Consider the following 576,716-nt stretch of genomic DNA (forward strand, 5'->3'; position numbering starts at 1 on the left):
TCTGAAAATTACCCATGAATGTTCATCTGGTTGTAATTATTATAAAAACAGTGGCCTCACAGCAGCCTTGCCATATCAGGAAGCTACACTAACAATAAAAATATATTTTGGTTCTTAATAGGAGTTGGCCATTTAGTCCCTCGAGTCTGTTCCACCATTCAATGATAGCATGGCTGACCTGTGACCTAACTCCATGAGCCTGCCTTTTCCCCACAACCCTTAATATCTTTGGTTAGCAAAAATCTATCAATCTCAGATCTAAAATTAACAAGTGATCTCGCACCAATTGCTGTTTGCAGAAGAGAAATCCAAACTTCAACCACACTGTGTGAGATTCCATTCCTGAAAGGTGTGTCTCTAATTTTTGACTATACCCACTAGTTCTAGCATCAATGGAAATGGTTTCTCTCTTTCTACCTATCTGATCCCCTTCATAGTTTGAAAACTTTGGTCAAATCACCAGTTAACTTTCTAAATTCCAGGCAACACAACCCTATTTTGTGTAATCTCTCCTAGGAATTAAGACCATGGATTTAAGGTATCATTGGAGGCAGTGCAGCAGATTTACCACAAAGGTCAATACATCCTTCCTATGGTGTGGTCTAACCAGGACCTGGTATAGCTTAAGAATGACATCTACCCCTTTATATTCTCGTCCTATAGATTTGAAGACCAGTAACCCATTAACCTTTTTGATTATTTTCTGTTACCTGTTTATGACTTTTTAAATGATCTGTGTACATGGATTCACAAGTCTCTTTGGACCTCTGCTGTTTCTAGCTTTTCATCATTTAGGAAGTGCCCTATTATATCATTTCTAGGTCCAAAGTAGATGACCTCGGATTTATCTACATTGAAATCTGTTTGCCACTGTTTTGCCCATTCACTGAGTCTATCAACATCTCCTTGTAGATGAAAGCATAAAATTTCAATACTTAACAATGCTGCCTATCTTTGTGGCATCAGAAAATTTAGATATGTTACTTTCTATCCCATTACCTAAGTCATTAATAAATAGGGTGAATATTTGAGGCCCCAACATTGATTCATACAGGATACCACTGGTCGCATCTGACAGTCCCAATAAGCCTGTGTGGGTGTGCAGCCATGCAGAAGCCTGAAACGGTGTTGGTCTGGGATAAATAATGCTTGTGTCTGGTCAGGCAAAAAGAAATTTCAAGGGACTGTGCACTGATAAAATGGGCCACGAAAACAAAATTTTAAAGGGAATGTTGGTCACAACAGCACAAAACTTCTGATCTCTGGGTAGTTGTGCCTGGGAGGTACCCCGGAAGATGTGCTGGGGGACCCTCCCCGGAAGCCTCCACACAAGGACTGCGCTGTGAGAACCATCCAATACTCCAATCTGAATAAGAGATTTCAGATGGTTTGGGCACTCTTAGCAGAATAGTTACTCAGGAAAGATTAGAAGGAAACTGCTTCTAACTCTGGGTAATTAAAGTACTGGCAACCTGACTAATCTCCCAAGCCTCCAACTACCCTCTGTTAATCTCCCCAACCCCTTGACTACCCCTCCCCACTCCTAACTGATCACCCAGCACCCCTACCCATCCTACCACCCCCAACCCTGCCTGACCATCCTATCCTCCCATCCTACCTCCCTGACCCATCTTCCCCTTCCAACCCCGACTGAGCACCCATTCCCCATGAGTCGGAAGGTCGGACAAGAAAGGTGCAGCTCCCAACTAAGGTAAGTGTAAAGGAGTGGAGTGTCAATCCATCTGTGGACAGTCTCTGTCTCATCCCATTGAAGTCAGCCTTACCTCAATCCCGAGTCCTAGTAACTGTTTTGTATTTCTTCCTTTCAAATATTAATGAACTTGATCTTTATTAGATAAATGTTCATGAATCATTAGATTGTTAAGTGAATCCAGCCTGTTACTTATGACTAGATCTCATATAGTCTGCCCTCTTTTGATTCTAGGACATATTGTTGCAGAAAATTAACCCAAACACACTGATGAAATTCACAATCTTTCACTTGCTAGTTTGCTTACCCCAGTATATATGGAAGTTAAAATCCCCCATTAAAACTGCTCTACTGTTGCTACATGCTAGTCTAATCTCTGCACTTATACAATCTACCACTTCACAGCTGCTACCAGGAAATCTATATACAACTCCCATGACAGTCTTAAATGCTTTTCTGTTTCTTATTTCTACCCACAGAGTCTCCGTTGGATACTTACCTCTTATTACATCCTCTTATCGTTGAAGTGATTTCATCCTTAATCACAAGATACTCCTCTGCCTCCGCTATTTTCCATACTTTAATGACAACTTGATAACCTGGTATATTTAGTTCCCATTCCTGACAGTTATGCTGCCATGTCTCAGTAATAGATTTATACCCTCCAAGTTGAATTTGCACCTACAATTCACTTGATATGTTCCACATACTCTGCATTTGTACAAAGAAAACCTATTTGCCCCACACACCTTAATCTGCCTTCTCTAATGCTTTTCCTAAGTTCCCTGGGGTGAGAATGAATCTGGCCCAGATAAATTGGAATCAAAGACTGATACGCCAAACTATAATGGAATAATGGGTTGTTTTTAAAGAGGAAATATTTGGAAATAGTCAACGGGCCATTTGCACAAGGGGGAAAGGTAGGACAAAAAAAGCCAAAGCTCTCTGGATGATGAAAGAGAATAGAGTAAGATGAAATAAAAAATGATACATTTAACAGATGTTAAGTTGATAAATAAGTGAGAACCAGACTAAATATAGAAACTTCAGAGAGTAATTGAAAGAAGAGTATGAAAAGACATTAGCAGCCAACATAAATGGAAATCCAAAAGTCTTCTACAAACATATAAATAGTAAACAAGCAGTAAAAGGAGGAAAAGGGCCAATTAGGGACCAAAAAGGATTTTACACATGGAGGAAAAGGGAATTACTGAGGGACTAAATTAGTTTTTTGCATCTATCTTTACTAAGGAAGAAGGTGCTGCCCAAGCCATAGTGAAAAAAGAGACAGTTGAAACACTGACTGGGCTAAAAATGGGTAGTAGAAGATAGGCTTGCTGTGTTTAAAGTTAATAGGTCACCAGGATTGGATGAGATGTATCTGAGGATACTCAGGAAGTAAGGGTGGAAATAATGGAGGCATTAGCCATAATCTTCCATTCCTCCTTAGATACAGGGATAGTGCCAGAGGGCTGGAGCATTGCAAATGTTACACATTTGTTTAAAAAATGGTATAAGGATAAACACAGCAATTACAGGCCAGTTTGTTTAATCTTTAATGATGGGAAATATTTTAGCAACAATTTGGGATAAAATTAATAGTCACTTGGACAAATGTGGATTAACTAAGGAAAGCCAACACAGATTTGTTGAGGGAAAATCATGTTTAATTAACTTTTGGTGTGGTGAATGTGGACTTCCATTGTGAAAGTCTCCTCGTTCTTCAAGTATAAACAAACTAAATGATTTCATTGTCTTCTGTGGGCCCTCTTGTGACTGAAGAGTCAGATGTGGGATCAGGTGTTTGATGAAGTGCCAATAACAGGCTTGTCAGCAAAATTAAAGCCCATGGAGAAACAAGGGATAGCGACATCATGGGTACACAGTTGACTGAGTTACAGGAAGAAGGGAGGATGGTATATTGTGGGGTTCCCCAGGGGCTGGGTTTTAGGTCCATTGCCTTTCTTGATATATTTTAAAGATCTAGACTTGGGTGTGTAGGACACAATTGCAAAATTTGAAAATAACACAAAACTTGGAAGTATTGTGAATTGTGAGAAGGATAGTGATAGATTTCAAAAGGATATAGACAGGAATAGGCAGATGAGCAGCTGAAATTTAATGCAGAGAAATGTGAAGTGATACATTTTGGCAGGATGAATGAGGAGCAACAATATAAAATAAAGGATACAATTTTAAAAGGGGTGCAGGAACAGAGGTACATGGTGGTACCTGAGTACAAATCACTGAAGTTGACAAGGCAGGTTGAGAAAGTGGTTAATAAAGTAAAAGAGGTCCTCTGCTTTCTAAATTGGCACATAGAGGGGGAAAAAAGCAAGGAAGTTATGGTGAACCTTTATAAAACACAGATTCAACCTCAACAGGAGTATTGACCTACTCCTGCTCCTATGTCCTATATTCCTATTGAGTCTAATTCTGAATGCTAGGCTTTAGGAAAGATGTGATGGCATTAGAGGGGATGTAGAAAAGATTTACTTGAATGGTTCCCAGGATTAAGAACTTCAGTTACAAGAATAGACTGAAGAAGCTGGGGCTGTTCTCCTTAGAGAAGTGTTCAAATGAGTGGTCTGGACAGAGTAGATATTGAGAAACTGCTCTTGTTGGCAGAAGGATCCAGAACCAAAAGGCACTGATTTAATTCGGCAAATGAAGCAACAGGAGGAAAAGCTTTTTTTACGCAGCAAATGGTTATGCTCTGGAGTGCACTGCCAAAGAGTCTGGTGTGGATAGATTAAAAAAAAATGGCATAATTGACTGAAGAGGAAAAATGTGCACAGCTTTGGGGAAGAGTTGGAGAACTGGGACTGAATGAGTTGCCTTCCAGAGAGGTGGCATGGATACGAAGGCCTGAATGGCCTCTTGTGCTGTAACCACTATGATTCTAACTTTCTTATTTCTCTCTCCTGATTTAATTAATTTACAGCTTTGTTTTCGCTTTACCTGTACTGCCATAAGCACAGTTACTCATTGGTTCTCTACTCTCTTCCCTTTCATTTGTTTTGGAACTATTATTTATATTACCTTTTCCACAAGATCCCTGCCCCCTACTTCCTAATTTAAAAACTGAGAGTCCCTATTTATCCTTTCCATTGGGACATTGTTTCCCTTCCTGCCCCAATATTGATGTCAATTTCCCAGGCCACTTGTTCACCTCTCTAATCTACATAGGGTTCTTGCATGTAGCTCAGGTAATAATCCAGAGATCATAATCCTTAAGGTCCTCTTCCGTCATTTAGCTCTTAGTTCCTTGTACTCTCCAGTTGGTGGTCTTGCCTACTCTTCCCAATGTTGTTGGTCCTAACGTGGGTCACAGCAACAAGATTCCCCCTTCCTTCTCCAATATCCTTTCCAGCCGGTTTGAGGTGTCCCTCACCCAGGCACCAGGTCAGCAACATATCATGTGGAACTCTTAATCCTGCTTGCAGATGATGCCATGTCTGCCCCTTTATTGAATTACTAGGAATACTGCACTACATATCCTTTCTTCCTCCTCCCCCACTTTGAACCTTGGAGCAGGCTGGCTGCCTTCCCACTTAGTCTTTGTCATAGAAACATAGAAACTAGGAGCAGGAGTAGGCCATTCAGCCCTTCGAGCCTGCTCCACCATTCATTATGATCATAGCTGATCATCAAACTCAATAGCCTGCTCCCGCTTTCTCCCCAAACCCTTTGATCCCTTTCATCCCAAGAGCTATATCTAACTCCTTCTTGAAAATATACAATGCTTTGGTCTCAACTACTTTCTGTGGTAACGAATTCCACAGGCTCACCACTTTCTGGGTGAAGAAATTTCTCCTCATCTCAGTCCTAAATGGTCTACACCGTATCCTCAGACTGTGATCCCTGGTCTGGACTCCCCCAGCATCGGGAACATCCTTCCTGCATCTACCCTGTCTAGTCCTGTTAGAATTTTATAGGTTTCCATAAGATCCACCCCCCTCATTCTTCTGAATCCTAATAGACTCAATCTCTCCTCAAATGTCAGTCCCGCCATTCCAGGAATCAGTCGGCTAAACCTTCACTGCACTCCCTCTATAGCAAGTACATCCTTCCTCAGATAAGGAGACCAAAACTGCACGTAATATTCCAGGCGTGGTCTCACCAAGGCCCTGTACAATTGCAGCAAGACATCCCTGTTCCTGTACTTGAAACCTCTGGCTATGAAGGCCAACATACCATTTGCCTTCTTTACCGCCTGCTGCACCTGCATGCTTACCTTCAGCGACTGGTGTACAAGGACACCCAGGTCTCATTGCACATTCCCCTTTCTCAATTTATAGCCATTCAGATAATAATCTGCCTTCCTATTTTTGCTACCAAAATGGATAACCTCACATTTATCCTCATTATACTGCATCTGCCATGCATTTGCCCAATCACTCAGCTTGTCCAAATCACACTGAAGCATCTCTGCATCCTCCTCACAGCTCACCCTCCCACCCATCTTTGTGTCATCTGCAAACTTGGAGATATTACATTTAATTCCCTCATCTAAATCATTAATATACTTTGTGAATAACTGGGGTCCCAGCACTGATCCTTGCTATACCCTACTAGTCACTGCCTGCCATTCGGAAAAAGACCCATTTATTCCTACTCTTTGTTTCCTGTCTGCCAACCAGTTTTCTATCCATCTCAATACACTAGCCCCCAATCCCATGCGCTTTAATTTTACACGCCAATCTCTTACATGGGACTTTGTCGAAAGCCTTCTGAAAGTCCACATAAACCACATCCACTGGCTCCCCCTCATCAACTCTACTAGTTACATCCTCGAAAAATTCCAGTAGATTTGTCAAGCATGATTTCGCTTTCATAAATCCATGCTGATTCTGTCCGATTCTGCCACTGTTTTCCAAGTGCTCAACTATTAAATCTTTTATAATGGACTCTAGAATTTTCCCCACTACTGACGTCAGGCTGACTGGTCTATAATTCCCTATTTTCTCTCTGCCTCCCTTTTTAAATACATTAGCTACCCTCCAATCTGTAGGAACTGTTCCAGAGTCTATAGAATGTCGGAAGATGAGCACCAATGTATCCAATATTTCTAGGGCCACTTCCTTAAGTACTCTGGGATGTAGGTTATCAGGCCCTGGGGATTTATCGGCCTTCGATCCCATCAATTTCCCCAACACCATGTCCCTACTAATACTGATTTCTTTCAGTTCCTCCCTCTCACTAAACCCTGTGTTCCCCAACATTTCTGGTTTGTTATTTGTGTCCTCCTTTGTGAAGACAGAACCTAAGTATGTATTTAGTTGGTCAGCCATTTCTTTGTTCCTCATTATAAATTCCCCTTTTTCTGACTGTTTCCTTCTCTTCACAGGCAGTAAATAAACTGTGCCTTTTAGATAAGATAAGTTCCTGCAAATCCTTGTTCTCTATCTAGTCTGAATTCCCCTTACTCTGCACACTATTGATCACACGAATCCCCTCCTGGACTTGCACCTTTGAGGTGTGACCAAAGTCTGGAGCAAACTGTCCAGATACTGCTCTCATTCCCTTGTGTTGGAGTCTCTCCAACTCTCAATCCGACTCACTGATTCTGATCTGGAATGACTCAAAACAGACTGTTTGCTTGGTACAGTCTGAATATCCACAAGCTCCCACATACACAAACAACCCAGACACACAACCTGCTCTGCCTAGTCTAGATAAGTTTGCTGAAGTTGTTTCTTTTTCTACAGATTTACTTGCACTAACCATTAAAATACTGGACAAAAATCTTAAATGCCTCTATTTGTTAAACTGCTATCTAAACTAACCAGAAATAAATTTAAGACGTGTCCCTTTTATGGGGGAAAATAAATACCTCATCCATTCTTCACCAGTCAGCTCTTTCCCTTGTGCTAATATCCCTTTAGGTGTTTTTACCTCTGTTCCTGATCCTTGTGCTCCAGGATTGCCAACTGTGAATGAATATATTCCTGGAAGTCTCATAATATGACTTGCCACCATGCTCTTGCCATTAATCAGCTAACACATCCATTCTTGTGACGCACTTTCTTCCTACACCAATGGAAAGCAAAAAGACTCATTACCCTAGATGATGCTTAACTGTCAGCCAAACAGCCATTTTTTTTCCGCTTTCAATATTTTTATATCTGGTAAAGAGAAATAGTCAAAGAAAATGACAGAAGAATCTTGTCCTAGTGATTTTTCTCTGGGGTTGCACACAGCAGCTTTCTGGAGATTGATTTTCAATTCCTGGAGACTCTAGGCCAATCCTGGAGATTTAGCAACCTTGTTGTGCTCCCTTATCTCCAGGCTCTCCAAATCTTGAACTAATTGATCAGATGCCAAAAATTCTAAAGAGTTTATGAAATTATGTAGATATCTATGTTCTTAAATACCCCCAGATTCTGCTGTTCCTTCCTCTGTGTTGATTGACGTCACTTTTTCAATTTTCTCCATCTCTGCAATGCTGCATTATTGCTGCAGCCTGGTTCCCTTGCTGCTTTTAAATGCTTTACTCTGTTTGTCTACAGATGGATGACTGTCGTATACCCAAAGACTTGTATGGTAAACTGGCCCCTGGGTCAAGACTTGCTGGGCATCCATACCTCTGCTACAAGGACACCTGCAAGTGAGATATGAAGATGACAGACACTGACAACTGGCAGACCGTTCCCAATGACCAGGGTTGCTGGACACTGACTGTTTGAAAGGGCATTGGAAGAGGGGAGGAGAAATCGAAAGCTCAGCTTGCTGAGCTGAAAAGAAGGCTCAAGAGAAAACAGAGTCCAACAAATTCTGACCTCAGCCCACTGCCTTCATCTGCACCAGAGACTGTCATGCCAGAGTAGGTCTCCTGAGCCATTAACAGACGATGCACGACGATATGAACACTGAGTTAGGTGCAGGAGTAGGCCATTCAGCCCCTGAGCCTGCTCTACCATTTGATAAGATTATGGTGGATCTGATTGTGGCCTCACGTCTACCTGCATACTCTTTGACTCCCTTATCAATCAAGAATCTATCTAACTCAGCCTTAAGAGTGTTCAATGGACCTGCTTCCACCAGTCTCTGGGGAAGAGAATTCTACAGACTAACTACCCCCTGAGAGAAAAAATAATCCCCATGGAGATCCCTTATTTTTAAACTGTGTCCCCCTAGTTCTGGCCTCTCCCAGAAGGAGAAACATCCTTTCAGCATCCACCCTGTCGAGCCTCCCTCAGGATCTTATATGTTTCAATAAGATCTCCCCTCAATCTTCTAAACTCCAGTGGATACAGGCCCGACCTTGTCCAACTTTTTCTCATAAGGGAGCACACGTTCATCCCAGAAATCAGTCAAGTGAACCTTCTCTGCACTGCTTTTAATACAACTTATGTTATTTCTTAAATAAGGAGACCAAAACTATACACAGCGCTCCAGGCATGGTTTCACTAAGGCCCTGCTTGGCTGTAGCAAAACTTCCCTACTTTTATATTCCACATCAAAGGTTACTACACAAAATAAGAGCTCATGGCTTATGGGCTTATTCCCCTTGCAATAAACACCAACATTCTATTTGTTGTCTTAATCACTTGCTGTACCTGCATAACAACATTTTGTGATTTATGTGCCAGGACACCCAGATCCCTCTGGACTGCAGAGTTCTGCAATCTCTCTCCATTAAAAAAAATTCTATTTTTTCTATTCCTCCTGACAAGTGGACAAGCTCACATTTTCCCACATTATACTCAATCGGCCAATTTGTTGCCCACTCACTTAACGTATCTAAATCCATTTGCAGACTCCTTATGTCCTCTTCACAACTTATTTTCCTTCCTATCTTTGTCATCAGCAAACTTAACAACCATACACTTGGCCCCTTCATTCAAGTCATTGATATAAATTGTAAATAATTGAGGCACAGCACTGATTCCTGTGGCACTCCAGTCATCATACCTTTCCAATTCTTAAAATCATCCATTTATGCCTACTTACTGTTTCCTGTTAGCTAACCAATCCTCAAACCACCCTAATATGTTATCCCATAAGCCATGAGCTCTTATTTTGTGTAGTAACCTTTGATGTGGCACCTTGTCAATGTCTTCTGGAAGTCTATGTACACTTCATCTACGGGTTCCCCTTTATCCATGTTGCTTGTTACTTCCTCAAAGAATTCTAATCAATTAGTCAGACACTATTTCCTTTTCACAAAACTGTATTGACACTGCCTGATTGTAGTGAGATTTCTAAGTGATTCACAATAATCTCCTTAATAATAGATTCCAGCATTTTCCCTAAAACAGATATTAGGCTAACTGGCCTGTAGTTTCCTACTTTGTCTCCCTCGTTTCTTGAATAGAGGAGTTACATTTGCTAATTATCAATCTGATGGGATCCTCTGAGAATCTCGGGAATTTTGGAAAATTAAAACTTTCCTAGATGTCAGAGTCATTTGGCCCATCAAGTCCATGCTGGCTCACGAAAGCAATCTAATCTACCCATCTCCCCACTCTATCCCCGTTAGCTTGTAAGTTTATTTAGTTCAAGTGCCTATCCAATTTCCTTTTGAAATTATCTGAAAGCTCCGCTTCCACCAGCACCTAGGCAGTGAGTTCCAGGTCATTACCACTTGCTGCATAAAAAAATTCTTCCCTGCATCTCTTGCCCAAAACCTTAAATCTCTGCCCCCCTCATCCTTGTATCATCAGCTAATGGGAACAGCTTTTCTATATCCATCTTATCTGAACCCGTCAAGATATTCTACACAGAGTTTAACACCAAGGTGCAAAGTATTGTCTCATGACACAGAAGGCTGGCTGCAAGGAACTCTTGAAGTACTTTGCTGCACTGCCAAATAAGTTTTAAGAACTTAGTTGCAGATAAACATTTTGTGAAGCCATTGTACTTTGGTTATAATGTTTCCAGAAGTTTCATAGTTTAGCATATATATTCCAGGATTAAAGTGAAATGTTAGCTTTTGATCTCAGTTTTAGATTGAGCAGGGGAGAGGAGAAAAGGTGGTCTTACCCAATGCACCAGTTCAACATTGTGGTGAGATCAAATGTGAATCCTTCATAGGCTCCCAGGTCTCAGCCAAGTCAGGAGATGACACTGTGGCCTGGGAGAAAAGGGAAAGAACTGAAAAACAAAGAGTTCACAATCTTAGAGAAAAATAAATTAAAACACATAAAATGAAAACATAGGTTAGCTTTAACCTTCACTAAGAGTAAGGTTAGAGAATCATCACAAGTTTAATATAAGACTTTCTACTTGTGTGTGTGAGATAGAACATGCCTGTTTTACAACACCCATCTTGTTGAAAGTTCTGAAGTAAAAGATTGTTCAGCGAAACAGCCTCATGCAGTGTTGGTGATGGACTTTAAAAACCAAGGAGGTCCCATAATCACTCATCAGTCTATGTTGATTTGGTTAATCTCAGCTGTGGTGGAAATACGGATGCCATAGTTTACTCGGGGGTTCCAGCACTGTGGGAGGGTGGGGGATAATCAACAAGGACTTTCTATTTCGACCTGCCTACCAACAGCGAGATTGATTTAAAAACACCTGAGATGACAGGTCTGCTGATTTTTATCCTTCCCTGTACAGGCGTGTACCTTCCATTTGCACCTCCTCAGAAAATCATAACCGAGGTCAGAAACTTGTCATGCGAGTATTCAAAAATCTAAGTCCTATCACTCAGTGACACCTCAGCATAGTTTAAAATTGTTTCCACTTTTTTTTTCTACCACAATAATCCAATATACTAAGCACTGTCTATAATGAGCTATTTGTACTGTCTCTTGCAGGTTACATTGAACACATGATTCCATCTCATCCTAAAGTGTGGATCAAAGTGAAATACAGACCTCCGGAAGCAGAGAGGAAAGAGCAGCCAGCTGTGCCACAACCTCCTGCACGTACTGTATGAACATTTACAAGTTACTGCATTTCCAGCAACATAAATATTCTGTGATCTGTTTTTTTCCTGATTGTGCATTGATTACTTCCTGCCCTGAGAGTGTCTGCTCTAATTAGAATTAATACAATTATTACAGAACAGAGTTGCAGCTATATACTTTCCAGCTGCTTGTTCTGTGAGCCATAATTAAAACCTGGAATAGGAAGTTCTGTTATGATTGAATTACTGGGCATCAAGCCTTGTAATGCAGTTACTGGTAATTTGGTATTCAGATGCAATCAGATCGCAAACCATCTGTTTAACCAGATCTGAAAAGATTTTACTTCTCCAGATTGTTTCCATTTCTTCTATAAAACTTTAAGCTCAGCATGTACCTTGCAAACAATTTATGTTTGTGTATTTTAATGCAAAAATTCTGTTGTATCAGTGTAAGATTTAATGCATTTTTTGCAGAAAATCCTAACTTGAAAGCACAATTAGGAAGACTTATGTGGTAACTATGACATAATGTGACAGAATAATGTATCTTTAAGAAAATAGCCTGTCGCATGTTACAGTTCCATTTCATTTGCATATATCAATAAATTATGCATGAAATGAAATCTGTAATCTTGATCCAAACTGCCGCCGAGGAAAATAAATTGTTTAATGGAAGTTGCTTGTACTAAGCAGATATATATATATATATATATCTGCTATAATTGTTGATTGATATAGTTTGATCTTCTATCTTGAACAACAAAAGTACATTTTATTTTTTCTGATGGATAAATATGGTGCTGAGATCAAATAATCACTTAGATGAAAGATGTTTCAATACCATATCTTGAATAATCATTGCTGTTAACTTCTTAACTGATTCAATTTTGGTCCTGTGCTCCTTAAAAGCAGGAATAGCCAAAAATATATTTGCTAATTGTTATTTAAAATCCTTTTATTCAAAAAACAAAAGGCTGCTTTGACTCTTCAGTGCCCTTTTCCTTTCCCCACCTCTCTCCCTGAAGGTGGGAGAAAGCTACAGACTACTTGGGCTGTTTGGAAGGTAGGTGTCGATGGTATATGCAGATTAATGTTGATAAGTGTAAAATATGCACTTAGAGATATGAAACAAGCTTATAGGATAAATGAAAAAATATTTACAAAGACAAATCAGAAAAAAATGATATCTCCATTTATAAATAATACCAGGTAATGACGATTTTAACATTTTTCTCTTTGTAAAGGCAGTTTTTTGCTGGGAATGGCCATAAAGGTATCAACTGATGGCTGGATGCATAAGATTGCAATTAAAGTACAACAGGTGAAGGTGGTCAACATTGTCTCTGAGAACACTGGGTGGTGTTGATTTTGCTTGATCATGCTGGGGGAATTGTCTTCAGTGAGGATGCTGGAGTTTGTTCTCCCATCTTCCCACATGACTTTGAGTATCCTGTGGAGATATCGCTGGTGGAAATTCTCCAGCACCCGGAAGTGCCTTTTGGTAGATGACCCATGTCTACTGTACCATGGGCCTGTGTCTCATACTGCTACATCCTTGCTTAGGATACATTTATTGAGCTTAGAGGAATACTCCTGAGTGGTTGAGGGAAATTGTTGCATCAAGAAACTGTGTGTGTTACTTTGGGGGAACAAGAGAGAGGCAAAAATAAGAGCAGAACTTTTGAGTTCAGGGTGGATGAAGAATACTAATTGAGAGGCAGAAAGGAAGGAGAATGTCAGCCTGAACTAGAGGAGTGGAGAGAGAATACCATTAACTGGATTGGAGCAACAAGCTTTTTCTTCTTTCCAGACAAACAGTAGGAGAGGAGTTTTGGAAGTGTTTCTCCAAATTTGGTTGCAGTATTCAAATCATGGATAGATGCCAGATTTACATGTATGAAGAATTAGAAGTTGAAGGAAAATAATTATTTGTTTCAGAATAGGAAACCGACATTCTTGGTGCCAATTTCAGTAATAGAGAATTTAAGTATTCTATCTGAGATCACATAAGATTTTACAGTCAAGGGTGAAAAAGCAGAACTATAGATGTGGAGATTGCAAGGGAACTATCAATGAAAATGATCAAAATATTTTTGGTTTAAATAGCATCGAAAAGGTTAACAGACAACAAATTGCACTTACATAGCCCCTTTTAATTGCCTTGAGACATTCTAAGGTACATTATAATTTTGGTCAGATGCTAGTTATGATGAAATCTGCTGCTTTTAGTTTTACAAGTGGATGGATTTAATAAAGTGTTGATTAATGGCTTAGCCTCATTTTACACTTAGTTATAGACCCTCTACACTACATTATTCGCCTGCCTATGAACTAAATCTTCATTAGGAATGATTACTAAAGCAAGAGAAACAAATTTCCTAAAACTTTTTTGCAAGTGGTTCTGCAACAACTCCGGCTGGGAGCTGCTACTTTGCTAAACCAGGTATGATTCAGTTCAAAATGTCGGGTAGTAAAGGCATTTGTTTTTAGATCTCATGTTAATGTTGTTTCTATGAAATGACTCTTAAGTTTTGAGAGTGAGAGTAATTAATAAGCTAGGAAGACATAAGCTATCTGCTGGTCTATCTTCAAATATCTAAGATTTTAATTAAATGTAGCTCTGTTTCAGCATTGATACTAAAACAAAATTGTTTTTTCCTGAACAGATTCAGGGGCAATGAGGCATTGTGTTGTCTAAATCATGCACAGATTTTGTTTCTATAATATGGCGCCGATATTTAAAGAAAAAATTGTTCAGCTAAGAAGACACCAGTTTCCTTATGGTTGACGAGCAGTCGTAATGCTCATTCGGAGAGTAGGTGCAGACACGATGGGCCAAATGGCCTCCTTCTGCACCATAACAACTCTGTGATTCAGTAGCATTTTTAACGGTTACAGTGTCTTGTTCCTTGGGAAAATGCTGATTATTAGAATTAAAAATGATGTAGCTTGATTTTTTTTTCAAATTTCACAATTCACAGCTTTTTAACCTTTAAAAAAATTGGAAAAATACATTACATTTTGACTTATACACATCCTATAGACCATAATTTTCCCAAAATTGTATCTCAACATGAAATCACCACGCCCCCCACCCCACCCCTGTGCCCCACTCTCCCACTTTGCAGACACTGGATGTTCCTTGTTGATGGTCTCACTGCAGCCCATTCCTGCTGTTGCTGCTTCAATTCAGATCAGCTTTGTTCCCGATTTATCACAGACCAGGAACTCCCACTTGCACTAAGGTCTAGTCCTAGTACATTTGCAGCTAGTACTAGCAACAAGAAAATCAATGAATGAAGTTGCAGGATTTTTGTCCAGATCTCTTGGGACATAAATTAGCTATTGCAGTGCTCCAGATGTTAAGAGAACAAGTAACTGCTAAGTCATGGTGACACCAGTTCTGTATGCCTTTCCAAGGCGGTCTGAGGAACAAATAATGCTGGAAGGTACAGGATTTGCTCCCATGAAAAATACTGCATTTTTACGTTAGAAGAGGATAAGAAACACACATAATTGTGCACAACTGGTTACACAGCTGAATTAGGTGAACATTTATCTGTATAATTTTATGCAGTTTTACACAGTATTAGCTCTGAGAATTTATTGCTAGCAGCAGGTAAATTTTGTTTGTTCATGTGCTTGCACATACATCTCACTAGAAAGATTTATAGTGTGGTAAATTGGGGAAATTGCCAGCCAGTGGTAGAGCTGTTCAGCTTCCTTAGGCATTCCAGTTGAAGTCAGCTAACTTCTAGTCAATGAAGCATCCTGCTACAGCCATCAAAGGAACATTTACAAACTATACAGAATTTTGTTTCTTCAACAAAGCAGAGTGTACATATTTTACTATGACCCTGTTCAATTCTAACAGCTGCACTTAGTGTTACTGTGAAAATGTGAAATATAAAAAGAAGCTTATATATTTTTTTAAAAAATAGTGAAGTGGTGTCGTTTTCCAGCTGGCCAGAACAGATAATGCCGTAGCTGCTGTGTGCAATCAAATGAAATATCATTAATATCAGACAAATACATAGTATATCCGTAATCATAAACTTTATCATCCACATTTTATAGGTCAGTGTTAAAAGCAAATATTAAATTTTTAAAAATGGGAATAGATACCATTCACCAAAGAATGAACATTGATTGTCTTAATTGCTGAGCTAGCTTTGGCAGCAATTAGATGAGCCATTAAGACTAAGAAGGTCTCTGGTTCAATCTTATGTCTGAGATGAATTACTTGATCTCAGCTGGAGTTATAATAATAATGATAATGGTATTTTATTCAAGAAACACATTTGCAGCCCAAAGGCTGAATTTCAGTTTAACTTGCATCAAAAAAATTCATTTGCAGACTAAGTAATCAAGTTAAAAACATAGAAACATGTGACAATATGTAATAACAAAAATAGACAAATTCAGCAGGTAATGGGGAAGTGGTGGACAGGATATTAAAAGCGGAATATTGAATTAAAATTATATTACAATTACAAACCAATACACCATTTCTACATTAAATCTTATAGATTTAAATGATTAAATCTATAAGTCCTTCATTAAGGACCTGAACCATGTAAGGGATAAAGCTACATTGGTACCTTTCCACCCCACATTTTATGGAGATGAATTTAGCTGAAACTCTGAGTTACCTTGATTGCTCTGGGCATGGTGGTGATAACCATTTCTGAAATTTGGTAGAGGGCAGAAGGGATTTTCCAAATTTAAGAACAAATATTAACTCTTCTTGTTTGTAGAGTTTTAAACTTTGTGACATGAAAGTCTTTGTCGTATGACTGGTACTGAGGGCCTATGATCAATCCCAGTGCGTGCTTCTGTCTGTATTCTTTTGATATGGGCAATTTGTGCGTAAATGAGACCAGGGTCCCACACAGACACAGCATTTACGACCAAGGGATAGATGTAACCAGTGTAGGTCAACAACAGGTTGTGGACAAGGGAGTCTGAAAGGAATGAGGAATCTGAGGATAAATATCTGATTATTTGGATTTTTAAGCATACTGTTCATTTAGCCATCCCATTTCAAGTCAGTTTGATTGTTTATACCCAAGATTTTCAAGGCTTTCACCTCTGTCAGGGTGTAATTGCCTAACATTGTCAAGGGGAATGTGCACATCTTTATTAAAGCCTACTTGCGTGACATTACATTTAGTAGCTTTTAACTGTATACTGTTTTCCTCACAATGTTCATTGAGTATTGAGAATTTCCTGAACCTCACTGAGCCCAGCCTATGGCCTAGACTCTGCGACTGTTATCATCCATGTATTTCCAGTATCTGAGGCCAAAAGAAGAGAGAGCAGAGCAGTATTGTAAATGGGATACTCCAGGAAGCTTGGATGTCTGGGTTATGGAGTGAAAAAAAACTAGCATGGCCCCTACTCCAGATAACTCTATGACAAACTTTTACAGCAAGTTTGCATGTGCAGCAGAGTGATGAAGCACAGCCCTTGGCTGCAATTCTGCCCATAGTTGAAAACCAGCTGAAACTTGCTCACACAAAGAATGGCTATCAGAACAAAACTTGCAGGTTGATGGTAACCTCACGAAAGGTGGAATGAAAGGGGGATTTTTTGCTCCACTTTATAATGAGGTTAGCTGCATGAACTGAAGGTAATGCAATTTGAATATTTCAGGTATTGGGCTGAGTGGTGTTATTTCAATTTGTAATTATTGCAAAGGTTCCAGTTTATGATTAAATTAGTAATTGCTTAGTGAATACTGTTTTGCTTTTAGTTATTTATGCTCATTCTAGAAGTCCTTAAGTGCACAGCTTTCCCCCTCCAGTCAGAAAGATGCCATTGTAAGTGGCCTTCTCATGTTTTAATGTCCCGAGGTTTCATAAATCCAGGACAGACTGTATTGTTTGTTGGTATTGTAGGCGGGATTCAACCTCCTTCTCCGAGACCCTGGGTTGATCTGGCTTTCGTGTGGGGCAATTGCCCTCTTAACTACACCTCAGACCAAGACTTCGGTCATGACAAACAATTCAGGACGACCTTTGTTTGGATTCTCGAACAAGACGGTTTATTCGAGCTTGTTACCGGCATATACAGTGAGAGCCCTCTGAGTCCGTCCAGAGGTACTCTGCCGTAATTACAAAGTCTTGTAATTTATATACTTTTTCTTATCACAATGCATTTGAGTACATTTGAATATATCCACTTGGTGACTGACACACAGGTACCATGTTAAAACTATCCTATTGAGTACATAAACATGCGATTCTGCTAACCAATTATTCTAAAGGGTGTATACATAATTATATTATGCAATCAAAATTAAAACGTACGCAAAGACCTTGGTTCTCACAACTCAAGACTGACTTGTTTCATCAAAGACCCCTCTGTCCATTGTATGTCCTCCCATATCTAAGCCAATCCATTTTCCCCATCCTTGTCTGAGAGAGGAGTATACCTAATCTAGTTTGTCTTCCAGTCTGACTCTGAAGGCTGTGCAATGTTCATCTGGTATTCTTCAACTTTCATATGTTTAGCAGCCATGTCTGCCTGGAGATTTTAGAGTTTTCAGTACATTCTTAGTGTTCTCTTTTAGCATTTTTAATTTTCCCCCTAACAGTATTGATAAGACTAATGTTATGAAAATGTCTAATTTCACGGTCTATATGTTTTAGGAGTATAACTTTTAGTCTGAGGATTGAAGTTTTTAAATGGGAGATAATGGAAGCACCTGGTTTGGGAAGCTGGTAAAAAGACCTAATTTAACGCAATTCAAAAGATGATCTGTGTTTATTCAATAAGATCAGAGGTGGAAGTGGGATAACAGTAAATGGGTGACGCCCGAGTTTCTTAGTGGAGATGAGATGCATACAGTTGTCTTCATTAGGAGAGATTAAGTTATTCATATGGTTTCCCAGAACAGAGGAAAAATTTGGGAACTGGAGATAATGTCAGTCTCACCACCCCCTTCTCACGGGCAATTATTGATGAGCAACAAATGCTGGCTCAGCCAGCAACACCAACATCCTGTGAAAGAATAAAAATACTCCATCTGGGACATTGCCATGGGGTTAGATTTCAGGAGGTATTTTGTTGGTTGGGTTGTGATTTCTCACAGAAAGAAGCAGGTGCAATTTAGATCATCTTGGGTGCAGCTTTTGACAAGCAGAGAGAAAACTGCAGGAGCTACAGACAAGTAGCAAAGGGCTATCAGAAGTGGCAAGAAAGCAGTGAGGCTTGCTTGAGTTTGGGTGCCCAGGATCAATAGGTGCTTAAGGAGAGTTGGAGGGCCACCTAGCCAGATGCTAGTGGAAGGACACAAAAATAAAGAATGCTGGAAAAACTCAGCTGGTCTGACAGCATCTGTGGAGAGAAAGACAAGGTTAACATTTTGAGTCCGTATGACTCTTCTCCAGAGCTAGCGGAAGGACCCTAGGAAACCTTATCCTTTGGAGAATGACAGGAACATTGAGAAGGATCAAAGTGAATTCCTGAGAGCTGTGGCACACCTTAGTTTGGTTCCAGTAGTGAAAGAACCATAGAAAAATTACAGCATGGAAAGAGGCCATTCAACCCATCTTGTCCATGCCAGCCCAAGGACACCCAGGTGCCCTTTCTAATCCCAACTTCCTGCACCTGGCCCATAGCCCTGCAGCTTACAGCACTTTAGGTGCAAATCCAGGTACTTTTTAAAAGAGTTTAAATTTTCTGCCTTTACCACCAACTTGGGCAGTGAATTCCAGACACCCACTACCCTCTGCAGAAAAAAAGTTCTTCCTCATGTCCCCCCTATACCTTCTGCCACTTATCTTGAATCTATGTTCCCTGGTTCTAGAATTCTTCATTAAGGGAAACAATTTTATCCAGTCCACTCTATCTATTCCCCTCATGATTTTGTACACATCAATCAAGTCATCTCTCAGCCTTCTTTGTTCTAAGGAAAATAACCCCAACCAATCCAATCTCTCCTCGTAGCTACGCTTTTCTAACCCTGGCAACATTCTTGTAAACCTGCACTCTCTCCAGGGCTATAATGTCCTTCCTGTAATGTGGTGACCAGAACTGTATACAATACTCCAGTTGTGGCCTCACCAGTGTTTTATACAATTCCAACATTATATCCTTACTTTTATAATCTATACCTCTGTCAATGAAGGAGAGCATTCCATATGCCTTCTTTACAACCTTGTCTACTTGAACTGCTGCCTTCAGGGACCTGTTTGCTTGTACGCCAAGATCTCTCACTTCATTTACCTCTCTTAGTATATTCCCATTTATTTTGTAATCCCTGTAACTGTTTGACCTCCCTAAATGTATGACCTCACACTTCTCTATGTTAAAATCCATCTGCCACTTTACCACCCACTCCACCAACCCATCTATATCGTTTTGGAGATTATGGCTATCCTCTACAGTATCCACTACACAGCCAATCTTTGTGTCATTTGCAAATTTCTCAATCATGTCCCCCATGTTCACATCCAAATCGTTAATATATAACACAACAGCAAGGGTCCCAACACTGAGCCCTGTGGAACACCACTTGAGACAACTTTCCATTTGCAAGGGCATCCATCGACCATTACCCTTTGTTTCCTGTTACAAAGCCAACCTTTTATCCAGTTTGCCACATTACTCTGAATCCCATGGGCTTTTACTTTCCTGACCAATCTACCATGTGGGACATTGTCAAATGCCTTGCTAAAATCCACGTACACAACATCCGCTGCACTACCTTCATCAAGCCTCCTTGTCACTTCCTCAAAGAATTCAATCAAATTTGTGAGGCAACACCTTCCTTTAACAATTCCATGCTGACCATCCCTGACTAGTCCATGCCTTTCCACATGACAGTTAATCCTATCTCTCAGGATTGATTCTAATTTGCTCACCATCGATGTAAGACTAACTGGCCTATAATTGTTTGGCATTTCCTTTGATCCCTTTGTAAACAATGGAACTACGTTTGCATTTCTCCAGTCCTCTGGTACCTCCCCTCGAGATCCTGTATAGTATACAGGAACCCTTGAGTGGAAATAGAAGTAGAACAGGAAGTGGTCTTTTGAAAAGGCTAATATGTGAGTACAGCAAGTAATTAGAAAAGCTAATAGAATGTTATCGTCTATTGCAAGGGGAATTGAATATAAAAGTAGGGAGGTTATGCCTCAGTTGTACTGGGGCATTTGTGAGACCACGTCTGGAGTATTGTGTACAGTATTGGTCTCCTTATTAAAGGATTGGAAGCTGTTCAGAGAAGGTTTACTAGATTAATACCTGGAATGGGTTGTCTGAGGAAAAGTTGGATCAGCTAGGTTTGTGTTCACTGGAGTTTAGAAGATTAAGAGGTGATTTGAAATGTAAGATCCTGAGGGGTTTTGACAGGGTGGATGTGGAAAGGATGTTTCTTCTTTTGGGAGAATCTAGAACTACGGGTCACTGTTTAAGAATAAGGGTGGTGGTGGGGGTGGGATGCCCATTTATGGAATGTGGGCATCACTGGCTAGGTCAGCATTTATTGCCCAACCCTAATTGCCCTTGAGAAGGTGGTGGTGAGCTGCAGCCTTGCTGCAGTCCCTGTGGTGTAGGTTTACCTACAGTGCTGTTAGGGAGGGAGTTCCTGGATTTTGACCCAGCAACAGTGAAAGAACAGTGGTATATTTCCAAGTCAGAATAGTGAATGGCTTGGAGGGGAACTTCCAGGTGGTGGTGTTCCCATGTATCTGCTGCTCTTGTCCTTCTTGATGGTAGTGGTGCTGCCTAAGAAGAGGTTCTGCAGTGCATCTTCTAGATGGTACACACTGCTGCCCATGTGCGTCAGTGTTGGAGGGACTGAATGTTTGTGGTCGGGTGCCAATCAAGTGTGCTACTCTGTCCTGGATGGTGTCCAGCTTCTTGAGTTTTGTTGGAGGTTCACTCATCCAGGTAGAGATGAGAACAATTTTTTTCTCTGAGGGTCGTGAGTCTTTGGAACGCTCTTTCTCAAAAGTTGGTGGAAGCAGAGTCTTTGAATATTTTTGAGGAGGTAGATGGATTCTTGATAAGCAAGGGGGTGAGAGGTTATCGGGGGTAGGCGGGCATGTGGAGTTGAGGTTACAATCAAATCAGCCATGATGTTATTGACTGGCAGGGAGACTCGAGGGGCCGAGTAGCCTATTTCTGCTCCTAACTCATATGTTTGTATTTCCAGGTTTAAAATGAAGAGTGTGTATGAAATACAGTGTTGTTAGTAGTACTTGCATTGTTTAACTGTAGGACAGTAAAAGTTTCTTTTTAAAACGTGAAACCTTATGGTGTAATTCTTTCAGTTAATAACTGGGTGTTTGAATTTTTAAATAAAAGATACTGGTCTCGCTCAAGTTCATAACAGTAGCAGTTAGGGAAGGGTACGGAGATTCTAACCTCATCATTGGAGGGTTTCTCAAAAAAGGTACCGCAGGTAACACAGTCTGACTGATCCATCCACTAGTGATTAATGAATTCCAAAGATATGGTTGGATTATGGAATTAGAAGTGTCTAGCGAGTCAGGCAGCACCTGTGGAGAGCAAAGCAGAGTTATGTTTTAGGTCATTGATCTTTCATCAGAACAACTAATCTGACCTGATATAGGGCACACGTCAAGTATCAGGGCTTCTCATCTGTAAAGGAGATCTGGATAGGCAGGCACTAAGGACACAGTAAGGATGAACAACAAAGAGTAAAGCCATCAGCATAGTCAAAACTAGAATCTAGCAAAACCTATGAAGTGAAAAGAGCAGGCACAGGCAATAAAGGGATAGGTTTAAAAATCTAAGCAAGAGTTCAGTACCAACCCTTCATTCACAGGAACGTTATTTTGGAGACAAGAAGGGTATCTAAAATTGTAAAGGAACAGATTTCTAGCCCAAGATGTCATGAAAGATCCATAGTCTCAGCGCATCATAGGCTACTCTCTCATCAGAGACACATGACTGGTGAGTTTAACCTGAGGGTCATCACACCTCAGGCGAGGAGAGAGATTGAGAATGCAGAGCCTTCACGGATGACCTCAGCTGGTACGGAAATCGAACCCATGTTGGTGTCACAAATCAGCCGTCCAACTGCGCTAACCAACCCCCTGCAAAACGGCATAGGCTGGGGTTGTAGAAACTGAAAGCAGAGCCTGGAGCTAAAAAGGAAGCATGATTCCTGAATGCAATGGTATATATAGACCTAGAAGTGCAGAAGGAACAGCTGGGGAGGGTTAAGATTGGATAGGAGAAAGTGCCATTACTGAACTGTGCTTTCTAAATAAAATGTATTTCTTTTACTGAAAATTGAAGTACTTGAACCATTTGAATCTAGGATCTTTGCATGAAAATGACCCAAATGTGACAGCCATTTTGCACACAAAATGCCATAAATACCGATGAGATGAATGAGCAGTTAATCTGGGGCAGGAATTTTAGCTCACTGGGTGGCATGTGTCCAACCTGAATGAGCATGAAATGACACGTGATGATGTTGGCTGAACATGCTGACACAGTCACGTCATAGTTTGGTCGGCAGGCGTGCACCAGAAATGGCAGAGTTGTCAATTGTGCTGAATTTTTCACTGACCTTTGAACCTAACAGTTGACAGGCAGGCAAAAAGGCCAAGTGGCCTTTGCATTTTTTTGGAAACCTCATCCATGGGCGGGATGAGGTTTCCAAAATCAAATAAAAATTAAAGTTTTTATTTCATTTGGAATTAAAAGCATGTCCCAGCTCGTGACTTGGAGATTATTCAGCGGGGTCTCATGTGCATGCGTGAAGTTTGCGCTAGATCTGCCTGCCCGCACAGGCAGTGCTTAATGCTGTCGCTCGCTTATCATGCTGGGCTGGCTTTAATTGGCCCATCTGCATTAAATCATGGAGCGCCCCCATCGATCCTGCACACCAAGGGCAAAATTCTACCCCTGATTTTTGCGGTGTTGGCTGAGGGACTAAAAAAGGTGTGGATAATAGTACACTCTTTGCTCATCTTTGAGTAGTGCCACTGAATCTTTAATGTCACATTCAAAGTATGGCCAACAATGCAGCAATGGGTGTTAACCTAGATTATGCACTGCATCAGTTCCTTTCTAGACTAATCCAAAACTCTTGGCACTTCATGACATTTACATTCATGATCGATTGCTCATCATCAGTAGTTTTTCTGAATTATCGCATTGAAAACCTCCATAATTTTAAAAGTATATCTTCTTTTAGTTTCACGGCTACATAAAAATACTCCCAATGTATTGTCTCATAATTATAATTTATATTCCCATATGCTGCACTCTCTCTATGGTTTTAATGTCTGTTCCATAATGAGGTTCAAAACTGCACCCTTAAATATGGCTTATCCATTGTTATGTAAGATTTTACCATTACATCTGCTTTAGTATTTTTCAATCCTAATAATCCTGTTAGCATTTTTTTATTCACACAAACTCTTATCCTCCCATTCCTGGTTCCAATCCTCCAGTTGCACAACTGAGGTATCTATGCTCCTCTAATTATGGTTTCTTGAGCATCCTCTATTTTAATCATTAGTGGCCACATCTTCAGCTGCCTAGGCTGTAATCTATGGAATACCTTCCCTACACCTGATTTTCCTCCTTTAAAAGACCTTAATATCTATTTCTTTTACCAATCTTTTGGTCACCTGACCTAATGTGTTTTAGTGTCATACTTTGTTTAATAATGCTCCTGTGAAATACCTTGAGATGCTTTATTAAAGGTGTTGCTGTCATATTTGTTGCTATTATATTTCACTATATTTGAAAAAAAACTATACAATCACAATAATAAAACATCCACTCAGACGAGGAAGAAATAGTAATGCCTCTGGAAAACCACATTTTATTCATGCAAATATTTAATGTTTTACATATTTTCATTTCTATTTTCAAGTGTTTTAGCCAGGTTTTATTTGATATCCAGAAATAGGACAATGAACTTCAAAATATGGGTTATTAGCTATTATCAGAAAGCACACTTAGTGAGAGTCAACAGGTTTCACAGTGATGGTTAAGATACATAATAAGCTACATGCTCTGATAGGAAGACCCTCATGTTTTTGGACAGAAATTGAAATGTTGTTCAAAAGACTCAAATAAGGCTTCAAGGAGTGGGGCATGTTGTAATAGAATCAGATGAATATATAACAAAAGTACATTAATCAAAGGAAAATATTTGAGATAAAATGATCAGATTATCAGCAGGATTAAATCAAGATAAAGCACTTAAAGCAACAAATTAAATTGCCCTCACTGAAATGTGCACTTCTTCATATTAAGTAGTGCTGACACATACAGATAAAATAATTAAAAAAGCTAAATGCTCTTATCACAATAAGTTTTTACAACAAAGGCATTTAGACATTAACAAGACTTCATAAAATGCAAATTAGCTAGAATATCACATCAATGTCTTCAGACAACAGGATCCCTTTTTATTAGGCAATACAGAATGGAATATCCAGAAAATTAGAAAATCCTTAGGCAGAGTGTAATTACATAATAACTTTGAGCCCATTCAGTTTCAACTGTTTTGGAGTTCAGAAATGTGATAAAAAAACAGATACACAGTGAATTGGCTTAGACTGATAAAGATTTATGCCAGAAAACAAATAAGATTGGTGTCTAAATAATTGAATGTTTACTGAGAGGTTAGAATTAAAGAACTTCATGTTTTATATAGATAAAATGATTTTTAAATTTTTTTTGTGAGTATGATATCACATATTACCAGTAGCATTGTATTCAGGTACTTGACACAAAATGTCACACTCTTCAAACAATATCTAGAATGCTTAATTATATAAACCATTTTTCTTGATATCCCAGCCATTTTTGTTCACTTAATACATTCTAATTACATATTTTTAAATATAATTAAATAAACTTATTTTTATACTTGCCACTATCACAATCACTACAAAATCCAAATTTTAGCAGAAAAAAATCTGCCATTCAACACAAATTGGAATGTTTACTTGAAGCGATCCTGAAAATGTTCTTTTTACAGAAAAACATAAAAAACTAATCAAAGTGAATATACATCTGGATTTTGTTTTACAATACTGTGTGGATATAATTTTTTTAAATATATTTTACTTCTTAATTTGAATCATGGATACGTTTGATGTTTTAATAACCAACGACTGACAACACCTCATGTACACTGGGCACAGAAATGTATAAGGGAGTAAACCAATCTAGGATCACCTAACCTAGAGAAACGTAAAGTGGTCCATTTTAACGAATATGTATAGAAACTCACAAATGCTCACCATGATAAACTAAATGCCTTTTACCCTGGTTTGAAAGCAACTATTTCACGTATGAAAATGTAAACCAAAATGCATTCTTTGCAGCTCTTATTAGCACATTTAGAGGCATCAGTACGGGATTACTGAGAGCAACATAGTTAATACCATTAAATATATTTGATTTGTGCAGTGAAATATTTTGTTTTACTCCAACTACACATTTTAAAATATATCAGTCACATCCCCAGACTCATCAGGTGATTGAAGAGGCTTCTTCCATTAATTTTCCCACTTTTTTTTGAATGGTACTAACTTATCTGTGTGCTTTCTATTTATTTTGGTGTCCCTCAATTGATTTTACCCGACACGTACAGTGCTTTTGACCTGCACAATCAGCAACTCAAATCTTCGCCAAGTTTAGCTTTGTTTTAAAAAAATGGTCACAAATAACTACACTGGGGGGGAAAAAAATCCAATACTCGAACCTGATAATCATCAAATTCAAGGAAGCTACAAATTGCAAAACAGTCCAAAATTAGTAATAACTTAAATTAGCTTTTAAAAAATCAAAATAATGTACAGAATCATTGCTCTTCTGGTTAAACAGGCCCGCTGTATTTCAAATATTCCACAAAACACATCAGTAAGAGCTTGTATCATGAGATTCCTGACTTTCAGCTCATTAAGATGCAAACGTTTTCAAAAACTACAATGCTAACAATTATCCTAACTACATTTAGAACTGACCTGCCTGGTGGCTGCAGACATGGTTATGAACTGTATGTTTCTGTAAATATCTAATATTGAAACCAATCTCAAATTCTAATAGAGAACACAAAAATTCTCAAGATTGGCATCAAATGGTTTATGTTTGAGGACAAGTTGCAACAACCTGTTCTCACACTGTTCTTGCAGACTTGAAAGAAAATTCAGAAGTTACGTTACAGGTTAGAACCAGTTTTATTTTAAATTTTTAAATTAAGATTTGAGAAGGCGCAGTTAGAGAAGGCATAGTTGTCCATGTGGAAGGCCCTAAGATTTTTCCTGTATTCTGGGAGACATATTTTATGAAACTGGATCGCAGGGCACAAAGCAACTTGGAGAAAATTGGCTTGGACATTACTTAAATATAATGGACTTCTGGTGCACTGAGCAACTAATCACCAAATAAAATTGCAATACTTTAAAACGATTACAAGGCTACGAAGCAAAAATGGTTTAGCAAAAAAACTGCAATCATTTAAAAAAAAGCAAAGGCAGGGTGAGATTCTGAAATGAGGAGTATATTGCAAGAAAAAAAATGCAGAACTTTTCAAGGCTATATAAAAGGGCAACTTTTAACACTAATTGGTAAATTGCACTGCGGAATTCTTTTGAAAATACAACTGCATGGCAACATTTATTTCAGCCAACAATATTTACCAAAATAAGTAGCTCCAACAAGAATCATATTTCAGACCCATATTAATCTTGTCAATTGATTGGGTTACATAAAATTTGCAAAACACCTTGATGTTTAGGCTCCACACAAACTTGCTCCTGTCCTCTTCATTTGTCAGCATATCCTTCTATCCTTTCTCCCTCATGTACTATCTACATTGTCTTGAATTCATCTGTTATTCGCCTCACTACTCTTTACGGTGACACGTTCCACAGTCTTAAGTTTTTTCTGTACTTATTGATTAATGACCATCTTATATTTATGACAATTTGTTCTGGACTCCCTCAAGTGGAAACTTCTCCATGTCGACCCCATCAAAACCTTTCAAATAGACCCCTCAGCCTTAATTTTTCTAGAGAAAAGACCCCCAAAATGTTCAGCATTTCCTATTAAATGTATCCTCTCAATTCTGGTATCACCTTTATGAAGTCTTTTGCACTCATTCTCCAGTATCTCTACATCCTTTATATAATAGAGACCAGAAAGATGCACAGTACTCTCAAGTTGGTTTAAGTAAGGTTCAATACAAGTTTAACATACCTCTGCTTTTTAATTCCATCCCTTTAAAAATGAACCCTAGAGGTGGCTTAGTCTTGAAAGGTCTTAATAACCGGCATTGCTTCTTTTAGAGATGTGTGTCGGTACTGTTAGATCCCTTTGTCCCTTTACCAGTTTAATTGACTAAATCAGTTATGTGGTGTCCTTATTCTACCAATATATTCCATCCTACACTTGCAGAATCAGTTTATTTTCATATTAAAAATTTAGGGTCATTCATTCTAGATTTCTGGTCGGGCTGATTTTGGCATGAACTTTAGCTTTGAAAAATAAAAGTTTTTGCTGTATTTAAACAAGGTTTACATGTGTTTTTACACATCAATTTCAATGAAAGGCCTATTCCTACTTCTCAATTGCTAATTGGTTTCGAACATAAAACTACAAAATGACAATTTAATACTAAGAACTAATATGAGATTCAAATATGCAATCAATATGGATTTGTGACAGGATCTAGCCACATTTCTTAATACATTTGTGGCTTGATTCATTACAAATTGGTGAGGTTAAAGTGTTGCATGTCAGCAGGACAGTCCAGTGTTTCCATAGATATCAAAATTGAGAGAGTCGCACATGATTAATCTTTGCCAGAATCAGGGCAATAAAGCTGTTTAATGATTTAAAAAACCTATATAAAATGCTTGTTGAGCCTCAACTAGGCTAATGTGCCCAAATTTTGGGCACGACGCTTCAAGAAGGACATGAAGGCATTAAAGAGAGTACAATAAAGATCTGAGATTGGTTCCAGGGATGAGGGACTTCAGTTATAAGGACAGACTGGAGAAGCCAGGCATGTTCTCCTTAGAGAAGTTTGAAAGGAATCTTGATAGAGGTGTTCAAAGTCATGAGGAGTTTGGACAGAGTAGAGAGAAACTGTTCCCCTCGGTGGAGGGGTTGAGCACCAGAGGACACAAATTTATGAGTGGCAAGAGAACCAGAGGTGACATGAGGGGTGACGGGCAGAATGACCTCATTTTGTGTTGTAACCATTCTATGATTTTATGAACATTTAAAAACACACTAAGGCTGTGACAAAGTTGTCAAGTTTGATAAATTCTAGGAATGCTTAAATCTAAGGAAATTGCTTAATTCCATGTAGTTGAAAAAGGGCTCCATACTGTAGCCCAAAGTCCAGCTCAATGCTTTGATAGTTAGGACTTAAGATATACAATTCTGTTCTTAAGTTATATACTGTAGATTCATATTCACATACTGTTCAAGGCTAAACACTGAAAAAGCCGCATTGGTTCTGTTGATTATACCCGATCTACATTTGCCTATCTTTGGCTTTCAAACATCGAAACATAGAACTTAACAGCAGGAATAGGCAATTTGGCCTTTCGAGCCTGCTCTGCCATTCAATGAGATCATGGCTGATCTGGTTGTGGTCTCAACTCTACTTTGCTGTATGCTCCCCATAACCCTAGGCTCCCTTGTCTATCAAAAATCTGTCTAACTCTGCCTTGAATAAATTCAACGACTGAGCCTTCCATGCTTTCTGGGGAAGTGAATTCCACATACTAACGACCCTCAGAAAAACATTACTCATCTCAAGTCTTAAAAAGGAGACTTATTTTTCCTAAATGGTGCGCTCAAGTTCTAGTCTCACCCATAAGTGGAAACATCCTCCCAGTATCCACCCTGTCAAGTCCCCTCAGGATCTTATACAATCACCTCTCATTCTTCTAAACCCCAATGAGTATAGGCCCAACCTGTTCAACTTTTCTTCATAGATAAGCCCTTTGTCCAGGAATGAGTCGAGTGAAGTTTCTCTGTACTGCTTCCAATGCAATTATATCCTTTTTCAAATAAGGAGACCACAATTGTACACAGTATTCCAGATGTGGTTTCACCAATGCCCTGTAGAGCTGCAGTATAAATTGCCTACTTTTATATTCCATTCCCCTTGCAATAAATGCCAACATTCCATTCTTTTTTCCCCCAAGGTCCACTAATCCAGATGCATACAGGCCATATTCAAATTTTAAAATTCAGATCAAAAATATGCAATTTAAAAGATCAAAATGGCAACTTTAAGGTAACCTCCAGAACCACTTTGTAGGACGTGTAAAGTGGGCATCATGTGTTAAGCTATAAAATTAGCCAATTCTAATGATCTGAAGAGAGAAATTTAAAGAAAATTTAAATTGTGTAACGATTGTGTATATAGATAAAGCTATTTTGAACAGAGGAATTTACACTGCCAGTAGGCTATATTCAAGGGAGATTCTGTGGCAGGAAATTATGAGCACTTCAGCAGAAAAGGTCAATTTAGGTTACCACACAGTTTAGCTAGATCTACACATGATATGGCACTTTTTTTTGCACAGTGAAACTACTTACGAAATACAATGTACAAGAAACAAGCTCAACAAATCAACAGGTTCAATGTAGTTTTTTTTATTACAATTTTATGACATGAAATGAAAATCATGTAGCTGACAAGCAGTTAAAATGGACGGCTACAAGAGACTTTGGAAGAAATTACAAAAATCCAACAATAATTTCTTTACTACTTGGTTATGTTCAATCCTGTTCACCTGTCATTCCCTTCCTTGTCCTTGTACAGTCTTTTCATTCAATCATCACTTTTTTGATTCTGATTTGGTTTGTTTTCCTTTCTTGCTCATTTTAGTTTCCAAGTTCTCCTAGGCTCATTATTTTATTTTACCACATCAGGTATGAATCTCATGGCTTTTTGGGGATGGGGGGGGAAAACAGTAACTGTTTAAGCATAGTCCAATCATTAGAACAGCTTCAAATACTGCTACAGCTTTGAGTTCATCTAGGAACCTGAAAAATAACTGGTTTAGCAAGACTGAATAATAGCAGATGTAAGAACTTAAATTCCAATCCCCTAAATTAGCATGCAGATTCTTCCAGGTCAAGAATTGCAGAGTTACTGAATATGCTGGCCCCATTTAATCAAATTTAAGGTATAAAATGCTGCTTAAAAAAAAAATCAGTTAGGTCACAATTGTATGCAGAAGGCAACTTCATCCAAATGAAAAGGGATGTTCAAATTAGGAAGAATGCACTGAAGTTCAATCTGCCTAACCAACATATTTCCCATACTCATTAACTTAAAAAAAAACCCAGAGAAATAAAGCAACTTGGCAAAAACTCTTCACAACACTAAATTGAGCAGGAATTACACTTGATGCGCAGCCTTTTTCTCGGTTATAATTTTGTGGAGCTCATCTGCATCTTCAGTGGTTTTCACACGAATCAAAATTGGAATAGCAGTGCCAGGATTCTTCTCATCAATCGGGGGGTTGGGAATGCAAACAATGAGGATGTTGTTCTTTCCTGTCCTTGTACAAGGCAGTGATGGATGAAGCATAATGTTCAGTAAAATATTTCCTGATCAACAGAAAAAGAAAGTCAAAGCTGTTAAATTATAGAACCTTACTAGCCATTTCCTATAATCCTATTCCCCAACACATATATATTTGAAAAATAAAATTTCAATCAACTTACCTTTGAAAAGCAATTACAGATTCTGCCAATAATCCGGATTGGCCTTTTGATGGCTCAACAGCCTCTTACTTGATATCAGAATCCTAAAATCTTCTGATTAAGAGTCTTCTGATTAATGACCTATTGGTTAATGGAAATTGTTCCCCCATCCCCCAATTTATGTATCTAAACATTATTCTTTTGATTTCTTAATGTAAAAATTGTCTACATTTTCCTGGGTACAGTATAACTGACCAAAGATTATATTCTAGCCAAAACCAACCATAGATCATCAGGTTTGTAAACATATCATTGGTCCACTACCCACAATTTTCCTTGAAGGCTTAATCCTTTGAATAGTTCCATTTTCTACTGGACAACACATTTTGAATTGTCAATTTCCAACTAATAAGTCTATAACAGTTTAATTTTGGCAACTGCATCAAGAAATGAACAAAACATTTATGGCTGAGAAAATAGACATGCTATTAAAGCCCTCAACAGAATAGCTTGCAAGAAATTTCCAACAGTGACAGGGGAACAACAATTTATACTGCATGAGAAAAGAGTGCTGATTGGTTGGCAAAAGGACACTGGTTGAAACATTGCCATGGAGAATGCAGCATGGAACAGTTAACTGCACAGCTTTGTTCAAATTCAAACCAGGCAGATCAACTCTGATTGGTCCATTCCCCATGGTAATGCCTTGACTAAAGAATGACTATCCCTCAGTTTTTGCTTAGTGGAAAAAGGCGCATTTTTAAAATTCATTCATGAGATGTGGGCTAGGTCAGCATTTATTGCCCATCCCTAATTGCCCTCGAAGTGGTGGTGGTGAGCTGCCTTCTCGAAACGCTGCAGTCCATGTGGTGTAGGTACACCCACGATGCAATGTATGGACATGTTCCTTTTGTCTGTAAAGGACAGGGCCCTGTGTGTGAATATATGTGGCATCTAGCATGTGTAAGTGGGCCACACCGTGAACCCGGCTGACAATCTTAAAGTGGTTTTCAGTGTAATTCTTGGCACAATCAGGATTGTTTAGCAGGTGTTGTCCAATCCTGGAATCACACCTAATGTAGGACACTATGTTTTGAGTTTTGCAATCCAAAAACGTTCTGCCCGCCACACAATTGAGTAATGTGGTATTTCAGTATTGGTGTGATGCCAGGTATATAAACCTTATGTCCCAACGAATGGCATATTGTATCAAACAGCAGATCCCTTTGGCTGTTTGCAACAGGCGAAGTACTAACCATACCCAACCAGCCCGTGCTTGCAAAACTCAAAAGCGTCCAATGTTAGATGCGATTATGTGATTGGGCAACACTAGCTAAGTAAACCCGATTCTGATAAGAATTACACTGAAAATCAATTTAAGATAGTTAGTTGGGCTCGCAGTGTGGCCCACTTACGCATGCTAGAAGCCACATATATTCACACACGGGGCCCTGTCCTTTATAGACAAAAGGAACGTGTCCACACATTGCACCTTTCTCAAGTAAGCAAAATGCTTAGGGAATAGTCACCCCCTGGTTCATTCCCCAAGGCAATGCCTTGAACAATCAGAGTCCACCTACTGGTTTGAATTTGAATAAAACAGGACAGTGAACTGTTCAATGCTGCATTCTCCATGGCAACACCTCCACCAGAGTCCACCTGTCAACCAATCAGCACACTTCTTATGCAGTATAATTTTCTGTTCCCGTGCTATTGTTGGATATTTTTTGCGAGCTATCCTGATGAGTGCAAAATGAAAAGCTTTGATAGCATGTCTCTTTTGCCAGCAGTACTCAAGTTCTGTATTACCAAATGGCTAAAGCTTTTATTGATGGCTTATATCAGCGAAAACCTCATCCTTTACCATTTAGCTACATTTTCTCTCTTCCTTGCAACATCTGATGGTGGTATAGTTTGTCTTTCAAGTATTGTGGCAAGGTGGCCATTTTTCATGCATCAGCCTGCCCCGTATATTTCAGCAGACTTATCCATACGTAACACATCCCCACAAAGCAGAGGAACTAAGAGGTAGCTTCTGCATAAAATACAAGGAGCCATGTAATGGAATAACAAGCAGGTGCCTGAAGTGCATTGCACTTAGGTATGGGAAAAGGAAGAGACGTGGAGAAAAGAAATTGAATAATAGACTAAGCACTCACTACAAATTTAAAGGCATACGCTTTCAGAATCAGAACAGCATAGGGGGTGGTCATTTGTCCCATCGAGTCCATGCCAGCTCTCTGTTGAGCAATCAAGTCAGTCCCATTCACCTGCTTATGCACTGCAAGTTTATTTCCTTCGAGTGCCCATCCAATTTCCTTTCAAAATCATTGATTGTTTCTGCTCATAAGCAGCAAATTCCATGTAATTACCAGTTGCTGCGTAAAAAGGTTCCTCACATTCCCCCCACACCCTCTCAAGCCCTTATACTGTCAACTAATGAGAGCAGCTTTTTGATCCATACTTCACATAATCCTGCTGTAACCTTGTATAGCTCCATCATACATTGCTTCTAGAAGAACCCCAGCTTCTCCAACCTAACCTTGCAACTAAAGATCACTCAATTCTGGAACTACTCTGGTAAATCTCTTCTGTATCCTCTAGGGAGGATGTGTGAGTATCCTTTAAAAAATGTGGTGACCAGACTGAATGCAATACTCTTGCTGTGGCCTAATCAGAGCTAAGCTTCAGTATAACCTTTCCACTTTTGTATTCAGTACTTTTATTAAGGAAGTCCAAGATCCTGTACGCTTTGTTCATTACTCCCTGCTACATTCAGAGATGTATATGAACCCCCAGGTAATTCGAACCCTGCACGCTCTTTAGAACTGTGCCATTAAGCCTGTATTGCCTCTCCCTATTCCTTCTACCAAAATACATCACTTCATACCTCTTTGTATTAAATTCCATCTGCCGCTTGTTTGCCCATTCTGCTTGGCTTAGCTACCCTTTGCAGTCAATTGATATCATCCTCACTGCTTGCCACACCTCAAGTTTGGTGCTATCAGCAAACTTTGAAATTTGGCTCTTATTCCAACATCCATGTCATTTATACATGTCAAAAGTAGTACTAGAACTGACCTTTGAGGAACACCACTGCCTACCATCCTCTAGTCTGAAAAACAACATTTACCACATCTTATTATTTTAGTTCTTAAGCCATTTTTTTAGATTCACTAACCCACCTATTCCATGATCTTCAATTTTGTTTGCCAGCCTTTTATGTGGTACTTTGTCAAAGGCTTAAGATCCATATAGACAACATGAACTGCACTCCCTCCAATCTTCGCTGTTACTTCATCAAAAAATTCAATTAGGATTAGTCAAGCACAATATCCTTTTTACAAATCCACACTGGTTTGCTTTAATTAACTCAAACCTCAAAGTATCTGTTGATTTTTTCTCCTTGATTCTTGTTTCTAAAACATTGCCCACTACTGATGATAAACTGAACGTCCTTACACTTTTTTTTGAACAACAGTGGTTACATTTTCCACTCTGCAATCCTCTGGCACCTCTCCTGTATCTAAGATTAATTGGAAGATTATGGGAAGCATTTCCGCTGTCTCCACCCCCACCTTCCTTTAGCAACCTGGGATACAAGCAATCCAGGTGACTTTTCCACTAAGCATTTCCAGTACATCCTACCCATCAATTTTCACCCATCTTTCACCTCCATTGATAATTTTTCAGCATCCTCTTCCCTGGCAAAGAACTCATTAAGTATTCTAACCTCACCCTGCATCTCTATGTATAAATCACTCTTTCTCCCCGATAGGACCCATCCTGTCTCTTACAACCCATTTACACTCTACGTGCTGGTAGAAGGTATTTTTGGGTTCCTTGTGATGTTAACTTTCATTCTATTTTCAAATTCTCTGTGTCTTATTTTACGCTTCGCTTCTCTCAACTTATTGCATTTGGCCTGGCTCTTATTGAAAAAAAATGACTTACATACACATAGCACTTTTCATGATCAGATGTCTCAAAGTGCTTTACAGCCAATGAAGTACATTTTGAAGTGTTATTAACGTGTAATCTATGATATACAGTAGCCAATAAACTTACAGCGCACCCCCACAAACAGCAATGTGGTAATGACCATATAATCAGTTTTCATGATATTGATTGAGGGATAACATTATTAATCTGATATGCAACATACAGTCAATTTTTTGTTTCATTACATTATCCCTTAGTATTATCCAAAGAGCCCAGGATCTGTTTTTCATATGTTTCACCCTTGTTCATGTGTATCTCACCTGGACCTGAAACATCTACTCCTTAAAGATCATCCACTGTTCATATTCAGTTTTTCCTTAAGTCTTGGGTTCCATTTTACCCCGGCTGGATCCCCTCTTATCCCATTTTTCCAATTTAGAAATTCTTATTGAAATTGTTCCTTGCTTTTTTCCATTACTGAGCTAAACCTTATGATACGATAATCATTCTTAACCAAGAGTTCCCTCACAGACAATTGGTCCATTGGGCTCATCTCATTCCCCAGCACCAGATATACTAATGTCTCTTTAGCTAGACCAAGAACATAAGTGGTCAACACGAACACATTTCAGGAATTCCTCTCCCTCCTTTCCTTTCCCTTCATTCTCACATTATCCCAATCTATACTTAGGTAATTAAAGTTCCCCATCATCACCATTCGATAGGTCTTGCACATCTCTGATTTCCCTGCAGATTTTCCCCTCTACCTTTCCCTGTTTAGAGGCCTATAAAATACCCTCCAGTAGCATGACCTAACTTTCACCTCAATTCTAACCAAAGGAATATTTCCTTTCCCTCTCAAGGGCATCCTCTCTTTCCAATTCTACAGTATCTTCCGTTACCAGTAGTGCTACCCCATCTCCCATTTTGCTTCCCCATTTTTTCTGAACACTTTATATCCTTGAGTATTAAGTGCCCAATCCTCACCATTTTTTATACCAAATACTAGTATTTGGCATAAACTACTACAACTAAATAATCAATTTGTTAACTTACAGATGAAATATAAATGATAATCAACTCACCTAGATTAGTGTCTGCTCGCACTAACAACTGGATCTTCTGATCTGCCACAGGTTTCAAATGAACTGTACCAATTCCCTTCTCTTTGAAATCCCCATCTTTCTTGTAGAACAGTTTACACCTGTAAAAAGAGTCAAAATTGTAACTAGTAAGCTTATATTAAAAAAAACATATACAGAATACCACAAATTTCATTTGTCATATTTTTATATTTAACACAAATACCCTATTTGTTAACTTGCAATAGAATTTCCCATTATAAACAGTTGCATTTTTCGTAAGTATTCTTAGGATGTGTGCAGAGCGCCTGGGGGAAACAGTACAAGAGGCCAACGAGATAAAAGTAGCAGAGTCAGTGAGAACGAACCTAACGGAATGAAGTGTTAGAAGCAACAGTACCTCAGACTTTAGTTCTTGGCAGTAGGTCTCAATTCAAGAACCATGAGGTATGGGGGCACAAGTGGAAGGAAGAGGGATTAAAAAAATACTGATAGTGGTGTCAGCATAAGGGAAGAAGCTAATCATAGAATCGTTACAGTACAGAAGGTGGTTATTCAGTCAATCCTGTTTGTACTAGCACTCGGTGAGACCAATTCACCTTGTGCCACTATCCTGTCTTTTTTGGATTACCTTTTATGTCCACTGCCAGTCTCTTCTCATACTCCCACTTTGCTTCTCTTATTTGTTTTTTCGCTTCCCCTCTGACCATTTTATATTCAGCCTGGTTTTCAGTTGTATTATCTACTTGACATCTGTCCTTTGAACTCTTTTCTGCTTCAGCTAACTCTCCTCCTTTCATCACCCAGAGTTTTGAATTTGTTTGCCCTACCTTTCCTTCTTGTGAGAATATACCTACACTGTATCTAAACCCCTTTCTTTAAAGGCAGCCCATTATTCAGTTAGATTTACCTGCCAATCTTTGCTTCCAATTTATTTGGGCTAGATACATTTTCACCCCACTGAAGTTGGTTGTCCTCCAATTACTCATTCTTATTTTGGATTGCTCCTCATCCTTTTTCATAGCCAACCTAAATCTGATGATACTGTCCCCTAAACGTTCTCCTACTGACACCTGATCCATTCGCCCCAAATCATTCCCAAGAACTAGGTCTAGCAGTGCCTCCATTTCTTGTTGGATTAGAAACATACTGTAGAAAACTCTCCTGAACATAGTCTAGGAACTCTTTTCCCCTGTGCCCTTTACACTACTACTATCCCAATCTATATTTTGATAATTAAGGTCCCCCATTATAATTACTCTAATTCTTGCAGTTTCTTTGCAAATTTGTTCATCTATATCTTTCCCACTAGTTGGTGGCTATAGGCAATACTGAGCAATGCAACTGTACCATTTTTAGTCCTTAGCTATAGTCAAATAGATTCTGTCCTCGATCCTTCTGGGACATTCTCTTTCTCCAGCACTATGTTCTCCATAATCAATATTGCCACCCCTCCTCCTTTCCTCCCCTCTCTTTCCCGAACACTTTGTATCCAGGAATATTTAATACTGTCCTTTTTTGAGCCAGGTCTCTATTATCCCACTGTATTTCCGTTTGGCTATTTGCAACTGCAGCTCACCTATCCTATTTACCACACTCTGTGCATTCACATGTACGCACAGTAACCCTAATTTAGATTGACATTTTCCCTACCTAACATCATTACATTACGAAATCGTAAATTATCTATCTCTCTCAATTCTCTAATTACCTTGATGTTCCTTTCTAATATTACCTCCTGGTGCCCACACACCTGCCAAATTAATTTGAACCCTCCCAATAACCCTAGCAAGGAAGCTGGTGAGTGGCTGGTGAAAGAGATTTTTTTCTCCTCAGATGAGGGGCAAGTTTTAAGTCTATTTCCAATAATTTTGGATAGTCTAATCAATACAGGCCTTTAATTTTTTCCAAGTGTTTTATGCTTAGTGCAAATTATTCTGAAGAGCAAAAAATTTACAAACTAATTTTTTTTTAATTCATTCACGGGATGAAGGCTTCCCTGGCTGGGCCAGCATTTGTTGCCCATCCACAGTTGCCCTTGAGAAGGTGGTGGTGAGCTGCCTTCTTGAACTGCTACAGTCCATGTGGTGTAGGTACACCCACAGTGCTGTTAGAAAGGGAGAAAGGATTTTGACCCAGCGACAGTGAAGGAACGGCGATATATTTCCAAGTCAGGATGGTGAGTGACTTGCATGGGAACTTCCAGGTGGTAGCGTTCCCATATACCTGCTGCCCTTGTCCTTCTGGTGGTAGTGTTAGATACAAATAATATAAATCACCTAGATTACAATATGGCAGAACAAGTTGTGCATTTGTACTGCAATGTGAGAGTATTTATGGACAGCGAAACTGTTCTGAGTGAACACATCTGCAGTAGATATCTCTGTCAAATCTCTCTGGCTCAGAGTCAGCTTAAGTGCGAGTTTGTGAAGGTGAGGCCATCTAGGTTGGACCAAAAAAAGGCAGACACAGTATTTTGCAAACGAGGAAAAACTAGAAACAGTGAAGGTTCAAAGAGACATGTGCTCCGAGTACATGGATCATTAAAATATCGTGAGCAGGTGCAGAAAATAATAAAAAAGGTTAACAGAAATGCTAACCTTTATATCTAGGAGTAGAATGCAAGGGGTAAAAGTCATGCCTCAGCTATGCAAAGTCCTGTTTAGACCACACCTGGAGTAACTGTCATGAGTTCAGGACATCAAACTTTAGGAAGGGGATACTGGCCTTGGAGGGAATGCATTGTAGAATTACCATATCTGGAGTCCAAGGGTTAAATGCAACGGAGAGATTACACAAATTGGGGTTGTAATTCCTAAAATTTAGGAGGTTGTGTGATTTGATTGAATTTTTCAAGGTATTAAGGGGAACAAATAGAGAGAAATTATTTCTGCTGGTTGGGAAGTCTTGGACTAGGGAGACACACTCTAAAAAATGAGCCAGACATTTCAGGAGTGAAATTAGGAAACCCTTCCACATGTTAAAGGTGGAAGAGGTTTGGAATTCTCCTCCACTATTGGCAATTGATGCAGGTTAATTGTTAATTTTGAATCTGACATTCATTTGATTTTTGTTATCCAAAAGCATCGAGGGACATGGGACAAAGGCACCTGCACTACCTACTGAATGGCAAACATGCTCATGGGACTAAAAGGCTTGTGTGTTCAACACTGGCAGGATTGGTATTTACTACCTACTCCTTAAGGTGGTGGTGGTGGTGGTCCACCTTCTTGAATATGGTTAGTATTGCCAAGCAAGAAAGATATGGTCATGCCACAGGGGGTATTCTAATAAGCCTGTGGGGAGGAGGAAGCGGGGGCCAGCTGGCACGTGACACAGAGCAAGGCTAGAATATTTAATATGTACTTTGCATCAGCATTTACCAATTATGAGGATTCATGGTAGAAGTAATTGAGGGGGTAAAAGTTGATGGGCAGAAAGTACTGGCTATGCTGAAGAATGAATAAGTTGGCTGCTCTGGATGGTGTGCATCCCAGATTGCTAAAGGAACTGGGGGTTGAGATAGCCAAAAGGCTCGCCATAATCTTGCAATCTTCCCTAGATACTGGAGAGCTGCAGAGGTTTGGAGTCAGGTTGACGTGTCCTGTCACCTTTATTCAAGAAAGGGTGCTTCAAGTAACTACAAACAAACACTTGGAAAATTCTGAGTTAATTAAGCACAAATTTGTAAAAGGCATATCCTGCTTGATAACATATAAGGTCCATGAAGGGAATACAATGGATGTTATCTGTCTGGATTTTAGGAAAGTGTTTGACAAAAAGTACCACATAAAAACACCACAGATCTAGGTTTTAGACAAGAGATGCAGGGGGAAGTTGAGGAAAAACGTGTTTTTTTTTAATACACACAGAGAGTGATAATGACCTGGAAGCAAAGGTGATCAATGACTTCAAAAAAATAAATTGGACAGGAACTTGAGGGAAATAAAGTTGCAGTGCTACAAGGATAGAGTGGTGGAATGGCACTGACCGGATTGCTTTACATAGCACTGGCATGAAGTCCATGGGTTGAATGGTCTCTAACTGCCCTAATGGCTCTCTAACTGCTGGTTGCAGTTTGATATAACTGAGTGACTAGGTCGCTTGAGGGGCCTGTTAAGAATTACCCAAATGGGTATGGGACCAGGCAGAATGTATAGATTTAGTTTCACTAAGATGAACAGTTGTGAACTGTTGAGTTTTTATGCAATCCCGCAACTTGATGGTAACAGCTTTTATTTCCAGATTTCAAAATGAAGTGAGTTCAAATTCTCAAACTGCCAAGTTGGGATTTGAACTCACCTTCTCCAGTCACAACTCCATTTTGATATCCGTAAATTTTCGGCTTCAGCTTGTCTCAAAAGCCTGGGCTACAACTGGATACATTTTCCCCAGAGCAGATTGAGCTTTCAATTACAGTGTATATGATGAGCATGTGAATTTTACAAAATTTCCTTGTTGGCAATTGTTGCAGTAACTGGAGCTGAAAGGTAGAAAAGTGTAACCTAATCCTTTAAGGATTTGAAGTTCTTTGCTTTTCCAAATGCCTTAAATGTCAAGTATGACCTTTATTTAAGTTTACTAACCGAAAACACCTATGAGCAGTGCGAGTGTGATTTCTTTTGTTAACTGTTACAAAAGAAAGCAGATTGCTTATGGAGATTGAATTGCTATTCATTCAAGTTCAGGTTAAAACAACATTTTCCAGGCTTAAAACTGTTGTTACATATGAAGTGCTCCAGAACAAGCTGAGTTATAATGTGACTTTTTTTTTTTAAGATGCTGGTTGAGTTAAAAGATTAAGTGCCTGGGCTTGACAAGATGCATCCCAGTAGCCCAAGGGAGATTACAAATGAAATTGCAGGGGTTTCATTACAAGGCATCATTGCTAATGTGTGCCAGAGGACCGGAGAATGCACAATATAGTAGCCCTTTCAAAAAAGGAGGGTTAATCCAAGTATCAACAGGCCTATTAGCTTAACATCTGTGTTAAGAAAAATGTTAGCAACATTTAAAAAAAGCCTCGCTCATGGTTTGTGGGCATTGCTGGCAAAATCAATATTTATTGGTCATCCCCAATTGCCTAAGTAATGATAATGAGCCACCTCCTTGAACTGCTGTTAATCCATATATAGAAGATAGACCCACAATGCTGTTAGGAGGGTAGTCCAAGATTTTGACCCAGTGATGAAGGAATGGTGATGTATTTCAAAGTCAGGGTGATTTAACACTCAGAGGGGAACTTGTTGGCTGTGTTTCCACACACTTGCTACCCTTATCCTTCTAGGCTGTATGTCTGGAAGGTGCTGAAGAAGCCTTGCCAAGTTGCTGCAGTGCATTTTGTAGATTATACACACTGCAGCTATGGTGCTTCAGCAGCGAAGGGAGGGAATGTTTAAGGCGGTGAACAGGATAGCGATCAAACAGGTTGTTTTGCTTGGAAGCAGCTCAACATCACCTAGGACAAGTGGAGAGTATTCCATTACATGGAGGGAGGGTCATTGATGAAGCAGCTAAGATGGTTGGGCCTAGTATACTGTCCTGAGGAAATCCTGCATTGACCTCCAATAACCACCTTTGTGCTAAGTATGACTCCACCCAATGGGCAATTTTCCTCCCAATTCCCATTGACTTCAATTGAATTCAATTTTTTCCATGATGCCATACTTAGACAATTGTTGCCAGGATGTTAAAAGGCAGTTTCTCATCTCTGGAATTCAGCTCTTAAGTCCATATATGAACCGATAACAAGCTCTGAAGTAAATGGTCCTGACAAAACCCAAACCGAGTTTCAGCGATCAGATTATTGGTAAGTTTGTGCTGCTTGGTAGCACTGTCACTGACACTTTTCATCACATTTCTGATTACTGAGAGTAAGCTGATAGGCAGTAATTAGCTGGATTGGATATGTCCTTTCTGTGTAATAGGGCAATTTTTCACTTTGTTGGGTATGTGTCAATGTTGTAGCTGTACTGTAACAGCTTGGCTAGAGATGAGACTAGCTCTGAAGCACAAGTCTTCAGAATTGCAGTCAGGATATTGTTGGAACCCACTCATACCCAGTATGCTCAGCCATTTCTTGATATCATGTGGAGTGAATCGAATTTATTGAAGACTGGCTAGTGTGATAATGGGGAACTCAGGAGAAGACAGAGATGGATCATCCACAACACTTTTGGCTGAAGATGATCGCAATCATTTCAACCTTGTCTTTTGTATGAGTTTAGCTATCAGTGGAGATGTTTATGCAGTCTCCCCCCCCTTGGTTGTTTAATTGTTCACCAATATTCACAACTAGGTGTGGCAGCTTTGATCTGATCCATTGGTTGTGGGACTGCATAGCTGTGTCATGCTGCTTCTGATGTTTCGAACGCATGTAGTCCTGCCTGTGTGGCTTTCCCCACGGTGAGACCTTATTCTTAGATGTACCTTATGCTGCTTCTGGCATGCAGTCCTCCACTCTTCATTGAGCCAATCACTTGGCTTGATGGTAATGGTAGAATGAGGGATATGCTGTGCCATGGAGGTTACAGACTGTGGTTGAATACAATTCTGCTGCTGCAAATGGCCCAATGCACCTGACAGATGCATCGTGTTAATTTGCCAGATCTGCTCTGAATCTATCCCATTTAGCACAGCGATGGTACTACACAACACAGTCGATGGTATCTTCAGTAAGAAACACACAAACATAAGAATTAGGAGAACTAGGCTACTCGAGTCTGCTCTGCCATTCAATAAGATCATGGTTGATCTGATTGTAACCTCAACCCTGCATTCCTGCCTACACTAGATAACCTTTCACCCCTCTGTTAATCAAGAACCTATTGAGCTCTGCCTTAAAAGTATTCAAAGACTTTTGAGGAGAGTTTCCCCTCATCTGACTTAAATGAGTGAGTGACCCCTTATTTTTAAACAGTGACCCTTAGTTCTAGATTCTCCCACTAGAGCAAACATCCTCTCCACATCCATCCTGTCAAGACCCCTCAGGATCTTAAAGATTTTGATCAAGTCACCTCTTACTCTTCTAAACTCCAGTGAATGCAAGCCTAACCCGTCCGTCCAACCTTTCTGCATAAGACAACCCGCCCGTTCCTGGTATTAATCTAGTAAACCTTCTTTGAACTGCTTCTAACGCATTTACATCTTTCCTTAAATAAGGAAACCAGTACTGTACACAATACTCCAGATGTGGCGTCTCACCAGTGCTCTGTACAACTGAAACAAAACCTCCCTACTTTTGTAGTCAATTCCCCTCACAACAAACAATAAAATTGTTAGCTTTCCTAATTATTTGTCATACCTGCATACGAGCCTTTTGTGATTCATGCACTAGGACACCCAGATCCCTCTAAATCTCAGAGCTCTACAATCTCTCACCATTTAGATAATAAAGCTTCTTCTTTATTCTTCCTGCCAGAATGGACAATTTCACATTTGCCCACATTGTACTCCATTTGCCAGATCTTTGCCCGCTCACTTAACCTATGTACCTTTGTAGTCTCTTTCTGTCCTCTTCACAATTTACTTTCCTACCTATCTTTGTGTCATCAGCAAATTTAGCAACGATTCCTTTGGTCCCTTCATCCAAGTCATTTATATAAATTGTAAAAAGTCGAGGTCCCAACACTGATCCCTGTGGCACACCACTCGTCACATCCTGCCAATCTGAAAACGATCCATTTATGCCAACCCTGCTTTGTTAGCTAGCCAATCTTCTATCCATGCCAATATGTTACCCCCTACACCATAAGCTGTTATTTTCCACAATAAACTTTGATCTGGCACCTTATCAAATGCCTTCTGGAAATTGAAGTATGGTACATTCACTGGTTCTGCTTTATCCAATTGTGACTCCTTCAAAGTACTCCAATAAATTGGTTAAACATAATTTTCCTTTCACAAAACCATATTTGCCCTGCCTGACTGCGTTGATCTTTTTTTTAAGTGCTCTGCCAAAACATCTTTATTAATAGCTTCTAACATTTTCCCTATGGCAGATGTTAGGCTAACTGGCCTATAACTTCCTGCTTTCTATCTCCCCTCCCTTTTTGAATAACAGAGTTACTTGTTATTTTTCAAATCTAATGAAACCTTCCATCTTGGGAATTTTGGAAAATTAAAACGCAATCAACTATCTCACTAGCCACTTCTTTCAAGACCTTAGGGTGAAGGCCATCCAGACCTGGGGATTTGTCAGCCCGCAAACCCAACAATTTTCTCAATACCACTTCCATGGTGATTGTAATTTTCCCCGAGTTCTTCCCTCTCTTCTACTTCCTGATTTATAGCTATTTCTGGGATGTTACTTGTCCTCCAGAATGAAGACCGAAGCAAAATACCTGTTTAATTCATCTGCCATCTCCCTGCTTTCCATTATCAATTCTCCAGATACACTTTCTATAGGACTAATGCTTTGTTAACTCTTTTAAAAAAAAAAATCTATAAACTCTTGCTATCTGTCTTCATATTACTAGCTTTCTCTTGTACTAATTTTCCCTCATTAATCTTTTTGTCATTTTTTGCTGTTCTTTATATTCTTTCCAATCTTCTGACCTGCCACTCGTCTTTGTGCAATTATATGTTTTTTCTTTAAGTTTGATACTGTCTTTAACTTTTTTTTTAGTTACCCACAGATGGTGGGCCCTCCCCTTGGAATTTTCCTCTCTCATTGAAATGTATATATTCTGTGTATCCTGAAATGTCCTTTTAAATGTCTACCACTGAACCTCTGTTGACCCATCCCTTAACCTCCTTTGCTAGTTCACTTTAGCCAACTTCGCTTTCATACCCTCATAATTACCCTTATTTAAGTTTAACATACTAGTCTTGGACACACTCGTTTCACCCTCAAAATGGATGTAAAATTCAACCATATTATGAGCGCTGCTACCAAGGGGTGCCTTCATTATGAAGTCATCGATTAACTATATCTCGTTGCTCAATACTAGGTCTAGTATAGAATGCTGTCTGGTTGACTCCAGAACACGCTGTTCTAAGAAACTATCCCAAAAACATTCCATGAACTGATCTACACTACCTTTGCCCATCTGATTTTTCCAGTACATAACAAAGTTAAAATCCCCTATGAGTATTGCTGCTCCCATTATCTCTTCTTTTATACTCTGTCCCACCATGTAATTACAATTAGGGGGCCTGTACACCACTCCCACAAGTGACTTCTTGCATTTATCATTTCTCATCTCAACCCAAACCACTTCAAGAAACCAGGATGCAGAACTTAGGTCATCCCTCTCTAATGCGCTATCATCATTAATTAACAGAAACCAGGGCTTCATCTCCATAAGGACTGTGTGGTGGTCACTCATAATACTGCCATGGACAGATGCATCCGTGACAGGTAGATTGGTAAGGTTGACATCAAGTAGAATTTTCCATGTTAATTCCTTCACCAGCTGCTGCAAGCAAAGTCTGCCAACTATACACTTCAGGACTTAGCCAACTGTGGTGCTAACAAGCCACTCTTAGTGACTGACATTGAAGTCCCCCACACAAAACATTCAACATCTTCGCTGCCCTCAGTACTTCGTTTAACTGAAGAACTGATTGAGGGAGTACAGCAGATGGTGATCAGCAGGAGGATTCCTTGACCATGTTTGATCCGATTCCTTCAGACTTCATAGGGTCTGGGATCAGGAGTCAATGTTGAGATCTCTCAGAGCCACTTCTTCCTAACTGAATACCATTGTGCTACAATCTCTGCCAATGGACATACCGCAGGATGGAGGAGTCTGGGATGTTGCCTGAAAATATGACTCTGTGACGATGACTGACTGAAAAGACTGTTGCTTGACTACTCCGAGAAAGCTCTCCCAATTTTGTATTATCCCCAGAACATTAGGATTCTGCAGGTTTGACTGCGCTGAGCATGTCTTTATTGTGCCCCATGCCTATGTCTATGCCAGGTGGCCCTTCAGGTTTTGTTCCTACACTCTGTCATAGCAACCAGATACAAATGAATGGCTTTCCAGGACATTCCAGAGGGGAGCTAAGAGTCAATACATTGCTGTTGCTGTGAGTGTGTAATCACAGAGGCTAAGCCAGGGAAGGACAACAGATTTTCAGCAAAAGGATATTAGTGAACCAGATCTGTTCTTACGACAATCTGGCAGCTTCATGGTCACCATTATTTATTTAATTAATTGAAATAAATTCCCCAGCTGCTGTGGGATTTGAACCCATGCCTCCAGGTCATTAGACCATGTGTCTGGATTATCAGTTCAATAATATAATCATCATGCGACAGTGTCTGTACCATGAAATGATCACGTATCTAGATAAAAACAAACTAAAAGTAGCCCACACAGATTTCAAAAGGGATGATTGTGCTCAACAAATATCATTGAATTCTGAGTGGTAACCGACATGATAGATGGGGAAAGTGCAGTCAATGTAATTACATTTCAGAAAACCTTTTGTAAAGGTACCACTGTAGAAAATTAAGATGCATGAAATGAGGGGAAGATAAGAAACTGCATTGAAAATTAGTTAGGACAGAGTTAAAAGAGAGTTAGAGCGTGGTTGGAAACAAGTAGTTGTGCCCAACAGGGTAGAGCCCTTCTATTAACTGTGCACAATGATTTTGTGGCATGATTTGCACATGATATAGTTATTTCTTTACAACGCCAAAGGAATAGTGCAAAGAGTTTAGACAATGGGCTTAGAAAGTGGCAGATGATATTCAATGTCTGTGACCGTGAGGTGACAAATTTTGTTTAAAATGTAGTAAAAAAGTAGTTTAAAAAAGTAAAAACTATAATGAAGAGGGCTTGGTGACATAGAAGAACAGAGATCGGGTACACATTCACTGGGAGCAGCACATCAGGTTGCTAAAGCTGTAATAAAGTCCAATAGAATTATTGGTTTTACTTCAAGTAGCACAGAATATAAAAGCCAAGAGTTAATGATAAGCCTGTACATAACATTAGTAAGTTCACAGAGTGCTGAGAGAAGTATTTGGATTGACACTGTAAGGAGAACACAACATACATTCACTAGGATGCTGTCTGATATGAGGAAGTACAATTACAAAATGTAAACAGGTGAAAATTGGGTCTTCTTTCATTAGAAAGGTACAGATAACAAGGTGATATAAGTGTTTAAAATTGTGAAAGAATTAGACATGACAGATGGAAGTAGACTGATTCTTGCAGTTGAAGGGTCCAGATGAGAGGCTGTAGATAAAATACACAACTTAAGATTTAGAACAGAGAGGGCAGGAGACACTTCTTTATACAGAGGGTTGGTTGTGAGGGAGTGGAACTCATTTCCAGAATGAGCAAGGCAGAAACGGTCAACATTAAAGATTAGACAGGTGGATGAAAGAAAAGGAGTTGAAGTGATATGGAAACATCATAGATAAATGCTTACGTGGAGGATAAATGCAGACACTGACTAAATAGGCCAAAAGGTCCGTTTTCGTCCTGTAACGTCTATGCATTTCTACGTATAGGAAGAAAATTAAAGCAGTAAGATTACATATAGCAGAGTGAGATATTGCTCGACTGTGCAGAGTTCAAATGTATTTGAAAGGAGAATTCATTTTGTGTTTTTCCCTTTGTGGAATGCAGGCAATTTTGACTTATATATTTGGAACATGAACCAATGAAAAAAAAAGGGAAGCTTCAGTGCAGAAGATTATTAAAATCCAGAAAACTATTCATTACTAAGTATGAAAGATGAATGAAGTAGGTATCAGTGACAATTAAATTCTTTGGAACTCGTTTTAACAATATTTCAGAATAAAATTACATACTTCTTGGAAAAGATTGCATCATCCTCTTTGATTTCATTCACAATTGGTTTGGGAGGTTCTTCATTCTCTTCATCTTTTTCAACTACAATTGGAAAAAGCAAGAGTTTAGAATGTGAAGACAATGGAACATAATGGTTTTGAAAAGTAGAAAAAAAAAATGATCAAGTAGATTGGTACTAGTATGTCGGATCCAATGACCTCCTGTGAAAAATCTCCAAGATAAATATGCAACTGGGCTGTTATTTCACACTATTAATGATTTCAGAATTCAGTTTTGCCGCATCATAATTCTTTGGTGCAATCAATAGTCTAAACGCATTCTCTCCACCTTTTAGTATAAAGATCATGGCTGAAAAGTAAATGTATAAAATGGCTTGAATCACCAATGGTAGGAATAATGTGTTCTACATATGGCTCTGGGCAAGATGTGGCTCTCTGCTAACCAAGACCATCATAAAATGGCAATTTAAAAAATTTATTTACAGGAAGTGGGCGTCACTGGTAAGGCCAGCATTTATTGTCCATCTCAGCAATATCTGATTGGATTTTGTGAGCAAATAACATTTAACTTTTAAATTTCAATATTCTTAAAAACAATCTGAAAGATCATTACATCAACAACTTGCATTTATCAATTTTAATGCAAAAAATGATCCAAGGTGCTTCACAGATGTGAAAAAGGGAAGAGGCTGGTGTAATGGGCAGACACATGGCAGATGAAATTCAATGCAGATGTTTGTGATGTGATAGATTTTGGTAGTGTTGTGATCTCAAGGGAGACCATTAACATTTAAAGAAGAAATCTCAACTCCCAGTTATTAACTGGAAGAAATTACGCCACAAGACTTCATAGTTTAAACAAAAACTTAATGCTGCACAAGAATTAAACATACCAAGTACTAATTTAAGGACTACATTTTGTAAACCATTACTTAAGCCTGAAAATCTCAGCAGGACACTTCCTGTTCTATTTTTATTTCCATCCTATACATTACAGGATCTTGAGGGTTCCATCACTTTTTCTGAATCCAAACCAGGACGCAAATTGACTATCCTCCACTTCTTAGTCTGGCACTTAAGACTTTTGTGAGGATTCCACTGCCGATCTCTTTCACCGGCCTTACCAGCAGATCTGATTATTTTAATTCCTTATGCACTTGGACTCTTCATTCCGAACACAGGCCTCACTCACACTTCCTACTTAGTGATTCTAGATCAGGAACACCCCTGATTCCTAATGGCCTCCATGTTCCTTGTTCTGGCTGCAGGCAGATAGGCGATTGTCTTTTCATAGCCTTCCAAGCTGACTCATTTTGTTTCTGTGAGGAAAACATACAGATAAACCCCACACAAAAGGAGAGTTCCCTGCATAGCTCACCTCTAACAGTATGGCAAACCTGGGAAGTTCCAAACAGAAATTTAAACCAATTCTCTTTGACCTTCAAAGCAAGCCTTTGATTCAGGGACCCACATGAATAATTTATACCCCACTGCAAATAACGGCCCTCTTATTAGCCTTACTAGTTTAATCAAGAAACCTAGTGTTCACAAGTTGCTTTTAGATTTTTTTTTATCTAGGGAGCCTACATTAATAACTGAAACCCAACCCAACTCCCCCCACCCCGGTTTACACTTCAACTTAAAAGCATTTTGACATGTCTTGAGAGAATCTGGCTCCTCCAGGTGGATCTAAAGAAGCCACTATAATCCTAAACGTGAATACCTTTGACCATCATCCCAGCAACACAAAAAGACTTCCCCATTGAACTGTAATTATCCCAAGTCTGTTTGAATTGCATTTATTTGAGTTATTTACCAGTTTCTCAAATCAGGTGCTTACATGATTTTATTTAAAAACTTCAATTCTAAAAGTTTTACTCAAAAAACATATGAATAATGAAATTAGACATTTTCATGTCAGTGGCAATAATGCAGAGACAATCCAAGCTAAATGGTCAATTGTAAAAAGGGGCATGAGAACAGAGCTATTTGGGATTATTTTTTGCATAATTCTTTCAAGGTGAAGATAGATTAACAAAGCAGTAAGAGAGAACATGGAATTCCAGGCTTTATTAAAAAAGAGACATAGAGCACACAAACCAGGAAATTATGCCAAACCTTTACAAAACACTAGTTCAGTCCCAGCTAGAGGATTTCATCCAAATCTGGCCACCACACAATAGGAAGGATGTAAAGGGGCTTTGGAAAGAGTGCAGAAGAGTACAGATGAGATTTACCCAAATGGCTCTGGGGATGAGAGATTATGACTGGAGAAGCTGCAGCTGCTGTCCTCAGAGAAAAGGAGGCTAAGAGGCATTTAAAATCATGAACATTCAAGTGAATAAAAAAACTGTTCAATAGTTGAGGATTCGAGGACCAGGGGACAGATTTAAAGGTGATTGACAAAAGAACCAGAGGTGGCATATATAAAAATTGTTTTACCCAACAAGCAATTAAGATTTGCAATGCACTGCCTAACAGGATGGTGAAAACAGATTAATTCCCTTCAGAAGGCAAGGAATCGAGATATATGAAGAAGAAAAAATCAGGAATATGGGTAAAGTGCCAGATTGTGGAACCAAATGGCTTTTTGAAAGACCTGGTGCAGATTCGATGGGCTGAATTACCTCCTTCTGCACTTCACTATTAAGATGGGAGGGGTTGATCAAAAGCTTTGCAAAAGGTGCAAACTTTTAAGAGGGCCTTAAAGGAGGAGTAGGTGGAAAGTTTTAGGAGGGAATTCCAGAGCGTGGGGGCCTAGATGGATAAAATTCATGGTCAGCAGTGAACAAAAGAGTGATAGAAAATGGTAGTTTTAATAATATAGTTACAATAAAGTAGTTTTGAAAATATAGAAAATGGTGGAAATAGTTAAGAGAAATGCTGAGACTGTGTTTTCTCAGCAATGACGTTTTTCGCTCTTATCTCCTGAACTCAGGACGAAGACACAACACGGTCAATTGTCCATTGTTCTCAAGGGAATGTTATGTAGGTCACATAACTCCTTCTGGCACAGGCTTCATGTAGACATGCCTCTAAAATAGATCCTCGTGCCCACTAAGTAAACAGGAAACAAGAGGCTGGGAAAGGTGTCTACATTGGGCATCTGCCCCTTTTGACTGGACAATTGAACAGGAAGACATGACTGAATTGAGTGATTGACATAAGCCACTCACTAGCCCCATAGCATTAAAACAAATAAAAACAGAAAATGCTGCACTCAACAGGTCTGGCAGCATCTGTGGAGAGAGAAAGAGAGTTAACGCTTCAAGTCTAATGACTCTTTATTAAAGAAAAAAAATCACTTTGGACAGAGGACAGCGTTTCGAATTGCATCCATGCTGGTTTCAGTCTAATACTCTAGTTACCTCAAGATGACCAAGAACAGAAAAGACTGACAATCCGCTTCGTCCTTCCTTTCATCTAGTAAATCGTTTCATCTGTTGCGCGTCATATGTCTTTCCTGTCTATATCACTTATGTATCATAAATTGTTCTTAATAAACTGCTTTAAACCACTACTGTAACCTTGGACCGCGCCCCTCCCTCCCTCTGGGCAATCTGTGACTCTTGCACCAAAATCTGAGCAGAGGATGCTTGAGGCCAATAGATATTTCTGGGAGGTGGGGGCCATACAGTTGGAGGAGATTATAGAGACTGGGGTGGGGGACTGAACCATGAAGGGATTTAAATACAAGATTGAGAATTTTAATGACGCACTGGGGACTAAGAGCCAATGAGCCAGCAGAAGATGGGTTAATTCTTAAGTAACCTCATTTCTTAAAGAGTACATTCGCCCCTTTATTGAAAATAATTGTTCATACAAACATTGGTTACATAGACAGCTACTGCTTCCATAATAAAAACAGAAACTGCTGGAAAAACTCAGGTGTAGCAGCATCTGTGGAGAAAGAGTTAACGTTTTGCGTCTGTATGACTCTTCTCTCTGAAGAAAAGGTTAACTCTAAACGTTAACTCTGTTTCTCTCTCCACAGATGCTGCCACACCTGAGTTTTTCCAGCATTTTTTGTTTTTATTTCAGACGTCCAGCATCTGCAGTATTTTGTTTTTATGCTCTTAGCTACTGCTTGCACTTCAGACTAATTTGTAAAATTGAATTCACAAGAACAAATGTTATAAATAAATAAATGCAAATCAACTGCAGTAGAATGAAAGTCCTTACACTATATACCTACAATGACCTTCATCAATCTTACCCTAATTTTTAAATGAAGAAGCAAAATTGGTCACAATGCATTGGTCATGTAAGTCATATCGGACAGTAAAACGCAAAGCTTTACAGTGGCCCAAGGAGATTTATTTTATTAGATCATTTTGTGTAAATCTATAGAAATGGCATTCGATCATAGTAATCAGAAGTACCAAAATCATTAATTCCATGGCTCATGCTGGATAAAATTGATTAATCTGCCGTCATTCAGGACAATTTCACGGGTAATGTGAAATCACTTATTCTAATGGGGTGGAAATGAGTACAGTGCAAACTTCATTAAAGTGCAATAGTGTCCTGAAGCATTTCAAGAGCTTTAGTAATTTCAAAAGTTTTCTCAGGATTATCTATTGTTTCTGATGTTACAGATCCTTGAATGCACATTTGAGCAAAGCTGTCTAACCCTAGTTCTATTTTGCATTTAATTAAAAGATGAGATCAACAGTTTGTAAATCAATAAGGGCTGCATGGTACAATTTTATTTGGCTAAAAATAAACTCACTATATTGAAATTTGATGTTCACATCTGAGCAACATTTTTTTAAAAAGCAAGACAATTAAAAGGCTGACAGACTCAATAACTGCCTATAGAAATAACTGTGGGAAGTATTTCAGAATTAAATTACATCCCCGATTTATAATTTATCAAGAGTGTATGGCCAAGACTCACTGCAGTATCAGATACTTTGGAAAATATTCTCCCCTGCTGATAGTATCATAATGCCACAACTGCAATAGTATTATTGCTTAAACATAGGTCTTTCCTGCAGAAATATCAGCAAAGCCTAATTCTTCCAATGCAGGTGCTTGCAAATGTATCGTCCAGGGCTACACAGTATGTACGGCACAGAAATAGGCCACTTGGCTCAACAGGTACATGATGTTTCTGCTTTTACATGAGCCTCCCCCCATTCTTCTTCATCTAAAATCCATTATCATCTTCAGTATTGCTGAAAAAAAAGACATGCTGTCAAGGCTTTTCATCTTGCATTCATTAGGACAATTTGCAAGAATACCAATAGTAAAGGAACAATAATTTACAATGCATGAGAAGAGAGTGCTGATTAGTTGGCAAGTGGGCCCTGATTGGTTGAGGTGTTGCCATGGAGAATGCACCAGGGAACAGTTAACTGCCAAGCTTTTGTTCAAATTCAAATTGGGCATGTTGTCTCTGATTGGTCAAGGCATTGTCATGGGGCATGAACTACAGAATGGCTGACCCCCAAACTTTTCAGTTGAAAAGGCGCAATGAGTGAACATACTCCTGTCTGCAAAGGACAGGGCCCTGTGTGTGAACACATGTAGCTTCTAGCATGCATAAGTGAGCCACACTGTGAGCCTGATTGATAATCTTAAATTGGTTTCAGTGTAATTCTTAGCACAGTCAGGATTGTTGTCCAATTGTGGAATCACAACTAACATTGGACACGTTTTGGGTTTTGCAAGCACAGGCTGGTTGGATATGATCTGTACTTTGTCTGCTGCGAACAGCCGAAGGGATGTGCTGTTTTACACAATCTGTCAGTCATTGGCCTATATATCTAGCATCATACCGGCAATGAAATTCATATACCACGTTACTCATTTATGTGATAGGCAGAATGTCTTTCTGGCTTGATGACAGTATCCTGTTAGTGGAGAATACCACCCATGCTGCTACTGTATAGTAACAGCATGAACTGGCTAGCTTCACGAGTTGCACAAATTTTTGAGATACCTTACCCTTCCAGGGTAATCTGAGGTAGACTGAGCAGTTTTCAGGACCAAAAGCAGTAGTCCTAGGCCCATGAGTTTGCGTGACATACAGCGAGCAATGATCTTATCAGGGTAGCCATTTTTCACAGAATAGTTTTCATGTGCCCTATTTCAGCGTCAAGTTTGCATGTGAACAACTGACTCAGACCCGATTTTCGCAGTTGCCAATAAGACCAATCTCATAGCGCATGAAACTGTAGGAATTCCAATGCATATACTGACCAGTGAAGGTGGGCATGCTGTAGACAGTTGTAGAGATCATCATCTTTCTATTGCTTTCTCCCTCACATGCCCATCTAACTTCCCTTAAGTTCATCTAGGCCATTCATTTCAACAATTCCTTATGGTAGCAAGCTCCATATTCTAACACCTCTAAATTTCCTGCTGAATTTATTAGTGTCTATATTTATGGACCCTAGCTCTGGTCTCTCCACAAGTGGAAACATAGGCCGAATCTTCCGAAGAATGGCAATCGCTGTGGGATTTCCACTTTGCACTGATTTACTTACCTAACACCGGAGCTCCACAATTGTAGTTTCACATTTGTCACCTGGACTTCCAAACAGGGTCTCCCCAGAAAAGTGGAGTGTACCTGTTCTAGGAGTCCTTCCTTCAAAAAGCAGGAGTGTTGGGGGAAGCCAAGCCACACCATGTTCCCTTTTTACGGCATATTCATAAGTTTAAAGATCCCAAAGCCACTTTGAGAAGCTACAGAGAGAAGGTAAGTGGGTGAGGGGTAGGTTGGTGGGGAGTGCTCATTGGGGGCCCAGTGAGGTGTCAGAAGGTTGGGGGAGGGGAGGTGGTAGTCAGTAAGTTTGGGGTGGTGGGGGAGAAATAGTCAGGTGGTTTACTGTGGTTGGCGGGGGGGGGGGAAGAAAAAAAGAGGGTCAGATATGGTTATCCAGGAGTTAGAGCTGGTTTCAATCCTTCTAACTTTTTCTGGTTAACTATTCTGGTCAATAAGTTGGAACCATTTAAAGTTTCTGACTTTAACTCAGTTTCAGATATAGGTGAATTGCCCATCGGAAGTCCAAATTTCCCATGCGATTCCATGTAGTCAGTGCAAGGGGACTTCTGAGGGATCTCCCAAAGCTCGAGGGGTTACATCCGGGGAGCAAAGATTCTGGGCCATTATCACCATATCTATCCTATCAAATCCTTCCATGATTTTAAAGACTTCAAGTCACCCCTTCATCTACTTCTAGAGGAAGGAATTCCAGACTGTTCAACTTCCCTTATAGGCATAACCTCTCAGGTCATGTCCATATCTACCTGCCCTCAAAAGTTGGTGGTGAGCCATGTCTTAAGCCCCTGCAGTCCATCCGGTGTATGTACACTTACAGTGTTGTTAGGAAGTTCCAGGATTTTGTTCCAGCAACAATAAAAGAACAGTAATATGGTTCCAAGTCCGGCTTGGGGTTTTTTTTGGGGGGGGGGGGGCGCGCTGGTGGTGGTGACAACTCAAGCGATGGTGTTGCCATGTACCTGTTGCCCTTGTCCTTCTAAGTGGTAGCGGTCACAGGTTTGGAAGTTGCCGTTGAAAAAGCATTGATGAGTTGCTGCAGTGCATCTTTTATATAGTGCATACTACTGACACACTGTGTTGGTAGTGAAGGGAATGAATTTTAAAGGTGATGGATGGGATGCCAATCAAGTGGATTATTTTGTCCTGGATGGTGTTAAGCTTCTTGGCACTGTTAGAGCCACACATGCATGCAAATGGAGAGTGTTCCATCACACTCCTGACTTGTGCCTTTTATATGGTAGACAATAAGTTACTTGCCTCAGAATTCACAACTTTTGTTTATATAAATTGTATGGCTGGTTCAGTTCAGTTTCTAGTCAATGGTAACCCCCAGGATGCAGATAGTGGAGGAATAAGCAATGGTAATGGCATTGAATGTCATGGGGAGATGGTTGGATTTTTTCATATGAATGCAGGCATAGTCAGCCCAATCTCTCCTCATACAACAATCCTGCCATCCCAGGAATCAGTCTGGTGAACCTTAACTGCACTCTCTCTATGGCAAGTGTATTCTCTCTTAGGTAAGGAGACCAAAACTGCACACAATACTCCAGGTGTGGTCTCATCAATGTCCTGTACAACTGCAGTAAGACATCCTTGCTCCTGTACTCAAATCCTCTTGCAATGAAGGCCAACAGACCATTTGCCGCCTTAACTGCTTGCTGCACCTGCATGCTTGCTTTCAGTGATTGTTGTACAAGGACACCCAGGTCCCTTTGTACATCAACATTTCCCAATCTATCACCATTTAAATACTTTGCCATTCTGTTTTACCTACTGAAGTGGATAACTTCACACTTATCCACATTATACTGCACCTGCCATTTATTTGTCCACGCAACCTGTCCTAATTGCCTTGAAGCCTCTCAACACCCTCGTCACTGCTCAAATTTCCAAGTTTCATGTTGTCAGTAAACTTGGAAATATTACATTTGGTTCCCTCATCCAAATCATTGATATATATTGTGAATAGATGGGGCCCAAGCACTGATCTCTGCTGTACCCTATTAGTCACTGCCACTCCAAAAAAAAAAGACCCATTTATTCCCACAGTTTCCTGTCTACTAACCAATTCTCAATCCATGCCAAGATATTACCCCCAATCCCATACACTTTAATTTTACACACTAAACTGTTATGTGGGACTTTATCCAAAGCTTTCTGAAAATCCAAATACACCACATCCACTGTTTCTCCCATGTCCTCAAAATACTCCAGGTTTGTTGAACATAATTTTGCTTTCATAAATCTATGTTGACTTTGTCCAGTCCCGTTGATATTTTTGATGTTCAGCTAACTGGTCTGTAATTCGCTGTTTTCTCCCTCCCTCCTTTTTAAATAGTGGGGTTATATTTCCCACCTCCAATCTGACAGGACTGTTCCAGAATCTACAGAATTTTTAGAAGATAACAACCAATGCATCCACTATTTCCATGGTCACCTCTTTTAGTACCCTGCGATGTAGATTATCAGGCCCTGGGGATTTATTGGCTTTCCGTCCCATTAATTTCTCCAGCACTATTTGTTTTAGTAATACTAATTACCATCAATTCCTCCTTCTCACTAGACCCTTGGTTCCCTAGCATTTCTGGGAAGTTATTTGTGTTTTCCTCTGTAGAGACATAACTAAAGTAGTTGTTAATTGCTCTGCCATTTCCTTGTTCTCTAGTATAAATTCTTCTGTAAGGGAGAATTATAAGAGACCTACATTTGCCTTCACTAATTTTTTTTTACATACTCATAGAAGCTTTTACAGCCTGCTTTTATGTTCCTTGCAAGTTTACTCTCACACTCTATTTTCTCCATCTTAATCAATCTCTTGGTCCTCCTTTGCGGAATTCTAACTGCTCCCAATCCTCAGGCTTGTTACTTTTTCTAGCAACTTTATATGACTCTTCTTTAAATCTAATAATACGCTTAATTTTCTTTTTGTATTAGCCATGGTTGGGCTGCTTTTCCTGTTGTGTTTTTGCAAGATGGAGGGTAGATTAAAATTCAAGTGACAAATGGCAACATGTTAATAATAAGAAAATTACAGAGACAAAAGATGAGTCAGAGGAGGTGAAAATGGTTACAACAGAACAAGCAAATAGGAAGGAAGCATATAAAATCTGGCATGGAGAAGCTTCCAGGGTCCAGAAATGTGACAGAAGGAAGGCAAGAAGGCAGGGCCCCAGGGGTGAGGACTTAGGACGCAAAGCTAGCGAAGGAAAATGAAAATGGCTATTGCTCCCGAATGTTATCCATGATTACCACAGGGTTTGGAAGGTCCTGTCGAAGGAGCCTTGGTGAATTCCTGTTGTTATGAGAGGCGCTAATGTTTGGAGAATGCATATTTAAAAAAAATACAGATTGCACCATAAAGATAGGTATACTTTCTTCATTTTCATTCTTCAAACAGGAGATTAATGCAGTAAATTTGTATGACAAGGAGGGAGATCTTTGCAGAACATTGGAGGTCCCAGTTGCCAGATCATTTACCAACAACAGAATTATCCATGTCCATCAAACTGGACAGAATGCAAGATCAAATAGAGATGATCAACAACCAGTGCCTTGAATTTGACCTTGAGTTAAAACTAAGAGTGCATTCTTCCAAAAAGCCAGAATTGGAGTTTAAGTTAAAATTGTGATGAAGTTCCAAAAACAAATATAGCAGCTGGTGGAGGCTATGTTTAAATCCCAATTTCAAACAAAAAGCTGTCAACTAGAAAGCAAATTCCATATTATCTTCATCAAATATATGTTCTACAAACATGACGCAAAGAAAACAGTCTGATATATTAACTGTCTGTCTCTCCATAGATGCTGTTTGACCTGAGTATTTCTAGTATATTCTGTTTAAAATACCTCTCTTAACCATAAATGGAACCAGATTTATGTTGCTGGATAGGATATGTGAAAAAAATTTCAAAAACTAGAATGAACCTATCGAAAAAGCTATCTTTGAATGCATGCCATTAAATCAATTTCTTCCACTTTGCAATCAGTGAATGATTTACACAATGACTAACAATGGTGAACTAAAGCCTAATAGAACCATAGCAAAATGCAGAAAGAGGCCATTCAGCCCATCGTGGCCTATCCAGCCAAAAAAGTAAAGAGCCATTCATTTTTAATCCCATTTTCCAGCACCTGGTCCATAGTCTTGTGGGTTACAGCACCTCAGGTGCAGATCCAGGTCCTTTTAAATGGGTTGAGCGTTTCAGCCTCAACGACCAATTTAGGCAATGAATTCCAGATGCCCACCACCTCTGACTGAAAATGTTTTTCCTCATGTCCCCTATAATCCTTCTACCGATCACCTAAAATCTATGCCCCTTGGTAGTTGACTCCTCAGCTAGAGGAAACAGGTCTTTCCTGTCTACTCTATTTAGGCATCTCAATTTTGTACATTAGTTAGGTCACCTCTCAGCCTCCTCTATTCTAAGGAAAACAACCCTGGCCTACCCAATCTTTCCTCTCTGCTGCAATTTTCATGGCCTGGCAGCATTCTTGTGAATCTCCTCTGCACTCTTCCCAGAGTAATTATGTCTTTCTTGTAATATGGTGACCAGAACTGCACACGAAGTTTCAGCTGTGACCTAACCAACGTTTTACAGTTTCATCGATGCATCCCTGCTTTTGTATTCAATACCTCGCCCAATAAAGGAAAGTATTCTATATGCTTTCTTTACCAACTTATCCACCTGTCCCTTCACCTTCATGGATATGCACTCCAAGGTCTCTCACTTCCTCAAGCCCTCTCAATATCCTCCTGTTTAATGAGCAATCCCTCGCTTTGTTTGCCTTCTCCAAATGCATTACCTCAATTTTCCAGATTGAATCCATTTGCCACTTTTCTGTCCACTCAACCAAACCAATTATATCAATTTGGAGACAACAGTTATCCTCTTCACTATAAACTACATGACCAATTTTTGTGTCATCTGCAAATTTCTCAATCATGCCTCTCACATTTAAGTCCAAATCATTAATAGTACAACAAACAGCAAGGGTCCCAACCCTGAGCCCTTGGAACACCACTGGAAACAGTTTCCATTCACAAAAACATCCATCAACTATTACCCTTTGTTTCCAATTTTGGATTCAACTCTCCACCTTCCCTTGTATACCATGGGATCTCACTTTTTGACCAGTCTGCCATATGGAATTGTGTCAAATGCCTTACTAAAATCCATGTAGACAACATTCAATACACTAGCCTCATCAATCTTCCTTGTTACTTCCTCAAAAAATTCTATTAAGTTAGTAAGGCACGATCCTCCCCTAACAAAACCATGCTGGCTATTCCTGATCAATCCGTGCCTTTCTAAGTGACAGTTTATCCTGTGTCGCAGAATTGTTTCCAATAATTTGCCCACCACCAAAGACCTATAATTTTCTGGCCCATCTCTCACACCCTTTTTATATATTGGTACCTCCAATCCTCTGATACCTTGACTGTATCTAGTGGGGATCAGAAAATGACATGGAGCATATTTCCTCCCTGGCGTCCTTTAACAACCTGGGATATAATCCATCCAGTCCCGGTGATTTATCCACCTTCAAAGATGTCAGTACCTCCAGTACCTCCTCTCTCACTATGCTAATTGTATCTAATATTTCACATACTTCCTCTTTAACTAGAGTGCTTGCATCATCCCTCTCCTTAGCAAAGATAGAGATGAAGTACTCATTGAGAACCCTGCCCACATCATCAGCATCAACGCACATCTCTGTCAGGCCCTACCTTTCCTTAGTTATTCTCTTGCTCTTGATGTACTGGTAAAACATCTTTGGATTTTCTTTGATTTTACGTGCCAATATTTTCCATATCCTGTCTTTGCTTTCCCAATTTTTTGTTTTACTTCACTCCTGTACTTTATGTACTCCCCTAGGCTTTCTACAGCATTAAGCTTTTTGTGACTGTCATAAGCTCTCTTTTCCTGTCTTATCTTAATCATTCTCTCTGAAGCAAGTTGGCAACAGGGAAACAATTCCAGCTGTAGGGCCCATAATGATGGGCGAGAGCAGGGCTATCCTTTGGCGTAGTGAAATCGAAAGAAGAAGACTTGCCTTTATAGAATTCCTTTCACAATCACAGGACATCCTAAAGTGTTTCTTAGCCAATTTGGCACTTCAAAGTGTAGTCACTGTTGTAATGCAGAAAATACAGCAGCCAGTTTGCAGTTTGTGTACAGCAAGCTTCCACAATGTGATAATGACCAGGTAATTTGTTTATGTGAAATTGAGGGATAAATATTGGCCAGTACAGTGGATTAACTTCCTGCTCTTCTTCAAAATAGTGCCAAGGGATCTTATACATCCACTTGAGGAGGCAATGGAAATCTTGGTTTAACTTTTCATCCAAAAGATAGCAACTCCAACAATGTGGTGTTCCTTAATACCACATTGGAGTGTCAGCTTGATTTTTGTGCTCAAGTCCTTAAATGGAACTTGTACCCACAACCTTCTAAGAGACAAAAGTGCTCCCAGCTGAGCTAAAGCTGACACACAATTGGGCAGACATAGCTAGATGTCCAAAACTATCATTTGTGAGGTTAGCATGAGTTTATCAGAATCAGCCTTCATCCTTCCATCCTGATTTTTGTAACCCTGGAGATTAGGGAAAATAAAAAAAAAATCACACTGAGCGAATGAGAGAATGTCCCATCCCAATCCTGATACCTACACAGCAATTCAGCTGAAGTAATGTCATCTAACTTAAGTTTTTTTAAAAACATGTACAGTAGCTTTGCATCACTGAATTGCCAGATGACTAAGAGCGATTCAAATCTCAGGCAGATGTTGTGCCAAGTATGTGTACCAAAAGTGGCAGCAGAATGGGATAAGAAAAATAGGAAGACATAGAACATGCCAAAATGGTTACGTTCTGGACAACTGCTATGCTGTCTGTCCAAAAAGCAGTGTCATGCCCTGCACAAGACAGTTTCAACATGTCTAAAGGCCAACTGTAGAGCTGAAAGCTTGAACTGGTTGATTATGCATGACAAACTCCACTCTAATTCACCAGTTTATGAACTTTGCTTTCCTGAATAGAGTCTTCACGTCTATATGAAAGCAGCATTCTGAGGAAGTGAAGCTATAGCAGAACCTTATACTATCTTGAATTCCCTGGTGTCCTTGGCTGATATTGTCTCACACCGAAGCACCATCCTAAATTATATTCTCAAGTTTGTGAACAGGGCTTGATCCCACAACCTTTTGACTTGGAGGCGAGACTTCAACTACAGCATGACCAATGAATGGATTGATGCTGCATGGATAGGGCTACTTATGGGCCCTGTATACATTCAGGTGGTAAGAACTACATTGGACTGGAATGATGTACATGCTTTCCCAACAGAAGCCATGAAAGAGCTATTGCTAATGTTGCTACTACACAGATCTGTAGAATGAATAAGAAAGTCCCCATTCAGAAGCATAATCCTGTGTTTAAACTGTGTTAAGGCTCTGTGAACAGCATTTATACATAGAGGTTATAACATGGAAACAGGTTATTCCTGCAGGAAAGAAAGAGACATTAACTGATAAAACTTTGTTGATTGTTTCTTATTTGTGTCATCAGGCTACTGGCTAGAATGTACTGGAAGCCCAATTCCCCCCACATGTGCTAGAAAATCAGCAGTGCTCAACTATTTCCGGCAAAATAGCAAGAGTGCTAACAGTACCTTCCCTCTCTCTCTCTCTCTCTCTCTCTCCCCCCCTCCCCGCCCCCCCCCCCCCCCCCCCCCCACCCCCCCCCCCAGTGGGTTAGAAGACAAACATTAATGAAATAGCAATAACCTGGTATAGGGAAAAACAGTGATTATGCCTTTGTGCATCCTCTTGCAGTCAAGTGTCCTGTAAAATTTGGTATATGCGAGACAAATGTGACAGGTTACTTTTATAGCAGGGGCAATTTATAGATTGTTTTGTCTGTCAGGAACTATAAAGTCTAACTGCATTAATGGAGGGATTCAAGCTTCTAATCTAGCTGGAGGTAGATATTGTTGCAATGGCCAAGTGCGAAACAGTATGGGCTGTTTCAGACTAGTACACTTCCAATTAGTTTTTCAACTACGTTTTGAAATTTAGAGGTTTCACTAGTGACACCTAGTGTAAGCACCATGCCAGTAAAATCTTCCCTAAGACTTAAATAAAATTACTAAAAATTCAAATAATGAAAGGAAATATTCTATATAATATAAAAACAAAAAATTCTGCAAAAAACTCAGCAGGTCTGGCAGCACCTGTGGAGAGAAAAACAGAGTTAATGTTTCGAGTCCATGTGACTCGAGAACTTTTTTGCTTTTATATAAAAATAAGGATGAGCTTTAAAGGCAAACTCACAAAGAAATAAATACTTTCATGAAAGGGGAAGTGACGACAGTGGAATGTAACGAGGAACAAATATTGTTGTGATGTGGGGCGAAAAACTGCTGCTTCACCAAGCATTTCACCTAAGTTGCGCAGGGACATGGCATTTATCAGATGAAATCAGAACGTGACAACCATAAGAGTGAGCACGGCCACTTGGTAACTATGTATTTATCAACAGCATTGATCAAGCCCTGCTTCAACTCCAGCAATATGTGGTAGATCTAATTTTACTTGCACAAGGTTAAAAACTTAGTGCCAGGTTAATATTCAAACTTCAATTTTAGATGGTACAAAAACAAAATTTGGACTTTGAAACATGTACTGGTTACCAATTACATAAATGATACTGCAATACCAAAAATTTGTCTTAACAAAGAAATAGCTGCAACTAAAAATGCTCCATAAGCAGCTTAGAAGAAACCCAACATGCCTTCCAGAGCAATAATTGGACAAAAAAATGGCTAATCTATTTCACATTCTACTTTGTTAGCTGCATAATACAGCGATAATGGAATTGATAATTAATCAATGTACAACAGACCCATAAACGAGCTAAGGAAAATTTTAGTGGTGAAGGGTTTTCGTAACCATAGGTCCAGTCACCCTTTCTTCCCAAGCTTGCTTTTTTTGCCACAATGTCTCCAAGTATTCATATTATCCATCAACATCTTGATGCTCTGTTTGACACTATACCCACAGATGATAGGAATGAGGTGAGCCAAGTGAATCAAGTGTCAGTAGAACATTTAGGGGACAGTAATCATTGTATAAGGTTTGGGCTGGCTATGGAAAAGGACAAGGAGCAGTCCAGAGTAAGAATTAACTGGCGGAGGGCCAACTTCAATGTGGTAAGGAGGATCTAACCCAGATAAATTGGAATTAAAGGTCGGCAGGCAAAATGGTAACTAAGCAAAGGGCTGCTTTACAGAGATGGGTCAGGCACAATCAAGTTATATTCCCATGAGGGGGAAAGGTAGGACAAACAAATCCATAGCTCCCCGGATGACAAAGAGATAGAGATTGAGAAGGAAAAAAGTGTTTATGACAGATGTCAGGTGGATAATACAACCAAGAACTAGGCTGCATATAGAGGGGGAGTGAAAAAGCAAATAACAGAAGCTAAGAGAGCGCATGGCAGCTAATATAAAAGGAAATTCAAAAGTCTCTTATTGATGTTTAAATAACAAAAGGGTGGTAAAAGTAGTAGTAAGGCCAATTAGGAAGCATAAAGGGGATGTTCGCATGGAGACAGGGGACACAGCTGAGGTATTAACTAAATACTTTGCCTTTGTCTTAAGCAAGGAAGATGCTGCTATGCAGGTCATGGTGAAAGGCGGGGTAATTCAGGCACTGGAGGGTTTAAAATTGATAAGGAAAGGATAGGCTGTCTGTACATAAAAGGGACCAGGACTGGATGAGATGCATCCAAGGATACTGAGGGAAGTGAGAGGGGAAACTGTAGAGGCACTGGCCATAATTTTCCAGTCTTCCTTCAATTCAGGGGTGGAGCCAGAGGATTGGAGAATTGCAAATGTTACAACCTTTTTTAAACAAGGGTGTAAAGATGAGCCCAGCAACTACAGGCCAGTCAGTTTAATTTTGGTGGTGGGGAAGCTTTTAGAAACTCTAGTTTGGAGCAAAATGAATAGTCCCTTGAGCAAATGTGGGTTATTTAAGGATAGCCAGCAAGAATGTGTTACAGGCAAATCATGTTTAACTAACCTGTTTGAGTTTTTTTTTGAAGAGTTAACAGAGAGGGTTGAGGAGGTTAATGCCATTGTTGTGGTGTACATGGACTTCCAGACGGTGTTTAATAAATTGCTGCACAACAGACTTGTGAACAAAGTTACAGTTCATGGAATAGAAGGGGCAATGGCAACATGGATCTGAAATTAGCTGAATGATAGGAAACAGTGCAGTGGTTAGTGGATGTCTTTAGGACTGCAAAAAGATTTGTAGTGGAGCACCCCAGAGGCTGGTGTTAGGACCCTTGCTTTCCCTGATTTATAAACTTGAAAGCATTGTGAACTGTGAGGAAGATAGTGTAGAACTTCAAAAGTACATAGGTGGGTTGGTAGAATGGGCTGACATGCAGATAAAGTTTAATGTGCAGAAGTGTGAAGTGATTCATTTTGGTAGGAAGAACACGGAGAGATAAAAAATAAAGGGTGCAATTCTATAAGGAGTGCAGGAGCAAAGCAACCTGGGTGTATACATACATAAGTCATTGAAGATGGCAGGACAGCTTGAGAGAGCAGTTAATAAAGCATAAAGCATGCTAGGCTTATTTATAGGGATACAGAGTACAAGAACAAAGAGGTTAAGCTAAACTTGTATAAAAGTGGTTCAGCCTCAACTGGGTTTAGTTCTGGGTGCCATAGTTGAGAGATACAGAAAAGATTCACAAGAGTAGTACCAGGGATGAGGAACTTCGGTTACATAGATAGATTGGAGAAGTCAGGACTGGTTTTCTTGGAAAAGAGAAGATTGAGAACAGATTTGATAGAGGTATTCAAAATCATGAGGGTCTGGACAGATAGCGAAAAACTGTTCCCATTGATGGAAGGATCAAGAAGGTAATTGGCAAAAGAAACAACAAAGATACGAGGAGGAACTTTTCCACGCAGTGAGTGGTTAAGATCTGGAATGCACTGCTTGACCGTGTATTGGAGGTAGGTTCAGTCGAGGCATTGAAGAGGGGATTGGATTGACATCAGAAAAGGAAGAATGTGCAGGGCTACAGGGAGGAGGCACTAGGTCAACACACACACAATGGACAGAATGGCCTCCTTCTGTGTTGTAACAATTGTGATTATGGGATAGTGTCCTGCTATTTGAATTCCTTTGCCAAGCAGCTCAGAATGCAGCCATCAAAAACATATATGAAGCTGGGTCAGGGTTAAACTCATTTTAAGCAGCAACAACAAACTCCTGTCTACACACAATCTCCATGAACATTTGAGAAAGATAAGTTAAATACCATACTTGTTTTTATTCCAATGCTTAGTGCATTGCTGTAATATATATGCAAGATTAAATTTTTGGAAACTCCAAGTCCATAATTTCCTTTTATTGATAGAAGGACAGGGGGAGTGAAAGAAGGGAGCCCCTCCATTATGGCTGATAGCATAGGTTCCACTGTGCTATTATACCTCAGCTTTAGGACCATTAGATTTATTTAAATATAAACATGGTTTATTTTAAAAAGTTATACAATATCCATACCTTTATGTTCACTGTCTTTTATTTCTTCTGATGCTGTGAAGGAAAATGTTGGAGTACCAGTCTTTTCTTGGTTCAGATCTTTTCCAAATAATGAGCCTGATGTACCACTGTTGAAAGAAAAGCTGGATAAAGGAGGCTTTTCCACTGTTTTCCCAAAGAGGAAGCTGGTGTTTCCACTATTTCCCCCTGTAGTCACAGGCTTTATTTCTGAAGTGAGTGGAATAATGTCATTGCTTTTGGCAGATGAGAATAAAGATGGTGGGGTTGTCCCCTGTGATGTTTTGGAAACACCGAATGTGTTAACAGATTGCTTTTCTGGCCTCTTGCTGCTTGTGTCACTCTCTGAACCACTGTCAGAACTGCTACCATATTTCTGCTCAATGCTTGTCAAATGCTTCTCGTAGTCTCTGAAGATTGGGGTCAAATCACAAAGTGGATTCTCATTGACATGCTTGGTGATCCAGTCTCGGACTGAACAATTCAATGCTGCTAGTTGTTTGTTGTATTCAGTGCAGCCCATTTTATTCCGAGAGTTAATTTGATTAACACCATTTGCTTTTGTACCTATTTCGCCTTTTGCCAAGGGGTTTGATGGAGGACCATTAGACAGGAAAGAGCCTATAAAATAGAACAATTTAATAGGTTTTATTTCGCAATCTGAGTTTTCCCAGGAGTCTTCATAGATCAGGACTTCCTTTTACAACAGGAGCCCATTTAAAAAAATATAGAAGGCACATAACATCCATTATGCGCAAAATATAGGGTTACACACTACTTGTCTAAATAAGTAGAAACTTCCTCGCAAATACCAGATCTATTCAATGCTTTTGGATTCCCCATTCTTCAAAACACATGGCATGTAATAGCGAAATATTTCAGCAACTGTTCAGCATACATTAACATGAACATGAACAAATAAATGCCTCAAGCAACAACATACAAATAATTTAATCATTTAAAAAAATGAAGTTGAGCCCAAAATGGGTTCTACTTGGTGTTGAGATCACTTTGGTGCATTGCATATATTTGGATGCCAGCCTAAAATATGTCAAAATTTGTATGATATCAAGGCAGGAAGTAAGGTTTAAGGCTAAAGAAAACTACAGACATTGATAAAAATTGGGGGCAAATAGCTAAAAAGTGAAAGACTGAATTCAACGCCAATATGTGAAGTGATGCATTCAGTAGAAAATAAATAGCTGTAATTATATGCTGAATGAAAGTAACTTAGTCCTGTGGAAGAGCAGAAGGACTTGGAAGTTCACATAAAATTTAAAAAAGCAGCACCTTAGGTTGCAAAGTCTGTTTCAAAAAAAGGCTAATTGAATTCTAGGTTTTCCCTCAACAGTATAGAAATAAAATCCAAGAGGTAATGATGAGCCTATATAAAATCTGAATAAGACCTCAGAGGACAATGTCCATATTGGGCTCCACACTACAGGAAGGATAGATACTATAGCAAGGGTACATGTTCACTAGGATGCAGCCTGGTATAAGGAAACCTTAAAATGATTTTCACAGATTACTGTGTGGTTTGATGGAACTGTTTAAAATTATGAAAGCACGAGAGTAGATGGAAGAAGTAATTAAAAGCCCTAGGTGGAGGAGGAATAGATACATTTAACAGTGAAAGATTTAGAAGAGGGAATCTTCTTCACACAGTTCCAAGGATGTAGAATTCATTTTCAGGGTTAGTAATTAAGGCAGAAACTATGTCAACATTCACAATTAAATTGGATAAGTGGGTGAAGTGATAGGTTCACCTTTTGGTCTTCAAAAGGATATAGGAACAGGGCAGCTAAGTGTGATTTGAACCATTTGCTCACATGGAGGGTACATGCTGACAAAGAATGATTGCATTGAATGGCCAGTTTCCAAATGTGGAAACTATAGTCAGAAAGCAATTTGCTCAAAATGCATTGGTTTAAATATAGAAATTCATAAATGCAAATGATGCAACACTTGATCATCATATATTGCTCAACTTTTCAACACTACCTAGTCTTAAGTGAAGAGCCCAAAAGTCTCTACATAAACGAAGGGGGAGAGAAATAGTACATCTAGAATACATCTTTGTTAAAAAATGGACTCAGCAGTTAGTACTTGGCTCTACTTACCTACTGTATCATTTACGTCAGTAGCACAACAAAGCGCAGACGTCGAAGAGGAGGATGATGCATTGCTTCCATTGGATAACCCCTGCAAAGGCTTGAAACCAGAACCGTTTCCAAATCCTCCAAAGCCAGTATTTCCAGTTGATGAAGACAGACCAGAGAATCCTTTGAAAACTCCACCACCATCAGACTGGCACATTTTAAAAAGTAAAAAGGTTAGCATGCCATTTAAAATAACAAGATTCACCAATAACTTTTATCAAATCAGCATTGTTTTGGGCTTCATGTGCAGAAATAATTGAAAAGCCACCCACTGGTGTTAAAGTCAATATCAAGATAGTGAGCCACAGAACTTTTGGTTTTTTTTGCAGTTATATGCAAGCGCAACTTTTTTTTTGAATAGTTAGGCTTTTGAAGTGAGCAGCCAATTAGTTATGAAAAAGTCAGATTTATTCATGTAATAACGGACAGAGGTTCTAAAGTTGTCATATAACATTTTAGCAAGACCTTTGGCACACACTGTACAAGTTACAACAGATGCTTTGTCAACCAACAAAATTTTCATTAAGAGATCCATTCACTGAGTTTCTCAGTTTCCATTGTATCTGTTGTGATGATGCTATCTTCAAGACCAGCACTTCTTTCTTTTCCCTCCACTATGGTGGTGCTTGGTGAGTAGGACCTTTGACCATGTCCGCTCTATTTCTCTATATTTCTGTTCTCGCCCTTGCCCTTCACTCCCAGAATCATGATAGGCCTCCACTTGCCCTTACCTTCCAACACACCAGCTTTCACGTTCAATGAATCATCCTTTACTATGTCTACCACCTCCAGCTTGATGCCAAACATATCTTTCCCTTCCCTTTTAACATTATGAAGCAAGTATTGCCTCTGTAACACCTAGGTCTATTCCTCAAGTCATCACGATCACCATTCCCTTCCCATACAAGGGCAGAAAACACAATCATTGCCTTTTAACCTCCTCCCTTCTCACCACCAAGGTTTCAAATAGATGCTGCGGGTGAAAGGGCAATTTACTTATATAATGCATTCACGGTTCACAATGGCTTGTCTTCTATATTGGGGGAGCAAAATACCTCCACTATCCACTTTGTTTCTTCATTTGTTCTGCTACCATGTCCTTTTGTCTTGTACCATTATCTCTTTTATCATTTAATCTCCCCTACTTATCACAGACCTGTCCTTTGTTCTTGCTTCCCCTTCCCCTTTCCCAGTCTCTGCACTTGCCCAAAACCTGTTACATCTTTTAACCTTTTCCAGCTCTGATGCAAGGCTGAAACGTTAACTCAGTTTTCCTCTCCACAGATGCTGCCTGCCCTGTTGAGCATTTCCAGCATTTTTTATTTTTATTTCAGATTTCCAGCAATCACAGTATTTTGCTTTTGCATTAAACTTTTTTCTTTGAATTGTTCTAGAAGTTTGCTCAAAGGTTGAGATCTTTTGCTCTGGCCAGTTAAAAATATTCAGTATATGATGCAGCAGCCCAATAAAAGGACTAAGATAATTGTGATTGTTTATGTAATTGGTATATTGAGATTTAGGATTTCAGATTTCTTCCAAGCTTCTTTGCTTTCAGCCATTATTTGAAGTTGTGAATCTTTTGATTGATGACTGCAGACCCTGATTCGCATTGCTAAGCTGTGGAGGGATACACTTCTCATTTCAAAATGAGACACAAAAGTTTTCCCACACTTAGCAAACAAAATTGAAGAGGCTAAAAATGTCAAAGGGTGGAGAGGACAGAAACAAAATAGCATTATGAGCATTATCTTATATAGCTTCCCCCCACTATCATTTTCCCACAAACTCTGATCTTCTCAATCTTGTTAAAATGATTTGATTTGACTCAGCAGTTTCATAATACCTGGAAGTACCTGCAAATATGAAGCAATTGGCAAGGAGAAATCTATGAGGGCAGAATGGCTTCTGAACATATAGGAGGTGGGTAGACTCAGTGGATGCAAGGCTTTCAGACATCTGCAGAAACTCACCAAGAATCCTAGCCTCTACCACCAAGGTCAAGGGCAGCAGATGCATGGGAATACTACCACCTGCAAGTTCCCTCCAAGCCACACACAATCTTGACTTGGAATTATATCTCTGTTCCTTCACTGCTGATGGGCCAAAATCCTGAAACTCCTTAACAGAACTGTGGGTGATCCTACAACACAAGGACTGCAGCAGTTCAAGACGGCATCTTGCCGCCACTTTCTCAAGGGCAATGAATGCTGGTCTAGCCAACGACGCCCAAATCCCATGAATGAATTTTTAAACTTCTGAAAACGCATATTCCATGTGCAGGTGGATGGCACCCAGGTTTACCTCTCCATCACCTCTCTCAACCTCTCCACTACCTCTGTATTGTCATACTGCTTGTCTGACATCTGATCCCTGGTGAGCCAAAATTTCTTCCAATTTTAAATACTGGGAAGACAGAACACATTATCTTTGGTCACCATCACAAACTTAACTCCCTCTCTCGGTCACGGTGTCAAGCCAAATCAAACCGTTCACAACATTGGCCCCAAAAACTAGCTTCTGACTCTATACCTTCTCCAAAAGCACTTCTGCAATATCAACCTTATCCCAGCCTATCTACTGTTGAAAATCAAAGTGTTGGCTGCTTCCAATGCTTTCCTGGCCAACCTGTCTTCTTCTGGCCTCCCATAAACTTTCTCTCTCACTCAAAACTCTGCTGCTCACATCATGAGCGAATCTGTACTCTTGAGTTCACGCTGAGTGCTTTCGGGCCCAGGACTACAGCTTCTGACATGCCCAAGGCTCCAATGCAAGCTCAGCAGGGTGATAGGCCTCACATGCACAGTTTCCAGATTCCCTTTGTTGGCTGGCTCCAATGAAGCAATTTAAGGAGTTTGTCCAGAAGCCAGAAAACAAAGTGGTTCTTCTTAAGCAACTGGATGGCGCCCTGACTGCAATGCATCATGTGCTTAATGAGAATAGTAAACTACTTTGTGAACTACAACCTGAAAGAGATGGATCAGCAGTGCGCCTATGTGGGGTGTGCAGCACAAAAGCTGCTCAGCTGATTGGAGTTTTAGCACAAATTAATTAGCCCACATGCCAAGGTTAGTCAGGAGCTGAAGAAGCAGCAGAAGTGCTGTTGTTAGCTCCATGCAAATGGGGCTCAGAGCAGCCCAGCAGCAGTTGATAGCTCAGGGATGCTGAAGTGAAATGAAGCTGCCTGCTCCATGAAGCTGGCAATTGAGATGAAGAGAAACCATGATGAGCAGTAGCTGATGATCAGAGAGGTGATGGTGAGGTACAGTCTGCTCAGTACAGCTGCATACCTGAAATCATGCAAGTCATCAGGTGCTGGGGTGTAGCCTGGTCAACCCAGTAGGATGCAGTCTTGGGAGAAGAGACTGAGTAACTGGGAGGTGAGTAGTCATAGGGGCAATCTAAGCTGGAGTCCAGTTGCCTGACAATTCATTGCAGGCAGAAATAGTAATAAGTTGGAGCAGGTTCTGAGGGAAATCGAGGGCTATATCCTCGAAAGAGAGGAGCTGAAATCCACATGGGGAAAACAGAGTTTCAAATAATTTTTGAGACTCACTGATTACTGACATCTGGATGGGTTGCTGAAAATTCATGGGATCTGTTTTGGTTGCGTCTGCCATTTAATGTGCAGTTTGTGGTGTGTTCAACCACAGATTGCCAGTTAATTCATGTTTACCTCCTATCAATTTAATTCTGGATTTTAGGGTATAACATAGATAGTATTGACTGTTTGCTTTGTTGTCTCTTGTATAGTAAAATTTCTTCTGTTTGTTTACTGTGGAATCTTGTGGCTTTTTCTCTTAGTAAGTAACTGGCATTTCAAATTTTGTCTACTTTACAAAAGTTACTGGTACCTAATGGGATCGTAACAAAATTGCAGGTCTTGTCCAGGATCGTAACACCATTTGAGCTTGAAGCAAATTCCATTCATCCATCACTCTTGTACTTGTTGGCCAAAATGCAGTCTGTCCATGAAGAGCCTCAATTTTACTCTTTTCATTCGGTGTTCAAATTTTAGAAACAAAAATATTTATAGTACAGAAAGAAGCCATTTGGTTCATAGTGTCCGTGACGGACGTGGACTTGCCTCCATGGACTTTACTCTTCCCATTTGTAACCCTCCTATAACTTTTGACTTCTTGTGCAATTCCCACTTCCTTTGCCCTACCATCAATGGTTATGTCTTCAGCCAACTAGGCTACAAGCCCTGAAATTTCCTCCTCAAAAATCTATTTTACCAGTTGCCCTTCAGATCTTTATTTAGTTCACTGGAAAATTTTGACTGATTTTGCTCCTTTAAAAGGGCTTTGGAGCATTTAACTATAATAAAGACAATGTATAAATGGAAATTGATTTAAGGGTGATGCAAGTGACATTGGAGCAAGGGGAATACAAGAGTTGGACTTTCAAAAGGGAAAGGATTAGGGCAATAATAAAAATGAGAGGGTGAGGGAAAAGGGAATGGACAATACAAAGGAAAAGGATTAGATGTGACAAGAGCAAAGAAGTGGCTAGAAAGGGAATTATGCTTTTTTTTTTTTACGATCCCCACCCCAAATGCAGCCTGACATATCTGCCACCTCCCAGTCAAGAGAAAATGAAAGAAAAGCAAATTGGAGACAGAAACAAAGAGCTGAGGGCAGAGACATAGGCGAACCAGAGAGAGTCACCAACACAAAGACCAGAGACAGGTAAAGAAATGGCCATATTCTCCAACTTAGGGTTTGCAGTGTCTTAGGAGATCAGCTAATAAGTATAAGGGCTGTTCATTGTTGTTCCACAGAATAACAGATACAGCTGTGAAGCTCAATCTCCAAAGCACCAGTAAAAATCCCATAATACATTAATAAAAATGGCATTCTAATTATTCAGTCACTGCAACAATGGCATAAAGACTCCAGTAATCCTGACTCTGAGCAATCTTAGATACATGTATAGCTACATAAAATTAATTCATAAATATTCATTGCATAAATTAATTGGTTGTGATTAGTTTAATAAAGACTAAATTTTAAATCTTATACTTTTATATAACTGTTCATTTCTTAATGTCACTATAAAATTTAACGAATTTTCATTTTCCCTTCACGTTTGGTAAATTATGCATTATTTCCAGTGTTCCTAATCACAGGTACTTGGTATTTTCAAGACTGTGGGACAGCAGTCACCCATGCAGCTCTGAACCACTGGCATGGCATAAGACAATGGAGCAGATGGCAATAACACTGACAGCTTCTTTACGCTTTTAAGGACACAAAAGTGGTGAAGCATCTTTCAACACACCACAGGCAATGCAACAGATGATCAATTAAAGATGGAAAAAATTTCTTGCATCTGCATGCTCCTTCTAGTCATTTTTTAAATTATGACTTTGTGGACACACAGTTGAAACTGCCCATGTAAAACTTGCCAGGCTTTAATTACACCCTCCAGCATACTCCATCAGCAGCAAAGTGTGGCCATAGCTTTTGGAGGGTACCCAATTCCCTCAAACATATCTGTACCATTTAGACAGCTGGACTACAGAATACCTGCATTGCTCTTTAGCTTAAAGCAGTTTGTGGTCTTAATTAAGGGATAAATACTGACCAAGACACCAGGTATAACTCCCCTGCTCTGCTTCAAAATAGTGCCATGGGAGCTTTCCCCTTCACACCACCTAACCTTAACAGGGTTATTCAAAGTTAAGAGAAAACAACTAGGACTCACCACAAGAGGTGAAACAAGAGAAAGGCAGAACTACTAGTTATTAGAGTGAGCCTGCTACTCGGAAGAAGAGGCTATATGGTTTTAAGAACAGCCGTAAACAGGCAACCTTGACAATGGTATACTGAAAACTAGACTTCAGCACAACCTTGCTAAATTTCTATTATAATCTTAAATAAAACTCAGCTAATACTGAGATAATGGTGAACATAACATGAAGATTTGTTTTGATTGTCATAAAAGTACAGTGCTCACTTTCAATCACCAACACCAAATCTCATGATGTTGCAACTTGTATTATCCTAAATTTTGTCAAAAGTAGTAGTGTTAATATTATGTTTGGGTTGTGCTTTGCTGCCTCAAAAAAAATCAAATTGCACGTCATTCAATGCTGTATTGTGGGTCTGCTGTTGACAAATCGATGTTACCAGTCTGGAAGATATTGATCAAAGTCCAATTTAAGACTGTGATGGGCATACATGAACCTGCTAAACAGTAAATCTTTTACTTTCTGATACACAAATTGAGTACATGCAATATTCTCTTATGTTGTGGCACTAGACTTGCTGCTAACATTTCCTAGAAGCTGTACTCCCATTTCCAGTTACCTCACTGAAAAACTGTGCCATCAACACAAAGGAAAAAGCTTGCATTTACGTAACACCTTTCACAACCTCAGGACATCTGAAAGTACTTTACAGCTAATGACCCATTTTTGAAGTGTGATGTAGGCAAGCATAACAATTAAGTCACATACAGCAAGGTCATTTGGTAGCAGAGAACTTGAGTATTGCTGAAAAACATTTTGCTGAAGCTTTTCAGCTTGCATTCATCAGGACAATTGCAAGAGTACCAATGTCAGGGGAAGCAACAACTTTATACTGTATGAGTGTGCTGATTGGTTGGTAAGTGGACTGATTGGTGAGCAGTTGAATGCACTGTCAATGGTGACTGACAGTTAACTGCCAAGCATTGTTTGAACTTTAAACCAGGTAGCTTGATTGATTGTTCAAGGCATTGCCCTGAGAACAAGCCAGCGAATGGTCACCACTTATTTTGTTTAGCTAAAACAGGTGCAATGTGTGTACATGTTCTGTCTGCAAAGAACAGGGCCAGGTGTATTAATATATGTAGCTTCCAGAACACGCAAATGCACCATACGGCGGACAATCTTAAATTAGTTGTCAGCATAATTCTTAGCACACTTGAGGATTATTTAGCAAATGTTGTCCAATTATGGAATTACATCTGATGTTGGACACTGTTTTGAGTTTTGCAAACAAGGGCTGGTTGAATATGGTCTGTACCTTGTCTGCTGCAAACACTGTTTGATAGGAACCACCAGTCTTTGGGACATATGGCCTATATATCATAGTATCATACTGGAACTGAAATTCATATACCACGTTACTCATTTGAGATATAGGCAGAACGTCTTTTTGGCTTGATGGCAGCATCCTGTTAATGGCGAATGCTACTTGGGTTACTACTGCATAGTAGCAGCATGAAACAGCTAGCTTCACCTGTTGCTCAAAGATTTTAGAGATAACATGCCCTTCCAGGGTAATGTGAGTTAGGCTGGGCACTTCTCAGGACCAAAAGTAATGGCTTTAAGCTCATTCATTGCACATATACAGCATGAAATGATGTTTGAAATGGAGCAGTCAAATGAACTCCTTTCCTTGGTGTACTAGTTAAGGAATCTGCCAGGGGGTTCTCGACCACAAGCCTACCTTCACTGGTCAATACATGCGTTGGGATTCTTACAGTTCCAACTACTATAAGATTGGCCTTATTAGCAACCTCATAATTAGGGCCCAAGTCATTTGTTTACCATGCAAGCTTGATGTTGAAATAAGGATCTCAAAGACATCCTATGGAATAATGGCTACCCTGATCAGATCATTTCACGCTGTACATTGTGAGAGAATGGATTTTTAAAAATACTTTGGGGAATATAGTGTGTTATTCTGTAAAGAAGGTTGTGTGTTTTGTGTGTGTGCGTGAGAGATTTAATTAAACTGGGCAGGAGCCTGATAAGACTCAGGTTGTCTGGGGGGGTTGGAAACATGAAAAGGATAGAGGTGTTAAGTATGGGGTACAAGTAAATAAGTTAGATCTAACATTTGCATTTTTAGATAAGTTGAGAGTTTGGTTTAATATCAAAGGGGAGTCAGGGGAACAAGAAACATGTTTGCATCTTGCAGGAGTTCCATAAGTAAACAGTAGTGGGGATATTATATTTTATTGACCCAAAAGCCTAGACAAGATGGAAACATGAAAGATCTTATATTTTGAAAGGTTTGAGCTTCAAAGAAGTATAAGAACAATGGAAAAGAAATGAAAACGTAAAAAAAACTATTTTAAAGTTGCTGTTGAGCTGGAGCTATGGAGATAGCTAGAGCTGTATGAGCTTATAGCTAAAACTCTGGGCAGGGAGAGGATGCAGTTTGAATTGCCTATATAGTCAAGCCAGAAAGGTCTTGGGCTGTAGCAAGCAGTTTTATTCTGAAGTGAATTCTACCGCAGAGTGGAAAAGGATAAAAGCCATGTGGTACAGCAGTTTGTCTTGTGTAATATTACTGGATTTCATAGTAGACATCTATAAAGGCATTGCCTGGAAGGTGTTTACTTCTGGGTTTGACCAAGCAGATTGTTTTTGGGGAATGTTTTGCAAAACTAACCTTAAATGTATAACTAATATTGTGTGCTTAAGTTTTCTCTTATTCTTGCACAGACCATATTCAACCAGCCTGTGCTTGCATAACTCAACAGTGTCCAACGTTAGATGTGATTCTGCGACTGGACAACATTTGCTAAATAATCCTCAATGTGCTAAAAATTATGCTGACAACCAATTTAAGATAGTCAGTTGGGATCGCAGTGTGGCACATTTGGGTGTACTGGAAGCTATATATATTAATACACAGGATCCTGTCCTGTCCTGTTTCAGCTAAACAAAATAACAGATAGCCATTCGGTGGTTCATTCCACAGGGCAATGCCTTGACCAGAGTCAAGCTGCCTGGTTTAAATTTCAAATAATTCTTGGCAGTTAACTATCATCATTAACTGGTATATTCAGTGCCTCTATCAATCAGAGCCCAGTTGCCAACTAGTCAGCATTCTCTTCTCATATAGTATAAAGTTGTTGCTTCCCCTGACATTGGTACTCTTGTGAATATCCTGATGAATGCAAGATGAAAAGCTTTGGCAAAATGTATTTTTTTCAGCAATATACAGCAAGGTCCCACAAAGAGCAGAGAGATAAATGACCAAATATATTTATGTTGCCATATAAATAGTTGCTAGGACACCACTCGAATTCCTCTGTTGATCTGCGAATATCATAAGGGCATGTTTTATGTCCACCTGGCAGGGCTGATAGGCCTCACTTTAATGTCTCATCGAAAGAAAGTACCTCAGTGCAATAGAGCATCAGTCTGGGGCTGGGTCTTTAGTTTCTCATGATATGGAGTACTACCACTGAGCGATGCTGGCATAGCAAGAACTAAATCAGCTGTGCAGAAACAGTGCGATTTACATATCACTGTAAATTGTTGGATTGCATGAGGGTGCCTGAACAGGGGGCCGGGGCCATGTCTAAATGGGGTCCTGTGTATCTGTAATAGTTCAACAGCCAGTAGCAGGTTGAGAATGCTGCAGCTGCATTCTTACTAGTATAGGGAATTTCTAAAAGGAATTCTACTCCCCTTGGAAAAATGCCAGGTTTCTGTTTGAGAGAAAGCAGAGATTTTTTGAAGTGCTTTTAAAATTTCAAATTAACATTAAAAAAAAAACACATTAAGTATGGAGCTATGACCCAGAAGGATCCAAGAGATCAAAATGAAGTTGATCTTGAGCCATTATACTGCTACAAGCACACTACTGACAGTCTTGCTGAAAGAAATTTTTCAGCAGACCAGTTTGAGAGAGGTACAACCTAAGTATATGGGAAATTTAAGCCTCATTAGCCTAAACCAAATAACTACATGCAAAATAGCACATAGCTATGAGCAAAATTGATCACCAAAACTGCAAAATTGGACTTGCTGATGAGGAAAATGCTAGATATTCAAAAAAGTTGGAATAAAATGGTGGGAAAGTGAATCAACAAAAGTAAACAGAAAAAACCTTAGGTGAAGTGAAATAGTTTAATGTGTGGAAATCAGAAACATCAAGTCTGCAGAAATAAGTTACAATTCGACAGTGGCAGTTACCACAGCATATCAGAGGCAGAATTAATGTGTGATAGCAAGTGTTGTGCAAAGAATTAGAACTAAATTGCAAAAATACTAGGCATCTAAAATAATCCAGGTTAAATTGCTACATCTGTGATCTACAAAAAATTAGACTGTTACATGCCAGAGATATTCCTTGCCACAGCAATTCTATCAAAATATTATATTATAATTCAGTCTGCATACTTTTGAAAGGTTATAGAGATATAGGTGGGCATATTTCATCGTTTAATTAACTTAAGTGCAACACCTTTTAAACAAAAAGTCTCCAACTTCCTACCACTTTATAAATGGCTATAAGTTCTTTTTAAAAACCTTTAAAAATTAGTTATTTCTGTCCCTCATAACAGATTCAGGGTGGACAAAAATGTTACCCAAGATAGAATGCAATTTTTTTTTTCAGAAGGAATAGGCTGTACTGCTTAAATCATAACACTAATATCGAGCTTCAACCCAGCATGCAAGATCATTATTTTTTTAAGGCCAAGTGTGAACATGAAGTAGGTTCACTGCAAATTGGAAACTAGTTCCTATGAATATCATAAAACATCCCAAGCTGTACAGCAAGCCATGGTACATTTTGATGTCACTTGTGCAAACCTCCGAGGACAGCTATGAAGGATGGATTAAATTGCACATGCATTGCTGTGAGATGTTAATACTTTTCCTGAGGCAACTACAATTTTATGTTTATGTTAAAAAATGACTACATTTGTTTCAAAGTTCAATAACTCCTATATAAAAAAATTAAACCCCGTGGAGGATATGTCCACATGCTTTAAACAAAAACTATTCCATAATCACCAACAAAACAGTTATAATGCATACTGCATTGAAAAATTAACTTTGTGCTGCCAGTGGCTGATAAAAGAAATACTGCATTAAGTGTTTAATGGCAAGCAAATACAATCTTTAGCTAAAATTTAAAAATGCCTTTTATTAGTTGACTTTTGGCCTTCCAACACTAACATTCTCTTGCAATTTGATGCTTCGATACTTTAATTTGATGTTCCTATTGTTGAACTTTCATATATAAAACATGTTTGCTGATTTAGAAGTCATACATTAAATGGAATTAACGCTGGGTAACGCAAAGGGAGACAAAGGTCATGAAAATGGGAAGTGGGCAGAAATCCATAAAAGCAGGTTGCTCCAGGATTTCTCCCGATTGGCAGAACAAGGCCCAGATCTACAGGATGAGGCAGAAGGGAGTCTTTGTGGCTGCGCCATATTTTCTCTTGTCGTTTGGTCAGTTAGGTATGCAGATTAGGGGCAATTCAAAGACATTCTTGGGCATATTATCTTGGCAATCCCTTGAATTGCAAAGCAAATCAGCTGTGAAAAGTACGAGATTATCCTTACAGGCTCCTCTGTGACCTTCATAACTAATTATATGCTGTTTGTTAACTTACTTCTAGCAATGATTGGTTGGTTCTTCTTTTAGATTTTCCCATGTTACATGAGGTCACAACAATGCTGGTGATCACCTTCATATCAACTATCATTTTTTTTGTATTTGGCGGGTGGTTTTACAGTTGTATGCCCATCCTGCCACTTACCCTCCTCACTTATCTGGGTTGGGGACCAACACTGATACATGCTTGCTTGCCTGCATTGGTGACTGTGTTCTTTTGTAGCCAGCAAGCCCCACTGAGCCAGCCACTCCAGTTCTTAACTTACTTCTAGAAAACAGTACTTAAATAAAGCCAATGGATCAAGGGTGACAGACTTCTGGGTAGAATAGATAATTAAGGATTCAAATTGTGTTTGCTCAAATATACTGTAACAAAATAAAGAGAACAGGAAAACTGAATTGAGCAAATATTTCCTTAAGATGGGCAGAATTTACAATTGTGTGCCAAAAATGCAAACCTCAAGTTAAACCAACTAAAACCTTCATTAATTATAGTTCAAAGTGTAAAAATTTAAGTTAATTGCAAATAAAACAGTTCCTCCTCTTTCTAAAATTATGTTTTAGATAGTCATCCAATGGAAATACACTGCCCTCAAAATTAATCTAACAGTAAACTTGAGTAGCTGTTATTGAAACAATCTCCCAGCTTGGCTTCCCTTCTCCGCAGGATTCAGAGAAAAATTGAGCGTCCCCATTTCCACAGAACAAAATTATATAATGCTAGATGGTAACATGTCTTAAAAGTTTTAATATAGCCGGATAAATCAGCTTACTTCATTCATTGCCAGGGTAATAAAGACATCAATGATGCAGGTTTAAAGGTGGGGCAAAGATAAAAACAAACACGGTACTGAAACTTTTAAAAGCCATTATTCCAGAAACAGCACCAGTTTTTACTGGCCTTTGAAAGCTACAGATAGATTTAATATTTCATTCCAAATGCCCTACTACTACTACTTTGGATAATGAATTCATTTTCTGTACGGTCAGAAAATCCTGAATGGGTTGGAAAGAAATAAAAGTTTCACTTTTTGTAGCTTTATTATTCTGTATCACTAGAACTGCAATGTAGTTACATCTTATCCACAGAACAAGAACATTATTATTTGGCAATATAATGCTCATGTTGATGCAATTAGAGATGAATTTTAATTTGCTTTTAGTTTGTCTGATCAATGGAGATGGGGATTTGCTCAATCCCTCTCCAAATCCAAGAGCAGAGAAGCCTGGCTTGGAGTATTTCAATGACATTTTAAATAAATTTCTGAAAGTGAAAAACTCCACATAATATATTAAAATATGTGACTTACCTCAGCGAGGATGTTTCTGCGTTTTGCTTTTTTGATAGCTCTATTTTTCAATACGTCTTCACTTGCAACTGAGAAGGTTCCTGCCTAGAAAGCAAAAATACATCTGTCAGAAAAAGATGTCAACAAATAATCTTTTACTATGGATAACCAAATGCGAGATTATGTTAAGATGCAATAAAATATTGGTGCGGTTCAGCTATATCCTCACCTGGAATCTGGAGGTTGAGAGTTCCAATAGTTCAGGAGGACATTAGGCCCCATAGGCCAAAGAATAAGGAATTCTCTGTGCTTCTGCCAACATATCTTCAGCAAACAACAATGCCAAAGCTGGGGTTTCATGTCATTTACCATTCGTGGGACATTGCTACGTCCTACTTGGCTGGTGCATTTCTACACAACAGTGAACACGCTTCAAATATAATTCATTGAGATGGCTGGAGGATATGGCATAATACTATAAGTGTTCTTCTGTTTTTACATAATAGCATCACACTGAAGAGATCTGCCAGTATTAGAAAATTGCAGTTTATAGCTCTTTAGAAACAAGTTTTTTTAAGCAGATTAAGCAACCCCCAAATGTTTATAATTTATTTGTGAGCTTCACTACTTTAGCAGTGAGTGGCACTATGTATTTCCAGCAGAGCTTTTCCTAGCATAACTCATCAGAAGTGTGGCCACTGGGCTGCAAGCCATATTTCTTTAAATAAGTTGATTTATCTTGCCTTCAGCCAATACAAGTCTTACTCCAAAAACTTTTGCGCATAATCCAGACTGACATTCCAGTGTAGGAATGAAAAAGGGTTACACTGCTGGAGGTGTTGTCTTTCAGTCAATTTTAAACTGAAGCCCCTATTAGGTGGGCATAAAAGCTCACGAGGTAGAGGAGCAGCAAGGAAAACCTCAGCATCTTCATAGAAAAGTTGCACCATAGTAGGAGGCTATTCAGCCCATTGAACTTGTGCCAGCTCTTGCAAGAGCAATTTAGCTAGTCCTAGCTGCCACCACCGCCACCATCCCTTCAACCTTTTCCCTGTAGCACTGCAAACCTTTTCCCTTCAGGTGTTCATAATTTTTGAAAGTCACGGCTGAATCAGCGTCCTTCCCCATCCTCTCATTCAGTGCTATCCAGAGTATAACTACTTGTTTTTCCTCATAGTGCCTTTGGGGTTCTTTATTTTTCCACGAATGGGAAGATAAATTCTATCTACTCTGTCTGGAATCATGATTTTGAAAACTTCCATCAAATCTCCTCTCAAACTTCTCTACTCTAAAGGAGGACAATCCCAGTTTCTCCAATTTATCCATGTAACTGAAGTCCCTCATGTATGGTGTGATGAATACTTTCCACTTGCCTGGATGAGTGCAGCTCCAGCAACACTGAAGAAGCTTGACACCATCCAAGACAAAGCAGCCCACTTGATCAGCACCCCATCCACCACCTTAAACATTCACTCCCTCCACCACTGGCTGGCAGCAGTGTGCGCCATCTATAAGATGCACTACAGCAACTGGCCAAGCCTCCTCTGACAGCACCTTCCGAACTTCTGACCTCTATCTCTTAGGAGGACAAGGACAGAAGACGTAAGGGAACACCACCATCTGCAAGTTGTCCTCTAAGCCACACACTACCCTGGCTTGGAACTATATTGCTCTTCCTTCACTGCTGCTACATCAAAATCCAAGAACTAATTTTCTAAAAATTGTGGCATACCTACATGAGATGAACTGCAGCGTTTCAAGGTGGCAGCTCACTACCACCTTCTCAAGGGCAATTAGGGTTGGACAACAAATGCAGGCCTTGCCAGCAATGCTCGCATCCCGTGGAAGAATTAAAAACTTCCAGTTGAGGCTGGACCAGTGATTGATAAAGGTTCACCATAACTTCCTTGATTTTGCATTCTATGCTTTGCTTTATAAGCCCAGAATCCTGTTTGCCTTTTAACTACTTTCTCAACCTGCCCTGCCACCTTCGACAATTTGTGCAACTTTACCCCCAGGCTTCCCTGTTCCTGCACCCACTTTAGAACTGTATTCCCTTTAGAGATTACATTGCCTCTCTTTTTCCTTCCTACCAAAATGCATTGATTTGCACTTCTCTGCGTTAAAAATTTCCTCTGCTACGTGACTGCATTTTCTACCAGCCTGGTGATGTCCTCTTGAAATCCATCACTATCCTCCTCACTGTTGACAATGCTTCCAGGTTTTGTGCCATCTGCAAACTTACATTGTGTCTTGTATATCCAAGACTAAATCATTGTCATGCAAAGCAGTGGTCCTAGTACCTACCTTGGGGAACCCCATTGTGCATCTTTTTCCATTCCATAAAACTAGTTTTCTTATCCATGCTGCCACTGTGCCTTTTATCCTAGCCAATATTTATTTCTCAAATTGTAAGAGATGTCATTATCTCATAGCTGTTCATAGGATCTTGCTGCATTATAACAGGTCATTTCTTAAGTTCTTCATTGGCTGAAGTACTTGAGATCGTGAAAGACAACGTAGGAGCTAAATTGAGCCATGTGGCACCTTTTTGCCACTACGTAGCCACACAACAGAAAATGTGAAACAGGATGCACTGGCAAGAAATGCGTAAGATACCACCTTGGTTAAGGGTTTTGCATGCATGTGCCAAATCATCTCTGGTAACATACAGAACAGCAAGATGGCAACACAAATTGATTTGATGCCAGCTCTGCCATTTTCAACCTCCACATTCCAGCCAACATCCTGCCTCAACCTTGCACAGCTGAACACAACATAAACAAAATGAAGACAACTCTGCACTGCCTGTCCACTGCCAGAAACTTTCCTCCCCACTAGCATTTAAAGGAACCATGAACCACTCATATGTTAGTTTCTAGGTTATTTCTTCTGGCTACTGGGTGCAACTGCATGTGCTTTTGGAGCTTTGCGGTACCTAGCTGAAATTTGAATACTCTGCAGTCTGGCTGACATTAATGATGTTATTTGGTCATTTATAATGTGCTGAAAAGTTGCTTTCAGACATGGGTAGCTTGATAGAATTTTCTCTTGCAACTGAATATGGTTGGGAGAATGAAGTGAGACCACACAGATAAACACATGGGTGAGAAAGGAATAGGACACATTGATGGGATTGGAAGAAGAGCGGGAGAAGGCTTCAAGGGAGCATTGTTTTTAATAACCTCTTTGATGTTGCGAATGTTTTGTAGTTACATATGAAATACTTTTCAAGCAAGTCTTTTTTTCTGCAGGGTATGGAGTTCAGATAGCATGCATAGATGTACATAGATGATGCTCAACTGCAGGATCTCATACACACAGCCTATTTACACTTTTAATCCACAATAAAAAAAAATCGCACCCACTAACTAATCACTGATTTACAATGAAAAACAATTATCCAATTATGAAGGTAGCATGTACACAGGCTCTCATATTACTTAGGTTTCAATCCTATGTCATCCTCATCAGGAATGCTATGGTTACAATATAAAACATTAAGGAAACGTAAGTTTCCTAGCTTGAGGGGTATTTACTCAAAGGAAATAAAGACTATTCTTTATGTGTCTACCAAATTCCAATCTAGTGGCCAAATTTTGGTTCCTGGTACAGCCAGTACTTAACTGCCTCTGCATGTCCAGCATCTGTTCCTAATTTGCTGTTAGCATCCTATTAACCCGTCACTAGCCTTAATACCACATAATTACCTATGTAGCCTACCATGCCTATTTCACATGTTCCAGTATACTGCATTTGGGCCTGTTGGGCCACATGACCCATTTCTGTGCTGTATGTAATACTATGCAAGGTCAGCCACCAAAATTTTATTGAAAAGCAGCAACTATATCAAATCAAGATGAGGCAAAATTTGAAAATATACTCCAGACGTTTAAAGTCAGTAAAGCTTTCCCCAAGATGCCTGGCTCAAATTATTCCAACTCTCTCCAACAATGGATGCTAAGAAAAGGATCAGAGCAAGAGACTGTCAATTTAAGGCCAGTAGCCATCGAAATACAATGTTCTCAAAGCAGAGGTTAATTCTAGGCTGCAGCCTTTGTCTAGCTAGCATACAGAATCATCCCATGAACAGCTTTAGGTGTATCTGATAAATTGTTCTATAGACAAGATACCACTAAAACAAAAACAGAATTACCTGGAAAAACTCAGCAGGTCTGGCAGCATCGGCGGAGAAGAAAAGAGTTGACGTTTCGAGTCCTCATGACCCTTCGACAGAACTACTAAATTTATTTATCGGCCATACCCTGGAGGTACCCCTTCAAGATGCACTACTTGACCCCTCTGAAGTCCCAATGTACTGACTATGCGGGAATTGCTAAGTTTGGACTTCTGATAGGCAATTCCCCTGCATCTGGAACCCTCCAAATAAGTCTCCAACTCAGATTACCCAGGAAAAGTTAGAAGGATTCAAACCATTTCTAACTCCTAGGTAACTATACTACTAGCACCCCTCCACCCATCCCGGCTCCCCGCTGGACACACGCACCCCCTCCCACTTAGCTTACACACTTACCTTCTCTCTGTAGCTTCTCAAAGAAGCTTTTGGACCTTTAAACTCTTATTGTGGCTCATTAATATTCTTTAGAAAAATCAAACTAGATTTCAATCCACCTCTGTCCTACCATCAGATTAAATGAAATAACATGAGCCAATTGTAAGCTTACTGTGTTGGACAGGAAATTCTGCATAAGGAAGCTGCAATGAGCTCAACTTATCTACATGCTAACAACCTAAGAACAGGGAACAGAATGGCTACTACGTTGGCTCTCTGAAGCTTCAAAAATTAGAACACCTGTTCGCTCATTGCAGATAGTCAAGTCGCGGTATTAACTAATAAATCATGGTATTCAGATGCGTCACAGAACATCTGGCAAAAGCGTGAGCAACAGTAGTAAACTCTCCTCAACGTCAAAGACTTTTAACGGACTTAATCCCCCAGGTGCGTGTGTCCAGCGGGGAGCCGGGATGGGTGGGGGGTAGTAGTATAGTTACCTAGGAGTTAGAAATGGTTTGAATCCTTCTAACTTTTCCTGGGTAATCTGAGTTGGAGACTTATTTGGAGGGCTCCAGATGCAGGGGAATTGCCTATCAGAAGTCCAAACTTGGCAATTCTCACATAGTCAGTGCATTGGGACTTCAGAGGGGTCAAGTAGTGCATCTTGAAGGGGTACCTCCAGGGTATGGCCGATAAATAAATTTAGTGGTATTTTGTCTATCGAACAATTTATCAGATACACCTAAAGCTCCTGTTCAAGCACTGCCATTTTTGTGATATCGCCCACCGCTCATACACATACCCTAACAGCACTATACTATTTATTTAATTTGTGCTATGCTCACCTTCAGATCTCAAGAAGTATTTACAGTACTCCAGTGAATAGGCTTTTGACTGCTGTATCCCAACAGCAGTGAGGAAATAAAAGATTCATCTGACATACACCTGAAACTACTGTCATAACCGATGCAGTTGCTAAAGTGGAGTAATTTAAAAAATCCCAGAGGGAAACTTTAAACAACTGTCATAACCTACAATTTTAAGTGTTGTGTTTGAGATGTGATTCTAAACTCAGGAATCAGACCATTAGTTCTCCAGGTTTTACATTAAACTAAATGAAACATTGATCAATTTACACAGGTTAAAATATATGTACACATGGCTACAAATTACTTTCATAACTTTTAACAAATTCCCAAACTAATCTCCATTAACACAACAGCAACCCATAGACTTAAGCACACACCAGGTAAAGCATTTTCACTGTACAAATTCAACATGAGATTCTTTCACTGTGGAGCCAGCTGAAGGCTTGCAGCTGCCTTTTGATCTTACATTGCCTCTGCCTGTACACCTGAAAACTACTGAAGTTATACCTACCACCACTGATGGAATTCAAATTCTCACTGTCAAACAGTCTCTTTGAACTTTACTTTTTAACAATGAAATCCCATTCATTGTACCAATTTTATTAGTAATATAAACATATTGCTTGATAGCTGTTAGAAAGGCTTCAAGTTTTCACCCCATTTCTTTAACGTTTTATTCAAAAAATGCATATACAAGTTATCTCTCTTACATATCAAAACTAGCACATCTCAAAGCACCCAGACTAGCTGGCTTTAATCCAATCAAGACATTCCCGCAGACCAAACCTCTATTTTAAAAAAAATATTTTCCAAAATATTATATTCATTAATAGCTTCATGACATTACTAAGGATGGGTCTTTTGCAATATTGGAATGCAAAGCATGAAAAGTATATTCTGTTCATTACAGGATTAAGTAATTCCAATGCACTTTCATTCTACAAATACAAATATTAGTTTTCTGATATTTTCTCTAAGCCAATCAATTTGGATAGACTCTCATTCCACAATCAGCAGATACAAAAGTGTCTTAAACACTTTCTAAACATTGCTTCACTCTTTACCAATTGCCAATGCAGAACCATCAAATTTGGCATATGGACTCAGGTTCAGTTCAACCTCGCCCTCCAAACCACCCCACCCCCCACTTGACATTTAACATGATATTGTATAGATAACTGCTGTTTATCCCTGAACCCACTACTACCACCAACACTGCTGCAATCAAACCCAGAAAAACCTTACACTTTAATATGGCAATTTGACAGCATTCATCCCTGACAGAGACTGTGTACACACCTCTTCAGACTCTTCCTCCTGATCCCAATTCCGGTCAGTTAGTTCCTTGTCTGCAGTTCTCTTTGCCATTATGTTGTTACTGAAACAAAATTAGCAAAAATTATTCTTTTAACATTGCTGGATGACTGATCTGAAACCAAAATAAACAAAGATATTAAGTTAATCATTGTATATCAAGGGTAAGAATAGAGAAAAGCCCAAAATTTGGTCAATGGAAATATAATTCTTATCAACTGTAATTTTGTTAGGCTAACTTTGACCTTTAATGCAGTATTGAGGAAGTACTGCACTGATAGAAATGGGGTGTTTCAGATGGCACCTCAAGCTGAAACCCGGTCTTTCATCTCACATTAGCGTAAAAAATTACACGGACAATTGAAAGAAAAAGGGCGTTTCCCTGGTCAATATTTATCCTGCAACCAAAACAGCCAAGAAAGATTCTCATTTGTTTCTGGAACCTTACTGTGTGCAAGTTGACTGCCATGTTCACTTACATAACATAATTATACTTAAGGATTTATAATTTAATATGTTATGTGGCAGAGAGCCATTAAAGAATTAATGTGCCACAGGACAAAAGCAGAAAGTCTACAAGGTGCATGAAGACAGTAGGAAAAGGGAATAGGAAAAGGAAAGATATAACATATCTTGTGCACTGAAGCACCAAATGCATTATTTTTGAACTCTGAAGGATCATATGGACTTGAAACATTAACTTTGTTTCTCTCTCCACATATGCTGTTACACCAGCTCAGTTTTTCCAGCATTTTCTGTTTTTGTTTCAGATTTCCAGCATCCACAGTATTTTGCTTTTATACTTTTGAACTGCAGTTGCTTATATAAGAAATTTGCAAATAGCAAGGTTCCATACAAGGCAAGTATTGAATGACCAGATAATCAGCTTATGGCGGTGTTGGTTGACAGAGAAATATTCAGCAGGGAACTGGGAGAACACACTTTTTCTAATAGTGTCAACAGGTCTCTTACATTCATGAGCAGACAAATTGACAGAGTATCCTAAAGATAGAATCTCCAACAAGACAATACTCCTTCCATTTTATACAAATGCCAGCTGTGATTTTAAACTCAAATCTACAGAATTAGTCTCCACTCAATCTGCAAATTTTGTGTGAATAATCCAGACTCCAGCATTAATAATGAACTTGAGTTTATTTAAAACTATGTTGCCCATGCTTTAACACGCACCATGCCCCATTCATCCATCACACTGTGTTCACTAACCTGCATTGGTTCCCAATTTAACAATAGCTTGATTTTAAAATTCCTATGCTTTATTCTCAAATCCCTCTATGGTATCACCACCCCTGCCTCCCCAACTCCAACGCCTTCCAGCCCCACAATGTTCCAAGATATCCGTGCTCTTCCAATTCTGGCCTTGAGCATCACTAATTTTAATTCTCCACCATTGGAAGCTGTGCCTTCAATTACCAAAATAAGCAAAAATATTAAGTTAATCATTGTATGTCAAGAGCAAAAATAGAGAAAAGCCCAAAATTTGGTCAATTAAAATATAATTCCTATCAACTGTAATCTTGTTAGGTTAACTTTGGCTCAATGTCAAATTTTGCTTAATAAAGCTCCTGTGAAGTGCCTTGGAACATTTTATTACGTTAAAGATACTGTATAAAAACAAGACGCTATTTGTATTAATACTTGAATAAAAGCACTTAAGGATACCTGGCGCCATTCCCCAACAGAAAGTCAATATTTGCGTGAAGAGGAGAAATTTGACCAAAGGTTTAAAAAAGAAACAGCCCAAAATGATTTTACCCAAGATGCTTAAACCAAAGGAGATATTCATTCCCTCAATGTTGGCTGGATTTTAATTCTTATCCCAAATACAAAATAGCATCTAAACAATGTGCCACCCAATTTCCCCACAAAGACTATACTGTGGAATCATAAAGTAGCATCTGTATTCCACAAGTTGTGACCCAATAATGAGAAATTACTTACCACAAACTCTTTATTAGAAACAGGGTGTGCCATATTTCATTCAGGAAGGTTTAAATCCAACATAAGTTATGAGAAAATGAACTAATAAAGTGGAGGACCCAATCTAAAGGACAAAGGGAGAAATAATATTACTTACCTTGATTAATTCCCCTTACTCAAGATGGCCTTTCCAGCCATGTGTGTATCAGAAGAAAATAACTATAAGAATTAAATTTAATTTCTCACAATTAAATTTAAGACCAATCTTTATTTTGGTTGATTATCTCTTCTCAGCTGGGGTCCTAACTCCATCAGTGTAGTTCTTATCTTCCACCCAGAGACTGTTCAAGAGTATACATTATGGAAGTTGCTCAAATGCTTCTCATTTATATGGGAATTGGTGCTTTGCATCAGTTTGGAGGGTGATTAGGAGGCAACTAAGTTATGAAAGGTTGGTAGCAGCTAAATTTGAGCTCAAGTAACTTTATAAACCACTCTTGCAGCTTATGACATCACCCAGACCCTTAAAAGAGATTGTTGCCTCATAATCATTTGATAAGCATTATTTTCTGGCAACATTTTTCTGCAATAATTCAAAAACTAGAATACATCTGTACTAATTCTGATCACAGACCTCTGTATGTTCTGTTTAAAAATCACAAATTGCAACTCTATTTGTTTAAAGGCAAAAAGTTAATCAGAATCCAGAATTGCAGATGAACCACTAGCTTTGCTTGCTAGCCTGACACTATCTGGTACAAAACATTACCTGTCTTGTCCATTGCTTATGCTTTAGTTACAATGCATCTCAATCTGCTGGCTTAATTTATTTCATCTTAACTACTTAACCAAAGCTGCATCACAAACTTCACCCAGAGAAAAAAAAATCTGAGAAACATTCAATTTTAAACTTATCATTAATACTTAAAATACTTAATCTTAAATACTAAGTGCAATAACATAACTCTCAGCATTGAAGAAAAACCAATTCAGCTCATTGTGTCTGTGACAGCTGAAAAGAACTATCTAGCCTAACACCATTTTCCAGTTCTTGGTCCTTAGCCATGTACATTATGGCACCTCTCATACTTTTTTTTATGTCAATTGAAGGCTTCTGCCGCTAACACCCTTTCAGGTACTGGGCTCCAGACGCCCAAATTCTCTTTCAACTTCCCTCAAATTCTCCTGCCAATTACTTTAAAATGTATGCCCCCTGGTTGTTAACTCCTCTACCAACGGAAACAAGTCTTTCCCATCCATGCTACCTATCTAGGCCCCTCAATATAAATCAATTAGCTAAGCATGGCGCATGAATGTATTTACAATATAGGGCAGTAATTCAAGCCGCAACGCCCTAATGTTGTTTAATCTATTTGGCATTCTCTTTGCTTCTTTCATCTATTGTGCAAAATTTACATCCTAGAATCACAGAGTGGTTGTGATACAGGTGGTGGCCATTCAGCCCATCAAGTCCATACCACCTCTCTGCAAGAGCAACACAGCTAGTCCCATTCATCTGCCCTTTCCCTGTAACCTTGCACATTTTATTATCTTCAGATATTTATCCACTTCCTTTTTGAAATCACAATTGAATCTTCTTCTACCACTCTCTCAGGCAGTGCATTTCAGATCCTGGTCAACGCATAAAAATATATATTCTCAAGTTTCCTTTTTGTCAATCACCTCAAATTTGTGCCCTCTGATTCTCAGTCCCTCTGCCAAAGGGGACAGTTTCTCTATCTACTGTGTGTAGACCTCTCACGATTCTGAACATCTCTGTCAAATCACCTCTCAATCATCTCTTCTCAAAAGGAGACCAACGCCTGCTTCACCGATAAGTGAAGTCCCTCAGCCCTTGTACCATTCTTGCAAATCTTTTCTGTGCCCTCTTGAAAGCTTCCACCATTGTCCCGAAAATGTGGTGCCCAGAACTGGACATAATACTCCAGGTGTTTTGGCTCTCAAGGTTTCTATTTACAAAGTCCAAGAACCCATATGCCTTGTTAACCATTTTCTCAAGCTCTCCTACCACCAAAGATTTCTGCATAGATACAAACATACAAATTAGGAGCAAGGTTAAGTCATTCAGGCCCTCAAGTCTGCTCTGCCATTCAAGATGATCATGGTCAATCAGATTGTGGCCTCAACTCCACATTCACACCTACCCCCGACATAACTTCCTTCTTAGTCAAGAATCTATCTACCTCTGCCTTAAAAATATTCAATGACTCGCCTCCACCACTTTCTGGGGAAGAGATTCATGACCCTCAGAAAAAAATTCTCATCTCTGTCTTAAATGGGAGATCCCTTAAATTAAACTACATCTCCCTACTTCTAGACTCTCCCACAAGGGGAAACATCCTTTCAGCATCCACCTTGTCAAGTCTCCTCAGGATCTTTGTGTTTCAATAAGGTCACCTCTCACTATTCTAAATTCCAATGGATACAGGCCTAGCCTGTCCAACCTTTTCTCATAAGATGACTGATACATGTGATGGGGAGTTAAGTGAACATTCTCCAAACTGCTTCTAACGCATTTATATCCTTTCTTAAATATGGAGACCAAAACTGTACACAGTACGCCAGATGTGGTCTCACCAACACCCTGTACAACAGAACATCCTTATTTTTATATTCCATTCCCCTTGCAATAAAAGCCAACATTCCATTTGCCTTCTTAATCTCTTGCTTTACCTGCATACTAATGTTTTGTGATTCATGTACCAGGACACCCTCTGTGCCTCAGAGTTCCGCAATCTCTTACCATTTAAATAATAGTTTTTCTATTCTTCCTGGCAAAGAGGACAAATTCACATTTTCCCACATTTTACTCCATCTGCCAAATTTTTGCCCACTCACTTAACCTATCTATACCCCTTTGCAGATCCCTTATGCCCTCTTCACAACTTACTTTCCTTTGCCCTATCAGCAAATTTAGCAACGATACATTTGGTCCCTTCATCAAGGTCATTGATATAAATTGTAAATAGTTGAGGCCCCAGCACTAATCACTGTGGCACTCCACATGTTACATCTTGCCAATCCCAAAATAATTCATTGATGCCTACTCTGTTTCCTGTTGGCTAACCAATCCTCTATCCATGTTAATATGCCCCTCTACACCATGAACTCTTATTTTGCATCATAACCTTTGATGTAGCAATGCCTTATAGCAAATGCCTTCTGGAAATCGAAGTACAGCACATCCACCCACAGATCCCCCTTTATCCATGTTGCTTGTTACTTCCTCAAAGGACTCCAATAAATTAGTCAAACATGACTTTCCATTCACAAAACCATGTTGACTCTGCCTGATTGCATTCAGATTTTCCAAGTGCCCCACTAGAACCTCCTTAATAATAGATTCCAGCATTTTTCTCATTACAGGTGTTAAACTAACTGGCCTGTAATTTCCTGCTTTGTCTCCCTCCTTTCTTGAATAGAGGAGTTATATTCACTAATTACCAAACCGATGGGATCCTTCCAGAATCTCAGGGATTTTGGAAAATTAAAACCAACCTACTATTTCAACAGCCACTTCTTTTAAGGCTCTGGGATGAAGTCCACTAGGACCTGGGGACTTGCCAGTTTTTAGTTCGAATAATTTTCTCAGTACCCTTTCCCTGGTGTTTGTAACTGTTTTAAGTTCCTCTTTCCCTTTCAGCTCCTGATTTACACTTACTTCTGGGATCTTATTTGTATTCTCTACAGTGGAGACCAATGCAAAATATCTGTTCATTTCATCCACCATTTCCTTATTTCCCAATATTAATTTGTTATAAAATAGAGATAGTTTTAAGTAAGTTGTGTATGTATTTGGAGGTATTAGGAATAAAGAATATCTAAGTTTAATTTGTATTTCTGTATTTTGTGGGTTAAAAGGGTGAAACCAGAGTTTTAGTTTCACTTTAAAAGATGCCTGCATTTTAATGAGGTTTTATGACTTGAAGGAGTGTTAAAACAAGGTAGGAAAAAAACTGCGCTGTTGCCTAGCAACAGGGGTCCAGAGAAAAAGAGAGAGGCCCCCCCTCATACACAGAGAAACTGAAAGCAGTCTGAGTTCAGTTGTCAGTGTGCTCTGAAGTTGAAAGGAATTGCTAGCTGAAGCAGCATAGGAGAGGGACAGATAGCAAGTCCAAACTAAAATTGAAGCCAGCTGCCAAGAGAAGCAGAAAACAGGAGAGGGGACTTTAAGGAGCAGGTTCCAAGAACTAAAGAAGAAAGTCCCCAAATCCAGTGGAGTGGAACACGAAAGGTCCCAAGAGGACAGTTAAGTCAAAAAATAACAGGACCATTTCCAGGTTCCTGTCTTTAAGTGAAGTTAAGAATGAGGAGCAGAGAAAGGCTCCAAGCTTCAAGGGAGAAGCTGCAAGAAGCAGGTTTAAAACAATATAGCCTGCAAGAAGCCAACTAAGTATCTGTAACTTTTTACTATGGGCATGTGAAGCAGTGGTGTTCGGTTGGCACGGCTTAGTCAGTAAGAGAGAGTGTGCGGAAGGAAGCTTGAGAGCATGTGGCGATCCAGGAGAGCTTGAAGCCCTGGAGGTGGATCCTTGTGGAAGGCATCTGGAGAGAAAGTAAGTGTCGTTTGGGAGAAGATTCCAAAGTGGGTCCTTCGAAAGTGGAGATTGGAAACTATGTGTGAAAGGCGGAATTCAGTGAGACCAGTTGGTTCATGGTATGACAAGTGGCTCGGGCTTTTGGGGGGGGGGGGGGGGCGTGTGTGTGTGTGGGGTGAGGTGCGCCGAGTTGAGGAGAGATCCGAAGCATTTGTTTAGGGTGACATCTGTCATTTGGTTTCAGAGTGTGGTGTGTCTGACCAGAGGTCACCTATTGGTATACATGGACTGTGTATTTACTGAGATCATGAGAGTATGGGATAACTTTTGTGACTTGTGTTGTCCTTACAAAGCTGTATATATCTGTAACGCTGTTGTGGGTGAAGGAGTATTGTAATATAGTTCATCTTTTTCTGTTTAATAATTTTTTAAAATTTTATTAAAAGTTCATCAGTTGACTCCTGTAGCAACTCTCCACGTAACTAAACAAAAAATAAAAGTTACAATCTATCAAGCTGGGTTCCACCCTGGGATCTGGCTTGCCCAGAAATAACATCAGCTGGTGCTACTTCTGGGCAAGCCAGATCCCAGGGTGGAACCCGGCTTGATAGATTGTAACTTTTATTTTTTGTTTAGTTACGTGGAGAGTTGCTACAGGAGTCAACTGATGAACTTTTAATAAAATTTTTAAAAATTATTAAACAGAAAAAGATGAACTATATTACAATACGCCTTCATCCACTTCCCCATTCTACTCTCTAGAGAACCAACACATTTTTTTTTCCTTTTTAAATACCTGTACAAACTCTTAACTGTTTTTATATTTCTAGCTAGCTTTCTCTCGTACTCCAATTTCCCCCTCCTTGTTAATCTTTTAGTTATTCTTTGCTGTTTTTTATATTCTGTCTGATCTTCTGACCTGCCACTCATCCTTGCAATATTATATGCTTCTTCTTTCAATTTGAGATTGTCTTTAACTTCCTTAGTTAGCCACAAATTGCGTATCCTGCCCCTAGAGTCTTTCTTACTGGAATGAATCTTTTTTGAGTATTCTGAAATATCTCGAGAAATGCCTACCACTGCACCTCTCCTGACTTATCCCTTAACCCAATTGCCAAATCATCCTTAGTTATACAAAGAATAGGCCAGAAAATTATAGGTCGGTCAGTCTGACTTCAGTGATGGGCAAATTACTGGAATAAATTCCGAGACACAGGATAAACTGTCACTCAGAAAGGCACGGATTGATCAGGGACAGTCAGCATGGTTTTATTAAGGGAGGACCGTGTTTTACTAACTTAATAGGAATTTTTGAGGAAGTAAGGAGGATTGATGAGGGTAGTGCGGTGAATGTTGTCTACATAGACCTTAGTAAGGCATTTGACAAGGTCCCACATGGCAAACTGGTTAAAAAGTGTGATCCCATGGGATACAGGGGTGGATGGCTAGTTGGGTCCAAAATTGGCTCAGCGACAGGAAACAAAGGATAACGGTCGATGGATGTTTTTTGCAAATTGAAGGGGGTTTCCACAGGGCTCAGTGTTGCTGTTTGTTGTATATATTAAAGATTTGGACTTAAATGTAGTAGACATTATTGGGAGATTTGCAGATAACACAAAAATTGGCCATGTAGTTGATGGTGAAGAGGATAGCTGCTATCTCCAGAATATCAATAGTTTGGTTAAGTGGACGGAATAGTGGCAAATAGATTCAATCTGGAAACATGTGAGATAATGCATTTGGGGAGGGGAAACAAAGCAAAGGAATACTCAATAAACGGGAGCATATTGAGAGGAGTTGAGGAAGTGAGAGGCCTTGGAGTGCATGCCCACAGGTGCCTGAAGGTGGCAGGACAGGTTGATAAGGTGATAAAGAAAGCAAATAGAATGCTTTCCTTTATTGGACAAAGTGCTGAATACAAAAGCTGGGATGTATTGATTGAAAATTATGAGGGGCCTAAATAGGGTAGACAGAAAAGATCTGTTTCCTCTAGCTCAAGAATCAACTACCAGGGAGGGCACAGATTTTAGGTGATTGGTAGAAGGATTATAGGGGACATGAGGAAAAACCTTTTCACTCAGAGATGGTGGTCATGGCGGAAATGCCCAACTCATTTAAAAGGTATCTTGATCTGCACCTGAAGTGCTATAACCTGCAAGAATACAGACCAGTTGCTGCAAAGTGTGATTAAAAATGAGCGGCCAGTTTCTTTTTTCCTTTTTTTGGCTGGTGCAGCTTTGATGGGCTGAACGGCCACTTCCTGCACCATAATTCTTATATGGTCTCGCCAGAATACTGGGAACACCCAAGTCCCTTTATTCCTGCACCCTTTATTTTGTGTTGCCGCTCCTTGTTCTTTCCACCAAAATATATTTCACATTTCTCTAGAATAAATGTAATTTTTTAAATTAATTCACTGGAAATGGGTTTCACTGGCTGGGCCAGCATTTATTGCCCATCCCTTGAGAAGGTGGTGGTGAGCTGTCTTCTTGAACTGCTGCAATCGATGTGGTGGAGGTACACCCACAGTGCTGTTAGGAAGGGAGTTCCAGGATTTTGACCCAGCAACAGTGAAGGAACAGTGATAAATTTCCAAATCAGATGGTAAGTGGCTTGGAGGGGAACTTCCGGGTGGTGGCGGTGTTCTCACCTATCTGTTGCCATGTCCTTCTATGTGGTACTGGTCATGGGTTTGAAAGTTGTTGTCTAAGGAGTCTTTGTGAATTCCTGTAGTGCATCTTGTAGATGGTACACACTGCTGCTACTGTGCGTTAGTGGTGGAGGGAGTGAATGTTTGTGGATGTGGTGCCAGTCAAGTGGGCTGCTTTGTCCTGGATGGTGTCCAGCTTATTGAGTGTTGCAGGAACTGTACTCATCCAGTCAAGTGGGGAGAAGTCCATCACGCTCCTGACTTGTGCCTTGTAGATGGTGGACAAGCTTTGGGGAGTCGGGAGGTGAGTTATTTGTCGCAGGACTCCTATCCTCTGACCTGCCCTTGTAGCCAGAATAATTTATATGGCTAATCCAGTTCAGTTTCTGGTCAATGGTAAACCACCCCCCCACCCAAGGATGTTGATAGTGGGTGATTCAGTGATGGTAATGCCATTGAACGCCAAGGCACGATGGTTAGATTCTCTCTTGTTGGAGATGGTCATTGCCTGACACTTGTGTGGCGTGAATGTTACTTGCCACCTGTCAGCCCAAGCCTGGTTATTGTTCAGGTCTTGCCGCATTTGGACATGGACTGCTTTAGTATGTGAAGAGTCACAAATGTTGAAGATTGTGCAATCGTCAGTGAATATCCCCACTTATGACCTTATAATGGAAGGAAGGTCACTGATGAAGTAGTTGAAGATGGTTGCACCTACAGCATTACCCTGTGGAACTCCTGCAGAAACTGAGATGATTGGCCTCCAACAACCATAACCATCTTCCTTTGTGCTAGGCATGACTCTAGCCAGTGGAGTTCTCCCATCCCCACACCCCCCTCCCCAAATTCCCATTGACTCCAGTTTTGCTAGGGCTCCTTGATGCCACATTCTGGTCAAATGCTGTCTTGATGTCAAAGGCAGTTACTTTCACCTCACCCCAGGAGTTCAGCTCTTTTGTCCATGTTTAGACGAAGGCTGTAATGAGGTCAGGAGTGGAGTGGCCCTGGCAGAACCCAAAATGGGCATCAGTGAGCAGGTTATTGCTAAGCAAGTACTGCTTGATAGCACTGTTGATGACCTCTTTCATTACTTTACCGAAGATTGAGAGTAGACTGATGGGGTAATAATTTGCCGGGATGGATTTGTCCTGCATTTTGTATATAGGGCATATCCGGGCAACTTTCCATAGCCAGGTAGATGCCAGTGTTGTAGCTGTACTGGAATAGCTTGGCTAGTGACATGGCAAGTTCTGCAGCATAAATCTTCAGTACTATTGCCGGAATATTGTCAGGGATCATTGCCTTTGCATTATCCAGTTCCTTCAGCCATTTCTTGCTATCAGGTGGAGTGAATCGAATTGGCTGAAGACTGGTGTCTGTGATGCTGGGGACCTCCTGAGGAGGCAGAGATGGATCATCCACTCGGCACTTCTGGCTGAAGATTGCAGCAAATGCTTCAGCCTTATCTGTTGTACTGATGTGCTGTGCTCCCCCATCATTGAGGATGGGGATATTTGTGGAGCCTCCTCCTCCAGTCAGTTGCTTAATTGTCCACCACCATTCACGACTGGATGTGGCAGGGCTGCAGAGCTTAGATTTGATCCATTGGTTGTGGGATTGTTTAGCTCTCTCACTTGCTGCTTATGCTAGTTGACACGCAAGTAATCCTGAGTTATCGCTTCACCAGGTTGACATCTCATTTTTGGTACGCCTGGTGCTGCTCTTGGCATGCCCTCTTGCACTCTTCATTGAACCAGGGTTGATCCCCTGACCTGATGGTAATGGTAGAGTGGGAGATATGCCAGGCCATGAGGTTACAGATTGTGTGAGAGTACAATTCTGCTGCTGCTAATGGCCCATAGCACCTCATGGATGCCCAGTCTTGAGTTGCTAGATCTGTTCTGAAATCTATCCCATTTAGCACAGTGGTAGTGCCACACAAGACAATGGAAGGTATCCTCAATGTGAAGGCGAGACTTCATCTCCACAAGGACTGTTTGGTGATCACTCCTACCAATACTGTCATGGACAGATGCATCTGCAGCAGGCAGGTTGGTGAGGATGAGGTCAAGTATGTTTTTCCCTCTTGTTGGTTCCTTCATCACCTGCCACAGACCCTGTCTAGCAGCTACGTCCTTTAGGACTCGGCCAGCTCGGTCTGTAGTGCTGCTACCAAGCCACTCTTTGTGATGGGCACTGAGGTTTCCCCACCCAGAGTACACAGTGTGCCTGTGCCACCCTCAGTGCTTCCTCCAAGTCGTGTTCAACATGGAGGAGCGCTGATTTATCAGCTGAGCAAGGGTGTTACGTGGTAATCAGCAGGAGGTTTCCTTGCCCATGTTTGACCTGATTTCATGGGGTACCAAGTCAATGTTGAGTACCTCCAAGGCAACTCCCTCCCAACTGTACACCACTGTGCCGCAATCTCTGCTGGATCTGTCCTGCCAGTGGGACATGACATACTCAGGGATGGTGATGGTGGAGTCTGGGACATTATCTGTAAGGTATGATTCCGTGAGGATGACTATGTCAGGCCGTTGCTTGACCAGTCTGCGAGACAGCTTTCCCAATTTTGGCACTAGCCCCCAGATGTTAGCGAGGATTTTGCAGGGTTGACAGGGCTGAGTTTGTTGTTGTTTCCGGTACCTCAGTCGATGCCGGGTGATCTGTCCAGTTTCATTCCTTTTCTGTGACTTTGTAGTGGTTTGGTACAACTGAGTGGCTTGCTAGGCTGTTTCAGAGGGCGTTTAAGAGTCAACCACATTGCTGTGGGTCTGGAGTCACATGTAGGCCAGACTAGGTAAGGACGGCAGATTTTCATCCGTAAAGGACATCAGTGAACCAGATAGGTCTTTGCAACAATTGGCAATTTTTATTAAATAGAGAATTTTATTGAATTCAAATTCCACATTTGCTGTGGCTGGATTTGAACCCCTAAAGCATTACCCTGGGTCTCTGTTGCTAGTCCAGCAACAATACCACTATCTGCCACCTGTCTGCCCATTCCACCAGACTACGTCTCTTGAAGTCCATCACTACCCCTCTCACTGCCCACAATTCTTCCAAGTTTTGTATCATCTGCCCAGTACACCATGTTTAAGTCATTAATATATATTAAGGCAGGCAGTAGTCCTAGCACTGACCATTGGCCCAACACTTCTGTGTACCTTTCTTGAGTTTGAAAAACAACCCATTAAAACGCAAATTTTAAGAAGGGAATAAATGACTGGAGCAACATTGCTTATCTTACTCAATTTTTCCAAATAGCAGGACAATCCTTATGAAATCTTAACTACAATCAGTTGCAACACAAGCATGCCTTTCCTGTTCACACATTCATTTGCCACGGCACCAAATAAAGCCGAAAGTAAAATGACATGAATAGAAGCAATGCACACATGAACCACAGGATGTATCAGGAGGCTAAGTGAGCAGTGATTCTTTTCATTGAACACAGTTGCAGCAGGAATCACTAGACAGCAACAGGGAGTTGGCGTGGAAATCATGCCAATCCTGAACTGGTACATTATAAGGAATTCCTTAGGATTCGTAATGTGAAATCCCAGCCAAGACCAATTAATTATGGGGTAAGAGGTGAACCCCAACACTGGATAGAAACTTGGCTAATCAAGAGTAGTCAATATGTTACTGTTGATAGGGGGAAACAGTCACATTAAGTCAGGGGATTTCCCTTAGTCCCCTGATGTTCCTGCTGTACATAAATGACATAGGAGATAGCCTGATTTTCTGGATTTGGGACAAATTCCTTTTGCAGATGACTACCTCATACCAACCCATTTGTGGGCTGGAAGATCAAGTACAGATACAGGGGGGGTTAGGTGTACTGAGAGAATGGTCCCATTGATGACAAATGACTTTCAATCCATCAAATGCCACACCTAGCATGCAACAAGATACAGATAATCTCCGGTCAGCATTCCGTAGGAACCGTTCCTGTCCACTCCACCGTCATCCCCAACACCTCATCCCCTTCACACAGCACCTCCCCATACAACCGCAGAAAGTGCAACACCTACCCCATTATCTCCTCGCCATTCAAGGGCCCAAACACTCCTTTCAGGTGAAGCAACACTTCACTTGCACCTCCTTCAATTTGGTCTACTGTAATCGCTGCTCCCAATGCAGTCTCCTCTACATTGGATAGGCCAAACACAGACTGGGTAACCGCTTTGCGGAACACCTCCGGTCTGTCCACAAGCATGACCCAGACCTCCCTGTCGCTTGCCATTTGAACACATCATCCTGTTCTCATGCCCACATGTCCATCCTTGGCCTGCCTTAATGTTTCAGTGAAGCCCAATGCAAACTGGAGGAACAGCACCTCATCTTCCAATTAGGCACTTTACAGCTTTGCGAACTTAACATTGAGTTCAACAACTTCAGACCATGAACTTTCTCCTCTATCTTCACCCCACTTTTTAATCCCCTTTTTTCTACATTCATTTTCTATTCACTAATTTTTATTCTTTTATCTATGGTTTTATCCTTTTTAAAAATTGCCCTTCTGTCTAATTTTCTATCCTCCCCCACCACCCCCCCAATGTTACCCTTGTTCTGCCATTATCACATTCTGCTTTCTTACCTTTACGCCACTATCAGCACCTTTCTTAGGCCTTACCATTACCATTAGCACTACCTTTGTCTTTTAGTTCATGACATCTTTGTCAACTTCTCCTTTGTCCTCACCTATTTCTGGCCTTCTACCCAGCTTCACCTGCTCCAACCCACTTAAACAGTATAGATTTCATCACATTTCCAGTTCGTTTCAGCTCTGAAGAAGGGTCATATGGGCTTGAAACGTTAACTCTGTTTCTCTCCCCACAGATGCTGCTAGACCTGAGTTTTTCCAATATTACCTGCTTTGGTTTCAGATTTTCGGCATCCACCATATTTTGCTTTTACCTTACATCTATGCTGAACTGGAGTGGCCTACAATGCAACAAAAACAGCTGAGTAAGCTTACACTGCTCTACAAAGCAGTTCACCATGATGTTGCCATTATATCCCACAATATGTTAAACAAGTCCATTTTAAGAGGGAAAACATCAAATGGTTTGTGCCTCTAAAATGTCGCACACAAGCTTCTGAACAGTTTCATACCAAATTCCATAATTGTCAGCTACAACACTGGCATTGACCCAACAATGTGGAAAATTGCCCACACTTATCCTGTCCACAAAAAGGAGAAATCCATTCCAATCAATTACCATCAATAGTCTACTCTCGATCATCGGCAAAGTGATGGAAATTGTTGGCAACAGTGCTATCAGCAGCACTCACACAGCAATAATCTGCTTACTGTTGCTCAAGTTGTGGATTCTGTTAGGCCCACTCGACTTCAGGCCTTATTACAGCCTTGGTCCAAAATTGGACAAAAGAGCTGAACGCAAGAGGAGAGGTGAGAATGGCTGCCCTTGATAACAAGGCAGTATTTGACTGTGTGCCCCAGAAAAACTGAAGTCAATGGAATCCAGGGGGCAAACTCTCCACAGGTTGGAGTCATACCTAGCACAATAGGAAGATGGTTGTGGTTCTTGGTGCCGATCACCTCAGCTCCAGAACCTCACCTCAGGAATTCCACAGGGTAGTGTCCTCAGCCCAACTATTTTTAGCTGTTTGCTGATAATTTGTTCAGTACTTTTGGCTAGATACTGAAGCAGTCAGTGTCCATAAGCAGCAAGACCTGGACAACATTCAGGCTTGGGTTGATAAGTGACAAGTCACATTCCTGCCAGGCAATGACCATCTCTAACAAGAGAGAATCTAACCATCTACCCTTGATATTCAGTGGCACTGCCATCACTGAGTCACCCCACTATCAACATCCTGCAGGTTACCATTGACCAGAAACTGAACTGAACCAGACATATAAATATTGTGGCTGCAGCTAAGCAAACTGAGTGCAAACCTGAGAGCTTGGAATTGGTTCTTACTCTATTACAGGGAAAGGAGCTAGCTGATTGGTGTGTATCTGGTAAGTTTTTAAAGTCTATTCTGTTCCTAAGATTTAAAACAGTACACAAGTTGGTGGTAAAGTTAAAATATATAAAAAAGCAACATAAATAAGTGCATAATGTTATTCAGGAATTACTTAAAAAAGCATTAAGGATAGCAGGACAGGTGATGTGTCAAGGCTGCAGCATGTGGGAGCTCCTGGATATCACTGTGATCCAGAGCAAACATGTGTGTAGTAAGTGTTTGCAGTTCGAGGAACTTCAGCTCAGAATCATTGAGCTGGAAGTGGAGCTGCAGATGCTGCGACACAACAGGGAGGGGGAAAGTTACCTGGATGCTTCGCACCAGGAGGCAATCACATCCCTAGGTTAGGGTCTTCTAATTTGGTCAATAAGGGACAGGAAAGTATGATTGTGAGTGAGGCAGGTAAGGGGACCTAGAGGGCAGGAGTGCATGAGTGGCACCCCTGCAATTGCCCAATAGGTTTGAGTTTCTCTCATCTTGTTTGGATGAGAGTGGGGGCCCCAGGGTGCACGAGTGAGCTGACCATGGCACTGTGATACAGAAAGCCATTTTTAAGTGGGGCAGCAAAAAGGAATGCAGCGGTAGTGGGGGACAGTACATTGAAGAGGACTGTCTCTGCTCTCTACGGCAATGAGTGAGAGTCCAGACTCTCGTTCCTGGTGCCAGGGTGTGGGACTTCTGTTCAAGGCTGGGGAGGAACTTGTAGTCGGAGGGGACGGACCTAGTAGTCGGAGGGGAAGGATCTAGTAGTCGCTTCCATGTAGGTACCAATTACATAGGGAGAACTAGGTATCAGGGGCTAGACACTAAATTAAAAAGCAGAACCTCAAAGGTTATAATCTCTTGATTATTACCTGAGCCACGTGCAATTTAGCATAGGGTACATATAATTAGAGAGATGAATGCATGGCTCAAAGACTGGTATGGGAGAAGTAGGTTCCAGTTTGTGGGGCACTGGCACCAGTATTGGGAAAAGTGGGAGCTGTATACACCTGAACCATGCTGGGACCAGTGTGCTCGTGAACCATACAACTAGAAGTAGAGAGGGTTTTAGTAACTAGTGGGGGCAAGGGATAAATAGTGGAAATATGTGGCATATCAAAGAGTAGAGACAAGGTAAGAGAGGAAAATAGTAATATGGGAAATGAGGATCAGAGACTGGCAGGAAGGGACAGAGAGAAAAAAACCTAAGAATGCACCAACAATCAAGACTAGATGTTAGACACATAACAAAAAGACAAAACAAAAGGCTCTGTATCTGAATGCATGCAGCACTCAGGTACAAAGTAAACAAATTTATAGCACGCATTGAAGTAAACAAATATGATCTGAGCCATTCTGGAGACGTGACTGCAGGATGACAAGGATTGGGTCCTGAATATAGAGGGGTATATGACACAAGAAGAATAGGAAGCTAGGTAAAGGTCAAAGGGTATCACTGTTAATCAAGGATGGCATTGGTGCAATCGTTAGAAATGGCCTTGGTTCAGATCATCAGGAATAGTAGGGCAAAGAAGTCATTAGTGGGTGTGGTCTAAGGGTCCCCTAACAGTAACCACAATGTAGGACAAAGTATACAAGAAAAAATATAGAATGCTTGTGGTAAAGGGACAGCAATAATTATGGGTGATTTTAATCTACATTTAAGCTGGAAATATCAGATTGGCAGTAACAGCCTGGGTGAGGAGATCATAGAATACTTTTGAGGTAGTTTCTGACAGCAGCCCGTTCTAAAACCAACCAGAGAGCAGCTTATATTCGACTTGGTATTATGTAATGCAACAGGATTAAATAATGGTCTCAGAGTAAAGGCACCCCTAGGTATCAGCAACCACAGTATGATTACATATAGTTTGAAATGGAGAAGAGTGACTACTGTCTGAAACTTAAATAAGGGCAACTATGGGGGCATGAAAGCTGAGCTGGCTGAATTGAACTGGGATACTAGACTAGGGGGTTGATCAAAAAAACAGTGGCTGACATTAAAGGGGGTATTGCAGAATACACCAAAAATAAAGAAAAATTCTAAAGGAAGGATCCACCATCCATGGTTAACTAAAAAGTTAGGGAAAGCATCAAGCTAGAGGAAAAAGCATATAACCGGGCAAAGATGAGCGGCAGGTCAGATGATTGGTTAGAGCATAAGAATGGAAGAGAATGACTAAAAGGTTAATCAGGAGAAAGAAATTAAGAGTATGAGAGGAAGCTAGCTAGATATGTGAAAACAGATAGCAAGAGTTTCTAGTTATTTAAAAAGGAAAGAGTATGTAAAGCGAGTGTTGGTCCTAAATGATGGGTGAAATGAAGAAATATTTTACTTCTGTCTTCATATAGAGGATACAAAAAACATTCCAGTAATAGCTACAAATCAGCAGGTGGAAAGGAGGAACTTACGATCATTAGGGAAGCAGTGCTGAGCAAACTGATGGAGCTGCAGTCTGACAAATCTCCAGGTCTTGATGGACTGCAACCTAGGCTCTTAAAAGAGGAGGCTAATGTTAATTTTCCAAAATTTCCTAGATTCTGGAAAGGTTCTATCAGAAAGTAGCAAGTATAACCCTTCTATTCAAGAAGGGAGGGAGGCAGAAACCAGGAAACTGTAGGTCAGTCAGCTTGATGTCTGTCATGGGGAAGGTGTTAGAATCGATCATTAAAGAGGTTACTGCTGGGCACTGAGAAAAACACAAGGTAATTGGGAAGAGTCAGCATGGTTTTGTGAAAGGGAAATCATGTTTAACCAATTTATTAGAATTCCCTGAAGGAGTAACATGTGCTGTGGATAATGGGGAGCTTGTAGACTTACTGTACTTGGATTTCCAGAAGGCATTTGATAAGGTGCCTCGTCAAAAGTTACCGCGGAAAAAAAAGTTCGCAGTGTATGGGGTAACATACAAGCATGGATAGATGATTGACTGGCAGGCAGAAAACAGAATGGGTCTTTTTCTGATTGGCAGGATGTGATGAGTGCTGGGGCCTCAATTTTTTACTATTTACATCAATGACTTAGATGATGGGGAATGAAGGCATGGTAGCAGACGACACACAAAGACAGGTAGGAAATTATGTTGTGATGACGACATAAGGATTTTGCAGATGGATATAGATAGGTTGAGCGAGTGGGCAAAGATCTGGCAGATGGAGTATAATGTGGGAAAATGTGAAGCTGTTCACTTCAGCAGGAAGAATAAAAAAGCAGAGTATTACTTAAAACAGAGAACGACTGCAGAATTCCAAGATGCAGAGGGACATGGGTATTCTAGTGCATGAGTCACAAAAAGTTAGTATGCAGGTACAGCACTTAATCAAAGAAGGCTAATGGAATGCTATTCTTTATTACAAGAGGAAACCGGGGAACAATGTTTTAAAAAGCGAGGTCACCCTCATAGGACTCACAGTTTTGCAACTTTGGAATTCTCTGCCTCAGAAGGCCGTGGAAGTGGGGTCATTGAATATTTTTTAGGCATAGGTAGATCTATTCCCTTGCCTAACAAGAATCTAAGGTTATCAGCAGTAGATGGGAATGTAGAACTTGAAACACAAATAGATCAACCGTGATCTTATTGAACGGCAGAGCAGGCTTGAAGGGCTGAATGGCCTACTTCTGCTCCTATTTTATACAAACAGGTCAGAGGATGGGAATTCTGCAGAAACTGACTCACCTCCTTACTCCCTAAAGCCTGTCCACTATCTACAAGGCATAAATCAAGAGTGTGATCGAATACTTTCCACTTGCCTGCAGGAGTATGGCTCCAACACTCCAGAAGCTTGGCACTATGCAGGAAAAAGCAGTCTCCTTGATCAGCACTTCATCCACCACCTTAAACATTTACTCCCTCCATTGCTGACTCAGTGGCAGCCATGTGAATTATAGACAGGATGCACTACAGCAATTCATCAAAGCTCCTTCAACAGCACCTCTACCACCTAGGAGGGCAAGGGCAGCAGATAGCTGGGAACACCACCACCTGCAAGCTTCCCTCCAAGCTACACACCATCCTGACTTGGAACAATGTCGCCATTCCTTCATTGTTGCTGGGTCAAAATCTTCTGATTCCTTGCACCAGATGGAGCAGACAAGATGTCAGCACACCACCATCTTCTCATGGGAAATTAGGGATGGTCAACAAATGCCAACTGTGTCAGCGAAGCTCAAATCTCAAAAGAATGAAAGGCAGAGACTGAATTAACCTCCCCAAAGAAATAACTAATCAAACCACTTCACAGGCATTTAAATTAAACATGAAAAAGAGGAAAAAGAGGAAAACAAAAACAAAACGTAGAACGTGCACAGCATGGAAGTCGCATCACCTGTGTACGATGTTGCTGCACAGCATTTTCAGGATACTATTGAGATTGCAAATTCATCACAGATCAGAGATCAAACCTGGAAATTTCCTGACTTGCAGTGCTCGACAAATCTGTAAACTCAGACATAATGCATTATGAAATGGCCTTTGGAAACTCTTATGGTCTGATCTGAATTTACCAAAGTACACCATTGGTGAAAAAGTTGGGGGAGGAGACGCAATCAATTTCCTCCTCCACCCACTCCACCATTCGGAAACCGGTTACCGGTTACTTAACGAGGGCATACCTTGGGACAAGAGCTCAATTCCTTTACCAGCTGGAGGAATTTTAACCTTGACAACATCATCTTTTAAAAGATAAAAATTCTCTCTTAATTCAACATAATTAACAATGATGGCCTTTCTCGACCGTGGCAATGTCCCCCACCCCCACTCCCCCCTGGTAACAGCCTCTCAGCCCGCGTGTGGCCAGAGCAAGGAGCGCAACCTAACGTGGAGCCGACCGTCGACTTTGATTGACAAGGGAACAGACCAATCAAAAAGCAGCTCGGAGCCGGCCGCCAGCACGGGGGGCGGGACCAGGAACAGCAAGTTTCCTCGACTCGTTCGTGCCACAAGATGAATGTGCGTTTTAAAGAAAGGCAGCAACCACCCGGTTATGGAACACTGTCAGCGCAACCGTTTCACACCGTTCAGCGGCTCACTCAGTTTTACATTCCCCGAGAAAAAAAGCCAAACGCTGGGGTGTAGAAAAAGGGAAATGATCTTGATCAGAGAGCCAGCGCGGCGACCAGACGATCAGTTCCTCAGAGCTCGCCGAGTCCAGGCCTCGGTGAAATGCCGCTTATCCTTTTATTTTAAATATTACCCCTCCTGGGCAACATCTACATCCACAAAAGAAGCCAGATATCAAATACAACCCTGCTCCCGTCCCTAAATAGGTGCATTTCAACCAGCATCGCTGTAAATTTCAGGCTTTCTTTTGAAGCGGCGCAAACCAACGGTTTCCATTTGAATCTGGGAATTCTCGCCGCGAGCACAGGGTAAGGTAGAAAAAGCTTTGCTCACCTGCAGTAGGTGGTTCTGTCTTTATCGATGTCAGTCGCCCTGCCCCCGTTAAGGCCTTTTCAAGGTTATAATGCTGATTTTCCCTTTTGAATCTCTGAATTTTGTACAGTGTTGCTCCACGCTCTTTCCCTCAATTCCCCTCTCACAGCTTCAGCTGTGTTCAAGTTCCGCCATTTTGTGCCGGAGGGCGGGCCGCGCCACGCGCATGCCCCCTCCGCTGGACAAGCAGCAGCAGCAGGGCGAGGACAACTCTGTTGGTGTCTATCCAGCATCTCACTCAGAACCTGCTGGTAAGCAAGGGAAATGTTCAACTGTGGGGGCAAACCACTCCACCAGGGCTCAGCAATCTTTAAAAAAGCCTTTTTGCCTAAAATTAAAGCTACTGGGAACCACGAGACAGAAATTTGACAATTCTGAATCAAGTACTCGCCAAATTGTCTGGTAGAATGCATAATTTGCACATATAAATTGCATGCATTGAATTTGTGTCAATAGAGAATAAATACAAAATTAAAATAGACCCAACTCTGAATTATCGCATTTTTCGACAACTATAAGTTTGTCAGTAAAGCCATCTTTATTCTCTGTTCCCAAACAAGCCATTCAAACAGCCCTTGCCAGCGATTCTCATATCCCACAAATAAAAAAAAAACTTCACCTGATGCTTTAGGTTTCCTTCCAGCTCTAACCTCAATCTGAGGACATCTGCTAGGATGTTCCTCATCCAACTGCCATAGCCATGATGTACTGACATGCAAATACCTGGCACCCCCAATCATACTGAACAACATTCTGTACTGCAGGAACTCACCAAGGCTCCTTGGACAGCACCTTCCAAACCCATGACCGCTACCATCTAGAAGGACAAGGGGAGCAGATACATGGGAACACCACCACCTGGAAGTCCGTGTCCGTCCCCCCCCCCCCCCCCCCCCCCCCCCCCCCCCCCAGCCACACAACATCCTGAATAGGAACTATATCATTGTTCCTTATCTGTCACTGGGTAAAAATCCTGGAACTCCCTAACAGGGTTGAGTGTACCTACATCACATCGAATATAGCAGTTCAAGAAGGCAGCTCACCATCACCTTCTCATGGGCAATTAGGGATGAGCAATAAATGCTGGCCTAGCCATATGGACGACGGGTCCACATGCCAGGAATGAATAAAACAAAAATAGGCATGAAAACCTTGCAAAATTTCTCCCTCCAATGCTGAACTCTATGTTCCCAATCACACAAAAGTATGCAGGTGAGGATGTGGAATCCTAATCTGAGGGTACGATCTGAGAACTTTCAATCTTTGACTCATTATTTGAACTCTCACATGTATTCCTATCACCATTGTCCTTCTTTACTACCTCACTGATTGACTAGCCTCCCTAGTAGGAAACAATACATTGTCACTGTTTCCACATATTTGACACACTTTTTCCTTCTGTCCAGGGCACTAATTACATAGTTTATCTCATTGAGTCTCTTTTTAACATAAGGTTCATTAAACCTGGCCTCCAGTGATTCACCAGGCAAAAGAATTAGTAATTTATCCCCAGGTTTAAAAATTTGGGTTTCAGCTGTCTTATCTAATTGAGTTTTCGTTACTTGTTGGAAAACTTTAAGATGTTCCTGAGCTACTACGCATACTTTTGACAGTCTTCCTTGACATTTGAAGGTGTAGTCCGAGGGAGTAATTTCTTCTTCCTGGGCCATAACTTTCTCTCTAATGAATTAAAGTGGACCCCTTACTTTATGTCCTAAGCTAACTCAAAGGGATTGAATCCGGTTGATTCATTAGGTGCATCTCTAGTGGCAAATAACAAAAATGAAATGCCTTTATCCCAGTCCTCTGAATATCCAAGGCAGTAACCTCTAATTGTAGTTTTAAAGTTTGCTGTCATCTTTCCAATGCCTCCTGAGACTGTCGGTGATACACAGATGATTTAATCTGCTTTACTCCTAAACTATGCACTGCCTCCTGGAATACTCGTGACATGAAATTTGATCCCAAATGAGACTGAACCTCTCTGGATCACCCATACCTGGTGAAATACTGAATTAACTCTTTGATTACCTCATGTGCAGTAATTCTTCTTAAGGGTATCAGCCAGACAAATCCTTAATGGTTAAAAGATAATGATACCCTGTTTTGTGTAGGGGTCATCAAAAGCGGATATTGGGATCAATGGAGCTGTGGTTCTCAACCAGTTGACATGTGCTACAACTGCAATCGATGTTATTCGCTGAGCAAGGCAAATCCCAGAAGGAACTTTTTTTTTGTATTTTGAAAACGAGGGGAAAATTACTCATCCCAGAAGTATAAAATCCCAGTAACACTTTTAGGATTTTAAAATTAAAAGATTTATTAACAAGAAGAAAAAACCCTAAGCACACAAGATTAAAATTACACAGTTAAAACAGTCTTACAAAACATTCCACCTCCCCAAAACTCCCTTGGTCAGAACACACAAATAAACTACTTAGCGACAGTTCATTTATAGATTTTTTTCCCATAAAAATCCAGTAATATAACCCAAGACAAAAACTGCTGCCACTTTAATAAAGTATACCACACAACTTTTTATTCTCTTCCAGTCTGCTGTGGAACCGAAGCAAGTTCAGAAACAGACTGCTTTCCGAAGCAAAGGCTTTTCTGGCTTGAAACTGAAAGCTGCTTCAAATTTACAACATATCTCAGCACAGAGCTGGTCTTAGGACGTCTCCACCACACAGCCACCTCAACTCAACATCTTTCCTTAAATATCCTTTTCTCCTTTGATCTTAGACTAAGCATCTCTTTGAACTCAATTTCTGCAAAATATAAAAATCTTTCATGTTTTCCTATCACCTCCACTTTTAGGTCAAATAAAATTTAATAACCTTCCCTTGTTTATCTATGAAACCTTTGTAAGTTGTAAAATTCCCTTTGAAATTTAACAGCTGAAAAGTCAAGCCCTTCCCTATCACCTAATGCAAATTTTAAAACCAAACCTATATTCGTACATTTAACTTCACCATAGCCTCTCATTACAAATGTATGCATCTATCACTTTTACCTTTCATTTCTCTGCTCCCACACACAAACTGTCTTTACTAACCTACCCCCAGTTTAATTCACAAATACATATATACTCTCAGTTTTCTTTACAGAATACCACCATATTCCCAAAAATATTCACACATGTGACATGTCTTTCAGAATTCAATCACATCTCTGTGCAATCCTGGCCTGTGAAAGTGTTCCATCATTTTAGCTTAAATCTTTCATATTTCTAAATGACTTGCCAATGGAATTTCATGGGTAATTCTTAAAATTTCTGTCCAGTAATCAGGAGGGACAACAACTTGAAGGACTACTGTCCACTCCTCATCTGCTGGTCTCTGAGACGGTCTCCATTTCCTCATAAATGTATAATTTTTAGGTAATATCATTTAGGTAATATCTGTTAATGCTTCCTCAGAGTACGCCATCTGAGACTATCCTTGCAAACCAGGGTCTGCTTGCTGGGCTTCAAACAAGGAAGTTCGGCTAAATAATTCAGCCTTGTTATTTTCAGGGACTTTAACCTCTTCAAATTCCTGAAAAAAGTCCTATCCAGCAGAACACTTGAATTATCTTCCCTTTCAATTGATTCTACTTCACCCTATCTAACTTTACAAGCCTGAGCCCTACTTACAATGAATCTGGGAACAATCCAGGATGTTCCTCCTGAAAAATCTCAATTTCGCTCCCCTCAGTCAGCTCTCTTGAAACTGTCAGATGCTGATATTCTCAAACCTGCCAAATCATTACCTAGTATAAAACCTATCCCTTCAATAGGTAAACTAGGAACAATTCCCACAGTGGCAGCTGTGTTTACAAAGTCACTTCTTAAATTAACATTATCCAAGGGAACAGGTTCCGAACTCCTGTGAAAAGCCCTTAACAAAGCCCTTCCTTTCATCAAACCATCTGGAAGATAACTTGTATCATCAGCCACCGTCAATGACTGAATTGCCCCAGTATCTCTCAAAATATTAATTTGTTTACTTGTTTTCTTGGAGGAGTAAGGGGATACTTCTCCCTTAGAGCCAAAATCTCTATAACCTCCAGTAACTTGACTCACTTTGTCAGGTTCCATGTGTCATGAAGATCTATTAATGTCTATAATGTTATTGGAAATTACTTTTAAAATGGAGTTGTAGTGGGTTCTATGTCTGTGTTTGACTGTGTATGTCTTAATTGGATTAAAGCCAGTTAGTTTGGGTGCTTTGATGTATAGCATTTTTGAGATGTCAGTTATATAAACATAAGGAGGATAGAAGGTAAAATGTAAATTTGCATTTATTGAATAAATCGTTTAAGAGTGGGAGTAAAATCTTGCACCTAGCTAGAAACAATGTGTTTATTTTTTTCAGCTTACTAATAAAATTGGTAGAATGAAAGGAGAGGAGATGTCAAACCTTAGTGATACAATGGAAAGTTTACATTCAAAGGAAAAGCTAGGTATATACAGAAAGGAGTTTGTGTGTGTAAGGCAGAGGCATTAAGATCTAACCAGCCTGTACGCCTACACCTGTGCCTGCAAAGGAACCAAATTACAAGGAACCTCATTTTGAATTTGTAAGGTCAAATGTGCTTTTCCTGGTGTCTGCTTAAAGTCTATGGGTAACTGTTGCCTTGGTGGAAATTTACCTGGGAGTGGTTAATTTGGGGATTTGTTTAAAAGTTATTAAGGTAGTAATTTGTAGGCATGTGTATGTGTTTAATTCGTTGTAAATTAATAATTTTAATTAATTAATAAAATTAATTTAGTTTTATATAAAAAAAACCTCTTGAGCCTTGGCAGTCTTATTCCTGAATTTAGAGCTGCATCGCAAACATACCAATTGAAAATATAGGTTATGACAGTTGTTTCAAGTTTCCCTCTGGGATTTAAACAACTCAATCTTTACTAACTGCTGTGTCATAACAATTGAGGGCTCTTGGAGGGATAATATTTGTAATCCCTTGATTGGTTTGGAATTTGTGAATATTAATGTTACGAGTACGAGAAGCACTTTGAATTAGTGAGGTTTTTTGTAAGTGGTGAGACTGCAAGATGGCTTTGGCAATTGCTAAGACTTGTCTGGGAGTAGAAGATTGGGTTACAAAAAGTATCCAAGAATAAGTTAACAGGGTTGGCAAATAAGTTAAAATTAGGGTTACCTGTAGGTGAGGAAAGCAGATATAATTAAAGGTATAGCACAGCATCTATAATTGGAAGTGATACCTGACACTAGTGAGTCACAGCTGGAGTTAATGAGACTTCAGTTACATATGAAGACACTTGAACTTGAACAAGCAAAAGAACTGAAAAAACTTGAATTAGAAGCAAAGGAAAGAGAAAGGGCATTTCAAAGGGAGCAAGCAGGAAGGCAGGAGAAAGAAAGGAAGCTGGAACTGGAATTTCAGGCAAGAGAGAGTGACAAAGAAAGAGAGGCAAGGGAAATAGAGAAAGAAAGAGAATACCTGCTTCAAAGCTTGGAAGTTAAAAAAGAGATCTCTGATTCTGAGGAGAGTTCTGATGATGTAAAAACCTTTAACCTAAAATCCAGTGGGGAGATGTTTAAGTCTGTACAAGTTCTTCCAAAGTTTGAGGAAAGAGATGTTGAGGAGTTCTTTATTTCATTTGAGAGGATAGCTAAACAGATGAAATGGCCACAGGAGTACTGGACATTGTTGTTGCAATCCAGCTCGGTGGGTAGAGCGCATGAGGTATGTGCTTTGCTATCTGAAGGTGAATTTTGATGTGGTGAAAAGGGCTATTTTGAGTGCATATGAATTGGTTCCTAAAGCAAACAGGCAGAAATTTGGGAATATGAGAAAACAGCCTGGGTAAACTTATATTGAGTTTGAGAGAGTAAAACGAAGTAATTTTGACCGGTGGATACCGCTGTTAAAGATATAGACAGCATATGCAGCTCTTAGAGAGGTAATTCTTTTGGAATAATTTAAAGATTCAATTCCTTCGGTAGTGAGAACTTATAGAACCATAGAAAAGCTACAGCACAGAAGGAGGCCATTTGGCCCATCTTGTCCATGCCAGCCTGAGGACACCCAGGTGCCCTTTCTAATGCCACCTTCCTGCACCCAGCCCATAGCCCTGCAGCATACAGCACTTTAGGTGCAGATCCAGGTACTTTTTAAAAGAGTTTAACAGAGTTTCTGCCTCTACCACCAAGTTGGGCAGCGAATTCCAGACACCCACTACCCTCTGCATAAAAAAAGTTCTTCCTCATGTCCCCCTTACATCTTCTGCCGCTTATCTTGAATCTATGTCCCCTGGTTCTAGAAATCTCCACCAAGGGAAACAATTTTATCCTGTCCACTCTATCTATTCCCCTCATAATTTTATACACCTCAATCAAATTACCTCTCAGCCTTCTTTGTTCCAAGCAAAACAACCCCAACCTATCCAATCTCTCCTCGTAGCTACACTTTCTAACCCTGGCAATATTCTTGTAAACCTCCTCTGCACTTTTTCCAGAGCTATTATGTAATGTGGTGACCAGAACTGCACACAATACTCCAGTTGTGGCCTCACCAGTGTTTTAGACAATTCCAACATTATATTCTTACTTTTATATTCTATACCTCTGCCAATGAAGGAGAGCATTCCATATGCCTTCTTTACAACCTTGTCTACTTGAACTGCTGCCTTCAGGGACCTGTGTACCTCATGTGGAGGAACAGAGGGTTCAAATGATAAGACAAGCAGTAGATATAGCTGATGATTATGAGTTACTGCATAGAGCTAGATCTTTTATTCGTTGCCCTTTTAAAACTGAAAAGGATAGAAAGTGGGAAGGTGAAAGGAAGGTGAGTAGCCAGGGAAGAGAAAGAGTAGCTGGAAATTCCCAAGAAGTTTTTTCTCAGAATAAAAAGGAAGGTTATGAGGGTAGGAGTGACATTCTAAAATTGAGGTGTTTTCATTGTAAAAAAGTGGGGCCAACAAAGTCAGTGTGTTGGAACTTACTGGGAAAATCTGTTGGAATTATTGGGGTGCCGAAAAGTTCTGGAAATAAAAGTACTGTGGGTTCTGAGACTCAGACACAGGAAAAACCAGTAGTGTTTGTGCAGGTAAAACAGGAAGAATCAGTGATAGGTAAAAAAAAGTAGGAATATGTTCACAATTTACCCAAGAGAATTCGGAGGGGAAAGTTGCAGAAATGTGTGAAGGGAAAGTCTTTCTATGTGTACAGGGTGGAGTAGGTAAAGATGTTAACATTTTAAGAGAAATGGGGGCTGGTCAATCGTTAATGTTGTGGGATAGTGACATTTGTTGTTCAGAGGGAGTATTGCAGGAGCAGGTGATAATAAGTAGGGTTCATGGAGATGCTAAACCTATCCCCTTGTGCAAGATAAATTTAAAGACCAAATGGTAGACATGTGAAGTTATTGTTGGAGTAGTGGAAAAATTGCCCATTGCAGGGCTTCAATTTATTTAGGGTAATGATATAGCTGGGTCACAGATTTGGGTGATACCAATGATAGTTGAGCAGCCTGGTGAAGTGTTTTCAACAGAGGTGTTACAAAGAGTGCGTCCTGGATTGTTTCCAGATTGTGTGGTAATGAGATCACAGGCTCATAGGTTGAAACAAGAAGTGCAGGCAGTTCAAAGGCAAGAGGAATGTGCCAAAATCCAGTTAGCGGGCAGTGTGTTTGATAACATTGTTCAGGAAGAAAGACTACAGGACAATTCAGCTGAAGTGTTTAACTCAAGGTGGTTAGTGGAGATACAGAAAAATAATTTGCAATTAAAACAGTTACATCAGGCAGCTTACTGAGAAACAGAGGCAAAATATATTCCAGTATTTTATTACCTTCAGGGTGATATTTTAATGAGAAAATGGAGGCCGGATCATGTCTCAGCAAATGAAAACTGGAGTGAGGTGCATCAGATTGTTATCCCAGTTGGGTATAGAAATGAAATGCTGAGGATTGCTCTTGCAATTTCAATGGGAGGACATTTAGGAATTAGGAAAACACAGGAAAAGATAGAGGTATTTTTTTTGGCCAGGATTGCATAGGGATGTCGTCAAATTCTGTAGAACATGTCAGGTAATAGGGAAACCACAAACAGTGATTAAGCTGGCACCTTTAATCCCAACACCAGCATTTGAAGAACCTTTTACCAGGGTCATGATTGATTGTGTAGGACCCCTCCCTAAGACTAAAAGTGGAAATTAGGACTTACTGATAATAATGGATGTAACTACTAGGTTTTCTGAAGTGATACCTTTAAGAAATATTATAACCAAGAAGATTGTGGAGTTGTTAACAATTTTTTTTTTACAAGGTGTGATATACCTAAGGAAATACAATCAGATCAGTGGTCAGATTTCATGTCACAGCTGTTTAAGGGACTAATGAACAGTTTGGGGATAAAACCATTTAAGTCAACAGCTTACCATCTGGAGTCACAAGGATATTTGGAAAGATGGCACCAAATGTTTAAAACTATGATAACAGCGTACTGTCAGGATTATCCACAGGATTGGGATGGGGGAATTCCATTCTTGTTATTTGCTATTGAAAACACTCCTAATGCATCGAGTGGTTTTAGCTCTTTTTAACTAGTTTATGGTCATGAGGTAAAGGACCACTGAAATTGATTCATGAGAAATTGGTGGGTCAAAATTCTGAAACTATTCTCCTGGGTTATGTATGAAATTTCAGGGAAGGATTGAACAGAGCATGTGAGTTGGCAAGGGAACATTTAAAGATGTCACAGCAAGTAATGAAAATGAAGGCAGACAAGAAAGCGACAGCTTGCAGTTTTGTTTCTGGACAGAAAGTGCCAGTTCTGTTACCAGTACTAGGTGATTCATTAAATACAAGGTTTAGTGGACCTTACAAGTTTGAAAATAAATTGAGTGAAGTAAATTATTTAATAAATACTCCAGATAGAAGAAAGAAGCCGAGGGTGTGTCATGTAAGTATGCTTAAAAAGTACTTTGACAGAGAAGAGGACAAAAAGAGGTATTAGTGGTGGTGAATGATGAGAAAGAGGTAGAAGTGCAGGACTCTGAAATTGATTTTCCTCTAATCAAATTGGATAATGAGGGGCTGCTTGAAAATTTAAATGAAATATTGAGTTACCTTCCAAACAAGGGTCAAAGTGATTTGGAAAAGCTGTTGCAGTCACACAAATATATTTGTGGGAATAAGCCGGGGAAGACAGATTTAGCTATACATGATGTATCTGTAAAAGTTTCATCTTCAATAAGATAACATCCTTATTGATTTAATTCGGCAAAGCTATCTCAAGTACAAAAAGAAATTGACTTCACGCTTCAAAATGATTTCATTAAGTCTAGTTGCAGTAAGTGGAGTTTGCCTATTGTGCTGGTACCAAAACAGGATGGAACACAAAGACTGTGTGTGGACTATTGAAAGGTGAATGCAGTGACAAAAGCAGATTCCTATCCTATACCACAGTTGGAACATTGCATTGAGAAAATGGGACAATCAAAATTTATCACAAAGATTGACTTGCTAAAATTATATTGGCAGGTACCGATGTTGGAAAGAGCAAAGGAGATATCGGCTTTTGTGATGCCAAATGGACTAAATCAGTTTAAAGTCATGACATTTGTTATTAAGAATGCACCTGCAACATTTCAAAGACTTACAAACAAAGTAATTGCAGGTCTAAGCAATTATGCTGTTTATATTGATGATCTGATACTTTTTAGTCAGATGTGGGAGGAGCATTTACAGCATCTGGAAGAATTATTTTCTTGATTACAAGAAGCTAATTTGGTGATGAACTTGGCTAAAAGTGAATTCGCAAAAGTGCAAGTTACACATCTAGGCGGTACCATTGGATATGGTAAGGTGGCTCCGAGAGATGCAAAAGTCAAGGGTATTGTGGATTTCCCAGTGCCCACAACAGAATGAGAAGTTTTGAGATTTCTGAGCATGAGTGGGTTTTACCAGAAATTTGTACCAAATTTTAGCAAGTGGTTACTGCACTGACTACTATTAAAAAAGAACAAGAAGTTTCAATAGATGCTGGAATATTAGAATTCATTTGACAGTTTGAAAACTGTATTAACTATGACACCAGTTTTGGTAGTACCCAATTATACCAAGCAATTTATGTTGGTCATTGATGCAATTGATATAGGCATTGGGGCTGTACTGTTACAAGTGGATGACATTGGAATACCGATCGGGTATTTTTCACGGAAGCTGAATGTACAACAGAGAAGATAGTCAACGATTGAAAAAAGATCTTGGGTTTGGTGTTAGCATTGCAGCATTTTGAAATTTATGTTGCAATTTATCAGAAACAATTGTTTATACAGACCACAATCCTTTGAAGTTTTCGGACAAATTTCAAGACAAAAGTGCAAGACTTTTCAGGTGGAATCTATTATTACAATCATTTAATCTACAGATTATACATGTTGCTGGTTGTTCTAAGAAATTATGAGGATCAGGTTCGCAGGCGGGTAGTTTGATGCGAAAACAAAGAACAGGAGACTAGCTTGCTAGGATAATATTATTTTATTTTGCTTGTTTCCTACCTAGCCTACATAGGATAGAAACCAGGTCCGATACTCACAACGGGTCTGGCATAATTGGCTATATACTTACTCCACGAATTACTGGAACTGGGAGCCGTCAGTTCTGCGGAGGTGCCGCCTGTGACCCACGCTCGGCGATTAGCTTAACCCGGAGCAGACTCCCCGAACTGGGGACTTTCCAGGCTTATATATGCGCTACTTGCCGAGTTCACTGAGTCCGCGTTGGGCACTCGTCCAACACATTGTTTAGTACTGGGCATTGTTCCCATGCGGTTTCGGCTCCGACTCCCTTCAGTAGATAACAGGAAGTCTCTTAGCAACGTCTTGTGTTCAAGGTCAACTGGTGCCTGGATCCAATCTTGCATGTATTGGGACACCATGTTAACCCCTTATATTACATTCCACTGATTGGCCCAATACATGTAACGATTATACAAATACATAATAATAAGCAATACATTGTTATAACATGTACATGTTTTGTTCCAGTTGCTGCCGCACACGGCAAACATACGTACAGGTCAGTATATTACAACAGGTCAGAATCACTAAAACTCCGATTAAAATGAACAACGGAGGAAATAGGGAACGTCGTGCCGTAGTTGACAGCCCATTGAACAGATCCCACCAGTGATGGGCGGATTCCACCTCTACTACATGAGCAGCGTGTACTACCTTTTGGCCATGTATAAAGGTGGACACAGTCACCCGGGTAACATTGATTTGATGTTGTCGCAATATCTGCTTTAGCTCTTCCGAGCGATCGAGGGCCTGTTTAAAACGCTCTAGCGAGATACTCCAAGGGTGCAGCCATACCTGCCACTGCATAGTGGTGAGGTGTTGCGTTCCGCTGTAATTGGTCAATAGGTAAGTATGGTTCTGCCACCGCCATCGATAGATGCCAGTAAGGCAACCTGAAAAAGGGGTCGTCGGGAGTAAGGCATGGGCATGACTAGTGGCCACACAGAGCGTATGGGGACCAATCTGCCACATCATATCTCGGGGTGCCTCAATCATCCATTCACACAAAGCCGTGTCTTCTGTAAGGCACGGGTCTCGATATCGATCCATCAACAGACAGGCCTTTCCTTGATCCGCCTGCTCACACGCGGACAAGTCATAGGTAAGATTGGTGTCCGGACTGAACCAATTCCCTTTTGTTTTGAGAAAGTAATATCCATCAGATGTAATGACCGGCAATACGTAATATCGGCACACCGTCACAAAATCAGTTACATTCAAGGTTACAAAATGTCCTTTACACAGCGTTGCATTACACCATGTTTTGTCCGGATAGGTGTTCATCCATAATTTCTCAGATACGTTCCACACCCCTCGCCAGGCCTGAACATTAGGCGAAGTGACTATTCGTAAAAATCGTTCTTTTTGCAAATGTGCATGCAGCATTTGGATACCGCAAATTGTCCAGTTCATCTGTACAGTAAAATTTTGGAACAGCCGTTGAGTCGAATCCCACACGTCCAATTCCCATTTTAAGGAATGCAGCAAAATTCGTGCAGTCTCTTCCTGCGTCATCATGGCCGACGGCATCCATCGGCCAATAGTGTACAGGCCTTGTGCAGTTGCTTGCCCCGTACTGGATAATTTAGTACGGGTCACTTCAGAGTCTATAGCATTGGATATCCCCATTACTGTCCCTGCCCCTCCTAACAAGGTATCGTACCATGCCCGTCGTCGCCGTTTAGGGTTACATTCGGGTATGACTGGCAGTCGGAAGGTGGTTGATGTTTTGGGATGCCAGACTCTCCCCTGATTAACCAGTCCATTGGGCCTCTGCCAGTGATTGGCGTCCCATTGGTAATCCTCATTTCGTCGTTGGCGGTAATAATAGTCCATTCAATACCACCCTCATGACACTGTCCTTCGGAACACATATTCACCCGGGTGTGAATGGTCAGTGCGCAGCCCGGGGCCACTGTTGTGTTTGCATCCTCAAAGCTGCCCTTGCATCGATACAACGTGCAATTGCTGGTGATAGTCATAATGTCACATCGTTGTCCGGAGGGGCACGTAAAATTGTCCTGCCTTCGCTCTTGGTCACTGGCTTCCCAGCTGACGATCTGTCCCAGAGCACCAGCATTGTGTTTCGTTTCTTCCGACCCGGGTCTTGACATACTCCGACCCAGGATTCCAACAGTCCATAGCACATTCAGGGCCCACCACCATGCCATGATCCGGATCTATGGTGACGAGAAGACGTGGGCTCATGTTTCTCGGAGGTAGCATTGGTTTGCCGGCACATTATGCCAGGCTGAGTCCCCTGGATACATTATTGTCACCAAACTATCCTTCCCTTGGGCGATTATTTCTGCCGGTTTTGGAGGGCCATTTGGCTGGCGTACCCAAACTTTAGCCCCCTTTACATCAGTGGATCCGAAACCTCCCGTTCCCCGTTCGGTTATTTTCGTAGGGGCCCCCGTCTCCTCCACAGTGGACATGTCACAAGGTTTAATTACCAATTGGGCGATCTTATCCCCCTTATTAACCACGTAGGGCTCGGTGGTGATGTTGACTAGGATAACCCCAATCTCTCCCTGATAGTCTGCGTCAATAACTCCACCCATGACATCGATCCCTTTCAGTGATAACCCAGATCGTGGGAGAATGTGTCCATAAGTCCCGGAAGGGCAAACTAATCCCAAGCCGGTTTTAACTGCCGTTGGCACTTGGGGCACCAACGTCCGGGTAGTCAAGGCCCGCAAATCAAGCCCCGCTGATGCCGGGGTGGCCCGGACTGGCAGTTCCGCTTCCGCATCGAATTTCCACATTTTAATGGGACGCGCCTCGGGCGTGTCACATACCTTTATCATCCTATTTAAGGGTGTAACTCCATTCCCCAATGGACGATTGTTAATTTGTTTTACAACTCGGATGAGGTTCTTTTTCCAATTTGTCAAATCATTCGCCCCCCCCGCCTTCCGAAGAGAGGACTTCAAGATCCCATTCATCCGTTCAATCAGTCCTGCTGCTTGCGGATGATACGGCACATGGTATATCCATTCGACATGATTTTCGTTGCACCAGTGCTTTATCCGCCCTCCCGTAAAGTGCGAACCATTGTCGCTCTGGACCTGCATAGGCATCCCGTAGAATTGTTCTATCATGTCTAAACATCGCAGGGTTGCCTGCTGATTATTATGGCGACAAGGATGGGTCACCAGGACCCCAGACATGGTGTCCACCGCTGTGCAAATGTGCCTGCATCCCTGGGACGTGGGCAATGGGCTCACGAAGTCCATCTGCCAGCTTTGGCCGGGGCCTTCTCCTCGGTGAATGTGCCCCATCATATGCTGGGGCACTCCCTGTCTTTGGTGTTGGCATTGCTCACACTGATTCACTGCGGTTTTTACATCGTCTACCAGCAGGTCTATACCCCGATCCCGGGCCCATTGTAGGGTCCCTTGTATCCCCCAATGCCCAGCCTTTTGGTGTGCCCATCTGGCTAGATCCACCGAGGTGTCCCTCTGTACTACCATAGCTCGAACTATGCCGTCAACATATCGGTTATGGAGGGCTTCCGCGTCATTTCGGGACGTGTGGGCGTCCACGTGTGTGATAAATATCCTTAAATGCTGGGCCTTCTCCCAAATTTCCTCCCACAGCGGCCTACCCCATACTTCCCGACTTTGGATCATCCACTGATTGGCCTGCCATGTGGGCATCCACTGAGTCATCCCGTTAACTACTGACCATGAATCCTTGAGCTCGGCCCACTGGCTGCTCTTACCCTCTCCCAATTCTTCCAATGTAATCCCTTGCTTTGGATTATACGCAGCGGCCTTCCACCTACGCCGTCCTGACTTCCATTGAGCTGAGCCGTCCACGAACCAAGCAGTGGCTTGCTCTTCCGGCGTCAGCTCATCGTACCTTTTCCCAAGTTTCACAGGTGATTCTGTGTATTCAATCACCTCGAATCTCACTTCCCCTCCCTCAGGGGCCTCCGCCACTTGCTCATGTAAGACTGACACCCCCTTCTGCCCAGTCTTCACCCTTTCTGACACATACCATTTCCATTTGATGATACTACTTTCTTGGGCCGTCCCTATCCTATGTGTAGTGGGATCACTCATTACCCACGGGAGAATGGGTATAGCCGTTCTCATAATTACTTCGTGCCCTGCTGTCAGGGCCTCGGTTTCCACCAAGCTCCAGTAGCAGGACAACAGTTGTTTCTCAAAGGGGGTGTACCTCTCCCCCGCCGGGGGTAGTTTACGAGACCAAAACCCCAACGGCTTCCTTACGCGTCCTTGTTTTTGCCATAGACTCCAATTTGCATAGTCTCCCTGTGCCGAAACCTGCAATTCGACCGGTCCTGACTGTATTTTTCCTAGGGATACAGCCTGCTGTATCGCTTGTTTGGCCATCTCGAAGGCGAGTTGATGGTTGTTAGTCCATTCAAACTCTGCCTTCTTCCTGGTAATTTGGTATAATGGTCTCAGTATCTGTCCCAAATGTGGTATATGTTGCCTCCAAAAGCCAAATAGTCCAATAAATTGCTGTACGTCCTTTTGCGTGTGAGGAACTGCGAAGGCCTGAATTTTATCCCTGGCCTTCTCGGTAACTTCTCGTTCCCCTTTATTCCAAATTATCCCCAGGAACTTCACAGTCTGGGAAGGCCCTTGTATCTTTGCCGGGTTGATTTCCCATCCGTACCCCTTCATGTGTTGGACTAATGCGTCCAACAGTGTTTGTATCTGGGCCTGCCCACTACCTTGTATCATTATATCGTCAATGTAGTGGGAGACCATTACGTGGTCCGGCACTTCGAACCTTGCCAAATGTTCCGCCACTATCCTATGACATATAGTGGGGCTGTGCAGATAGCCTTGAGGCAACCGTGTGAATGTGAACTGTCTACCTTCCCACGTGAAGGCAAACTGTTCCTGTCTATCTTCGGGGATTGGGATAGTAAAAAAGGCATTAGCTAAATCGATCACCCCGTACCAAGTACCAGGGTGATGTTGTATTCGTCCTATAATGGTAACGGCGTCAGGTACCGCCGCCGTCAGGGCAGGGGTGTGGCGGTTCAATTGCCGATAGTCCACCGTCATCCGCCAGGATCCATTAGCCTTATGGACCGGCCACAACGGGTTATTCCAAGCAGTCGTACACGTTTTTAATACCCCCGCTTCTAAGTAATCCTTAATGGTGGCGGAGATCTCTTTGTGTCCACCGGGAATTCTATACTGTCGTAGGCTGATCACCTTTTCGGCTATTGGGATGGGAAAGGGGTCCATTTTCACCTTTCCCACCAATACCGTGCGACAATGTATTAAGGTTCCAAATTCAAATTTACCGTGTCGCAGGTATAGGGTTAGCCCTGCCAGCACGTCCATTCCTAGGATCCACTCGCGGACCGGTGTTATGATTACAGAATGGGTCCTAATCGGCATTGCCCCTATTCTTAAGGGTAATTGCACCATTTTTCCTTCTATCAAATTTCCTCCCAATCCCACTAATGTGACTGGGGTTCCTTTAAACTTATGGGGAGTTCCATGGATTAGGGTGGCCTCCGCCCCCGTGTCCACTAGAGCCATAACCGTCTGAACAGATTTGCGCCAATAAATGGTCACCGCCACATGTGGTCTGATGTCATCGGCCGACCATTGGCTCGTTTGTGGGCAAATCTTCGGGGCTTGGCCCAATCCCTATTGGTCCTCCCACTCATCCTCTTCTGACAACGCCGGGTACAGGCGTTTAGCACCTCTTCCTCTCTTATTCTTCCCCTTCTTATTCGCATTGCGAGTGCGCCGGTCCACCTTGCAACATTCTCTGTAAGGGGTTGTCACCTCTCCTTCCTCCTCCTCGGAGGACTCCCATTGCGGTCGAGTGGGAGTCCTCCCTCTATCTGAGGTAACGTTCCCCGTCTCCCTGAACTGACATTTCTGTATTAATAGTTCTACCAATTCCTCTGCCGTTACCCGTGGTTCACGGGCCTCGGTTTCTACCCTGGACACTTTAAGTCCCTTTCGTTTACACATTTCTTGCAGCTCTCTCGTGGGCCTCCCATCAATGTCCGCAACCGGGACTTGTGCTTGCATCAGCGCTTGCCATAGGGCTCGGCGGGAGGGTCCGGGGTTGCCTCCTTGATTGGGGTTGAATCTAGAGTCACCCCGAGTTTCCGAGCGACGTCCCTCCCTAGTCCCATTATTACCCCGGCCTTGCACCCCCCAGTCTCCCAATCCTCCCATCTCCCGCATCATACTCCGAGCCTCCCCCAACGTTTCTCCCTTGCCACTCAGCATTATGGTAAGTAGCAACGGCTTATAATGTGGGGGAGCCGTCTTTACCAGGTGATCCCTGGCTTGTTTGCTCACATTGACATTTTCTATCTCATCCAAGACTTCTAACAACAAGGCATCTCGTACACATAGTCGGGTCAATCTCTGTATCCCTTCCTTAATCGTGGTCCACATTCCTTCCAAGGGTGGCCAGTCAGACGGGAACGGGTATTGTTCTGCTACCGCTCGGGCGTACATCCCGAATAGAGTCCCCGTACCCCTTTCCCCTACCATATCTTTGGCCTGTCGTCTATATGCCAGGTCTATTGCCGCATCTTTGGCCAATCCCCCGAATTTGGGCGCATCTTGAAAATCTACCTGGACTTGCTGTCCTCCTTCTTCCAAAAGCCTAGGCCGTCTCTGAACCTGTTTTCTCCGGACGACCGGATTCGCTCGCACCTGGGGTGGCAGCTCATCTTCGTATTGATCATCCGAATCCCCCCATATATTCCCGTCCCAGTGGTCAATATCCCAGCCGTCCCCATTATTTAGCTGCGCCACAAACGCCCTTATTTGAGTGGGGTTCACGGATCGCGGGCGCTTTCGCTCACTCTTCCGCTTACTAGACGACAAATGTGTGATCGCCCGCCCTGCTAATTCCGTTAGTGCTGTTATTTCTGCCTTTAGTTTTATAATTTCTTGTCTTAACACGGAGGCATCCCCGCTACTGAGCCCCTGCTCATGCTTAAGGGTTGCTATTTCAGCCTCCAACTTCTGACGCCTGTCAGACTGCTGCTTACAAGCCGCCGCACAAGCCCACATCCGCCTCTGGATCCCTGGCAAGGGGTTCCTTGAGGGGACCGGGATTTTCTCAAGGGTGGACAGCAGCGACCCTGGGGTGGTTCCTACGCCTTCGGCCTCCCAGTTTTCCGGTCGCCCCCCACCCTTCCGCAAACAGGCCGCTACACTATGCCACGGCCCTTGCCATCCTGGGACCGCAACCGCCTCGGCCTGCCCTTCTGGTTTCTTATTCCTTTTCCCAAACATTGTTTCGCATCAAAATCCCTCCTCAATTGCGATTGATCCTGCCGACTACGCCAAAATGTTCTAAGAAATTATGAGGATCAGGTTCGCAGGCGGGTAGTTTGATGCGAAAACAAAGAACAGGAGACTAGCTTGCTAGGATAATATTATTTTATTTTGCTTGTTTCCTACCTAGCCTACATAGGATAGAAACCAGGTCCGATACTCACAACGGGTCTGGCATAATTGGCTATATACTTACTCCACGAATTACTGGAACTGGGAGCCGTCAGTTCTGCGGAGGTGCCGCCTGTGACCCACGCTCGGCGATTAGCTTAACCCGGAGCAGACTCCCCGAACTGGGGACTTTCCAGGCTTATATATGCGCTACTTGCCGAGTTCACTGAGTCCGCGTTGGGCACTCGTCCAACACATTGTTTAGTACTGGGCATTGTTCCCATGCGGTTTCGGCTCCGACTCCCTTCAGTAGATAACAGGAAGTCTCTTAGCAACGTCTTGTGTTCAAGGTCAACTGGTGCCTGGATCCAATCTTGCATGTATTGGGACACCATGTTAACCCCTTATATTACACTGGTAGATAAAATCAGTTTGCAGGTGCGTTATTAAGAGAGTTTGAAGCTTAAAGGAAAATTTGGACATTTAAAAAAAACCTGGACACTGGATTGGAGTGATTTCTATTGATATCAAGGACTTGTTAGATAAACATAAGGAGGATAGAAGATAAAGTGTAAATTTGCATTTGTTGAATAAAGCATTCAAGAGTGGGAGTAAAATCTTGCACCTAGCTAGAAAATGCCAAGCAATGTGTTTATTTTTTTCAGCTTACTAATAAGATTGGTGGAATGAAAGGATATTATTGTTAGGAGATATAATGTTAAAAGCCTGGTGATACAAAAGAAAATTTACATTCAAAGGAAAAGCTAGGTATAAACAGAAAAGAGTTTGAGTGTGTAAAGCAGAGACATTTAAGATCTAACCAGCCTGTAAGCCTACATCTGTGTGTGCAAAGGAACCTCATTTTGAATTCATAAGGTCAAAGGTGCTTTGCCCGGTGTCTGTTTAAAGTCTATGGGTTACTCGAGATTTACCTGGGAGTGATTAATTTGGGGATTTGTTTAAAAGTTATTATTGTAGACATGTGGATATGTTCAATTTGTTGTAAATTAATACACGTTTAATTTAGTTTTAGGCTTGGTGGTTTTATTCCTGAATTCAGAGCTGCATCTCAAACATGCCAATTGAAAATATATGTTATGACAGTTGTTTCAAGTTTCCCTCTGGGATTTAAACAATTCAGCCTTTACCAACTGCTGTGTCATAACACAGAGAAGAATCTCCTTGACCATCCTGAGCCATATGCACCATTCTAGCAGGTTCTGAGGGAACAATTTTACTGTTGCCTTTACTGGTGCGGTATTTTCTGAAGACTCCTTAGGCATCCCTATTACTGTCACTGATCTGACTTTCAGCTTCTAACAATTCACTTTTATATGGCCTGTTTTACAGCAATGAAAGCATACTGGTCCCTTTACATCACTTTTGTCCTCTATACCTTAATGTTTATTTACCAGAACAGCTCTGCCTTCTCTCTTAAGCCAGAATCTTTTCCATTTCCAAACTTTCTTATTCTCCAGTTTCCCCCTGGGTTTACAAATGGAGATCTTCTGCTCCCTAGCTATCCATGTGAAATATTGTACCCATCTGCCAGAACTGCAGCTTCCTTTATTTTAGAAATATTACAATATTCCAGGTGTGACCTATTAGCTATTGGGATACTGCTTCTAAATTCTTCCATTATTATTACTTTCCTCACATTCTCAAAAGTCGCCTCTAACTTCATTGATCAAAACCACCTGCAAACATTATTTCTTTCTCCTTGGCAAATTCCACAAATGTTTGATTCTGTCTTTTCTTCAAAGACTGAAATTTTAATTGATACACTTGGGGGACAAGCTCATAAACATTAAGTACCGCAGCTTTAACTGCCTTATAATTTGAGGATTGTTCTTCTGAAAGACTTGAATAAACATCCATTGCTTTTCTTATTAAGACACTTCGCAAAATAAGTGTCCATTTAACCTTTGGCCACCCTAGCTTTGTAGCCTGAGATACTTTAAGACAAAATATCTCTCAACTCCATCCTCAGTGAATTTAGGCACTAGGCAAAGATTCTTTGATTCATCAAAACTTGGAGCTCTTTTAAAGCCAGCCTAATAAACTAAATCAACAAAATGAGGGATAAAGGAAACACAGCCCCTAAGTCAGGTTAGCTGTAAAACCAAGGACAAAGTTTAAAGAAAACTTACAAACATCAAATCAAAATGTGATTAAGAGAGTTGATAAAACACCCGGACCTCGCGGTGCCCACCGGGCACAGAAGGCCTTGACGGAGCCGGCAGACACCGCATGCTCCCTCTCCAGGGACACCCGATCGTGAACGTAGCCACAGAAGAGGGCCAAACAGTCGGGTGGGATGACCCCCTTGATCGCCCGCTGCCTGGACTTGTAAATGACTAACTTGGCCAAGCCCAGGAGCAGGTTCATGTGGAGGTCTTCCTCCTTCCTGGCTCCCCTCTGTAGATCAGGACCATGGGACTGAGGTGCAAACAAAACAGTAATAAAAGGTTTTTTAAATAATTGAAAAGGGAGTGCAGCCCACAACAATTAATATAGACATGGTCCACAGACTCAACAAGACCACAAAAAGGGCAGGTATCCTGGGAGTCCATGAACCGACACATTCTACAATTATAGGGGACTGCTGCATGCAACACCCTCCACCCCAGGTCCCTGATGGAAAGTAGGAGGACACCTCAGTAGAGGGACTCCCAATGGGGACCTCCGCTGCCGGACGGCAACAAGGCATGCCGGGAGTGTCCAGGCAGTGGGTAAGGAAGTGAAGGGTATGCAGCAGCAGTCCATACAGGAAACTCTTCTGCGCCGTGCTAAGTGACATGGAGAGCACTTCCCTGAGGCAGTTCATATTGTGGGGCACCGGCATCCACGGGAGGGCTTGAGGCTTGGGGCCAACATGGAATTCCGTCCGAACAGGGGAACGTTCAGGCGGAAGATCACTGCGCACCTGGGCCACCTCAAGACCCAATATAACATCAGGGCCGAGCACAACCGTCCTAAGGTCTTGAATGGCATCGGCCACGAGCCGGACGCCCACAGACGCACGACACGCCAACTCATGCGGAAGCATCCAGCCCACTCCTCCGCCACCCAGCACGTCCCCGATCCTGGTCGCCCCTGCAGCCACAGCCCTCCTCTCCGCCAGCCACTGAAAAGGACGGAGGGGTGGATTCCTGAGCAGCAGCTCTCTGATGATAGCCGCTACTCATGACGGGGGAGAGCTGTGTCGCGACTTTGATCAGGTAAAAGATGGGCAATGCCTGCAAGGAGCCACAAAGGCCTCTCAGCTCGAGGAACAGGAGCTGCACATCATAATTCAGGCCGTGCACCTGGTGGAAAAAATACGTTGCCAGGGCACACCATCTCGGAGGAGGCTCAACGTAAAGGTATCGCTGCAGGGCTTGTAGGCAGAAAGTCACCACCTGGGTGCAAAGGCACACCAGCGCCTGACCACCCTTCCTAAGCGGGAGACTCAGAACCTCAGCAGTGACCCAGTGCAATTTTTTGTCCCAGAAGAAGTCGACAAGCATTTTCTGGATTTTCGTGACAAAGTCCAGGGGAGGGGTCAAAGTGACCAGCCGGTACCACAGCATGGAGGCGATCAGCTGGTTTATGACTAGAACTCAACCCTGGTAAGACAGCACTGGAGCTGTCCTGTCCAGCACCATAGGTAGAGGAGGCTGGTAAAAGGCCTGAGCTCCTCAGGTAGGGGATCCATCTGCCACAGGCCAACCAGGAGTCCAGAACATTTACCCCAGTTGATCCTGGTAGAAGACGGGCAGAGTAGACCTCCTGGCACTCGCGCATCCTCCGCAGGTCAGCTGGGTCACTAAACAAAAGGAGCACGTCAACAGCGTAAGCCGAATGGACCACCCCGATGCCCAGCCCGCGCAGAACCAATCCCAACAACCTCCTCCTCAAGAAGCGCAGAAAAGGCTCCACACAAATAGAATACAACTGGTCAGGCGGGGGCAACCCTGACATACCCCTCTCCCAAAGCGAAGAGGCGCCGTCAGGGACCCGTTAGCCTCGACTAGACGCTCTGCGTCAGTGTACAAAAGTTGGATCTGGGCAACAAAATGCATGCCGAACCCGAATGCTCGCAGAGTCCCGAATAAATATTCGTGATCCACCCTGTCGAATGCCTTCTCCTGATCAAGGGACAGGAAGGCGCTCGACAGACCAGCCCTCTGGGAATAACAAATAATGTCCCGGACCAGATGGATGCTATCAAAAATTGTGCAGTCCGGGACGGTATAGGACTGGTTAGGGTGGATCATGTGGTCCAGCACGGTGCCAAGCTGAGAAGACATGGCTCTGGCAAAAATGTTATAATCCATGCTGAGGAGGGAGACGGCACCAGTTTTTAAGAAGGTGGAGATTCCCCTTCTTAGGCAGCAGGGCAATCACGGCCCTGCGCCACGAAAGGGGCAAAACTTGGAGTGGGACTTGACTCCTCATCCAATCTATTAGCTCCTCTTTCACAACAGAAACTGAGCTCTTCTTTAGCCAGTTCATACTCTGTCTTCTTTCTCTCTTTGAAAGTTTGTCTCTTTCTTTATATTCTCTTGATAACCCCTCTCCCTGAAATTCAATTTCAAGCCTTTACATTTTTTTCCTCTCTTTCAAGTTCAAGTTTTTAAATTTATTTTTCTCTTTTGAGATAGAGTTTCTTTTTCTCTTTCCAATTTGAATAGGTTCATTTCTTTTTCTATTTTAAGCTGTTCCATCTGCAACTGTATTCTAGCCAATTAAAGCTGTGTTCTACCTGGGTCAGGATTTTCTTCTTTCAATCCAAAATGCTGTGTTATTGCCTCAAATATTTTTGCTTTTTTAGCCCCTGCTTTTAACTCTTAACTTCAACTTTTCTGCTAATGCCATAAACACAATGTTTGTTAATTGTCGAAAATCACTCAGGATTAATCTCTCCTCTCCAGAAAAGTCTTAGCAATTGACAAAGCCATCCTCCTCCTCGATGAATACTGTAAAGTTCACTGTGAAATCTTGTTAGCTTTATCTTTAGCAAGTCCTAGCACCCGTACCTGGATTTGAAGTCTGTGGATTTGAAATCCTCCAAAGAGCCCCCAATTTTGTTACAATCTTAGTAGAGACCAGTAAATCCCAGTTATTTACTAAAGGAATTAAGCCACAAGATTCCACGGTTTGAAAACAGAAGAACTTTTCTATGCAAGAGTCAAACAAAGCAAATGCCAAATATGATCTTAGCTAACCACTGATATCCTATAATCCAGAATCACCTTAAGTTCAATATGAATTAATTAACAGGCATTCTGTGGTCGATTATAATCTATACATTACACATTCAAGGGTAGACACAACTAAGACAGATCTACAAATTGGCTCAGCAGTGCACACAGTATATAGATCATGAAAATTAGTCACAAATTCTTCAAAACTCTATCTCCCTTAAGAAGAATTTCAATTCCTCCCCTTCTAAGATGTATCCTGAACCCCAGCTGACAGCAGCACACAATCAACATGGGTTCCATGGGCATGGTATTCAGCAAAAATGTTATATGTCTGCAGAATATCCTCAACTTGGTCTGGATGGTATTGATCCACCAATGTTATCTTCAGGTAACAGAAACAGTTACAGCAACTTAGTCTCAGCTTCTGGATCTGGACTCTGTCTCCTACAGCTTGCCTGTACTGTACCACTAGATTCATCAATTGGCACCATTGAGCTTGGATGGCTCTGTGTTCCTTTATTTCTCCTCAGCCAGTTTCAGTCTTCCCAGAAGCTTTGGTTTCCACAATCTCAGTTTCGATTTTCATTTCCTTAGAAACAAGAAGCGTCAATTTCCCTTTTCAGTTACGATCTGCATCAAAAAAATACAAACTTTGAAACTCAGATTCCATCACAGTCTGGAGGTAACAAAGGCATGGATTAGGGTTACAGCAACAGATGAACTGAGAGGGAGCAGAGACAGGCATCATTCTGTATGTTTTAACCATCGGGTTTAACTTAGCAGCAGTTCCAGCAAACCTCTGCTGATCATCATTCCCATCCAGTTGACCAACTTTACATTAACCTCTTCCCCCTCCCCATGAACATAATTTTACAAATCTTGATCAGGCAATTTCCTACCTTTAAATGCTACCGTCCACCCCCACTCCTCACTTGAGCAGTACTTTGATCATTTGGATACAACAGTTAACAGAACAGTCCTTCCGCTACGTCTTGAAACTGAGATGCATCGTTTCCAACCAAACCATACCTTCCCCAATACCCACCCATATCTACTCATCACCCCCCTAAACATGTTTTTTGGCTGCCTCCTCTCTCTCTCTTGGTCTCTCTTCCTATCCCACCCGCTGTCCTCTCCCTAACCCACTTTCCATACCTTGCACCCTTCCATGTCCTCCTTTTCCCATTACCCTCTTTCTCCTCATCCCTTCACTCTCTCTACCTTAACACTTCTTTATCTACCCCTTGAGTTCCTTCCTCCCTTCTCAGCCTCTTCCGTTCCCTGCCTGTCCACTAACTATCTTTCACCTCAAAGTTGCACGTGGTCTTGAGCTCCCAAGTGTAACAACACAGTAGACTGACTAGTAATATAGTGGTCTCAGGACTCTAAAGAAACTATTCTCATTCTTGGTTGATCTTGATTCTTGCCAGCCACATACCCTCGTCTGTACCGGAGGTAGTTCCCGGGAGCCATTTTGAGTTACTTCTCAACACCGAGCCCACCTTCACCTGATCTAGAGTTCATTCTCATGGCACTGTTTTGGGCCACTCCCACTGCCCTAGGTGGCTTTTGGCACATGATGGATTCCATCCCATTGCCTTGTGTATCACTCTCAGACACTACATCTCCCCTTTACAAAAACATTAAATAATTGTTACACACAAGAGAACTAAAACCCTTGTATCCTTTCCCTTCCTGTCCATAATCAGTGTGTTTTTGAAAAGGAAGATGTGTGTGTGTTTTTTAGCCCCTGGAGTGTGTGGTCAATTTTTCAGGGGTTTAAATCAAGGAGATTACTCATTTACGTATTCAAAAAAGTCTAAATGCTGCGTCACTTATGCCTATGCATGCAAGAAAGATACACTTAAGGAGAATAGTATACTTTTACAAGTTGCAAACTAAAAGAATGGTTCATACTTTATGTGGTTGGCTTGTGGCAGAATAACTGTTGCCACAGGGCCAAAAAGGAAAGGAGTCTTTTACCACTCTTAAATTATAGTTCAGATGGGTTCAAATAGCTGAAGTCGGATATCAGGATTACTGCAGGAGTTCCTTGAAGGGATGACTGATCAGCAGGTAATGACGTTAGGCATTTGTGGTTTTTGTAGCAGGAGGTCCAATTTCTTTACAGATGGACTTGGAGTTTTTGAATCAGACTAAAAAGTTATTTTCAGATGTATAGCTTCCATGTTCTTAACAGCAAGTATGGTACAGCCTTTTGCTGCAGCTGCTGTACCTTTCAATGTTTTCTGCAAACTGCCCAGATCTTTCTGAGCATTCACATAAAAGCCAGTTTTAGTCACATGACCAACTGCTATTGTCCAACCAAAATGGCTTAAGCTGAAAGCCATTGCTATACAAAGGAGATAATGATTTAGTTTTTTACAATTACTCAGAACGAATTGGTTTCTGCCCAGCTTTCATTGTTCAGATTCCTCCTCAGAAACATGGAGTCTGGACTTGAGTAAATGTCCAAAACAATAGCAAGTATAAATTCTGCAGTTAGTATTCATCTTGGTATGTCCATTCCAGGGGGAGACCCTGGATGATTCAATTAGGAATTTTCTGGAAACTTCAGATAGTCTGTGTTGAAGTTGCAAAGGTCACTTGACCCTTGGCAGCCCTCTTAGCCACTTTGTGAGTGTTCATTTTAAAAAAAATAAAAGACAGTTCCAGAAGCTTCCACATAAACACATTCCATAGATAAAAGCAAAATACTGAACATGCTGGAAATCTAAAACAAAAACAAAAATTGCTGGATAAACTCAGCAGGTCTGATAGCATCTGTGGAGAGAAAGACAGAGTTAACATTTCGAGTCCATATGACTCTTCTTCAGAAACTCGAAACGTTAACTCTGTCTTTCTCTCCACAGATGCTGTCAGACCTGCTGGGTTTTTCCAGCGATTTTTGATTTTGTAAACACATTCCATGTTCGAAGTTATGAATACGACATGCTTTCGCCGGTCATGACATTTACCCTTTTCACATTATTTTATTTGCTCAGGTAACAATTATGATGTGTACATATTTGTGTGTTTGTGTTGACAAAATATTCTTTATAATCATTATATGTGCTAATTTTTCTTGGTGTAGGAGGTAGCATTTATATACTATTGCTTGGGGGTTGCTATTCATAGATTTTTGTTATAGATTTTAACTTGGTGCAGGGGTAATAATTTTAAATTTTGTTTTATATATATTTATGTATTCATCTGGGAATAACACATCTCTGCTGGAGGCTCAGTATCTTTGTGTGGGATGATTTTTGAATATTTTTGTTATCTCTTTAATATTATTAGTGTAATGTTTTTGTATTTCTATTATTGGCTCTTTACATTTTGCACACCAGTGCCTGATTTGCTGAGCTGCGCCTCATTACCTCTCCAGCATTTGATCTCACTGTCCCAAATTGAATATTACTCGTATATATTGTTTCCAAAGTGAAGTAATTTCCTCAGCCAACTCATTTTTTCCCCACACAAGACTTTTATAGAACTTTCAAGTGTGTATTCATGTATGTCTTTCACGACACCCATGTTCCACCTATTATACAATATCTAGAATAAAAAATCGAATTAATTCAGTACCTCACAATCAGAAATACAGCATTTCAAAGCCAATAGTAAAAGGTTTCGTCTTCCACATAATGCAGCTGATTTGTTTTATACCTATCAAACTGGCAGGGTGGGGAGATGAGGCAATAGGAATGACTGTCAAAATCAGTGGGTGCAGCTTCCCATTTTCTTGATCTCCCCTCTTTAGCATTTGATAACTGAACTGCTAACACAAGGCAGGAGCTTGCTGATTAGGAGGCAGGAAATTGGGTACTGTTGCAAGCAATTAAGGTCTTGCAATAAATTAAAGGGGAAATTAATTTTTGTTGTAGCCAAATGGAAAAGGAACATGTTCAGTGGCCAAAGGAGGGGGGAGGGAAGGGCGAAGGGGGGTGGGGGGCTCTTCCTCTTGGATGGTTGATGGTCGCCAAGGCAAGTTAATGAATGGACGCGATGAGGGGTGGCACATTTGAATGAAACAAAATTTACACTAGGACCTGCATTGTGCAAGATTTTCCTGTCACAAAATTTTGAATTAGGTTAAGGCTAGCATTTCAGGAATGCCTCTCATGAGGCAGCAGACAGCTGATGTGACAGACGTGTTGATATCACCTAATGATGGGTCAATGATGGACAGCACTGGCAGGTGTAAATCCTGTCTCGGGCTCACACGGTATCATAAATGTCCCCATACAAATGTCCCTCATCCTCACTTTACTAGACCCAAATATTACATTCAATATTTGGTTATCATTTACTAGCTTCTTACCAACATCCCATGTTGTTTTTATATTTTTTTGTTGACTATACATAATGCTGTCATTTATTACGATTTGTTAATTTCTTTGTTGATTTTCCTTCCAGCATATTTTTCTCCAGGAAAATTAAACTGGTTCTTTTCCTCTTTGCTCTATGGTCTTTGCTGCCCCGTTTCAAGTTTGTTTATAAATGTGATGTTTTATTGAATTAATTTAAGACATATATTAAATGAATAAGAAATCAACATATAAAGATGCTTTTCCATTTGATCTCTGATCTTCGTTCACTCTATTGTTCGTTACAAAGTAGCATTGAATCAGTAAGGAAATAACATATGATCTTGCTCTCTAAAGTGGCCTAGTGAACTTGACTCCATTTGTACATGCAGCATTGCCAGAAACAAATGTGGGAAGGAAACAGAATGAAGTGTGAATTTTGGTTAGACCAACATGTTGTGGTCAGCTGTGAAGAGTTCTGGTCTCCATGTTTTAAAAATGATATAGAGGCATTGGAGAAGGCGCAAAAATGATTTATTAGAATGAGAAGTTTATTCTATTAGGAAGGATTGAACAGGCTGGGGCTCTTTCTCTTGGGAAAGAGAAGTATAAAGGGTGACACATTAGAGGTACTCAGGATTATGAAAGGATTTGTTAAATTAGACATAGAGAAGATATTTCTATTTGCGGGCAAGACCAGAACCAGGGGTTCATAAAAATGAGAGAGTCACTAATAAATCCAAAGGTAATTACCCAGAGATTAGTAGGAATGTTGAACTCTACTACAGGGAGTAGTTGAGACAAAAAGCATAGATGCATTTAAAGGGAAACTAGATAAACATATGAGGGAAGAAAGGATTTGCTGCTGGGCTGAGATGTAGTGGGGTGGGAGGAGGTTGGTGTGGAGCATAAATATTGGTAAGGACCAGTTGCACTGCTTGGCCTGTTTCTGCGCTGTAAATACGATGTACTCATTCTGTTATAATTAATCATTCTGCAGTTCTCAAGGACACTGTAACCCTAGGCTCAGACTGAACATATTCAGTCACCAAGATCTTCATTCAACAAGCTGGTTTCATCCTCTAATTTACATAGCTCACAAACACTGAATCTATATTTATTTTCCATTCTTCGTCCATCAGCCACCTTTATTAAAAAGCAAAGAAGTAATCATGTAGACCCCTGAGACTTTTAGTAAGCAACAAGATCATTCTCATTGGTTTCCTCGTGCTTATCTCAGTGAAATTCAAATTTATATTGGCCCATTAGTTTGATACAAATGGGTCCCATTAATACACTTGCATCATAAATGCTCCAGTTGGAGAAGTAAGATGTAATTAACAAATGTGTTGAAATTTTGCTTTTGATCTGTGTAGACAGACCAAATGGCAACTTTGAGTAATGCAGCAGTCATTTCTTTGGGATTCTTAAAAGCAAAGCTAATGACAAATGCATTGTGGCACTGAATGTTTTTCAAACAATATAGAATTTGTACAGTTTTTTTTGTAAGGATTACGTTCTAATTTTAAGTCTTAAATTGGATTAATGCCACATGGATAGCAACACTGGAAATTATCCAACACAGATTGTATCCTCCTCAACATCCATTATGGCTTCATTAATTGCTGGGTTGAGTGTTATCTTGCACTCTTGCCCTTAACCTCAGAATTACTGAAGCAGATAGACTAATCTGACCTGGGTTATGTAAATTGGGCAGAATATCTGGATAGGAAACCAAACATGCTCTTTCTTTCTCACCTGAAATATGAAATTTATAGAACACAAACAAAAACTGCAACAGGTATGTTATAAGAAGATGGTCATTTTCCCCAATTTCTCTCACAAAATACTCCATTCAAACTTTACCTGAAAAGTACTTTTGAAATTATACTTTTGCATTTTCTCAAATAATTTTAAAAAAACAACCAAACAGAAACTGCTCGAAACAGAAATAATCATATTTAATTTGATAAATTTTCTATGCTTTATTTGATTAGGTGGTTATTGTTTGTGTCCCTTTAAAATGAAGGCACTTTTGTTAGATTAATTTTATTTTGTTTGATGACACTGGGGGTGCCATCCTAATTGGTCAACGAAGAGTAGAACCAGCTAGAACTAAAGAAAAATAATCTCCCAGTCTAGCTGACTGAACAGGGTTAAAGCATCCTGACAAATTAGGTACACTGCACATGGTCAGACTGCACAAAGTAAATTCAGATCACAACATGTGGGGTGAAATTAAAAAGTAAATTAGAAAAACAAAGGGAGGACATGAAAAAATATTAGCAAGCAAAATCAAGGAGCAAAGAGTTGGGAGATAACAAAGAAAAGAATAGAATCTATTAGAGTCCAAAAGGTAACCCGTGTGTTGAGGCAGAAGATGTAGGCATGGTTTCTCATGAATACTTTGCACCTGTCTGCGCAAAAGAGGGGGATGATGCACACATTGTAGTTGAGGAGGAGGAGGAGTGTGAAATATTGGGTGGGATAAACATAGTGAAAGAGGAAATATTAATGAATTTAGCATCTTTGAAAATAGATAAATCGCCAGGCCCAAATGAAATGTATCACAGATTGTTAAGAGAAGAGGGCTGATATTGCAGAGGTTCTGACCATCATTTTCCAGCCCTCTGGCTACAGATGTGGTGCAAGAGGAATGCTAATATATCTTTGTTTAAAAAGAGAGAAAGAAATAGACCAAGTAATTAGAGGTCAATCAGACTAACCTCGGTGGTGGGCAAATGATTGTAAAAAAATTTGAGGGTCAGTATAAATCATTTAGAAAGGCACCAATTCATCAGGGATAATCAGCACAGATTTGATAGGGAAGGTCGTATCTGACTAATTTGATTGAATTTTTTGGAGGTAGTAAGAAGGGGCAGGGGGAGGGGTAAATGAGTGCAACAAGTTTGAGATAGTAATCACACATTTTAGCAGGGCTTTTGCCAATGTCCCAAATGACAGACTGCTCGGAAAAGTAAAAGCAGATGAGAACCAAAGAAAAGTGGCAAATCGCATCCTAAATTGGCTCATTGGTGGGAAGCAAAGGGTAATTTGACAGTGTTTTTGTGATTGAAAGGCTTTTACCAGTGGGATTCTGCAGGGCTCAATACTAGCTCATTTGCTCTTCATGGTAAATATCAAGATTTAGACTGAAATGGAGGGAGCATGATTAAGAAGTTTGCAGATAATATAAAACTTGGCTGTGTGGTTGATAGTGAAGAAGAAAGGTGTAGACTACAGGAAGATATCAATGGACTGGTTAGGTGGGAAGAAAAATGTCAATTGGAATTCAGCTTGGAGAAGTGTGAGGCAATGCATTTGGGGAGACCAAGAAAGCTAAAGGAATACACAATACACTCGGTAGATACTGACAAGTGTAGAAGAGCAGAGGACCATGTCCACAGATCCCTTAAGGCAGCAGGACAGGTAGATAAGGTAGATAAGAAGGTTTACGGGATACTTTCCTTTATTAGCTGAGGCAAAAAATATATAAGCGGGTAGGAGGTTATGCTAGTTCCTCTGACATGTCCTCTTTCTTCCTTAACCGAGGTTTTCCACCCACGGTCGTTGACAGGGCCCTCAACCGTGTCCGGCCCATCTCCCGCGCATCCGCCCTCACGCCTTCTCCTCCCTCCCAGAAACATGATAGGGTCCCCCTTGTCCTCACTTATCACCCCACCAGCCTCCGCATTCAAAGGATCATCCTCCGCCATTTCCGCCAACTCCAGCATGATGCCACTACCAAACACATCTTCCCTTCACCCCCACTGTCGGCATTCCGTAGGGATCGTTCCCTCCGGGACACCCTGGTCCATTCCTCCATCACCCCCTACTCCCCAACCCCCACCTATGGCACCTCCCCATGCCCACGCAAAAGATGTAACACCTGGCCCTTCACTTCCACTCACCTCACCGTCCAAGGGCCCAAACACTCCTTTCAAGTGAAGCAACATTTCACTTGCATTTCCCCCAACTTAGTCTACTGCATTCGTTGCTCCCAATGCGGTCTCCTCTACATTGGAGAGACCAAATGTAAACTGGGCGACCACTTTGCAGAACACCTGCGATCTGTCCGCAAGAATGTCCCAAACCTCCCTGTTGCTTGCCATTTCAACACTCCACCCTGCTCTCTTGCCCACATGTCTGTCCTTGGCTTGCTGCATTGTTCCAATGAAGCCCAACGCAAACTGGAGGAACAACACCTCATCTTCCGACTAGGTACTTTACAGCCTTCCGGACTGAATATTGAATTCAATAACTTTAGGTCTTGACCTTCCTCCTCCATCCCCATCCCTCTTCTGTTTCTTCCCCCTTCCTTTTGTTTTTTTCCAATAAATTATATAGATTTTTCTTTTTCCCTCCTATTTCCATTATTTTTAAATATTTTTAAATCTTTTATGCTTCCCCCACCCCCACTAGAGCTATACCTTGAGTGCCCTACCATCCATTCTTAATTAGCACATTCGTTTAGATAATGTCACCAACTTCGACACCTATGTGTTCTTTTGTTCTGCCGTTTGTGACATCTTTTGATGATCTGCTTCTATCACTGCTTTTGCCTACAACCACACCACCCCCCTCCACTTCTCTCCCCCCACCCAAAACCTCACCTCCCCCGCCCCCGCCACCACCACCACCACCACCACCTTAAACCAGCTTATATTTCAACCCTCCCTGGGATTCACCTAGTTCTGTCGAAGGGTCATGAGGACTCGAAACGTCAACTCTTTTCTTCTCCGCCGATGCTGCCAGACCTGCTGAGTTTTTCCAGGTAATTCTGTTTTTGTTTTGGATTTCCAGCATCCGCAGTTTTTTGTTTTTATGCTAGAACTGTTTAAACTAATGGTCAAGCCACAGCTAGAGTCCTATGTACAGTTCTGGTCGCCACATTACAGGAAGGATATGATTGCATTTAGAGTGGGTACAGAGGAGATTTACCAGAATGTTGCCAAGCCTGGAAAATTTTAACGATGAGAAAAGATTAGATAGACTGGGGATTTCCTTGGAACAGAAGAGGCTGAGGGGAGATTTAATTGCACATAAAAAATCATGAGGCACCTAGATAGATTGAATAGGAAGGACCTGTTTCAGATAGCAAATGGGTCAATAACCAGGGGACATAGGTTTAAAGTGGTAGTGGATTAAAGTGGTGTTGAGAGATGTATTTTCACTCAGAGGGTTGTAGGATTTCTGGAACTCACTGCCAGAAAGGGTGGTGGAGACAGAAATCCTCATCAGGTTTAAGAAGTAGTTATGCACTTGAAGTGCTGTAACTTCCAAGGCTATAGACAGAGCGAGAAAATGTGATTAGGCTGGAAAAGACACGCTGGACCAAAGGGCTTCCATCTGTGCCATAAATTTTCTATGATTTTATGATCATAGCTCTGGTCAAGAATATTAACTTTAACCATAATCTTTTGGAGAAAGGTTGAGGACATCAAATAAAAACTTTGATGAAGGCATCCAGGACAAAAGTTGCAACTTAATTAATAAATGTTATCAGTGTGCACTTCGTAATCTTTTAATTAGAGATAAAAAGGCAATGAAAATCTTTCACAAAACATTGAGTGATTCATGAGCAAAGTGTAATAGCACAACCCAAAGACCAGAATGTGCAATTACAAAATGATGAGTTTACATAGGCAGTTTCCATTATGAATTTGGATATACAAATTTATACTTAGTATTTGGTTGGTCCAGTTAATTTTCTAGTCAATGGTAACTATATATACATCCTGCTAGTTACCACTGATCAGAAATTTAACTGGACCAGCCAGATAAATACTGTGGCTACAAGGGTAGGTGATAGGCAGGCAATTGCAGCAAGTAACTCACCTCCTGACTCCCCAAAGCCTGTCCACCATCTACAAAGCACATATTAAGAGTGTGATGGCATACTCTCCACTTGCCTGGATAAGTGCAGCTCCAACAACACTCAAGAGACTCAACACCATCCAGGACAAAGCAGGCTGCTTGACTGGCACCCCATCCACCACCATATACATTAATTCCCTCCATCACCAATGCACGGTGGCAGTGTGCAAAAGATGCATTGCAGCGACTGGTTAAGCCTCCTTCAACAGTACCTTCCAAATATGCAAGGGCAGCAGATACCTGGGAACACCACCACCCTGTTCCCCTCAAAGCCACATGCCATAATGACTTGAAACTATATCACCATTCCTTCAGCGTCGCTGGGTCAAAACTCCCCTTCTTATAGCACTGTGGGTGTGTGGGTGTACTTACACTGGATGGACTGCAGTGGTTGTCATGAATATATAATAATTTTCATAATATCATTGTGATTTATTATAAAGGTAGGTTAAAGTGGGGTTTAAATTTAGTTTCTGTGTGTGTGGGGGGGGGGGTGCGGTGGGGGAGCTTTAATTGAATTGCAGACAGCTAATTTGGAGCTTTTGAGTTATCAGAAGAGAAGCTGGGTTTGAAATGTTAAATCCGTAACCATGGTTGAAGTTTTAGGATGTGAGGTGTGAGGAACATTTGCATTTTTAGATAAACCAGAGTAGTTTGAATTTCAAAGAGATGATGGGATGTTACACCTAGCCATAAGAAGTTAAGCCAAACAGTGTGTTTGTTTTCCCCAAGGTTACTGATAATATGAATACAATGAAAGATTTATTTTATGGAAAAAGTAAAGTTGCAAAGACATATTGGGACAATGGAGTTTACATTAAAAAGGGAGAAACATGTATAAATTGAGATGAGGTTATGTATAAGGGAGAAGGCATTTTAAGATGTAACAAGTGTGAAAAGCCTCCAGCCTGTCTATGTATCAAATTGCTGTCTACAGGAACCAAAGCTAAGAAAACTCACTGTGAATATCACTGTCCAGGGTATTGTATGCTTTGCCTGGGTCTGTCGAAATCTATTTTGTTTTACTGTTGCCTTAACAGAGGTGTAACTGGGAGTCAAATTAGTTAGGGGAATTAGGAGTTATTTTGTAGTAATTTTTAGACCATTGTATGTGCTTAAAATCTTTTCCTGTATTAATAAATGTTTAATTTAGTTTTGTAAAAAACCTCCAAGACTCGGTGGTCTTATTACTACTGAATTCAAGGCATGCATCTCAAAATAAAAATACAAATTGTAAAACAGCTTTGGCAGCTATTTCAAGTTACCCTCTGGGATTTGAGCAGCTCGGCATTGACCATCCGCTGTGCCAAAATAGCAGTTCTAGAGGGTGGCTCCCCACCACCTTCTCAAGGGCAAGTAGAGATGGGCAACCAATGCTGCCCTGCCAGTGACGCTCACATGCCATGCAAGAATAAAAGAAAATCTGAATATTACATTTAATGAAGACTATATTTGGTCTTGATTCCTTATGTACAATAGCATGCCTACTGATAATACAAATTACATGTGCAATGATTTTTGACTGTCAACATTAATAACAAAGAAATCATGTGACAGCACTTAAAATGAGCATCCAATGTTGACATTTACCATTCACTAAAGCATTTCTGGTCTCCAGACACATGGTGCAGCTGCCTCTGGCCGTTATGTCTCCAACTTTTCCTATTACTTACAGACCTTAGGTCCAACAACTGTAAACAAGATATCTTATATGTTAAAATGAGCTGAGCTTTTTTACAATTTTATCAGTCATACATAATCGTTTGCCCGACTGTTGCCTTTGACTAACCAACTTGCTACCCTTTGCTACCTTGGGTAATGCTCAACTTGTGCTCTCCCCATTTGGACCAAAATAATTGTGCCTTGAAGTTTCTCATTGGCCATCCTTACCTTAAAACATTGGCCTGGATTTTTCTTTCTCAATAGCAGCAAATGCTGAGAAGTTCGTTGCTACTGAGGGATACAGTGGTGGTGCAACCTTTGGTCACCTGACTTAAGTTCATAACCAGAAGTTGCAGTGCACCTCAATGGGTCAAGAAGGGCCCACGCGGATGGTCGAGTATTAATTCTTAAAGTGACAAGGAACATTAATTTGAGAATTTTGACTCTTTGCACAAAACTTGCATGGATTTTTATTTGCAAAAATATAGGGCTCATAATCACAGACATAAGTCAGTAAAGTGCCTAAAAATTAGTGAAAAGTAAATCTGTCAGAGAGGGTAGATGAACATATCAGCAAGAAAAATGTTCTTCATGATTCCCCCGGCTCTTCTTCCCAGGCTTTTCTCTCTTCTCAATGGCCCAGGCTCCTCAGTCTCACCAATGTCAAAAACAGCACTTGTTGGGAGAGGACAACCTCAAGCAGTTTAGCTGCTTCCTGCTTCCCGCACCACCACCCCCTCCCCCGACCCACAACTCCTGCCTCCAATCAAGTCCTGTTTTCAATGCTGGTGGGACTGAGGAGAGGAACTTGGGGAGTGAGGGGTGGGGAGGGGAGCCAGAGGAGTTGAGGGGTGGGTGAGAGAGGAGCTGGAAGTGGAGCTGGGTGGCATTAATCCCCAAGAGACAGACACAGGGGGACTTATAAAAACTGTTATAAAGCTGTTAAAAGTTTTAAAAAGTGAAATAACTATTTTAAAATGTTTAAGATCATTATAAAATTCTCACCTGTCATTAAGGTGATGTCACCACAGCAATGGTTTCAACAGCAATACACCAGGCTAGATGGCCTCACTCTTTGTCCCAATGCTAGGTCCTGCTGCAGCCTACAAACTAGGTGAGTATTTTTTGTGCAATCAGTGTGAACTTTGCTGCTTTGCAGCTGACAGGAAAATCCAGGCCAGAGTACTTTCTGACTCATTGTGAGCAACACCATGGGAAATGGCTCATAATATATTATGTCTTGCATTCGAAGTGCAGTTCCTGTCCACGTTAACATTACTTCTTGTGTTATGATTGTAGAGTCACACTTTTCACTTTTAATGAGAAGCTCCATCAATATTTTATAATACTTTAGTCACAATCTCCCAAAACTCTCTTGGTTTAGGAATTGTCCCTGTTGGATTGGAAAATTGCCAATGTCATGTCATTATTTAAGAAGTGTGGGAGAAAGAAATCAGGAAATGATGTACCTATTACTCTAAAGTAAGTTTTGGACAAGTTACTAGAATCTGTTATTAGAGACTGAATGATCCAGCACTTGGATAAATATGAACTGAACAGAGATTTGTAACAGGCAGGCCATGTCTAATTAACCATAGAATTTTTTTCAAAGATTACTAATATGAACTTCCAGAAGTCTTTTGAGAAGGTTCCACACAAGCGAAAATAAAATGCACGGAGTTGCAGGTAATCTATTGGCATGATTAGAGAATTGATTAGGAGAAAGAAGACGGAGAGTGGGGCTAATGGGTATATGCTCCAATTGGCAGGATGTGACCAGTAGTATACCCCAGGGATTAGTACTGGGGTCTCATCTATTTACTACATCAATAACTTAGATGACGGAATAGAGAGCCAAATATCTAATTGTGCTGACCAGTGTTCCCTCTACTTCTCTTTTTGCAATGCAAATTTTATTTTAACTGCAACGCCCCTGAAAATTTTTGCCTGATTATGGCCTGTGCACACACTAACTTAAATGAGTCGACTTGTGCGCGGGGACTTTCGGGTTTCTGCCTAGCTTACAGGGAACATTGGTGCTGAAAATATGGTGACTCAGTAAATAGTCTAGATGGAAGTAGAAAGTGTTAAAGGGACATTGGTAAATCAAATGGGCAAAACTAGCAGATGGAGTTCAACCTGGAGAACTGAGGTTATCCACCACATATTGAATAATATCATTAGATTTATTCGTTGAATTGTCTGTTGTGCCTTTGAATACTTTAATTAAAGGTTTCACTTTAAAGTTTCAGCCTATCTAAAGCTGAGGCATTAATTAAATATTTTTCTCCCCAGTATAAAGGTAGTTATAGAATCATTGAATGTTACAGTTCATTGCAACTGTGCCTGCTCTTTGAAAGACCTGTGCACTTAGTCTCATTTGCCTGACTGGTCCTTATATTCTTTGTACATTTTTCATCATGTTCCTTTTAAAAGATAATTTGGCTTTTGGTTTCACAAATGTTGCTGGTAAAATATACTGTATCCTAACAGCTGTCTGTGTAAAGAAAAGACACTCTCCTAACCTCTTGCTTTGTTCCTAATTAATGGCCTCTAGTTACCAACTCAACAATTAGTGGAACTGTTTCCCTTATTAAAGCCTTTCAACCACATCTGTGAATTCTGAGTATTGCAATTTTACCATTTCCTAGTGAACATCAGCAGATTTCTCTGTGTCTGCATTTTGTTTCCCCTCAGCGAATGAACTTTATAACATATAGACATGTAAAAGATGTGCAAACATATATTTCAGCGTACATGAACTTGCTTAATTCCTATCGAAAATGCTTTTAAATTTATCCAGGGGCCCAATCTCTGTCAGACTCCCGAGGCTTAATTTGTCCCATTTGTTTTGTAGCTGCCATCTCCTTTTCCCAGGCTATAAAGAAGTGTTAGAAGTGTAGAAGTTTCCTTATGTCTGCTCTGGTGAATTCATGTCCAATTAAATACTTTGGTGATCATCCTGACCACTTTGTAAAATTTTACCACTTCCAGCTTTAGGTCTAGTGCAGGTCTGAGGTGCCAAGAATTATTTGTTAGTGTGGATGAAGCCTATGGGGGAATGGAGGCTGGAGGCAAATCAGTGCAGTGATTCTCAACTTGCTTCTACACCCCAGGCAATCTCCCAGCGCCGTCAGACCCTCCAAACCATCACCCTTCCCTGTCCTATGCTTCACACCCCAAACCTGCCAAGTGCTGCCATATCAAAGGAGTTCTGTGTACAGTTTGTTACCAGATCCAATCTCCCCAAGCACAAAATTCTTGAACATCATTCATGCCTGTTTTCTGCACTGGAAGAAGGGAGGTCTGCAGGATCCAGTAACACTTTATCAACACTGAAAACTGGTTTTAGACTGGAGGCAGCATTACTGGTTATGAATGGACCAGAGTGGTGCCTGAGGCCAGAAACGGGTTAGGCATATTTTCCTCAGATAAACGTCATCATTCCACATTCATTGTGCAAAAACCCCAAAAGCCTCCTTGCTCAGTGTTTCCAAAAACCTGGATTCTCCAATTTGCGGCCAAACTCTGAGACCAACCCTTCTCCCCATCCCATTTTCCAATGTTGGCAGAGTCTGGGCTCCCCCCGTGCTTTGCTGTCAACTGAAGAAACTAAACAGGTGGCAGCCTACAGCTTCTGTTATAGACACTGAATTTGTTTGACTTGCCTCACACATAATGGTCAAAGAGAAATTAGTGTTTATTTAATGCCTTGAAATGTACCAATGCATTTCATAGACAATGAAGTTTGCTAACTGTTGTTAAGCAGGCAAACGGGGAAAATAAATTTGAACGCAGTAAGTTCCAACAAACTAGAATAAGATGAATAATCAGTTAATTCAGTTTGGTAATGTTGATTTAAGAATAAACGTTGATAAAATCAGGCAAACAGCCTGCACTGAGATCTTTATTATCTCTTAAACATGTTAATAGGCTTTGGTTTAACATTTTATGTAAATTACAGCACCTCTGATAACATAGCCTCCCTTGGTACTATATTGAAGTGTCAGCCTAGATTATGCGCAGAAATCCTGAAGTGGAGCTTGAATCCACTACATTGTGCCTCAGAAATTAGGATACTGCCAACTGAGGTAAGTTAAGACAAAACACACATTTAACTAAGTGCATATGTGCAGTAAAACAACAACTTGTATTTATATAGTGCCTTTAACATAATAAAATGTTCCAAGGTGCTTCACAGGAACGTTGTAAAAACAAATCATGACACTGAGCTACATAAGGAGATATTAGATCAGTTAATCAAAAGCTTAGTCAAAAGGTAGGTTTTAAGGGGTGTCTTAAAAAGTAGAGAGGATATTCCGGAGCTTAAGGCCTGGGCAACTGAAAGCACAACCACCAATATTGGAGGGATTAAAATTGTGTTGCACAAGGCCAGAATTAAAGGAGCATAGATATCTCAAGAGTATTCTGGGACTGGAGAAGATTACAGAGGTAGGGTGAGGTAAAGCCATAGAAAGATTTGAAAACAACACAAATATTTTGACAGCAAGAAAGTAGTAAAATATTTTGATGATAGAGTTTACTTTAAAAAGATAAGTTACCTTAGTTTGTTTATTAGAATTACATTTTAACATTTTTTTAAATTTCTGCATTGATGATTTTGAAGCTGAGGTCATAATTTTGCTTTTTATTCGCAGAATCATAAAATTTTACAAAGCCATTTGACACATTGTGTTGGTGCTGTCTTTCTGAAAAATCTATCCGCATGTCCCATTTACTTGCCCTTACCCCATACCTCTTTAATTTCACTCTCCATCCTTTGGCTTAGTGGGTTAGGTGTAGCCATTGAGCTCATCAGGTGGCGTCTGGAGTTCAGGCTCTGAATTCTCATTTGATATCCAATGGGATACTTGTATTTAGTGGGGGTGGGAGCCAAATGCCCCCTCCACCCCCATCATTTGAGTTGATGAAGCCTATAAAACCCTACAGGCATACAGAAATAGCTACCTTATTGGCTTGTATAAAGGTGATCATGACCATGAGAGGGAGTGTTCACAGTGTGGCATGTCAGACTGTTAATCAGCCTGTGAATCCTTCAACTTCCTTAGTATTCTCCAGGGAAAAAGGATAAGAAACAAAAAACAAAACAATTCTCTTTGTTCTTAAATGTGTGCCCTCTCATTACTGACACATCAGGAAATGGAAATAGTTTTTCCCCATTTAACTTATCAAAACCCCTCACATCTCCAACAGACCTCCTGTTACCTTTCTCTGTTCCAACATTCAATACCTTTTTCTCATATTGAAAGCTTCGTAATCTGACTATCATCTTAATGAATTCTCTTCTGTGTCCTCTTCATGACCTTAAATATTCTAATTGCAGCCACCCAATGATTTCTATAGGTTTACCATCATTCATTTGCTTTTGGGTTCTATACCCCTATTTATAAAACCTTTTGAAAACAGCTTTACAAACTTGTCCTTCCACTCAAAGATTTGTGTTTATGACCTCCCAAGTCTCTCTATTCTTTTTAAAGTTTTATCATGTACAGTATTTGTCCTCTCCTATACTGACTCCCAAACTATATCACCTCACATTTCTTCAGACAAATCTACAAATCTTTCTATGTCATCCTAAAGTCACTTATATATTTGTTGGTTAATCAAGCTTCCTATTTTTGTGCTATCTTTGGATTTTGATTTTAAGAAGGGTAATGCTCACAACATAGGTCTTTAAGAGACAGTAATGTTTCGATTCTTCCAGTTTTGAAGAACACCCTTTATCAACATTTTCTGTTCCTTTAACTAATTCAATTTTCATATTGCCACCATTCATTTAATATCAAGTTCCCTGATTTCAAATTAGCAGTATTTTGATGGATAGAGTACAGGATCAAATTCATCTGTGGTACCCTCCACGGTCAAATTGCCCACGAAGATTAATTCTCAGCCCAGATATGAAACATGGGACTTGGCTAAGATACCAAATGCTGATGGGATTTGTAGACTCCTACCCTAGAATGGACCAGGGAAGAGGAGAGAATTGGAGATGGGTAGGAGAGATAGTGAATTAAAAAAAACTAAAGGACACTAACCCTCTTTTTGTTTGTTACAAACTTATGTTTGTATTTATAATTGTCACTTGCAGATTTACTTTATGCCAGCTAAACTGATCAGAATCAAATAAAAATTAACGATCAGGATCATTGTGGAAACTGGACACAGTTTTAAGTCTCTTGGTGATTGGATTACTAACTAACAAGATAAGTTTGCAGTCCAATATTGCTGGTCAGCTACCATTTAACTCAAGACTTGGAACAATTACTGCAAGATATCCTACAAAGGGTAATTTAAATAAGAGACCTTTCTCGTAAATCATTCCAGTGGGACGCAAGACTTCCCAGTCTTACTGATATCGCAGATTTAATTATTTCACCTTTTAACTGATTAATACCCAAGGAAAAACCATTGACTGGTGCCAGGAAATGAAATCCATTTTAAAAAGAAATTTATTCTATAGATATGGAGCATTTTGACAGGAAAGTGGTATTTAATGCTTAAAGGCCTTAGTTTTGGATTTAAGTAACTTTAAATATAAAGGGGATGTTTATGGCTTGTAGGACACTTTTGCTTTTTTTTAAGCAATGAGGGAAAGAAATCAGATGAACAATATGAGCCTAAATTAAGTGTGTGCCTTTGACTCATTAATAGCACTGTTCCCTGTGAGTCAGAATGTCACGTGTTTAAATCCCACTCCAGAGACTTCAACACATAATCCAGACCAACATATCTGTGCAGTACTGAGGGTGTGCTGCATTTCTAGAAGTGCCATCAGGTGAATGGGTCATTAAACTGAGGCTCTATCCCCTCTCTTAGGTGCGCATGGAAGATCTCATGGCACATCTTGAAGAGCAGAGGACTTCTCCCCAGTGGCCTGGCTAACATTTATTCCTCAACCAACATCACTAAAAGCAGATTATCTGCTCATTGCTGTACATGGAAACTTGCTGTGCACAAACTGGCTGCTGTATTTCATTTGCTGTAAAGTGTTTTGGGATATCCTGAACTTGTGAAAGGCACAGTGTTCGCGTATGTTTTTTCTTTCTGTCTAATTAACCAACTTCACAATCATTAATTGGAAGAAAAAATACAGAATTAAGATGTACTGAAAATACTGAAGTTACCTTAACTTCAAAAAAATCTTTACTTCTGCAAATTACCTTTCATATTGTGCATAGCTAGTAAGTATCAGAAACAATGAATATGGCACACATAGCCAGAATGTAATTTTCTTTGGTTTTACTGGTGCTTGTAAAACAATTTATAGACAATACAAAATACATATGAAAACTCAGTACCCCAACCTAGCATTATTGATATGGATGGCTCAACAATTCCAACAAAAACAACAAATGATAAAATAACTTAAACATCTAAAGATCACTCCATTATTTGAATTGTCAGTTAACTTGGAATCATGTGAAAAATGTTTTTGCATGAATTACTTCATCAAAAGTTCGAGTTCAAGCAAAAAATATACTGCTTTATTTAAATTAAGCATGTGACTCTCAGGTGCCTAGAGGTGCTAGCTAGCCTTCCCCACTCAAGTGCATGTTGCTGTTGTGGAAATAGGGAATAGTTTGGGAACATGGCTAGCCATAAATACAATATGCTTCCCATTAAGGAAAAGTACAAGTTAGTTAAATAAATGAAAGAACGCCTTGAAGAAATTAAGGAATTTGTGGCACATAAATTCACATCCATCCCGCCCATCATTCAAAAATTACTTGAATGAAAGAATACAGAGTTGTATATTCAAATTTGCAGATGACGCTAAATTAGAAGGCACAGTAAATTGTGCAGATTGGATTAGGAAGTAACAAAAGGACATAGATTAATTAAATAGGAAAAACTGTAGTGGAGGTATCAATGTGAGGAAGGAGGAGGTAATTCATTTTGCATCCAAGAAAAACAAGTTGAAAAATGTTAATATTGATGAAACATTATGAACTGCAGAGGATCAAAGAGATACACACCTGAAAAAGGTCATAGAGAATGTTGGTCTTCATCTCAGGGGTGCTAGAATACAAAGGGATGGAAGTTATGCTTCACTCATATGGAGCCTTACTCAGACTCCATCTGGAGTACCACATTCAGCTTTGGGCATTGCAGGTCAGCAAGCACATTTTGGCCTAAGGAGGGATATACTGCAGGTTCACCAGACTGATACTAGATGTTGGGGGTGAGGAACAGGCTGGTAGAGAAAGGAAAGGTGGGGGATCAAATGACGGAGTTATAGAGAGTAGGGAGAATGTAGGAGGAAAAGGGTGTGTAAGAATGTGGGAGAGACTGAAGGAGGAAGGGCGACAATGAAGCACCTACCACTCTAAAGTGAGTTTAAAGCACTGGTTGGTTCTCTCATAGCTATCAGCATCTAATCTCCCACCAACCAATGCAACTTCTGACTAACCAAATATATGAAATGTCAACTAACATGAGACAAAAAGCAGAAACGACAGACAGGACAGAGAAAGGAATAGAACATTCAATGGCATTACCATAATTGAATCCTCCTCTATCAGCATCCAGGGGGTTACCACTGAAAATCAACTGGACTAGCCATATAAACACTGTGGCTACCAGAACAAGGTAGAGGCTGGGAATTCTGGGGCGAGTACCTCACCTCCTGACTCCCCAAAGCCTGTCCACCATCTACAAAGCACAAGTCAGGAGTGTGATGGAATACTCTCCACTTGCCTTTTATTATCAATTCACGAAATGTGGGCTTCACTGGCTGGGCTAGCATTTATTGCCAATCCCTAGTTGCCCTTGATTGGTGAGCTGCCTTCTTGAACCACTGTAGTCCATGTGGTGTAGGTACGCCACAGTGCTGCTAGGAAGGGAGTTTCAGTATTTTGACCTACTGACAATAAATGAACCACGAAACATTTCCAAGTTAGGATGGTGAGCGAATTGGAGGGGAACTTCCAGGTGGTGGTGTTCTCATCTATCTGCTGCCCTTGTCCTTCTAGATGGTAGTGGTCATGGGCTTGGAAGGTGCTATTGAAGGAGCCTTTGTGAATTCCTGCATTCCTTGTAGATGGTACACACTGCTGTTACTGTGCGTCGGTGGCGGAGGAAGTGAATGTTTGTGGGTGTGATGCCAATCAAGTGGGCTACTTTGTCCTGGATGATGTCAAACTTCTTGAGTGTTGTGGGAGCTGCACTCATCCAGGCAAGTGGAGAGTATTCCATCACACTCCTGACTTGAACTTTGTAGATGGTGGACAGGCTTTGGGGAGTCAGGAGGTGAATTATTCATCACCGTATTCCTAGCCTCTAACCTGCTCTTGTAACCACAGTATTTATATGGCTAATCCAGTCCAGTTTCTGGTCAATGGTAACCCGCAGGATGTTGCTAGGGGGGGCATTCAGCGATGGTAATGCCATTGAACATCAAAGGATGATGGTTGGATTCTCTCTTGTTGAAGATGGTCATTGCCTGACACTTGCACAAATGATACTTGCCACTTGTCAACCCAAGCCTGGATATTGTGCAGGTTTTGCTGCATTTGGACATGGACTGCTTCAGTATCTGAAAGGTTGCGAATGGTGAACACTGTGCAATCTTCAGCGAACATCCCCACTTCTTATCTTATGATGGAAGGAAGGCCATTGCTGAAGCAGCTGAAGATGGTTGGGCCGAGGACACTACCCTGAAGAACTCCTGCAGTGATGTCCTGCAGCTGAGATGACTGACCTCCAACAACCACAAATGTCTTCCTTTGTGCTAGGTATGACTCCAACCAGCAGAGAGCTTTCACCTTGATTCCCATTGACTCCAGTTTTGCTAGGGCTCCTTGATGCCACACTTGGTCAAATGCTGCCTTGATGTCAACAGCAGTAACTCTCACCTCACCTTAGGAATTCAGTTCTTTTGTCCATGTTTGAGCCAAAGCTGTAATGAGGTCAGGAGCTGAGTAGCCCTGGCGGAACCCAAACTGGGCGTCAGTGAGCAGGTCATTGCTAAGCAAGTGCCACTCAATAGCACTATTGATGGCCCCTTCTATCACTTTACTGATGATCAAGAGTAGATTGATCGGGCGGTAATTGGCTGGGTTGAATTTGTCCTGCTTTTTGTGTACAGGACATACCTAGGCCTGGATGAGTGCAGATCCAACAAAACTCAAGAAGCTGGACATCATTAGGGACAAAGCAGCCTGGTTGATTGGCACCCCAATCACCACCTTCAACACTCATTCCCTCAAATGCACAATGGTAGCAGTCTTACCATCTACAAGATGCACTGTAATAACTCACCAAAGATCCTTTGACAGCACCTTCCAAACCCATGACCTCTACCACCTCGAAGGTCAAGAGCAGCAGATGCATTGGAATGCCACCACCTGTAAGTTCCCCTCCAAGCCACACAGCATCCTGAACTGGAACTATATCGGCATTCCTTCACTGTCGCTAGGTCAAAATCCTGGAACTACCTTCCTAACAGCACTGTGTACCTATACTGTATGGACTGCAGCGGTTCAAGAAGGAGGCTCATCACCACCTTCTCAAGGGCAATTGTGGATGGGCAATAAATTCCCTTTTATAGCAGTTTTACATCCTATAACGCACAGTATTATTCTGCTAATGTGGAACTATGCCCCTTCAGGACCCAAAGTATTATTGATCTGAACTTCTAAGCAATCAGAATGTAATTGTCTACATAACAACAGTTACTGTACTTTAAGATATAATTCATTGACTATGTAGCACTTTAAGATATCCTGAGAATGCAGAATGCAGTAAGGCATGATACAAATTCCCTACATTCTTCATCAGTTTCAGGTCACTGCCTCAAAAGTACCCACAACTTTAAGATTGTTATACAGTAATAATGAAGTTGACATCTGCATAAGTTGATGACCTTTAACATTCCAGATATATATGTATGATTTAAATTATCATTTTAAACATTCCTCAGTCATTAATTTTTACAGGCACATTTATGTTATTTGAATATGGGTTTTAAATGTGGTCTTGATCAATTTAGACTTTGTACATGCTGAAGTGTTTAATATCTGTTCCCAATAGGCAGATTTCAGCACCAAAGTATACCAATAAATGTGAAATTTTAGACTAGTGAATGTATAGCCAAGACTCAATTTTCTGCCCAGAAGTGTGAAGTGATTCATTGAGCAGGAAGAACACGGAGAAACAATACAAAATAAAGGATACAATTCTAATGGGGGTGCAGGGGCAGAGTGACCTGAGTGTATACATGCATAAGTCATTGAAGGTGGCAGGACAGGTTGAGTGGGTGGTTAAGAAAGCATACAGTATCCTAGGCTTTATTGATAAGTGCATAGAGTACAGATAGGTTATGTTAAACTTATGTAAAATACTGCTTCGGCCCCAATTGGATTATTGCGTCCAGTTCTGAGTGCCGACCTTAGGAAAGACGTGAAGGCATTTGAGAGTGCGGAAAAGATTCGCAAGAATGTTTCTGGAATGCACTACCTGAGAGTGTGTTGAAGGCTGTTCATTTGGTGTTCATGAAGGAATTGGATTATTATTGGAAAAAGAGGAAAGTACAGGGTTATGTGGAGAAGCTAACGAAATGGCACTAGGTAAATTGCTCATTCGGAGAACCAGCACAGACACTATGGACGGAATGGTCTCCTTCTGTGGTGTAACAATTCTATGATACAGTGAAATTCTAACTTATGCTACTGATGAAAACTTACCAAAAAATATATTTACACCTGGAACATCCTCCTGATGGATCAATTAACATAACTGCAGTGGTGAAACATAAACGAAATATTAATATTTGAAGAAACCAGACTTAAAAAAAGACTTACGAGACCTTACACATTTTTGGTATCCTAGAGAACAATTTTGGGTTAGAAATGTTATTTTGTTTAAAAGGCTACATAATTTTCCATTCAATTCTTATATATATCTTTACCACAATGCCATTTTAGGGGGAAGGGGGTGGCATTTTCCCTTCCATTTGGTTTTGATACTACTTACTTTATGTGCATGCAATGGCGTTCGTTTACGCAACCAGAGACTCAATAAAGAAGGCTGCAATATTGACTTTGCTGTATAAATGTGTTGAAAGTCGATGAAGTTCAAAGGTAACAGCAAAATGGGCGTTTAAGAGAGGAGCTCCAGAGTTTCACCACGCACCCAAGGAATGAAAAGTACTATAACTGAACAAGAGCAATCACACTGTCGATCCAAGGTTAGGAGGAGGATGGGGGCTGAAATCATATTAATTTACATATGTCATGAATAATTCCATAAACCTTTAAAAGGAACCAGAATGTTTTAACATTTCAACAAAAGGATCTGCGGCACGTTACTTGCAAGGTAATCATAACGTCATTTAACGGATTTCACGTAGATGGTAAATGCATATTCCTAGTGTTTCTCTCCACGCCCTCCCTCTATATTACTATGCCCTCCATCGAGAGGTTCAGCAACTACCACAAAATGCAGAAAATTATGCGAACAGTAGTCACGTTAACTCTGGCTGTTTTATTAGGAGAATCAATCTTCTTAGCTATTTTCAAAGACATATCTTTACTTGTATAACACCCTACGTTGTTTCCTAAACTGAGCTGTTGCACCTTGTAGTTCGGTTGCTTCAGCGCCCGGTACTCTAAAAAAATCAGGCTGCAGGGTGCTTACGAGCAAGATTCATTAGTTAAAAAGTAAACGCCTATTTTTTTCTCCTCTAACCAGGAATGTTGAGACTCGAATTGATACTTAGGGAATGTATGTTTCTTTCCACCAGTGGAACCATTTATTGTGTTGGTTCATTCGCATCAACACACAGAGACATCAAAGCGATTGCTTTCAAACCTAATATCTCTTTCTCGCAACTCTGTACTTTACTTCACGCCAAGTCCCACCTCCGCTTGGCGCTGATTGGCGTGTTGACGTCATGCAACATTCCATTTCTGAACGTTCCTTGGCTGCGGCGCAACTTGTGATTGGCTGAGAGCAGTGCCCTTGCACAGCCCTCACACACTCTGTCATTCTAATTATTTTTTTTGTTCTTTAACTGCAACCTTTCTCTTCGTTAAACTGTAACTAATGAATCAAACTTGACGGACTGAAAAAATAGACTTTTAAAAAACGTAACGTGAATCCAGTCAAATAGCTCTTCTTGCAGTCCTAATGTTGAAACACTGCAACTTGTTCTTTATTTTTCTCTTTTTGAAAAAAATGGGTGCGTAACAATATAATTAAAAGGCAGGCGCATGCGTAGCCCGGCGATGCAATCAGCCAAAGGAGCAGTCACCCGCCTACAAGAAGCCGCTGGCGCTTTCTGATTGAACAGACAAGCCGTCCATCAAACATAGGATGAGATTAAAATCTGAAGTGTTAATTAAGTTGCTTTTATGCAAATTCCCGTGCTCTGTTCTATAGATTTAGATTTATAAAAAAAATTCGAAACAAATTTTGAACAAAAAAACATGGCATTTCATTTCTCACCTTTTTCCCCCAAAAATATACAGGACTCACTCCCATCGACTCAACGCACCAATTCTCCACCATTGTACAACAAAAATCTATGAATCTAGTGGGTCAATTTTGCCACAGGAAGAATGGAAAGTGCATCTGATAAAAAAAACCCTCCCCAAACTAATTTTAATCCCTCTACACTCTCGAACTAAATAAAACTTTAAAACATTTAAAACGGGAGTAAATTTCCACTACAAGGTATTTGCTGCATTGGGATTAGGAAGTGCACTTTGAAACAAGCTACATCCCATGAATAAAACAAAACTAGCTATTTAATTTCGGTTCCTTCTCGGTTGTATAATTCCGAATTCAAAAACTTTTCAAATGCTTTTAAGCAACTATATATATATATATTTAGACTATCGAACAGAAGGCTAAGCATTCAACTGCTAAACTTAGTTGCAAAATGTGTGCAATGGTGGGTGGTTGCTGCCAATACGCGTGCGCACTGGGCTACTCCGGCAGGGTTCCATTGCTCCATCCGGGTCCTCCGTATTAGCATTGGCAGCCGAGGCACAACTTTTCCTCGAGGCAAAGTGAAATCCCGGCGCGCTCGCACCCGCGGAATATAGTCCCCGGATTCAGTCGCTCAAACCGTTAACGGAAAAGTCGCGGCCGGAGCCTCGGCTGCTTCGAAGCTTTAGGCGTCGGTGTGGCGGCAGCGCTGAGGATCGGAGCTGGCCCGCTCCTTTCTCGACTTGTTTTCGGGAGAGTTTTGTGGAAAATGGCGTAAAGTGAGTGATGAGTCCTGTGTCCGTACTAGCAAAGAGAGGCAAGAACTTGCTTTGCAGACTGTGTCTACTTGTTCTTTCGATTGTTTATTGCCGGCTTATTTATTTATTTATTTTAAAGCTGTTTTAAGTTTTTTTGATTAACGCAGACGCGCTTGTAAAAACATCCACGCCAGCAATCGCACGCACACAAACAACTAACTTCATTTCGTTTGGATTCAAAGTGTCTGAAAAAGTGCTTTTGAAGTCCAGCCATGGAGATGCAAAGCCTTCAAGAGGCGCTGAAAGTAGAAATCCAGTGTCATCAGGTAAAAAAAAAACCCTTTCCCCTTATGGTCTAAAGGGAGAATGAGAGAGAGAAAGCGAATCAAACCTATAATAAGCTGGGCATTTCTTAGCAACGCTTTGGATTTAAGGATCAGTTAATGGCAATAACCCGCTGGCGAGGTTGTTTGCATCCAAGATCTTTAACTTTGAGACTAGTTTTTGCTGGTGTTTGAGTTCTGAGCAACAAGGATTTGGAGTAATATTGCGGTTGGTTTGTGTGTGTGTGTGTGTGTGGTGAGGAGATTAGTACGAGACTTGAATATTTATGAGATGTTCGAAACTGACTCAGTGTTTGCGTGCCTCTTTGTTCCTCCCAATCATGATAACTTATATTGCTCTTTGACCTTTTATATTAAAATCATATCAATATTTTAATTTTTTGTTTTTAGAAACTAGTTGCACAGATGAAGCAAGATCCACAGGTAAAATAGCTGATTCCTTAAGTCTTTTCTTTATCCTGTGTGTTCGTGAAGACGATCAGAAACTTTATCAGTGCAGATCTCATTTGCTAGTCAGCATAACTGTAGAGTGTGTATATTAAGCAGTAACTGTTAACACTGCATTGTATTTAAATGGGCAAAGTATTAATTTTGCGCCCATGTCATATCGCAGACGTGTCATTTTAAAAAAAATATTTTTTCCCCCAGAACGGAGAACTTAAGAAACAGCTCCACGAAAGACAGTCCCGAATAACATCTCTTAGTGAGAAACAAGTAAGAAATTGGTTTAGTTCTTGGCCATGTATTGATGTGTATAGTACCGATTTAACATTTGCGATGACTTTCACTAAAAGTAACTGTGGGGGAAGGGAGGAGGGATGGGGAGTTGTTAACAATGAATGTGCAACCTTGCAAGGTTGCACAATGTGTGACGAAAGCTATGTACATGTAGATGAACTGCTGAAGTTAAAATGTTGGTTTAAATGTTGAGATGAGTTTGCTTTCAAATGAAGTGAAGTTGTGGCGTGCGTTTAAGTTGGCAGATTCTGAGGCGTCCATTTTGGATAGGTCGACATATTTTCCAAGTATGAAAAGAGAAGGGGAAAATCTGGCAACTAATGTGCACGTTAAGTTTATAATACCGATTTCTATCGTCAGGCTCCCCATCTAATTCTTGCCGGAAAGCTTAAATAGTTTATTTATGTTTTTTTTGAGTTACAATGCTCTTACTTGCTGTCTCCTTGTTCTGATTTGCCGTGTAAGCGGTTGATTCGGGCTCAGCATCACTTTCCTTTTTCTTCTCTTGTGTGAATTTAATGAGCGGGGTATTGATCAGGACTTGATTTATTTTGGGAGAAATTTGAAAATATCGAAGTGCGTGGATATTGGTGCCCGAGAACTCCGAAGGCCGACTTTGCATACTTGGAGCAGTTGATGGAGCTTGGCTTCTAGCGGAGAACCCTGATTATTACAATGGAAAAAAAATTCAGCACCACGAACAGATGCCATTGAACGCACAGCTTGCCGTGGCTCTGTCCAGCACTAAGCTTCTCAGCAATTTTGTGTATTTTTGCAAAAAGATCAAATTTTTAATTTTCTTATTATTGTCCAAAAAGCTTATCCATAATTCTCATGAAGCATTTTAAGAGATTTAAAATCAGGATATTGAGTTTTTCTGAACTCCATTGATCTTGTTTCTTTTGGAATGCAGCTTGCAGCACCAAGTTAGCCCTGCATCTTAATTTTGTTCGGGATCGAAACGGGCTATTCTGTAAGGATAATCGGTGATCTTGCTGGTCGGTTTAATAGCTAATGATGTACAGTATGACTTTTTTTGAGAAGTAATTTGGTATATGTTATTTATTTATTTTGTTAGCACATTCAATTTGGTAGTGGAAGCTTCCATTTTGTAAGTAAGGGGTGTTGTGTTTTTTTCCTAACATGGAGAAAACTATGGAATGAAGAAATCGCAGTCTGAAGTGTGGAGGGGGATGGGGCATCATTCATGCTTAACATTACCATTTTGATCGCATTGATATTTTGCGTGGATGAGGGGGGTGGGGAGCGAGAGAAGGGAGCACATAGACTGTTGGCTATCATCACAACATGTTTATCAAATCAGTTTTTTTTAATTCATCAAAAATGTCTCCCAGCCCAATTGTGGAGGAAGGTATTTTTATTTTTTGATCACTCAGCATTTTGTATTGTAGTTAGAATAAAAAATGTGTACCAAAAGCTGTAATGTTTGCTTCTACTTTATTCATCACTTAATCAAACTTTTACTTAGGTGGGAAGAGCATGGGATTTTTTGACCAAGTACTCACAGTAATAACTGTTCTTTGTTACATTAAAAATTCATAACATAATGAACTGTAAAGTGCAAATTTACTGCACTTCCCAGCATGTGAAAACAGATAAATGTTTCCCTCTATGAAAGTGCTAACTTCCACTGATTTTATGCTCATCAGTCGCTTTCCAATACCTTGCCCAAATGGACATTCTTCACAAGTGAAACTAAACAATAAATATTAGTGGGCAGTTTGATCATGAGAGAAAGAGGCTTCACACCTATATGTGTCCACACATGCACTTTTTCAGTAGGAGTTAACAATTTGGGTAGGACATCCCTCCACCTGTGAAATCATTTACTCAGCACAAATTAATGATTGAGCCCAGGATTAAAACTGGAAATTTCCTACCTTTGTGATTCAGTATTATTGTGTTTTATTTATTCACTGAGCTATTTGGGAGCCTGTGATTTTCGTGGTTTATTTCCAAGTGAGCAACATTGGGGCAATTTATATTGATATCCGTTGTATGGTCCGATCATAGAAACAACTTTTTTTTTCTAACTTGAACTGCACTTGGAAAAAGTGAGTCCCTAATGAAGTGTCATAACTAACATTCATGCTGAAGTTTAGAAGAATATTTTTGCATTCTTGAGACTTCTGGATTTTTTAATATGCTGATCTCTTGATACCATAATTTAACTAGACTTGTTAACCATTATTCCATGCATCTTTGTGTGCCAAGAAAAGGTTTACCTTTACTTGGAATGTCATAGATCTGTTGTGAATGACTTGACCACTTCATTCTCCATTACTTAGGTTCATTTCATTCTAATCAACCATTTGAAATAGATGGTAACTTATTGTAGTGTTAGCTCATTCTCTCAGAACATGACTTTGAAAAGTTTATTAAGGCTTTATTCTTATTTCTTCCTGCCTCCAGTATGTAGGAGGTTAAAAGCTTTTGTTCTGGATTTGAATATGAATGTTTCATTTAATTTCTTTAAACGTTCGGTCAACAATAACATATTGTAATCAAGTATTTTGAGTCATGTCAAACTATTACACTTAATCAAGTGAAAAATAAATTTCCTGCAAATTGTCTGGCTTCAATCAAGGGTACTTCACAAGAAAATTAATTCATTGCATTATTTTACTTAAGGAAATCAACTTTGCCGTATGTAAGTAATTGACATAGAAGCTACCTCTACCTCTCCAAACTTATTTTTCTAAACAAGGTGTTAAATTTCAGTTTCATTGAAAGATATAAGATTTCCTCCTCTCATTTGTGAGTGCTTACACTCAAACCAGCCTAAAACCATGAAAATTGATGATATGCAAAATTTAAATTAAGGGATCGCAAAACAAAAAGAAGTTTGAAGCAGTCAACAGTGAGTAATGAATAACTGGCCAACTTATTACAGTTAGGACACAGCATACAATATCTCTGATGTCTAAGCAACAAAAAGTCTTTTTGGTGTAAACACAAACTAAGAAGTAATTATTTGATGGGGAAAAAGTCTATTTTCAAAACCTGTATGCATTTTAATACAGATAGATTATGATGAAGCTGATTTGGTAATATTTTGCTGCCTTGCCAGTAAATCAGTGATAATGCAGTCTCTTTCTCTGTGATTTGTTACTTGGGCAACTGATGGGTTTGAAATTATTCACTACATGCTTTCACTGACTGAATAGGAAACCTTTTGCCTGTATGTGGTTGTTTAATATAATTTAATGTAATGAAGCACAGTAATAATGCTTCTTAGTGTCACTTGACTGTTGTTTGAGCAGAACATTATCTTTCATATAACACACACCTCTTTTTTGTGTGTGTTTGTGTGTGTGTGTGCGTGCCTGCCTCTCAGCAATACTGACTTGTGTAAACACATTTAATGGCATATTATTTCTCCTTTTATAAATATTACATTTCATTTTCAATGAAATGCTGACAGTGTTTACCAATTTTTCATGATTGCAGTTAAGCTAGAGGGCTGTTGTAACCTTTTCTTGCAGAAAATATTTGCATTTTCCTGTTTGCCCGTTCACATTCTGGCTACCGGAAGACAGCTTTGTTTCTGGCTTGTATGACATCTTTTCTAATTTCTCTCTTTTTTAAAAGTTGCTTGATTTGCAGTGCATCTCTTGTAAATAGTTAATATTTGTGCTACTTTTTTAAAAAAAAGTGCTTGTATGTAACAATTCATTTAAATTGACTTCGAATTCCTTACCAAACTCAAAATTTGGTATAACTTTATTGCTTTGTCCCTTGACCTATCTTATTGGATTAACTGATTATAGGATAGGATTAAAAAGTTTCTTCTAGCTCAAATATATCTTATAGCTTGAATATAAAACTAAAGCCTGGTAACTACTTTTCCTTTTGTGTTAGTTTTCACTAATCCTCCACTTTGCAAAGACTCTTAATGAGGCATGTTTCACAGGTATCTGTGACTACCTTGCCAACATTGCCGTCTTTGTATGGTTCTTGCTTAGATGTTGTCAGGAGGCTTTTTCTGGGAGATGATACTGAGTTTGGAACTATCCTTACTCGATATCCAGCGGGGTTACTGGATTGTAATTGGAATTGCAACTCTGACTCAATTATTTGATTTTTGTTTTCTTAAGCTCGGGGGCATTGAGGCCAATTTTAATATGGCTAATACCATCTGCTTGCAACCAGCTAACTGCATAGATCAGCAATTGAACAAGCTATGTTGTTTTTGTGCTTGACTCAGGCAAACAAATACGGTATCAGAGTAATGTTCACCATTGTGGACCACTAGAACTTTTATCAGTATTTTATTTATATAGTCTTCAGCTTGGCTTTTGCGTATTCTCTGCACTTACTCAATTCTAGTGCTGTCATTTGATGATTTTTAAAGTTAAAAGATACTCAAAAGCTAAAATCTAGAATTAAAAAAAAATGTATGTTGTCTGTGTCTTTGGACATTCTCTGGTGGTGATTAGATCTTAGCCTCCTTAGCCATTTCTGTATCAGCTGCTTATTTTTTTTTGTATAGTTGTAGTTTCCAGTATGTCATGTAGATCTGCTGAAGCAGCATACTTCTGGCTGTAACCTTTGACAGCAGCAATGTGGAAAAATGTAGTGTAAAGCAGGCCTTTGTTGTGTTTAGAAAAAAAAAATCTAGTATTCTAACAAGCTGCAATGGGTTGCTGCTTCAGTGGTGGGCAATTATACTTAAACAGAATTAATTAATTATATAGTCATGGAAAATATGCTTATGTGTTTTATATGTGATGATTGAGTAATATCAATTGATTTTCTCTAATTATTTCTCAATTGGTGGAAGACTGATTTGGCCATTTAATAGGATAGTTTATTTTGCACTAGCATGAGGTGAAAATAAGTAGCAATGGGAAAATGTTGAAGTCTGGCTAGCTTAAAACTTTTTCATTTCTGACAGGTATACTTGAAGTAGTACAGAAGTTGATTAAGGGTGCTGGAGGATTTAAATGAGCATTTTGGATACAATTAGCTGTGTGCTAACACGTATCCTTAAAGTCCATGTGTGCCTAGTGTGAGACAGTTCAGAGTGCTAGTCTGAATTCATTGCAGCTAGGCTAAAGGTGACTACAATTTATAATATGCTTTAGTCTGCCTTTTGCAATTGCCTCTTTTGAGTTCAAACAATTGTCAATGGTTTTAAGAATGTATTTATATGCAATAATGTTTTCAGAATACCACTTTATAAATAGTGCTCAGTACTTTTTTTAAGTGCAAAATATCATTTTATTTTAAGAAAAATAAAATCTCATCACTAGCAGAACACCTATTAATTAATGTTTTTCAGATTGGAGCAAGGTTTGTCGTGGAGTTCCCCAGGGGTCAGTGTTGGGCACCTTGCTTTTCCTGATGTATATTAATGACATAGACTGTGGTGTTCAGGGCATGATTTCAAAATTTGCAGATGATACAAAGATTGGGAACCTTGTCAACTGTGATGAGGATAGTCTTGAACTTCAGAAGGACATAGAGGTGTTGGTGGATCAGGCAGACAAGTGGCAGATGAAGATCAAGAGAAGTGTTAGGTGATTGATTTTGACAGGAAGAATATGGAGAGACAGTATAAAACAAAAGGGAGAAGCTCTAAAGGAGGTGCAGGAATAGAGGGACCTCGATATATATGTACTTAAGTAATTGAAGATGGCAGGGCATGTTGAGAGAGCAGCTAATAAAGCATATGGTTTTTTAGGCTTAATTACTAGGGGCACTGAGTATACAGCTAAAGAGGTCATGTTGAACTTGTATAAGACAATAGCTAGGCCTCATGTGGAGCACTACGTCCAGTTCTGGGCGCCATACTTGAGGAAGGATGTGAAAGCATTTGCAAGACTACAGAGAAGATTCACAAGAATGATTTCAGGGATAAAGAACTGTAGCTATGAGGATGGATTGGAGAGGTTGGGACTGTTTTCCTTAGAGAAAATAAGGCTGAAAGGAGACTTGATAGAGGTATTCAAGATCCTGAGGAGTGTGGACAGGGTAAATAGTGAGAAACTGTTGACACTAAAAAGAGCTTCAAGAACCAGAGGGCACAGATTCAAAATAATTGGCAGAAGAAGTAAAAGTGATGTGAAGAAAATGTTTTTCACCCAGAGGGTGGTTGGAGTCTGGAATGAACTTCCTGATAGGGTGGTAGAGGCAGGTTTGATTGAGGTATTCAAATGGGAATGGATTGCTACCTGAAAAGAAAGAATGTGCAAGGTTACGAGGATAAGGCAGGGGAGTGGGACTTGCCAGAATGCTCTTTCAAAGTGCTGGTTCAGACTTGATGGGCTGAATGGCCACCTTCTACACTGTAAAGATTCCGTGATCTAACCATAATACAATTTATAATGGAATTGGTAGGTTCCTATTTTAATATCTACTTTCAGGACTTTGTTACATAGGTTAAGGTGATATAAAGATGGAGAAATTCTAAATTCCATTGTTGACTTTATTTTTTTCCAGCAAGGACTTTAAAGATAGGGAAGGCAAAATAATATACTAAAGCCATAACCGATGCTCCAAAACCATCAGTCCCGCACCCACCCCTCCCACCCTCCCGAACACAAATGTCATGTTAAATTGTCCTGTTTGAAAGACCAAATTTTAAATAATATTTTTCCTCTTTTCTAAAAATAAATCATTCACAGAATGTTAGTGTCAGTAGCAAGGCTAGCATTTATTGTTCATCCCTAATTGTCCTTGAAAAGGTGTGGGAACCGCTGCAGTCTTTGTGGTAAAGTTATTCCCAAAGTGCTGTCGGAGGGTGTTCCAGCATTTTGACCCAGTGACAATAAAGGAACAGTGAAATATTTGCAAGTCAGGATGGTGTGCGAGTTGGAGGGAACTTGCAGTTGGGTGGTATTCCAATGCACTAGCTACCTTTCTAGACAATAAAGGTTGCAAGTTTGGGAGATGCTGTTGAAGAAGCATTGGTGTGTTGCTGCAGTGCACCTCGTAGATCTCAAACCTTCTTTTATCGAAGGACCTGTTTTCAAATGGATTAGTAATCACTGATATGCCTCCCCCCTCCCCATTTAAATTATAATACTATATTATACTCATGAGAGTGTTGTATGTTTCGATAATGCTTTTAAGAAAATAGGTATTTACATACAGATAAGAATGAGATGGTGGGTGTGGTAGATGCTCGCTCTAGAGTGTGTCTATCCTAGATATGATGTTTGACAGTTACATTTGTAAATTATTCTCTACTTCCAGACAAGACCTGTACTTTTTTTTTCCCAGCCTTAGTGATATGAACTTGTATTTTGGTGCCTTTTCTTTGTGTTAAATATGTAGTACTTAAATATTAAAAAAAACCCTTTCTCTTGAACAAAGCTGAACTCACCTCACTCCTACCACCAGCCTTAGCTCCAACTGGTGACCATAATGCTATGTCCAACACTGCTTCATGCACATTCCCCTGCTAGATGAAACAGCTAATACAACCTGCATTGTGCATGTAGTGATTGCAAGCTGCTTATTCACTTTTGACAGCATGTTAGAGGCAGTCACCCATAGTTGGGAGCGAGTAGCTTTGGGATTCCTCAACATGAAGTTTGAATGGCACCTGTTCAAACATGGGCAAGGACACCTCCTGCTTATTACCACCTATTGCCCTCCCTTAGTTGATGAATCAGTTCTTCTCCATGTTGAACTACCACTTGGAAGAAGCACTGAAGGTGGCGAGGGCAAAGAACCTACTGAGTGAGGGACTTTAATGCCCATCACCAAGAGTGGCTTGGCAGCAGCGCTGCTAACCTAGTTGACTGAGTCCTGAAGGACAAACTGCCAGCCTGAGCTTGCAGCAAATGGTGAGAACACCAATATCAAAGAAAAACCTGCTTCATGTTCAACAGACTCCCTGTCACAAATGTATCTGTCCACGACAATATTGCTAGGACTGACCACTGGATATGAGTGTGGCCGAGTCCTGTTTTCACACTGAGGATACTCCATTGTGCATTGTGGCACTACCACAATGCTAAATGGGATATTTTGGAATGGATCCAGCAGCTCAAAGTTGTGGGCCATTAATAGCAGCAGAATTATGTTCCACAGTCTAACCTCATGTCCTGGCATATCTCTCTCAACCATTACTATCAAGCCAATGGATTAACTCTGGTTCAGTGAGGAGTGTTGAAGACAGTGTCAGGAGCATCGTTCAGGCATACCTAAAAATGAGTGGCAACCTGCTGAAGCTACAACATATGCATGCTAAATCATGGAAAAAGCATACCGTGGACATAGTTGGTTGTGAGATCACTTTAACTATCAGTTTAAAGCACTGCAGTCCTGCCAATTCCAGCCGTGAATGGCGGTGGAGAATTAAACAGCTAAAGGGAGGAAGAGGCATCATGAACATTCCCATCCTCAGTGATGATGGAGCACGGCTTGTGAGTGCAAAAGACAAGTTTGTAGAGTCTCTAAACATCTTCGACCAGAAGTGCCAAGTGATCCACCTCAGGCCCCTCCTGAGGTCCCCACAATGACAGCAGCCAGTCCTCGGCCAATTCGATCCCCTCCACACGATATCAAGAAATGGTTGAGTGAACTGGATATAGCAAAAGCTATGGGTCCTGACAACATTCTGGCTGCTGTGTGGAAGACTTGTGTTTCTGGATTAGTTGTTTTAGTACAGCTTCAACATTGGCATTCACCTGACCAAGTGGAAAATTACCCAGGTATGTTCTGTCCATAAAAGTCAAGACAAATCCAATTCTGCAAATTGCCCTATTAAACAACTCTTAGGATGGAAGTTATCGTTGACCGAACTATTAAACGTACTTGGTCACTAATAAATGGTGAGATGTTGTTCATTTTGGGTTCTGCTGGGATCACTCAGCTCCAGATCTCCTCACAGCCTTGGTTCAAATATGGATAAAGGATCCAAGTTCAAGTTGAGGTGTAAGTGACCACCCTTGACATCAAATCAATATTTGATTGACCAATGTCACGGGCCCTAGCAAAACTTGGGTAAACTCTCCACGGGTCGGCATCCAACAATCATTTTCTGTTGTGCTAGATGTGACTTCAATCATTTAAACCTCATGACATCGCGACAGGTGTTCCTGTGTCCAGGGTCCAAACATCTTCAGCTGCTTCATCACTGACCTCCTTTTCCATCATAAGGTCAGAAGTAGAAATGTTCCTTGATGGCTACATTGTTCAGTACCATTAAAATTGCTGTTTTCCATCTTTTGATGAAGAAATATGGACAATGTGGCCGAGCTTGTGATACTCCCCCAGCTATCCATTCATTTGAAATGCAATGCTTATTCAGACAGAGTAATGCACTTGTATTACTTGGACTGACATGGTGCCAGTTATTCCACTTTGTAATCTTACCATGCTTTAAATTGCTTGTTCCATGCACATTATTTATTTTGCACATAAAATATAAGAACGACACATAATCCATGTGAGCTTTTGAAATTTCTGGATGTCATCAGTGTAGCTTTATTTGCATGCTCGGATTATGGCATCTATGAAAATGTAGGTACCTGGCATGCCTAGATTCAGTGTGTGTGTGTGTATGTGTATATATATATATATATATATATATATATATACACACAGAGATTGGAATAAACGATGCATGACCAGATGTGAGTGAACCGTTAGCTTCTATCTGGTGTGTGCTGCAGGTGGACAATTCAGAAAGCTTGTTAAGAACAGAATTCGATAAAAATTCAGATCTTTTTATTCCAGCCTCACTTTGTAAATTGCTGGCAAGAGCACCAACTTTTATTTTTCCATATTGCAGAAGTTTGACTTAATTTGAGAAAATAATCTTAGTTCTGTTAAACTGAAAGGCAGACAATAAGAAACAGTTTGAAGATGAACTGCCAGGGTTTTTTTCCAGAGATTTGAAACTTTCTATAGTAAAGTAAAACAAAAAACCTCCTAGCTCTCTCAGACACTGTCTCTTGCTCTGATATAGTTCCACAACTGTCCACTGTCTTTCTGTTCCTTTTTTGTAGTGATCATTTTTCATGTGTGAACCAAGACAGTGAGTACCTGCAGGGTATGTGATCTTTGTAAACTTGTGTTCACTCAGTGTTAAATGATCTCTGGTGGGGCAGCAGTTAGGTTGCCACATTTGGGCTCAATCTCACTTGGGTGGAGAAAGGAGAAAATATCAGGATGGTTTCCAGTTAGCTGTCTTAGAGAGTATGTGTGTGTGTTTGTGGACATCTGATGGGAATAGGGTAAAATTGTATACCAACATTATTATATAGGCCAACACAAAGAATGTAAGGCTTCTGGTGCCTTAAGAAATTTAACCACGTAATACCAGCCTTCAGTAGAGGAGGGGAAGATGAAAAGGGAGAAAATTAGCAAAAAATAAAAATGCACTTTTGTGTAGAATGAATAAATAGCAATCAGGAGCAGGAGTCCTGACTTAGTTTGTTTATTTCTCTTTTGCTGCTTGGTCCAATGGTACCGAAGGAAATTTGCACTACACCTGCTGCCTTGACTGAGATCTGGTAATGGCAGACTGGGAATTGAACCTTCTGGTGTTTATGAATTAGTATCACACCAAAGGATGCATTTATTAGCCAAATCAATGAAGGAAAATTAAGATTGAGCCTTAATTATACATAAAATGATATAACTTTATAACACAGAAACAGGCTATTCAGTCTAGCTAGTCTGAGTTTGTGTTTCATCTCCACCTAAGGAGTAATTCTAATCTCGTAAACCTTCACTGTTTCATAGCCCTTTGTTCGCTTTTCCTTCAATACCTATCTAATGTATAAATTCTCATGATCTTGTCTTAAATCACAACTCTGGTATTTAACTTCACAACCTCACGTTCTCTGTATTTATGAAAAAAAAAAAGTTTCTCCTATTTATCCGGAACTTTACATTTATCTTGTACCTGTCTCATATGTTTTGGAAGTGGCCTGTTTGTATTTGCACTGCCCTCTCTTCGTAATTTTGAACATCTCTGAAATCACCTCAGAATCATCTATTATAACAAAAACAACCTGGGTCATTGAAGTTGTTTTTGTATTTGTGTTAGCTCATACCAGTTAGTTTCCTAATGACTCCGCATTGTCTCAGTATCCTTCCTATTGTGTGGAATGCAAAACTGTACACATCACTCCAACAGTGGTTTCATTTGAGGATTTATATAGATTTATTTATATATACATGCTGACTTGTATATTCTGTATATCTTCTCATAAAACCCAATATTCATTAAGTTTTTTTATGGCCTTACCCATTTGAGATGCTGCTTTTAGTGTCTTGTGAATGTGAACCTTTTTCCCTGCCCATCCCAATCTTTATGCTCTCCCACATCATCCAACCTTCTCCCTTTCCCCAAGGTACAATTTTTTTTTAACCAAAACACACCACCTCACATTTAGTGACATTGAACATTTTAAAGTGTCAAACTTCTGGTATGAGCATGTTGAATTAAATCCAGATTTGAGTTTGCAAAATTTATTTAAACACTGGCAAATTGGCCCTTGAACTATTGTGTAGAGCTGTTTCAAGCTATTCAGCATTCACTTAGTTTGATTCAGACACTTAATTAAGATAAGTTTGGCAAAGATCAGATTTGGAAATGGGAGTTAAGCTCTACAAACTTGTGTATTTATGATGGCAGTAGACAGAGTTATTGTAATATTGGTAATTCGGGATTCATTGCAATCTTCAGTATTTTGAATCCTAATCCTTAAGATAAAGCGTTTTTTGGGCGGGGCTTCTTAATAGCCCTGTGTTCAGTGTACAATCTATTTGATCACCGCAGCAAACTGACCAGGAAGCTGTCAGGTTTAATTCACAAACTCTATTCATTCCCTGTGGCTAATGGAAAGAAAAAAACAATGGCCAGTTGCTTCTTCTATTTGTAATCCCTCCACCACAAAGTTAAGGTTTTAGAAAATCAGCAGTGTTGACCACCATGAATACCCTACTGATGATTCTGGATCTGGGCTTGGAAACTAAGAATGGCAGCTTAGGCAAGTATTTGCCTGTAGAATCTTTAGCCTAGCATGAACTGCAACCTTCAAGAGAGTTGCAGGAAGCATTTTAAGTAGAAGTTAGCAATATTGTACTTCCATAATCTGCCATTGTTACAAGAATGGTGGAAAACACTTAGCTTCTGTGCTGAACTACAAAACCCAGATAATGATTCCCGTTTGGATGGGGTGTTGTTATTTGCTTTTGAAAGTCAGTCATTTGGATTTGCTTTTGCTCAGCTGTAAATGTTCAATAGAGTTGGTGAGAACTCCAATCACTCACTCAGTGGATTCTAATTATGAATACACAGTCTGAAATCAAATAAGCAGTCTTTAAAAGGAATCAACTCTGGCAGCTTTGTTTAATGGCCTTTAATGAACTTCTTCAGCAGCTTGTATCATAGCAACACATTTTATTACATGGCAGTGTAGGAGAACCAGTTTGCAGATAGAGTTCTGCAGTCATTTATTTTCCCATCTTTGCACATTATTCTTAGCATCTTAACTCATGAATACACAAACAGCTTTGACAATTTTGCCAATAACTTCTGATTTGGTTAAATTGTAACATTTTCCTCTATGATGTAATGATCAACTAATTTAGAGGTTAAGTTCCCAAGCTTCTTGAATTGTTTTGTATATAAAATTACAAAAAGAATTTTATACTTTAAAATCAAATCCTCTTGCATATTTTCAAGCTTAAAACATAAAATGCCTATGCATTTTGTAAAAACATTTTATTCTTCTGCTTGTGTTGCTTTTGCATAAAGTTGGTAGTCTTGTTAAAAAGGCTACATTGAAGCCAAGCATTAAAAGTGAAAGGTGCTTTTCTGAGTTTAGGTTACGCCAAGTTGTTTAGTGGAGTTCACGGTTTTTACTCTGTCTTATTGTACATCTGATCTGGGAGTATTTGATGTTGGCACTGAACTCAAAAATTGTAATGTTCCTCTAGTTCCAAGTTCCTGTTCCATAAGTTATTATCTTGGGTGCAATAAAATTGAAGTAAATGAAAACTGACGATTTTAAAAATGGTGCTTAAGATCTATTTTTTTCCCCCTTCAGTTCATTCACTCTTTGAACCTCTGAGAAAGCCTTGCTTAAGCTTAGGAGTGTAATCTAAATAGCGGATGTCAGAGCACACTATTACCATGGTTTCAGTGACTTTTTTTGCCATTGTATCACTAGTTTAGTTTTCTATAAGTTGTTTACTAGAGGATAGGCTCCACAAACTCACCTGTAGTCAAATTCTTACAGATTTGTGTTCCAGATAAATTGCATAATTGCTATTCTGCCCCTGAACCTTTATTTATAAACTTCCTCATTGTATTCCAGGCATTTTGTACTCTGTTGTAACTTCTTCATTTCTTTCAAAGCTCTTAGATGGCCAGCTGGCCCAGGAAAATGACACGTCTTAGAAAATGACGCATATCTCTGAGATAGCTAGTTTTGTATTCAGCTCCTACACTTCTGCGAATTGAACACTGTTACTGTAATAAAGTTACTCAAATGACAAGAGCAGCTTTATTGCTCTAAAAATATACTCTTCAATTAAAATCGAATTTTAATTTGTGTTTACCCTGTCATCCCTTTCGCTTTCTTTCTCATTTTTATATTTGAAATGTTTCATTTTGCTTCTGTCCCACCTGTGCTTTTTGTACCTTTATTTCTTTTAAGACGGTATTAAAATGCTTTGCCTTTTGACTTTTGCCTCTTGAATTCTGTTGTCCGTTTGGAGGTGAAAACTATTTTTAAAATCACCTGATTAACTAAAAAATGTTTGAAAGATTATTTGTCTAACCCTGTCAAAAGCCATAATAGTGATGATTGACATGGTTCCATCGCTCAGATGACTATATCTATTTCTGAGTCATAAAACACATCAGTACAAAAAGGGCTGCGAGCAAGTGAGCTATCCTCAGAGAAGAGTACTAAGAAACATATTTCTGCAGTTTTTGAATTCACTGCTATACCTCTGTTAAAATTATTTGAGCTTTGCAGATGAAGTTGTCCTTGACATTTCTAGCATGTCTCCCCATGGTCCTGGCTTCTGGGAGAGTTGCCACAAGATCTCTGTCTTCACTCTCAACCTCCTCAGATCAGGAGAATATATCAGCTCACCTTTGCAATGCCATGTGTGCAGGACTTTGGAAGCACATTTTGAGCAATCTTATGGTGTACTTCACAATTGCCCTTCTTGAGCAGTGTGCTGTGTTGTAATGCTCTTTTGCAGGACTTTGGGGATGACGCACTGGTGTTCTAAACCACGTTCTGAGGGAATAGCCCTTGTCACCCAGGATCCAACCCTGCTCTTGGGCACAAGCCTCAAGTAGCTGTGGCAGCTGGTAATTCCTTAAGATGTATGTGTTGTGGGAGCCCCTTGGAAATGAGCACAGACCTGCATTATTCCTTACCGATAGTCACAAACAACTAGAAGATTAAGGGAGTGAAACTTTTTCTGATTTAACAATGAGGCTGGCTATTGCCAGTGAGGCCTAATGGCCATGTGTGCAGTCGATTACACCCTTTACCTGTGGGAACTGCCTGATGGCCCTGGGGTCAACTGCTCCAGTAACCATAAGTTGGGAATCAAATGAATTTGTTGGCCCTTCTGAACAGGTCATTTGTCACCTCCAGTATGCACTATGTGGTGCAGCCTGGGAAATTCCAGATGTTCCTTTTGGAGCCCTGAAATGAGCCACTGGCATAGATGTTTAGGTCCAGAGTTACCTTGAGGGTGACTGGCATGGGATTCCCTCGAAAGCTATGGGGCTGCAGGTCTTGTCGGAGTGTGCGTAGGTCAGTAACTGCCTCTCGAGAAAGCTTTAGCTGTGTCTGAAATTGTCTGTTAGGCATTGCAGGTAGTTGGTGCGTGTTCTGCACACACACTAACACGCCAATGCTCTTCAGCGATGAAGACGGCCCTGGTTGAGTTCCTCCTGACCTCCCTCTCCCTTGGCTGGTAATGGTTGATGGTTTTATTGCTGTGTGACCAAACCCCTCTGGTAAATCCTCTCCTCCACCTTCCAAGGTTGTGAAAAGATTGGATGTATGGGACTCAGTGCAGATCCACGAAGTGAACTATGAAGAAGGCAGGCAATGATATGAGCGCCTCTGTTGACATTGCTTTAGCTCTTAGAGCAGCTGCAGTTGACCATTGGGAATGCATGACCCTCCAAGGTGCCACACCCAGAGCTCCTTCCATCCCATAGTGGACTCCTCCCACAACAACCTGATCTCTTATGAGTTAAAAGTTTCCAGAAATACCTGATCTCCAGCAAGGTAGCAGTTTCCTTAGCACCCATGTCAATAGCCACTAACACTGTGACCTTACAGCTGGATCTGCTTTGCTTCAAACTCAGGTTCCCTTCTCTGACTGTGATCTTTTATGTATGGTGCAGCTGCCTCCCTTGGACACACACGACAAGGCTACTACAACGATGGACCCTGCCCAACATGAATCTTGTTCCCTTCAGAAACCTCCTCTCCCCCTGCCCCTAAATGTACTAGTGCCTAGCTGTGCTGTAGTTTGAGGACCCAAGCACAGTCCCCACCCTCTTGCCCAACTGCTGCGTAGTTTGAGAACCCAAGCACCACACTCTCCACCCTGGCCTCATTGTTGGCACTATCTTTCCCTACTAAAGTTCCATATGCTGGTACGATGGACAGAGACAAAACCTCTCCTCAAATCCAAAGATTGAACAATGCTGCCTGCTGCATGACACCTTCAAGCTATTGGGAAAGGAGAGACACAAGTTTCCCACACGCCACTAACTTAATCTTGAAGGTAGGACTGAATCTGTTATGCTTCCCAATTAATCGATATTCATGGCATGCAAATGTAATACAAGTGGGAACCCACCACAGGACGGCCTGAGGCCCGACATGTCACAAACACGCTGCTGAATTAATCATGCATCTCAACCCGCCATCGAGAAATTGAAATTTCAGCTTCCGTCTCACTCGCCCCACGTGCCACATATCTCGCTCTTGCAGGCTCCATAAATCCCCTCCTAAGGACTGTGGCAGTTTAAAAAGGCAATGTGTCACGCGAACACTTCAAGACCAACAAGAGCAACTGAAGATGGACACTAGATTGCCCTAGAGACTGTTGCCTTAGACTGAGTGCAAATGAGTTTGACTAGATTTAAAAAAACAAGTACAGTATTTGCCCCACAATGCAACCAAGTTGCCTCCCGTGTTGTTGCTGTCTTGTGTTTTGTTTACTGCAATGGATAGTTTGAAAAATAATCATAAATATTGAATAACTTTATTATTTACAGCAATTTGGATGATTCTTGGTGATCAAGAGAGAAGCTATGATGTAACTAAGGCTTTACAGTTTGAAAAGAGGCATTTTAAGTGAGGACCTTATGGATGTGCACATGATACTGAAATGAGTTGGGAACATACTTGGCATGTTTTGAGATACAGCAGGACAAGAAGACACAGATGCAGGTTGTGAAGGAGCTGGCAATCCTTTTTTGTACATGTTCAGTACTTTTTTTACACAGAATGTTTTTATGCACAATAATCAGTAACTGAGAAAAGCTGTAACACAGGCAATAAGAGAGAGACTATATTCTCTGACTTCCTGTGTTTGACGCCATGGAGGATTGTATTTGCTTGGCTGACTTTTAATGCCCTCAGGGCTCAGCAATGAAGAGTATTATCCACATCCCAAAGAGAAATATTAAGAAAAGAGAAAAGCTAAAAGCATTTATAATGGACAATTAACAAAAGACAGGATACATCAATAAAAGAACCCCATTTTCCTCCCATCTCCTTGCTCAGCTGTAAGTCACCTCTTGGATACTTGACCATTCATCTGCTCCCCTCACATTCTATTCATTTTCCCCAAGGGCCGGTGGTGAGGGACCAAAGCCGCCTTCATAAGTCCTGACCTGAGACGAGTAAGGAGTGATCAGACTGATGTCTTTGAGAACTATGAAGGCTTATAAGAAAGTGAATAGTGATTGTTTCCACTGGTCTACCAGCTAGTAATAAGAAGGCACAGTTTTAAAGAATTGAGGGAGACATTAGTAAAATTTATTTACATGGAAGGTGTTAGAATATGGAATTCTTTCCCACAGACTATTTTTGAAATAGGTCATAAATTATTTAAGAAAGGAATTAGATAGTTGCTTGAAAATGATAAATGTTAATGGGTAAGAATGAGTGAGTAGGAGAGTGGTGATCTGGCTACATTGGAGAAATACAGCAGGGCATATATATTGGGCACATGACCTGTATTTTGCTGTAACACTCTGAATGTATGTTTTATTTGTACATCAGTTCTGTACTATTCCAGGTGACTTGCTACCAGGCTGTGTCAATATTACTTTTGATCCAGTTTATTTGAGGTACATAAGAATATTTTAAGCTGGCTTCTCAAATTTCTTTCCTCATCTTCAATTTATTCCCCTTAAGTGAGAAAATGGTTGGCTTCTGCTTGGTGCTTTATCCCTATTTCACCAAATAAGAAATCTGAGGTGTGATCTTTCAACCTACCAGATTGTAGGCAGCTCCACTGTCCTTCTGATTGACTAGCTGAATATTTTTATTCTATTTATTCATTATGGTTGTAATGTAGGAAAAAGCATGCGAACTTCATGCTGAATTTAGTCAGACAGCTGATTAAGTCATGAGGCAACTTGAATATATGGTCAATTTACAAATTTGCCTTAGTGAAGGATTTTTTCAGCAATACTTTCCCTTTATGCATAAACTCCTCAAGTTAGAGTTAGGTCATTGAGCAGTGAAATCAAGAAGTACTTCTTCCACAAAAAGGGCAGTGAGAACATGGAATTCTTTTCTTCCGAAAGGTGCTGGGTCAATTGAAACTTTCAAGACTGAGAAAGATGTAATTTTATTAAGTAATACATCAGGAAATAGATCAGAAATGGGTAAATAGACATGAGTTACATGATCTAATTGAATGGTTGAGTAGGCTCGATGGGTGGAATGGTCTACTCCTATACCTATGTTGCTATATATGAAATGAAGGAAAAAGCTAATTAAAGTCTAATTTGGTAACTAAGTTTAAAGAAGGTTTTTTCCATTATAATGGGTGGTGTGTTTCAAGTAGAGAGTTAATTAAACAGAGGTCATCGGAGATAAGACCACCAGTTTTCCTTTTCTAACAAAATCTCTTGTTTCTTTGCTGCAGCCATGGCAGATTCTCTATGAACACATGCGGGATCATTTCACTCTTTTAGAACTGTTAAAAGGATAGCATAGTTAACTAATAAATTCCAGCTCACCAAGCCAATTACAAAGATTTTGCTAATCCAAATTACATTAATAAGATTGCTTACTGATATTTAGTTTTTACTATAAAATGTATGCCTGACTGCCTCTTGAGAAATCTGATGTCATCTTACATGCGGGTACAAAAACTTCGCTGAAATTTGTTAATTGTACAGTGCATTGTGACCACGACCTGATGAGATTGCTGGATTTGTCCGACTACTTGCATCACATGTTTGCAGGAACACAATGATGAGATGCAATGTCAGCACTGTCTGTCTAGGAGATGTGCTTGGCTAGATTCTATGGAGTACAGATAGTGCAGCCTGTATCTGGAGTGAACTATATCAGATTCTGCAAAACTAAAAACAAAGCACTCTGTATGTAACTGTGTTACCAGGGAATGCCAGTAGATGTCAATGTTTGTATATATATTTACACTGAAGAAATCAAATGTAATTGCTTTAAAATGGTTTTCCTCACATAAAATAAACGCACCCGCTGGGCCTGAAAAAAACTCTACATGATTGACCTCCTGCCTTGGAGATGTTATGTGAAGAAATTAAATTAAAAGGGCATTAAATGGCATCCATTCCAGTTGAGGGAGATTGCTTCCAGGATCGGAGTTAACTCGCAGTAGAATGGAAAGTAAGGCCAACTTTGATGATTTTTCTTTTAAAATTAGTGATAAATTAGTTTGTTTACCTGCTGCCTAGTACATAAGAAACTGGCTTTATAGTGCTGGATACTAAACCATAAGATTAGTAAATATATTTTTTCTTAAAACTTAGTACACTGTGGAGATGCTAATGGTAGCTTGATTATATTTTTATATAGCCAAGAAGTGCAGCCTGAAATACTAAATGATGCTGGTGATTATTAAAGTCATACTGAACTGCACAATGTGTTACTTTTTTATTGATTCAGATGATAGAGATGCTTGATGCATAAGTGTTACAAATCGTTGAGTATTTTAAGATCTTGCATGAAAATTGGGTTAGTCATGTATGGTAAAATAACTCGTTTTAAATCTTCATCTTTTCTTCGTGTAGAAGAAGAAAACCTGTGTTCTGACCATGTCTGCCTGTTTGTGATTGTCATTGATTTGGCAGCCAACTGAAAATGTTTAATTCCATTTTCACCAAATTGATTCTTTTTTAAAAAAAAAACTGGATTCCTTTCAATTTAAGTAAACAAGCAAATGTTCCCATGCCTAAACTGTTAGCTAATAGTTTAACCTCCATTCTTTGTTTTCTGTAAGCATGTAAGTGATTTCCTGTCATTGGGCATCTTTTTCTTTAAAGAAGCAGAAATGGTAGAAATTGTCAGTGTGCCAAATGGGTGTATAAATATTCTGTACTTGACTACCAAGTTGTGAGGTCAGTAACTTAAAGGTTAATATTTGCTGAATCATCCCATAGTCAGAACTTTCAAATAATCACATTTCTGAAAATGTGCATGCATGTGCACGTGGTAAGCAAAAATTGTAGGATGGACTGCCTAGCTGGGTTAAAGTAGTAAGTAGGGAAGACTGAGTGCAGTGGTAATGTCACTAGACTAGTAATCCTGAGTCCTAGGCGAATGTTCTGGGAACATGGGTTCAAATCCCACCTTGGTAACTGGTGGAATTTAAATTCAATTAATAAAAAAAACCTGGAATTGAAAGCTCATGTTAGTAATGGTGACCACAAAACTATCATCGATTGTTGTAAAATCCCATCTGGTTCACTAATGTTCTTGAGGGAAGGAAAGCTGGCGTTCTTACTTGGCTTGGCCTATATGTATCCAGACCCACAGCAACGTGGTTGATTCTTACCTTCAATCTGAAATGGTCTTGCAAGCTCCTCAGTTCAGTTAGGATTGGGCAACAAATGCTGGCCTTGCCAGTGATGCCCACAGCCCATGAAAGAATTTTTTAAAAAGTTGCTGAGCCGTGTGCAAAATATTGTTTTCAGGAATCTCAGTTAGCTGATCTAAACTGGGGTTGTGGTAGGGACTCTTAATTTGACTTGCTACTCCTTGGAACTAGTGAGGAAAAATCAGGTAGGACTCTTTTAACTGAATAATGAACTGTATCGTAAATATAATTTAGGTTCAAGATATTGAGTCAGACTTGATTGCATATGTATTTGAAAATTAATTTAAGTTTTATTTATGGCAGGCTTCACTTATCAGCAAAGCCGAAATATGACCACAGGACTAAAAAGACATTGGATTACATACCCCTATTACATACACATTTACTCCCTGCACTACTGACACACACTGATTGCAGTGTATACCATTTACAAAATGCACTGCAGCAACTTGTCAAGCCTCCTTCAATAGTACCTTCCAAAACCCGCAATCTCTACCACCTAGAAGAACAAGGGTGGCAGATGCATGGGAATACCACCATCAGAAGTTGCCATCCAAGTCACTCAAGCCAGTCTTTACAAGAGGACAGTGATTATCCTGGGAACTACACCAACTGAACTTATTTGTAGCTCCCCACCTAGGTGTAGTCTTGCTCCCCTTATACCTTTTGACAGCTTTGGCCACAACCCTCTTTTTGTTTCCAAACCTTTAGATGAGCTTTGTCTCATTTCTCTGGAGAAATGGCACTGCTGTTAGGAACAGGGGTAGGCCATTTGGCTTGTCGAGCCTGCTCCCTCATTCAATTAGATAACATCTGATCAGTTTCCTCAATGCCACTTCCTGCACTATTTCAAGGGTACCCCTTGATGTCATTATTCTCCAGAAATGTTTCTGACTTGAGCATGCTCAATGAATGAGCTTCTACAGCTCTCTTGGGCAGAGAATTCCAAAGATTCACCACCCTCTGACTTAAGAAATTCCTCCTTATCTCAGTCTTAAATGGCCTACCTTTTATCCTGAGATTATGTCCCCTGGTATTACTGATTTTATACTCTAAATATCGGGAAGACTGAAGACACTATCTTCAGTTCCTACTCCAAACTCCACTCCTTAGGGAGTTGTCAGGGAGGGGAATGAGTCAGGAGCTGAGACTAAATCAGACTGTTCAGCATTTTGGTGTCATATTTGAGCTAGAGTTAAGCTTCCAGCCACATCACTAGGTCTATCGATTATCTCGATAACATGGCCCCTGTCTCAGCTCATCTGCTGAAACCCTCATTCATGTTTTTGTTACCTCAAAACTTGACCATTCTAACACATGTTTGGCTACCTTCTGCATTCCATCCTCTGTAAACTTCAGGTAATTCCCAAAACTCTGCTCCCCATGTCCTTACTTGCATCAAGTATCGTTCATCTGTCACCTGACCTACAATAGCTCCTGGTCAAGCAACGTCTTGATTTTAAAATTATCTTCCTTGTATTCAAATCAATTAATGGCCTTGCCCTTCTGTATTTCCGTAATCTCTTTCAGCCCCACAACATTTCTGCGTTCATCTAGCCCAGGTATCTTGAGCATCTCTGATTTTAACTGCTCCACTATTGGTGGCTGTGCCTTCAGTTACTGAGGCCCAGGCTCTGGAATTCCGTCCATTAACCACTCCAGCTCTCTAACTCCCTTTCTTCCTTTAAGACTCTCCTGTTACAGACAGGAGAGAGAGGCAAAACAACTGCTTTATTTTCTCGCCATCTGTCTGTAAGCAGGGCGATAATCGCAACTTCACACGCAGTAATTGGGATAGAAAAGAGGGGGTTTTACAATTATGAATAACTTACAGTAAAAAAGAACCACAGAAATAGATATCAGTTCATGTGATTTCCAGAGTCCAGAAAGTCCAAATCCAGAGGGGGTGCCCTCACGGAGAAGTTCCAATTCTGGTGGGTTCCTGGCTGAAGGCAGAAGTTCAGAATTCTATTAAAGATGATGGCGGTGCTGTGAGATGAGGTTGATATTCCAAACTTGGTCTGCTTGGGAGGTGGTGGCCAGTGGCTTCTAGATAAACAAGCTTCGGAGAGGGCTTGCTGCAGGCTGCTTGGTCAGCCTTGAGTCCTGTAGTCAGATGGTTGTAGGTTGGAGATAAATCTGCAGACTGGCCTGCTTCTGTGTTCTCAACTGTATATAGGGATTTCAAAATGGTCACTCGAGTCATGTGCCTTTCTTCCTGCACAATGGTTTCATAAAGGGATGTTTATTTGGTGTCTGGATCTGGCATTTGTTTTGTAGCTTATAATGTCGCAGTCATTAGCCTCTGAAAGAGTCATCATCCATATTGATGACCTGTTCTGGGTATCTTTTGACTTGGTAGACCATTGGACTCTCCAGAGGGGTATGCTTATAAAGATGCAAATGACATCAATTTCCTTTTAATAGTTCCTTTTTGAACTGGACCTTGACAGTCCTAAGTGTGAGAGTCCATGAGCAACATGTCACGGCATGTTTCCAATACAGTCCCTATAATGCCTAGTGGTCACCTTACAATTCCAGACATCAGGTGATTTGTGGTGGCCATCTTTTGGTTCAGCCAAGTTCATTTTTAAATAAGCAAAAAAAAAGTTTGATTTACATAGCTTAGAATTTCTTTCATGCCTTAGGGATATGTCAGTCTTCAAACCTACCTCTTTTAGCTTTTGACCATCTGTCCTCCTCCTGAGGTCCCCAGCAGTACAGTTGCCAGTCTTCACCAATTCGATTCACTCCACGGAATATCAAGAAATGTCTAGAGGCACTAGGTATGGCTAAGGCTATAGGCCCTAAAAGCATCCCAGTTGTAGTACTGAAGACATGAAGAACTAGCTGCCTCCTTAGCCAAGTTGTTCCAGTACAGCCTCAACACTGACACCTACCCAACAATGTGGGAAATTACCCAGGTATGTCCTGGTCAGAAAAAAGAGAAATCCGATCCAGCCAGTTAATGACCCATCAATCTATTCTTCTTCATCTGCAGTGGGATGGAAGGTGTTGTCGACCACGCTGAAGGCAATGGGAACCGGTGGGGCAGGGTGGGAGGGAAGACACCTCACTGGTTGGAGCCATACCTATCGCAAAGGAAGATGGTTGTGATTGTTGGAGGCCAATCATCTCAGCCCTTGGTCAAAGCTGTGGGAATTCCTCAGAGTAGTGCCCCCTGCCCAATCATCTTCAGTTGCTTCATCAAAATCCTTCCTTCCATCATAAGGTCAGAACGGGGGATGTTTCTGATCACAGAATCACACAGTGCAGAAGATGCCCTTTGGTTCATCGAGCCTGCACCGACACATGAGAATCACCTGACCTACCTACCTAATCCCATTTACCAGCACTTGGCCCAAAGCCTTGAATGTTATGATGTGTCAAGTGCTCATCCAGGTACTTTTTAAAGGATGTAAGGCAACCCGCCTCCACCACCCTCCCAGGCAGCACATTCCAGACCGTCACCGCCCTCTGGGTAAAAAAGTTTTTCCTCACATCCCTGCTAAACTTCCTGCCCCTCACCTTGAACTTGTGTCCCCTCATGACTGACCCTTCAACAAAGGGGAACAGCTGCTCCCTATTCACCCTGTCCATGCCCCTCATAATCTTGATCATGTCGCCCCCCTCAGTCTTCTCTGCTGCAACGAAAACAACCCAAGTCTATACAACCTCGCTCCATAACGTAACTGTTTCATCCTAGGCAACATCCTGGTGAATCTCCTCTGCACAACCTTCAGTGCAATCACATCCTTCCTATAATGTGACGACCAGAACTGCACACACTACTCCAGCTGTGACCTCACCAAGGTTCTATACAACTCCAACATGATCTCCCTCCTTTTGTAACCTATGCCTCGATTGATAAAGGCAAGTGTCCCATATGCCCTTTTCACCACCCCACTCACATGATACTCTGCCTTCAGAGATCTATGGGCATACACGCCAAAGTCCCTTTGTTCCTCAGAACTTCCTAGTGTCATTGAATACTTCCTTGTCAAGTTATTCCTTCCAAAGTGTATCACCTCACGCTTTTCAGGGTTAAATTACATCTGCCACTTATCTGCCCATATGACCATCCCATCTATATCTTCCTGTAGCCCAAGACACTCAACCTCACTATTAAGCACCGGACAATCTTTGTGTCATCCGCAAACTTACTAATCCTAGTCCCCACATAGTCATCTATGTCGTTTATATAAATGATGAATAATAGGGGACCCAGCACAGAACCCTGTGGTACGCCACTGGACACTGGCTTCCAGTCACTAAAGCATCTTTCTGTCATCACCCTCTACAACTAAGCCAATTTTGAATCCACCTTATCAAATTACCCTGTATCCCATGTGCATTTGCCTTCTTTATAAGTCTCCCAAAGGCTTTGCTGAAATTCATATAAACTACAACAACTACACTACCCTCATCTACACACCTGGTCACCTCCTCAAAAAATTCAATCAAATTTGTTAGGCATAATCTCCCTCTGACAAAGCCATGCTGACTATCCCTGATCAAACCTTGCTTCTCCAAGTGGAGAAAGATTATCTCCTTCAGAATTTTCTCCAATAGTTTCCCTACCACTGACGTGAGACTCACTATCCTGTAGTTCCCTGGCTTCTCTCTACAACCCTTCTTAAATAGCGGAACCACATTAGTTGTTCTCCAATCCTCTGGCACCTCCCCCTTGGCCAGAGAGGAATTAAAAATTTGGGTCAGAGCCCCTGCAATCTCATCCCTTGCCTCCCTCACCAGCCTGGGACACAAATCATCCGGACCTGGAGATTTGTCCACTTTTAAGCCTGCCAACACCTCCAATACCCTGTCACTCCCTATATCAATTTGCTTAAGAACCTCGCAGTCTCTCTCCCCGAGCTCGATACCTTCATCCTCCATTCTTTTGGGTGAGGACGGATGTGAAGTATTCGTTCAACACTCTACTGATGTCTTTTGGCTCCACCCATAGATTGGCCCTTTGGTCCCTAATGGGCCCTATTCTTTCCCTGGTTATCCTCTTCCCATTGATATACTTATAGAATATCTTGGGATTTTCCCTACTTTTACCAGCCAGAACTTTGTCATATCCTCTCTTTGCTCTTCTAATTGCTTTCTTAAACTCCACCCTGCACTTTCTGTACTCCACTAATGCCTCTGCTGATTTGCTTGTACCTGCTAAAAGCCTCTCTTTTCCTTCTTGTCATATCCTGAATATCTGTGGTCATCCATGGTCCTCTGGGCTTGTTACTCCTATCACTCTAGAGGGAACATGTTGAGCCTGTACCCTCCCCATTTCTTTTTTGAATGCCCCCCACTGCTCTTCTGTAGATTTCCCCACAAATAGCTGTTCCCAGTTTACCTTGGCCAGATCCTGCCTTATTTTACTAAAATCCGTTCCCCCCATCCAAAACATTTTTTTGCAACTTGTCTATTTCTTTGTCCATATCAAGCTTAAAGTGTACCATGTTGTGGTTGCTATCACTAAAATGTTCCCTCACCACCATCTCAGCCACCTGTCCGGCTTCATTCCCCAGAATTAGGTCCAGCACTGCGCCGTCCCTTGTTGGACCCTCTACATATTGACCTGAAAAGTTCTCCTGTGCACATTTCAAGAAATCCACTCCATCCAAGCCCTTAAGACTCTGTCTATCCCAATTAACGTTGGGAAAGTTGAAATCACCTAACATAATTACCCTATTGTTATTGTTTTTATACATCTCTGCAAATTGTGCACATATTTGCTCCTCAATTTCCCGTTGACTATCTGGGGGTCTATAATAAACACCTAATAATGTGGCTGCCCCTTTTTTATTCCTAACATCTACCCACAAAGCTTCATTCGATGCCCCCCACAAGATATCATTTTTCCTTACTGCAGTAACATATTCCTTAACTAATAATGCAATGCCTCCTTCTCTTTAACCCCTCCCTTGTCTCGCCTGAAGATTCTACATCCCGGAATGTTGAGCTGCCAAACCTGCCCCTCCCTTAACCACATCTCAGAGATGGCCGCTATATCACAATTCCACGTGTCAATCCTCACCCTTAACTCATCCGTTTTACCTGTAAATAGAGACCATCCAGCCTTGCCTTACTCCCTTGAAACTTAATGCAGCTGTACTCCCTCTGACTTGATTGTTTTTCTGTATTATGATGCATCCCTATTCTGCTAACATTCTGTGTCCTCTCCCCCTGCTGAATTAGTTTAAACTCCCCCCCATCAGCACTGGCAAACCCACCCACAAGGATATTAGTCCCGCTCTGGTTCAGATGTAGACCTTCCCGCTTGTACAGATCCCACCTTCCCCAGAAACAGTCCCAGTGATCCAGCAATCTAAAACCCTCCCTCCTGCACCAACTCTTAAGCCATGCATTCATCTGCGTTATTCTATTTCTGAGCTCGCTAGCACATGGCACTGGGAGTAATCCAGAGATTACAACCTGAGAATTCCTGCTTTTTAGTCTACCGCCTAATTCCTTGAATTCTCGATGCAAGACCTCATCCCTCTTTCTACCTATGTCATTGGTACCAACATGTGCCATGACCTCTGCCTTATCACCCTCCCGCTTCAGGATGCCCTGCACCCGTTCCGTGACATCCCAGACCCTGGCACCAGGAAGGCAACACATCATCCTGGAGTCACCTTAACAGCCACGATAGTGCCTTTCTCTTCCCCTGACTATAGACTCCCCTATTACTATTGCTCTTCCTCTCCTCCTGTACAGATAGGCTGCTTGTGGTGCCAGAAGCTTGGCTCTGCACTCCCTGGAGGAACCAGCACCCTTAGCCTCCAAAATGGAATACCGATTTGCAAACGGGACCCCAGGGGACTCCTGAACTACCTGCCTGTTTCTCTTGAACTGCCCGCTGATCACCCATTCTCTTCCTTCCTTGAGCCCCTTCAGCTGTGGTGTGACCCTCTCTCTAAACGTGCTATCCACAATGCTCTCAGACTTGCGGATGCTTCACGGTGTCCTCAGCTGCCGTTCCAGCTCTGAAACTCGAGCTTCCAGGAGCTGCAGCTGGACACACTCAGTGCACACATGCTGGTCCCGGGCATGGGAAATGTTCCCGGCTTCCCATGTGGAGCACGAGGAGCACAGCACAGCTTTGAGCTCTCCTGCCATGACTTATCCCTTTAAATTAAACCTTTTAAATCAATTACTCTAGGGCCCTTCTTTCCTGATCCTCGTTACTACAGAATATACGAACTATAAACCACAAAAAGACCTTAAACTATAAGCGATAAAAGTAATAAATACTTACCCGACCTTACCCACTACTTAGCAGTCATTCCTTTCCTTTGTAGCCTCTGCTGCTGCGGCAGAGCAAGACCACTCTCTGAAGATTTAAGAAGTTGGATAGCAATGAAAAAAATGCAAAGAGTACCTTTTCCCCTATGCACTGAATTCCCACTATGCACCAAATTGCCAATACCCACACTCACTCTGGCTGTCTCTCACTCAGGATGAGGTCTCTCCCCTGTTCGTGTGCAAGCACACTGATGATCGCACAATGTTCACCACCATTCACCAGTATGCTTGATTGGCACCCCATATGCCACCTAAAACGTTCACTCTCTCCACCACCAGCGCACAGTGGCAGCAGGGTGTACCATCTAGAAGATGCACTGCAGCAACTCTAATGCTCTTTTGACAGCACTTTACAAGCCCATTAATTCTACCACCTAAGGGAACTAGGAACGTAGATACAAAAGCAAAATACTGTGGCAGCAGCTGCATGGGAACTCCCATCAGCTCAAGTTCCCCTCAAAGCCACACAGCATCCTGACTTGGAACAATAATGCTGTTCCTTCACTATTGCTGCATCAGGAATCTGAAACTTTCTCCCTCACTTCACTGTGGGTGTATCTGCATCACTTGGACTGTGGCAGTTCAAGAAGGGGGCTCACTACCACCATTTTGAGCAATTAGGGATTGGCAACAAATTCTGGCTTTCCCTTGTGCTCACATCCCATGAATGAAATATTGCCTCATATGGCTCAGTGTCCAGTTTTGCCTTAATGCTCCTGCAAAAAGCTTTGGGGTCTTTTATTATGTATAAAAAATACTATGTAAATGTAAAGTACTGTTATGGTCTCTTCCTAACACAAAATTAAACAAGTACCTTTCAACCAGAACATTCTCACCTATTTCAAGTAATTGTTTGACTTTAGGAATCTCTCAACTTTATATGCGTATGCAGACCAATTTCATATATCCAACCGTTGCATTCTCCATTAGTGCATTTGCATATTACAATTTGTTTGTTTTTGATATGGTGCTCTCACATTCCGGATGTTGATTAACTATTTCAAAATATTGCACTTTAAAATGACATCGTTACTCAAACAAAAAGGTCAACTTGTACACAACTACAATATGCTCAGTAGCCTATTGATAAATAAAACAAAGATTGTGGTATATTAACAAACTCCATCAAATGCCACAATTACTCTGGTTAACTGTTTACATTCCTGTTTATTTCATTCTCAGAAGTTATTCAGCAGTACTCTGATTTACTATCTAGGGATCCCAGCTGGAAATGTATGCATGTGGACAATAGATAAATGCTGGGTTGGGCTTGACTGACACTACCTGCCATTAAGCAGCCTGTTGTCATTCACTTTCTCAGAACACATGTGAAGAATGGCCATTTAGATACAGATTTCCCATCCATGGTGTGGTTTCATGAGGTATGCTTTGGTTGGTTTAAAATCACACCTGCCCTTTGCTGTTAGCTATGGAGCCAGTCTCCCTCATAATTAGGTTGCAGAGCATGGTAAAAGGGGCAATTGCTTATAAAAAGTTGGTAGTGTGTCCTTTTGTAACATTAGAATTTTTGAGAGTGAAAATAAAACTCATTCAAGTGCTTCATATGAATTTTAATGATGTATGGGTGAGACTTTCAACCAGAATTTGTTCTTTTTAAAAGCTGGAAAACTAGGTGACTTGAAGAATGTGTTGGTGTCCTCTGTTTAACTGTGCAACTAATTGGGTAACAGTACATTTTTAAGATTTTATATCTGAATTTGATTGCCAACTTATTGCTACTGGATCTAAAGTGGCATAATCTTTTCAAAAACAGTTTTCTTTTACTGAGTCAACCAAGGTAAATGTAAAAACTGTATCTACTGATTGAACTACAAACATGGAATGTCTGTAATGTGCAGACTTCAACTCAGCATAAGTGACGTTCATCACTGATTTCAGAATACTGTATTGTGAGAATGGCATATTTGTTTATGTGATTAAGAACTTAATCACCAAGGCTGAATAAATACAGAATTCCAGTCATACTATAAATGGGGGGATGGATTTCACATGCTTGTGTCAACAATATTTATGCCAAAAATTACAGATTTGTAGCAATATTCAGTTTCCATTTGCCACAACAATGTGAAAATTTGGGCTGTAATTTTATTGATGCCATTTAGTGATATTTGCATACTTGTGTACAATCTGACTCAAAACATTAATTGTTTGCCAGTGATTTTTAAAAAATTATCATTTTGCACAATGTTGTCTAACGGTGGCTACTATACTCTTGTGTGTTTCACATCACTGGTTTAAAAAAATCTTTTTGGAATTGTTTTTCTGCTCTTTTTCCTACCCCAAAAATTAGTCCTTCAAGTTGTTAGCATAGTATAAAGTGTGTAATGCAGGCAAACCATCAGCAAATATAGGAACAGATTCACATGCAACTATAAAACGCTGTACACGATTTTAGTAAGGGTGACCCAATGATATATAATTTCTGTTGGCTGATATGCTTTACTTCATGGCGGTCCATTGTTCTATTCCAGAGAACCAGGTGGTGAAAGGTAAAGCTAGAGCCAACCTTAACATGTGTCTAAACTTTTACTTACAGATGCACTTTCAAAGACCACAGTTTCTTTCTGCTCCTATATACAAGAGTACAAGTGAATCCCCAGTTGATACCCATAGCCTGAACACAATTAAACACTCAGGGGGAAACTTGGCCTACGGGCCAATACCTTTAATTTTGTACTCTGATAAAGAGAATAAGATGTACCAATCTCAGCAGTAAGAGGTCCAGTAACACTTTGGAGTTTTTTTAAATTAAAAGTAAAAGTTTTATTAACAAAAAAAAATAAGTTTACAAGATTACAGTTCCACAGTTAAGGTCAGTCTTACAAAACATTCCCCCAAAACTCTTGTGGGTTTGACCAAGTAGACACTTTCAAGGCAACATTCCGTTATAGATATTTAAATATGAAATCTAATAACATCGCACAAGGCAGACTGTTGCAGCTTCAGTGATGACCTGTACCCTCTTCCACTTTGCTATGGAATTCACTTGCCCTGGACTTCTCAACAGCTCCAGCTATCTCCAACCATCTCCAGCTTAACGGCTTGATAACTATCCAGCTCAATAGCTACCCAAACCAGCTATTCATAGTTGCTCTAATACACCTTTTTCCCCTTTCATCTCAGTTCCATTGTTCTCATTCCATTTGATATTCAAACCCTTCCAAATATAAGATCTTTCATGTTTCCATCTTGTCTTTGCTTTTGGGTCAATAAAAATATAATATGTCCACTACTATTTACCTATGGACTCCTGCAAGATGCAAGCATTTTCCTTGTTACCTCTGATTCTCCTTTGAAATTCAACAACCTTCCAACTTATCTAAAAATGCTAATATGAGATCTAACCTATTGTACCTCAAATTTAACACCTTTAACCTTTTCATGTTTCCAAACACCCAGACAGCCTGACTCCTATCAACCACTTGCCTAGCTTCTCTCACACGGATACCCAGCCTTCTTTACAGAATAACACAGTATTCCCCAAAATATTTTTTTAAAAATCCATTCTCGCAACAATGACTTGGAGTTACTAAAATGGGGTCACAGTCTTAATTTTGCTCTTTCATTCCCTTTGCCTGACATGATTTTGACATGTTGCTACCTCTTAACCCACTTGCCACAAAACCAACTTGATGTTGCCGCCTCCCCAACCTCTTCAGATTGCAAAATTGCTCCAGAACCAAAGTTAATTTTGAAAGCGCAGATAGACTTGACCCAATAAGTTCAGAAAGCCTTACCCAGTAATAGCAGGGAATACCGCTTTGGGCAATCTGGAGGCTGGGCTTCAAGGCTTGTGCTTATGTAGAGTTGGGTTGTGGCACAGAAAAGGAAATTTATTGACACTGCCTTCCCAAAAGTACTTGGCTGTATTTTAAATACTGCAAGTTTCCCAAAGTCACTGCTTGAGAAATCCCTCTAAGAAATTCCAACTGAGCACCCATTGCCCCCTCCTGCACGTACCTTCCTCTTGCTCTGTCAAAACTCCCACCTGCAAGCCTCTCTTTCCTATTTGCAATCCAGAATATTTTCCTTTGCGCCTGAAGTTTATTTTTTTAAAGTAAATAATATTTACAACATGAAACTATTTATAAATTTGGACCAAAAATATAATTAATGCTCATACAGTACACTCTGACAAAAACATAATTTGACTTATTCAATGACTATATTATCAGTGGCCCTGATAATCTATATTATATTGCATAAAACAACAATATCTGCTGAATCACTGAGCAACCTCCAATTCTCTAGCAAAGTAAGCCCACCTGCTGTTTTATGATATTACTTTTCTAGCTGTTAACCCCTTAAGTCAACATGGCCCCAACCTTTTAAGTGTAATAGTCTTCAATCCACTTTCATTGCATTTATCCCATCTTCTACACTTAAACTTTAACCCTTCTAGAACCAGAAATTACCTCTAAAATATTACTGTGAACCATGAACTTGGTATTTATAACATCGGGGAACTGGGGACGAAGAAAAAATAACTATTCAAGATGAAAATTTTCTATGTCCTTCAGATACAAGTAGATTTTTATTTTTATGTACGTAATAGTGATCTTCTGTGCCATGCTTATGATCACTTGTAAAGCATAAAGTGTGATTCAGTTTTTGCAGTGGAGCAGTGTTCCATTAAGGCTAAAAGTCGAATCACTAAGTGAGCTAGTTCAGGTCATTGTTATTAATTATTTGGTCAGGGAACTTTGGAGATTAGGAATTGTGGTAGTCACTGGTCAGTATCACCTAGCATTTCTTCTTCTGTTCTTTTTGTAGCTTTAAAAAAAATTATTACTGTGATCTATGAAGCCCACATGTTACATGTCAGAATATCTTCAAATTGGCTTTGAGTAATACAAGTGGTATTGTATTTCCATCATGCATCAAATTGATGCATCATGTTTTTGAACAAAGCGTTTTCAAGTCAGGGAACCATGTGTGTGGGGACAGATGACACAATTCACGACAATTAAATTCAAGAGGTTTATGAACAACTTGATTGCCTTCAACATTAGTTGACAGCCTTAAAATCAGTTGCTTGTATACATTTTATACTTCTATGTCAGCAAAAGGTTCACTGCCCATGTCCTTGATTGGAATTATATTAACATAAGCAAATAACAAAGGCAGTGCCACTTTCTGTCAGAGTTATGAGAAATTGATTTGCAGATGACAAATTATCAATTTTACATCAGTATCTCTAATAATATCACAGGATAATTATTTAGAACATTTTTGTTATTCAAGAATTCACATTAATCAATAAATTATTTTAAACTGCATTAGAATTTCAACAGATTCAAACAAATTGTTACATTAACATGATGAGTAAAATCAGTAACTGAAGGAATTAAATGAATGCGCAAGACCAAATTTATAACTCTCATACTCTAGGTAGAACTGATAATATAAAACATAAAACATTCATTTCTTTTCATTGCTCTTCTTTCTCTCCCTTCAATCTAGAGCATTATTTTTGAAGTTTGAAAATGATTGTTATAAATTGCAACAAATATTCTGCATAGATTCCTGTTGCAGACTAAGGATTGCACAAATTGCTATTCAAAAGAATTATTTTGTAAAAAAAACCCCGCTAATTTTTGAGAAAAGTTACCAGAACTCCCCTTGTGAAGCGAATTTATTTTTCAAAAAAATGCAAGTTGAAAGATGTCGGGATGTGGGGAAAATGAATTAATTGAATAGCTCTTTCAAAGAGCCAGCAGAAGTGATATGGGCCAAATGGCCTCCTGTGTTGTATGATCCTTTGCAAGTATATAAGAATATAAAAAAAATAGGAGCAGGAGTGGGTCATGTGCCCTGTGTGCCATTTATATGACCATGCTGATCTGATAGTGGCCTCAACTCCACTTCCCTGCTTTCTCCCCATACTCTTGACTCCCTTGTAACCTTTTATGTGGCATCTTATCAAATGGCTTTTTGAAATCCAAATACACATCTACCAGTACCCATTTAGCCGCCCCTTTGTTAGATCTTCAAAGAACTCAGTATATTTGTGCTACTTACTTAATAATGGATTCGAGCATTTTCCCAGTAGCCCATGTTAAGCTAACTGACCTATAGTTTCCTGTTTTGTTTCCCTCCTTTCTTGAATAGGGATGTTAAATTTGTAGCTTTCCAATCCACAGAACTTTCTAACATCTGGAGAAATTTGGAAGATTACAGCCATATGCATCCACTATCTCTGCAGCCGTTTCTTTTAAGTCTCTAGGGCATAGGCCATTAGGTACAGGGGACACATCAGCCTTTAGTTCTATTAGTTTTCCGAGTACGTTTTCTCTAGTGAAAGTGATTGTTTTAAGTTGCACCCTCCCTTTTGCCTCTAGGTTTTCTACTGTTTCTGTGATGTTTTATAATGGGCAGAATTTTTCTGTTGGCAAGCTGGGGGCAGGGCCTGCTCGCCGATGTGAAAATGATGCGGGATGCCTCAGGAGGAACCCCCAACGTCATCCCACCCCATTTAAATATTGAGAAGGTGGGGGCACAGCGAGATCAGCTGTGCGCCCGCCGACCTGCCAATGGCCAATTGAAGCCATTGACAGGGTAGTTAAACCAATTAAAGGCCCTGCCCGTCCAACCTTAAGGCTGATGTGCAGGTCAAGAGCCCCAGCGGGCTTCTGAAAAAACATGAAACCTCATCCACCAGTGGGATGAGGTTTCTTGTCAGTTTTTAAAAAAGTTTAATAAAGTTTTTGTGATATTTATTAACATGTCCCATCTCGTGTGACATTGTCACATGAGGGGGAACGTGTTAATAATTTTTTTCTTTTTCTATTTTTAAAGATTCAAACACTGTCAGCGCTCTCCCTGAGGCAGCACTTAGTCTCAGGGAGATGTGTGCTCTTTTGCGCGCATGTGTGAAAAAGCGCACTCTGACAGTTGGGGAATCCCTCCCCCTGCCCCCACTCGGTGGACCGTAATTGGCCCGCCCATTTAAAATGGCGGCAGGTGCGTTTCAGTGGTGGTGATCGGCTGCCCACCTGCCGCCGAGCTGGTGGGGCCTGCCCGCCCATCAAGGGCAAAATTCTACCCATTGTCTTCTACCATGAAAACTGATATAAAATACTTGTCCCAAGTCTCTGGTGGATTCGTCCCAGATTCGCACTAAGTGCGTTAGCAGGTGGGAAAAAGAACATTTTACCCGCTGGCCATAATGGCGGCTTTTCACGTCGTATCGTCCCAATCCTGCCTTCCTGGGAAATACGCTTTTTCGATGGGGGTGGGCTCTCATTTGCCCATGCTGTCACCTTTCACTTCCTCACACTGGGTGCCATATTTAAAGTGCAGCCATCTGAACAGATCTCAGTGCTTCTAGCCCAGGACTGCTGCACAGAAGACATGGCCCTGAAAGGCAAGAAGACTGCTGTCCCCCGTGTCAGTGACGTGTCCCTGGAACGCCCTTTGGATGCCTTGGAGGCCTGCCATGATGTCCTCTTACCACCGCTCTGGCCACAGGAGGTCCAGCTATCTCACCACTCCGGCTTGTAGGTGATGGTAGTGGCAATCAGTGCCAATGCTGCACAGAAGAGGTTGGCCATCCAATGCAGAAAGAGGACGAATGATCTCTTTAGTGCTCCCAGGGTAAGGCAACCATCTCATCACTCTAAAATCACACACTCAAGCCCATCACACATTCACTGGCATCTCACTCACTGCCAGCTCAAGGGACATCACCACTCACTCTCTCACGCACACCTTCACATCTCCATTTGGCCTCATCTCCTCTGGAGACTGCCTTCTCAGCCCTCACCATCTTGAGGCTGCTTGCACAGATCAACTTGTGCCCCCACACACTCTGGGAAAGTCCCCTTCCCCAGTACAACCCTCACCCTGCAGCCTCTTCCCTTGCCTGAGGCCACTTCTCCCACTTCCCCAAGCAAGCCGTAGCCCTGCAACCATTGAAAATCCACCTCCGCCTTATGGCTGGTCTGGTAGGTAGAGACCTCCCCATGAGCCCCACCTATAAGTGATGTGGTGCTCTCTGCGAAGCCTGGCGCTGATGATTGTGAGTGCTGTCCGAAGCAAGATAGATAAACAAACCTCCAAGCCCTGAGCAAAGTGCAGCTCGCCAGGTGCATGTCACTTACGTACAGCACGCCGACGTGCTCGGGTGATCCACCATTGGGGGATGATTCCGGTGAGCTGGGCTTATAATGATGTGCAGATACATTACAATGAAATTCCCAATATGTGGCGGCCCACCATTGACGGACAGAACAGATGATTGCAAACTTGTTTCATGACGTCATGAAACCGATTTTTGGCCTCTTCGCCATATTGTCTGTTCATGCCGCCCAACAAGCCCAACGCCAGCAGACACGCAAAATTCCACCCTCTGCCATTTTCCTGTTTCCCATTACTAATTCCCCAATCTCATCTTCTTAGTGACCAGTGTTAGCTACTTTCTTACTTTTTATATACTTGTAGAAGCTCTTGCTGCTTTTTAAAAAATATTTCTTGCTAGTTTACTCTCATATTCTAATTTCTCCCTTATTTTCAGTTATCCTTTGTTGCTTTCTAATAATTTCTCAATTTTTGGCCGACCACTAATGTTTGTGACAATGTATATCTTTTTCATTTTGACACCATCCTTAACTTCCTTAGTTAGCCACGGACAGTTCATCCTTCTCATGCAGTTTTTCTTTCTCAGTGGAATATATCTTTGTTCAGTGTTATAAAATATCTCCTTAAACGTATGCCACTGCTTTTTAAAAAATGTATTCTTTCACGGGACGTGGGCATCGCTGCCATGGCCAGCATTTATTGCCCATCCCTAATTGCCCTTGAGAAAATGGTTGTGAGTTGCCATCATATGGTGTAGGTACACCCACAGTGCTGTTCGGAAGGGAATTCCAGGATTTTGACCTAGTGACAGTGAAGGAACGACGATGTGGTTCCATGTCAGGATGGTGTGTAACTTGGAAGGGAACTTGCAGGTGGTGCTGTTCCCAAGTACCTGCTGCCCTTATTCTACGTGGGAGAGGTCATGGGTTTGGAAAGCGCTGTGGAAGAAGCCTTGGTGAGATGCTGCAGTGCATCTTGTAATGGTACACAGTATTGCCACTGACTGTCGATGGTGGGTTGTGAAAGTTTAAGGTGGTTGGTGGGATGCCAATCAAGCTGCTTTGTCCTGGATGGTGTTAAGCTTCTTGAGTGTTGTTGGAGCTGCATGCCTCCAGGCAAGTGAAGATTATTCCATCACACCCCTGACTTATGCCTTGTAGATGGTAGACAGACTTTGGGTAGTCAGGAGGTGCAGAATTCCCAGTCTCTGACCTGCTGTTGTAGCCACGTTGTTTATATGGCGGGTTGTGCACAGTTTTTGGTCAGTGGGAACCCCCAAGATGTTTACTGCTAATCTACTGTCTTAACCTTTCAACTTTTTTTCCAGTGCACTTTATCCGATTCTATCTTCATAGCTTTGTAGTTGCCTTTGTTTAAGTTTAAGACATTAGTTTCAGGCCCAAGTTGCTCACTCTAAAACTGAAAGGGAAATTTATCATGTTATGATCATTCTTCTGGTGAGGATCTTTTACTATGGGATCATTAATTAATCCTGGTCTAATATAGCCTGTTCACTGGTTTGTTCCACAACATATTGTTCTAAGAAGCAGCCCAAATGCACTATGAACTCATCCCCATGACTTCCTTTGCCAATTTGATTTGCCAAATCATCTGAAGATTAATATTGCCCTTGATTATTGCAATTCTTACAATCCTCCATTTGTCCTACTGTTAGAGGGGATCGATAGACTATTTCCAGGAGTGTCTTCTTTTCCTTGCTATTTTTTTTATCACTACCCAAACTGATTCTACATCTTTATCTTCTGAGCCAATATCATTTCTGTACTGATCTAATGCTTTATTAACAGAGCTTACCCCACTTTTTTTCTTTCCTTCCTATCCTTTTAAAATTTCAGATACCCTTGAATATTCAGTTCCCAGCCTTGGCTACCTTGCAACTATGTCTCTGTAATGGCTGTCATATCATTTCCATTTTTTCTATATGTGCCATCAATTCATCAATCCTGTTACAACTGCTGCACGCATTCAGAAAAGAGCCTTTAGTTCTCTTTTTACCATTTTTCTCTATTCTGACCCGTGGTACAATCTTATGTTTGTACACTCTGACCTTTACTGTCACACTGAGGTTATCATTACCCATATTGCAACCCTGTACTACTGACTTGTTCATTCTTTTTAGCCTTTTAAGTTCCCCCTCACCTGAACCCTCTACCCTGACTGTTAAGTTTAAAGCCCATTCTATAGCCTTAGTTGAGGAGGTCTTGTGGTGCAGTGGATAGCATCCCTGACTCTGAGTCAGAAGCTCCGGGACTTGATGGCAGAGGGATATACAGACCATGACCAAACAGGTTAGATCACAGAATCTTTACAGTGCAGAAGGAGGCCATTTGGCCCATCAAGTCTGCACTGGCTCTCCCCGCTCCCCTGCCTTATCCCCATAATGTTGCACATTTTTTCTTTGCAGATAGCAATCTAATTCCCTTTCGAATACCTCAATTGAGCCTACCCCACCACCATGTTGATATTAACTTGCAAATCCTTCTAACACATACCGAAGGCAGGCGTTAAGAGCTGGTCAGCTATGTGATGGAGAGAAAGTTGGAACCTCTCCCATCATGAACCATAACTCCAGACTGTAACATGCATGTAAAAGTGCATGTTTTGCCACAGAACTCTGATCTCATAAGTTATTTGTAATATACCATCACCACAGCCCTAGTTATTCAATACACCAGAACACTAGTTCCTGTGCCATTTAGTTGGAATGGAACAGCCCCCTCTTCCTCAGTGCTGGTGCCAGTAATCCATGAATTAAAACCCATTTCTCCCATACCAATCTTTGAACCACGCACTCAGTGCTCTGATCTTATTTACTCTGTAGCAATTTGCTTATGGCTGAGATAGTAATCTAGAAATAACTATCTTTGTGGTTCTGCTTTTTTAATATAGCTCCTAAATAAATATAAGGTACAGTTATGCCTCCAACAAAAATGTTGCAGCATAAAGTTGGTGTGTTAATATGAAAAAGTAACTGCAACCACAAATAAAATCTTGTGGTTTTCAGTACAGAATTTAGTTTAGTCCACAATGAAAAATATAAAGCAATAAAAATAAAACAGGGTCTCCAGTTTATTTGAGCCTTCTGTAAAGTTGGGCCAACTTCATGTTTGTTGGAATCCTAATTTAAAATTTATATATATTTAAAAATACTGCAAAACCACATTGAGTTACTCTTTCAAATAGACCAGAAACTGAACATTTGTTTACAGCTTTCAGAGACATTTCTGTAGGTCATATACCAGCCTGTACTTTGTGAATCCATATTTCCAATTTATCAGATTAGTCTATTGTTTATAACCTCAAAGAGAAATAGACAATTGAGAAGATTATAAATGCAGGACAAGCAATTAGGATTGTGAAGGACAGTATACTTTATCTGCTCTAAACCAGTTTTCTCCATCTTTTGCTTGGCTTGAACTTGTAGTAGTAATGATAGTGAAACTGTCAGTGTTCTCTGTCAATATGCCTTTGAGACTGACAGCACCTTCGGGAGTCTCCTCATGTACAGTTTAATGTGGAAACCCAGAAATTGCTGACAGTAATTCTCCGCTTCCTCAGAGGCCATACTGTTGAAGATCCCCAGACTGGACTGAAGTAGAATCACTGAACTGTTGAGAACGTCTCCTTTTATTGTATTGGTCTTGCTGAAAAACACTTTAAAGAGCTGCACCTTGTTGAATGAGGTGTATGTAACTGAGTTTTTAACTGAGTACGCAGTTCACAATTACTGCTGAAAATATCTGACCCAGGAAAAGAAATTATATTTTGGAATTATCAAATTGCTCCATTGTGATAAATTTATTTTTAAAATTAAAAAAGATAGCTAGATCTTTGTACATAAGAACTAGGAGCAGGAGTTGGCCACTTGGTCTCTTGAGCCTACTCCTCCATTCATTAAGATCATGGCTGGTCTGAATGTAACCTCAACCCCACATTCCTGCCTACCCCTGATAATCTTTCACCCCTTGTTAATCAAGAATCAATCGAGCTCTGCCTTAAAAATATTCAAAGACTCTGCTTCCACTGCCTTTTGAGGAAGAGGGTTTCAAAGACACTCAACCCTCTGAGAGAAAAAAATTCTTTTCATCTGTCTTAAATGAGTGACCCTTTTCTTTTAAACAGTGACCCCCTAGTTCTAGATTGTCCCTCAAGAGCAAACATCCTTTCCACATCCACCCTGTAAAGACCCCTCAGGATCTTAAAAGGTTTCAATTAAGTTGCCTCTTACTCTTCTAAATTCTAGTGGATACAAGCCTAACCTGTCCAGCCTTTCCTCATAAGCCAACCTGCCCATTCCTGGTATTCCTGGTATATTCCTTTTCTGAACTGCTTCTAATGCATTTATATTTTTCTTTAAATAAGGAGACCAGTACTGTGCTGTTTGTATGGAGGTTTCTTCAAGACCAATGGTGACTTCACTGCTGACTAGGAAATCCAGTTAGTTATATTAATGACTTTATTGAGGGGAGAAATTAAAGCTGTTTTTACTTTGATAACTTGAGATTCAATGAAAATAATGGTATCAGAGGTAATTGCTTGTACAGTATTAATGGAAAGTAAACAACACCAACTTGCGCTTGGTACCAAAGCCACTTAATCAAAATTATATTATTTTTTATTGAGTCAGTAATCTGAATGGAATATGTTTACAAAGAAGTAACAGAGAATTCTACAAAGTGCAACTTGATCAGATGTTGTGCTTGGGCTAGGACTTTGTGATTGATTTGTAATTTTTCTGTCAATTTGCAAGAGCTAATTCAGAATAGAAATAAAAATATCTCTGTGCAAAATTTGTCTTTTCTTAAAAAATATGAAGAATGACTGAACGCATGTTACATGAAACAAATGGGATAAGCAATATTTAGCTTGCTGAATAATGAGGACCAGTCTAATTAAAGAATATTTTTCTGCTTGAATCAAGGTTATATAGTTGGTGACTATTCCTGGATCTGGAACTTTAAATAATATTGAGTTAATGATTTGTGATACACTTTGAGTTTTTCTGAAGTTAGCTCTGCTTGTCAAAATACTATAGAGTTATAGAAAGTTAACGGCACAGAAAGAGGTCACTTTGCCCATCATGTCTGCACTGGCCGGAAAACGAGCCACTCAGCCTAATCCTACTTTCCAGCATTTGGTCCGTAGCCCTGCAGGTTACAGCACTTGAGGTGCATATCCAGGCACCTTTTGAATGCTGCCCAAATCCTTGTGGTGTTTTATACATTCCCAAATCTGTTAGCTTTTAGTATAGCTGATTTAAGGCCTTGTTCGGAGTAATTTGAAATGAGAACTTACTGTTACTAACTGTTCAAAATTAGCAAAGAATGAGGATGGATAAGTTGTTTCAGACAAAGAGAAAAGGCATGAAAATATGTTATCTTTGGTCTCTGTAAAAAGTCCACAAGATTAATCAGAGACAGACCATTGCCTGATCAAAGTTGAATTTCATTATATTAGGTGTGATTCTGTGATTTTTGTTTAAGTGTCTTGGGTATTGTTCTCTTGTGATTCTGTCCTGTTATAATTAGGCCCACTAAATAACATGGATTAAATAATTATTTTGTTTTTGTTACATTTACAGTTATATCAGTGTTGGATTTCTGTGATTCAATCTTATTTTTCTATGGAAAAATTGCAAAGCAATGACCTTCACCATGAGGGATTTCAATTAACCAAATATTGGCCTGATAAATAAACGGTAAAAAACTGAAGAGGAGTGCACGTTTCTAAAGATGGTACAGGATTGCTTCACTAATCAGTTTGTCAAATGTTAACTTGGTCAAAAGCTTTCCTTGAATAATGACTCACTAATGTTACATAAGCTATGTATAATAAGGTGAGTGTCCAGAATCCAGTAGAATTTTCATGACGGAATGCAAAAATATTGGACTTGAGAACAGAGCCCTTTAAGTTGACTGAGACTTGCACAGTTAGAATGCCACTTTAAAGACGATTGATGAAAACCTAGCCTTGGCTGTCTAAAGTGTAGCAAAGTGCTCTCCAGCTCATTGCTGGTAAGGAAGTACAGGTGGGCCATGTGACGGAAGGTAGAACTGGGGAGTCTGCTCAAAGCACTTCCACTTCTGATTGGCACCTCCCTGAACTGCCATGGCCAAACTGCTGAATTGACCACTCCTACTCCTAACTTGTGTGTTTGTATGTCCCAATGGATGAGTCTACCCCTGCACAGATGCAGGTGGACCAATCTTTAGAGGGCTCTCATGGGCTCTAAAACTCAGAAGGTCTGCTAAGGGCATTTGAACAGGTATGTAAGCAACATATTTCTACCTCTCCTGAAGCCACAGGGGTTGCACCAAGAAGGAAGAGTAAGAAAATAAAGCTGCAGAAAGGTATTCACATGTGTGGCTAAAATAATAACCGGGTCAAAATAACTATCCCCGTTGCACTCCCCACCCCACTTTGCTGAAGGCTTTTTTTGAGATTTTCTACAAGACTGCTTTTTCATTTTCATGTTTTTGGTTTTCTGGATCGACTGGATTCCCGACCTTTTCTACACATCTAAGCTTTTTGGCCGCCGAGTGTGCTTATTTTAAAAAAAATCTTGAATTCAGACAGATAATTGTGTAGCTGAAACATTTAAAGAAAAACCGAAGGGAAACAAAAAAAATCTCGATTTTCTCCCACAATACATCTTCTCCTTCCACCCCAGATCTCTCTACTTAAAATTTCATTCACGTCATTTATTGGACAAAGATAAAAGAGGAAGAAAGCCATTTGAAAGGATTTAACTCTGGGCAGAGTTATCCCAGATTCCACTAAGTGCGGTAGTGGGTGGGGAAAAGGACATTTTACCCACCAGCCGCAATGGTGGCTTCTCACGCCATATTGCTCCAAACCTGCCACGTTAATTATGCATTCCTGGGAAACATGCTGTTTCGATGGTTGGTAGGCTCGACTTTGCCTGCCATGCCATCTCCTCACTGCTTCTTAATGCCATATTTAAAGTGCAACAGTGCGCACATCTTTCAGTGCTCCCAGCCCAGGACTGCTGGACAGAAGATAGGATGGCCCCGAAAGGCAAAAAGACTGCAGCCCTCCGGTTTATTGATGCATCACTCGAGCACCTTTTAAATGCCATGGAGACTCGCCATGATGTTCTCTGTCCCTGCTCTGGCCACTGGCAGGGCAGTGGCATCACCAATTCACCATGGGAGGCCGTGGCTGCCATGGTCAGTGCCAATGCCCTGCAAAAGAGGACAGCCACCCAGTGCTGCCAGAGGGTGAACAATGATCTTCGTTCTGCCAGGATAAGTCACTTCTGTCATCACTCTCAACACACACACACTCAAACCCATCACTCATCCACAGGGACCTCACACTGCCAGTTCAAGGGACATCACCATTCACTCTCTCACATGCCTTCATTTTCCTCATCCCATCCATGGGACCACTCTCCACCCACACATGCCAGGCGTAATTATCATCTGACCTGGCAAGTGTCCTGCTTATAATCTCTCCATCTGTATTCATGCAGGCAAGGTGGTACACAACAAGGGGGAGAGGTCACAGACCATTGAAGGATTGCCTATAATCAAGATCCTCATGGACTTTGAAAACAGAGCCATCCAGCTGGCCGGCAAAGATCTGGACTGTTCCTGTGCTGACGGTGAGGTTGGCGGTGCTCTACCAAGTGAGGATCCAGCAGTGCAATATCGATCAGACAACCTTGCTGTGCGTGATGTATCCTGTTCTGTAGTCCCCTGCCATGCACTAATTATCTCTACTTGCTTTCATAGGTACAGGTACAGACCTGGGAAACAGCCGACAGACACCATGACCCAGGGCCTCCAATCAAGCCCCGAGAAAACTACAGAACAGGAATATGAAGGCACCATCACTGAAGACCTGTCACAGTGCTTACCCATCCTCTCCACCAGCACAGACACACTCACCTTGGCGGGACCTAACTTTAGAGTAGCCTCAGGATCACAATCTGGTGGGCACATCGCACTGTCTGATCCACAGCAAGCGGCGGCAGGGACTTCCCAGGTGCCCAGCACTCGGAGGACTGCTGGAGGTCAGAAGTTTGCTGAGTTCGAGTCAGATGAAGAGCCTCTGGACTTGACCATGCCTCACTTGCTGGAGCTGCAAAGGCAAGCTCAGGAACATCAAGAAGGGATGTCCGCTGCATTCCTCAGATTGCAAGGCACCTTGAAGGAGCCTTCAGTCTGAGGTGATAGCGCCGACATGCCAATGTACTGAGGTCAGCACTGATAGGATGACGGCGGCCATGGAGACCTTGGTCCAGAACGTTGCTCATGCACTGCTGTGCGGGCTGAACTCCATCGCTGATGCCATAGTTGGCCTCCAACAGTATGTACGTGAAAGGGGTGCGGAGCAACTCAATCTCACTCCAGCTTCCCCTTCTCAAGGAGTCAGCCAGGTGTCATTGGGCACCCTTAGGGAGGAGAATCAGCAGGTGCACACCCGGAGTCACCTGGGTGATGGCCCTGGGGAGTGTCCGGCCCATCCGAATCCCCTCTTCCTGTGACCACAGCAGCTTCATGCCCACAGGTCGAGGAGGGTGCCACTGTCACACAGCAGGAACCTGAAAACAGGCCGGGGCTATCAAGGTCTTGGCCCTCCAGAGAACGCTCATCAAGGTCATCACAGATAAGGCATAGCAGCCAGCAGGCTGCCTCCACCTCTTCTGTGCATGTAGCGGCAGGGTTAGGAAGGTTACGAAAATGTTGCACAGCCTGGGCACAGATGTTACTCATTCGTACATAATGTTCACTATTGTAAATAAACTCTCAAGAATGTCTCCCTATGGTTCATTGTTTTGATGAGCAGTGTCCATGTCACTCGGATGTGAAACCTTCCTGCACAAGATAAAGGCATGTGTCTCAGTCCAGGGCCTCTTCCCTGTGCTTTGTGCAGCTTTCAGACCAAAGTGATGGTCTGGCCTCACGCTCCCTGGATACATTAGTGATGCGATGGTGCTTGAAATTGCTATCAGTTCCATCATTCTTTGTGTGCTCTCAGCGCCTTTAAAGGTGGGGCTGGCTGCCATCTCATCAGCATCTGTGACCAGTGACGCTGTGCTTCTGAAGGGCTCAGGTGCTGAAGGTGGACAAAGGATCAGGTGCTTTTAAAGTTTCATGGCTGAGTCTCCATGATATGACCCTAATCACAGAGTGCAAGCAAGCTGCCCTCGGTCAGACAGGAGTCGGATGCTGTGAAGCTATGTGAGGATCTATGGAGTGTCCCCACTGTATATCGTCATCATGCTTCTGCAAATGAGCAACTGTTAGGGCCTCCACTGCATCTCCATGAAAGGAGCATTATCATAGAGGGTATGTGCACTACCATAAGCCAGACTGGATTCAAACATTCGTAGATGCAATGTGAGGATCAATGGTATCTCTTCACTACATGTCGACATCATCCTCCACAAATCTAGCAGCCGTGAGGGCCTTCTGAGTGGGCAGCCTCATTTACTCAGTGTGAGGGCCTCATCGCCGTCATCGTTGCCTTCAAGGACCTCCTCATCCTCATCATCATTGACGTCGATCTCTTTGGTGGTGACGTGCAGTTCCTCCATCTCCTCCTCAGCTAGCTCCTCTCCCCATTGCAGGTTGTAAAGGGCGCAGCTGGTGACAATGATGCATGACACCCTCTGTGGACCATATTGCAGGGCTCCCCAGACCAGTCCAGACACTGGAACCTTATTTTCAGCATCCTAACGGTTTGTTCCACCAAGTTGCGAATTGCAGCATGAGCCTCGTTATACCTTCGCTCTGCTGCAGCCTGAGGCTGCCACGGATATCATCAGCCACGCACTCTGCGGCTAGACCTTGTCCCCAAGGAGCCATTCTTGTAGCCTCTGTGGACCCTGGAAGGTGTCAGGAATTTGCAACCGACTGAGAAGGTAGGAGTTGTGGGCACTCCTTGGAAAACATGCACAGCGAATGCAAGCTCTTACGGTTGATATAGTTGACCACTTGATGCGATGGAGATCTGAGCAGTATGTGAGTGCAGTTGATGGCACCCTGGGCAAATCCAATTGCCTCCTGGCTTTCTTGGTGTTGGGCAAGATGTACAAAACTATGTATCCTTTGCGAAGGTGGTATCCATGACCTCATGGATGCATTTGTGGGTAGAGGCTTTTGTCGCCTGTGGAGCCCTGAAAGGAGCCACTGGTGTAAGAACTGTGCTGTGGTCACTTTCATTGCCATGGGCAGTGGATGCTCTCTATGTCCCGATGGCACCAAACCTGGCAGCAGCCGGCAGATGTGACCAACCGGCTCCCTAGACATGCACAGTCTTCAGCGACACTGGTTGTTGGTCATTTGCAGGAATGAAAGACAGTGGCTATAGCCCTGGGTGTAGCTAGGCGCTGACCAGCGATGGCTCGCTGTGCCGTTTTGGCAGTGTGCGGGAGCATCAGCCACCCCTCTTTTAGAGGGTGCTGCTCCTCCCTCTGTGCAGCCAGGCTCCTCCATTGCGCGCTTCTCGGTTGTCTTCGCTCTTTGTACACCATGTGGCATACAGCTAGTTCACCAGGCTCCATGCTCCTGATGTATTCCTCTTACAGGATGAAAGAGAGAGACATTTAGCATTTGTGCACTATGAACTTCTCTTGGTTGAGCCTGAAGGCCCCTTTGAGCATCCCGGAGAGTTTTGGCCACCACTTGGACGGCCAGAGTTTAGTGCGCTGCATGGCTGCCCGAAACCCCACCCTCCTTCGCCCCACCTGACCGATTCATGGTAGCTTTGTCCACTGGACTGCATGCTGTGCTCTCAGCTCAGGCACAGGCATTCTTGTAACCCGCGCTGCAAGGCTGTGCTGTCAGTTTGAACCATGGGGAGACTGGCCGAAACTGTGATGTTGGCATTGCAAGGAGCTCTGAGTGCCTGCACCAATGACCGCTCCATGGCCTGCTTTAGTAAGTAGATTTGTACAATGTGCCCAGCTGTCCAATTGGTCTGCAGTCCACAAAAACGCTCATTAGTTTGCAGTCTGTGCCCGAGGGGTGTAAAGCTCTGGAGCACTTGGTGGCACTTTCATGCCTCTGCATTGCTTGAGTGGGCAGATAAGCTAGAGGCCAGACTCCGTGTATGTCAATGTGGCTGCGTCTGAACTATCTCAGTTGTAGGGGAATGGTCACTTTATATAAGGTTTCTCTAATGCATGGCCGTTTCCCTTCCCTCCACCCTGCATATGCTTAAACACTACCTTCAACTGCAGGGCAGCCCTCGCCTCCCCTGAGTTGCGTTCCTCCAAGTTGCCTCAACCGCAGGGCAGTCCTTGCATTCTGCCTGTCAATAAAAGAACATACGACTCTAGAAGGATTTTAAATAATTCCAAAGGGAGGAAAAATGTATCAATTACAGTAAGTCCCCACTTAACATTGCATTTGCGTTCCTGAAAAGTGCAACTTCAAATGTAACAACATTAAGTGAATCAGATTTTCCCATTGTAACCAATTTAACAGCTGTTGTTAGGACCTTTACCATCAGTAAAAAAAAAAATTAAAACATTATAGCCTGTAAGTTGAAATACTTTGTTTTGCTAAATTCTTATATTCATAAAAGCAATTACTTGTAAAATGAAATAAATTTAAAAATATAAGCAAAACATGCTAACTCTTTCTACTCACCACTCGCTTACCGAAGCTCCTGATCACTGCCTCTCCGGCTCACTGCCTCTCCCACTTACTGACCCTCAGAACGAGAGCAGCTTCAAGTTGCAGGGTTGTAGAGGTAAGCCACAAGCTGGAAGGCGGCAAGAGGGAGGGTCAGCAGCAACAGGGAATGTAATGCCACCCTAATCAGACACGGCACAAAGCAACGTTAAAACAAAACTCCTGACATTAAATGCGAATGCTGGCCTATTAACTGCAAACGTTAAAAGCAGAACGACTTAAATGTATCCATTGACTTCCAAGTCCTGTGATTGTGCTCTGAAGAGAATTGTTTCCATCTCCCTCTCTCTCCCCAACTTATGGAAAAAATTTTATTCGGCTTTAAATCTCCTGCCTCCCCCATGCTCACTGTTAGAGCTCCTCCAATCATAGGTTCCCTCCCTCTTGCCTTTGCTGCAGTTGCAGATTCTGTTTTTTGGAGGGTGTGATAAATAAATACCAAATAAATACGAGGGCAAGTTGAGAGAATAGTTAAAAAAGCATACAGGATAATGGACTTCATAAATAAATAAAGCACATCAAAGGTATCCTGCAGGACAATGGTTATCCTGATCCGATCATTGTTCACTGTGTATTGTTCAAAGTCACAAATGGGCCAAAGACTGCCATTTTTGGATCTTAAAAAGTGCCTGGTCTACCTTAAGTTACCCTGGAAAGACGAAGTATCTCAAAAATTTGAACCTCAGGCTAAGGAAGCCGTTTCAATCAACTACTAAGCAGTGGCTATGCAAATGATACTTTTCACTAACAGGATGCTGCTGTCGCTCCAAAAAGTCATTCTGCGTACCACACAATTCAGCAACATTGTGCATGCATTTCTGTGCCAGTGCAATGCTAGGTATGTAGACCATATGCCCCAGCAATTGGCTGATTGAATCAAACAGCATGTTCTTTCAGTTGCTTGTAATAGGCAGATTACACACAGTACTCAACCAGCCTGTGCTTGCAAAACTCAAAACAAAATATCTAGTGTTAAATGTGTTACCACGATTGCACAGCACTTTCTAAACAATCCTGAGTGTCTAATAGCTACACCAACAACCAATTTAACCAGTCAGGCTTGTTTGGTGGTTCATTTACACTTGCTAGAAGTGACAAAAATTCATACCCAGGGCTCCGCTCTCTGCAAACAAAAGGAATATGTTCAAGCCATGTATCTTTTTTGAATTACCTGGGAGCTTTTGGAGCCTATAATTGTCTGTGGCTTTCTCCATGGCGCCTTGACCAATTAGAGTCAACTTGCCAACCAATCAAAACCCCTTTCTCCTGGAGTATAAATTGTGATAGTTTGAAATTTGGCGTTCTTGCATTTGAGCTGATGAGTGCAACATAAAAAGCTTTGGCAACATGTCTCTTTTTAGCAGTATTCAATTTCTGTGCTACCGAGCACTAACTTAAATCTATGCCCTCTGATTCTTAATCCTTCCACCAATGGGAACAGTTTCTCCCTATCTACTCTGCCCAGACCCTCATGATTTTGAATACCTCTATCAAATCTCGTCTCAACTATCTCTCCTTCAAGGAATGTGGTCCCAACTTCTCCAATCTACCTAAGTAACTGATACTCCTCATCTTTGGAACCATTCTAGTGAATCTTTAGCTAACTTAATTTGAGTTTCTAAGGAAGGGGTTAACGAGGGCATTGTGGTTCATGTGGTTGATATGGATTTCCAAAAGGCATTTGATAAAGTGCCCTGTAATTGGTTTGTCAGCAAAGTTGAAGCTCGTGAAATGAAAGGGGCAGTGGAGATAAAGTTGGCAACGAGACAGGAAGTGAGGAATAGTGGTGAACACTTGTTTTGCAGACTGGAGGAAGATATACAGTGATGTTTCCCAGGGGTTGGTACTGCTTTTCGTGAGACATATTAATGACTTAGACTTTGGTGTACAGAGAACAATTTCAAAATTTGCAGATGGCACAAAATTTAGAAGTGCAGTGAATTGTGAGGAGGATAAGGATGGGCTTCAGGGGGACATAGACAAGCTGGTGGAAAGGCTAACCAAGTGACAGATGAAATTTAATACAGAGAACTGTGAAGTCATATATTTTGGTGAGAAGAATGAGGGAGGCAACATAAACTGAAGGGTACAATCAAAAAGGGATGCAAAAGCAGACAGAATTGGGGTTACATGTGCACAAATTGTTCAAGGTGGCAGGGCAGGCTGAGAAAGTAGCTAAAAAAGCACACAAGATAATGGACTTCATAAATGAACGGAGACATAAAGTATAAAAGCAAGGAAGTTATGATGAATCTTTATAAAACACAGATTCAGCCTCAACTTGAGTATCGTGTCTGGTTCTGGGCACCGGACTTTAGAGAGAATGTGAAGGCTTTAGAGACGATGCAGAAAAGATTAACAAGAAGGGTTTCGGGGATGAGGTACTTCTGCTACGTGGATAGTTTGGAGAAGCTGGGGTTGTTTTTCCGAGAGAAGAGAAGGCTGAAGGAGGTTTGATAGACGTGTTCTAGACAGAATAGATAGAGAAAAACTGTTCCGATTGATGGAAAGGTCGAGGACTAAAGCATACAGATTTAAATTGATTGGCAATGAAAGAAATATGAGTTAAAGCTTCTTTATATTGAGAGTGGTTATGATCGTGAATGCACTGCCTGAAAGGGTGATGGAGGGAGATTCAATAATGGCTTCTGAAAGGAAATTAAATAAGTACACGAAAGAAAATAAATTCTAGGCTGCAGTGAAAAGGTGGGGAAGCGGGTGCAGCTGAGTTGCTCTTGCAGCGAGCTGACGTGGTCACAACAGTTCTCTTGTGCTGTAACCAATGTGCTTACATAAAAAAAGCTGAATTTACACTTGAAGAGGATAGAAGATTTGTGGGAGGGTATTTAATTCTACTACCTACTTTTATAGGAGAGACTCATGTCTTTTTTTCTTTTAAGTGAACCTGTTTTATCAGCCCAATTGACACCTTCAAGTTAAAACTTGCACCCTGTTTGTCAAAAGCCAATTTTAGGGAGCATCCTGGGGCAGCTCCATTCTCGGTCTGTTTAGTCACTTGCAAGGAATTTAGGTTATTGCTACAAATGCTTTTAATGGTACAGCTCTCCTTAAATGTTATCATGCAAGTGACCCAGCAAACTTGGAAGAGTCTTTGCAAATAAATTCTAGATAAGGCTGTTATTTTCCCATTTAAAAATGTGAGTGCCAAGAGCAAAAGTAACTCTAGCTAGCAAGCCTTTCTGGCAATTTGAATTCTCCAATTTAAAATATTGGGTAGATCATCAATTTTCAGGGAAGGGTATTATTTCTACGCCTATATGTTTCAGCCTGAAGCCCAAACTTTTGAAATGTCAGTGATTAAATATTGTCAGTAGCAACATGGAATTATATAGCACTTGCCATGTATAAGTTCTGTCATATTTAATTTACAAAGCAGAAACAGGGAGAGGAAAGCATTTTAGAAATATGGGAACAGACTGAAGCTGCAGACAGAGCTTTTAGGGGTTTTGATGACAGGGACGGAAGTTGGAAGGATCATTTTATTTTAGGAGAGTATTTTTTGGAGAGCTGGATGTAGTGACTATAGATTCCATATGTTAAACTTCTCTATTGTTGGAAGTCAAAGATCTTCATATTAATGAGCCTCATATGAGAGGAAGATTTATTCTTTTGTCATCCATTCTCACTAAAGAGTATTTTTTTATTCTTTCATGGAATGTGAGCATCAATGGCAAGGCTAACACTTATTGCTCATCCCTAATTGCCCTTGAGAAGGTGGTAGTGAGCTGCCTTCTTGAACCACTGCAGTCCATCCGGTGGCTGCCTTCTTGAACCACTGCAGTCCATCCGGTGTAGGTACACCTAAAGTGCTGTTAGGAATGGAGCTCTTGGTTTGTGAACCAGGGACAATGAAGGAATAGTGGTATTGTTTCAAGTCAGGATGGTTTGTGACATGGAGGGAAACTTGAAGCTAGTGGTGTTACGATACGTCTGCTGCCCTTGTTCTTCTAGGAGGCTTCACGAGTTGCTGCATGGTATCTTGTAGATGATACACACTTTTGCCAATGATGCAGGGAATGAATGTTTAAGATGGTAGTTGGGGCAGTAGATCAAGCAGGCTGCTTTGAAGCTGCACTCATCCAGGCAAGCGCAGAATATTCGATCACACTCATGACTTGTAACTTGTGACCTGTAGATGGTGGACAGGCTTTGAGGAGTCAGGAGGTGAATTACTGGCCACAGAATTACGAGCCTTTCTTCTGCTGTTGTAGCCACAGTATTTATGTGGCTAGTCCAGTCAAAGTTTTGATTAATGGTAACCTCTCAGGATGTTAATAGTGGGGGATTAAGTGATGTTAACGCCATTGAATGTCAAGGGGAGATGGTTAGATCCTCTTTTGTTGGAGATGGTCATTACCTGGCACGAATGTTTGTCACTTATCAGCCCAAGCCTGAATACAGTCCAGGCTTTGCTGCATGAGGGCGCAGACTGCTTCAGTATCTGAGAAGTTGCAAATGCATTGAATACTTTGCAATCATCAGCGACCAGTCCTGCTTCTGACCTTAGGTTGGAGGGAAGCTCATTGATGAAGCAGCTGAAGATGGTTGAGTCTAGGAAATGAATCTAAGGAGCTCCTGCAATGATATCCTGGGCTGAGATGATTGAGATCTGACAACCAGAACCATCTTCTTTTGTGCCAGGTATGACTCCAACCAGTGGAAGGTTTTCCCCTGATTCGCATTGACTTCAATTTTGCTTGCTCCTTGATGCCACACTTGATCAAATGCTGCCTTGATGTCAAGTGCAGGCATTGTCACCTCTTGAATTCAGCCCTCTCTTCCAATTTTGGACAAGGCTGCAATGACGTTTAGTGCTGAATGACCATGGTGGAATTCAAACTAAGCGTCAGTGAATAGGTTGTTTTGTAACAAGTGCTACTTTGTAGTACTAAATGGCAACACCTTCCATTACTCCACAGAGATTGAGAATAGACTGGGTGGTGGTTGGCTGGATTGGATTTGTTCTACTTTTTGACAGGCTCACCTGAGCATTTTTTCACATTGTTGGGTGAGTGTTTTTTATTCATTCATGGATGTGGGCATCGCTGGCTAGCATTTGTTGCCCATCCCAAATTGCCCTTGAGAAGGTGGTGGTGAGCTGCCTGCTTGAACCACTGCAGTCCATATGGTGTAGGTACACCCACAGTGCTGTTAGAGAGGGAGTTCCAGGATTTTAACCCAGCGACAGTGAGGAACGGCAATATATTTCCAAGTTAGGATGGTGAGAGGTTTGGTGGTAAACTGCCTGGTGGTAGCATTCCCATGTGTCTACTGCCCTTGCCCTTCTAGATCGTAGCTGTCCTGGGTTTGGAAAGTGCTGTCTAAGGAGCCTTTGTGAGTTCCTGCAGTGCATCCTGTAGATGGTACACACTGCTGCCATTATGAGTCAGTGGTAGAGAGGGTGAATGTTTGTGGATGGGGTGCTTTGTTCTGACTGGCGTCAAGCTTCTTGAGTGTTGTTGGAGCTGCACTCATCCAGGCAAATGGAGACTATTCCATCACATTCCTGACTTGTTCCCTGTAAATGGTGGACGTGCTTTGTGGAGTCATGAGGTGAGTACTTGCCACAGGATTTCTAGCCTCAGGCCTGCTGTTGTAGCCACAGTTTTTATATGGCTAGTCCAGTTCAGTTTCTGGCCATTGGTAACCCCCAAGATGTTGATAGTAGGGGATTCAGTGAAGATAGTGCCATTGAATTTCAAAGGGTGACAGTTAGATTCTCTCTTGTTGGACATGCCCATTGCCTGACACTTGTATGGCGCCAATGTTACTTGCCACTTGTCAGCCCAAGCCTAGATATTGTCCAGGTCTTGCTGCATTTTGACATAGACTACTTCAGCATCTGAAGAGCTGCACATGTTGCTGAAGGTTGTGCGAACATCCCCATTTCTGACCTTATGATGGAAGGAAGGTCATTGACGAAGCAGCTGAAGATGGTTGCGCCTAGGACACTACCCTGAGGAGCTCCTGCAGTAATGTCCAGGAACTGAGATGATTGACCTCCAACAACCACAACCATCTTTCTTTATGCTGGGTATGACTTTAATCAGTGGAGAGTTCTCCCCCTGATTCCCATTGACTCCAGTTCTGCTATGGCGCCTTGATGCCACACTTGTTTAAATGCTGCCTTGATGTCATTGGCAGTCACTCTCAACTCACCTCAGGAATTCAGCTCTTTTGGCCATGTTTGAGCCAAGGCTGTAATGAGGTCAGGAACCCAAACTGAGTGTCAGTGAGCAGATTATTGCTAAGCAAATGCCACTTGATAACATTGTTGATGACCCCTTCCATCACTTTATTGATGATGGAAAGTTGATTGATGGGGTGGTAATTGGCTGGGTTGGATTTGTCCTGCTTTTTGTGCACAGGACATACTTGGGAAATTTTCTACATTGTGCGTAGATTGCTGAAATGTTGTCAGGGTCCATAGCCTTTGCAGTATCTGCTGCCTTCAGCCATTTCTTGATATCATGTGGAGTGAATCAAATTGGCTGAAGACTGGCATTTGTGATGCTGGCTACCTCAGGAGAAGGCTGGTGTGGGTCATCCACTCAGCACTTCAGGCTGAAGATTGTTGCAAGTGCTTCAGTCTTCTCCTTCGCAGTGATGTGCTGGGCTCCCTCATCATTGAGGATAGGGATATTTGTGGAGCCTCCTCCAGTGAGCTGTTTAATTATCCACCACATTCACAACTGCAGAGCTTACATCTGATCTGTTGGTTGTGGAATCGCTTAGCTCTGTCTACCACTTGCATCTTATGCTGTTTGGCATGCAAGTAGTCCTGTGTTGTAGCTTCACCAGGTGGGAACCTCATTTTTAAGTATGCCTGGTGCTGCTCTTGGCGTCCTGCACTCTTCACTGAACCAGGGTTGATCCCCTGGCTTGGTGGTAATGGTAGAGTGGGGGATTTGCCAGGCCATGAGATTACAGATTGTGATTGAGGACAACCCTGCTGCTGCTGATGGCCCACAGTGTCTCATGGTTGTCCAATCTTGAGTTGCAAGATCTGTTATGGAATGGGTTGTTTCAGGGTGTGGCTAGTTCTGGAGCAGTCTTCAGTACTACAGCCAAAATGTTGTCAGGGCCCATAGCCTTTGCTATATCCAATGCCTTCTACTGTTTCCTGGTATCACCTGGAGTGAATCAAATTGTCTGAAGACTTTTATTGATGACGGTGTGGACCTCAGAAGGAGGCCAAGATGGATCACCCACCAAGCTCTTCTGGCTGAAAATGATTTCAAATTCTTTAACCTTGAGCTTTGCAGAGGCATGCATGGTTCACCATTATTGAAGATGGGAATGTTTTTGGAACCTCTTCCCCTGGTTAGTTGTTTAATTGTTCACTACCGTTCATGACTAGATGTAGCAAGACTGCAGGAGCTTGTTCTGATCCATTGATTTGTTAAATGATACTTTAGCCCTATCTATGGCATGCTGTTTCTGCTTTTTAGCATGCATGTAGTCTTGTGTTGTAGCTTCACCAAGTTGGCATCTCATATTTAGGTATGCCAGGTGCTGCTCATGGTACGCCCTCTTAAACTCCTCATTGAACCAGGGTTGATCCCCTGGCTTGCTAGTAATGGCAGAGTAAGGGATATCCTGAACCCTGAGATTACAAGTTGTGGTTGAACGCAATAGTATATTTCCTGTTCTGTTGAAAGGTCATTGACCTGAAACATTAACTCTTTTTTTTCTCTCCACAGATACTTCCTGACCTGAGTATTTCCAGCACCTTCTGTTTTTACTTCAGATTTCCAGCATCTGTATTTTGTTTTTTCATGTAGAATACAGTTCTGATAATGGCCCCCTGTGACTCATTGAAACATATAAGATCCTAAGGGGTCTTGACAGGGTGGATATGGAAAGGATGTTTCTTCCTGTGGGAGAATCTAGAGCTAGGGGTCACTGTTTAAAAATAAGGCGTTGCCTACTTAAGACGGTGATGAGGAGAAATTTTTTCTCTGAGGGACTTGAGTCTTTGGAACTAATTTTCTCGAAAGGTGGTAGATATTTTTAAGGTAGAGCTAGATAGATTCTTGATAAGCAAAGTGGTGAAAGGTTGTTGGGAGAGGTGGGAATGTGGATTTGATGTTACAATCAGAGGAGCAATGATCTTATTGAATGGCAGAGCAGGCTCGAGGGGCTAAGTGGCCTACTATTGATTGGGATAATGTTAGATTTAAGGATAAAGAGTGGGAGGAATTTCTGAAACAAAATCAAAGTGCTGAAAATACTCAGCAGGTCTGGCAGTACCCTTGAAAAACAGAGTTAACGTTTTGAGTTGAACATGATTCTTCAGAAGCAGAGTTAACTCTGTTTCTCGCTTCACAGATGTTGCCAGACCAGCTGAGTATTTCCAACACTTTCCCTTTTTATTTCAGATTTCTGGCACCCCCAGTATTTTGCTTTTACTTTGGAGGAATTTCTGAAAAGTGTTCAGGGAATTTCCTTGACAAGTATGCCCCCGGTTCAACAGGGAAGGAGGCATTATTGGATCTGGGTAATGAGGCGAGCCAAGTGGACCAAGTGTCTGCGGTGGAATACTGATTAAGATTGATTGTTATATTATAAGATTTAGAACCAGGCCAAATGCAACAAGTTGAGAGGGGAAATGATGCAGAAAATATGGCTGGCTGACGACAGGAAATATGAGAATAGAATGGTAATTAACATAAAAGAGAACCCCAAAATCCTCTACCGTCATATAAATAGTAAGTGGGTAGCTGGGATGGGGCCTATTTGATCAAAGAGCGTGATATATGCTTAGAGGTACAGGTACTTATTACTTTATATCAGTGTTTACTCGGGAAGAGAATACTGACAAAACATTAGGGATAAGTATGGGGTGAAGCTTGATCGGGGGATGCACTGGAAATACTGGCTGTACTTGGAGTAGGTAAATTGCCTGGTCTGGATGGTTTTCATTCCAGGTTGCTAAAGGAAGTGAATGTGGGAGTGTGGATGGTGGAAGGACTTGCCACAATCTTCCACTCTTCCTGAGATATTGGAGAGGTGCCAGCAGATTGAAGAGTGGCAAATGTGACACCCTTATTCAAGAAAGGGGTAAGGACATTCCTAGCAACTAGAGGCCAGTTGGATTAACATCATTGGTGGATAAGGTATTAGATTCCATAATCAGGGAAAAAAAACTCAAGATGCATGTTTAGAGATTGGAGATAATTAAGTACAGATTTGTAAAAGGCAGATCGTGCTTGACTAATCTATTAGAATTTTTTTAATGAAGTGACAGAGAGGGTTGATGAGGGAAAAGCGGTGGATGTATGAATTTCTGTGCCAGTGCAATGCCAGGTATGTAAGCCGTACATCCCTGCAGTTGGCTGATTGAATCAAGCAGCATGTTCTTTCGGTTGTTTGTAATTGGCAGATTACAGACCGTACTCAGCCAGCTGGTCCTTTTAAAACCCAAAACAAAACATCTACTATTAGTTGTGATTCCGCAATTGGGCAGCACTTGCCAAACAATCCTGAGTGCATTAATAGCTATACAACCAGTTTAAGATAATCAGTCGAGCTCGTAACATGGCCCATTTACACTTGCTGGAAGTGACATACTTTCATATGCAGGGTGCCGTTCTCTGAAAACAAAAGGAAAAGTTCAAATCTTGCACCTTTTTTGAATTACTTGCAAGCTTGGGAAACCTATAGTTCCCTGTTCCTTTCTCCATGTCAACGCCTCAACCAATCAGAGTCGACTTGCCAACTAATCAGCACCGTTTTCTCCTGTAGTTTAAATTGTTGTGATCATTTGAAATGTGGTCTTCTTGCAGTTGCCCTGATGAGTGTGAGATGGAAAGCTTTGGCACCATGTCTTTCTTTTCAGCACTGCAAGAAAGTCCTAAAATTGAAATTCAGCCTTCAATATAATAAAACTACCATTGATGAAAGCTATTCAATCCTTTAAATCTCACAAGTGCTTAACCTTTTAGAAAAACAAAATTCTGTTCATCACCCCACATCAGAGACAGCTAACCCTTTAATAGCCTTTGACCTGTCAGTCAAACTGTAGATTTAGACCCCCTGCTGGGATAGTTTGAGCTTTTGAAGATCAGCCTAAGATTCAGAAAGTCTTTGGGGAACTGTGAACAAACAGTTAATTTTAACTGCTAGAACAATGTTTTTATTAACTGCTCAATGACATCGCCAGCTTGTTTTTTTTTTAAAGTTTAAAGAACAGGGCATTTAAAAAAGTTTCACACCATGGCAGTTATACAGACCTCCTTCAAGAGCTACTCCATAAATATATTCCATACTCCACAAATTGCAATGATTGCAAGAGTCAAATGGCATCTCTGAGTTCAAATTACCTCACTGACTTCAGGTTTCCCTTGTGTATGATTTTTGCCCCACACCCCATTTCACCAACTGGCAAAAATGGGATCTGCCAGAAATAGGGGCGAGCTTTGTGCACCTGGGGTCCCGCCCAGCCATTTTTGAAACTCTAAATCCAGCCCCATATCTCCCTTATAGTATTTCATCATGTAAAATAATAAAATTATCAAGATTACAATTGGATGATTACCTGTGCAATAATAATTGACACAGTGAGTTATAATTCTCCACCTCCCCCAAACCCTTCTGCCATCTGCAGCAGCTGTTGTTAAGGAGCGAGACAGTATCTTTGATACACACTTTCTAATCCTTTTAAAATATATTTATTTTAATTTTTAAAAATGTATCTAATGTCAAGCACTTCCCATCAACTTTTTTTTTTATAAATTCCTGTGTCTACATTTATTATCAAAACTATGTAAACTTTCCACCTTGTTTGCCTACCAGTGGTGGTGCTGCACAGTGGGAGGGTATAATTAGAACATAACAAGTTTAGTGTTGGACATCAGAATTTATAATGGACAAAGTTGACAAGATGTGTACTTGGATATGATTTTTAAAATTATATTTATAGGCGTAAAAATAAGGACCAATTGTATGATTTTTAAAATAGACACTTAACCTTTTGCACATTTTCGTTTAGTAATCTTTTGTGCTCTATCTCCACCTCATCTGAAGAATAGGTTTGTCTTTTCTTCTGTGTTCATTAGAATGTAAGATTGATCAGTAACTTAAGAAAAATCCTGCATCAGCATTCACTTCCTCTCTAATTTCTATTAAAATTTTTATATTCCAGGGTGAAGCAGCCTACTTAATTGGCACCCCACCACCACCTTAAACATACATTCCCTTCATCACTGGCGCACAGTGGCAGCAGTATGTACCATCGACAAGATGCACTGCAGCAACCTGCCAAGGCTTCTTTGACAACACCTTCCAAACCTGCGACCTCTATCACCTAGAAGGACAAGGGCAGCAGTTGCATGGTACCACCATCACCTGCAAGTTCCCTTCCGAGCTACACACCATCCTGACTTGGAACTATAATGCTGTTCTTCACTGTGGCTGGAAAAACTCCTGGAGTTCCCTTCTTAACAGCACTGTGGGTGTGCCTATACCACATGCACTGCAGTGGTTCAAGAAGGCAGCTCACTTTCTCAGGGGCAATTAGAAGTGAGCAATAAGTGCTCGCCTAGCCAGCAACACCACATCCCGTGAGCAAATAAAAAATAATATTCGCTTTCATAGTGGAACTGCTTATGTAATCTCAAAATGTAATTTTACTCTCCCACCAGTGGAGGCATTGCAGTGTCACTAAAGTGGATGTAATTATCGCACAAGTTATAGACATACAGAAATGAAGCACAGGGGGGAAAAAAAAGCTTGGCCATCTCATACCGTCATGGTGCAACTTAGGCACACCATGAACCCCGCCCACAATTAGCCATGTCAAGCTTTCTTTTGAGCGTTTGTACTAAATCTGTACTCTTCTTGAGCTAGAAACGTTTTATAGGTTGACAACTCTGCAAAAAAAAAATCCTGATATATAATCTAGCTCCACCCTTAGGTTATTTCCACTAGCATCCCATGAACCTTGCTAACCTATCTAAATCGAATAGCCAATCCACATGGATTAAATCTAACCCTTTTATTTTAAAGACCTCAATCCAACCTTGAAGGTACTTATCTAGGATAAAAGACCCTAAATCCCCAAGTCTATTTGGTAACTTAGGGCATTTATATCACCATGTCCACTAATCCTTTTTCCAAGGGCATTATATCACTGACCGTATGTAGGGACCAAAGCTAAATGATGCTTAACCAAGCTCTCGTACAAGGATGGTAGAGTAAATTTTCTTTTATTTAGAAGTAGTTGAAATATATGCTAATGTTGTGATCTCCATAGCGACTGATAACTTTTAAAGAGATTTGATCTTTCACTCATGAGCTGAAAGAATGATGCAACAAAATTTCACGGTTTAAAACTTTACTGTAACAAATTAAGAATAAACACTGTTAACTAAACACTATTTTCTTTTTGTAGGCAACTTATACTTTATACCAAAGAAAGTGATATTCACCTTGTATATTGAGCATCCATCATACTTTCCAGGGAATTACAGTCCTTTTAGAAATCAGCCGACAGTTGCCCCCAGGTTCCAATGGGTTTCCATATCCCCGTTTCGCTGAGCAGAAAATTCAAGTGACCGTTTCCAGGCACTTCCCTTAGATTTTGGAGAGTTCTTAAATCTACCACCAGTAGTAAAGGCTGTTCCGATGATTTGTCTTCCCCCAGCCATGCCAGAACAAATCTCGTGGAATCAGTAAAAGGCTGCAGGATGCGCTTCGTTGAATAGAGACAGACTTCTTCCTGCCTCCGCCTGTATTGGCTCACAACGTCAAGCAGCCTCTTCTCTCTGCTGCCCACACAGAACTGCTGTCTGTCTGTGGTATTCAATGATTTGTAGGGGAGCCTATAACCTGATCTCAAAAATGTCTCCCTCTGTACTCTTCCCCATGGCAACATGAAACATGTTAACTTTGAATCCAGGTAGAAATGCTAATTAGCTATCCTTTCATCCTAGTAGCAAATGGACAATTTACACCGTAACGGTTTACAACCCACTACCAACAACACCACTCTGGGACTTTGGGAGATTCAAAAGCCTGCTCACTGTAAACTCAGACTGTTGTCATTGTCTGCAAGCATAAATACCTTGCACCTCCTTCTCAGTAAGACAGTCTAAGCATTCCTTTGATCAAACAATCAAACCACTTAGGCTTACTGTCAGGCAAACTGCAGAATAGGTCACGTTCATGAATTTAAAGCTGTAGTCCCAAAATATAATAATCTTAACCCCATAATTGTACCATTAAGACTCTTTTTGCAATAGCCTCATGGCACTGATCGCAATCCTTCAAACACTGCATGTAATGCCTAGGTCTACCTTTAACAGCCTTAAGCTCACAACCCTGCATTGTGTACATATGTTTGGAATTGACTCTTCCCACATGCATAACACTATTTATCAATGGTAAATGATATTGGCAAGACAAGGGCCCATTCTCCCATTGTATTTAGATCAGCTTCTAATTGTTTTGCTGATCTAAGGTCGTAAAACTCAAACAAACCTTTGGATCATCCTCATGCAGAACCTCTACAATTAATAATAGCCTTCTGACTAAATTTATGTAAATAATTCCTTAACCTATCAAAAATCTATCTGCTAATCCCACTCCTGTTTATTGAGTCACTGATTCTGTGGTATCTTAATGAAGGCTTTCTGAAAATCAAGGTATACAGTCAAGGTCTACATCCACCAGCCTAATACCTTCCTCAAAAAAATCAAACCAGGTTGGACATGAACTTTTCCAGAAGCCATATTAAATCTTCAATAACCCCATTTCTGTCAAGATGGTCATAGTGTATCTCTAAGTATCTCTCTTGCCAATAATGGTCCTGTAAGTTACTGATTCTGAGTTATATAAATACCACATAGGCCTCCTCCAGTCAATGGGAATGATTCCTTGATTTTAATTATAGGTAATATGCAATGTAAGCCATTTTTTAATTCTATGGGATTACGATATATATGTTATGATTCAACAACAGTTGATTTCCCTTATGTTATTCCATTAGCGATTATTGCAAAATTGTATAAGCAAGGCATTTATTCTGTTTTTAGCTGAGGCTCTTGTTATGTTTCAGTTGTAAACAAGTCAGTGCACATATCTTATCTACCCTGCTGTGTGTTGCTGACTGGTTCCTTCTGCTGATTGATCTGAAGGAAATGGAGTTGCATATCCAAACTTGCAATTGACTCTAAGTTAGGCAATTCTATAAATTGTTCAGATGGGAGCATGAATTACAAAAAGATATGGACAGAATAGTGAGTGGGCAAAATGGAAGGTAAAATTCAATGTTGGGAAATGCAGCTTCGAGAAAGACACATCAGAATACTTTCTATATGGTAAGAAAATAGGAATTGTGAAGGAGAAAAGGGGATTCTGGTATCATGGTGCATAATTACTAGAAGCTAATGGATGGGTACAAGAAGTAATAAAAAAAAACTGATGGAGCATTGGCTTTTATCTCAAGGGGAGGAAGTAATGCTTTAGTGGTGCAGAACTCAGATCATTTGAAGTTTGTTCAAAATTGGGCACCAAATTGCGGGAACGGTATATTTGTTTTGTTGGGGTTACGGCACAGATTCATCAGGGCTTAAAGGGCTAAGTTATGAAGCCTGGTTACACAAGCTCAATTTCTATTCCCTTTCATTTAAAAGTTGAGATGTGTTTACAATTGTATAAAGATTCAGTGGCCGATATTTGCAGTCAAGCAATGCGAATCCCTGCTGACATCGAAGAAAGCAAGATCAAAGATCTAGCTATCTCTGTGGTGGAGATTTCCCCTTTCCTGACGGTATTTTAAATCTGGTGCCAAATCAAGGGGATCTCCAGGTATGAGGCAGCAATGATGTCAACAAGTGGGGTAAAAGTAGCCAATCACGCTGAAGTTTTCTCAGAGAGCAAAGCAGAAAGTTAAAACCATTGAATCTCTTTTACTTTTGATTTAAAATTTTAGATAACAAAATAAATGTTTGTGATTGGATTAAGGTAGAAATTAAAGCGTAGATTAACTTGTTGAAAAAAGATTATTTTAAAAATATGTAGAACTTTTTTATCAAGGTGAAATTTGACATTTCACAAACATAAAATTAATGTTTCAGGGTCATAGAGCATTTTTAGCAGTTATTATGAAGTTAGTATGCTGTTCCAAAAATCTGATTACATTTTATTCAACAAGATGTAACTTTTTCAAGGATTTTTACTGTGAGACTAGTAGCATAAAAATGGGAGTTCTCATTTCCAGTCTGGGAGGGAAGCCCTCAACTGAGCACTCTCTGGAGAAGCCAAGAATCACTGACAGCGACTTCTGGATTCCTGTGTTGTTCTGTATTATTTTGTGCATGCATCAACTCCCAAAGTTGCTGTCAATTTTAGTGGAGTTATGACAGTGAATGCTGACAGTTTTGCCATCATTACTGCTGCAAAACCTGGACCGGTAAAACGGCTACAGAGAACCTATATCCTCTGGCAGGAAATCAAGAACAAGGGGCATGATCCTTAAAATTACATTGAAATTATGTAGGAGCAAAATCAGAAAGTACCTCTTCATACAAAGGATACTGGAAATATGGAATACTCTCTCCCAAAAGGGTGTGTGTGGATCCTGAATCAGATGAAATTTTAAGACTGGAATTGCTGGATTCTTGTTAGGTGAAGGGATGTAGAGAAACAGTAAGCAAATGAAGTTCAAGTACAGATCAGCCATGATCTAAAAAAAAATTAGTATATAGAATGCTGGTGTCGCTGACTAGGCCAGCATTTATTCCCCATCCCTAGTAATTCTTGAGAAGGTGGTGGTGAGCCTCCTTCTTAAACTGCTGCTGTTTGGAGTCAGTACACTGATAATGATATAGGCCAGGAATTCCAGGATTTTGACCCAGTGACGATGGAGGAAGAAATATTGCCAAGTTAAGATGGTATGAGAGTTGGAGGTGGTGTTCCCATGCACCTGTTGTTGAATGTTGGAATAGGTTTGAGGACTGAATGGCTTCTTACCTTGTTCTTGTATTCCTATGACTGCTTAACTTAAATGGTGTTGCTGCAAGTAATAGTTTCATAATTCAGCGTGTACAAAAGTGATTTCTATTGAAGTCATACTTACTAACATTGTTCACATTCTTAACAGTACAAATCCTCCTCCTTGAGCAACCTGTAGAAAAATTTATAATAGCAACTCAACATATTCCAATTAAGCAAATAAAGAAAATTAGATTGCTTTTAATCTGTGTTCCTGAGCGATGAGTTTGTGCCTGAATGATTAGTTTTTTTTGGCAGGGGCGGGTGTTGCTATCTCAGGAGCTTGTACAGTACAAGGAGTTTGTACAGTAAAAGGAGAAATCGGTTACTACAAAATTCAAATTTATAATTAACCTCTTGCCTCTATTTAAAAGCTGAGTATAAAAACCAACATTAATTGATTTGTTTTCCAATAAAACCACACCAAAAACTCCTAATACTAAAGTTATATATATGTCTTTTATAAATGGAAATTCAATGAAAATGTATTTTCTTGATTGCATTTGATGAACAGACTTTTAAACTGTTGATTAAGAAAAACATTCTTACCAATAGCTTTCAGCTATTTTCTTCTTTGGGAGAGATGTGTGACTCACATTCATACATTGCACTCTGCCTGTGGCATTATGTAGTGCAATTGAAACTGGAGTTTCTGTTCAATGATATGTGGTTTGATGTGAGGCAGGCTAAGCTGTGCTGTAGTTTGGAAAACAAACTACTCGCTAATGTTTTGGGGCCAACATTTTCCATTATGGCAGGTTCCATCGTTTTTGCTGATGCTTGCAAAACAGATGTAATGCCATTTAAAACTGGAAGGTTTCTTGGGGCCCACTGGTTTTGCTGGCCATGCCAATCACATTTGATCACTATTCTGGATTTCTCTTGACATGTTATGGCCTGTTGCAGTTTGAGCTCCTTTCTGCAATTGAATGAGTGGGCAGGGGGTGGAACCTACAAAATCTACCTGTTATAGAGTAGAGTTGTAGAACATGACAGAATGAGGTCATTTGGCCCATTGGGTCTATGCCGGCTATTTGAAGAGTAATCCAGTTAGTCCCACCTTCTGGCTCTTTTCCCTGTATTCCTGCAATTTTTTCTCCAGTATTTATCCAATTTCCTTTTGAAGACTTCTATTGAATCTGTTTCCACCACCGTGTCTAGGAGAGCATTCCATCTCTTAATCACTCGTTCTGTAATGAAGTTTGTCCTCCTATTGCCTCTGGTTCTTTTGTCAACCACCATAAATATGTATCCTCTGCTTATAACCCTTCAACCAATGGAAACAGTTTCTCTTTACTACTGTATCCAAACCCTTCATGAATTTAAACATCTTTATCAAATCTCCTCTTAGCCTTCTCTGTTTGTAGGAGAACAGTCTCGTCTTTTCCAGTCCATCCATGCCATGTTGTCTCTGGAACCATTCTAGGAAATCTCTTCTCTACTCTCTCCAGAACTGCCAAGTCCTTCCTGAAGTTTGGTGCCTAGAAATGGACACAGTGGTCCAACTGGGGCCCTGTGTATTCCATCTAGGGGGAAAAAAAGGACTTGCATTTATATAGCGCCCTTCATGACCTCAGCATATTCCAAAGTGCTTTACAAACAATGAAATTCTTTTTAAGTGTAGTCACTATTTCATTTTGGGGAATGTGGCATTCATTTTGCAAGTTGCCACAAATAGCAGTATGCAAACAAGCAGATAATTTGTATTTAGAGATGTTAACTGAGAGATGAATATTGACTTGTCCGCTCTTTGAAATAATGCCAAAGGATCTTTTGCATCTACTTGAGAGTGTAGAAAGAGTTATTTAGTAATGTTGGAAATAAATCGATCTTTTTTATTTTTAAAATTCATTGATGTGACTGCAGTATATTGAACTGATGGATGGAAATTCAAACAGTAAAAGTATCAAGAAACCTTCATTTTTAACTAGCAGAGTATGTGGGAAGAGGCAACTTAAATTTTATTGCTGCGATATCTACCTTTTGTATTTTAAGTGAGTGTGTTGGTCATTGATAGGTTATTGAAAGAGTTAGCTTCAGTGCTGCTTTTGTAGGGAGGCATCTCCCTATCTCATTGTAGGTGTGTACCAGATGTTGCTTCCAACATTTAGCATGACTGGTTCATAGTTATCTCATTTATCTATTTCTCACTTCTTGAACAAAGATATCACATTAACATCCCGATAGTCCGATGGCACAATTTGCTTATCTAAGGATCTTTGAAAGATTATGGCTACAGCCTCAGCCATTTCCTCACTGATTTACTGAAATAATGTAGGATGCAAAGACTTGTGCCTTTTTCTATCAACAGTTCCACCAGTTTTTTTCAGTAGCCCTTCCTTTTCTATAGTCATCTTAATCTAATTGCTCCATATCCTTTTACTTCTACTCTCGCTTTCTTCTGTAAAAATGGAGGAAAGTACTCATGTAGCATTTCTGCCATTCCTTCAACCTCCATTAAATTTGCCTTTTCATCCCAATTAATCCTACCCTTTCTTTTGCATTTGCATTTTGTGTTTAATTAAAACCCCACACTGTTTTGCTTTATACAGCTTGCCAGTTTTCAGATCTCCTCTTAGCATTTCTAATCCTTTCCAATCCCCTCTATTTTCTATTGATTTTCTTTTACATTATTGACCTTAGATTTTTAATCTATTTTAAGTCTTTTTAATTTGTCTACTCGTACAGGAAAATCCATTGATGAATACCGGCCTTGCCTTAGCCTAAGTTGCACTTTTGTTAATGCTCCACAGCACCATTGAGCAGGTGGTTGCCAAGGGCAAGAGCAGGAGTTAAAATTGCACAAATATAGTAACAATAGAGGATTCATAGTTGGGGAAATACACAAATGCTCCTCAGGTCACAACAGAGGGCACAACAGACAAACATAATGTCACTGGAACCAATGACATGGGAAGAAACATTAATGGAGTCTCACCAAAGGAACTTTGAACACTTAGGCGATGGGGAAGGATTAGAAATGCTAAGAGGAGATCTGAAAACTGGCAAGCTGTATAAAGCAAAACAGTGTCAAACCCCCAGATCGCAATTTGTGACTCTAGTTTGCCAATTTTATTCTTAATATTTTGTGCTTTTACATATTCAACTGAAACCAACCTTGGCTGTCTTGTTCATTTTACACTGTCCTCCTTCTGGTTTTTTAAAATTTTGAGTCATTTCTATGCTCCTTCTCCCTTTGGCTCTCCTTTCGCCATGTTCTTTTGTACTAGCCTTGTTTAGACGAAACACGATCATGCTTGTCGAGGCCACTCCTGTCTGAGATTGGTTCTAAACTCCTAGGACCCAACCTAGGACCCATCCCTCAACTAAGCAGTTAATTCTCTTATCTTAATACTTCTGTGTGACTTGCATGTACATTGGAAATAATATGGAGATTACTTCAGCTCTTGAATCTATTGCCTAATTATTCAAAATTCCTTTGGTGAGACTCCATTAATGTTTCTTCCCATGTCATTGGTTCCAGTGACATTATGTTTGTCTGTTGTGCCCTCTGTTGTGACCTGAGGAGCATTTGTGTATTTCCCTATGAATCCTCTATTGTTACTATATTTGTGCAATTTTAACTCCTGCCCTTGCCCTTGGCAACCACCTGCTCAATGGTGCTGTGGTTTTGCTCCATAATGTTCTCCACTAAGCTGATATCATTGTCACAGGTATTGTGCTGAAAACAAAAACAGAATTACCTGGAAAAACTCAGCAGGTCTGGCAGCATCGGCGGAGAAGAAAAGAGTTGACGTTTCGAGTCCTCATGACCCTTCAATAGAACTAGGTGAATCCAAGGAAGGGGTGAAATATAAGCTGGTTTAAGGTGTGTGTGTGTGTGTGTGTGTGTGTGTGTGTGTGTGTGTGTGTGTGTGTGTGTGTGTGTGTGTGTGTGTGTGGTAGAGAAGTGGAGGAGGGTGGTGTGGTTGTAGGGACAAACAAGCAGTGATAGAAGCAGATCATCAAAAGATGTCACAGACAACAGAACAAAAGAACACATAGGTGTTGAAGTTGGTGATATTATCTAAACGAATGTGCTAATTAAGAATGGATGGTAGGGCACTCAAGGTATAGCTCTAGTGGGGGTGGGGGGAGCATAAAAGATTTAAAAATATTTAAAAATAATGGAAATAGGTGGGAAAAGAAAAATCTATATAATTTATTGGAAAAAACAAAAGGAAGGGGGAAGAAACAGAAAGGGGGTGGGGATGGAGGAGGGAGCTCAAGACCTAAAGTTGTTGAATTCAATATTCAGTCCAGAAGGCTGTAAAGTGCCTAGTCGGAAGATGAGGTGTTGTTCTTCCAGTTTGCGTTGGGCTTCACTGGAACAATGCAGCAAGCCAAGGACAGACGTGGGCAAGAGAGCAGGGTGGAGTGTTAAAATGGCAAGCAACAGGGAGGTTTGGGTCATTCTTGTGGACAGACCGCAGGTGTTCTGCAAAGCGGTCGCCCAGTTTACGTTTGGTCTCTCCAATGTAGAGGAGACCGCATTGGGAGCAACAAATGCAGTAGACTAAGTTGGGGGAAATGCAAGTGAAGTGCTGCTTCACTTGAAAGGAGTGTTTGGGCCTTTGGACGGTGAGGAGAGAGGAAGTGAAGGGGCAGGTGTTACATCTTATGCGTGGGCATGGGGTGGTGCCATAGGAGGAGGTTGAGGAGTAGGGGGTGATGGAGGAGTGGACCAGGGTGTCCCGGAGGGAATGATCCCTACGGAATGCCAACGGGGCGGGGTGAAGGGAAGATGTGTTTGGTGGCATCATGCTGGAGTTGGCGGAAATGGCGGAGGCTGGTGGGGTGATAAGTGAGGACAAGGGGGACCCTATCATGTTTCTGGGAGGGAGGAGAAGGCGTGAGGGCAGATGCGCGGGAGATGGGCCGGACACGGTTAAGGGCCCTGTCAACGACCGTGGGTGGAAAACCTCGGTTAAGGAAGAAGGAGGACATGTCAGAGGAACTGTTTTTGAAGGTAGCATCATCGGAACAGATGCGACGGAGGCGAAGGAACTGAGAGAATGGGATGGAGTCCATACAGGAAGCAGAGTGTGAGGAGCTGTAGTCGAGGTAGCTGTGGGAGTCGGTAGGTTTGTAATGGATATTGGTGGACAGTCTATCACCAGAGATTGAGACAGAGAGGTCAAGGAAGGGAAGGGAAGTGTCAGAGATGGACCACATGAAAATGATGGAGGGGTGGAAATTGGAAGCAAAATTAATAAATTTTTCCAAGTCCCGACAAGAGCATGAAGCAGCACCGAAGTAATCATCGATGTACCGGAGAAAGAGTTGTGGAAGGGGGCCGGAGTAGGACTGGAACAAGGAATGTTCCACATACCCCATAAAGAGACGGGCATAACTGGGGCCCATGTGGGTACCCATAGCCACACCTTTTATTTGGAGGAAGTGAGAGGAGTTGAAGGAGAAATTGTTCAGTGTGAGAACAAGTTCAGCCAGACGGAGGAGAGTAGCGGTGGATGGGGATTGTTTGGGCCTCTGTTCGAGGAAGAAGCTAAGGGCCCTCAGACCATCCTGGTGGGGGATGGAGGTGTAGAGGGATTGGACGTCCATGGTGAAGAGGAAGCGGTTGGGGCCAGGGAACTGGAAATTGTTGATGTAACATAAGGTGTCAGAGGAATCACGGATGTAGGTGGGAAGGGACTGGACAAGGGGAGAGAGAATGGAGTCAAGATAACGAGAAATGAGTTCTGTGGGGCAGGAGCAAGCTGAGACGATCGGTCTACCGGGACAGTTCTGTTTGTGGATTTTGGGTAGGAGGTAGAAGCGGGCCGTCCGAGGTTGGGCGACTATCAGGTTGGAAGCTGTGGGAGGAAGATCTCCAGAGGAGATGAGGTCAGTAACAGTCCTAGAAACAATGGCTTGATTTCAGTGGTGGGGTCATGGTCCAGGGAGGGGTAGGAGGAAGTGTCTGTGAGTTGATGCTCAGCCTCCGCGAGGTAGAGGTCAGTGCGCCAGACTGACCGTCCAAGGGCCCAAACACTCCTTTCAAGTGAAGCAGCATTTCACTTGTATTTCCTCCAACTTAGTCTACTGCATTCGTTGCTCCCAGTGTGGTCTCCTCTACATTGGAGAGACCAAACGTAAACTGGGCGACCGCTTTGCAGAACACCTGCGGTCTGTCCACAAGAATGACCCAAACCTCCCTGTTGCTTGCCATTTTAACACTCCACCCTGCTCTCTTGCCCACATGTCTGTCCTTGGCTTGCTGCATTGTTCCAGTGAAGCCCAACGCAAACTGGAAGAACAACACCTCATCTTCCGACTAGGCACTTTACAGCCTTCTGGACTGAATATTGAATTCAACAACTTTAGGTCTTGAGCTCCCTCCTCCATCCCCACCCCCTTTCTGTTTCTTCCCCCTTCCTTTTGTTTTTTCCAATAAATTATATAGATTTTTCTTTTCCCACCTATTTCCATTATTTTTAAATATTTTTAAATCTTTTATGCTCCCCCCACCCCCACTAGAGCTATACCTTGAGTGCCCTACCATCCATTCTTAATTAGCACATTCGTTTAGATAATATCACCACCTTCAACACCTATGTGTTCTTTTGTTCTGTTGTCTGTGACATCTTTTGATGATCTGCTTCTATCACTGCTTGTTTGTCCCTACAACCACACCACCCCCCTCCACTTCTCTCCCCCCCCCCACACACACACACACACACACACACACACACACACACTTTAAACCAGCTTATATTTCACCCCTTCCTTGGATTCACCTAGTTCTGTTGAAGGGTCATGAGGACTCGAAACGTCAACTCCTTTCTTCTCCGCCGATGCTGCCAGACCTGCTGAGTTTTTCTAGGTAATTCTGTTTTTGTTTTGGATTTCCAGCATCCCCAGTTTTTTTGTTTTTATATATATTGTGCTGAAAACCTGTTTGAATTTGCTTAGAAGATCCCTGTACTGCCTACATTCTACCTGTTCTGATATCCCACTTCTCTTCCTTACTAATTACTTCTGCTAACTGGAGGACCACTTGATAATTTTTTGAATTTTTTCTGATAGGAAAATAGGAACAGCAGTAGGCCATTCAGCCCCTCAGGCTAGTTCATCCATTCAGTGAGATTATGGCTGATCTATATCTTAACTCCATCTATTTGTCTTGGCTCCATATCCTTTTATACCCTTATTTAACGAATCTGCTAATCTTGTGTTTGAAATCATGAATTGAATTACTATCTACTGTTTTTTTTTGTGGAAGAGTGTTCCACACTTCTACCACCTTTTGTGTGAAGAGGAGTTTCCTAATTTACCTTCCCTTAAGCTTCGATATTTCAGGAATTCAAACCTACTTTATGTAATTTCTCTTCATAATCTAACCACAGAAGCCCGAGTAACAGTCTGGTGAAGCTGCACTGCACTCTTTCCAAGGCCACATATATTCTTTGGAAAAACTCAGCAGGTCTGGCAGCATCGGTGGAGAAGAAAAGAGTTGACGTTTCGAGTCCTCATGACCCTTCGACAGAGGACTCGAAACGTCAACTCTTTTCTTCTCCGCCGATGCTGCCAGACCTGCTGAGTTTTTCCAGGTAATTCTGTTTTTGTTTTGTATTTCCAGCATCCACAGGTTTTTGTTTTTTGTTTTTATCACATATATTCTTTTTAAGCTACGGTGCCCAGAACTGTACACAGTACTCTAGATGTGGTCTAACCAAGGATTTAATTAGCTGCAGCAAAACTTTACTCCCCTTCATCTTCTAGCCGTCTAATTATAAAGGCTATTTTTTTGATTATTTTTGTACACCATTACTACATTTTAGTGACTTGTGTACACAAACCCATAGATCTCTCTGGATTTCCACTGTAATACTACTTCTCTTTCCATCCCAAGCAAGTATGAGAAGAAAGGCTGGAGCACTGGAAATATTTCTTTAAAAGGAATACCATTCATTTTTGTAGTATTGCCAAGTTCAACTTGGCAAGACTACATGCCAAGACCAAAGTGCATAATGTCCTAGTTCTTGAGTTGCTGTTTTCTGATGACACCACACTGGCATCCCATACTGAAGTTCACTTGCAACAGCTTGTAGATCAGTTCTCCCAGGCCTGCAAGGAGTTTGCTCTAACAATCAATGTCAGAAAGACCGAAGTTATGGGTCAGGACATAAAACTGCACCTTCCATCAATATTGACAACCTCACTCTGTAGGTCATCAACAGGTCAACAATTACCAGCAAACTGTCCCTTCATGCCGAAATCAGCACCAGGATCGCCAAGGTCACAGCTGTCATGTCAAAGTTGTGTGGGGGTCAACAGCAAACCAACCAAAAGTACAAAGCTCCCTATGTACCAGGCTTGTGTTCTTATCATTCTCCTTTACAGTAGTGAGGCATGGACAACTTATACAAACCAAGAAAAGAAGTTGGACAGCTTCTACCTCTGCTGCCTTATTGGGCATCTCTTGGCAAGACAGAGTGTTAAAAATAGAAGTACATCAGTGTGCAATGATCCCCAATGTGTCTGCCCTCTTGAGTCAGCATTGGTTAGGCCATCTGAGCCAAGTGGATGACAGCTGCATCTCCAAAGACATACTCTATGGAAAGCTTGCTATCAGCAGGAGACCAACAGGATGCCCACGTCTGCGCCAAAAGGATGTCTGCAAGTTGACCGGGATCGCAGTCGATGCATGGAAAGTCCTCGCTGCTGAGCAGAGTCCCTGGAGATGAGCAGTCAGGAAAGACGTAGAAAAAGCAAGGGACAAAAGAAATGACCAGCTGGCAGAAAAGAGAACCCATCGGAAGGAAAAAAAAAACAGTCGACCACAGGCCAGTGCTGTTTCTCTGTGCCAGCTGTGGAAGGAACTGCCACTCGTGAATTGGTCTCTGTAACCACAGGAGACGATGTTCGTTCCCGAAGTGACATACACTCTGGGCATGCAGTCCATCATCTCCAGAGACAAATGGATACCAATAAATAAGTTGCATTTGTGAGGTTCTCTTAATTTATTTAATTTATTTCAGGTCAAACTCATGCAATGAGTTCTTATCAATTCTGTTCAGTATTACTAGTTTAGAGAATATTTCATTATAAAATCAGTGTGTATATGTTTTAAATGACTCTACTCGATTCATATTAATTAACTTTTTGTTTCCCTAAATTTTATTCAACTAAATGTGCATTATTTGTATTGAATAAGAAATTGAAATATTCTTTTCCTCTTCTCTTTTAGAAGCTTGCTGTAAGAAGTTGTCCTGTTGGGAGTACGAAACCAATTCCACTCATCAAGGCACCCAACCAGAGCATAGCAATTTCAGTGGTGCCATCTAAGAATCCAATCACTATGGTAACTGCACACATTAATGGACAGAAGACAGCAAGCACAGATCCTCCACAGATGGCCCCAATCAACCTCCAGACAACAAACAAACTGGCAGGGAGCAATTTGAACTCCACTGGAAGGAGAGTACCAGAGACATCAAACTCACAGGTAGATCTTATCAGAGAACAAATGGTAGTTAAATGCACTACAAAGCAAGAAATGTGTTTTCAAACTGTGCGGTGCGGGTGCAACACGGATGTAAAGAATCTGGTGTTGTTCATTAAGAGGGCATAATTTTTCAAATTATCCTTTGTCATGCAGGATATGTAGATACTAAATTAAGTCGTATCTATTGGCAAGTAAGTTGCTTTCCATCATGTTTCAACTTAATGGATAATGGAATAATTCCACATTATTTCAAAGGTACTTAAAATGCAATTTTTATGAAGTTATTTTCTCACTACTTAAGTGACAGGCAAGTGATGAGGAACAAAAATGGAAGTGGTCATATATGACTTTGCATTCCATTTCATTTTGTTCTGGTAATAATGGTCTTGAAGCATGAAAGAAATTTTGCTTTTGCTGCATTAGCCTTTAGGAAATGACATCTATAAAATACATTTTATTGGACTTCCATAGAAAACAAGAGAAATACGAAGTAGTAATAACACACCTTTCAATTATAACAAGAAATTATAGCAGAAGCGGCAGCAAAGCCAGTTACTTGTTTTAGCAACTGATAGAACACAATATTTTACATCATTCCAAAGGCATGACAAGCTGCTGATATGATGGTGTAAAGAAGCAAGTTAGGAGGAAAAGCCCAGTGTTTCCTTTTTTACATAAATTTTGCATTTGGAATATCGCAATAGATTATCCAAGAAATGTCACAACAACCAATATTTATGTAGCATACAGGGAGACATCTTTGATCACTTTACAGAAGAAGAAGGGATAGAATGGACTCCAAGCATGGGGAAAGGGGATTGGTGGAGATGAAAACCAAAGCTGTTACAGTGCAGCTGTAAAACTGGCATCTGTAGACAATGTAGAAGATTGCCCAGATATGGCCTCGCCACAAAAATCAGGACAAATCAAACACTGCCAATTTCTCCCTACTCTCAACATCAGCAAAGTGCTGGAAGATGTCATCGACAGTGCAGGCCAGCAGCACATTCTCTCCAGTAAACTGTTGCTCATTTTGGATTTCACCAGGGTGATTTGGCTTCAGAATCCATTACAGCCTTGATCTTAACATGGACATGAGCTGAATTCGATTATCATTGCAGGAGTTCTTCAGATCTGCATCCTCAGCCCACCAGCCTTCATCACTGACTTTGCTCGATCATAAGTTAAGAAGTGTGGCTATTGGTAGTTGCAGAAGTTTCTGCTTCCATTTGCAATTCCTCAAATAATGAAACTATCTGCCCTTGTATGCAGCAGACCTGGTCAACTTCCAAGCTTGGCTGATAAGTGGCAAGTAACATTTGTGCTACCTAAGTGCTAGGCAAAAACCATCTCGAAGGGGAGGGAGCCTAACCACCAGCCTTGACATTCAATTGCATTTCTGGCTCTGAATTTCTCACCATCGATATCCAGGGGGTCACCACTGACCAGAAACTCAATAAACCAACCACAAACGTTGCAATTACTGGAACAGATCAAATGAGTGAGTCACTCAGCTCCTGTCTCACCAAATCCTCTCCATTACCTAAAAGACAAGTCGGGAATGTGATGGAATACTCTCTACTTGCTTGGATGAGTAAAGCTGTAAGAACACTCAAGAAGCTTGACACCAAAGGCAAAGCAGTCTATTTGATTGCAATCTCTGCCATCATTAGCTTAAACATCTGTTTCCTCCACCACTGATCTCCTGTGACTGCAGTGTGTATTATCTATGGGATGCACTGCAGAAAGTCAGCCAAGATCTTTGGCAGCACTTGCCAAACTTGTGATCTCTGCAACTTTGAAGGACAAAGGCCTCAAGTGCATTACCTCAAAAGTTGCATGTCATCCCAACTTGGTATCTGTTCCCTCTCCATCATTGGGTCAAGGCCCTGAAACCTCCGACTGAACAGCATTTTGGGAGTGGCATTTCACCACATGGACCAAAGTGCTTCAAAAGGCAACCCGCTATCATCTTTTTGAAAGCATTAGGGATGAGTAAGAAATGCTGGCCTTGCCTGCTATACCTGTATCCTAAAAATAAATACAGGTATTTAAAAATAAAGTTTTTGTCTTATATTTCCTCACTGCCCTATTTCTAATTATAAAATCAGCCTTCTAGTATTAATCCATTTTAAACAAATGCTAATTATAAAAGGTATGCTACCCGAAAATGTGGAAAGGGTCGATTGATTGAGAGAAAAACATAAATTTTGAAGTATTGATTTGAGCACATAATCTAGGCTTAAATTTTAATGCAGTACTGAAAGAGTACTCATTGTCAGAAGTGCTGTCTTTCGAATGAGACTTCAAACAGTGCCCCTCAGGTGGACATAAATGATCCCATGGCACTAGTTTGAAGAAGAGCAGGGGAGCTCATCCTCTATCCTGCCAATATTTATCTCTCAACTAATATCACAAGCTGATTATGATCATTATGACATTGTTGACGGAGCTTGTTGCCTGAAAATTCAGTGCCACTTCTCCTACACTTCAAAAAAAAATTACTTCATTGGCTGTAAAGAGCTTTGGGACAGCCTGAAATTCTGAAAGAGACTAAATAAATACACTTATAATCATTTTAATACATAGATACCTGGAAGAATTGCACCTTTTTATCAGGGAGAAAATGTAGATCTGGTTAAGAAATTGAAGCTGTTTGCTTTGACAAACATTTAACAACATTTTTTTGTCAGCATTGTGTTGAGAGTCTTATTAGCTGGCTGTGTTTGGGATTTGGTACAGGGATTGGACACTACAGCTGTATTCAAGACTCTAAATTAGTTTGGATGGAGCTAGAGACATGGAATGGTGGCTGCAGCTGATTGGAAAGTTGGGTTGCTATTCAACTCTTAGGACCATGTAAGAAAGATCTTCTCGTAGTCATAGCCACTATTCAAATATAAATAAGCTTGCTCAGCAAAACCATGAGTTTGGAAAGTGTTTATGAAGTGCTAGTTTCTTAGCCAAACATTGAAATCATTGAAGATTATGGAGCAACCTGAGCTGTAGAAAGTTAACAGGCGAATATGTTGCAGGGTAGATGCAATGGGAAGACACCCAGACTCATAGATGATGACTATACCAGTGGCAATAAGGGAGCAGGGCAGGAAATTAGCAATGGGAAAGAAGGGATGAGCATGAGCAATAAGGAAAGGCAGAGAACAGACTAGTCTGGTCCCAGGAATAGTAGAAAGAAGTCCTGGGGTAGGTGGTCAGCAACAGGATTGTTAAGTAAGTTACACCAAATAAAGTTTTTAAAAAGCAGGCCAAATGGACCTGATAGTTGAGCTTGCACGAGCAGTAGCCCCAGTGAGGTATTGTCACAATTCGGAAGTCTTTGGCGGGAGAAGTAAAAGAACTGGCAGATCCTTGCTGGATTAGAGCATAGATCCTTTACCTCAAGCTGCTAAATGAGTTTGTAGCTGAGTTTCTGAAGATTCTATCTCTTTCTCTCTTCCTCTTCTGCTCCCAAGCTCGCTCTCTCTGGTGCGCCCTCTCTCTGGTCCGCCCCCTCTCTGGTGTGCTTCCCTCCCGCCCGGCCTTCCACCCCATCCCTCCCTATCCATCTGCTCCTCCCCATCCCCTCCCACCCCGTCCCCTCCCCTCCCTGCTCATCCGCTCCCTTGCCCACCCCCCTCCCCTCTCCCTCTTCCCCCTGCCCCCTCCCTCCCACTGCCTGTTCCCTCCCCATGCCCGCCCGCACTTGCTCTTGCTCTCCTTTGCTCGCTCTCGCTCATTCTTGTCCGCTGTCTCTTGCTCTTGCTCCAGCTTTTCCACCTCTGCTATTTCTCCCTCTCAATTTGTCTTTCTCTATTTCTCTCTCAGCCTCTCAGTTATCCTTGCTTCCCCATCTAGTGCTCTCATTTTCAGCATTTTTGTTGCTCTATCCCTCATGTCATCTCTCTCACCATTTTTTCTCTCTCCATTTTGCTTGCTCCCCTTCCCCTTGTGTTGTTTCATTTGCATTCCTTTCATTTCTGTCACTTCCCCCCATGTCTCTGTTTCCTGGAAGGACTGAAAAATGAAGCAATAATGCCAACACAAAGTTGAATGCAAGTGCAAAAAGAACTTTAAATGTTGACAAGCAACCTGCAACTGCCAGGAGAGGGAATGTGTGACAGGTTGCTACAGATGGGGAAAATAGCAGCACGAGCAACAGTCTGGAAAGTATTAAATAATAACCTATTTTGTTTAGATAAATAGGTGCAATATGTACAGCTGTTTTAGGTGTTTTAGCAAAACAAAATAAGTGACAGCCATCCGCTGGTTCATTCCCCAGGGCAATGTTTTGACCAATCGGAGTCAAGCTGCTAGGTTTAAATTTCAAACAATGCTTGGCAGTTAACTGTCAGCCACAATCAACTGTGCATTCTTCATGGCAAAGACTCTCACCAATCAGCACTCGCTTCTCATACGGTATAAATATGTTGTTTCCCCTGACATTGGTATTTTCTTGCGAATTATCCTATGCGTGCAAGATGATAGCATCGACAAAAAATGTCTCCTTTTCAACAGCGCTCAATTGGAAAATTATTGGGTTATTGCATTCGTGAAGGCTTTTCCATCAATGAAGACAAAATAAAGGAGGGTATCCACGGAGCAATTAATAGTGCACATGGAACGTTTGGCTAAAGGAAGTTATGGAAATAGGATAATTTCAACCATGGAAGGATTTGTAAATGGAGAGCCAAGGAAGTGAGTGAGGACAGGCATAATTGGTGAGCAGGAGAGACTGGTGAAGACAGAGTCAAGCTCGGATGTAATAATGGATTGGGCAAGGCTTTTATTTACATTGAACTTTGTTTTACATTGAAATTACAGCACAGTAACAGTTCATTCTGCCCAGCTAGTCTATGCTAGTGTTTATGCTCCACACAAGCCTCCTCCCACCCTACTTCATCTCACTCACCTGTCAATATATCCTGCTATCTCTTTCTCCCTCATACTTACCTAGCTTCCCCTTAAAGCCTCTATACTAATCACTGCAAGTGCTCCATGTGGTACCAAATTCCACATGTTTCTCCTGCCTTGGTTTCCTAATTCAAGAACTTCCGTCAATGTCACGCTGTAGCTAGCTGCAAGTGCAATAAAGCTCAGGAAAGTGAAGCACTGATTTACACCCCTCTCGCCTTTCCTGCCTGGAGATGGTCATCTTCCATTCTGCAGCACCTTACAGTAGGGCAATTGAGATTATGGGCTCATTGGGGGAAATTTTAGCATGGTTGAGTTGGTTGGATTAGTTAATGACGGAGGTTGAGGGGGGTAAATGAGCAAACAGAGGAAGCGTCTGACCAGAGGCGAGCAGCCAACCTGTTCCCTGAAGGTGGGTTGGCATTTAAAATATGTTAATAAGATTAGAAGCCTTGATTTAACCTGCTTTGCATTTTAAACTGACTGGCCAGGTTTCTGAAGCCTCGGGACATCTGGCAATTGCAGCGAGGTGAAGACAACCTCAGTGGGGGGATGAAAGTTGTGCCTTCAGAGTGCTGCTCGTCATATTCATATTGGTAGTGCAGTGAGGCAAGAGCAGAGATGGCCTTTCTGCCTCAACTTCTGGTGATAGACTGTTCACCAATATTCAGTTCAAGCCCACCGACTCCCACAACTACCTTGACTACAACTCCTCGTACCCTGCTTCCTGTAAGGACTCCATCCCATTCTCTCAGTTCCTTTGCTCGTTCCGATGATGCCACTTTCCAAAACAGTGCTTCTGACATGTCTTCCTTCTTCCTTAACAGATGGTTCTCACCCACTGTGGTTGACAAGGCCCTCAATCGTGTCCGACCCATCTCCTGCGCCTCTGCCCTCACACCTTCCTCTCCCTCTCAGAACTATCATAGGGCCCCCCTTGCCCTCATTTTTCAACCCACCAGCCTCCGCATTCAAAGGATCATCCTCTGCCATTTCCACTAACTGCAGCATGATGCCACCATGAACCACATCTTCCCTTCGTCCTCTCGACGACATTCCGTAGGGACCGTTCCCTCCGAGACACCCTGGTCCACTCCTCATCACCCCCTATACCTCAACCCCCTCCCATGGCACCTTCCCATGCAACCGCAGAAGGTGCAACACCTGCCCCTTTACTTTCCCCCTCCTTACCATCCAAGGGCCCAAACACTCCTTTCAAGTGAAGCAGCGCTTCAGCTTCACTTCCCTCAATTTAGTCTACTGCATTCACTGCTCCCAATGCAATCTGCTCTACATTGGAGAGACCAAATGCAGACTGGGTGACCGCTTTGTGGAACACCTTCGATCTGTCCGCAGCATGACCCAGACCTTCCTGTCGCTTACCATTTCAACACACCACCCACCTCTCATGTCTACATGTCCGTCCTTGGCCTCCTGCACTGTTCCAGTGAAGCTCAACGCAAACTGGAGGAACAGCACCTCTTCTTCCGATTAGGCACTTTACAGCCTTCCGGACTTTACATTGAGTTCAACAACTTCAGATCGTGAGCTCTCTCCTCCCTCCTCACCCCTTTTTGACCCCCTTTTTTCAATATTTATTTTTAAATTTTTATATATTTTTTCCCACCTATTTCCATTATTACTTTTTAAATTTCTTTCCTTTCATTGTTTTATCCTCACCTTTTAGCCTATTTCGATCTTTTTTCCCACACCGTCCCCTCCCCCCATCACACCGCCACTAGGGCCATCTGTCACTTGCTCGCCCTGCTTTCTACTCTTAATATCACCATTAGCACCTCCATTAGCCAGTATCACCACTATCAACACCCCTTCGACCTTTTGTTTATGACATCTTTTGCAATCTCCCCTTTGCCTCCACCTATCACTGGCCTTCTATCCAGCTTCACCTGTCCCACCCCCCTTAAACAGTGTATATTTCACCACATTTCTACTTCACTTTAGTCCTGAAGAAGAGTCATATGGTCTCAAAACGTTAACTCTGTCTTTCTCTCCACAGATGCTGTCAGACCTGCTGAGCTTTTCCAGCAATTTTTGTTTTTGTTGCAGAGATGGACAATGCTGTGGAGGTGAAAGTAAGCAAATTTGGTTTTGAAGAAAGAAAAAGATATGGGACACAGGCTGTACATCATTGGTTTCAGTCTGCACAAGAATCTGGCGAGCAATAATGAAGCAATTTAATTAACCTTAGTTCATCCATCCAAAATTTACTTTTTCAATTTGAAGCTATGTCCCTTTGTGATTGCAGTTAAAGTTTGATTCTGGATACATCTTATATTCCATTAACTATCATATTTTTGAGCTACTTTGTAGCTCGCAAGTGCCTTCGTTCTTGGCTTAGGTACAATGTTTCCTCACAACTTATATCTTTGACACTGTGATCAACCTCATAGCTTTTCTTGGTTCTACATTCAGTGCTTGAATGCTCTGTGTGCCTCAGCGACCATCATTAACTCGTACCTGGTGCAGTCTGATCAGAACATTCTGAATTTTGAAATAAAAGCAGAAAATGTTGGAAAAACTCAGGTCTGGCAGCGTCTATGGAGAGAGAAACAGTTAACATTTCGAGTCTGTATAACTCTTCAGAGCTAAAGAGAAGTAGAACTGTGATAGATATATTTTTAAGAAGGGGTGGAGCAGGCGGAGCAAAACAGAAGGTCAGGGGCAGGTAGGAACTCAGGAGATATTGACAAAGATACCGTGGACACAAGACAAAGGGAGTGTTGCTGGTAGTGTTAAAGACTAAAGAAGGCGCTGACAGTGGCATAAAGATAAGATAGCAGAATGTGTTAATAGCTGAACAAGGGTCAGCGCTCTGAAAACACAAGTATGGAGAGAGAAACAAGTAACAGATGGTCCTGTTGCTGGTGGTAGTGGGGGTGCGGGGTGGTGGGTTGGGGAAAAAAGATTTAAAAAGTAATAATAAAAGAAGTATAAAAAAAAATAAAAATAAAAAGATATAAAAATTTTATAAATTGGATTTAAAAAATGAGAGAGTTTATTGTCTGAAGTTATTGAACTCAATATTAAGTCCGGAAGTCTGCAAAGTGCCTACTTGGAAGATGATGTGCTCTAGTGTGTGTTGGGCTTCAGTGGAACACTGTAGCAGGTCAAGGACGGTCATGTGGGCACAAGAGCAAGGTGATATGTTGGAATGGCAAGCGACAGCCAAGTGTAACATGATGCCACCACCAAATAAATTCCACCCCCCCCCCCCCCCCCAAAACCTAGGTCAGCATTCCCTAGGGACCGTTCCCCCTGTGATACCTTGGTCCACTCCATCACCGCAACTCCTCATCCCCTTCCCATGGCACCTTCTCATGCAATCGCAGAAGGTGCAACACCTGCCCATTACTTCCTCCCTCTTCACTGTCCAAGCCCCCAAACACTCCTTTCAGGTGAAGCAGTGCATCACTTGCACCTCCTTCAATTTGGTCTACAGTATTCGCTGCTCCCAATGCGGTCTCCTTTACATTGGTGAGACTAAACACAGACTGGGTGACCGCTTTGTGGAACACCTTCACTCAGTCTGCAAGCATGACCCTGACCTCCCTGTTGCTTGCCATTTCAACACACCACCCTGCTCTCAAGCCCACATGTCTGTCCTTGGCCTGCTGCAATGTTCCAGCGAAGCCCAACACAAACTAGAGCAACAGCACCTCATCTTGTGCTTAAGCACTTGACAACCTTCCAGACTTAACGTTCAGTTTAACAACTTCAGACCATGAACACTGTCCTCCATCTTTGCCCCTTTTTAAATCCAATTTTTAATTTTTAATTTATTTTGTTTTTATATTTATTTTTATTTATTCAGCTTTAATCTTTTTATTTTATTATACTATTTTATTATTACTTTTAAAATCCTTTTTCCCCAACCTCCCCACGCCACAGGGCTGTCTTTCACAAGTTTCTAGCCTGTGTTTTCACAGAGCGCTGACCCTTGTTTGACTATTAACACATTCTGCTACCTTACCTAATGCCACTATGAGCACCTTCTTTAGTATTTAACACTACCACTAATACTCCCTTTGTCTTGGGTCCATGACTTTTTTATCAGTCTCTCCTGAGTACCCACCTATCCCTGACCTTATGTTTTGCTCCACCTGCTCCACCCCCTCTTAAAACAGTATAATATCCATCACATTTCTGCTTCTCTTCAGCTCTGAAGAAGTCATACAGGCTGTAAATCTTTTGCAATTTCATCCTTTGATTAGGTAAATACAAATTCTTTTTCTTAACTTTTGACCCATGGAGTTTATATGACACCTATTTTTTTCTTCCATTTCATCCATTATTGTTTTATCCACATACCTTTTTGATCCAAGTCATTCAATTCAGTACTGCTTTCTGCACCCTCACGCTCTGGCATAACCTCATAGAATAAGTACCTGGCTTATACCCTTCAGCCAGTTTGTTACCCATTTTAAAATTTGGTCTGAATTTCTGCAAACTAATCCATAGCCTTTTGTGTAGCACTTTATCAAATGCCTTTTGAGCGTTGTAGTCTGCTTGAGTTGCCATTTCCTTACAGAAAGTTGAAGTTGATTAAGCAGCATCAGACCCTCCTGAATCATTAAGATAAAAGCAAAAAACTGTGGATGCTGGAAACCCAAAACAAAAACAAAAATACCTCAAAAAACTCAGCAGGTCTGACAGCATCTGCGGAGAGGAATACAGTTAACGTTTCGAGTCCAAATGACTCTTCATCAGAACTAAGGAAAAATAAAAAAAGGTGAAATAAAAACTGGGTGGGACAGGTAGAACTGGATAGAGGGCCGGTGATAGGTGGAGCTTGTCAAAAGATGTCATAGACAAAAGGACAAAGAGGTGTTGATGGTGGTGATATTAGCTCAGAAACGTGCTAATGGTGATATTAAGGATAGAAGGCAGGACGAGCAAGGTACAGATAGCCCTAGTGGGGAGGAGGGATCGAAATAGGCGAAAAGGTAAAGATAAAACAATGGATGGAAATACATTTAAAATAATGGAAATAGTTGGGAAAAGAAAAATATATATAAATTAATGGAAAAAGGGGGATTGGAAAGGGGGTGAGGATGGAGGAGAGAGTTCATGATCTAAAGTTGCTGAACTCAATATTCAGTCCAGAAGGCTGTAAAGTGCCTAGTCAGAAGATGAGGTGCTGTTCCTCCAGTTGCGTTGAGCTTCACTGGAACTTTGCAGCAGGCCAAGGACGGACATGTGGGCATGAGAGCAGGGTGGTGTGTTGAAATGGCAAGCAACAGGGAGGTCTGGGTCATGCTTGCGGACAGACCGAAAGTGTTCCACAAAGCGGTCACCCAGTCTGCGTTTGATGTCTCTAATGTAGAGGAAACCGCATTGGGAGCAGCGAATGCAGTAGACTAAATTGAGGGTAGTGCAAGTGAAATGCTGCTTTACTTGAAATGAGTGTTTGGGCTCTTGGACGGTGAGGAGGGGGTGAAGTAAAGGGGCAGGTGTTGCACCTTCTGTGGTTGCATGGGAAGGTACCGTGGGAGGGGGTTGAGGTGTAGGAGGTGATGGACGAGTGGACCAGGGTGTCCCAGAGAGAACGATCCCTGTGGAATGCTACTTGTGTGTGTTGGGGGGGGGAGAGGAATGGGGTGGGGTTGGGGGGTGCAGTGAAGGGAAGATGTGTTTGGTGGTGGCATCATGCTGCAGTTGGCGGAAATGGTGGAGGATGATCCTTTGAATGCGGAGGCTGGTGGGGTGATAAGTGAGGACAAGGGGGTCCCTATCATGGTTCTGGAATGGAGAGGAAGGTGTGGGGGTGGATGCACGGGAGATGGGCCGGACACGGTTGAGGACCCTGTCAACCATTGTGTTTTTGAAAGTGGCATCATCAGAACAGATGCGCCGGAGGCGATGGAACCGAGAGAATGGGATGGCGTCCTTCCAGGAAGCGGGGTGTGAGGAGCTGTAGTCATGGTAGCTGTGGGAGTCGGTGGGCTTGTAATGAATATTGGTGGACAGTCTATCACCAGAAATTGAGACAGAGAGGTCAAGGAAGGGAAGGGAAGTGTCAGAGAGATGAACCATGCGAAAATGATGGAGAAGTGGAAATTGGAAGCAAAATTAATACATTTTTCCAGGTCCAGATGAGAGCATGAAGCAGCACCGAAGCAGTCATCGTTGTACCGGAGAAAGAGTTGTGGGAGGGGGCCGGAGTAGGACTGGAACAAGGAATGTTCCACATACTCCATAAAGAGACAGGCATAACTGGGGCCCATGCGGGCTCCCATAGCCACACCTTTCATCTGAAGGAAGTGAGAGGAGTTTAAGGAGAAATTGTTCAGTGAGAGAACAAGTTCAGCCAGACGGAGGAGAGTAGTGGTGGATGGGGAATGTTCGGGCCTCTGTTCGAGCAAGAAGCGGAGAGCCCTCAGACCACCCTGGTGGGGGATGGAGGTGTAGAGGGATTGGACGTCCATGGTGAAGAGGAGGCGATTGTGGCCAGGGAGCTGGAAAATGTTGATATAATGTAGGGTGTCAGAGGAATCACAGATGTCAATGGGAAGAGACTGGACAAGGGGAGAGAGAATGGAGTCAAGAAAGCGAGAAATGAGTTCCCGTGGGGCAGGAACAGGCTGACAAGATCGGTCTGCTGGGACAGTCCTGTTTGTGAATTTTGGGTAGGAGATTTTTGTTGACTGTTTACAAAGTTATTGCTCTACAGTATCAGATGTACTACAAGTGATCTCAATTTCATGCAAAATGATGTAATATGACCAAAGTACCTTACCCTCTATTTTTTTTTTTGTAGAGTGCAGCTGACTTGTTTAAGTGCATGGGCCATTTAAATTTTTTGTGCGGCTGTAAATGCTTGATAACTTAAAGGGATCAACTTATGCCTGGCTTGTGCAGGGACTTTTGGGTTGCTGCACTGCCCCAGAGCTTAGAGAGAACATTAAATATGACTAGTAGTTGCCTCTATCTGTTCTGTCAACCATTTGGAAAATGGGCAGCAACTTGTCTGCTGGAATTTGTCCAATGTACGACAACAACTTGCATTTATAAAACACTTCTGATGCAGTAAAACACCCAAGGCACTTCATAGGAGTTTTAACAAACAGTCACAGATGGAGATGTTAGGACAGGTGACCAAAAACTTGGTCAAAGAGGTAGGTTTTAAGGAGTGGCTTAAAGGAGAGAGTGGGACGGAAAGGCCCTATTCCACTCCCGCCTCAGCTTATCTGTTGCTGAAACCATCGTCCATGCCGTTGTTACTTCTAGACTTAGACTATTTCAGTGCTCTCCTGGCAAGCCTTACATCATCCACTGTCCATAAATTTGAGGTCATCCAAACTTTGTTGCCTGTGTCCTATTACTTCTGTGCTCACTGATCTACATTGCCACCTGGTCCACCAATGGCTCAGTTTTAAAATTTGAATCCTTGTTTTCGAATCCTTCCATGGCTTTGACTGTCCCTATCTCGATGACCTCCTCCAGCTCTATAATCCTCCAAAATCTCTACTATTCTAATTTTGGTCTCTTGCGTATCCACTATTTTAATTGCTCCACCAGTAACAACTGTGTCTTCAGTTGCCTGAGCTCTAAAGGAGGTCTCATATTACTTGGAAAATGAGAATCTAAATGAGGTAGGGGAGCAAAGGAATTTGTGAATACACAGTACTATGCCAGAATATACTCCCCATTATATGCATACTTGAAATTTACCCCAATCAGTTTACTCTAAATTGTTTACTTAGAGAATAACGAATATATAAAGTTTATGGGATTGAAATTTAGCAATGGTCACATTCTCATAAGATTAATTTACTTTACCCTTTTTGAACACAGGTATGGGATTAGCCTGTTTCAGATATATTGTTGCCTATCCAGCACCATTTATTTCCCGCTTGATGATTGTCAGTATCAAACAGACTTCCTTGTCAATTTTTCTCATGATTGTAGGATAAATACCATTTGTTCTTGGGTATATATCTGCTTTTTAAACGCTTTTAGGCTTTTAAGACATCTTATTTATTGAAGCTTTAAATTTTGCCTTACAAGAAAATCTTACAGCACAGAAGGGGACTATTCTGCCTGCCATGCCTGTGTCGGTTCTTTGAAAGAGCTGTAGAAATATTCCCACATCTCAGCCTTTTCCCCATAACCCTGCAAATTAGTCCTCTTCCAGTATGTGTCCAATTGCCTTGTGAAAGTTCCTATGGAATCTGATTCCACCACCCTTTCAAGTACATTCCAGATATCAACGGCCCACTTGAGGAAAAAGAACTCTCCTAATTTCCCTCCAATTTAATTTCCATTTATGTCAAATCTGTGCTCTCTGGTTATCAGCCAACTTGCCGGAGGAAACAATTTGTCTCATTTGGCTCCATCAAAACCCCTCATAATTTGGAATACTCCTATTAGGGGCAGAATCTTGTGAAGCTCTGGGGACTGGGAAATGAGGTGGTTGGGGGGCACTTAATTGAGCGTGAGGCAAAATGTCAGCTTCATAACAGTGGGATGAAATTTGCTTCTTAAGTTGGCGGATCGAGGGTGGAACATGCTTCTTGACAACAAGCGGCAGGCAGGAGCCTATTTTTAATACATTAGCAAGTCATGCATGTTCATTAAAACACAACTTCGCCAGATTAAATTGTATCTTTGGAAATAAATATTTTTTTTAATTAATTTATGGGATGTAGGCTTTGCTGGCTGAGCTAGCATTTATTGTCCATCCCTAGTTGCCCCTGAGAAGGCGGTGGTGAGCTGGCTTCTTGAACTATGGCAGTCCATGGGGTGTCAGTACACCCACAGGAAGGGAGTTCCAGGATTTTGACCCAGCGACAGTGAAGGAACAGCGATTTATTTCCAAGTCAGGATGGCGAATGACTTGGAGGGGAACTTCCAGATGATGGTGTTCCCATGTGTCTGCTGCCCTTGACCTTCTAGGTGGTAGTGGTCATGGGTTTGGAAGGTGCTGTGGAAGGAGCCTTGGTGAATCCCTGCAGTGCATCTTGTAGGTGGTACACATTGCTGCTACTGTGTGTCGGTGGTGGTGGGAGTGAATGTTTGTGTATGTGGTGCCAATCATGCGGGCTGCTTTGTCCTGGACGGTGTCAAGCTTCTTTAGTGTTGTGGGAGCTGCACTCATTCAGGCAAGTGGGGAGTATTCCATCACACTCCTGACTTGTGCCTTGTAGATGGTGGACAGGCTTTGTGGAGTCAGAAGGTGAGTTACTCATGACTTGATTCCTAGCCTCTGACCTGCTCTTGTAGCCATAGTAGTTATATGGCTAGTCCAGTTCAGTTTCTGGTCAATAGTAACCCCCAGGATGTTGATAGTGGGGGATTCATGGATGGTAATACCATTGAACGTCAAGGGGCGATGGTTAGATTCTCTCTTGTTGGAGATGGTCATTGCCTGACACTTATGTGGCACAAATGTTACTTGCCACTTTGAGCCCAAGCCTGGATATTGTCCAGGCCTTGCTACATTTGGACATGGACTGCTTCAGTATCCAAGGAGTTGTGAATGGTGCTGAAGATTGTGCAATCATCACCGAACATCCCCATTTTTGACCTTATGATGGAAGGAAGGTAATTGATGAAGCAGCTGAAGATGGTTGGGCCAAAGACACAACCCTGAGGAACTCCTGCAGTGATGTCCTGGAGCTGAGATGACTGACCTCCAACGACCACAACCATCTTCCTTTGTGTTGGTATCACTCCAATCAATGGAGAGTTTTCCCCTTGGCCCCCATTGACTCCAGTTTTGCTTGGGCTCCTTGATGCCACACTTGGCCAATTGCGGCCTTCTTGTCAAGGGCAGTTACACTCACCCCTGGAGTCCACCTCTTTTGTCCATGCTTGAACCAAGGCTGTAATGAGGTCAGTGGCTGAATGGCCCTGGCAGAACCCAAACTGGGCGTCAGTGAGCAGTTTATTGCTAAGCAGGTGCTGCTTGATAGCACTGTTAATGACCCCTTCCATCACTTTACTGATGATCGAGAGTAGATTGATGGAGTGGCATTGGCCAGGTTGGATTTGTCCTGCTTTTTGTGTACAGGGCATACCTGTGCAATTCATCACATAGCTGGGTAAATGCCAGTGTTGTAGCTGTACTAGCACAGCTTGGCTAGGGGCGCGGCAAGTTCTGGGGCACAAGTCTTCAGTACTATTGCCGGAATATTGTCAGGGCCCATCGTCTTTGCAGTATCCAATCCCTTCAGCTGTTTCTTGCTATCAAGTGGAGTGAATCGAATTGGCTGAAGACTGGCATCTGTAATGTTGGGGACCCCCTGGAGGAGGCCAAGATGGATCATCCACTCGGCACTTCTGAAGATTGTAGCAAATGCTTCAACCTTATCTTTTGCACCAATGTGCTGGCCTCTAACATCATTGAGGATGGGGATATTTATGGAGCCTCCTCCTCCAGTGAGTTGTTTAATTATCCACCGTCATTCATGACGATATGTGACAGGACTGCAGAGCTTAGATCTGATCCATTGATTGTGGAATTGTTTAGCTCTGTTTGTCACTTACTGCTTATGCTTTTTTGGCACGCAGGTAGCCCTGAGTTATAGCTTCACCAGGTTGACACCTCATTTTTAGGCATGTCTGGATCTGCTCTTGGCATGCCCTCCTGCCCTCTTCATTGAACCAAGGTTGATCCCCTGGCTTGATGGTGATGGTAGAGTAAGGGATGTGCCTGGCCATGAGGTTACAACTTGTGTTTGAGTATAGTTCTGCTGCTCATGACCCACAGCGTCTCATGGCTGCCCAATCTTGAGTTGCTAGATCTGTTTTGAAATCTATCCCATTTAGCATGGTGGTAGTGCCACACAACACGATAGAAGTTATCGTCATTGTGACGGTGGGACTTTCTCTCCCCAAGGACTGTGTGGTGGTCTCTCCTGCCGATACTGCCATGGACAGATGCATCTGTGACAGGCAGGTTGGTGAGGATGAGACCAAGTATTTTTTTCCCTCTTGTTGGTTCTCTCACCACCTGCTGCAGACCCAGCCTAGCATCTATGTCTTTTAGGACTCTGCTAGCTTGGTCAGTAGTGGTGCTGCTGAGCCACTCTTGGGACATGGAAGTCCCCCACCCAGAGTACATTCTGTGCCCTTGTCACCCTCAGCTCTTCCTCCAAGTGGTGTTCAACATGGAGGAGCACTGATTCATCAGCTGAGGGAGGGCGGTACACGGTAATTAGCAGGAGGTTTCCTTGCCCATGTTTGACCTGATGCCATGAGACTTCAAGGGGTCTGGAGTTGATGTTGTGGACTCCCAGGGCAACTCCTTCCCGACTATATACCGTTGTGCCGCCATCCCTGTTGGGGGTGCACAGGTCTGTCCTGCTGGTGGGACAGGACATACTCAGGAATGGTGCTGGTGGTGTGTGGGACAGTATCTGTAAGATAGGATTCCATGAGGATGACTATGTTAGGCTGGTCTGTGAGACAGCTCTCCCAATTTTGGCACTTGCCCCCAGATGTTAATAAGGAGGACTTTTGCAGGGTCAACAGGGCTGAGCTTGCCGTTATCACTTCCAGTGCCTAGGTCAAAGCCAGGTTGCCTATCCGGTTTCATTCCTTTTTTGAGACTTTGTAGTTGTGTGATACAACTGAGTGGCTTGCTAGGCTATTTCAGAGGCCATTTAAGGTCAGCCATGTTGCTGTGGGCTTGGAGTCACATGTAGGCCAGACCAGGTAAGGAAGGCACATTTCCTTCCCTAAAGGGCATTAGTGAAGCAGATGGATTTTTACAACAATCATGATTGGCCAGGGTCCTCGCCTCTGCATATTTGATTTACTGGCCTCTGTGTGATTGCACGTGGCCATTCGCTTCGCCTCGGAGCGGAAGTGCCACGCACTCCTGATCTCACTGTCAGGATCCTCAATGTGACAAGAAGATTTTGCCCTAGGTTTTCTCTGAACCTTATCTGCTATGAGGAGAGCAATTCCAGCTTCACCAATCTCTCCACACAACTGTAATCTCCATTGTTGGTAAATCTCCTCTGGAACCTTCCTATGGCCTCGCCATTCTTCCTCAGTATAGTGCCTGGAATTGTGCACAACACTCCAGCTGAAGCCTAACCAGTGATTGCTAAAGATATAGCATGACTTCCATTTTTTGCATATGCTGCCCCGTTCACAAATCCAAGTTTCACATACCCTTTAACTGCCGAATTATCTTAGCCTGCTACTTCCAAAGATTCCTCTTCTATTCTACCCCCTCAAAATACTCCAATTTATATCATGCTGACTCTCCATGTTGTTCCTCTCTAAGTGCACCACTTCACAATATCCGTATTAAATTGCACCTGCCAAGTGTCTGCCCATTTCACCAATCTGTCCTCCTGAAATCTGCTATAATCTTGCTCACTGATTACTATGTTGCTAAGTGTTGCATCATTTGCAAACTTTAAAATTGTGTTCCCTATACGCAATTCCAGGTTAATTGTATGTATAAAGAAAAGGAATGGCCCTAATACCAACCCCAATGCACCCACTGCCTATTTCTCCCCTGTCAGAAAAACATCCATTCACCACTCTCTGTCTCCTATCCTTCAGCTAATACCCAAGTTACCACCATTCTTTCAATTCCACGTTCTTCTATTTCTGGAATAAACCTGTTATATGGTACTTTACTAAATACCTTTGTAAATCCAAATGCACACCATATACTGCACTACCTTCACAACCATCTCTCTGTTACTTCATCAAAGAACTTGGGTTATTCAGAAACAATATTGAACAGCATTGTAGGTGTACCGACACCTACAGCAGTTAAGGAAGGCGGCTCACCACCACCTTCTCAAGAGTAATTAGGGATGGGCAACAAATCCTGGCCTAGCCAGTGATGCCTACATCTTGTGAAAGAATAAATAAATTTTTAAAAATCCTTTAATAAATCTGTGCTAGCTGCCCCTTATTTAACCCATGCTTCTCCAAATTAGATTTCACTTTGTCTTTAACAGTGGTCTCGAGTAGTTTTCCCATCACTGATGTTAGACTAATTGGCCTCCAGTACCAGGTTTATGCCTATCCCTTTTTTTGAGCAGGGGTGTAACATTTCAAGTCCTCCAGCCCTCTGGCATCACTCCCATATTCTCAGTAAATTGAAAAATTGTGATCAAGGCTTTTGTGATCTCCACCCTGGCTTCAGCAATCTACCTGGATCAAGAGACTTGTTAACTTTGAATGATGCAGACCTAGTTAGCACTAACCAATATCTCTACTCCTTTCATGTCTATTGTGACATCAACTTCATCCTGTTTTACAAAGACAGATGCAAAGTACTTGTTCAGTACCTCTGATGTGCCTTCTGTCTCCACAAGATGATTTCCTTTTTTAACCCCAATTGGCCCACTAATTCTTTAAATATCTTTTTACTTTTTACATGTTTCTGAAAGATTTTTTGGGTTCCCTTTTATATTGCCTATTTTTATCTCCATAACATCACCTGACCCTGCTTCTGCCTCAGCTTATCTGCTGCTGAAACTCTCATGCTCTTGTTATCCTCCCATCTTGATAATTCCAATTCATTCCTGGCTGGTGTTGCATATTCTATCTTCTGTAAAATTTTGGTCATCCAAAACTCTACTGCCTGTGTCTAACTACACCAAGCCCTGTGCGTCCATTCCCCTGTGCTTGTTGACCTACATTGACTCCTGGCTAAGCGGCACCTCTATTTTCAAATTTTCATCCATGTTTTCAAATCCCTGTCTGGCCTCAATCTATAATCTCCAACAGCCCTACAACCCTCTGAGATATTTGCACTGCTGCAGTTCTGCTCGAGCATCTAATTTTAATGTTGATCACTTCACCATTGGTGGCCGTGCTTTCAGCTGCTGAGGCCCTAAGGTCTGAAATACCTTCCCAAAACTTCTGTTTCTCTATCTTCCTTTCATCTTTTAAGATGCCCCTTAAAGCTATTTGACCAAGCTTTTGATCATCTGCCCTAATTTCTCCTCATGTCTCTCAGTGTCAAATTTTGTTCAATAACTGTCTTGTGAAGTTCCTTTGGATGTCTTGCTATGTTAAAGGCACTATTTAAATGCAAGTTAGTGTTTTATGTTACCTGCTACTATTTTCTAATCATCTGTTTTTGCTCTTGTATCCTTTTCAATTTCTGTATTCTGCCTGATTTTTAACTGTATTCTGACCCTGAAATGTGTTATAAACTTCTTTTTTCTGCTTTATTTTGTTCCTTAGTTATCGAAGGGTCTCCAAATTTGAATGCCTCATCTTTCCTTACTTATGGGAATATACTTGGTTTGACCTGTAGCATCTCCATCCTGAAGGCCTGCAGTTACTAATTTTTCTGGCCAATCTTTGTTTTCAGTCCATTTGTGCTAGATCTTCTCACATCACTGAAATTTGCGCTCTCCCAGTTGGATACATTGATAGTTGATTTTTATTTGGTTCCATTCCATAACTACTTTAAACCAAGTTATGTTATGAGTGCGATTACCCAGATGATCTCCCATTAAAATACACACTCCACTTGACCTACTCCATTCCCTAGAACTGGATCTAGCACTGCTTCTTTCCTTGTTGGGCTAGTAACACTGATTAAGAGTTCAAACAGATCCTTATTACCCATCTCCAATATTCTCCCTCCACCTGGACCCCTCCCTCTGGATTCTTACCTTCTCTCGATCTTCTCATTGAGAACTGTTGGCGCGACATTAGTCGTCTCAATTTCTCTGCTCCTCTCACCCATTCTAACCTGTCTCTCTCTGAACTTACTGCACTCCATTCTCTCAGGTCCAACCCTGACATTGTCATCAAACCCGCTGACAAGCGTGGTGCTGTTGTTGTCTGGCGCACTGACCTCTACCTCGCGGAGGCTGAGCGTCAACTCGCAGACACTTCCTCCTACCTCTCCCTGGACCATGACCCCACCACTGAACATCAAGCCATTGTTTCCAGGACTGTCACTGACCTCATCTCCTCTGGGGATCTCCCTCCCACAGCTTCCAACCTGATAGTCGCCCAACCTCGGACGGCCTGCTTCTATCTCCTACCCAAAATCCACAAACAGAACTGCCCCGGTAGACCGATCGTCTCAGCTTGCTCCTGCCCCACAGAACTCATTTCTCGTTATCTTGACTCCCTTCTCTCTCCCCTTGTCCAGTCCCTTCCCACCTACATCGTGATTCCTCTGACACCTTACGTCACATCAACAATTTCCAGTTCCCTGGCCCCAACCGCTTCCTCTTCACCATGGACTTCCAATCCCTCTACACCTCCATCCCCCACCAGGATGGTCTGAGGGCCCTTAGCTTCTTCCTCGAACAGAGGCCCGAACAATCCCCATCCACCACTACTCTCCTCCGTCTGGCTGAACTTGTTCTCACACTGAACAATTTCTCCTTCAACTCCTCTCACTTCCTCCAAATAAAAGGTGTGGCTATGGGTACCCGCATGGGCCCCAGCTATGCCTGTCTCTTTATGGGGTATGTGGAACATTCCTTGTTCCAGTCCTACTCTGGCCCCCTTCCACAACTCTTTCTCCGGTACATCGATGATTACTTCGGTGCCGCTTCATGCTCTCGTTGGGACTTGGAAAAATTTATTAATTTTGCTTCCAATCTCCGCCCCTCCATCATTTTCACGTGGTCCATCTCTGACACTTCCCTTCCCTTCCTTGACCTCTCTGTCTCAATCTCTGGTGATAGACTGTCCACCAATATCCATTACAAACCCACCGACTCCCACAGCTATCTCGACTACAGCTCCTCACACCCCGCTTCCTGTAAGGACTCCATCCCATTCTCTCAGTTCCTTCGCCTCCGTCGCATCTGTTCCGATGATGCTACATTCAAAAACAGTTCCTCTGACATGTCCTCCTTCTTCCTTAACCGAGGTTTTCCACCCACGGTCATTGACAGGGCCCTCAACCATGTCCGGCCCATCTCCCGCGCATCTGCCCTCACGCCTTCTCCTCCCTCCCAGAAACATGATAGGGTCCCCCTTGTCCTCACTTATCACCCCACCAGCCTCCGCATTCAAAGGATCATCCTCCGCCATTTCCGCCAACTCCAGCATGATGCCACCACCAAACACATCTTCCCTTCACCCCCTTTATCGGCATTCCGTAGGGATCGCTCCCTCCGGGACACCCTGGTCCACTCCTCCATCACCCCCTACTCCTCAACCCCCTCCTATGGCACCATCCCATGCCCACACAAAAGATGCAACACCTACCCCTTCACTTCCTCTCTCCTCACCGTCCAAGGACCCAAACACTCCTTTCAAGTGAAGCAGCATTTCACTTGCATTTCCCCCAACTTAGTCTACTGCATTCGTTGCTCCCAATGTGGTCTCCTCTACATTGGAGAGACCAAACGTAAACTGGGCGACCGCTTTGCAGAACACCTGCGGTCTGTCCGCAAGAATGACCCAAACCTCCCTGTCGCTTGCCATTTTAACACTCCACCCTGCTCTCTTGCCCACATGTCTGTCCTTGGCTTGCTGCATTGTTCCAGTGAAGCCCAACGCAAACTGGAGGAACAACACCTCATCTTCCGACTAGGGACTTTACAGCCTTCCGGACTGAATATTGAATTCAACAACTTTAGGTCGTGAGCTCCCTCCCCGATCCCCACCCCCTTTCTGTTTCCCCCTTCCCTTTTTTTTCCAATAAATTATAAAGATTTTCCTTTTCCCACCTATTTCCATTATATAATTTAAAAAAAACCCCCACTAGAGCTATATCTTGAGTGCCCTACCATCCATTCTTAATTAGCACATTCGTTTAGATAATATCACCAACTTTAACTCTAAAACCTATGTGTTCTATTGTACTATTGTCGTTGACATCTTTTGATGATCTGCTTCTATCACTGCTTGTTTGTCCTTACATCCACACCCCCCCCCTCCACCTCTCTGTCTCTCTATCTCTCCGCCCCCCCACACACACGCCTTAAACCAGCTTATATTTCAACTCTTTCTTGGACTTGAACTCAAGTTCTGTCGAAGGGTCATGAGGACTCGAAACGTCAACTCTTTTCTTCTCCGCCGATGCTGCCAGACCTGCTGAGTTTTTCCAGGTAATTCTGTTTTTGTTTTGGATTTCCAGCATCCGCAGTTTTTTTGTTTTTAACACTGATTAAGGATTGAGTTCTGGTGAAAGGCGATCAACCTGAAATGTTTCTCTCTCTAACAGCCAGACGTGCTGAATGTTCCCAGCGTTTTCTGCTTTATTTCAGATTGCCAGCATCTGCAATATTCTGCTTTTTGATTGTTTAATTATTTTTTCCTGTGTACATTTTAGGAATTCTTCACCCTCCTTGCCATTTACTCCTTTTTCCTCGGTCTATACCAAGATAATTGAAGTCTCCAATTATTACTGCTCCATTTGTTTTATTTCCATGGAATTTGCCTACAGGTTTCCTCCACTTATTGCTCCACTATTTGGGTGTCCAAAATGAACACCCACCAATGTAACAGCTCCTTTCAGTTCTTTAACTATAACCACATAGATTCAGTATTCTACCCCTTGGTAAATCATTCCTCTTGCAGAACTGTAATACTCTTGATCAGTATTATCATCTGCCCTCCTGCCGTTCCTGGCCCTTTTCCATCCCTATCCTTTCTGAATACCTTGCCCCTCTTCCCTGCTGCTACATCCTGGTGCCCTTTCTCTTGCCAGATTAGTATAACCCCATCCCTGCAGGATTTGTTAACTGTCCCAAGGGGCTATTGGTCTCAGCCTTGCTCAGGTACAACCCATCCAGCTTGTACAGGGCCTAATGCCCCAGCAATCAAAAGTTCTCTTTCCTACATCACTTCCCCAGCCACACATTCAGCTGCACCATCTCCTTATGTCCCTACTCACTAGCAAGTGGCATGAGGAATAATCTGATAACGAACACCTTTTGAGGTCCTGTTCTTTTAAAGGTTACTTTTTTTCTAGCTCCTGAAACTCCGTCTGTTGGTCCTCAATCCATTTCTTACCTATACCAGTAGTTTCAACATGGACCACAACTGCTGCCTGTTCCCTTTCCCCTTGCAGAATGCCCTACAACCACTCTGTGATATCCTTAACCCTGGCATCAGGGAGGCAGGACTGGACTTGCAGAAGTAAGATGGTTAGAATCTGGTCAGATGGACAAAAAGAATCATGTACTTTACTTCTCGGGAATTGAGAAGTGTAGGAATGGAGCAGGAATCCTAATAACCAAAAGGTATGCGGTCAGTTCATGGTTACTGGTCAATCTCAGAAAGAGTGATCATGATTAAGATCAAAGGGAAGTATTTGGATTTGGTTGTCATATAAGTTTGTGTCCTAACACAAGATCACAGTGAGCAAGAAATAGAAGCACTTTGTAGTGACATCCTAAAGTTTTAAAATGAAGTCAAATCAACTGATGTGATAATTGTAATGGGCCACTTAAATGTTGAAGTCAGTGAAAGAACATCAGAAATGCATGGAAATAGTGGATGCATTGGTTGTCATCTTCCAAAATTCTGTAGATTCTGGAACAGATTAGGCAGAATGGAGGGTGGCAAATGTAGTCCCACTATTTAAAAAAGGTGGGATGGAGAAAACAGAGAATTACAGACCAGTTAGCCTACAATCAGCAGTAGGAAAAATGCTAGAGCCTATTATAAAGGATATGATATAACAGCATACTTGGAAAATATCAATGGGATCGAAGTCAACTTGGATTTATGAAAAGAAAATCATGTTTGACAAATGTACTGGTGTTTTTTGAGGACGTAATTAGCAGCATAGATAAGGGAGAACCAATGCATGTAATGTTTTTGGATTTTCAGAAAGCTTTTAATAAAGTTGCACATAAGAGGTTGGGCTGAATTTTCCAGAATTGCACTTAGTGCGGTAGCGGGCAGGTAAAATGGAGTCCTGCCCACCGATGAGAATGGTGGGTTTTCATGCCGTATCTTCCCGAGCCTGCCTCGTTATATATTCACTCCTGTGAAACACCATGGCGGGCAGGCTCTTTTTCATCATCACCTACTGTTGCATTACGCCAGCCACAATATTTAAAAAGCAGCTGCCAGCAAAGTGCTCATCGCCACCAGCTCACCACTGCTTCCTGGGAGACATGGCCTGCAATGGCAAAAAGACTGCAGCCCCTGGCTTCAACAACGAGTCCCTCGAGCGACTGCTGGATGCTGTGGAGGCCTGCCAGGATGTGTTCTACCCCCGCTCTGGCTGCAGGATGGGCAGCAATGTCACCAACCTGGCTTGGGAGGTGGTGGCAGTGGTGGTCAGCGCCAACGCCCATCAGAAGAGGACAGCCACCCAGTGCCGCATAAAGATGAATGATCTCCACTAGGGTAAGTCACTCTTTTCATCACCCTCAACTCTCACACTCACAGACCTATCACACACCCACAGGGCCCTCACTCATTGCCAGTGCAAGGGGCATCACCTTTCACTCTCTTGCACACACCATCATTATCCTCTTCCCTTCCATGGGACCACTTATCACCCACACAGGCCAGGCATACTTAACATCTGGCTCGGCAAGCACCCTGACACACACTTCCCATCTCCATTCATGCAGGACAAACTGGCTCACAACAGGAAGGAAAGGTCGCAGTCAGGTGGCAGGATGCCGGAATTCAAAGTTCTCACAGGGTTTCAAACCAGGGCCATCCAGCTGGCCGGGACTGGTCCTGTGCTGATGGTGAGGTTGGCACTGCTCTACCAAGTGAGGATCCAACAATGCAACATCCATCAGATAACCATGCCTTGAGTGATGTGAACTCTTTAACAGGCCACCGCCATGCACTAATTATCTTCCCTTGCTTTCGTAGGCACATCTGAGAAGCAGCAGACGGAATCCATGACCCAGAGCCTCCAAGCAAGCTCTGAAGAAACCTCCAAAGAGGAATCTGAAGGCACCCTCCCTGAAGTCCCATCACAGCGCTCACCCACACCCTCCGCCAGCGCAGAGATACTCACCTCAGTGGGACATAGCTTTAGAGTAGCCTCGGGACCCCAGTTTGGTGAGCACATTGCACTTTCTGATCCACAGTAGGCGGAGGCAGGGACTTCCCAGGTCCCTGGCACTCAGAGGATTGCTGGAGGCCAGAACATGGCTGAGTCCGAGTCAGATGACGAGCCTCTGGACTCTGTCATGGCACAGTTGCTGGAACTGCAAAGGCAAGCTCGGGAACATCAGGCAGGATGGCTCCTGCACTCCTCAAATTGCAAGGCACAATGGAGGAGTCCATCTGCCTTCAGGCTGAGGTGATAGCGCTGGCATTACAATGCACTGAGGTCAACACTGACAAGGTGCTGGCTGCCGTGAAGACCTTGGTCACTCCTACACTGCTGTGCAGGCTGAACTCCATCACCGATGCCATAGTTGGCTCCAACAGTGTGTATGCGAGAGGTGTGCTGGGCAGCTCGATCTCACTCCAGCTACCCCTCCCGCTCACCGAGTCAGCCACGGGCCCATAGGGAGAAGAATCAACCGGTGCATGCTCTGGGGCCACCCACCCAGGTGACTTTGGGAGTGACCGGCCCATCTGACTCCCCTCTTCCTGTGACCTCTGCAGCTCCAGCTTCACAGGCCAAGGAGGGTATCACTGCCACACAGCAGGACCCTGAAAGCAGTCCGGGGCCCTCCAAGTTCGGACCTCCAGAGGACGCCCGCCAAAGTCATCACAAACAGGATGTCACAGTCAGCAGGCTGCCTCCACTTCCGCTGTGGATGTCTGCAGAGCACCAAGATTTAGCAGCAGGGTTAGGACAGTTAAGTAGAATTAGTTGGGCATGGGTGTTAATCACTTTTACATAATATTCACTATTGTCAATAAACCCCCAAGAATGTCTCCCTGCCTATGGTTCCTTGTTCTGATGAGCAGTGTTCTTGTCAGTCAGATGTGAAACCTTTCTGCACAAGATAAAAAGCAAGTGTCTCTATCCAGAGCCTCTTCCCTATGCTCTGTGTGGCCTTCAGACCACAGTGATGGCCCAGCCTCACACACTTTGGAAACATCACTAATGCCTGTCTGCACCTCAGCAGTGCTGGTCATTGTTGCCAGAATGTAGTGGGCAAGTGGCACAGAGTTGGCTCATATTCTCTGCGTGCTCTCAGCACTTTTAAGGTGGGACTGACCCCCATCACACCAGCGTCTGCGACTAGTGATGCTGTGCACCAGCTCCTGAAGAGCTGAGGTGCTAAAGCTGGACACAGCATCAGATGCATCAAAAGTTTCATGGCTGCGTCTCTGAGATGGCCCTGATCATGGAGCACAGGCAAGCTGCCCTCGGCCAGACAGTAGTCAAACATTCTCAGAGGCCATGTGAAGATCTATGTAGTGTCGTCATTGTGTGTTATCATCATCCTCCTGCGATCGAGAGACTGTTAGGGCTTCTACTACATCTCCATGACAGGAGCATTCACTCAGAGGGTATTGGTGCTGAGATAAGCCAGATTGGAGTCAAACGTTCACAACTGCGATGTGAGGACCTATGGGAACACCTCATTGCATGCCATCGTCATCCTCCACAAATCTGGCAGCTTTGAGGGCTTCCCGAGTGCACCTGTCTCGTCTAGCCAGTGTGAGAGCCTCATCCTCGTTGTCGTCACCACCGATGACCCCCCTCACCTTCATCCCCATCAGTGTCCTCCTCATTGGAGGAGACATGCAGCTCCTCCATCTCCCCCTCAGCCAGCTCCTCACCCTTTTGCAGCGCCAGGTTGTAAAGGGCGCCGCAGACGAGGAAGATATGTGACGCCCTCTGCGGACTGTATTGCAGGGCACCACCAGGCCAGTCAGGCACCAGAACCGCACCTTCGGCATCTGGATGGTCTGCTCCACCAAGTTGAGAGCTGCTGCATGAGTCTCATTATAGCGTCGCTCTGCTGCAGTCTGAGGCTGCCACATGAGTGTCATCAGCCACGGCCTCTGCGGTTAGCCCTCATCCCCAAGGAGTCAACCCTGCAGCCCATGTGGACCCTGCAAGACTGCAGGGATCTGTGAGCAACTCAGGATGTAGGCACCGTGCACAGTCCCTGGAAACCATGCACACACCTGCAGGATGCATTTCTGGTGGTTGCATACTAGCTGCGCATTCAGTGAGTGGAAGCTCTTGTGGTTGATGAAGTCCACCGAGTGTAGCGATGGAGACCTGAGCGCCACATGAGTTCAGTCAATCGCACCCTGCACCTGTGGGAATCCCAAGATCAGGGCGAATCCAATGGCCCTTACATCCTGGCTGTCCCGGTCCCGGGTGAAGTGCACAAAGTTGTGTGCCTTGGAGAAGATGGCATCCTTGACCTCGTGGATGCATTTGTGGGTGGCGGATTGTGAAATCCCACCAAGGTCACCTGTGGAGCCCAGAAAGGAGCCACTAGCACAGAAATTAAGCGCCGCAGTCACTTTCACAGCCACTGGTGGTGGATGCCCTCCATGTCCGCTTGGTGTCAAGTCCTGCAGTAAGTGGCAGATGTGAGCCACCAGGTCCCTAGACATGCGCAGTCATCAGTGACACTGGTTCTCAGTCATCTGCAGGAATGGCAGGCGGCGTCTATGGACCCTGGGTGTCGCTAGGTGCTGACCAGCCATGGCTCGCTGTCGCTCCTGGGCAAAGTGTGCGGAGGCCCCTGCTGCCCCTTCTTCATGTGGTTGCTGCCCCTGCCTTTGCGCGGCCAGTTGCCTCAGTCGCTCTATCCTCCGTCTTCTATGGCCTCTGTAGGCCATCAGGTATACAGCTAGGTCACCAGGATCCATGATGCTGACGTGGTCCTCCTGCAGCTTGAAAGAGAGAGAGATGTGGTTATCATGGCTGTACTTAGCACCTTTCCTTGCCCTGTGTGACCGCCCCTTAATGCTTCCCGGAGAGTGCTGGTCACTTTCGTATGGCCAGAGATGAGTGCGCTACATGGCTGCCCTGTCAACCTGCGACATGGGAGATACTTCTTCAAACCAGGATGCTGAGAATGCAAGGGGCTGTGAGCGCACTAGCAGTGACTGCTACATGGCCATTGTTAGCGAAGAAATTGTACAACATGTGCAGTCCAACTGCTTTGTAGTCCAGAAAATGGTGGTGGACTGTGCTGGTGGGGTGGGGGGGATAGTAAGGCATAGTTCGCTTGGTGGCCCTTTGGTGCCTCTGCGATGCTTGCATGGGTGAGCAGACTAGGAGCCAGACCTCAATCATATCACTGTGGCTGTGCCTGATATGTCTTAGTTGCAGAGGCATGGTCAGTTTATTCAGGTGTCCCTAATGCATCACCATTTCCCTCGCTTACCCTACCCTCCACCTCGATTGCTTGTGCGCAGGATGTAGCACCAGGGCAGCACTCGACTCCCCACCCCTCTCAGCAGTCATCTCCGAGACTGGCCAGCACTTGTCCCCAGATACCCCCCCCACCCTCTGAGGCTGGCCAGCATTTGCCCCCAGATACTCCCACTCCTCAGCAATTGCCTGCAGGGCCAAGCATCAGTTCTCTCTCCCCCCACCCCCCCAGCACTTTTGAGGCCTGTAAACAACAGGTGAGCTGTGGTGAACGCTGCTGCTCACTCACCTCAGCTCCCCCAAAGTGAAGGCCACCAAGTTCACATCGCCTGCGTGCTGTTGTGAAACACATCGGCATGCTTTCCTGACGATATGGATGGACGATATGACGGGGTTCCAAGAGCCTGTTGGGGTGGACTTTTAATTATATGCTAATGTATTACAATTAGCTCCCCGCCAACCAATGGCAGGAAACATGGCAGGCTGAGCGGAAGATTGCGACCTGCCTTCGTGCCGTCTTGAAGTGGTTCCCGCTATATAGGCGCGCGCCACCTATCACTCCCACTGCCAGCAGGCTTGGAAAATTCCTCCCTTAGGATGTAAAATTAAGGCACGTGGGATTGGGGTAATAGATTGGTATGGATTGAGAATTGGTGAGCAGACCGGAAACAGAGTTAGGATTAAATGGGTCTTTTTTGGAGTTGTAGGCAGTGACTAGTGGGGTACCGCAGGGATCAGTGCTCGGGTCCAGCTATTCGCAATATATGTCAATGATTTGGATGAGGGAACCAAATGTAATATTTCCAAGCTTGCTAATGACTCAAAACTTGGTGAGAATGTGAGCAATGAGGAGGATGTTAAGAGACTTCAAGGCAACTTAGACAGGTTGAGTGAGTGGGCAAATACATGGCAGATGCAGTGTAACGTGGATAAGTGTGAAGTTATCCACTTTGGTAGGAAAAACAGAATGGCAGAGTATTGTTTAAATGGCGATAGTTTGGGAAATGTTGATGTACAAAGGGACCTGGGCAGCCTTGTACACCAATCGTTGAAAAGAAGTATGCAGGTACAGCAAGCAGTTAAGAAGGCAAATGGTATGTTGGCCTTCATTGTGAAAGGACTTGAGTACAGGAGCAAGGATGCCTTACTGCAGCTGTACCTGCTTTGGTGAGACCACACCTGGAGTATTGTGTGCTGTTTTGGTCTCCTTACCTAGGAGAGGATATACTGCTATAGAGCGAGTGCGGTGAAGGTTCACCAGCCTGATTCCCGGGGTGGCAGCATTGTCATATGAGGAGAGATTGGGCCAACTAGGCCTGGAATCACTGGAGTTTAGAAGAATGAGAGGGAATTTCACTGAAATGTATAAAATTCTGACAGGGGTGGACAGACCGGATGCAGGGATGCTGCTTCCTCTGGCTGGGGGGGTTTCCAGAACAAGGGGTCATAGTCTCAGGATAAGACGTAGGCCCCTTAGGACTGAGATGGGAAACTTGTTCACTCAGAGGACGGTGAACCTGTGGAATTCTCCACCACAGAAGTCTATGAAGGCCAAGTCACTGAATATATTTTTCAAGGAAATAGATTTCTAGACTCTAAAGACGTCGAGGGGAATGGGGAGAGAGCCAGGTTATGGCTTTGAGATAGAGGATCAGCCATGACCATATTGAATGGTGGAGCAGGCTCTAAGGGCCTACTACTCCTCCTATTTTCTATTTCTGATTTCTGGTTTCTGTTTCTGTGTCAATATAGAGAAATAGAAGAAGAGAGATTGATTTAATTTCCTTGACAAAATTGTCTGATGGTGGCAAACACCTTTTTAAGTAACCAAAAAGACAGTACACTTGGAGAAGTCTAGAAAATGTGAATAGAAATCAAATAGATTGTGTAATGGTGAAGCAACATCTTAGTGTAAAGAATGTTCATATGTTTTGGGGCACAGATTTAAATTCATATTATTGTCTCCCTGTTGGAAAAAAAATTAAGATGGAACTGAAAATACCAAAAAAGAAATGGATGTGCAACCACCTGTTTGCAAAAAGTAGGACAAATCCAACCTGGCCAATTACTGCCCCATCAGCCTACTCTTGATCAGCAGCAAAATAATAGAAGCTCTTGTTGACAATGCTTTCAAGTGGTACTTTCTCAGCATTAACCTGCTTACTGACGCTTATTCTGGGTTCCGCCAGAGCCACTCAGCTCCTGACCTCATTACAGCCTTGGTCCAAACATGGACAAAAGAGCTGAATTCAAGAGGTGACGTGAGACTGCCCTTGAGGTCAAGGCATCATGGAGCCCGAGCAAAACTGGAGACAATAGAAATGAGGGGGAGAACTCTCCGTTGGTTGGAGTTATACCTAACACAAATGAAGATGGTTATGGAAGTCAATCATCTCAGTCCCAGGACATCGCTGTATGAGTATGATTTTCAAGATGTCTTTAATGAGATGAATCATTAAGCTTACGGTTTGAAAATTATTGCTCTCTATTGTTTTAGGTTTCTTAGGTAACTTAACGAATAATTAATGTCTCAAATTTTCTTTTATTTATTCTTTCAGGGGGATGAGATTTTCACAGGCGAAGTCAGCAATTATTGCCCATTCCTGAGTGCCCTTAAGAAGGTGGTGGTGAGCGCTGCCTTGAACTGCTGCAGCCCATGTGGTGTAGGTGCACCCACAGTGCTGCTAAAGGGGGAGTTCTACGGTTCTGTCCCAGCAGCAATGAAGGAATGGTGATATAGTTCCAAGTCAGCATGGTGTATGCTTGGAGGGGAACTTGCTGGTGGTGGTCTTCCCACGCACCTCCTACCCTTGTCCTTCTTGGGGATAGACATTGTAGGTTTAGAAGGTGCTATTGAAGGAGCCTTGGTGAGTTGCTGCAGTGTTTATCACCAAAACCTAATAGGCATGTTGCTGAAATGTGATATTGGCAGTAAAGATGTGAGATTCATCCAGAGCCTATATTGGGACCAAATAGTGAGCGCAGGCTAAAAGAGGGACAATCAGATATGTTTCAAGTGAAGAGAGGAGCACGATCAGGCTGTGTACTGTCACACAAATTATTCAATCTGCACAAAGAACAAATATCCAGAGAGTCAGATGTACTTCCAAGGGTAAAAACTGACAGCAAGAACATAAACCGTAGTACACTGGCGACAGTGCCTATTGCAGAATCGGAAGGGGCCCTACAAAGTATTGTAGATCAATTAAAACATATCGGTTTAGAATATGGATTGAGTATGAGCACCAAAAAGACAAAAACAATGGTAGCATATATTAGAAGAAACTAGTGAAGATTGAAGTGGATTGTGCCACATTGGAACAAGTAAATAAGATTGTACATTTAGGACAAATGATAACAGAACAAGTAAATCAGATTGTACATTTAGGACAAATTAGGACAAAACAGAGGATGGTAGATGCAAGCTGAAGTTAGAAGAAGAATAGAGATAGCCAGAAGTAATTTCGTGTAGATGAAGGATGTAACCAGGAAAAGACTTAAAAGATGCTACGTTCATCCACTTTCCTGTATGCCTCAAAAACCTGAACAATAAATAAAGATCTGGGGAAGAAAATAGAGGCGTTAGAAATGTGGGTGCTAAGACGTATGCTTAAAATTCAATATACGGACCATAAGGCAAATGAAGAGGTGCTTGAAATTGCGAGAGAAGAAAGAACTCTCAAAAGTGACATCCAGAAAACAAAATGTCAGTATTTTGGCCATATGATCAGAGCTGAAAACCTATAGAGATCTCTTCCAGAGGGCAAAGTGAAGAGCAGCATAAAGAGGGGTTCATTTGGGCATAATGGGATGACAAACATCACAGAGCTGTTGCAGACAAGCTATAGTGGATGTGTGAGGATGGCGCAAGACAGACGAGTGTGACGTACCATGGCAGCAGCACTTCTGGTAGGAGTAGCTACAAGCAGCAGCAGGGAAGTAACACACTGTATGGATGTCAGGAATAACCTGTTTTAAGCCTTTTCAGCTTCGCTATAACTTGTATTTCATTTATCAAAATTCTGAATTTTGCCTTAGGATGCTTTTTGAAGAGATGTATGAAGGGAGATGAAGGAAAAGTAAATGCTTGTTGGGTTTTTGATGAGGGAGGGGTTGGAGTATATTTTGAATTGTGTAGCGCAATAGTGTCTGATAGATAATTCCGTTATTTATTTCCATGGTTAATTTTGTACTGCATTTTTATCTGATTAGAAGAAAATTTATACTGTTCATTCATCTGTTTGTAGCTTGACTTCATTTCCTCTCAATTTGTGCTAAATACAGTTTGGCTGTCATAACGAGTAATTCAAAATCTACCATTTGCTGCCTGCAGCGTTGATGAGTAGCTGTAATGCAGAGCACAAACTTTCCAACAAATATTTTGGGACAGCCTGTTTGCGAATAATTCCTTCCATTGAGATTATGGCTTTTAGTCCCACAGCTGCCTTATCAATGAACTGCATCTTGGGAGTGAATTTGCATAAATCTTTTCCAAATCAAGCTGTTGGAATGCATGTTTTGTCTCCTTGGGACCACTCCCATCTCAAATTTGGAGTAAAACCTGGGAAAGTTTTCTCACACCTCTATAGGCCCCTGTCATGGAACATTGTCCTATACATGCTGAGTGAGGTAGCATGATGCTTGCCATAATGCCTCAGGGAGATTTTTAAGGGAATTGGGTAAAAAAAAATTTAAAGTCACCTTTTTTCGGCAAATTGGAAGAGCCCAACACTTTTTTTCTTAAATTACTTATTCCTTCCTGAAATACTGGAACTGAATTTTGTGTGAAATTGGCTGTGACTCCATGGCATTTAAATTGATTTCTAGGTACAGTATTCCTTCTGAGTGAATTGTGCAGCCCAAAAAAATCTGCAAGAGTCTGATTACATTCTCTGCATTTCTGCTGTGTTGTGCATCGTTGGCTTGAGCCTTGACCAGAACTAACAAGTAATTTCAAAACCAATTCTTGCATGAATTGCCTTAACTAAGAAGGGAGTGTGTTTGTGTGACCTCAGCTGCCAAAGCTTTTGTTCTGCATTTTCAGATAACAATTTTTTTGTTAGATTGTTTATATTGTGAACTGTAAATGTACTGATCAGTCATTATGTTGAAATCATTACAGTAGATATTTTGTACATAGGATTCTAGCAATAGAAGAATTCATTCAATTGTGCCAACCACTGCAGTAAACACATAGTAAGTGGTAATCAGTTTAGAAATGAGACTGTGATATATGTAAAATGTACAATGTATGTTAAGTTTCAACAACAATTCTATGCTATGATGCAATTCCATTGAGGGAATGGATGCTTCATTTTCAAGTGTCTGTATCTGGGTGAGCTGTATTTCATAAAAGTTGTACTGTGATTGATCCTAAGCTTACAGTGAAAACTATTTTTGTAGCACTGATATTTGAGCGGTGTTAAGCAAGAGGCAAGATGTTTCTGTAAAGGGAGGAGAATTTAAAGCTGCCAATGAACTTGCATGGTATTCTCATGACCTTCACAGAATAGAAATGATGCAGCTCCGCCTTTGATCATTTGCCTAACTTCTGTCAGGTAATGGTACAGTGTGAAAGAGTTAGAGAACAATAACAGTGATATGGAATCGAACAGCAGTATTAACTGAAATGCCTCTGGGTAGCACTGAGTCATTCAGTGTTCATTAACTCTTATTACAGTACTTGTGTGTGACCATTAAGTGTGGGGAGTTGTGCACTTCATTTTTATCCTGAATCCTGGAGTCCTGAATTATTCAAATCTTAACTAGAGAAAAAATGGCCAATCAGAAGTACTCTAGATAAACAAATTTAAAACTTTGTTGAGCATGAAGCAAATAAAAGGGGTTTAAAAATTATTGAATATGAGTGAACCTTTTCAGACTGGAATATTTATGTAACCTTTTCACATTTTTGAGTTTTTCACTTAAATAGTTGAATAAGTTGATTATTTTTCCTGAAACACTAATTTTACTGTTGCATTGCTCCTTTCACCGTTCTGGTAAAACTGAAACTTTTTTAGCGTTTTCTGGTGGCCAAATAAGGCAGAGAGTATGAATGATTATGTTATCATGGAGACATGATCAGAATCAGTTGATAGTCATTACAGTTATGCACCAGAGCTTTCTATATTGAATATCAAAAAACAGAATATTTGCTTAGTGTAATGTAAGCGGTTTGTCATTTAACTAATTTTGTTAATGATTATGCACATAAATGACTTTTAAAATTGCTGTCTACTTTTGTAATGTTTTGCACAGGTCATCACTTTTGCTTTTAATGCGGTATTTCATGAATTGAAAAAAATAAACTTACTAAAAGAGCAGTTACAGGCGACATTAGCAATCAAGAGTTTTTAGTTTAATGTGAATAACCATGTGTGCTGATTAAATTTGGTTGTGAGAGATATTTGCATTGTGAATAGCTTGGGAGTGCGGGGCAGGGTCATGTTGGAACCAGTGCTGAAAGTGTATAAATGTGCTTATTTTTGGCCCAACTTATTTTCTCTTGTACTTATTGAGAGCTTTCTGTTGAGCAAGATGTTGAGGAGAGGGAATGTGACATGGTCACAGTAACTCGATGTATAAGAGCAGAACAATGACAACTTGCAATCAACTTTCTTTTGCCTTCCTTCATAGTTGTGCCTGGTTCCCACTCAGTGGGGAGAACTTAATGCTCACCCTGGCAGTGAATTTGGAAGCAGGGTTAACTTCTTTGGGCAGGAGGATGCGGCTTGGGGTCCCCTCCACCTTCCTGTCTCTGCCCAATTAAGTCTGAGGCAGGAAGGCCCGAGGGTGGCTTTCCCACACGGAGTCTATTTGAGGTCCTTAATTGAGCAGTTATTTCCCATTTAAGGGCCTTATTGTGCTGCTGCTGGTATTCAACCATTGACAGGCCGAGGAGTCATCATGCCTTGCCAGGCTTGCTTGTGGGCTTCCTGTGAGAGTCCCTTGTTCAAAGACACTTGAGGCCTGATTGAGGGGCTAGCATTGGGAAGGAGGGTTCCACTGAGAGCCACCACTCTGCCCTAGCTTCTGAACCCCCCCCCCCCCCAACCCCCTCACACCGCCAGCAAACCCCCTCCTCCCCTCCTCCCCATGACTTCCATTCTACCCTCACTAATCTGTGGCCTGCGTACCTCGACGACCCCAAGCCCCTGGCGGGTGCATTGCCAGTAGCTGTCCCTCATCCCAGTGGTGCTGACAGGTATTTGGAGAGGCCGGCAGCTCTTGGGGATGAGATTTCCGCCCCAGGTTCCTAAATCCTGTGAAAGTCCCACTGCTGGGAAGTTAAGTGATGGGCACTTAATTCTGGAAGACCTTCATCAATGTAGGAGACGTGGGGCTCCCACTGGTTCTCCAGCCAGCAGGTGAGACCGGTGTTATTAACATGAAATTCCACCCAGTGTTTTGCTGTGAGATGGTAAATAGTGGCCTTATTTGGAACTAATGATGTCCCATGACATCACTCGTTGCAGGTGAAAAATGTTGTGCCCAGATGAGCTATTTTTAAGAGCATAAACTTTGTGGAAAAGTACACCATTCTTGACTATACTGTTGGAGGGTTCTAATCTGTGACAAGGGAAATTGGAGCATTCCAGTGAAACACAGACAAATAAAGTGCAAGCTCCTGTGTTCATATAATAAGATAAAGAAACAAAAAATGGTTTGAGATTGTTTACTAATATTAATACATTTATTACATATTGATCATTAGATTATATTTTAATACCTGGTGGCAGCTGATATTTAAGCTGCAAGGTTTTTTTTTCTCTAATTGAAATTAAAATAGGCCAGTCTTAACAGAATTGCTGCATCTTTTGGAGAAAAGGATTATTGGGCTACATTTTATAATTTCATTGAAATGTTTCACTTTGATATTCTCTCACGCATGCAGTATAAATTTATTCATACTCTTGGAAGTACTTATTCTCCAAATTCACTTGTCTTTTTATATTAAATTCTCTCCTATATTGTGTATTTTTTCCCCCTATCTCAAGTGAAATTTATAATTTAAGAATTGGAAAACAGTTGTACAAATTGCATTTAACCCTTTGTACAAGTCCAGCCTTTGCAGTTATTTCATCTTTTAGTTGGAATGTCATCCTTGTGGCTTTTTCTTTGATCTTGCCGAAACATGCATGTTAGTAAACCGTAGAGTACTCTGATAAAGTTGGTTTTACTTCCACTTCCTTTTTTTGCTCTAAGTCAAATGTGAAGTAGGGGATTAAACCTGAGTGTCGTCATCCTATGGGATAGCATGTGGTGCCCAAAGACTGTGCTGCCAACTATTTTGCTTCTTTCTGAAATTTGATTTGATGTTTCTTTTAATTAATAACTTTGATTTGTGGCTGCTCCTTATTATTACAAAGCTTCCTGTGCCTTGGATATTCAGATTTAATATGAATTCACAAATTACATTTTATTTAAAAAAAAATTCTTGTGATGTAGGCATTGCTTCCAAGGCTGCATTCATTGCCTCTCACTAGCTGCCCTGAGAAGATGTAGTTGACTGTTATTTTGTACCACCATTGCATCTTTGTGGTGAACGCTGCTCGTGTAATGATGCTAGGCTGGCAGGGAATTCCAGGAGATGATCCAGAAGTGATGAAGGAACGACACTATGGATGGAATCTTCTAACTCCCCCTGTCAGAGACAAGGGAGGAGGTGGGAAAGCCTGTAAGTTTGGCGGATTGATGTAGGGACTTATACCTGACGCCTTAGTGCCTCCACTGAAAGTAAGTTCTAGGGTGGGTAGGCCCATGGTTGATCTTCCTGCCCCACCTCCACATGAGACCCTTTGGTGGCCAATTAATGACAACCAGAGAGTCTCTTCCACCTCCATTGTCAATTTCTCAGCTCCAGTCGGGCCTGTCGATATGCAACCTGCATGACTGCTTAAACACTGTGGGCTGCATGTCAGCTGGAGGGGGCTGGTTCTTCGATTCGCATTGTGCATGACTGAGGACATAGACATGGGGAAGGAGGGTGGCTACTGACAGCCAGCCCCCTGCCTTTGCTTCTGACTACCACCGCTGCCCCCACCCCCCAGCTTCTTCTCTTTCTCCTGGGTCCTGGGACGTGGTGCTGTCAATCAAAAGAGCTGCCAGCCTCTGATTGGCTGGCAGCTCTTTGCAGGTGGTACTTCTGCCTCTGGGGATTTGACTCTGGAGGAAGTCCCGCTGGTGTCACCAATCTGCCTGATTGGCATAAAATCTGGTGGACCTTACAAAGAAGAGGCAACATGGGTCTCTCACTGGCTTTCCAGCCGAAAGGCAAGACCCTCTCCACCAACAGAAGATTCCGCTCTGTATGTTTAACTAATGGAGTGCCACAGGGGTCAGTGCTGGGGCCTCAACTATTTACAATCTATATTAATGACTTGGATGACTGTATTGTAGCTAAATTTGCTGATGCTATTAAGATAGGTAGGAAAGTAAGTTGTGAGAAGGACTCAAAAAGCCTGCAAAGGGGTATAGATAGGTTAAGTGAATGGACAAAACTTTGGCAGATGGAGTAAAATGTAGGAAAATGTGAGGTTGTCCTGAGAAGAGTAGAAAAGCAGAATGTTATTTAAGTTGAGAGAGACTACAGAATTCAACAGTAGATAAGGATCTGGGTGTGCTTGTATGTGCATCACAAAAAGTTAGCATGCAGGTACAGCAAGTAATTAGGAAAGTAAATTGAATATTGACCTTTATTGCAAGGTGGAGGGGTATAAAAGTAGGGAAGTCTTGCTACAGCTGTACAGGGCACTGGTGAGACTACACCTGGAGAACTGTGTACTGTTTTGGTTTCCTTATTTAAGGAAGGATATACTTGCACTGAAAGCAGTTCAGAGAAGGTTCACTAGGCTGATCCATGAGATGAAAGGATTGTCTTACAAGGTAAGGTTGAGAAGTTGGGCCAATACTTGGAGTTTATATGAATGAGAGATGATCTTATTGAAGCATATAAAATCCTGAGGGAACTTGACAGGGTGAATGCTGAAAGGATGTTTCCCTCATGGGAGAATCTAAAACTAGGGAGCACAGTTTAAAAATAAGGGGTCTCCCATTTAAGATTGAGATGAGGAGAAATTTCCCCTGCAATAGAGTTGTTAGTCTTTGGATGGAATCATCTCAGATTTGCACAAAGTGTGGTAGTGGACGGGAAAAAGGATGTTTTACCTGTTGGTCACAATGGCAATTTTTCGTGCCGTATAGTAATTAATTCATGGGAAACATGCGGGATTGCTGGCGGTGGGCTCGGATTTGCCCGTCATGCCGTGACCTCAGTGCATTCTCACTCCAGGCACTGTATTTAAAGCACACCAGAGTGCATGCTTACTTTGTCTTCAGACCAGGACTGCTCCAAGCAACAGATGACCCTAAAAGCAAAGAAGACGGCAGCCCCCAAATTTAGTGAAGCCTCTCTGGGGCACCTGCTGGAAGCAGTAGAAGGCTGCCGCGATGTCCCCTACCCCTACTCTGGCTGCAGCAAGTCCACCAGAGTCACCAATCTGGCTTGGGAGGCGGTGGCAGCAGTGGTCAGCGCCACTAAAGCACAGAGGAGATCAGCCATCCAGTGCAGGAAGAGGATGAATGCTCTCATATCTTTCCGCCAGGGTAACTCAACCACGTCATCACTCTCAACTCACATACTCACAAACCTATCACTCATCAACAGGGATTTCACACCTCAAGGGACAACACTACTAACTCACACACATCCTCACATCTTCCTTAGGCTCATATCCTCTGGAGATCATGTCCTCATCCTGTCCATGGCTCCACTCACCGCAAAAAGATTCCATGAAGCGCCATGTGTCCTGCCCACACTCTCTCTCCATCTGATTTCATGCTGGAGAAACTGGCCCACAACATCAGGGAGAGGTCCCAGACCAGGTGGGTGGGAGTCGGTGGAGTGGCCCCCATTAAGCCCCTCACTCACTCTGAGGAGCATGCCATCGCGTGGACTGGTGAGGACGTAGACTCTGCCTGAGATGAGAGTGAGGTTGGTGGCGAACACCCACGTGAGGATCCTGCACCCCATCATCCTTGCCTCAACGCAGCTGAGAGTGCTCTCTCTCCTTTTTTGACCCTGCTGCCATGCTCTAATTATCTCTATTTTGGTCACTTGGCAAAGCTCCCTGTGAACCAATGCCCTCAGCCAACCAGTCCCTCAGCTCCATCCACGTCCTTACTCCAGCCAAGAGGACACCTCTTCCATTGAAGAACTGGAAATAAGCAGCCTGGAAGACTGGTCACAGTGCTTACCCACACCCTCCACCAGTGCAGAGACACACACCTTGGTGGGACCTAGATCTCGAGCAGGCTCGGGTTCACAATCTGGTGGTCGTTGCACGGAGACATAACCTCAGCAGCAGGAGGCAGGTTCAGCTGAACCCCCGGCACTTGGAGGACTGCTGGGAAAGGGGCATCAGTGAGGTCTGTGTTAGATGACAAGCCTCTGGATTTGGCCTTCCAACTCATTGTGGAGAGTCATCAGAAGGTGGGGGGAAACATCATGCAGAGCTGTTGGAAACCCTCAAGAGTGGCACATGAGTTGGAGTAGTGTGTCCACCTGCTCTCTGTAATGTCCGCATGTGCGTGTATGGAGATGGATGGGCAGACGCCATGGAGACCCTGGTTCAGCAAAACACGGAGATGCTCACAGACGTGCACTCCATCCCGGGAGCCATGGGTGAGTTCCTACAGTTGCAACGTGAAACAGGGCACCTTGATGTCCCTTCAGGTGCTCCTTCCTTTCGAGGAGTCAGGCCGGGGCCCTCGGGCACCTGAAGAGAGTAGGAGCAGCAGCTCGACATTCCTGGATCGCCCACTCAAGAATCTGAGGCTTCCCCCCCCCGAGTCCCCTTTGCCTGTGACCCCCTCAACATCATCCTCTGTCACCGTCGAGGGAGTAGTTGGCCCGCAGGAGGACCACCAAAGCAAGCCGGTGTCCTCAAGGCCTTGGCTATTCAGAGGACGCACACTGAAGTCACCAGAGGCAACAGGGCCAACCTTTGCACAGTCTGCCTCCACCCCTGCTGCAGACGTCAGGACAGCACCTAGAAGAAGTGGGGAGGCCTAGAAAAGTTAAGCAATTCTGATCACAAGTGGTTGCATGGGTGAATCCATATTGTCACTTTATAGCCTGAATACACGATGAATGGTAGGACCCTGGGAAGTACTGAGGATCAGAGGGACCTTGGTGTGCATGTCCACCGGTCCCTTAAGGTAGCGGGACAGGTAGATTAGGTGGTTAAGAAGGCACGTAGTATACTTGCCTTTATTAGCCGAGGAATAGAACATAAGAGCAGGGAGGTTATGCTGGAACTATGGTTAGGCCATAGCTAGAATATTGTGTGCAGTTCTGGAATCCTCATTATAGGAAGGATGTGATTGCACTAGAGAGTGCAGAAGAGATTTACCAGGATATTTCCTGGGCTGGAGAGTTTTAGTTATGAGGGGAGATTGGATAGATTGGGGTTATTTTCCCTGGAGCAGAGGAGATTGAGGGGGGGACATGATTGAGGTGTCTAAAATTGAGGGGCATAGATAGGGTGGACAGGAAGGAACTTGTCCCCTTGGTGGAGGGATCAATAACCAGGGGGCATAGATTTAAGGTAAGGGGCAGGAGGTTTAGAGGGGATGTAAGGAAGAATTTTTTCACCCAGAGGGTGGTTGGAATCTGAACTCATTGCCTGAAAGGGTGGTAGAGACAGAATCCCTCTTAACATTTAAGAAGTATTTGGATGTGCACTTGCGACGTCCTGGCATACAAAGCTATGGGCCTAGTACTGGAAAATGGGATAAGAATAGTTAGGTAATTGTTTGACTGGTGCAGACTTGATGGGCTGAAAGGCATTTTTCCGTGCTGTAGACCTCTATTTCTCTACGACACCCCCGACATCCCCTTCCACCTCACCACTGCCACCATCCAACCAGAACCCTTTTCGTTCCAGGATGTCCAGGTGAATGTGTATATTCCCTTCCTGAGAATACCACCCTCATCGACATTGACCTCCCTGACCACCTCCTTCCCACTCCCAGGGTCCGGTCTGCCTCGGAGTCCATACCAACCACCCTCATCGTCTCTTCCACCGTTAGCATTGCACCCTCACCTTCCTGCTCAATCTGCCCCCCTCTTATACTCAGCATTCCCTCTTAGCACACCCACCCTCAGTTTGCTCCTCAGGAAGTAACCATTGACTCCACAGACCCCTCCCATGCATGTTCACCTGGAATCATCCCTACCCCTCCACTAGGACTCCTTCCCCATCGTCCCACCCCCCTCCCCAGACTTCTCCTCTCCCCCCCCATTCGGACCCCTTTCCTCCCCCTTCAGACCCCTTTCCCCCTCCTCTGAATCTCTTCTCCCACCGCCCCCCCCAACCGTTCCCACCCCTGAACCCCTTCCTGCCTCTCTGAACCCCTCCCCGCCCAAACTCCTCCCCTTACATCTACCCCCCACCTGCCGCATTCTCTCCTGTTACATCCTCCTCCCCTGTACTCCCTCCTTTTCCACCCCTTCTAACCTCACATTTCCTGACACCTTTGTCCCCCTGCCCTACAAAGCTCACCCCACACTCATTCCCAGTACCCTTTCCTCTTCCAGTCAAACCGACATCTTTGTCTCCCACCCCCCACTGCCCCACCGGTACACCACCCTCTCCCACTCACAGCTGGAATTCCTCTCCCCATACTTCACTGACCATGCACAGCAGCCCATGGCTGAGACCATGGTGTTCCGAAGCCGACCCAAGACAAGAACGGAGACCTCCCCTCTTTGTGGCAGAGCCATATTCATGAGAATCCACCCAGCATACGATGCACGTCTTCCTCCAGGGTCCGGTAGCTGTAGGTCTTCAGCATCATCTGCTCTTTGGATATTCGGGACCTGAGCAAGGTCCTAACGCTAAGTCCTGGCTGCATGTAACACTTGTTGGGACGTGTTCTGGGCCAGTGTATTTTCCCACTGGCCTAACGGAAAGTCTAGCGTGGGGGGCAATTCCGGTTGGGCTTTCCTTTGCATCCCATTAGTGGGATGCAAAGTGGGTTCACCCCAGCCTTCAGCAAGATTGGCGTTATGCCATGGCGGACACCATCGAATGACCCTGCTGTGCTTCCGTACTGGCATGAAGCCAATTTTTGGCCTTCTGGCTATATTGTTCTCCCCCTCCCACTCCCTTACCCACCATGACACCTGATGCCAATGGGGCCGGAAAATTCCAATCTTTGGAATTCTCTTCCACAGAGATCAGTGGAGGCCAGGCTCATTGAATGTATTCAAGGCTGAGTTGGACAGATTTTTGAACAGCAAGGGAATTAAACAGCAGGAAGGAAAGTGGAGTTAATCAGATCAACCATGATCTTATTGGATGGCGGAGCAGGCTCAAGTGCGCAAAGGCCTACCCTTGGTCCTATTTCTTATTATCTTTTGACCTTGTATATAACTGTTGTAATGAAAATTGATGTAACTGAGATTTCACTGACTTTTTTGTGAAGCTTCTAATTCGGAGAGTGCGCTGTCGTGGCCAACCTCAAATTTCCACATCACAAGTGCATGTTTTACTTACCAGCACCTTACAACCGGCACAAGAGATCTAGCAGGCAATACAGGCTGTGATACGAAGATGCGCAGGGTGAAAAACTGAGGTTGACTTCAAATGTGTGTATGTATAGCATGTCATGACTGAAAACTTATTTGCCGAGTATTTTCTCATGGGGGAAGGAGATGGTGGATCCTGTTGGATGGTTCCTGAGCAGGCTATCAAAGTCACTTGTCAGAATGCCTCATCACCAGAACTTTCAAACAAGCACCAAGATGTTACATGACTGGTGGTGAGAAGCATCCTCCCAGGCAGATCCTTCATGCACACCTGGAATCTCAGTGCCATGCATGCTGCTCCTGAAGTGGCTGAGACTCGCCCACTTCATTCTGGAAGGTTCCTTTGCAAAGAAGATCTGGAAAGTGATATTGTGATTTTTGTCGAGGTTCATCCTGAGCAGCTCCGTAATGCAAGACTTCCTATACGGCTGCTCCCAAGGTTTACGAAGGTAAAGAGCAACTGCTGCTGGAGGACCATCAACTTGGTGAAAGACATTTTTTAGTCTGCCTAAAACTTCGTCTTCTAGTCCACAACCTAGTGATGCAGACTGGCATGTTCCAGAACAAAGGACTAGATGCTGGGGGATGCAGTAAAGCTTGGGGCTACTGCTGCAAAGGCTCAATGGGAAAAGGACACAGTGTAAGACCTGCTGCCATGGTATACCCAGGGGCTAAAATCTGTGTAAAACTCTTCGGACTGTTTGTTTGATATGAAATCTATATTGTAAATATTAGCCTGTAATTGCAAGTGTAGTGAGTGAGGCACCTCACAGTGCCATTTACAGTATGGAAAGGAATTGAACTGTGTTGCACTTTATATTATCCAATTTGAATGTTATGTAATGTACTTTAAAAATTCTGTGAGTAAACTTTACTTTGGGGGAAGCAACAACACAGGACCACTTGCATGCTGAACAGCGAAAGTAGCACGTGATACTTGTCTTTTTCCCTGATTCAAATACCTGTCGAATTTTCCTATAAAGGAAGCAATGATTTCTATCTCAATCTTGTGGCAAAAAGTGTGATGTTCCAGCAACAGAAATAACTTTTCTGAACCTCTGTCTTAAACTGATGATTCCTTATTGCTGACTACCCAGCCGGACAAGAGGAAACAATCTTTCCCTATTCACTCTATCAAAACTCCATTTAATTTTAAAAACAGCTTGTGCCAGTGGTAGTACTCTTGCCTCTGAGGCAGAAGATTGTGAGTTCAGGCCCCCTCTAAACAGGCCCCCAGTGCAGAGACTTGAGCATGTAACCTAAAACTGATGACCTGGCCGTTTATTCCATTGCTGCGTGTGGGAGTTTGCTGTGAGCAGATTGGCTACTGCATTTTCTACATTACAGCAATTGGTTCTAAAGCACTTGGAGTGTCCTGAGATTGTGAAAGGTGCTGGTCAAATCAAGTTTTTTATAGAGCTGTATCTATACTTGCTCACTTTGTCATGGAATTATATATTTGAATTCCTATTTCCACCCCTCCTCCCATTCATTCACACCCTTCAGTACATTTCCATTGAGTGTATCCTCCTACTCCTTTTTTATTTCCTCTCGTAATGTATTTATTGCTTCACACTTAGCACCATTAAATTGCATGTCACCTGCCGATGCATTCTGCCTTCCTGAAATCTTTGATACTCCTCACTCTATGTCAAATTTTCTGTTTTTGATCCCAAATTTTGTAACTGTTTCCTGTATCATAGTCCAAATCGTACTGAAAAAGTGAGTTTAGAATGACCCCTGGGATACACCACTTTCAATCCCTGTATATACTCAAAGAATGCCCATTTAACCCTGTACGTGAACAAATTTTAGGTCAAGGCTGCTGATATTTCCATTGCACCATATGACTGCATTCCTCTAACAAGTCTCTTCTGAAGCATCTTAGTGTACTCTTTCTGAAAATTCATGTACACGAGCATCTATTACACTCCCTCTATCTGTCCAATCAGTGCTTCTTCAATAAACTTATCAAACATGACTTGTCTTTTAATAAATCTGTGTGGGCTGTCGTTGGTTAACACTTGATTAACATATGCATTGCAATTTGATTTATAGATACCTAGTTTATCTTCCTCCATTTTGAATAAACGATTCGTCATGGCCAAAGCCCCTGTTATCAACCTACTAGGGTGAAGGTCTGATAATATATTCGCCATGAGTTCTGTAAATTTTTTGAAAACCATTTTCTTTTCTACAGTAAGCTCTAACAGCAGTAGTATTGGAGAAGTCTGGAATAATTTCATTCCTAAATCATGTATTTTTCACAATTTTGATACTAATTTAATAAAAAAAATGTTGCAATTGAGATGCAGCAATAATTGCTGAAATCCTGCAGGTATGATGGTAGTCTGATTTTCACATCTTGAATCAATCAATATAGCAGATTCAAAATGCTTATAAGCTAGGTCATTGCCAAGGTCAGATAAAATATTGAAGAGAATCTGTTAGTTGCATTCAAACATCCTCACATTTGAGAAAAGTGCTCACTCAAGGTTAGCCTGTGTACTGAAAATCCCAAAATAAGCATTATTCTGAAAGCCTGCAATTATTTAGAAAACAATAATTCAGGAATTGAGTTAAATTTGCTCAGCTGTTGCTTAGCAACATTTTCTAGCACATAATAACTTTTGTACCATTTGCACTATGGAAAATTATTATTGATACTGTGCTAAGGGAGAAAATAACTAGTCATCATAAATGGACATGAAGTTTCTTTTGTTCCTGTGCATGACATTTTGTAATACTATATGCATATATATTGTATAGGTTATATATATATATTTTTTTTAATATATATATATATTTTCTGGCTTTGTATAAACATGTAGCCTTTTGCTATCCATGCTATTAGAGAAGAGGAATGCAGAATAGGAAGATAAATTTTTTTTATCCTTAAGAGTGCTAAACTGTAGGTGGGTGACTGGGGTTGCCATCTGGATGTTATTTTTTACTGGCACAGTCCTTTTTAAAGTAATGCCAGTTGCTGAATGAAAATTTACCGTGATGTTTTTATATGACAAAAATTTAAATGCTATGCTTTGCTTTTGTAAAAAAAAAAAAAATTTTTTCAGCTGCCTCTCAGCACAAATGAATGATGACTTCATATAGCAGACACAAGTAAGCAGTACAAGATACCAGAGAACAGCAAAGCAACAGGACACATGCATTGTGTCTGTCATATTTTCCCTTCTGTGCCGCAACTGTTCTATTGGGGCAGTCCATGAGGCCACCTTTGAGAATTCCTTATTGATTACTTTTGTGACATTGAGTAAATGTAAGGCTGAGACTCATGAACTGTTTGCAATATATTTTCCTCTTTAAGCTGCATTGGCAAAAAAGGAAGTATTACCTTGGTCTAAAAGGAGGAAGAAAAATGTAAAATCTTTTGCATCACCAAAACTAATCACTTGAAGATTATTTTTCCCACTGGTGAAAAAAACATTTGTGACTGACTAGCAATGACCGTGGATCTGGATAGATAAGAGCGTGGATGTTGGAAATAGATCCTTCTATTTGACTAATTGTTGAAAAAGGAACTTTTATGTTTTGTAAACATAAGAGTTATTCACACATGGTATATATGTTTCATATGCATTCCCAATGTATAGAAGTATATCAACTCTGTATAGTGAATACAAAATGAAAGTAATATAATGAGTTATTACAGTATTAAGTTTTAATTTGTTTATAGGAAAGAAAGCCAGACTTGCATTTATATAGTGTTTTTCATGACCGCTGTTGTCTCACTGTTCTGCAGCCAATGAAGTATTTTTGAAGTTTAGCCACTATTGTAATCAAGGAAACTTGGCAGCCAGTTTGCATACTGTAATGTGATAATAAGCAACTAATATGTTTGTTTGATGTAGATTGAGGGATAATATTGACCAGGACACCAGGGATAATTCCCTTGCTTGCCTTCAAAATAGTGCCATCAGATCTTTAGCATTGATCTGAGAATGCAGGCAGGGCCTCGGTTTAGTGTCTCATCTAAAAGATAGCATTTGCTATGTTGCGGTTATCGAAGGAAAAGGTTCAGAGGCATAGAGTCTGAACAGTAACTGTTTATTGTAGTACATAACTATGTACAGATATACAAGACAGCAGTCTTCTTCAGTCCAAGCCATGAGCTATCTCCATTCAGACTACAACTAGTCACGTAACTCCCTCTACATCATCATGTGGGCGGTACTGTTTCCCCAGTCCCACATTAACCCTTTCAGTCCTCTACATTCTAATACTACACCAAACCCCAAGTCTTTATCCAAATATATTTACATTCAAATTTACATGCTACCCCTTCTCCCCCCCAAGTCTCTGACTTCACAGGTTTAAATGATCTGGAGGTTTCACAACTCTCCCTGATTGTTTTCTTTTGAAGCTTGGAGGATTCATAGTCTCACGTTGGATCTCTTTGTTCTAACTTGTCTGTTCATCAGTAGAAACATCAGTATTTTGTGTCATGTTTGTTTCAATTCAACACTTGATCCTTCCTCTCCTTGCTGTTGACTTCTTTCTTTTCCCTATCAATAGTTTCCCTTTCATGTTGGGATGTCGTGGGTTTATCCCTTTCCTTACATTGACTATGTTCCCTATTCTTGTTTATTGAATTGACGCTGGTTCTTTTTAACAATTTCGTCCGCCATGCTTTGCCTTTAGAGCGCGATGACTCCGTGTAGCCCCTGGTTCCTGAAGTTTTGGGGAATCCTGGATTGTGGTCTCCTGAGGTGAGGAAGGCTTTTGATTAACGTCTTGCTGTCTCCAATTGCAGTAACCCCGATGTGGTGGGAAGGTCAGTATTCTCTAATGTAGAAGAGGTGGACCTCATCTGATTTGGTTTTGTTTCTAGTTTTCAAACCATTTGGTTATTTGCACCCTGGGCCACCAGTTCTGGTGGATGGATTGGTGTGAATGCACTTGCTAAGGGGCCAATATTGACAGATGAATGCGGTATCGTACCACCACACTCAGTACTGCACTGGAGAGTCAGACTTGATTTATGTGCTCAAGTCCTGGTGTGGGACTTGAACCACGGAACTTTGTGATTCTGAGGCGAGATTGCTACCAACTGAGCCACAGCTGACATTAATAGTATGGCACATAAAGAACTTTAACTGGCAGCTGGCGTGTGAAAAATACATTTTGAGGCCACTGAAGAACAGTTAGGCTTAGCATTTCATTTGATATGCCTTCTATTTTCCTCATCCGAAGATTTCCCTCCACCAGGCTTCCAACTGTGTCCATTCTATTTCCCTCATTTCTGCTCACCTCTTCCTTTCCCTCCCAGAATCACATTTCACATTCTCACTTGCCGCTGCACCATCCTCCATATTCATCGGATTATGCTTCACCACCTCCAGCATGATGTCACCGTCAAATACATCTTTCCCTCAGCTCCCCTTTTTAGTATTCTGAGGGGAATGTTCCTTCCACAACACACTGGTCAACTCCTTAATCACCCTTTTTTTCCTCCAGTAAGTGCAGGAGAAGCAACAGCTGCCCTTTTACTTTGTTCCTACCCACTATTCAGGACCCCAAATGCTAAGTGCAATTGTGATTTACTTGTACTACTTCCAATTTGGAATTGTGTTCATAGTTCACAATGTAGCCTCCTCAATGTTGGGTTTAGTCCAGCAAGCATAACTCTAAATTTCTGGTGGCCTGATCCAGTGAAACTTGACGTAGGCTTGAGGGTCAGCACCTCAAAGTTCAGTTAAACACTTTGCAGCTTTCCAGATACAACATTGTGTTCAGATCATTTCAGATCATAACCTCTGCCCTATTTTTCTGCTATTATCTGCTATTATCGTTTACACATACTGCAGGCCTATCATTTGTTTGTTTTCTTGTCCTGTTACTGTCTCCTTTTGCTTTATACCATCATCCATTTTGTCGTTGAATGTCTCTTGCAGTCTGCCTTCCACCCCATAACAGACCTTCCCTTTTGTCCTTTTCCCTAATACTTTCACTGCCTCTGTACTTGTTTAAAACCTGTTAACATCTCTTAACTTTTTCCAGTACTTGTAAAAGATCATTGACCTGGCTTTTCTCTCCGGATGCTGCTTGACAGCTGAGTGTTTCTGGCACTTTCTGTTTGTATCTAAGCATTGCAACTTTAGTTTCTACTGTTAACAACAATATTTATTTATGTAGTGCTTTTAGCATAGAAGAGTTTCTCAAGGAACTTTGCAGAGACATCGTTTGTAAAAATGAATTCTGAAACAAAGAACAAAATATTTTGTCGGAAGACTAGTTAGGAAAAGACTTGAGAGAGAAGTGGAGAGGCTGATAACTTGGGGAATTCCTGTGTGTGGAGTCTAGACAGTTGCTAATATGAGACAAAAAGGGCAGCGGAGGTGCACACTTGGGGAGACGGGAAGATGCAGGGCTGAAGGATGTTACAGAGATGGGGAAGGATGATATCATGGAGGAATTTTACCAATAGGGATGATGGTTTTGTTCTTCAAAATCGTTTGCTTAAGGATATTGTGGCTCATTCAAGACTAGGAGTTGGACAAGCAGTCTGTGATGCAGTGGCTGGATTGCAAGTTGGTGTAGAGAGCTAGAGCTAGGTATAGTCAAGTTAACTATAGAAGTTGACATTGTGGGCTGGATTTTACGGTCAGCAGTGAAGCAATGACATTTGCCACTGACCTTGAAGAAAACTCCACAAAGATCTAGCGTTTTCAGTGGTGCAGACTTCCCCTTTCCAGAAGTCAGTTTGAATCTTCCACAGAGTCAAGTGAATCTCCAGACATCCGGCACTAATGAAGATATCAAGCAAGTTAAATAGCCAATCGCATTGAAATATTCTCACAGATACCAACTAAGACATAAAAATGTCACTCCTTTTGCTTCTAGCTTTGAAATTTTTCAGTTCACAAAATAAATGATTGGGATGTACACACGGCATTGAGATAGAAGCTAAAATATGAAGAGGCTTTTAAAAAAAATTATAATATGTGGAATTTCTTATAATGAGGAGATTTGACATTCAACAAACAGAAATTTACTCTTGCAGGGCCAGTGAGGCTGTTTAGCACTAGTTATGAACTTAGCACATGGTTAAAAGCCCAATTATATCTCATTCAACAAGATGTAAGTTTTTGAATGGTTTTCATGGTGAGAATAACAGTGTAAGTTCTCATCAGTTCAACTATTTCATTCTGAGATAAAAACAAAAAACTGCGGATGCTGGAAATCCAAAACAAAATTTCATTCTGGGGTTGGTTGTTGTGGGGGAGGTGGGTAGTGGAACTTCAACAGCTCACCATCTGGAGAAGTATACGATTACTGATGGTAACTTCTGGACTTCCATGTTTACCTGTGCATCTGTGGTGTCCAGACCTTGCTGCCACTCTCAGAGGAGCAATGTTGGCAAATGCTGACATTTTTGCTCTCAATACTACCACCAATCCAGGCTCATTTCTACAAACAATGTCACCAAGTAGCAGCATGTAGATGAGGTAGAGAAGAGGACCAAAAGCAGGTCTTAAGGTGACTCCTTTCTATTATACATGCTTACGGGCTTAATGGTGAAAATTTACCACTACCTCTACATGATTTCGCAGAGTTTGGCAGCTTTTTTTTGATTGTGAAGTAGATAAAGTAACTTGAAGAGGAAATTGTGCCAAGATCAATTAATCTAATCCAATTTCTAATTATAGTACAAAAGCAAAATGCTGCAGATGCTGGAAATCTGAAATAAAACCAGAGAAGGAAGAGTCATCGACTTGAAGCGTTAACTCTGTCTCTCTCCACAGATGCTGCCTGTGTTTCTAGCATTTTCTGTTTTTATTTCTAATTATGATATGTTGCTATGCCATTGAGCCACAGCATTTATGCACACATTTTTCTACTGGGAAAAATATTGTGCAAATCATGAGTCAGTTGAGTAATATGAGAGCAATATCACAGCAAGAATGAAAGATCAGAGTGTAAACTTATTCTTCTACTTTTATTTGAAGGGGTAATGAATGCAATTAATTTTGGAAATGAGAACATTATTCAGCAGTCTGCAGTGAATAATACTGATCAATATTTTGATTCTTTTTAAACAAATGCCTTTTATTCATATATAGCTAAGAGAATATCAATTTTGCAAATCAAAATAAAATCTGCCTCCTGCAATAGCATGTTCATATTTGACGGCGTTATTCATGGACATTTACAGACATTACAAATGCTAATATTGAAAAACATTGACATTAATTTAATCCACCACCTGGCACAAACTTGTTGGGAATATCATTAAAATGGCAATGAAATCACATGGCAATCCTGAAACGTTCCTGCACCCCTCTATTTTAACCAGGCCAAATTGAGGTGAGAAACAGGATTCCTCCTCCCCTGCCTCACCCCTATATGATGACATTGATTCTATTTCTTCCGATATTGGCCAGGAGATGGCTCATCATAATTTAAATAAGGAGGGAATCAGCCCTACTCTTTTGGCCTCCAATGATTCTTATCCAGAAGTACATGCAGGATGAATGCAGATCTCATAATAGCTCTTTCTGCCAGTACAGATGCTTTGTTGCAAATACAGATAAAAGATTGGTCCTAATGGAAGTTTTACTTAAAAGTACTTGCAGCACCCTTTTGGACTGTTTATGCCTGAGAACTATAATATGAAAATACTAATACAGTATGTTAACCAAGTGTGAATTTAGAGTATGGAAACTAAGGACAAATGGAAGAATGAATTTTAAAAGCTGCTTTAATACCTCAGGCATTCTTGCAAATTTCAAAACATATCCGCTCAGAATTTGCCAGAGCAGGGCATCCTGTAGCATGTGGCATGAATTGGATTTTTTTCCTTACCCGTCAACTCCAATTATTCTTGCGCCACAACTTGTCGTAAGTGCAAATTGTTAACGGCGTGACAAGGTTGATGAGATGTCTGAAACATTGGTGAATGACTGGGTTAATACTTTATTTCCTTAGCAGCTTAAATGTATTGATAGAGAACAAAACAGAGCAAACAACAGGAAGGAAATAAGGTAGATAAGAGTAAAAAAAAAACACTTGGAAACAAAATAAATAGGAAAAGTAAGAAATTTAAACATTATAAATGTAAAAATCCTCTAGGAACAATTCACTAACTGCAAGAAGGAGACTCCACAGTTTCCAATGTTCCCTTTCTGGGCCCCCACGTTTCAGTGGTATGACAAGCCCATTATTTGCCCCAATAACAGGGCTCTTATTCAAGAAATAGCAGCCCTAATTTTCTGTGGCGAGTTTAATTTGTATTTACGGTGCAAATCCAACAATCTCTTGACATTGGTGGGGAGATTGACAATGAATTCCTGTTTCTGCAAAGCTAATTTTAGAGCGACACCAATGTCCAGCCATTTGTGGCAATTCACAATTAATGGCATATCTCTTCCTTGCCACAAATGGCTGGGGTTTTTTTTACAGCTAATAACAGCGAGTTCTATCGGTGAGGGCTGTGAACTCAATGTTATTTTTGCCTAAAACATTGTTTTGTTTATTGGAACAAAATAAATACTTTTTTTAGACCAATTTTACAATGTGTACTGGACTCATTTTGATTCTTAGTGTGAAAATGGCAGTCTTTCAATGCAAAGCAAACAAACTTGAATATTAGCATTTCTACAATGCAACATTCAACGCATTTGAGAAAGAAAGTGAAAATAAGAACCAGTTTGATGGATTCATTCATTCGTCACTTCGACTGATGAATGTTCAGCAAAAAAGAAAACAAGGGAATTGATTCTGAAGTTGTTACAACTGTTTTCTGTGTTTATATAATGAAAGAAAATAGAAGAAAGTAATCCAATACCCTTGTACCTATAGGTGGTAAAGGTCGCGGTTTGGAAGGTGCACAGCAGTTACTTACCTGAAATGTGTATCATGTATTCAAATGTTGGTTTAGGCACCTGTATTTATTGCACTCATTGGAACAGTTATACTGTATTACTTGTAGAGTACAATGATACGGCAAAAATTGTGCAGATCACACACAGGCTTTTTTATTGCACAAGAAAGTATTTAGGAGAAAATTAAACAAGTTAAAATCCTGAGAAGACAATATTAAGTTTCGTTTGGGATGAGGGTGGTGGTTGTGGAGGAAGGAGGGGAATATATCAATGAATTAAACTTCAGTTTAATTAAATGCTTTTTGAAAACATGAGTTATTTGAAAAAGTTAAAGCAGAATTACAGGTTTTGCGGACATGGTTTAGAAATTTTTGTTTTGAATAATATGACTGTGTATACAAATGATGCCATTTCTGCTCCCGGTATCAGCTTAATAACAAAATTCTCCACAATTTTAGAAGGTAAAGAAAGGACTTGCATTTTTATAGCACCTTTCATGATCTGAAGACATCCCAACATGCTTTACAGCCAATGAGGTACTTTTTTTTCAGTTGTCAAAGGTGTAATGTAGAAAACTTGGCAGTCAATTTGCACATAACTATGTCCAACAAACAGCAATGTGATAATGATCAGATAATTTCTTTAGCGATGTTGATTGAGGGATAGATATTGGCCAGGCAACTCCCCAATACCTCTTTGAAATAGTGCCATGGAATCTTTTATGTCCAGGAGAGAGCAGCCAGGGCCACTGACAACGTCATCGCCAACACTGTACCATACTTTTGGTACTGCACTGAAGTGTCAGCCTAGATTATGTGCTTGTCTGTGGAGTAGGGCTTGAATCATCAACTTTCTGACATGGAGGTGAAGGTGCTATTACTGAACCACAACAAGATGTATGAGGTATTGTTACCCATGTATATAAAAACTATTTTGTGAAGTGTGGCAGCTTATTGTACACTACCAAAACATTTGAAACTGGGTGGAAGCAAAGATCATTATCATTGGATTACCATTAACCAGAAACTGAACTGGACCAATCATATAAATACTGGGAGGGAGTTCCAGGATTTTGACTCAGCAACAGTGAAGGAACGGTGATATATTTCCAAGTCACGATTGTGAGTGGCTGGAGTGGAAGTTCCAGGTGGTGGTGTTCCCATGTATCTGCTGCGTTGTCCTTCTAGATGGTGTCGGCTGTGGGTTTAGAAGGTGCTGTCTAAGGAGCCTTGGTGAATTCCTGCAGTGCATCTTAAAGTTGGTACACACTGCTGTCACTGTGTATCAGTGGTAGAGGGAGTGAATGTTTGTGGATGGGGTGCTAATCAAGCAGGTTGCTTTGTCCTGTGTGGTGTCAAGCTGCACTCATCCAGACAATTGGAGATTATTCCATCACAGTTCTGACTTGTAGATGGTGAACAGGCTTTGGGGAGTCAGGAGATGAGTTACTCGCTGCAGGATTCCTAGCCTCTGACCTGCTGTTGTAGCCACAGTATTTATATGGCTCGTCCAGTTCAGTTTCTGGTCATTGGTAACTCCCAGGATTTTAGTGGGGCATTCAGCAAAGGTAATGCCATTGAATGTCAAGAGGCAGTGGTTGGATTCTCTCTTGCTGGAGATGCCCATAGCCTGGCGGTTGTGTGGCGCGAATGTTACTTGCCACTTGTCAGCCCAAGCCTTGATATTGTCAAGATCTTGCTGCATTTGGACATGGAATGCTTCAGTATCTGAGGAGTCACAAATGGGCTGAACATTGTGCAATCATCAGTGGACATCTCCACTTCTGGTCTTAAGATGGAAGGAAGGTCATTGATGAAGCAGCTGAAGATGGTTGCACCTAGGACACTACTTTGAGGAACTCGTGCAATGATGTCCTGGAGCTGAGATGACTGATCGCCAACCCCACAACCATCTTCCTTTGTGCCAGGTATGACTTCAACCAGCAGAGAGTTTTCCCCTGATTCCCATTGACTCCAGTTTGCTAGGGCTCCTTCATGTCATACTCAGTTAAATGCTGCCTTGATGTCAAAGGCAGTCTCTCTCACTTCACGTTGGACGTTCAGCTCTTTTATCCATGTTTGAACCAAGGCTGTAATGAGGTCAGGAGCTCAGTGGCCCTGATGGAGCCCAAACTAAGCATCAGCGAGCAGGTTATTACTAAGCAAGTGCCGCGTGATAGCATAGTTGATGATCCCTTCTAATACTTTGATGATTGAGAGTAGACTGATGAGGTGGTAATTGGCCAGTTTGGATTTGTCCTGTTTTTTGTGTACAGGGCATAGCTGGACAATTTTTCACATTGCCGGGTAGATGCCAGCATTGTAGCTGTACTGGAACAGCTTTGCTAGGGCTGCAGCAAGTTCTAGAGCACAAGTCTTCAGTACTATGGTCAGGGCCCATAGCCTTTGCAGTATCCAGTGCCTTCAGCCGTTTCTTGATGATATGTGGAGTGAATTGAATTAGCTGAAGGCTGGCATTTGTGATGCTGGGGACATCCAGAGGAGGCCGAGATGGATCATCCACTCGGCACTTTTGGCTGAAGATCATAGCAAATGTTTCAGCCTTATCTGTTGCACTGATGTGCTGGGTTCCTCCATCATTGAGGATGGGGATGTTTGTGGAGCCTCCTCCTCTAGTGAGTTGTTTAATTTTCCACCACCATTCACAACTGGGTGTTGCAGAAATGCAGAGCTTAGATCTGATACGTTGGTTGTGGAATCACTTAGCTCTGCCTATTGCTTGCTGCTTATGCTATCTGGCATGCAAGTAGTCCTTGGTTGCAGCTTCACTAAGTTGACACCTCATTTTTAGGTATGCCTGATGCTCCTCCTGGCATGTCCTCCTGCACCCTTTATTGAACCAATGTTGATTCCCTGGCTTGTTGGTAATGCTAGAGTGGGGAAATGCTGGGTCATGAGGTTAGAATGTGGTCAAGTATAATTCTGCTGCTGCTGTTGATGCCCAGTCTTGAGTTGCTAGATTTATTCGAAACCTATACAATTTAGCATGGTGGTAGTGCTACACAACACGATAGAGGGTATCCTCAATGTGAAGATGGGACTTTGTCTCCACGAGGACTCTGCGATGGTCATTCCTACCGATACATGGACAGATGCACCCTAGGCAGGCAGGTTGGTGAGGATGTGGTCATGTATGTTTTTCCCCTCTTGTTGGTTCCCTTACCACCTACCGCAGACCTTGTCTAGCAGTTATGTCCTTTACAACTCGGCCAGCTCGGTCTGTAGTGATGCTACCCAGCTACTCTTGGTGATGCACATTTAAGTCCCCCCACCCAGAGTACATCTGTGCCCTTGTCACCCTCAGTGATTCCTCCAATTTGCTTCAACATAGAGAGGAGTACTCCCCCGCTCTGCATTAACACCAAGTTATAGCTCATCAACAAAAGGGACAGTAGCAACATGGATACGGAATTGGCCTAGTGGAGGAAACAGAGTAGTGCATAATGGATATTTTTCACGATAGGGGAAGGTTTGTAGTGGAGTTCTCCAGGAGTCAGTGTTGGGAACCTTGCTTTTCCTGACATATATTAATGACCTAGACCTTGATCTACACGGCACAGGTTCAAATTTTGCATTTGATACAAAACTCAGAACAATTGTGAACTGAGAAGGATAATGTAGAACTTTAAAAGGACATAGATATGTTGGTAGAATGGGCAGACAGGTGGCAGATGAAGTTCAATGCAGAGAAATGTGAAGTGATTAATTTTGGTAGAAAGAACATAAAGTAACAATATAAAATAGGAGTTGCAACTCTAAAGGGAGTGTAGGAGTAGAGGGACCTATGTGTATATGTACATACGTCACTGAAGGTGGGAGGACCGGTTGAGAGTGCAGTTAATAAAGCATACAGCATCCTGGGTTTTATTAATGGAGCATAGAGTACAAGAGCAAGGAAGTTATGTTGAACATCTATAAGTCACTACTAGTTCAACCTCAGCTGGGGTATTGCATCCAGTTCTGGATGCTGCACTTTAAGAAGGATGTGACGATATTGGAGAGATTGCAGAAAGACTCACACAAGAATGGTTGGTGGGATGAGGAACTTCAGTTATGAAGATAGATTGGAGAAGTTAGGACTGTTTTCCTTAGAGGAAAGAAGGCTGAGTAGAAATCTAATAGAGATATTCAAAATCCCGAGGTGTCTGGACAGAGTAGCTGGGAGGAGCTGTCCCCATTCGTGAAAGGATCAAGAATGAGTTTTAAAGTAATTAGTGAAAGAAGCAATCGTGATATGAGAGAAAACTTTTTCACACAGCGAGTGGTTAGGGTCTGGAATGCACTGCCTGAGAGTGTGGTGGAGGCAGGTTCAATTGAAGCATTCAAAAGGGCATTAGACTGTTATTTGAAAAGGAAGAATTTGCAGTGTTATGGAGAGAAGGCAGGAGAATGGAACTAGGTGAGTTGCTCATTTGGAGAGCCAGTACAGACATGATGAGCCAAATGGCCCCCTCCTGCGCCATACCAATTCTGTGATCCTGAGAGCGCAGATAACATTGAACAAAGAAGATACACTCATGTTCATCAATCTCTCCCAATGATCCCATTACCATGTTACAGATCCACGCAAGCACTTTATTACTATAAACAGTTCACAAACCCTTAAGGTTTGAGTGAGTGACTTTCCCACTTTTTCAGCCCCTCATCCTTTAACAAAGCATCCCTGTTCAGCAGAACTGGCAACTGTTTTAACCCACAAACAATAAACTACATTGAATACTTAAGTAGCATGAGCCCACACTCCCCTGCTTCTTCTATCTGTTCTTTCCACCAGATGCTATCTGGGTAACATTTGTGCAGTCATTTTAGCCCGCTCAACAGCAATGCCCAATTGTAGACCCTGTTTTTGAACACGCCACCTGTAATAAATTGATATCACCAACACTATGAGTTGAAACAACACCAGCATAAGAACTGGGCACAACATCATGTCCATCACACCAGTAGCTGTTGGGCTGCCTGCGAATAATGACTCTTGCCAGCTCACATATCCAACCTGATCCAACACTGTGCGAACATTCACCCATTTAAGCTATTTGATAGTTAATATCCACAGAAATCACCGATTCAAACATTGAAGCTACTGAAAGCTTGAACTTCATTTCTGCATCTCCTCCTTCTGAATAACGTGGTTGGGATCAAAGTAGAATTGCTGCAAACTCAGATTTTCAGGATGCCATTTTAAAGCCTGTGGTAACTTTGTGTTGATAGAATTGTAAACTGCCACACTACACAATTGTGTGAGATTAATTAGAATAATAAAATGCAACTTTCAGATGTGTGTATATCTGTATCTGATCATTAGTAACATCAAACCCATGAAAAGGATGCAATATGTACAAACTTAACCTCAAATCTATTTCCATTGAATTTAGTAAATCCGTGCTATGGATCCCAAAATAATATCAAGCAATCCCATTAAACTTCAAATAAATTTTCAATATGGAAATTATTGCGTGATGAGTTAAAAATATAATTAATGTGATAATATAAACCACAGCAAAATACATGGATGCTTGTGAAGTTAACTTCTCTGCATTTCAAAAGGAGACAAACCCAGACATCATCAATCAATGTCAGGTTCTTGCAGCCTCAAAGTAAACTTACAATTGAAACACTCTATGAAACAATTTGTGTTACAGTCCAACTATAAGATGTCAACAGATGATTATCATCGCAGCAGAAATCGCCTTTCTTCTTTTCCCTGGTCTCATATTCTTGGATCATCAAGAAAATTAAACAGTCATTTCAAATTACTGACTCATTGGAATTTGTCAGAAATTCAAAATCCCAATTACTTGTGACTCTCTCTGGAAGTAGAGATTCTCTCATAACTTATTGTAACCAGAATATAATTGTGGTCCCAGTGTAAGTCAGATTTTCACAATTTAATAGGTTAATCAGCACTGTAAGTGCACTTGCACTAGAAGGGCTATAGCGGTTCAAGAAGCACCAGCTTCTCAAGGGCGATTAGGGCTGGGCAACAAATGTTGCCCTTGCCAGCAATGCCCACTTCTCATGAAAGAATAAAAAAATTAACCTCAATTCCAATTTAATTGAGACAAAAATTTTAAACCAAACAGAACACATTAAAAAAGGTAAGTCCATAGCCAGAGACACAGGCTGTGATTTTCTGGCCCTGTCATGTCCGGATCTGCAGCAGGAGATTTGGCAGCCCAGCCAAAAGTCCATTGACTTTCATTGGGACCCATCGATCTGGGTGGCGGCGGACAACCCCGCCCACAGAAACATTCAAATACACTTACAAAAATTAAGTCTTTTTCTTTCCTTCAAGTGCCTTTCTGAATTACTGTAAAAAATCTGAATAAAATGGTACAAAAGATTAGGTTTTAGTAGAAATCAAACGTCAGTATTCCAATATAGAATTAGAAGGCAGAGCTTCTGCAGTTTATGAACTCTGAAACAGCCACACTAGCTTCTCCAATTTAAAATGTAATCCAGAAATTTCCCCAGTTCTGGGTTCAAAATCTTAAACTTTAAATAAACACATTCAACAATCCTCATACTCCCATGCATACCCAAAAACAATATGCATGTATGATTACAGAGGACAAACAATTGACAAACTCACATGGCATATGCTAATAACTATAACAGATATAACAGAACATCAACTGACCTCAAACTGAAAACAAGCATCACACACAACTTTAAGATAATCTTTCTTTCATAGATTAGGAATCTTCCTCATACTCTCATACACTCAGAAACTGAAAATAAAACCATGTTTCCTTTTACTTTAGAACAGAACATATCACATATTCTTTCTTTTAACTTCTGCTCTGCTCTTTAGCTTGTTTCTTTACTTCTAACTTTTCTGTAACCCAGGATTTTCTTCACTGCAACTCTGTTACAATATTTGAATGCTGTAACTCCTCGACCTCCTTCGCATTCTCTTTTCTTCCTCTCATATCCTCTAACTTTAATACCACTCACTCATACCAGGAATTCCCAAAACCACCTTCATGACCTCCATAGGCAGTGGAAGATTCACTGTCAGCTCTCATCCACCTTAGTCTCCTTCACCCACTCTCAATGTTAATGTAAAGTATTGTTGTCGGGTAACAAGTATCTGAGGGGCCAAGGAAACATCTAACTGCGCCTTTTCCATCCTTAATATTTCCACTTGAACAGTCCAGCTTGGGGCTGCAAAGTCAAAGACGACGAAGTAGTGCAGGCAGGAATTGCTAAATTCTTTTAAAGATGCATTCAACCTTTCAGCTACGAAACTCACATGGAGTGAAATATTCAATTTTTGTGTGTGCAGGATTTAATTTTTTTATACTTTGTTTCCCCTTGAGGAAAATATTTCTCTTTCAGACAAGATCATTAATGGTTAAATTGTCGAAGGTCTATTGTTCTTGTCAAGTTAGAAATTTCAAATTTTGTAGAAATTGTAAATTAACTTACAGAGTTGAAATTAAAAACACACTGACTGACAGCTCTAACAATATTGTCATTCTTTTTCCATATACAGACACTGGGAACTATTACTGCAGTGCCCATTAAGGTCCCCCAGGTCAGCTCATTGCAGAGGTTGGCAAGCCAAGGACCAGCAGTGCTACCTCAGGTAAAGATAATAATGTTAAAGGCTGAAAGATACTTCCATTGTGCTGAAACTTCAGATATCGGATGTTTTGCATAAATTGATGATATTGCATTGTTTTATCCATTTGTTGCGATAATCAGTCAATGGTGTTTTGAAATCCCAGTAATTGATAATGAGGGATATCAAAGTAGTATGTGTACTTAAGAAGCTATTTTTATATTGTTTTAACTTCTAAATGAATAGATAATAATGCCTTAGAATGAAGTTAGTGCCAGATATTAGTTATCATTAGACTATGGAGTGATGAATGAAGAGAAAATATGGGCTGTTTGCTCATAAAGTTCAGTATGAAACTGAGCGAATTGTTAACTATAATTTTATTGTGCAAAAATATTTACTAATCTTGGTGAGTAGAACTGAAACAGGTCCAGACCCAGTGTCATTGTTGTAATATCCCAACAAAAGCAGTAAAAGTGATAGATTCATGTGTAAAGAAATTATCATTACTTGCCACTAATATTGTCTGTACAATGATAGTGTTGTCAGCTGTTGCAATGTACAAACAGCATCCTACTTAAAATGAGTAAAACAATTCATATTTGTTTGAATGATTTGGGGAGTATAATAGACACCAACTAAGATAATACTTTACAGAGATTTTTCCACCACACAGTTCAATTAGATGAATTAATGTACATAATTAAAATTTACATTCATCTTGGGCAGTAATTTGAGGGAGAGTGCTGGAATAGGCCTCAGCATCAGTAGGCTGAGAATGAGAGAGAAAATGAGCCAGGATCACTGCCATGACTTATTTTGGGAAATCGACTGCACCTTCCAAACTCGACCTCTACTGCCTAGAAGGACAAGGGTAGCAGATGCACGGGAACATAACCACCTGCAATTCCGCCCCCCCAAAGCCTCACCATCCTAACTTGAAATTGTATTGCCATTCTTTCAATGTTGCTGGGTAAAAATCCAAGAACATCCTTCCTAATAGTACTGTGGGTGTATCTACACCACATGGACTGTAGTGTTTTAAGAAGGCAGCTTGCCACCACCTTTTCAAGGGCAATTAGGGATGGGCAATAAATACTGGTCTAGCCAGCGACACCCACATCCTGTGAAAGAATGAAGTGCTTGTGTGTGGGCAGTAGCTTAGGCTAGGATCAGGTTTGGCAGAGAACCTATGATTTAATGGCCACTTAGGCATTTTATTGAAGACTACCACACCTATGGACTAATACCCATGGGTTATTTCTTTTAGGGCAAGGGGAGGAATAATTGCTAAAACATCTTGGAATAGCCATGTCTCTACTAAATCCAATTTAGCCCTGTTGTGTTAGTACCAAAAACATTAAGTAGGTTGATTTGATGCAATCAGAATTTGTTTTTGACACAGAAAGTCTCCCAAAAGTTGTTAATGGTATATCTCTTTAACACTTTTGAAATGCAGGTAGTGAATCTCCCTCTTAAAGCTGGTATTCTCTTGCCTCTAAATATTAAGGGCCTGGCTTTTGTGTTATGAATAGAGAGTCTATCAGTGCTCACTGTTGTTATGGAGTAGATCAGACAGCAACTTCTAGAGTCTGCATATGTGCAGTTAAATGTGGAGATTAGGAAGTTGCTGTCCAGATTGCCCTACTCCTCCACTGGCTTCGCTATACTGGTACTTCACTGAGAGATTCTGCATTCAAATACATGAAGGGTGTGAAGTTGCAGAACTACCCACTAGCTAACCACTAAACATGCAAGAAAAGGCTAGGGCTTATCATTTCAAATGTGAACCTTCTCTCCCTCCCCCCGCCCCTACTGGTTTTGGACCTTTTGAAACCTAGCCAAGCATTCAGAATGGGCTCAAGTGTAATAACAGCCCTTGAGAAATATCAATAATGTTTTTTGCTAAGCTACGTGAGATAGCCTATCAATCAATGCACTCCAGCAACAGATGTCTGCTCTTTTTATTCTGACAGTTGCAGCCTATTTTTCTTTTTCTTTTTAAAGGGCTAGGGATTTAAGTAACTTCAGACCTTATCCACCCTTCACAAGCATTTACATCTCCTCCATAAATTTGTGACTCCCGCATTGGGTTAAGGCCCTTAGAATGTGGAGTCTGTTTCAATTCGGCACTAGTTTCAAGTGGCCCTGCTGAATTCGGGTTTCTTGCCTGGTGTGATTCATGCCCCGCTCCTTCACCCGCCAGCAAAAATGGGATGTGCTGGAAATGAGGTGGGACTGCTACATTCGGATCCTGCCCTCCGTTTATAAAGGCTTGTGGAGCCCGCCCAACTCTGCAAAAATCTGGCCCTTGAATCTATTATTCTTTCCACTGGTGACAAACATGCTTGTTGTGGACTGTCCTATCCAGTCAGTTGCAAATCACTGAAAACAGTTAGGTTTTTTTTCTTATATAGTAAAGCTATAGCCTGTATTATTATGAAGCAGCATCTGTTGTGTTGTTGCAGGCATTTATTCATTTTTTATTGATATTTCCACATAAACAAGATTATGGCTTACAAATGATGCCCGATAGCCTGACTTTCTTCCTCCTTGAGCACCCTCCCAAACCACCACCTCCGCACTTGTACAAAATCCTAACATTACCTCTGAACTCCTGTCACATTCTACAACCAAATTTGACTTTTTCCAAATCTAAACCTCTTTCCCCCCCACCCCTCATTCTGCTTAATCTCAGAAATACCTCAATCTTCCCAACTCCCACAATTCCTCCCCAGACTTCCCAGTACTATTATTTGCTTCCTACATGCAAATTAGAACATTTTCCCCAATCATTTTGCTGAATATCCTATTAAAAATATAAGTGAAATTGGGTAATAATTTAAATAATTGAAACAACATATAATGATCATTAAGACCACACGTGCAGATTTCATGCGTGCAAACACATACACAGGCCATGTCCAAATGCAGCAAGACCTGGACGTTATCCTGGCTTGGGCTGACAAGTGGCAAGGAACATACGTGCCACACAAGTGCCAGACAATGACCATCTCCTACAAGAGAGAATCTAACCATTGCCTCATGATATTCAATGGCATTACCATCGCTGAATCCCCCACTATCATCACCCTGGGGTGACAATTGACCAAAAACTGAACTGGACTAGCCATATGAATACTGTGGCTACAAGAGCAGGTCAGAGGCTAGGAATTCCTCTGGTGTCTAGTTAAGTCTATGGGTTACTGTTGCCTTAAAGGAGATTAATTTGGGAATTTGTTGAAGGTTATGATAGCAGTAATTTGTAGCCATATGTATATATGTATACATATGTATGTATATATATATTTTTTTTAATCTGTGTAAATTCGTAAATGTTTCTTCTCTCTGGAGTATTTGTTAAATAATTTACTTTACTCAATTTCTTTTCATTCCTGTAAGACCCACTAAATCTTGCTTCACCTGACTCCCCAAAGCCTGTCCACCATCTACAAGGCATAAGTAGGAGTGTGATGAAATACTCTCCACTTGCCTGGATGAGTGCAGCTCCAACAACTCTCAAGAAGCTTGACACCATCTAGAACAAAGCAGCTCACTTGATCGGCACCCCTTCCACAAACATTTACTCCCTCCACCACCAATGAGCAGTGACAGCAGTGTGTACCAGCTACAAGATACACTGCAGAAGTTCACCAAGGCTCCTTAGGCAGCACCTTCCAAACCTGCGACTGCCACCATCTGGAAGACCAAGGACAGCAGATGGATGGGAAAACCACCACCTGCAAGTTTCCCTGTTTCCCTCCAAGCCACCACCATCTTGACTTGGAATTATATCGTCGTTCCTTCCCTGTCGCTGGGTCAAAATCCTGGAACTCCTTCTCCAACAGCACTGTGGGTGTACCTGCACCACATGGACTGCAGTGGTTCAAGAAGGCAGCTCACCGCCACCTTCTCAAGGACACTTAGGGATGGGCAGTAAATGCTGGCCTAGCCAGTGATACCCACATCTCGTAAATTAATTAAAAATTACACATGTAATCCAATCCTAAATGTAGATAACGCTTCAGGACGCTGTCTAATTAAAAAATTCCAAAAAGAGAGTTTTGCTTGTTTAGTCACTGTAGATTTGTAGTGTGGTAAGGCAGTTTGTTACATGGCAAAACACTGTTTCAGCAATACAGAGTCTCCTGTGACTCACTGTGACCAGCAACTGGGGCAATTGGCTGGCTTAATATATGCTAATTTGTTATGAACACACTTCCTTCCTGTCACAATTCAAATATCACTTACATTTAAATTGGGGGTAGGTGGGGGATGTGGTGTGAAGCGAAAGAGAGAGTTCATGGATTATATTCAAAGTTGCTTTCTAAATTACTATGTTACAAGTGCAATGGAGTAAGATGCAGTTTGAGATCTTCTTTTGAGATAATTAATGTGGATAATTAAGTGACCTGAAGCTTAGAGAACACTTAGGGGCCAGTGATTGTAGCATAATTAGTTTTATGGTCAGAATACTTGATGAGGACTAATTTGTAGGATTATGGGGATAAAGCTGAGGTGTCAGACTAAATTAGCTTTTTCAAAGAGCCACCACAGGCATGACAGACCGGATGCCTCTTTGGTGCCTTAAGATTCTATGATTGTAATATAAAGGGGCAAAATGTCGAAAAGCCAATTTTTTGGTGAGGGAAGGAACAAATTCTTAGAGGTTTGGAATAGATCACGCTCACATTAATTGTATTGGAAACTTTGAGGATAAAGCCAAAAAAAGTGAGAAATAGCTAAGTACAAGATGGATAGATGTAGACCAGAAAAATTCTCACCAGGAACGATAACTGGAGCGCTATGGATTGATAAGACGTAAAACTTAGTTTAAGAAAGGAGCATACAATGAAATTAAGGCTTTCAGTAGAGAAGAAAGTCAGAAGAAATGCCAAGCAAATAAGTTAAATAGCAAATGGGAGAAGGAAGAATATGGAAAAAAGACTGATTTTATGCCACTCCTAAATAGCACCAACAAAGTAGACCTTTAGAGCATTGGATTTTTTAACTGTGGTTGATGGTGGTAATAGATGAACCCCCACCAGGACGTGGCCTCCATTTGCAAAACTTGGACTGAAATTGAATGGACTGTACAATAGTCCATATGGTATATGTCTGGATTTGAGGACAGCACCACACTTGGAAGCATTTTCAGATTTTGTGTTGAGTAATCTGTATGCATTTGAAAGGACATACTATGCTACTCCATATCAACAAACTGGGAGGATCTGGTTCATAATCCTTCTATGATGACACAGTTCAGCTAGACTGTTGGCATTGAGATCACAGGAAAATATTCTCAGCTCAATCTTTGTTGGGGTACATGACAAGAACTAAGGAGTTGAGTGTTTGGAGATAAATCTGTTTGCCCCTTCAGGCAATCATCAACTCCTGCATTTCTGCAGAAGGACAGGGTGATCTCTTTTTTTTGGACATCGAAAGTTGCTTTATGGGTTTGACCTGGTTACCCAATAAAAGACTCAAGTAGAAGAAATTTTGAAAAATGTATTCACAGGATGTAGACTGGTTGCACTTATTAACTATCCCTAATTGCCATGAGAAGGCAATGCTGGGCTTTATTGAATTGGTGCAATCCTTGTTCTGCAGACTTTCCTTTCAATTGCTAACAAGGCATTTTCAATGGTTCACATGTGGCAACACCTTGTACCTTACTGAAGCCTCCCTCACCTGGCTATATTTTCTACTCCCTGTACCCACCTCACCCAAGTCATCGAAGTGGCAGCATAGCTTTTATCTCCAAATTGAGCCTTGCTCTGTTCAAAATTACAAATGAGATCCTCTGATTGTAACTGTGGTGCACAATCCCTCCTTGCCCTCCTCCCACAACCACTCTGCAGTCTTTGACATGGTCACACCATTCTTCTTCAACATCCCTATTCTGTTGCATAACACCTCCCTCACTTGATTCCACTCTTATCTGATTGTAGCCAGAGCATCTCCAGCAACTGCTTTGCTTCCCATCTGTACACAGTTACCTCTGGGCTCCCCAGAGATTTGTCTGTGGTTCCTTCCACTTCCTCATCTTACTGTTGTGCCTTGGTGACATCATCCACATACATACGATCAGCTTCAACACGTAAGATGACAATACTCAACTACCACTTCAGCACAATTTTCTTCAGTTAAACATTGGGGAAACTGAAATCATCTTCACCTCTCACCACTAATTCCATCCGCTGCCCAGGCATTAGACTGGTTTTAATGGCTGCAGTATTGGGCCCGTAACAGGCTGGAGAGCTAGTGGCAACCTTGCTGTGGCTATTTCCAGGAGCCCTGATGCAATTTAAATCACAACCAGGTAGTCTGCTGTCAGGGTTCCTGAGTCCTTCAAGACGAGTATCCTGCCTCCAGCTCAGAAGTTGCTCCTGACTTTTATTTCTTCCATTATTTTAACTGCCACCACATTGCTACTCACTCCTCAAAAATGTCTCAGAACTTGAGTATTGCTGAAAAAAGAGACATGGCGAAGCTTTTCACCTTGCACTCATCAGATGCTTCGCAAGAATGCTAATATAAGGAGGAAACAACGGTGTGATTGTATATGTGAAGAGAGTGCTGATTGGTTGGCAATTGGACACTGGTAGAGGTGTTGCCATGAAGAATGCACCAGTGATGGTGACTGCAAAGTGAACTGCCAAGCATTGTTTGAAATTTAAACCAGAAGGTTTGACTTTGATCGGTCAAAGCATTGCCCTGAGGAATGAGTCAGCGAATGGCTGTCATATTTTTTTTTAGCTGAAACAGGTGCAATGTGCGTACATGTTTTTTGTGTCTGCAAAGAGCAGGGCCCTGTGCATTAATATATGTAGCTTCCATTACACGCAAATGTGCCACACTGTGAACCTGACTGACGATCTTGAATTGGTTGTCAGCGTAATTCTTAGCACACTGAGGATTATTTAGAAAATGTCCATTCGTGGAATCACATCTGATGTTGGACACTGTGTTTTGAATTTTGCAAGTGCGGGCTAGTTGTGTACAGTCTGTACCTTGCCCATTGCAAACAGTGGGACATGCGGTTTGATACGATCCACCAGTCTTTGGGACATAATGGCCTACATATCTAGCATTCACAGCTGCATGTAATGATTTCCTTACTTGTCTTAATGGGCTCCATTCTGCGCTCAAATTCATCTTTGAAAAGGAGCAGTCAAATGAACTCCCCTTCCTTGACATACTAATTGAGGAATCTGCCAGGGGGTTCTCTATCACAGCCTACCAGAAGCTTACCTTTACTGGTCAATATACATGTTGGGATTCTTAGTTTCACATGCTATAAGTTTGGTCTTATTGGCAACCATTTGTGCAAGCTTGATGCTGAAATAGGGCACATCGAAGGCACCCTGAAGCATAATGGCTACCCTGATCAGATCATTTCACACTGTTTATCATGCAAACGCATGAACGGGCCCTGAAAAGTGCCCAGTCTACTTCAGATTACACTGGAAGGGCAAGGTATCTCAAATTTGAGAAAGAGGTGAAGCTAGCTGTTTCACACTGCCACTATGCAGTAATAACAACACGAGTGGCATTAGCCACTAACAGGATGCTGCTGTCAAACCAAAAAGATGTTCTGCCTACCACACAAATGAGTAATGTGGTATGTTAATTTCAGTGCCAGTGTGATGCTGGGTAAGTAGGCCATACATCCCAAAGACTGGCAGATCGTATCAAACAGCATGTCCCAGACACTATTCGCAACGTGCAAGCTACAGACCATATCCAACTAGCCCGTGCTTGCAAACTCAAAACACAGTGTCCAACATTAGATGTGATTCCGTGATTGGACAACATTTGCTAAATAATCCTCAGTATGCTAAGAATTACGCTGACAACCAATTTAAGATTGTCAGTCGGGCTCGCAGTGTGGCACATTTGCATGTACTGAAAGCTACCTGTATTTGTACTTCGGGCCCTATTCTTTGCAGACAGAAAGAACATGTACACACATTGTGCCTGTTTCAGCTGAACAAAATAAGTGACAGCCATTCGCTGACTTATTCCTCAGGGCAATGCCTTGACCAATCAGGGTCAAACTGCCTAGTTTAAATTTCAAACAATACTTAGCAATTAACTGCCAGTCATCATCATTGGTGCATCCTTCATGGCAACACTCTACCAATCAGAGTCCACTTGCCAACCAATCAGCACTTTCTTCACACAGTATAAATTGTTGTTTACTCCTTATATTGGTATTCTCGCAAAGTGTCCTGATGAGTGAAAGATGCTTTGACATGATTGTCTTTTCAGCAGTACTCAAGTTCTGTACCACCAAACAACTAAAAGACTCAGAACTTGCACGGCTGCACCAGTGCGGTTTTTGTACTGCAGATATTCATTGAACTTTAAGTTCTGTTGTTTCTTATAAATACCAGTTGCTGAAATCAATTATTTCTGTGGTGCAAAGAATTGAGGAAAACAGCCATTCATTCTATACTGTAATGATGTACAGAAAAATGAGAGGGTAAGTTGAAGGCTATGATTGAGTGATCCTCAGGAAGCAATGGGCTCCCAATTGAGCTGCCATCTAAGGGTAATCTTTATACGGTCATTAAATACTGTTGTCTCGATTTGACTGTTGGATATGATGATTTCTTATGATTGCTTCATAGGTTTGATTTATTATGGTTCCAACATGAGTGTCCACATTATACTATTTTGGTAACTTCCTATTATGGATGAGTGAAGGAATTGTAGGATGGTTTTCCTTCTTGGAATGGTATGCATGCTTCACACGTTCTTTGGCAGCCTTCCCTCTCTTGAGATGATGGTTTGCACCTTGTTGGTCAACTCTGCGTTAAACATAGTCTTGGCATGGCTAAGGAGCCCCACTCTGGCATAGCAGTATTAACCGTACTTGAAGATGAAGCCAGCAGGCTGAAAAGATGTATGATTCGCTGGCCTCCTGTTTTCTTTGTGCCTCTTCTTAATCAGCTAACTTTCTGTTTCTTCTTGCCTCTCTCAAAATTTTTCCAAACCACCAGCCTCCAGAAGTTACAGTCATTGGTCACAGTCTCCTATCTTCATATCTTGCTTGTAGGTTTCCTTGTAGCAGTGGTATGGACATCTAGCTAGTCTTAACCAGTGGCCAGTTCATCATACAGAAGGTCTTTGGGTATATGGCCATCATCCATCTGGTGAACGTGGTTAAGCCTGCGCGGCCGTTGTTGACTCAGCAATGAGTGTATGCTGATGTAATTAGCACCCTCCAGGACCCTGAGTTGGTGACTTTGTCCTGTCAAGTAATGCCAAGGATACGTATGAGACAGAGAAGGTGGAATCTGGTCAGCTTTTTCTCCTGCTGAGTATATGTTGTCACGACCTCACAAATGCAAAGGTGTGCACTGAGGACACAGGCTTGGTAGGCTCTCAGTTTGGCATTCTCAGTCAGGTTGCTGTTGTTCCACACCATTTTACTCAGCTTTGACATAACAATGGCAGCTTTTGCAGAATGTGTTGATTTCAGCACCAAGTGACTGACCGCTAGTGATTGGTGAGCCTCAGTGTGAGAAGCTGTCAACAACCTCTAGCATTTTCAAGCTGATTGATGATGGTATGACAACAGCCTGGACCATGACATTGGTCTCCCTGATGCTGATGGCAAAACCAAACTCCTTTTACTGACGTGAGAGAGCATTCATTTGTCACTGCAGGCATTCCTCAATACGGAATGTTAGCCCAGAAGCAGTGGTGTAGAACAACTCCCAGCTGTGGATTTGGTGCACTTTTGTCTTAAACCTCAGGTGGGCAAGGCTGAAGAGCTTCTGGTATCTAAGTAGACACTCTCTGTAAATGAATTGAAGGCATGTGACAGCAGAAAAGAGAAGATAATACTAGTGTGTCAGCACCAGAACTCAACCCTGTTTGACCCCACTGGATCTCAATGGATTTTGATATTGCCCCATCATAGCTGACCTTAGCTGCCATGTTACCATGGGAAGAGGAGGCCACATTGAGCAACTTTGGCAGGCAGTCAGTTTTCTTCAGTTTAAATAGATTGTCTTAGCTCACATAGTTGAATGCCTTGGTGAGATTGATGAAGGCAATATATAGTGACACATGGAATGCTAGGGGGAATGAATTATAGGATCAAAGAGGCAACAGGTCCATCAGCAAAGAAAACAACTCCATTGAAAACAAAGGCTGGTAGGCCATCAACAATTGTAATAAGCATTTGGAGAAATGGGTGGAACACTACCTTCAGTTGTACTGTAGGGAGAACACAATCACTGAGAAAGCTCTAGATGCCATAGGTAACCTGCCTGCTCCGGAAGGACTGGATATCAAATCCACCCTGGAAGAGCTTAGCAAAGCTATTCACTTGTTTGTTACCCTGTCAAAACTCCAGTTGTTCACAGCATTTCATTTGCAGCTCCTGGCCTGAGAAGATCATGCCGATTATGGATTTTCCAGTTCCATAACCACACTGGGATTCGGAAAGATGCATTCAGCCAAAATCTACAGCCTGACGAGGGCAATGCAGGCAAATATTTTCCCATGATGCTCAGCAGAGAGATTCTGCGATAGTTGTTGCAATTGCTGCAGTCGCTCTTGTTCTTCTACAGGGTCATAGTAATTGCATCATGCACACCCTAAGACACTGCCCTTTCCCTCCGCAGAGATAGAAGAGTCCATGCAGGAGTGCCAGTTTCCCATACTTGATGAGTTCAGATGGTAAACATCATCAACTGGAGTTTTGACAGGGTAACAAACAAGTGAATAACTTTGCTAAGCTCTTCCAGGGTGGATTTGATATCCAGTCCTTCCGGGGCAGGCAGGTTATCTATGGCATCTAGAGCTTTCTCAGTGATTGTGTTCTCCCTACAGTACAACTGAAGGTAGTGTTCCACCCATTTCTCCAAATGCTTATTACAGTTGGTGATGACCTACCAGCCTTTGTTTTCAATGGAGTTGTTTTCTTTGCTGATGGACCTGTTGCCTCTTTGATCCTATAATTCATTTCCCCTAGCATTCCATGTGTCAAAGGACAGCTGGATATTCTGGCAAAATTGTAACCAGGAGTCATTAGTGCAGCATCTAGCATCTGTTGGACTTTACTTTGAACAGCTCTTAGTGCATTCAGAGCCTTTTCGCTTGGATCTCTAGTAATTAATGAGAGCAGATTGCTTTGCTTCAGGTTTCATTACAGTGATGTTAGGCTTGAGCCAGTCAGATTTTTTCCACTCCTCCTTCCCATATGTTGTGTGCACGATATTGTACAGGATGTCTTGAAGTAAGTTCCACATCACTTCTGTACTGTGTGTGGGAGAGTGCCTGTTCAGTCAGGTTGAGGAACTGTAGTTCTTATCTGGGTAGGCAATATGGCTGACATTGATACGGGGATGGCTTTTCTGCTTTGAATAAAAAATCTTGAACGATTGCATCCTAACTCTGGTCCACACCAGGGAATGATCTGCATCCCAGTCAGTGCTGTGATAGCTGCGTGTATTCAGAATGCTATTGAGAGGGTCACACCTGGTGGTGTTCAGATCCGGCTGGTGCCGGTGTGCCCTGATCTTGGATGTCTCCAGGACACCTTGTGATATGGTTTGGTCCGAAAACAAATGTTTAGCTACATAAAGCTCGTGGCAGCAACAAAGCTCAAGTAGTCTCTCAATTTTCATTTATCTTTCCCATGCCATTATGTCTGAGGCAGGAAGTACATCCTCATGGTCTGTGCCCACTCTTGCATTGAAATCCCCTAGAAGGTAAGAATGTAATGCCTTAGGGATTCTGCTGATCGCTCCTAATAAAACTGGACTCTCACCTCATTTAGTGGAGCACAGTGTTGGAACATAGATATTCATGAGATTAACTAACCATGTTTGAGTTTGGGGGTGGGCAGCAGTTCTATCATCAAGAACATGAGTTCCTTATAATGAAGCTACACACTGTGCACATGTTTCCTGAGAACTCTTCCCTTGCAAGATGAATGTGTAAATGTTTTTAATATTTTTCTTTCAGTGATGCACTCCTGGCAAGCCTTCTCTCTTGCAGGAAGCTATGTCAATGTTCAGCCTATCAAGTTCCAGGTTAATCACAGCTGTCTTATGAATGGTATTGACCACTGCAAGTTGTCTGTCAGTCCTGTGTACATTGTCTTGATGTACCAGCTTTCCAATCAAAGAGTTGGCAAATTCTCTCTTTTTGTTTTGTTTATTTGCCTGGTGCAGTAGATTCATTACACTAGTTGGATGGAGACTCTAAGCTCCAAGCAGGTGGACCATGGCAGGTCTGCATCTTTCTAGTCAGGGGCTGTCCAATTTGAAGCGGCTGGTTTCTGACCAGTGAGATATGATAGTCTGTTGGAGACAGCCTGTAGCACCTGTTCTCTATGCCAATTGAATTGGGCTTTTCACTATAATTGCTCTCCCCTGTGTAGCAGCAAAACTGGAATGTCCTCTCCAGGGCACAAACCTGGGCAAAATTTATGGAGACCATGGACTGCCCCCCTCTTGACCTTCCCAATTGGGTCCAAAGGAATGCATAACATTACATTTGGCACCAGCTTAATTGCAGGAGTTGCAGAAGGATGACATAGTCTTTGGGTTCCACTCCAGTTTATTTTGCTAGGGTTTACTTCTTTAGCCTTCAACCATTCCAAGGCATCCACAAAACAGTGGAGCTGTTCACCCATAGCTGAGTGCTTGGTACATGAGCACCAGAACATGCCCACACACCGGTGAGCCTACGCACTGCATGTTGGGAGCCATACCTCCTCCAATTTCCTCTGAAGCATTTAGCCTGGGGCTGCAGTTTCTGTGTATCACCATTAGGAGGCACAGCTGAGGACTTGCTGATGGAGAGGCTGTGTACTCATAGGGAGAGACTTCTGCATTTGGCTCTCCTTTTTGCAGTGCTGTTATGCGACAGTGTGGCTGTAAATGAGAAGCAAATTAGCGTGCTAACTCTCTTCACCTACGTACTAGAGAGCACCTCAACCTGTTGGACATGCATTACAATACTGCCAAATCCTAAGGTTATAGGAAAGCATAGTTTTTTGGGGGGGGATTATAGATATTGATAGATTGATATTTATTATTTAAATGAGGTCAAAATAAATTGTGCAAGACCCTACAAGGTAGCTAATCTATCTTTAAATTGGTGCAGTCATAAAGAAAACTATTCCTATGGAATAATTTAAAATTGTTGTTGGATCTGGTATGCTTACTTGCATGTTGATGTATTCCCTGACCCAAAACCACTCATAGCTTGGTTTTGTGATTTGGTTGGCATCCCTCCATCTGTGAGGGATTATGGGAATGCAGCCTCGGAATTTGATGAGGTCATATGAGATCATCTGATGCACTTCTTTTGATGGCTGAACAAGCGATTCTAGAAAGGCATAGTCTGCCACACGTGCCGCACATAAAATTGTCCCTTACTGGTAGTGCGGGACGATCCCTGCAGCCATCTTGTTTGCAGCGCTGGCATCTGCTTTGGAGCTTGTGAAACCACAGGTCATCATGGCGTGAATTCCTGCCACAGCTGGTGTCAGAACCTGTATTGGTCGTCAGCTAGAGTTTCCCACTCGTTGTGATTGTTGTTGAGGGCTTTCATGTCCCTTTGACAACATCCTTGGATTGGAGCTTTGGGTGCCCTGTTGGTCTCACAGCACAGGCTACCTCTCCATATAGCTTATCCTTGAGATGTGGCCATATTCCATCCTGTGCACATGCCCAAATCAGAGGAAGCCTTCTTTGCTTGATTATTGCTATCATGCTTAGAATCTGGCAAGGAAACAGCTGGGAAAGGTAAAATATCAACTGAGCTACTCAAATATGGAAAGCCCCACCTGCTGCCATACCTCACAACAACCCCCCTCCTCTGCTGGAGCCAAGACTCTGCCCCAAAGGATGTGTATGATGCAAATATCATCTTATACTATAAGAACAAAGGCAATCGAGGGGTTTCCAACAGCTACCAGGGCATCTCACTCCTCACCGTTACTGGAAAGGCTTTTACCAGAGTCATCCCAAGGAGATGCCATTGAGAAGTCAACATAATCTATACCCAGAAGCATAATGTGGCTCCAGAGCAGGCAGATGCACAATGACAAACACCAATCTACCTTGTTTTTGTGGATCTCACTGTGAGTAGGACCAACCTAAGAAAATTAGCAGCCTTCCCAAGCTTCACAGTCTTTTACAGTCCTTCCATGATAACGGGCATGGCACTATTCTGTTTGACGGCGTCATCTCTGACAATTTTGGGATTAAGAGTGAGGTGAAACCGGGCTGTGTCTTAGCCCCTACTCTATATCTTTTTCTCTACCCTACTGTCCTATGCTTTCCTTGCTGAAATAGTAGGTTACAGCCACACTCCATCAGAAGGGAAACTTCTCAACTTATCAAGATTGAAAGCCAAGGCAAAAGTGCGGCATGTCCTGATCAGAGACTCCTGTACACTGATAGTGCTGCACCAGTTGCCCAGACAGAAGATCAGATCAAAAACATCAAAGATTCCCCCAATTCAGCACTGCTGTGCATGTCTTCTGGGATCTTCCAGTTGTCAAAGAAATGCACAGCGCAGCATCCATCCCCTGGAAAACTCTGTTGGAGCTGAGTGGAGTTGGGATAAGACAGGACACACCCCTTTTTACAGCACTCGCTGCCATTTGGTAAGTTTAAAGGAGCAGTCTTTGATTGTTAATGAATGAATGAATGAATGAGTGAGTAGGTCGGTTAGCAGGGTGAATAGGTGGGTGAGTAAGTGGATAGTTGGGTCAGGGATTAATTGGGTTGGGGGGTGGTTGTGAGGGGTGATCGAAGGTTGTATTCGAAGGGTGGGGATTGATTGGGGGCTCCGTTGTGTACTTACCCAGGAGTTAGACCAGGCATTAATCTGTCTCATTCCTGCGTAACTGAAACTGGACCAGCCATATAAATACAAAGCAGCCTGTTTTGATTGGTACTCCATCCGCCACCTTCAACATTCACTCCCTCCACCACTGACGCACAGTGGCAGCAGTATGCGCCATCTCTCTTTGCCTGCATGAGTGCAAGTTGAACAACACTCAAGTAGCTGAACACCAAGGTGCAATGCAACAACTCACCAAGGATCCTTCTGTAAACCCACGACCTCTACCACCAAGAAGGACAAGAGCAGCAGATACATGGGTACACCTGCGAGTTCCTCTCCAAACCACACACTATCCTGCCTTGGAACAGTATTGCCATTCCTTCACAGTCACTGAGTCAAAATCCTGGCACTCTCTACCTAACAGCACTGTGGGTGTACCTACACCTACTGGACTGCAAAGGTTCAAGAAGGCAGCTCACCATCACCTTCTCAGGGGAAATTAGGGATGGGCAATAAATGCTGGCCTAGCTAGCAATGCCCACAATCCGTAAAATAATTTAAAAAAAATTTGGGTAAGTACTGCAGAGCTATCTAAAGTCTCCGACTCTAGTTCAGAATCTGAGACATTCACGGAGGGTCCTGGGGAGCAGGGGTATTGCGCATTGGAAGTTTAAACTTCCCAGGCAATTCCTTTGTAGGTTCGGTCGGGACTTCCATTGGACTCCCAACGTGCATCTTCAGTTACACGTCTGGCCTCTGATGATCCGGAGGCAGGAATATTTGGTGCATTATGTTTTGTGAAGGACCTACCTTAATTAACATTGTTTCTGGCTGTCCAGTATTCAGAAAATGTGATAAAATGTTCATGGTATTAGGCTACTTGTTAAGAATAGACAACACTTGAGTAAAGTTCAATGAAATTTTTAATCAGTTATTTAAGGAAATAATTTTTAAAAGTCTGTTTTAGGATTTTATGATTGTGTCTCTTTCTGCAGGTTAGGCCAAAGACCCTGATTCCGGACAGCCTCTCAGTCACTCTGTGCCGTGACCAGACTTCCAGTCAGCCTCAGTCTCTTCAGAAGACCACTGTAGTCAGCATTAAGAACCCAAGTCCTGCTCTTCCTACTGCCAACAACACTGTCAACCATGTGCAGACACCAGCTGGCCAAACACAAAGTTTTGCAGAGTCACCATTGGTCTCCACACCAATCAGCAGTGCTGGTGTGGCTTTTGCAATCATTTCTGCTTCTCCAAACAATGGCAGTATGAGCAGCAGTACAGTCTCCCTAACCAGTGACACTATCAGTGTCCAACCTCTTCTACTCAGCACGGACAAGGTAAGAAGGAACAACTTTTGAAGAAAATGTTCAACCAAAGGAAACAAATTTGGTATAGATCTGGCTATAATTGTAATCCAAAGATGAATTGATCCAGTTCCATATCTGTTATGATTCATTCTCCTTTCTCCATCCCCAGCCAGCGGTATTGTTTCCTAAGTGGCTGTCAGGTCAATTTCAAATCAGCTGACCGAGGGGTGGTGGGGGGGGAGGTGGAGAGGGGATGGCTGGGGAATGGTAGGTGATAATGTACAAGAGGTTTCCTTGTTCCTTGTCCATATTTGACCTGATGACATGAGACTTCAAGGGGTCCTGAGTCACTGGTGACACTCCTAGGGCAACTCTGTCCCGATTGTATATGAGTGTGCCACCACCTCTACTGTCTATCCTGCCGGTGGGACAGGACGTACCCAAGGATGGTGATGGTGGCTTCTGGGACATTGATAGTAAGGTATGATTCTGTATGACTATATCAGGCTTTTGCTTGACTAGTCTGTGGGATAATTTTCCCAATTTTGGCACAAGCCCCAGGTGTTAGTAAGGAGGACTTTGCAGGGAAGATAGGGCTGGGTGTGCCGTTGTCGTTTCCGATGCCTAGGTTGGTGCGGGTGGTTCCTTTGTGATTTTTCTGCATTTGTTTGGTACAACTGATTGGCTTGCTAGGCCACTTCAGAGGCAATTAAGAGTCAACCATATTGCTTTGGGTCTGGAGTCATGTAGGCTAGACAAGGTAAGGAGGGCAGATTTCCTTCGCTAAAGGACGTCAGTGATGAGTTTTTAAAACAATCAATGATAGTTTCACAGCCATCATTACTGGGACTAGTTTTTAGTTCTCAATTTTTTAAATTAATTAACTGAATTGTGGTGGGATTTCAACTAGAGCATTAGACTTGGCCTCTGGGTTTCCTGTCTAGTGACATTACCACTATATAACCACCTCCCCATACTGAACACTTTGGAATCATCAGTGAATGTTTGCGTTTCTGACCTAATGATGGAGGGAAGTCATTGATGAAGCAGCTGAAGATGGGTGGGCCTAGGGCACTGCTCTGAGGCACTGAATGATGATTGGCCACTAACAACCATAATGCCTTGCTTTGTGCTAGGTATGATTCCAACCAGTGGAGAGTTTTCTCCCTGATTCCCATTGACGTCAATTTTGCTTGCTCCTCAATGCCACACTTAGTCAAATACTGCCTTGGTGACTGTGGCAGTCACTTTCGCCCCCTCTGATTGTGAGGTTTTGGTGGCTGTAAATAAACTTGTTGAAGTGAAGCAAAACAAAGTTGGAGAGGACCAGATAAGGGCCAACCAGCATTGTCGCAGAGCTCCTGAGTTGAGTTGACTTATAAGACAAAAGCAAAACTAATAGCCAGGAGTTTTGAAGAGTGATTAGGTGATACAGATGATAGAATGGACTCTTCCACCGCTGGAAAAGTAATCTTAAAAATATTTTTGGCACTTTTGTCCATTTATAATGAGTGTAGGTTAATTGACCAAGTATATTACATCTACTGCATCGGCTTTATTTACTCTACCGATTACATTCTTTGTAAAAATCTAATACACTGTAAATTCTCTCAAACATACTTTCCCTTTCGTAAAACTATGTTGTCTCTGTCCAATCTTGCTTTGCTCTTCTAAATGCATTGTTAAGACTTCCTTAATAATAGATTCCAGTCTTTTCCCAATGATTATTGTCAGGTTAATGGGCCTGTAGTTCCCTGTTTTCTATCTTCCTGCTTTTGCAAAGAACGGTTTTACATTTGCTAACTTACAATCCACTAGGGTCATTCTAGAATTCTAGAGAATTTTGGAAAATTATAATCAGTGCATCCACAATCTCTCCAGCTACCTCTTTTAGATCCCTAAAATGTGGGGCAACACACCTTTGGGATTTGTAGGCTTTTAGTTCCTTAGGTTTTTCTGTTACCTTCCTCATCTGATATTAATTACTTTAATTTCTTCAATTTTATTAGCCTATTGGTTACTCTTGCTTTCTGGTATGTGATTTGTGTCTTCTGTGAAGATAAGACAAAAATATATTGTTCAATGTGTATGCCATTTCCTCATTTCCCATGTTAATTTCTCCTGTCTCTGCCCCCTAAGAGACCAGTGTATACTTAAACTACTCTCCTCTTTATATACCTGTGAAAATTCTTACAATCTGTTTTTATATTCCTGGCTAGTTTACTCTCGTTCTATTTTTTTTCCCCAACTTATGGTAAATTCTTGATTTTTTTTGGTTTATAAAAACTCTCCCAAACCTCAGTCTTTTAACTATTCTTTCCAACATTATTGGGCTCTTTTAATTTAATACTATCCTTAACTCCCCTAATAAGTCACAGTTGAATTTTTCTCTGAGTTTTGTGTTTTAATGGAACATATTTGTTGAAAATTTTGAATTATTTCTTTAAATATTTCCTACTGTTTATTTACTGTTGTATCTTTAAATCTATTTACCCACTAGCCTTAGTCAGTTTCCCCTTCTTTAATTTGCTTGGTTTAAGATTAAAATTCTTGTTTTGGACTTAAGTAAGGTGTTCTCAAACTTAATATGGAATTCAGCTGTATTATGATTACTTCTTCCCAGAGTATCTTTTACCGTAAGATTACTAAATAGCACTGCCTCATTATACAATACTCTATCTAAGATAGCTTTATTCTTAGATAAAAACAAAAAAACTGCGGATGCTGGAAATCCAAAACAAAAACAGAATTACCTGGAAAAACTCAGCAGGTCTGGCAGCATCAGCGGAGAAGAAAAGAGTTGATGTTTCGAGTCCTCATGACCCTTCGACAGAACTTGAATTCGAGTCCAAGAAAGAGTTGAAATATAAGCTGGTTTAAGGTGTGTGGTGGCGGGGGGGGAGAGAGAGAGAGAGAAGTGGAGGGGGTTGGTGCGGTTGTAGGGACAAACAAGCAGTGATAGAAGCAAATCATCAAAAGATGTCACCAACGATAGAACAAAAGAACTCATAGGTGTTAAATGTGTTCTTTTGTTCTATTGTTGGTGACATCTTTTGATGATCTGCTTCTATCACTGTTTGTTTGTCCCTATAACCACACCAACCCCCTCCACTTCTCTCTCTCTCGCTCTCTCCCTCTCTCTCTCTCTCTCTCTCTCTCTCTCCTTTCTTTCTCTCTCTCTCTCTCCCCGCCCCCCCCCCCACACACACACATACCTTAAACCAGCTTATATTTCAACTCTTTCTTGGACTCGAACTCAAGTTCTGTCGAAGGGTCATGAGGACTTGAAACGTCAACTCTTTTCTTCTCCACCGATGCTGCCAGACCTGCTGAGTTTTTCCAGGTAATTCTGTTTTTGTTTTAGCTTTATTCTTAGTTGGCTCCATGATGAGATAAGCCAGGGAACTACAAGCCAGTGAGTTGTAGAGATAAGCCAGGGAACTACAGGCCAGTGAGTCTCACGTCAGTGGTTGGGAAACTATTGGAGAAATTTCGGAAGGAGAGTATCTATATCTCCACTTGGAGAGGCAAGGTTTGATCAGGGATAGTCAGCATGGCTTTCAGAGTGAGGTCATCCCTAACAAATTTGATTGAATTTTTTGAGGAGGTGACCAGGTGTGTAGATGAGGGTCGTGCAGTTGATATGTAGTTTATATGGATTTCAGCAAAGTCTTTGACAAGGTCCCACATGGGAGACTTATAAAGAAGGCAAAGGCACATGGGATACAGGGTAATTTGATAAGGTGGATTCAAAATTGGCTTAGTTGTAGGAGGCAGAGGGTGATGACAGAAGGATGCTTTAGTGACTGGAAGCCATTGTCCAGTGGTGTACCACAGGGATCTGTGCTTGGTCCTTTATTATTTGTCCTTTTTATAAACGACATAGATGACTATGTGGGGGGTAGGATTAGTAAGTTTGCGGATGATACAAAGATTGGCCGGGTGGTCAACAGTGAGGTTGAGTGTCTTGGGCTACAGGAAGTTATAGATGGGATGGGCAAATGGGTAGATAAGTGGCAGATGGAATTTAACCCTGAAAAGTGTGAGGTGATACACTTTGAAAGGAGTAATTTGACAAGGAAGTATTCAATGAACGGCATGGCACTATGAAGTTCTGAGGAACAAAGGGATCTTGGCGTGTGCGTCCATAGATCTCTGAAGACAGAGGGGCATGTTAGTGGGGTGGTGAAAAAGGCATATGGGATACTTGCCTTTATCAATCGAGGCATAGATTACAAAAGTAGGGAGGTCATGTTGGAGTTGTATAGAACCTTGGTGAGGTCACAGCTGGGGTACTGCGTGCAGTTCTGGTCGCCACATTATAGGAAGGATGTGATTGCACTGGAGGGGGTGCAGAGGAGATTCACCAGGATGTTGCCTGGGATGAAACATTTAAGTTATGAAGAGAGGTTGGAAAGACTTGGGTTGTTTTTGTTGGAGCAGAGAAGACTGAGGGGTGACCTGATTGAGGTGTACAAGATTATGAGGGGCATGGACAGGCTGGATAGGGAGCAGCTGTTCCCCTTAGTTGAAGGGTCAGTCACAAGGGGGCATAAGTTCAAGGTAAGGGGCAGGAGGTTTAGGTGGGGATGTGAGGAAAAACTTTTTTACCCAGAGGGTGGTGACGGTCTGGATTACACTGCCTGGGAGGGTGGTGGAGGTGGGTTGCCTGACATCCTTTAAAAAGTACTTGGATGAGCACTTGGCACATTATAACATTCAAGGCTATGGGCCAAGTGCTGGTAAATGGGGTTAGATAGGTAGACCAGGTGTCGGTGCAGACTCGATGAGCCAAAGGGCCTCTTCTGGACTGTGATTCTGTGATGTATTGTTCTAGGAAGCTGTCATGAAAACATTTTACAAACTCATCTTCCAGACTACCTTTTGTTAATTTATCTATATGAAGCCTAAAGTCCTGCATGATTCTTACACTGCTTTTGTTACAAACGCCTATTATTTCTTGCTTAATGTCCTGTCCAACAGCATAACTACTGTTAGGGGCCTATAAACTACTCCCACCAGCATTTTCTGACCCTTGTTATTCCTAATGTACATCTACACTGATATTACTTCCTGATCTTCTGAACCAAGATCCTTTGTTAGTACTGTGCTTATGTCATCCTTTATGGATGACGCCCCTTTTTCCATTGTCTGTTTGAAATGTTAAATACCCAGAAATATTTATTTCCCAACCTTTGGCACCTTGCAACCATGTATTTAATGTAGACCCATTTATCTCTCTTTATCCTGCTAATTCATCTATCTTGTAACAAATGCCTTGTGTCTTCAATTTTATTTTTCTAAGTACTTTTCTTTGCAGGGCCCTTATACACTGGTGCACTACTACCATTAAACTCTATATCCCTTCCTGTCCCACTCAGCTTGCCTTTACCAAAATTGCTAAACTCCTCTATTGCCTTGACATTCTCTTTAGATTTCAAAATTTCCCTTCACCCTTCAATGCCCTATTGATAACCCTAGTTATATGATTTGTCAGGACACTGATCCTAGTCCGGTTTAATTGGCGCCCACCCCAACAGAACAACTCCCTCTTTCCCCTGTACTTATGCTAGTGATTCATGAATCAAAACTCTTTCTTCTAGCACAACTCTGAGTCAATTGTTTAGTTCTCTAATCTGCTTGACCCTATGCTAAATTTGCATGGCTCAGAAAGTAATCCAGAGATTACTACTCTTGAAGTTCTGTTTATTAGTTTAAAACCCAGTTCCTCAAACTCCCTCTGCTGAACCTCAATCTTAGTTATACCTTTGTCATTGGTTCTTACATGCACCACAACAATTGGATCCTCTCCCTCCCAGTCCAAGTTCTTATCCTACTGCAAGGTGTTTTCTGAACACTGGCACCAGGCAAGCAACCCCACCTTTGGAACTCCCGGTCTTGGCTGCAGAAAATAGTACCTATTCCTTGTCTATTCAATCCACTACCACCACCATATTCCCATCCACCACCCCCCTAACCTTACCACTGGAATGGCCTTCTGCACCATGGTCAGTTTGCCCAATCTCTGTATAAACCTGGTTCTCATCCACATAGGCAGCAAGTTCATCATACCTGTTGGACAAAGACAAGGAAAGAACCAAGCCACCTCCATCACGTTATCCTGGACCCCCATTCCTGCCTGATTTACAGTTGCACCATCTTGCCCCTAACATCGACTATCTCTAAAGTACTATTTAACCTAAGAAATGTGACTACTCCTGGAGCAAAGTGTCTGGTAAACATTCCACTCCCTGATGACCTGCAATGTCTGCTGCTCAGACTCCAGCTCAGCAACTCTGAGCCGAAGTTCCTCGAGCTGCAGACGATGCATTGTTGCCCAGAAACTCTTACGTGCTGCAGCTAGGGCACACCCACCTGCCACACCTGCCTAAATGATTTACTTCTTCTATTATTGTTCAATTATTTTAGCTCTATATATGAATTTGTTTATCTATTAGTTTATCTAATAGTAAGGTACAGATTCTAAGCTCTTGAATTTGATACACCTCCCTGGCTTAAAGAGCATAAATAAAACTGCAATACTCACCAACAATTGCTGTTCTGTGATGCCACTTTTTTTGAAGCTCTGGCTCCTGATCTGCTGCACTCATTCTCCTGCAGGTCCGCTCTCTGGCCTTGTTTTGTCCTCTATCTCTCCTCTCACTTTCCCCCAGGTCTGCTCTTGGGCATTGTTTTATCGCCTGTCTCTACTCTCACTCTCCCACAGATCCACTTTCTGGCCTTGTTTTATCTTCAGTCTTTCATCTTGCTCTCCTACAGGTCTGCCATCCGGCCTTGTTTTATCCTCTCACTCTCCCCTTGCTCTCTCACAGCTCCGCTCTTGAGCCTTATTTTGTCCTCTGTCTGTCCTGTCAATCTTCCACAGGTCTGTTTTCGGGCTTTGTTTTACCCTCTGTCGCTCCTCTCATTCTCCAGTGAAACATTAAGAGAGTTAAATCTGGATAAATGTGTATCTAAGCTCCCACCCTTGGGTGACCGAAAGAACATGAAGCTCATTATTTTTAGTGTGCATGCTGGTCTTGCTGATGGGTATTCTGCTGCAGCTGGTTTCAGAATATTTTTTTGTGGATGAGAATGAAAAGTTTTGTATGGTACATTCGTAAGGTAAGAAAATAATGTGTTCTTAAAAATTCCCTGGCTATAGCTTTTGTGGAGACAGTGGATATGGGATTCTGTTTTGCATTTAATTTAAGTGACATCCTGTAGGTTTAAGTACTGAAGGTGGCATACCCATTGAATGTTACGTAGACAAAGGTTTATTGTGGGATGATGTACACTCTACGAAAATTGTGAGCAAAAAAAGATTATGGATTGACCCTACTGGCTTAAGACAAATTTCTGAAAGAAAGGAAATCTTTAGAATTAAATGGGCAGATGCAGACCATCAACTGTCAGATTGTTTTGCAAAAATAAATTGTTTGAGGTTCTGGAGGATGGGCATTTCACAATGTAAAGCTTTGTATCTTGTATGGAAGTGCTTTAAATTTTTTCGACACTTCAGTTTTGTACATTTGGTCCGGATTTTCATTTTGGAGGCAGGAATTGGGAGTGGGGAGATTTCCTGATGTTGCAATCCAAAATTTCCAAAATTCCCTAGATGCAGGAATGGGCCCATTAGATTGGAAAATAGAAAATATAACTCCTTCATTCAAAAAGGGATGGAGACGGAAAGCAAGAAGTTACATGTCAGTTAGCCTAACGTCTGTCATAGGGAAAATGTTAGAAGCTATTATTAAAGATGTTAATCCAAGGCACTTAGAAAAATTCAAGGCATTTGGGCAAAGTCAACATGGTTTTGTGAAAGGGAAATAATGTTTAACCAATTTATTGGAGTTCTTTGAAGGAGTCATGTGTGCTGTGGATAAAGGGGACCAGTGGATGTACTGTACATAGATTTCCAGAAAGCATTTGATAAAATGTTGCATCAAAGATTATCGTGGAAAATGAAAGCTCATGGTGTAGGGGGTAACATATTGGCATGGATAAAAGATTGCCTAGCTAACAGGAAGCTGAGAGTTGGCAAAAATGGGTCTTTTTTTGGTTGGCAGGATGTGACGAGTGGTGTGCCACAAGGATCAGTGCTGAGGCCTCAACTTCAACAATTTATATAAATGAATTGGATGAATGGACTGAAGGATTGGTTTTTAAATTTGCTGATGAGTCAAAGATAGGTAGGAAAGTAAATTGTGAAGAGGATGTAAGGAGGCTGCAAAGTGGATTAGAAAGGTTAAGTGAGTGGGCAAAGATCTGGCAAATGGAATATAATGAGGGCAGTTATGAAATTGTTCATTTTGGCAAGAAGAATAAAAAAGAAGCTTATTATTTAAATGGTGAGAGATTGCAGAGCTCTGAGATTCAGAGGTATCTGGGTGTCTGAGTGCATGAATCACAAGGGTTAGTATGCAGGTACAGCAGATAATTAGAAAAGCTAATAGAATGTTATCATTTATTGTGAGGAGAGTTGATTACAAAAGTAGGGAGGTTATGCTTCAGTTGTTCAGGCCATTGGTGAGACCCCATCTGGAGCATTATGTAGAGTACTGATCATCTTACTTAAAGAAAGATGTAAATGCGTTAGAAGTCGTTCATAGAAGGTTTACCGGACTAATACCAGGAATGGGTGGGTTGTCTTATGAGGAAAGGCTGGACAGGTTAGGCTTGTATCCACTGGAATTTAGAAGAGTAAAAGCTGACTTAATTGAGACCTTTAAGATCCTGAGCGGTCTTGACAGAGTGGATGTGGAGGAGATGTTTCTTCTTTGGGAGAATCTAGAGCTAAGGGTCACTGTTTAAAAATAAGTGGTTGTTCATGTAAGACAGAGATGAGGAGAATTTTTTTTCTGAGGGTTGTGAGTCTTTGGAGCTCTTCCTCAAAAGGCAGTGGAAGCAGAGTCTTTAAGTATTTTTAAGGCAGAGTTAGATAGATCCTTGATTAACAAGGGGATGAAAGGTTATCGAGCATAGGCAGGAATGTGGGCTTAAGGTTACATTCAGATCAGCCATGATCTTATTGAATGGTGGAGCAGGCTCAAGGGGCTGAGTGGCCTCCTGCTCCTAATCTGTATGTTCATATGATCTCACCTTCTGACTAGCAGAAATTGATGTTTTCATGGTAGGGAGTTGGGGACAGGCTGGTGTCTGGTCTGTCCCCTCCGGCAACATACCCGAGGTGGAGACCGAAGTGGCCAATGCAAATATATTATTGTGTTGGAGTAGTTTCAAAGATTCCTGGAGACTGCTAGCTATAAACACCCTTAACATGTATTTTTAACATATTTACAGATTATGGAGAACAACCTTACAAGCTTCTGACCATGCTTGCTCTCCTTTTACTTTCACTTTAGGCTTTCCCAGAGTCTCACATCATGTGAGTATATGTCACTTACTTCAATGACATCACAGACTAGTACAGTTAACCCTTTATGGGACTTAGTCTAACTTAATCCATTAAACTACATCTTCCCCCAAGTCTCTGTTCAGACTTCAATGTTCCCTAATGTTCCTGGAACCCCAATGCTTCCTCCTGAACATTTCAGTGTTTCAGTCTCATAGGAAATGTAACATCTTTTTGTTCTCTTGGGTAGATGTCATATCTTTCTTCCTCCATGTTCTCTTGTTCCTCTCTTCTCATTCTCTCTTCTCTCTCCTGCCTTCGTTTTTTTGAGATTCTCACCTTCCCTTACACTGATAAGCATTGTGGTGCCTTCACTAGTCTACAGTAACTCATTCTCTCCTTGTTAGTAGGGAATAAGGCCTTCTCATTCTGCTGTTTGTCCTCCAGACGCTGTTGAAGTGAATTCAAACCAGTAAATGGTTTGGGATCACCTGCTTCTATTCTTTCATTTCTGATGATTTGGACTTCTCTGCTGCCTGATTTTCACTCTGTTGCTCAATTGCGATCAAAGCTCTTCTATTTTTTCTTATTGTGCCCTGTTCCATCTGGACAATGTAAGATCTTGGATGTGGTGATTTCTCCAAATCTCAATTGATCTCTGGTCCAAACCTGTTCTCCTGTTGAAGATCTGATAATGTCCTTGCTCTGTGACTTGTATATGTGATACATCTGGATATAATTTCTTCCAATGACATCAACAGACCTGGCCACCAAACCGAATACCATGCTCCGGTTCTGCGCTTGATAATACCTAAATGACCTTGATGTAGGCGTTGTAAGATTTCAAGTCTCAATGCTCTTGGCATTACTATTCTATTATTGTATACCAGTAAATTATCGATCACTGTCAGATATGCTCTCTGCTTGAAATATGGTCTCAAGGACTATGTGGTATGTATGTTGGCCATCCTCTAATGCAAAATTCACTGATCTGCTTACATTGCTCGTCTGATTTTTGAACCTCTTTGATTTCACTCAATCTATGTGTAATTGTCGGTAATGTATGGATTGTCATTATAGTAAACTTCTTGATTTCTTTCACAAATTCAATATTGCATTTTTCTGGATTCTCTGCTTCAATGCATGACAATGCATCTGCTGTGTTCTGTTGTTTCCCTTGAACATATATTGTATGAGTATCAATCTTAATTTAAACCTCTGAACTCTTGATGACATCACTGCAAGCTCTTTTGAATTCAATTGTGTGACTAAAGGTTCATGATCTGTTTCAATCATAATGTGAAGACCTAAGATGTAGTCAGCAAATTTCCCACATGCCCATATGGCTGCTAATGTTTCCTTTTTGATTACTGCGTATCTCTTCTCTATATCTCTTAGTGACCGTGATGCATAATAGACGAAACTGTGTTTTCCAGCACTGTTCGTACTTGAAAAGGTACTGTGCCCAATCTTGTAGAGGATGCTTACACTGCTACTATTGAGGTAACTCCGGGTCATAATGTGCTAATATCTGTGATGACATCAACCTCTCCTTGATTTTGTTGAATGATTTCTGATGTGCTTCTTCCCAATACCGTCCATTGTCTTGGTGTAGTAACTGGTGCTGTGGCTCATTGAACCCGCTTTTTAGAAATGTTGCCACTTGATTCACCGTTCCCATGAACCTTTGAAACTCCCAATTGCCCTTAGAGTTGGAAATGATCTTATGGCTGATTTTCAGTGGATCAACGTTTATTCCAGATGCGCTCACTTTGTGACCAAGAAATCTGATTTGTGGCTATGAAAACTCACACTTAGTGTTTAGTATCAGTCCTGCCTCTTGTGGTCTTCTCAGCACTGCTGTCACTCTCATGTCATGCTCAGTTTGAGTGGACCCATGTATCAACACGCCATCCATGTGGTAAAAAGCTCTGTGCAAGCCCTGTAAAAGATTTGACATTGTTCTTTGGTGCTGATGCTATTCCAAAGAATAATTGTTAAAACTGAATCTTCCAAATGGTGGTATAAAAGTTGTGAGAAGCTTGGACGCCTCTTTTAGTGGTATTTGCCAGTATTTACAGTTAGCGTCTAAATTAGAGAATATTGAGCTCTTCTCTAATTTTGCTAAACTCTTATCTACTGATACCATCAGATGAACTTCTCTTTTCACAGCTTTATTGAGTTGTATGAGATCAACACATATTCTTATGAAACCATTTGTCTTCGGAGCTGGTACCATCCCTGAGCAGCAACTCGTTCACTCTTTTATGGGTGAAATGACTCCTTGTCGTAACGTTGAGTCAATCTCTTCTTTCATCTTTGGAAATAAAGTGTATGGAACCTTTCAGGGTGTATATAAACATATTGGTTTTGCTTCTGGGCTTAGTCTTATATGATACATGGTTTTCAGCTCTCCCAACCCTGTGCATAACTTTGGGAATTCTGGTCTGAAGACTCCTGATTGACCTTCACCATTCTTTATTCCTTGTATTCTGCGACTTAGATTCAATTCCATTCATGCCTCCCTACTTAAAAGTGAACAACTCCAAACTTGAATTACATACGGTATTTCAGTAATTACTTCCTGCCTGTGCTTTAAAGGGCTGTTAGTTTCCCAGATTCTTTAGTTCTGTTCCCCCGGTCCATCGTAGGATAGTTGAAGAAATCTCTTGTTTAACCATGGTTCAGCTTCTGAAAGAACTGAAACTGCTGCTCCAGTATCTAATTTAAAGTGTGGCCGATGACCTTCTACCAAGATATCTGCACTCCAATAGTTTCTACTTACTTCTTTAATCACCCCTATGAAGGGTATCTCAAATGTCTTGTGATCTTCAACTCCACGGGACTGTGTTTCCTCTTAAGACTTTTCCTTTTTGAGCATACTGCTTGAAAATGCCTCTTTTTTTGCACCAGTGGCATTGCACGTCTCTGGCAGGATAGTTCCTGCGTCTGTGCCTTTCTCTTCTGCACCAGCAGCAGCTAGCCTGGGCTGCTGCTGTTAATAGCTTTTCATGTCGCACATGTTTCCTTCTCTCTGTTTTTCCTTATGTCTGACGATTTCAACTCTATCTGTTACTTTAGGATTTGGCCTATCTCTCTCTCTCTCTCCTGACTAATGATTGGTTCTGCCCTCTGATCCTGGCGACTACTTATCTCTGCCTTCGGATCTCGGCAACTACTCGCATGCTTAATTGAATCGTCTTTGCCAGTGTCAAGTCTCCCTGAGACTGCAAATTATCTGATAATGCATTACTCATTACTCCAACAACTATTCTGTCATGAATTAGTACCTCTTTTAGATTACTGTACTCTGTCTTCTGCTAATCAGTGCAGTTAACCCTTTATGGGACTTGGCCTAACATCCTCCATTATACTACAGTTAAAAGGTCCATCTCTGTTCACTGAGACAGCGGCCCAGTTGTGGGAATGTGTAAAGCCCCCTAACCCTTAACCCCTTAACACTCTCCCCATTCCCCCTCACTTACCCAGTATCCACAATAAATAAAACTCATTGTCCCAGTAATAACATTGGGAAGTCCTTGAGAAGCTCATAAATCTGTCAAAATAACCAAGCTCACATTCCCCTTGACAGCTGTGTCAACAACCCCAGCTGCTTGGGACCCATTAGTGGATTTGGAAGTCAGTTAATAAGTCATACTGAGATTCCATTGAGCAAATGTGACAAAAAACTCTCCTGAAATGAATCCATTAAAACCTTGAAGACAACTAGATCTCAGTCATCTATCGAAGCATTGAAAAGGCTAAACAGGTGGCTGAGCTGAATTTCAAAAAAATCAAAGCTATGGGCATGATTCACACCATCATCTCTGGATTTCGCTATTGTACAATATAGAATAGCACTTTATCCTGTGGATAAAATACCCTGATGAGTCTGAAAGCTTTTTCACTTCACAATGCTGTTGAGCCCCTTGTTAGCCTGCCAGATGTCAGAAGTGAGAACCTGGGAACCAAGTTATTTAATAATCACTTACTTTTTCAAAACAAAGCCCAATCATCATACACTGTAGTAAAAACATATGTAACTTATGATACTGCATATTATGTATGCCATGACGTATAGTTGGCAACACCTTTTGTACTTAGCTTTCATACAGTTCCTGACTCCAAACCATGGTTCCCCCATCGTTCATGACACCTCTGTCCTTGCATGAATCACATTGCCTTCCAAAATGAATATTGCGGAAGGCCTTAAATACCGCAACGGTGCTAACAAAGTCGGGACATCAGCATGTGGGCTCAGAACCTATCCCCTTATCCTGTGCCGCTGAAATTTGCCAGCACCGGGAGAGGGGGCGGGAATCCCGAATTCATATCATGCCTGCCTGACGTGATTCAACCTCACTTCGGGACAGGAATGTCCATCCCATAAAGTTAAATTTTTACTTTTTCTTAGAAAGAATTGAATCTATTAATTGGTGCTTAATTGTGTACAGGTAGTGGATATTAACTGGGGATTCACCTGTACACAGGAGCAGCCTGAAACTATGGTTGTTAGATTGTTGATACACATCACCTTTTAAGGCTCACCCGGCATGACGCTCACCCAGAAGCACTGAGCACTCCCTGTGCAGGGGGGGTGGGGTTGGTGGGGGACACAATTCCCTGCACTATTTCGCACATGCGCACGAAGAGCACAGATATCTCCCCGAGGCATGGAGGTGCCTCGGAGAATTGTTCCAGTGCTATATTTTTAAATAAAGACTTTTAACACTTTCCCCCTCAAGTGACACTCTCACATGAGCTGGGACATGTCAAAGAATAAAAGTATAAATTTTTATTAGATTTTAAAACACTTCATGAAATCTCATCCCACCCATGGATGAGGTTTCATGAAAAACGCGAAGGCCACCTGGGCTCTTCACCTGCCTGTCAACCTTAAGGTTGGCCGGGCAGTTCATTGACTTGAATTAATTAGGTTTTAAGTGACCTTAATATAGGCTGCGTGCCCGTCGAACTGAAAATTTAAATGACGCGCGGTGACGTCGGGACGCCTGCCCGACTTCACCACGTGTCATTTTACACGTTGGCGAGCGGGCCCCACCCCCGCTAGCTGATGGGAAAATTCTTCCCTAAATATATAAAGACTTGGCCCTGGTTCTGTTTTTCACTGCCTGACTGAGTTCTAACACAAGAAGTTTTGAGTCCTTGATGCTAGATGTTGGTAGGAGGAAAAATTGAGAGATGGGAGAGTAGTCCATGTCTGGAAGAGGGAAGATCATTCCAGTGTTTAGTGGGACTGGTGTTAATAGGGTACCAGAAAGAGGGGGAGCAGTGGGATGGCAGGAGCAGGATGTGAGAGCATTTTGGAGGCTGATGCTGATTGCTACCAAGAAAAGCATGGCGATAGCTGTTGTTGGGGGTAGGTTGACAATGGCAAGTTTGGGGAAAGGCATGGATACTCAGCTTGAGATGAAGCAGGACGGAGTGGCAGTGTCAGTTTAGAAACCCCCAGTTATTTGTGGATTAAGAGTCAGGTCAAGATTGATCCTAACCTAAATTGTAAATTAATTGTACATTAATTTGTGTACCTCATGAGCTTGTCCTGAGGATAATTTTGTTGGTTAATGTTCCACATATTATGGATTTTTTTCATCATCAAAATGCAGTGTCGAAAATTTTTCCATTACATGATAGTACATTGTTTTATACTAATTACAGAATCCTGTGGATGTATGATCGCTTGCTTTTTATAATTTTTTTTGTAGGTATTAATCATTCAGCCACAAAGTCAGACCCCAACAGAACATCTGACAGAGAAAAGGAAGACTTCAGGAGAACAACCTCAGGGCCATCTTTCCACAAAATCGAAGAGAGAAGAAAATCCGGAGGTAAATCTATTCAAAGCGAAAAGGGAGTTGTTACATTTCCTTATGTTAAATTTGCACTAGCACAACTTATAAATTAATTTTTAAGGGGAAAGATGTAATAGCAACGGATTTTAATTTTTCCAGTTTCCTTCCATTTAAGTCGGCCCTGCACGTCAATTAACTTCTGATTGAGTAATTTATTTCCACCCCATCCTATGGAGCTGGCCTATCTCAGTTCTGTATCCTGACTCACGAAGAAGCACTGTCTAGTTTTCGCACTCAACTGAATGTGAGGCCTGTTGCAACTCCCACTCCTTATCCCACAGAGGATCTACTGCATTTTCCCAACCTGGCAAGGGTTCTGTTCCAATTCAGTTCACCAGATGAGTGGCCTGTTCACTCTGCCTCACCTGATGAGAGGTGAGGTCCTCTCCAGTTTCCACTTCTCACCCAACAATAGTCTGTTCTAATGGATCTGAATTATTGCTCCTGATTTCTCCCCCTTACACCCACCAAAAGACTTGTTCCAGAGGATCATTGATCCTCAATATCATGTGTCCTAACTTTCTGAGAGGAGAATTATGTAGTTTTGCTTGCTTATAATTAAGCCCTGATTTTTAAACAATATTCTTCTTCTGTGTTAAACTTAAGTTCATAAAGTTTCATTGTTGCAGCTTCTCTGCTTATTTGCCCCCTTGATCCCAGTAGAAACCCTTCCCCATTGTATTTGATTTAATTGATTCATACCCACTATATTAAATTTAGAATAAAAATGAAAATGTTGGAAATGTTCAGCAGGCCAGGCAGCATCTGTAGAGAAAGAGTTAACATTTCTGGTCTCAGTATTTTGATTTTGTGTTCAATTTAGACTTACTTTTTCTCTATTTGTAATTGTTTCCTGCCATTGGGAGCTGTTATTTTACAGACATATCAAAATGCCAGACATGAAAAGACCAGCTTGCCCATTGTGATGCATTATGCATCACAATTCAGACACTTCCTACCTACCAAAAGTCTCCAATATATAAATAGTCAAAGGAAGGATAGGGTTGATTAGAGTCCAAAAAGATCATCTTGTGGAGGTAGAGGGCTTAGCTGAGGCACTAAATGAGTACTTTGCATCTGTTTTCATGAAAGATGATGATTCTGCCAATGTCACAGTAATGGAGAGATAGCAGAGAAATTAAATAGAATAAAAAGGATTAGAAACTAGGAGCAGGTCATTTGGCCCTTCGAGCTTGCTCCGCCATTCGATACGATCATGGCTGATCTCAATGCCATATTCCCACTTTCTCTCCATACCCCTTGATGCCCCTAATATCCAAAAAATTATCAATTTCTTTCTTGAATATACTCAGTGACCTGGCCTCCACAGCCTTCTGTGGTAGAAAATTCCAATGATTGACTACCCTCTGTGTGAAGAAATTTTTCGTCATCTCAGCCCTAAATGGCCTGTCCCGTATCCTAAAACTGTGGCCCCTGGTTCTAGACTCCCCAGCCAGGGGAAACATCCTCCCTGCATCTAGTCTGTCTAGGCCTGTTAGAATTTTATACGTTTCAATCAGATCCCCTCTCATTCTTCTAAACTCTAGTGAATACATGCCCTGTCAAACCAATCTCCCCCCATAGGACTGTCCTGCCATCCCTTTTATCAGCCTAGTGAACCTTCGCTGCACTCCCTCTGTGGCAAGTATATCCTTTCTTAGGTAGGGAGACCAAAACTGCACGCGGTACTCCAGGTGTGGTCTCACCAACGCCTTGTATAACTGCAGTAAGACATCCCTACTTCTGAACTCAAATCCTCTTGCAATGCAGGCCAACATATCATTTGCCTTCCTAATGGCTTGCTGCATCTGCCTGTTTACTTTCATTGACTGGTGTACAAGAACACTCAGATCCCTTTGTACATCCACATTTCCCAATCTATCACCATTTAAATAATACTCTTGTCTTTCTGTTTTTCACACTGAAGCGTATAACTTCACATTTATCCACGTTATACTGCATCTGCCATGTGTTTGCCCACACACACAACTTTTCTAAATCACCCTGAAGCCTCCTTGCGTTCTCCTTACAACTCTCAACCCTGCCTGGTTTTGTGTCAGCATGATGAGTGGCAGCATGGATACAGAATTGGCTGAAAAGAAAGGAGAGTAGTAGTGTACAGTTGTTTTGCAGACTGGAGGGAAGTGTGCAGTACTGTCCTTCAGGGATTGGTGTCAGGATCTTTTTGATATATATTTTCATGACCTAGACTTGGGTTTGCAGGACATAAGTTCACAGTTTGCAGATGACATGAAACTTGGAATGTAGTAAATGGTGAGGAAGTTAATAACAGATTTCAGAAGGATGTAGACAGAGTGGTGAAATGGGCAGAAACATGACAGTGGACTATAAAGCTAGGAAGTGTAAAGTGATTCATTTTGGTAGGATGAGCAACAAAAGGCGATATAAACTAATTGGTACAATTTTGAAGATGATGCAGGGACAGAGACCTAGGAGTGCATGTGCACAAGTCTTTGAAGGTAGCATGACAAGGTGAGAAAGCTGTTAAAAGGCATACGGAATCCTTGGTTTTCTAAATAGAGGCATAGATTACAATAGCAAGAACATTATGCTAAATCTGTACAAACACTTGTTAGGCCCTGCCTGAGTATTGTGACCAATTCTGCGCAACATACTTTAACAAGGATGCCAAGGCCTTTGAAAGGATGCAAAGAAGATTTGCTAGAATAGCGTTGGGGTGAAAGATGTGGAGAGACTAGAGAAAGTGAGATTTGTTCTCAGAACAGACAAGATTAAGAGGAGATTTGATGGAAGTATTCAAAATCAGCAACAGTTTTGATCAGGTAAAAAGAATAAGCTGTTTTCAATGGGAGAGGGTGGGTAACCAGAGGACACACAACGGCAGAATTTTTCACCCCATGGTTGGGCGCACGCCTGACCCGAATAGGAGTAAAATAGTGTGCAATGGCGTCAGGTGAGCGTCCCGATATCATCATGCACTCTTATGATATTTTGCTTGGTGGGTGTGTGCGGGTGCCAGAGTGGTGCCCGCCATTAATTCATGGGTCACTTAAGGCCCTTAGCAGTCCAATTGATTGTGATTTTTCCTTGCCTGCGCCATTTTCTAATCATTGCATGGGCAAAACCAGCAGGCGGCCAGCTGACATTTTCACAAACCTTATCCAAGAGCGGAATAAAAAGGGTCAGCAGCATTGCCAGTATGAGTAGTGAGCAGTTTTGGATATAAGTTGCAGCAGTTTGCTTATTGGCACTTGGCAGCTTTATCTCTGTTTGGGGCTTCATTCTTAGCTTTTCCAGGCCTCATTTCAGGACTCTTTGCTGTCTGCCAGGCCCCCTGAGGATTCAAACCATGTGGACCCTACCAGATATCAGACAGCCTTCTGTGACCCTGGTAGTGGGGATTGTGGTCTCTGCTGGAGGCACCTCCTCTGAGGAGGAAAAGAGAGGCAGAAGGGCGAAGAGGCCAGATGTCCCAATGCAACTTCCAGGGGAGTGACCTGTGGGAGGAGAGGCGGCAAGCATAAGGGGCACAGGGCCAGCAGGAAGTCCAAGGCGGAAGTGGCCACAGAAGACGTCACTATCCTGCTGCCAGGGTTTACAAGCGGCGATGCAGCTACTTCAATTCGTTCAAGGTGCAATGCCGAAGGAGGCTCTGCTTCTCATTGGAGACCGTGACCTCCATTTGCCAGATGATTGGGCCTGAGATCAGCTCCAGCTGTGTGGCTGGACACCCCATGCTAGTGGCTCTGAAGATCACAGTGGCCCTCAATATCTATGCCTCCAGCTCTTCCAGGGGCTCAGTGGTGGATCTTTGTGGAGCCTGCCAATAAGCTGTCTGCTGTTGCATCAAGCTGGTGACAGAAGCTCTGTTTAGGCGGGTACTGACCTTTATACTTCACCGTACGGACAAGACCAGCCAGGCTGAGCGAGCCAGAGGCTTTGCAGAGATTGCTGGGTTCCCCCGTGTCCAGGTGCCATCGACTGCACACGTGGCCATCAAGGTGCCAGCTGGTCAGCCCGGTGCCTTCATCAACAGGAAGGGATTCCAGTCCATGAACGTGCAGATAATGTGTGCGGATTCTGTAAGTCTGTGCAAGGTACCCTGGCAGCTTTCATGACGTGTACATCCTGAGACACTCCTAGGTGCCGAGGCCCTTCAATGCCTTCAAGTGGATGGATGGCTGCTGGGTAACAAGGGCTATCTATTGAAGAGGTGACTCATGATGCCTCTCTGCCACCCAAGACCAAAGGCAGAGAAGCGTTACGAGTCATGCCTCCATAAGGGCGATGGTAAAGAGGACCATAGGCCTTCTCGAGATGCACTTCCGATGCCTGGACAGTTTAAGGGAGCACTGCAATACCCCCCAGAGCGGGTGTCACTGATCGTGGTTGCATGCTGCATTCTCCACAATCTGGCATAGGCAAGGGGGCACCCACTGGAGGAAGGGGATCTTGTCACAGCTGCATAGGCCACAGATAAGTCCAGTAGTGAGTCTGAAGAGGAGCATGGTGAGGAGAACCTTGAGGATGTAGAAGCAGACCTTGATAACTTGGAGCGAGACAAGGACACCGGGAACACCTTGATCCAACACTCCTTCAGCTAGGCTACCAAAGGTCAATTTCAAACGCATGTCAGGGCTGCCTCTTCCATCCTGGATATCTGAAATGACCCTTTCGTTTGAACCCAAAGAACACTTAGTGTTTGTGCAACAAAGTTCAGAGCCACCTATGTCCAGAATTACATACTGACGTACCCTGCACCAATAAAATAAAAAGGTGAAGCATACTCAGGCCATGATGACAAAAACAATTCCAAACTATTTATGTAAACTTCTCTGGTCTTCATTCCCAGACCAGTATAGATAAAGTAAACATAAATGAACATAAAGTCACCCGCGATCTTAGCCCTCTTGTACTTGTGGTGCCTTTAACTTACATTTGTGAGTCCTATGCCTAGGTGCTTCCCCCTTGCTGGCACCGGCATTGGAAATAGCCTGCTGACTCTGCTGTCCTTTTGGCCTTGATGACCTTGGTGGTTGTCTTTTGGCTAATGGAGCCTGTGCTAGCCCTGCCTGGGTGGAAGTGGCCAGTGCCACACCTGGCATTACCTCAGTCATCACAGCCTCATCTGATGCCATGGTCACAGGCAGAGGGGCGGAAGAGCTGCTGCCATCATTCAGAGCACCCTGAGAGTAGTCCGCAGAAATGACAGGCAGCTCGTGCGCCAACGTGAGGTCGCTCTGGACCTCCCTGCACATCATTGATGGACAGGCATTTAGCTGGGATACTGCCTCATCCATCTCCCACACTGACACTGACCACCTACGATCATTGCCTGTGTGAGGTCTTGCAGGTCTGAGTGCAACCCCACAAACCCCTGATTCTGTCCCTGGAGCTGCCCTTCCATGAGAGTTGCCACTCAATGGAAGGGGCAGTGCGCTTGCCCATGACGGTCAACGCATTGCTCGCGCTCCACATGGAGTCCTCCATCACGGAGACCATGGTGCACAGACCCTCATGGATCTCCGCCAGAATCTCCCGAACATCTCGCTGGACGTTCAGCTTCTGCTGCTTAATGAACGATTCCAGAGACTTATCATCAGCCTTTGACTGAGCATCATCCTGGTCCCCAGCAGTCCTCCGACTGCCGGCGCCCTGGGCACTCTCTGCCTCTGCTTACACCTCAAGTGACTGTGAAGTGCCCTCACCAATGTGCACCGAGATTCTAGCTGCCGTTCTAATGCTCAGCAAGTTGCCGGTATCTGTGCTTGTGCCTACTTCCAAGAGCAGATGTGACGCAGGTGAAAATGACGCCTGGTGGTCCATCGTTGTCAGGGCTGGCCCTATGGGCATGCAGATCCGACGCCTGCTGGCGAACCTAAAAGGGAGAAGAAGGACATGTCATTAGTTAAAGTCATCATGCTGTCACTGTGCAGCTGGGCACCCTGGTGAGACAATGGAGATCTGCATCACGGTGCCATCGTCTTTCAGTGATCAATGGGGACTCCAGGTTTGAGGCTGCCATCAATGAAGAGAATTGTTGCACAAAGTCTCATCTCTGTGCACTGCACTCTTACCTTCATCTGATGCCCCTGCCTCTCCATGCCCAGTTGCACGGGGAGCGTGCTGGCTCTTGAACTCTAGGGTGCCCTGCTTGAACCAGGGGGGACAGCCATACCTTGACACTTCACACTGACCCATGCCAATACGGTACTCACCCTTCCTGAACACAGCAGGTCATTGAAACGCTTCTGGCACTGCACCCTTGTGCGCTACACCACGTCATGGCTGCTCACCAGGGCTGCCACCTCCTCCCATGTGTTCTTTGTGAAGTGCGGTGGCCTCCTCCTCCCATCTCTGGGGGCAAGGGTGTCCCTCCTGACAGCCACCTCCTCCAGGAGGACAGTGAGGCACTTATCAGAAAAGCAGAGAGCCGAGTGCCCACCTGACCTGCCCTCCCTTTCTGTGGCTGCCTGGGCCATTTTTAAACCGGCAGCCGGGTTGCCCTTGGACCCGCATGGCCCTTCCTGGCCATTGTAGAGCCACATTTCACACGGGGTGGGCCTTAATTGGCCCGCCAGTATGAAATCACGGTTGGGGCCCGATTGTGGGCGGCGGTCGGTTTCGTGACTACTCCCAGCCCACCTGCTGCGCTCGCCCGACGAGGGAAAAATTCTGCCCATAAATAAAGTCATCAGTAAAATTATGATCTTGAATGCAATGCTTGAAAGGGCAGTGGAAACAGATTCAATAATAAATTTTAGAAACGTAATTGGACAGATACTAAAATTATAAACATTTGCAAGGCCATGGGGAAAAAATAGGGGAGTTGGACTGATTGGATAGTTCTTTCAACGAGCTGGCAAAATGAACCATACAGCCTCATTCTGTGGTCACCCATTCTATGATCTCTGAAAAACCTGGAAAACGCCTCTCTAACCCTTCAACTATCAAAAACTATCATCAAAACTAGTTCAGGAGACAAGATTGATCATGACTTGTATTATTTGACACCCAGTTTTTTTAAGATATAGGCAAGAATTTTTCCGTCAGTGAGTTGGGGGCGGGGCCTGCTCGCTGACGCAGGATGATGTCGGGAGGAACCCCCGATGTCATCCCAGTCCATTTAAATATTGAGGAAGGCAGGCGGACAGTGAAATCAGCTGTCCACCTGCCGACTTGTCAATGGCCAATTGAGGCCATTGACAGGATAGTTAAGCTCATTAAATGCCCTGCCCATCTAACCTTAAGGCTGGCGGGCAGGCCAGGAGCCCCAGCGGGGAACAGAAAAAACATGAAACCTCATCCACTGGTGGGATGAGGTTTCATGTCTGTTTTAAAAAAGTTTAATAAACTTTATGTCTTTTTTATTAACATGTCCCATTTCGTGTGACATGAGGGGGACAGGTTAATAAATTTTTTATTTGTCTATTCTTGATGTTTAAAAAACTTTGTGATCTCCCTAAGATAGTACTTAGTCTCAGGGAGATGTGCGCTCTTTTGCACGCATGCGCGAAAGAACACACTTTGACAGTGGTGGAATCCCTCTCCCACCCCCCACCCCTGCACAGGAAGCGCATAGCGTTTCCCGTTGGGTGGCCCGCCCACTTAAAATGGTGGAAGGGATCGGCTGCCACCCGCCGCCAAGCTGGCGGGGCCCGCCCACCCACCAAGGGCAAAATTCTGCCCATAATCTCTGCCACAGCCAGGAACCAGTCCTGCTCTCTTCAACACTCATTGCATGAATCAGCTCTACTGGGACTAGGACTGAGATGAGGAGAAATTACTTCACTGCAAGGGTCGTGAATCTTTGGAATTCTCTGCCCTAGAGGGTTGTGGATGCTTTATCATTGAATACATTGAAGGCTGGTAGACAGATTTTTGGTCTCGCAGGGAATTCAGGGATATGGGGAGTGGCAGGAAAATGGAGTTGAAACTTGAGATCAGCCATGATCATACTGAATGGCGAAGCAGGCTCTATGGGCCATATGATCTACTCCTCCTATTTCTTGTGTTCTTATGTACTATTCTCTGGTATGTAAAAAAAAAAAAACCTTCTAACATCTAACCTAGTTCTAGCATTGCATAACTTAAAATTTGACCACTGGTCATTCCAATATAATTAAAATAATTTGTCAATGTGTACACAATCTAGATAAAAGCAAAAAACTGTGGATGCTGGAAATCCAAAACAAAAATAAAAATACCTGGAAAAACTCAGCAGGTCTGGCAGCATCTGTGGAGAGGAGCACAGTTAATGTTTCGAGTCCGAATGACCCTTCAACAGAACTAAGTAAAAATAGAAAAGAGATGAAATATAAGTTGGTTAAAGTTGGGGGGGGTGGGACAAGAAGAGCTGGATAGAGGGCCAGTGATAGGTGGAGATAACCGAAAGATGTCACAGACAAAAGGACAGTGAGGTGTTGAAGGTAGTGATATTATCTAAAGGAATGTGCTAATTAAGGGTAGAAAGCAGGACAAGCAAGGTACAGATAGCCCTAGTTGGGGTGGGGTGGGGGGAGGGGATCAAAATAGGCTAAAAGGTAGAGATAAAACAATGGATGGAAATACACTTAAAAATAATGGAAATAGGTGGGAAAAGAAAAATCTATATAAATTATTGGAAATAACAAAAAGGAGGGGGAAATTCGGAAAGGGGTGGGGATGGAGGAGAGAGTTCATGAACTAAAATTGTTGAACTCAATATTCAGTCCAGAAGGCTGTAAAGTGCCTAGTCGGAAGATGAGGTGCTGTTCCTCCAGTTTGCTTTGAGCTTCACTGGAACAATGCAGCAAGCCAAGGACGGACATGTGAGCATGAGAGCAGGGTGGAGTGTTGAAATGGTAAACGACAGGGAGGGTCTGGGTAATGCTTGCGGACAGGCCGAAGGTATTCTGCAAAGCGGTCACCCAGTCTGCGTTTTGTATCTCCAATGTAGAGGAAACCACATTGGGAGCAATGAATGCAGCAGAAAGGAGTGCTTGGGCCTTTGGACGTTGAGGAGAGGGGAAGTAAAGGGGCAGGTGTTGCACCTTCTGCGCAACACTCCTTTCAAGTGAAGCAGCATTTCACTTGCACTTCCCTCAACTTAATCTACTGCATTCGTTGTTTCCAATGCAGTTTCCTCTACATTGGAGAGACCAAACGCAGACTGAGTGACCGCTTTGCAGAACACCTTCGGCCTGTCCGCAAACATTACCCAGACCTCCCTGTCTCCCTGTTGTTTGCCATTTCAACACTTCACCCTGCTCTCATGCCCACTGTCCGTCCTTGGCTTGCTGCATTGTTCCAGTGAAGCTCAACGCAAACTGGAGGAACAGCACCTCATCTTAAGACTAGGCACTTTATGGCCTTCTGGACTGAATATTGAGTTCAACAATTTTAGATCATGAACTCTCTCCTCCATCCCCACCCCATTTCCGATTTTCCCCCTCCTTTTTGTTTTTTCCAATAATTTATATATATATTTTCTTTTCCCACCTACTTCCATTATTTTTAAGTGTATTTCCATCCATTGTTTTATCTCTACCTTTTAGCCTATTCAATCCCTTCCACCCACACTAGGGCTATCTGTACCTTGCTCGTCCTGCTTTCTACCCTTAATTAGCACATTCCTTTAGATAATATCACCACCTTCAACACCTCTTTGTCCTTTTGTCTATGACATCTTTTGGTTATCTCCACCTATCACTGGCTCGCTATCCAGCTTTTCTTGTCCCACTCCCCCCCCCCCACTTAAACCAACTTATATTTCACCTCATTTCTATTTTTACTTAGTTCTGTTGAAGGGTCATTCGGACTTGAAATGTTAACTGTGCTCCTCTCCACAGATGTTGCCAGACCTGCTGAGTTTTTCCAGGTATTTTTGTTTTTGTTTTGTACACAATCTAGCTCCTTCATTATTTCAAACACCCTAACCAAATCACACTGAGACTTTGCTGCTTTAAGACTATTAAGTTTTTTGAGCTGATTAGAGTAGCTAAGATATTCTGAACTGAGAATCAATCATGTGACCTTCCTCTGAACCTTTTCCAAATCCTCAATATCACATGAAAGATCTGTTTGTATACATAAATCTTTGGACCATGTGCATTTACAGTTGTTACTCTTCCTCATGGCACTTGGTTGCATCTTATGTCAATTAGTAATGCTGAAGAAATGCTTCCATTAATTTTAATGGGTACCATCCCATTTTAATGGATTGAGAAATCAAAGCTGCATAATAGGAGATATACAAGGCTCGCAAAATTCAGTACACGCCGTGGGAGATTTACATACATATAGATGTATCTGTATAATCCTGCTGGAAAGTGGATGCGTGACTGGACTTTGAATGTGGCTGAGATGCTCATAGTTAAAAAGCCAGCTGACAAGATATGTAAGGAACAAAAACAGAAAATGCTGGAAAAACTCAGCAGGTCTAGCAGCATCTGTGGAAAGAGAAACGGAGTTAACATTTCAAGCCCATCTGATCGTTCTTCAGACTCTTCAGAAAAAGGCTCATACAGACTTGAAACATTAACTTTGTTTCTCTTTTCACAGATGCTGCTAGACCTACTGAGTTATTCCAGTATTTTCTGTTTTTGTTTCAGATTTCCAGCATCCGCAGTATTTTGCTTTTATCTTAAGGTATGTAAGGATGTGTATGAAAATTGAACACCTGAATGAGATGTTGGAAATCTGCAATCATCTGTAGAACCACACTACAGATTTGTGCTTTACGGTCCTAAAATTGATAATTAACGCATGATAAACAAGTTGGAACACTTGGTGGGTTTTGATTTATAAACTAATTTGCTCAGTGAATTAGTTGGATTTTAAAGGTTCCATAGCATTTGAAGAAGAGTACGTGATTCTCCTAGTGTCTTGGCAAAAGATTCTTGTCTCAGTCTACAGCATCATACACCTACAGTATCAAATAAATCAAGATCATCTGGTCATTCACCTCCTTGCTGTTTGCAGGAAATTGCTGTGTCCTAATAGGTTGATGTATTTCCTTCCATAACTGTGATTACAATTCAAACCAATTCATTTGTATTTTTTTTTAAATGTCAAGTAGCTAATTTAAATATGGGGGTGACCTGGAGATTAGTAATCATAAAATATAATTTAATGAAATTGGAGAATAAAGAGTTTCCTACAAAACCTAGAGTGTCATATTAGAAAGGGGCAAATTTTAGAAAGTTGAATATTGTTGTTTGGTGGTACAGAACTTGCGTTTTGCTGAAAAAAGAGACATGCTATCAAAGCTTTTTGTCTTGCACTCATCAGGATAGCCAGCAAGAAATTACCAACAGTCACAGGAGAATAACAATTTATACTGCATGAGAAGAGAGCGCTGATTGGCTGGCAAATGGACTCTAATAGGTGTAAGTGTTGCCATGGAGAATACTGAAAATCTTGCAAGCACAGGCTGGTTGGGTACGGTCAGTACTTTACCTGTTGCGAACTCAAAACATAGAGTGGAATCCTCCCAGATTTGTACTAAGTGCGGTAGCAGGCAAGTAAAATGACATTTTACCTTTCCAGCCACAATGCACCTTTTCACGCTGTATCTTCCCAAACCTCCCGCATTAGCTATGTATTCCCAGGAAACACGCCGTTTCCATGATGGGAGGGCTCTCATTTGCCCACCACGCCATCACCTCGCTGCTCCATCACGCCGGGCACCTTATTTAAAGTGCAGCCAGGCACGCACCTCTCAGTGCTTCCAGCCCATGACTGCTGCACAGAAGACATGGCCCTAAAAGGCATAAAGACTGCAGCCCCCAGGTTCAGTGATACATCCCTCGGGTGCCTTTTTGACACAGCGGAGGCTCACCGTGATGTCCTCTACCCACTGCTCTGGCCGGGCCGTAGGATGGGCAGCGACATCACCAATCTGGCTTGGGAGGCGGTGGCAGTGGTGGTCAGCGCCACCTCCCTGCAAAAGAGGACAGCCACCCAGTGCTGCAAGAGGATGAATGATCTCCTCTGTTCCGCCAGGGTGAGTCACTCTTCTCGTCACTCTCAACTCGCACACTCATACCCATCACACATCCAAAGGGCCCTCACTCACTGCCAGTTCAAGGGACATCACCATTCACTTTCTCACACACCTTCATTGCGCTCATCCCATCCATGAGGCCACTCACCAACCACATATGCCAGGCATACTTATCATCTGGCCTAGCAGGTGTCCTGCTTACACTCTGTCCACCTCCATATATGCAGGACAAGAGGGAGAAGTTACAGACTGGTGGAGGATTGCTTGAAATGAAGGTCCTCATGGACTTTGAAAACAGAGCCATCCGGCTGGTCAGCGAGGATCTGAACTGTTTCTGTGTTGAGGTTGGCAGTGCTCTACCAAGTGAAAAACCAGCAGTGCAACACCCATCAGACAACCATGCTGTCAGTGATATGTCCTGTTTTACAGGCCACTGCCATGCACTAATTATCTTCCCTTGCTTTCGCAGGCACATCAGCCAAGCAGCCGACTGAGTCCACGACCCAGGGCCTCCAATCAAGCCCCAAAGAAACCTCAGAAGAAGGATCCGAAGGCACCCTCCTTGAAGACCCGCCAGAGTGCTCACCCACACCCTCCACCAACAGAGATACTCACCTTGGTGGGACCTACATTTAGAGTAGCCTCAGGATCACAATCTGGTGAGCACATCATGTTTTCTGATCCACAGCAGGCGGCGGCAGGAACTTCCCAGGTGTCCGGCTGCTGGAGGCCAGAAATTTGCTGAGTCCAAGTCAGATGACAAGCCTCTGCACTCAGTCATATCACAGTTGCTGGTGCTGCAAAGGCAAGCTCGGGAACATCAGGAAGGGATGTCCACCTCACTCCTCAGATTGCTAGGCATGATGGAGGAGTCCGTCAGCTTTCAGCCTGAGGTGATAGCGCTGGCATGCTAACACACCAAAGTCAACACTCGTAGGATGGCAGCCGCCTTGGAGTCCTCGGTCCAGGACATTGCTCCTGCGCGTGCTGAACTCCATCGTTGATGCCATAGTTGACCTCCAACAGTGTGCACGCAAGAGGGGTGCTGGGCAGCCTGATCTCACTCCAGCTACCCCTCAAGGAAACAGCCAAGGGCAAATGGGCACCCATAGGGAAAAGGACCAGTACATGTACCCCCAGGGCCATCCATCCAGGTTGACTCTGGGAGTGTCCAGCCCCTCTTCCTGTGACCTCAGCAGCTCCAGCTCCACAGGCCAAGGAGAATGCCACTGACACACAGCAGGACCTCGAAAGCAGTCCGGGGCCCTCCAGGCCTCAAACCCCCAGAGGATGCCCACCAAGGTCATCACAAACAGAGCGTAGCAGTCTGCCTCCACCTCCACTGTGGATGCCTGTGAGGCACCAAGACGTAGCGGCAGGGTTAGGAAGGTTAAGAAGATGTCGTTGCACATCCTGGGCACAGGTGTTAATCACTTGTACATAATGTTCACTATTGGCAATTAACTCCCAAGAATGTCTCCCAGCCTATGACTCCTTGTTCTGATGAGTGGTGTTTGTGTCACTCAGATGTGAAACCTTTCTGCACAAGATAAAGGCAGGTGTCTCAGCAACAGGACCTCTTCCCTGTGCTTTGTACAGCTTTGTTTCAGACCAAAATGATAGTCTGGCATCACACTCCCTGGACACATTCCTGATCCCTGCACCATGACGGTGCTTGTCATTGCTGCCAAAATGTCATGGGCAGGCATCACAGAGTTCTGTAATTCTCTCTATGTGCTCTCAGCGCCTTTAAGTCGGGGCTGGCTCTCATCTCTTCTGCATCTGTGACCAGTGACCCTCAAGGGGTCATGTGCTAAAGGCAGACAGAGGATCAGATGCTTTTAAAGTTTCATGGCTGTGTCTCTATGATATGATCCTGATCACAGAGCGCAAGCGTCCTCAGCCGGACAGGAGTCAGACATTCTCAGAGGCTATGCGAAGATATTTGGAGTGTCCTCTCTGCATGTTGTCATCATCATCCTGCAATCGAGTGATTATTTGGGCCTCCACTGCTTCTCCATGACAGGAGCATTATCACAGAGGGTATGTGTGCTGCCATAAGCTAGACTGGAGTCAAATGTTCATAGATACAATGTGAGGGTCTACGGTGCCTCCTCACTGCATGTCATCATCATCCTACAAAAATTTAGCAGCTATGAGGGCCTCCTGAACGCACCTGCCTTGCCTGGCCGTTATCATCGCCTTCGAGGACCATCTCATCCTCATTACCATTGATGTCCTCCTCATCAGAGGAAACATCCAGCTCCTGCATCTCCTCCTCAGCCAGTTCTAGTCCCCAATGCAGTGCCAGGTTGTAAAGGGCGCAGCAGGCAACGCCGATGCGTGATATCCTCTGTGGACTATATTGCAGGGTTCCACCAGACCAGTCCAGGCACCAGAACCTCATTTTCAGCATCCCAATAGTTTGCTCCACCAAGTTGCAGCATGAGCCTTGTTGTACATTAATTCTGCTGCAATCTGAGGCCGTCACACGGGTGTCATCAGCCACCTCCCCTTGTCCCCGAAGGGCCACCCCTGCAGCCTCTGTGGACCCAGGAAGACGTTAGGGATCTATGACCGACTGAGAAAATAAGAGTCATGCACACTTTCTGGAAACTGTGACCAGACTTGCAGAATGCTTTTGTGGTGGTCACACTATCTGCACATTCAATGAATAGAATCCCTTGCGGCTGACATTATTGATTGCATCTGGTAACAGTGAGCTGAGCACCACATGAGTACAGTTGATGGCACCCTGCACCTGTGGGGAAACCCAGATCTGGGCTAATCCACGTGCTCTTGCATCCTGGCTCTTCTGGTCCCGGGCGAAATGCACAAAGTTGTGTGCCCTTGTTAAAATGGCATCCATAACCTCCCGGATGCATTTTTTGGGTGGAGGCTTGTGATATCCCACAGACGTCACCTGCGGGGCCCTGAAAGGAGCTATAGGTGTAGAAATTGAGTGCCGTGGTCACTGACAGTGGATGCCCTCCATGTGCACATGGCTCCAAACCCTGCAGCAGCTGGCCGGTTCTCCAGTAATGCACAGTCTTCAGCAAAACTGGTCCTCAGTCATCTGCGTGAATAAAAGGCGACGTCTATAGACCCTGTGACTAGCTAGGCGCCGACCAGTGATGGTTTGCCGTGGCTGTTCAGCTGCGTGTACAGGGGCCTCAGCCACCCCTCATTCCAGTGGGTGCTGCTCCTCCCTTTGCACAACCAGGTGCCTCAGTTGCGATTTTCTCCGTTGTCTTCACTCTCTGTACGCCATGAAGCATACAGTTAGTTCACCAGGCTCCATGACCCTGATGTACTCTTCCTGCAGGATGAAGGAGAGAGATGTGTGGTTAGCATGGGTGTACCAAGAACCTGATGAAGAGTCATATGGACTCGAAACATTAACTGTATTCCTCTCCACAGATGCTGTTAGACCTGCTGAGTTTTTCCAGTTATTTTTGTTTTTGTACTAAGAACCTCTCTTGGTTAAGTCTGAAGGCCCCTTAGCGCACCTGGAGAGCACTGGTCACCACTTGGATGGCCAGAGATTAGTGCGCTGCATGGCTGCCCGAAAACCCCCCCACTTCTGCCCCCTCCACCTGACCAATTGGTGGCAGCTTTGTCCATTGGACTGCATACTGTGCTTTCAGCTCAGGCACAGGCATTCCCTTAACCCGTGCTGCAAGGCTACACTGTTTGCTTGAACCATAGGGGAGACTGGTCCAAGCCGGGATGATGACATTGTAAAGGCTGTGAGCTCCTCCACTAGTGACTGCTCTTTGGCAAGGAGACTGTACAACGTGCCCAATCGTTCCACTGTTCTGCAGTCCACTAAAAATCTCATTAGTTTTCAGTCTGTGCCCGACAGGTGAAAAGCTCTGGAGCACTTGGTGGCACTTTGATGCCTCTGCATTGCTTGAGTGGTCAGATAAGCTAGAGGCCAGACTCCAATCATATCAATCTGGCTGTGCCTGAACTGTCTCAGCTGCAGAGGAATGGTCACTTTATACAAGGTGTCCCTAATGAGTGGCTGCTTCCCTCGCACATCCACCCTCAAAAAGTTGCCTCAACTGCAGGGCAACCTTTGTGCCCACCGTCTCCACCCCACCAACATACCTAACTTTGGAGTCCAACAGGCATCCCTTGCAAGCACTCTGCAATATTACTGTGCACTCACCTCCGAGTTCCCCTCAAAGTGCCGCCCGCCATGTGCACGCCCTTTTATTGCTGTTGTGAAACACGTCAGTGTTTTTACAATAATCACGATGGTTTTGTGGTCATCATCAGAGTTTTAATTCCAGATTTTTGTTGAATTCAAATTTCATCATTTTCCATGGTAAGATTCAAACCCAAGTCCCCAGAGCATTACAAAAATAAAAATACCTGGAAAAACTCAGCAGGTCTGACAGCATCTGCGGAGAGGAACACAGTTAACGTTTCGAGTCTGTATGACTCTTCAACAGAACTAAGGAAAAATAAAAAAGAGGTGAAATATAAGCTGGTTTAAGGGGGGTTGGGGGGGTCAGGTAGAGCTGGATAGAGGGCCAGTGATCGGTGGAGATGGCCAAACCATGTCATAGACAAAAGGACAAAGAGGTGTTGAAGGTGGTGATATTATCTAAGGAATGTGATAATAGGTGACATTAAGAGTAGAAAGCAGGACGAGCAAGGTACAAGCTATCTTAATGTCACCTATTATCACATTCATTAGATAATATCACCAAATTCAACACCTCTTTGTCCTTTTGTCTATGACAGCGTTTGGCTATCTCCACATATCACTGGCCCTCAATCCAGCTCTACCTGACCACCCCCCACCCCCCCACCCAACCAGTTTATATTTCACCTCTTTTCTATTTTTCCTTAGTTCTGTTGAAGAGTCATACGCACTCGAAATGTTAACTGTGTTCCTCTCCTCAGATGCTGTCAGACGTGCTGAGTTTTTCCAGGTATTTTTATTTTTGTTTTGGATTTCCAGCATCCGCAGTTTTTTCCTTTTATCCCCAGAGCATTACCCTTGTTCTCTGGAATACTAGTCCAGTGACATTACCACTATGCCACTGCCTCCCCGCTAAACTAAACAAAACACTTAGGGAATAGTTATTCCCTGGTTCATTATCCATGCCAATGCCTTGACCAATCAGTGTCAGCCTGCCTGGTTTGACTTTGAACAAAGCTGGGCAGTTAACTCTTCTATGCCGTATTCTCCATGGCAATACCTCCACCAATCAGAATCCACTTGCCAATCAGTCAGCCCTCTTTTCTCATGTCGTATAAATTGTTCTTCCGCTGTTACTATTGGTAATTTCTTGTGAGCTATCCTGATAAGTGCAAGGCGAAAAGCTTTGAAAGTTGAGTAAGTTAATTGAAGAGAGTTGGAAAGAGAAATTGGTACGTAGGACTGTAGATCAACAATGGGTTACTTTTTTAAAAGATCTGTTGCAGTGGCGCATAATAAACATAAGCCATTTTTAAAAATATCAGGATGCCATGGATAAATAAAAAGATTCAAAATAAACTAAACTTGGAAGTGGGAATATAGGGCCTTTAGGTATCACTATAAGGGAAAGGGATGATGGAAAATAAGAAATATGCTTAAGAGAGGGATAAGGAATGCAAAGGGTGAGTATTAGGAGGATATTTGAAATACTAAAAAAGACAGTAAAATACTTTACAAATATATCAGTAAAAGAAGAATTATTAAATGTGAATGGGAGTCATGAATGAGTGTATTAAAGAATGCACAGAAATTGGTGGTGATACTTTGTGGCAGTGTTTATGGAAGAGAGGCATTTTGCAAGTACTTTGTGGCAGTGTTTATGAAAGACAGGCATTTTAGGAGGATTTTTTTGACAATTTTAGATATAACAATGAAATATTGAAAATAACAAAAAAAATTATTGGAGAAGTTAGTTAACCTAACAGAGAACTAAATGCCTGGGAACATCCAAGCATCCTAATGGAAATGGGGGAAGAAATAGAGCAGACCCTAGAATTATATTTCAAGGTTTTATATTGAGTCATGTGTTCTGGACAACTGGAAAGTAACCAGTATACTACATATTTTCAAAAAGGGAACGCTAATTACAGGTCAGTTAGTTTAACATCTAGAAAAGGCAAAATGTTGACATTTTTAATTAAAATCAAATTAGCATATATGTAGATAAAGAGAAAATAACTCAAAACAGCCAAGACAAATTTCAGAATGGAAGATTATGCTTGACAAATCTGAGAGAAATATTTTGAAGTGACTGCTCAAGTAGAAAGAGGAAACATAGTAGATATTGTGTGCATGGACCTTCAGAAAGCTTTTGACAAAGTACCGTTTAGGAGAATATTAGAAGGTTAAGGGCCATGGAGTTGGAGAATGGAAGCAAGTTGGATTAAAATCTTGGAGAGAAAATGGAGTGAAACAGTTAAGGAAATGTATCCAAGAGTGCTGAGAAGTTAGTGGTGGTGTCGCACAGGAGTCTGTTGTCTGACCACTTTTGTTCGTGGTATACATCAATAATTTGGGTACAAGGTTGCCAAATCTGGTTTGGTGTATTCCTGGAGATTCATTCTTGTGACATTTGATTATATGACATTCAATCTCATGGTACAGTTTATGTGATGCTTAATCATGACATTTGATCATGTGACTTTGCTCACTGTTTGCAAATGTAACTGCATTTACCTTAGTGAGTGTCTTAGTATTATCACACTCCATGTAAGTTATTTGACTTTGTTTCAGTGAGATGAATAACAATTTATAAATAAAAAAGATGAGTATAGAATGACTTAAGATTAACTGGCAGAATGTGACTAGCAGTGAGCCCCAAGGAGCTGAACTGGGCCATCAGCTTTTCACAATGTTTATCACTGATTTAGAAGATAGAATAGAAAACCTTATATCCAAGTTTTCAAACTGCACTAAGTTAGGTGGCCTAATAACTAGTTTAATAAAAACAGAAAACCCTGGAAACTCTGAAATCAGGCAGCACTTGAGGGGATACCTTTTCTCAGAACTGAAAAAAGTTGGAGATGTAACAATTTTTAAGCAAGTTAGATGACGGAAAAGGGGGAGGGGAGGTAAGAACAAAAGGGAATATCTCAGATGAGGTGGAACGCACTAGTGATGAAGTGACAAATGGCACAAGGCAAAAAGACATGGTAATTGGCCAATTTAAAAAAAAAACAAAATTACTGGCACCTGCTGGCCAAAAAGTGGGGAGCAGTAGTTACAATCTGAAACCGTTGAACTCTTGATCTTGGGGTTACAAACCCAGTACCATAACCACTTGGCTATTTAGGCCAAGCATGGTGTATTTGTAACTCTTTCGAGTACAAACACGTTTCCATCTGTTTCTATTCAGATGAAGTTACATTGTTTCATAGTTTGCCATTGAGATTTGAACTCTTGATCTTGGGGTTACAAACCCAGTACCATAACCACTTGGCTATTTAGGCCCAGCTCTGAAACCGTTGAACTTGATGTTGAGTCTGGAGGCTGTAAAGTGCCTGATAGAAAGATGAGGTGCTATTCCTCAAGTTTCTATTGAGCTTTGTTGGAGCAATGTCAGAGTCTGAGAACAGATCGGTCAGACCAGGAGTGAAATGGAGAATTAAAATGGCAAGGGTCCGGAAGGTTGGGGTCACACTTGTAGATTGAATGGAGGTATTCAGCAAAGTGATCACCTAATCTATGGTCTCCCCAATACAGAGGAGATTGCATCATTGCCAGCGAATATAATATAACACTGCATGCTGTGTTCCCTCCCTGATACAAGGGTAAAAGACACCCCTGAGAGGCAGCAAAGCATTTTGAGGTCTTAAGGGGAGCAGCCAAAAGTCGTCATCCATGTGAGAACCAATGATATAGGAAGAAAAAAAAGTTGTGATTCCAGTCAGAGAGTTTCAGGAGCTAGAGAGAAAACAGAACCTCAAATATAGTAATTTTTGGATAAACCTCAGTGCCATGCACTAACGAGTATTGAAACATTGGTAAAGCAGGTTAACACGTGGGACATTGGGACCAGTTCGGGGACAGGAGGGGCTGTTGAAAATGGATGGGCTGCACCTCAACAGTCTGAGACAAGTGTCCTAGTCGGGAGATGAACTAGTATTGTGGTGGAAGATTAACTAATTTGGCAGTGGGGGGTAGCAACAGGCTGAACTTTTGGGAGGAGAAATTTGGTTCTGAGGACAGGGAGACATGAATAGGACTAGAATGAAAAGCTGTTCATGAGAAGCATAAATGCACTTGAAAAGTGTTTCCAGCCCAACGAGGAAGACAACAGTGCTGGGTTTTGTTCTGGGGAATGAAGTAGGGCAAGGGGAGCATTCTTCAGACAGGCAGCATTTGGAGAACAGTAATCATAATACCAGCTTTAGAATATTTATGGAAAATAACAAGGAGCAGTTAAGTGTAAAAATGCTTAGCTGGAGGAGAGATCTTTTCATTGAGTTGTAAAGGGATCTGGCCCAGGTGGATCGGAATCAAAATTGGTAGGCAAACAGTAATTGAACATTGTGAGGCCTTCAAAGAGTAGATAGTTTGGGTATGGTGTAGATATATTTGCATGAGGGGGAAAGAAAGTGTATCCAAAGCTAGAGATCCTTGGATGACAAAAGGTATAGAAATTAAACTTAAACAGAAAAAGGACACTTATGCCAAATATAAAGTTCATAATACAGTAGAGAACTAAAATTACTACAGAAGGTATTGAGAACTAAAGAAAGAGAATAAGAGGGGCAAAGAGAGAGTATGAGAATAGATTAGCAGCTAGCATAAAAGCGACTCAAAAGTCTTTCCTAAACCCAAATAGTAAAAGGGTAGAGTAAAGGCGGGGCTGATGAGGGACCGAAAGGGGATCTTCATGTGGCAGTACTTAATGAGTATTTGCATCTATCGTCTTGAGAGAAGAAGTGGATGCCAATGTTATAGTAAAGGAGGAAGTAGTAGCAATATTGAATAGGATAAAAATAAAGAGAACATGCCCAAATGGTTGGTAGTATTCAAAGTAGAAAGATCACCTGGTCTGGGTGGGATGCATCCTACTTTACTGAGGGAAGTGAAGGTAGAAATTGTAGAGGTTCTGGCCACAATCTTCCAATACTCTTTAGATATGGGAGTGGTGCCAGAGGACTGGGGAATCCAGATGGTCTACACTCTTGATCAAACCATCAAAGGGGCATAAACCTGGCAACCACAACCCAGTCAGCTTAATGTCTGTGATGGGGAAGCTTTTAGAGACAATAATCGGGGGCAAAATTAATTGTCACTTAGAAAAGCATGGGCTAATTAATTAAACTTAGCACGGATTTGTTAAAGAGAAATTGGGCAGAATTTTGCCCTTGATGGGTGGACGGGCCTGACCGACTCAGTGGCGGGCGGGCAGCCGATTGCCGCTGGCAAAATGGGCCACGCTGCCATTTTGCATGGGCAGGCCAGTTAAGGCCCGCCCAGCGGGTTAGCAACTCCCGTGTAGAACGGGAAAATAGTCGCGGAGGCGGGCGTGCTCAGACCACCGGTTCCAATGGGGAACCAGCAGTCTGTATAAAGAGTGGCTAGGCAGTCTTGTTGAGGCAGTGCACCATTGCCACTTGCAGAGAGAGACAGGCTGCTTTCAGAGGACAGGAGCAGGAGAAGGGGGCAGGCTGCAGGAGAGGCCAGCAGAGGTCCAGTGTGCCCTTCACTTCTCAGATGCATGCCTTGCTGTCCTCCTCCAAGAGGTGTCCAGCCATCAGGATATTTTGTAGCCAGAGGATGGGAGGAGGAGGGCCCTTCATGTCACCAGGCAGGCGTGGGAGGAGGCAGGCATTGGATACAGTAAGCGCTCATGATGATGTGCAGCGCACAGGAACGCAGTGCCGCAAACGATTCAATAATTTGCTGCACTCTGGAAGGGTGAGTACCATGTCGGCCTTGGCCATTTGACCCAGCAGGTTGCCTTAGCCTTTGAGCCCCCTCCACGTCTTAGTGTCGTTACTGCATTGGGCATTTGGCACACGCTGGGTGGGCAAACAGATAGTGCCCATGCTTACATCAGCCTTAGTGGCTGAGGAGAAGATGGGTTCTCCCCGCAGCATATGTTGGTGCTTGTTGCATTTGAGTAGTCTGGGGGCAACCTGCAGGGGAGGCAACTAGATATACTCAGAACTCCAATGAATGTCATATTGATGGTTATGGGATGGTGGAAGGGGAGCCTCAAGGTTTCGTGGCCAAGAGCCATCTGCTGGCCTCAGTGCTGCACCTAGTTGCGCCTCCTTGCTATGGGCGCGAAGACCCATGTGTTATTCAAAGTGATGGACGCCGAATGTATCCAAGGTGGCCGTTGAGGGAGGGGGTTGGGAGCAGCTGTACTATCTTTTGGTGACTGATCACCAATAGTGTGGAGAGGAGCTGCTGGAGGCCTCAGATGGGCCACTGTGGTTGGGGTGTGGCGTGCACATGCAGAGTACATGAGCGATCAGCCCCAATAAATACTCTTCTCTGTTCTGCAGGCAAAAACTGAGCACAATCTAAGGGAGCGCCAGAGGACTGGTGGTGGGGATGCCCTGCTCCAGCGCCTTACCACCTTCGAGGAGCAGGCCATGGAGCTGGGGAGGAGGTGGGTGCCAGGGCGGCAGGTGGCAGCGAGTTTGGGATGCAGCGGCCAGGTATTTGAGGTCCACAGTCCCATCCACTCTGCCCATCCAAACCACTGATGGTTGCTGCAATTGTTAATGCTGCATCACTGCTCATTCACAGACTGAGACACTCTGACATGTGAGTCATACACAAAGGTCCCTCGTCCCCTTGAGGATGCGCATCTCCACACCTTCCAAAATCACCTTATCCCATTTGTGACCACTATCCCCATGGCCTAACATGCCATGGCATCGCTGCTGCACAGCCAAAGACGTTTTGCATCTCAGGGGATTTGGTACCTCCACCACCCTTTCAGCCAGTGCACCCCACATTACTCTGTCCAAAAGGTCCTCAGCACCTCACCTGTCAACCTCATAGCACTTAACTTAAATAAATGCCACCACATTACTCATCCCTGCGCCAAGGGGAAATGTTGCCATCTGCCCACCCATTCTATGCCCCTCCTAACGGTATGGGCAATATTGTGACCTGCCAATTTCCTGTGCTGCATGGCAAATGTCACAAGTGTTTGCAATGTTTCCTCATCACTCCAACTCTCCAGGCCAGCATGCATCCAGGCCAGGAACCTTTGCACTCTCCCCACTCCAATGGCACATAACATTCCATGTGGCATTCCTTAGGCCACCTGATCAGCCTGTCTGTATGCACGTCTAATGTTTGGGCCTCCTCTTGACTCTTTTCCACCCCACCAATGTTTGTCTTCTTAGGGTCTTGAAGGGTGAGCGACTTATGAGGTTGTGGTGGGGGGAAAGGGATGAAAGGTTTAACTGACTGCATGCTAACTGATGCACTGTCCTTGTTGTTAATTTCAGCATGGCCACGCCCAATGACACCGGAGCCCCCCCTCCACACCTGAGGGCCAAGACATGCAACTTGTGGCACAACATTTCAGCTGGCCAGGCACCAGTGCAGCCACAAACACTTTTGGGGAATTTAATGTTGGCTAGTATCCCGAGTCTCAGTGGAGAGGGCACTTTACAATCACTGGAGGAGATGGCAGGGACAGAGAGTGCCGATGGTACCAGCAGCTGGAAGGCTGCAGGGGACCAGGCACATGCTGAACCCAGCACTGATGATGTGCCTCTGGAGCTGTCACCAATGCAGCAGCTGCACCACAAGAGCAGGAATCGCATTTGCATCTGGCAGGGTTACATGAGGGTATGCTTCAGTTGGTTTCCGCGGTGGAAGAGTCCAGGCAGAGTGTAAATGAAGGCATGAACCTCAGGACAGAGCTTCATGCTTCCTCCACTGAAAGATTAGCGACTCTCATGGAGAGGGGTTTCGATCGGATGGAGACCTTTCTGGTTAGGTTACGCTCTGACCTGCAAGCCCTCACAGCAGTAATGACCACGGGTGATCATTCCCAATGTGGGAGATGTGACCTCATGTCGGCGCAGCAGCTGCCTGTTGTTGCTGTGAGCTCCACTCAGGATGCTCCGGATGAGAGCAGCAGCTCCTCCGCCCCTCTGCCAGTCAATGTTGCATCCGTTGAGGCTGCGACAACTGGGGAGGTGCCAGTTCTGGAAATGGCCACTCCCTCCCAGTCAGGGCCTTCACAGGCTCCACGGGCCAGAGGCTGCCCGCCAAGGTCATCGAGGCCAATAGGACAGCAGAGTCAGCAGGCTGTCTCACAAGCCACTCCGAGCGATGGGGTGGCACCTAGACATTGCACCCGCAAATGAAAGCATAAGGCACATTAGGCACTCCATGGGTATGTCACTGGTGATTTTTTGTGTTGGCCTTAGATTAGGGAACAAATAATTATGTTTGTCATAGAGATGTTTCTGTTTTATGTTGGACAGAATAAAATCCACTTTTCTGACTAAAGCTGAGGGCGTTTCCTCTGTGGTGCATTTGTATGTTTCATGAGTGTTTGAGTGGACATTGATGTTCCTGTACTAAGCTCTTAGTTGCAGCTGATGAGGTGGAAGATGTAGCATCTAAGGGCCACATGTGGAAGCACCAGGCAATGCTGGTCCTACTGATCGATGTGTGTGGAGCTAGCTGAAGGTTCGTTGGATTAAATTGTCCCGGGTGTCCCTGCCTCCTTGGTGTAGTAGCAGGTTGGTGTGCTGCCCCTCATCATCACCCTGTGTTTCCTTATGCTCTGAGCCACTGCTGGATTCATCATGTGCAGCCTCATCCAGTGCATCAAGGTCTTCATCGTCAACTGCATCCCCCTCTTTCAAGCGCAAGATTGTGCAGAGTGCAGCATGCTACCACTATCTGAGAGACGTGATCTGGGGCTACTGGAGTGCGCCCCCTGAGCGGTCCAGGCAACAGAAGCGCATCTTGAGAAGACTGATAGCTCTCTCCACCACAGCCCTTGTGGTGCCATGGCTCTTATTGAAGCGCTCCTCAGCCTCTGTTCTTGGACGGCGGAGTGGCGTCAGGAGCCATCTGAAGGGATAGACCTTGTCACCCAGCAGCCAACCATCCAGCTGAGCCAGAGCACTGAAGAGCCCCGGCACCTGGGAGCGTTTGAGGATGTAGGCGTCGTGGGAGCTGCCTGGGTAACTTGCACAGACTTGCAGAATCTGCATCCTGTGATTACACACTATCTGCACGTTCATGGAGTGGAAGCCATGTTGATGAAGGCACCGGGTTGATGAAGGTCAGTGCCTGTCTGAACAGAGCGTCTGTAACTTGCTTGACACAAGTGTGGACAGCTGATTGGAAGACACCACAAAGATCACCCATGGAGCCCTGGAAGGAGCCAGAGGCACAGAAGTGGAGGGCAACTGTGAGTTTCAGAGCCGCTGGCATGGGGTGTCCACCCACACAGTTAGGAGAGATCTCAGGGTCAATCATCTGACAGACATGGTTGACTGCCTCCCTCGAGAGATGGAGCCTCCTTCGGCACTGCACCTCAGTCATACTGAGGTAGCTGCTTCGCCGCCTGTCTTCCCTGGCAGCAGGATAGTGGCGTGTTCTGCGGCCCCTTCCACCTTGGACAAACTCTTGACCTTGTGCCTGCACCTGTACTCCCAAAGGTGGCTCCCCTGGAGGCTGATTGCCCGCTCCTGGCCTCCTCCTTATTCTATCCCTCCCTTCCTCCTCAGAGGAGCTGCCTCCAGTGGAGCTGTCAGAACCCATACCCAGGCTAAATGGAGGCCTCTGGAAAGCTGCAGGCCCGATAAAGATAACTGTCTGCAGACAGGTTTCAAAGTACACAAAACGCTCTTTTAAATCGATGTGAACTGCTAACAATCACACAGGCAAATTTAAAACACTTTCTGCATTAAATACTTCATGAAAAACATGAACAACCCCTCTGAGTCCATGTATCCCGCCAGTGCATGAGTTTTAATAAAAAAATCACCTAGCTGCCTGCCTGTTGGGACTGTGCACTGAGCCAAAGTTCGCATGGGCCCCTCAAAATCGTCAAAGATTGGCAAGTTAAGAGCCTTAATGAGGCCTTTAATTAATGGTGGGTGCATGTCCTGCTGCATAGTGCACCTGCCGACCTAAATATCGTGATGCTGTGCACTGACGTCGGGACGCGTGCGCGACATTTTAAGCGCTGGCGTGCGGGCTCCGCCACGCGCTCGTCAGCCAGAAAATTCTGCCCATTGTGTTTAACAAATTTGATTCAATTTGTTGATGCAATAATGGAAGAGGATGTCGGTGGTAGTGTTGTTGATTGATATGTAAATGAACTTTTCACAGCATTTTAACCAAACTGGAGTCAATGGGAATCGGGGAAAACTCTCCACTGGTTGAAGTCATACCTAATGCAAAGGAAGATGGTTGTGGCTTTTGGAAGTTAATCATTGGGGTATCACTGCAGAAGTCCCTAGCATCCTAGGCTTAACCATCTCAGCTGCTTCATCAATGATCTTCCCTCCATCATTACGTCAAAAATGGGGATGTTCACTGATGATTGCACAATGTGTTCAGCACCATTCGTGACACCTCAGATACCAAAGCAGTCCATGTCCATATGCAGCAAGACCTGGACAGCATTCAGACTTGAGCTGTTAAGTGGCAAGTTAATTCACGCCACACAAGTGCCAGGCAATGACAATCTCCAACAAGAAAGATTCCAACATTTCCTTAACATTCAATCTGTTTTCATTCTCTGTTCCCTCATCACCAACTCCATCACACTCCGTGGTCATTATCTGAGGCTGAACCAGCTGTTCGTAACTTGCACATTTTATTTGATCATGAGATGCACTTTGAACCACATATCCTGTCTGTTATCAAGACTTCTTCCACCCCAGTAACATCACCTGTCTCTGTTTGCCTCAGCTCATAAGCTGCTAAATCCCTCAACCAAGCCTTTTTGCCTCTAGATTTGACTATTCGAATGTCCTCCTGGCTAGCCTCCCATTCTTTCACCCTCTATCAATTTGGACTAATTTACTACTCAGCTAACCATACTCAGAGTCACGCCAAGTCCAATTCATCCATCACCCCTGTGCTCGCTGGCTTCTTTGGCTCCCAATCCATCAATGTTTCAATTTTTAAAATTCTCATCCTTGTTCTCAAATCAGTCCATGACCATGCCCCTTTTTATCTCTAATCTTTTCCAGCCCCACAACCCTCAGGGATCTCTGCACTCCTCGAATTCTGGCCCCTTGAACATTCCTGACGTTAATTGCTCTACCATTGTCAGCCATACCGTAAGCTCCCAGGGTCCTGTGCTGTGAAATTTCCTCCTTAATCCATTTCACCTCTCTGCCTCTCCTCCCTTAAGATGCTTCTTAAAACCTCCCTCTGACTAAGTGCTTGACCTAATATCTCCTCGTGTGACTTGGTGTCAAATTTTGTTTGATAATACTCCTTGGAAGTGTCTTGGGATGTTTCAGTACTCTATAAGTGCTATATAAACACAGATTGTTTTTGTTGTTGAGAATCATTAATCCTTCGTGGGACTGACTTCATAGAGACTCCCAATAATATATACGTTTTAAATTTGCAGAAACTTGCCTTTATGGTGTCCCTAGGCCTGGTTACTACAGAACATTTGGAAGGTAAGTCCAATTGCAATTCATGAAACATTAATTTAAAAAAACGGACAATTCTTTATGTCTTGGCTTCCCTTCTGCAGCAGGCACCATCTTTCATCCCAGAAGTGTTAGCTAACTTGTTTTCATGTGTATTTTCTGTGAATCCTGTTGCAGCTGACAGAAGTTCTGCAAGAACAGTGTGGATAGGCTGTTTCAAATTTTTGTGCAAAAAGAAGCTTAAAAGTCTTTATAAACATATATAAAGTAAAAAGATAGTTAAAGGAATGCTTGAGCCTGTTGGAGATGAAAAAGGAAATTCTCTTGTGAAAGCAGAGGGCATGACTGCAGTACTGACTGTGTGCTTTGCTTTTGTGAAGACAGATGCAGAGGATGATGTTAGTGTTGGAGCTGAGATATAGGATAGAATAAAAATAAATAGGTGATACTAAATAGATTGGCATCACTCAAAGTTAACAAGTCACTCTGTCCAGATGGGATGCATCCTAGGTTACTGAGGAAAACTAAGGTGAACATAACAGAAGCTCTGATCACAATCTTTCAATCTTCCTTGGATATGGGAGTGATGGCCAGAGGACTGGAGGATTGGAAATGTTACACCCCTTGTTCAAAAAAAAAGTGGAGAGGGATAAGCCAATCAGACTAACAGCTTCTCAAGGGATGGGCAATAAATGCTGGCCTAGCCAGCGATGCCCACATCCCATGAATTAATTTTTTAAAAACTGTGGTGAGAACACTACTAGAGATTCCTCTTCTTTAGGCTTAAGGAGCAGAAGCTGTCATCACAGTTTTAATGTCAACTTTCCTTACCAGTCAGTTGCCCGTTTGGAGAGCATATGTTACTCTAGGATATCGCCCTCAAACTTGAGACAGAGGCATGATGTTATTATGTGCTCCATGGTTTGGTCAAGGTTTCCAGGTGATGGTTTAGTGGTAATGCCGCTGAACTAATATTGCAGAGACCCAGGCTAAAATTGGGGACACAGGTTCAAATCCCATCACAGCAGCTAGTGCAATTTAAATTCAATTAATTAATAAGTCTGGAATTGAAAGCTAGTCTCATTCCATGAATCTATTATCAATTGTTGTAAAAACCCATCTGGTGTACTAATGCCTTTTAGGGAAGGAAATCTGCCATCCTTACCGGATCTTGCCTACATGTGACTAGACACACAACAACGTAGTTGACTCTTAACTGTCCTCTGAGCTGGCCAAGCAAGCCACTCAGTTCAAGGGCGATTAGGGATGGGCAACAAATGCTGGCCTTGCTAATGATGTCCATATCCCATAAAACAATACAAAAATGATAGATTTACTCAGAAAATAGACACATATGGCATGAAACAGACAGTGATGATTTGAGTATGTTATTGGCTAAGGGGTAGAAGGCAGAGATTAGTGGCGAATGGATCTTTTTCTGACTGGAGAGAAGTGTGCAGTGGGGTCTCTCAGGCATTTGTTGGGACCGCTGCTTTTCTTGTTTTATTTAAATCACCTGGACTTGGCTAAGGGAATATAATTTCAAAATTTGTAAATGATTTAAAACTCAGCAACATATTAAGTAGTAAGTAGAACGGTAGCAGACTTTAGGAAGACTTAAACAGATTGGTGAAATGGGCAGACACATGGCAGGTGCAATTTAATACAGATAAGTATGAAGTGATGCACATGGGAACAACAGAAAGAGGTAGCATGATCTAAATAGTACTATTTTGAGGGGATATTTTTGAGCAGAGATACTTTGGGATACATATTCACAAATCTTAGGCGACAGGCAAGTTAATTAGTCAGTTAAAACATATAGGAAACTCGGCTTTGAATAGGGGCATTGAATACATATACAAATCAGAGCATAGGTTTGAGCTGGAGCATTCTATACCATACTTGGCAGTACAGGTAGAAAGGATGTCTTGGCAAGGCTACGGAGGATGTTTATCTGGATGATGTCAGGGACTTCAGTAACGTGGAGAGTTTGGAGAAACTGATATTGTTCTCCAGAGAAGGTTGAGGGGAAACCTAATAAAACTACGAGGGGTTTTGACAGAGCAAGTGCTGAAAAACTGTTTCTTCTGGCACATGGATTGGCAACAATGTTATAAATTTAAAATAATTGGCAAAGGAACAAGAGAGGAAAATGAAATTTTTTTTCAATATAGGTGTTGTTGAGATCTGGAACTCTGAAAGGTTTTTGGAATCAGATTCCATAGGACTTATAAAAAAGGAATTGGATATTTACATAGAGGACCAATTTACAGGGTTATGGGAAAATTCAAAGAGTTGACACAGGCAGGATATGCTGAATGGCCCTTTTCTGTGCAGTAGGATTCTACAATTCTAAATATCTGATTACGAATCACAACAACCTAACACTAGAGCTATTTATGGGCAACCTTTATAACAGGACAGTAATTCCTAATATGATTAGACACTTCCTAGTGTAAAATGAAATGTTTGCTTCTTAACAAAATGATTCCATCTCTACCTCTTGAGGAGAATTTGCTGATACAAACCCATTAAATTGTTATGTCTCCCTAAGGCAAGTACAACTTAAGAATGATGTGTAAACATCCTACTCATCTCAATTTATGCTTTTAAGCCAGAAGTATAGCTTACTATGCAAGTGCATTTTTATCAAAAATCATTACAGCTATATGAGGAATGCATAAAATGAGTGCGACAGTTGACTGCACTCTTGCATTTTTCTGATCTGCAGAGCTGTTTTTATTGAGTTATCTCTATTGTCTAGTTTACTAATCCATTTTTCTGAGGAGTGAGGATCATAAATTGAACCAGTTAAGAATACTATTCGAGATGTGTTTGTTACAGGAGCCAATGGGCTGTAACTTCCAGTGCAGTGCCAATTGAGTCAGATTGTCATTGTGCTCATAGTTACTAACCTAGAAATCCAGCTGCTGCTATCTCGCCCAGCCTTCCGACTCAGGCCAGGCAAGATCTACATAACACAGCAGGTTCCCATGGCTGCCCAGGGCCCCAGCATCTGAGAGAAGGAGGACATGGCCCCTTATTTGCAGTACAAGCTGCCGTAAGGCAGTAGGCTTAAAAGGTCCAGCCACAGGGAAGCCTGGGAGAAGGTAAGTTAATAAGATAAGTGGATAGGATGGGTTGGGGGGGCGGTGTTGGTGGCCAGTCTGGAGTTGGGAGCAGTGGGGGCTGCAGTCGGGTGAGTGGGGAGGGTAGCCTGTGGGTGGGAAAGGCAGTTGTGGGGTGGGGGTGTAGACGGTGGGGTGGGGAGGTCTGTCGGAGAGGGTGGTAGTTGGGGGATGGGCAGAACAGTTAGGGGTTGAGGAGCGCAGTCGGGGTGTGGGGAATGCAGTTGACGGGGGATAGTTGGGGGAGGTCAGTTGGGGGTTAGTGGTATAGTCGGAGTGGGGAGGGCATTTGGGAGTTGGGGTGCTGCCGGGGGCTATGGGGCTGCAGTCAGGGTGAGAAGGGCAGTCGGGTGGTGTGGATGTATTCAGGGGTTAGGGAGGGGTTTGGGGTTGTAGTTAGGGGTGTGGGGTGCAGAGGGCAGTCAGGGGGTGGAGTGTAGTCGGTAGGGCCTCCCGATGCTCCACAGGACCTATGGGCAGCCAGGGTGGGTAGTCGGGAGGCTCAAGTGGGTGTTCAGGGTGTGTAGATTTTGGGGGTGTGTGGGTGACTGTTGGGGGTGGGGGTAGTCAGGTCATCCAATGGGGGGCTGGGATGGGGTGGGGTGGTATTTGGGGGAATTCACATTCAGGGTCGGAGTGGGGTCAGTGCTATAGTTGTTCAGGAGCTAGAAGTAGTTTTAGTTCTTCTTTATCTGGATAATTATTACTGTAACACAGTTGGACCATCAGAAGTTTGCGATTTAAATCACATTATCTGATGGGTCCTAGTGCGGGGCAATTGCCCATCAGAAGTTCGAACTTCTCAGGCAATTGCTATTGCAATCCTTACCTGGGAGCATTCAGGACAGGGGGGTGGTGATGGGGGTTGCAGTTCCCCAGCACATCTTTGGGGTACCCCTAGCTAACACTGCCCCGGAGCTTGGAAATTATAGGGCAGTGTTTTTATTTTGCCAGATTATTAGCTTTTGAGAATAATCAAAATCTTTGATTTGCTTTTTATATAGTTAGCATGGTACGAAAATTATAATACTGTAAATTGATTATTAGTGGTGACATGGTTTTAAAAAAAGGGTTTTATTTATCACACTGTCACAGCTAATGTTAATGAGCAGCACTAAAGAAAATTTGAGAACATATATGTTTAAAACGTATTTCTCTTAATTCATCAGTTTTTGTTGAAAACAAAACATTTGGAATTTCTTTGATTATAACAGATATGTTCTCATGGTTGCAGAAATCCAAAGCAGACGCCAGGAAAGAAAGAGAAGAAGCACAGCCAATCCAACATACAGTGGATTGTTTGAGCCAGAGGTAAATGATTACTTTGGATAATATGATGCTTTTTTGAACCTGTTAAATGCCATTTGCCAAACACTGGCTCAGTCCTCCATGTTGTCAAGATCCGCTTAGAATTGTTTATTCTTCTCTATAGTCCTAACACATGCACTGAGTGTGTGCAAAGGACACAAATAAGCTAATGCCATTTTCCATAAACTACTACATCGATTATTATTCTATGAACCACTAGCTGAAGTGAAGTAAAATAAAGTCTAAGAATTCCTACAAAGGTTCTAGCTATACTTGAATGTTATGTTTCCTTAAGTTGCAAGTTATCAGGTTAAAAGTTTTGCCATTTTAAAAGTGGTTGAAATGCTGTTCATTCATTGTTAGGTGGCACTGTCCTTTGATTTTTTTTTAAAGTGTAGATGGTTAAACACATTATAGATGTCAAATATAATTTCAGAGTTGAATTGTTGTTTTATTTTGCATTTGGTATTTACTAGTAGAGATCAAGCACCAATAATGTTAAATCCTGGTATAGGATTTAGTTATCGACAAAGGAATTCCTGGATCAAACATCCAGTGAATTTGCATCGAAGCTGTACCAATGAGTCATCTTAATCATATTGGTCTGGTACCAGCAAATGTATTATTTGCATCAGCAAGAAACTATTAGCTGTTTACTTCTTTGCTGAAAAATTAGCAGTGGAAGTAAAACTCTTGCTCATACATTAATTGCAAATAAATGTCCAGTCTTAACCTCGGGTTTCTTTAGTCATAATTGTGCTGAGAGACAGAATGAAAGTCTGTGACATTTGTGAAAAATACTTCTGTTGGTCAGTGCATGAAAGTGCATCATGCAGTTCCACTTACTGAAGCTTGCTTGTGCATGAACTATATTCAATACTTCAAATTGCGAATAGTGATCTATCAGAGCTCTAGAAGAGCTGGTAAAGTCAATGAGCAGGATGCATGGTCTCGCTGCTATCATTCTTGACATTAATTAATAAATTGTAAAAACTATTTTCATGTATAATCTCTCCAGCCACTCTTGATTATTTATATAATCAGTTTTCTATGTCTCTCATTTCATTATCTCTGGAAAAAAATTCCCATGCACACCAAAGAAATTCATGAAGGGCCTGAAAAATCTTTTTTCAAAATCCTTTGAGTACTCATTTTGACTCTCCGCATACTCTGATGTACACCCCGAGGAGTTAAGGCTACTGAAGGAAGTATTTAGCCAAATGTATCGGTGCAGCCTCTTGCTAGAGCAATCCAAAAATAATCTTATTACCCCGCTCATTCCTTATATGCTCTTATCCAATTTTCCCTTTAAATAGTGCATTAGTATCTGACTGAACCACTCATTGTGGACATTCCATACTCCAGTAACCACTTGACATAAGGAATTTTCTCCTAACTGCTTCATTTTTTTAAAAAATAAAATAAAATTTAACATCTCATGGAAATGGGTGTGATAGGCTTGTGTCTGAACTTTCATCTCATGCACTTGGGTTAAAGTACAGTGAGATGGGCAAAAAGGGAAACAGCCTGTTGAAGGCAAAAAGGACAGAGAAACGTGCAGCATTCATGTAAAGATCGAGACATCTGCCTTAACATGACACAATTTTGTTTCTTTTTGTCTGTGAGCAATGCCACAGGAAACTAACTAGTTAAATTGGTTAAAAGAAATTGACCACGTTTGAGATGCAGGTATTTTATAAGAAACATTTCGTAATAATGTTTAGATGTTTTTCAAGTGCCCCCTTTTACCTAATAGTTATATAAACTACTTTTTCTTTTCCCTTTAATCCCGAACAAGTGACTGGTTCCTCCAACTGAACATTGGGAAACTTGAAGCCTTTCTCCCTGCCACAGACTTCACAATTCACTGAGACTATTTGCTGGTGGTGGGGCCTTCTGCTGCCTCACTCATTTTTTATATTCTTTCATAGGATGTGGGTGTCGCTGGCAAGGCCAGCATTTGTTGCCCATCCCTAATTGACCTTGAACTGAATGACTTGCTAGGCCATTTCAGAGTTTCATTTCAGAATTAACCACATTACTGTAGGTCTAGAATCACATGTAGGCCAGGCCAGGTAAAGACAGCAGATTTCCTTCCCTAAAGGACATCAGTGAACCAGGTTGGTTTTAATGATGATCAATGATCATTTCATGGTCACAATTACTGAGACTAGCTTTATTTTCCAGATTTTTATTAATTGAATTTAAATTCCACCAGCTGCCATAGACTTGGAATACTAGTCCAGTGACATTACTTCTATGGCACTGTCTCTCCTAATGCTGTATGGAACCCACTCTCTTGGTCTGTTCAGCCCTCAACCATTTTTAGAAAATAATCTTTCAAAACCCATCTCCTGGTTTTTCATCTCATCTAATCTCTGCCTATTTTGGCATGGTTTCCTTTTCTAACACCCATTTATAAAATGCTTCAGTTTTTTTTTAACAATAAAGACAGAACAATAATTCAAGTTCTCAATAATGATCGGGTGGTCTTTTGAAAGATTCCCTTACAATTCTTAACTACAGCAATGAGCAACCCCCTTAAGATTCAGCCACCAATTTGCCAGAAGATGAGATTGACGGGGTTGAGTCTGGAAGGCAGAGGAAACATAGGCTAAATAAGAAAGAAGTGAGTTTAGCAAGGTTAACTGAAATATATTTTAATGCAAGGAGCCTGAGTAATAAGACAGATGAGCTGAGGGCACAGGCAGGTGGGAGTATAATATCATAGCTATGGCCGAGACTTAGCTACAAGGGCAGGATTGACAGCTCAACATTCCTTGTTATAGGGTTTTCAGAGGAGATAGAGAGGGAGATAGAAGAGGAGGGGGTTTGTAATATTGATCAAGGAATCAATTATAGCAATGAGGAGGGATGATATCTTGGAAGGATCATCATATTAGGCCATATGGGTAGAAGTAAAATACAGAAAAGGGGAAAATACGCTGTTGGGTGTGTACTGTAGGCCCCAAACAGTCAGGGATAGAGGATCAAATATGTAATCAAGTTTCAGAGAAGTGTAAGAATAATAGGGCAGTAATAGTAGGGGATTTTAACTACCCAGATATTAACTGGGATAGTTTTAGTGTGCAAGGTAGGGAGGGAGCAAAATTCTTAAGTTGCATCCAGGAGAACCTTTTTAGCCAGTATGTAGAAAGCCCTACAAGGGAGGGGGCAGTGCTGGACTTAATATTCGGAAATGAGCCCAGGCAGGTGGAAGGCGTATCAATAGGGGAGCATTTTGGAGATAGTGACCATAACTCAATTAGATTTAGGATAGTTATGGAAAAGGATAAGGCTGGGCCAGGAATAAATATTCTAAATTGGGGAAAAGCTAATTTTACTGAGGTGAGACACGATTTGGCCCAAGTAGACTGGGAGCAGCTACTTGCAGAAAAAATTGTGTCAGAGCAGTGGGAGGCATTCAAGGAAGAAATAGCAAGAGTACAGGGCAAATATATTTCGTAAAGACGAAGGGGGGGAACAAGTCCAGAGAACCCTGGATGTCAAGGGACATAAAGGTTAGGATTAAGAGAAAATGAGAAGCTTATGGCAGATATCAAGGGCTCAACACAGCAGAGTCCTTAGAGGAGCATAAAAAGTACAGAGGGGAACTTAAAAAGGAAATTAGGAAAGCTAAGAGAGTGCAAGAGAAAGCATTGGTGGGCGGAATAAAGGAAAACCCAAAGGTTTTTTTAAAGAGCAAAGAGCTCTTTAAGCAAGCAAGTAAAGAGCAAGAGAATAGCTAGGGAAAGAGTAGGGCTAGTTAGGGACCTTAGCGATAATCTGTGGGTGGTCCTGGAAGATGTGGGTGCAGTCCTCAATGAATACTTTGCGTCAGTCTTCACAGTGGAAAAGGATGATGCAGGTATAGACAACAGGGTGGAGGACTGTGAAATATTAGAGGAAATTGACAGAGAGAGAGAGGATGTACTAGCGGGTTTAGCGGCCTTAAAAGTGGATAAATCCGCAGGCCTGGATGAGATGTATCCCACGCTGTTGAGGGAGGCAATAGCAGAGATATCAGGGGCCCTGGCAGTAATTTTCAAATCCTCCCTGGCCACAGATGAGATCCTAGAGGACTGGAGGACTGCTAACGTTGTCCCATTATTAAAAAAGGGAGGAAGGGATAGACCAGGAAATTACAGGCCAGTGAGTCTAACCTCGGTATGGGTAAGTTACTAGAAAGAATTCTGAGGGACAGAATATATCTGCACTTGGAGAGATACAGATTAATCAGGGATAGTTAGCATAGATTTGTTAAGGGAAGGTCATGTTTGACAAATTTGATCAAATTTTTTGAGGAGTTAACCAGGAGTGTTAACCAGGAGATGGGGGTAATGCATTGATGTGGTCTTCATGGACCTTAGCAACGCTTTTGATAAGGCCTCTCATGGCAGACTGGTCAAGAAAGTAAGAGCCCATGGGATCCAAGGCAAAGTGGCACATTGGATGTGCATATCTATAGATCCCTGAAGGTAGCAGGGCAGGTAAATAAGGTGGTTAAGAAGGCATATGGGGCACTTGCCTTCATTAGCCGAGGCATAGAATACAAGAGCAGGGACGCTATGCTAGAACTGTATAAAATGCTGGTTAGGCCACAACTGGAGTACTGCATGCAGTTCTGGTGGGCATGATTGCACTGGAGAGGGTGCAGAGGAGATTTACCAGGATGCTGCTTGGGCTGGAGGGTCTGAAGAATGAGGAAAGATTGGAAACGCAGGGGTTGTTCTCCTTGGAGCAGTGCAAGTTGAGAGGGGACCTGTTAGAAGTGTTTAAGATTTAGGGGTGGGTGGACAGGAAGGCACTTTTTCCATTAGCAGAGAGGTCAATAACCAGAGGGCATAGATTTAAGCTAAGAGGTAGAAGGCTAAGAGGGGAGTTGAGGAGAATTTTTTTCACTCAGAGGGTTGTGAGAGTCTGGAACTTACTGCCTGAAAGGGTGGTTGAGTCAGAGTGAAGAAGTATTTAGATGTTCGCTTGCATTGCTCTAGCCCCCAGGGCTATGGGCCAAGCGCTGGAAAATGTGATTAGTGTAGTCAGATCTTTGTTGACTGGCATGGACACGATGGGCCAAATAGCCTCCTTCTGTGTTGTAGACATCTATGAGTCTATGAATTCTTAACCTCTCCCATCCCTAGCACCCCAAGTGCACCTAGGTTGGATGCATTGGCTGGATACATGGTAGTTATGGCAGGAGGCCTGATCCATTTTGGAGGCCAGGCCATATTTGCATTGGGATGGCAGGCTGTGGCCAGAGTTTGAGCACCGTGGGGACAGCCTACTGGTCCGGGGACATTGCAACATGTGATCTGGCAATGCTCCAAGCTGGAGAAGTTAGGCTGTGGGCTGGGTGGATCCCCAATACTTGAAAAAGAGCCAAAGTGACTGGATTTTTGAAGGTTGGAGAAGCATTCCTACTCCTCCCATACCTAATCCAAATAAAAGGTGTGGCTATGGGTATCCACATGGGCCCCAGTTATGCCTATCTCTATGGGGTATGTGGAACATTTCTTGTTCCAGTCCTATTCAGCCTCCCTCCCACAACTCCTTTGTCGGTACATCGATGACTTTTTCAGTGCTGCTTCATGCTGGAAAAATTTATCAATTGTGCTTCCAATTTCCACCCCTCCATCACCTTCACATGGTCCATCTCTGACACTCCCCTTGCCTTCCTTGACCTCTCTGTCTCAATTTCTGGAAATAGACTGTCCACCAACATTCACTACAAGCCCACAGACCCCCACAGCTACCTTGACTACAGCTCCTCACACCCTGTAAAGGACTTCATCCCATTCTCTCAGTTTCTTCACTTCCGTCGTATCTGTTATGATAATGCCACTTTCCAAAATGACGCTTCTGACATGTCTTCCTTCTTCCTTAACCGAGGTTTCCCACCCACTGTGGTTGACAGGGCCCTCAACCGTGTCTGACCCATCTCCTGCACCTCTGCCCTCACACCTTCCTCTCCCTCCCAGAACCATGATAGGTCCTCCTTATCCTCACTTTTCACCCCACCAGCCTCCGCATTCAAAGGATCAACCTCCACCATTTCCACCAACTCCAGCATGATGCCACCACCAAACACATCTTTCCTTCACCACCACCCCCCCCCCCCCCATCGGCATTCTATATGGACCGTTCCCTCTGGGATACCTTTGTCCACTCCTCCATCAACCCCAAAACCTTATCCCCCTCCCATGGCACCTTCCCATGCAATCGCAGAAGATGCAACACCTGCCCCTTTACCTCCTCCCTCCTCACCATCCAAAGGCCCAAACACTCCATTCAGATGAAGCAGCGCTTCACTGGCACCTCCTTCAATTTGGTCTTCTGCATTCGCTGCTCCCAATGCGGTCTCCTCTACATTGGGGAGACCAAACACAGACTGGGTGACCACTTTGCAGAGCACCTTCGGTCTGTCCGCAAGCATGTCCCAGAGCTTCTTGGCGCTTGCCATTTCAACACATCATCCTGCTGTCATGCCCACATGTCTGCCTTTGACCTGTTGCAATGTACCAGTGAAGCCAATGCAAACTGGAGGAACAGCACCTCATCTTCCGATTAGGCACTTTATAGCCTTCCGGACTTAACATTGAGTTCAACAACTTCAGACCATGAATTATCTCCTCCATCCTCAGCCCCTTTTTATTTAATCCCCTTTTTTCAATATTCATTTTAATTTTTTCATTTTAGTTTTTTATCCACTTATTTTTATTTTTATTTATTTTCGTTTTTATTCATTGTTTTACCCCAGCTTTTATCCTATTTTCAATCTTTTCCCATCACTGTCCCCTATCCCACCCCACCCCCACAAGGACCATTTGTCACTTGTTCATGTTGTTCTTTCCAGAGCGCTTACCTTTGTCCTGCTATTATCACATTCTGCTTTCTGACGTTAATGCCACCATCATCACCTCCTTTAGCCAGTACCACCACCATTAATACCCTTTTGTGACATCTCTGGCATTCTCTCCTTTGCCTCCACCTATCACTGGCCTTCTATCCAGCTTCACCTGCTCCACCCCCCGCTAAACAGTATAAATTTCATTACATTTTTGCTTCTCTTTAACTCTGAAGAAGAGCCATAAGGACTCAAAACATTAACTTTGTTCTTTTTTCTCTCCACATATGCTGTTAGACCTGCTGAGTTTTTCCAGCATTTTCTGTTTCTGTTTCAGATTTCCAGCAACCACAGTTTCCATTTATCTAAATTAAAGAGGAATTTGCTTTTGACTGTCTCTCAGAAGAGACATTAAACAAAGTATGCCTTCTTAGGCAGATGTAAAAGATTCCATAACAATATTTCAAAGAAGAGTAGGGAGTTATCCCCAGTGTCCTGGCCAATAGTTATCACTCAATCAAGATCACAAAACAGATTACTTGGTCATTATCTGCTGTTTGTGGGAACTTGTGCAAATTAGCAGCCGGATTTCCAGTACATCAGTGACTACCTTCAAAAGTGCTTCATTAGCTGTAAAGCACTTTAAATTTCCGGTGGCCAAGAAAGATGCTATAGAAATGCAAGTGTTTTATTTTTAGGGGATCCTCTTTGGTACTGCAGATCTTGGCTAATTCTGTCCAGATTTGGCAGTTGGGATCATATTAGCATTATAAAGTTCTAATTTCCATTATAAGTGGGCCTAGCACCTGACTCTGGGACTTCTCTGTCTACCCAGTTAGGGGCCCTGATGAAAATGTCCATGTCCATAACAACAGCAACAGTGGTCATTGCCCACTCAGTTTCTGCCAGAAGGAAGGGCTAAAAGATTAGCCACAGATGCCTGATTTGGATGTGAATAGATTATTCAATTCAAAGTTTTGAGTGTGTAACCCAGTATTGATCTCAAATTTCTGCTGTACACTAGTCCTCTTGGACCTCTAGTAGAGATTTTAATAAAATTAATGTTTTTACGAACATAGGCTGCTGAGTGTTTTTATTTAAAAAGTCAAGCTACTTGGAAAACTTGTGATCAGACTGCCCGTTAATACATTGTATATGCCACACAATTGAAGTGTTTAATTACACTTATGCCAAGCAAGCAAAAGTGTCAACTTAGTTCAATTTGTAGCACTCTTACTCTTTGTTTCATGCCCCACACCAGACTTTCAGCAGGTTATATAAGTATGACATTCTTGTGCAGTACTGAATGGTACCTAAGATGTAACTTTATAAAAGGATACCATCTGTTGATTTCAGTGGACAATAAAAGACCCCATGGCAGTATTCAATGGACAGTGGAAGTTTTCCCACTGTTGGCCAGCATTCCTCCCATCAGTCAGCAACACTTTAGAAACAGATCTCATAATTTTAGGGTGCTCTTGGCACAAAATGATTGTTTCTTTTGCATGAGCAAAGCACTTGGAAATATTTTTATGTGGCAACTTGCCATATAAATATATGGGATATTACTTATGAAAGTATTTTGGTCATTTGTTTTAATGAAGTCTTTTTTTTATTCTCCCAGCGTAAACGAATTGCAACAAGCTACCTGAATGGTTCTTTATATATTTCAACAAGAGGTATGTATTTCGAAGTTCATCCAATATGAAGTTCATCTGCAAATGCATGTAAAGTACACATGTACAGCATAAAAGGCATCTATAGGAAAGGTATGAATACTAGTTCTCCAAAATGTACATTTTATTGGGTGGTGGAATTGGAGAGCAGTTTTGCAGGCATGCATTTAATAAAACTTACTGGTACTCTAAATAATAAAGACAGGACTCAAATCATATGTTTACTTAGATCGCTTTTGCTACTAAAAATGTTGCCTTAGTTTGTTGGGAGAAGCAGGTTACTGTATTTTAACCATTGAATCTGCAACACTTGCTTACACTGTCTTAACCTAGTCAAATAAAACTTGAGTCACTGGAATAGCAAGATATTGTGGCTTTACAGGAAGAGAATGGCTGTGAATGCAGGAAGTTCCAAAATGATGTGCAAGACTTGACTGCTCCTGTCTTAACTCATCCTAGTTTTAAATGTTCCTGCATTTTGATGTAGCTTGTCATTTTAACTTTATATTCCAGAATATTATTAGCAGGATATACAAGCAAATGAAAGGGACTTCCTTCTGAGATTCAGCCTAAGGCCCATTGTTGGGCAGAGGAATGGAGCTTTACTCTGCATCTGCTGTGATAGTATCTGAGTTAGGAGTGAGTGCTTAATGCTAATACCGAATGTTCAAAATGCAGAGTTATATCATCTGGCATTGCTCACCTTGATGTGGAAAAAAATTGCAGATTTTTTTTTTAAGATGAATAAACAGGGACCAAAGCACTAGAGATTGGAACGACCATGCTTACATTAAATATGCAGCATAGAAACAGGGCATATGGCCCAACTGATGCATGTTGATGTTTTATGGTCAACATGAGCCTCCTCCCACCTCTCTTCATCTAAACTATCAGCATGTCCTTATATTATTTTCTCCTTCATGCATTTATGTGACTTCCCCTTAAAATCTGTGCTATTCACCTCAACTACTCCTTGTGGTGGCAAATTTCACATTCAACCACTCTGGTAAAGAAATTTCCCTTGAGTTCTCTATTGGATCTATTGACTACTATCTTACACTTATGGCTCCTAGTTTTTGCCTCCTCCAAACTGGACAATATTTCTAGTTTTGCCCCATCAAATCCTTTAAAAATTTTTAAAGACCTCTATCAGCCATCTCTGGAGGTAAGAGCCCCAGCCAGTTCGATCTTTCCTGATAAGGTATAACTTTCCCCTCACCAGTGCTCTAAATCCTTTTAATAATATGGAGATCAGAACTGTGCACAGCATCCCCAAGTGTGGTTTAACCAAGATTCTATATAAATTTAACATAATTTCTCAATTCTCCAATTCTATAGAAATGAAACCCAGTGCCTTGTTTTCTTTTTTATGGCCTTATCAACCTTCACCACTGTATATATTTCCTGTAAATATGTATAGGAGGCGAAGCAATTGCAGACTTTGCACTGAAACAAGACCTGTTAGCCACGGTTTGAAAGCAGCTGTGCATTCATTATTGGTCTAAATGGTCAATTATGTTATGAAACTTATGGCCAGGATTTTCCCCTCAGCAATTTGGGGATGGGCCCCGCTTGCCGAGGGGAAAATGATGTGGGATGACGTCGCAAGGAACCCCCGATGTCATGCCGGTCCATTTAAATCTTCAGGAAGGCGGGCGGACAGCGAATTCAGCTTTCCACTCACCGACCTGTCAATGGCCAATTATGGCCATTGACAGGCTAATTAACCTTGTTAAAAAGACCCTGCCCATCTAAGCTTAAGGCTCCAGATTATTCATGGAAGTTCATCCACTAGTGTGATGAAGTTTCATGTCTTTTTTTTAAATTTAATATACTTTGTGTTTCTTATTAACATGTCCCATCTTGTGTGATATTGTCACATGAGGGGGACATGTTAATAATATTAATATTTCTCTATTTTTTGACTTTTCTTACCTATCAGTAAACTCCCTGAGACAGCACTTTGCCTCAGGGAGCAGTGCGCTTTCTCGCGCGCATGTGCGAAAGAGCGCACTTTGACAGATGGGGAATCCCTCCACCCCCCACACCTGTCGGGAAGGCCACTGTGTGGGCCTTAATTGGCCCGCCCACTCAAAATGGCAGCCGGCCCCGTTTCAGCGGCGGAGTTCAGCTGCCCACCTGCCGCCGAGCCAGTGGGGCCCGCCCACCATCCGAGGGCAAACTTCTGCCCTATCTTTCTTGGAGAGAGAAATACTGATGGAGCAACAAGCCTCAAAGCAGATAAATGGAAAGGACGGAAGACCAATTTTCCATTCATGTACTTCATGCCCTTTACATGTCCTATTCTTGAGCAACTCCATTTCGACACTAAGATGGTTTGAAGTTGTAACTACAGCACTAAAGTGAATATTCTTTCTGCCCCCTGCACTACCACACATCAGACCATCAAGAGGATCAGAAATAAAAAGTGTCCATAGAGGCAGAAAATTTAATGTTTTCGGCGAAAATAAATACTTTCACAATTTTTTTTTAACAGCTCAATCTTGAATGGCTTTGTTTGTGCTTGAGATCTGGGTTACACCTGCAAAGTTTCTTACCCTGAGATGAACTACATAATGTGGCACTGAAATTGCATTAGACCTGAACATGTATGGGTGACAGGTCCCCTTCTCTAAAGGACCTTAGACCTTTCATGATTTTGAACACTAAACAGAATAGATGGAAACAAATTGTTCCCATTGACAGAAGAATTGAGACCCAGAGGACATAGATTTAAGGCAAAAGAATCAAAGGCAACATGAGAAAAAACTTTTTTACACAGTGAGTGTTTAGGATCTGGAATGCACTGTTTGGGAGGGTGGTGGAGACATTCAGTTGTGACTGTCAAAAGGGAATTAGATAAACACCTGAAGAGAGAAAATTTGCAGGGTTACCACGAAAGGGCAGGGCAGTGGGGCTGGCTAAATTGATCTTGCAGAGGGCCAGCATGGACTCAAAGGGCTGAGTGGCCTCCTATGATGTAACTATTTTATGATTCTATTGTGGATTTTAAGACGATCTGTATTTTTCATGATTGTTTTCTGGTGCCAGCCTGCGCATTACCAGATTTTCAAATTCAGTTTTACAGCTTGCTTTAGCAGGATTTGATCTTGCACTTTGGTTTGCTAGTCCAGTACCATAAGCAACTAGTACTCACTTTTGAACAATCACACTCCCCTTGGATTTTCCTTCCCATCTTAGGTACTCGCTGTTGTGATATTGCTTTCATGGAAAATGCAAATAATGAGTGCGTATCATCATTGTAGGAAGTGATGTCATGCACCATGTGACACAACAAAAGGGGTTGTGATGATTTCCTTGTAAGATGTGCACATAGAACTCTCCAGTAACTTGTATATAGTATTGTGAGAGTCTTCAGAAAAAACCAACCCAAAGTACTTGTTAACATTCAACAGTGTGATTGGTAAGCTTGTGTGAAGAACAGAGTAGCATAGCATAGTGGCAGCTGTGTATTTTTGAAGACCATGTTGCAGAAGTAAAGTTGAAATTCAACAGTGAAGATTGGAATTGTGGTGATTTGCTTCAGTGCAGAGTTCATAGAGTGGAGCCAGCCTGAAGATCGGGAGAAGCCAGAAAAAAGATATTGGGACAATACAAGTGGTCTACTACAAAAGCAGATGCAATACAGTGAGATACCGAGGGGCAGAAGCACCCTTAGAGATCGGTGCTTGAAAAAACAGTGAGTAACTGATTAGGAGGATAACTGGATGGGTAGTCAGTAATAATATTAAGTTGGTTTGGAATCAAGCTGACAGGTTGCAAAGCCATTGGATTTTGTGATACGGCTTCTGGCGAAAACCGCTCCATGGGCAGGGCAAAAAGTATGCGATACAGGCTACAGAACCACAGTGAAACATAGCCCATGGCTGGGCATGGCAAAGCATCAAGCTGCAGGCACAGCAGCTCTGCAGTACTGTTTATTATTTCTGTTGAAGGAAACCCAATTCACAATAAACCAGAAAAACCCTTGAGAAGCAATCAGACAATGACTATCACATTTCCCATCATACCCTGGAAGGCCATGTGTCCTTTCCGAGTTTAAGCTTTTTCACCAGAGAATGGAAGGCTTTTTGGATTTATCAGTTGCTGAACCTGACAGGCAGTGAAGATCAAAGTAGCCATTGGAAATGAGGGACGCTATCAAATTAATTACATCAGAGCCATCTGACGATGATCAAACAGATCAGGTGAAACTCTGGAACACACTGGACTATTAACTCTGCTTAAAGGCGAATATCAGGCTCCACCATTTAGAGATAGTGGCATTCAGACAACAGCCTAAGATGTTAATTGATCCTTGCAAGCCATTGATGTCATAAGGACAGAGATTGTGATTTCTCTGAAGCCAAGTTGTCAGAGAGAATCATGGAACCCGTCATTGCTTCAACAGCAATTGAAGCCTTCCAAAGAGACCTATTAGAAGTAGAGGGCGTGATATTGACATTGTGTTGCAAGACAGTAGGAAGTATGAAACCATTGTTGCAGGAAAATAACGTTTGCAAGCATTTAGTGTGCTACATCTATTAGCAAAGTGGCCAAGATGCCAAAATAGAATAAATCCAGTGGGCAATGTGGTCCCCTACACGAGCATTTGAATTGTCCGGCATTTCAAGACACTGCAAGGCTTGTGGCTTGAAAGGGCACTGGGCGAGTCAGTGCAGGAAATTTGGCTATAATAGTGTGATCAAAGGCTAGAATAAGCTATTGTGATATAAAATGTGTGCGCAGCATACTGGCAGCAGCAACAATGAGTGTGCCAGAAATCAATGTAAGCACAAACACATGCATGCAGTTGGCAATGGGACAGACCAGATGGAAGATGCCAAGGAAAATGCCTTTCAACTTGAAAGCAAGCAGGCTTTCCACATCAAGTCAGTCTTAGACTTAGATGAGGTACCCAGATAGATTCCATGCTGCGGGACGTTTCAAAGGTGATTCTGTTTTGCATTGAAGAGAAGATGCAACTCCTTCAATTGACTCACCTAGGTGGTTCAATGTGCACTCAGGAAAAGCTGAAGGCTGAGCTGGATGATATGGCACTATTTGTCTTGTGGAAACACCAAACTGACAAGTGTAGCTCTATTACTTGTACCATCTTTCTTCAGTATATAATTTGGGTGTGTTTGGACCCAAGATGTTTGAATCGTGTGCATAAGAGGTGTCCATATAAAATTTCGACATTGGAAGAATTAAACTCAAGATTCGTTGGAACAAAGCTTTTCTCCAGATTAGTTGTGAAATGTCCATGCATTTATCAGAAGGATCGCAAAAACATTTTAGAACACTACTTGGAAGGTATTGTTTCCAGAGATTATCATGTAGCTTATTGGTAAGTCAAAATAGGCGAACCATTTTGGGATATTCAGTGGAGCATAACCATGTAGCAGCCTCTCCACATTATCCTATATCCAGTGGTCTTGCCAAGAGATGGTTCACATGATTAAATAGCTTATGGTAAAGTGCAGGGAAGCACAACAAGATTTCCAAGTTGCTATGTCGCATTTATGGGCAAAAATGTTAGACATGGGATTACCATCACCAGCAGAAGTCATGTTCGGGAGGCAGATCAGAATAACATTTCAAGTCATCTGTCCAGGCTTGCCATCAGTACAGGAAAGACTATTGGAGAAGCAGAAGAAGATGAAATCTACACATGATCAGCATGCAGGTGTGGAATTGCCTAAGTAACATGCGGGGCAAAAGGTTCAATTTATTCATCCAGCAGAAGAAACATGGTTTCCTGCAGAGGTATCTAAGGTTTGCAATAAGTCAGGATCATATAGTGTCACAACATCCAACGGAGCAATGTTGAGGAGGAACAGGTGTCAGCTAAGGGAATTATCCAACTGCATCTTATCCAATACGCTGATAACGTTGAGAACGTATTGGTGGGTGAGGTCTGAGAGTTAAGTTGTGGAGGACCACTGAGAAGACAACCAACACAGTGATATTGACATATATATTGACAAGTCAAGCGCACAGTAGTGATGATTCTTAAACTTAAAAAGAGTTTTACTATTACGAGGTCTGGACGTATTAGTAAACCATCAATACATTTTAGGGACTCTTTAATGATGAGTGGAGATCTAATCATTATGGAAATAATGTTCACAGCAATTCTGTTATGTTTTGTTGATTTATTATTATGTAAAGTTCCACTTGAGGACAAAGGAGGATGTTGTGATATTGCTTTAATGGAATTATAAATTGTGACTGCATCATCACTGCAGTCGATGATGTTATACAGCAAGTGACATGGTAGTAGCAGTTGTGCTGATGCCCTAATAATGATGATCTTGATGTCATTAGCAGAGCATGTAACTTGTATATAGTATTGTGAATCTTCAATAAAAAGAACCCCAAAGTATTTGTTGCCATTCATTGGTGTGATTGGTAAGTTTGTGTGGAGAACCCAGGAACACACTTGCCCTTAATGTATAATTTGTGTGTTTTATATAGTCATAATTTTTTTGCATATTTATGTTAATTGAGCAGCAAGCGAGTGACATGATGGTCCCTTATACCAGCCAATTAATCCAGCTGTATTGTAGTGGAATGTATGTTGGAACATAGTGTTTTCAGAAAATAACTGCTTTCTTTGCTGAACATCAGAGAAGATTGTGTATTAAGTCTCCAGTCATTTTAATGATGGGATTAAAACTTGGAGTCACTCTGATAGCTGATATGAAACCTGACTTACAGGTACACGTACAACTGGAAATGTCTGCATAACTAAAACATTCTAATATTCACCTTTTTTATGTGATTTGAGTCTGTGAGGTTTGTCATGTCAGTATCCATTATTTATGTTTTATTAACAGTTGCTAGTTCCTTCTGAGGAAGGGCTTGAAACCACTTTCTCAAGTTATATAGTAGAAGGAAAATAGAATAGAGATGGGGGAAATATACTTCCATGTTCACCTACATCATCATGTTTTTGAATACTACTCCATAACATCTTCCAATAGCAGCCAAAGTTTGGATATTGGAATTTTGGCCCAATGTAGGACATTCTTAATTAGATCTATCTGTATCTTTTTAAAAATAAACAGTTTGGAAAGAGGGAATATGATACTACAATGTAGTTTGTGTTTCTATATTTACCCTGTTGTGTGAAAGTTGAGAGGAGTTTCCAAAGTATATGTTTGTCCTGCCCATCTATGATACAGCATTTTTTCCCATTAACTATAGGTTACTTTTGCAATAACGGTTTTGTAGCTACCTGCCCATCCAACCTCTTCACTGTTCATAGAAACATAGGAGCAGGAGTAGGCCATTGATCCCATCAAGCCTGCTCCATCATTCAACTAGATTATATACCTCAATGCCATTTTCCCGCACTATCCCCATATCCCTTGATGTCATTAGTATCTGGAAATCTATTGAACATAAGCAATGATGCCCCAGAGCCCTCTCGGGTAGGGAATTCCAAGGATTCACTGCCTTCTGAGTGAAGAAATTCCTCCTCATTTCAGTCCTAAATGGCTTGCTCCTTATTCTGAGATGTGTACCTTGGTTCTAGATCCCCCAGCCAGGGGAAACATCCTTTCTGCATCTACCCTGTTTAGCCCCTTAAGAATGTTTAAGTTTCAACAAGATTACCTCTCATTCTTCTAAACTCTACTGAATACTGGCCCAGTCTCCTCAATCTCTCCCCATAGGACAGTTTTGTCATCCCAGGAATTTGTCACTGCTGCACTCCTTCTGCTGCACTCCCTCTATTGCAGTGGCAGCTGCCACTCAACCCCTTGGTTTGCTCTGATCATTTGAGCTTTGGATGGTATATATTTTATGTTTCTGATTAATAACTACATAGCGTTAACAACCCTTTGCTATACTTTACAGAAAGTACATGAATGACCTGAGTGACTTTCTCCAATTTTGCCTTTCTATATGTTTTGCAATACCATCTTATTCTTTTGGCTTCTCCCATTTTACTTGGAGTCGCCACAATGCTTGTTGATCATCCTTCTCAATTTCCTCCCATCAGTCACCCTTTCCAACCCTGCTGAGTTTAATTATCTTGCTACTGCATCTTTCCATCCGGTCTTAGTCCTTCTTCCTGGCAGTCCCATCTCCCACCGCTTGCCTCACCACATTTCTGCTCTCTCTCCGCAACGGATGACCATGCTATTTCAATTTTTTCTTGGCTATTTCTTCTATGCTCCGACAATCTTCACTGATCCCTTGATGTGCTGGTTCCTGATCTTGTCCTTTCTCATTACTCCACAGGTCCATCTTAGCATCTGCTTCTCATTAGCATCCAGTCATTGTTCCTCTCTTCTTGATGTTGCCCAGCTTTCTGCACTATATAGCAAGGCCAGTCTCACAACTGTCTTGTAGGTTCTTTCTTTCAGCAATACTTGTCTCTCACATGACACTCCAATGCACTTCTTCCAAATACTCCAACCAGAACTAATCCGTTGCTTAGTTTCCATTTACATAGTACCATCTTCTGCTACTACCGACCCCAGGTGCTAAAAACCATTCACTTTCTTTGAATCTTTAAACCTTCACTTTGATCCTCTTCCCTAGTAAACCCATAAATTGGTTCTTTGTTCTACTGATTTTCATATCCCTGTCTTCCAGTGCATTTTCCCAGTTCTCCAGACACTCCAGATAAAGTGTCAGTGGAAGAACGTTTAGGGGACAGTGATCATTGTATCATAAGGTTTAGGCTGACTATGGAAAAGAGCAAAGAACAATTCCAGAGTAAAAGTAATTAACTAGAGGAAACCCAACTTCAATGGGGTAAGAACGGATCTGGGCCGAACAAACTGGAGTCAGGCTAGCAGGCGAAAGGGTATCTGAACCTTCAAAGAAAAGAGAGTTCAGACCATCATTCCCTCGAAAGGGAAAGGTAGGGCCAACAAATGCAGAGCTCTTTGAAAGACAAAAGGGATAGAAATTAAGATTGGGAAGTAAAAGTGTGCTTCTGACAGATGTCAGGTAGAAAATACAATTGAAAACCAGGCTGAATATAGAAGGTTCAGAGGAGAGGTGAAAAAGCAAATAAGATAAGCAAAGAGGGATAGAAAAAAAGACTTGCAGCTAACATAAAAGGAAATCCTAAAGTCCTCTACAGACACAAAAGTACATATATAGTACAAAGGAGATAAACTAGGAGCAGGGCTGATTAGGGACCAAAAAGGGGATTTATGAATGGAGGTAGATGGATAGCTGAGGTATTAAATGAATACTTTGCATCTGCCTTTAAGAAGGAGGAAGATGTTACCCAGGCCATGGTGAAAAGGAGGTAATTCAGAATTGAAAAGGATTTAAATTGATAAGGAGGAGGTATTGAATAGGTTGTCTGCAATTAAAGTTGATAAGGCTCTAGGACCAGATACTGAGGGGAGTGAGAGTGGAAATTGCGGAGGTACTGGCCGTAATTTTTTAGTTTTTGTTATTAGACTCGGGGTGGTGCTAGAGGACTGGAGAATTGCAATGTCACACCCTTGTTCAAAAAAGGGGGTAAAGATAAAATCCAGCAACTACAGGCCCGTCAGTTTAACTTTGGTGCTGGGGAAACTTCTAAAATCAATAATTAGGGACAAAATTAATAATCACATAGAACAATGCTGGTTAATTAAGGAAAGCTAGCATGGATTTCTTAAGCAAAAATCACATTTAACTGACTAGCTGCAGTTTTTTGAAAAGGTAACAGAGAGGGTTGATGAGGGTAATGCTGTTGATGTGGTGTTCGTGGACAAGGCATTTGATGCAGTGCCACACAACAGATTTGTGAGCAAAGTTTTAGCTCATGGAATAAAAGGAAAAGTAGCAACATGGAACTGAAATTGGCTGAGTAGCAGGAAACGGTGGTTAAAGGATCTTTTTTGTGCTGGAGGAAAGTTTGTAGCGGAGTTCCCCAGGTGTCAGTGTTAGGATCCTTGTTTTTCCTGATATATATTGACCTAGACCCTGATATACAAGGCACAATTTCAAAATTTGAGGATGACATGAAACTTGCAAGCATTGTGAACTGTGAGGAAGATCGTGTAGAACTTCAAAAGGACATTGACAGGTTGGTGGAAAGGGTGGATAGATGGCAGATGAAATTCAATGTGGAGAAATGTAGTGATTCATTTTGCTAGGCAGAACATGGAAAGATAATATAAAATAAAGAGTACAACACTAAAGGGGTTCCAGGGACAGAAGGACCTTTGTGTATATGTGCATAAGTCATTGAAGGTGGCAGGACAGGTTGAGAGAGTGGTTAATAAAGCATACAATATCCTAGGTTTTATTAATATAGCGCCATAGAGTACAAGACCAAGGAGGTTATGTTGAACTTGTATAGGACACTGATTTGGCCTCAGTTGCAGTATTGTGTTCAGTTCTGGGTGCCACACTTTAGGAAGAATGTGAAGGCATTGGAGCAAGTGCTGGAATGATTCATGAGAATGGTTCCAGGGATGAGAAACTTCAGGTCTGAAGACAGTTAAGACTGCTTTCCTTGGAGAAGAGAAGGCTGAGAGGAGATTTGATAGAAGCATTCAAAATCATGAGGGGTCTGAACAGAGTAGATAGGGAGAAACTGTCCCAACTTGTGAAAGGATCAAGAACGAAAGGGCACAGATTTAAAGTACTTTACAAAAGAAGAAAATAAACACTCGCTGTGTGAAAAAGTTAAGGTCTGGAAAGCAATGCCTGTGAGTGTGGTGGAGGCAAGTTAAATTCAGGTATTCAAAATGAAATTAGACTGTTATTTGAAGAGGAAGAATGTGCAGGATTATGGGGAGAAGGCACGAGAACGGCACAAAGTGAATTGCTCATTTGGAGAGTGGGTACAGACACGATGAACCGAATGGCCTCCTGCACCGTAATGATTCTGAGATATTCAATCATGTCCTTTTCATCCCCAACCATGGCTCAATGTCATCTGTAAACATCATTGACCATACCACCTGCTGCCTTACTTGCTCAATTAGAACATCCATGACAGTCAGGGAGAGGAAGGGACTCAGTGCTAATCCTTGGTGTATCCCAACTTTGGCTTTGAAACTCTTATTCTTCCGCACACTGCCTCTTACTCTTGTCTGGCACTCCTTGCACATGTCCTGTAATAGTCAACGTACTTCTCAGGTACTGCATGAATTCTAGTACATCTCCCGACTTCCTCCCGAGGCACCTGATCTTAAACCTTCTCCAGATGGATGAAAACAATCTTTCCGATATTTCTCCATCACTTGTCTCAAAACAAAAATGGCATCAGGGGTGCTGTTTCTGGGCATGGATCAAACTGACCTTCGTGGATTTCCACCATTTTTCTCAGTCTCTGGTCCGTGACGCTCCTGCATATCTTGAAAGTATGTGGTAAGAATTTAATTGCTCAGTAGTTTTGCAATTTTGAATGTCCCCATTTCTTTTAGAATATTGTTACCAAAATGACTGGGAGGAGCGTGCTACCAATTGTTCAAAATGGTGACAACCATTGAGCTGCATTGTGCTTTTAGTCCAAACACCTCGATGATGAGGCAGACCCGCGCAAGAGAAGGAAAGAAAAGGAAGTAAATCCTGCACCCTTGATCCTGCTACCTCGTGGGATGTCTTGTCCCATAGGCCCAAAGATCTGTGGGTCAAGAATCGGCCCATTCAATCACATGAAGACCCATGGCAGAAACTTACGACCCTGTCATCCTTGAATCGAGAAACAACAAACAATCACAGTACCAAAATGGTATGCCTCCATGCTCTTGGGATTTTCTCTCCTATCAAAACACAATTGAATAGCTTGTTCAGGACCTGGACCCCATATATTCACCTAGGCACGTCCATACTTCCAGTGTTATCTCATCTGGTCCTACTGCTTTGCTGCTTTTCATTCCTTTCAATGTTGCCCTGATTTCTTCCAAATTAATGCTAGTTGTCCTTCTTCTTTGATTTGCACCTATCACTTCTGTCTTTTTTCTTGGGTTTTATTCATTCATAAGCCAGTTAAAGTATTGGCTCCACCTCTCCTTGATTTCATCCTCTTTCACTAAGGTTACTCCACCAGCATCCTTGATTTTATATATATATTTCCCATATCTTTTATAAACCTACCTCTAGTATTTGCTACCCTAAAGATATCTTTTTTGCCCCTCATTGATATCCAGGCTTTCATATATTTCTTCCATGGCCAGGGATCTTTCTCTAGCAATCACTTTGTTTGCATTCCTTTTTGCCTTTTATACTGTTCTTTATCATCTTTGAGCCCTGACTGTTTTCACGTCCTTAACAGTTCCAGCAGTGGCATTTGTTGTCTCATTTGCATTATAGTTTCCATGAGCACCACTGCAAAAAGAGACAGGTAGCTAAGCTAGATTTGGGGTGCATGGTACATGCGATGGACCACAAGAACTACTGTATGACCTGTGATAAAGTCAGACACTTTGATCTTAGTAATGACAAGCTTTTCTTTTTGGTTCACTGAGGGATATACAGTGGATATGGAAAGTTGAAGTTTGCATGAATTGAGATCTAGCTTGAGCCGCCAGTGCTTCTATTCTACTGGACAAATGCGCTTTATGTGAAAAGACAATCATGGATTTAGGGTTCTCAGTAATTTTAAAGAAGATGCAAGGTTGAACAAGGGACCTAATTTTAATATATTCTACACATAAGAATCCTTGCCTCTGTGAAGTTTTCCAAAATTCTTTACTTGCACACTTTGTAAAAGGATGAATTCTATACTTGCTTCTAGAAACAGTTTGGATAGTTTGGGGCGCAGGGGAAACGAGAAAAATATTAATTATTTTTCTGAGCTAGCAGAAATGGAGATAAACTGATGTATACATGTGTCTGCTCCTCTTTATATGTTTCCTGTTCCAATTTTTTGTAAAGATCTGAAAATATATTTTTTCTCTAATTGAAAAAAAACATTTTTAAGGCTCAATTAGATAGATTCTTGATTGACAAGGGAGTAGGAAGGAAAGTGGAGTTGAGGCCACAGTCAGATCAGCCATGACCTTATTGAATGGTGGAGTGGCCTTGCTCTTGCCCTTAATTTGTATGTTCGTATGCCCTTTTACTGTTTTCATTCCACCACCAAGGGCAGGATTTTCCCGTTGGGGGAGCGGGGCCCACTCACCAACACGCAAAATGACTCGCAGTGATGTCGGGTGGAACTCCCAACGTCACCGTACCCAATTTAAATTTTCAGGTAGGCGGGGGCGCAGCAAAATCAGCTGTGTGCTCACCGACCTGTTAATGGCCAATTGAGACCATTGACAGTCATTTAACTAATTAATAGACCTGTCTGTCCAACCTTAAGGTTGGCAGGCAGGCCAGGAGCCCTGGGGAATTAGAAAAAACATGAAACCTCATCCACAGGTAGGATGAGGTTTCATGTAGGTTTAAAAAAATTTTATTAAAGTTTTTTTTAAAAATTATGGACATGATCCAACTCGTGTTAGGGAATTTTTTTTCTCTTTTTAATATTTTTTAACGTACAGCCGATCTCCCTGAGGCAGGACTTAGCCTCAGGGAGATGAGTGTGCTCTTTCATGCACATGCACAAAAGAATATACTCTCAGGTTTAGGGATTTCCCCCCCGCCCGCACAGGGAGCGCTCAGCGCTTCTGTGCGGACATCACGCTGGGCGGGCCTTAATTGTCCTGCCCATGTAAAATGGCACTGCGCTCCCGATTGGGGGTGCCAATCTGAGGCGCACCTGTTCATGCACGCACTTCAACTTCGCCCCCAACGGGGGTAAAATCCTGCCCCAAGTTTCTTTTCCAACCCTTCTCTTCCCTGATGATCTTTCACGCACTTCTTCACCAGTCTTCCTAATAAAGTTTGCCACCATGTTCCACCAGTCTTCCTTGGTGCCTGTCATAACTTCTATTTCTCTTAGCTGTGCCTCCATCTGCTATCATGGCTCTTTTGAGCTTCTACCTGATGTTCTGTGTGCCTATTGTCACTGCCGTTTTGTTTTCTTTGCGATCAGCTCTGCCATCAACACTATGTTGGGTGGTCAGTGATTCACTTGGGAAGACTTTGCAGTTCTTTGCATGTTCTTTTCTAACCATGATGTAGCTCAGCTGCGTTTCTCTACCACCACTTGTGGGTTATAAGATAGTTTCTGCGTTTTTGATGTCACGTATTTAATATTACCTGTTTGTTGTACAATTTTTTTATACATTCATGGGGTGTGAGTGTTGCTGTCAAGGGCAGCATTTGTTGTCCATCCCTAATTACACTTGAAGATTTATTTTTATTCTTTCGTTTGATGTGGGGCCATCTCTCATTGTCCTTGAACTGAGTGGCTTGCTGTAAGCCCTGTAAGTTACATTGCTGTGGGTCTGGAGTCAATGTAGGCCAGACTAGGTAAGGATAGCAGATTTCTTTCTGCTAAAGGGCATTAGTGACAATTGATGTCATTGCTAAGGCTAGCTTTCAGTTCCAGATTTATTGATTGAATTTAAATTCTACTGGCTGCCATGGTGGGATTTGAATCTGTGCCCTCATATCATTAACAAAAACAGAATTACCTGGAAAAACTCAGCAGGTCTGGCAGCATCGGCGGAGAAGAAAAGAGTTGACGTTTCGAGTCCTCATGACCCTTCGACAGAACTTGAGTTCGAGTCCAGGAAAGAGCTGAAATATAAGCTGGTTTAAGGTGTGTGTGTGGGGGGCGGAGAGATAGAGAGACAGAGAGGTGGAGGTGGGGGGGTGTGGTTGTAGGGACAAACAAGCAGTGATAGAAGCAGATCATCAAAAGATGTCAACGACAATAGTACAATAGAACACATAGGTGTTAAAGTTAAAGTTGGTGATATTATTGTCATTGACATCTTTTGATGATCTGCTTCTATCACTGCTTGTTTGTCCCTACAACCACACCCCCCCCCTCCACCTCTCTGTCTCTCTATCTCTCCGCCCCCCACACACACACCTTAAACCAGCTTATATTTCAGCTCTTTCCTGGACTCGAACTCAAGTTCTGTCGAAGGGTCATGAGGACTCGAAACGTCAACTCTTTTCTTCTCCGCCGATGCTGCCAGACCTGCTGAGTTTTTCCAGGTAATTCTGTTTTTGTTTTGGATTTCCAGCATCCGCAGTTTTTTTGTTTTTATCCCTCATATCATTAGCCTGGGCCTCTTGATTACTAGTGACCTTATCACTACACCACCAGCTCACCCACTAAATGTGAACTGTTTTCTTGAACTAAGGCAGTTCATGTGATGTAAGCACATCCATAGTCCTGTTAGGAAGGGATTTCTAGGATTTTGACTCAACAAAAGTGAAGGAATGATGATACATTTTTAAGTCATAGAGGTATTGCCTCACAGAAAGAGGCCATCTGGCCAAAGAGTGCACGTCGGCCCCCTGTAGAGCAGTCCAGTCAGTCCCCTGCTCTATCTCTGTAGCCCTGTAAGTTTATTTTGCTTACGTGCCCAGACAATTTCCTTTTGAAATCATTGTCTCTGCTTCCACCACCCTTGGAGGCAGCGAGTTCCAGGTCATTACCACTTGCTGCGTAAAACAGTTCTTCCTTATATTTCCCCTGCATTCCTTGCCCAAAACCTTAAATCTGTGTCCTCTATTCCTTGTATTATTTCCTAATGGGAATAGTTTTTCTTTTTCTACCTCAGCTAAACATGTCATGATCTTGTACATCTCTATCAAATCTCCCTTCAGTCTCCTTTGCTTCAAGAAGAATAACCCCAACTTCTTCAACCTAACCTTGTAGCTAAAATCCCTCATCCCTGGAACCATTATGGTGAATCTCTTCTGCACCCTCACAATCTTCCTAAGGTATAGTGACAGAACTGGAAGCAATAGCATAGTTGTGGCCTAGCCAGAGCTTTATATAGGTTCAGCATAACTTCCCTGCTTTTGTATTTGATACCTTTACTTTTGAAACCCAAGATCCCATATGCTTTGCCAACTGCTGTCTCAATATGTGCTGCCGTTTTCTAAGATCTATGTGTATGAAGCCCCCCCCTCACCCCCCAGGTCCTGCTATCCCTGTACACTTTGTAGAACTGTGCCATTTTGTCTATATTGCTTCTCCCTTTTCTTTCTGCCAAAATGCTTCAACTCTCACTTCTCTATATTAAACTCCATCTGTTTCTTGTCTGCCTATTCTGTTAGCCTATCAATATTTCGTTACAGTCGATTGGTATCATCCTCAATGTCAACCACATCCCCAAGCTTGGAATCATTGCCAAATTTTGAAATTTTACCTTGTATTCCAATATCCAAGTCAATTATATGAAAAAATATTTGTGGTCCTAGCATTGACACTGTCTACCATCCTCCAGTCTGGAAAACAACCCATTTACCACGACTAAAAGCAAAATACTGCAGATGCTGGAGATCTGAAATAAAAACATAAAGCACTGGAAAAACTCAGTAGGTTTAGCAGTCTCTGTGAAGAGAGAAACAGAGTTAACATTTTGAGCCCAATAAGACTCCTTCAGAAGAAGTCATATTGGATTCGAAACATTAGCTCTGTTTCTTTCTCCACAGATCCTGCCAGACCTGAGTTTTTCCAGCACTTTGTTTTATTTCATTTGCCAAGACTCGCTGTTTTCTGTCCTTAAAATTTTTATCCAAGCTGACACTGACCCTTCTATTCCATGAGCCTTAATTTTGTTAACCAGACACTATGTGATACTTTGACCATCCTGACTTTAAGAAAGACTTTGACATAGAGACATAGAGTTATTGAATGGCTTCCTTCTGAGCCATCGACTATCGAGTTCATGCTGGCTTTCTGTAGAGCAAGAGCAATCCGGTCAATTCCATTCCCCTCCTGGATCCCCCTAGCTCTGCAAGCTTATTTCCCTGAAGTACACATCCAGTTTCCTTTTGAAATCATTAATCGTTTCTGTTTAAAGGTCACAGAATCATTACATTACAGAAGGAGGGTATTCGGCCAATCTACAGCATGGGCTGATCTAGGTGAGATTTGAACTCTCAACTTCAGCATTGCACAAGCCTAACCAAGGATGAGAAATTTCTGCTGTTTGGCAGGATTCAGACTTCTGGATCATGGTTTATCAATCCAAAGATACCAGTTTACAGTAGTTAATATGGGAACAAAACCAGTAATTAAATCACTAGCAACTGCAGTTCTCATTAAATGGTTGGTGCCAGTATTTAGAGCAGACTAGCCACTTATCCTCATGTGGAATGTGGTCAGATACGAAAATTTCCCATAATTTCACTGATTCTACTTTTGGCCTGAAGTTGTTCGTAAAATACTTTGTCCTCCTGAGCAACTGTACATTGAGAAAACATTTTGAGCAGTTTGACTAGAAATTATCTTTAACCACCAACAAATATACAGATGGAAGTGAAAAGCAAAATACTGCGGATGCTGGAAATCTGAAACAAAAACAGAAAATGCTGGAAAAACTCAGCAGGTCTGGCAGCATCAGTGGAGAGGCAAACAGAGTTAATGTGCCGAGTCTTTATGACACCTCTTCAGCTCGGAAGAGTCACGTGGACATGAAACGTTAACTCTGTTTCCAAATATGCTGCCAGACCTGCTGAGCTTTCCAGTATTTTCTTTTTAATACAGATGAAAATGCACTCATATAAAAAAAGCTTTATTCACAAATACCTTTACTTACAACGCAGACAAACTGTGCCCTCAGATGATTTGATGGGGTCTGTGATCTTTCCCTTTGTCTTTTCAATGGTTTCTGTGCAGGTTAATATTTACAAGTTACAATATATAATTTATAATGTATACATTGTTGAGATAAATAATCTGTGGCTTAGGACTTAAACATGCACCATTATCTTGCCTATCTGACCAAGTATCTCTCTTAGGGATGTGATGGCTACTTGTTTACCCTACAGTTAGAAACTGAGTTTGATGAAGTGGCCCAGGAACATTTCCATTTCACTACAGATCATAAAAAGTGCTATAATTTTCTGACCCCTCACGCTGTAGTGACTTTGCCACTTTGTGCTATAATATGTACGTGATTCCTTGTCACAAAAAAATTTCAAACCATTTTACCTTTAGTCACTAATTTTCAGACCTTTTCATCTTTGGCCAGTCCCATCCCTAACAATTGCGTCACTAGAGCCACTTGAAGGGAACTTGCAGACGGTGGTGTTCCCATGCATCTGCTGCCCTTGTCTTTTGAGGTCAAACTTTTCGGATAGAGGACCACATCTAGGTATAGAAATTGCATGGGGGTGCCAGCCATAACTGCCCAAGAAATGAATAGTTATAATAAAGGTACATTTTGGTACAAGTAAATTTAAAACCTTTATTATTGTGATAATTTAACCACCATAATGTTGCATTGCTTATAGTAATGAAACCAACTGTACCTTCTTTTTCACACCCTTTTGGCTTGTACCCTCTTTTTCACACCCTTTTGGCTTAATGTTAATAATGCAGTTGGTCACCCCTCTTTACAATGGCATCAAATTCCAGTGTCACTCGTTTTCCCTCTTTACAGATGCTGCCTGACCTGAGTACTACCAGCATTTTATGTTTTATTTCAGATTTACGTTATCCACAGTAGTTTGCTTGTCTTGCCAATATAACTGCTGTTTTTCTGTAATCCATAATATGGTGTTGCAAGAATCACCAAGGGGAAAACAGTAAAGAAAAGAGAAAGAAAATATGGAGAGACCAAAAGGCATTTTAGAGGCACTCACCACATGTTGGGAGTACAGTGATCTGTATCCTCTCTGAACCTTTCATTATTAGAGCTGGGATTTAATATCCTCACAGCACATTTTAAAGGAGGTGCTACCAAGTACATGTGTAATCTTTTCCACACCTGTTAGGAAACATGTTCTAATTTTCAATTTTCTCAAAACCCTAACCTAAAACCACATACTCTTCACATTCTGTTACATTCATCATCATCCTTCTAAAAATCTGAACAGCAGCACCTCAGGTATGCACCAAAGATGCTTTATTAACTCTAATTTTTGGATGTGCATAAACAACTAATCTCTGAGATGCCCATCACAAAATGTTAAACCAAGATAGCTTGACTTTAAGGAATACATATGTTGAGATTCCCTGCTGGTGGCAGCATCTAAGCTTGGATATCTTAATTCCTTGTCCACCAGCAGAATTGTAGATCAAGTTTTTGCTGGATCTATAAATTTGCAACCCCCTGGTTCCTTTGCCAATTACCTTAAATTTGTGTCCTCTGGTTACCAACCCTTTTTCCACCAGAAACAGTTTCCCCTTATTTACCTAATTAATACCATCTATGATTTTGAACATCTCTATTAAATCAACCCTTAATTTTCTCTGCTCTAAGGAGAATAGCCCCAGCTTTTTTCATATCCCACTAAACTGAAGTTTCACATTCGTGGTACCATTACAAATGTGACCATAGGAATTTATAATATAAAACATTGACAGGACATACACGCGGATGCAAGATTTTTGAGTAGATTATGGATAGATGTATAACCAATTCAGTAGACGAAGGCACTCTTCAGTGGATTACTTTTCGACATGTAGACCTGAAGGCCCCAGGTTCAAATCCTTGGCTGCCAGTTCCCATAGCACAAGACATCAGCAAGTATCAGCACCTTCAGTGAGGTAATGAGAAAAATGGAAACACAAAACTATAAAAGAGTTGACTTGACTTTTCATAAAGAACATTAAAACCTAACTGTTAAATAAATTTTGAAAATATACTTGAAAGTATATATCTGTAAATCCAAAAAGCAAATCAAAACTGCAGTAATCTAGTGAGTAATTTTAAATGTACATTTTGTACTTTTGCTGCTGCTCCACGTGCACTTCCTGATTTAACATGGTGGCTGCGCTCTCCAGGAAAAACCCACCTCCTAACTCCATTCATTGGCCAACTCCAACTTACCTGCAAGTACTTGGCCTTGAAGTACTTCACTTGAAGCTCTCCACAATCTGCGATTTACTTTCACAGCTCTTGACACCTATTGACCAGGCACCAGGAGCAGTTACGCATGCACTTTTGGGTTGCATTGCATTTGCTGGCGTACCTTGCGTGCTTCCCCTGCTGTAGCCATGAGCTGGATGTGGCCCATGAGCCTTAGTTTGTCCAGGATTGTTCGAGATGGGAGAAGTCACGGGTTTTGGAAGGTTCTGTCAAAGGAGACTTGGCGACTTGCTGTAGTGCATCTTGTAGATGGTGCACACTGCTGCTATTGTGCACCGGTGGTGGAGGGAGTGAATGATTAAGGTGGTGGGTGGGATGCCAATCAAGTGAGCTGCTTTATTCTGGATGCTGTTGAGCTTGTTAAGTCATGTTGGAGCTGCACTCATCCATCACACTCTTGACTTGGGCCTTGTAGATGGAGGACATGCTTTGGGGAGCCAGGAGGTGAGTTACACATTGCAAAATTCTCAGCCTCTGACCTGCTCTTGTAGCCACAGTATTTTTATGGCTGGTCTAGTTCAGTTTCTGGTCAATGGAATCCCCCTGGGTGTTTATTGGGGGGATTCAGCAATGGTAATGGCATTGAATGTCAAGAGGAGATTGTTAGATTCTCTCTTGTAGGTGATGGTCATCCATCCAATGCTTCCTTGACAATCTGAACAGTGTGTTTGGGTAATTGTAACCACTAACATCTTTCACTGCCCCAATTCCTACTAAATTGTTTGGCAGCACAGAGCAATACATATTAGTACATGGGCAAAGAAGTAACTTAAAAGTTATAAGTGAACTATTTTTTGTGAAAGTAATGGGAGTCAGTGCAAATTTCATTTTTCTAAAGACACAAATGAATCTCTTCTCTGACTTAGATATTTTGAATGTAGATATTTCGGTACTTAGCTAAAGATATCATTTAAATTAGTGAATTAGTGAATTTTCATTAAGTTTGAAATTGGTGCATCTGTGGAAGAAACACTAGACAATAGGGCAGGATTTCTGTAAGCTCCTTCCACCAAAAAAAAAAGTTTTGTTCTTCCACCTCTCTTTACACCCCCCCCCCCAACTTCCCCACAAAATTGTATATGGTGTCTAATTTTCAAGGTCCTCATAGTATGATGTAATCTGGTGATCCAGATGCCTCTTGTAATTGGTCTACTCACTGAATCCATGTTAAAATCCTCAACCCAGGCTATTCTATAAACCAGCTTTTACTAACGTGTTTCTGCCTCTTTCCTTAACACGCAAGCCAATGAGGACCTTTGTTGGAAGGTATGTCTCCTACATTCAGTGGCTTTTTCTGTATGGATCTCTTGGCATTCAAAAATGTGAGACTTTTATTACTGCAGAACATGAGCAGTACAGTACAAGTTCTATCTTCGTATTTAAGCATTAGTGTGATATATCCAAAAAAATTATTATTGCTTTTAAAATGTCACATTTATCAGTTAGTGCAATCCCTTAGTGCAGCATTCTGGAGAGGTTTGGAGCTACATTGAGTGAATCTGTAAGGTTTATTAGGAAACCACCATATTTACAAAATCAGAATTTCAAGAACATCGGTTGAGGGACACAAATCTTGTAATAGTTGGTTATAATTGACAGTCTTTATTGAACTCCAGCATGGTTTAATCTCAGAATATAAATGTCAAGCTGTCTCTATTTTTGTTTGTGATCTCTTTATTCTGGGGACTGTGTCTACATTGATTTCCTACAAAAAAGGCTTTCTTTCTAAGCTTTCATTTCTTCAAGCCACTTTTTAACAAACATCTGCTTTTAAATTAATGTTATTTAAATTAAAGTTTTTCATAATGTACTTTCCAAGTATACAACTCTATATGACAAATGAGATTTATTAATTCTGATATGTGCATTATAAAAAAATGACTTTGTCATCACCTAAAAAGAAAACAACAAACTCACTAGTGAGGCTTAACAGGATTTGTTGATAAAATTACTAAAATGTGACAAGTTACCACCATATGACTACTGATCTTTTTATTGAGCAAAGTTCTTCAGTGGCTTAGTTGGTAAAGATATTGGGTGGAATCATCCCAGATTTGCACTAAGTGTGGGAGCAGATGGGATAAAGGACATGACTGGTGGGTTTTCACGCTGCATTGTCCCATTCCCATCTCATTAATTATGATTTCTTGGGAAACGTGCTGGGTCGGTTGTGGGGCATCCTCCGATTTGACCACCCTGTTGTCACTTCGGGGTTTAAGTAAACCGAGCATCATATTTAAAGGCCGCCCTTCAAAGAGCTAGCACTCTTCAAGGGATAGGAATCTGCTGGGAACGGATGACTGCCAAAGGGTGGAAACATGCTGCCCCAGATTTAATGACACCTGCCTCGATTTAGCGACACCTGCCTCGAGCGCCTACTGGATGCAGTGGAGGGCCACCACGATGTCCTCTAACCCTGCTCTGGTCAAAGGCCAGAAAGCAAGGTCACCAATCCCGCATGGGAGGCAGTGGCAGCGGGGGTCAGCACCAACGTCCTACAAAAGAGTACATCCACCCAGTGCCTAAAGAGGATGAATGATCTCCTCCGTTTCACCAGGGTAAGTCACTCTTCTCATCACTCTGAACTCTCACTCTCAAACCCATCACACATCCATAGGGATCTCATTCACTGCCTGTGCAAGGAACATCATTGTCACTCATACACACACACACACCTTCATCTGCCCTGTGAATCATGCCCTCATCCTGTCCAATCCATCCTCACCACCCACACATGTCAGGCATCCTTCTCATCTGGCCTGGCAGGTGTCCTGCTTACACTCCCTCCATCTGTATTAATGGAGGACAAGTTGGCACACAACAAAAGGGAGAGCTCATAGATTAGTGGAGGAATGTTTGAAATCAAGGTCCTCATGGACTTTGAAAATAGTCATCTAGCTAGCTGGCGGTGACCTGGACCTTTCCTGTGCTGACAGTGATGTTGGCGGTGCTCAACCAAGTAAGGATCCAACAGTGCAACATCCATCAGACAACCATGCTGTAAGTCACTCCCCCTGTTGCACAGTCCCCTGATATGCACTAATAATTTTCCCTTGCTTTTGCAGGCACATCTAGGAAACAGCCGAGGGGGAAACACGACCCAAGTCCTCAACTCAAGCCCCAAGGAAACCGCAGAAGAAGAATCTGATGACAGCCTCATTGATGACCCACCACAGCTCTCGCCCGTACCCTCCACCAGCGCAGAACGACACACCTTTGTGGGACCTAGCTTTAGATTAGCCTCAGGGTCACAATCTGCTGAGCACATCACACTGTCTGATGTGGCAGGGGTTTCCCAGGTTTCCAGCACTCAGATGACTGCTGGAGGCTAGAAATCTGCTGAGTCCAAGTCAAATGAGGAGTCTCTGGACTCGGTCATACCTCAATTGTTGGAGCTGCAAAAGCAAGCTCAGGAACATCAGGAAGTGATATCCACTGCACTCCTCAGATTGCAAGGCACGATAGAGGAGTTCGTCTGCATTCAGTCTGAGGTGATAGCGCCGGCATACCAATGCACCAAGGTCAACAATGGTTGGATGGCGGCCACCATGGAAACCTTGGTCCTGCACTGCTGCGCAGGCTGAATTCCATCGCTGACACCATAGTTGGCCTCCAAAGTGTTAATGCGAGAGGGGGTGCAGGACAGCTCAATCTTACTCAAGCTTCCCCTTCCCCTCAAGGGTTCAGTCAGGAGCCCTCAGACACCCATAGGGAGAAGGAGCAGCAGGTGTACACCTCATGACCATTCACCCAGGTAACTCCGGGAGTGTCCAGCCAATCTGAATCCCCTCGTCATGTGACCCAAGCAGCTCCAGCTCCACAGGCCGAGGAGAGTGCCACTGCCACACAGCGGGACCCCGAAAGCAGGTCAGGGCCCTTTAGGTTTTGGGCCTCCAGAAGATGCCCGTCAAGGTCATCACAGACGGGACATAGCAGTCAGCAGGCTTCCTCTACCTCCGCTTTGCATGTTGGGGGAGCACCAAGATGTAGTGGCAGGGTTAGGAAAGTTAAGAAGATGTAGTTGCACTGTGGTAATCACTTGTACGTACTGTTCCCAAGGACGTCTCCTTGCCTATGGCTCCTTGATCTGATGAGCAGTGTGTGTAACTCCTCCGTGTCCATCAGATTTCAAACCTTGGTTCCTGCACAAAATAAATGCAGGTGTCTCAGTCCAGGGCCTCTTCCCTGTGCTTTGTGCACACCTTCTCAGCACACTGATGGTGCGCCTTCACAGTCACCGGACACATTAGCCATACCTGCACCTTGATGAGGCTCATCATTGCTGCCAGACTGTCCTTGGCCAGCAGCACAGAGCTCCATCATTTTCCCTGTGTGCTCCCAGCACCTTTGAAGTGCGGCGAGCCCCATCTCATCAGCACGTCTATCCAGTGACAGTGTGGTCCAGAAGGGTTCAGCTCACGAAGGATGCCATAGGATCAGGAGAAGTTAAAGTTTCCCTGCTGCATCTTCATGATATGACTCTGTTCACAGAGCACAAGCAATCTGCCATCAGCCAGACAGGAGTCAGACATTCACATTATGTGAGGATCTATGGAGCGTCCCCAGTGCATGTTGTCAGCATCCTCCTGGAATGTAGGGACTGTGAACATATGCTGCATCTCCATGACAGGAGCCTTATCATAGAGGGTGTGTGTGCTGTCATAAGCCAGACAAGAGTCCACTGTTCACAGATGCAATGTAAGGATCTATGCTTTCTTCTCACTGCATGTCCTCATCATCCTCCACGATTCTAGCAGTAATGAGGGCCTCGCAAGCGTGACTGCCTTGTCTGGACAAGGCGATGGCCTTCGAGGACCTCCTCAGCCTCATCCCCGATGACGTCGTCCTCATCGGAGAAGATGCGCAGCTCCTTTCCCCTTTATAGCGGCAGATGCTGCCAATGCACCTGTCCATGACCGTGTCAGTAGGAGTGACCATCGTTGTACAGACGGAGTCACACCTTCACGTTGAGGATACCCTCCATCGTGTTTTGCGGCACCACCATCGTGCTAAATGGGATAGATTTCAAACAGATCTAGCAACTCGACTGAGCATACATGAGGTACTGTGGGCCATCAGCAGCAGCAGAATTGTGCTCGAGCACAATTTGTAACCTCATGACCCGGCATTACCATCAAGCTAGGGAATCAACCTTGGTTCAATGAATAGTGCAGGAGGGCATGCCAGGAACAGCACCAGGCATACCTAAAAATGAGATGTCAACCTGGTGAAGCTATAATGCAAGCTACTTGGCATGCAAGTAGCCCTAAGCAAAAAAAGTGATAGAGCTAAGTGATCCCACAACCAACGGATCAGACCTAAGCTCTGCAGTCCTGCCACATCCAGTCGTGAATGGTGGTGGACAGTTAAACAACTCACTGGAGGAGGAGGCTCCACAAATATCCCCATTCTCAATGAGGAGGAGCCCAGCACATTAGTGCAAACGATAAGGCTGAAGCATTTGCTACAGTCTTCAGCCAGAAGTTGGATGATCTATCTCGGCCTTTTCCAGAGGACCCCACCATCACAGATGCCAGTCTTCAGCCAATTTGAGTCACTCCACATGATATCAAGAAACAGCAGAAGGCACTGGATTCTGCAAAGGCTATGGGCCCTGACAATATTCTGGCAATAGCACTGAAGACTTGTGCTCCAGAATTTGCAGTGCCCCTAGCCTAACTGTTCCAGTACAGCCACAACGCTGGCATCTACCTGGCTCTGTGGAAAATTGCCCGGGTATGTCCTGTACACAAAAAGCATGATAAATCCAACCCAGCCAATTACCGCCCCATCAATCTACTCTCGATCATCAGTAAAGTAATGAATGGGGTCATCAACAGTGCTCTCATGCGGCACTTGCTTAGCAATAACCTGCTCACTGATGCCCACTTTGGGTTTCACCAGGGACACTCAGCTCCTGACCTCATTACAGCCTTGGTTCAAATGTGGACAAAAGAGGTGAGGTGACTCCCGAGGTGAGGTGAGTTTGACTGACCTTGACATCAAGGCAGCATTTGACAGTGTGTGGCATCAAGGAGCCCTAGCAAAATTGAAGTCAATGGAAGTCAGGGGGGAAATTCTCCACTGGCTGGAGTCATACCTAGCACAAAGGAAAATGGTTGTGGATGTTGGAGGTCAGTCATCCCAGTTCCAGGACATCACTGCAGGAGTTCCTTAGCGTAGTGTCCTTGGCCCAACCATCTTCAGCTGCTTCATCAATGACCTTCCTTCTATAATAAGATCAGCTGTGGGGATGTCGCTAATGATTGCACAATATTCAGCACCATTTGCCACCCCTCAGATACTGAAGCAGTCCATGTCCAAATGCAACAAGACCTGGGTTTGGGCTAACAAGTGGCCGGTAACATTCGCAAGTGTCAGGTAATCACCATGTCCAACAAAAGAGAATCAAACCATTGCCCCTTGATGTCGAATGGCATTGCCATCACTGAATTCCCCACCATCAACATCCTGGCTACCATTGACCAGAAACTGAACTGGACTAGCCATATAAACATTGTGGCTACAAGAGCAGGTCAGAGGCTAGGAATCCTGCGGCGAGTAACTCACCACCTGACTTCCCAAAGCCTGTCCACCATCTACAAGGCACAAGTCTGGAGTGTGATGGAATACTCCCTTCTTGCCTGGATGAGTTCAGCTTCCACAACACTCAAGAAGCTTGACCCTGTTCAGGACAAAGCAGTCCACTTGATTGGCACCACATCTACAAACATTCACTCCCTCCACCACCAATGCACAGTAGCAATGCCAAGTCTTCTTTAACAGCACCTTCCAAACCCATGCCCACTACCATCTAGAAGGACAAGGGCAGCAGACGCATGGGAACACCACCACCTGGAAGTTCCCCTCCAAGTCACTCACCATCCTGACTTGGTAATAAATCGCCGTTCCTTCACTGTCGCTGGGTCAAAATCCTGAAACTCCCTTCCTAACAGCACTGTGTGTGTACTGGCACCGAATGGACTGCAGCGGTTCAAGAAGGCAGCTCACCACCACCTTCTTGACGGCAACCAGAGATGGGCACTAAATGCTAGCCCAGCCACCGAAGCCCACATCCTGTGAACGAATAAAAGAAAAGGTTGTGAAGGGCGCAGAAGGTGACAATGATGCATGACGCCCTCTGTGGACTATATTGCAGGGCTCCAGACCAGCTGAGGCACTGGAACCTCACTTTCAACATTATGATGGTTTGCTCTGCCAACCAAGGTGTGAAATGCAGCATGAGCCTCATTGTACCTTCTCTCTGCTGCGCTCTGTGGCAGTCACACGGGTGTTATCAGCCATGTCCTGCGCTTGTAGACCTGGCCCCTGAAGAGACAACCCTGCAGCCTCCCTGGACCCTAGAAGATGTCAGGGATCTGAGCCCTACTGAGAGCGTAGGAGTCGTGAACACTCCCTGGGAACCGTGCACAGAGCTGTAGGTTGCATTTGTGGTGGTTGCATACCAGCTGAGCATTCATTGAGTGGAAGCCCTTGCGATTGATGTAGTTGACTGCTTGTTGCCACAGAGATCTGAACAGCATGTGAATGGAGTTACCGGCACCCTGCTCCTGTGAGAAACCTGAATTTGGACAAATCCCAGCGCTCTTGCTTTCCTGGCTTTCCTGATCCTGGGTGAAATGCATAAAGCTGTGTACCTATGCAAATATGGCATCCATGACCTCGTGGATGCATTTGTGTTTGGAGGCTTGTGATATCCCACAGAGGTTACTTGTTGAGCCCTGGCGTAAAAATTGAGTGCTGCAGTTACTTTAATGGCCACTGGCAGTGGATGCCCTCCATGACCTCGTGGCATCAAATCCTACAGCAGGCAGCAGATGTGACCAACCAGTTCCCTGGACACACGCAGTCATCAGCGACACTGGTTCTCAGTCATCTGCAGGAACGACAAATGCCATCTATAGACCCTGGGTCTAGCTAGGAGTCGACCAGCGATGGCTCACCATGGCGCTTCGGTGGCGTGTGCAGGAGCTCTCACCACCCTTTCTCCTTGCGGGTGTTGCTCCTCCCTCTGTCCAGCCTGACACCTCTGTCGCTCTCTTCTCCTTGGTCTCTGCTCCCTGTAAACCAGCTAGGTCACCAGTTTCCAAGCTCCTTATGTATTCCTCCTGCAGGATGAAAGAGAGAGATGCGTGTGTTAGCATGCGTCTACGAAGGACCTCTCTCAGTTATGTCTGAAGGCCCTTTAATGCACCCTGTAGACCGCTGGCCACCACTTGGATGGCCAGAGTTTAGTGCGCTGCATGACTGCTCAAAACCCTATCTGCCTCTGCCCCACTCCATCTGACTGTTTGGCGGCGGCTTCGCCCATTGGACTGCATGCTGTGCCCTCAGCTCAGGCGACAACATTCTCCTAACCCACACTGCAGGGCTGCACTGTTAGCTTGAACCTTGGTGGGGGGAGTCTGGTCCAAACCTGAATGATGACATTTTAAGGGACTGTGAATGCCCCCACCAGTGACTGCTCCAAGGCCAGCTTTAGAAGGAGATTGTACAATATGCACAGTTGTCCAATTGTTCTGTAGTCCACTAAAATGCTCATTAGTTTGCAGTCTGTGCTTGAGGGGCAAAAATGCACGAAAAGTGCATTTGGTGGCACTTACATGCCTCTGTGTTGCTTGAGGTCTGACTCCAAGCATGTCAATGTGGCTGCACCTGAACTGTCTGAGCTGCAGAGGAAAGGCACTTCATACAAGGTGGCCGCTTCCCTGCCGCCGCTCCCCCACAACTTGCCCCACAGCATGCTGCCTTGCCTCCCCCAACTCAACTCAACCGCAGTGCAGCCCTTGCCCCGGCACCGCACTGTCAGCCAGCCAATAAAAAGCAACTTGCCAGTGCCCTCACCTGAATTTGTGGCGCCTCAAACTTGAAATCCAGTGGGCATCCTTTGCGAACGCTGCGCGCTGATAGCATATACTCATCTCCAAGTTCCCCTCGAAGTTCAGCTCTCCAGGTGAACGCCTGTTAAATGCTGTTGTGGAACACACCAGTGTGCAATCATGCCGACATGCCCAGAAGATGATTCTGGCATGGGAGGATGATTCTGGAGAGCAGGGCTTGTAATGATATACAGACATCCAGTGGTGGGAAACGCAGCCCACCATTGATGGGTAGAGTGGACAATCACAAACTGGTTTCACGACAGCATGAAACCGATTTTTGGCCCTCCCACCATATTGTCTGCTCACCTCCGCCATGATACCTGATACCAACGGGGACGGAACATTCCACCCATCGTGGCTGAAAAATTCAGCAGAGGCAAGTAAGTGAGGCAGAGGTGGTTTGCCATAGTTTTGTCGAAGTAACACCAGCAAAATGGGAGCAAGCTCCAAGCAGCCGTGGGAAGGGGAACAGATGTTGAAGGTGATAGAGGAGAGGATCAGGGTGAGGGAGCAGTCACTTCAGATTGCATTATGGGAGCAAAGGGGAAGAGGTGTTTGGTAGATGGAGGAAAGTTCGTGTGGAGTTGTGAAGGGCTTTAGGGTTTACAAATGTCTTAGCTCAAAGTTTCCAAACTTCCTTAGGGGTAACACTGTTTGCAATTTGCTAAAGTTCATTTCAGTTAATATAGTGATTTGTCTCTCCTTGATTTTACAGGATGATATCCATGAGGATTACTGTACAGTGTGCAAACGTAGTGGTCAGCTACTTCTGTGTGACACTTGCTCTCGTGTCTATCATCTGGAATGCTTAGAGCCCCCTCTCAAGACCATTCCCAAGGGGGTGTGGGTCTGCCCCAGGTGCCAAGAAAAGGTACAGGTTCAGCTTTTAATTGTTCAAAGACTTTGCTTATACGGATAAAATATCACATTTTTAAAGCATGATAGAACTTTAACATTGCCAGAGTTAGTTAAGGAAGTGAGTATCTCAGCTATACTTGGAAAGTCCCAGAATCATTATGCCTGAGTTAGCCAACCTCAACTGGAGTATCAAATAGCTCTTAGTCCTCCTATTTTAGGAAGGACAGTTCTGCTTCCAATTGCAATCCAGCATCCCCTGTTGGAAGTGTTCATGTGTATGTGTCAGGTGTGGATAAGTTTGGGCTCACCTGTAATGTTCTGCATGGTTGAATAGCCTGCTGATGTATAGGCTTACACGCAAAGAATGGCCATCTGTGTGATGCTCCTGATAATTCAACTATACTACCTAAGCTGCCTTATCTCTGACATTGACAACCCTTTTCCTTCTTTAGGTAATTTTATATAATCCCTTTTGAAAACCTTGAACTTATCCAAAATTCTGCTGACCTTAAACTATCACCTTTGTCCTTGCTGACCCACAATGGTACCCAGTCCTTCAATACCTTAAATTTACAATTCTTATCCTCATGTTTAAATCCATTTGTGGCCTCACCACTTAAATCCTTCTGCCTTTCCACCTCTCTCTCTGCCTTAAAGACTATCCTCTTTGGCATTTGGCCCCTTCCTCTTAATATTTCGTTCGGCTTCTAATTGAATTTTTTGGAGTACATCTTTGTGAATTACTTTTTTGTTTACCTTTCTGGATCTTGTACATTAAAGGTGTCATATAAGTGCAAGTTGTTGTATTGGTCTTGAACTTGAACATCACTTCCAAAACAGCTTTAACACCCACAGATCGTTATTCAAAGTGCCTACAGATTTACTCCACAGTGGCAGCTGGCCACCTAAACAAGCCTGCAACATGTAGTCCATACTTCTTTTTGTTTTGTGCACCAATGTCATCACAGGAGATTTACGCGTTAATAGTTTTGAAAACTTTATTCCCAACAAACAGAGCAAACCACATTTTGAGTGATTATGGAACCATGTATCCAGAAAGTACAAATGAAGCAAAACAGTTTGTGAAAGATCTGGAGCACATTCCCTTTGATGACAATTTGGATTCCATTTACAAAGCTGCATACAGTCTTGATCTGTGATAATTGAAGAGAGTAAATTAACCTTGGAACATATCAGACTAATATCCATCTGTACAGGTAGAATCAGACTTGCAACAGAGTGCTTGAAAAGCTGATAAGAGAGAGTACAAACTTTCACATTTATTGATTTAAAGAGTAGGAAAATATGCTGGAAATTTAAAGCAAAAACAGAACATATTAGAAACACAGAAGGACTGTTAGCATATGTGAAGAGCAAGAAAGTTAATGTTTCCAGTGTAATCCTTCAGCACTGGTAATAAGATGGTTATCATTAAAACAGACTCAAAACAAAGGTTGGAGGAGAGATTAAAACATACCTGTGATATGACTTAGGACCAGTTAAAACAAACGTAGACAGATAGATAAGATGATATCCTAGGGTAAGGAGTCTGAACAACCGGCAGACAGAGCAGAATCACAGTAAAGCGGTGCTTTGAGCTGTCACTCACCTTCCTGTCTTAACCATATGACCTCCCGGTTTTCCCGCAGTCAGTGACTGAGTTACATTTGCCGGCTGCTGCCTACACCAGGACGGTGCACAAACTTGCCAGGCCCAATCTCACATTCTGCCAAATGTATTTTCTAAGTTTGAAGAACGCTTTGGGGCCACTGTCTGCCCCTTTTTGTTTGGTGGCATTGATCCAGTGGACCCATCATAGCCTCTGGACTAGGAAGTCTCCTCTTCACAGTTGCTACCTCAGAGAAGGGGGAGCTCCTGACCCCAAATGAGATTTCTGTGACCCCATTGGGGTTTGCGACCCACAGTTTGGGAATGCCTGGATTAGAGGAAATTCGAGTAAATTGTTGTCTTGCACAGAATTTGGATACTGGACAGTGATGTCGGAGGAGGTTAATAGGTAGGTGTTGTAGCACTTGTATTTGCTAATCTCAGTGACGTCGCCTCTACACTGAGAAAACCATAAGTGGATTAAGTGACCATATTGTTGAGCATTCTGTCTCTAAGGATGACCCTTAGCTCCCTATCAATTGCCTTAATTTCCTGTCTCAATTCTATGCCTGTTCTGACCTCTCCATCTTAGGCCTTCTACATTATTCTAATAAAGCCCAATGCAAGCTCCAGGAATGGTATTGTATCTGTTCATAGGACCTCCTGCAGTCCTTTGGCCTGAAAATTCACTTTAATCATTTCTGACCTTAACTACAAATTCTGCTTTCTTCAAAATGGGGATTCTAGAGATTTGGGATTGAATTCATTGCATGGGGTGGAGAGAAAGAGAGCAAAGTGGATTAGCATTGTAGTGGAGTCCCTCCATGAGAATGCTGTTTGGTGGCAAAGGAGCCCCTGATCATAGTGCAGGCCTGTTTTCTTCAGATTTTTGCCAACTTCTCCTGGTTCACCTATTGTTGCCTCAGCAGTTCATATTTGTTGTTATTTATTTACACTGCTTCTCGGATTGGAGGTCTTGTGGGGCATTGGGTAGCGTCCCTACCTTTGAGTCAGGAGCTCCTGTTTTGAGTCCCACCCCAAGACTTAATAGCTAAGGAAGGTTTGTTCATAACATGACCAAATATGTTGATTGTCAATCTGCTAATCTTTCCTATACATGGCAGTGGTAGGTTGCAAAAGTGGGTGAGATTCCTGTTTAACCATGTGATAGAGAGAAAGTTGGAGCTTCTAACATCATTATCCATAGCTCTAGACTGCAGCATACATGTAAAAGTGCAAATTGCCACAGCAACTCTGACCCCCTGAATGATCGTTAACATGCCCACTTCTCAACATCTGATGGAAAGATTATCTCAACCATCTAAGGTTCCTTGTTATTTTTCAACAGATCACAGTTTATTCCTTGGTCAGAGGTGCTTTTCTTCTTAATTCTGGTTCTGTTTAAATAATAGTACTTTTTTTTTGGTTCTGATGAAGGGTTACATCTACAACATTAACTTGTCTATTTTCCCTCTTAATGCTGTTTGACCTGATGTACATTTCTAGCATTTACTGTTACATATTTTCTGATTGTGTCCAAAGATTCGGCCTATCTATCAAAAGGTGTAATGGAAATCCAAAGAAATCACTAAGCACACTTTCAAATCTGATCTGGCACCTTCAGTATGGCTAAGTTATTGGGTTTCCTCCTAAGTCGCTTATCAATACTTACCCTCTAAGATGTCAGCTGGAAGAACATCCCCTCTCAAACCTGATCAATGAAGTTTGAAATATTGTAGAAAATTGCCCAAATAATGCTCTGAATCAGGAAAAATTCTTTGAAATCTTATTCTTGTTTCTTTCCTGGTGCACCACCAGCTACTGGTCAACACGCTGTGATAACACTTCCCACATATCCTGTGCTCGAAGCATCTGAAGCACCAGGGTCCCATTAGAAATGATTCATCTCAAGAATGGGGAGTTTTCTTATACCATGTTTGCCTCTCAACCAACATCACCAAAAATAGATGAACTTCTCATTGATGGAATGGCTACCATGTTTGCCTCCATAAGGACAGTCACTATTCTGAAGTAACTCATTGTAGCAGAAGTGTTTTGAGATGTTCCTGAAAGACCTTAAAAAAGTGTAAATCCAAATATTTTCTTTTGGGCAAGTCAGCATAGAAAGCTCTTTTTTTTTGGGCCAGTTTATCTTTTATAATTTATTATTTCAATCAATATTCCCAGGACCTAATTATGGCTTTATTTAAGATTAGTAAATATTTTATTTGGTGCAAAAAATGTATCTTTCTTGCCCATACAGGTATTAAAGAAGGAAGATAATGTGTCGTGGCCTGGAACCCTCGCTATCGTCCATTCCTATCTTGCCCATAAAGCGGGTATGAAATCACAGTGCACATCAGATACTAGGAATGGCTTTTTAGTTACAGCCAAATTGATACAACATTAGATTACTGGATAACTGTCAAGATAACCAGATTTCAAATCCCAGACCTGACTGACATTTGCCTTCCCATCTTTCCAGAGAATGGGCAGATTTTCAACTTGCCACCGAGACATAAAGCTTACGTTGTCGATCAGCTGCCTTTTACAGAAAGTGTTTGAATTTCATTTCCATTTAAATAAATGAAACCAAGAATTGGGCAATTTCTATTACAGGTCGCTAATCCTTAATAGTAGTTTTACACTTTGGCAGCAAGTTGAATGTCTGCACCAGTGAGTTTCTACTATACTTGAAAGGGCAGCCTGCAGTAATGGAGGAAAACCTGTGAGGAATTCCTTCACGTTTGGCAAAATTGAACATCCTAGTAATTTGGCTATACCTTGAAACTATCTATTAACTAGAACATCGCAGCTTCCAAAGGGAGCATGTGTTGATATGGAGAGTGTGGGGAAGAAGAGGAATGCATTAAATCTGTAAAAGATTGCATTAGCACTTTGATAAACAAAAACTGAACTTAATTTTCGTAAATACTGATAAAATGATATTAGGGATGTGAGTTGGAATTTCTTTGTTCTTATTATGTATCCTACTTTTGCCTCTGTCACCATGACTGCTTCTTTATCAAGAAGAGCTGAATAATGTAGGCCACATCTACCTTCATAGCCTCTGTTACTGTCATTGTATACTGATCAAGGAAATGTGTATAGGTGGTAACAGTTCTTTTCAGTTGTTCCTCATGCACTTGAAAAATCCACATTCCCACGATACTCTCTTCCAGAAAATAAATATGTTCACCAAATAAAGGCAAATCAGCTTAATGGCAGTGAAATATGGAATCTGAATTGAAACTTTAGAAAGTTGATGAATAGGGGTAGCAGTGCTGACTTGGAATGGCTGCTGAACCTGTAAGTGTAAGAGAGTTTAGTTAACATGCACAGCTGAAACCAAGACAGTATTGGCTTAATTACTTTGTTTCTTGATATAATTTAATTTTCTCCCAACAGTCAAGACTGAAATTCCTCAGGCTAGTATTTCAATAATGTAATCAGCATTTTTTAAGCAAACATCTTCAAACATTAACATAAAAACGGCATAACAATATAATGTTTACTGACAATTTCTTGTAGCTTTTTTATTTAAAATAATGCCCTAATGATTCTTCAGAATCTCTGATCAGTACTTTGAAATTCAATTAAGCATAAAATAATACAGCTGACAGAAATGCATTAAGGATTAAAACTCAGTTTTCATTTACTCGTTCATGTGACATTGCTGGCAAGGCCAGCATTTATTGCCCATCTCTGTTTGCCACTGAGAAGCTGGTGGCAAGCTGCCTTCTTGAACCACGGCAGTCCATGTGGTAAGGTACGCTGACAGTGCTATTAGGAATGGAGTTCCAGGATTTTGACCCAGCGACAGTGAAGGAACAGCAATTTTGTTCCAAGTCAGGATGGTGTGTGGCTTGGAGGGGAACTTCCACATGGTGGTGTTCCCATGCACCTGCTGTCCTTTGTCTTTCTAGGTGGTAGAGGCTGTAGGTTTGGAAGGTGCCGTTGAAGGATCATTGGTGAGTTACTGTAATGCACCTTGTGCAAGATACACAATGTTGCCACTGTGCATCGGTGGTGGAGGGATTGAATGTTGAAGGTAGTGGATGGGGTGCCAATCAAGTTGGCTGCTTTGCCCTGGATGGTGTCGAGCTTCTTGAGTGTTGTTTGGAGCTGCACTCATTGAGGCAAGTGGAGAATATTCCACCACACTCCTGACTTGTGCCTTCTTGATGGTGGACAGGCCTTGGGGAGTCAGGAGGTCCACAGGATTCCCAGCCTTTGACTTGCTTTTGTAGCCACAGTATTTATATGGTTGATCCAGTTAAGTTTCTGGTCAATGGTAACCAACCGTGCCCCAGGATGTTGATAGTTGATATTACATTGGACTGAATATCTGATCTAAATGTCTGTAGGACACTGCAGTGAAACAGAAGTTGTTTGTAGTTACATGTAGCTGCAAAAAAAAATGTAGCATTCAAATGTTTAGGTTTAGAAAATAGGTACCATTTTAAGTTGTTGCTACTTTCACAGTGAAAGAAGAGGAGAAGAGGAAGCTGTTAAAACGAGGGAGCGAGTTAAAGAGTGAACATGAACAGCTGGAGGTGAAGGACAGACTGCTCAGTAATGCTGTCACGGTGAGATTACATAACTATAACAATCCCTTATGTATATTGGTAGTAGTTGAATGGGTAAAGAATCCATTATGTACTTGTTCCTTCCCATTCCTTTCTCTTTTCCTTTTTCTTTCTCCTCTCTTCACTGTCCAGTGATTGTAGGATGGCATTGCCCATTTCTTAATGCAGGTAAGAAAGCAGTGAGGCTACGAGATTTTCTGCAACCACTACCTTGAGTGACAAAAAAGAACATGTGCATTTGCATACTGAGACCATATTTACATAATTTTCTTTTTTACTCCCCCATTCCCCTCCAACCCCCCAAGCTCCCCATCCCCAAAGAGTCTTGTTCTTATGAGACTTTTCTATCCAGCAGCCTGTCAGAAATGTGATTAAACTTTGGTAATGAAGATAAGTTCCAGTACCATCACGATTATAGTTCATCAAGCATGCAACCACCTAGCTGGAAGTTCAAATTTGACTTACTAGCTCATTCAAGTGCTTTTTTGTTACAATAACCAACTTAAAGTTTTTATCATTTATGACTGGCAAACTTTGAAGAGCTAATGCAACAGGACAAAAAATACTGCCCCTACTCTTGCTTGCATGAGCTTACTTGAAGACACACACATCTCTCATGTATAGCTGTAGATGAGATGCTGGTTGTGTGAAATTCAAAGTATTTGGAGAAAGGAGTATATTGCAGTATAATTGCTGAAATCTTTAAACATTACACTCAAACAATTCTGTAAGATTCTGTTTCAATTACAAAGATTTCAGATATAGAACATCAGGCAATGCTCTGTTGCAGTGTGTTCCAGTAGGATGGACTACTATCAAAACAGGTGTGGAACAAACTGACAAAAGAAAAAAATAAAATTGCTTGCGATTCAGCCCACAGTGAATAGTAATGCAACCTTTTTAGAAATAACAATTTGAATTTGTGATTTCTTAATCATACATAATTCTATTAAAATTTCATAAAGATGAAATGACATTTCAAGAATACAGCCCTAGTTCCATTGTCAAAGTAGATTGTAATTCAAGACTACATCAGTAAACATATTGGTTTGAGAGTTATAAAAGCAACTGAAAGCATGTTTAAGTAACATTGGACAAAGAACAAAGAAAAGTATTTTGTGTATCAACATGTTAATTATTTTCAGTTCAGTCGTACTGTATATCTGCTGTTATATTAAAAGTCATGTCAGCACACAATGCTGTTTACAAACATTATACCTGTGAAGAGGGTATCCCTTCCAATCCAGCAACTATCACATAGGTCAGTTGAAGAGGAGAAGTTACAATCCCCGATCACACAGTGACCACAGAGACTCAGGCTTCCTTTAACTGGTTTTATTCAAGCATATGCAAGGGAGCCGCAATCATTCCTAAGAATGAAGACACAGCTCCCAGATTGATTACATTTCATTACTTTTGTATTTTTTCTTATCATAATACATTTGAATACATCCAATCAGAAACCGACACACCGATCTCATGCTAACTATTGAGTACATAAACATGTGATTTTGCTGACCAATTATTCTAAAGGTGGTATACATAATTATATTATCCAATCAAAATTAAAACACATACACAAATACCTTGGTTCTCACAGCTGAAGACTGTGTTTCATCAAAGCCCCTCTTTGTCCATTGTATGTCTTCCCATATCTAAGCTAAAACCATCTGCCCCTTCCCTATGTGAGAGAGGAGTGCACTTAATTTATTTTATGTCCTGCTTGTGTTTTCAGCCTGACTCTCAAGGCTGTGCAATGTTCATCTGGTAATCGTCAACTCTTAATGTGCTTAGCAGCCATGTCTGCCTGGAGATTTTAAGTGTTCGTCAGTAAATTCTTACAGTGTTCTCTTTTAGCATTTTTATTTTTCCCCTAACAACCTGGTTGTCACATTGTTGGGTCATCATTTTGTGTAAACTCTCCCATTATAAATTCCCACTTCAGCATTTCCCATTTAGTTTTCCAATCTAACTTTTTCTCGTCTTCCAATTTTTTTTTGCAATAGTAGTTCTATTATACAACAAACTTCAAACAAAATAAATTGTATAGTGAGCAACAGGTAGAATATCATCCATATTGTGCTGTCAACGCAAGTTTAATTTAGTCTCAGTGTCTTACCTCATCCTAATGCAGACAGGATTCTGAGTTTTAATTCTTGAGGATGGTTGGCGGGGCGGGAGTGCGTCATTAAAATCAAGGGAGGAAGTGATGTTTCAGTTTTCCAAGAGGTTAGGCTGTAGTTGGAATATTGGGTGCAATTTATTGTAGAAAGGATTTTAAAGCTATAGAAAGGAAATAGCAAACATTCATTAGAATATCACTAGCAATGAGAGGTAATAACTTATGAAGAAAGGCTTGAAAAATGTTGATATTTGAGGGACTTGAAAAGATGAATAATAAATATTATTTCCACTGTTTTGAAAATTGGTAACTAAGGGAAATAGACTCAAGATTACCAGTAGAAAAAGGGAGGGGCAAGTTAGAAGAATATTATTCATACAAAAAGTTATTAGAGTATGAAATGCTTTACCATAAATGGCTGTTGAGACAGAGATTACAATATTAAAAGGAAAAACCCTGATTTTTTTTTCAAAAGAATAAGAAAAGGGTAAAGGAAAGTTTAGGGGACTTTGATTTGAGTAGTAATCTTCACTGACGAGTTACCATTGGCCTGAAAGGCTGAATGGTCTGTTCTGCGGTCAGATTATTATGTATGTATGTAGACTAGAACAGTGTTTGTTGAGCAGCTTTCTAATCAATGAAAATGCCAACTGAAAAACTGTTGTCTAACTTTTATTTACTTAACAGAAATGTTTAGAACTGAAAACAAATCTCATAGCTAAACAGAAAGGAACTCAGGCCTCTTTGGAACGTGTGAAAACCCTGATTAGACTGATGCAGAGCGAGCAAGTGATCCAGGTTACAATGATGACAACCACAGCCACCTCTCGAGCATCCCCATTGGTTTCCCTCCCATGGATCAAGCCTTCAGCTGCCGTAGTGACCCCTCCAACCACCTTGAAGCAGCAATCGCAAGGAAAGAACTAAAGGAACTGGACAATTCCATATTTAATTACTGTCGTTTGGGAATATTTACACAATTTTATGTGTGGAAACAGTGGGGTTTGATAACTGAGCGATGCAGTACAGTATGCAGAGACTGTTGGAGCAAAAAATGCACCATACAGGCAGTTTGTATTGTGACCGCAATACTTTAAGCCACTACATTGAGAGCTGAAGAGATTTTAATTTTTTTATTTTATTTTTATGTTGGCCTTAACCTACTGATTCTGGAACCAGAAAATGGCCACTGAAAAAAGAGTTTTTGACTTCTCCAAGCAGGTGTTTTGAACACCAGTTTGCCTCATGAGAGAGAGAAGAAAACAATGGAACATACTGCAGTAGATTGACAATAAACGCAACAAAGCTGTAACATATAAAGCGTTTTCCTGTGAAATGGGGATCTGTTTTTTAGGACTGTACATTACTGTAACTAAATCCAAACATGCAAGACAATGTCTGACATATTTATTCAGGTGACGCGCAAAAAATGGTTTTATTGTGTATGTATGAGTCTTCAGAGCATTCAAACAAAGTTTAATTTTTTCAGTATTAATATAGGTAAGAAACACATATTTAAAGTAAAGTATGAGGTTAGTATTTAAGGTGGGATAATAAGTACAGTATTTTCCTGCTAATGCCTATGGAACATGTTTTATCAAGTATTTAAAGGATACAGATGCAAAACATTTTTTGCAACTTCTCTTATTGTTGACATTTTTGTGCAGATCACTTCTTAAACCATATCGTGGGTATTTTAGGGAAGCCATGTTTTCTTTATTTCATTTTATTTTTGAAGTACTGTATTGGTTTGCCAGATTTATATTTTAAAAAATGCCAAAAATGTGTTTCTTCCTCCTCCAGTACTGTATTTGTATCACAGAAAAGTGACAGTTTAGCAAACCCTGGGACAGTGATAAAGTTGGGGGGTCGGGTGGTGGGGGGGAAAGAGGAAGGGGAATATCTGCTACATGGTACATGAATCTGCCTCAGAATCATAATAAATAATTGGCATTGAAAATGTCAATGCTGGAGTCAAGGGACACAAATTTTAAAAGGGTCTACAGATTTTTGTGGACCTTCTTTCCTTTCCTATTTAGTAAATGATACTCCAGTAGGCTTTGATTAATTTAGGACAGCTACTTGATCCACTAGCTAGTCTTCCTGATAATAAAGGGTCTGCACCTCGGGAGGCCACAGCTATTTGGCATGGGAAGCTTTAGGCCTGCTCTGGCAGTGCATGGTCCCTTCAACCATTTTCACAATTCCGGGAAAAACTGTGCAGTGCAATGCAAATCTATTTTATTACAGTCAACACTTCAATGAACAAGATTTTATATTCTTTTACTGGTGAACAAAAATAAAGAGAACCACAAGATGCTACTGGTTTAATGCCAGTATGCATTCCAATGTGGCTTGCAATGTAAATGTTTCAGGTTAAATGTTTTTTGATGACTAAAGAGAAAACAAATTGTTCAGTTATAAAATATTAAACGGTTGAGTTTTTTTTGGGAGGGGAGGGTGGAAAGAAGTCTTGGCCTGTTAGCATAGATGTTCAAAGGAGCTGTCCAGTGGATAGTGTGCATTGAAACTGAATTCATCTTAATTCTGCCAATGTAGTTCTTTTTTAAAAAAAAATTAAAACTGAATTGTGAAATCTGCTTGTACATGCTTTTATGAAACAATTTGTTGTCAGGTAACTGCATCCCATGCTCCAATAAAAGAGGTGCATTGACTTTCATAAGGTGTAGCTTCAAAGCATATCTGAACAATCAAGTCATTTAGCATTTCCTTTTGCATACCCTAGCTTTCTGAATTCAGTTCTAACTAATATTTCATTGCAGTATTACAGAAAAGGCAAACACAGTTGGATATACAAAAAATATTAAGCTATCAAGCCTGTCTTTTTCTATATATTGATAAAAGAGGAGACTAAAAAAGACACCTGCCCTGATGGCTCCTTAAACCTCTGTATTTGGAATCTCCAAATAAAATGTTCAGTGTGCCATATCTGTTAACAGCAAGGTTCACTCTTCCCTCCTCCCCCTTATGAAGAAAAGAGCAAATATGTGTACATATGAATATAATTGTCCCCACAGAGTTCCTTTTTATTCAAGCCCACCCATGAATTGATATTTTCAGTTGCACATGCATGCACTATTGTATTTCAAGTATCAGCCACCTCAAAAATCTCACAGGAATTTTTCGACCATTCTGACAATGCACCAAATTGAATGCGTGTAGGTGAAGTATATAACCTGCTGGTGATTTTTAATTTAATTTATCTAATGTGAAATAAATGAGTATTTTACTTGTACAGGGTTCTTTCAGGCTCCACTTCAAAAAAGTGAAACATTTAATTTTAAAATATAAATAATAAAGCTGCACTTCATAGTTTTCAGGGTGAAATACAATATACTGTACAAGCATAGTGGGGCCCTTGTTTGTAGAGACATTGAAGAATTATACAGTGCCCATACTGTGGGTGAATTTTTTTAAATGGTCTACAGCTCCAGGGATATTTGACTACATGCTGGAATTTGTAAAAAGATAAGAATTCCGAAAGTGAGAAAGCCAAAAAAAAAAGTTAACTTGCTCAATTCTAAGTCTGGATACCTTCTATGTGTTGGGCCTTGCCCTTATTCTCCCATTTTCCAATCAGAAGCATTTCTCAGGTAGAGACGAACCAAAATAGATGATTGGAGTGCATGGTGTTTTAGGCCCAATAGCTAACGTGGAGTTGTACTTTTTAAAAAAAAAGCTGTATTTATTTCTTTTTATTACAACTAATTTCAAACTTTAAAGGAGCAATCACAAGTTGTACTCTAAACAATTCTTGTACTTTGACTGTAGCTCTCTAGCAAGTGCCACAATTTAATTTTACTAAAGTTTTAATGAATAGTTTTTATTTTTAAGAGTAGTTAGTCTAGTATGGAGGAGTTAGGTGGGAAAGTAGTTTTATGTGATTTCATTGTGTGCTAAAGTTTGTTACACAAGTAATATCAGATTCTAAATTATTACAGGGTGGTTGAGTGGATCTTTATCAAATGCTTCAGTGTAGTAGTTTCAGGTTTTTAAAACCTTTACTTTTTGCTGGAATGTTCCTTAAGGACGAATTGCTAAGATAACAAAAGTCAACTACAGATATAAAGCAGAAAGAATCTGAAGGAAATCAGTTGCATTGTATTTTCAACATGCTACAAGCATGCATAAAAAACACTCAGGCTTCTCAAAAGCACACTGCGTTCAGTGCAAAGATTTTGACAGCATTCCAAATGTGTAGTAGTGTATTGAATGCGTGATTTGTTACCACAGTAGCGGAACAATCTTGCACTAAATATCCTTAGGTGCCATACATGTAAGAGCCTTAAGTAACAAATTTCTGTTGCAGTTATTTTAATATCCCGTTATATATTCATGTATGACTGAAAGATGGTCAAGGATATCACTGAAGCATTGTTATATTCATGTCTTCTGTTATGTTGAAAAATGATAAGACTTCACAGAATACTCCACTAGAAGAAACAGTTTGTATTCATCGTCTGTTTATTCTTTTTTCATGGTACAGCCTTCACGTTTCTGCCACAAATCCTACAAAACATTATTTCAATGCTATTTGCTGGATAAGTGAGTTATCTGAATAAGTAACCCACAACTTATGCAGAAACTGCTATATATGAACAGCAGATTTATTTTAAAAGATGCAAAATAAGAAACTGTATTTAATTTGTGCTGTAGATATATTTGATGTTTTTTCTTCTGAATGGGCCTTTTTTAAATCCCTTAGCCAACAAGCATGCAGAGTGCCTTTAAAGGCAGAAATTTAAAAAGGGCGGAAAAGCACAGCCACACCACCTCATAGTACATTGTAAATACAATTAGAGAAAAACATGGTAGTGCTTGTGATCATGTTACACTTGGTTGGGTGACTAGGTTAATCGATGTACAGAAAATACAGTAGAGAGTAGGATGCCTGCTCTTCTCGTTTAAAAAGGTTCACTTGGCAGAGCAGTGCTAAGCAGATTAATGGAACTGAGAAACGTTGTCACAATTGTTTATTGTGTAAAAGAAATGTCTTAAATAAACTGGGACAAAGAGAAAAAGAGAAAAAAAATTAAAAATCAACATTGTATCACACAAATGGTCTTTTTATTTTTTCTATTTACACTTTGAGTTTTGTCACGCTGTTGAATGTGTTTTACCATGATAGTTCATGGCTGGAAGTAGAAATCTTAACCTAGGCATTGTATCTTATCTGTAGTTTTATATGTCAGTTTCTAAATGGGAACCACTCTCAGTCCTCTATCTTGTACAAATAGGCTTACCATTAATTTTTCCACTACTTCCTGACACCTTCTATTCACTTAATTTATTAAAGTAACATCTGAGTTCAGAAGTTCAGTTGAGTGGAGAAATCCAACCTGTGCTACCTTTCTGTGGTATTGCATGCTGATCCTGGTTATTAATTTTGATTTATTCTGACTCTTTACCTAAAATAGAAGACCAGCTGTATCTGAAATTTTTGCTTACATTGCTCATTACCTATATGCATGGAACAAAATATTTAGATGGGCATTAGTGCTTTACTTTTTTCCTCTCAAAATATGACAAAGGTGCACACTAACCACTGGATGGGTGCTCTACTTAAAGCAAAAAGTTTAAAATATATATATAATTCTTAAGTAATCACTATTGAATGAATATTCTTTGTTACACATTTGTAAGAAAACAAGTCAGTATTATACTGTTCTACTACTTTGTTGATATCTGTGTGGCTCTGCCCATGGTCAAAGTACAAATGATATGTTGAGTGGATTTGTGAGCATTTTGTTCTAAGGTGTGGTAGTGTAGCAATAAAAAAAAACAAAAAGCATTTAAAAAAAAAAAGCTTACAACAAGACGCAGAAAATGTTTGGATGACAAATTTGTAAATGAATTACGTTTTCTTTTTAAAAATCCATGTATTTACAGATGCTTCATGTAAAGGCAAAATATTCTGAATGAAAAACAAGCTGTTTGTTGACATTTGGTGCTTATTGTATTTTTTCCCCCTTCTGTTCTGATTTGTATTTCTTTTAGTCCCACACCCACCCAAAAAAGTTTTTTGTTTATTATATAGGTATCCCTGTTCCAACCTCAGATTAAAATACTGAGAGGTGGATTATGGTAGCACAAGGTCAAATTCGCTATCATAAATATAATCTACTTACTTTTAGATTCTTTTTCTCTTCCACTCTTCACCCAGCTTCCATGATTTCCTCATACTTATATAGTATATGTTCTGTTAGCCATTCTCTAACTTGTAGTACAGTTGCTTTAGACTGTGAATTTGTCCACGACTGTTATCAGTGTGCATAATAAATCGAGTAGGAGGACTGAGATGGAGATTACTGGCAATGACTATGATTCTGTTTTTCCAAGCGAGAGTGCTTCTTTTGAATCAATAGTCCAAACTGACTGAAAAGAACCAACTGAGTAAGTGCAAGTGACTTGGATGTATTTATCAAATCATAGGGCATGATTTTATCTAAGCAAACCTGCATGCAATAGGGAGGGTGGTAGTTGATCTGGATTTCACTTATAATTGATGCAGCCTTTACCTTGCCTTTTTAACTCAGCCATGGCATTACCACCCTGCTTCTGGGTTTCGTGACCAGAGGGTGGCAGGATGATTTTTTAAATTTATTCATTCATGGGATGTGGGCATCACTGGCATAGGCCAGCATTTATTTCCCATCCCTAATTGCCATTGAGAAGATGGTGGTGAGCTGCCTTTTTGGAACACTGCAGCTCATGTGGTGTAGGTACACCCACAGTGCTGTTAGAAAGGGACTTCCAGGATTTTGATCCAGTGACAGTGAAGTATATTTCCAAGTCAGGATGGTGTGTGGCTTGGAAGGGAACTTGCAGTTGGTGGTGTTCCCATGCATTTGCTATTCTTGTTCTAGGTGGTAGAGGTCATGGATTTGGAAGGTGCTGTCGAAGGAGCCTTGGTGAATTGCTGCAGTGCATCCTGTAGATGGTGCACAGTGCCACACTGTGGATCAGTGGTGGAGGGAGTGAATGTTTAAGTTGGGGATGGGGTGCAAATCAAGCGAGTTGCTTTGTCCTGGACGGTGTCAAGCTTCTTGGGTATTGTTGGAGCTGCACTCATCCAGGCAAGTAGCGTATTCCATCATGCTCCTGACTTGTAGATGATGGACAGGATTTTGGGAGTCTAGTGGTGAGTAACTCTCCACAGAATTCCCAGCCTCTGACCTGCTCTTGTACCAATGTATTTATTTGGATAGTCCAGTTCAGTTTCTGGTCAATGGTAACCCCCAGGATGTTGATAGTGGAGGATTTAGCAATGGCATTGCCATTGAATGTCAAGGGAAGATGGTTAGATTCTCTCTTGTTGGAGGTGATCATTTCCTGGCACCTGTGTGGCATAAATGTTACTTGTCACTTATCCACCCCTGAATATTGTCTAGGTCTTGCTACATATGGACACAGTTTGGTTCAGTAGTTGAGGAGATGTGAATGATGTGGAACACTTTAATCATCAGTGACCATCCTCATTTCTGACCTTATGATGGAGGGAAGGTCATTGATGAAGTGGCTGAAGATAGTTTGGCCTAGGACACTACCCTGAGGAACTCCTGCAGTGATGTCCCAGGACTGAGATGATTGACCTCCAACAACCAAACCATCTTTTGTGCGAGGTATTCCAACCAGTGGAGAGTTTCCCCCCTGATTCCCATTGACTCCAGTTTTGCTAGGGCTCCTTGATGCCATGGTCAGTCAAATGTTGCCTTGATGTCAAGGCAGTCACTCTCACCTCACTACCTGAGTTCAGCTCTTGAGTCCATTTTTGGATCAAGGCTGTAATGATGTCAGGAGTTGAGTGGCCCTGGCAGAACCCACACTGAGCGTCAATGAGCAGGTTATTGCTGAATATGTGCTGCTTGATAGCATTGCCAACAACGCCTTCTGTCATTTTGCTGATGTTTGAGAGTAGGCTGACAGGGCAGTAATTGGCCAGGTTGTATTGGACCTGTTTTTTGTGGCCAGGGCATACCTTGGCAATTTTCCAGATTGCTAGATAGATGCCAATGATGTAGCTGTACTGGAACAGCTTGGCTATGGATGCAGCTAGTTCTGGAGCACAAGCCTTCAGTACGGTTGCCAGAATGTTGTTAGGGCCCATAATCTTCGCAGTATCCAATGCCTTCAGCTGTTTCTTGATATCACATGGTGCGATTTGAATTGGCTGAAGACTGGCATCTGTGATGCTGGGGACCTCAGGAAGAAGCCACGATGGATCATCCACTGAAGATGAAGATCTCCATTGAAGATGGTTGGAAATGTTTCAGTCTTGTGTGAGGAACTAAGACCTCACCCTGTAATTTTTTATATATAGAGATATGCTCATTGCTATGTCTAAAAATTTAAAACTGGACAAAGACCTAAAATGGCTGAATCTGGGTCTGTGACCCTTGAACAAAAGGAGCTACCTGGCAGTATCAGGGAAACTCGTGCATCATCATCTCTGAAGAGCCATAAACAATACATTGTGGGCTGCACAGACCAAATTCAGAGAGACCTATACAAAGGGCATCTGTATTTCATAACCCAGGCTGGCCAGTAAGAAGCTGCCCATAAGCTACGACAAATATCTCGCAATCTGCCTTTCAATTCCTAATAGTTGAGACATTCAGTGATCTCGGGGACCCAGATGAGGGGATACATATTCCTTGTCAAAGCCAGAGTGGAGAGGTGGGAGTTACATGACATGGACCTCTAGCTTGTGGAACCAGTAATATTGGCTTGTTGAACTGCAAAGTCTGTCTGCTCTTTTATCATCTGACTAGCAGCCTCACACGAGGAGCTCTGATCCATGTTGGACACTTGTCCCCATCTACACTGCTTCTGCTGGAAATTCTGTACCATTTTCTAGAAGACTAATTTATCTCTGCATGCCTATCTTATCGTGTGAAGTCAACACCAGCATCGCTTTTCAGCTCACCAACCTCCATGAAGGAATACCTCATTGGACTTTTATTCTGGACTCTGGAACACATATGCAACAATAATTATTTTCTCTGTGGTCTCTGCATTGTAATCTTTCTTTTCTCCATCTCTCTTTTACTGTATGAATGCAAAGGAGGTGATGTTGCAACCTTCTCCCACATTTTGTGTGCAAATAAACTAACCCTTTGAGTTCATCCAATCTCGAGTTTGCAGTGGGGTTATTAATAGAAATTGGATCACACCAAAACCAAGGGGTTGGGAGATACACTACTGCTTATAAAGGGGGAAGCAAATCAAGAACACCTCTCTGTTTATGGACAGGTGGTGAGAGGAGAAATTAGTGCTGTTTAAATTAACCCCCCCACCCCTTGTCCATAACAGAAATTGGGAACTCAAATCCGAGATCACCCTTTTGAATTTGACCAGAGTCAAAATTAAGACACGAGCCAAATCTGAAATATAAGAGCCAAATGGAAACCAAAAGGGGAAAACTTGGTGGCTTGAACAATTTTTAAAACATAGTAATGTACCACAGCAAATTCCTTTTTCCTAACACTTAAGAAGATGTGGGTCAAGCAAGGAAATTTGAATGGTGAAACTTTAGTGCCTCATAGCACAGAACAACTGGCTAGGGAGGTACAGTTAAGATTGCCTAGTAAAGTGAAGAGAAGTGGACTAATCTGGTTGTTGATAGAACTTTTGGATCTCGTTACCGATAGAGTAGTTAGTTAGGTGCAGAGTTCAATCATGACTCCGAGTCCCATCCCCTACTCCAATTCAAGCTGGAAAAGCTCAGAATGCAGCTAGAATTTGAGAGGGAAAGAGAAGCACAGAAGATGGAACAGGAAAAGGAAAGAGGATTCCAGCTCTGAAAATTGGAAATGGAGCTGGCAGCTCAAGGGGATAGAGAGAGAGAGACCGGACAGCTGGAAGCTGCGAGGGAAAATCTCTCGCCACTTGGTAGCACCCCCTATCTCCCTAACTCAGAACCACTATTTGAGGCCCTCAAATATGCTAGATTCATTCCCAAATTTGAAGAGAGTGATATGAAGGTATTTTTTGCCACTTTTGAGAAAATAGCAGGACAGCTAAAATGGCTATTGGATATTTGCATATTTTTAATTCAAGGGCAACTGTCAGGGAGAGCCCAAGAGGTCTCCATGCTGACTCCTGATGTATCTACTAATTATGAGTAGACCAAGGCTGCCATCCTCAGTGCCTATGAGTTAATCCCAGAAGCATATTGCCAGCAATTCTGGAATGCTCATAAGAAGCTCACCCAAACCTATATCGAGTTTGAACAGCTGAAGTAAGTCACATTTAAGCGTTGGGTAAGGTCCATAAGAATCCCATGCACCTATGAGGGGTTGCGTGAGTTGGTATTGTTGGAGGAATTCAAAATTGCTTACCCTCCAGCCTGCAGATGCACTTGGAGCAGCAGAGAATCCTCACAGCCCAGATGCAGCAGTCACAGCAGACAGCTATGATCTCACCCATAGGCCTGGAAACTAAGGCAGACCTTTTACAAACCATTCCCATGAACATTGGAAAGATAAGCAGGACCTAGATGGGAAAGGCCCCCTGCCCCCCTCATCCAGAAAAGAAAACACAAGGACAGGTACGAGAAGCCCTCCCGCAGCCTGAAAGGAGAGCCCCCAGAGGCTGGTGTGTTCCCATTGTAATAAAATAAGCTATTCCAGGCTTAAGTACTGGGGATTGCAAGGAAAGCTTATGGGTCCCCGAAGGGTGCTCCTATGGGTAGTGCAGCAGAGCAGGTAGAGACTCTCGCTACCAAAACTTACCCTTTGGAGGGCACGGCACTCAAATGAGCGGACAAACTCCCAGAGAGTTTATGGCGTTTTGTCCTTTCAGGGGTAGTGTCCCTCTACCTGTCTCAAAATGTGAGCAAGTCCGTTGTACTGCCCTGGGACACAGGCCACTCAGTCCTTGACGTTGGAGGGAAATCTAAACCTAACCCCCCCCCCCCCACCCCCCCAAAACCTCACGAACCCTCCCAGAAGACCAAAGCACTCATCAGTGGCATGGGAGGAGGATCTGTGTTTGCACCCCTCCTTGGAGTCCACCTAGAGCGTGACCTTGTTTCAGGCCCTGTCACGCTCGGAATTGTCCCTGAACTACCAGTAGCAGGAATCAATTTCCTTTTTGGAAACAACTTTGCTGGCAGCAAGGTGTTAGCCAGTGAAAGAAAGGGGGCCCACATCATCCAGCAGAAACCTGCAGGAAAGTGGAAAGCTGGAGAAGTTCCAGAGGCCCAAAAGTGTGAGAGAGCATCCATAAACATTGAGTGAGGGCTGCTTGAGTGTAGCAAGGCCGAAGCACTGACCAGTAAAGTTAAAAGAGCAAACAGCCTCACAGAATGTCCTGAAATGAAATAGGTGCCAGAGAAGCCCTAGTGCAAGGAAAGAGATAGTGAGGGAGATGCCCCACGTAGTCAAAGAACCTGAAGGAAGGCAAGTTATTAAACCAGGAAAGACAAAGGTTAAGGAATTGCTCAAGTATGGCTGCCAGAACCTACTTTCCAATATTAACTAGTGATAAAAAGAGTTCCCAAATCGATGAGCAGATGGGGAGTGAGATGATTCTCCCAGTTGAAAAGCCACAAGTGAGTGTAGCTAGAGCTGCACCTCCACCTGAAGGCAGTGGTATTCCAGGGGACATGGAACAAGTAAGGAGAGCGACCACTCCCAAGCCAAAGACACTAGCTGAGAAGCCATTGATTGGTATGGCCAGTAGCTTTATAGCAAATTTAAATGGAGACCAGGAAAGTTCCCAAATTGGCCCAGAAAATGTAAGGGTGATGCCTCACTTAGTTTATAAGCCACCAGGAGGTACAACAAGCGCTAACCATCCATCAGAGGGCAGTAGCATTCCAAAAGATACGGTACCCGAGTACCAAGCAGAGAGACCTCAACCAGATTGAATCCCATATCCACTCACCTTAATGCAGAATTGTGAGGCGACCTGAAAGGGTCATCCACTGCATTTAAAATTACCTGTAACAACACATCCCAGACTACAGCATTGTAGGCCTGCCTGGTATGGATATAGGAGACGTCCCTTCCAGAGGGCAGTCTTCTTATCATCTAGTCCCAGAAAGGCTGGCCCAAGTTCAAGAGCAGACTGCCGCCCGTTGCTTTGCCAACCTAAAGCACCTAGCAACAGGAACTGGACCACCACAGCCGTACTAGCGCCTGAGCCAGACACTAAATCGGAATCCTCGAAAGAGGCCAAAGTCCCATTAAAATACAATCCCCTGACAATCCTCCTAACCACAGTCCCTGTCTGTGTCAGGTACCTGGCATGCCGTCCTACACTCTTCATTGAACCAGTGTCGATCCGCCGGCTTGATCCTCATGGTAGAGGGAGGATAATGCTATGCCATGAGGTTACATATTGTGGTTGAATACAATTCTACTGCTGCTGATGGCTCACAGCACCTCACGGATACCCAGTCCTGAGTTGCCAGATCTGTTCAAAATCTATCCTATTTAGCATGGTGGTGGTGCCACACAACATGATGCAGACGGTATCCTCAATGTGAAGGTGAGACTTTATCTCCATAAGGACTTGTGCAGTGGTCACTCCTACAATACTGTCATGAACAGTTGCATCTGCAAAAGGTGGATTGATGAGGATGAGGTTTTTTCATCTTGTTAGTTCCCTCGCCACCTGTTGCAGAGCCAGTCTAGCAGCCACGTGCTTTAGGACACAGCTAGCTCGGTCTGTAGTGGTGCTATCGAGCCACTTTTGGTGATGGGCATTGATGTCTGCCACCCAGAGTACATTCTATGCTTCTTCCAATTGGTGTTAAACATGGAAGAGTACTGATTCTTCAGCTGAGGGATGGGGGCAGGGGGTGGTGATCAGCAGGAGGTTTCCTTGTCCATGTTTGACCTGATGGAGTCCAGAATCAATGTTGAGGACTCCCAGCTGAATTCTCTCCTGACTGTATACCATTGTGCCATCGATCTTCTGTTGGTAGAACAGGAATACCTTGTGGGACATAGTCATACTCATGGAATCACACCTTCTCGACAATGTCAGGCTGTTGCTTGACTAGGCTATGAGACAGCTCTCCCAATTTTGGCACAAGCCCCCAGATGTTAGTAAGGGAGATTTTGCAGAGTCGACAGGGTGCCAATGTGCCATTGAAGGCCAGACCAAATAAGGATGGCAGATTTCCTTCCCTAAAGGGGCATTAGTGAACCAGATGGATTTTTACAACAATAGACAATGGCTTCATGGTCACCATTACTGAGACTAGCTTTTAATTCCAGATTTATTCATTGAATTTAAATTCCACCAGCTGCCATGGTGGCGTTTGAACCCGAGTTCCCAGAGCAATATCTTGGGCCTCTGGATTACTAGTTCAGTAACATTACCTTCCCCACTGAATCTCTCAAAGGAAAGATTCCTAGTGAAAGAGATCCTGATAGGGGTCAGAATTGCTGAACTTGTCCATTGATGGCTGTGGCTTCATCAGCTACAGGAATGGAAAAGATATCTGGGAAGGCTGCCCTCTGAGTCTCAGACCCTTACAGGTGTTTCTCCTGTAGCATCTGAGGGATTGAAATGAGGTGATGTTAGTCAAGGAAAAAGCCAGCTTCTTGAACCAAGCAGGTGTGGATGGAAATGGCTGAGGGAGTGACCAGTGCAAATGTGGTCCCTCAAACCTACAAGATTCAAGGTGCTCAGGAGGGCAAGAAAGATGAATAGCATGTAATGTTCAGGTAAAAAGCCCCATTGTCCTCTTCTACACTCCTCAGACTAACACACCTTGTAGGTTTACTCATTCTCTCTCCAGGCATCACCTCATATCCCCATTTCAATAGCCAAAGTTCTCTCATCTTTGTGCTATGCATCTCAGGCACCCTCCACAAATACCCTTTTCTCCACACAATCCCTTCTCACACTCACAACTCTCTTGTTTCTTTGCAGAAAAGAATGCAGAATTCCAGGGAGAGGCAGAGAACTAGGGGTGGGAGCCCTCCAGTGATAGCCACCTAGACGGCCACTAGCAATGCACGCCTACATTGCCCACTCTTAAGGAGGTCTTGTTCTAGGAGACTGCAATGTCAGCAACAATCTTCCAGGAAAACCTGAGCCTCTTAGGCACTGGAATTCACACATGTTGAGAGCTGATGCTCTCTCTGCCTGGAGACCTTATGTTGGGCAGCTCACCTCTTTTGAGCAGGATCTGGTTTCCATCCCCTCAGTCCATTTTTTGTATTTGTTCACAGGATGTGGTCATCACTGGCAAGGCCAGCATTTATTGCCCATTTCTTGTTGTCCTTGAGAAGGTGGTGGTGAATCACCTTCTTGAACTACTATAGTCCATGTATGTAACACCTACAGTGCTATCTGGGGTTGAGTTCTAGGATTTTGGCTAAGTGATGAAGAAACAGCGATTTGGTTCCAAGTCAACATGGTGCTGACTTGGAGGGGAACTTGTGGGTGATGGTGTTCCCATGTGTCTGCTGCCCATCAATGATGGTAAAGTTTGGGAGGTGCTGTCGAAGAAGCCTTGGTGAGTTGCTGCAGTGCATCTTGCGGATGGTACGCACTGCTGCCACTGCGTGTGGTGGTGGAGGGAGTGAACGTTTAACCTGATGGATTGGGTGCTGATCAAGCAGGCTACTTTGTCCTGGTTGTCAACTTCTTGAGTGTCATTGGAGCTGCTTCCAGGCAAGTGGAGAGTATTCCATCACACTCCTGACCTGTGCCTTGTAGATATTGGACAGGCTTTAGAAAGTCAGGAAGTGAGTTATTCAATGCAGCTTCCCAGCCTATTTATGTGGCAGGTCCAATCAGTTCAGCTTCTAATTGATGGTAACGCCCAGGATGGTGGGAAATTTGGCATGGGGCAGTGGAGAAGGCAGCTGATGCTCCCCATGCTGCTGCTCTTGTTTCTCATCAGAGGTGCAGGGTAGAGACTGCGTAAGCTGTTCCCATGCCACAGCAAAAGCTGGCAGCAAGGACATGCAGCCAGCTGCGAGGGAAGTCCAAGACAGGTGAACTGATATCCAAGGAATTGGAGGTCACTGGTCAAGCAGTAAGAGTGCACTCTCAGGCTTCCTCTCACAGTGCTTCTATCAGTTTTCACTAAATGTGTATTTCCCACTGTGCTCTTGCCTTGTTCACCCTGCCAGGGGCTACACAGCTTGGGAAATCTCTGAGCTAGCTGTTATAGCCAGAATGTTGGATTAAATCCGAGGTTGTAGGCCTATTTTAATGACTTACATAGCAGCTCTATGGGAGTTCCCTATTTGCCTGCAAACCTGCCTGGGTTAAAGCCAGAAGTTGGCAGGACAATGTCAGATTGATGTCACTTTCAGATCTTTAGCTTTACCCCCAACCCCCACCTGCACCAGCATACCATTACTTTTCCAAGGTGCTATTTTAACTTCCCTATTCAAATTTTGTGATTTTTTAAAGTAATTTAAGCAAAATGAAATGTTCAAACAAATTTAACACAAATGAAAACATTTGAAAGCCTCAACTAATACAAAGGTGCTTTCTCCTAGCCCAGGTGGTAACTATGTGACCTGAGTGTCAGATCAAATCGTCTGACAATTCCATTACACAATGAGCAAAAATGTCAGAGAATTGAATTTCAGATTTTATTGTCTGATAGATATGGAGGGTGAAGTGTACACATATATATATATACATACATATATATATATGGGTTGATAGTATTGATAAATTGTACCTGAGAAATGATAATCAACAGTATGTTACATTTGAGTTGCTCTAGTACTCAGTTGCTTGCAGGAAGACTAAGCAGTCTGCACCAAGCTAAGGAGCAAGCCTTTGTTTCTGTAGTGGCATTCCTGCCTCCAAATCAGAAGGTGCAAGTATTGGTCCACTTTCCAGGCAGTTGCATCAAGCGGAGACTGGAGCATTGGCTCTGAATTTTAAGTTGACTTCCGGCTGAACAACCAGATAATCAGTCACCAGTTACACCTGGACTCCAGCACATGAATTTTATGATAATAAACCAAAACACACAGTAGTGAGCTTCCTATTTGCTGCCTTCATGAGATTGTCAAGTCTGGCCTCATTTACAAAGAGCAAGTACCAAACCTGGTTAGCTGTGGCAGTACAAAATAGCTGCAAGCTGCTATTTAAGGGGGTGGTTTTATTGTTGCTATGCAGAGAAGAAATCATAACTGAACAAGAGCACCTGCATTGCAAACACAGTGATGAAAATGCTAAGTGCAGAATTGCAACAAAAGAGGATTACCCTCTGACAGCTCATGGCACTCACCTTATAGAAGAGACATCAAGATTGTATGTTAGAGGATAGCTACCGGAATGAATGCAAATAAGAAAAGAGAAGCTAGTAGCTTCAGGTAGACTACTAAAGTCAGGCTATGCAGCAATACACTTGATCAATTATCTGGGGAACATATGCAGGCTAATAAGTATTCCTTGTCACCTTGGTGCCATAACAAAGGTTTTTGTGGGAAATAAAAGCTCATGGTGCATGGGGTAACATATCAGCATGGATAGAAGATTGGCTGGCTGGCAGAAAACAGAGAATATGCATAAATGGGTCTTTCTCTAATTGGCAGGATGTGATGAATGGAGTCCTGCAGGGGTCTGTGCTGGGGCCTCAACTTTTTACCATTTATATCAATGACTTAGATGAGGGGAGTGAAGGCATGGTAGTTAAATTTGCAGATGACACAAAGATAGGAAAGTATGTTGTGAAGAGGACATAAGGAGGTTACAGACAGACATAGATAGGTCGAGTGACTTGGCAAAAATATGGCAAATGGAGTATAATGTGGGAAAATGTGAAGTTGTTCACTTTGGCAGGAAGAAGAAAAAAGCAGAGTATTACTTAAACGGAGAACAGCTGCAGAATTCTGAGGTGCAGAAGGATCTAGGTGTTCTAGTGCATGAGTCACAAAAAGTTAGTATGCAGATACAGCAAGTAATTAAGGCTAATGGAATGCTATCCTTTATTACAAGAGGAATTGAACATAAAAATAAGGATGTTATGCTCTAGTTATGAGGGCACTGGTGAGACCGCATCTTGAATATTATGTGCAGTTTGGGTCTCCTTATTTAAGGAAGGATGCAAATGCGTTGGAGGTAGTTCAGAGGAGGTTTACTAAATTGATGCCTGGAATGAGCAGGTTGTCTAATGAGGAAAGGTTAGACAGCCTGGGCTTGTTTCCACTAGAGTTTAGAAGAGTGAGGGGTGATTTGATTGAAGTATATAAGATCCTGAACAGTACTGACAAGGTGGACGTGGAAAGGATGTTTCCTCTTGTGGGTGAGTCCAGAACAAGGGGGCACTATTTTAAAATTAGGGGTTGCCCTTTTAGGACAGAGATGAGGAGAATTTTCCTCTAGAGAGTTGTGCAACTTTGGAACTCTGCCTCAGAAGGCGGTGCAGGTGGGGTCATTGAATATTTTTGAGGCGGAAGTAGATCGATTCTTGTTAGGCAAGGGAATCAAAGGTTACTGGGAGTAGATGGAAATGTGGAATTCGAAACACAAACAGATCAGCCATGATTGAAATGAATGGTGGAGCAGGCTCAAGGGACTGAATGGCCTACTTCTGATCCTACTTCGTGTATTTGTATCTTATACCCTGACCGAGGCAATGTGCTAAGTGCAAAGGGTTAACATCAGAAGTACATGATGCTGGTGTAATGCTGTAACACCATATGATTGAGTAACGGAGATCTGGAGGGAGCAGAAGTTCCAACCTCACACAGAGGTCCCAATATGTATATAGTAGCTGTAAATAAGTAATGGTTTTAACAAATTACAGTATTGCGCAACTTCTTTGGGAGAATAAACCAGGCCCAAAGAACTCCATCTAGACCCACCATGAAACATGGTGGCTGTGGACAGTGAGTAAAAAAGCCAGAAAACTTTAAGAAACATTCACAGACCTGGCAAGTCGAGATGAAAGGAACAGATTCAAAACTCACCAAAAAAGTTGGAGCACCGCAGATGCAGCAGCTGCAAGTTGAGACACAGACCCAGAGTCCAGACTGCATTGAACACAGACCTGAAGTGACAAGCAACACCAGTGAAGCAGCAACAATTCCAGGGCTTGGTACAAGTATGGAATCCACACTACCACTCCCAGAACCATTTTAGAGCACTGAAGGCTTGCAACAGGCCCAGAATTTGGACAGTAGGAGAAAGAGGTTCACAAGGTATAGATCTGCTTTTGATTTGAACAAAGATAGATCAAAAGGATCAAGTCAGTGCATTATTTTTTGCAGTTGGATCTATTGCTGATGATATGATAGTAAGGCAGGGAGTCGATGTGACTTCAACTTCTTTAGAAGAAGTTCTGCAAGCATTGGATCCACATTTCAGTGTTTGCAGGAATTTAGTTATAGAGCAAAATTTAACAAGAGACAACAAAGATCAGGTGAAAGCATGGATTGGTCATCAACGATCTATACAGGCTGGCAGGAAATCGTAATTATGGAATCTTAAGAGAGGGATTGATTTGTAATGGAATAGTAGCTGGGGTGCTAAATGAAGCATTATCAGATCTCTTACAGACGAGAGAATTTAACAGTACAAATTGTGAGGCAAACTGAGCTTAGGGAACAAAATTGGGCATTTGCTTGCAGAGAAGGTGAAGCCCCATGGACAAGATTAAGTAAGACCTTTCAGCATGCAGACCATAAGAAAGAAAGTGTGTCAAGTCTAAGCCTGCCAAAATGGGGAAAATTACGCCAACTGCCATCTTGAAATGTTATTGATGTGGCGGGAACAATCTGCATAAGTGAGAAGAATTTCCAGTGGTGGGGGTGGTGGGGAGGAGGGGCAGATTGCCTCGACTGTGGAAAAGTAGGCCACTTCAAAACTGTCTGTTGTTCAAAATTGTCAACAGCCTGTAAGAAGGAGAAAATTTTAAACCAAAATCACATATGGAAGTGGAAAAACCAGAAACAAAGCAAGTAACCTTCCTAGGAGAAGTAAATAATACTGTGAATAAACACTGAAGTGTTAAACTCAAAATGGATGGACACCCCACGGAGTTTAAACACGGATGGACACAGGAGCAGGGGTTTCTGTTTTATCAGATGAGCAGGTTACATTGCAAGTCTTATCTATCAAATTACAGGGTCCTGGTGGGACTACATTGAAAGTCAAAGGTCAACTCATGGCTAAGTTGAAGTATAAAGATAGAGAAATCTTTGAACCTATATCATACAAAATCAAGAATACTCTCTATTAAGCAGAAAGGCATGCTTAAAATTGAAGCAAATCTATAAAGTGGATGAAGTTGCTGATGAGCATCACAGCAACACATTCAGGAATGAAATTCCAAAATTATTTATTGGCCTAGGGAAACTAAAGACCAAGTAGCATATCACCCTATGAGCTGATGCTAATCCAATTTGAATCTTTACAGAGGGATGTCCCTCATCCACTCTTGGACAAAGTAAAGGGTGAAATTGAGAAGATACAGCAGCAAGGGGCTATGTCACCAGTCACCATGCCAACAAAATGGTGTTCAGGAATGGTCACACCCAAAGCCAAATGGCTCCATAAGAATCTGCATGGATTTAGCTCAACTTAACAAATCAGTGGAAAGTGAGATCCACTCAATGGCCTCAGTGTGTGGAACCTTGCCAATATAGTCAAGAGTATCTATTCACCAAATTGGATGCAAACAGCAGATTTTGGAAGTTGCCTCCAGATAAAGAATCCAGATTGCTGACCACATTTATAACATTATTTGTTTGTTATTGTTTCAATAAATTACTATTTGGATTTGTGTCCCCTCCTGAAATTTTCCAGAGAACATTGCCTCAAATCATTGAAGGCATGGGAGGAGTAATATGCCGTATGGATGACTAATTGCATATGGCTCCATGAGAGAAGAGCATGCCCACAGAGGTAGAGCAGTCCTGAGAGTCTTACAGGTTGCAGGCCTAACATGGAATGTTGCCAAAATTATGATCAAATTTCTAGGTCACATAGTACAAGCTGCTGTAATCACAGTGGATCCACAAAAAACAAAAGTAATTAGAGAATTCCCACAACTCAGAAACATTACTAAGCTTCCGAGATTCCTCAGGATGGTCAACCAAGTGGGAAAGGTCATAGCAAATTTGGCAGAGATCAAAGAATCTTTGAGAGAGCTGTTGAGATAGGGTCAACAGTGGAGCTTGAATGTAGACCAGCAAAATGCTTTTGAAAAGATTAAACAACTTTTAACATCATCTGAAATTTTGGCACATTATGATCCAGAGTTACTGACCATAGTAGCAGCAGATGTATCATTCACATGTCTGGGGGCAATTTTATTTCAAGCACAGAGAGACAATAAATGTAGACCAGTTTACTATGCCCCAAAGTTATTATCAGGAACTGGACAAAGATACATCACAATTGAAAAAGAAATGACAGCAAAATTGGGGTGTAAAATATTCTCAGACTACATGATGGGATTGCAGTTCAAAATTGAAACAGACCATAGGCCACCAGTCACTCTTCTGAACATGAAAGAAATTGCAAAGATGCCACCCAGAATCCAGCGATTCAGATTAATATTAATGAGATATGATTCCAAAGCAGAGTATGTTCAAGGAAAGTTTCAAATGACAACAGGCACACTGTCACCGATACCATCAGAAAGAACCAAGCAAAGGATTTACACTTCATTGAGGAGATGGAAGCATATACACCCCTAATTCCTCAACACTTAGCAGTGTCTGCAAAAAAGTTGCAGGAACTAAAACAAGCACAGCAGCGAATATCTCCAGATAAGAGAATATTGTCTGGAAGGATAGCCAGACCATATCCACAGTAATCCAATACTATGCCAATACTTTGAACAATGCAAGTATTTAACAATCATTGATCATTTGCTAGTCTTCAATGAGAGAATAGTCATACCGAGAGCACTTTGCTTGATATTCTTCAAAGACTTCACCAAGGTCACTTAGGGATAGCAAAATGTTGTGCGAGAGCCCAGCAACCAGCCTGGTGGCCAGGCATTACTCATTCTATAGAAGAATTGATTTCTAATTGCCCTACGTATGCAGTAAACAACCAAGAACCGCTATCACCTTCTACATTTCCATAAAGGTGTTGGAGCACCTGGGAATGAACTTATTTGAGTTTAAGAGGATAAACATTCCTTATTGTCATTGATTACTATTCAATATAGATGGAAGTAAAATAAATTGTGTAACATCACTGCGGAAGCAGTCACTCAATCACTGAAGAGAATTTATGCAATGCATGGTATTCCGGATATTGTAGTGTCCGCAATTTGTTAATGAGTTATTCCAAAATTTTGCAAATGGCTTCATTCAAACAACCAGTTCACTCATTATCCTTGAGCTAATGGAAAAGCTGGAGAATCTGAAAGATGTGTATGGACTATCAAATATTTGCTGCAGAAGAATAAATTCTTTAATCTAGCTCTTCTGAGTTATCAAACCTCACCATTGCTAAATGGTTTCTCATCATCTGAATTATTGATAGGAAGGAGATTGAGAACACTAATTCCATCTCTGACACAGAAACTTAAACCCAATATCACCTCGAATGACCAGGAGAGGGTAAAAGAGTGTGAGGAAGAACAGAGAAACAAATAAGCTTGTAACTTTAACCACAAGCACAGAACATTTGAGTTACCGGTGCTAAAGCCCAGGGAGAGAGTATAGGTCTGAGACCAAAAGGGAGAAGGAACAATCATTGAAAGAACTCCACAGCTGAGATCCTAGAGGATTGCGACAGACCAGAGCACCATAAAGAGAAACCACAGCGCCTTAATATCCTTGGAAAGAAAGTCAGTAGATATTTGGGCTTACTTCTCAGATCCTGAAGAGAAAGAATAAGTAAGGCAAAGCCCTACAGCCACCCAGGAGAAAAACATTCACACAGAAAGAAGGGAGCATACAGAGTATCCTTGACCTCAGAGAGAACAAGATCAGGGAGATTGGTCAAGCCACCTCAGAGACTAACTGTGTGAAGTCTGAGACTTTGGGGGAAATGTAGTAGGATGAAAATATTGACAGGTATAAAGACTTAGGGGAGATGTAGAGTAACGGGTTATTATCAAAAGCACATGATGCTGATGTAATACTGATGTAACACCACAGGGTTGAGTAACAAAGATGTGGAGGCGGCAGAAGTTCCAACATTGTGCAGAGTGCCCAATGTGTATATCATAGCTGCAAATAAGGAGTAATGGTTTTAACAAATTACAGTCTTGAGCAGCTTACTTTGGGAGAATAGGCTACCCTAAAGAATCCTGCTTAGACTCCGAACATATGATGAAACACTCAGGTGGGAATTTCCCAGCCCCGTTGGCGTGGGCATCATGGCAGGTGGTGGGGGGGGGTCAATGTGTTGAGAAGGGGAAAAATAGTTTTCACGCTGTCATGAAACCAGTTTACGATTGCCCATTCCACCCATCAATGGAGGGCCGAGTTACTGCCACCACACATCGGGAACCTAATTTCAATACTTTAACATCTCATTATAAACCCTGCTCACTGGAATCATCCTCCCAAGTTGGATCATCTGGGCATGTCAGCATGATTGCACAACAACGTGTTTCACAACTGTACATAAGCAATGTGCACCTGGCGAGCTGTGCTTCACTTGGGACTTTGAGGTTTGTTTGCCTACCTTGCTTTGGGCAGCACTCATTGTCATCAGTGCCAGGCTTCATAGACAGCACCACATCACTTTTAGGGGGGCTCACAGGTAGGCCTCTAATTGCCAGACTAGCCATAAGGCAGGGGTGGATTTTCAATGGCTGCAGGGCTGGGGCTGGCTTGTGTGAGGGGGAGAAGTGGCCTCAGGCAAGAGAAGAGGCTGCAGGGTGAGGGTTGTACTCGGGAAGGGGGTATCCCAGGGTGTGTGGGGACACATGTTGATTTGTGCAAGTGGCATCAAGAGGGTGAGGGCTAAGGAGGCAGTCTCCAGAGGAGATGAGGCCAGATGGAGACGCGAGGGTGTGTGAAAGAGAGTGCTGGCCGCAGGTGAGATGCCACTGAATGTGTGATGGCCTTGTGAATGTGTAAGTTTAGAGTGAAGAGATGGTTGCCTTTCCCTGGTGGCACGGATGAGATCATTCATTCATTTTCTGCACTGGATGGCTGACCTCTTTTGTGCAGCATTGGCGCTGACCACCTCTACCACCACCTCCCAAGCCAGAGTGGTGAGACTGATGGGCCTCCTGCAGCCAGAGTGGGTGTCAAGGACATTGTGGCGGGCCTCCATGACATCCAGAAGGTGAGAAGGTGTCCCAGGGATGCATCACTGAATCAGGGGCCTGCATTCTTCTTGGCTTTTGGGGCCATGTCTTCAACGGAACAGTCCTGGGCTGCAAGCATTGTGAAGTGTGCACGTGGCTGCAGTTTAAATATGGTGTGAGGAAGTGGTGAGATAATGGCATGGTGGGCAAATTGGAGGCCGCCCACCAGCGAGGCATGTATTTCCTGTGGCTGTGGGAGGTGAGAAGCGGACGATACGGCGTGAAAGCCCACCATTGCGGCCGCTGGGTAAAACAAGTTTTATCCTTGTGCAAAATGGAACGAATTTGCCCTAAATACTTGGAAAATAGCTCTGTCCATATTGGCCGCAATTTATTACTCCTATTTAACACTGTGGCTGTTGCATGATCATTTGAAAAATTGATCCTACAAAGCATGTTTTGTATGATACATGTTCACTTATTCATGTGCACGTAAGATGAACGACCACTTGGCTGTCAATAATGTTCCTTGAAAACTTTCAATATTATTGCATGATTCAATTTGCAGGACAAATGATCACATATAAAGGTACAGATAACTAGTGCAGTTCCTCCTTATTTTAGACTCCTCAGTCACTTTGAGCAGGCCATGCTGAATTTTATGGGATCTAAGAACATAGTGGGATGTGATAAATGTCGAGGTGGCCCCAGACCTTCGGACTAAGAGCGTTTTTTATTCTTATTTCTCACCTCACAAATTTTGTTGAGTCTACAATGACACTATTATTATCATTTCAGCTACCATTTTTACATCTCTTCCATTTCTGTAGATATTCTTGAGATGGTCAATTGAAAGTCGGTACACCAAGTGAACCATAGGACTGGTGAACAAGATCAGGTGGTGGAGTCACAGCAAAGTACAGCTGGCTAGATGGACAGCTCACATCTTATCTCAACTGTAGAGCTCAGGGATCTGGACCTCAAATGGCCTGCACTTAAATACAGGGACTTGAACAGCACTTTTACCGGTCACTGGAGGGTGTACCAAGCACTCTTAAAGGTCTGGTAACAGCTGAAGAAATCCAGTAACTACAAATGGGAAATTATGAATAAACAGAGATACAGTCCATGGAACGTATGACAACTCATATGACTTATACAACTTCAATCGAGCAGCACAGCCCTTTATCACCAAGATTCAAAACATAGAACATCATGAATGCGCAAACTGTAGCTTCAGGGGCCTTATGTGTATTCTTATGAGACTGCCTTGTCCAGTATTAACATGCCAGAAGAAGAGAGCCATTATGTAGAACTTAGCTATCCAGAGATCTACTCCTACACAGATGAATTTTGATGCCCAGCAAGAGGGTGGGTGCATTTGACATGAAGGGGGCTGCTGACAGCCTGATAATACAAATTGTTTGAGTCTTATGATATTCAGTAGCTATCTATCTCCTGGGGAGGACCTATAAGAAGCACTTAGTTAGATTTTACAGCACCCAAAACACACAGGGACTAATTTTAACTTAATGAGCAGCATTTTCCTAGTGACGCTGGGCGGGTGTCCCGGCGTCATCGCACCTCATTCAGGTATTCAGTGCGCGGCTGACTCGGTGGCATGCCCGCCACACTGTCAAAGGCCTATTAAGGCCGGTTAAAAAGTAATTAATTGGGCTGCCCGCCCAAGCTTAAGGTTGACGGGCCGGCAAAGAGCCCAGGCGGCCTTCGCATTTTTCATGAAACCTCATCCATGGGCGGGATGAGTTTTCATGAAGGGTTTATTATTTAAATAAAAATTTTTGAAATAAATAATGGACATGTTCCAGCTCATGTGACAGTTTCACATGAGGGGACATGTCCTTAAATTTTTTTCCCACCCTTATTCAAATTTCCATAACTTAAACAAATCTCCCCGAGGTGGGAGGTGCCTCAGGGAGATCTCTGTGCTCTTCTGTGCGCATGTGTGAAAGAACGCAGGGAACCACTCAGGGACCGCCCCCGCCCCCCAACCGTCCGCACAGGGAGCGCACAGTGCTTCCAGGTGTGCATCACGATGGGCAGGCCTTAATTGGCTCGCCCATGTAAAATGGCGGCGCACAGCCGATCGGAGGCGCCGATCGCGTTCGTGCCCTCCCCCACCCAAAGGGGGGAAATTTCTGGTCAATCTTCCCAGGAAGAACCCAAGGTTGAATCAGGTGTGGTGTAAACTGGCAGCTGATCCAATCCTGTCAGTTACCTGCTGCTTTGGGCTCATTATAATCACTCCAATGTGGAAATACAGTCGGATAACAAATACTAAGTACATATACAAGACCCTTTTAGGGTATTAAAACACAATGATGTGGAATAGGTAATAACATAAAATTAGTGGCGTCTATGAAACCCAAGGCGACACAGAAGCTAACATGCTAATATGATTACCTTCTCTACGCAATTAGTACATTGGTGGATAGGACATTTAGTTTTAGCTGAAGGTGTCATCAATCAGAGCCTGCAATATGACTCTTGCTGTTTACAAAGGTGTTTGAACAGGAATCTTTCATGCCACATCATTTTGCATTGCTTTGGCCATGGGGAGGTATTAATTCCGCCTATTCCATGAATACATCCCTTTGCATGACAAAGTTCTGGAGCACTTAAGATCTTGGAGATTCGGATGGAACTATATTGTATAATAGGACAAATCTGAATTAGATATCTTAAGTGTTGCTTCAAAACGGTTAATCATAGTGCGTTTAAGGTATGTGTATTGTCAATCTTGGCTCAGTGGTAGTGCATTTACCTCTCCCTTAAAAGCTTTGGGTAGAAGCTTTACTCCAGAGACTTGTGCCTATGAACCCAGCTAACATTTTAGTGCAGTGATGAGGGAGTGCTGCTATGTTGGTGGTTCTGTGTTTCAGATTAAATACTAAGGTGAGGTCTCACTCTTAATAGATGAATGTAAAATACCCCAGGACACTATTTGGGAGAATACACTGCTCTTCTTCACTTGGCTAACATTTACCCCTCAAGCGATATCATTAAAAAGCAAATTATTTGGTTATTATCTTATTGATGGTTATTATGCACTACTATGCTCTAATTAGCTTCCTGCCTTTCAACAGTGATGACACTTCAAAGTTGCTTTTCTTTAAGGGTTCCATGAGTAATAGAAATGTTATCCAGCTTGTGATGCAAAAATACTGCACTGCTCCCTCATTCTGCATCCTAATAAAGTAGAATTATTTGCGCTGGCAAACAACAGATTCGTCATCTGCTTGATGAATCTGACCTGCAGAGTGACTTGTATTGTTTTTCTACGGTATTGTTTCTCCAATGAGAAAATCTGACTTCACAGGCATTACTTCTCTGTGGGAGTAGTGACAGAGTTATGATGTTGCTCAGAAACAAGGCTGACACTGCCAGCAGTGTGTTGAAATCTGTGGGCAGAACTTGTATTTTTCGAGACAGGCCCTAATTGAAAAAGGAAACTGGAAAGGGAAACTGAGAAAGGAAACCTACCCTCCCAGTTGTTGAGAAAACTAAGACTGAAAGTGAGAATTGGAAACCAAAACTTCTGGTTGAAACAATAAAATGAGACAGAGCCATCAGAGTCCAGTAGAAATCGATGAGTTCAGTGGTGTAGTACAGGCAGGCTGAAGAAGACAGAAGCTGAGAATAAGCAAAGATAGAGTTGTTGCAGCTGTTTCTATTACTTGAAGATAACATTGATGGATCTACATTATCCAGACCATTGTAAACAGAGTTGAGGTCCTGCAGACATGCACCAATTTTGGTGAAGGCCATGCCCGTGGAACTTGGTTGTGATTTGCTGTTGGCTGAGGATGAAGTTAAATTCTAGAAGAGCTGAAATTCTTTACGAGGAAGACAGAGTTTTGGAGGAATATGTGACTGAGACTGATGACCTATTTGCTAATGAGTGAACTGCTGAGCCAATTCATGAAATCGGTCTTAATTATATCTGCCACTTAAAGGACCCCAATTTTTCCTTTAAATCATGTTTAACTTATGTTGAGGATATTTAAGATAGTGTTTAGTGTTTGATTTTTTTGACTCTTGTATAGTAAAAACTCTTTTGTTTTAAATCATAGAATGAAGCCACTAGATTCCTTCAGGTAATAACTGTGACTTTGAATTTTTTTTTTAAAGTTACTGCTTTTGACTGAGATTGTAACAGCTGGGCCTGTATTATGCATCTAGTTTTTTCCAAGGATTTATAGAAAAAGTGGCAGCTTTCCTTCAGCCTACTGCCTGGAAGTGGGTATGCACTTGCATGGTCTTGTCTTAGCGGTCATCAACAACTACACAAAGATGTAATGAAGCTCTTGTAGTTCAGGAAGGGTATGAATTTTTGAACTAAGAGTCTTTGGAGAGCATTGATGCGTTAATGAAACAAAAACAGAAAATGCTGGAAAAACTCAGCAGGTCTGGCAGCATCTGTGGAGTGAGCAAGAGTTAATGTTTTGAGTCTGTGTGATCAATCAGATGCTGCTGGACCTGCTGAGTTTTTCCAGCATTTTCTGTTTTTGTTTCAGATTTCCAGCATCCGCAGTATTTTGCTTTTACCTTGATGAGTTCATGTTTAAGATGTAGACATTTCATTAGAACTCAAAGATAGTTTAGATGAACAGTTTTGAAATGAAACATAACTCAGCCCCCAATTCTAGCCTCTGTATGACCTTTTACACTGTTTCAATGAAACTTGTGGCAACCTCATGCAATAGCATCATCTCTATCAGAGGTATTTTGCAGCCCCCTCACTTCTTCATCAGGAAGTTTGAGTGCTGTGAAATGTGTGTACCACCAATTTGAGGTGGGAATCCTGCAGCAGAATATTCTGCTCATAAGAGGATCTGCAGCCTTAGTGCTGACTTGCTTTTTGTTCCCAGGTTCCTCAGTCACTGACCACTAAAAAAATAGAGCAAAATTCTGCAGCTACTTGAAATCTGAAATAAAAACAAAAAATGCTGGAAATACTCAGGCAGTCAGGCAGAATCAGTGGTGAGAGAAAGAGAGTTGACGTTTCAGGCTGATGACCTTTAGTCATGAATTCTGCATGAGTTCTGATGCAAGCTCATCAACCTGAAATGTTAACCCTGTTTCTTCTGTCTCCATAGATGCTGCCTGACCTGATGGTTATTTCCAGCATTTTCTGTTTTGATTAGATGTGGTCACTGAAGTCTGCTCCACATTTTAGTTTTACAAGCTTCTATATCTTCTGCCTCATTCCCCACCCCATGAGATAATATGTCCTCTGTGCCTCAGTTTCTTTCATAGTAACATCATTTCAGCCATTTAAACAACCTGTTTTCCACTAATCACTTTACATGTGTATGTCCTCTCCCTCATTGTTTTGTACATTTGTAAATATTGTTCAATATAATATCCTCCACTTCTTAGAGTTTACACCTCAAATGTTAACCCATCTATTCTCTCTGCAGATGCTTTCTGACGTGCTCAGTCTCCCCAGAGACCCAGACACTGAACAAACTCAATTGCTAAGCAGGTGGGTACACTTCAGACAGTCAACCTGCACTGACTCTTCCTTTGAGACTCATTCTAAACCAGTTCCTCCATCTGTAATGCAGATTGCACACACATGTAATGACATTAAGCTGCAAGCTGCATGTCCTAACAAGTTGAATTTCACCTTTTCTCTGTTTTGAGGACAGGGCTGCTTATTAACAGGTGAGAGCAAACATAAGGTAATTGTGTAGACCTGTATTGTTCAATCTGACCAGCAACAGATATCGGTAACTGGTGCCCATTTTGACTAGATTAAGTTGTTCAACACAATGCTGGCAACTATTGCAGAAAACCTGTAAAATGACAGGAACTTCCCAAAAATTCCTGTCACACGTATATCAAAAAAGTATGTATTTCTGATTTCCAATCAGGTAAAAATGGTATGTAGTAAAACCAAATATCCATGACAACACTTTAAAAAAAAACATAGAACTCTGAGAATAGCTGAACCTGCATGGGATGGATCACAGTATTTCTTGATTCTTGTGCAACCTATTTTTGAGCCATCAAATTTCACACAGATTTCTGCTGTTAATATTACATAGGATACATAGCACAGAAATAGACCATCTGGCCCAACCAGTCCATGCAAGTGTTAATGCTCCACTCAAGCCTCTTCTCATATTTTCTTATCTAAATCCACTATCACAACCATCTATTCCCTTCTCATATGTTAGCCTAGCTTTCCCTTAAATACATCAATACTTTTGCTTCAACACTCCATTGGTAACGACTTCCACATTCTCACCACTCTTTGAGTAAAGACTATTTTTTCTGAATTCCCCATTGGATCTCTTAGTGACTATCTTATATCAATTGCCTTCCCCACAAGAGGAAACATCCTCTGTACCCATTTTAACAAACTTTTAATAATTTTAAAGACTCTATTAGGTCACTCTTCAGCCTTCTTACATATATAAAGAGACCCAGGCTGTTGATCCTTTCCTGATATGTATATCCACACATTTCTAGCATCATCTTTGTAAATCTCTCTGCACCCTCTTCAGTACCTATCCTTTTTTAAATATGGTGAATACATTCTTTTTAAATATATTCTTTACTTATCAATTCCTTCCATTTAGAAATAAAGCCTAGTGCTTGGTTTGCTTTGTTTATGGACTTGCTAACCTGTGGAACAACTCTGAGATCTCTTTGTTCCTCTATCCCACCTAGACTTGCTCATTCCAAGAAATTACTTATGTCCATATTTGTCATACTACCTCTCATTTATCTGTGATGAATTTCAATTGCCAATTATTTGCCCATTCTACAAGTTTATTAATGTCCTGTAATTTGTTGCAGTCCTTCTCAATAGTCACTATCTGTCCTAATGTGGTGTCATCTACAAATTTAGAAATTGTCTTTTTGATACCATAGTCCAAATCATTAATGTAAATTCTAAACAGCAGCCTTAGGGAACACCACTTCCCATTATCTGTCACTCTGAATAACTACTCTTTACACTATCATGTCCCAGTATATTATGTATTTCAAGTCAATACTTTTTAAACTGGACACACACACAATGTTAAAATGGCTACAGCAAATCATGTGACCTTTGTGCAATTTGAGCTTCAGACAGTTCTGAGTCTTAAGTCATTGAATACCTAATTAACTATGGATGATCACAGCCATCCAGGGAATTCACATAGCCCTTTGTTTAAGGATGGATCAACACAAAAGTTCAATGGAATTCCAGTCAACCTGAATCTCTGAGCAGAATTTTCCGTGCCCGCTGACATCAGGTGTCATGGTGGGTGTGAATGGGCAAACCATTTTTGCAATTGTCCACTCCGCCCATCAATGGTGGGCCACATTTCCCACCGCTGCACAGTGGGAACTTCATTGTGATACATCTGCAAATCATTATAAGCCCAACTCACCAGAATCATCGCCCATTTAGGCAAACCCCACCGATGTGTTTCACAACTGAACATAAATGACACACACCTGGAGAGCTGCATTTCACTCGGTACTTTGAGGTTTGTTTGTCTACCTTACTTCAGACAGCATTCGTGGTCATCAGTGGCAGGCTTCGCAGGCAGAACCACGTCACTTTTAGAGGAGCTCACGGGCAGGTCTCTACTTATGAGACCAGCCATAAGGTGGGGGTAGCCGTTCAATGGCTGCAGGGCTAGGGCTTGCTTGGGGAAGGAGAAGTGGTTTCAGGCAAGGGCTGTACTGGGGAAGGGGGATACCCCAGGGTGTGTGGGTACACATGTTGATCTGTTCAAGTAGTCTCAAAAGGGTGAGGGCTGAGGAGGCAGCCTCCAGAGGAGATGAGTCTAGATGGAGATGTGAGGATGAGTGGTGATTTCCCTTGAGCTGGCGGAGAGTGAGATGCCAGTGAATGTGTGATGGGCTTGTAAGTGTGAGTTTAGAGTGATGAGACAGTTGCCATACCCTGGGAGCACGGATGAGATATTTCATCCTCTTTCTGCCCAGGATGGCCAACCTCTTCTGTGTAGAGTTGGCACTGACCACCACTGCCACTGCCTCCCAAGCCAGAATAGTGACACTGATGGCCAGAGCTGGGGTAGAGGATATTGCAACAGGATCTAATGATGTCCAGAAGGCGTCACAGGGCTGCATCACTGAATTGAAGGGCTGTAGTCTTCTTGCCTTTCGGGGCCATGTCTTGTGTAAGGCAGCCCTGGGCTGGAAGTACTGAGCGCTGTCCATACATTTGCACTTTAAATATGGCGCCCAGTGTGAGGAAGCGGTGAGGTGATGGTGTGCCAAATGATTGACAGCCTGCCCACAATCGAAATGGCCTGTTTCCCGGAATGCATGATTAAGGAGTCAGAATTGGGATGAAATGACACGAAAGTCTACCATTGCAGCCAGCAGGTAAAACATCCTTTTTCCCACGCGCTACCATGTATAGTACAAATCTGGGGTGATTCCATCTTCTGTTTCACCCTGGACAAAAAAAACATAAAAACTCAAGTAGAATTTTACATTAGGTGTGCAGGTGCATGCCTGACACGCCGGAACGTAAAATGACGCACGATGATGTTGGGCATGCATCCCGATGTCATTGCGAACTCGCGCGATACTTCATTCAGCGAGCGGGTGCGTGCCAGGGTTGGCTGCACACCTGCTGATAATTGAAAGGCCTGTTAAGACCATTAACAAAGAAATTGAGTTGAATTTTACGCTGTTCATCCAACCTTAGCAGGCAAAAAGGCCAAGCAGCCATTACATTTTTTAGGAAACCTAATCCACAAGTTGGATGAGGTTTCCTGAAGCTAATACTAATTAAATAAAAACTTCCTGTTGAAAATAAAAACATGCCCTATCTCATGTGACACAGTCGCCTGAGGGATCATGTTTCATTAAATTTTTAATGTCTTTAGTTATTTTTTTAAAAAGCGCTTCAATCTCCCTGAAACAGCTCTGTGCGCGCTGGACCCAACTTTCCCTCCTCCCCGCACAGGTAGCGCACAGCACTACTGCTCATGATCCACACAGGGCAGGCCTTAATTGGCCCACCCATGTGAACTTGCGGTGCTTCGCAGCTGCACACGCCTGCTCCGGCCGAGCCCACCCAATGACTTGAAAATCCTGGCCAATGTGTGTAAGATGAATGAATGGATCCTATCAACATTCCATTATACTATTATGGTTTCCCTCATCCAAATGAGGTGAATCTCAAGGTGCCAAATGATAACTCGGGATGATTGGAATCAGCACATACAGCATCCTTTATTTGGAAAATGGACTCCAAACTTGTGGAAGTCACATGATGAGGGAACTATTTTTGTTGTCTGCTTTTAAAACCAGCAAGAAGATGCTTGCAGGCAGACAATCCACCGAAAGCCATTGAACTAGCTGCAAGTCATCCGAGCAGCTAAGGTAATAAACAGCAATACCTTGAAAGTGGAAGGTCCTAACAAAAAGGACTCTCCAACCTGTCCCAGATAAAGTTCATCTGAGAACAAACCTCCTGGAAACCTCACAGCTTACTACAAATCTCTCACCTTACCAGCCCTTCACTTCAACTAAAGCACCAACTTCATCCAAGAAACTACAGGCCTTCCATGAAAGTCACTGAGATAATTAGAAGCTGTAACCGTATAGTATCTTCATCTGTATCTAATCTTTGTATGCGTAAGAGTGTGTGAGATGAATGAGTGAAACGTTGTGTCAAATTCAGGGTAAATGTGCAATAATAAATAACCTTTACTGTTAAACTCATGAAAAGATTGCTGCTGGAATTATTTAATTGGGACACTCATTCTGAAGGAAAGTAAACACCTCTTACATACAAACATACTAATCATGGGCAGTGAAAGAAAATACAAATTCTGTCCATCACAACTCCCACTCTCTGCCACCTGTCCCCAACTTCACATTCACTGACCTTACTCATTATTCTATTAGGGATAACATTATCAAAGGAAGGTGTTTTGAAAATTCAGATAAGTTATATCTGCTACATTCCCATTGTCTACCTCCTCAAAAAATTCAATAAAGTTGGTCAAGCAAGATCTTCCCTTTTGAAATCCATGCTGTCTATTCATGATAATATTTCTCATTTCCAGATATTCTTCTATTTGCTCCTTTAGTAAGGATTCAATTATTTTTTTACCACCAATATCAAGCTAACTGTTTTATAATTCCCTGGACATGTTCAGTCCCCTTCGTAAATATAGGAACTAAACTACCCAGTTCTCTGGCACTGCACTTTTTCCTAACCAATTATTAAATTGGAATCATAATGCCTCTGCTACCTCTTCCCTAGATTCTTTTAAAATATGTGGATGAAATTGGCCCGCATCAGGGGCTTTGTCCTCTTGCATTTTAGTTTGTTTAAAACATCCATTTTTTATTTAAATACACTTGTCAAATTACTCCTCTTATCATTCAATGTGATATCTACTTATTTAATATTTCTGCCATCTATCATTACCTGTCATATTATCTTGTCTATCCCTTAATGTTCCTATCTCCATCACAGCCTTGCCTTTTATTGATATGCCTGTAAAATATTTTACTATTTTGTTTTATGTTCCTTGATAATGTAACTTTATAATTCCTCTTCACCTTCCATAATTCCTCTTCATCTTCCTAAGTGTTTTTTTTCCTTCTCTCCTAATCTCTTCATATTATCATGCACTTTCCTGCTGTCCATGTACTTAACTTACACCTCTTTCTTAACCCTCTTTTTCTTTTCTCATCCATGAAACCTCACTAGTGTTTTTCTTTCCATTTAGTGGAATATATTTTTCCTGCAATTGTTGTTATAGATTGTTATTTGCCAATATTGCTGCCCATTTTAGTCTCTCAAGTTCTATTCTCAGCCCCTCAAAAATCTACTTTCCTTCAGTCTATTAGCTTGGTTTTTGTCATACTTACATCCTTGTCTGTCACATGGTCACTATTGCCTGAATGTTATGCTATTTTTACTCGTCTCATCTTCTCTGGTTCATTCCCCATTACCATATCCAATTACGAAACTTCCCTTGTACAGGCATTGTACAGACTCTGCCTCCCACAGTTCCTGTGCTCGCACTGCTTCTTTGGTTGAAGATGCAAAGTGATGTCTATAATATCTAGTAACGCTTCTGTCCGACCTTTCAAGGTCACTTTGGTTATTGAGGCAAATGTACCGCTTGAATCAGTACCAGAAGTAATGACCAGCAAACTTCATGAACATGCAAACAGCAATGGTGTTTGAAATTTTAAAAAATTGGGCAAATATCAGAGGTCATTTTCATGATCAAAATCTCTAGGTTAACTGAAATCACTTGTATAACCTTTGAGAACATGTGTCCACTTTAATTTTTAAAGCAAAATTTCAGAGCTCATGTTTAATTTCATCAACAGAGGACAAGTTGGCGAGAAAATCCCTAATTCACACCACCTGAGCAGTCATTATAGTAAGCAGCCGCCAATATGCTGCTTCTTGATAATAGGCTTTTTGAGTAGTGTGGTGAAAGTGCCAAGACTACCTATTGTGCAGACCACCAAAGTTGAAAACAGTAGAAAAAAGATCAAGCAAGCAGCAGTGATTAGGTGACATCAAGCTTGAAGTTGAAAAACCTGCAAAGGAAGGGAATGAGGGAAAGTTTTAAAAAGATTCAAGGTTCTGGGTGGGAACAAGTTACACCAGAAAATTGAGGTGAGTGTTGATTTCAACACAATGAAGATGCAGGAAAAGGAAGCAGCAAGAATTATTGTAAAGTGTAGTTATCTGCAAGAGTCAGGAGAATTGGATGATGAACGCAGGAGGGTTTTGATCTAGGAAGATAGCAGCCATTTGTTGAGGAAGCCTCCAGTTGATGGGAAAAGGACTCAAGGATGAGCCATGAACAACAATTACAACTTGCACCATGAGCATATAGAAGGATTGTGGTGATGACCAAGGATCAGAGTTCAGTCCAGTATCATGGAACCCTCCTATAAATCTGTGCTCCCCTAATACTGAACGGCAACCTTTTACGCACAATATTTGTTAATGTATCTGTGCCCAGATTTGAAAACAACTGGACACCCTCCTCCTTATAATTTGCTGTCTGGAACTGAGGGACTAACATGAGTCCCTTTGTGTTCTCCTATTAGTGGAAAATTTATCAGTTTGTGTGACTTGTGCTATAAGATGCAAATCAGTTTATTAGGAGTTAAAATTTAAAAGAGCAGCAAAAGACCAGTCAAGCAGATTGCACTCCATTACCGAACTTATAATGCATTCCTTTGTTGCATACAAAAGAATGATACAAAGATTATGTTACCTTTCCACAAACACAAAACATTAAAAAATAAATTCATAGGAAACAAGCAATGACAAAACCTAGGAATAATTATCAAAATTGCAGATCAAAAGACCTTTTATGTGAATTTTAGAATCTGACAGCCTAGTGTTTTTTTCTAACTCTGCCCAAAAAGAGCATGAGGCCTCATGACTCTTTTGATGTGCTGCACATAAAGCATTAAATTCTTTCTAAATGTTCAGGTGAGCCACTCATTCATCAGTTTAACATTCAGCACATAGGCAGGGAAGTTCTTTCATCAGAATTTCAGGATACATGATAGATTTGATCAGCCACAGGTTTATGTGCACCATTGTCACTGGGCTGTAAAGTTTGATTTATCAGTGGTTTCCTACAGGGAGATAGGACTTGAAGGCTCTCATCTTTCATGTCTTAGCTACCATATCAATTTTTGCATTGGTTGGTGTAAGCTGTATTTTACACAGTTATTGCTGTATAACATTATTATAAAATATTTTACTACTACTGTTTACACCAGGAGCAATGATCACCACAGCAACAATAAACACAAGACCTTGGCAGAAGAGCAATCAGAACAAAGATTCTTCAAATAATTGCATATTAATGTTAACAAAGCCAGGCAACATAGTCCATGTTGCATTTTATTAATTTAACAAAATTATAAATACATAGTGGATGAAAAATAAACTCCTTTCACTGTTAAATATAAATTGTAAATTTGTGGTACAAGTGGGCTAGTCTCTTTTCACCACTAGCACCCAAGACTGAAGCAAACCCCATGTGATGAGTTGAAGCTCTTCCTCCAACACTTGCAATAGACCAAAGTGGTAAAAAGCCATGGTCCTATCAACCCAGCTGCTAATGTTCCAAGACCTTCATTTTCTTAATTTTTTAGCATTAATGGCCACAGAGCCCAGAAGATGGATTCACATACAGAATGTGTAAAGTAAAACTAGTACAGAGGAAAAAGCTGTTTTGAGCTGAAACTTTTTTCTACACTTTAAACAGATCTATCATCAGTCTGTCCTTACTTGTTGCAGAGACTAAATGGTAAAAATTACCACTCTCTTACCTCAGGGACGCAAAATTTGCCTGAGTGTTGTCCTCAATAATAAGTGATGTTAATTATATCTGGGCTTATTAACTCGTTAGTCACTTCTCCCTTAAATTAATGAAATAGGATAGAGAAACATCAACTTTGGCGGTTCTCATACCCATTTAGCAACAATGTGGAAAAGATTAATACTGTTTTAAGGCACTGGTGCATGATTCATAATAAGGTTCTATCCACACCACATATAAAAGAAACTGGCCTTGTAGATTTTTCACAATTTTAAAGTAATTTTATTTCCATGTTTTAATCTCTGTACTACACATACCAATGGTGCAGCAGGAAAACAGGCTCCAGGTCCAATCTGCTACCTCCCTACTACACAGTCAAAACTAGAATTTGATAAATGAAAGGAAAAGGAGCTGGCATGTCAAAAGTCTACAATGTTTACAAACAATGCCACTGGCATTATGGAAGCAAACACTGATTTTTACATCAGTTTTTCTGTTTTATAAATCTCCAGTCAAAATTTTAAAAAACATTTTATATCACTTCCTTCTTCGTCATCTTGGTATCAGCAAGTGACAAACAAGCTTCAAGTATCATGAAGTGATATTCACACATGAAAGAGTCTGTGGCCAATGCAATTTAATACAGAACCAACTACAGCATTTGGCTTTTCCATCAGTATCAGACGTATCCATTATGTCCATTGACTTACTGAGGTTAGCTGCAGTGTTTGAAGCAGTGTTTATGGCAGCACCTCATTGGGCAGAATCCTGGAGCTGAAGATTTGGCTGTAGTACTCAATCAATAGCTCAGTAAACATGTTTATTGGCGGTAGGGCATGCAATGTTGCAGGTCCTTTCGTGGGCCAGATCAGGTTCACTCCAAAGACACACGCCAGGTTTGATGGGTTCATTTTATTAAAAATACTCTCCTGGGACACCTAAGACACAATAGACTTAATTAGATTTTAACAATATGTAAAGCAAGTTGGATCAGCAAAATAAAGGTTTACCTACCTGACTAGTTAAGAGCCTCCATCGCTCTAAGCTAGTCTGATTATAGTACTGGCATGGGGTACAGGGCAAAGATTATGTCCCCAGAGCAGCATGATTTGCTGTAACAGTGGCTGAAGCTTCAATCTAGTTTAGGGGCAGTCCGGAACTTGTGACCCTTGTGAAATGACTACTAGCTGGTTGGGAAATTCTGCACCTTTTTTAAAAACAAGGAATAGGTTTTAAATATAATTAGTTTTTCTTTTTTGATTTTGGTATCTGAACTATTCTAGGTATTTATTCCTGTTATTCACACGTTTAAGGCTATAGATTTTACAATGCTCATATCACATGGTCACCTGATGGATAAACAGTCAATAACTTAAATGGTGATTTTCAATGGGAATCGGGGAAAACTCTCCACTGGTTGAAGTCATACCTAGCACAAAGAAAATGGCTGTTGTTGAAGACCAATCATTTCAGTCCTGGGACATCACTGCAGAAGTTCCACAAAGTAATGCCCTGGGCCCAACCATTTCAATTGCTACATCAATGACCTTCCCTCCATCACAAGGTCAGAAGTGAGCATGTTCACTGATGGTTGCACAATGTTCAACACCATTTGTGACCCCTCAGATACTGAAGGAGTCCATGCCTGCACACAGCAAGACCTGGACAACATTCAGGCTTGATCAGTGGCAAGTGACATTCATGCCACCCAAGTTCCAGACATGACTGTCTCCAAATCTTATCTTCTCCCATCAACATTCAATGGCATTACCATCACTGAATTCCCCACTAGCAACATCCTGGGGTTACCACTGACCAGAAACTAAACTGGACCAGTCACAAATAGATGGCAACAAGAGCAAGTCAGGGCTGGGAATTCTGTGGTGAATAACTCACCTCCTGACTTCCCAAAGCCTTTCCATCATTGACAAGGCACAGGTCAGGAGTGTGATGGAATCCTCTCCATTAGGCTGCATGAGTGCAGCTCCAACAACACTCAAGAAGCTCGGCACCATCCAGGACAAAGCAGCCCACTTGATTGATGCCCCATCCACCACCGTTAACATTCACTCCCTTCACCACCAATGCACAGTGGCAGCAGTGTGTCATGTACAAGATGCACTGCAGCAGCTTGCCAAGCCTCCTTCGACAGCACCTTCTAAACCCATGACCTCTAACACCTAGAAGGACACAAACAGCAGGTGCATGGGAACACCATTACATCCAAGTTCCCCTCCAAGCCACACACCATCCTGACTTGGAACTATATCATCATTCCTTCACTGTCATTGGTTTAAAAACCTGGAACTCCCTCTCTAACAGCACTGTTGGTGTACCTACACCACATGGACTGCATCGGTTCAGGAAGGCAGCTCACCATCACCTTCTTAAGGGCAATTAGGGCTGGACAATAAATTGGCCTTGTCATTGCAGCTTACATCCCATGAACAAAATATAAAAAAACAAGCACAGGACAAATTGAGCTTTTGAAAATTAATCCTGGCACTTCATTGATTGCTCGCAATAAGTGAATGTAATTTTCCAATCAACTACTGCCAGTAAATTGTGTAGTTATGCATCAAACAGGATGGCAGCGTGATGACAGCACTGGACACTTTGAGGCCAGGGGGCTCACTATGCACCATGTGTATCTCCCTGACTCTATTACCCAGCATTGAACTATGTTGGCAGAAATGTTTCCAAATGTGCAATTTTTTAATCCAAAAATAAAACCTTATATGAAAGATGTGAAGTGATGGGACCTGTCAGTTCTTTGAAAAAAATGGAATTCTACAGGCCAATGCGGCATTGACCGTTTTTCAGCCCATCAAGAATCAATTACATCATAAGCATTTTACATTACAGAATAGTAATGAACAACAATACGCCTACTACATTTGGATTGTCCAATATAATGTGCTACCACACTCTCCACTAGTTTCAAATGCATCATTTTCATTTTCATTCAACCTTAAATTATATCCATTTATTTTGACATCAGAGCTGGTTTATTGAAGAAGTAACTATTATGACTGGGCTCAAATAGGAGCTCATTTGCCCTAGGCAGCCAGATATTTGAAACAATATGTTGGCTAACAGCTTCAGCTGAGGTACTGTAGCCCATTAATTCAGATCAGTATAAAATTCAGCACCTCTAAATGATCTCAAATACTTTCCCAGTTGAAAGTGTCAGTTTCACCATCAGGATCTGTACTAAAAGTCAACAGTCCAAAGGATTAGAATTATGACAGAATTATGCTTAGGAACCGATTTGATGTCAACATTAAGTTTGGACATTTCAATGATTGTCTTACAAATGTATGCTAAGTTAGTTCTTTCATCTAACAGCATCAGCAACTCCTTGAATAGCACATTCATGCTACAGAGTTGTGCAAGAGTAATGCATCTATCAATGGCCTAAAATGTAAAGGTACTGAAGGTCCCAGGTTTAATCCCGCGTTTGTGTTGAGTTCACTAATACTAACAGAATAGGCTACACATTTCTGTGCTGGGGGGGAAGAAATTAGTCAGGTACCCAATCCTAATCATCATCTAGTGACCTCTGCTGGAAATTGTACACGTGGTCCTCAGACTGGGACAGATCAGATTCACCTGTGATTCGGTCCATGTTTGATTGGGCCACGAATATCCGCTGTCCAAGCTCATATTCAAGGCTTGGCAACTTGAGCGCAGTACTTAAGAGGGTTGCCAGTCTCAGAGGAACTATATTCTAACAAAATTAAGCACTTCAGAATAGGAAAGAAGAAAATTTCAGGGGGCAGGGGAGGGAAGATAAGGGACAGCCACAAAGCTGCTCAATGCCCAGATACCTGGTGCTGTAGGTAAAACACTGTCTATAGTGTGGATGAGTTTCATCAGCCACAGGGACTGTGCCAGCTCACCAATTTCTGCAAATTTTTATTCAAAACCATTTAAGCTCCCCTCCTCCCAAGAGATACTACTGTACTTGTAAACCACAAACCTTTGCACATAAACGCGTGTCTGACAAAATGTTGATCTTTGTAAATGACATACTCACCATGTTAAGAAAGCATATCAAGTACTTCACAATGATATAGTTGTGTTCTGGAAGTTCCTGTATTATTTGCTTGCATCGAGTTACTCGTAGGCTGCTTTCAACAGCTAGAAGTAAAGTGTATGCATCAGTTAGATCTTAAATTAACTGCATAAAAACAGTAGTGACAAGCACATTGTCAGCTAACTTGCTCTACAGGGAAGGAGGTTCTATTCCAAGAAGCTGCAGGTTATCAGCAATGACCTGCCATGAGAGCCTCAGCCTCCTGATGCACAGTGTTCAGACATGTTGAGAAAGCTGGTTGTTTGCCTCTAGTCCCTGTGTTGGGGCTGGCACCTCATTCTAGCTGGATCTGCTGGGGAGGAGCATGTAGCTGGGGAGAAGGAAGCTGCTGCTGCTCCTGCTAGTGATGATGTGGCTTTTTCCCCTCATCAGAGGTGCAAAGTGGAGCTACACAAACTGCTCCCTTGGCTGGGAGAAGGTAAATGTAGCTGAAGGTGTGAAAAATTGTTGGGCAGGTAAAGCGCCTTTTAACAAGTTGGCAATCATCTGTCAGGCAGTGAAAGTGCTCTCTGAGAGAAGACGTGCTTTGAACAGCAATGTCCCAGTGGCCATGGCTGGAGCTCGTCAGAGTAACCAATCAATGCCTTCAGCTCAACAGCATAACCAATCAAAGCCTTCCCAGCTTGTCAGTTTCACTGAAGGTGGTCTTCTCACAGTGCAGCCGAGTGAGTTGCTGGATTGTTGGGAAACAGGTCCCCCAGCTAGGAAATTCAGAGATGAGGATTAAAGCAGTTCTAAGTTGATATTTAATTACCTCAATAAACTAACCAACAGACCAAAGGAGGTTTCCCGCTTGCCTTCCATCCCACCCTGCAGAAACCTGGGAGGGCAGGATGATCCCGATCTGACATCAATTTCAGGGGGTTTAAACACACCAACAAACCCACCTCCCCTTGTTTGTGAAAATTCCTTCCCATTGTTTTTAGTAACACCCAGACTATCTTTGATTTTGTATTGTTCTACGCACAGCAAAGCTCTTCTCCATCCCCAGACAACCCCCGTAAATGTGTTTCTGGCATACTCAATTGTTATGCAAATGTCACGTCACTTCATTCACACCAATGCAACAGACACATCTCTGCATCTACCACATTCACCATGTGATTACTTATTTCTGTACGTATGGAGCGATGAAGCAAAGTAACATTGGCAGTGCTTTTTCTTTTATAAAAAAGTTTCATCACTTTAATAAGGCAGATTTCCTATTTACTGATTGTCAACAACGAATCTTATTATAACTCATTCAACTTTAAGGTATTTTATAGTTTAAATACAAATGAAAATTATCCAGCAATTGTCTGCAGCACTAACTGTTTAAATTAAAAAGGAGTGCCTCAGCCAGCATCACAGACTCTCTACCCCTGGCGCCATCAATTCACTGCAAAACAATTTTTCAGGAGCCATCTTGCTGACATTTGTTTAAGAAAATCTGGATGGGGGAGGGAGCACAGAAATTGGATCCTTGAATCAAGCCAGCAGGTTTTGCATTTTAAAGGGAGCATTCTCTTCAATATCTATTGCAGAATACACCATCTATTCCCATAATTTTCCAATTTTCAGTCAAACATAAAAAGTTGCATTGTCTTTTTATTGTCCTGTACAGTCTTTTTCTTGTTTGCTCCTTTCCCCTTCTCTTTGTCAGCACCAGAATCCTCCCCGATACCTCATCTAGGGAGCTCAGACTGCGATTACAAATCTGCTAGTTAACCTCTGGGACATCACATTTTAACCCAGCAAATTCATAAGTGCATTTTGGATAGAGGTCACTTAGTTGTGGTCAAGGGAACTTATTTTTCCCTTTCTGATATTGAGTTCAAATGTTATTGTCTTACAGTTGCTCTGAGCTCATCAAACCCTTAACAGGTTGAGAGTTCTAAACATCATTGATGCAAAATTCTCAAAAAACACACCTGGACAAAATTTACTGCAGATTAGGACTGCAGAAATGAAATGAGCTTTAAATTTAGAACTGCCCAGATTAAATGCAGACAGTTGGCTAACAGAGAGAATTCCAAGATACTGTTGGCAGAGAGTAACCATGGATTTGAGACAAAAAATGAACATTTTCCAGAGAAAAAAATAATTTGCAACAATTTATGTGCAACAGTCAATATATGTTCTGTACTAATGTTATCTAAATATATTTTGCAGTGTTTTCTTCCTATGATTCTGTAGAATGATAATGTTTAAACAAGTGCACATAATTAAATGCAACATGCTGCAAGCAAAATGTAAATGTTTTATTGGCTTAACTCAGTAGTTACGGGGGCTGGGAGATGATCCATTATTTCATTAATTTTTTTTTGTCCCTTTGCCTGACATTTAAACTGCTTTTTACATGTGGCCGGATCTCAGCTTATCATCTTCTGAACCTCCATATGTTGCTGGAGACTTGAGCATCACTTCAGACAATGATGACCAGGTAGGTCCAGCATGCCAAGAAGAATCTAGAAACATTTTGGACTGTTTTAGCAGAGGAAGCCCATCATGCTCCACTTTGCTGGAAAGAAAAATCAAGCTTCTCCTCTCTCTCATCAAGGGAAAATACCTTACAGGGTTTCGCAGTGGAATGGTAGGCATCAACTAAAGAGGTTCTGTGCACAGCAGACAAGAGCATCATGAAAATATTTACAATAACTTTTGATTGTCACCCGATTTTATACTCTACCTCGAGATAAAAGCAAAGTACTGCGGATGCTGGAAATCTAAAGCAAAAACAAAAATACCTTGAAAAACTCAGCAGGTCTGACAGCATCTGCAGAGATAAATACAGTTAACGTTTCGAGTCTGCATGACTCTTCATCAGAATATTATATTCCACCTCATTTCTATATTTCTTAGTTCTGTTGAAGAGTCATACGGACTCGAAACGTTAACTGTATTCTTCTCCGCAGATGCTGTCAGACCTGCTGAGTTTTACCAGATATTTTTGTTTTTATACTCTACCTCTCCTGAAGAAAGAGTCTCACACTGGGATACAGTTCCAGAGGCACTATCAGCTCTTCAGCACTCTTCTTAAGTAACCATCTCTTACATTCGGTGGGGGGGGGGGGGGGGTGTGCAGTTCCTCACACACATTCCTTCATTATTCAGAGTCAGAGTTCAGTACCTTCATTTCATGTATGACCCACAGAATGTGTACTGGCAGGTTGGGTGATTGTGAGGGCAATACTGTCAAGCTCAGTCTGGGCCACAGCTGACAAGATACAGATGTAAACATCCACTTCCAAAGGTGGTCATTAGATAGCAAACAGAAGAAGCTCAGCCAATTTTCTACTCTTTACCCCACTGTGGCATCCTTGACTGCTGTTTAGGCCACTAATAGCAAATACAGCATAGGGCAGCAATTGAAGTTAGATAATTTCTGATCCATACACCCATTGTAGGCAGTGTAAGTATACAACAAAACTTCAGAGGAGTTTCTACATTTTAAATTATTGAAATGTAGTAGTGAAGCCAGTAAAGGTAAAAAAAGCTATTTGCCAGTATTCATCAAACCTTCAAAATCAATTCATTTTGAGGTTAAACAATATGCCTGTGAACATTTTCTCTCAGTTCTGATCTCTGATTCCCCTTACGTGTGCAGTTTTTCCATATCCATCATAAAGATTAAGGAGCATACCTAAAAATCCATGTGAAGACAGTCACATATATTACGGATTCAACAGCAACTGTTGCAAATGCTTTGGTTTGTTGGGTGTGGTACAAAATACTGAGCTATTGCAGCTTTGATTCCTGCTTTATGCCAAGTTGCTGATCTCAGCCGAGGTAAAAGCTAAGGTGCTGCAACTGGCATCAGTGCCTTGGTACTGGTATATAAAATTCCCTCCACTGATGCAGTTCTCAACGTAATTGGTGGCATGTCTATAGTACAGAAACTGTGACACCAAAACCTACAAAATGATAAGACTCCTCTCAATCTTTGCACAGAAGCTAAGCAACTTGCTGTGCCTCATTCAAATATCCATTCTTCATGCATAAATCTAGGAAGCAACAGCAGATCCAGCACACATTTCAGATTGTACCAGTGACTATGGCTTCACTCCTCACTGCCTTAACCTTGTGGGTTACAAGAGAAACCATTAGATCTTTTGAGGTAAATGAATGCAGTAAAACAGTAAGTTTTATTATCTTGGCTCGAGTCCTGACTTTAGGACAGCATTCTTGTTACATCTTGGCTGATTGGGTCAGCTCTAAACTTCCAGTGTCAACATATGCACATGTAAATGTTGAATGTCACATCATGCACATGTTGTGAATATTTAGTTCATAATTCACATGTTTTAAAATATATCTTGTAGTTTTAGGAATTAAGGTAGAAAATGGGGTATCTGGTTGAGAAACTGGTAAAATTGGGTTGCATTTACATCAGAGCCAAACAGTGAATGACCCATCTCTAAGCTTGTATTGAAGCCAGGGATCCTGGGGAAAGAAGGTAAAACTCCACTAACAATATAAATCATTCACATGGGTTGCAAAATCAAACAGTTGTGTTGAAAGTAAAATAAGTCCTTCTGTTTGAGTCAGCACAAAGTATGCCACATTGCTGTACAGATAGTGATTCAGGGTGGAGCCCTGGTTTAGAAGGTTATTTTGTTAAATTTATCAATGTGCACTTGCTGACAGAAGCAGAAAGTTCAGTCTGGGTTTCACGAGGGAAAAACACCTGGAAGATTTCTCTAGCTTGCAACTAGTGGAAGAAATCTACACAGTGGTCCTCACAGAACCTTGTGGCAGAAAGCAGTCAGCTTGGATTGTTAGCTTGGAAAGAGCTGCACAGAAGCTGAGAGAGCTGACTGGGAAAAAGCAGTATATATGTCCAAACACAGGACAAGGAGCTAAAAATTCCACAGTCATGATATCTTTAAAGAAAATTGGAGGATCGCTTAGTCAAAAGCTAGTGGAAGGATCCCCATGCAATTTGTAATGCGAGGAATAGCTGGGATACTAAGGAAAGTTAAAGTAAATTCTGAAGGGCTGTGGCATACCTTTTGGATTGGCCCCAGGAAAAGTGAATAGACCTTCAAGATTTTGTAAGATAAGGGAACTCTAGCAGAGAAATAAAAAAAAGAACTGAGTTTATAGCATAATTCTTTATCAGCTACAGTTTTAAGTTAGTGGTGCTTGCTTTGTTTTAATTTCTCTTCACATATACAATAAAGTTTGTTTATTTTGGTAAAAACATGAAATCTTGTGTAGTTCTATCGGTTAAATGCTAGGTATTTGGATTCCTGGTGTTGCTCTATATCTGAGGAAACGGAGGCCCCAGTGTACAATGCTAAGTTGGACTTGCTTGTTTGCCACACAATTACATAAACAATAAAAAAGTTAAATAATGGTATTAATGCAAATAAGATGCTGTTCTCACATATACTGCTCTGCCATGGGTAGGTAGGTTTTGGTTTACATTGGGGATTCCTAAACTGTGCTTCTTTGAGACATCTCTGTGGGATTGGGGTGAGGGAGGGTTATGTGGAAGCAATTGTCCATGGGTGAATTTTATTTGTGCTTTATTTATTTCATAGGTTTGTTACAATAAGCTACACAAAGTTCCAAAACTCTGTGGGAGTTTGTTGTATAAAATAGTTAATTTACTTCAAGATATACCAATGAGAACACAGAAACAGAGAGGATGGTATACATAGCCCTCTCCTCCAATCACCCTACAGCATGGTTTCAGTTGCCCAGCTACAGTCCAACCGAACTGAGCTCAGGATTAAGTCTGTTTTTATTTTAAGTTGTATATCTGTCAGGGTGTAACAGTGAAAAATGAACAGATGGCTAAAGACTGCTAGCATTAAGAAAAACACACAACGTATCAGGTATAAGACGTAAAGTAATGAAATTTGTTTTGCTAGTACCAGGACACTTGCTGAAATTGCTGGAGACAACTACTGACTCAACATGCAAATCTCAGCCTGTGAAGCAAAACGCTGACACAAGACACGAAACAGGGTCTATATCAAAAAGCCATAGATATGATAAACAGTGCTTTGAAACTTGGACTACAACCAGTGAATATTCTTAGCTGCAGTTTGTGTTACGTAGTGAAGTCCTGTCGAATAACAGCCCAAGAACCATGGGCAGGATTTTTCAGATGGCAGAGTTTCCTACCCTTCTACCTGAAGAGTTGACAGGGGAGATACTGGCTGCCCCACTACCATTTAATGCTGAATGAGGTGCTAATTGGCTAAGGGTGAGACTTCTGCCCCATCTGCGGAAGAAGTCCCACCTTAGTCAGCTGTTGGTTAATCCAACTGTCTGACAACTTTGTAGTCTCAGCAGCATCAGGTTTGAGCAGTGAGCCAGAAGAGGAGCAAACGGAAGTTGGACTTCAGATAAGTCCCGGGTATCAGAGGGGGTGAGGGGCCAGGTGGGAGAGTTAGAAAGGAGGGGTATGACCTTGTGGGGAAGTGTCTCCAATGGGCACAGAGGACCTGCAAAGGAGGCCATATCTTCCTCCCCCACCCCCAGCCCCTTGCCCGACACCAGCTCACTCAGTAAAAGTGGGAGGTAAGAGTTGATTGTTTATTTCACTTTCTATTATGACAATTTGAAATGCATTTTGTAATGTTCTTTTGGATAACTCTTTTTGAATAAGGTAATATTTTTGCAAAAAAAAAAAGATGGGAGCTAGGGAAGCCACAATGAGTTTCTGCTTACCCTGGCAGGAATGTGAATTGAGCTTCAAATGTCTTTGCATGTCTGGATATGTCTACCTGCAATCCACTTAGAGCTTGCTGGAAGTTTGACCACATTGCAGTAGAAAAGGTCAGGTGACTTTTAGCAGCCATCGGTAAGATTTCTTGTGTCCATTTAAAAAAGATTAGCTTTTTTTTTAAAAACAAAATCTATAATATCACAACTGTATGTTTGTGACACCATGCTCAGAGAGAAGGCCCAAAAATTAATTCAAGTAATGCCATTAACAAGCAACTGCATCACATTGATTTAATGACATGGCCGGTGATGTCCTAACTCAGTCATGAACTGTGTCACTAGCAGCCAGTAGTTCGCTCTGCAGCTTGAGAAATCGACAGGTGTGGCAGGCTTAGATTATCTTCTGTTGTACGTGCAGTATATTTACAAAGGTCAACAAAGGAGGGTATTTTGTTTTACTAGTCACTGGCAACTAGAACAACAGGAAATGAGATTTTGCACTTGCTTGACAGCTTCATTGAAATTGAGGTATCGTCATCTGTTCACAATGTATTGGCACCTGTACCAATGAAACAAAGTCAGTGACTGGTAGGAACAGTGGAGGTAGTGACAGGGTATCAGAGTAGTCACTCCCAAGGTGATAGGAGTGCATTGTAGTATATATAGGGAAGGACTTACTGTCAAAAGTATGAATACCAACTTGAAGGAGGTGCTGAACAATAATGTGAAGATGGTAAACTTTATAAAAGTTCAATCCTTGAACTCCAAAATTTTTCTGCTCCATCTAATGAGGTAGGAAGCAAACATATCAATCTATCACTCCACATGATAGGAGACTCGATGGCCATTCCATGACACATGACTTTGAATTCCATTCTGAGGCTATGTATCCTTTACAGACCACACATTCCCACTCTTTCACTGTCTGGGTTACACAGCTTGGTGCTCACATCTGGACTACTTGTGATATATATTCTCTTGCCTGAATGAGCTACATCTAGGACTTCAAGGACTCCAATGTCTGGGGCAATGATTTTTTTTAAAAAGCTGGAATTCTGGGCTCGCACTGTGGAGGAAAACAACACTGAAATGTTCTCAAACATGCCTGAATTCCTGATAACAGAACGCTGTTAAAAGTGACATTAAGAAACATCTCACTGAACTGGTGAGGCAATTATGTGAGTACTTGCCCTCAATGGGAAACACAGACAGCTGAATCGGCTACTCTTCCATCAATTTCTCTGCAGTGTACATGCTACAGTATTTGCCAATAAGAGAACATTCTGGACATCTCAAGGTTCAGAATATAAGAACATGAGTTCCAACAAAAGGAACTTGTTAACTTTCGGGTCCAAATGTGAGGCTGAATTGCCAGACAGGACTATCAAAATTTTGATACTGTTGTTATTTACAATTTGCCTTCTCAAAAGTGGATTTTCACCATTTACTAGAATGAACTGAAAGTTATCAACAGCACCTTTGTATAGAAAGCAACTTACAAACTATCACCCCAAACAAACAACCACATCTGTCACCAGAATAACAAGTGGTACTTTTAAGGCATTGTTTAAGTTGCATATGTGCATAACAAATTTTACATTTTGTACAATGCTTGGACATTAAAGGGGCTAAAATATCAAACCTGCAGGGTGACAGGGGTACAGGGATGGCGGGTAGATCTGGAAGGGGCTAAGGGGATATACAATAAATTTAGGAACCTTTGATTTACAATCTTAAGTAAATACATAGGTTCACAATGGAGATTACATCATTACAATGTGCACAGGATACACTGGCTGGGCATTACACCAACAAACTGAAGCTGGAGGTAAAATATGCAAACTCAGATTGTGCACCAGATTTCTGTTACAGCTGCATAATTCCTAATCGACTGTTTGCACTAACATTTGGGGATATTAAATCAGTTGGAGAATGGAGAACATCCCATACATCAGATTATGCACTTGAATTAAGGTATAAAAAGTGTGAAGGAAAATAAAAATCAAACTTCTGATTACCACTAATACTTTGGATCTGGTCGTAAATCTGAGAAGTTAGAAGTGGTTGTGGAAGCTCCCGGAGGAAAGTTTTCAAGATAACAGCAGGAATATGCTCATCTCCATACTCCTCAAATTCAATTGGTTTACCTGAAAAAGATACAATTAATGATATATGTCTTTTCTCATTAAAATACATACATGATATATCAAAAGTCTTACAGATAGTGCACTCTTCGGATTTAGCCATTCTTAATTACTTGCTTTTATGTTTGTCTGTCCTTATATAGCCCTACCTTTGCTTCCCATTCAAACATACAGCTGATTGTTTGGCGAGCTCTCAGTTGCTGATTTCTTACATTCTGCTCACTGTTATCTCAAAGATGCATGGCACAGCATTCCTAATGGCAGTGGAGGGAAGGGTCTCCTGGATTTTTATATCATTAGCCCTGCTGCAATCATGGTTCCAATGGGCAATCCCAACAGCGAGTGTCCTGACCACACCCTGAATGTGTTAATTCTTCAAGTGTTTTCTACCTAGCGTCACAGTTTCCTCTTGCTGCCTTTTCTCTGCTCCCCAACCTCCTTCCCCCCACACCACACCACCACTCATTCCCTTCTGATTCTTCATCAGTGCCAGCTCCTACTCCATGCTGAGCATCCAGGTCTTTCCTACAATCTGCCAATGTTGACCCAAGCCAATAAAATCCTCACCACCGTGCTTTCCTCAGCAGAAACCCACACTATGCTCCCCAAGTACAGTACATCCACCGGTTCCTCCTTATTCACAACACATGTTACTTGTTCAAAAAACTCCAATACATTGGTTAAACATGATTTCCCTCTCAAGAAACCATGTTGACTCTGCCTGGTTACCTTGAATTTATCTAAGTGCCCTGCTATAGTGTCTTTATCATAACGTCTAACATTTTCCCTATGACAAATGTTAAACTAACTACCTGTAGTTATGTGTTTTCTGTTTCCCTCCCTTTTTGAATAAAGGAGCTACATTTGCTACATTTACCAATCTAAAGGATACTTTTGCGAACCAGGGAATTTTGGAAAATTAAAACCAATACAATACACCTGTTCAATTCATCGGTCATCTCTTTATCTTCCATTATTAATTCCCCAGGCTCACTTTCTATAGGACAAATGCTTACTTTGTTAACTCTTTTCATTATTATATATCTATAGAAACACTATCTGTCTTTGTATTTCCAGCTAGTTTTCTCTCGTACTCTAATTTTCCCTTCTTATTAATCTGTCATTTTTTGCTGTTCTTTATATTTTGTCCAATCTTCTGACCTGCCACCTGTCTTTGCATAATTATATACTTTTGCTTTAAGTTTCAAATTATCTTTAACTTTTTTAGTTAAACACGGATAGTGGGTCCTTCCCTTGGAATTTTTCTTTCTCATTGGAGAATATCTATTCTGTGTATTCTGCAATATCCATTTGAAAGTTTACCACTGTATCTCTGGTGACCTATCCCTTAACCTCATTGCCAGTTCTCCTTAGCAACGGAGTATGTTCTTCCCAACAAGAGGGAAAAACATACTTAACCTCATCCTCACCAACCTGCTAGCCACAGATGCATCTGCCCATGACAGTATTGGTAGGAGTGACCACTGCACAGTCGTTGTGGAGACCAAGTCCCGCCTTCACATTGAGGATACCCTCCATCGTGTTGTGTGGCACTACCACCATGCTAATGGGATAGACTTCAAACAGGTCTAGCAAATCAAGGTTGGGCATCCATGAGACACAATGGGCCATCAGCAGCAGCAGAACTGTACTTGAGCACAATCTGTAATCTCATGGCCTAGCATATCCCCCACTTTATCCTTACCATCAAGCCAGGGGATTAACCCTGGTTCAATGAAGAGTGCAGGAGGGCATGCCAGGAGCAGCACCAGCCATACAAAAAATGAGGTGTCAACCTGGTGAAGCTATAACACAGGACTACTTGCGTGTCAAACAGCATAAGCAGCAAGATATAGACAGAGCTAAGTGATCCAACAACCATCAGGTAAGATCTAAGCTCTGCTGTCCTGCCATATCCAGTCGTGAATGTTTGTGGACAATTAAACAACTCACTGGAGGAGGCAGCTCCACAAATATCCCCATCCTCAATGATGGAGGAGCCCAGCACATCAGTGCAAAAGATAAGACTGAAGCATTCGCTGCAATTTTCAGGCAGAAGTGTTGAGTGGATGATCCTTCTCGGCCTCCTCTGGAGGTCCCCAGCATCATGGATGCCAGTCTTCAGCCAATATGATTCACTCTACATGATATCAAGAAATGGCTGAAGGCACTGGATACTGCAAATGCTATGGAGCCTGACAATATTCTAGCAATAGTGCTGAAAACTTGTGCTCCAGAACTTGCCATGCCCCTAGCCAAGCTGTTCCAGTACAGTTACAACACTGGCATCTACCTGGCTATGGAAAATTGCCAAAGTATGTACTAAATACAAAAAGCAATACAAATCCAACCCGGCCAATTACCACCCCATCAGTCTACTCTCGATCATCAGTAAAGTAATGGAAGGGGTCATCAACAATGCTATCAAGCGGCACTTGCTTATCAATAACTTGTTCATTCACGCTCAGTTTGGGTTCCGCCAGGGCCACTCAGCTCCTGACCTCATTACAGCCTTGGTTCAAACATGGACAAAAGAACTGAACTCCAGGGGTGAGGTGAGAGTGACTGTCCTTGACATCAAGGCCGCATTTGACCAAGTGTGGTATCAAGGAGCCCTAGCAAAACTGCAGTCAATGTGAATCAGGGGCAAATATCTACACTGGTTGGAGTCATACCTCGCACAAAGGAAGATGGTTGTGGTTGTTGGAGGTCAGTATTCTCAGCTCCAGGGCATCACTGCAGGAGTTCCTTAGGGTAATATCCTAGACCCAACCATCAGTGTACCATCTGCTTCATCAGCGAAGTTCCTTCCACCATAAGGTCAGAAGCGGGAATGATCGCTGATGATTGCACAATATTCAGCACCATTTGCAACTCCTCAGATACTGAAGCAATCCATGGCTAAATGCAGCAAGACCTGGACAATATCCAGGCTTGGGCTGACAAATGGCAAGTAACATTCTCGCCACACAAATGCCAGGCAATGATCATCTCCAACAAGAGAGAATCTAACCATTGCCCCAAGACATTCAATGGCACTACCATCACTGAATCTCCGACTATCAACATCCTGGGGATTAACATTGACTAGAAACTGGAACTGGATTAGCCATATAAATACTGTGGCTACAAGAGCAGGTCAGAGGCTAGGAATCGTGCAACGAGTAACCCACCTCCTGACTCCCCAAAGCCTGTTTACCATCTACAAGGCAACAAGTCAGGAGTGTGATGGAATACTTCCCACTTGCCTGGATGAGTGCAACTCCCACAGCACTCAAGAAGTTTGACACCATCTAGGACAAAGCAGCCCGCTTGATTGGCACCACATCCACAAACATTCACTCTCTCCACCACCGACGCAGTGTGTACCATCTACAAGATGCACTGCAGGAATTCATCAAGGATCCATAGACAGCACCTTCCAAACCCACAACCACTACCATCTAGAAGGACAAAGACAGCAGATAGATGGGAACACCACCACCTGGAAGCTCCCTTCCAAGTCACCCATCATCCTGACTTGGAAATATATCGCTGTTCCTTCACTATTGCTGGGTCAAAATCCTGGAACTCCTTCTCTAACAGCCCTGTGGGTGTACCTACACCACATGGACTGCAGCGGTTCAAGAAGGCAGCTCATCACCATCTTCTCAAAGGAAACTGGGGATAGGCAATAAATGCCGGCCCAGCCAGCGAAGCCCACATCAATGAATGAATAAAAAAAGGGTCAAATTTATCAGTATAAAAGATAGGGGTCAGTACACTCACCCCAGTCATCCAGCATTTTGTCTAAACAAGCTTCAGTATAAAATTATATTTTAACATTGTTGCCTCATGGGGGAGAATCTAACCAATAAACCAATAATTGTGAAATCCCTCATCATCTGTATGTGAATATAGTTCTAATAATAATGAACAGAAATATTATTGTACCAAGTTATCAGCAACAATGGATATTATCAAATATGTTCCTGGAACTAAAAAGGGTCACAGAATGCTGAACATTGCAAGTATTATTTCTTTATCTTCCTCTGAAGAATAGTCATACGGACTTGAAATGTTAACTCTGTTTTTTTCTCCACAGATACTGTTAGACCTGCTGAGTTTTTCCAGCATTTTCTGACACATAGTCAAGTGGACACCTACCCAGATTATATTGTTTCTGGATTTCCTTTATGACCTGGGTGTTGGCTGATCGTCTGAACAAACCTTCAGTTTTAAGTGCTGTAACCAAAATATTGAAATTTTCAGGCAATTGTTCTCTCTCACACACAGATAATATAACTACACTTGAGATCTGCTAAATGCAATTCGTGAAAAAGACATGGTGGCATTTTCTAAGAGCTTCCTATTGGTCAAGAGCCTCACATATGTGGCACCATGATAGCACAACCACACTTCAGCATTCATTCATGTTAACAAGCAGGAAGTCATGAACAATGCATCCTCAACTTCCCAATATGTGTAGCGACTGGGTGAGGCTCCTCACCAATAGCACAAACTTAGAAAGCTACCCTTCTCAATTTTCTTGCTTGGGAGGCACAATGATCTTAGAATTTAAATTACATATAGGACAAAGGATGATGTGTTCTAACAATACTGGAGTCAGTGTACGAAACAGGAAATAAGGGCTCACCAAAATACTTTTTGATAAATTCAATGTTCTTTCAAATAGAGAATGATGGATACTGGAGAGGGAAATCAACAATGACAGAATTTTAAAATGTTTAAATACGTCTTTTGAATCCCAAGATTTGGAGAGATTATAGCCTGAGCAACAGTGGCATCATCACTGCAAATGTGAGTGATTTGCAGGAAAAGCAACATCAGTAATCATGAAGCAGATTTTATCCACAATCCATTGCTGCATTTCTGGTTCAGCTGCATCATTTTGGGGAATAGTTGAGCAAAAGTGATCAGGTCCCAACAGTAATGTGAAATGAGAAATGGGGAGAGAGTGAGAGAGAGAGAAAGGTAGAGTAAGAGATCATCTCTAGTCTTTTTTAATATCGCTTTAGAGTAATATTGAAGGATGATGCCTGGAATTACGTTGCCCCTCAGGTTATAGGTGCACAACACTGAAAGATGCATGGAGTGGAGTGGAGGGCATGGGGTGTGTGGTGGAAAAGAGCTGCCCATCAGTAAGGAGAGGTTAATGATCAACAACAAGATCCAATTAATCTTAAGCAGCTGTCAATATGTAGCCAAAATGCCCCATGTAAAGAAACCACATGAAGAAAGAGTAACACAATTCTGAACCCATTAAAAGTGCAGGGAAGAAATTAGTCCTTGGCATCAATCCAGAGAACAGCATAATTTAGAGATTGTAAGAGTTTTATCTTTATTTCCTCCAAAGATGGCATTTACAACTTTATCTCTATAAATCATATTCAGATTCTACTCGCATCATAGGACCCTCAAGCCTCCCACTGAAATCAGCTGGACTCCAGGCAGATGCATTGTGGAACACTGCAGGAAATATGGTAGTGGTGGGATCAGTACAGGAAAGAGATGCTGAGTGCAGCAAAGCTATTTTAGTGTTCTTAGCACCCCACTTGTACTGGGTAGGTCAAGTTAAAATTGGCCCCTATTAGTAAAGTTGGGAAACTGAGGCGGGATCAAAGCTCCCCAGGTTGAAGAGTTAAAGAAATTGAAAGACAAATCCTATAATAATGATTAGGGGATGTCAAACAATGGCTGTAGAATCAAAATATCTTAGCAAGAAGGAAAGACAGGGAGATAAAAAATTTTACAGATTTGAGGTGCTAGAAAAGAATGAGTTAGAGCAGAAGATCATGATACAGAGGGACAGGAGTATGTGGAATGCCATATTTGAAGTTTGGAAAAGATATGCAAGCAACATTGAGATACAATAACCATTACAGTGTTAACAAAATAGAGACTAGAGAGGCTGTTGGCAAGAGCAAGAGTGACACCAATCAGAGAACCAGCTTTCATCTGCATCCTATCCAGGAGTGTTAAAGACATGGTAGAAGTCATCCAACATGGGGGACAGTATATAATAATTCTGTACAAAACTCAAACCCATGAAGACACGTCAGCAGGAAGTGGAATGGTTGAAAAGTGAATCAATCTTCTTGGTGCAGCGAAAGCAATGAAAAGAAATGCAACTTCCACCTGAGGCTAGAGGAGATAGTAAGGCCAGGAAGCTGATGAATGAAGGTCAAAGGGTGGAGCCAACGGCAAGAGGTAGTAGCTGGTCAGGCTTGCAAAAGAGAGCAAAGTAGATATTTTTCAAATTCATACTCTGAGGAGGTAAGGCTACAAAATTGCTTAAATCAAATTAGGAGTCAACATTCTTAACACAGAAATGAGGAATTAAACATACCTTTCTGCTTTAGGAACAGCACAGTCTGTCTCATTACCAGAGGAATGAGATCACCATTTCCTTTGTCCCGCAGACTAACATTTTAAAAAAGTAATGCAGTGTCACATTGTGTAGGTTAGTTGCACAGAAATCAATTTAATTCGAATATCTTACAATGTTTACTTTGTGAAAGGCCCCATTTACAAGAAGAATTTGGATTAATATTGTATCTTTGACACAGTAAAATATCCCAAGGCACTTCACAGGAGGATAATCAGGCAACAAGTGACACTGAGCCAACTGACAGGACATTAGATGACCAAAAGTTTGGTCAGAGAGGAAGGCTTTAAGGCTTTTAGCAGCAATGGCGGGGCGGAGGGGGGGGGGGTTCGCAAAGAGTTGTTTTCAGGGGATGCAGTGTCATCAACAAGGCTTACATTTATTATCCATCTCCAATTGCCCTGCAGAAATTGCTGGTGAGCTGCAATGAATGTGGTAAAGAAACTGTTATGTAGACAGTATAGAGCTTAAGGCCCAGTGTCATGAAGCTATTATTATATTATAGGAAAATATCTTTCTTTTAAAATAGAGATTTAGTCTGTGGGTATGTCTTAATTGGATTAAAGCCAGCTAGTCTGGGTGCTTTGATGTGTACTAGTTTTGATATGTAAGAGAGATAGCATGCATTTGCATTTTTTGAATACAGCATTCAAGAAGTGAAAACTGACATCTATCTAGCAAAATGTTTATATTGCTAATAAAACTGGTACTAAGAAAGGGGTTTTGTTAGATAGGTTTAGTTCGGACATTCAATTGTATGGGTGAGGTATAACTTCAGCAGTGTTGTGTGTGTAGAGCAGAGGCAAGATAAAATCAAAAGGCAGCTGCAAGCCACCAACAGTCTCCACAGGAACCAAAGTGAAAAGAACCTCACTTTCAATTTGTAAGGTGAAACTGCTTTGCCTGGTGTCTGGTTAAGCCTATGAGTTGCTGTTGCCTTAATGGAGATTAGTTTGGGAATTTGTTAAAAGTTATGATAGTAGTAATTTGAAGCCATGTGTATATATATTTTAACCTGTGTAAATTAATAAAATATTTCATTTAGTTTAATGTAAAGCCTCAAGAACTGGTGTCTGATTCCTGAATTTAGAATTGCTTTCCAAACATAACACTTAAAATTATAGGTTATGACAATTGTTTAAAGTTTCCCTCTGGGGTTTTTAAAATAACTCCACTTTACCAGCCACATTGGTCATAACACCCAGACAGCTTCTCGTGGGGCAAAAGAAGTGAGGCAGGCATGAGTCAGAATTGGAGAAATGAAGGGATTATGGATGGCTGTAGTATTGGGGCAGGTTACATAGAGAGAGAAGAGAGAGAGAGAGAGGAGGGGGGTTGGGGGAGACGACAAGGCCACTGAGAGATTTAAACATGAGAATGAAAGGTTTGAAATCCAGGCTTTGCTGGTCCGGAAGCCATGAAAGGTCAACGAGTACATGGGTGATTGGAGAAAGGAACTTGGTGCAATTTAGGATATGAACAGCAGAGTTTTGGATTACCTTAGTTTTATGGGGGGTGTTAGCCAGGAAAGCTTTGAAATAATTGAGACTTTAAGTAACTAATATGCAGATGAGAGTTTTGGCAGCAGCTGGGCCTGGATGGGGATGTGGGAGCGGGTGGGTGCAGGCAGTGGTAGATGGGCAGTATGATGCAGGGGAAAGTAAGCAATCTTGATAATGGGCAGGATAGGGGGCTAGAAATTCAGATCAAAGTCAAATAATCTGGTTCGCTCTCCAACAGTGAACAGGAATGGGGGTGGAATCAGTAGCTATGGAATGGAGTTCGTGAAGGGATTTCAAGCCTCCTCCACAAGCCCCCTGATCATGGGTCATCTCAACCAGCAAGACTGTAAGATATTTAAGAAGAGTTGTAGAGATAAGCCAGTGAGTCTCATGTCAGTGGTAGGGAAACTATTGGAGAAAGTTCTGAAGGAGAGAACAATCTTCCCTTGGAGAGGCAAGGTTTGATCAGGGATAGTCAGCATGGCTTTGTCAGAGGGAGGTCATGCCTAACAAATTTGATTGAATTTTTTGAGGAGATGACCAGGTGTGTAGATGAGGGTAATGCAGTTGATGTAGTTTATATGGATTTCAGCAAGGTCCCACATGGGAGACTTATAAAGAAGGCAAATATACATGGGATACAAGGTAATTTGATAAGGTGGATTCAAAATTGGCTTAGTTGTAGGAGGCAGCGGGTGATGACAGAAGGACACTGAAAGCCAGTGTCCAATGGCGTACCACAGGGATCTGTGCTCAGTCCCCTATTATTTGTTATTTATATAAACGACATAGATGACTATGTGGGGGGTAGGATTAGTAAATTTGTGGATGACAGAAAGATTGGCCGGGTGGTTAACAGTGAGGTTGAGTGTCTTGGGCTACAGGAAGATATAGACGGGATGGTCAAATGGGTAGATAAGTGGCAGATGGAATTTATCCCTGAAAAATGTGAGTGATACACTTTGGATGGAGTAATTTGACAAGGAAGTATTCAATGAATGGCATGACACTATGAAGTTCTGAGGAACAAAGGGACCTTGGCGTGTGCGTCCATAAATCTCTGAAGGCAGAGGGGCATGTTGGTGGGGTGGCGAAAAAGGCATATGGGATAATTGCCTTTATCATCGAGGCATAGATTACAAAAGTAGGAAGGTCATCTTGGAGTTGTATAGAACCTTAGTGAGTCCACAGCTGGAGTACTGCGTGCAGTTCTGGTCGCCACATTATAGGCAGGATGTGATTGCACTGAAGGGGGTGCAGAGGAGATTCACCAGAATGTTGCCTGGGATGAAACATTTAAGTTATGAAGAGAGGTTGGAAAGACTTGGGTTGTTTTCGTTGGAGCAGAGAAGACTGAGGGGGGACCTGATCGAGGTGAAAAAGATTATGAGGGGCATGGACAGAGTGGATAGGGAGCAGCTGTTCCCCTCAGTTGAAGGGTCAGTCACAAGGGGGCAAAAGTTCAAGGTGAGGGGCAGGAGGTTTAGGTGGGGATGTGAGGAAAAACCTTTTTACCCAGAGGGTGGTGACGGTCTGGAATGCACTGCCTGGAAGGGTGGTGGAGGCAGGTTGCCTGACATCCTTTAAAAAGTACCTGGATGAGCACTTGGTACATCATAACATTCTTGGCTCTGGGTCAAGTGCTGGTAAATGGGGTTAGGTAGGTAGGTCAGGTGTTTCTCATGTGTCAGTGCAGACTCGATGGGCCGAAGGGCCTCTTCTGCACTGCGATTCTGAGTAGAGCTACAAGATGCAAACTGGACATTGGCGTCCTTGTCGGATTCTTCAGACTATTTCAGCCTCACCCATTCCACTTCCCATAAATACTGGAGCTTTAGTGTCTCCAAGAGAAAAAAAACGGCAAAAGAGTGATCATATTTGTTCATTTATTTGAGCGTATTATAATATTCCTTTGAGCATTGCCAGAGAGTTTCCTAGTTGAGCAATCAACTTAGCAAGTATCTAAGTGATTTGATGTTTAGTTAAGAAAATATTTTAAAGTAAACTTCTAATATAACGTAAAATTAATCACAATAAAAGCAGGAATGAAACAGGCAAAGACTTACTATTGCAGGCTGACTCCAAATTGTTGCTGAGGAAGTGGAGGTCGGGGTGGGCGAGTCCTTGCTGGTCGAGGTGGTCCTCCCTTTTGGGAAGCTCGCAGCTTTTCATCATACCTGACAGAAAGATACAGATATGATTAGGCTTTCGTAAATACTCCACCACAATATTCCCTTCCAGTTATAGATTAAGTTATAAAGAATCAAAAAAGCAAATTATTATTGAAATGGAGAGAAACTGCAGAACATCACAGTATGGAGGGACCAGGGGTGTCATTGTATGTGAATCACAAAGTCAGCGTGCAGGTACACCAAGTAATTAAAGAAGGCAACTGGAATGTTGGTCTATATTGCATGAGGGGTAGAGTATAAAAGTGGAGAATTCTTGCTAATCTGTACAGGGCGTTGGTGAGACCACACCTACAGTATTGTATGCAGTTTTGGTCACCTTAAGAAAGGACATACTTGTGTCGGAAGCAGTTCAGAGAAAGTTCACTATGCGGATTCCGGGAATGAAAAGGCTGTGTCATGAGGAAATGTTGAAAAGACTGGGCCTATACTCACTGGAGTTTAGAAGAACGAGAGGTGACCTTATCGAAACATATAAGATTCTGAGGGGGGCTTGACAAGGTGGATGTTGAGAGGATGTTTCCCTCATGAGGAAATCTAGAACTAGGGGACACAGTTTCAAAATAAGGGATCTCCCATAAGAAGGAGATGAGGAGGAATTTCTTCTCTCAGAGGGTCATTAATGTTTGAATTCTCTGCCCCAGTGAACAGTGGAGGCTGGGTCATTGAATATATTCAAGGCTGAGTTAGGCAGATTTTTGATCTACAGGGAGTCAAGGGTTATGGGGAACAGGCAGGAAAGTGGAATTAAGGCCATACTCAGATCAGCCATGATCTTATAGTCTGGCAGAATGGGTCAAATGGCTTACTCCTGCTCCGGTTTCTTATGTTCTTATCTAAGTTCCCATTATTACACTTTCTGAAAGGAAGATGTACAGTGAATTCCACTCAGTGCTGCTGTATGTACTCAGCCACCAAAAATTGCATCTCCATAAACAGTGGACTGCCCCAGTGACCATTCTCCTTTTATGGATATAGTGAGCTCCAATTCCACTTTCATGCAACAATACACCTGTAGACTTAAAATGACTAAACTGTTCCAAAGGTAAAATCAGCATTGCCTTTTAAATGCACCATCATTACTTCAAGATCACAAACTAGCCCGTGCATATGTGATTTATTCAATAAACTGTATTCTCAAAAGTGAACATATTGCTTGTTCTAAAAAAAAAATGACATTCCAGTGAACTGCCGTGCAATGTAATATTCAAATGCAACATAATTAGACCAGAAGAACAAGCCTGTGCCTTAGAAACAACACTATAATGAACAGTAGTTATATTAAAACAGAGGAAACTATTTCTGTTACATGGTGCGGAAAAAGTAACAGCACTGCAATATAAACCTCATGATCTAATGACAGGAGTTCATTATCTGCTTGAAACACTTCAGTTTAAAATGGTAAGAAGTTACTCGAATCACAGAAATTACTGTTTATTATGACTTTTTGATTCAAATACAAGGAAACCCAAGTCCCTCTGTACCACAGCATTTTGCAGTCTCGCTCCATTTAAATAATATTCTATTTTTTCTATTCTTTATAACTTAATCCATGACTCAAAAGGGAAGATTGTGGGTGAGGTAATTATGAAAGCTTAATATGTTAATCATATATGTATCTATCTGTGAATGTGCCAGTGTGAGCTCTTCAATTGCAACTATTTACCCTAATTCAATTTCTCTGCCCTGATCCTGTATTCTTTTATATTCTCTCTTTTTAAATACTTATCCACTTCCACTTTAAATAATTTCTTGTAGAGTACTCCATTTTGGATGTGTGTGTGTGTGTGTGTGTGTGTGTGTGTGTGTGTGTGTGTGTGTGGGCAGGGGATGCGATGGTAAAGAGAAGTCCTTCTGACTTCCTCCTGCTCTTTCCTAGCAGTAGTCTTGAATCTAGCCCATCTTGCTATGTCTGGTCAACTAATAAAAACAGTTCTTTACAACTTTTTAATTCAAAACATTTTAGAATCTTGAAAGTTTTTATTAGATCTGCCATTACCCTCCTTGCTCCAGTGAAAAAGCCTGGATTTTTTCATATCATTCCTTATAGCTACAATTGCCCTTTCCTGCTACCACCTTGATGAATTGTTGCTGCAGCACTTCCACACATTTGATAACATTTCTATTGGGTGTCCACAACTACACCCAATACTCACAATCTGGTCTGTCCAATGTCTTCTACAAATTCAACATCGCTTCCTTGTTCTTGTTTTCAAGATCCCTTTGTACAGACTTCAGGGTCTGATGTACCTTTTGCGGTCAGCAGCATAGTAATGGCGAGAGCGAGTGAGAGAGAGAGTGAGAGTGAGAGAGAGAGAGAGAGAGAGAGAGTGAGAGTGAGAGAGAGAGAGAGAGAGAGAGAGGGAGAAAAAAAAGAGAAACAAAAGGCAGAAGAAAGAGCAAAAAGAGCGAGCAAAAAAGAGAGCAAAAAAGAGAGCAGAAAGGGAGACAGGATGAACAGAGATATTCACCATTAGTTGAAAAAAGCTTCATAATAGAGTTGGGGGCCAGTAAGCTGACAGAACAACTCCCCACATTTCATACCTCTCCACAGCCTCAAAACAGACAGGAAAAATGCAAAGATTTTGCACCCGGAAGTCAAAGCCAGCTGGATGATTGTATCACAACCATGTACACTCTTACTGGTTTCAAGAACACTTGCCTTGTTTCCAAATGGTTAAAACAAATAATTCAATTCACTTTGACAGACTCCAAAATGAATGCAAATGTAAGCAACTTAACCTTCTGTGAAAAACAAACAAAATCACAGTATTACACCCATATTTACTAGCGGTACTTGAATTATACACATGGTAAATTCTATATCCATCTCCAAAACACTCCAATTTTATACACAAACAAATATTTCAATTGTAGTCTCGATGTAAACTGTGATTAGATGTCCTTCATACACTGTGATTAATGGCTACTCTACATCAATGGCTCAGACTAAAGTTCAAGCTTTCATCAATCCAGAATCTAGTTGATTCTGAACAAGCACCTATTCTGCCTGTGTATAAAGCACATTATTGCCTTTCTTTTCTCTTCCTAAAACGTCCAGTAAAAGTAGCAATAAATTTGGTGCAAGTCTGGCAGATAGATTTTATTGGCTCATGTCATATCACGTAACAGAATTTATCACTTTATTAAAAGTATTCCCAGATTCTATGAAATGTTTATAGTTTTGTTCAAATTCCACTTGGTAGTTACTACATCTTATTTGGTTTTGATAGCCTCAAGGAAGCGCATGTAGGAGATCTTTAGGAACAAAGTTAAATCAAACTACTGTCTCTAATGGCTTTACAATAACTTAGGCAGCTATAAGAGGGTGAGGAACTTTTATCACAGAATCATACAACACAGGTCATTCCCATTATTGTGACTGTACCAGCTCTTTGAAAGAGCTTCCAATTAGTTCCATTCCATTTCTCTTTCTTCATAGCCTTGCAGATTTTTTTCCTTACAAGTATATATCCAATTCCATTTTGAAAGTTACTACTAATCTGGTTCCACCATCCTTGCACGTAATGCATTCCAGGTCATCATAACTCATTACATAAAAAATCCTCATGTCACCTCTGGTATTTTTGCTAATTAGCTTGTCTGGTTACTGACTCTCTGCCTGCGGAAAAATTTCTCCCTACGTACTCTATCAAAACCCTTCAATTTTAAACACCTCTACTAAGTCTTCCCTTTACCTTCTCTGCTCCAAAGAGAACAATTCCAGCTTCTGCAGTCTTTCCTCATAACTGAAGTGCCTCACTCCAGTACTATTCCAGTAAATCTCCTCTGCACCCTCTCCAAGGTCTCAACATCCTTCCTAAAATATGGTACCCAGAACCATATACAATTCTCCAACCAAGGCCTAACCAGTAATTTATAAAGATTTAGCATACATTTCTTGCTTTTGTGCTTTATTCCTTTACTGATAATGCCAAGGATTGCATATGCTTTTTTAACCACCTTACTAGGTCATTCAAAAATAAAAAAGTGTTACCACATCAGAAAATTTATATATTTTGCATATTAGGAATATTAGAAATTATGGGGGGGGGGGAGGGCGGAGAAATCGAAATAGCAAACTCATCCCATTGTTATAATTTCGCTACACAAGTCATATGGATGTCTTACAGCAATTTATAATGCCTTTAGTTGGAACACTTTATGTCTGCTCACTTAGGTTTTTTGACTGACAATGATAATGGGACAAAGGGTTAACATTCGGTAGGGACATAAAACTATCAGTAGCACCTTGGCCACTCATAAATACAACCTCCTTTCAATGGAAGGAGATGAGACAGGTCGTATAGTGAACTGCCAATCCAAAACTACTAGCTTTAAAACCTTGCTGGAGTTCAAATTTCCACTCAATACCTTTGTTTTCTGCTTTAAAAGTAGGGAAAAACAACAGTTTATCATGCACAGTATGGTCCATGTATATTTGACACCATTCAATAGGATTTTTTATATATTTGGTTCTCTATTTTTTTTTTCTCTCCCAAAGGTGCTGATTTACTTTGTGGTATGGGTCCAAGTGTTACCCTTTAGTAGATAAGAGGATGTACAAGCAAAGCTTCATCAGACAATTGAACTGTGAAGGGTGCCATAGCTGAGTTTAATCCTGTGCTCTGCCCTTCTCTGGCCTAGAATAGCCAAGACCATTTTCTGTGCCTCACCGTTAGCTGAAATGCGATCACCTAATTCAGCACAGACGAAGGGTAGAGAAACTATTTCTGCTGGCAATGGGAATATCTATAGTCAATTTCAAAATAAGCACTGCACAAGGTAGTTTTGTTTTAAGATCAAGAACTTAAAGATTTGACAGTTACATCACTGAATTACAATTTGTAGCAGGAAAAATAAAGATGTTATAATATCTGTGATGACGAAGTTAATATGGCGTACTTGAAGGGAATGCAGAAACAGTGAAGGGATAAGTCATAGTAATTAAATAAAAAAAGATTAGTTTACCATTGGAGAACTGTAAAGATGAAGAATAACACAAATTATATTGCTCTTTTCTCCTGCATTTAAGTTCAACAATTTCATTATGTATAAGTTTGTATACCAGTGAGCCAGTTGCTCCAGTGGTATAACAGGTTGAGAGTCTACCATTTGAACTCAGCTGCCTTGAGCGAGAGTTCTGTCCATTCTCAGTTGGGCGCTGGATGAAATGACCCCAGCAATATAATATTTCAATTTTAGGAACAGGTGACAACAGCAAGAGAGGAACGGAAAGCTTATGAGATTAAATCCCCCTTCCAAGTAGAGTGTCTCTTGTTAGCATATCATGCAATAACAAAAGTTCCTTTTAATAGTGCGAGATGTAAACTTAAAGAAGTCAAATACACCATTTTATATAAAACAAATCAGTGTCCCTGAACATTATCTCGATACATACTGGATTACTTCTGAAGGGATGATGAGCTGATCATAGTTCAAATGTTCTCTCAGTTCACTTAAGTAATTTACGTATATCACCTTCTTTCCAAATTTATGACTGAAAGAAAATTGGACAATGGATTAGAAAATTTAAAAAGTGCCCTTTCCAGAAGATTACAAATTATTTCAACATCTATACATTGCAAATCAATATTTTGTACTTATTTCCACTGGTCAGCGCCATCAAGAATGCTTTTGGAGATAGGAATAATTTTATTCTAGTAAAAATACTTATGACTTGGGCGATTTTAGAAAATGGTACACTGTAGATCATGCAGCAAGTTTCTTTGCTAGCAGTGTTTGGAGGCTTGCCATTTCCAGAAATGTTTTTTGTATATACTTCATTTCTTCCACTTACAGCATTTGAGTAGACGTGTTTTACAGATACGGAAATTGTTTATGGTTATATATATAGTTTCATGATATGTCAGAATAATTAAAAATGCAAAACATGCTCCTCTGATGCTTCTGAGAGTTTACCTAGTGAGTAGCTGAGCCAAAGAACAGGTAAACCAGCCGACTTTCAGCCAGCCAGTCTACTGCCGATCAACCACCAGAAGCCACCTAGCAATTGATACCAACCAGCTACCCACAGCACTGCGGCACAAGAGGAGTAAAAAGGAACATAGTTGTAGTAGATACAGTATAGTTAAGGGGTTAGATATGTTGTCTGCAGCTGACAGCTTGCATTTCAAAGGCTGTGCTGCCTGCCCAGTGCCAGGGTTAAGGACAGCCCCTTGGGGTTGGCGAGGAACTTGGGAGGGGGAGGGATAGGGTCTAGTGGTCATTGTCCATGTAGTTCTCCTTGAGCAGCCTGGGGCTAAATTAAAAAGCAGAACCACAAAAGGTAATAATCTGTGGATTACTACCTGAGCCATAAGCAAATTAACATATTGTGTGGCTCAAGAATTGGTGTGGGAGAAATGGGTTTTGATTCATGGGACACTGGCACCAGTACTGGGGAAAGAAGGAGCTGTGCCTCTGGGATGATCATCACTTGAACTGTGCTGGGACCAGGATACTGGTGAATCATATAAATAGGGTTGTAGAGAGGACCTTAAACTAAATAGTGGAGGGGAGGGGTTATATGAGGGGAAAATTGGACAGTTGAAGAGAAAGGACAAGGCAATAATGAAGGGCACCTTTACAGGTAATGGTAGCCAGAGTGTGACAGGGGCTTGAATTTTCAGGTTGGTGAGCAGGGGTGGGGCCTGCTCGCCAATGTGTAAAATGGCATGGGGTGGCGTCAGGCATGAGTCCCGTCACCACGCGTCATTCAGATTTTCAGTTTGGCAGGCGCGCAGCCGACAATCAATGAAATCATTGACCTGAGCTGCTCATCCGACCTTAAGATTGGCGTGCAGGCGAAGGGCCCAGGCGGCCTTCGTATTTTTCATTGGAACCTCATCCACGGGCGGGATGACATTTCATGAACGTTTTTAAAATGTTGGAAAATTTTTTATTAACATTAATGGACGTGTCCCAGCTCATGTGACAGTTTCACGTGAGGGGACATGTCCTTAAAATTTTTTTCTCCCTTTATTCAATGTTTTATACGTGAAATTAATCTCCGAGTCACCTCGGTGCCTCAGGGAGATTTCTGCGCTCTTTCGCGCTTATGCCTCAACTCAGCCTACTCCCCCTGCCCGCACAGGGAGCGCTCAGCACTTCCAGGCACATGTCACATTGGGCAGGCCTTAATTGTCTTGCCCACATAAAATGGCGGCACCCAGCCGATCGGGGGCGCCGATCAGCTGTGCGCCCACCCCCGCACAACCTGCCCTAATGGGGAGAAAATTCTCCCCAGCAAGGAACAGAATGTACAAATAAGAGTGCCCAGCAGATAAGGTCAGAGTAGGAAATAATGGTAAAACGATAAAATGAAGGACTATTTATCTCAATGTAAGCAACATTTGTAATAAGATGGATGAATTGATAGCACAGAGAAATAAATGGGCATGATATGATGGTAACCATATCTTTGTAAGGGCTAACTGACCATGGCTAGGGCTTGAACATTCAAGGGTATTTGATATACGGAAGGACAGGTAGAAAAGGAAAAGGAGATGGGCTAGCTCTTTTGATAAAGAATGAGGATCCGTCCAGTATTGAGAAATGATCTTGGTTCAGAGGATTAAGATGTATAATCAGTTTGAGTGTTTGAGTGGAGATAACGAATAGCAAAGGAAAGAAGTCACTGGTGAAATAATTTATAGGCCCCTGACAGTAGCTACACAGTAAGTATAAATCAAGAAATAATGCACGTTTATAAGACAGCTACTGCAATAATCATGGGCTATTTTAATCTTCATACAGATTAGTGGTAGGCCAGAAGATTGGGAAAACTTTAGAAACAAGCCCAGGATGGCAAAGAATAATGAAGAGGGAGAAACTGGAGTATGAGAGAAAACAAGCAAAAATGTAAAAACGGACAGTGAAATCTTCTACAAGAATAAGAAAAGGAAAAGAGTAGCTAAAGTGAGTGCTGGTCCTTTAGAGGGTGAGACTAGGGAATTAATAGAAAACAAAGAAATGGCACAGGCTTTGAACAAGTATGTTGTATCCGTCTTCACAATAGAAGACACAAAAAGCAACCGAAAAATTGTAGAAAATAAAGAGGCAAAGAAAGGGAGGAATTTAAAACAATGACTTTCACTAGAGAAAAAGTACTTGGAAAACTAATGGAACTAAAGGTTTACAAGACCACTGGACTTGATGGTCCTAAAGGAAGTGGCTGTAGAGATAGTGGATGCACTGGTTGTAATCTTCCAAAATTCCCTAGATTCTGGAAAGGTTCCAGTGGATTAGAAAACCATCTAATATCTGTCATGAGGAAAATGTTAGAGACCATTATTAAGGAGGTAGTAACAGGATGCTTAGAAAATCATAATACAATCAAGTAGAGTCAACATGGTTTTGTGAAAGGAAAATCATGTTTGACAGATTTATTAGAGTTCTTTGAGCATGTAACAAGCAGGGTGGATAAAGGAATACCAGTAGATCTAGTGTATTTGGCTTTCCAAAATGCATTCGACAAGGTGCCCCATAAAAGGTTATTGTGCAAGGTAAGAGCTCATGGTTTTGGAGTGATATATTAGCATGGATGGAGGATTAGCTAACCACAGGAAATAAATCAGGATAAATGGATAATTTTCAATTTGGCAAACTGTAACAAGTGGAGTGCCACAGGGATCAGTGCTGGGACTCAAATATTTATGATCTCTTTAATGACTTGGATGAAGGTACAGACTGTATTATAGCCAAATTTGCAGATGATACAAATATAGGTGGGAAAGCAAGTTGGAGAATCTGCAAAGGAATATAGATAGGTTAATTAAACCAGCAAAAATTTGGCAGACAGAGCATAATATGGGAAAATGTGAGGTTGTGCACTATGGCAAGGAGAATAAAAAGCAGAATATTATTTAAATAGAGAGAGACTGCAGAATGCTGCAGTACGGAGGGATCTGGGTGTCCTTGTATATGAGTCATAAAAGGTACAGTAGGCATGCAGGTACAGTAGGAAATTAGAAAGGCAAGTGGACCATTGGCCTTTATTGCAAGGAGGATGGAGTATAAAAGTAGGGAAGTCTTGCTACAACTGTACAGGGCATTGGTAAGACTATACCTAGAGCACTGTGTACAGTTTTGGATACCTTACTAAAAGAGGGTTACGCTTGCATTGGAAGTATTTAGAGAAAGTTAGCTAGGCCAATTCCTGGGATGAAGCGGTTGCCTCATGAAGGAAGTATGAGCAATATTCATTGGAGTTTAGAAGTAATCTTACTGAAACATAAGCTTCTGAAGGGGTTTAATACGGTAGATGTTGAAAGGATGCTTTTCCTCATGGGGGAAATCTAGAACCAGGAAGCACAGCTTGTCTCCAATTTAAGATGGAGATGAGGAGGAATCTCTTCTGAGGGTCATTAACTTTTGGAATTTTCTGCTCCAGTGAGCAGTGGAAGCTGGGTCATTGAATATATCCAAGGCCAAGTTAGATTTTTGATCAACAAGGAAATCAGATGCACTGAATGGCCAGTTCCTATTTCCTATAATCTTATGAAACCAACTGATTACAACCAGTGACGAGCTAAACCACAGCCAGCCAGCACCAGTCAGTCAGTCACCACCAAAAGATATAAATCACCAGATGCCTGTCACTTGCCACCATCGAAAATCAGAAGCCACCCATGTACAATTAACAGCCAGTCAGACAGCCACTTTCTTCAAACCAACCTGCAGCCAGTTACCAATGCACAGCCACCCATCTATCAGTCTGTGGTTGGTTTAAAGCCAGTGACCAGCAGACAGAACTGTCCCAGTTTACAAGAATATCAGACATTGGACAAGAAAAGAAGCCTGCAGAATTGAAAACAGAATAGGAGAAATACAGAGTAGAAATCAAGATGGTGAGGTTTGGTGGTGGGGCGGTGGGGGTGGAGAGACATGGAAATGCCAGAATTGGGAATGAGAGCAAGGACAGGCGTGTGAAAGCAACGTGCCAAAATCAAGGGAAGGGTAGAAAAGGAGAGAGCTGCAAGAATTGGCAGCTGGGAGAGGAGACCAGAGTTTTGAAAGTCATGAATGGGTGCAAGGGAAAAACTAAGTGAGTTAAGATATAAGGAACAGGATGGGGAGAAAAAGCTCAAAAACATGAGATAACAGAACTAGGAGTGGGAGGGACAGCTGTACCAGGGGAAAAAGGACACAGTCAGCTGACTCAGTTGCTTTAGGAATTTTGTAATTGAGTAAATACTTAAGGTTGTGATATTTCTCCTGCTACCATAGCACTGTTGGATTAACTCAAACTTATTTTAAAAGTCAAGCCTGCATCAGCAATTTGCTGCTTCTGCTTCTGATTCTGGCAGCAATCATCACCTGACCCCATCATAAAAATGGCTGAGGAAAGTATATGATGGTATTGACAGCAGCCAGAAAATTAACATTTTGGCTTCAAAAATCTAAAGTGGGTACACACTCAACTACATCCTTGGTGAAAGTGGAGTGCATAGTCTCTTGTCTTTGAGAAATCCTAGCAATAAGCTTTCCACTATTCCACCTTTCCTTTGTGTTCTTACAGGCTTGACCAAGTGTAACTAGAGGCCATTTCATAACACATACCTTATAAGTGGCTTGAAAATATTCCAAAGAATTCGGATAAAGTTTGTTGGGTGCACAACATAAAGGGCTTTGAGATTTTTCTTGTATCTGGAGAAAAGAAAAACTAATTTTGAATCAAAGGAGCTGAAAAATACCAGTTAACTTATCTTATGAAAGTGTCAAATCATTGTGTTAGCCCTGTTGTACTTGGAGAGAAGGGGTTCCCAGATTCAGTGAAAATTAAATAGCACATTCCATACCACCAAGCAGCCATTAGGAGAAATAATCCAGAGGCATCATGGCCAATTTTTGGTAATTCAGCCCAGGTCATCGATGGAACTAGATTTTCCAGGTCTGTATGGGTTAGTTGCATACTAGAGTGTGTGTATTTACCAACTGAACTATTGGAAAGCTAAGTAGCACAACTTAACCACTGGCAAATACAGGTGAACTTTGTCATCAACATATGATCTGACTATGATCACCCTATTATCATAGGATACAAGGAAAGAAACAGTCATCTGTCAATATTAAAGATCCTCCTCAAAACTTCAAGCATAAAACTCCCAATAGAAAAAAGGATATTGGACCTTCATTGCTCATCATTTTTCAGCTGACAATGGTCAGCTCCCCATCTGCTTCCTGTTTGCAGGCTGCTGCTGTTTGATATAACAGACTTCAGGGGGAGAATCTTTGGTTCGGTGAGCAGGGGTGGGGCCTGCTCGCTGAGTTGTAAAATGACACAGGGTGACATCGGACGTGCGTCCCAACGTCAACGCGCATCATTTAGATTTTCAGTTTGGCGGGCACGCAGCTGACTCGGCTGAGCGCCCGCCGAACTGTCAAATGCCTATTAAGGCCATTTAACTAACAATTAAAATAATTAAGTGAGCTGCCCGTCCAACCTTAAGTTTGGCGGGCAGGTGAAGAGTCCAGGCGGCCTTCACATTTTTCATGGAACCTCATCCACGGGCGGGATGAGGCTTCATGAATGATTTTAAATTTTCTCAAAAATTTTTTATTGAAATTAATGCACATGTCCCAGCTCCAGTGACAGCTTCACATGAGGGGACATGTCAAACATTTTTTCAACACTTCATTGAACTGTTTAAACTTAAAACTGATCTCCCTGAGGCAGCTCTGCGCCCTCCCCCCCCGGCCCACACAGGGAGTGCTCAGCGCTTCCGGGCACGCATCACACTGGGCGGGCCTTAATTGGCCGGCCCATATAAAATGGCGGCCTGGACCCAGTTGGGGGAGCTGATCGGATCCACGTCGGTCCCCGCACAACCCCCCCAACGGGGGAAAATTCTACCCCAGGAGAAAATAAATTATTTTAGCCGACTTCTGATTTATGAAACAGCAACAAAGTCAAGGATTTATCTTTGAGGTCCAGCATTGATACAAACAGGTTGGTGATATTACTAATTTTGGACTGAAAATGGTCAAAGGCACAGAAAATAAAGATCAATAAACAAAAAACAAACTCCACAAAAATGCCAATTAGAGCCACTTTGGAAAGTTTTCCAAACAAACAGCTTGGACTGCTCTGACAACACAAACTTATTTGTAGTGCTTTCCGGCCGATTGCTTCAAACTATCAGCCTCTAAAATAATTTTCTGCCACTTTGCTTTTGCATTAAAAAGCCAATTTTGGTGGAAAAGAAAGTTTTATTATGCAAGTTAGAAAACACAAACCAGGAACACTCTTACTGTGGCCCCAGTGGGAAAACAAAATGCAACAGTACAAGCTGTACTTCTGCTCAAAATAGGTAGAGACAAATAATTCAAAACACTTGGCATGAAAGGACACCTTGTTCTATAACTAAAAAACTCTGTATACCTTGCCAATTGGCAACATTTTCTTCTCGATTTTAGGGTCCTTGTCCAAGTTACAAGCTTATATTCATCATATTTTAAACTGGAGCTTTACAAGAAATAAGGAAAAATAATAATGTATAATTGATCCATCAGCAGCTGAAAGGGGAAGTTAGGTTAATAACTTTGGGTGGAGACTGGTCATTACAATTGTTCCGTAAGACCATAAGACATAGGAGCAGAAGTAGGCCATTCGGCCCATCAAGTCTGCTCCGCCATTCAATGAGATCATGGCTGATCTGATAATCCTCAACTCAACTTTCCTGCCTTTTCCCCATAACCCTTGATCCCCTTACTGATTAAAAATCTGTCTCTCTCCAGCTTGAATATACTTAATAACCCAGCCTCTACAGTCCTCTGTGGTAAAGAATTCCACAGATTGACTACCCTCAGAGAAGAAATTCCTCCTCATCTCTGTTTTAAATGGGTGGCACCTTACTCTGAGATTATGCCCTCTGGTCCTAGACTCTCCCACAAGGGGAAACAACCTCTCAGCATCTACCCTGTCAAGCCCCCTAAGAATCTTATATATTTCAATAAGGTCACCTTTCATTCATTTAAACTTCAATGAGTACAGGCCCAACCTACTCAACCTCTCCTCATAAGAAAATCCCTCCATACCCAGAATCAACCTAATGAACCTTCTCTGGACTGCCTCCAATGCCAGTATATCTTTCCTTAGATAAGGGGACCAAAACTGTTCAAGGTACTTTAGGTGTGGTTTAACTAGTGGTGTGGTCTAACTAGTGCCTTGTATAGTTTTAGCAGTACTTCCCTATTTTTATACTTCATTCCTTTTGAAATAAAGGCCAACTTTCCAATTGCCTTCCCTATTACCTGTTGAATTTGTATGTCAGCTTTTTTGGGATTCATGCACAAGGACTCCCAAATCCCTCTGTGTTGCAGCTTTCTGCAGTCTTTCCCCAATTAAATAATATTCAGCTCCTCTATTCTTCCTGCCAAAGTGCATAACCTCACATTTTCCCACATTATGTTCCATCTGCTATCTTTTTCTGCCCAATCACTTAACCCGTCTATATTCCCCTGTAGACTCCTTGTGTCATCCTTACCACTTGCCTTCCCACCTATTTTTGTATCATTTGCAAATTGGCACTACTGCATTCACTTCCGTCATACAAGTCATTAATTATATTGTAAATAATTGAGGCCCCAGCACTGATCCCTGTGGCAGTACACTAATTACAGGTTGCCATCCTGAAAATGGCCCCCATATCCCAACTCTGTCTTCTATTAGTTAGCCAATCCTCTACCCACGATAATATACTACCCACAACACCATCTTATTAAGTAGCCTTACGTGTGGTATCTTATCGATTGCCTTTTGGAAATCCAAATATGTTACATCTACTGGTTCCCCTTTATCTATCCTACTAGTTACCTCCTCAAAGAATTCTAATAAATTTGTCAGGTATGATTTCCCCTTCATGAAGCCATGCTGACTCTGCTTGATTAGATTCTGTAATTCTAAATGCTCCAATATTACATCCTTTATAATAGACTCTAACATTTTCCCAATTACAGATGTTAAGCTAACTGACCTTTAGTTACCTGTTTTTGTCTCCCTCCCTTTTTGAATAAGGGTGTTTACATTGGCAGCTTTTCAATCCTCTGAGACTTTTCCAGAATCTAAAGGATTCTTGAAAGATTATTACCAGTGCATCCACTATCTCTGTAGCTGCTTCTATTAATATCCTAGGGTGTAATCCATCAGGTCCAGGGGATTTATTGGCCTTTAGCCCCATTAGTTTCCCTAGTACTTTTTCTCTAGTGATTGTTATTGTATTTATTTCCTCCCCCTCTTTTTCCCCTTGATTATTTAGTATTTTTGGAATGCTATTAGTGTCTTCTACTGTGAAGACTGAAGCAAAGTATTCATTCAACTCCTCTGCCATTTCCTGGTTCCCCATTATTATTTCCCCAGCCTCATTCTGTAAGGGGCCAATGTTCCTTTGGTCTGTCTCTTCCTTCTTATATACTTAAAGAAGCTCTAACTGTCCGTTTTTATATTACGTTCTATTTTACCCTCAAAGTTTATTTTCTTCCTCTTCCTGATAGAACTCTTAGGTGAGTCAGAAGATTGCTGGTTGAAATCCCACTCCAGAAATTGAGGACATAACCTAGGCTGACAGTGCAGTATTGAGGGAGTGTACCAATGTTGGAGATGCTGCCTTGTTGATGAAACAATAAACCAAGGTCCTGTCTTATTATTCCATGTTGACAAGAAAGATCCTGAAGCTCTTTTCAAGGAAGAGGGGAGTTCCATCAGTGATGTGCACATTTATCCCTCAATCAACACCTTCAAAAATTGATTAAATGGTAATTTATGTCCTTGTTTTTTGTGGGACCTTGCTGTTAGATTTAGGAATGAATCATGAGTCAGATTAAGATAACAACCAAAATGTGCATGAAATATTTACCTAATAACTATTATAATATGATTGAGACCATTGTAGCGCTTGAAAGGGGAAAACCCAAAGCAGCTACTGTAATTCTAGATTTAGCTAAATCTGACTTCAATGCAATGAAACAGCGACTGTCCACAGTAAACTGGGCAAATCTGTTAATGGATGAAAGGCAGAAGATCAGAGGAAGATGTTCAAAACAAAATTTAATATGATGCAGAAGTAACTTATACCCAAGGGGCAAGATCACTTCTTGCCTATGGATACCATCGTGGACAACACCAAAGAGGTAGAGACAACATTAAAATTAAATGAAAAAGCATACAAAAATCCATTAAAGAAAACATAAAACCTGGCACAAGGGAGAAAAAGAGCAGCAAAGGATGAGAAAAGAGATCTTAGAAATATGGAAAGGAAGAATGAAAAGGAATGTGTAAGTGATAGCAAAAGCAGCACAAAGCATTTTATAATTACAATACGAAGCAATGTGGGCTCCTTGGAAACTCTTCACAGTGATATTGTCAATAAAAATAAGGAAATGGCAGACGTGAATGTCAATATTTAGAGTAGAAGAAGAGGTCAGCATGCCAGACATCCCAAGGAAATTATTATTGACTTAGGGATAGGGACTCACCAAAATGAACATGAACAAAATAACAATAATGTTAAGCACAATGATAATGATGTGTGACATGCCAGGTCTCCATCCCAGGGTTTTAAACAAAAGTAGGTGGCAACATGCCCTATCTACAATCTTCCAAAGTTCTTCCATTCAGGAGCCATTCCTTTACACTGGACTACTTAGGCTAATCTGTTGTCATAAATTATCAGAGTTCATAATTAAGAATAAAATGACTGAACATCTTGAAAAGTTTCAGCTGATCAGAGAGCTGGCATGAATTTTAAAAGGATAGGTCATACCCAATGAGCCTTTTTGAATTTTTAAAGAGTTGACTAAAGTAGTGGACAGATGAATATCTATGGATGTTACGTATATGGACTTCCATAAGGCTTTTAATAAAGCCCCTCAGAAGAGAAAGCAGGCCAAGGTTGAAGTTCATGAAACTGAAGGCAAGTTATTGACTTCGTTAGGAAATCGGCTGATGGCAGGTGACAGACAGGAGGTTTGCCAAATGACAGAAACTCTAATTGACAAGGTTTGACTAGCGATGTCTGTAAGGATCTGTGTGGGGATATCAACTATTCACTCTATTCATTAATGACTTAGATAATGGGATAGAAAGTCACATATCCACATTTGCAGATGACACAAAGATCGGAGGTATTGTAAGCAGCATAGATAGAAGCATAACATTTCAAAGAGATACTGATAGAGTAAGTGCACAGACAAAACTGTGGCAAATGGATTTCAATGTAGACAAATGTGATATCACCCACTTTGGCTCGAAATCAGATGGAGCAGTGTATGTTCTAAATGGAGATATGTTACAAACAGTGGAGGTCCAAGTTACATAGATTATTTAAATATCATGAATAGGTACAAAAAAAAGGCTAATGGAATGCTGGCCTTTATATCTAGAGGACTAGAATATAAGGGGTTAGAAGTCATGCCTAAGCCATACAAAGCCCTGGTTAGACCACAGCCCAGAGTACTGTGAGCAGTTCTGTGCACCACACCTGAGGAAGGATACATTGGCCTTAGAGGGAATGCAGCATTGATTCACCAGAATGATGGCTGGCCTTCAAGACTTAAATTACAAGGAGAGGTTGCACACTCAAGGGCTGAATTTTCACCTTGACGTGCAGGCACGCGCCTGACATGCACAAGCGTGAAATAGGGCACAATGACGTTGGGCGAGCGTCCCGAACTCAACACACACTCGTGCAATATTTCGGTTAGCGGACGTGCATGGGAGTCGGCAGTGCACCCGCCGACAATTAAGAGGGCTATTAAGCCCATTAATAAATTAATTAAAGTCAATTCTTCCCTGCTCGTCCAACCTTACGGTTGGCAGGTGGGCGAAAAGGCCAAGCGGCCTTTGGATTTTGGAGGAAACCTCATCCACGGGTCTCCAACGTTAATTAAAAATGAAGTAAGCATTTTAAAATCTAATTTTTAAACAGAGTCACATGAGGGCACGTTTACCGTAATTTTAAAATCTTTATTTTTAATGTTAGAAATCTTCAGCTCCCCGAGACAGCTCTGTGCCTTCAGGGAGCTTTCACTGCGCCCACCCGTGCGCATTTGCTCAGTTCCGTGCCTGCCCTCCTCCTCCCCCCACCCACCCAGGTGACGCTGAGCATTTTAGTGCGCGATTCATGTTGGTTGGTTGTTAATTGGCCGGCCAGTGTGAATTCGCAGTCGGGGACCGATTGCGGGCGGCGGACTGTTGCGCGGTCGCTCCGGGCCTGCCCGATGAGGGGAAGATCCTCCCATCTGGAATTTAGATAGTTAAGTGGTGATTTGATCAGTTTTCAAACTATTAAGGGAAACAGACAGGGTGGATAGAAACTACTTTTGCTGGATGGGGACCAGTGGTCAGAGTCTAAAAATTAGGGCCCAACCTTAAGGAGTGTAATTGGGAAACACTTCTACATGCAAAGGATGGTAGTAGTTTGGAACTCTCCTTTGCAAACAGCAGTTGATGCTACATCAATAGTTAATTTTAAATCTGAGATTGATAGATTTTTGTTAGCCATAGTTATTAAGGGATGTGGAGCAAAGGCAGGTATGTGGATACGTTCTCAGGCTCAAGGGGCCAAATGGCCTATTCAGGTTCCTACGTTCCTATTTTCAATGTACAAATTTGCTGCTGTGCTTGTCTACAAAACAACAGTGACTGCACTTTAAAATCATTTCACTGGCTGCAAAGTACTTGGGCACCTCTATGGGATGGAAGAGAAGATGTATATAAATGAAAGTTCCTTCTGTTTCATTTTTCTCTTTTATGATGTTACACATTTGATCTGCAATAAAGGACAAGATTATGGCATAGTGGTAATGTCACTGGACTAGTAACCCAGGCAAATGCTCTAGGGACATGGGTTCAAATCCCACCATGGCATTCGGTGGAATTTAAATTCAATTAATAAATCTGGAATATAAAGCTAGTCTCAGTAGTCTCTCTTACAACAATCCACTGATTGTTGTAAAAAGCCATCTGGCTCACTAATGTCCTTTAGGAAAGGAAATCTGCCATCCTTACCTGGTCTGGCCTATATGTGATTTCAGGCCCTTAGCAATGTGGTCGACTCTTAACTATCCTTGGAAATGGCCTTGCAAGCCATTCAGTTCAAGGGCAATTAGGGATGGGCAATAAATGCTGGCCTTCCCAGTGACGCCCACATCCCGTGAAAGAATTAAAAAGTTTCTGGGCTGTTCTACATTCAAAGCCTCTAAGGTGTTGTTAAAAGTGTTACTTTGCAGCTGGCAACAAATGAACATTTCTCCTGCAGTTGTTAATAGTAACAGCCTGACTGACCTACCACGTTCCCAGAGAAGTGAAATCTCAATTTTTCCACTGAGCTCCTGATCTGCTATTGGAAAAAAGACCTGTGTTTCTCTGCTGAAACCACTGCTTCGGTTTAATAGGACAACATACTTTCACTGACAAAGAGATAGCATCATGATATCGGCATGGCGATACACACACCTAGATCAGCATTAATTTCTGTGGAAAGCCCACTGTGTGGGATTGTGCCACAAAGTGATATTTACAAGCCTATTGCTAAAGTGTTCTCCAATGGGCTGACATGGAGATCAAAACCAGGCAACAGTGTAGATCTGGGAGAATGATAATAAATGTTTACCTTCTCAGAATGGAAAAAGAAACAAATCATTCTCTTTATCCAAGTAAATGCTTTGGAATGCAGTGACAAACAAATTGGTACCTTTATACCGGACCTTAATACCGGGTCATTTACTGGCGACACACTTTGACTAATTTGGAAGACATTGCCTTACTTTCTGTCAAATTCCTTGTACGCATTCTGTAGCCAACTTAAAGATGGTTTGTTGCTGCTTCTGAGCCCATAGTGAAAGTAAACAAGAATGTAATCACTCTCAACATACTGGTCCAGTGTGTACTTCAGGTATCTGGATAGGGTAGGGAAAGCAAAGCAAATTATTTAACTAGCAATGAAAGGTCATTGTTACTGTTGCTAATGTTTGAAATTTAAACCACTGCACAACTCTCACTTTGACCAGAAATGCATTGCCAGAGACTGATTTTAATTAGAGGAGAATGCACATTTCAACAGATATGTTTACAAGGCACCGAATGGCAACGTTCTAAAGGTCAATCTAAAATAAAAGTAAATTTGCCTTTCGAATGTGAGAGGGAACGGTAAGGTTTTAATCACAGATGGGTAATTTTGAATACGCAAGTATTTTGAAAGCAAAATCTAAACAGATAACCTTTTGTATTCTCCACTCCATGTTTTGTTAGGAGGTGCTACCTGCCATTCCAATATCTTCCTCCTCTCTCCTGACAGTAGTGACAGATGCTGGGGGTACTTCACATCAGTGGACAATCCTAAACTGTTATTTAACTGAGTGGGGGAAGAGTCTGGTTGGATGTATTATAAAGGACAATACCAAATCTACAGATCCAATAGTGATCAGCCAATAATGACCAGGTGAGCAACCAAAAACTATTCCCTCCTTCCTCTATCTAAAAGAATATCTGTGGATATTAAAGACTGCAATTGAAAACATAGCTGGTGCCAGGACCTTTAGTTTGAAAGCAAATTCTGTTAAACGTAGCTTACTTCCTGCAATACCAAATGTCGTAAAGCTAGGACAGCGCTTCTCACACAAGTGAGCTCAGGTAACCAATTTCAAGTCAATTTGATAAAATTGTGGAAGTAAATAAGAATAATCTATTGCTGGAAGATAGAAATCAGAATTAACTCTGATGGAGAAAGAACTCATTCCTTAGGCAGAGCTACTGGTGTGTTTTAATAAATTTTTTCCGGTACATTTAATAAATATTCCATTAAAAAATAATTTAACACAGACTACCAGTTAACAAAAGGAATGGAAATTTACTTCCCTTGCCTAGAAAGTTACTGATTTCTGCTGGCTTTTCCAGACGATTGGACAGAGGAGATGAACAACCAGTATGAAACAGTGTGGACTGAAAGTACAACATTAGAAAAACGGTGACAGCAGACCTGATCTTCCCACCTGCCTTAGCTGGGAACAAGTATAAGTGTGGGATGGATGAAGCAACTACCAACTAAAATGAGAACCAAAGGTAGATTTATCAGAATACCAATTTCCCATATGTTACATACCACAAGGTGGCACTGTCAGATCAATTTTAATCCTAATGAGTGGCGAGAAATTGCAGTCAAGCTTAGAAAATTCCAATAAATCAATTCACCCATAGATGCAACAGACTACAACAGATTCCAAGCATCAGAGCAGCTAATGTGTTGGGAGGGGTCTACCTGGGTTGGGGTGTTCTCGAGCAACTAAGCTATGATTTACCCAAAGCAAATGTAACTCAGCTTTATTTAACAAAATCTTATTTCTCTAAATTACAAATTGTGGGCAATTAATCTTTTGAAGTATAAAACTATATTTTATCTCCGTATCAAATTAGTTTTAGAAAGTTAAAAGAGGTTTCTTCAATGCAGAGCAAACAAATTCCCTTAACAAGAGAGGAAGCTGCTAAACTGTATAACACTTAGTAAGGAGTGTACGGAAATGCCAACATGACCCTTGGGATCACTAATGAAAGATTTTGTTATGGGAGATTATTTGGAACTTACTCTAGCAACTTCCGATGGTTAAGCTGATGGGAAGGAGGCATTCGACAACAGCTAAAAATAACCAGTTTCCTTCCATAATTGTCATCACCTAATTGGAAAGAAACCAGATAAAACTCAATTTTCTACATTAAAATGCTAGGAAAGAAAGAGGAATATGTACACCCAGGAGACACAATGATTGGGTTTTTCAGCTGATATACATTACGTGTCAGTAGAATACTGCCAATTATAATTCCTGCACTGTACTGGAAAGAGCCTTGCTTTGATTTAATACAAAATATACCCATGCTCTGGATAGTAACATTTTGCACCCTGATCAGGTTACAGCACCAATGGATCATGTGATTTGGTGCTGTGAGTCATCTGTAAATTTATGCACTTAGCATGTATAAAGTTATTTGCTGCCCAATATTGCAATTTTATTTATAAAGTGATTACGGATTACATTTGCATTTGATGCAATTAATCATCCAAGTTTTTCTTTGGTTGGTAATAAGTAGAGAGAGAGAGAGAGACAGACAGACACAGACACAGAGACAGAGAAGGGGCGGTGGGAATGACTACCCCCATGAGTTATCTGTACTGTAGTGCTAAACACATTTATATAGTGATTGTCATCAGGGTACAAAAAGCATATACTTGTGACCAACGTGAAATAAAGTAAAGAATTGTCATTGTAAACATTCCATGTCATCCTGCTCAAAACCCATAGTAAGAAAATACTCCAGTACACGAAATTGCTAAACAATCCAGGTCCCTTTGGGCCTCTTATTGCCACATTCCATTTGCAGAGTTAAGAAATAAATGGCTTGGTAATACAAGTGACGGGATATAAATTCCTAATTTCAGTGCTGTCAATTTTAATGGAATGAAGTGAAGGAGTGCAGCCACCATCTAATGAAATGTCAGCACTCTTTAAAAGTCTACTGAAGAAACCAAACATATCCAAAGCTTCTATAACCAGTACAGAAACTCGGGACACTTCCAATGCATAGAACTCCCTGGAAGATTGATGAGATGATGAAATGCTGTCTAACGTCCACAGCCAGTGATTGGCTGTGATCAATTCTACATGGGGATTCCAAGAAAAAAGGGAAATACTTGTCGCTGTCATCAGTCGTGCTTCAATTCGAGGATTACACATTTCTACCATGGGTCATCATGTGACTGAACAGGCCGATTCTCGGCCTGGAGACCTTTGGATACACTGGGCAGGATGTCCCATGGAAGTAGTGGAATCCGGAGCGCAGGATTTGCTTCTTTTTCTTCCCTTCTCTGCTGCCTCTCTGCCTCATCAATAAGCCTGATATTGCTTGATGGACAAGTTGTCATTTTGAGTGATTAGTAGCAAGCTTCTCCCTGTCATTGTCAATTCTGTTGCACTTCAAGGAGAGCGTCAGAGTATCTTTGAACATTTTCTTTGTCCTCCCCTGGAATGCTAGTCATCGGAGAGTTTCGAAAATAGGACCTGGTGGGGGGAGGCGATGGCGTAGTAGCATGGTCGCTAAACTAGTAATGTGGAGACCCAGGGTAATGCTCTAGAGACAGAAGTTCGAATCCCACCACAGTAGATGAATTCAATAAAAATCTGGAATTAAATGATGACCATGAAACCATTGTCGATTGTTGTAAAAACCCATCCGGTTCACTAAATGCCCTTTAGGGAAGGAAATCTGCCATCCTTACCTGGACTGGCCTACATGTGATTCCAGACCCACACAGCAATGTGGTTGACTCTTAACTGTCCTCTGAAATGGCCTAGCAAGCCACTCAATTGTAACAAGCCACTACAAAGTCACAAAAAAAGTAATGAAACTGGACAGACCACCTGGCATCAACCCATGCACCGGAAACGACATTGACAACCTCAGCCCTGTCAACTCTGTAAAGTCCTCTTTACTAACATCTGGAGGCTTGTGCCAAAATTGGGAGAGCTGTCTCACAGACTTGTCATGCAAGAGCCTGACATAGTCATCCTCATGGAGTCATATCTTACAGACACCACTATCACCACTATCCCACCAGCAGAGGTGGCGGCACAGTGGTATACAGTCAGGAGGGAGTTGCCTTGGGGTCCGGAGTTCATGTTGAGGATTCCCATGGAGTCTCATGGCATCAGGTCAAACATGGGCAAGAAAACCTCCAGCTTATTACAACATACCACACTCCCTCAGCTGATGAATCAGTGTTCCTCCACGATGAACACCACTTGGAGGAAGCACTGAGGGTGGCAAGGGAGCAGAATGTACACTGCGTGGGGGACTTCAATGTCCATCATCAAGTGTGACTCAGTAGCACCACTGCTGACCAAGCTGGCCAAGTCCTAAAGGACACAGCTGCTAGACTGGTCTGCGGCAGGTGATGAGGGGACCAGCAAGAGGGGAAAACATACTTGACCTCATCCTCACCAACCTGCCTTCCACTGATGCATCTGTTCAGGATAGTATGGGTAGGAGAGACCATTGCACATTGTGGAGATGAAGTCCCGCCTTTACATTGAGGATATCCTCCATTGTGTTGTGTGGCATTACCACCGTGCTAAATGGGATAGATTTCGAACAGATCTAGCAGCTCAAGACTAGGCATCCATGAGGCACTGTGGGCCATCAGCAGAATTGTACTCGAACATAATCTGTAACCTCATGGCCTGGCATATCTCCCACTCTACCATTACCATCAAGCCATGGGATCAACCCAGGTTCAATGAGAGTGCAGGTGGGCATGCCAGGAGCAGCACCAGGCGTACCAAAAAAATGTGTCAACCTGGTGAAGCTACAACACAGAACTACTTGCGTGCCAAACAGCATAAGCAGCAAGTGATAGACAGAGCTAAATGATTCCACAACTAACGGATCAGACCTAAGATCTGCAATCCTGCCACATCCAGTTGTGAATGGTGGTGGACAATTAAACAACTCACTGGAGGAGGAGGCTCCACAAATATCCCCATCCTCAAATGATGGAGGAGCCCAGCACATCAGTGCAAAGATAAGGCTGAATATCAAGTGGATGATTCATCTTGGCCTCCTCCGGAGGTCCCCAGCATCACAGATGCCAGTCTTCAGTCAATTTGATTCACTCCACATGATATCAAGAAACGCTGAAGGCACCGGATACTGCAAAGGCTATGGGCTCTGTGCTCCAGAACCTGCCACGCCTCTAGCCAAGCTGTTCCAGTACAGCTACAACACTGGCATCTACCCGGCTATGTGGAAAATTGCTCAGGTATGTCCTGTACACAAAAAGCAGGACAAATCCAACCTGGCCAATTACCGTCCCATCAGTCTACTCTCGATCATCAGTAAAGTAATGGAAGGTGTCATCAGCAGTGCACTTGCTTAGCAATAGCCTGCTCATTGATGCCCAGTTTGGGTTCCGCCAGGGCCACTCAGCTCCTGGCATCATTACAGCCTTGGTTCAAACATGGACAAAAGAGCTGAACTGAGGTAGCGTGAGAGTGTCTGTCCTTGACATCAAGGCTACATTTGACCGAGTGTGGCATCAAGGAGCCCTAGCAAAACTGGAGTCAATGGGAATCAGGGAAAAAACTCTCCAATGGCTGGAGTCATACCTAGCACAAAGGAAGATGGTTGTGGTTGTTGGAGATCGGTCATCTCAGCTCCAGGACATCACTGCAGGAGTTCCTCAGGGTAGTGTCCTCAGCCCAACCATTTCAGCTGCTTCATCAATGACCTTCCTTCCATCATAAGGTCAGAAGTGGGGATGTTCGCTGATGATTGCACAATGTTCAGCATCATTCACAACTCCTCTGATTTTGAAGCAATCTATGTCCAAATGCAGCAAGGCCTGGACAATATCCAGGCTTAGGCTGATAAGTGGCAAGTAACAAGAGAGAGAATCTAACCATCGCCCTTGATGTTCAATGGCATTGCCATCAATGAATCCCCACTATCAACATCCTGGGGGTCACCATTGACCAGAAACTGAACTGGTCTAGCCATATAAATACTGTGGCTACAAGAGCAGGTCAGAGGCTAGGAATCCTACAGCAAGTAACTCACCTGCTGAATCCCCAAAGCCTGTCCACCATCTACAAAAGTAGAAGTCAGGATTGTGATGGAATACTCCCCACTTGCCTGGAGGAGTTCAGTTCCCACAACACTCAAGAAGCTTGACACCGTCCAGGACAAAGCAGCTCCCTTGGTCCGCACCACATCCACAAACATTCACTCCCTCCACCACTGAAGCACAGTAGCAACAGTCTGTACCATTTGCAGGAATTCACCAAGGCTCCTTCAACAACACCTTCCAAACGCATAACCACTACCAACTAGAAGGACAAGGGCAGCAGATAGATGGGAACACCACCAACTGGAAGTTCCCCTCCAAGTCACTCACCATCCTGACTTGGAAATATATCGCAGTTCCTTTGCTGTTACTAGGTCAAAATCCTGGAACTCCTTTCCTAACAGCACTATGGGTGTACTGACACCACATGGACTGCAGCGGTTCAAGAAGGCATCTCACCACCACTTTCTCAAGGGCAACTAGGGATGGGCAATACATGCTGGCCCAGCCAGTGACACCCACACCCCATGAATGAATAATAAAAAAGATGCTTTTTGGCCCTCTGGACAGTGTCCGGTTCATCACAGTTGATTTTGTAGTTTTGCTTGTTTGCTCGTGGAGCTGGTTTCAAGATGGACACCAACACTTGTACAACAGTTCTGCTACTGAATCCAGAGGATACAGCAGAGGGATTGCTGATGGAATTTCTCTAGTGCTCTTATGTGTCGCTGGTGCACAGTCCAGGCCTCACTGCAATACAGGAGTGTAGTGAGAAAACTCTGCTGTGTACTCAGACTTCAGTTAAGTTGCAGATCATTTTGTTATCAAACACTCACTGCCATAGTGTGTAGAAGTCTGAGCTCGTGCAGCTGATCCAGTGTTGGATTTCCTCATCAATGGTGGCCTTTTGGCAGAGATGGCTGCCAAGGTACGGGATGTGTTCAACATATTCCACGGTCTCTCCTTCAACATTTGCGGCAGGCAAAATATTTGGCTGACCAGGTATGGGTTAATACACGAGTTTTGTTTTGGGAAATACTACAGAACATGTCTTTGAAAGACTATAGATGTCTGAACTATCCCTCTTGAAAAATGAATTTAAGGTATTTACTTTGCTGCACACTGTTTGTGAAATGTTTTCACACTGTATGGTCTCTGCAGCGTACAAAATATTTAATTTAAACCACAAGTATTGAGCACAGGGGGCCTGAACATAGGTGTGTAGCTGTTTAGGTAAGCATACAATTCCTTATGGCAGAAAAAAAGGCTAATTGTATATCTATATTAAAACTGCTAACAAAGAGTTGGATTGTCCTACAACAGTTTTCTTTTATATAAAAATATTTAGTTTTACATCAAAATTAAAAACTACAAAATGTTTTGCATGTTCCCTCTGATCTGTTGTCTCATGGTGTGGATCTTGGTTAGTGGTATGTGAGACCTATCTTCCCTGAGACAAACTGTAGACATACTCTGGTACATGTTTATTAGGACTACGTCTAAAAGAGGTTGCAGAGTAGACATGTTGCTCCTGAGCATGGCGTGGTCCAACCCCTCTCTCTAAAGTCTAACACATAACTGACTGATGTCAGTGATACATTATCACCTGTGTCATACTTTAGCATATCCATTCTGTTAGCCCTTGCACTACACCTCCCACAATTACGCTATCTACTTTTTCACAACAGTATGAAACTATGGCCTGAATTTTCCTGTCGGCGATTTGGGGGCGAGGCCCGCTCGACGGGAAAATCACGCGGGATGACTTCGGAGGAACCCCCGATGTCATCCCGCCCCATTTAAATATTCAGGAAGGCGGGCGGACAGTGAAATCAGCTGTCCACCCACCGACCTATCAATGGCCAATTGAGGCCATTGACAGGATAATTAAGGTAATTAAAGGCCCTGCCTGTCCAACCTTAAGGCTGGCGAGCAGGCCAGGAGCCCCAGCGGGCTTCTGATAAAACATGAAACCTCATTCACTGGCGGGATGAGGTTTCATGTCTGTTTTAAAAATCTTAAATAAACTTTATGAGATATTTATTAACATATCCTACCTCGGGTGACATTGTCACATGAGGGGGACGTTAATTTTAAAAAATTTTTCTATTTAGACACTTTGAAGCACTGTCAGTGATCTCCTGAGACAGCATTTAGTCTCAGGGAGCAATGCGCGAAAGAGCGCACTTTGACAGATGGGCAGACTGCTGGGCGGGCCTTAATTGGCCCGCTCACTTAAAAGGGGCCCGCTTCTGCCCTATGTCTTTAACTATTTACACTGCATTCCTGTATCTCCCTTTTTACACTACAGATTCTACCGAACTCCTGCTCTTCCCCTACCCAAGTCACAGTCCTGAGGGATTCAGTCTCTCACAGTACTCTCAGCCCTTAGTGAGGACGTCTTGGAGACATGAGGGCTTTCCTCTGGCCTGGAGGAGATCATCATCACCAGCAGCAGAATAGGACAGCACTTTTGCAGCATGGCTGGTAAGCAGAGCGTAGATTTCAGGACTACTGAACTGCAAGGACTTCTGCAACAAATGACTGGTCCGAGAGAGAAGATTGAAGGGTATCAACCTTTCGATTCTCTGGGACTAGAAAAGAATTTACTCCCCCGAAGCGCTCATGGAAACCAATGATTCAGGAGACCAATGATCTTCAATTCCAATGATCTTTAACTCACAGCCTTATCATTAACTGCTGCATTGAAAACTGAAAAGATATTGAACATCTGAGATTGCAAAGAATCTGGACGACAAAGGAAAAAAAAAAATCCAGTAAGCCTTTCAGGAAAAAAAAGAGATGATTTCCTAACGATATTTCGGAAGGAATGTCTACTTCCTGTAGGCAGTGATAAAAGAGTCACCATGAGACTGCTCCACCACAGGCAATGGGAAGAATTGCTGAGGAAACTTTTCTGTGGTGAGACAAATTTCCTGTAAACAATCAACTCGGAGGCAGGGTTGCTGTGCAGGATTCTGCGGCTTCAGAAATGCTAACATCCAGCTCTGGAGGGAAAAAGATTTCTAGCTGGGACTAAAGTATGGGCTTCAATTGACTGTCTGTCACCCTGGAATAGGTACTCCCATCTCTTTGGTAGTGTGATCATCCATAGACACTAACATGGAATCAGGCAAGGCATTCTCTCTGGAAGACTCTTCATGGACAACCAACGATAGACTAAGCATTTAATTGGTAGGTTCAGTGGAATAAAGATCTGAATGCTGCTCAAGTGCTAGGAACACAGCCAACTCTTCAAAAACAAAAAGGCATCAGAGGACTCACGACTGATTGGAAAGACAGACTAATCGCTTGGACCCCATCCTCCAACAGATCTGTCAGTGCTGCAACAGCTTCACCCTCATTACTTCCTTCAGGAATGAGCCGGCTCAGGTCCAGCGGGTCTTCATGCAGATGGTCTGCAGCAATGCCTTCTGCACCTACCAACTCTGGCCTAGTTTCATAAAGACTGAGAGATTCTGCACGGGATCTAGTGGGTGATGTCTCTGTGATGAAAAGAAAATCACCGCTGATTGAATCAAGCTGCTCAAAGCTGGAGTTCCACTGGCTCTAAATGAAAAGTTGAAGATTTTTCTGTGAAATGCTATGCATTATCTGATTTTTTCCAGAAGTATGCCAAATTCTCCAATTGACGAGGATGTGAGTTGATTGCGGACAACAGAGAGAATTAATGATCTGTCTGCCCTCGTAATGAAGAGGGGTAGTTATCCTGCCTTTGGCTGGAAGGTCTGTGCTGCCTGGACCTTGTAATTTAATGTCTGATGGACGAAGTGTATTGGCTAAAGCCAGTCTAGATCAGCTGCTAATATGTTAATGCTAACTCCAGTATCAATTTTAAAACTGGTATTGAAGCCTTTAAACTTGCATTGTAACTGACCAATAGTCTGGACTAAGACCATTAATTTTCCCCTAGAAATGTTGGAAATCAAGACAGAGACAAAATTACAATTTCTTGGATGAAGTGTGTCTCATAAATATTTTATCTTCTACCTCAATTAAATTTGTTGAATTTTCAGAAACGCTTGAAAAGTCCAGTTTTCCCTCACTAGAAGCATTTTGCAGCCCTACTGGGAAGTCCTGGTGTCGATGTTGGCTTTTTGCACCAAGCATAACGTAAGCATCTTAAAATGGCTGGAAGGAGTTTCTCACCTTTTGCCTGATTTGGCGGGCATTTGTGTGGGTAGAGGCGCTTCATGTGGGCCCACCCAGTCAATGAAGTCATGCGAAGCCTCGGAGTTGTGCCGAGCTGTGGTCTGGTTTCTTTCTCGGAGTTTGGCCTGCATCATGCATCACTCCCTTCGATCTAAATTAAGGTTCCATGGCAGAGCAAAACGTGTGTCAAAGCCTTTGAGAATGGTGTCAAAGTCCATAGTGGACTCCTCCACCTCCTGCTTTAGGAAAACATTTGCTACCAGACCTATAACATAAAGAAGTGAAGTGACTTAGTACTTTGCGTGAAGGCACGATGCTAAACGACATCAGAGGAAATGTCATTTCCATAACTCCCAACATTGGCCGCACTGTAGGCCCTCAAAACATTCAAACGGATAGGTTAGGGGCAGGGACTGCTCATCGGGTACGGTCATTGTTACTGCTCGCCAGTTTGCTTCCTCCTTCCGTAGAGTTGTAAGTACAAGCTGCTACCAAGATTTTCTTCACTCTCTTGCTGTGGTTTCACCAATAACACCTGTGTATTTCTTACATTGATGTTTCTACTGCTGCCACCAGGTTTTGGATGGTCCCTTTGATCTGTCGTTCTTGGTTACTGGTATGCGTGACCTATCTTCCCTGAGAAAGACTGTAGTCAAACTCTTGGTACTTGCTTAACACTTGTTTATTAGTGCTACATTTAAACAGATTACAGAGCAGGTCTGTTGCTTGACATATTCCAACCTCTCATTCGACAGTCTAACACATGGCTGACTAATATTAGCGATACACCATTATCTATGTCATACATTAGTGTATCCATTCTGTTAATCCTTATACTAAGTAAAGTAGTCGCACCTTCACAGCTGACATCTACTGTGGTAGAACTGTTTATATCAGCTCAGAGGGACGTACATTTATAAAAGCTCCATGTACTTTAAAACACATAGGCCCACATTTTGCAGTCTGAGGAAAAGCAAAAGCACTCACTGCTGACCTCAAGAAAGCTGTCCACAAAGATCTTGTCATTTCTATTTAAATATGGCACCAAATTTAGTGGATGTCTTGGTGTCCATTGAAGATTAACTATAACAAGTGTGGAGTCTCAATCCTTTTCCCCCCTTTTTCTCTTAATCCAGTCTTCCATTCCTTTCTATTTTTCTTTGGTGTACTTGATTTAATACTGAATTCATCATTCTTATTTAAAACTTACTTATTCAGAACTTGCAGTTATATTTCAGAATTCTTTAATCTGATCGGTGAAGGAGTTACACTGCTGTTTGCCCTATTCACACAGATCCCAGATGCTCTCTAGGGGATCCTGCACCATTTCCTTCTCAACCTTCCAGCAACTTGCAGGGCAAAATATCATGAAGTTTAAACAGGCAAGTCTAACTAATAGTGGGAAAATTTGGCCCATTATGTCCTTATTTCTCTATTTTTAAAATTCTTTCATGGGATGTGGGCATCCCTAATTGACTTTGCTCAGAGGGTATTCTTTTTTAAAGAGTCAACCACATTGCTGTGGGTCTGGAGTTATTTCTGATCTAAATTCCTATTTCACATATTAAATGAAAACTCCCTGTGTCAATTTCTCACACTGCCAGAGGTGGCATAGGGTAGGGGTATATGGGCAAGAGTGAAATTATAGCATAACAACTTTTCAAAGGCAAGGCTCATTATAATGTGAATATAGGAATTTAGAATGGATAGTCAGCAGGGTGTACAAACAGACATAAAGTGACTTAATCTCCTGTGTGTTGTGTCAAGATAGAGATAAGTGGATAGGAGATAATCGGACCAACATGGAGGAGAGAGAAGGAATGGCAAGAGCAGGGTCAATAGGTTTTCACATCTTTACTTTATAATTTAGAGTACAGCTGCATGGTTTCCTCTTCTTTATGACTTCTTGCTTACAGGATGGATGTTCACAGTTTATCCAATCCCTGGCTCATATATTTTCTCCCAATCATTTCACTCCAACAGGCAGTGGGTTCCCTTAGCAGGCAAGGCATCTGCAGTGACAACTTCTTGTGGGTCTCACTCAGCTGCTGCCATGAATGGTTTTCCAGCTGGCTCTGTAATAACCCTTTTCACTGATTTTCAAGATTATGCTGATTTTGTAAAAGATGGGCTCAAGTTCCACTTTTCTTTATGCGTAACTGATTTTGTTGGGGGTTTGGGGGTGGGGGAAGAATGGGACGGTTACATTAACAACATTTTTGTTATAATCTTTTCCCCTTCTTACATGATTTCAAATATTGGTTATTTATCTTAGCGTTATGTAATGGGGCCACCTAAAGCAATGACATTACCTACAGGCACATTATTGTTGCAATATTGTGACACTCATGATTTTAGACATATAATAGTTTGAAGCCAACCATAATAGATGGTCATATCTGTCACTGCTTCTTCAACTCAAATAGGATTCTCCTTGTAGCATAACCTTGTTGTGTTGTTTTATGTTAACTGTTATTGTGTATACTATATACACTTGCACGTCAATAAATAGGAAGCTCAAAAGTCCTAGGTCACAATATGAATAAAGCAGTAAGGACAATTTTAAGTTTTATTTTCCCACCTGCTACTTGGACAATTCCATGCCTTGCGACATCATAAAAAGGGTCGTTGAGATCCAGGGGAGGCCCTCCAGCTAATGGAGTAAGCACAGAGACAGAGCTTTCACCACTCAAAATCCTTTGTTCTTCCTCATCTTTACGAAGTTCTGGCAAAAAAACAAAAGAAACCGTATTAATGTGTATCATCACACTCTCTGATATTGCCCGGGTTTCTACAGGGGAAGGAATATGGAGATTCTCCCCCCCACCACCCCCCCCCACCCCCGCCACCTACTCTCTCTCTACTGTTTCTGAAAAGTTTCACAGCAGCACTGGTGTACTGGGAGTTCATTGTTCAATCATCAGCTTGACGTCATTTTCCTTATCTTTTCAAAAGCTTACTTGCATGTTATTTCTGTTGCTGCATATTAACAAACATTTGTTCTAATTATAGGCCTGTTTCCCTTTGGAAGTTAGGACAGGAGTTAACAGGAATTTATTTGGCTGAACTGAAGCTAAATTTACATGATTCATATTTCATATTTATGTGCATGATAGATCGGAGCACCAACTTAGGAAAACAGGGCAAATGTTTATAGCTACCATCCTAGTGCACTGAGCTTCTGCTAGGCACTGCTGGGTGGGGAGGGAGGAACAATAAAGAGAGAAAGGAATATCATGTTTGCTCATTGCTCTGCGCTTTAGCAACTGCATTGACAGAAGTCAAGGAGCATGTTATCTCTTGCTGGGGATAATGAACATTAATGCAAATAGAGAATGGAAAGAAATTAACATTTCAAAAAAAGACTGTGCTTTATCTTCATATTAAAAACAACTGCAAGAGTGTCCTTATTTAAGATTTCTCGAATATTACCTCTGAACGCCTTTGTGAAAAGCTCTGGTAATGACAACAGTCCCAATCACTCTTAATTGCTTCACACTTCACAGGCTTGGCATGTAGGAATTTCCAACATTTCTGTCAAATTCCTAAGAACTGAACTGAAAGTTAAACATTACTCCTGATCTACATTTACCTTTCTCAGCCAACTGCTCCAGGTTCATGTCAGCTCTTTGCATCACACTGAATGTTGTACAAGCGTCTCTTTCCATTGAAGAAAAAACTTTTGATTAAGTTAGAAACTGAAAAGGAATATGGATATTTTTAAAAACACATTGGTAGACTAACAATGTATCTCAATGATTTCTCCTCTGCTCCAACAATGAGCATATATGCTGTGAGTCACAATTCATTGCAAGCTTGACTCAAAAAAGTTAGTGAGTCACCCATAAACTCATTTAGTTTCTTTATTGCTTATTTCATGAACCTGTTCCCATTCAGATAGAACTATTAGATGTTGATAATGCTAGTAATTCAACATTATCTATATGATTAGGTGCTCTTTCACATAACCCAAGACTAAAAGAACTATACTTTGAAAAGTGACATCCTCCTATTGGCATAGAACTTTGGATTAAAATGACCAAACTCCATCTCTCAGCTTAATATAATACAGAGCAATCAATGCAAAGGCTGTATGCTCCTTTGGCGAACAGAGGACTGATCTGCACCAAGTCTCAGGAATTAATGCTAGATTAATATTGGAGAAACAATATCAGCTGCTTTTTGAGCAGACAGAAAACTTCTCATGCAATCTAACGGAAAAAGGTGTGTGCTGATGAGCTTAATTGTCTTTCCTCACTTCTAAATTTCGGTGAAGAAATAAGACTTTGAACAGAGCAGATCACCAATTCTTCACAGTTTTTTCAGCAGCTCAATGTAGCAATGCCTCTGGCAAGACCAGTGTGCTGCTACTGAAAGTTGGTGACTTTGGAAGTTCAGTCAAAACTTATGTTGCTAATTTTAGTCAGCTTTGTTTAAAATATTGATTTGCACTGGAGACACTCCTGCCAATGAGAATCTCCAGAATCATTGTAGCTTGCTGCTTGCCTTATCAAGAAAATCTTTTTACTTCATGATGATGACGACGACATCAACAATCTCCATCCCACAACAGAGGAAGGAAAGAATGTATGACTAGCAGCTAGCAGAAAGGAGGGTGCACCTGATAGTCCAGTGATTTCAATAAATAAAAGGTTGAACCACCAAATAAAAGCCATTTATCACCTGCTTGTTTTCCTCACCTAGCTCACTATGTCTACTATCCCCCAAGTTTCTTCATAAGACAAAATTCCCAAGAAAAGTGAAAGCAGACTCAGAAATGTACTGAACTCAAGTGCACGACCTAAATTTACTTCACACATATCCACCAAGAATTCCAATCACCTCTCAATACTATGTTTATCCTTCATGACACCTAACTTACTATTTGTGCTCCTAATTTACGAACACTAATAAAGGTGTGGTTGCACAGTGGGTAGCTGGGAATGATTCTGGTGGAGCCATTGAGGCTCAAGTCATTAATGTTTTTCAAAACAGTTGCTGATATCATGGATGAAGTTGGTGAGGAAATGGATTTGGATCTGGCAGCACATTTCCCCATTGAAATTGCCAAGATGGTCATCATTGTAGCAAACCTCTTCCTGTAAGATACCCTATCTCCATGGTGAGAAACAGAAAGAATAACATTACCCATTAAAGTATCAGTTCAGCGTAAGGGCAGGACATTAATTTGAGAAAGCACATAAAGCTAAGACCACATACAGTGAACAATTTCTGGCTTTTACTAACCTTTTTTTGTCACCTCTCCCTTTCCTGCAAGCTATCCTGTCTGCTTGCCCACAACCTGCTGCACCTTTTCTCCATTTGTACTCATTAACTTCAGTACTTCCAGTCTTCCTCCAGTTATATTTCTCTGATGTTGGTTTTAAATGAGCTTTTCCTGAATGAAGAGGTGACAATGTTTGGGCCATGCAAGTGGCACAAACATTCCAGCTCTCCTACCACCTGTTCCATCCCCATCCCCAGGGCCAGGGAGAGAAATCATGGGCCCTGGTGCTGTGCCTGTTTCTGGGCCTCTTATTCCTAGCCTCCTCCATGCCCTCCCCTCCCAATTTAACCCTCCCTTTACATCCGTCAGGTGCCCAGAATCGGGAACCATAGTCACAGTGGGGTCAAACTGTTTATATAGGTTTAATTTCTTGGTTTTGCGCTCTGTGCCTCCATTTATAAAGCCCATCAAAAGCTCAGGTTTCAAATATGATACACTTTAAAACCACAGCTTTATCAGATAATTACACACAATTTGGCACAATGTAATATTTGGACAGCAATATCCAAAAGGTTTGAACTTCACAAGCACTGCAAACACCAATCCCATGTGAATGAGAATATCTTGAACCAACAGTGACATACTCTATTGGCACATGACTCCTGGTTTCACATCCAAGTTTAAAAATGGCAAAACCTTCCAGCAGATTAACACCAATCAATTCACCTGCAATAATGTGTTATTTCTATCCACACAAGTGGATTTTGTGAACAGAAAAATTACATTTTGCATTGAGTGATCAATATTTTCTCATTGTAAATTGAAACTAATCACACTTACAAATGCCCAACATGGAGCATGTGATAGGAATGCAAAGTTCTGTAGATGCTGGGAATTTGAAATATAAACAGAAAATGCTGGAAATACTCAGCAGGCCAGGCAGCATCTGTGAAGAGAGAAACAGAGTCAACACTTCAGGTCCACAATCTTCACTAGTTCTAAAAAAGGGTCACTGACCTCAGTTTCTCTCTGCACAGATGCTGCCAGATGTGCTGAGCATTTCCAACACTTCCAGTTCCTACTGGAACAAAAATAACCCCTTTTACTAGCTCCCCAAAGAGTAATCAGGCTTTTTGTGAGCTTATCATTCCCCTCGAGGAAGAAACCCAGCAGCAACTGCCAGAGATCTGGTTTGGCACAACATTAAACATCAATTTCAATAAGAAAGGGGCTGCATTTTACATGCACCTGCTGGGTGTGTTTTTGGCCAGGCTTGTGGGGGGGGGGGAAAGACATGTAAAATAGGGCAGGTGCCCACCCCACCACTTTCCCACCCACCCCCAAGCTCACCCCCATAATGCAGGGAGAGGGTGCCGAAATCGACAGCCCACCCGTCATACTTAAATAGCTAATCAAGGCTCAGTTAGACTTATTACGAAACTAACTGACCCCGGTAATACGCTGCCCACATGATAAAACTGGGAGAAGCAGGCAGCTCAAGTTTAAAGTGATCTCCTTAAAGGGCAGGAAGCGCGGGGGTGGGGGGGGGGGGGGGGGGGGGGGGGGGGGGGGGGGGCACCTTTCTACCAATCTGCCTGGAGCCTTAAATCCACTCCCCCCTCTTCCCTCTGACCTACCCAAACCCTCCCTGCCCAAGACCCCAAACTTACCTGTTTCTGGGGTACCATGGGCTGCCTTCCTCCTCTTCTTGCAGTCCCAGCAGTGCCCAGTAATGCTGGAGCTGCCAGCTAATCAGACTGGCTGGCAGCTCCCGATGGCGCATGACTTCCTCCTCATTGAGGGGTAGGAGTCTCACTCGGCCCTGGTTTAGCCTGCCTGCAGCACGTTATGGCTGTGGAGCAGGCTGGCATGCAGCAAGTTGCCTTCACACTACATTGCTACTGGAGGAGACGAGCTGTCTGCCTCCCCATAACATTCAGCCCAAGGTAGGAAGAAAAAAAATGACTCGCTAAGCAAAATAAAATATCATCAAAGCAATAAATTGATAATTTTTAAAAAATTAATAAAATGATTAAAAAGTGCCAAGCAGTAGAGCTAAATAATAAAACCTTTTCTGCCTTTTCATTTAAGAAGCAGAGCTAGAGAGAGACAGACTAGTCCCCAAGTCCAGGTCACCAGGGCCAATCTCAGGAGTTGGGTTTAAATAACATCGACTTTGCATTTGCCTTTGCTGGTGTACACTCTGAGTTGGTCTCAGTGAAATTGATACAAAAGTGAGGGTTAGAAGTAGTCTGCCTTTCAGCCTTTCTCGGCCAATGTATGGATAGGCTTTTGGGGAAGGAGGAGGGGGGGGAGTGTGTGTGTGTGTGTGCGCACGTGACCCCGCGCCAACCAGCATCTATCTGCTTGTTTGTGTCCAGCTCACTCCCTGTCTCTAGGTTATACACACGCACACACACAAGTTTGGGGATTAATATCACAGAGAAAGAGTTCAAGGCAGCTGTGAAGGTGGCAAAATGTGCTTCCTCTTGGCCCTGTCTAATGCTCCAAACTGCCCCGGGCCTCCCTTTTGTTGTAGCTGCTGTTCCTCCTGGCCTTCCACCCACTCTACCATCTTGAATATGAGGATGACTCCTGTAGCCTTTAAATGGGCTGGCATTGCACACGAGGGCAAGGATGTGGCCAAGGGCAGACATCACCCAGAATGCACTCCAGCTGTCAAAACAAATGGCCATACAGACTCGGGCTCTTGTTGCAATAACCCCTTATAACTACAGAACTTTGTCCCAGGGTGCAGCGCCCACCGCGTGCTTGTTTGCGAGCAACTAGAGGTGTAAGGCTGCTATCTGAGAGGGGAGAAGATGCTGCCCAAGCCCAGCACCCCCACCCCCGGAATGGATGGGGGAAATGAATGGATGGGTTAGCACCATGTGCACCCCCCATCTCCTGGGCCCTGCCCCACCCCCACCATTAGTACATACATTCCATTATGATGTGATGTGGAGGTGCAGTGTTCCTTTAAATCAAATAACCTTGAAGGCTAGCAGTAACTAGAGGCTGTGAGGCAGGTAAAAAAAAGTTGCTCAAGTGCTTTTTAGTAAAGATGATGTTGGAATGTTTGCAGAGGTTACTTTTTGCGAGAGCAAGTCTCCAACACCAAGATGTTGAGAAAAAGAATGTAAAAGATCAGGAACTGAAAGAAGACTTTAGTGGTTAGAGAATGTGCACTGGCAATGCTGCCTTGTCATATGTTGACCATCCTTGTGACATCAGTGAACCTCTTAGACTGTGTGGCAATTTTTGGAATAGTGTAATTTGTACTGACTGCCTCTATTGTCTCACTCCAGACAGGTGGCATCACTCTGTCATGCAGGTCTCTGCCCTCAGTGCCTAACAGTCTGCCTCTTGTGTGTCTAATTTCAGAGTGTCATCTCAAACTCTGCAGCTCTTCCATCTGCTGCTTCAAACTTTTCCCTTCTTCTGTGGCTCAGAGAATGGTGCTCACCTTTAACAGACTGCAGCTTTTTAAAAGGTAGCACCAGAATTGAATTTCCCTCCCTCCCATCAATGACATACCTATCATGAATATAGTGTTATCGCTCAGCGATAGCAGCGTTTTAGTGGCAGATTAACTTAGATGGGATGGTATTCCCACTCCACCACTAACCCGCTCAGGAGGAGAATTCAACATTCTATGTCTCTACAGCCCTGCTAGAACTTTTATTGTAGTTGGTCTTGTTATGACAAATTCTGAAATCAATTCCTGACACATGGGGCAGGAAGGGAGAACAACAACTAAGCTGGCCCCAATACCATTCAAAACACCAGTGAATATTTATTTATCGTAGACTTCCAATGATTTTACAAACAAAAGACAACTCTGTCCAGTATGTGACATGCAAAATATTATTAAAAAGTCAGGAAGTCTGGAAGCTAAAACATTTTATTCTGAAAAAAACACAGGAAATTGATTTATTTTCAAAGTGGCATTTTCTGTTCCTCCATGATAATGCCACATCTCACTTCTGATAGATATACCAGATCATAAGCTTTCATTAAGTTTTCTTGCCTGAACAGAATGGAAATGAAATGTACTGCACATTGTGCCCCCTTTCACAACACTGAGCCTCTTTTGGTTTTTAAATTGAAGGATTCCTTTTAAAAACTGTGTTGCCACAGAGATAAAATGCAGTTCGCTTGCAATTTGATTACGCCTCAAATGGATTTTATGAAGCACAATAGGAGATAAATAAATTGCCTGTCACTAGAGATGTATGAGAGAAAAAAAACTACAGCATTAATATTTCAAAGGCAATATTTAATCTGCCATCATTAAATAATACTTCAGCAATTATTTGGCATAATATAACCATATTGCGAATAGACTTGCATTAGTCTTTTTAGTGTTTAATTTTGCAAACAATACATTGTTTAAAAAAAGTATTTCTTTTAACACATTTCCCTGTTATTAAAAGTAATTGCACTTTTTAAAACCCATCAAGAAAAATCCTTAACTCTATGTCTTTTTGCAAAGCCAAGGAAAGACACAGCCCTCAATGTTTACTGGCTCAAAAATAACCATCAGATAATATGTCAATGCCTTACAATTCCCTGACTCATGCTGTTTCAAAGATGCCAACCATATCAGCAAGTGGCCCTGTTCCATATTCAGGTTATTTGACTGCATTGGCATCACAACTGAGCCTAATCCTGTCCTCAGCCAACGGGAAATGGAAACCAATAGAGAGAGCTCCAAGTGATGTTTTGGAGCACAGAATTTTTGAGAGGTTAGTACTACTATTTAATCTAAACTGGATAGCCCTCTTTATCAATGTACTCTCCCAGGGGCTGCGCTTATTAAAACAATTCTACCACACATCTCCCATAATGCCATCAATTTGAGATGATCTTTAAGTATCTATTTTAATTGAAAAAATGGATGTTTTAAGTAGAGTAATGGATTAATGAATATGTTAATGGGGTCATCTTGGTTATTGGTGATGTAATTTTAATATCAGCGGTCAGATGACCAAGAGGCTCCAAGAGAGCTGGGAGCAGCACAGACTGTGACCGGTATACAACGTGCTTACTGTGGAGGTCTTTGTGAATAGTTTGTAATAAAAAGTTTTAAGTTAAACCATACTGATTATTTCAAGTCTGCCCTGAGGGAAGCAAAACCTCATCAAGGTTAAGTAAGCCAAGACAGCATGGTAATGGTGAATCCTCACTAATAATGGTGAATCCTCACTAATGTGTTGCCAAAAGTCTTCCAAAGCATGGTGGCAAAAACTTAGGTAAATCCATACCAAAACATTTTGATATATTTGAATTATAGATCAAATGGTATATTTGAAGAATAAATTAATTTAATGGTTATAGTTGAATCAAATTAGTTTTGAGGAAACAGTAACTGAGCCTAGTTATCTGGGAGATCTACACATTAATAACCAAGAAAATGCAGAAACACTTCAAGTTAATAATGACTGCAACTCTGATGTTAGTTGTACTACGCTGCCAGGTACAGCAAGATCTGTAAACTTGACTCTTTGATAATGCTACCATCATTGATAGTTTTGTTTATTTTTTCTCTTTTAACCTATGCTAAAAATCAAAAAAGAATCCTGATGGAGAAAATTAATCTCTAGGAAGGCATTTACAATACTTGTAAAATACTTGGGTTTAACCAAGATTTCAATTGTTTTTTTTAAAGAAAAAGAAACTAACCCTCAGAGTCAGGGAAATAATTAATAATTAGCACACATCAGTAAATTACATATTAAAATAAATGTGATTACACCCTTAGCTTAACAGAACAGGCAATGCTTTATAATGGGTCAGAAACACTGCAGTTGACAGAAGCATTGAGGTTGTTTGAAAATATTAAATTGATATATTTTTATATCTATAAGAAAGGCTGGGAGGATACTAGATGGAGAGGTGGTGGCAAACTGATATTTATATTGGACTGATATTCCAGAGACCCAGGCTAATGCTCTGGGGACCCGAATTAGAATCCCACCACGGCAGATGGTGGAATTTGAATTAAAAGTATAATGATGACCATAAAATGATTGTCATAAAAGCTCATCTAATAAAAGCTAATGCCCTTTAGGGAAGGAAATTTGCTCCAGACCCACAGCAATGTGGTTAACTCTTAAATGCCCTCTGAACAATTAGGGATGGGCAATAAATGCTAGCCTAGCCAGTGACACCCACATCCAATGAACAAATTAAAAACTATACATAGTTTCTTCTTTCAGCAAATAATAGGTACCAGATTGTCTTCCCAACTAAAGAACAGAAATACAGTTAAGGTACCGTAGATTGCAGCATTTAAGTCGACCTTTAATGTCTCAAAAAAATCCTTCCAGACTTATGTGCAGAGCATAAAATGTTAGCCGCCAGTGTTGGTGTAGGCAGTCGTCAATTTGAAATGTGGGAGAAAAAAAAATTAAATTCATAAACATCAAATTAAATCAAATCAATATGACACAAATAGAATTAATTCTACAAGGATACCTTTAACTACAATCAAAACATTTGAAAAACTGTCATATTCGTTGTCTTCTGCATCCTTGCAGACAGTTCATCAAATTCATTTGAAGTCACTTTGGCTATGGGATTACTGTAAGGATCTTACTCTGGGTCAGATTTAATGGTTTCGGAATCAGCCCTCTACAACAAATCATCTTCCTCCCCATCCACTGAATTGGAGATTCTGCATTTTTTGAATGATCTGATGACAGTTTCTGCATTATTAGCATCTGCGATTTAATGATGAAACCACGCAAAACAACAAGCAGGACAGTACGCAGATTTCCGCTCTTTGTGAAGGTTTTTTCATCAAGCAACTATCCGCCTATTCCATTCGGTGCAAACACAATCCTTGGATTTGTACCTCCATAAGCCATTCAAATGGATGTCAGATCTCCTGATATAACTGCAATGTGGGTGTTATTTCTTTGCTGGCGTCTCTTGATCTCATTGGTTGCATGGGATCTGAACATATCCCACACTAATAAGCTGCGTTCTTTGTGTAGGCCACGAGGATACCTATTCCACACACTAAATCGATCCACAAGTTCATCCCATCCATATCCATCCAACCATTGTCACAGAGATGCACAAAAAACCTGCAAAGTTGATTTTCATCATGGTTCTCATTTGAAAATTACTATAGGCTTTAATTTCATTCTGTCGGCCAGGCAAGCTAGTACTACCATGAATCTTGTCTTCTCATGTGATGTGGTTTTCACTGGAGCGGTTTTCGAACCTTTCCATTCCTCAGTTTGGTTGCTGGGCATGTCAAAATTCCTGGGCATTTCACCCTTGTTCGGTACTCGTGCTTTTGCCACTGTCTGATGATAAACTGCTGGAAACTGGTAATTTTGGCACTGAGCTCTCTTTGTAGTCTCTGAGTGATCTTGTTCTTCTGCTGCAACTCTAGATATTTTCATTCCATAAAGTGGCTACGCCAACTAGCTGATGCTCTGAAATCTTTTTGGACTCAGGCTTTGATTTGGCCCAATTAAAGTATCTGTACAAGTATCCGACCGCATTTCTGGGCAGCTCGGGACTGGACATATTTGAGATATGGGGATTTTCCACATTTTGGGTCCTGGGGTGGGGAGGTGGGGGAAACAGGATAATTTAAAGCTGGTAAGAACAAAAAAACTGCGGATGTTGGAAATCCAAAACAAAAACAGAATTACCTGGAAAAACTCAGCAGGTCTGGCAGCATCGGCGGAGAAGAAAAGAGTTGATGTTTCGAGTCCTCATGACCCTTCGACACGAAGGGTCATGAGGACTCGAAACGTCAACTCTTTTCTTCTCCGCCGATGCTGCCAGACCTGCTAATTTAAAGCTGGGTTGATTTCTCCACCGACCTAGACCAAGCCAGGATGGGAAAAGGAAGCGATGAGGAGTGGATCAGGTCCACTTCAGCCATTAATCCTGGACCAAAAGAGCAGAGGATCAGCTCACCATGACCCGGATATGACAGACAGCAATGCCTGATGGGGGTTGTAGTTTCCAGGGCAGGACCCAGTTTTCAGCTCCTTCAGGGTTTTGGGATGCCGGACTAAGGGTCTGATACCACATTTGGTCTAGGGCATCTTCAGGGTGGGTTCCTCCTTTCTCTATTCTCGCACCAGCTTTTCACTAATGTCAAATTCTCCAGCTGCAGGACAGTTATTTGCCTAGTCAGCAAATGTTAAGACTTTTAGATTGAAACCAGCTTCATACTTCATTCTTTTTGCATTCCATTTCTGTTCAGCTTTCACCACAAGGTCTTCTTTGTGTGGGTGCTTCTTAACTCCTGTGCATCTTCTTGGCAAAACAGCCCAAATTGTCTACTCGATCCCATGCACTGACTTATAAGCCAAGTAAAGCATACATTTCTGAAGTGAAAAATTGAGGCTGACTCCTAATGAATGTATAGCATTTATTAGCAGGAAAGGGAGGGGGAGGGTGTTGACCTATAGGCCTAAACATTACTTTTGGCACCAAAAAAAGGGTTAATCTTATACACCAGATTGACTTATACACCTCGATCTATGCAGTCAAACCTTTTTAAAATTTAATATAAAGATAAAAGCAAAAAACTGCGGATGCTGGAAATCCAAAACAAAAACAAAAATAAAAATAGCTGGAAAAACTCAGCAGGTCTGACAGCTTCTGCAGAGAGGAACACAGTTAAGTTTCGAGTCCGTATGACTCTTCAGCAGAACTAAGAAAAAATAGAAGAGAGGTGAAATATAAGCTGGTTTAAGGGGGGGGGGTTTATAATTTTATAATTTACACGTTCACTTCAGTCAGCATATGTTCTGTCAAAGCAAAGCAACATTATTCCTGGCATAGGCATGAGAAAAATAACGCCCTGAGAGAATGTTTTATCTTGTGTCTACAATGGTTGCATGCTGCTAGCAGCAAACTATAAACCATTGTTACCAATCGATTTAGGTAGACTCTGTCATTTGACTTATGGGCTCTGAATGTACAATCTGTACAATTCAGTATTGGCAAAATTGCAAATGTAAATTTGCACTAAATTCTTGAGAGTCCCCATATCGTCAAATACACTCCACAGTATAAACAGGGCAGGTTTAGCAGTCAGAGGACACAGTCTCAGAATATGGAGTAAGCTATTTAGGACTGAAATGAGGAGGAATTTCTTCAGAAGGTAGTGAATCTTTGGAATTCTCTACCCCAGAGGGCTGTGGCAACTCAAGTCAAGTTCAAGACAGAAATGGATAGATTTCTGAATATTAATGACATCAAGGGATATGGGGATAGTATAGAAAAATGGCTTTGAGGTACATGATCAGTCATGATCTAGTTAAACAGTGCAGCAGGCTCAAGGGGCTGAATGGCCTTTTCCTGCTCCTGTTACATCACATACCCATCCTTACTGGTTGAGGTTCTGAAATACACCATCCAAGAACTTTGATATCTCAACATATTACAGAACAGCTTGTGTGTATGCGTGCATCTTCATTACCAGTAGTCAAAAATTCACTGCATTTATACTGGAGATGGATTCCAGAACATCAGTAGAAAAACAAAAACAAGTATAGGGTTGCATGTGGAACATGGTTTAAAAATCAGAAGACAGCTGCCATTTTTAGCCCTGAACCTTCCCCAAAGGTTGGCACAGACCAGGGAGAAAATGCCCATTCTAAAGTGATAGCCGTTTAATTTTCCACTTTGAGGTAGAAAACCATTTTCTGGGATACCCTGTGGCAGTAGAAGCTGGATACAGCTGCCTTATTTATCTTGCAATGTTAAAGTCAGGCTGCCACCAGTGAAAGCTCAAATACAAACACAGTACCTCATGAAAGTGGTCAACAGGGAACAGTGCTCAAACAGGGATTGCACTTGTAAATCCAGAAATGCAGAATTACTACTGCTAGACTGGAGGGATGATGCTTATAGTATTAAATACAGAGCAAATAATAGCTGAACTGTGGGTCCTCAATGTCATTAGGTCTCTATGGATTGGATCATTTATATTAAAAAAAACTGTTAATGATACAGTTAACCACTCATCTGCTGTCCACAGCTCTTCAATTAAACAGCATTTGTAGCCAGTTTGCTTGATGTTGAGTAATACTCCAGTTTCACTAATGGTCAGTGCTTCGTATAATTGGGAGATCTGCTCTTACTTACGTTATATTAGCTTTGCATTTTATTAAACTGAATTTCATCTCATGTGCTATAATTAGAATACAGATGTTGTGTTGTCTCATTATTGTGCCCTGCTTGATGTATAAATTTGGCAAAACACTTTACAGCACCGACACTTTAAAGAGGCTTTCTGCTATTAAACATGGCATGCGATTTCCTGTAACTTTATACTGTATTTCATTTGAAAGCAAAATTCACAATAAGCATGTGAGTAATGAATCACAAACTGTCACTGGGAACTGGGCATGGATGTTCAATTTTATGACGTTTCCACATCTCCTACAGTTAAAAAAGCTCTGATCTTATCAGCTTACATGATACATGTACAAATACCTTTGTTCTGCCTATTCCATTATTTACCAAGAAAAATCCTTAGGCCATTAAAATAAGAGGCATCAATTGAGCCCTGCGATTTGTTGGGCTGTGGTTTATTTAAATGATAGCAATCAATGCGGGAAGTTTAAGCATCATTTTCTACATGTTAGCAATGCTGGAAACTGCCAGCTCCCCTAAGGTTCAGTTCTACAATCTGTTTAGACATGAAGTACTTCAAACATTGTGCAACAAAGCTGAGCTACAAGCATTCAGCAAAAGCCAATAATTATGTAACGATACATATGCCTGGCCTCATTCTTCTCAGAAATGATCTGAAGTTAGTGTTTAAACAGGTGCAGGAGAACCAGAATTATGCATTAATTTTTTAAAAAATACAGGATAAAAAAAAGTGACAACCTAGAAACAGGCTAGGCTGTTCCTGGCCAGCTAGTCCATTTTGGTGTTTATCCTTAGGTGAGCAGTTGTCCTAATTCCATGTGCTCAGCTGGTTACCATAGCACTTCCCCATTTCCGTCATAAAATTACAAATGATTAGCTAAATAATTGAAAATAACAATGCTGCCTTAAAAATAACTTTCAGAAAGAAATAAGCGGTACAGGGGAGATAGGTCTTTTCATACTTGGTTCAGATACAGCCTGTGTGTAAAATTGAGGCTATAATTACAAATCATTTAAACTGGATAGATGGGAGAAGAGCAGAAAAGTTTGGCAATGAAGACTGTTCATAGAGCAAAAAGTGGGCAAAAGGATAGTGTGAACACAGAAATTTAGAGACAAATACAACTAGAGGCTAGGAAAAGGCAGATACTGGGGCATAAGGAAAGTGGCAAATTTGCATTAATATCTATGTACATCATTAGAAGTATTGGCAATAAAATGCCAACACTGGAAGCTCTATAAAGTAAACGTAATAGGACTATCCAAAACAATGCAAACTGTAAGAGGATAGTTATAAATGTAACGGTCATGGGTAGTGCGTGTTCAGGAAAACTAGTGGCTAGAAATGGGGTAAGTGTAGTCCTATACGCCATGGATATCTGGGATGCAAGTGAAGCTGATCCTGTGGGAAATAAATTGCTACTTAAAGAATTGATATGGTGAGACATGTACACTGTGAAATCGGGGAATCCCATAGATCTGCAGGGAAGGGTAATAAGCAAGGCTCACTAAAGAGATAGGAAGAATATGTAAGAACAGGAAAGTTACTTTAATAGACATCCTCAATCAAATATAAACTGGGAAAACTGCAGTGGTTCAGACTCGAGTTGGGAGATGTAATGAACAATTGTTTTATGACCTAGTGCTTCAAAGAAACCACCAGACGAACTCATTTTGAATTGGTATTCATAAATGGCTCGGACAATGTGCAGAAACTGGATGCTGTGGCAACCTTGGGGGTCAGTGATCGCAAAATGATTAAATTCAATAGATTCTGAGTTGCAAAAATTCCAAGGACAGAGAACCAGGGAATGCAAAGAGATAACACAAAAGACCATAAGACCATAAGACATAGGAGCAGAAATTAGGCCATTCGGCCCATCGAGCCTGCTCTGCTATTCAATCATGGCTGATAAGTTTCTCAACCCCATTCTCCCGCCTTTTCCCTGTAACCTTTGATCCCCTTACCAATCAAGAACCTATCTATCTCGGTCTTAAATACACTCAATGACCTGGCCTCCACAGCCTTATGTGGCAATGAATTCCATAGATTCACCATTCTCTGGCTAAAGAAGTTTCTCCTCTGTTCTAAAAGGTCTTACCTTTATTCTGAGGCTGTGCCCTCAGGTCCTAGTCTCTCCTACTAATGGAAACATCTTCCCCACGTCCACTCTATCCAGGCCTTTCAGTATTCTGTAAATTTCTATCAGATACCCCCTCATCCTTCTAAACTCTATTGAGTATAGACCCAGAGACCTCAAACGTTCCTCATATGTTAAGACTTACATTCCTGGGACCGTTCTCGTGAACCTCCTCTGGACCCTCTCCAGGGCCAGAACATCCTTCCTGAGATATGCGGCCCAAAATTGCTCACAATATTCTAAATGTGGTCTGACCAGAGCCTTATAAAGCCTCAGCAGTACATCCCTGCTTTTATATTCTAGTCCTCTTGAAATAAATGCCAATATTGCATTTGCCTTCCGAACTACTGACTCAACCTTAAGAGAATCCTGGACTAGGACTCCCAAGTCCCTTTGCACTCCAGATTTCTGAATTCTCTCCCCATTTAGAAACCAGTCTATGCCTCTATTCTTCCTACCAAAGTGCATGACCTCACACTTCCCCACGTTGTATTCCATCTGCCACTCCTTTGCCCATTCTCCTAACCTGTCCAAATCCTTCTGCAGCCTCCCCGCCTCCTCAATACTGCCTGTCCCTCCACCTATCTTTGTATTATCTGCAACCTTAGCCAGGATGCCCTCAGTTCCTTCATCTAGATCATTAATGTATAAAGTGAAAAGTTGTGGTCCTAACACTGACCCCTGCAGAACTCCACTAGTCACCGGCCGCCATCCTGAGAAGGACCCCCTTATCCCCACTCTGCCACCTGCCAGACAGCCAATTTTCTATCCATGCTAGTACCTTGCCTCTAACACCATGGGCTCTTATCTTATTGAGCAGCCTCCTGTGTGGCACCTTGTCAAAGGCCTTCTGGAAGTCCAAGTAGATAACATCCATTGGCTCTCCTTCGTCTAACCTACTCATTACCTCCTCAAAGTATTCTAACAGATTTGTCAGGCATGACCTCCCTTTGATGTAACCATACTGACTTTGCCCTGTTTTACAATGCACTTCCAAGTATTCTGAAATCTCATCCTTCATAATGGACTCTAAAATCTTACCAACGACTGAGGTCAGGCTAATCGGCCTGTAATTTCCCGTCTTTTGCCTCACTCCCTTCTTAAACAGGAGGGTTACATTAGCGATTTTCCAGTCTTCTGGGATCCTCCCTGACTCCAGTGATTCCTGAAAGATCACCACTAACGCCTCCACTATCTCTTCAGCTATCTCCTTCAAAACTCTGGGATGTAATCCATCTGGTCCAGGTGATTTATCCACCTTCAGACCTTTCAGTTTTCCTAGCACCATACTCATCTCTGCCCCACGATTCTCTTGAACTTTGGGGATGTTATGTGTGTCTTCCACCGTGAAGACTGATGCAAAGTACCTATTCAGTTCCTCCGCCATTTTTTTGTTCCCCACTACTGCTTCTCCAGTGTCATTTTCCAACGGCCCAAAGTCCACTTTTGCCTCTCTCTTACTCTTTATATATCTAAAAAATCTCTTGCAATCTTCTTTTATATTACTGGCTAGTTTACCCTCATATTTAATCTTCACCCTCCTTACTTCTTTTCTAGTTGTCCTCTGTTGGTCTTTGTAGGCTTCCCAATCCCATGGTTTCCCACTGCTCTTTGCTGCATTGTATCATAAGATAACTCAAGTAAATTGACTGGGGGAGGGTTGGGGGAAAGAGGTTTTTTGACAAGACTTGGACAAAAGAAGAATAGGACACCTTTAAAAGGAATAATACTGGCAATGTAAAAAAATACATAGAAAGGCAAAAGGAATTTGATAAGATAACATAGAAGGTTACTACACAAGATAAGAGCCTATGGTGCTGGAGTGATATTAGCATGGATAGAGGACCGGTTAAACAAAGAGTCAGGATAATGGGTCATTTTTAGGATAGCAAACTGTAACCAGTGGAGTGCCACAGGGATCATTGTTGGGACCTCAGCTATTCACGATCTATATTAATAACATGGATGAAGAGACTAACTGTATTGTAGCCAAACTTGCTCTCCTACCTTTCCCCATATGGACCGTAAGTTGTGAGGAGGATACAAAGAGATGGCACAGTGATATAGGTGGGTTAAGGGAGTGGCCAAAAAACTGGAGTATAATGTGAGAAAAGTGAGGCTGTTCATTTGGCAGGAAAAGCAGAATACTATTTAAATGGAGACAGACTGCAGAGTACTGTGGTATAGAGGGATCTGGGTGTCCTTGTACATGAATCACAGTCAGCATGCAGGAAATTAGGAAGGCAAATGGAATGTTGGCCTTTATTGCTGGGGAGATGGAGTATATAAGTAGGGAAGTCTTGCAACAACTGTATAAGGCTTTGGTGAGACTACACCTAGAGCACTGCGTACTCTTACTTACTTACTGGTCACTTTACTTAAGGAAGGATATACTTGCATTGGAAGCAGTTAAGAAAATGTCTATTAGGCTGATTCCTGGAATCAGAGGTTTGTCTTATGAGGAAAGGCTGAGCCTCTATTCATTGGAGTTTAGAAGAATGAGAGGCAATCTTACTGAAACATATATGATTCTGAGGGGGCTTGATAGGGTAGATGCTGAGAGGATGAGAGGGGGAAATCTAAAACTAGAGGGCACAATTTCAAAATAAAGGGTCTCCCATTTAGGATGGGGATGAGGAGGAATTTCTTTGGAACTCTCTTCCCCAGAGAGGAGCAGAAGCTGGGCCACTGAATATATCCAAGGCTGAGTAGTCTAATCTACAAGGGAGTCAATGGTTATTTTGGGGAGGGGGTGTGCGGAGAGGGGCAAGACAAGCTGGGAAGTAGAATTAAGGCCACAATTCAGATCAGCCATGATCTTATTGGACGTTGCACTAGGCTTGAGGGGCTGAATAGCCTACTCCTGCTCCTATTTCTTATAAGGTTATTTTCTGATGTAGCAATAAGCTCAGGACTAAATATGACCATATATAGAGATCAATAATTCAGAAATAAAATAAAGACAAAAAAAATCACTTCTACAAGTTTTGCACACTTGAAGAAAAAGGGATGCCCTGGGGTAAACATAGGAATATGAAGCAACATCTTAAAGGGCGAAGAGGGGAAATAAAAACACTGCCAAACTGACAAATTCCCTGTTCTTTCTAAAGATTATATTCAAGGCAATAGTTAGTGCCCCGTCATGCCCAGCATGTAGCAAAGTATGTATCTGTAAAGGCTACTATATAATACTAAGCTAAATTTATGCTTCAAACTCACTTGTTTTACTTCTTATGCTGTGCACATTTGTATACACAACTCTTAATTTTGGGAACTGTCCCCACTCATCCTAAATGTCCCTCTGGTCTCTTTCTCATACTTACTGTGTGGATTTCCTCTTCCATCCCCTTAATACAGTGAGAGCGAGTGAGGGAGTGGGAGCAACACACATAAAAGTTATTTTAGAAAGGGAATTTTAGGAATAGACTGCAGGACTGAAGTCAATGGTGAGATAAATAGAAGAAATGTAACACAAGAGCCCAGAGCCTGATAGATTGGGACTTTTTTTGAGGACTGGGGTAAATACAATGCTGGAAGGGGATTCAGGGTCAGGGTTGGACAGAGCCATAGGACAAATTTAAAGGATAAGGATTTTAAACTTGAGGCATTGGGAAAGCAGGACCAATATAAATTAGCAAAGATTTAGATGATGAGGAGCTGGATAAATACAGAAGCAGTCAAAGGGTTGGGCGGTGGTGGAGAATTACAGATGGGCATCACTCAGAGATGACGGTATGGCATGGAAAGAGAAACCATTGCTGAAGGGTCTTTTGTTATGTTTGAATAGGTAGGAGTGGAACCATGCTGGGGAGGTTTCATGGAATTGAACAGTGGAGGAGGCTTTGGAACAGGATGTCATGGTCAATAAAGTTGAGAGAGGTTGAGGAGAGAAAAGTGTCACAGTTACAGATAGTGACATTCATGACTTTGGCTAGGGCTGTTTCAGTGCTGTGAGATAGGCAGAAGTTGGCAGGAAGAAATTCGAAGAGAAACTTGTGGAAGAGTTGAGCAAGAAGTTGGAAGGTGGCAACATGCTCAATGACCAGAGAAGAAAAGGAAATTGACTATGAGATGGTAGCTGAGAAGAGTTGGTAGAGAGGGGTGGAGTTCATAATGTCTTTGAAGAGCACTCAGGCAACATGCAACAGGTGGTTAAACTAGTGACATGCAGAGTACCAAAAATACTCAAAGCATAAGTGAAGTTTATCTTTGCACCAAGGACCCATCTGCCCCTTAACTTTTACAACTGTTATTACATTTCCGAAATGTAGAGCATGTGGCAATCCAGTTTTGTCAACTTAAAAGCTGTTTCTAGCATTGAAAGAACATTCCATGCAACAATTACGTCTGGTCAGGCAGTGCCTGGGCACAAGAGGAAAATGCTCCACACGTGGTTAATGAAGGATGTTATGTAACAATTTCAATCAACAATGGCATCATCAGTGAGGAGGCAGAACAACTTGCACTTATATAGACCCTTTAATTAAAAGAATACACTAATGATGTTTTAGGGATAGGCCAAAGATAAACAGGCATTGAGCCAAAAAGGGAGGTAAGGCAAGATGACAAAAGGCTTGGTTGAAAAGATTGAGTATAATTTTAAAGAGGCAATTTCAGAAGTGTGTTGATTGTAATGTAGGCAATGACCACATCCAACAGGAGAGTATATCCATCTCCCCTTGATATTCGATGGCTGAATCCCCCACTATCAACAACCTGGTGACTACAATTGAACAGAAACTGAACTGGATCAGCCATATAAATAAAGAACAAAGAAGAACAACAAAAAGTACAGCACAGGAACAGGCCCTTCGGCCCTCCAAGCCTGCGCCGATTATATTGCCCATCAACTAAAACATTTTGCACTTCCAGGGTCCGTATCCCTATATTCCCATCCTATTCATGTATGTCAAGCTGCCTCTTAAACACCACAATCATACCTGCTTCCACCACCTCCTCTGGCAGCGAATTCCAGACACTCACTACCCTCTGCGTAAAAAACTTCCCCCATACATCTCTTCTATATTTTTCTCCTCTCACCTTAAATCTATGTCCCCTAGTAATTGACTCTTGCACCCTGACTATCTACTCTGTCCATGCCACTCATAATTTTGTAAACTTCTATCAAGTCGCCCCTCAATCTCCGTCACTCTAGTGAGAACAATCCGAGTTTCTCCAACCTCTCCTCATAACTAATAACCTCCAGACCAGGCAGCATCCTGGTAAACCTCCTCTGCACCCTCTCCAATGCCTCCCTATCCTTCTGGTAATGTGACGACCAGAATTGCACACAATATTCCAAGTGTGGCCTAACCAAGGTTCTATACAGCTGCAGCATGACTTCCCAACTTTTATACTCAATACCCCTGCCAATGAAGGCAAGTATGCCATATGCCTTCCTGACTACCTTATCCATCTGCGTTGCCACTTTCAGTGACCTGTGGACCTGTAAACCCAGATCCCGCTGCCTGTCAATGCACTTAAGGGTTCTGCCATTTACTGTATAATTCCTGCCTGTATTAGACCTTCCAAAATGCATTACCTTGCATTTGTCCGGATTAAACTCCATCTCCCATCTCCGCCCAAGTCTCCAACTGATCTATATCCCATTGTATCCTTTGAATACTGTGTATAGAAGAGCAGGTCAGAGGCTGGGAATTGTTCAGCGAGTAACTCACCTCCCTAAAGCCTGTGCACCATCTACAAGACACAAGTCAGGGGTGTGATGGAATACTCCCCACTTGCCTGGATGAGTGTCGTTCCAACAACACAAGAAGCTTGACACCACCCAGGACAAAGCAGCCTGCTTGATTGGCACCCCATTCACCACCTCAAACATTCATTTCTTCCACCAGTGGTGCACTGTGGCTGCAGTCTGCACCATCTGCAAGGTGCATTGCATCAACTCACCAAGTCTCCTTTGACAGTTCCCTGCACACCCGCGACCTTTATCACCTAGAAGGGCAGGGGCAGCAGGCACAGGGGGACACTACCACCTGCAAGTTCCTCTCAAAGTTACACACCATCCAGGTTTGGAACTATATTCCTGCTCCTTCACAGTCACTGGGTCAAAATCCTGGAACTCTCTCCCTAACTGCATTGTGAGAGACCTTCACCACAAAGACTGCAGAAGTTCAAGAGGTTCATGGTGCACCACCACCTTCTCCAGGGCAATTAATATTAATGATACCCATATCCCATGAATGAATAAAAAATTGGGGATGGGGAGTGGGGGGTGGGGGGGGTTGAAGGGGATGGAGGGCTGTACACAAAATATCAGCTTCCAGGCAACCTCTTACATACAGTTCTGATGCACAGAATCACTGCAACAAGGTGCAGCTGTGACACCTACAATAAAGATGATTTTGTGGCAATAGTATACCCCTGCTTTAATCAAATGTTCAGCAATAGACACATTCAGACTGTAGCAGATATTATACAATGTTATGCTCTGGCCCATTAAGTATTTTTTTTATTCATTCACGGGTTGTGGGCTTCACTGGCTGGACCAGCAATTATTACCCATCCCTAGTTGCCCTTGAGAAGGTGGTGGTGAGCTGTCTTCTTGAACCACTGCAGTCCATGTGGTGTAGGTAAACCCACGGTGCTGTTAGGACAGGAGTTCCAGAATTTTGACCCAGTGAGAGTGAAGGAGCTGCGATATATTTCCAAGTCAGGATGGTGAGTGATTTGGAGGGGAACATCCAGGTGGTGACATTTCCATCCATCTGCTGCCCTTGTCCTTCTAGGTCAGAGTGGTCATGTGTTTGGAAGATGCTGTCTAAGGAGTCTTGGTGAATTCCTGCAGTGCATCTTGTAGATGGTACACACTGCTGCTACTGTGCGCTGGTGGTGGAGAGAGTAAATGTTTGTGGATGTGGTGCCAATCAAGTGGGCTGCTTTGTCCTGGATGCTGTCAAGCTTCTTTAGTGTTGTGGGAGCTGCAGTCATCCAGGCAAGTGGAGAGTATTCCATCACACTCCTGACTTGTGCCTTGGAGATGGTGGACAAGCTTTGGGAAGGCAGGAGGTGAGTTACTCATCACTGGATTCCTAGCCTCTGATCTACTCATCAGCGAATATCCTCACTTCTGACCTTATGATGAAGCAGCTGAAGATGGTTGGGCCAAGGATATTACTCTGAAGATGAGGTCAAGTATGGTTTTCCCTCTTGTTGGTTTTTGTACACCTGCCGCAGGCCCAGTCTAGCAACTATGTCCTTTAGGATTCGGCCAACTTAGTCAGCAGTGGGTCTACTGAGCCACTCTTGATGATGGACATGGAAATCCTCCACCTAGAGTATATTCACTTAATATAAATAAAACTTCTTGTTCCTTCTGCTGTGCAACAATTACATACTTGTTGATAAACTTGTTGGAAATTGCCATGTCTCTACCAGACATTATTCATTTTATCAACATAATGATATCGTCACCATATAATTATTATTTTTAAAACATTTTAATAGAGATGATGTCACCATATCACATCTCAATTCATGGGAATCATTTTCCTTAGGAAAATTTACTTTGAAAAGCTTAAATTCTGACTACAGGGCTACATCCCTCTTTCTACCAATGTCATTGGTACCAATGTGGACCACAACTGCTGTGTGTGCACCCTCCTCCCATCAGGGTGCTGTACAGCCTTTCAGCGATATCATTGATCCTGGCGCCAGGGAGGCAACATACAATCCTGGATTCATGTCTGTGGTCTGTGGAAAACACCTGTGTCTTCCCTTAATTATCAAATCTCATAACTATTCCAGTGTTCTTCAAGTCACCACACCCTCCTCCCCCGCACCCACCCCCTGTACAGCTAAGACAGCTGTGGTGCCATCACTTTAATCAGTATTCAGAATGGAATGCTGGCTGAAGATGCACTCAGGAGTCCCCTGCACTACCTGCCTATTTCTTCTGGACTGCCATTTCCTCTTTCCCTGCACACTCTATAGCTGTAGATTGACCATGTCTACAAATGTGCCAGCCACAGTGATGCCAGCTGGTTTTCAAGCTCTGAAACCCAGACCTCCACCTGCTGCAGCTGACGACATTCCCTGCACATATAGTTATCCAGGACACAGGAAACGTCCTAGAGTTCCCACCTGGAACAGGATGTGCACACCAGGAGCTGGAGCTGCCCTGCAATTCTTCTATTTATTAAATAATAAAACCTACTACTGAAAAAAGTGAAGACTTACCAGGCACTCACTTTTCTTCTATTATCACTTATAAGGCTAAATGAAATGCTTTACTTAACCCTTATATATATATAAAAAAAAATTCCCAGTTATTAAACTAACTTGACTTTGGAGTAAGAGAAGCAAAGCTACAATGCTCACCAGCCAATCAACTCACGGCCTTCCTGTGATGTCAGAGTTTGATTTTATTTTCTCTCACTTCAGTGATCCTGACGCCTCATCATCTGCTTCAGTGATCCTGACCTGCTTCACACACACTCCCCCACCCAGCCCCCTGCTTCACAGTGATCTTGACTTGCCATACATTCCTCACCACAATTCCAGTTCTTAAACACTAGCCAGTAACTTTATTTTGGGAAATGAATTTTTGCAGACATTGTTTGGAGGACAAGATATGGGTCAACTTCAATAGCCTTACAGTCATATTGGCTGCTTTTAGTTACCATCAGTGCCTACTGCAAAGATGGAGAGAAAATTGGGGGAATGGCAGGGAAGGAAACTCTTACCACCCAACATGAAATACTAATGTTAACTACAGAAGGATTTTTCATAGTTTAAAATCCATGGAGTATTTCAAGGAATTATATACTTCCTATCAACGGCACTGATTGCGTTACAAATGACCATCATTTGTGAGTTGCCTGATCGGCTCATGAGTGAGTTATCATCTACTTGCTGTACAATCATTGTTATAAAACACACAAAACTCAATTTCTGAACATGGATCTTTACCACCAAATATTGTTGAAGCTTAAGCTCTTTTGCAAAGGACTACAGAGAAATAAGCATTATTTATTGCCTAATCTAAATAGTTTAACCTTTGGGGGAGATGGTGGTAATGTTACTGGACTAGTAATCCAGAGGCCCAGACTAATGCCCCAGGCACGAGTTCAAATCCCACCATTGTTTAAGTTGAATTAATGAAAATCTGGAATATAAGTGATCAATGACAACTGCTCATCTAGTTCAGATGTTCAGAGCCAGAGCAATGTGATTGAACCTGAAAATGCCTAGGGAAATTAGGGGTGGGCAGCAAATGCTGGCCTTGCCAGCAATGTCTATTTTTTCCTTTCATAGGATGTGGGCAAAGTGTCTAGACCAATAGTGCTACACAGGCGTCCAGTGACAAATCAGGTTATTGTTGGGAAAGTGCTGGTCATGCATCTCTGAAATTCCACATTCAACTGATAGACAGCCCAATCTTTTTATATGAAGCCTCATGTTGAATCCCCATCTTCACAGTTGGAGCTGATCCTTCTTTTAACCAATGTCCACACAGATGTACTTAGCAGTAATTAGTACTGGGCAGTGATCATTAGTGGCAACCAGACTGCCTAGCTCAGGGACACATCTCTCATCACACGAGTTGAGATCATAGACAATAATGGAAACTGGGGCCTTCCCAACCTATACAAAACCACAGTATTCATCCATTGTACCACAGCCGAGTTTATTTCAAGTTAAGAGCAATGTGATTGTCCAGCTTTGGTGATTTGAGTATTTTTTGTTTCAAATAAAAAACTTTTTTGGTTATAAACAAATATGTCCCTGCATCAGAAATAACAATGCCGAGTTTTCCAATAAAATAAAATTCCACTATAAAACATTTGTTTAAAATCTATAACTGATTTTACCAACAAATTCTGCTTCAAGGCATTGGGCGGGGAGATCAGTTGAGGGTTGGATGAGCAGAGCAGAATTCATTACAATGGTGGCTACACTTGAAAAAATACTTTATTGGCAATAAAGCGCTTCGGGACGTCCTGTGGTCACGATATAAATACTATTCGTGGACAAGATATAAGAACTCGTATACGGTCCGAGACCACTCACCACGTGAACGGGTTACAAACTGAGGCTGTCTCCATCTCAGCTCAGGTCACTTTAACTCCAGTCAGCTCGAGAAAACCTCTTCTTGCTGCCCGAGAAACCCGCCCCCATCTTGTAAATAAAGATTATCCCTAATAGATTCTACCCAGTGTTACTAACGCACCCCCATTTTAAATAGACTCAGCCCTGCTGTGTTTGTTTTAAACTGCTCCCGCTATGCAATTTATACATACCTTGCCCTGTGTTTTATACAGTCTGGACCCCTGACTTTTATTCCGTCTCTGTCCTGCGTTTTATTTAATACAGTCTTTGCCCTGTGTGTTATACAGTCTGGGCTCTCAAACTTTATACAATCTGGGATTTATAATACAGCTTCTGTTTTACCTGCACCGACTCTCTATCCAGGTGACTTCCCAATAAGGAGTCCTCCAGACAACGCATGCGTGTTGTTTTCCTTTCAGCTGCAGGGGAAACAAACTCCAGGACTTTTGAAATGGTGAAGGAGGTGAATAGAATAAACCTCGGGAAATGCAGCGCTTCTGAAAATAGACCCGGAGCTCGTCCGGTTGGCAAGGAGACAGCACGCGAGCAAACAGCGTAGTCAAGGCTCAAACTCCAATCCCCCTTTCTCGGAGGAGAGCGTAAAACTTTTCTCCCAGAATTGGAGCAGCAGGAATGAGGGAACTGCTTTAACCGGTTTTTCTGACGTACCTGCTGCACAAGTTCTTCCAGCTTTTTTAAAGGGAATGAATGAGATTTTATTTTGGCTGATTCAAAATACCCTTAACTACTTCCTCCGCACTTAGATGTAAGCGAAAATAACTTGAGACAATCGGAATTTGTTTTTCCGATTTCCATGTAAAACTATTATAGGAAGTTCAGCACTTTGCACCTTTCGGATTGAGCATTTCTGGACTTCCATGCTTGCAAAAAGATGAAAGTATGAGAAACAACATTTTAAGTAAAATACCAGTTTAAAAACTAAGTCAAGAATAAACAAGTGATATGTATTATTTGAAATTGAAGTATTAAGCTGTATGTAGTCATCATGAACAATGTTTGATATAGCCTTTTCTCTTTTTGTCAGCATTTGAAATAAAGTAAGTTTCGTCAAAGTGCATTATTGTAACGCTTCTTATGTCATTATCAGTGGAAAGAAATGAAACACAGATCTTCAAACTATTTTCTCAGGTTCAACAAATACCCGACAAGATTTTTCATTTAATAAATTAAGTAACCCTTCTGGTGTACCTGTATGTGTGAGCAGAACTGTTAAAAGGGGAATGCAGGAAATGGAAAGACTTGACAGGCCAAGCAGAATCTGAGGGGAGAGAAACAAAGGTGATGTCTAAGTTCAATTACCTTTTAGCAGAATTGCAAAAAAAAATATGTTTTTAAGTACAGAGGTAGGGAAAGAGGGATGTGGTTGAAAGAATGAAAGGAAAGGTCTGTGATGGGGTGGAGGGCAAAAGTGATTAAATGACAAAAGGATGCGAGAGCAAAAGAGGATGGTAATGGGACACATGAAAAAAAAGAGTCCAGAGGTGGTGTAAATGGCAATAGCAGCTGTCCAAAAAATTGGAGCATTGGTTATAGTCTGAAATGCTGAAAATCTTTGAAACTGAAATGTTAACCTTTTCTCTCTTCATGGACAGTGCCTAACCTACCATGTATTTCTGGCATTTTATGCTTTTATTTCAGATATTCAGCAGCTTCAGTATTTTAGCTTGATGTTGGCAATAAATAATACTATCACTGCAGTATTAACAATTTGTCAAACTAGTTTTATTCACTGCATTGAAAAGGCCTTATCTGAACATCATAGAATACATATCTAATTTAATAAAGTATAAATTTTAAAATGTCATCCAACATACAAATTATCATTCAGAGTTTATTATAATTTATTCTATTATGAATTTTATTTAAAGGAAGCATATCTTCCACATTGAGTAATCTTTGTCTCAATCAGGAAACTTAAAATGTTAATACTCCATCAATTTAAAATGTATTGTAAATTAATTAAAATTATAAATCATAAAATTTAATCTAATAAATGTTTATTTGTCACTGGTAATTGATCTGTGAATCCTGCAGAAGATTGAAAATTAATTTATCTTATGATTAAAATTTTCATACATTGATATCTCTATGGAAAAAGATTCAAATGAGCTGTTTTTTAACTAGTGCTAATTTTACTTTCAACCTGTACAGAATTTGAGACTATATGTGACATGTTGTGAATTCTTTACATGTGTAGCAGCCATGTCTCCAATGAGCCAGGAAATTTTTTAAAAATCTGTAACCATGGGCGGTATTAAATGCAGGCGATGGAGCTCTTACATCACATCCTTTGGGGGAGGCTCAAGTGCCTTTCAGGCACTTAAGTACCCAGCAGTGGGCCTTTACTGAGATCAAAGATCACAAGGATGGAAATTCTGTTCCCCGAGAGCTGCCAGCCAATCAGAGGCTGGCAGTTGTCTGCTGTAAGCAGTGCCAGTGGGAGCAGCAGCAGCTGCTAGCAATGCACCCACTAGAGACTTAGGATCAGCGAGGGACCCATTCCACAGTTGGTTGAGGGCAGGGTGGCAGTTGCGGGATAGGGGAAGGGAGGTCGAAAGCAAAAGCATGGGGGTGGCTCTCAGCGGGCCACCCATTTCCAATGCAAGTCCCTCGATCAGGCACTTAGTGTCTTTGAATGAGGGACCCGGCAAGCAAACATGACAGGGCTTGCTTTTTGGGCTTCCCATCTGGTGATTGCCCAATCCGCTGCTGATTGAATACCAGCGGTGGTGAGTTGAGGTTTTTAAATAAGCATTAATTGGCCACTTCTGGGCCTATGATCCCCATAGAGACTGATAACTTTTAAGAAGATTTTTGAAATCCCAGTGATCAACTTAAAGCAATCAGATGATAAGATTTCAAGTTTTAAGACTTCCACTGTAACATGCAAACTAAAACTAACAATGACTAAACATCACTTATGCAACTAATACTCTAAAGTACAGAAAACGTAATCCTTATCAATGGTTTAATGTGACAAATGACCCCCATGCCACATGAATATACATTACATGGCACTCTCCACAGGATAATAGTCTTTATTGGAAGCAGTGCTTCACAAGTTTATGATAAAAATTCCATGCTACAGTCCAGAGATGAGCCTGGTGCCCATAGGAACATTGTTCCCACAATCAGCTTTACCTAAACTAGTCATTCATCTGACTGCTATTTATGAGAAGAGTGCCTGTCCAATTTACCTACATAAGACAGTAAATGTACTTCAAAGCACCTTATTGCATGTAAAGTGTTTGAGACATACTATGAGAATATATGTTGACTTATATAAATGGAAGTCTTTATTTCTTTAACATATGTTGGTTCTTTTTGGATAATATCTGGAGAGTGAATCAGTTTGAGTCAACCAATTATGTTAAGCTTGACTCCATTTACAAACGCAGTAAAAAAATGGGCAGCAGGGAATGATTGATACGCATGTAAACCAGTTTTATTAGTTCATTTGGAAACTGCTGAGGCATTTGAAATGTTTTTTGATGGTGTGGTTGACTTACCTAACAAGGAATCAACATGTGGCCGAACCTGCTTCCGTTCCTGTCTTCCCACTTTGTACAAGTCTACATATGTCGGATAATGACTTTACATCAGGGAAGCAACCACAGAATTTTCATCTGCTGGCATTAAATGATTCCATCCTTTATCTCTTTTAAAAACAAGCTACAAATTTGTCATTTTTCCATGTACGTGATAGAAGACACTGAACTCCCTGGGCCTAAAGGACAATGTTATTACTGGCAGAAGAGGCAGGATGTGCCTGCTGTGCTGTCCCGGACAAAATTAGCTAGATCAGAAGGGTGTCAGTCTGTTAGCATAAACTGGATGGGTGCCTGCACTACCAAGTATGCTTTTTGGCTCCCTATCTACCACTCCTGACCAGAAACTGTCCATGGGGTTGGGTTCAGTCATGAAGTGCTGTGGAACCTCCCTGGAAAGGTAATTACAGAGCATCATTGGCTGCCTTTATAAGAGGAATGAAAAATATAGCTGCAACAATCTGCTACAAAAGTGTGTGTTTATATGTATGTGTGTATATATATATGTATATATGTGTATATGTGTATATATGTATATACATAAAAATATATTTATTTACACACATCCCATGCCACATAGAACACTTGCTCAATCAGAACAAATACTTAAAAGGAATATATCTTATTTCATGCAGCATAGGTGATGATGTCTTCGCTGAATGAAACCACATCGCTATCATTGTATAAAGGGGATCTTTCTCTGATGAGTAAGAACAAAGCACATCATATGATGCATGAAATGTTAATGGTTTTTTAATAGGTTTTCTACAATTCATTTGCTGTTGATTCTTGTGGTATGATGACGAATAAAGGCTTTTAAACTTGTTAGTAAAACAAATGACTCATGACAAGAGGTCAAAATATTGTTTGCGTTCTTTATTATTCTTCCTATCTTGAAGGTGATAATCCTTACTGGAGCATGGTTCTATGGAGACAAGGAGCCCTTGGGTCTCACCCAAGTGGCTGTGCTTTGGAGGGAAAACTTGCAAATGGGTGCTGGTGCGAGCAGTGAGTTAAAGAAGCAAACAGTGTCAGTGTGTCAGGAACCTGACAGGAAATCACTGTAGTATAAGGGTCTGGCACATGCAGGGTAAATGTGAGACTGAGTACAGTACCAGCAACACAGTGATGTAAGAGAACACATGATCTACACCTAGGGCACAGTCTAGTGTTGGACAGAGCAGTGTGTACAAGCAAGCATGGAAACAGCTGCTAGCTTGAACCCTTTATTTTATATATTTCTACATAGTAATAAAGAAATAGACATTAGTAAATACACATGAAGACTACAGAGTCTTCATTAAGACCAACCAAATGGTGTCCAGCACCCTTCAACAGATGCTAATATCTACATTTAACCAGTGTTTTTATTTTGCAGGCATGCAGGAACCACTGCCCACCCCTCTGTGAGACAGTTGGGGTAGTGATTTAAATATGTTCAATGCATTTGACTGAAAATTTAACACTGCACTCAAGCTTTAACAGCTAGTTCCTCCAATATGTGAAAATCACCGGAGCCAACAAGGTGAGAGCATAGCGGGAATTGACGAGGCTGTGAAATTGACAGACTGGAATGCTGTTAAATACTGAACCAGCACACTGCTTCTTTGCCTAAATGAAAGGACTTTTTCTAAATATATTCTTTCACAGATTTGCAGGTGATTTACAACACTTTGGAGGCCATTTTTTCTACCTTGCATTTTTTTGACTTTGTTCTGCACTTCCCAGCTGTCAATCTTCTCAGAGGAGCGGCTTATGCAGCTCTACCTTAGGCCTTTAATGAGGAATAAAGGGTGCAACAACATGAACAGCATCAGCAGCTGGAGTAGCCTCCTCAGATGCCTGCTGCCTCACGGGACAGAGGGATCATAGACCTTGAGTTCCAGGAGGTGATACCCACAACACAGGTGGGTATCTTTCTGGATGTGACTGAACTCAGGACTTCCGAGCAGGTAGTAGCTGACATCTCTTAAAGATCTCCTGCACAATGGACCAGGTGAGCATGCATTTTCAGTGGTGGTCAATGTTCCCACAGCCTGGATTTCTTCATTTGAAGCTCCTTCCAGAAATCTGCTAGCGAGTGACATCCACAGGATTTCACAATCTGCTACCCACAAGTCCATCTCCCAGGTGACAGGTGGCACATTTGCCCCTTTTGTCCACTTTGCAATTACCAATGAGTCTAGTCAGATTGAGAGGGCCCTTGGATTTGGAGCAGTGGCTGGATTCCTACAAGTTGACAGAGTCATAGGTTGCACCCATGTGGCATTCAAGGGATCCTCAAACAAACTGGGAACATTTGTCAATTGAAAGGGAGTCCACTCCATTACTGTTCAGCTAGTATGTAACTAGAAGGCATTCAAGTCTGTGCAAGAAATATAGGAAGCTGCCAAGATTGCTTCATGCTGTGCCAGTGAAGATTTCCACAGATTTCCAATGCCTGACCACTGATGCCCAGGAATGGTACAACAGATGCCACATGAGCACGAGTGGTCATTGAATAATCCATTGGGATGCTGAAGATGTGATTCAGATGCCTAGACAAATCTGATGGCAGCCTTCAGAATGAACCAGCAACGGTGCATTGAATGATAGTAGTGTGTTTTTCCTTACACAGAGGGTAATAGAAGGGACTAAGGAGGCAGAAGGAAGGAGGTGGTGACTGCATTACATCTTCAGAGGAGGAGGAAGACAAAGAGGAGAAACATCAGGAGGCATAGGGGGAGGATGAACTTCATGCAGTGTAAGTTCCAACAGTTGCACAGCTAGCTGCCAGAGATGCCTGGGTTGGCCTCATACAGGTACGATTCAGCTAGTTTGAGGTTGTGAAGCCATATATAGGTGATCAATGATGACCCATGGTCCTTCCCCAACATAAAGCATTTCCACAGTCAGCAATCACTCCAATTCACTGACACCCATTGCTCGTTTTTGACTCCTGCCATACCATTTACCTCAAAGTTTATGCCCACTTGGCAGGTACACGGTAACAATGGAGATGAGTGGACAATGGAGACTTGAAATAAAGTTATTGATGTTTGAAAATGACAATGTGGACACACTAACAGACATTTAAAAACCCAAGTGATTTTCTTTTTACAACTACAAGTCTTTTATCTTCCTTTATTTACTATTCCTGTGTGGTGTTATCCCTGTGATTCCAGTGGAGTTGTCGGTAGGCTACTTGAGCCCTTGCTCGGATGCTTGTGGTGGGCATCCTCTGGGTTTTGGAGCCTGCTAAAGACTGCCCAACTTTACCTGTGCCTGGGCAGTCTGGACCATTACAGCAGGAGGCTGCACGAGGGACTTTGGCTGAGGGATGGGTGCAAGGGCCGAGGAGTGTGAGCACCTTGAGCAGAGTTGCACTTCGATTGCTCTTTCTGCATCTTCCCTCTCATGACCCATCCTCACTTCCTTGCTAGCCAAGAACTGAAGAGCACTTTGTGTCAGATGAGGTGCTGAACAGCCAAAGTGAGGTTTTCCTCAATCCTATTTTAACTGGGAGACTGAGGGCGGAATCATCCCAAATTTGCACAAAGTGTGGTAATGAGCAGGAAAAAAGTCCTTTTACCCGCCAGCCGCAATGGCACATTTTTGCACTGTATCATCCCATTCTTGCCTCATTAATTATGCAGCCTCGGAAAACACGCTGGGTCGGCCTCCGATTTTCCCACCATGCCGGTACCTTGCTGCTCCTCATGCAGGGCGCCACGTTTAAACTGCAGCCGTGCACTTCTCAGTGCTTGCAGCCCCAAAAGCCAAGAAGAGTGCAGCTCCCTGATTCAGTGATGCAGCCCTGGGACACCGACTGGACACCGTGGAGGCCTGCCATGATATCCCCCACCCCCGCTCTGGCCGCAGGAGGCCCGCCAGTCTCACCACCCTGTCTTGGGAAGTGTTGGAAGAGGAGGTCAGTGTCAATGCTGCACACAAGAGGTTTACCATCCAGTGCAGAAAACGATGAATGATCTCATCCGTGTTGATAGGATAAGGCAACCATCTCATCACTCTCAACTTACACTCACACTCAAAATGTCACCACACATTCATTGGCATCTCACTCGCTGCCAGCTCAAGGGACATCACCACTCAATCTTTCAAACAAACCCTCACATCTCCATCTGGCCTCTTCTCCTCTGGAGGCTGCCTCCTCAGCCCTCACCATCTTGAGGCCACTTGCACAGTTCAAAATGTACCCCCTTGGGTTGCCCCCCTTTTCCAGTGCAGCCCTCACCCTGCAGCCTCTTCCCTTTCCTGAGGCCACTTCTCTCCCTTCCTCAAGCAAGCCCTAGCCCTGCAGCTGTTGAAAAGTCACTCCTGTATAATGGCTGGTCTGGTAGGTAGAGACCTGCCAATGAGCCCACCTAAAAGTGGTGTGGTGCTGCTTGTGAAGCCTGGTGCTGATGACAGCGAGTGCTGCTAGAAGCAAAGTAGGCAAACAAGCCTCGAAGACTGAGTGAAGCACAGCTCGGCAGGTACACGTCACTCATGTATAGTTGTGAAACGCATAAGTGTGCAATCACACCAACGTATCTGGATGATCCAGCATGGGAAGATCATTCTGTGAGCAGAGCTTATAATGAGATGCTAAAGTATTGAAATTAGGTTCCTGACGTGAGGTAGTGGGAAAAGTGGCCCGTCATTGACAGGTGGAGCGGATGATTGCAAACTGATTTCACGACAGCATGAAACTGATTTTTGGCTGTCACGCCATTTTGTCGCCCCCATGCCTGCCATAGTGCCCAACCCCAATGAGGCCGGAAAATTCTGGACTGCATATACTCGGCTTTCTGCTACATCTGATGCTTCATGTGGCTGGCCATCTTTCTGTGGAGGTGGATATCAGCTCAAAGGCTAAGATATTCTGCCACTCATGGGAGACAGACTCCTCTAATCTCACTCCAAAGGTGCTGAATGGCTCAAGAAATGTTGATAGAACATCACACATTGCCTGCTCCACTTTAGTCCTTTCGGTCAATGACCCCTGACGTCAGCCTCTTTGTCTAGCTGAGCAAAGCTTGGAATGTCCTGTGCCCTCTGAAAGGACTATCCAGTGCTGTCCCTGTTCTTGATACCTGTACAGCTCTTGTGATGTGTGCCTCATTGTGTGACAACCCGGCTAGCTTCCTCGGAAGCCCCATTGAAGTGTTTGTACCTGAACTAGTAGAAAATGCATATGAATCATGTGACAGTGATTACTCAGAATGCATGCTCTCCTCTGAGGACTCCTTGGCCGCCTGCTCCTCCTGTGTCATGCTTGAAGGACCTAGAGGAGATGAATAACATGAATTAGAACTGAAAAAGGGGATGTGCTGATGATCATCTTTCTATTACAGGTGACAGCATGTCAACATGAGTGATTGCCACATGGCACACAACAATGTAATCTAATTCTGTCACCAGGTATCTGGGTGACTCCCATCTCTCCATATCCAATGGATAGGTACTTGATTGATTTTCAAAGCGCCCTCCTCTGCAGGAGTTGGTGTGGCAATGACAGGAGGGTCAACCATACACCCCCACCCCTGTTCCCTGCCTCTCCTTGGACTTCTGAACTCCCTTCTCCTGTAAGGAGAGGATTATGAATGTTGGAAATGGACTGTGTGGAGAGGAGGGAATGACAACACTTGTGGACGATGATTGTGAGGGATGGGTGTGAGACGCCCATTAGACGAGGGTTAGTGTCAATGATGGCTGTTCAATGGGGATGTGAAATAGTGCCTCAAGAAAGAGGAATGGGTGGAACTGTAACAGTTGGTCTGAGGAGTGTTGTGCAGGAGAAGGCTGGTGAAGTCAGAGTGTGGGGATTGGCACTTGAAGTTGACATTACACTCACCTTTCCTGCCCTGATGAGATCATTGAACCTCTTTCGGTCAATGATCCAGGATTACATTTCTGCTGCTCACTCCCTCTGCAACTTCCTGTCAAGACTTTTTGTTCACAGATGCTGGCTTCTTCCTCCCATCCACTGGGAATAGCACGTCTTTGCAGGCCCTTAATGTCTGTAGCATTACCACCAGGGATGTGTGCAAGAACCAGGGCTGGGGTGACCTTCCCATGTTGGCATTCCAGTACAGAAGTTCCTGCTTGTGGGCTGCTGCTTGGAAAGTGGATGAATTGTAATCCCTGCTTAGGTTCCTTTAAATAGAAATTCTTTGACAGCTGCAACTTGTCATCACGCCTACTTGTTTCGACTGTTTAGGAGACCCAGAAGCAGAATGTTAATGCTGTGGCTGAGTTAAAATGCCAGAACAAAGTCCACTCCTAGATCCTTTGGGTTCCTGATCCACTGCTGGTCTCCGCTGCAAATGGGTCTTAATGTTAAAATTCAGCCCTTTGTGTCTGAACCTAGACACTTGCCTGTGGAAGAGCCACAAAAACTCTGGAAAAAACAATAGAAATGGCATTTACAGTATTGAGCTTAGTTAAGGGATTACCAAACTGTGGGATGAGCAATTGGGGTCATGATTTCCCTCTCCTCCATGGCAGCAATTGTGATTATGCAGCTGAGACTGCTTCCCCCTCCCCAACACCGCTTTCACAAATCTACCCCTGCTCTCACAACTCTACTCCAAACCCCCCTCGATAAATCTCCTCTCCCACTCTCACAACTCAACCCTCCACCCCGTCCCCTCATCACTCTTACTCTGGGGTCACGGCAATTTTCAAACTTTAAAATGAAGTCACAGTGGGAGAAAATTTGGGAAGCACCTGATTACTTCATGCAGCTGACTTATCCTTATACCATTAGCATCACAAGCATTTTAATTATAGATTGGAATGTGATGAATCACTGGGAGCAGAAATTTCCTTAATATTAAACAGGAAGATCCTATTTAGTTAACTTGATATGAAACATGGTTGTAAACACAACCACTGTAAGAGATATGCTGCAGTCTTTTTGGTTAGGCACATTACTCGATGAAGTTAATCATTAATCACAACCACAGTTGTTTTTTTTTCTACCACTGAATACGAGCTTTAATTTGATCTTATACTGGCAACATTCCTGATTATTTGACCATTGCAGTGGAACTGGTTCCAGACACTCAGGAAGCAGCCCAGTCTGAATAGGTTATGCTGTCCTCTAGGTAATATCAGAAGAAATGCCTTCAAACTATTTGTAGGCTACAGTCAATATTGTCTTGACTTGGACTGTTGTATTATCTATAAAGAGCTAGGAACTCTAGGAACTAATTGCTGCATAAATGTTTTGGCGTCCACTTTACACAGCTGCACTAGAGACTCATATGATGTATAACAGAACCAGTTCAAACTGGTCCTATTGTACAAGGGAGCATGGTAAATATTAAACACAAAACGATCTCATCTTTCCAAGCTTAAAGTGTGATTATTACCAACATCAGGGATCCAAAAGACAGCAAGAACACATAGCATGGGCAACACAGGGTGAACTATTTTTAATGACTATGTGGTAAAGGGCAAAACATTGGGCCTTTCTGGATGCAGACCTTGCAATATCCCTTTGTGCCCTACATTGATTATTCATTACTTATAAAAGACACCCATGAATTGGTTCCAATATTACAATTTCTAATCAACTGGCATGGCTACTGAGTTTCAAGAAGGAACCAGCACTCTTAATAAATTCTCACAAAATCAAAGTGTTGAAGTGCGGATCATCCACCAAAATAAGCAAAGATAAGTGAAAGACTGCAATGGGAGATATCAGTATCAGAACAAAAAGAAACTGAGATGGTGAAATAAAGGATGCAACACTTCACCATGGGAGATCTTCACTCTCTAAAGCTTCAGAAATATTGTAAAGGCTCAACAACCAGATTAATTCACTGACAAGGAAGAATTGAAAGGGAATCAATAACCTTAAGTACTTTTTTTTAAAGATGGGCAGTGTAGAAAGAAATACTTTTAAAGGGAGCGCCCAAGAGAAGTAAATGATAAAGGGGTAACATTGGAGAGAAGCAATGTTGAAAAGGAGTGTCAAAGTGAAATAAATGAGATAAGCCAAGTTAAAAGGAGATAAGAATTAGAAGAGAGAATCAGGTAGGAATAAAACCAATAAAGGAACACATCAGAGTTAAACTAAAAGAGGGAAGAGAGGAGAAGCCTAAAAGGAGAGTAGTCAAGAGGAACAAAGATGGAGTCAATGAGGTTTGTTTGCTATAAGATATGAATGAAAAAGCCATAATAGATGAGTGACCTATCTGCTGACCCATCTAAAGAAAGAGTTACAAATTTAGAGAGCAAGGTACAGAGATTTACAAGTTCAAATAGAAAGAACAAACATTGATGGTGAGTAGATTGGAAATTAGATCATTTTAGGATAATAAAATGACCAAGCCAATGATGGACATTGCAAACGAAACATCAGGGCAGAAATGGATTGTGGCTTAAAACAACCAGTTCCAGTCATGTATGACTAAATCCCATGGGATTTACTCCAAAACTACCAAGTTATCATTCCAACCTGTGCTTTTGAAATGCAGATGACTTTCAGTGCCCAAAACCCCAGACTGTCTCCAAGCAAAGCCTATCTCTAGCACCGCTTTTCTTAATAACAAGCATCTAGTTTCAACATGTACAGCTTGCACATCACTCTGATGTGTATCTTTAGTTTTAAAGGTGTGTATGAAAAGAAACCATTCATTTACACAGAACAATAGACAGGATGGCAGAATTCAATACTGGTTAAAATCACAGGATACTTGCTAATAAGAATTGAATTTGATTTATTTGGTCACAGTAAATCGATAACCCTTATGTTATCTCAATTGCTATAAAAAACCTCTTATGAAACAGCACATCCTCTGATCAATCTGAAAAATACAACACTTGATTTGTTAGTGACGAATAAAAAGCAATGGCTTTTGCACTGCGCAGTGAACAAACGACATTGGCTGTATGTTACACTTGTGCTTGCCCATAAAAATTTTACAGGCTTTTGCACTGCAAGTCTATGTCAGCCAGCTGGTAAAATATAGCAGCACTATCTACAGAGCATCTGGCACCTGTGTGAATAGGGCAAGCAACTCTGTCTCCTTAACCAATCAGATTGAAGAAAGATTAATGAGCCGTGCAGAGTCTGAATCAGGAAGGATCACTTAGTAGATCTAATTCAATGTCACATCATGCACATAAAGTAAAATAAAGAAGAAGGAAAGATTGAATTAAATGAGAGGTAAATTAAACAGAAAGTTTAAAAAAAAGCTTTTTAAAATCTGTAATAATAATTAAAATCTGAAGGAACGAGAGTCCATTTCTGGTAACATTAATTTTCAGTGCCAGAGAAGTTGTTTTAAGACTTTCAAAACTAATCATATCATTAAAAATAACCACTTATAGTAGAATACATAAGCCACGCCCTTTTATGTCCAGTTTCGAGTGCATATATATGAGGTAAGTACAACAACTTTGCACTGTTCTATGTATTTCAAAGGTGAGTCTCTCCAAAGGGGAAATGCAATTCTTGCACAGCCTTTGGAGGATCAGGGCAACTTAGACAGCATCTTCCTCATTAAGCATTTAATTATGCAAGTGCAGTCACTGGATATGGCTGTCTAACTGACACATTAATAACAGAGAGCACTGTTAGTCTCACTGTTATTTCTAGTGCAAAATCTGGCCCATTGTGTATAACAGACACTGTGTATAACAGGTTACTGTTTAAAAATAAGGAATCGCCCATTTAAAATGGAGATGTGATGAAATTTTTTCTCTCAGAGGATTATGAGTCTTTGGAACTCTCTTCCTGAAAAGGTGGTTGAAGCGGAGTCTTTGAATATTTTTAAGGCAGAGGCGGATAGATTCTTGGTAAGCAAGGGGGTGATAGATTATTGGGGTAGGCAGGATGCAGATTTCAGCCATGATCTTATTAAATGGTGGAGCAGACTCAAGGGGCCGAATGGCCTACTCCTGTTCCTTGTTCGTATGACACATGTTGTTGCAGCAGAATTACAACACAACTATGGCATCACTACATTCAGAAGTATAAATACTGCATCAAAAAAGAAAAGTTTTTTTCAAAAATTCTTGGCATTCAGAAAACATCAAATTGCAGTGAGTGCTTTGTTTGCTTCAAATAACCTGCTGAAATGTTATTGTATCCTCCAGAGGAATCAGCTGTGTACTGCAGTACAAGAATCAAGTGAGGTTGGCTGCAAACAGGGTGAGAAGGGGGACCATAACCTGTGCCATTAGCCTTTATGGTGGCTAATAATTCTCTTCCCTTACCCAAGTTGAAACTCCATTACTCTCAGCGAACTCTGGTGGGAATCGAATCTGATTGGCCTGGCATTTCTGGGTTGTGGTCACGGGATTTAATATCTCGGGTGGCTTTGAGGGAATCGAGCTGAGTACAGGGACTCCCTTAATTGGGAATTCCTATCCCTGGCCCTCAGGCAGGACCCGATGTTGCATCAGCAGAGCCATGTCTGATGCCTGGGATGCATCAGGTACCCATCTCTGACACCTGATGAAGGTGGGAACTACCTGAGAGTCCAGGTTGGGATCAGGACCTGGATTCTGGAATATCAGTACCATTTTTTTTTGTTCATTTTTAAAACAGCCCTCTGAAACAGAGAACAAAATGTTACCTTTCAAGGATGGTTGGTGAGACGTGGGGTGCTGGGGGTTGGGGGGGAGTGGGTGTGGAAGCGGGGCTTGGGGCTCAGAATCTGGATGATGCCCCATACTTGATGCTTTGGATGGAGAGGTGGGACACCTCTCACCAAATCACCAAAGGCTCCCTCGCTTGCGCCTTCAACTGTACAGAGAATTTTTGGGCTGATAATATTCTGATGGTGACAGTGTTCAATGACAGATTATACTTCCTTTTTTACCATTCCAACATTTTTCTGCTCTTTGAACGATTCTTACAGGGGAGTTGTTCCAGTCCAAAGAAAATTTTTTCAGGATAATGATTCAGTTAGACTTCGGAGAGAAAATATACAGGTAAAGGGGAGAAAAATCAATCTGTGCTGGTAAGGGATAAAAATGAAAAACACAGGTGGAGGAATGTGTATAAAATAATAGACACTCATATATGATTTCCACAATATGATGGACAAGGTAAATAGTGGAAAAAATAGAAAAATCAATAAATTGATGACAGTATGTGCAAAAATAATGTAAGTCCTTCTCAACCATGACTGGAATAATCCAATTCAAAACACAGTGGGATTTGAACTTGCAACATTCTTGATCTATTTCATTGAAGGACACAACACCCATACACTCTACCTTTGTAACTTTCTCACTGGTATTTCCTCGTGATAGCATAAAAGAACAGGCAACTTCATAACCTCTAGAAAGAAAAATATCCTCAGAAACTAAATAAAAGAAATGTCTTGGGAAATTAAGAAAGACATTACATCAATTCCAAAAACATGAGGGACCTCTCAGCAGCATTTCTTCAAAATGAAAATAAATAAAATTCAAAGTGTTTTTTAAAAGTGATAGGGAGAAGGATAGAGGTTGTGGGGGAGTGGGGGGGGTGGGTGGTGGTGGTGGTTGGTGGGTGTTGATTGGAAGAGGGCCAAATGGCAATGGTCCCTGCTGCTCCACATTCAGGTAAGTATTTTTAACAAGCTTATTTTATTGGTGGCAGTCTCTAGGAGTCCCTTTAATGATTGCTGGTTTTGCTACGTAGGATCCATGTTTTTGTGAATTGAGTGCGTGAAGCCAACTGTGTTCAAGACAGACCAGTTTTGCAAATTGAGCCTCAAATAGGAATTTTCCCTTTGTTAGCAGATGTATAAAGCTTAAATCTGCATGGACGCTGGATGCCTTTTTTTCAGTCTTTACCAATGTGTATGGCACTGAATGTACAAGAGTTTGACGCCAACCATATTAAATACTTGAGCATCTGCAAAACTGGCACAGCGCTAATGAATTGCTAGGTCAACAGATTAAGGATTATATAATATGGGCCAGAATTTTTATGTCACTGTGCGGGGGTGGGCCTGACATGTCGATGCATAAAATGACGCGCGGTGATGTCTGGCATGCCTCCTGATGTAACCGCGCACCATCTTGATATTTCAGTGGGCGGGCGCGTTATGATCTCTGAATGCGCCGGCCATTAATTCACGGGCCACTTAAGGCCCTTGAGCCATTAATAGACTATGATTTTTTGGAGCCTGTGGAGTAGGACACAGTTTTAAAAACCTCATCCACGGGCAGGATAAGAGGGGTGAGTGGGGCCGCGAGTGGTCTTTGGTAGACATTTAATGTTTAAACTTACTCCTACTTGCCTGTGTGAACAGGAGAACTTCAAATCTCTTTACAGCTGCTTGGACAGGAATAATGGGCTTCAGGACAGGACCCTGGAGCAAAAATCATTTCTGAGGCCTGCAGGTTTCAGGAAGCCTTCCCTTACCCTGGGAATGGGAGTTCTGCTCTTCACTGGAGGCACCTCCTCTGAGGAGGAAGGGAGGTCCAGAAGGGGGAGGAGGCCAGCGGTCCATATTCACCCTCCAGGGGGAGCCACTTTTGGGACGACAGGCGCAGGCACAAGGGGTGCATGACCAGCAGGAAGTCCAAGGCGGAAGGGGCCACAGAAGATGCCACAATCCTGCTGCCAGGGTTTACAGGCGGTGAAGCAGCTACCTCAATATGTCTGAGGTGCAGTGCCGAAGGAGGCGCCGACTGTCAAGGGAGACAGTCACCTCCATCTGTCAGATGATAGACCCTGAGATCTGCGCCATCTGTGTGGGTGGGCACCCCATGCCAGTGGTGTTGAAGTTCACAGTTGCCCTCAACTTCTATGCCTCCGGCTCTTTCCAGAGGTCGTTGGGTGATCTTTGCGGAGTCTCCCAATCAGCTGTCCACACTTGTGTCAAGCAGGTGACAGACACACTGTTCAGGCATTGACTTTCATTCACTACCGCTAGGATGAGGCCAGCCAGACACAGTGAGCCAGAGGCTTCGCAGCGATTGCTGGCTTCCCCTGTGTCCAGGGTGCAATAGACTGTACACATGTGGCCATCAAGGCACCAGCAGGTGAGCCCGGTGCCTTTGTCAACAGGAAGGGCTTCCACTCCATGAACGTGCAGATAGTGTGTGATCACAGGATGCAGATTCAGCAGATCTGTGCAAGGTACGCAGGCAGCTCCCATGATGCCTACATCCTCAGACACTCCCAGGTGTCAAGGTAAGGTGCTGCAGCCCAGCTGGATGGTTGGCTGTTGGGTGACAAGGGCTATCCCCTCAAAAGATAGCTCATGACGTCTCTCCGCCATCCAAGAACAGAAGCTGAGCAGCGGTACAATAGGAGCCACACCTCCACAAGGGCTGTGGTGGAGAGAGCCATTGATCTTCTCAAGATGCGCTTTCGATGCCTGGACCATTCGGGGGCGCACTGCAATACCCCCAAGTTCGTGTGTCACTGATAGTGGTTGCATGCTGCGCTCCCCACAATCTGGCATTGGAAATGGGTGACACAGTGGAGGAAGAAGATGTAAATGCTGTTGCTCCCGCTGCACACGCTGAGTCAGCAGTGAGTCCGAGGATGAGCACACATAGGAGAATGCTGAGGGGGTAGACGCTGACCCAGGCAACCTCCCGGGAGGCAGGCACACCTGGGAGGCTTTAATCCAATGAACCTTCAGCTAGCCTACCACAGATGGACCTTCAACACATGCCAGGGCTGCAGGCTCCATACTCGATACCTGAGAGCAACATCTGCCTGGTTAGGAACATTAACTATGTAGCTTGTCAATAAAGCTCAATGACAAACAAGTCACTCATAACATCATGGGTTCCCGTCCACCTACAGAAATAAGGAATCACTCTGAACCTTGTTCACAGATGAAGCATTTAATGAATTCACAAAATAAAACAGAAAAGAAACTTAACTCAAAGGTGTTGAGCAGCACACCAAATTATATTCAACTAATACTGGGGCAACATTAAACCACCAGTGAGAAACCCGTGGTAATGCGCCTTAAGTTTACGTTTCCGGGTGTTATGTCTTGGTGCTCCCCTCTCGCTGGCACTGGCATTCGAGACAGCCTGCTCACTCTGCTGTCCTGTTGACCTCAATGACCTTGGCAGTCGTCCTCTGACCCTTGGAGCCTGTGCTGGCCCCGCCTGGGAGGGAGTGGCCAGTGCCACAGCTGGCATCTCCCCAGTTGCCACAGCCTCATCGGATCCCGTGGTCACTGGAAGACGGGCAAAAGAGCTGCTGCCCTCATCCAGAGTGCCCTGAGAGGAGCCCACAGAGATGACAAGCAGCTTGTGTGTCAATGTCAGGTCTCTTTGGACCTCCCTGCTCACCATTGATGGATGGGCACCTAGCTGGGATTCCCACACTGACACTGACCAGCTGAGGTCAATGCCACTGTGAGGGCTTGCTGATCCGCGCGCAACCCCAGGAAGCCCCGATTGTTCTCCTGGAGGAGCCTCTCCACGAAAGTCACCACTGTCCATGGAGGAAGCATGGCGCTCGGCCATAAGGGTCAATGCATTGCTGATGCTCTGCATGGACCTCTCCAGCACGGGCACCATGGCACGTATTGCCTCATGTATCTCCACCAGATCCTCCCGCAGACTCTGCTGCGCTTCCAGTGCCTGCTGCCTCAGGGATCACTCCAGAGGCACTTTACTAGACACTGACCGAGCATCTGCCTGGTCCCTTGCATTTCTCCGACTGCTGGCACCATGGGCACTTTCTGTCTCCTCCTTCACCTCAAGTGAGTGTGAAGTGCCCTCACCGCTGTGCCCCGGGACACTAATCAATGATCTAATCCCCACCGAGGTGCTGGTATCTGCGCTGGTGCCTGCCTGGCAGAGATGGCATGACTCTGGTGAGTCGATATGTTCAAGGCCCTCAGGTGTTAGTGCCTGCCCCTCTGCCTCCTCCTCCCAGACCTGCTCCGGTGATGCTGAAAGGAAGAACAAGGACATTTGATTAGTTGAATTCGAGATAGTGTCAATGTGCATGCCTGTCCCCCGGATCAGTACGCGCTCCTTCCATAATCAATGGAAAACCCATGTTGGAAGCTTAATTCACTAAACAGCCAACACTGGAATGGCTGCAAGGCAAACATTATGACCTCAGTGCACGGCAATCTTACCTCCCCGTGGCACCCCAGCCTCACCCCTACCGGTCGACCTGGGCACATGGCGCCTCTCCAGCTCAAGAGCCTCTTGCTTGTATCTGGTGAGAATTGCCAACTGGGCTTGACCTCCGCATCCGCTTGGCAGCATTGTGTGCAGTCTTCTCCTGCACAGGAGAGAGGAGCATTGATTAGTCCACCGTCTACCTGGATTGCCATCGCATCCCTGCCACCCCCACCTGAGTGAAACATCGGAGGGCTCACGTGAATGTGATCCTGGAGCAGCCGTACACTCACTCCAAGCAGCCAGGGCTGACCCCCTTGCCCAGATGCTGCCTCCATCACATTTGCCACCTACACTGTATGATCTTCCAAAGCAAGGAAGCACAGCTGCTTAGAACGCCAAGGGCAGCCGATGGATGGGTGTCCCGCCACCTGGAAGTTCCCCTCCCAGTCAGTCAGCAGACCGACTTTGACATGTTTTGGAGTTCTAGCACTGTGCCTAGGTGCAGATCTTTGAGGTAGCCCCCAAAGCAGTACTGTGGGTGTAAGTCTACCACATGCAGCGGATACAGAACCCAGCTCAGCACAACCTTCTCAGAGCGAACTAGGCATGGGAAAAAAGTGCTGGCCCACTCAGCGAAGGCTGCATGCCATGAATGATTTCAATGCAGTAACTACATTCAGAGTTGGGTTTTGGGAGGCAGGGGGGCGCAAGCTTAACCTCTGTGTTAAGTGACCCATGCCAACACAGTACTCACCCTTCCCGATGGCAAGAGATCATTGATGCGCTTGTGGCAATGAACCCAGGTGCGTCGCACCACATGGTGCACGCTGACCCTTTCTGCCACCTCCTCCCAGGCACGTTTTGTCATGTAGGGGGCCTCCTCCTCCCGTCTCTCAGCATGAGGATTTCATGCCCGCTGCCACCTCCTCGAGGAGGGCAGCAAGGCACTCGTCTGAGAAGCAAGGTGCACAGTGCCCCCCTGTCTGGCCTGCTGACCAGCAGTGCACTCTCTAAACAGGCTGCCGGGTCGCCATTGGACCCGGCAGTCATTGCAGTCCCGCCGGTGCCCGCCCACTCCTGCTGTCCTCAGGAGCTGCAAATCATGCTGGCCGGGCCTTAATTAGCCCACCCGTGTAAAATGGTGGCGCGGAGCCGATCTTGGGCTGCAATCAGCTCCACGCCCATTCCCGAACAGTCTGCCTGACAGGCAGAAAATTCTGCCCATGATATAGAAAGAAAAAGCCTAACCAATAACTCCTCATCTTCAAAAGCACCACCATTTTTGAATTTTCCAAAAAACAACATGTTAAGCAATCATGATTGGCCAGGAAAAGAACTAGACAAACAATCATGGCTACAAGAGCAGGGTGGAGGCACTCTGCAATGAATAGCTAATTTCCTCACTCCTCAAAGCCTCTCTGTTAGGTCAATAAGGCATTAACAGAAATCTAAAACTGTATATATCAAAACTATTGTTTTTTGCTATTTTTAAAATGGACTTTCTGCTGAACTAAAAAGATGGCTGCTGTGAGTCACATGACAACATAATTGGCCTCTTGTTCTCAAAGCTACCAGCAGGAGTTACAATAACGAAAGAATCCCCCTCTCATCATCATGGAATCTCACACCCAATTGTAAGGACCTTATAATCATGAAGCCAAGGGACTTGCAGATCAAAACTCGTTGTGCCTGCAGAGTTGCTAGCAGATCCATTTCACACCTGGGACTGTCCAGGTCCATTTCAAAGGGGGATCATTGATGGGACAATGGACATAATTTGCATCATGATAAGATTACCCCTCTAGCAGAGTCAGAGGGTCTGCCTAGACAATGGCTTCCCAACACAAGAACCTCAATGTAGATGATAACTTTCAAAAGCTAATGGCTGGGACATTATCAGTCCTGAAACCAAAAGCAGTTCCAGACAATAGATAAACATCCCTTTTGACATCATTGTGGAGAAAGAAGGTCACATGATATGATTGACCATTTTGAAATCTCTATATTCCTTTGAGAACTAAGAAACCCTCAGACTGCAGCTTCAACACCAACTGGAAAGGACTCCAGCAGCCTGGCTGAGCATGCAGCCAGCTACCATCTCTCAACTCCTCGAAACCTATTTGATTTTTAAAAGTCTCTGATCATCACCTGCCAAACGGTCTAAGCAGAGAAACACCATCCTGCCCCAATGTCGGTCGTTTCAAGGATTCTTGATTTGTTGTCACCAACCAGCAGCTGATCTGAACTGGACACCACTATGAAAGAAACACCGTCTGGACTTTGACTTCTCGGACTTTGGAAATTATGTGAACTCAAATTAATTTATGTGGTTCTTTTATTGTTGTTGCCCATAGTTGTAAATCTTCCTCTTTGCTATCGCCCCCTCACTATATATGTGTGTGTGTGTGAGGTTGCGATCACTTCCCCCTCCCCCGAATGTGAATGAACTAACTTTCTGAGTTAATTATAACACGAGTTTTGGCGAGTTATTATTAAATTGCATCACACAAACCGAGGGATTAGGGAAACAGACCACAGCCTACTTTAAAAATAATTCAAAAGCGCTTATGGACAGACAGCTGAGGATAAAGAAGTTCAGTTTCTCTTTCTCCTGTCTGTAACACTGTCCATCATTTAAAAGCTTCAAGTGTGTGCTTTGATGGAATACTTGTCACTGATCTGGACGGGTACAGCTTCACAAAGGCATCTAGGACAGAGCAATTTGTGTGATGGCACTATGACACAGAACTTATTATCCATCATCTCCATCCCATGCACTGTGTCTGCAGTAGATATTAACTAAAGGATGCATTGGAGCAACATGCCGAGCTTAATTCAACTGAACTCCCTTAGCCCTTTGACCTCTAACTTCTAAGATAGCTAAGAGCAGCAATGGTATGGAGACACCATCACATCAAGTTCTCCTCCAAGTCAAAAATTAGCCTCACTCAGATACATACCAATGTTTCTTCAATGGCAATGAGTCAAAATCCTGCCTAACACCAACACCACCACAACGATTCAAGAGAAGAACTGACATCACCTTTTTAGGGAAATTAGGAATGAGTAATAGATGCAGCCTTGCCAGCATCACTGATACACAAAGAATAAGCTTAAAAATAACAAAACTTGGAGTAATACAGAGAGGAGTTAAGGGGGTTGTTCTTTGGTATTAAAGGGTTAAATTAGGAGTAAAGAAAATGGAGGTGAGTTTGAAGGAATATTAAAGAGTATATGGAATGCTAAACAACATAGGCAAGGTTATTCCAGATGGCTGGATACTGGATTCAAGAGGCATCGTTTAGAACTAGTGGAAAATTTAGGGCTGCTATCAGAAAGAATTTTTTTTCTTTATTCATTCATGCAATATGAGCATCACTGGTAATGCCAACATTCGTTGCTCACCCTCTCAAGGGCAATTAGGGATGGTGGCGAATCACCTTCTTGAACCGCTGTGGTCCACGTGATGTAGGTACACCCACAATGTTGTTAGGAAGAGAGTTCAAAGATTTTAACCCATGACAGTGAAGGAACAGTATTAAAGTTCCATAGAATTATAGAATGATTACAGCACAGAAGGAGGCCATTCAGCCTGTCAAGTTAGTGCTGACTCTCTGAAGGAGAAATTCACCCAGTGCTGTCTCCTTGAAGCCCTGCACATTCTTCCTTTTTGGATAATAATCCAATTCCCTCTTGAATGCCTCAAATGAATCTGCCTCCACCACACTCTCAGACAGTGCATTCCCGATCCTAACCACTTGCTGTGTGAAAAAGTTTTTCCTCATGTCGCTTTTGCCAATTACCTTAAATATGTACCCTCTGGTTCTTGATCCTTCCACCAATGGAAACAGCTTCTCCCTATCTGTACTGACCCCTCATGATTTTGAATACCTCCATCAAATCTCCTCTCAACCTTCTATTTTCCAAGAAAAATAGTCCCAACTTCACCAATCTATCCACATAACTAAAGTTCCTCAACCCTGGAACAATTCTCATGAATCTTTGCTGCATCCTCTCTAATGCCTTCACATCTTTCCTAAAGTGTAGTTCCCAGAACTGGATTCAATACTCCATTTGAGGCCAAACCTGTGTTTTATACAGGTTTATAGTTCCCTTGCTCTTTTACTCTATGTCCCTATTTATAAAGCTCATAGAACGCCATATGCTTTTTAAACTACTCTCTCAACCTGTCCTGCCAGCTTCAATGATTTATGTACATATATATTCTGCTCCTGTACCGTCTTTAGAATTGTACCCTTTATTTTATATTGTCGCTTCACATTCTTTCTACCAAAATGAATCACTTCACATTTTTCTGCATTAAATTTCATCTTCCATTTTAACACTCATTCCACCAACTTGTTTATGTTTTTTTCAAGTTCTATACTATCCTCCTCACAGTTCACATGCTTCCAAGTTTTGTTTCATCTGCAAATTTTGACATTGTGCTTGTACACCAAGGTCTAGATCATTTGTATATATATCAGGAAAAGCATGGGTCCTAATAGCAATCGCCGGGGAACTCCAGTATAAACCTTCCTCCAGTCCAAAAAGCAACTGTTAACCATTAGAGATAAAAACAAAAAACTGCAGATGCTGGAAATCCAAAACAAAAACAGAATTACCTGGAAAAACTCAGCAGGTCTGGCAGCATCGGCGGAGAAGAAAAGAGTTGACATTTCGAGTCCTCATGACCCTTCAGCAGAACTGGTTGAATCCAAGGAGAGGGGTGAAATATAAGCTGGTTTGAGGTGGGTGGGGTGGGGTGGGGGGAGGGGGGGCAGTGGGCGTGGTGTTGGGTGGGGGGAGAGAAGTGGAGGGGGATGGTGTGGTTGTAGGGAAAAGAAAGCAGTGATAGGAGCAGATAATTAAAAGATGTCACAGACAAAAGAACAAAAGAACACAGAGGTGTTGAAGTTGGTGATATTATCTAAACGAATGTGCTAATTAAGAATGGATGGTAGGGCACTCAATGTTATAGCTCTAGTGGGGGTGGGGGAGGCATAAAAGATTTAAAAATAATGGAAATAGGTGGGAAAAGAAAAATCTATATAAATTATTGGAAAAAACAAAAGGAAGGGGGAGGAAACAGAAAGGGGGTGGGGATGGAGGAGGGAGTTCAAGATCTAAAGTTGTTGAATTCAATATTCAGTCCGGAAGGCTGTAAAGTGCCTAGTCGGAAGATGAGGTGCTGTTCCTCCAATTTGCGTTGGGCTTCACTGGAACAATGCAGCAAGCCAAGGACAGACATGTGGGCAAGAGAGCAGGGTGGAGTGTTAAAATGGAAAGCGACAGGGAGGTTTGGGTCATTCTTGCGGACAGACCGGAGGTGTCCTGCAAAGCGGTCGCCCAGTTTACATTTGGTCTCTCCAATGTAGAGGAGACCGCATTGGGAGCAACGCATGCAGTAGACTAAGTTGGGGGAAATGCAAGTGAAATGCTGCTTCACTTGAAAGGAGTGTTTGGGCCCTTGGACGGTGAGGAGAGAGGAAGTGAAGGGGCAGGTGTTGCATCTTTTGCGTGGGCATGGGGAGGTGCCATAGGTGGGGATTGAGGAGTAGAGGGTGATGGAGGAGTGGACCAGGGTGTCCCGGAGGGAACGATCCCTACGGAATGCCACCGGGGGGGGTGAAGGGAAGATGTGCTTGGTAGTGTCATCATGCTGGAGTTGGCGGAAATGGCGGAGGATGATCCTTTGAATGTGGAGGCTGGTGGGGTGATAGTGAGGAGAAGGGGGACCCTATCATGTTTCTGGGAGGGAGGAGAAGGCGTGAGGGCGGATGTGCGGGAGATGGGCCGGACACGGCTGAGGGCCCTGTCAACGACCGTGGGTGGAAAACCTCAGTTAAGGAAGAAGGAGGACATGTCAGAGGAACTGGTTTTGAAGGTAGCATCATCTGAACAGATGCGACGGAGGCGAAGGAGCTGAGACAATGGGATGGAGTCCTTACAGGAAGTGGGGTGTGAGGAGCTGTAGTCGAGATAGCTGTGGGAATCGGTGGGTTTGTAATGGATATTGGTGGACAGTCTATCACCAGAGATTGAGACAGAGAGGTCAAGGAAGGGAAGGGAACTGTCAGAGATGGACCATGTGAAAATGATGGAGGGGTGGAGATTGGAAGCAAAATTAACAAATTTTTCCAAGTCGCATGAAGCGGCACCGAAGTAATCATCGATGTACCGGAGAAAGAGTTGTGGAAGGGGGCCGGTGTAGGTCTGGAACAAGGAATGTTCCACATACCCCATAAAGAGACAGGCATAGCTGAGGCCTATGCAGGTACCCATAGCCACACCTTTTATTTGGAGGAAGTGAGAGGAGTTGAAGGAGAAATTGTTCAGTGTGAGAACAAGTTCAGCCAGACGGAGGAGAGTAGTGGTGGATGGGGATTGTTCGGGCCTCTGTTCGAGGAAGAAGCTAAGGGCCCTCAGACCATCCTGGTGGGGGATGGAGGTGTAGAGGAATTGGACGTCCATGGTGAAGAGGAAGCGGTTGGGGCCAGGGAACTGGAAATTGTTGATGTGACGTAAGGTGTCAGAGGAATCACGGATGTAAGTGGGAAGGGACTGGACAAGGGGAGAGAGAAGAGAGTCAAGATAACGAGAAATGAGTTCCGTGGGGCAGGAACAGGCTGACACGATCGGTCTACTGGGACAGTTCTGTTTGTGGATTTTGGGTAGGAGGTAGAAGCGGGCCGTCCGAGTTGGGCAACCATCAGGTTGGAAGCTGTGGGAGGAAGATCTCCAGAGGAGATGAGGTCAGTAACAGTCCTAGAAACAATGGCTTGATTTTCAGTGGTGGGGTCATTGTCCAGGGAGAGGTAGGAGGAAGTGTCTGCGAGTTGACGCTCAGCCTCCGCAAGGTAGAGGTCAGTGCGCCAGACCATTACTCTCTGTCTCCTGTCACTCAACCAATTTCATATCCATGTTGCTGCAAGTCAGGATAGTGTGTGATCTGGAGGGGAACTTGCAGGTGGTGGTGTTCCCATGTGAATGTAGCCCTTGTCCTTATAGGTGGTAGAAGTTGTGGGTTTGCAAAATGTTATCAAAGGAGCCTTGGTGAGTTTCTGCAGTGCATCTTGTGGATGGTACACACTGCTGCTACTGTGCGTTGGTGGTGGAGGGAGTGAATATTTAAGGTGAGGAATTGGGAGCTGATCAAGCACGCTGCTTAGTCCTCGATGGTGTTGAACTTCGAGTGTTGTTGGATCTGCACTCATCCAGGAGAGTATTCCATCACATTTCAGATGTGTGCCTTGTAGATTGTGGACAGGCTTTGGGGAGTCAGGGAATTAGTTACTCTCTGCAGAAGTCCTCGGCTCTGAACTTCTCTTGTAGCCACAGTATTTAGGTGAATGGTCCAGTTCAATTTCTAGTCAACGTTAACCCACAGGATGTTAATATTGGGAGATTCAGCAACACTAATGCCACTAACTGTCAAGGGGAGATGGTTAGATTCTCTCTGTTCAAGATGGTCATTGTCTGGCACTTGTGTGGCGTGAATGTTACCTTATCAGTTCAAGTCAGAATGTTGTCCAGGTCTTGCTGCATATAGGCACAGAATGCTCCAGTTTCTAACAAATCTCAAATGGCACTGAACACGTGCAATCATCAGCGAACATCCCCACTTTTGACCTTTTGATGGAAAGAAAGTCAATAATGAGGCCATTAAAAATGGTCGAGACTAGGATACTACCCTGAAGAACTTCTGCAGTAATATCCTTGGGCTGAGGTGATTGGCTTCCAACAACTACAACCATCTTTCTTTGTGCTAGGTATGACTCCAGTAAAGAGATTTCCCCAAATTCCCATTGACTTCAATTTTGCTAGGGCTCCTTGATGCCACACTCAGTCAATGCTGCTTTGATGTTAAGGGCAGTCACTCTCACCTCACCTAGCTCTTTTGTCCATATTTGAACCAAAGCTGTAATGAAGGCAGGAGCTGAGTGGCCCTTGTAGAAACCAAACTGAGTGTCAGTGAGCAGGTTATTGCTGAGCAAATACTGTTTGATAGCAATGTTGATGACACTTTCCATCATTTTGCTGATGATTGAGAGTAAACTGATGGGATGGTAATTGGCTGTGTTGAATTTGTCCTTTTTCTGAACAGGGCATAACTGGGCAATTTTTCACATTGCCTGGTAAATGCCAGTGTTGTAGCAGTACTGGAATAGCTTGGCTAAGGGCGTGGCAATTTCTGGGCACAGCAAATCTTCAGCTCTACAGCCAGGCTGTTGTCAGGGCCCATAGCCTTTGCAAGATCCAGTGCCTTCAGTTGTTTCTTGATGTCACGTGGAGTGAATCGAATTGGCTGAAGACTGACACCCATGATACTGGGCACCTCTGGAGGAGGCCAAGATAGATCATCCATCCGGCACTTCAGGCTGAAGATGTTTGCAAATGCTTGTCTTTTGAACTATGTGCTCCCCTATCGCTGAGTATAGGGATATTTAAGGGCCCACCTCCTCCCATTAGTTATTTGATTGTCCACCACCATTCATGACTGGATGTGGCAGGATTACAGAGGTTATAGATCTGATCAATTGGTTGTGAGATCACTTAGTTCCATCTATAGCATGCTGCTTCTGTTATTTAGCATGCATGTAGTTCTGTGTTTGTGTCTAATTTTTCGGTATGCCTGGTGCTGTTCCTGGCATGCTCTCCTGCTCTCCTCATTGAACTAGGATTGATATCAGGCTTGATGGTAAGGTAGATTGAGGGATATTCAGGGTGACTGAATACAATTCTGCTGCCGAGGACCCATATTGCTTCATTGATGTCCAATTCTAAGCTGCTAGATCTGTTCTGAATCCATTAGTCATTTAGCACTTTGATAGTACCGCACAACATGATGGGCAGTATCCTCACTGTGAAGACACAAAGTGATCAAAACTTGGAATGATTCCCTGATTAAGGGAGTTGGCTTGGTAATGCCTTAAGTTTTGTTGCTACAGGTGCTGTTTTGGTCCCAACATGGCGGCTGCGCCATGCACATAATCTTCTGGTCTCATGTGCTGGATGACATTTTGAAGAGATCAGTAGTGTGGACATTAGGAAGTGTGCAGAATTGGCAGATTGTGACAACAGTTGCAATTAGATTTAGCTCCGTGGCTGCCATTTTGGTCCTGTAAATCAAAACAAACACCTCTTTAATATGCACAGTAGAGCATGTGTTCAGCAGCAGGAAGCACCGCCACTCCCCCTCCACCCCCAACCCTATTAGCACTATTAAATGCATTATCAACCATTCTCAAGTTAGCTCCTGACTCATTTCTATTGGCTCTGTCTGAGTTTGTGGAATTGGTGGTTTGGAGAATTGAATAAAATTGGCAAAGTCAACAGAGAGTCTGCTTGGTTTTGACTTCAAGGTTTCTGGTCAGGCCACTTGCTCCCAGTCATGGTACCATAGTAACTATTCCTCTTGACCTGAAGGGAGAGAGCGAGGTGGGGCTGAGGCAACATGAAGATGACAAGCTGTTTGCAGAGGGAGGAGGAGGAGGAGGGGAAAAGTGGCTCTCAGCAGGAAGAACATTCATACAAAGTCTTCCAGAGCATTTCTCATACCCCAATAAAAGCCAGGAGTGACGTGTGCACCAATGCTGTAGTAGAAAGGTGGTTCTCATGGAAATCTACCACCTCTTTCAGACAGACCTGCAACCTCACAGCAGGGTGAAGATGCTGCTGTCACTGGCTGTAAAGCTGACCATGGCCCTAAATTTCTTTATGCTGGGGTCTTTCCAGGATGGAACAGGTGACATCTGTAACATCTCCCAGTTTGCTGTCTATTGCTGTGTAAGAGAAGTGAACTGATTGTTTATGCCAGAAGAGGGTAGTACATTGTCTTCTATCAGACAAGGTTGCATGCAGCCTTCATTATAATGAGCAGGCAGCACAAAGTTTGCTTGCTGCCTGCATCACAGCCAATGGGCACAGGTTAATTGTGCATCACGATACCCACATCCATTTTTGTGCCTTATCAAATTTTTCCCCATTTATTTTTGTTTTTTGTTTCTCTAACCCCTTTAAGTTTATTCTGCCTTAAGTTATTTCATACTTTATCTTAACTTTTCATTCCTTGTCACCACCTTCCAAATTCTGTTTTTCTGTAGTTGCAGTCAGACCCCCCCCCGAGCTTAAAAAGCTTCATTCTCTCCCTGGTATTATTAGCTAATCTTTTTTACTCTACCATATTTAGACACAATCATTTTTTCTCCCTTCTGAATTAGGCTACTTTCAAGATCCAGTTCCTGTGATACTTTCAAACACTATTGTTAAAATTTAAATGAATTTGAATAAAACAATACCCAGTTACTGGCATAAGTAACAGAGAGGCTGCTGTCAAAAGCTATTGGTTTCGTCTGGCAGTGCAAATCAGTTTGCGATCTAGAATTAAACAAGTTAATCATTATATATTTTCCTTTTCCCAAAGTCTGAGTGGTGCCTAAATAAATAATCACTTCTGATCAGGTTGCATTGAACTGGATTAAACTAGCGGTATGCTCAGGTGATTATGCTTTGTGCTTTTTAAGTTTACATTGCTGTCTTTTGGGAACAGAAGAATTGGTTTTCACTAGGAGCTGGGACTGATGCCATGCTTTGCTGTATGTTATTGATGGTGGAATTCAGCGATAGTTTAACAACGCCACATTTAGTCATGAAAATAATTAATCGCCAGGTGCTCTGAACACTGTGCTATTGCATCTAGGTGAGATGACATCACTCTAACTGGTTTGCACTCTGTAAACATTTGTGAACTGAATTGCTCTGATAGACCTGGACGAAATCTAATGTCATTTTCTTCCTATTTTTCTGCCCCTTGTTCACCGGGTAGATCTTGACGACTGAGGAACTATTCCCACAGAACTGTGATCCTTTTCGTATGGTGCCTATGTGGTTATTCTACCTGTGTGCACATGACAGCTGAGCACAATCTATTGTCCACGTGCCAATGTACTTTACAACAGGAGTTTATCAATAGTAAAGAAGATTGAAAGATGATATGATTGAAATGCTTAAAATGCTAAAAGGATTCAATAAGGGTAGTCACAGAAAAACTATTTCCTCTAGTGGGGGAATCAAGATGAAGGAACATAATCTTAAAATAGAACTAGGCTGGTCATTTAGGAGAAAAATCAGGAAACACTTCTCCACACAAAGGCTAGTAGAAAGCTAGAATTATTTCCTTTTTGGTTACTGGGAAAATTGGAGCTATCAAAACTGAGGTCAATAGATCTTTATTAATTAATGTATCAAGAGATTTCAAGGAGATATTTCCCTAACAGCACTGTGGTGTACCTACACCACATGGACTGCAGCAATTCTAGAAGGCAGCTCAACACCACCTTCTCAAGTACAGTTATGGATGGGCAATAAATGCTGGCCTAGCCAGTGACACTCACTTCCCATGAATGAATAAAACAAGGGAATTGGAGCTAAGGCGGGTTAATAAAGTACAGACCAGCCATGATCTAATTGAATGGTGGAGTGGGCTTGATGGGCTCAATGGCCTACCCCTATTTCTATGTTATTAAATGACATGGGAGCCCGGAGTGACTTTCTCCTCTTTCTTTTGCCATTAGTGATGTCACTCTGGCTCTATATCCACTGAGCCATTAAAAGAATGACTTTTTTGAGTTTAAAATTCTTTAGGTGGATGGATTTTTCTGCTCTTCAAATTTAGGCATCAACAGATATTCACAGAGAGCTTTTATTTGATCATTCTTCAAATGAAATAAAGATGACGTTTACAGAGGCCAAAAAACTGTCTTTCTCCAACACAAACTATCACATTCAGGAAGCCAATTCTTATTTAGCTAGACGATCAAAACCAACCAAAGAAAACATTTCTTGACATACTCCCTGAAGGTTAACTTTGATATAATATATAATCGTTCACATTAGTCTAAATCTTCCAAATGGTCATCTCTGATTAGAGGAAATTAAATGGACATCAGCAGCAAAAATGGGGGAGGGGGGGTTTAATGTATTATATCAGATTTTATTCCATTCAGTGTGCTATCTAATTTTCTTCTCCAATTTTGTATTTGTGGTGGAAATAAAAATTAGGCCCCAAAGATGACATCCTTCTTGGCAGCATTAGCAACAGTTCAGCATACATCGCTCTGTCACAGAGGTGACAGAGGCCTTGTATGTACGGAGAATGAATCTCATTGTCTTCTCACTGCTCAGAGGGAGCAGGCGGAGAGAGCACACAACTTTGCAGGATTCTGAATGGTGCAGGGTGCAATGGATGACACACGTGTGGCCCAGCAGACCCCATATGTTAATGAGGTGGTGTTCCCTAACCATGAGGGCTACCACTCTATCAACGTCCAGTTGGTGTGTGACCATCTTGAGAAGATCCTCAAAAATGAATGCCCAGCAGCCATGATGCCTTTATCCTACCAGTAGTCAGCTGTACCCACCATCCTTGAGCCACTACGACAAACCAGAGATTGGCTGCTGGATGACAAGGGGTACCCTCTACACTCCTGGCTCAAGACTCCCTTCTGCTGCCCCATCACGCAAGAACCTCACACCTATATTAGCCACCAGAATTATCAGCGCCCTGAAGTAATGCTTCTGCTGCATGGACCACATGTGGGGAGCCCTCATGTACTCACCAGGTTAGTGGTGGTCTGCTGTGTCCTCCGTAACTTTGCAAAGCCCTTGGACAACCCTTGATATCAGGTCTTCGAAGGTCACCTTGGAAGGAAGAGGAACAGGAGGAGGAATAAGAGATGGAAGAAGAGCAGGAGAGGAGAAGGCAATGGGACACTTCCACTCTGGATGAACTGTCTGTGAGTGGATACTTATACTCCGCTCCCCACGTCACAGTTATTCCACAATTCTCCATCTTTCACTTCATCTGCCCCATACCATCGTAGAATCCCCTTGGTCATATTCCTGAAGTAAAAACCGCCAACAAAATAACTACAAAACTGAATTATTTACCTTTGTGCATTCCCTTAGTACCTATTTTGTGGGTGCCTTTGTCTGTCCTAGTGTTCCTATGTAGTGCTACCCCAGTGGCTGTAGCATGGCTGGTGACTTTCACTGGGGGAGACTGCAAACAGTGTTGCAGACAAACTTGGACTGCTCTGGGACTTCAGAGCTTGACTTTGGACTGCACCATCTCAGTGTGTGTGGCAGCAGTCTGGGCCGGCTGACTGACAGGCAACAGCAAAGACACTGGTGAATTGGTAGTGGTGGGAAGACAGATACTGTCTTCCTGAGAGAGGACAGCAAGTTTGTGCTTGATGTAGCCACTGGCACTCCCCTGGTATGTTGCCTCAGCAATCCTTCGTAATTTGTTGGAGGATAGATTACTGAATAGCTGGGAAAGCCTTCATGCCTCTTTGCATATGATAGGACCACGGGTCTCTTACTTTCTACTGCACACCCTTTCTCCCTCTCCAACCTTCCCCTTCTACATTTATGCTTTTAGATACCCAACAACTGCTGCCTAGGCAACCACTTCATCTTGAAGGGCAAGAGCCATACCAGGTCTTCGATGAAGAAACATCATCATTTGATCTGTTGCAGCCAGCAGTTCATATACTGGCACTGCCTGAACTTTAGAGGATAGTATAGAGTCAAGAGCAACATGTGGTGAGCACTGGCACAAGTAGACTGTAGCTAGAGGGGAAAAGACAGGTTATGTGCCAGCCCACCAGAGGGCAGGATTGCAGATGCATTATGCTGCAGAGGACTCAGATGAGGACTCTGATGAGGTGGCATAAATGAAAATGGTCATGCACACTGAGGTGCTTGGTGCATTAACAGGCCTGCCAGAGAGCCTGTTGTCACTATCAGTGAGAAGTCCAGCTCCAAGTAAGCACAGGACTTCATGCTGATGTTGGAGACCATCCTTCTCAGTGTTTAAGTAGCGGCCAACTCCAAAACAGCACTTCTGGACCCAACCATGGTGTGTTTGGTGGTCACTGTCTCAGCTTCCATTGCAGCACAGGCAGAAGCCATCTCAGTGCTGCAGTGAGATCATGAGATCCATGCTTAGTACCATGCAGGCTCAGACTGTTGCCATCTTGGCTGTAGATCTCACTTCATGACAGATAGTAGGATGAGGGTATCCTGAAATTTGAGATGGACATAAGACAGGGACATACTGTCACCCTGAATGTTCTCGATGACACCGGATGCAACAGCCTCAGTTACAGTTGGCTCACGATGTGGAGCACTATCTCCTCCTGAGGGTTCAGTCAATGCAGGCATGCCTATTCCTCACCAGTTCTCTGCTGCTCCCTGCAGCTATGGGCCACTTTGTCCTTCAAGAAAGAGAGAAAAATGCCAATGAATGTGTCTTTGGATGATGTGCCTGTCGTACCTGAATAACTGGAGCTATGTGGAAGCAGCATGTGGTGAGTGTGAGGCTGGTAGCATTGGAATGTGAGTGAGAGTGTGGTGGACTTCCTGAATGTTAGCCACAGATCCTGATTGTTCCACATTGCTGGTAGGTGAGTGATTGGGGTATGGTGCATTGAGCAGTGTGAGAGATAGGTGGAGTGGTGAGTAGGAGATGTCATGTGAAGATGCAATCACTGAAGTTCACCATCCATGTGAGGTCATTGAAGTATATCCCACATTGCAGCCAGGTCCCTTGTGCTAAATTCAGGGAACTGACTTCCCTGGCCAACTGTTCCCATTGCTCTCTCAGGATGTGATTTTAGGGCCACTGACCCCCTTTGGGAACATGCATCACTAATTTCTCCAGAACCGCATCAGAAAACTTGGGAACCTTCTCCCTTGCCTGTTGCTCCATTAGCTACGTTTTTATTTCCAGTTCATGTTGTATGAGTGAAGCTCCTCCTTAAGAGGCTGCCTTTAAGAGGTAAGACATGCTGGCCGCACAGGCTGCTGGTCTCCTTTTGAGTGTGCAGCCAGTCAGTACCACATTTTGGGCTACAAGCTGATTAAACTTATTTAGCTGAGCAGGTAGCACAAGGTTTGCCTGTTGCCTGTCTCAAGGGTACCAGGCACAGAGCAATCACACATTGTGATCACCTTACCCACTTTTCCCTTCCACCATCACTGTTATTACCTCATTCTACACTATTCCCACTCCATCACCTGACAACAGACTCAGTTTCTGACTTCCACATATACTCTGCCAACTATTGACTTTCTCTAAGCATTTTTGATTCTCAACCAGGTTTTGCAAAGGCTGAAAAATAAAAGAGGTTTTGTATTTATTCCCACATGTGACCACTTACCTCCAATTTAATCATTTTAAATTTGGTTATTTACTCCTTGTAAGGAACCACTTGAATTTCTCACCACTTGCTCCCCATTCCGAGAACTTCCAATGCCAGGCCCACTAAGGAGCAGCAATTTACTGTGAGAATGGATGTTATTTTTTTTAAATACTTTTGGGGAATATTGTGTTATTCTGTGAAGAAGGATGTGTGTCAGTGTGTGTAAATGATTTGGTTAAGCTAGGTAAAGGTCAGTAGAGACAGGTTGGGAGGTTGAAGATATGAAAGGATAGAGGTGTTAGGTTTGTGCATTTGTAATGAGATACTATGGTGGGATTGAGTTACAAGTAAATAGGCTGGAGCTAACCTTTGGTTTTTTAGATAAGTTGAGAGTTTGTTTGAATATCAAAGGGAAATTGGAGGTGACAAGAAATATTTTTGCATCTTACAGGAGTTCCATAAATAAACAGAAGAGGGTATATTACATTTTATTGACCTGAAAGCAGAGACAAAGTAGAAACATGAAAGATTTTATATTTGGCAGGATTTGAGTTTCGAAGAGGTATAAGAACAATGGAACCTGAGATGAAAGGGAGAAAAAGGTATTTTAGAGTTACTGTGGAGAGCTTAGTCAGGCTGTTGGCAGTGTGAGTAAGATGTTCTGGAAACAGCTCTAGGCTGGGAGAAGGTGCAGTTTGAACCAGCCATTCAGTCAAGCCAGAAAATTCTTGGGCTGCAAAAAACAGTCTTGTTCTGAAGTCTTGGAGTTCCACAGTGGAGTGGAAGTGAGTTTAAGAGGTCACATGATGTGCCTTTATTAAACAGCAGTTTGCGCAATGGTACTGGATTTTCAAAGTTAAACATTTACAAGGGAGTGTTGCCCGGAAAGTGGTTACTTGTGGGTCTGACCAAGTAAGGAGTCTTTCGGGGGAATGTTTTGTAATTTTAACTGTGTAACTGTAATCTTGTGTGCTTAAGTTTTCTTTTCTTCTTGTTAATAAAATTTTGACTTTTAACTTTTAAAATCCCAAAAGTGTTACTGGACTTCTTGCTGCAGAGATCAATACATTTTCTTCAGAAGACAAAGACAAAGGTATGGCCCGTAAGCCAAGTTTCCCTCTGGGAGTTAGTTTGCTCAGCAATTAACATCTGCTGTGGTCACAGCACTTACACACACTAAATCCACCAAGCCAGGCACATTAAATGTACATTAACAGGTTGGGGGTTATTAGTAACACCTGATTAGACATTCTATCCCATTTATGCAAATTTTTGTCAGGGGAGGATCCAGAATGCAAGTAGCCCTGGAATTTTTGTGGAGCTTAGGGAAGCACTGCTACTCCTCCTGGCCCTAGAAACATAAATAACAAGTTCGTTTCTGGGCTGGTCTTCAGTTGGATCACCTGTCATGTGTGGCACATGCTCTATCCAGTTGAGTCCTAAAATTATAGTTGGGGTGCCATTTGGATTATAGGAACTCAAGTTGCATATCAGGGCTCACCCCCTGACACTGGTGGTCTCTTTGGGTGTTTGGCATGAGGCCTTTGAAATGGCGGACTCAGCCATACCATCAGTGGAATGATCGATAAGTCATCCCTACAATGTTCAACAGCTATTGGCCTGTTTCCACTAGGCAGGGGTCTCCCCCAGTATAAGAGCTTTGCAACAAAGCAAGGCACATTTTAACGGACCTGTGGAATCTAAATACCCTTTCAGAATCTGCTGTATTATTTGGCAATCTGAATGTCAATATATTTTTTTCCATTTCCTTCACAGTTTTCTCCCCTTCTCTCCTAAAGATGCTAACCACAAACTTCAGCTCTGTAGCATCCATAGCTTTGGAGTTCTAACCCAGTGTCTGCAGCATGGCAGGAGCAAAGCTATTGACTTTCACTGGGGTGACTGCAGATGGCCTTGGAGGACATCCTTGAACAGCTCTGGATCTAGAAGGCTTAGATCATTGGACTGCTCCACCTTAGAATGAGCAGCAGCAATCTGGCTGATAGGTCAACCAGCAAGGGCATAATGAGTGATAGTGGTAGGAGTATAAATACTATAATTCAGACACAGCCTCAGTAATTCTCATAATCTGCTGGAACACAGATTTCTTGACTGCTGGGAGGCGCAGAAAGCCCCTTTGAGCACCAGTATCCTCAGCCATGATGTCACCAAGCTGGGCTTGCATGGCAACAAGCTGAGATTTCATGACATCAGTCTGAGCTTCCACCGCAGTGCCCTGACTTTGGGTGGCTTCTGCTTGTGCTGTGGAAGCTGCGACATCAGCCATCAGGTCCTGCATTATGCTCCAGTCCATAAGTGTGCTGATGAGATAATGGAGTTTGCCACCATTTTCACCCTTGAATGAATTGGCTCCAAGCTCTGCACGAAGCCCTGTGCTAAGTTGGAACCAGTCTCCTCTATGACAGTGACAACAGGCTTTATGGCAGGCCTGCCATGGCACCAAGCAAGTATGTGTGCACATCCTTCAGCCGTTTCCCAATGCCATCTCTTCGAAGTCTGGTCCCCCTGAGGGAAGACCCCTATCTCCTCCTCTTCACTCCCTGCACCAAGGCTTTAGTGCTGAGCCAGAGGTTCTTGGTCATGCTCTCTGGCTTATTGTGTCACCAAGGTTCATCCTGCTTATTATTCCTCTTTCATCACTTCCAGCCCCAATGCATTTCACCTTTAAGAGATATAGGTTGGCTTTAAGTAGTGCAGGCTAACTTTAAGTTCTGGTGGTCTCACATAAACTTGGGCTCCCTGCTGAGGTGCGCAACCATTGTTTAGCACTGCACTGCACACCATTATCACTTTATTAACAAGCACCACATGCTTGTGTACTGCTTGCATTAATTTGGGCAGGCGCAAGTTAATTGTGCTGGTTTTTGGGGACTATCAAATTTTGCCCCATTGGCCCTTGTACCCAGTACTTCATAGTCATCCTACACTGTGAACCATAAATGAGTGTCAGTAGCATGTTCAGTGAAATCCTCAGTCCTTTCCAGATACTCACACACCTACACAATCACTAGCTCTGGTCACTAGAGAGTTAATCCAGAATGGGAGCCTTAAGTGATTTTCCCCTTTCCCAACCCATGGGAATTGAGGTCAATCGTAGAAACCTAATCACTGCCCTAGTTAAGACCAGCTAACACACTACAGATTAAAGATTAAACCTGGGATTTTCTGGTCCAAAGAGTTCAGAACCATGTCACAAGATCTATGTACCTACCAAGAGAGCTATCAAATCAACTTGAATGTATCATGGTCCAATAATGGAAGTCTTATATTATTGAAGTAAAAGTATGTGTGAGGTTCTGGGTATTATTCAAAACCTACTTTTTATGGTCAACTTTACGCACTATAGCAAACGGAGGGTCAAACAGCGTACACGCTTATCAAGTGTCTTTTAGACAACTTTGATGATATCTAGAAATATTCTGTTTAAGTATTCATAGAATAAAACATTTGAGGAGTTAGATATTGGCTTGTTTCCCAGAACGTAATTGCAATCCTGGTTACACATTCATTTTAACTCACGGTCTGTTAAATTGCAACGCTGACTCAGTTAAGATGTATTTATCAGCCATCATAATGAGATGCCATAAATATGTTCTTTTGTTTTGTGCCTAAAAGTCACACATGCTGCTTCTTGCCTCAGGAACAAGAGACTAAAAATTAAATTGTTTGTGGTGAGAACAGGCTTCAAACTGGAAGCATTTAAAACATGATTTGTTCTTATTCTTTCCAATTTTCTCCCCCTCCTCTCAGGAAATCACGGCTGGAGGTACGGTTTCCATGGGCACAAGCAACCAAGTTGTTATTCTTCATGCGTGATCCCACATAGGGAGCATCTGCAAACTGCAATTTAGAACCAAAACCTAATCCTGTCCTTAGTGAACAGAAAGAGAAACCCTGGCTGAGTGATTTTTCCATTCCCTAGCCTTGTGACCCATTATAACCCCAGCTGAGATCAGCAAATTTGGCACAAATTAGGCAACAAACCTGGAATCTTTGTCTTCTCAATATGTCTCTTATTCCGTTCTCCACCCTATCATTAAATATTGGCCACAAAATTCAACTCCTTAACACCCATATGTTGGGTGCTACAAGTGCCTTTTTAACTCCAAAAAGGCATCTAAGGCATGCACACATTTCTGGTACAAGGCATTTTGCATTAGCACATTCTGCATTACCAACACAATTAACTTGCACCTGCTCTAACCTTATGGTGCTTGTTAATCATTATAATGGTTAGCACACTCACAGGAAATGTCTTCTGGGAGTATGCAGTGTAGGCAGGTTGTGATGTCATTAACGTGTAATGCTGATTGACAAACGGTGCCATTTGAAACTCAATGGGCTGGATTTAATGGTCTCGGGCGGTAGACACATCCATTCTCAGATGTCCTGACACAATTAAAAGCTAATCAGGCACCTACCTGGTCAGAGTTGGTGTTCCCAGGTCTTGCAGGATGGATGCCCCATTTTCGCAATCTGCCAGCCAATCGGAGACCAGCAGCACTTTAGTACCAGCATGCACCACTGGAAAAGGTGGCCACTGTCAGTACTGCAGGAAGCGCCAGAAGAAGGAACAGCCATGGAATCCCGAAACCCAGGTAAGTGGGCCAGTTAGGAGTCAGTATAAAGGGCAAAAAGGGCAAGGGTTGTCCTCCTGCGAGGGTGGCCTTCCCTTGCCACTGGTGGGTCCCTCCGTTGGGCATAAGGTCCCCCCTCTCTCCCCCTCAAGTCGCTAGTAGGCCCATTGAAGTATACACATGATGTGGCCACCCACAACTCCCCACTCCCATCATGCTGCTGGTACGATACCAGCAGCAGTGGGCTGAACTCTTGAGTGGCCACTTCAGGTCCTCAATTTGTGTCTGGGTGGGAAAACTGTCTTCGATTCTTCCTGTCCTGGACTTAATTCAGGGGAGGCGGGAAGGCAAAGGGGCCTCTGCCCCGGGTCATCCTCCTCCACTATACGCCCACCCTCCCCATTGTATCTCAGCCCGCTCTCGGAGTTGCTGGGGGTGGGGAGCATTAAATTCTGCCCAATGTTTCAGCCAACACCATCTCTTAAACATGTAGAGCTAAACACAAACTCAGCAACAGGAACCACTCACCACCCCATCCCCTCGCCACCAGTAGCAGTTAACAGTTAGTTGCTGATTGATTTCTACTGGCTCTTGCTTTGATTGTAGAAATGCTGGGTGCTCGGTAAGTTCTTTAAAGTTCTTTAAAGTTATTCAAATGTTTGGGGAGTGGTGAGGCAAGTGCTGAAAGACTTTGTCCTGTCTTCAAGGATTCTGCACAGACCAGTTGCTCCCATACACAGGTGTGCTAGCCTGTATCCCCTTTGGACTACAGCATGACAGAGAGAATCAGCTTTGGTGACAGAGCATGACAAGTTGTTGGAAGAGGGAGGGGAAGAAGCATAGTCAGCAGGAAGTCAAATCCACAGAGAATAATTCTTGTAGCTGAACTTCAGCTAGGAACAGTTTGACATCTCTGCTTCACTAAGGATATCCTGATAGAAGTGTTGTGCCAAGTTGATGCTGGACTCCTCCATGTTCCATTACTTTGAACACAGGCTTTCTGACAGGCTTCCCAATGCATCAAGGATTATGCTGTACACATCCATCAGGCTTTTTTCTGCAGCAGAACTCATGTGTAACTTCACCTTATGAAGAGCTGGCACCCCCGCGTTTTCCTTTCCCCTCACCCTGGTTGAGGGCGTCTTGTGCCCTGCGTCTCGCCACAAGCAGACCCTAACACCGTGCTATCCTCTGAATAATGTATGGAGTCAGTATCTGAACTGGTGATGTAAGTGTGGATAGAGTGACACTGTGCCTTCACCGTCAACATATTTTTGGTCTTCCTCTACTGCCTGAGCAGGGTGCAGATTTTGGATATTAGAAAGAAAAGAGGAACAAGGGTAAAGTTGTGATGAAGAGAGTAAAGAAAGTAAGAATGCATGCTCAACTGATCTGAGGCTTATAAATCAGAAGAGATTGTGGGGTGATAGGGCAATAGGATGTGAGAAGGAGGGTTAGGTACAAGAATACCATCATTATTAATGATTTCAGCCCCGTTGTTGGTTTTGGCCCCAGTAATGGCCCTTCACATAATGGCTAGTATCTTCTCCTCCTTGGGCATTAGAACATGCAGAAACAACACCCTCCTCCACCCACCCTCCTAATAGTTCTTGCTGCCTCTGGTTGAGCGCCACCATCTCCTGCATGTGAGTGGGAAATGTAAGTGCCATGCAGTCTGTTTGCATGATGTGACTGTTTGGTTGAATACCTGGCTGTGTGAGCAAACTGTGAGATGTGGATGTAAGGCTTGCAGCAATGTTAAGTTTGTGCGGTTGTGGTGAAGTATATGAATAGAAAGCATGAGTGGTGATTGTTAGAGATTATTGGCCAGTGAGTGATCGGGGTATAATGCATTAAGTAGTGTCTGAGGCTTGTGTAGACTGTGGGATATGGCAATTGAAGATACTCTTGGCCACTTGTATGAGATCATTTGAACTTTGTACAGCACTACATTTAGCTCCCCTGTGTTTGACTTCTGGCATTGACTGCCACAGCTATCTGGTCTGACTACTTTTGCACAGATTGTCTGGAGAGTTTCCTGGCCTCCTGAGGATAGATCACCTCCTCTCTACCTGCTCTACCATCCAGTGCCACATACCAAGCCCCTTGAACTTATTGCACCATAATTCATTCTTCTTCAGCTCAGGCTTTCTTCCACAAACAGTTCCAGGATCTGTTCCAGCCAGAATGCACCCTCCCTTTAAGAGATGCAGGCTGGCTTTAAGTAGTGCAGGCTAACTTTAAATGTGCGAGTCTCTCAGAAACGCAAGTTCCCTGCTGCACTGTGCAGCCACTCAACAATGCATTTAGCATTGGCAGCACACAGCAGACATCAGGAAGTTGGCATGCTGCCTGCATTGGAAGCAATGGAATTGGGTTAATCGGGTATCATGATCCCCATGCCTGTCAGGGACTATCAAACTTTTTGCAATTGTTTTCTGCTGAACTGGGTGAACAAACTGCTGCTTCGTCTCTCTCAGTGCTGCTCCACAATTTACCACAATAGCTGGGAGAAGTATTTCCAACTCATTAGACTAGACTCCAGCTACAGTGGGTTTTTTGGTGCAGAATGTGCCCCACAAGTAAAATTCAATGGAGCGTTACTCATTTGGTTTGGAAAAATTTCAAGTGGATTAAAAGACAGGACCACTGATGCAAAAGGCACTGCCTTTGAAAAGCCACATTACCTGAGAGACCACAACTGTGAACTAAAACCCATGCCCTCTTGAGATTTCAGAATGATGATGTTCATTCTGCTTATGAAACTTTTTTTTAAAAAGGTACATGCTTTTTTTTTGAACATATATTTTATTTCGACATTTTAATGGTGCACTCTCCCTCTGTACCCCCTCCTCCCCCACGCCTGCAGATGGAGCAGCAGAATAAAGTCCCTTCATATATTAATGGCAGACAGTTTATTTCAAATACAGATGCAGTGTAGTGCTGAGCAAAATTAGAGAACATCCCTGGGAGTAATGTACATACAGACTCAGACATTCATGATCTAGAACTTGATTGACAATTCTTGTTTACACTGTTTTATTCTGGTGCTAAATTACAATTCACAATACACTTATATCTTAAATATTATCTGGTAAACTGTGAAATTGGAGTTCATCACTTGGATTAAGTAGAAACAATAAAATAATACCAATATATGTGGCTGTGATGTAGTTCAGTATTTATTATGCACATTGGTTAATCAAGTCCAGTATATAATGTTATAAAAGGAAGAGAAGTGGGTCCATTCTGATTGAAATCATATCCCTCTTATTCACTTCTCTCTCATATGTGAATTAAACCTACCCTGCTTCAACCACTCCATGTGGCAGCAAGTTCCATAAATCACCACAATCACCGCATTCTGTAAAGAGATTCCCTCAGTTTTTAAATTTGATTTATTAGTGGCTATTTTATATTTATGCCCCCTTGTTCTGGATTCACAAATGGAAACACTCCACTCTATCCAACCCCTTCATAATTTTAAAGGTTTATATTAGGTTTCCTCTTTGAAAGAAAAAAACCTCAGCTCAATCTTTTCTCTCATTTCTGATAAATCCTTATAAATCTTTTCTGAGCTTTCTCCAGTACTTCACTACTTTGTGTAACACAGAGGCCAGAACTGTGCACAGTACTCCAAACTGTTATTAGTTCCTTCACTAAGACAAACTCCGAACCAATTATACGGCACTGTTTTTAATGTTATCAGGGAGCTGGCTGAACTCTCCATTAACATTAATATTTAAGCAACACTCAGTTAGACCATAAGACCATAAGACAAAGGAGCAGAAATTAGGCCATTCGGCCCATCGAGTCTGCTCCGCCATTCAATCATGGCTGATGAGTTTCTCAACCCCATTCTCCCGCCTTCTCCCCATAAACTTTGATCTCCTTACCAATCAAGAACCTATCTATCTCGGTCTTAAATACACTCAGTTGTTAGTAAGCAGAAGCCTGCTTATGTATCCTAGCAGGCATAAGCTGAGCTCCACTATCTTATGGAAGAAGGCAATGTGGGTGCTGGCAGGGTAACTATGATAATGAACCTGACTTGTAAACTTGGATTGCAGCCAAAGTTCACTTAGCAGCATTAAAGGGGAATATACTGTCTATTCATTCATTTCAAAATGACCATTTGTGTCAAACATTAAAAAACATTTTGCTTTCAATTAATTGTTTCATTAAATTTTTTAAACAGTGATTGGCATCCCTCCATCTGTGAGGGATGATGGGAATGCAGCCTCGGAATTTGATGAGGTCATATGAGATCATCTGATGCACTTCTTTTGATGGCTGAACAAGCGATTCTAGAAAGGCATAGTCTGCCACACGTGCCGCACATAAAATTGTCCCTTACTGGTAGTGCGGGACGATCCCTGCAGCCATCTTGTTTGCAGCGCTGGCATCTGCTTTGGAGCTTGTGAAACCACAGGTCATCATGGCGTGAATTCCTGCCACAGCTGGTGTCAGAACCTGTATTGGTCGTCAGCTAGAGTTTCCCACTCGTTGTGATTGTTGTTGAGGGCTTTCATGTCCCTTTGACAACATCCTTGGATTGGAGCTTTGGGTGCCCTGTTGGTCTCACAGCACAGGCTACCTCTCCATATAGCTTATCCTTGAGATGTGGCCATATTCCATCCTGTGCACATGCCCAAATCAGAGGAAGCCTTCTTTGCTTGATTAGTGTTAGAATGCTTGACATGTTTGTCCTAGAAATTCAGTAGTGACTTTGTCTTTCCATGAGATACCTGTTGTGAAATGCCTTTAAGGGATAGCAGCAAGCCATCACTAGAATGGAATGTGATCCAGTCTCAGCTTCACTTTGGCTTATGAGCAAAACACAACATATATAGCTCTGTTGCTGACATCTTCAAGCTTTCTATCTGTATATATCTGTTCTCATGTGCCTAGTTTAAATAAATGAATCCATAAGAGATTATCCAATCCCTTATGAGCGTCTTTATATCATTATAAAAACATGACAATACCAAGGATGCATTGTAGCTATTGGAGATGGAAGCTACAGAATCTTTCTTCTTGGTGAGTCTAAGTTGGCTGGGCTTTGCAGCTGTACAGCAATGTGCTGAGGATATAATCCTTATCAATAGACATCTTGGTCCTGCGAATCAGGCTTTTGTTATTCCATAACAAAAACAGAATTACCTGGAAAAACTCAGCAGGTCTGGCAGCATCGGCGGAGAAGAAAAGAGTTGACGTTTCGAGTCCTCATGACCCTTCGACAGAACTTGAGTTCGAGTCCAGGAAAGAGCTGAAATATAAGCTGGTTTAAGGTGTGTGTGTGGGGGGCGGAGAGATAGAGAGACAGAGAGGTGGAGGGGGTTGGTGTGGTTGTAGCGACAAACAAGCAGTGATAGAAGCAGATCATCAAAAGATGTCAACAACAATAGTACAATAGAACACATAGGTGTTAAAGTTAAAGTTGGTGATATTATCTAAACGAATGTGCTAATTAAGAATGGATGGTAGGGCACTCAAGGTATAGCTCTAGTGGGTTTTTTTTTTATTTTTTTTTTATATAATGGAAATAGGTGGGAAAAGGAAAATCTTTATAATTTATTGGGAAAAAAAAAGAAGGGGGAAACAGAAAGGGGGTGGGGATGGGGGAGGGGACTCACGACCTAAAGTTGTTGAATTCAATATTCAGTCCGGAAGGCTGTAAAGTCCCTAGTCGGAAGATGAGGTGTTGTTCCTCCAGTTTGCGTTGGGCTTCACTGGAACAATGCAGCAAGCCGAGGACAGACATGTGGGCAAGAGAGCAGGGTGGAGTGTTAAAATGGCAAGCGACAGGGAGGTTTGGGTCATTCTTGCGGACAGACCGCAGGTGTTCTGCAAAGCGGTCGCCCAGTTTACGTTTGGTCTCTCCAATGTAGAGGAGACCACATTGGGAGCAACGAATGCAGTAGACTAAGTTGGGGGAAATGCAAGTGAAATGCTGCTTCACTTGAAAGGAGTGTTTGGGTCCTTGGACGGTGAGGAGAGAGGAAGTGAAGGGGCAGGTGTTGCATCTTTTGCGTGGGCAAGGGGTTGTGCCATAGGAGGGGGTTGAGGAGTAGGGGGTGATGGAGGAGTGGACCAGGGTGTCCCGGAGGGAGCGATCCCTACGGAATGCCGATAAGGGGGGTGAAGGGAAGATGTGTTTGGTAGTGGCATCATGCTGGAGTTGGCGGAAATGGCGGAGGATGATCCTTTGAATGCGGAGGCTGGTGGGGTGATAAGTGAGGACAAGGGGGACCCTATCATGTTTCTGGGAGGGAGGAGAAGGAGTGAGGGCGGATGCGCGGGAGATGGGCCGGACACGGTTGAGGGCCCTGTCAACGACCGTGGGTGGAAAACCTCGGTTAAGGAAGAAGGAGGACATGTCAGAGGAACTGTTTTTGAATGTAGCATCATCGGAACAGATGCGACGGAGGCGAAGGAACTGAGAGAATGGGATGGAGTCCTTACAGGAAGTGGGGTGTGAGGAGCTGTAGTCGAGATAGCTGTGGGTGTCGGTGGGTTTGTAATGGATATTGGTGGACAGTCTATCACCAGAGATTGAGACAGAGAGGTCAAGGAAGGGAAGGGAAGTGTCAGAGATGGACCACGTGAAAATGATGGAGGGGTGGAGATTGGAAGCAAAATTAATAAATTTTTCCAAGTCCTGACGAGAGCATGAAGCAGCACCGAAATAATCATCGATGTACCGGAGAAAGAGTTGTGGAAGGGGGCCGGAGTAGGACTGCAATAAGGAATGTTCCACATACCCCATAAAGAGACAGGCATAGCTGGGGCCCATGCGGGTACCCATAGCCACACCTTTTATTTGGAGGAAGTGAGAGGAGTTGAAGGAGAAATTGTTCAGCGTGAGAACAAGTTCAGCCAGACGGAGGAGAGTAGTGGTGGATGGGGATTGTTCGGGCCTCTGTTCGAGGAAGAAGCTAAGGGCCCTCAGACCATCCTGGTGGGGGATGGAGGTGTAGAGGGATTGGACGTCCATGGTGAAGAGGAAGCGGTAGGGGCCAGGGAACTGGAAATTGTTGATGTGACGTAAGGTGTCAGAGGAATCACGGATGTAGGTGGGAAGGGACTGGACAAGGGGAGAGAGAAGGGAGTCAAGATAACGAGAAATGAGTTCTGTGGGGCAGGAGCAGGCTGAGACGATCGGTCTACCGGGGCAGTTCTGTTTGTGGATTTTGGGTAGGAGATAGAAGCGGGCCGTCCGAGGTTGGGCAACTATCAGGTTGGAAGCTGTGGGAGGGAGATCCCCAGAGGAGATGAGGTCAGTGACAGTCCTGGAAACAATGGCTTGATGTTCAGTGTTGGGGTCATGGTCCAGGGAGAGGTAGGAGGAAGTGTCTGCGAGTTGACGCTCAGCCTCCGCGTGGTAGAGGTCAGTGCGCCAGACAACAACAGCACCACCCTTGTCAGCGGGTTTGATGACAATGTCAGGGTTGGACCTGAGAGAATGGAGTGCAGTAAGTTCAGAGAGAGACAGGTTAGAATGGGTGAGAGGAGCAGAGAAATTGAGACGACTAATGTCGCGCCGACAGTTCTCAATGAAAAGAGAACTGTCATTGAGAACTGTCGGCGCGACATTAGTCGTCTCAATTTCTCTGCTCCTCTCACCCATTCTAACCTGTCTCTCTCTGAACTTACTGCACTCCATTCTCTCAGGTCCAACCCTGACATTGTCATCAAACCCGCTGACAAGGGTGGTGCTGTTGTTGTCTGGCGCACTGACCTCTACCACGCGGAGGCTGAGCGTCAACTCGCAGACACTTCCTCCTACCTCTCCCTGGACCATGACCCCAACACTGAACATCAAGCCATTGTTTCCAGGACTGTCACTGACCTCATCTCCTCTGGGGATCTCCCTCCCACAGCTTCCAACCTGATAGTTGCCCAACCTCGGACGGCCCGCTTCTATCTCCTACCCAAAATCCACAAACAGAACTGCCCCGGTAGACCGATCGTCTCAGCCTGCTCCTGCCCCACAGAACTCATTTCTCGTTATCTTGACTCCCTTCTCTCTCCCCTTGTCCAGTCCCTTCCCACCTACATCCGTGATTCCTCTGACACCTTACGTCACATCAACAATTTCCAGTTCCCTGGCCCCTACCGCTTCCTCTTCACCATGGACGTCCAATCCCTCTACACCTCCATCCCCCACCAGGATGGTCTGAGGGCCCTTAGCTTCTTCCTCGAACAGAGGCCCGAACAATCCCCATCCACCACTACTCTCCTCCGTCTGGCTGAACTTGTTCTCACGCTGAACAATTTCTCCTTCAACTCCTCTCACTTCCTCCAAATAAAAGGTGTGGCTATGGGTACCCGCATGGGCCCCAGCTATGCCTGTCTCTTTATGGGGTATGTGGAACATTCCTTGTTGCAGTCCTACTCCGGCCCCCTTCCACAACTCTTTCTCCGGTACATCGATGATTATTTCGGTGCTGCTTCATGCTCTCGTCAGGACTTGGAAAAATTTATTAATTTTGCTTCCAATCTCCACCCCTCCATCATTTTCACGTGGTCCATCTCTGACACTTCCCTTCCCTTCCTTGACCTCTCTGTCTCAATCTCTGGTGATAGACTGTCCACCAATATCCATTACAAACCCACCGACACCCACAGCTATCTCGACTACAGCTCCTCACACCCCACTTCCTGTAAGGACTCCATCCCATTCTCTCAGTTCCTTCGCCTCCGTCGCATCTGTTCCGATGATGCTACATTCAAAAACAGTTCCTCTGACATGTCCTCCTTCTTCCTTAACCGAGGTTTTCCACCCACGGTCGTTGACAGGGCCCTCAACCGTGTCCGGCCCATCTCCCGCGCATCCGCCCTCACTCCTTCTCCTCCCTCCCAGAAACATGATAGGGTCCCCCTTGTCCTCACTTATCACCCCACCAGCCTCCGCATTCAAAGGATCATCCTCCGCCATTTCCGCCAACTCCAGCATGATGCCACTACCAAACACATCTTCCCTTCACCCCCCTTATCGGCATTCCGTAGGGATCGCTCCCTCCGGGACACCCTGGTCCACTCCTCCATCACCCCCTACTCCTCAACCCCCTCCTATGGCACAACCCCTTGCCCACGCAAAAGATGCAACACCTGCCCCTTCACTTCCTCTCTCCTCACCGTCCAAGGACCCAAACACTCCTTTCAAGTGAAGCAGCATTTCACTTGCATTTCCCCCAACTTAGTCTACTGCATTCGTTGCTCCCAATGTGGTCTCCTCTACATTGGAGAGACCAAACGTAAACTGGGCGACCGCTTTGCAGAACACCTGCGGTCTGTCCGCAAGAATGACCCAAACCTCCCTGTCGCTTGCCATTTTAACACTCCACCCTGCTCTCTTGCCCACATGTCTGTCCTCGGCTTGCTGCATTGTTCCAGTGAAGCCCAACGCAAACTGGAGGAACAACACCTCATCTTCCGACTAGGGACTTTACAGCCTTCCGGACTGAATATTGAATTCAACAACTTTAGGTCGTGAGTCCCCTCCCCCATCCCCACCCCCTTTCTGTTTCCCCCTTCTTTTTTTTTTCCCAATAAATTATAAAGATTTTCCATTTCCCACCTATTTCCATTATATAAAAAAAAAATAAAAAAAAAAACCCACTAGAGCTATACCTTGAGTGCCCTACCATCCATTCTTAATTAGCACATTCGTTTAGATAATATCACCAACTTTAACTTTAACACCTATGTGTTCTATTGTACTATTGTTGTTGACATCTTTTGATGATCTGCTTCTATCACTGCTTGTTTGTCGCTACAACCACACCAACCCCCTCCACCTCTCTGTCTCTCTATCTCTCCGCCCCCCACACACACACCTTAAACCAGCTTATATTTCAGCTCTTTCCTGGACTCGAACTCAAGTTCTGTCGAAGGGTCATGAGGACTCGAAACGTCAACTCTTTTCTTCTCCGCCGATGCTGCCAGACCTGCTGAGTTTTTCCAGGTAATTCTGTTTTTGTTTTGGATTTCCAGCATCCGCAGTTTTTTTGTTTTTTTTTGTTATTCCATGCCTGTTTTTAAACATTAACTTTTGACAATTTAAGCATGTATCAAATTCCTTTTCCAATTAATCCTAACCTCACTAACTGAGCAGGAAATGCATATGCTTATTAATATAAATAGTGTGACTCCACTTTATCCCCTGTTCTTGCTAGTCAGAGCAGAATAAGAGATGATGAGCACAATATGCACTGGGTGCAGTGATTTAAGGTTTAAGCATGTCGAAATATTTAAAGTTACTCAATTATTAGATTTCCCATGCACATTTCTGACAGTGGTTTAATCAACAGTGATGGGTGAACTTAAGCTGCTGGAAAGTAAGTTGAAATCCCTGTATTTTTGCTACCTCAAGGTTACATACAGACTCTGGTTGAGTGGGTTAGCGGGCTTCGAGCATTCCAGCAGCAGGGTGAACTTTTTGTGGGCCCTGGAGGAACACACTTAGCTCTTGTTGCCTCATAAAAATGGACACTGGAAATCTGCTGAGATTTTACTGAGTTACCTCCAGCAGTCCCTTTAAAGTTCACTGATTAGGGTGCTCACTACCTAGTGCAACCGGGTGGAGCAAGCTCCACACATTTGTGCCTGAGTTGCACATTTATTGTTTACAATTGGTAGAGGACCTAGAATTGCATTTTTGAGACACCTCTAATCCCTGTTTTAAGTAGGCGGACTAGACAACTAAAGGTTACCCAAAACAATATGGCATCTGGTGCACTCAGCACTGCTTAAGTGAGGCAGGCTGCAACATGAAACAGGGAGGACTTACGCCAATTCTACACTGGAAAGGCAGGCAATTGTGAGTTGAATTTCTCTTCAATAATGCCAGAGAGGCCTTAAAATACAATTCTTTAATCTTAATACATTAGGGCTAATTTTAACCCAGGACGAGTGAGACTGTGTTGGAAATTGGAGATTTGGTGGGTGGGTGGGCGGAGGGAGGGGGGGTGGGGTGGGATGGGTGGAGGGTGGGGGTTTAAATTGTGAAAGCTAGGAAGCCTGACTACAACAGCCTACTTTCCTTTTAACCGGAATGAATTTGGGGTCTGCGAAGTAACCTGCTCCTGAGAGGCGGATTAATAATTATGATACTCAAATGATGTTCAGTGGCTCAGATTTTACTGTGATTTAGATTTAGTGACTTCAACACGGGTTTTCCAGGGATTGGGAAACCCACCATCTAAAGGGAAGCAGGAGCTGCCAGATTCAGCAGGCAGGTGCTTTTCCGGCGCTGTTTGTGGCCCAGGAGGAACAGGACTGCTCCCCACAACACCCAGCCCCTCAAGCAAACCTGTGCTTGCCGCACCCCCATACTCCCACGATCTCCATTGTTCCCCAGCTCTCGATGTCTTGGCCCCTTCCCTATGTTCTCTCCTTTCCCCACTATCTCTCCCTGCCCTGAAATAAAATGTCCCTCTCTGCTGATGTCCTTGCATCTCACATCCCCACCACCCCTGATTGCCGGGGACCCTCCCCAGTGATCCTCAGCTGCGGCTTAGCTTTCCTGCCAATCAGCTGGTCAACCCTCAATTTGACCGGCTGCAGGAAGGGCAATGAAGTAAAAAAGGTTATGGTGATCTCCAGCCAGGTTTCCATGTTCCGGCATTCTGCTCTCTCCCCACCTCTCTGTAAATATCGAGGCCATCAAGTTTACGTTGCTTTGATGAACAAACATGCCTCCCATTACCATTAATACACAAAAATGGCAATATCTTTTTAATCTTGATACATAAAACAGTAAGAAAAGGGTTATTTTTAAATGATTGCTATAATGCCAGTTAAGAATCAGAAAGCAGTGGCTGTAACAATAGATCACAGCAAATGGAGCTGGCATAGGTACAATTTTATTATCTCTTCCTGCTACCATTTATAGGCCAGTGCCACATCCGTAAAGAATAGCTGGCAGGCATCAGCTACAAGCAGTCAGTGTAGTAGGAATCAAGCAAAAGTATTACTAGGTCACTGATAGGTCATGCATTACTGATTAATAGTTCCATAAACCCAGTATTTTCAATGACATGAATACCGTGAGTTACTGGGAAAGGATAGGAAATATAGGGATGCATTTTGAGTATTTTACTTCATAACACTTTTTTAATGCCAGGTTTTACATTTTTTGATTATCCAATAAATCCTTCTGACCATTGTAGCTTACAAAAAGCTGATGGGTTGCTTTAGCATGTTTGGACGAATGTGGTGTTTCTTACAATCTTAGATACATTTTGCCTAATATAAAACAAGTTATCTCTATGGCATTGCAGTACCTTCTTCTGAAGTTCTTTCTTTGATTTTTTTTTAAAGAGCTAACCCAATCACTCCAAATGCTAATAAACTAATTTCCTATTTCTAATTTTGGTTGTTAATTCTCTCATGATAATAGCTGATTGTAGTTGTGGACTCCTGTATTAGATACTATGTGGTACTCTGTGCTAAATACAGGCTCAGCTGACCTGGGGGTTGAAGGCCAGATAGCACACATTGGAGCCTGTCTTGATAGAGTTCAGATACTGCAGATATGAGTTCGTGTTCGGAAAATGTGTTATCAATAAAGTTAGCTCAGCTACAACGCTGCCAGCCTCTGGACATCATTAAATCAAGAAACAAGACATGGTGTCAGAAGTAAAGTAAACGCAACAACGGAGATTCTGAAACCACCAACAGAACTCAGTTTGGAGGGCAATCTTACTGAAAACTGGAGGAGGGTCTGGCAGTGATTTGAGCGGTACCTCACAGTGACGGGCAGTGATAAAAAAGACCCTGAGGTACAGTCTTCCATCTTTCTTCATGTAGCAGGGGAAGGAGCCCTAGAAGTCTATAACACATTCACATTTTAAAGTGATATGAAACAAAATGACTTGAAAGGAATAATGGAAAAATTTGAAGCCTACTGCAACCCTAAGAGAAATAACACATACGAAAGATACTGATTTTTTTATGTGCATGCAAGGCAGTGACATTAGTCAATATGTAACTGAGCTGAGAAAATGAGCTAAATCATGTGAATTTGGAGAGCTTGAAGAATCACTCATCTGAGATAGAATAATTTGTGGGATTGTAAATGATTGTCTGAGAAAACGGCTTTTGAGAGAAGTTGATCTCATGCTGGAGAAAGCAATAAATATCTGCAGAGCAGCAGAGACAATGAAATGCCAGATTTAACAGATGACAGAAGATGATAAGCTGCACACAGTCAAGCAGTTAGATACAGTTAAACAGAAACAGCCCCAGGAAAGAGCAAATAGATGGCCTGAAGGTAAAAAGAACAATATTGCTTTCAAAACATTAAAACGCAGCCTATGTGGAACACAGCATTTACCATGTAGTTGTCCAGCCTACGGAAAGCAGTTTAAGAACTGTGATAAACTAAATCACTTCACTAAGGTGTGTAAACTGAAGAAAGTGCACACAATTGCAGATGATGACACAGATACTGAAACTTAATTTTTTGTTGGTGCAGTGTCAACAGATTCCAAATAAGATGGATGGGAGGTTGATTTAAAAATTGTCACCATGATGGTGAATTTCAAGCTTGCCACAGGTGCACAAGGGAATGTCATTCCCATAAGTCTGTATCGTAAGCAAAGAAAAACAGTTAACTAAAACAAAAGTGAAGCTGTCTACTTATACAGGGTGAAAAAACTGCTGTAGAAGGTAAGCACACACTTAAAGTGAACTCCAAAAAACAGTCTCAAGCACTTCCATTCATAGTGGTGAAAACTGATGCAGAACCCATTCTTGGAATCAAAGCTTATGGAAATCTGAAGCTAATCAAGAGAATAATGACTGTCACCACTGATGACATCCTGAGTGAGTATAAAAGGAGAACACACCATCAAGATTGACAAAACTGTGACACCCAAAATACACCCCCCCCAAAAAAAAACCAGTCATGCTGGGAGACAGACTGAAATCAGAGTTGGACAGGATGGAGAAACTTCACATCATCAAGAAAATTGAGCCGACAAAGTGGGTTAATCCAATTGTAATTGTAGAAAAAATCAGTTGGGAATCTGTTGGCTGGATCCCAGAGACCTAAATCAGGCAGTACAAAGAGAGCATTACTAGCAGCCCACAGTAGAAGAGATCACGTGTAAGCTAGCTGATGCCAAATACTATTCAGTCTTGAAATGTGAGTTCAGGCTTCAGTCAGGTCAAGCTGGATGAACGCAATTTCTATCTCTGTACTTTCAACACACCATATGGAGGCGATACAGCTTTTTATGTTCACCTTTCAGTATTAATTCAGCTGCAGAGGTGTTCCACAGAACAGTGAAGCTGTTGTTTGAAGGGTTAGAGGGCGTGGGAGCCTATATCGACGATGTGCTGGTCTGGGGAGCCTCACGAGAAGAACACGACCGCAGACTGAGGCAGGTGCTGGCCAGAGCTGGAGAAAGGAACCTCAAGTTGAAGTAGGAAAAGTGCAAAATAGGTGTTCATGAAATCAAGTACTTGGGACATGTGCTAACAAGTGAGGGACTGAAGCTGACCCGAGTAATATTGAAGCAGTCATGAACATGCCAGCCCCAGATTGTAAGAAAGACTTTGAGAGGGTTTTGGGAGTGGTAACTTATTTTGGGAAATTCATTGTGAACATGTCAGACCTGACAGCACCTCTCAGAGAACTTCTACAAAATAATGTGGAATGGCACTGGGAACAAAGTCACCAGGAAACTTTGTCCGGTCTGAAGAGATGACTGACCCAGACACCAGTGTCATGATGTATTACGATGTCAGTCAGCTGGTCAAGATCTCAGATGCTTCAAAGACTGGCCTGGGAGCAGTCCTCTTGCAAAATGAGGCACCAGTGCCATATGCTTCAAACGCAATGACTTAAACACAACAATGGTATGCCCAAATAGAGAAAGAAATGCCAACAATTGTGTTTGGCCAAGAACACTTCCACCAGTTTTTCTATGGCAAAGACATGGAGGTAGAGTTTGATCAAAAATCTTTGGAAGCTATACTTAAAAAGCCCCTTGAACTGTACACCACCAAGAATCCAAAGATTACTAATGTGTCTTCAGAAGTACCAGGTCAGAGTTAAATACAAACAGGGCAAGGAAATGTACATCGCAGACACTCTGTCACTTGCATACATACCCATCAAGGAGGAAGAAGATAAAGAGGATAAAGAAGCATAGGTTCACATGCTGACAAAGAACTTACCTGTGGTTGTAACCAAACTGGATGGCATTAGGGAAGTGACCAAGAACGACATCACCCTGAGAAAACTGCAGCAGATTGTGCAAATTGGCTGGACCACACATTGGACTGGAACCCCTTCCTGCTGTACAAGAGTAATGAAACTTTCATGAGGAACTTCATGGAGCAGAAGGAATACTTTCAAGGGAGAAAAGATAATAATTCCTGCAACACTGAGGAAAGAAATGCTGCAGCGCATACAATGAAAGTCACCTCAGCATAGAAACATGCAGGAGAGCTCGAGGTGCAATGTATTGGCCTGGAACGGGAGCACAAACCAGGGAAATGGTGAATGTGTGTGCAGTGTGCCAAAAGTACAGTAAGTTGCAAGAAAAAGAACCACTTCAACCACACAGTGTTCCAGAGAGACCCTGACAGCAAATTGGAGTGGACTTGCTCACATTTGACCTACTAGCAGTAGATTATTACTCAAAGTTTTTTGAGTCTGTGCTGCTGAGAAATGATAGTAAGAGCATCACTGTAATAAATATTTAAAATCAATTTTTGCTCGCCACAGCATACCTGGTGTTCATCAGAGATAACGGTCCACAATTCTCAGGCACTGAGTTTTGCAAATTTGCACAGGACTGGGAGTTTTGCCAGAAATACGTCAAGTCCCAAATACTCACAATCCAATGGAATGGTGGAACGTATTGTGCAGACCTTAAAACACATGTTAAAGAAGGCAAAGACGAGTGGAAGAGACCCCTACCTGGCTCCGCTGAATTTCAGGAGTATTCCATTAGAGGGCATTAGATCATCTCCAACACAGCTCCTGATGGGGGAAAGACTAAGAACTAAGCTTCCAACTGCACCCCAGCTATTATTTCCACAGCCAGTGAGCTACAGCATGCAGGACCTGCTCAAACTGTGACAGCAGAAGCAGAAACAGTACTTTGATCGAAGCACCCAACCTCTGCCTGATCTGAACACAGGAGAGACAGTGCGGATTCAGCATGAAGGGTCTTGAATCCTGCTGTTGTCACAGGAATCACAGGAGAACCAAGGTCTTACATAGTGCAGACTCCAAATGGACAACAGTACAGGAGAAACCGGAAATTCTTACGGAAAACAAATGAAACCCAACTCTGCTCTGAACCAGAAAGTGTAGCTGAAGATCAAAAATCAGAATGCACCGGTGAAGCGACAGATAACTAGACAAAGCCTGAGAGTCCTGAAAACTATCCAAGTGGTGATAATGACACAAAGCTGGAGAAGGCCCCTTGTCCTTCAAAATCACCTCTGTTACTATTCAGAACATCCAGTGGAAGAATTGTGAAAAATCCACAGAGATACAGAGATGAATAAAAGACAAAACAGACTGATCAAAACAGAATGAGAAAGAATAGATAAGAGACTTTGTGGACTTGAGTTATATAAAAGTTTTTTTTAAAAAGGGAAATGTCACGATAATAGCTGATTGTGGTTGTGTACTCCTGTATTAGATACCATATGGTACTCTGCACTATATATGGGGTCACCTGACTTGGGGGTTGAAGGTCAGATAGCACATGTTGGAGTCTGTCTTGATAGAGTTCAGATACTATAGATATGTATTCATGTTAGAAAAATGTGTTATCAATAAAGTTAGCTCAGTTAGAATGCCGATGGCCTGTGTGCTTCATTAAAGCAAGAAACAAGACAGATTCCACTGTTAGTTATGCAGATCAATAAGCATGCACATCTAACAAATGATCATGGGTGCAGCGTCATATAATGGGTGCAACCACTCATCCACAAATGGGTGCAACCACTTGTAACGGCAGCAAATCTCAATGAGGCCTTCACTATTTTTTTTCATTGTGCAAGATTAGATACTGAATTCTTATGGTGCCTGTTCCCATTTTGGTGGTATGGGATTCTTGATGTTGTAAATTTATAAGTTCCCCTTCAAAATGTAAGTTTCTAAGAATTCTTTCCTGTTGTGGAACAGTGTTGTTACAACTATTCAGAACAGTTCTATTTTGTGGCTAAAGTAGACAAATTCTAACTCATATGTCCTTTTTTCATTCACTAATCTTACTGCTACTACTGAATCAATAGCAACAATTTTCCTTGTTTTATTACAAGTAGATTCCTCAAAGGAATGAAAACATTTTGTTGTAGAGATATTATGGTCACACATCACTTGAATTTACTGCAACATTGCTTAATTTTAAGATGTACCCATCATCAATAGCATTTACTTCTGACTTAAAGTCCAAGTTAATGCTACACCTTGATGTCCAACCTGAAACTTCCTACAAACTTCAATTGAAGTTTTACTCTAACTTGTGTAATGAAGCCTAAAAAGGTTTGAATTCTGATGTTGTGAGTTATCAGTCTAATTACTTCTATTCTTGAAAAATCTTTTTGTAGATATGATCATGCTGCTGCCATATGTTGGAATATTTCCCAGATGGTCTGTCTGTCTCTGTCTTAAGTCTGTGGAATAATATCTTATAAACACAAACAGAGATCGTTCAGATGTCCAGTGCTTGATAGCTTTCCAACAGAATCATTGTAAGTGCTTCTAGTAAAACATAAAATCCTGAATTACAGACTACTTTGCCATCACGTCTTGTTGAACAGAACAGCAAGTAATAAAATAGTTACTTTCACATGGACTTTATCTGACTTCCATCTCTCTTAACCGGTGTAGGAATCAACTGTTCAGAGGCTTTGGATCCGCACGTTTCCTGAGACTAAATCAGGCTTTACTTCTCTGTGTTTTCAATTTTGAAAGTTATGACATGAAGGAGAGCTGTTATCTATAATAATGCTTTTGCAAATCTTTAGTTGTTGGTTGTAGGTATTAAATCAAGATATGTATTCATTGTCCTGCATGTGTGCAGCTTAAGTCACTACAATCACATTCTTGGAAAGCCATATTAGTTATAAGTTTTAATCCTTACAAATATAGCCCAAAGGTTTTGAACTGATTCTGGTGAAACAACTTAATGCACTACACTATTCTGTCTTATACCAGTCCCTATCAGACCCAATAATTAGGCTCTAATAGTTCACAAGACGGTGTCCAAAATCAATTGAAATCTGTTGAAAATGTATTATGTATCTGGGTGCAGTATATGTCTCGAGTGAAATTCCCAGGACTTCCCATTCTCAGAGCAGGTGCAGCAAGATAGCCACAAAGCAAAAATAGAAAATCTCAACTTCAAAACAATTATTAATGAAAACAGTGCACTTGCACTACATTTTTACTATAATTTACCATTCAAGCCAAGGGACGTACTAGATGGTTTTATTTGGTGGGCTTGAACCATCTGATATTAACTGCCTCCATATTAGAATATATATATGCTACTGAGTGAATGAGTTAACCATTTCTTGCCAAAGTCATCAAAGAGGAAATCATACCTTGAGCTCATGAACCAACATTTCTGCCATTGCTGCATCCCTCATGTAGTAATTATGGTTTTATTTAGTATGTAATGTACCTTTAAGAATAATACTTGTTAAGGAAGATCCCATGATCTGTAGTAACCCATAGGAGAGTAGCACAGGCTACCTTAGCTGTAAGTGTAGAGATAGAGTTGGAATTGAAAGCACATGTGTATTTGCTGCTGAGTATATTGTAAATAAACTTAATGTTTCCACCCAAGTTATGTCTGCAGATCATCTCCATCATTAATAATTGCAACGCATCCACCCTACAACAAACTACCGATGAAGACAAAACAGAAGAAATCAAGTTAGAAAGAAATCGACACTGTACCTACCCAGTAATTGTAAGTAGCAAGTTCTGTTAAAATTGAAGAAGTTATGCTCTCTCAAAATGCCACAACTTGGGAGAATTGATCCTTTTGAGCCAGCCACAGATGGTTGGTCTCAATATGTAGAATGCCTCATGTTCTTTTTTCAAGTGAAGAGATTACGGGGGAAGAGGAGAGGTGAACGATCCTCTTGAGTACTTGTAGGAGCAAAACCTGCAGTCTGATTTGAAGTTTGAAGGCACCCAGTGCCTCAGATTTGAAGAATGTTGATGAATTGGTGGATGCATGAAGGGTCACTTTCAACACAAGCCCTCAGTTACAATGCAGAGATTCAGGTTTAATTCAGGAAATAGAACCCCGGGTGAGACAATTGCATGCTACATGGCAAATTTGAAGCAGTTAATGGAACATTGTGAGTTTGGTACAATTCTTAACAACATGCTCAGAGATTGTTTAGTGTGTGGTGTGAAAGAAAAGATTATTGTCCAAAGTGAATCTGGATTTTAAGAAGGTGCTAGGGATATTGCTGGCCATGGAAAGCACTGTAAGAGAATCAAAAGCAATACAGGGTGTGCAAACTGGTGCCATCCTCCACATCAGGTGGGAAACCTCAGCCGAAAGAGGTGCGAAAAAGTGAGATTCCACCGAGAAGCAGGAAACAGATCCCGCTAGCCGAAGAATAAAGGAAAATAGCTTAACAGCGAAATTAAAGAATAATTTTAATAGAGGTGGAACCAATCAGTCTTTTGGTGATTGGCAGTTTAAAAAAATCGAATGCTACTTTTCTCATAGAAAAGGAAATATGATGAGGCAATGCAGGTTTGTAAATAAAAGAAGAAGCCCAATGAAATCTACAATGTAGAAGAGACTGAAACAACAAATTCAGACGTTTATTCTTTGTTTAATCTGCAAGTTGGAAAGACAGAACCAATATTTGTCACAGTGAAAGTAAATGGCAAACCTGTTAGAATGGAAGTGGATACGGGAGCTTCTGCTACAGTAATTGGGGAACGGACCTTTGGATATTTGAGTAATGGTGAACATCAATTAAGTTTAGAAGAAATAGATGCCAAGCTAAAAACACATACGGGTGAAGACATTCAAGTAAAAGGCACAAGCAGAGTAACTGTCCATTATGGAAGCCAATTAGCAAAGCTATCCTTGATGGTGGTAGCAGGTGAAGGGCCAAGCCTCCTGGGGTGAAATTGATTAAAGGAGATTAAGTTAGAATGGGTTGAAATTTTCCAGTTGAGAGCAAGTGGGCTACCAGAGGTACTTAGAAAGTATGCCACCATCTTTAAGGATGAACTAGGGAACATGCAGGGTCTGCAGGCCAAGATTCATGTGGATCCGGAAGCAACCCCTCGCTTCATGAAGGTGAGACCGGTGCCATATGCCCTGAGAAAAGGTCGACATAGAACAGACTAAAGAAACTGGGCATTATAAAACCTGTTCAGTTCTCAGAATGGGCAGCAACCATAGTCCTCATCCTTGAACCCGACTAAAATGTCCTAATTTGTGGAGACTACAAACTGACAGTTAATAAAGTAGCCAAGTTAGACAGGCACCCCATTCTAAAAATCGAAGACCTGTATGCCTAACTGGCAGGAGGGACAAAAACAAAAAACTGAGGATGCTGGAAATCCAAAACAAAAACAGAATTACCTGGAAAAACTCAGCAGGTCTGGCAGCAGCGGCGGAGAAGAAAAGAGTTGATGTTTCGAGTCCTCATGACCCTTCAACAGAACTAAATCAGTTCTGTTGAAGGGTCATGAGGACTTGAAACGTCAACTCTTTTCTTCTCCGCCGCTGCTGCCAGACCTGCTGAGTTTTTCCAGGTAATTCTGTTTTTGTTTTTGGCAGGAGGGACAATGTACACAAAGCTTGACATGAGTCATGCTTATCAGCAATTAGAGTTGGATAATGCTTCCCAGGAGTTTGTCACAATTAATACCCACACACGATTGCCTTTTGGTGTCTCCTCCGCTTGTGCCATCTTTCAGAAAACAATAGAAAGCTTACTGCAGGTACTGTCCCAGGTTGTAGTCTATTTAGATGGTGTATTGGTGACAGGATTCACTAAAAAAGAGCATTTTTCAAACTTAGAAGTCTTAAAATGTTTCTTGCAAGCTGGAGTGCGTTTAAAAAAAGATAAGTGCAGGTTCCAAGTGATGGAGGTGATGTATCTGGGTCACTGAGTATAGTCACAGAGCTTCCACCCGGTTGAGGAGAAAGTGAGAGCCATAACTGCAGCACCTACACCAAAGAACGCCTCAGAGCTCAAAGCATTCCTAGCAATGATCAACTATTATGGGTGTTTCTTACCCAATTTGTCTACAGTGCTGGCCCCCCTGCATTGTCTACTCAAAAAGAACCAACGCTGG

The 576,716-nt window shown here is 42.1% G+C and overlaps 3 protein-coding genes and 1 long non-coding RNA gene across 8 annotated transcripts; 1 reads left to right on the plus strand and 3 right to left on the minus strand.

The window, feature by feature from the left end:
• Positions 1-30,184: 30,184 nt before the first annotated feature.
• On the minus strand, positions 30,185-108,396 carry nup50 (nucleoporin 50). 2 transcript variants are annotated; one of them, XM_041215577.1, is made up of 9 exons: positions 108,186-108,395; positions 89,623-89,725; positions 87,646-87,724; positions 80,983-81,066; positions 68,277-68,463; positions 66,160-66,777; positions 48,060-48,141; positions 36,287-36,405; positions 30,185-31,163 (listed from the first exon to the last, which is right to left on the minus strand). In XM_041215577.1, the coding sequence occupies exons 3-9, from the start codon at positions 87,712-87,714 to the stop codon at positions 30,952-30,954; spliced, it is 1,371 nt and encodes a 456-aa protein (XP_041071511.1). In that variant the 5' UTR covers positions 87,715-87,724; positions 89,623-89,725; positions 108,186-108,395; the 3' UTR covers positions 30,185-30,951. The 2 variants fall into 2 exon arrangements, with proteins under 2 accessions (XP_041071511.1, XP_041071510.1); XM_041215576.1 differs by lacking the exon at positions 89,623-89,725 and having other exon boundaries at positions 108,186-108,396.
• Positions 108,397-131,465: 23,069 nt separating this feature from the next.
• On the minus strand, positions 131,466-156,961 carry LOC121293014. Its single transcript, XR_005946427.1, has 4 exons — positions 156,686-156,961; positions 154,924-154,975; positions 151,216-151,258; positions 131,466-131,999 (listed from the first exon to the last, which is right to left on the minus strand). It is a non-coding gene; the product is annotated as an uncharacterized LOC121293014 (long non-coding RNA).
• A 260-nt stretch (positions 156,962-157,221) lies between these two features.
• On the plus strand, positions 157,222-407,034 carry phf21b (PHD finger protein 21B). Its single transcript, XM_041215898.1, has 16 exons — positions 157,222-157,449; positions 157,671-157,754; positions 158,163-158,195; positions 158,421-158,486; positions 230,904-231,161; positions 291,229-291,321; positions 307,119-307,460; positions 322,512-322,634; positions 350,184-350,235; positions 354,574-354,650; positions 363,116-363,170; positions 384,279-384,301; positions 392,654-392,809; positions 396,668-396,743; positions 398,890-398,993; positions 401,803-407,034. The coding sequence occupies exons 2-16, from the start codon at positions 157,701-157,703 to the stop codon at positions 402,040-402,042; spliced, it is 1,752 nt and encodes a 583-aa protein (XP_041071832.1). The 5' UTR covers positions 157,222-157,449; positions 157,671-157,700; the 3' UTR covers positions 402,043-407,034.
• A 30,129-nt stretch (positions 407,035-437,163) lies between these two features.
• LOC121293125 (rho GTPase-activating protein 8-like) lies at positions 437,164-517,639 on the minus strand. Of its 4 annotated transcripts, none has more exons than XM_041215828.1 (13): positions 517,313-517,639; positions 492,984-493,089; positions 491,973-492,116; positions 481,190-481,277; positions 479,376-479,507; positions 471,171-471,257; positions 466,009-466,107; positions 460,485-460,595; positions 456,878-456,951; positions 454,675-454,752; positions 450,403-450,531; positions 441,665-441,768; positions 437,164-438,563 (listed from the first exon to the last, which is right to left on the minus strand). In XM_041215828.1, the coding sequence occupies exons 2-13, from the start codon at positions 493,057-493,059 to the stop codon at positions 438,366-438,368; spliced, it is 1,320 nt and encodes a 439-aa protein (XP_041071762.1). In that variant the 5' UTR covers positions 493,060-493,089; positions 517,313-517,639; the 3' UTR covers positions 437,164-438,365. The 4 variants fall into 4 exon arrangements, with proteins under 4 accessions (XP_041071762.1, XP_041071765.1, XP_041071764.1 ...); XM_041215831.1 differs by lacking the exon at positions 517,313-517,639 and adding an exon at positions 517,162-517,251; XM_041215830.1 differs by lacking the exon at positions 517,313-517,639 and adding an exon at positions 516,932-517,046.
• Between the last annotated feature and the right edge of the window lie 59,077 nt (positions 517,640-576,716).

Source organism: Carcharodon carcharias, chromosome 21 (assembly GCF_017639515.1).
Source record: "Carcharodon carcharias isolate sCarCar2 chromosome 21, sCarCar2.pri, whole genome shotgun sequence".
Taxonomy (NCBI): domain Eukaryota; kingdom Metazoa; phylum Chordata; class Chondrichthyes; order Lamniformes; family Lamnidae; genus Carcharodon; species Carcharodon carcharias.

Bases quoted from the DNA above. Each gene is read 5' to 3' on its own strand.
- nup50 (XM_041215576.1), bottom strand. From the start codon at position 87,714: ATGGCAAAGAGAACTGCAGACAAGGAACTAACTGACCGGAATTGGGAT. The intron at 81,067-87,645 runs GTGTGTACACAG...TTTGCTTTCTAG, and splicing joins AGGAGGAAGAGTCTGAAGAG to GCAGGAACCTTCTCAGTTGC. The intron at 66,778-68,276 runs GTAAGTAGAGCC...TCTATTTTATAG, and splicing joins TGACGTAAATGATACAGTAG to GCTCTTTCCTGTCTAATGGT.
- phf21b (XM_041215898.1), top strand. From the start codon at position 157,701: ATGGAGATGCAAAGCCTTCAAGAGGCGCTGAAAGTAGAAATCCAGTGT. The intron at 307,461-322,511 runs GTAAGAAGGAAC...TTTTTTTTGTAG, and splicing joins TTCTACTCAGCACGGACAAG to GTATTAATCATTCAGCCACA. The intron at 398,994-401,802 runs GTGAGATTACAT...TTTACTTAACAG, and splicing joins TGCTCAGTAATGCTGTCACG to AAATGTTTAGAACTGAAAAC.
- LOC121293125 (XM_041215828.1), bottom strand. From the start codon at position 493,059: ATGGAAAGAGACGCTTGTACAACATTCAGTGTGATGCAAAGAGCTGAC. The intron at 454,753-456,877 runs GTATGTTTAATT...TTTTGGTTACAG, and splicing joins GCTGTTCCTAAAGCAGAAAG to CACTTAAAACTGAAGGTTTG. The intron at 450,532-454,674 runs GTAGGTGTCCAC...TATCTTTTTCAG, and splicing joins CCAGAAACAATATAATCTGG to GTAAACCAATTGAATTTGAG.